Source organism: Larus michahellis, chromosome 2 (genome assembly GCF_964199755.1).
Source record: "Larus michahellis chromosome 2, bLarMic1.1, whole genome shotgun sequence".
Lineage (NCBI taxonomy): Eukaryota > Metazoa > Chordata > Aves > Charadriiformes > Laridae > Larus > Larus michahellis.
Genome location: NC_133897.1, coordinates 18,155,424 through 18,732,139, shown reverse-complemented (window position 1 = coordinate 18,732,139; position 576,716 = coordinate 18,155,424). Strand labels below are relative to the sequence as shown.

The 576,716-nt window shown below is 40.1% G+C and overlaps 7 protein-coding genes, 1 long non-coding RNA gene and 1 other non-coding gene across 32 annotated transcripts in view; 4 read left to right on the top strand and 5 right to left on the bottom strand.

Annotated features, from left to right (window-relative positions):
* LOC141738223 (mycocerosic acid synthase-like) overlaps nucleotides 1-2,575 on the top strand; it is a 13,033-nt gene extending 10,458 nt beyond the window's left edge. The window contains exon 6 of the mRNA XM_074573419.1: nucleotides 1-2,575. This exon is cut by the window's left edge and continues 2,984 nt beyond it. Coding sequence (XP_074429520.1) covers nucleotides 1-2,575 — 2,575 coding nt within the window.
* Nucleotides 2,576-52,350: 49,775 nt separating this feature from the next.
* Nucleotides 52,351-67,493, top strand: RAB18 (RAB18, member RAS oncogene family). The gene is made up of 7 exons (XM_074574402.1): nucleotides 52,351-52,654; nucleotides 55,290-55,345; nucleotides 60,383-60,444; nucleotides 62,413-62,485; nucleotides 64,246-64,364; nucleotides 64,445-64,511; nucleotides 65,997-67,493. The coding sequence occupies exons 1-7, from the start codon at nucleotides 52,587-52,589 to the stop codon at nucleotides 66,173-66,175; spliced, it is 624 nt and encodes a 207-aa protein (XP_074430503.1). The 5' UTR covers nucleotides 52,351-52,586; the 3' UTR covers nucleotides 66,176-67,493.
* A 4,409-nt stretch (nucleotides 67,494-71,902) lies between these two features.
* TRNAN-GUU (transfer RNA asparagine (anticodon GUU)) lies at nucleotides 71,903-71,976 on the bottom strand. Its single transcript has one exon. It is a non-coding gene; the product is annotated as a tRNA-Asn (tRNA).
* Nucleotides 71,977-131,322: 59,346 nt separating this feature from the next.
* MKX (mohawk homeobox) lies at nucleotides 131,323-180,308 on the bottom strand. 4 transcript variants are annotated; one of them, XM_074574399.1, is made up of 7 exons: nucleotides 180,206-180,308; nucleotides 178,314-178,561; nucleotides 176,064-176,223; nucleotides 169,209-169,362; nucleotides 167,642-167,977; nucleotides 134,079-134,112; nucleotides 131,323-133,969 (listed from the first exon to the last, which is right to left on the bottom strand). In XM_074574399.1, the coding sequence occupies exons 2-7, from the start codon at nucleotides 178,493-178,495 to the stop codon at nucleotides 133,783-133,785; spliced, it is 1,053 nt and encodes a 350-aa protein (XP_074430500.1). In that variant the 5' UTR covers nucleotides 178,496-178,561; nucleotides 180,206-180,308; the 3' UTR covers nucleotides 131,323-133,782. The 4 variants fall into 4 exon arrangements, with proteins under 4 accessions (XP_074430500.1, XP_074430498.1, XP_074430499.1 ...); XM_074574397.1 differs by lacking the exon at nucleotides 180,206-180,308 and adding an exon at nucleotides 179,135-179,186; XM_074574398.1 differs by lacking the exon at nucleotides 180,206-180,308 and adding an exon at nucleotides 178,852-178,943.
* An 18,511-nt stretch (nucleotides 180,309-198,819) lies between these two features.
* Nucleotides 198,820-287,242, bottom strand: ODAD2 (outer dynein arm docking complex subunit 2). The gene is given in 20 exon segments (XM_074574396.1): nucleotides 198,820-199,289; nucleotides 226,288-226,509; nucleotides 227,084-227,272; nucleotides 240,870-240,984; nucleotides 248,488-248,730; nucleotides 251,974-252,128; nucleotides 252,612-252,722; nucleotides 255,094-255,330; nucleotides 255,498-255,707; nucleotides 256,004-256,150; nucleotides 275,795-275,939; nucleotides 276,147-276,259; nucleotides 277,995-278,219; nucleotides 281,017-281,133; nucleotides 282,143-282,279; nucleotides 282,735-282,841; nucleotides 283,414-283,609; nucleotides 284,973-285,130; nucleotides 286,270-286,521; nucleotides 287,196-287,242. Coding segments are annotated over 19 exon segments (3,165 nt in total). The 5' UTR covers nucleotides 286,494-286,521; nucleotides 287,196-287,242; the 3' UTR covers nucleotides 198,820-199,175.
* A 22,202-nt stretch (nucleotides 287,243-309,444) lies between these two features.
* Nucleotides 309,445-465,839, bottom strand: MPP7 (MAGUK p55 scaffold protein 7). 9 transcript variants are annotated; one of them, XM_074574394.1, is made up of 19 exons: nucleotides 465,674-465,779; nucleotides 445,898-446,049; nucleotides 442,816-442,960; nucleotides 423,697-423,863; nucleotides 410,397-410,515; nucleotides 379,361-379,438; nucleotides 374,745-374,825; nucleotides 358,268-358,399; nucleotides 350,583-350,664; nucleotides 349,560-349,645; nucleotides 347,654-347,728; nucleotides 346,834-347,030; nucleotides 346,249-346,313; nucleotides 327,429-327,599; nucleotides 320,390-320,470; nucleotides 318,465-318,558; nucleotides 317,276-317,384; nucleotides 315,616-315,759; nucleotides 309,445-312,657 (listed from the first exon to the last, which is right to left on the bottom strand). In XM_074574394.1, exons 4-19 carry the CDS (start codon nucleotides 423,731-423,733, stop codon nucleotides 312,478-312,480), a joined length of 1,731 nt encoding a protein of 576 aa, XP_074430495.1. In that variant the 5' UTR covers nucleotides 423,734-423,863; nucleotides 442,816-442,960; nucleotides 445,898-446,049; nucleotides 465,674-465,779; the 3' UTR covers nucleotides 309,445-312,477. The 9 variants fall into 9 exon arrangements, with proteins under 9 accessions (XP_074430495.1, XP_074430493.1, XP_074430490.1 ...); XM_074574392.1 differs by lacking the exon at nucleotides 442,816-442,960 and adding an exon at nucleotides 461,079-461,154 and having other exon boundaries at nucleotides 445,898-446,133; nucleotides 465,674-465,758; XM_074574389.1 differs by lacking the exon at nucleotides 442,816-442,960 and adding an exon at nucleotides 461,079-461,154 and having other exon boundaries at nucleotides 465,674-465,758.
* Nucleotides 465,840-465,962: 123 nt separating this feature from the next.
* LOC141738667 (uncharacterized) lies at nucleotides 465,963-470,082 on the top strand. 2 transcript variants are annotated; one of them, XR_012585439.1, is made up of 4 exons: nucleotides 465,963-466,064; nucleotides 467,140-467,210; nucleotides 467,679-467,827; nucleotides 468,026-470,080. It is a non-coding gene; the product is annotated as an uncharacterized LOC141738667 (long non-coding RNA). The 2 variants fall into 2 exon arrangements; XR_012585440.1 differs by having other exon boundaries at nucleotides 465,974-466,064; nucleotides 468,992-470,082.
* Nucleotides 470,083-486,929: 16,847 nt separating this feature from the next.
* LOC141738666 (microtubule nucleation factor SSNA1-like) lies at nucleotides 486,930-509,804 on the bottom strand. 10 transcript variants are annotated; one of them, XR_012585438.1, is made up of 4 exons: nucleotides 509,456-509,804; nucleotides 507,959-508,415; nucleotides 503,141-503,198; nucleotides 496,906-502,018 (listed from the first exon to the last, which is right to left on the bottom strand). XR_012585438.1 is itself a non-coding variant. In XM_074574381.1 (3 exons), exon 2 carries the CDS (start codon nucleotides 508,344-508,346, stop codon nucleotides 508,002-508,004), a length of 345 nt encoding a protein of 114 aa, XP_074430482.1. In that variant the 5' UTR covers nucleotides 508,347-508,415; nucleotides 509,456-509,804; the 3' UTR covers nucleotides 486,930-492,045; nucleotides 507,959-508,001. The 10 variants fall into 10 exon arrangements, 9 of the variants coding, with proteins under 9 accessions (XP_074430482.1, XP_074430479.1, XP_074430481.1 ...); XM_074574381.1 differs by lacking the exons at nucleotides 496,906-502,018; nucleotides 503,141-503,198 and adding an exon at nucleotides 486,930-492,045; XM_074574378.1 differs by lacking the exon at nucleotides 503,141-503,198.
* WAC (WW domain containing adaptor with coiled-coil) lies at nucleotides 509,760-576,183 on the top strand. 3 transcript variants are annotated; one of them, XM_074574374.1, is made up of 14 exons: nucleotides 509,762-510,339; nucleotides 510,481-510,517; nucleotides 511,932-512,127; nucleotides 534,288-534,394; nucleotides 535,194-535,309; nucleotides 535,807-535,919; nucleotides 537,396-537,704; nucleotides 548,761-549,006; nucleotides 551,034-551,156; nucleotides 552,089-552,237; nucleotides 557,295-557,413; nucleotides 565,277-565,463; nucleotides 571,014-571,141; nucleotides 573,561-576,183. In XM_074574374.1, exons 1-14 carry the CDS (start codon nucleotides 510,299-510,301, stop codon nucleotides 573,628-573,630), a joined length of 1,941 nt encoding a protein of 646 aa, XP_074430475.1. In that variant the 5' UTR covers nucleotides 509,762-510,298; the 3' UTR covers nucleotides 573,631-576,183. The 3 variants fall into 3 exon arrangements, with proteins under 3 accessions (XP_074430476.1, XP_074430475.1, XP_074430477.1); XM_074574375.1 differs by lacking the exon at nucleotides 548,761-549,006 and having other exon boundaries at nucleotides 509,760-510,339; XM_074574376.1 differs by lacking the exons at nucleotides 509,762-510,339; nucleotides 510,481-510,517 and adding an exon at nucleotides 510,610-510,868.
* The last annotated feature ends 533 nt before the right edge of the window (nucleotides 576,184-576,716 follow it).

Below are 576,716 nucleotides of genomic sequence, written 5' to 3'. Positions count from 1 at the left end.
CATTCTCTTCCTGTGGGGAATTCAAAAGTTAAATGAAGACTTCCCAAGCAAAGCAGTAGACCAGTTGGCAAAATGTTGTGAAGCCTATCGCCAAGTTATTGTGGCATTAAGAGAGAAAATGTCCCGCTGTTCAGTCAGAGTTATCACCTACAGAACAACAGAGAGAGATGTGGACCATGTTAACTGTGGGTTTGCGTTGCATGGCATGACCAGAACTTGTGTCACTGAAGTTCCAGAAATCACGTTTCAGATGATTGACCTCAGCTCTTCCAGTTCCCTGGACATCTCAGTGCTAGCAGATGTTCTTGTCAAATACAAAAGTAGGGACTATCCAGAAGTTCGCATCAGCCAGGGAAGAACTTTTGTGGCTGAAATCAGACGCACACCTTTTGTAGATGCAGATTACGGCCAGCGTGTAAGATCTCTCCAGAAGTCAGAAACATTCACTTTGTACACTTCTGATCCGTACACAGCAAAAGACTTGTCTGCTGAATTATCCCCCAGCACCGCTCCTCAGCTTGAGAAACAGAGCGTTGAAATTCAAGTGGATAAAATATGTCTCCACTCAGAAGATTATTTTCCCATTAGTGTTTCTAGTCGTAACTTTGGTAATACACTGTATTGGAATTCACAAGCAGTAGGCAAACACAGACTTCTGGCTCTTGATTTCAGTGGCACAGTAACAGCAACAGGCAATGATGTGAAGAAACTTAAAGTGGGAGATCACGTGGTTTCATGTTATCCAGCTGCTGCGTCATCCAGAGTTCGGATTCCAGGAACAGTTTGTTTCAATGTAAAGAAATTCCCACGCTTTCAGAACGTCCCCTGTATGTCATACTTTATCCTTGCATGGGAAATCTTCAGTCAGAGGTTACCCAAGGGGAAAAAAGGCAGAACACTGGGTATTATTTCTACAGAGCCATCATCGGTTTTGTGCCATGTTCTTTCAGTGGCAGCAGAAGAGATGGGTTGGAGAGCAGTACTTGCAAGGCCCACTCCTGATATGTTTCAGTACGTAAACTTATGCAATGCCCTTGTTGTTCTTCCTCCAGTAAACAGACTGTCTCAGGAGGATCTGTCCCACATGTACTTTCTTAAAGATGTGGTGATAGTGTGTGGCAATCGACAGTCTGACTGTGTCCAGAATGACAGTGGAATTGATCATGAAAATGTCAGCTTCCATATCCTTACACTTGCCAGCATTTTCCAGAAAGCATCTCTAAAGGAATTGCAGAAGACTGTGCATGCGTGGATCAATTCCATGGATATGAAACGCTTTAGACATCTATCAGGTTCTGTTTTTCAGCAGACTGAGAACTTGGAAAGGATAAACTCTGTGACGTCTTATTTTACCTGCAAACCTGTCCCACTTGCTGTACTGAGAAGGCAGAAGGACAACACCATGCTTTCAGATATACCGTTGTATGAATCCCAGAAGAAGTTGTTTAAGCAGAATGCTGTTTACGTGGTAGTCGGAGGGCTCACTGGACTTGGCTTTGAAACGGTGAAATTCATAGCCGAGAATGGAGGAGGGTGTATTGCAATACTCTCCAGGAAAACTCCAAGCAATGAGAAGCAAGAAGAGATGAAGGCTTTGCAGCAGCAGTATAAAGGGAGCAAAGTATCGTTTGTGCAGTGTGATGTTACTTCGACCAGTGATGTTGAGAAAGCTTTCCAGTCCATTGCAAACATCTTTGCAAGGAGTCCAATCAAAGGAGTATTTCAAAGTGCTGTTGTTTTACATGATGGCCATGTTGAAGCTCTGACCTTGGCTGACTTTCAGAAAGTGCTGAGCCCAAAAGTAGCAGGGACCCTAAATCTTCACTGGGCTACCAGAGGCCAGGAGCTTGACTACTTTGTGTGCTATTCCTCTGTAACTTCCTTTCTGGGAAATTCCACCCAGGCAAACTACGCGGCTGCAAACTCTTTCTTGGATGTCTTCTGCCTCTACAGGAGGAACTGTGGGCTTTCAGGCCAATCCATTAACTGGGGTGCTTTGAACCTTGGCATACTGCTCAATCAAACCCATATTCAGAACATTCTGGAGTCCAAGGGCATAGACATTCTGCAAGTGCATGAAATTCATGAGTATCTCAGGAAGAGCTTACTTCTGAATAACCCGCAGCAAGCTGTCGTCAAGTTAAACTTTCAAGCTTTATCGCATCATGTTTTTTCTCGCATTCTTTCACTCAAAAGTCGCTTCATGTCACTTATATCAGAAGAATTCAGGAACCAGCTTGAAACCCCTGAGGAAACTCAAGTCCAGGATACTGCCTTGATCAAATCTGAAGACTATATCACCTTACTGGTGAGTGACCTCACCAGGTTGAGCCCAGATGAACTGACCATGAATACACCACTTTCATCGTTGGGCATGGACTCTATGTTAGCTATGACAATTCAGAACCGTGTCTTTCAAGAGAGAAAGGTGGACATACCTCTTCTGAAACTGCTCGATCCTCACACAACTCTCTCAAATTTAGTAGTAGTTTTAGAAGAAACAAGCAACGCAACTGGCAAAGCGGAGAAAAAAAAGGCTGCGGATGACAGTGCCGAAAATGGGAGCTGGCTATAGGAGTCTTCTCATTCAGGAACTGTGTAACTTGGCAGCTACCTGGAGGGGCCCTTTGGAGTATCTCAGAATATGTCGTTGCAGACAGGGTAGAAGATCTGGTGATGCTGAATGTACTCTTCTGCATCGACCCAGAAAAACTCACACCAGGTTCTTCTGCCATTGCACTAGCTGTATTAATTTCAGTCAATTGTTTGAGTTGTTACTTTCAATACTTTTACCTTCATTTTTAATTTTTTTAAACTGGAAATAGGTAGGTTGATACATATACAATTTCCTTTGGTAAATTTACATATTCAATGCGCATTGCATTTTTTAGCCCGTTTAAAAGTCTTGATCAAAATGGTGTGTTTGCACTTCTAAATGATGACTGCACCTGTAAAGCAGCACAGGTTTATCACCATTTTTGTCATCATTATGTTCTTACTGTATTATTCCTTTTTTGAATATTATCAGATGTGTATAAATACGTGTGTCATTTTGAAGGTCTTCTAGATGTTGTGAATTTCAAAGGTTTCTTCTCAAGAAATTAAACTTAATTTTTTCCTTATGTCTGCAAAAATACTAAAAATTTACCAGTTGAAAAGCATACAGTAAAGCAACTGTTTTTCTTTATTAAATAACCATCTTTTATGAAAGCTCTAATAAGCAAGAATAGTAAAAAAGTTTAAAAAACAAAACTTAAAGTGTATCTGTCATGGTTTGGGCCAGACTGACGACCGAGACGAATGACAGATGGTCTCCCCCACCTCTTTCTCCAAGGACCTCAAACCAGGAGAGTATCTTTGTCTCATTTTAATTTTTTGTCCCTCATCTGCTCTCCAAGTTTAAATTTTCCTTACCCTGACATCTGCCCTTATTTTACGCCAGTGAGGAAATACAGACTTTTCCCCAAGGACACTGAAGGAAACTTTGCTTATAGGCTTGTAATATGGGAATAGGGTCCTTGTATTGTTTCTCCCTTTTATACCTAATTAGCATTCACCCCAAGATGTCCCTCGCGGGTCTGGTAGTATTCTCCAGTGCATGGAGTGTCCACGGACTATGAGGTCCCCCTGAAACCACTTCTTCCCCAGGCTGAACAAGCCCAGTTCACACAGAAACACAGAATCGTAGGGGAGGGAAGGGACCTTCTGAGACCATCTAGTCCAACTCCCCTGCAAAGCAGGTTCACCTAGAGCAGGTTGGACAGGAATGGATCCTGTTCCCTCAGCCTCTCCTCATAGCTCTGCTGCTCTAGCCTCCAAGCATCTTGGTGGCCTTCTGCTGAACCTTCTGTTGAACTTACTCAAGCTTATCTATACCTTTCTTACACTGGCGGGCCCAGAACTGGACCAGGGTTCCAGATGTGGTGTAATGAGTAAAGTGTGGTGAACTGGTGGTGTACCTTACACCACAACTGTGATATAATGAGTAAAGGTGAAGAATCACTTCAGTCGGCCTACAAGTTATGCTCCTGTCGATACAGCCCAGCCGGCTGTTAGCCTTCATTGCTGCCAGTGTGCGACTCGTGCTTAGTCCACTGCCCATCAGGACCCTCCGGTCCTTTTCATCCAAGCTGCTCCCCAGCCAGTCATTGCAACATGTACGAGCTCCCCAGCTCGTAACATCGTGGGGCTTAGTCTGTCGCACGTGCAGAACTGGTGCAGGGGGCTAATCCACCCCAGGTGCAAGGCCTTGCATTCCCCATGGTTGAAATTAATGAAGATTCTGTTAGGCTATTTGTCCCTCCAAATAGCGGCCCTCCCCTTCAAATGTGCCAAATGCTCTCACCTCGCTTCACGTCCTCCATGAATTTGCTGAGGGCAGAATCTGTCCTGTTGCCTAGGCTGCCAATAAAGAGCCTGTGGGATGCTGCTAGGAACTCGCTGCCAGATGGACTTTGCACTGCTGATATCGTCACCTTTTGGGCCTGACAGGCCAGTAAATACCCCACGCAGCTTATAGTCCCCTTTTTCAAACTATCTCACATCAATTTGGCTACAGAGATGCATTAGGAGACTGTGCTGAAAACCTTGATGGAATCAAGGTGAATAACATTCTCTCTCCTCGTCCACAGAGCCTGTCTTTTCATTCTTTCTTTCAAGGTAATCAGGCTGGTCAGGCACCACCTGCCTTTGGAAAATCCATGCTGGTTGTTCCCAACCACTTCTTCATTCGTGTTCCTTACAGCCTGAATCATTCTGGTTCTGTATGAGCAGAGATCCCCCGTGACCTTGCCCAAACATCTTGGAGGGAAGCATGGTAATGTAGTGAGGAGTAAGTAACTCTATATGTATACATATACATACATGTACACATATGAGGAGATGCACAGGGAAGATTTTAAATCCAGAGTGGTTCTGGTGCAGCAGAACCTGACCAATAGCCAGGGAACTCACAGAGCAGGGAAACAAACACATTAATTTTGCTTGTTGTCTGTGCTGTTTCCTGTGCAAAAGCACAAGCACCTTGCAGCACTGGTGGCAAGGTCAAAGCAGCGGCTTCACATAGCAGTAGGTTAAAGGCATGTTTGGAACTATGATACAGAGGGTGGAAGACACTCCAGGACATCGCTCTCTGGTTGGTTGATGGCTTGAGGGACACACCTTGGAAAGGGTGATGCCAAGGCCAGTTGCTGTTAATTCAAACATGGCCATTAGTCACAAGAATTGTGCTGACCGATGTGTGAACCAGGGAAGTAACCAGAGCGAACAGCAGTAGCTATAAATGCCCATACCGGTGTAACGCTGTGACAGAAGGAAGCAGAAGTTTCCATTGCCTCAGATGACTGTTTCTGCACTGCACCATATGCCCACCTTGCCAGAGCCAGCAATACCACAAACGTTGCACTGTGTCATCCTGACCACCTGAAATAATGTTTGTGTGAATAATTAATGCATCCCACCTGCAAAACAGCAAACTTTTTGCCTGAATGTTATGCAGCACTGGTGAGGCCACATCTGGAGTGTTGTGTCCAGTTCTAGACTCCTCAGTACAAGAGAGACATGGACATAGTGGAGAGAGTTCAACAAAGGGCCACGAAGATGGTCAAGGGACTGGAGCATCTCTCCTATGAGGAAAGGCTGAGAGAGCTGAGAGTGTTCAGCCTGGAGAAGAGAAGGCTCACAGGGCATCTTATCAATGTGCAGAAATACCTGAAGGGAGGGTGCAAAGAGGACAGAGCCAGGCTTTTTTCAGTGGTGGCCAGCGACAGGACCAGAGGCAATGGGCACAGCCTGAAACACAGGAGGTTCCCTCCGAACATCAGGAAACACTTTTTCACTGTGAGGGTGACTGAGCACCGGCACAGCTTGCCCAGGGAGGTGGTGGAGTCTCCCTGCTTGGAGATACCCAAAAGGCATCTGGACACGGTCCTAGGCAATGGGATCTAGGTGTTCTGGCTTGAGCAGGGAGGTTGGTCCTGTGACCCCCAGAGGCCCCTTCCAACCTCCACCGTTCTGTGATCTGGTGAAAAAAGAAGCCTCCAAACCTGTAATCAGTTGCGCATTCCAAGACCCTCAGACTATAAAAAGATCTCTTTGGGAAGAGAGAGGGAAAAGAGAGAGAGAATTGACTACCAACACACCACGTCTCCTGCCATGACTGGGCGTATTATCTATCACCTCTGTGTGGTATCACGCTGCTTAAACTTCTATGTTTGCTGTGTCTCTGTACATGGATAGACCTATGAGATATGCTTTTATACTTTTGCTGAATTTGTATCATGAGACACCTTTCAATCTCATAATACAGCAGCTGCTAAAGCTAGCACTGCAGGGCCAAGTGTCACGGAGAAATCTCAGATTCCACAGATTAGGGCTCTGCTATGAAGTCTTAACAAGTATTTTTCCAGCTTCCAACAAATCAGGCCTGACTACAAGCGTGGCCCATATATAATTTCCAAAGAAGAATTTTAGTCTTGATAAGGACAGGTCCCATTGAGTCAGGCGTGCAGATACGGATTTATGGAAGACAAGGGCTACAGTATCTCTTCCTTAATTGCCTGGCATCGGTATGGATTAGTGTGGTGAGTTTCCATTTGACAGAGCAACCTGTTCTCCCATCACGGCCAGCATCAGAATTGGATCTTCTGCCGAGGTGATGTTCCTTGTACCAAGGGAGCTGACTGATGATCTTTGGAGAGACACAGCTGATGAGAGAGGAGGGAACTTCTGGTAACTACCTACGGTAACTGATTCTGTGAGACCGAAGCACCAACTTCGCTGGCTGCAGCCGGTGCTGCTCTTCGGCTTTCTCTTGCCAAAGCAATCACTGTTCTGCTAGCACTGCCTGGCCACGCACTTCTCTGAAAGATGGGTTTTCATCATCTACCGATGGCGCTTGTATTCCGAGGTCTTGTTGAAGGCTCTTGTCTCTCCTATGTGCTTTGGTTTTGACCAAACCTATGTGCTTTGGTTTTGACTGCTTCTGTGGAACTGCCGTACATGTCCCCCGTAAACCTGATTCAGTTTAAAAGGGTTTTTTTTCTTCATCAGCTGCTATCAAATGTGATTGTTTGAAGAAAGCTGTCGCTGTCGTTTCCTCCTGAAAAACGATGTTCTGCTCAAAATCTGAATTGTAATTAGATAAATGACTTTTGAAAAAAAATCTGTATCTGTGTTTGAGAGAAGGCTTTTAGTGACAACGTTGTTTGGACTTTGCAATTAATCTCAGATAGAGCTGAGATTATACATAGATAGAGCTGAGAAAATACACAGGGTGTATTTTTAAAGATTCTGGGCTCTCGGTCTCCAGACTCGCAGTCCTGTTGTCACAGGAAGGATCCCATTAGCAGGATGCATATTCAGTAATAAGATAATCATGACTCTGCCACAGCACTTGGAAAACTATTAATTTTTCCAGTCAGGGCCTGAAGTGATACAGCATTTAGCCAAACTGCTCGAACGCCTGTCTCCCCTTCTCTGAGTACAACCATAAATGCAATTAGACAGATATGTTCTAAACAGCACTGACACAAATAGAGATTTAACGGCAAAGATCCCTAATGTTTCTTTGGACAAACGTGCTCATGGATGCACGTTTTCTCTCTGCCCCTGGCAACTCATCAAACCATCCCCCTGTTGTGAAAAAGGAGCTTGCAGGCTGAACTAACAACTTCATTTTCCTGCAAGTAAACTGATGTCTGTTTCTTGTTTTTCCTGCACCGTGTAATGCCGGATAACATGCATGTTGGCCCACGGTTGTGTTCTGCACCCAGATCAGGGGACACAGCCCGGCTTCGGCAGGATCGGGACACAATGGTGGCCACAGCTCTGGCAGGGGCCAGGTGATGGAGCCTCAGCTTCCAAGCACTTCCCTATGACCGGGGCAGGCTGTGGCCATGGCCTCCCCGCAGTGCCTTTGGGAGTCTCTCCCCGTAGTCTCGGCGGAGCTACCTCAGCCCTGAGGCCAGGCGGCCAAAGCTCAGGATATTAAGAAGCCAGCCTGTGTCTTCTTTTTCAGATAACGTCCCAGAGAAGTAGGTATTTGGTTGATGGAGGCAATATTGCTGCTAATGGCTTCCCTCAGTCATAACTTGTTAACACACAAAACATCGATTATCGCTGTGAAATAAAAATGCTGTAGCCTAAACGTAGCTATGTAAATGTTTTAATCGACGTAGTCAGCAGATTAAGATGAATCTTACTTGACAGCCTGTTCCTATGATGCTGGTGGAATGTAGTCCTGACTCTGCTACTTAGTGTTGCACCTGTGACCGCAGAGAGGGTTATAAGAAATGGTGGCGTTAATAACAAAACAAGACATACATTTTGCAGAATCTTTGGAGAGCTACGGCAAAGCTCTTCAGACATCTGAGGCAGTTGGGATGATTAAGGAACTGGAGCACGTCACGTAAGAGGAAAGGCTGAGGAAGCTGGGACTGTTCAGCCTGAAGAAGAGAAAGCTCACAGGGGATCCTATTAATGTATAGAAATACCCGAAGGGAGGGTGCAAAGAGGACAGAGCCAGGCTCTTTTCAGTGGTGACCAGCGACAGGAGCAGAGGCAATGGGCACAGCCTGAAAGATGGGAGGCTCCTTCTGAACATCAAGGAACACTTTTTTATTGTGAGGGTGACCAAGCACTTCCACAGGTTGCCCGGGGAGGTTGTGAAGTCTCCATCCTTGGGTATATTCAAAAGCCTTTTGGACATGGTCCTGGGCAACAGGTTCTAGGGGTTCTGGCTTGAGCAGGGAGTTGGTCCAGATGACCTCTGGATGTCCCTTCCAACCTCGGCCATGCTGTGATTCTGTGATTCTGTGAAATCCATCAGCAGATGGATTTGATCATCTCTGTTACTTCAAATCTTGGGGAACGTTTGACATCACCACATTAAACAGAGCTGCACGAAAAAGAGTGATCAATTCAGAACCCTCTTTGCCCCTTAAGTCCCTCTTGACCACCCACAACAGCATGTGACTGGAAGAAAGAAGCTGACGTGTTCTTGCATCATTTTCAAGGATGGACTTGAGAGTGAATTCCTCAGTGCAAAGTTAATCACCCCCGGCCTCCCCGCCCTTCCTTCCCCAAAAGAAACAAGAAATCCTATCCAAGAAAAAAGGTGAAATAAATTTGAATCAGGACTGACAACTCACCTCTCTAAAATACCCGTTTTCCCCACTGGCAGCAGGAGGAATCCAGGGCAGTTAGCTCACATAGTACTCCCTTGGAGACAGCTAGGCTGATTTTGTTGAATATTCACAGAATTTCAACCTACATAGGCATGGATGGAAAATCTTTAGCCGTCTGGCCTGCATTTGGCAGAAGTCTGTGCAACTGGACAGGGGGCTGAGTATGGGAAATGTCAGACAAAATTCGTTACGGTGTTAGTCATGTCACCTCTAGATGTGTCAGCCCCCAGCAGAAGAGCAGCTTGTCCATGCTCGTGACACGGATGACAACTGATGAGACCACTTGAGCCAAGTACTGGTTTAGAAAGACACCCTTACATTTCTCATATAGCAGTATAGGAAGATTTCATCCAGACCGTGGATTTCTTTTCAATCCTCAGAATATGAAGAAGAGATGCTTGTGCAGAACCGTAGTTTCTTGTCATCGGTGAAATTTATTGCCAAATCATTAGGAACTCCAAAGAATGCAATATTTCATAATGACATATGGGACTTTTACTTCCGTATTGAACTGAGGAGAAAATAAATAGCTGGCTATTCTGCTTTTTATGTAATGAAGCCAATACGTGGTGGAACTGATAATTTCTGGAAACAGACAAAATTAATTTGATGGAAATACCATTGGAAAGATTTCATATCAAAATATTATGCACACAGGGAAAAATGTGCACAACGTGAGCGATCTTCTTGATGAGTAAGTCTGTTACCGTGATCTAAAACTTTAAAACACATTTTTAGCATGCCGACTCTAATCCTCTTCTCCCTGAAGTAAATAACATTGGCTTTCACGAGTTGTGGAACAGTGCCCAGTAAGCATGTAGAGAGTTGTTCCTTTGTTTCCAGGAATTTAACCCATGCTTTGTCTGGTAAATCTCCTTGGCTTTAAATCCTGGAAGTGCCATAGGCAGCAGTGGTGATGACAGGAACGTCTCTCTTGTGTAATTGCCTGGACAGTTTGTATTTTAGAAACTTTCCTCGTCTCTTTTTACTGTCATTTCTGGATTAACAGTTCTACACCTCAGCTGTTATTTGATAAAAGCCTCTGTTACCAGGGCAGATGGGCACAGGGCAACGGTACTTGTGCCTCCACCTCCCGTGGTGGCTGCTGTGGCTGGACGTGGCTAAGGGGACAACGCGGAGTCCCTTTGCGGCCAGAGCAAGTTCCGCAGAACGCTCCTTTGGCAACAGCTCAAATGCACATTTAACTTGTTGATGCTGCGACCCTTTTTCCAAATCAAGAAGCCACCTTCTAAGCAGTGTCACAGTTGCTGTGTCAGCGTTGCTTTAAGCAAGACCTGTTTGTGAAGAGAGAAGTTTGCAAGATAGGACTATCTCTGATGATGGACTCTGAGCCCACTTTAAAATGAAGCAGCTCTTTAAAGAGTAAAGGTGGGTGTTGGTGTGCACACCGACACGTGTACATGTATTATGCTATGTACCATACCTATGCGAAATATTTTCTGCCAAAACACTTGTTCCCAATTATTTCAGTGAATAAGGACTTGAGTTGCCTTAAATGTTATTTAGAGAAAATATCTGTTTACAGATTGCTGCTGGAAGCTGCACTACAGCAAATAGAAACCCTTTATTAAACTGAGTAGGGCTGCTGAAGCCAACAGATTTATGGTGTGCGTCAAAACTCCTGCGGAGGGCTCCTAAGGTTTAAAAAAGCTGGCCTGTGATTAGCAACAAGGTACTTTTTTTTTTTTCTTTTTTCTTTTTTTTTTTTCAGCAGAATAGTGAATGAAATAGCCCAGGTCTTCAAACACAAGGTTATGTTCTTCAGAAGGGGATTTCTGACGTAGTGGCAAGCTGCTCTTTAGCTGGTGTTTAGACGAGAAATGAATATACAACAATTCCCGCGGCACTCTCTGGTGGGAAGATGACACTGTAGAAGTCACGTATTTTTCACACACATAGCTGCAAGACATTTGGAATTTGTGACATGGGGACGAAACATACAGACCAAAGGTTTTTTTGGTCATAAAGTCAATAGTCTCAGGGTGAGAGCAACAGGGGTTTTTTACAACTTGAGACACGTATCCCCACAGCCACATAGAAGTAATTAAAATCTATGGAAACACTGGAGATGTGGAACACTAGAGTTAAAGTCACCGTGGTAGGAACAGCTTCGATAATTCTCATTAACCTCTCTGAATTACTATTATGGCTGTATTTTATAGATGATATGTAATAAATACTAGTGTGGTAAATCAGAACAGACGGTCCCTGCTCCAGTTGCAAACCCTGCTCGGTTTCAAACAAGAAAACTCCTTTTGCTCTATTTATGAAGTTGACCATTCATCAGTTGAGCAGTCTTCATGAGTGCTTATCCGAAGACTGACTTGGCTAAAAATCAACAGGGGTTAATTATATTTTATTCTAAGGATGTGCAATGTTCAATATTTGCATTTCTTACATATCTGTGTGGCAGAGTTATGAAGAAGTGAAACCTCCTATTTTCAGCATCTCTGTAAATGAGAAGCAGCTGGCGAATTTGGGACAGTATGGGGATGAGCTGAGCTGGGTTTAGGAGAAACAAGGTCGCAAATGACTTAAGCAAATACAGGCTGCTCCTCCCCGTAGAGGACCACTGGAACTGTTTCTCCTTTCTGCACTTGAAATTAATACCCTGAATTGACAACAGAAAACGCATCTGGGCAGCTGAATGCAGGAAATCAATTGGTCTCTCTGGACTTGCCAAGTTACTTGCCCATACCAATGCCAAGTTTGCCAGTGCTTTTCAGAAATAATTGGGTTTAGCACTCGCCAGAAGAAACGTCTGTCTTTCTCTTTTAAATGGCCCAAGTGTCTTCCACAGATGGAATCCAGCACGAGAAACCACGGGGGAAAAAAAATTTAAAAAAAGAAAAAAAATAATTTAAACTAACAGAAGTGGATTCAACACTGCCTGGGGTGGCTGCTTCTGCAGAAGAGGTCACAGAGCAATCCACAAAAAGCTTGAGATTTTGTTGTTTTCGGACAAGCAATAGCACACAAATAGGAGAAAACCCGAGAGTTTGTAGGAACGCGTCCTCAGAGATACTCCTCCTTGTGCACTAACACTGCATATGACAAGTCTATTTGACTTGGGATGTAACCCTGATGGGAGCCCATTTCTGCATCGTTTGCTCTTTACCTGAATCATTTATGAGTGTCCCAGTGGCTGTTCCACAGTACGCGTTTGATCACAAAAAACTCATGGCCTGTCTGGACGTTTCTGCTGCGGAGAAGTACGGACTCTTGAACTGCCAAAGGCTCTTCCATCGCTAGCTCTGGACTTCAAAGGCAGAGGCTGCAGTGGCAAAAATACAAAAGCTAAACAAAAAATTGGCTTTTGCTCAACTTAAATTTCATTACTACATTTGTCAAGTGAAGAGAAAGAACCGGTGCAGGACATCCGAGCATTAAAATAAAATTTGTTGAACAGTTAGGGTTGCTTTTATGGAACAGAGTGGAAACCTGAAAACAGCGACTACTCCAGTAATTGCAGAGTCGCCTACATCTGTCTCCTGAAACTTTTATTTCCCCCTGGAATCTTTGCAGTGCTCACAAAATAGTGCAGGTAGCCTTGATGGACACGAGAATATGAACAAGTGCTGCCAAGAAGTTGGGTTCGGCCAAGGGTTAACTTGGTGTGCTGGGGTCAGCACTGTGAAACTCCTGGGACACGGCTCTGCTGGACGGGGTGGGGTCCGTGCTCAGGATTAAAGCTAAAAGCACTGGAAGCGTCACTTCTCTTCCAGTCAGTGCAGTGAGATTGGAGTGTATCTTTGTTTGTATTTGAGGCATTTCTGTGGAAGGGCAGGACGAGAAGTGGGTTTTGCTTTTACTCCAAAGGCAGCAAGCTTCCCCCTCCCTTTCACTGGGGAGCTCACACTGCCAGAGCCATTTCTCAGGAACTGTGCCTCCTGCACGTGAGCACTTCCCGGAGGCTGATAAAGCCCTGCTGCGCAGCTGTGCAGGGCAGACCACTGTAGGAAGCCCTCTGCCCACCCTGTCCTGTCTCCAGGGCTGGATGCAGTGTCTTGTTTCCACTGACCTCATGAGGTCCACGCAGCACCGCAGTGGCGTGCTCTCTCAAAGTCTCCATGCGGCGCATTCGAGGTGGGGCCTCACCAGTACTGCATACAGGGGGACAATCACTTCCCTAGTCCTGCTGGCCACACTATTTCTGATACAAGCCAGGATGCTGTCGGTCATCTTGGCCACCTGGGCACATGCTGGCTTATATTCAGCCAGCTGTTGACCAGCGTCCCCAGGTCCTTTTCCTCCAGGAAGCTTTCCAGCCACTCTGCCCCAAGTCTGTAGGGCTGCATGGGGTTGTTGTGACCCAAGTGCCGGACCCGCGTGTGTGACTAAGTACTGAGTTAAGAATGAACCTGCATAACTAAAATACATTTTATCTGAGGAGTTTGTCTTGGCCTCCTGCAGCCCATTGCTCAGCGCTCATGGAGAAGATTGGAACAGCTGAGGAGAGTCAGGGAATGGGTGGGCTTGGGGGCACTCATGGGGCCAGGAGTAAAGACTCTGAGGGTTCAGACTTTGAGAGAGTTCAGAGAGAACAATTGATTTCCTGCATTCAGCTGCCCAGATGTGTTTTCTGTTTCTTGTAGTGAGGGGCCCAAAACTGAACACTGTATTAGAGGTTACGCCTCATCAGGGATGAGTACAGGGGAACGATCGTTCCTCTAGTGCTGCTGGCCACACTATTTCTGATACAAGCCAGGATGCTGTTGGCCTTCTTGGCCTCCGGGGCACTCTGCTGGCTCGTATTCAGCCGGCTGTCGACCACCACCCCCAGGTCTATGAAATAAAAGTATTTTAATCCTCCTCGCAGCGAGGGCAGGGTGAGGCCAGACTGCAAGGTCCGAGCTTTGGCTGCAGTTGGGACACACTGTGAGTGCAATGGTGCGCCGAGAGGACACCTCAGCCACACCGCCTCCCCGGGGACCCCTCCCCGTGACTTCTTTGCCGAACCCGACTGGGGCCCGACCGTCATCTCGGTCCGACCGGGGCCCGTCCCTCAGATCGGCCCGCCCACCCCGTGGGTGGCCCGCGCGAGCAGCAGAGGGCGCTGGCGGGCAGCGCGCGGGGCCGGGGCCGGCGGGGCCGGGGCCGGCGGGGCCGGGGCCGGCGGGGCCGGGGCCGGCGGGGCCGGGGCCGGCGGGGCCGGGGCCGGCGGGGCCGGGGCCGGCGGGGCCGGGGCCGGCGGGGCCGGGCCTCAGGCCGCGCTGGGCCGCGCAGGTTTCCTCCTCCCATCACCGCCGGCACCCCAAAGGCTCATTTTCTGGTTTTAATTCACAGTGCGACGTTTATTTGCCACTGAGGCCTTGGCAGCACATTATCAGTTTGAGGTAACTGTCGTGAGGAGAGGAGCCAGATGAAAAGTAAATACTGGAAACACTGGGTGGAATCAAGAGACGTCAAAACTGGGAAGGCAAACGCAAGATGGGCAGCTGACAGGGGCTAACGAACAAGCAGCTATAAAACCTCTACATAAAAGCACAGCTAGATCTGAACAGTGTGTGGGAAGGTAGGAGAGATTTGTTCCAGGATTTTCTCTTCTGTTTACCATATTGAAGAAAATCAAAGAAAAAAACCCTAAGAGATAATCCAAAGCAGGACGTATTCTCCTGAAACCGCTCTTGGCAGATGCTTGTTTAGCATGATCCTTGAAAAAATCCAGCAATGGCAACTTCACGGCACTCTTAAGTAACCTGCTTCAGCATTAATTACACTCAGTGTAAAGAAAGCTTTCCCCGATGAATTGCACTGCTTCTTCATACTTCCCTCTTGGCTGTCATTCTCTGTGTTTTCATGGAATAGTTTTGTTCTTTATTTGTGTGGCTCTTCTGAGGCTTTGAAGCTTTGAAACTCTATATCTGGTTCCTTAAAACATTGAGGCAACTTGTTTTGTTTCATATTTATCACTTGTGGATGACTCAGTTCCAAAATCCATTTTTATTTCCCAAAATTATTTCACTAATGTACATTCATCATGAAACTATTTGGGTTACATATTTTTAAAGCAGCTCATTGATATGAATATACTGCTGTGAACCAGAGGCAGCTGTCTGTGAACCACATTGATAAAATTAATACGGTAAAAATTATCCTATAAGAATTGACCTTGGCTGTTACACAGTCCGCAGTTGCTTACATTTTCCCCTAGTGATTTTCCTGATATTAGTTATAAATTCAGGGCTGGGTAAATGGTTTGGCAAAATATTCAAAGCTTCCCGACTTGGCAGAGTGGTGAGCACCAAAACCAGATGTTCATCCCGACGTTTCAAAGAAGTAGCAAATACACTTACTGCACAATGAGCAAAAGCAACAGAAATCAACTTCTTTTCGCTGTACTGTGGATAGAAAAAAAATAAAGTATGAGGTGGGAGAGGACATGTCTTCTTTTCCCCAACAGCAAAGTGAAATTTTTAGAATTTCTTTTTTTTTCTGAAAAGCAGAGCAACAACACTTGCTTTGGCATTACATGAGAAAAAAGAGAGAATGCTGGTTCTGTTCCCTGCAGTTGGCTCACAAAAGCAAAACAGAAGATACGCATGGAAAAATTCTAAATATCCTACTTTCTGATGGGCATGGCAATACCTGGAAATTGTGTATGGTGAAGATGGAAGTCCTAGTTTCAGATAGGGAGAGGAGTGTATCATGACCTTAGATGTACAATAAGTCTCTTTGATGCTTCTGCTTTAAAGGAAAGGACCTAAACCACTGCCAACTTAAACAGAAATCGGAAGACTTTCCACATCAGTTAAAACAAGGAAAGAATATGCTGCTGTCTCCTACAGGAGGTTGCTGCTTTGCAGGTCAGGCACAGAGAGGAAACATCCATTTTGTCTCATCCTCCAGGCTTTGCAATGACTTTGTAAGCAACGCTTGTAACCACTTGCTACTTAAAATTTTCAGCACATAAGCCTCTGGGCTGTGTATTCTTTCTGCTTCTTGTTATTGTCGGTACTAATCCTGCCATATTGTTAAGGGACTGCATCGCAGCTAAGGGCTCTGCTGTATTAAGCACTGTGCCAATAGTGCTGAAAAGCTTCACAACCCTCAGCTTTCCAAACGCAGTGGTAAATCTTTGAGTAATGTTTTCAGTCATGCCAAAGTGACTTGGGCCCCTAAGCCAGAACTGACTTAGAGATGTACATTTGTATTGACAAAAGCATTTATGCCTTGCCTCACTCAGCCTCACTCAGTGCCTGTCTGTACTTTTGCATGCCAAAGGGCGAGAGACAAGGAGACATCCATGCAAAACTTTCAGTTCATCCTTCTTTTACTGCTGTTGAGTTTCCTTACATGCATGGTGGTAGTCAAGCTGCAAGAGTAATGTTAGAAATACACACACATCCATCTCTGCCACACAGAAACACTTAATTCTCTGTGAGATTTGCAGTGAGAGGAGCAAATGTTTTGGGACAACGACTTCTGGCTTTCCCTCTCTTAATTCTTGTTGCCTAAGTCATTTATTTACAGAGCAAATATCCCTGACAGATTCTGATCGCACTAAGCTGACGAAATGTATGCACTTTCCTGCCAACTAAGGAGATATTTCTCAGATAATCCAGACGACTGGCAGAAGAGTATCTCAGGAAATGTTTCTGAAAGGCATCCTGGCTGATTTGGTGTAGGAGCTTGCAGGAGCTCCAGGCAGTGGCTGAGATAAGGCAGACCAGCTCCGTGGCTGCTGCACTGTGAGTCGATGGCCCCACAGAACCAGTGCCTGTGGCAGCCCGAGGGCCAACATGAAGAGGTTCAGCTGGGTGGTGAGGGATGCTGAGACCAGCACATCTCCATGCTCCCAGCAGCTGGAGAAAGGACTCAGCTCCACTGTCTTCAAATGTCTCCTCCCAGGCCATGCCATGGTGCCTGAAGTCCCCGCAATGTGCTCCTCCACTAGAAAAGCAAGATGCATGGGGTTTTTTAGCAAAGATGCAAGAATTGGGCATCTGACACTGTCTTGAGCTATTTTCTAAGAGCAACTGAAACTGTTTTCCTTCACAGCTGCACATACTTCAGTGTAAGTTTATGTGCGAACACTCACTTAAGAGTAAGAATTTCCTATCTTGACTTAATTAAAGTTACTTAAAAAAATAAATCTCCTTAAATTAAGTCAAGCCTCTTAATTTTGTCCTCACGTAGCTTTGTACCAGAATTGCTGGAAGCGTGAATTAGACCAGATGTAGTCAATTCAGTTCCAGCGTGTGTGCTGAGGAAACGCTCCTGTGAACTGATCATCTGAGGATTTTGCAATATATTTCTTGTCAAAAGTCGCAACAAAGCACTTCAAGGCCTAAGCAGCAGCACGGTTGGACGACAGAATCAATAAACAGCTTGCCGCGGCCTATGATTAAAATAGAAAATGGCTTATTCAACTTCAGGCACAAATCCCATCACAGAACTTGGCCCAAATCCACAGGAGTGCTTCCTGAGGTCAGGGAGAATTCACGGCTTGAGCAGAGGTCATGGCAATGCTTGGCTTCTTGCCATAGCAGTTCGTCAGAAAATAATTATAAAAGTCAAATTGGTGATGCTTACAAAGTGCCTATAAGGACACATCAAGTAAGGTATTGTGCTTTCTCTGCTAGCCACTTCTGTACACAGAGAGCTGTCATTTCATCCCACTGACTGCTCATTCTTCTACATAGAAACAAAGACAATCCAACTCTTAGTCAAAAAGCATAATGTCCCATACATATGCCTCCCTAAAGACAGCCAAAGTCCTGGAGAAATGCTGCAAGTAATATTCACTAAACTAGCAGGAGGTGTTTTTCTCTGTTAGGCTCCAAAGGAAAGAAAGAGAAGGCTGAGGGGCCAGCTTCCTCAGGTCAGAATTTTAAAATCATCATCCTTGTCACATATGGCTACGTATGCATTTCCACTGGCAGATATTCCCAGGTTTGCTACTGGAGCACCATGTGAACAGATATGTGATTTGTACCTATAAATTTGGCCCTTATAAATTACCATTGTGAGTGCACACAGAAATGCAAGCCATTTTGAGATGTCTGCTCATTAGGGTATCTGGTGGAAAAGAAGCAAGCAAATAAGCTAAGTATTCATCTCTGATGGGCGAATCACTCTCAAGTCTATGTACTGATAAGAGTAATCAGCAGTAATATACAATGAAGGCACAGGGAAGATAGGAAAATGGAAAGGTGACCCTTCACTTTAACCCCCATGAAAATATAAGTCATTTATTGTCATGATTAATATGGAGGTTTCTTTGGCTGATGTCTTCAACTGCAGAGTTATAATACTTACAGAAGAACACATATTGTCTTATAAATGTTCTATAATTTAGCAAAGCACCAGGATCTGGAAGCAGAGAACTACCCATTCCCACTTCATCTCCCTGTATCATTCTCCCTTCTTTACTGATTGTGAGTTTTTGAATTAAACTCAAACTACCTGACCTGCTTGAAGCTAAAGTCACCTTGGCAGTTATAGTAACGAAAACCTCTCAAAACCAAACAGAAACGTCCCTGTTCCAAGAGGAATGAATAGGAGGCTGAATGGTGCCAGCGCTGCCTGCGGTGGGTGCTTCCCTGCTCCTCCCAGCTGGCTCTGCAAACGACCTCCTTCCCTTCATCCAGCAAGTCCACTGCTCCTTACCCTGGCTTCACACCCACACAGCAAAGTCTTTGTCATTTCCACTCTCCTTTAAAAAAGTCCAAAGTTATTCCAAGGTCAGGGAAGCAACGCCAGTTTGCATGGAGACAGGAGGCAGAGGGGATGGTTGGAGAGAAGCAACAGAAAGAAGGGAAGATTCCCAGAACTTGGGAGGGGTGTTGTTTGGGGTTGGGGAACAGGGCAAAAGTCTCATATCCAATGGCCCTAAGTGCTTGTTGGAAGGGTATATGGCAAGAATGCATTTCTTGGAGGGGTAAAGCTTTCCTATAATTAGAGCTCTCCACTGCCATACATTCACACTGCGTACGGATGAGCAACCCCTGGGTGAGGAGTGTCCTCTTGCTGGCGGTCCAGTGTGGGAACTGGCAGGGTACAGGGCTACATTGATGTAGCCCATCAACACTGTGGAAATGGGCCGCATGCAAAAGCTCTGTTTTGTGAGTCAGTTGCTTTTTTCAGTCTTCTTTTCAGAAAAGTTTCCAGATTTTATCAGTGTCTGAGGCAATTTGTGAAGTCCTAAGTCTGACACCAGACCCTTAAATCTCTTTAGAACATCCTGCTCTTTCCTGGAGCACTTGTGTCTGGGGCTGCCACAAGTATATTTGTAAAACCATGTTTCATCTCTCTGCAGAAACAACCAGCAGCTTCTGCAACAAGACTAAAACCCTCTGCAAGTCCCTATGAGAAAAATTTACTCCCTCTGTCCATAACACTTACTTGGTGACATTTATTTTTTATATATATTTTTTTAATTATTAAAATTTGCCAGTCTTGGTCTCTAAATGCCTGTGCAGAAGCTGCAACAAAACTCACATACAAAGTATCCTGTGAAATAGTGATTATGGACTATCTTAAAGTGAGTAAATATTAAGAAATTATCAATGGCTGTTTGAGGAAAAGTTATCCCAGTCCTCTTATAGAAGAAACTAGTTGTCTGTTGTTTGGCAACACTTAAAGTTGAAAATCATGTATTTCTTTTCATTTATAAACCTGTCTTCGTGGAAGATAACATTAGATGATTGTTTCTTCTCAGGTTACGTGCATGCCCTTTTTCTGTCATAACCAGTCTTCCTCAGCTCCTCTTATAATTTCTTGGCACTCCTTTACGATTCGTGCCTCCTCTCAAACTCAAAAGGATTTTTCTTTCTCACCATTCCCTACCATCCTCCAGTTAGCTAAATTGCATAGCAACCTCTTGGGATTAAACTAGTCACCAAATTTACAAGTTGGAAGGCCTAAGGTGCTTTTTCATTGCAATATTGCAATTTTCAGGGAGCTGAAAAGGAATTCTCAGTGTCACTCAAAGGTCTGAAATTCTGAAAATAGGAACCTCCCTCTGCTTCACACATCTCCAACACCCTGCCTTCTGAATTCACCCGTTAAAGTTGCCATTTCCTCACACTTGCACAGACCAGTGACAGTGGCACCTCAAACCTCTCCACTGTCACATCTTCGACCCGAAAATCAGGAGGCAGAGCTGAGAGGGAGGGAAGAAAGAAGAAATGTATGTAAAACCAAGATGATTTGTCCAACCATATTTCACTTCAGTTCCTGGGTTGAGATTTCAGGAGGAATCTCTGCTCCCCATTTTCATCTGCTCATGGAGAAAAACCAATAGAAGTGCCACTGACAGTATAGTTAGTTGGATTGCCTGCAGGAGCTGCTCCCCTGCAGATGTTTTTCTAAATGGTTGCAAGACTACAGCACTGGAGATATCACAGCCTTGGGGTTCCTTTTGAGCATTATTTTATTCTGGAATATGCATACTAAAAAGGAGCTGGGAAAGGGAAATGCTTCCTTTCCTTTTACCTTCTTGCTGTGGAGGAGAATCATTCCCTTTCCAGAGTCCTCATAGATGCTTTTCCTACACACCGTTACCTTCTCTCCCCATGGCCGCTTTCTCTTCCTCCCTTTAAGCATCTGGTCAACTCTGCAAGGCCGTCACATGCTTTCTGAGTGGCCATTAATGATAATAGCAGCAGAATCACTTGGGAGGAGGTGGTAGAAATGGTGTGGAACAGGGTGGAGTGGGATCTGTTGTCTCTCTTTCTGGCGCTGGAAAAGAAGGAGTGGCAACAGGAACGTGTCCTTAATGGGAGATTTCAGAAACAGATGTATTTTGCTTATACTTAATTCTGAAAATGGAAGCCAGTTGGAGGACATGGAAAGAGCATGAGATGGATAATGTTTTAAATCTTTGTATTTCCGTAGAGCACGTAAAATATGTTCTCATTAAGGTAGAACTTTCCAAATCTGATACTGATTTTTGAACTTGCAAGTATGTGCCTCAATATCTACATGACACGTAATAACTACCATTAGTTTTGACATTCAGGTAGCCATTTTTCATGGCTTTATCAAAAATATCAAGCCATTTCATTTGGTTTTGGTTTTTTTCTTTTTTTTTTTTTTCTTAAGGGCCTGAGTTTCTTGAATTGTAAAGAATATCTGAGAATTTCAATTTTTGTAATATAATAATTTTCTAGTGTTATTATTGAAAGATCGAAAGTTGAAACAAAGACATGAATGTCAGGAAGCAAAATTTTCAATAACAATTTTTAATATTGTTGCTGGTGATGCTGGGACAATAAATGAGAAACCAGGTTTCAAATCAGGTCTTTAAATGCTCATCTATTCTAAAAAGTCTGTGGGTGGTTCAGTGTTATCCTGTATATAGTGTCCTTTAACAGTGAAATTTGTTCGTTCAAAAGATGGAAGGCTATTTCTAATAACTATCACCCGAAACCGTGCCTGACTGCCAGGAGAAATCACAGCCCTTCTTTCCAGCAAGGACCCTCAGGAGCAGACCTGCATCTGCCCGAGAGCTGCAATATCAAAAAGGCACAGGAGGTGGCACCAAGTTCCCAGCAGTGACCCCGGGAGGCAGAGCGGGGCTCAGGCTGGCTCTGGGGGACATTCATTTGCTTCCTCTGAATTTACACCTCCAAATTCCTCCAAAATACCGCTAGCCAAGAGGTGCTTGGGCGGGGCGGGGGGGGGTGGGGGCAGTGAGAGCAGAGAGGAGGATGTTCGCTGTGCTGAATGCAGACGAAGCTGAGGAAAACCATCGGTGCTCATGGTGTTGGGAACGCATTTTGCTGCCTCTCGGGAGACCTGCAGCGCTGAAAGCTGAAGCGGCCGTTTCAAGGGCTGTATCACAGGCACCTACGATATTGAGGGTGGTTTTGGGAAACGACTGGACTCTGGGGAACTCCTTGCTGTGATTGGTTAGAAGGTCAGCAATTTTGCACTTGCCAAGGGTGGTATAAAACCTTGTGCAGATCCTGTTGTGCAGCTCTTGCTCAGGCAATGTGTAAAGTGTTTGGTTAATGTAAAACACATATTTATAGTGACTTTTTAAAGCATACTGTAATTTAATAGTTAATAGCCTGGTTAGTGATGACATGAATGAATGGATGATAGCACACAGATATTAGCAAGACTATTATAGCTGTGGAGGAATTACGAGGACCCTGAGTTCCTATAGCATAAAGTTTTATTTTGAGGGAAGGGGTGGTTTTTTTCTTCTTTACAGAAAGTGCAGAATTCAAAATGGAAAATCTAAGATTACATCTAAAGCTGCTAGCTTACAAGTGAGAGGTGAAAAAGTGACAGTCTTCATAGTAATACTATTCCACATGGCAACCTGCAGTATTTTCCATTCCTGTTTTTCTTTTCAAATGTTTCTTTCTGGTGCTGCTGAACTTCTTGCCCTCTTGAATGCCTTGCTTTCTGATACAAGAAGCACGGCAAGCTCATCCTTCTTGAAAGGGGTTATTTATTCAGTGAAGTTTTTGTCAGACCACTTATGTAACTTCAAAACCAATTCCCAGTGCTTTCCTTTTGGTGCCTCTTTGTGAGAAGCATCTGGATTCTTGGACTTAACAGATATTATATAAATACAATACACTGTGCTGCTGTGTCAACATTGATTGCTGCAGTTGGATCACCAATGCTGTACAGCTGCAGAAAGGAAATGGTCTTGACAAATAAGATACATGGGGTTTTTCCAGTACGGTATTTAGTGAGAGCTGCCACGTGAAATCCCCGTTAGGCAGCAGCACTACAAAGATAAAGGCGAGCTACATAAAGTGCCACAGCAGCAAAGGCGAATCTCTCACTTTCTTACTGAATTCTTGCTTGCTGCAATCATCACCATGCCTAAGTGAAGAACAGCAAAATGTATTGGATTATCAGGCATAGGAAAGCTGATGACTGATACACAAAAACAACTTTACTCCAAGGCACAGATGGGAAGCACATACTGTCCTGAATTTGTCAGCTTTTCCTTTAGAGAATGACAAGTATTTAGCATTATACGTCCCCTGGGTTTCAGTGTTGAACCATGAAAGTTATCTGCATATAACATTTCAAAGCAATTGTACTGTTAGCACAATTACAAACACACTTGATTAAGCCACACTACACTATGAAAAGATGTTTAAACCAATAGATTCAGGGCCAGTTTTTCTCCTTGGCATAGACCTGTTCAGAAGACTTCAAGTAGGTCAATTTGCAGGCATAATCTAGGAGGGAGCTGAAGTGGTGACACAAACCGTGTTGTTAAGTGAGTAAATTATACTCCGTCACTATATTATTTTGCTTCTCTCTGTTTCTTTTCATCTTACTAAGCAGTGGGGTTTGTGTTACTTCTACAAACTAGCAGGAAGACTTTACAATACTCAAACATGCGGTCATATGCTCAGATCATTCCATTCTCTTTCCACTGAGGATGATGGCACCCAGCTCTGTCAAATAAGCCATACATGGAACATTGCTAGCAAAAATACTCTTTTTCCATTAATGGATCCTGACAGAAGGGAAGAGAAGAATCAGCCCACAATCTACTGTCTTGAGATTGCCATTGACAAAACATTTAACCTAAATATTTTCAGGCATTTGATGAGGATCCAGTATCAGATGGATTGGAAAAGGAATAGAAATGACAGGAAGATTGTGAAGATTTTTGGGAGAGACCCGAAAAATGAAAATGTCTTTTCCAGATCTTTCCAACATTCCTCAAGTTGGCCAAAAAAAGGAAGGCATTTTGCATCTAAAGACTATTCTAGTAGAGAATCCAGAAAGCACTACTAGGGGAAAAAACTTACTTTTGAAAACATCTTGGCTATCAAAGGAAAGAATTAGACTGTCACTCGGACTATTAAATTATTTGAAATATGACGGATACTATTGAAAGGGGTATTGGAGATGATGGATTATACCTATTTGCTACACGGTGACGAAATAGATGCATAGTAGTATGGTTTCTAGTGTGCCTCTTTTATTTCTAGTGATTTATTGGCAGAAGGCCTGTAAAAATAATGGAAAATAAAAAAAAACCAACCAGTTAGTTAAAAAATGATAGCATTAATACTCTTAATCTGTTCAAAAGCCGTATTTTTATTTTAAATAATATTAGTCACTTTTTAAATAGGGTATTGTATGCTTTGTCTGAGGTCAGAGCAGGTACATGGTGTTTGCATAACTCACAGGGTACAAAGCACTCTCTGCTATTTCTGGATGCTCAGAACACCATTGAACCAAGACTGCACATTTATAATGCATGTTTTCATCTTGAAGTTCATGTATATCTCTGATTATAATTCCTACAATTTACTTGAATGCCTCCATGCAGTTTAAAGTCATGTGTCAAAGTCAAGTCTTTTTAAAGAAGTGATTTGCAGAAAATGAAAATACACTAAGCCTTTTAATCTTAAATCTCGCCCTCTCAGCAGAAGAAAAGGATCTGAGTAGAAGAATACAACCTGCTCTTATGAAAAACAGTGGAAAATGTATAAGAGGAAAAAAATACATCAGCTGCTAATATTGGCAGTCTAAATCTTTTGGATGGTCTAATACTGATAATTAAGAGAATGTGTGTTCTGCTGATGAGATATCTCCACTGATGGAGAAGGAATAGCCTGAAAATGTTGAAAATTTAGGGGGTACAGTCTAAAAATAATTTACCAGAAAAAAAAAGTTTTGGAAAGCCCCATTTCAAAAGTCTGTTTTTAAAATGAAGGATGCAAAATTACTCATCAAGTGGTTAATCACAATCTTCTATGTTTTCTTGGCTGCTTGCTAATATGAGTATTACTATCCAGACTGATTTAGTTGGCTCAGCGCTTCCCTTGATGGCTTAAATGATTTACTATCCATCCTTCTGAGGCTCCAGGAACGCTGTTCCAGTCTCTAGGACATGCCTGTTCCATGCCTGCTCTGAAGAAGTCTTTTTTTGTTGTTGTTTTTTTGGCTTTCTTATCCTTTGGATCAAACTGCTGACAAAACCACATGTGTAGGTTGTGAGATAGCTGTTGCACATGCCATTTGGTCCAGTTAAAATACTACAAGCGTACTGAGGTGTGCTGAGGACTGAGTATCCTCTTGCAACAGGGAAGTTGAGAGCAATGAGACTGAGTGAGTTTACCTACTTTTACAACAGATAATAGGTCTGTGACAGCTGAGATAGGGACAGCATGAACTTAGTCAGGCACATATTTTGTGAGGAATAAATGCAATATGTGTAAGATCAGAAGCAACTCCATTGTCTTCATGGTCTCTTTAGCCATCCCTCGGTAAGTATGTTTAAGATGTCAGAGTTCAAGAGACTTTATCAGGTTAAAGTTAAAGCAGTCCCTACTCTGTGCCTGCCTTTCCCTGCCTGGAGAACCTCCTGGTTTGCTCCAAACCACACTGACAACATCTACACAGTGTGAACCATCAGGCAGCTTGGGCTCTGGTGACCGTATACTGGGGAGGGGACTCTGCTGTATAGCGGGGAGGGATTTCTGCACTTCTCCCACTCTTGTCTTAGGGTGCAGTGCCTTTGGTTTCAACTCTTTTCTTCTGCTCAGTCATGCAGGAACTGTGAGGAACAGAGGGAGCAGGTAGCTTTCTTTAATTGAAGCATTGTTTCGTATTAACAATGGCAGCATAATAACACCTAAGATAGAAGGATTTTAAGTAGCAGAGGTTTTTATCACATATGCGTGTACCTGCCATCCTGACCTCAAGCAGACTTCAGTTTCCTAAAGACTGTGAGCTGCTCCCCTGCTCCAAACCACCCCACTCTTCTGGCTCTGCGTGCCTGCCTTGCTTTTAACAGTCTCTCACATGCTTATGGCATATGTCCTTTTAATTTTCTGTGTTTATCAATTTGCTGGTATCTTTCCGCTGTGTTCACAAAACCCCCCTATTCCAGTGAGTTCAGCAGTGGTTTAAAGGTAAAATATCTAAGTGAATACCCTTTCTATCAATGGTGTTAGATTTGCAGTCTTCAGCCACCGTCATCTGTCCTACTTATTTTTCCAGTGTGCTATTAAACTAAATCAATAGATTTATACAGAAATACACCAGTAAAGAGCATGCAGGCATACCCTATTCAGAAAATAACAGCAGCTGTGATAGAGGATGAGCTGGTAATGCTAGCCTTGAAATTGCTGGATCATTCTCCTTGTAATTCTTTAACTCGAGAAATGAAATTACAAGAAGACAACTCCTTTGGGCTGAATTTGGTGGCTTTCATAGTTAAGACTTTTCTGTTAAATGGGAGTTTTAACTTAGGAGTCCAGTCCCAGCTCTTTTTATTTTATTAGAGAGGTAGAGTAATTGAATGTTGAAATAGAAGCGAGCAGGTAAAACAATTGTTAGCTCTCCTGGATTTCTAAGTGTAATGTTGGATTTTCTACTCCAGACTCTACTTTCCTGACTAAAATGTTTGTATAGACTTATAAAAATAACGCTTTATTCAGTACAATTTAAGTAAATCCATTGTTTTGTCTGCGTTTTCTCTTCTGTTTTTCATGTATTAGGGGTGCTCAAAATCATACAATCAGAAAAGCTAACCTGTTTATACGTGCAACATAGGAGTGCCAAAGGTTATAACTGTTGTTCCATTTGCACACATTGTTTGCAAAAGATGGCCATTAATTTTTGCTGATCACTGTAATACATTTTGTATGCACATTGTTTGATATCAGCAAGGGAATATACTTCCTTTGTAACCGAGGAACCTTACATGCAGTCTCTAAGTAGCCCTTTCAATAGGCAGAATTAATCCGAGTTACTACATGACTGGAAAATCTCTAGAGAACAAGCTTAGGAAATGGCACGGGTGATTTGATAGATTGAGCTCTACTATCAGAGCAGACCAAGTGAGCATCCCAGGTCTATCCTGAGAAGCCCTGTTCTGAGGAAGGCACTCACCGTATTTTAGAAAAGATATAAAACTGAGACCCTCGCTGCTTGTGGTCATCACAGAGCTTAAAGTACTTTTGTAGTGTCAACACCAATACTGTGGCAAAAAGCCATCAATGTCATTGCTTTCCACTTACCCACATCCCCCAGCTGTTTCAGTGGGATACGATACCTTCCTCTACTTCCGACTCTAAGCTCGTCTTCAAAATCCTTCATTGTTAAGCAGCTACCGCTCTCCCTCTTGGGGTGGGAGTCCTTAACTCTCAGGGCTATTGTATAACATTTAATATTTCATCCTTCAACATCCTCTAAAGGAAGAAGGCCAGAAGGGGTATGTGAATGTATGTGTATTTTAAAGCTTGCTCTGTGACTCCAGAACTGAATGTCTCTCGTGGCTGGCAGCACTTTAAACCTTGAGCAGATCTTTGCAGGAGACTCACAGCTGTGATACAAGTGAATTTTCTGAAATGCTGACATTTTCCCTTCCCTCAGAGGATAAAATAGGTCAGTTCTAGGTATGAGTGTGAAGCTTGTGGTTTGGTCTTTTTCCACAGGAATATAGGACTAATAAAAGAAGGTGATTCCTAGGTCACAGAATCCAGTCCCACGGTGTCACCAGCAACCACATCATGCTGTCTTAACTATATATTGATCTTCAAAATAATTTTTGTTTCTGCTTTGTACCTCTACAACCAAGCCCCTCCTAATCTTAGACAGGTTTTCCAGTCCTTTTGGAGTTTATTCTTCCAAAATCACCATCACCGTGGAAATGAAGAGACAGAGTAGGACAGGAAGCTGGTAGCTGGTTTTTTCCTCTTACTGAATGTGAGAGGGCTGAGAGTAACATGCTAGTTCAGTGGCCTTTGGCAGAGTGCTGCCAGCTTTCTGGTTTGGTTTCTTTTTTTTTTTTTTAAATTATGGTAATTTTTTGGATTTTTCATGAGAACAAGATTGGATGCTTGTGGGTATTTTCCCGTTGAGTGCACTGAGTTCTGTGTATTTCAACCATATCTTAATGAACTTAATGAAATGAACACTGTCCTCCAGGGGAACATAATCCCACAGAAAGCTCTTTCAAGCACCCAGAAATTAGTGAAGTTTTAGCTAGCAGGTAACTGATATTCAGGGGAAACGAGTAGATAGGGCTGCTATTTATTTTTTATTCCCCTTTTAGTCACCAACTCTTTTGCCCTTTCCAGTTATTTCTTTATTTCGAATGGAAATAAGAATGGAGTAGCTTTCTTTGCAAGACATCTTAGCAGCAATTACTTGGTTGGAAACTTAGATGCATACTTAGGAACCTTGCTTAAGTGGAATCTATGGTGGAAGACATCCAGGAAAATCTATTGGCGGCTCAGAGTGTACTGAGTAGTGTTAGAAGATTTAAGTCTCTCCAGAGATGCTTAAATCTCAACTGGATTCAGCAACTGCAGCATCTGCTGCAGCTCTTGCTAAAAAATAAAATAAAAAATAAAAAATAAAAAAAGAATATAAAATTAAATAAATGTAAGATACTAATAAGCCATGCTAAAGTGAAATATCAATACTCATGTGAAAGGTGGAACTGGCAGCATGGAATCCAGAAAGGGAACAAGAGATGTAACTGAAACTGTATCAGATACAAATTTCACCAACGTTAGTCATTAGGCAAAGATTTTCAAATAGCAGGTCCTTGCACAGGTGCACGCAGTATTGGCAATAGAACAAGAAAAGTTCAACTGTGTCTCAATTTCACTGTGAGGGAGAGAAAGTTATTGATATGATGAACACAGTGAAAACAGTTATGTTTCAGGACTGTCATCCACGTTTTTGTGCATCTGGAACATATTTTTCTTGGAGCACAAGCAGAGATAAATCCTCGTTTGAAGCCCAAAGAAGTCAACAGAAGTCTTTAAATTGACTTCGGTGGGTTTTTCACCAAGGCTGTGACTGGCACATCATGTAAGCAGAAGTCTTAAATTAGAATCAGATTAACTCTTTTGGCTTGCACTGTCGTGGACACATTTCCTAGCATTTTGGATGGGGAAGCAGCAAAATTTTTTTGAAAATATTTTGCTTTCTTGCAATGCACATGAGGCAAATGCATTGTTAGTGACAAAGCCAACAATGCCAGGGCCTCGTAAACAGCAAGAAATGTTAGAGCCCTCGAGGGATGTGACTCTACTAGAGCTAACCCATGCATTTAATTTAAAGCTGGATCATTTGCTAATCCAGAGCCAGAGTGCCCAGTGCCAGGCATTAGAAACCCCTCAATGCCCAGTCACCAGGAGGGTGCCACAGGGACTTGAAATACCAATTTCAGGAGCTCAGAGGTTTTGTGGTATTTTCTGCTATAGTTTTACCTCATTCGGCAGTGCTTAAGTTTCTTTTGGGCTTTCCATGAGTAGGCACTGACCCAGTATTTGGCCTTTAATGAAGAACAGAAGCATTAAATGCTCTAAAGTTTTCCAATAAAGAAGCGAGCCATTACTGAAATTCGCTCATTTTATCCTAATAACATTGCATTTCCTGCCAATAGCTTAAAATATGCCGTTATTCTCCCTGAAAAGAAAAAGGTCTTAACTCTAAAATAAGACTCTGGAAATGATATAATATAAACATGTGCTGACATTAATTACTGTAATATTTATCTATAAAACAGATGGTAGTGCTTTCAAAAATGTGTGAGCAATGATCAGAATGAATTCATTAGGCATTTATACTGCTGTCATGTACTCACATAGGTGTTGCCTTGGACCTAGCTATATGCTAAGGGGCTCTTTCTTTTTAAGTGAGGTTTTACCAAACAGATGGAAAACATTATTAACTACTGTTTTCCTTTCTTGTCAAAGATGTTTTGTCTAATCATCGCTGTAATTACACATCCATATTGTAGTAAATCATGCTGTATAAACATTTAGAACAGAGTGGATTATTAGGGTGAAATGCAAAGTATTCCAGACATTAAAACAAAACAAATACGGACTGGACTCTGCTGAATATTAACAATTTTCAACATCAAGGACAGACAAAACATAATTTAATAGCTTTAGCTTTTCATTCTTCCATTTATGTCCCATTATTCTATGTACAGTGTATCCTGTGTGCTTTCAAATGCCTCCCTCCCCTTTCTTTGTGTGAGTATTTTTGGAGAGGAGACATTTTCCTTTTATACAGCAGCTCCCTTCAACATATTGCTGCCACTGTTTTCTTCTTTACATTTAATATATGACCACAGAAGGATTCAGGAACAAAGCAGACAACAATGAAATCTAATGTGGGTCCTTCGTTTCCTAAGATAGCCACAGAATTTCTATTCTAATTGAAGCAAGTGTGTTTGATCAGGGTAACCAACTATTTTGGGGCTGGATCCACAGTACTCAGCTTTTCCACCTGCAGCTCCACATCTGTCAGGTTCAGAATCACAAAATATCAGCATGAACAACTGCATTTCTGTCAGGCTTGTGACTCCAGTCAAAGGCTGCCACAGCCCCACTTTGGGTCGCAACCTCAGGTTGGGAATTGCTGTCACTGTTGGTGGTTCGGTGCAGTTCGCACCCTGCGGCTGTGCTCGGCACTGTTTGGCCAAGCAGTGAGCGCAGTGGGGATGCATTTGATTTAACATCTATGGCATAGATGCTTGTATTTGTGCTGGTCGTCCTTTAAAGTCAGTAGAAAGAAAAAGGAGCTTTTATGGCACTAGATTAATTGTACTGACAGGATGAATTCTGCTGTGGTGCCCAGATCTTTCTACTTCAAGGGTCTCTGAATTTCTAGGATTTAAAAGGCCCTGCTTGAAACTAATCTCTTCCTGTTATCCCACAGGCTTGTGAATATTGTCTTACAATGTCAGAAAATTGAGTTATTCTCCTCTGTAGATATCAGGAAAGACGTCTGTTCAGTTGTTACAGACAAAACTCAGATTCCATCAGAGACTGGAAGAACATTTATTGTATCTTACATATGGTTCACACTTGGAAAACAACAAATAACACTGTGTATAATTTCAGGACAATTTTCACATCTTTTCCCCTTCTAACTTAGTTAACGATTATTGCACCAGCTGTTTCTTGCAAGATCAAAAATTTGATAGCTATAGGAGCTATGGCCAGACAACAAAATAAAATTTAAAAAGGTGGTTTCATTGGGTTTAGACCTTTTCTGCATACTATTGCATCCAAAATAGAGTTGTGCAGTGTCCTGCTATTCCTGAAAGACACTATGGCCAACTGCAGAACTAGCAGAATATCAGTGATACTGGGCAAATAAAGTTGGTTTGTAAGGGAGCTGTAATACTGAAAAAACCCCAAACAAACCCCACAAGGAGAAATAGAAGTAGCTTCTATGAAAAGCAAACTAACTATATTCAATGGGAGAAAAAATCTGTTTGTACAGAATTGATTCACCAAGCAGTAAGGGCTTGATCTCTTGATCTTCTGTGGTTCAATATCAAGATCTACTTAAAGGATAAAAATGCCATAGTCTTTTTTCTTTTTCAAAAAAAAAACAAACAGGAAAGCCATATTTAACTTTCATGATATTTCCAAAGAAATGAGTGTAAATTTTCTCTTTGTATCAATCCTGCTTTTATTCCTATTAAAAAAAATAATTAAGCACTGCAAAGCAATGTTTTACTGCTGCAGATTAATATATTTCTATCTACAAACATTTACATAAGTATGTTGAATGTTGATCATGGCTTAGATTTTATCAGCAACATTCTCTTTGTTGTAATTCCATATGTTGCCTGAGGAAAACCAAGGCTACAGAGCTGCCTATTTCTACAAGCTGACTACAAAGTCTGCAACAAATTGTGAGTTAGGGCTTGACTAGTGTCTGCTACAATATAAAAACACATGCAAATTGTTACTACATCACAAAAGGTTGATCATCAGTAAATCTCGTACCTTTCCACAAATGCATTTTTTACTACTTCTACAGGGCATACCTCAAAAGCCAGCCTTCTCAGCTCTCCTATGTGGGTGGCAGAAGGTTTACTCAGCTTAGTTTTGCTGTGTTGAAATGACCCTGCAGTGTGACGGTGCCATTAGCTGGCAAGGCAGTAGGTGTTTAATGTTGCTCTTTCAAAGCACATTAAGGCCACGGCAGCTTTCCTGGCTCAGGAGATGCCTTTCCAGCTGCTGCTTGGCCCTGCCAGTATTGCACAAGGGTTGCCCCATATGTTCACCCGTTGTGCCCAACACTGCACTGAGGTGAGGCTGAGCAGATGACAGCTCCCTGCTTAAATGCTGGTGCGCGGTTTGGATCAGTCTGTTGGCAGTAGCATACTCTTAGGGTCATATTAGAGCACACACTAACCTTTCAGTAAACACTATTAAAGACTGCCATGCCACTTATCTCTACCGACAGCGATGCAGAGACCCGGCACATTGTGCCTTCTGGAAAAAAGTGGATATTCAGGATGTCTTTGTGAAGAACCACTGAAGTCGTGAAAGGAAAAGCTAAGGAATGTCACACCTGATACACAAATCTCTGCCACGTGAAGAATACTCATGAAGGCTGTCTCATGATATGAGAAGGCGAAGGGCAAAACCAGACCTCTGGCTGCTTTGAAGCCACCTGTTTGTATTGGAACAGGGTGGACAATTCGCAGAGTCACCCTTATGCCACATGACATCAGCGAGCTACCAAAGCTATCAAGGGCACTGGACTGACTGATAACAGCAGGACCTCATTCCATACCATAACATCTTTGATACAAAGTCTACAGCAGAGGAAAAGAAATCAGCACTAACACCTCACCTGGTGACCCTGCTGGGGAAGCCTCCTCTGGTAAGTACTGTTCTTGTGTCACACAGTGGAGCAGATGGTCCGTAGGCCCCTCCTGGAGCACACATCTATTAACAATTTTCCTGTTACTGTGGTAAAAGGGTTTCTATGATGCTCCTGGACTTTTCTATTTATAAGCTCCTAAGAGGTATGACGATGATATATGGTGGTAAATATTATAATGTATGACTGGTGTTTATGGCTAAAACTTTTTTTGGGTTTTGGCTGGATGTTGCTGTTTTGGGCAGATTTGGGCCACTAAATAGCCTTTTCAATGTTGAAAGCATATAAGGGAGGTATCACTCTAAAAACAGTGTTGTGAAAATACTGTCTGGCTTTTCTTTTCCACAGACCTCTCCTCCTTTCTTTCTGTCAGACATAACAAACTCTTACCACCAAAATGTGGCTGGGGAGGTGGATCAGGAGTGGTTGGGGGGGAAGGAGCTGTTTAAGACATCACTGCTCTAGGAAAGCAAAAGTTCTCAATCATCCAGCCACATCTCTCAGTTTGCACTGAATGACACAAAATAGCACACATATTCCTCTTCTATTCAGTGCAACAACTTCAATAATATTACTTTATACTGAAAATATATTGATGATTGTGATAATGAGACATAATTTCAGCTTGCTTAATAGCTGGACTAGTGTCCTGTTTCTCAACAGAGAAGGACAGGGAACTGAGTGTAAAAACCTCATCCTGGTCGCAGCTGACCCAGCAAAGATTTTCTCTGTAGCCCAAGTGAATGTAGGAAAGAAACTGGAGATTCTGAGTTAAGTCTTGGGAATCATGAGGAGGCAAACAGCCTTGCCTGAAAACATGCTCTGACAGCACCTTCCTGCATTTATGGCACTTGCTTTACAGCCTGCACAGTGTAGGTGCTGTCGAGCAGCTCCTTAACACCCAGATTATGGAGTTTGGAGAACAGAGACTTCTGGGAACAGACCTTCGAACTTCCAATCCTACAAAAGGGTTTATGCCTTGGCATTCGACTTTCTGAGTTACCAGAAGGATGGCAGGAAGGAAAACCTGGGGTGAAAGCGCACACACCTGAAGTTGGTTAGCTCCCTACTGTAGAAGAAGAACCTGGCAAAGTTTCGGCTGGTAACCAGATTAATCTGAGCAGTGAGGTGGGCTCACCCAGCGGGTGCTGCAGAGGTGAGCTCTGCACCCACTGCTGCTGAGCTCCACGCCTTTGCTGTCAGCAGGGAGTGCTGCAGGCACCAACACTGCTGCTCCCGGGTCAGTAGCAGAGCCCTTTGCTACCAGCTGAGGACCTCAAAAGCAGGATTGCAGAAAAGGCAAGTGACCTAAAAATGATTCCCATGCTAGCGTCTAGTGAATGTGCTCTTTCCTAGTATTGTTGTTACTGTTTTCCTGCTGTTACCACCATTGATAGGGTATGGTCTAGTACCACTGAAAAAAACACTAGAAGCCCAAAACCCGGTAGGTTTGCTCTATTGCAAAGCTTTTGGCAAACTGTCAAATATATCGCTAGAAACTGCCAGCTCCAATAGTGTTTTCCCCATGCTAGCCAGTAAGAGATCAATAACAGTGCTAATCATGAAAATAAGGAGAGATCACAAGAGAGCAGTAAACCAAGGGAAATCATGAGTTTCACCTGTCATTCCTGTTGATTCTGGATGGTTTCCGCTAGTAATTTCATAATGCATCATGAATTTCCATAAGGCAGAGGGCCCAGCACATGCATAAAGAACTTTTGGAATTTTTGCCCATAGGGCTGAATGCTTAATATCAAGAAAAATGTTGATCTATGGAAATACAGGCTGAGATTACAGTAGGGGACAATTAGCCATCTGGCCTCAGGTATTCAGGTTGTCTGGTAAGCCCCAGTGCAGTGCAGATAACTGTACCCTCCACACATGAGCAGACAGGCCCTGTGGCTGCCCCAGTAGCCTCTTTAGCTGCTGTTTAGTAACTCTTTAGCTTCAGTAAAATGACTCCAGGCTTCTGACTGTGTGAAACCAGGCACAGGTCCTGGCAGCTCAGTTCAGAGGTTATCTATACTTACACTATGAGCATGCAGAGTCTGCGAGTCTAGCTTGATTTGCAGACAAAAGTGACAAAAGATGGGCTAAATTACACAGGATTAGACTCACATAGCTGCAACTCATTATTTGCACCAGTGTGTCATGATGCACAGCACAGTCATTGATTTTTCCCGGATGCCAGCCAGTGGGAGCACTGCAGGGACAGGACACAATCAAGGAGAAAAAAGGGCTCCTATTCCCCTCAGCAGCCTCCTCCAACCTTTTGTGCTCAGCATGAAGTTGAGAGCAAAAGGTGAAAGACTCTTCAATGTTTTTCTGCTGGGAGGACACTTGTCAGGAGATGGGGCTCATGGGCTCGTGCTGGGGCTGAGGAGGAAGCAAACAGGAAAAAAGCTTCCAGACAGCAATTATAAAACAATCGCAAAGAGCAGACTTGAGACAGATCAGTTTAGATCATAGGAAACAATTTATGAACCTATCATGTTCTGTTTTTCACTAGACTGAACACTGAATACACACACAGTACATGGTCAGGTTTCTTCACCAACACACAGCGCTTGCTGTGATGGAAGGTGATGTGCCAGGCAGCCGGATTTCAGATGCGCAAAGGTAAAGGGCAGAGAAAAAAAGAAGTAAGGATGATACTGTTTATGCAGTGAAAGGTTTACTGAGCTAGGACTAGGCACTCAGACTTCTAAAAGAGGGTAGAAAAAGCCATGTCATAATATTTTGAAAAAAGGAACTAGCATAGACTTTATAGAATTAGGAGGAAAAGCCCATATATTTTTACTGAAATATTTTTTATTGGATTTAATCTACAATGAAACTAGAGGAACTATGGAAAGAGGTTCATCCAGCCCTTGATTGCTTACTTAGAAGAATTATTATAGAATTTATATACAGACCTGTGTCTCATCTCAGTAAATATACTTTTCTGTCATTATTCAGCCACACACAATTATAATATACCCAGGCTGATCAAAGATGTATTGTGTGGCATGATCGATACGTATGTTGAACGAGCTTTGGAAGGAAAGTGCGAAGTCCAAAAGCTGCAGGAACACTAAATAAAATATCACACTACCAGAAGATAACAATTTTTACTTTACTTGTTATTCATTCCTCATTTAACCCCTCAAGAATTCAAAAAGGTCAAGCAAAGTCTATGCTTAAAATACGTTTTGAGTTCTACTGTAGCAGAAAATAATCTGGAATCCTTTATGGAGGCTTATTAGTTCAGAATTTCTGATTTCTGGATGCCTGCTAAACATGAAATATTTAAATAGTCAATGTGAAGTTCTTCTTCTGACATCTATTAGTAAAACAATAGTTAACGATCTAGTACACAGTGATGAGAAGTATCTGTGTTCTTAGCAAGTCATCAGATTTTATCAGTCTTTGAACAATTTTTGTAAAAACTTTTCTTTCTTTCCTTAAACAAACTTGGATTTTATCAGTCTCCACATCACCACTCAAGAAAAATTAAACTAGACAACAATCTTGGAGTTGTATACACCCCTGAAGTAATTTAGAAACAAAGGAAGATTATATCACATGTGGATATACGATCTGCTTGCTATGAACTCCCAAGACACTACAATGAGCCCGGTAGTGTATGTGATGTCTAGAGAAGATGTCATCCTCTGCCCAAAGCTGCTGGTTCCTGTTTCGTGTACACAAGGGTATTATTAGGCGATATAATTTTGATGATGTAATGTTTGCAATTTTGTATCCTGTTTCCATAGTTTTGGTGGGTGGAATTCCTAGGCTGAAATTACCTTTGTGTGGCTGAATTAATCTCTCCCATTAAAAGAGGTTGTTTTTATCACTTGTCTGCAGAATCTAAAATAGCAGTACTCCAAGCAGATGTCACACTGTCACAAGACAGAGATTCTGACTTACAGATTCTATTTACAAATCAGGATAGATCTTGGTGGTAAGTAATTGCTTGTATAAATATTTGCACAAATTTTCCCATAAATAAAGCTAAACTAAAAATGGAAGAATATTGGTAGAGATAAAAAGTCCTTTTTTCTGCTTCATTTACATAATTAAGATGGAGAAATGCAAGCTATGTAATAGTAAACTGCTGTGGAAATAAAGGTATTTTCCTATAGAGATAACGCTTACCAATTTCCCGTTGCCTGCATAACCTGCCGTGGCCTAAATTCATACCGAGTGAGGACTGCAGGAATGGCTCAGGCAGACCTAAGGCTGTGCTGACACTGAAGGGGGGGACACCCCTCACCCTCTTTGGTTTTGTGCTCCTGCCGCTCCACCTGCGCCAGCTCTGCCCATGTAGTGCAGCCTTGCGGGAGTGAGACCGACCTGCTGATCTGCCAGAAACCTTCTTTCTGCAAGGTTTATTTTCAATAAGGAATTGGAGCTTTCCCACTGCATATGATCAGGCGGCAGTGGGAGTATGTAGCTGAGAGTGGGAATAAAGATAAAGTCCCTGCTTTTGGCAGCAGTATGGTCTCGGAGAGGCTCTTGCAGCCTGTGGAGGGCTCCCTGAGTGCCTGGGCTGTGGAGGATATATTAAGACTGATTGGGCAGCTAATAAAGCTCCCCCTTAGCTTTAGTCAAAACAAGATTTTAGGAGCTGCACAAACTCTTTTCTTCATGTCGTAGCACTTGAACAGTGTATCTCATTTGTTATATTGGCAAGTATGTTTTTCTCCTGAAAAAGTGCTGCTGAGGAATAATGAATTAGGAAGGAGGCCTTCATTTTCAAGGGCCTTCATTAATAACATGACATACTTTCTAAAATATAGATGGTTATAATTTCACCTTTTGCCCTGGGACCTATTCAATCTCTTGTATAAGTTAATAATTAAACCATGCTTTAGTTTTTGCTTAAGAGTCTATAACCCTGTAAAGCCTGCAGCTCCCTGTAACATCTAGGCAGAGCTTACCAGCTCCTTTCGTGATACATACGAATATCTGAATTACACAGCAGGATGAGGCTCATTTTGTTTATACTACTTGAATTGATAGGATATTTTTACTAACAGCCACACATCTTAATTTAGCACATTTTTATGCAAGGAAGAAAAACTCCTCTAATCTTATTTCTTGAAAGGGTAAATCCTGGAACCTGCATTAAGGCTGATTACTCATACTGGTGGAAGGGCCTTTCCATGGGAGCTGTGGGGAAAAAATGAATGTTTTCTATGTTGCTAGTACAGTCTCAGGGCTGCATTAGCTTGTGGAGCTAATCTATTGCAACTCCATGGAGTTAGTGAGGGAATGGCTGGCAGATCTGGGCTGCCCTGTTCTCCCTAGTAGTAATAACATCTGGCAGAGCATGCCCCTGCACTGTCTGCTCCCAGAGCAGAGAGACGATGTACAATCTCCTTTTGCTGTTGCTCAGATGTCACAGGCAACGCAGCAGGGCCATGCTGTCAGCCTGTATTGAGGAAGAGGTGGGATCTGATTGAGTTTGACTAGAATATGATCTTAGCAGACAATGCAACTTTAGAATAAAAGGAAGCTCTGAAGAAGTAGCGAGTATTACTTCTGTGTGTAATACGGGAAGTGCCTTTCACATGTCAGATAGCAGCCACCTGCCAATAAGCCCTGTGAGCAGAAAGCTCATGGAGTCTAAAGGTCAAAAGGAAGTTTTCTAATATCAACTTTCTTTGCTTTTGTAGTAAGACACAATCCAGCATACAGAGCTAAAGTTTCACACTGTTTCTGCCTCACAGTGTGGCTCTTACGGCAACGTCTAGCTCTTTCATGATGCTTTCCATCACTAGAAATGCTCTGTAAAGAAGCTTATTTTCTTGTTCCAAATTTACAGATGAAGAAAGGAGGTTAATAATAACATAAATACATAATGTCTCATTTTTATAGGTCATCCAGCCAACTGCCTCAAAATTGAACCCTGGCCACCAAATCCCCATGGTGTGATCATGCTGCTATGTAACAGGGCCTTCCCTGTGTGTACTCAACCAGAGTGGTACAGCTATTGTTTGTATGGGAAGTCATATCTCATGAAACATCCTGTAGCCATGCTCAGGGAGAGATTATTTATTCTAAACAGAAAGGGTAAAATAATAAGAGGCTCTAAGCAATTTTAAGAGCTGTTGACTTGCACATGTATTTAAGAAAACATACTATTATAGAACCTGTGCTTGCTTATTTGGGTAGAACTTAGATTGTTGCTTAGATTTCAAGGCAGGGAGAGTTTCTGATCTGTTCAGACCCTTTTATTTGGTTGAAAAGCCTCCTCTGGTTTCCTGACCAGCCTTCTCGGTGTTATCTCCCCTCTCCAAATTTTTCTCCACTATCACCCTTGTATCCTGACTTCAGGCCACAGCTCTCACCATTTCCAAGATCCCTCCAGCTAGGTGAGCTCTGCTAAGACTTCCCCGAGAACACCTCTACTCTAATTCATTCCTGCATTCATGTTCCTTTGTACTAAGAAGCCAACATTTTCTGATAAATTACATCATCTTTCCTAGAGAAGTACAAGGAAATACTGGAGTATCTCAAATAGCTTGAGATGGTGACTGTCGGTTATCATTAATAAATTAGTCTCCAACTACTTTTAAAAATAAAGAGAAACTGCAGGCCATTTCTGTCTATACAAGTCCATGAGCACATCCTCAATAGCAAAACACTATGTAAAAATACTTCCCTGTGTATACCATTGCGTATTCTCCATTTGACACAACACACTGAATCAGAATAAAAGAACAAAAAATAACTGAAAATCTATGCTTGCAACTGCTTTTTGACAATCTTAAAACACCAAGAAACCACAGTTGAGACAAAATTGGAAAAAAAAAAAGAAGAAAAGAGATAAAACCAACAGAAGACTGTAAAAAACAGGAATTACGTGAAAGGAATCACTGCAGAGTGTGAAGGAAACAGGGTACATGATATATGAGAGGAAACCATTATGACTTAGTTCTGCTTATACAGAAATCACTCTGAGATTTATTAGTAATTCCCCAGGAGCAGGACCAAACCATGTATAAGTGGGTAGTGAATGAAAACAAGAGGTCTAGTACTGGACTGCTAACAGTTTACATCCTCTCGTGCTCAGTGTGTGCGTTTAGATACAACATATACAGCTTCAAAATAAGAAAAGCACCCAATGAAATAGTTCTAGAAAAAGTTGCTAGGTTCCTGGAAGACAACTTAACATCAAGCATTTTTTTCCCTAGGGAAAAAATCTAATAATTTCTTAATACCATGTGAAGAATTTCTCTAATTTCAGGAACCACAGTTGCATGTAAATGTATTGAAACAGACTGTAAACCTCAGAAATGATCTGCAAGTAAAAAACTTTATATGAATTTTGCTGTGCTGACATTTCAGTCAAGAAGAGATTAATTTCACTGATCTTAACAGGAGCTGAAAAAACGCCAAAATGTGAAGTGATTGTAACTCTTTATAATCAGTAACAAAGATGAAAATGCACCACTGTGTTGTCTATTAATAGTGGAATAACACTAAGGACCTGAAATTATGGCAAAAAATAACAGCCAAACAAATTTAAAAGCCCAACAGAAGCCAAGAACGCCTGACTGCCCATGGAAAAGCCAAATAATACATTTGCTGAAATGCAATAGCAATACGTGTTAATGCATTGTCAAATATTAGTCAAGAGAGAGACATAGGTATGCGCCTTGAAAAAATATTTTGTTTGAGGAAGGTGCACAGATTATTAAAAGGTCCCAGAAAACAGGAAATGACTCATATTGCAGGACTTCAAAATCTCCTGCCACTTACAGGGGTGAACATACTGTGCCTCATCAGCTCATATGGTAACGGAGATGATTTAAACCTATATTATCTTGTTAAAACAACCGTGAATGCAAAGGATACCTAAGATCAAAGGATCAAATATACACGAGAAGATCTGCAAAAGTGTTTCCAAAGCTCAGTGTGCTTCTAGGACCCGATGTGGAAAGCTCAAGTGACAAATGGAAACCAAAGGCTTTAAAGTTCGTAGCTAATACTAAATATCAATTCGTAATTGAAACGCTTGTGGGAAAAACTACTTTGACACAATGGATGGTGGATGATGGAACAAAAGATCTTACAGGTTGAATACAAGACCTTGGGGACTCCAGTAGTATATCCAAAGACTAAACGACAGATCTAAAAACTGTAACTTCCTTCAGGTTACCGGACGCACTATAAACACAGAGTTGAGCAGACGAAACCAGAGAATCAAGGGGAAGTATTACAGTGATGCAGGAAACCCAGTGGAAAAGTAATCTTTTCAAACCCATGGGAAACAAAAAACTATGTGTAACTGTATATATTGTATAACAGAGGAGGATTAGGTGAAAGACAAGGAATAATCCTCTCATGCCAGGAAAATTCGGTCATCTAATTCAAACTCCTGATCCAGAAGAAAATATTTTGGTTTGTTTGCAAGTGTTTTGGCTTACGTGTTGTCATGAGGAGATGACAGCAGATTGTACTTAATGTTGCCATCCAGGACATAAAGTCTGATCACTATTTGGAGACAGATACCACCAAGAAAAACTCAATATGTTATAGGGAAAATTCTTGCCTGCATAAGCAGGGCTAGTTTTCTCTTTCAACAATTTCAGAAGCCCTGTGATTTTGCAGAAATGAATACAGTTGGACCCTGTTCTAATGAAGGTCTCCAGGCATTTGTGCAGTGGAAATATAGAAATAATAGGAAATCAGTACCTCAGCTTGGTATTAAGGAGGCTTGCTCATTTACTGGCACTGTTTTGTATCAAATGAGAAGTAAGGAAAAAGATTATGAACATGAGCTGTAGATTCCTATTGCAATTTTTGCAACAGTAGAAGGGTACTATTAGCATCATTACATTTTGACTGTGTCCATCTACATTTTGGCTTCAGTTTCAAATGGAGACTGTATTTTGCCTTGCTTTCTCTTTGAAATTGGTCTTCAAGGTTGAAGTGTTGCACAGTTTCTGGCTTCTACCTCAAGGAGCTGGATTTCAGTTGTTAAACTGAAGTTAAATAGCTGTTAAAGAGCCTCCTACAAAGTTTACAGATAACACTCAGGAGAAAGGGATTATACAAATATATTATAGAATCTTTATAATATTTTAGGCTAGACTTGATAGCCAGAAATACTGACTACCTACACCTCTTCTTAAAAAGGGAGTTGCAAGAGATTATCAGCATGCCACAATAGAAAGTTTCATAATAATAGCATATTGTCAGTGCAAGAAAAATATGATGAAAGTGCAAAAGAGTTACTCAACCACACTAATGCAAATCCTTCCAAAACTATGATGTGCTGCAGTTTTTATAAGGGAAGATCTAATGATGCACAATGTTTGTTATTATGCTGCCATGGCCACCCAGTGAGGAATGTGCTTAAGAGAAAGTTGAATAAAGATGGCACAGTTACAATAACCTTGGCCTAAGTCCTCTGTTGGACACAGAAGCAAGGGTCCTTTGCCGAGTGTGTCAGTGGATGAAATAAGCTGTGCTCTGGAAGGAGAGGAGGACATCATATTCTTTGCACTGTATTTCTTTTTAATGCCCATGCATTCACAGTGATGTCCAAACTTTGAAGGTACTCCATCTGCTGGAGGTATTGCCAGAGAGAGATGGCCCATCCTGTACCAATGCCCATTTCCACTGCTTCCCTTTGCCACATTCACACTGCCATAAAGGAACGGCTACATGGCTTCTCTCATACATTTTCATGTTCCTATCTTATCAGCTGGCTTGTGTGTTGGGGCAACCTTTGAGCCACATGGTTACTATGACTATTAGTATTAAGGCTTTTCCTGATCGGAAACTGATTACTTAACATGCAAACAACAACACTGTAGGGTTGGGAGTGTGCAATGGGCTCCCTGACCAAGGCAACCACAGGGACAATGACATGATGAGCCTCTCGGCCATGGTGAGTCTCTCAGAGAGGCTGAGAAGGTGGGAAACTCAAGTAATAATGAAAACTTTCATTACTTCCAAGGTAAGTTACACAAAATATCATGTCTAGACATGGTGCTAGGAATGAAGGTTTGGATTTCAAAAATAACTTCTCCACTAAATGGGTAGCTCAGCGCAAGAGGGAGAAAAACTCTTGATATTGTGCTGAATTACTGGAACAGTCTGGTTCAAAATGTAACTATGAAAAAGCCTATGTAACAATTGCAGAAATGACAAAAGGAGGAAAATCCATTACCTAAAAAAAAATAAATAAAAAGATGGAGAGCACTTAAAAGAAGACAAAAGGGTAAACTAAAGGGTGGAGTGTAGGCAAAATGCAGACTATTTAAAGACATTATACTTGAAGCTCCGTGTAACTGTAAAACACCTGTCAGTAGCAGCTTTTGAAAAATCCAAAAGGCCAACATGGATAGACAGCAAGATACAGGAGATTTTAGAATTAAAAAGGCATCCCTCATGGCAAAGAAGGCCAACACCTTCGTGGTCTGTATTAGGAAAAACACTGCCAGCAGGTTGGGGGAGGTGATCCTTCTCCTCTACTCAGGTAGAGGCCACACTGGAGTGTTGGGTCCAGTCCATCAGAACACTGACTTAATTAAGCCAGTTCACTGAAGCGCCATGATGAAAGGGACTGGAGCATCTTTCATATGAGGAGAGATTAGGACACCTGGGAGTGTTTAGCCTGCAGAAGAGAATGCTCAGGGTGATCTTATCAATGTGTATAAATATTGGATGAGGAGTGGAGAAGAAGGAGTCAGGCTCTTCTCCATGGTGCCTAGTGACAGGACAAGAGGCAATGGGCAAAAACTAAAACACATTAAATTCCATTTGAACACAGGGAAACATTTTTTTTACTGTGAGGATGGTCAAACACTGGAATACATTGCCCAGAGAGGTTGTGGAGTCTCCATCATTGGAGATATTCAAAAGCTTCCTGGACATGGTCATGGGCAACCTGTTCCAGCTGACCCTGTTTGACCAGAGGGGTTAGACTAGATGATCTCCAAAGGTCCCTTCCAACGTCATTGTTTCTATGATTCTTCAGAAAGTTGGAGTCTTATTTCTACTGCCACATTCCACTTTGCCACATTCATGCTACAATAATGGCTTCTGTAAAGTTAATTAATTCCACACAAACATATCAGAGTTCTTTGAGAAGCCAATGCCATGTCCAGTTGATGCATTCTACTTTGCATTCCATAGGTGTTCAACAAAAGCCTTCATCAAAGATCATAAAGAAACTAATGTGCCATGGAAAAAGATCTTCACATGGACAAGTAACTGGTTAAAAGATCAAAAGCGAACGATGGGAGTTAAAGGGGGTGGGGATTCATAAGTGGCATCTGAGAAGGAAGATGTGTGCTGAGGCATGTGATGTACCACGTACCTTTCTGAATGAGAAGGATAACAGAAGGTGACAGAGTTTGATTTTGCTGCTGCAGAATTGTTCAGGAGAATGAAGATGAGAACTGAAGAAGAGCTGCAAGGATCTTCTACTTCTGAGACACTGGGAGATAAAATGGCAAGACAAAATTCAGCATATGTAAGTGAAAAGTAATTCATCCTGGGAGAAACTGTCACATGAAGAGAAACTGAGAGAGCTGAGATCGTTTAGCCTGGAGAAGAGAAAGCTCAGGGTAGATCTTACCAATGCGTATCAACACCTGATGGGAGTGAGTAAAGAAGATGGAGCCAGACTCTTCTCAGCCATGCCCAGTGACAGCACAAGTGGCAATGGGCACAAATGAAAATGCAAGAAATTCTGTCGTTCCATTCCATGATTCTGTTTATCCTAAAAGTACATTTGTAATGAAGAGCTCTGACCTGGCTGTTACCACTCCAGAATGAATGAATTTCAAACAGATAAATACCAGTTAAAATGTAGAAGTAAAAGGACAGGAATAAATAGCCAAAGGAAGGAAGTGGAAAAAATTATAATACAAAGGTCCATGAAAATGTCAGCTTAGGGCTAAATGGTGACCAGTAAAACAAATAGACTGCTAGAAAATATTAGAAAACACTCACAGAATAAAACAGAAAACACCCCATTCTCAGCCCTAGGGGCACTCATTTTTTGTGTACTTTGCCTAGTTCTAGTCTTCTCATCTGAAAAAGGATACAGCAGGAAAGCAACTGTATAGCAAAGTGAAAATAGGATAATTAAAATTGTAATGATTTCCATATGAGGAATGATTAAATAGATCACGATTCCTCTGGCTGAAACAAACAAACCGATGGAGGATACGATGGAGATCTACAAAATTATGTGTGGCATAGAGTAAGGAAACAGACAGTTGCTCACAGTCGCACCTAATCTGAGAAGGGAAATCAAATGAAGGCAGCAGGTGGAAAGTATAAAACAAAAATAAGGATGAATATGTAGTTAGCCTGTGCAAGTCTTTGCTGCAGGAGGCTCTATATGTTATTTTGGGTTCAAAATACATGGATGAGAAATTCTCTTATATGAAAAGAAGTCTGGGGACAGACTCTTCAGTAGAGCCTGTAGCAACAGGACAGGGGGTAATGGTTTTAAACTAAAAGAGGGAAGATTTAAACTAGATTTAAGGAAGAAATTTTTTACAATGAGGGTGGTGAAACACTGGCCCGGGTTGCCCAGAGAGGTTGCAGATGCGGCATCCCTGGAAACATTCAAGGTCAGGATGGATGGGCGCTGAGCAACCTGATCTAGTTGAAGATGTCCCTGCTCATTGCAGGGGAGTTGGAATAGATGACCTGTAAAGGTTCCTTCCACCCAAACTAGTCTATGATCCTATAATAAGAGAAATACTGATATAATTTAAGAGAAATACAGCTATTATACGTGAAGACACCATCACTGTGGGCTGAAAAAGCCCTAGGTCACAAAGTGACGACTGAAGTCTGCAGTAACATTCTGGGCAAATATTATGACATGCTTGTCCTGTTCGTAGGTGACAGAGGGACTTTGCTCTGACATGATAAAACTGGTTGCCGTAGTAGGCCTTGATTTGTCCCCATTTGAATTTACATTTCTGCATGTGTTTCTTCCAATAATTGTTATAGTTTGAATACAGATTGTTGTTTGGCTTACTTGGCAATCCCTGCCTTGATATTGTGTCTCTGTCCTTTGCCCACCAGATACTCTGATTTCTCAGGATTGCTTCACACAGTGTTGTGCAAGGGTGAGATACTGATGACAGTGGTTACTTAATCCACTTCGTCCCGTTCTAACAGCTAATCCTGCAGGCACACGTGACCTAAGGCTAGATGAGGTATGTTATCCCTTCAGAGGGGATTATGGATAAGATGGTCGCACAGCAGGAAAGGGGTTATCCCTTCCCTCCCCACCTTACCATTAACCATAAGTACTGAAAGCAACTGGAGAAGGAGAAATGAGTATGTTCTTTATTAAAGGCAACATCACTCCATTCCTGATTTTCTTCCCTTGAAATGATATTTTAAAATATACCCTTATTGAAAATGGGAAGAGTTCTCTCAGAACAGCTGCTTTCTGCGAAGGAACCTGACTTGCTTTCATTGGCAGAAATACAGATTTTTCTAAAGCAGAAAGGTACTGCACACAGATGCATGCCTACTGTGTCTCCTTTAGCAAGTTTACTATATTCATAAAAAGCATCTTTACCTCTCCCACCAACATAGGAAGTCTAAAGCAAATTCTAATGTGGCCTTGGAAAAACTGAGGAACCACCATGGAAATAGTAAGCTTTGGAAATCTATTACTACTTTTTATTTCATTAAGATTCAGATGAAACACTTCCTATCAACGTGGTCTGTCAAATACTCTGTGATTTTTTTTTCTATCTTCTGATCTCAGTGGTAAATATATTATATATTGTGCTGCACTGGATACAGTATACTTTCTATGAAAGAAAACAACAATTCACAGCACCCACTGTTCAGAATGTTCATGAAGTGCACATGAAGTGCAACTGTGGGAAAACTGTAACATCCAAACTTTGTTGTTCTTACTGAGCCCTTTGAAAACCATTGTCTCACCCTTTTCATTGTTGATGTACAGTACATGACAGATGCACTTCAAATATCAAAGCTGTTTTCTTCTTATTTAAAAGTCATTAATGTTTTGGAAAGACTCTGACAATCCTAAACAGGAATCTACTTCTGTATCATTATTATTTACATATTTCAATGGTTGCTTTAGAGACATTTAAAAAAGAATATTTAGGTCATCCAGTCTTAAAAGCTGTCCTTGGTTTAAATGTTCGTGACATGATACAGAAAGATAAGCTGTCGTTTTTAAGACTACTGCTTGCATTAGTTGGGATTAAGTGATTAATCAATTTATCTGAACAAAATTCAATGTAAGTAGGAGGTGGCTAACTATTTTCCAGGAGAGAAGTAAGATGTAGTGTCTCTTAAGTGTTACACCTCCTATCTAGCAAACTAACACTTCAAAGCATGCAACTAAGTTTTTCATATTATCTTCAGCAAGCAAAGTATTCTAGCACGAAATCAGGAATCTACTTGTGATCATTATGCAAGACTCAGTTAGTGATCTTCAAAATATATGCTGGTTTTCTCTGAAAAATACTGGTATATCACTCTCATATACAACCACAGCTTCGTGAGTGGCTGAAACACTGTTTTTCTTGTTGTTCTTCCCCAAATAGCTTGGCTCCTGTCTGTTACAACCCCAAACGCTGCATGTAATCCACTTCTGTAAACTGCGTTGACTATAAGCAGTGCATTTTAATTGCCCAGAGCTAATGTGCTTATAGTCTTGAATCCCCCTTACTGTTCACGGAAACTGAGCAGGCACTGACGGGATCAACAGATGGGAGTGCCCAGCTCTGGCTGCTGTTGAAGAGGGGGAGAGAAACATAATTATGTAGTTGCTTCATAAAAATAGGCTGAATTCTTTAGAAAAGGAGTGTCCAGCCACAGCAGGATCATTTACATTGCAGTGTGGTCTCCAGAGAAATCCTGCCCAGAGTTCTAGGACTGCTGCAGCACTTTCACTCCTTGCTATTATTTGCTGAATGTGAAAACATATGGGTGTGCTGACTGCGTTTAAGGATGTCACAGAGAAAAGGAACCTCCCTGAATCTGACACACATGCTGATAGTCACTTTTACAAACTTTGCAAATTACTGCATGAAGAAGAAACAAAGAATGAGTGTGTTTATGTGTGTCATAGGAGGGACGGGTGAGCTTAGCAATCATGCTTGTTTCACTGTGAATCATAACTCCTGACTCACTGCCACAACAACATGTGGGTCAAGCTCCCATTCTGGAAATGGGACAGCAGGATTAGTTGTTGCAACAGGAAACCTGCAGATTGCTGTCAACCTCTCTGAAGTGGCTGAGCTTCTCAGCTTCTGCTGGACATTGTGCACAGTTGGCATAACTGAGAAAATCTTTGAAAGTACCAATGAATTAAGGACTTTGACATCTGGAGATCTGCATCCTCCTGAGACTTTTGTGTACTTAATCAACCTAAACAGAACGTATACATTTCAAGGCCTGGTTTTACTTGTGATGGCACTGGTGAAGGGAGAGAGTGGAAGACAGCCATGCAGTTATGTACTCACTCTCCCATCATGAATTCCACAGCTCATGCTAAACTAGGCAGTGCTGGCAGGGAAAATGCAAATCCTTAGCTCCCTTGGCATATGAGCCCTTGCTGTTTCTGCAGTCTTCTATAGCAAACACCATTATCCCCACGTTAAAGCTGTGGAAGCTAAGGCAGTGAATTTACCACAGGCTCCCAGGTGTCTTTCAGACACAGAATAAGACAGAGGGAGCACTTTGTTGTTTATTCCACGTTGTTACTGACTCATTATCATTACTGACACACTCATCTCTGTTGCTAAGGTTGCACTGCAGCTAGTTCAGCAAGAACAAACTGGATGGAGGTCCTTCTAGCCTTTATTCGTTCTCAGTGGCTGCCTAGGGGCACTGCACTATGCAACTGGCCTAGGGTCCCCTGAGGACACATGAAGTGCAATGGCCCTTTCATTATAAATCCCGCTTCTAAGGGAAGGACTGTAAATAATTTCCCATCTTTTGAGAAAGGTCATCACAATTACTCAGTCCCAATGACCTGTTTTCATGGCTAAGGATATAGCCAAGTCCATAACACAGTGGACAGGGAATTTTGATGCTGAAAATATTGTTACAGGAGCTATCATTGTTAAGATGTTTTCCCTTTTTTTGTCACATCCCTGAAGTAATCAAAACCTCAGGAACACTGACATCTTCATCAATGACACAGACAGTGGGATCAAGTGCACCCTCAGCAAGTTTGCCGATGACACCAAGCTGAGTGGTGCGGTCGATGTGCCAGAGGGATGGGATGTCATCCAGAGGGACCTGGACGAGCTAGAGAGGTGGGCCCAAGCAAACCTTATGAAGTTCAACAAGGCCAAGTGCAAGTTCCTACACTTGGGCTGGGACAATCTGCATTATCAATACAGGCTGGGGGATGATGTGATAGAGAGAAGCCCTGCAGAAAAGGACTTGGGGGTACTAGTGGAAGAAAAGCTGGACATGAGCCAACAATGTGTGCTTGCAGCCCAGGTGGCCAACCACATCCTGGGCTGCATCAAAAGAACTGTAGCCAGCAGATCCAGAGAGGTGATTCTCTCCCTCTACTCTGCTCTTGTGAGACCGCACCTGGAATACTGTGTCCAGCTCTGGAGCCCTCAGCACAAGAAGGACATGGACCTGTTGGAGCGGGTCCAGAGGAGGGCCACAAAGATGATCCGAGGCCTGGAGGACCTCTGCTGTGCAGACAGGCTGAGAGAGCTGGGGATGTTCAGCCTGGAGAAGAGAAGGCTGTGGGGAGACCTTATAGTGGCCTTCCAGTACCTGAAGGGGGCTACAGGAAAGCTGGGGAGGGGCTGTTTGCAAGGGCATGTAGCGACAGGACGAGGGGCAATGGTTTTAAACTAGAGCAGGGTAGGTTTAGATTAGACATTAGGAAGAAGTTCTTTACAATGAGGGTGGTGAGACACTGGAACTGGTTGCCCAGAGAGGTGGTGGAGGCCCCATCCCTGGAGACATTCAAGGCCAGGCTTGATGAGGCTCTGAGCAGCCTGATCTAGTTGAAGATGTCCCTGCTTACTGCAGGGGGGTTGGACTAGATGACCTTTAAAGGCCCGTTCCAACCAGACACATTCTATGATTCTATGATCTGATCATGGTACAATGCCAACATATGGAAAAAAAATTGCTACTAGAAGATAATTCAGAAAGAAACACAATAAGAGGTAGTGGTTGCAAGCTAACATATTAAAACTAGAGCTAATATAGTAGGAATATGAAAATAGTAGATGGGTAGGCGTAGTGCTCAGAGATACGGTTTAATGATGGTTTTTGTCAGTTAGGTTGATGGTTGGACTAGATGGTCTGAAAGGTCCCTTCCAACCTAGGCAATTCTATGATTCTATGATCATATACATTTGCACTACCTTTCATAAAGGTGCTATTCTGCCAGAAATTCAAGGAGATCACTGGGAAGAAATCAAGAGGAAAGAGAATAGCACAGTCAAAAGATCTCCAGTGTTCTTCTAGGAAGACTAATTATCAGGGAGGGCTAACCAAGCTGTTATGGCTTGACCCTCCCACACCTGAGGTCGGAATCAATGGGATAGTAAATGATAAAAAGAATGAAAACCCTCAAGCCTTATTAAAGAAAGAGATCAGATAACTTGTCACAAGTAACCAAGGGCTCCTGATGGGTAGTGAAAAGCACGCAAGAAAACAGTCAGATACCCATGAATTACAACAGGCTAGATGTCCCTCCCAACTCAGAGACGGCTTCACTGAAGAATCCCTACAAAAGCTTGATAGGAAAATAAGTACATATTTTGCCCTGATTATTGCACATCTTTCGGGGAATAAATAATACTCTTATTTTGAAGGAGACAGGTCTGAGCTACTTTAATTGTCCATTACCACTGGCTCCTGCAATAGGGATAAAAAATGCACAACACAGCCTGGCTTTCCAGAGTTAAAATAGATACAAGGGCAGTAAACAGGTCGACTGCAGCAGACAGATCCAATGTCAGAGCGAGAGGACTACATAGTTTCACCTGGAGGAGCACAACACAGAGAAACATCTGTTCTCAAAGGGAATGGTCAGGAAGGTCTAAAGCACCGAATCCATAAGCATGAGCTGTGGGACTGTTCATTTAGGGCAGGTTTTGCCACCTTTCTTGTGCCTGATCATCATTAAGGTCAAGGATCTGAATGCCATCCTTGCCAGCCCTTCATTCTGAGTGAGGTATAGAATTATAATCTGAATCAGGACTAATATCCATATTGAATAGTTTGATTCCATGGCTACAATAGAAAAAAAATAAAATCCCAGAATACAAATACTCTCTGACTTCAAGGGATTCAGTATCCTTAGCAGAATACTTTGCTGTTTGGGTCCACCTTCCAAATTCAAATTCTCGTCCTGTTCCATGCTAAAACCCCACAGCTGCTATACACTTCAACAAAAACTACAGAGTACAGACATACCGCTTTCTTGTATGAGTGCAAAGCACAATCCAAGCCACAAAAACTAAGTCACACCTTCAGCAAATCTCAGATTATTACTAATAAACAGGCACAGTCCTGGTATAAACACCGCCAGCCATTTGCACGTTTAATTATAGAATATACCTCCATAATTTAATAGGATAATTATTGTTATTGTACTCCTCCTGGGAGTTACTTTTCTGAGCTAAAAGAGGCAGGAGAGCAGATCCTGAAAGCGGAAGGAGCAAGGCACCAGAGAGGTTTAGCACAGAAACACCAAAGAATGGTTGCTGGGCTGACCCTGTAACTCAGCTGAAGGGAACAGCCCCGCAAAAACAGGACTCTGCTAGGAGAACCGTGCCCTCTGCACCCAGCATTTGGACAAAAACCACCAGTCTTGCAAATGCACCTGTCCTCTGCAAACTGCTGACATGGCTGAGCGTTAATTCGGTGTAACTACAGAAGGGCCCAAGGCCATTTACGTGTGCCAATGAGTCAGCCTTTGGAGATGAAGAGGCTGCCTCGCTGGCCCAAGGAATACGGCACAGGCCGAGGACAGTTTCACACCCGCATCAGACGTATGCTTGATTGGTTTTAAGAGCTGCACTTGCTTACACATGGTCTGAGGTAGGTTTTGAGCCATAATAGCAGGTTAGCTAAATTGGTTATAAACAGGCTTTCTCACTGTGATCAGCTTTAGGATCACATTTAGGGCTTTTAATGGAGGGAGGATTCTGCTGGCAACTGGCCTGCACTGCCGCGCACTGGGGTGTTTGTGGTCAAACGAGCCCATTTTTTTGGTGGTGGGTTCCTGACCGGCTGTTCCTTCACCTCGAGAGGTGGCTGCCTGCCCTGCCTCAGCACAGGGAGCTGGCTCGCTGCCATCCTGCGGCTCAACCTCCCTTCCCGTCCCCTCTGCAATCTTACCCGGTTTCTATTCCCCACCGACCCCGATCCCCGACGCCAAGACAAACTGACACCCCTACCGGCAGCCCCCTCGCACCGCTCCCTGCGAGGGGACTGGCGGCACCGCCTCAGCCCGGCCGCGCACGCGCCCACGGGCGGTGCCCCAAGGCGCAGGCGCGCGCCCACAGCCCGCCGTACACAAACGCGGGGCGGCCCCGGCCCGCGCCCCGCTGCGCATGCGCTGCCCGCGGTGGAGGGGTGTGTGTGTGTGTGTGTGTTTTCCTCCCGCTGCCCCCTCACACCTGAGGCGCCCGCGGCGCATGCGCGGGGCCGGTCGGCGACGAGGGGCAGAGTGACAAGGCGGTGGCGGGGTGCGCAGGCGCAGGCGGGGCCGCCGCAGCCTGCGCAGGGAGCGTCGGTCGGGGTCGGGCTGGGGCTGGGTGCGCTGACGGGATGGACGAGGACGTGCTGACTACCCTGAAGATCCTCATCATCGGCGAGAGCGGCGTCGGCAAGTCCAGGTGAGGGGGCGCCCGCCTCCCCCGGCCTCTGCTGCCACGACGCGGGGCACCGGGCGGGCCCGGCCTAGTCCCCCCGCGGCGCCGCGTTGGACGACCCCACCTCGGCCTGGGCGCGGCCTGCCCTGGGGAGGGCTAGGCCCCGCGGGGGGGAGCTTCCTCGCTCCTTCTCGGCCAGCCCTCCTGCAGGCGGGGGGCTGCCCCTCCTCGGGGCTGCCGGCCTCTTCCGCAGCCCTCCCCCCGCCGCCGGCCCCGCGGCAGGAAGGGGAGAGCTGGTCTTTGCCTGACCCAGTTGGAAACTGAGACGAAGCAGAGCTCAGCCGGCCTGGCCAGGGCGATCTGGGCCTCCCTGTGTCCTGTGCAGCCTTGTGTCGCGTGAAGATGGGTGCGCTTTTAGATCCCCATGGCACTTTGGGGTTAATCTGGCCCACAATATGTACACGTAGAGTCACAAGTCACCCAGTATCGGGTGTAAGGGGTGGACAGGGGCGTAGAAGGGAGGCAGTGAAGTAGTTCTACCACTGATTTTTTCTGCTGGCTAATTATACTCTTTGTCAAGTACTTCGAGGTTGTTTTCTTCCACTCCCCTTAACTGCCTGCCCTTCTCATGGCTTTTGTCTAAGCTACCTTTTTTGGTTTTTTATTTTTTTTCTTTAACTTTTTTTGTTAGTGCCATAGATCTTAATAAAGTGGGATATAAATGTGGGAGGGCTTCTTGGAATGTACCACATTAGTCATGTCAGATTTCATGTTTTTGTGGCAGTAGTCAGAGGCTTCTACCATGACCATAAGTAACATATGAGTTGCTAATTAAAAAAACAACCCACCTTATTTGTTAAAAATCTGTCAGTTGCTCCTTTGAGTTAGCTGCTGAATTGTAATCTAGTACGGTAGGCCCCTGGTGATATGATCTAAGCAAATTTCTTTTAGTTGAGGTCATCTCTCTTATATGTGGCCATATGGAAGAATTTTTTCTGAAACAGTACACACAGTGTTTTCGTATACCTATTTATATGCTTATTTCTTCACATCAGAAAAGTTGTTTAAAGAGACTTTATGTAGAGGAAATAGAATTGCTATGGAATGATAATACTACAGTTGTTCAGGTACAGTGACTTAATATTGAACGTCTCCTGAGTTTGTGTCACTCACCTATTACTTGGCTAGGAAAGGTCAGATGTTAAACTTGTATTAGCATGGCACAGTAAGTGGTTGGAGTCCTGACTTCTGGACTAAATGCTGTCTAAAACCTGGTCCCTGTGAGTGTTCTGTACTTTGTAGAAGATGATATCTGCAGCTGAAAGAAAGGTGGGGAAAGTAGAAGTTGGCTGAGCTTAGCACTCAAGACTGATGTTTTTATTCTATTAGTAGTATGAGGGTTCCATATTTTTGTCTGTTTTGAGTTATGCTAGTTTTGGTTATAACTAAAAATAGCTACTTTTAAATAGCATCCTAATACAACCGTCTGAAGGTACCGGTAAAAACTTATGTGCTATTGATTTTTATTTTTTTAATTTTAATTATTCTTTGATAAATAAAGCTACCATTTGGTTTTGGGGTTCTGGAGTAAAGAAAAAAAGGTTGGTCTATGATTAACTTCCGAGTTGTCACCCAGCCTTATTAAAGTAAAGGAAATTCAGTAGTCACTTTTCTGTCAATGCAGCACTGTGTCCAAATGCTAAAAAGAACTTGGCTGCTAAATTCACATGCAAAAAGAGGAGAGTGAAAAAAACCACTCTGGTGGGGAGAAGACCAAAAAAATAAATAGGGCTTTGTGATGTTTCTCTAGCCTGGAAATGAATAGAAGCTGTCAGTTATAGCAAACAGCTGTCTGCCACATGTTAATATACACTTGCCACAGATGCATAAGACTGGTGATTTAAATAACTGTATGCTGAGAATCTTTATCTCTTACCAAAATATTTACATATTATTTTTTATTATGTATAGTGGCATTATGGGCACTTCTTTGAGGGACCCAACTACTATGGTGGGATGTGCTGATAAATCTTAGTTGTAGCTGTTCTTCTGGTAGCGAATATATCCATTAGGATAGGGGAAAATGTGTGTGTGAAAGTCCTTATGTACAAAAAGATACAAAATCGTAAAACAGTGGTGAGATAACTCTACTCTTCTGCATCTTTATTTCTGATGGGTGTGGTCATTACTATTCCAGTGCGTGCCCAGTTCAAGGACTTATTTCTGGGGCGAAAAGCTGACTTGAAATTTTTGTCTCAAGCTTACAGAAATACTGTGTGAGGCAATATGAAACCAAAAAAATCTTACTTTTGTACTGAATTCTGGGAGAACAAAAATAGAATAAGATAGAAGTAAAATGGTTTGAGAAGCAGACCATGTGACTGTTTAGGCAACTGATTTGACAACTTTGTTTTCAGAGAGACATATTGGGTAATAGATGCAGAGAGGCCTGGGCTCTTTTAGAAAAGCATGTCTACTGAATTATTTTCATGTTCCCTTCATTGTTTTTTGTAGGAGAGAAATTACGGAAAAATGAGATGTGTTTTTATTTAGCTATGTGCTCTTGCTGTTACTTTCAAACTTGTAATTTATAGGCTTCTGGCAAGCTGCAGATGTGGTACAATAATAGTAACTTTTATTTTTCTTCCGTCCTTATCAGCCTTCTGCTGCGGTTCACAGATGATACATTCGACCCAGAACTTGCAGCAACGATCGGTAAGTACATGCTGATGCTACCTTAGAAAAATTTATACCAACTTCAGTACAAAATTGTAGTTTGTTCAGACTTGCCTGACAGGTAGGGAAGTTCAGACGTGTCGGCTTCTCTGTAAGGAAAGAATGATGTGGACACAGTTTTAGCATGCAGTGCTTATTGGTACAGAGCATTGATGGTACTGGCATGTAGTTTTCCCCTTTATGTAAAAATATATCCTTGGCTGGGGAAACAGATATAAATGTCACCCTTCACCATGAATATGCAAGTCATAGGTACGGGCAGTGAAAAGCTCTAGTGGAACAACCTGCAGTTCACTGTTTGCCTGCATTTCAGGCTAAAATGGAAGTGTAAGAGCTACTGTTATGTCTCCTACTGATTTATCTGTGCAAGATAGCTGTTGAAGTATTTGAATATTGAATATTGCTGTCCAGAACTTGTGTTCTGTGTAATATGATACTTGTTAGCTATCTTAAGAAGACTTAAGACTCTTTTTAGTAGAGGCTGTTGGCTCTTGCAACTCCTGACAATACTAGAGTGTACTGGGCTTTCTGTGGCTTCTGCTTTTCCTCTACAGGGAGGAAATTACGATGTGTCTTTTTCTCTCCTACTTAGTGATCAGTTCCTTGGCAGCCAAACGCTTGAGAAAAATGGAAGAGAGCCAGGACTCTAAAGCTGCCGGGGAAAAAAACAGTGATGTGTCATTGCCATGTTGATATGATACCTACCATCAGTGAAGTCAGTTGTACTGGAGGAGAGTGACCCAGAATGCAGCATATACTAGGTAGACGGTTGTTAAAGGAAGCAAAATGAAATTTCTAAGAATGTGATGCAGCTCTATGCCCAATTAATAACTGAAGTAATGGAAAATAGAGATGACTTTTCCACAATGCATTTCAATTGCATTTTTTACTTTCTCTGTAGGAAAAGTTCTGGCTAAAGACTTGTATCAAATTTGTTCTTGTTCAGCTGTTGGTAAACAAAGCCAGCTCTAATTGGTTAAGACGTCAATAAATTGATCTATTTTTCATTAATGTTAATAAGATAGAGGAGTGCTGTTTCATGTAAAGCACTGAGCAGTCAAGGGGAGGAACATGGCCTAGTTTTGTTCATTTCATTTCTTGTAAAAAATTAACTTGCGCAAGTAGCCCTACCTCAGTTCATGAAGGAGGATGGCATGGAAGGAAACAGGAATGGAACAGAGCAGGTGGTGAAGATGGCAATTCTGTATTCTAATCTAAATACTTTTGGCACTGTATATACTTCAAATCATGTTACTTTCTTGGTATGTCAACCATGTGGGCCAGGAAGTCAGTACGGAATAGCTATTTCAGCTTTTGTTATGTTTTGGATACCAGTAGACTAGTTTGGTTTCAGTGTGGGCATCTTTATTGGTTTTGTGGGGGTTTTTTTGTTGTTTTTTTTCCCCTTAATTGTGGTTTTTTTTTTCATTCTGCTGTTCATACATAATACTCTCTTTACCAATGTCAAAACCCCACATCAGTACGCTATTTGAGAAACTAAGGAATTATTTCCTGAAGTCATTCTTCCTCTTTGGAGTTTGTCAAAATGCAGAACAGTATGTGTGGTAGCTAATTGTTGGCTGTTAAATAGCAACAACTCAAGGTTTACTACTGGCAGGTACTACCCTGCCAGTAGTAGGGTCTTATGGTAAATCCTACCCTGCTTTGTTTCTGATATGGAAGAGGAGGAAAGGTACTCAATGTGAGCATTACTTAAAATAGAGTTTGAGTTCTGAAACAAATACACTAATCTGGAATGAACATGATCATTTGGCAGGAAAAGGAATTTTCGAGAGACTGAGCAAATGCTGGCCTAGGTCGCCCTAGCTGTTAGACCCCTCTAGCTGATGTTCGTAGGAGTATTGTGCAGTAGAGCTACTGTGACCCTAGCTGTGAAAGTCCTATAGCATGGTGTGTGGAGCACTCATGGGATAGCAGATTTTCTTTCCTTCCCCCCTCCCTCCCACTTAACTGGAAGGGGAGCAGAATCTCAGTTGTTCTATTCGTTTTCTTTTTTCCCTTTTTTTAAATTACTAGGTGGTAGCACTGCCATTTTTCTGGTGAATGTATTGCTAAGAAGCAACGTGTCAGCTTTAAATTCAGGGCAGGATTTGTTGTTCATGTAGATAAAATACTTAGAGTGAGTTCTTAAACTGTTTATTGCTGCATGAACGCAGATCCTAGATGCCAAATTTAGGTACTTGCAATATGGTGAAATGCCAAAACACTTTGTGAACCTTGACCTGGATTTCTTTTTGTGCTGATTAAACACTATTTTGTTTTGAGTTTGGGGACAGAAGAGGTTTTTAAATAGTGTTAAGTCTTTCCTGTTGAGACTGCAGAGTATGGTACTTTTCCAAAATGAATGGATTGACTACAAATAATGTCATCTTTCAATGTAATCTACATATTGACTGCTGAACTGGTTGACTATATTGTGACTATATATATATTATTATTAGAAAGTGAAGAGATAACATGCTATATGTTTAAAAAAAAAAACCTGCAAAACAAAAACTGCACACAAAACCACAACACTGGGGAAAGTCTTGGCTGCAGCACAAGTGGTACCTTGCAATGACCTGTTGAAATGTACCTTATCTTTGTAGCTTGCACAAACCTACTAGGTGCAATTTAAATGACACCCTAAGCTGCTGTTTTGTGTGTGTTTTTCTCTTAGAATTTGGGAAAAATTCTGTGGTATTCTCAGAGGAATATGCTGCTTTGGGCAGATATTTTTACTTCAGTAGCTTCAGTTGGACTAGCCATGTTTTATTCAATCTAGTAGATCGCCTGTCCTTGCATTCTCTTGAGGCTAACTTGTTCACTGGGCTTCATCACATGGATCTTATCAAACTATATATATCCCAGTATTTTCTGTTTTCCTGACTGCTCATGCTTGTCTTTACTTGCTTGTTCTTTGTATGAGAGATTCTAGATAAGTGTTCAGTGCAATCCCTATTTCATAAGAGAAGTAATGTATTGCACAGATCTGATGTCTCTTAAGTTTTTAGCCTTCCTTGCACTTGGAGTCCTGCAACTCTAAGCTGTCCAACTTGTCAGTTACCTACAAGACAAACAATACAATCTAATTGATTTTGCACTTCCTGTAAATACGGCATGGCATATTGGTGTAAATGCGAGAGCAGCATGGAGGTGACAGAGCTATTCTAGCAGACTGTAAGTCTGTAGTATGTTAGTGTGTAGTACTGAGGCAGTAGGTGTCAACACAGGAGTAGTCTAGTAGTACTGCCTTGCTTCTGGCTGCCTTGCAATGCATGGTGGAAAGCACTGTCAGCTTTCTGTTGTCAATGGTAGAAACATCACTCTTGCAAGCCCAGAACTGACACCTGTCACACAAACATGTCTGTATTTCACTGAAGTATTTAGGGAATGTAAGTACCCTGTTTGTTCAATTTGACAAGATACTCTTGAGCCCTGCATTTTTTTACTGAGCCCTGCATCTTATGACAGATTGATAATCAAAACCCTAGTTATTTAAAAGATATCTCTGTTAACAGGCTTTTGTATGCGTTGAGCTCTATTTGCCATGTCTTGATCACTTTAAAGGATATATTTGGCTGTGCTATTGTTCATTTTCATACTTTTGCTTTTCAATAATCAGTCTATAACACATGGAGTTTATTCACTGTTATAATTTCTTAATTTACTTTCATTGTTCATGCAGAATTTAAAGCATTATCTTTTAGTTTTAAGCCAGCAGCAAGGCTAACATAAAGGTGTGTATGCATTTTCCATTAAATGAAAACTGCAGAACTCTGCAGGCACAAGATACTGAATCTATTTACTGAATGGGAAAAGGATACTATGGCTTCAAAATACACCTAATATGTTTGTCCTAAGAAAAAACGTTTTCCTTCTTGGCACTACTATGACATAATTTTGATTTGGTACGTTAAGTATCTGATAGGCTTGTAATATCTACAATTACGAGTTTTGATGTCAGACTAATGTATAAAAGAATGCAGTGTGAGCTGTTGGACATCCTGGCTGAGCAATGGTGATTTTTACAGTTTAGGGAAAGAACTATGCAATTAGAGTGGAAGAAGAGATTCTATTAGTCTAAAAGTTACTGCTGAGTGCTGAAAAATTGGCAGGACAGCATGTTCTTTACAATCAGTTTGAGTCCTTTTGCTAGCATAGCGGTCTTCTATGAACTAGGTAATGTTCTAAGAACTGGTGTTTAAAAAGAAGTTAATAGTGACTGTTCTTTTCTGTGAACATAACTCTAGAATAATGTACCATCCTTTTGCATGGCATGGAGCATTGTACTACTGCTAAATTAGGGACTAAGAGCCTGTTGTTTTTTTTTCCTTAGTCACTGAGCATGGTATTGGTGAGTCCTTGGTGTTGCTGGAATTCCTGTAAGAGATACACTGTGTGTTTGAATCATCTGAAACTTATTTGACATATTTTTTTAGAGGAATTACTGTCATCTAACATAATTTCTCGCAGGGTAGTAATCATGTAGTAGATGAGTCTCTGTCTGTGTTGGTTTACCTCCATATGATCACCTTGATGGGACTTGGTCAGATTTTTTGAGATAGGGAAACAGCAAATAGCTACATGACTGCAGCTTCCCTCTTTATTTCGAAAGTATGTTGTTCCTGAAGACCATGGACATACTTAAGGAGAACACATGTACAAGTAACGAATAGGATGTTAATACACTTGAATTATAAACTTGAATATTTGTCCTGGAATACGTGCTTTAATACAGGAAAAATAGTATTTGCCTTACTTACATAAAATATTTTGAGTCAACGGCTTAAATGGCCCTTAGGCTTTTGTAAAAGCCTGTCAGAAACAAAGCCTTGAGTTTTGAGCAAGGTTCATAAATAGCTAAAGAAACTTACTCCTCCTGCTCCTGTCAAAACACAACTTACTTTCTGAGTTTTTGTTTGTATTTTTTTTCTTTTTTCCCTTGCTCTTTACTTTGTCTTTCAAAAATAGTTGTAGTATGTTTGAAGAACTAAAATACTTTTCCTCCTCTAGGTGTGGACTTCAAGGTGAAGACTATTTCAGTTGATGGAAACAAAGCTAAACTGGCAATATGGGTAAGTCTCTCCTAAGTTCTTGATGTATTGCTTTGCTTTAGGAATAGTGATGGCTTGTATAACATACAGCTTATGTAGAATCCTTTTCTCTTTAATATGAAGGTGGTCTGGACGAGTGTGAAGTTAATACTGAACCATTCTGAAGGTGGAATGAGCTGTGGGACAGCTGGCTAAAGGGGCAATTCTGTTGCCTATGAGCTGCTTCTGCAGCACCATTTCTGGGTCTGGTTGAGATAGTAGTAGAGGAAAAAGAGGAATAAAATGGTACTAAATCAGTCAAACTTTAAAACAGTGTGGCCATTCCTAGATTATTTTTTTATTAAAGGAGTAATTAATTGTTTCACTTCTAAAGAGTTAGGCCTCATTAATCTAAGACTTCCCCGTATACATCATTCTTGTCTGTACTTCACAGGTTTCAGAAGGGTGCACTGCTTAACGTAAAATGTTTTAGGCAAAATTTAGTAGTGTATTAATAGGTTAAGAATTACTGTTGCATGCTCAATTTATGTTCAAATGTTACCTCTCAAAAGAATTTTTAGCCTAAAAACTTCATAGCGCTCGTACAGTGACTTTTATAGGCTCAAGGTCAATGTTATTTGCAGCAGAAGCAGCTGAAAGAGAGAGAGGCAGTGTTTGTAATCTCAGCCTTAGTGTTCAACATCTACTCTAGTTAAAAGTAGAATTTCTAAATTCATGGCAAGTGAAGGAAGAAAAAATACTTCCAAGCTTTTTTAAACTTTCTCCATTCTGCAAACCAGCCTTCACGCTTCTGTGACTTGAAGCACCTTTTGAATGTTCAGACTCAGTTGTGACTTTTTGTTAGCAAGAAGAATAAAACCTTGTTTCTCATATAAGCAAGATACCTGACCTGACTACTTCCTTGCGAAGTAGTAGTGGAACATGAAATCTATATTGCAATACTTCTGTTGCTTTGAGGGTATTTTATATCTCCACTAACAAACAGGACTTCTGTCTTAATGTGGCAATTGGGTTTGGCAAGGAAAAGAACTGCAACAACTTGACAGACACATAGACATACAGGAGGAAAACCAGACTGATAGCAGAATGATAAGTGATCATGAGATGGAAAATATTACATAGGACAAATTCAGGGTTTATCTTCTTTCATAATAATAATATAAGAAATAATTCTGAGATAAACTGGGAAAAAGAAGCTTGTAAAGAAAGGTGTGTCATGATACAAAACCAGTTTGAGATGTGTGGGATTCGCTGAGTGACGTGTAGAATGTTGGAAGTCCAGTTTAGTTATTCATGTTCTTCAGCAGGGAGCCGTTTTGAATCCACAGTGTTTCATGTGTTGCTTCTAACTTGGAGTAACTTGGATGAAGTTATTTAAATCTTCTCTGCATAAAGTCTGCAATGAGTGTGCACTGTAAATTAATTTCTGATAAGAAAACAGCATTCTAAACTTTTTTTGCCGAGCCGTTGACACTTTAAATTTGAGGATGTAGATTCAACTTTACTTAAAAACAGGAATACCTCTGATTTATTTCTTGTTGTTCTCTGTCGTAGCATGTTAAATGCTTTTACCCTGTCACTGAATGAAATCTAATTGGACCAAGGTGATTGAAGTGAGGGAAATAGTTTCATTGCCGTGGGTTTTGATGCTTGTTACAATATCTTAGTACTGCAGCTATGCTTCTTTCTTGCTGGTTGCTGCCATACTAGCTGTAGAGCAAATGCTTCTGCAGAAATGGCTATTTTATTGCTATATAGTCCAGTTATTTAGTACACCTAACAGTTTAAAGGTGTTTCCCAGGACAGACTATGTAAAATCTCAAATTTAACGTGCAGTCAAACAGCAGGGGAGGGTATAAACTCAGTTAATCTGGTAGTTGAATATACTTTGAATCTTATTTTGTATGTTCATTAGAAGCAGAATAACTGAAAACTAAACTAGATTCTGCTCAAATTCTGAATAATGGAACTTTCTGAATGGCTTTTTAGGATACTGCAGGTCAGGAGCGGTTCAGAACATTAACACCCAGTTACTATAGAGGTGCACAAGGTGTTATCCTAGGTAAGTATAGCTTTGCATGCTATTTTGAATAAGTTTGTGATTTTCTCATGTATATACAAACTCATATAGCCTTTCTGTAATGTCTAATTAATATTAAAAATCATTGTGTTGAACAATTTGTATATTAAAGGATCTTGACTTTGATGTCTGACCTCTTTCTCATGTAGTCAGTCTCACTGGCCTGAGAACCACTGATTTTTGCATGAGATTAAAAGCTAGTGCTATTTGAAGGGATAGCTTGGAGCTGTCTCTGTGCTGCCAGGAGTTTGCCTTTTACTTATTACTTTTGTTTTATGCCTGTCCTTACTAAGCCCAGAGTGGGGAAAAAAAAATAATAAAAAATTACCTTCTCAGTGTATTCTTTCTGTATCAGTATGTGTACAGCTTTCTCTTTTTCTTCTTCTGTTCCTTTTTCCTAATGAAATTAATAAAACACTGTGGAGTCCATCTGGGATTTTTTGCTACTTGTGTCCCCATACTGATGGGATGTTACACAGTCAGAATTGCTTAGAAAAGACTAGCTGGGAGCATAAAAAGCATCAATCTGTATGAGAGAAACCCAGGTCAAACTCCATAATTGCAACTTCACGGTGAAGTCTGTTTTACTTTTCTTTTGTATGTGGAAACCTGTTAACTAGGCACTAAGCTTTGAAGTTCTGCTTCTCCACTGCTAGAAGTGAGGAGCAGGGAAGTAAGTTTTAAGTTTTTTGAAGGTGTGTCTGACTTGAGATATTATTGGTAAGTTATTGTGCCCAGTTAAATTATGTAACTTGGAATAACCTCTGTTATGAGACTTCCTGGTAGGTTTTATTTTGTATGTTCTGTTTCCCAAGTCTGAGTTGCGTTATCTTCCTGGTATAGGAAGATGCTGTCAAGGCATGTCTTGTCAAGTCACTTAATTGCTGCCACCAAACCTGCCACTCTGTGTTGAAAGCTGTAAAAGTAAACAAGCACTGTTCGGAAGCTAGAAAGTTCTGCTGTTGAGATTTGTGCGCTCATTTTATTTAATAATCTTCTCTTGACTATTTCTTTGTTAAAGTACTTCCTAAAAATAAGGTCGTTCATGCAAGCCAAGCTATAGGTTTGATTAAAACCAACTGTTTATCCCTGTCTGCACATGGGATGTGAGAATGAAGGAAAAAATGCTTTCATAGCTTGAAATGGTAGCTATTAGATAGTTGCTGGGTAGTGGATTTTAGGTTTAACAGGGTCTGCTTTTTGTTTGCCCCTTTTTGCTCCTAGCATGGCTTATTACTTATATCCCACACAAATGCTAAATAGTTTGAAACACTAAAATGCTGAAAATTTAGTAGTTCAATGGTATTTATGAAGATTTGGTGACCAGTTTACTTTTTTAGCTAATTCAGTAACATAGCAGTGGTGTTATACAAGCCTTAATTATCACTAATTAACTCAGTGCAGAGGGTCGTGCCATCCTCTTTGCATACCTTTTGTGTAGTGATGTTAGTAAGTATCCTACTTCAGGAGTCTGCAACTGTAGAATTCGTTGTATAGTCTTTAGCTTGTAAGTAGGATGTCTCAAATTAGTCTGAGAACTGTAGATGACTGAATCTTAGAGTTGCTCTGCATTAGTACCATCAGTGACTTGAGCTGGTGCATATTCAGCTTTTTTCCAGTTGTTGTCTTTGTAGTAAGTAAATAGAATCCTTGGGGCACCTTCAGTCTTTTAATTCAAAAAGACATAATTTTTGCTCCTTTTGGAAAAATACTGTGGAAATAATATTGCTAATATTTTTCAGTTTATGATGTCACGAGAAGAGATACTTTTGTCAAGCTGGATAACTGGTTAAATGAACTGGAAACGTACTGCACAAGGAATGACATAGTGAAAATGCTAGTTGGAAACAAAATTGATAAGGTAAACTGAATTCAACTGCAGTAAGTAATCTGTTGGTGTGATTTGTTAATAATGCATATTAATGCTATGTCTTATTATAGGAAAACCGTGAAGTTGACAGAAATGAAGGTCTCAAATTTGCAAGAAAACATTCCATGTTGTTCATAGGTATGGTATAGACATTTGCAGAACTCTTACTTGATTTTTGCTACATAATGAAAAGCACTGCTTCTGTAGGACTGATAGTCCTTTTACATACAATCCAATTAATGATATTCGTCAGATGCAGTAGGTACAAAGATAATAGGTATTCCCACTTTCCCATTTTCTTAAAATTGTCCCTAAATATGTCCAGATACGTATTCGAACTGTGGATGAGTATACTGAAATGCATAACAATTAAGGGCTGAATACAGACTCTACTGTAGTCTGACAGAACTTGTTTTAAGTTTGGGCTTTTGTCTGATTTCTTTTCCTAGCCTACTTGCTAAATTAATAACAGAAGCAAAATGAAAGAGGGAAAACTGGTACTAGTGGCCAGCTCTCAATACAGCAAAAGAGCTGGTACTTGGCAGAAATCTGTATTAGAATTGGGATGTAAAAAGAGGTAGGAATATAATTAACTTACAAATGGTGGGTGGGATTGAATAATGACATAATCATGACTGGAACAAATATGTTGGTCTCACCTTGCTGCAAAATGAGATGGGTCTTGTAGGCAAAGCCTTGTAATGATAAATTAAAGTGGGTGGTGAAGCGATTCTTTATGCATAAGTTTATTACATGTGTTATTTAAGGATCAGCAGGGATTACTTTATAGGATGACTCCAGTAGCAGAGCAGTTTATTGACGTGTCCTGTACTTAGACTTATGTTCCTCATCTCTGACTGATGACATATCTTTGTCTAGTACCTTGCTGTGTTTCTTTTTGGCTACAGTGTCAGATATGGAAATAGAAGCTTAAAGTTAAAGCACAAGCTGTTAAGTGCATGCAATATGAAAAGAAACATGAAAATTAAACTATAACTAAATACACATATCTGCATGGCTGTGTAGAAGAACAGGGTGAGCCCTAGTGGGACTGAACAATTTTGGATGGTATCTGTTGCTGTCCTAATACACCTTGTGGGCAAATTTCTTGGGCTTAGCCAAAATAAGGCTCCTGAGTTAAATTACCTAGAATTCTGCTAACTGCAGAAGAAATGAGATCCCTTATTGCTTTTTATCAGATCAGCTTTATCATGGAGGCTGACCCAGAATACTACAGTGTGGATCCTGGCTTCTTATGGTACGGTGGTACTGCAGTTCTGACTAATGTACAGAACTGAATTACAGACAGCAACCAGGTTTATCGGACATCTTAACTTAGTAGAACTGTCCTTTCTTCTTACTGAAGTGCTTTCCACAGAAAAATAAGGCTAAGCTGCAGCTGTCTCCATATATTCTAGTGACATTCAACTTGGCAGCTCTTCTATTAAGAGTCTTTTGAGGTGCTGCCTTATGTGGTGACAGAAACCTGCATACCTGCTAATTTTGGCACTGCTATGTTATAGAATATATTGTAGTCTAGGTTGTTGAGATTTAACTGAAAGAAATACTAAACAAGTTACTGGAACCTATGCTAACACTTGACTTCTTGCGTTCCTTCTCCAGAGGCAAGTGCAAAAACATGTGATGGTGTACAGTGTGCCTTTGAAGAACTTGTTGAAAAAATCATTCAGACTCCTGGACTGTGGGAGAGTGAAAGCCAAAACAGAGGTGTAAAGTTATCAAACAAGGAAGAAGGATATGGAGGAGGAGGAGCATGTGGTGGATATTGTTCTATGTTATAAACTTTGGGAAGCTTATTCTTTGCATATTTAAACAGATAGTGACATCTTTCTGTACATAAATTCATTAAATGCTATTTTTAGGGACCTTGCAGTTTGCACATATTTGTTTTGTATCATGGCAGTGAACACTTGTAGGAGAAATGTTCTGCAGCTTTCCCAGTTTGAAAATGTTATGGTAAGCATGCCCAATTTGCAATCTTCAGGTTTTTATAAGTAGCATAAATAATGTGCAAGAACAGATGCACTAAAACATTTTACAACTGTATACATTCATCATGTAACTATTCTAAACAAATCCATCTAACAGAAACACATTACTGCATTGTCTGCTCTTTGTCTTATTTTTAAATACTCTTGAAATTATAGAACTATATAGTGTGCACAGATCTTGAAAACAGTGTGAGCTATAAATGTTACATTTCATCTCTTCTAGTAAATGCTTTTTTTATGGTATTAAAAACAGCAAGATTATACAGTTCTTAGACAAATCTGCAAAATTTTTGTCTTTTAGCAGAGCTGTCTAAAATACAAATTGGCACAGGCCATAGCTGGTATCAGCACCTTCTTGAAGAGATGCTTTGAAACCTTCCTTTGCTAAGCTGGGAGACACCATTTTTTCTTTTTAATCATCACTTCAGTTGATGGTTTAACTGGAGTTTTAATCTTGTGATATTTATATACTAAATTTGTGGTACTCTTGCACTCTTGGTTTTTATGATGTGGTCTACTCTAGACTTGCTGTAGAAAGTCTTCATTTTTGGCAAGGGGTCTGAATGACATCTTTGTTCTTTCATTGTGAATCAATTTGCCACACTTCAGTACAGATGCCTGATTTTCTTAGTGTTTGTAATATAACTTTATCTCAAACCATAGCTCACTGTGGCTGTGAAGATCTCTGTCACGTCTGCTTTGTGTGGCTACTTGTTCAGAAATAAAACTTCCTGTCACAGACACTAAATGAGAAGCCATAGGGCCTCTTGATCTCTGTATGGAAAAATACTACTGCAGTGAGTATTCACTTGAATTTACTGTATCAAAGCCAATGGTTTGTTTCAGAAGACTTGTATAGACTAATAAATTTTTTTTCCACAGTATTCAACTTTTCTAACCTCTTCCTATTGTAGAGTTGTATATTTTCTAGCACATACAGTTTAAACAAGGTCACTTCTTAGAGACAAATTATTTCTGATTTCTGAAGGCCAAGACAAGGATGTTGTGTTGTGGTTTTATTATTTTTTTTTTTTTAATAATCACTATAGTGCAATCGGTAACTGAACTATTGGGCAGTTTCTTGTAAATAAAGTGAATTACAACCTTTTATTACTGCAAGGTTTTGTGTAAATGTCCGCATACATGATCTGTATTTTGCAGCAGGTCTTGGCTGCTTCTGTTAAAATACACTTTTTTCTTCATGCAGAAACTTTGTTTTCTATTCTGTTTTTACACTTGCTAGAAAAAAAAAACAAAATTTGAAGACTTAACCATGCTAGTTGTTTTTACAAAATATTGTATCTATAGTATTGTTAATGTAGTAGGATAATTTAAATATGTAAATGTAATATTAAATATACATACGTATTGTATTAAAATACTAGATTTGTATAACTGTTTCATGCAGAATATGTGGGCTGAGCAAATCTTGTTTGGTAGCATTGAGGTCAAAGGACTTCTTGTTTTGATTAGCTAGTGGTAGAGGAAACTTGTAGGAGCATTAAAACTCTGAATAACTTAATTATGTTAGTATTATTTCAGTAATACTGGGCAAGTATCATAATGCTGGCAGATGCCTGTATAGGTATTTCCATACCTACTTTCCTCCTAGTCTGGGTGCATCCCTATGTTAAGAGACTTAACTTTCAGTTTCTCATAAAAGGTCCTTTTATCACAGGACCTGGATTCATCTTTCATTCTGCCTTTGTCAGATCTGACAGCTCTTGTCAAAGGAAGGAGCTGCAGGGTACTCTGAATAGCGGGTATTGTTCTGCAAAAGAATCCAGTCATTTGCTCCCTCTTTCCCTGCAAAAGTTTTCTGGGGTCAGAGAAGTATTCTGAAACAGCATATTTAATGAAACAGTTAGAAAAGAAGTTAGGCAGCTTTTTTTTTAAAAAAAAAGAAAAAGATGTTTTCCAATCAACTTGCAGCTAGGTTCTCTCTCTTCATCTTTTAAGCATGTTTGGTTATGCCCCTAAGGAATGGCTTTTCCAAGCATCTCACCTCCTTTCTTCATCGCTGTCAAGAAGCTGTGTACTGGAGGGGCTGGGTCCCTGTGCTTCCAGTATCTGTTAGAGCAAATCTACCATCAGCTACTCCTACTCTGCTACATTTCTTTTTAGCCCTTCCTCTTCTCTTTCCTTTTTTTTTTTTTTTTTTTTTTTTTGGGTGGGAGAGCTGTCATCTTTCAAGTAAGGCTGTTCCCATACTTTCAAAGTTCTTTCAAAGTTGTTTTCCCTCTTTGCAGGTCAGAATTGTATCACCATTATCTCCAAGTGCGCTTTCACTGTTGTATTGAAACTTGCAGGCTGTATCATAACCTCTGCTTAATACTGATTTAAGCCTACATCTCTGTGGAGTGTTGATTATTGCAGTGGGAGGAGTATGCACGAGAGATCCTTCAGTCTTCCTCAGTAGGTAGCTGAGGGGTAATGGGGATAGCTATTGTTTGTTCTTCATCAGGTAATGAGAATGTGTCCATTTCCATGGCAGATAGTTTATAAGGAAATACTAAACTAGAATGAGATAACTGGGAAATCTTACTTGATTGGGAAAGACAGTTAAAACTGAAGTTGTTTCCAGTTCATTTACTCCGTAGTCAATATTAAAAATACTGACTAGTAGTTAAGTACTTGTGGCTGGCAGAGGTTTTCCGTAGCCTTTATACTAACCTGGAAGAATATGGCATAGCAGTTGAATCTTCTTGAACTTAAACTTGAGAATATTGCTAAGTGTTGTTATGGTTTTGCCTTGGATTTCTTCTACTGCTCTGAAAAAAAGAGGTGGTAAAGGTTTGAGGTGGAGATTTCAAGATGCTTTTTTCTTATTGCTAGCAGGGCTTTTATCCAAACTGCAGCATCAGTTTCCTGTTCTCCTGCTGTAATAATGAGATCAACATCTGGCTCAAAGTAAGTCGTAACAAAATGAAAACGTGAGTTCAATAAGTCCCCAAAGAATACCAATGACTTTCTCATCAACCTTGGCAGAACTTCAGGAAACGGTGGTCTTGGTGCCATCGCATACCACAGTGGGGACCGCTCTGTGCTTCATTTTGTTGGCCAGTAACCTGAAGGATGTATAGTGAACTACAGTAATCCTTCTAATCATGCCCCATAGTTTGGCGTAATAGTTCTGTGTTTTGAGGCTGAACTGGATGCGTTTTTTTCAAACACTTTAAAACTTGGGCAGCCTACGTAGTGATCAGCACAGGTTACTGCTATTTAGCGACTGAAGGATTGATATAAATAGTCAAGGTGCTGCATCCAGCCCATACTTGCTGTCTTGCTCAAAGCTCCTGTAGTAGTTTTCAGTGTCTTGCTGTCCTTCAGGACGGTGTCAAGAAGCAACATTAACATGAGCAGGGCTTTTTCATGTTGCCAGACAAATCGTTGCGTGGTTTTCAGAGCTAGTTGAGCCTTCAAGGGCAAAATACAAGGTGTTTTTCCTGGTTGCTTTCCAACAGCATTAGCTTTTAGGCAAAAAAGAAGCTGTCCATTAAAACTGTTTCAAATTTTTTTAAGGTTTCCACATACCTTGCTCTTGAGTACCTGTGGCACCTTAATTAAAAATTGATGAAGGGTTATACAGGCAAAGAACTGTGAAGGCGTGTTTCCAAACTACTGCGTCCTTACATTCTGTGGCTGACTTTTATGCAAGGGTAAGAAGTTTTGTCCTTGTGCCGGAGTAACATCTGGTCCTTTCTGTTGGAGTTAAAGTGGTCATGGTGATTAACTACTGAAGATTTTTTTTTTTCTCATGCTACTAGTTTCTGTAGCACCTGTGCACATGTACAATGATAGCAAAATTCCTAGGAAAGTTCTAGAACTCTTGGGCTCTAGGTCTTTATTTTAGAAGCTCAAAAAAAACTGAAGGAGGCTTAAAATAAAAAGTGTCAAATCATGATTGGAAGGAAACTTTTCTAGTGTTTCCTGTGTATGATCAGCTCTGGATGTACTTGGTTCTGGGACAAGTCTTCTGGTTGGATCCTTTTGACAGGAGTGGTTGGTTCCCGGTTCTTAGTGCTTGTCAGGCTGGACTTTCTGATCTGAGGAGTGTGGCTATCAAGATGTTCATGACAGCGTAAATCTTGTTCTTTAACATAGCTGGAGTGAGTTACTTATGATTTAGGATTAGGAGCAAAGCTGTAAACTGGGGTTCAGGGAAGAGCAGTAGCAGCTGCCCTAACTGTGAAGGCAGTTTAATAGTATATAATACATTTAATGTATAATACATTATATACATAAAATAATAATAATTACTGTATAATAAATATTGTATAATATGCCATGTAGTAACAGACTATTTACATATAGTAAACAGACTATTTAATATAATAAACACATTTTGTTATAATTAATATACTTTATTAAAATATCTAAGGCATTATAGAAATATAATGTATATATTATATTAATATTTTATATTGGTTAGAGATTATGTATGATCACTGAACTTTGGCTTCAGACATAACGAATTACTTGAATTCAGGGTAGGTATGACAAAGGTACAAAGCATGTGGACAGGTGTCATCCAGAAGAATGGAAGGATGCCTATGGAAGCAAGAGTTGGGTTTTATATACTGATAATGCCTGAGCTTGGTATAAAATCAAAGCTGAAGTTCTAGACTAATTGGGTACTCAGTGCCAGAGATCTGAGATCACATCTGCGTAGTTGTGATTTGACTTAACTTTTATTCTGTAATAGTATTCTGAGTCATGGAATGGTTGAAGTTGGAAGGGGCCTCTGGAGGTTGTCTGCTCCAACCTCCCTGCTCAAGCCAGGACACCTAGAGCTGGTTGCCTGGGACTACGTCCAGACAGCTTTTGAATGTCTTCAAGGAAGGAGAATCCACAACCTCCTTGGGAAACCTCTTCCAGTGCTTAGTCACCCTTACAGTAAAGAAAGTATTTCCTGGTGTTCAGATGGAACCTCCTGTGTTTCAGTCTGTGCCCATTGCCTCTGGTCCTTTTGCTGGGCCCCAGTGAAAAGAGCCTGGCTCTGTCCTCTTTGCACCCTCCCTTCTCAGTATTAATGTATATTCCTATACATTAATAAGATCCTCCCTCAGCAGCCTTTTCTCCAGGCTGGACAGTTCCAGACTGTCCTCAATGGGAGAGGTGCTCCTGCCCCTTAATCATCTCCACAGCCCTTCATCGGACTCTCAGGTATGTCCATGTCTCTCTTTACGGGGGAACCCAGAACTAGGACTTGGCACTCCAGGTGTGGCCCCACCAGTGCTGAAGAGAGTGCAAAGATCACCTCCCTTGACCTGCTGGCAATGCTTCTCCTAATGCAGCCCAGGAGACCGTTGACTGCCTTGCTGCAAGGGCACCTTGTTGGCTCATGTTCACTTGGTGTGTACCGGCACCCCCAGGTCCTCTTCTGCCAAGCTGCTTTCTAGTGGGGTATGGCCCCTAGCATCTGCTGGTACCTGGGGGGTTCATCTCCAGGGGCAGGACTTGGCCCTTGCTTTTGTTGGGCTTTGTGAGGTTCACATTAGCCATTAAAAGAGAGCTCGTCCCTGGGTGGGCTTGAACCACCAACCTTTCAGTTAACAGCCGAATGCGCTAACCAATTGCGCCACAGAGACTGATATGCACTGCTTTTATTCAGAAGAGCTGAATTTCTAATCATATTTGATAACTGCCAATGGTGGCTGGGTGTGTTGGACAGTGGCAGGCCAGTACTGCTGGCACATTGCTGACACAAACCTGGTGTGTTATTATGTCACAATGCTGTAAGAGCTGGGGAGGAGGAGGAACTGCTGTGACCTCCTGTGTGGTGTGAAAGATGAGATTCTTTTGATTTGAAGAAGTAGCTGTTCCTCCCCTCAGTAGAGGAGGGCTTGGGGTCATGTCACACTAGGCCATCTGTTAGTACTTCAGAGGTGGGTTAACAGCGCTGTTTCTCTAGCCGAAGCTACAGGAAGGTCCTGCAGTACCCATGTGCTTTTTGTGCTCGTGGGCATGGCTGTAAGAAGTCTGTAAACACATGTGGCTGTGAATGTTGATGCAGTTAAAGCAAAACACAGATAAACTTCGGAACATGGATTGAAAGACACCTGAGATGCTGGCTACAGAGTTCTCACTGTGTCTGGAAACTGGGGGTTGGAGATGTTGCCCCTCTAGGGCAGGTCTTAATGAACAGTAAAGATTTTGTGGTGAAACTTGTGGTTTTATTTTTTTGAAGTTTCACGAGTGTACTACCTCAGAGAAATCACTGGTAGTTTCAGTTTATAGTGGGCATACGTATTTTTCACTGTCCTTCAGAAGGCAGGAAAAGATGGAGCCTTTCTCTCTGTATGCCCCTTGTGTATTGGTGGAAACTAAAGGGTATGAAATACTGAGAAACATGACAGGAGCCGAGTTCTGTTCAGACAGTGAATCCGTACTTGGTTATGTCTGGTTTCCTGACAGAAGGAAACTGACTTTTAGTATCTTACTCTTTTTTTGTTGTTGCTGTTTGTTTGGTAAAGCAAATGGAGCAAAGTGTTGGCCTGAAACTGGTTGAGTTCCTTTTAAAAGTTAGGAAGCTTAATCCGTGCATGGTTGTGCGTTGGAGTGCTGCTGACAACGTTGCTGGCAAAGTGCTTCTGTGGCTGAGCTGCATGAGCACAGGAAGATGTGCAGGTAATTGCTTTAGGACGAGTTAGAGCAATTTTCTTTTGGAGCAATAGGAACTGGTAGGTAGAGTAATACATACTTTCAGTGGCGGGAGGAGCAGATAGCCTCTCCTAGTACGGAGTTTGACAGAGAGCAGCTTCCTTTCCCTTCCTCTGGTGTTTCAAGCTGTGCTGTAAGGGAGTCTACACCACGTGTCTCAGAGCTGTGGAGCAGGTCTGTCCCATGGAGCACACTGGGGTCTTGCTACACCAGCTGCTCCCCTGAGGAGCTAATGGGGATGGTACTGGGCTCCTGCCTGGCTTGTACACCCCAGTGTCCTGCCGGGATCCCTGGCATGAGGCAAAGGTACAGATGCAGGTTTCATCCTGAGCTGGAACTGGAGGGGGGCTGGGCTGTATGGACCTGGAGCTAAAATGTCCTCATGGGTGGCAGAGTTTAAAGACAGCCATAGGGAACACAGGGGGGAGTCCAGAAAGTTGCAGAGCCAAATTCACCCAGTACAGGACCTCGTATTCTTTAGTGGAGTCTTAATAATGGTCTCTCAGATGGTTTCCAACATAATCTGTTGGAGCACTAACAGTATTCAAGCTTTGGCAATTATGTTTGAATTAACAAATCGTTGGTTTTCAAGACTGCAGGCATCGCTCATACAGGCTTTTCTGTAACTTACAGTGTTTGAGTCAAAGCTTTGTAGGCGAGAGAAGACTTACTGCATTAGCAGATCTAGTTGAAAGAGACAAGTGTTAAGGCACAGAGGTCCTTTTTCAGGTCTGTGAAATGGCTGCAACAATGCTATTATCGCAGCATATTCCTGTTTCTTGGTGTGAACCAGAAGATATAACTACCCTTTTGTGTCAGGTCTGAATGCCTGTGCTACGTAGCGATCCAGGTAGAAAGATGGTGAATAAGTACAGGTGTGAAAAGCATCAGTGGGCTGTTAGCGTGCCACACGTGTGGGACATCTGGCTGAAGAAATGCAGAGCTCAATAGTTGAATGTACTCCTCCAGATATCAGGCTGCTTCCTGGGTCTTCTGTGGTTTGGTGCCACGGGGAGCATATTTAGGAGTGGACCCACTCCAGCTGTGAGGTTCGACTGTCTGGTCTTGCTCCAGGGGCAGGACCACCTCCCTACAATACTACTTCTTTCTCCTAGGATTGCACGCTAGCTGGCAAATGGAATGAAGGAAACTTCTGTTGCTTCACAGGCAAACGTGATGAAATATGATGGGCAGGCTTACAGATTTCTATGCGCTGAGTGAGCAAGTGAGTTTAACCCTGGGAATATCCTGCCTGCTTCTCTTCTCCCCTCAAACTATAAGAAAAAGCCCTCTTTTGGTCTTGGGATTTCCTTTTGCCTAGAGAGGAGAGGCAAACTGTGTGAGGCTGGAGCAATCAAAAAGAAGTGCAATGAAGTTTCCCCTGTAAGTTGCAGAGAGACAGCAGTGATACCTGAAGGCCTGCAATGATACACTTCCTTTCTCTTGTGCTCCTCAAAATGAGTAGTAGTCTTCCGAGTTTAGAGGAAATAATTTGCTATGTATTTCACAGTAGTAGTCAGAAGCCATAAAAGCATTGAAATGCATTTGCCATGCCCTCCGAAGAAGTCAAAATTATTATACAGTATACAGATTTGAACATTTTATCATACTAGCTTGAAATTTGAATACATCCTTTGTTTGCAGCCTTAGTCTGGGAAAACAGAGCAGGAAAGGACTTTAAGACACCCCAGTAGTCTTTCTCTCTGCCCTAAGAAATGATCAAGTACACTCAAGCCATTCATACATTTAAAATATTTTTACAAGAAACCCAACAATGAAGATTTTATTGTCTCCGCAGACGAACTCTTCCACTGTTTTTGGAACCTTAATAATGGAAAGCTTGTCCTTCTGTTTAACCTTTGTTTCCTTTGCTGTAATGAGAGCATGTTCCCTTAACCAGGGCTTCTGCTGAAACCGATGTTTGCCAGGTGATGCCTACGTGCCTAATAGAACCAAGCTGAAGATTGTTTCATTTATCACATGTAAAATTCAGAAGCAGCTGCATTTCCTGCTGGACAGAAAAGCTGCTGGTTGTAAAGTGTTGCCTACAACACTTTAGGAAAGTGTTTTATGGAAGTAGAAAAATAAAATTTTCTTTTTCTTTTTAGGTAATACAGTACAGAACTAGTAATGTAATCTTTCTCTGAGCCTGTACCTCTTTTTTTTTTTAATGCATCAGTGTCTGTGGAAATGAACCATATCCAAAAGCTTAAACCTAGTAATAGACTTAGCTCTCAGTGTGGCTCTGAGGAAAGCAGCTTAACTGCTCTCTATTTTGTACACAGGAAAACACCTCTAAGGCTTTCTTTGTTCACTAAAACCTGAGTTTTTAGTTTAATGGCCCTGTGGTAGTCCAGATATTTCAGAATGTCTATGTGGAGTTTTGTCTCCTAGCTGAGTCCAGAAAAGCTGTGGTATCGTTAGTAGCCACTCTGGAGCGGAGGCAAATCCCTGGGGATGATCAGCCCTGGCTGTGCCCTGCTGTGGTGCGGCAGGAACCAAGTCAGCAGACTTGGAAACTCATGAAAACACGGTTAAGGGAAAATAAATGCTGAAGAGCCCCTAATTTTTCTGGCAGATGGTGTTTGAGTGGTTTTTCTATCTATAACTAAAACACAATTGAGAATTGTTTCAGTTCAGTTATTTAAATTCATGTTTTCTTGTTTGCTCTGTTTTTATGCTTCTGTCTTGACCCAGGCCTGTGCTTGATGCTTCTGCAGGCTTTAGCCCTGCCGCCTTTAGCCCTGGCAGCACTGTGCAGCTCAAATCTTTTAGAGTGGCTGCTATTAATATGTTTGCGACCACATGCAAGTGATTAACATTAGTGTGGTTTCTCTACACTTAGTGGAAAATTCTAGGTCTAGTGTTAACTTAGTAATGAAAGGAGATTAGATTGTAAATGTTTTAGGGATATTCAATCTTACAGGCATGGCTGAAAATGGGAAGGGAAGAAATTACATCGTGCTGAGACAGCAACATGTCAGCTTATCCTAAAGAATACCATGGTATTTTATAATTACTTGCAAACACTCACTGTCTGTGTTGCAAGAAGGGTTACTTTGATATCTCTAATAGGGAACTATTAAATAAAGCAGTTGCTATCTGTTAGCAAGGGGTTACGTACCTTCCAAACGTTTTGCTGCTCAAATCACGCTCTAGAAATGTGCACCGTGATGAAAGACTGTGCTGTCTCCTCCTGCAGCGCTCAGGAATCCACCCTGCGCTGTCAGAGCAACTGGCGAGAGCAGAGGGGCTGGGAAGTGCTCTGCAGCTTGACCTACACCTGTAGGGTGAGCAAAGCCTTCTGCGTCCACCCTTGCAAGTAGCTCACGCTCTCTTTATCCCCCTTGATCCCTAGGTATTTTTACAACATAAACAATATGGGGAATTGAGGCATCAAATTGAGGCATGTGTGTGAAAACGAAGGCCTGTGAATGTTAAAGAGAGAATCTGCTCCTTCCTGCCCTCCCCATCCCCAAACTGCTTGCAAGACAGATTGACACAAAGGTGCGTCTTTAGGCCTATGCCGTTGCTCAAGTGCATCTGTGCATTGTATGAAAAATTATACCTAATCATGTGTAAAATAACTTCAAGATGCGAGAGTTTGTGTGTGTTCTTGGGCTCTGTAACCTCTGCCTCCCTTGCAGACTTTCCTGTAGGATTTGCAAGGGTTAGAGGAGTTTGCCACCAAGCAGAACTCTTTCCTCCAGAGCTTCTATCTTTAAAATGACCTATTGAAAAATTCCCCTTTTGCCCATGCAGAACTGTTTTTTATGAAGTCCTGTTAAATCTCCTAATCCTGGTTTGGTCTTTTGGTGCAATTTACTTTTATCCCAAAACCCAGTTCTCCAAATTTGCCAAAGAAAACACCAGGCACTATAGAAAGACCATTTTAAATGAAGCTGTTTGGAGGAGCTTTTAGGAAACTAAAAACGTAAAAGGAAAAAAAAAAAGACAAAAGGCAATGTGTTTTTCATATCTTAAATATATGTTTAAAAAAAAAATCTTTCTTTTATGCTCTGATTAGAAACTAAGCAGACCCTTGAAACCACAATCTCTTTCCTTACTGAAATTTTATCTCTCTGTTAGTAAGGGGCCATGAAAGTGCTGGAATTTTTATTTAAAGACCAATGTGAACTTTATAATAAGATATTTGCAGGCTAAGAAGTGCTGCTAAACGAGACTTTGCAAGCTGATATGAGAGAAAGAAGATAGTATACTTGTCTTGGGCACCTGCAGCTCTGCATTAGCCTGTCAGCCCTCTGCAGTGCTTTGAGATGGGCCTGCTGAGTCACTGCAAGATGGGTCTTAATTTCTGTATTTAGGTGGCAAACTCCCTTTGAGAAGTTTGGTACAAATTATTTGTGTAAAATCCCACAAGGAGAAACAGAGACAGAAACCCCCAGCTTGAACTACCATGCCTGAGTTCCCTCCTAGTGTCCTTGAAGGCAACCAGTTCTTTTCCTCTAGTACAGCAGCAGTAGCTTCCCCATAATAGTTCAGTGGTGCTCTATGTAAACTTCACTTAGATGCTCTAGGAGTATGGGGAAATAGGGATTATGGCCTCACCCAGGCTGGCTGTGCACTGTTCCTCTAGTGCTATGGCTTTGGGTAAGAGAGAGGACGCAGTTATGCTTCCTCTGCATTAGAGCAGATTTCAGTTACAGTTTTGCTGTTGGAAAGAATGATGTAGAGAGAGCATGCTGGATGTATGTGCTCTTTCAATGAACTCATTTTACCGAATGATGTTGGTGTCTCTGTAGGGCTTCTTTGCCCTTCTCCGCAGTCTGTCAAAGTTTGCAGGTTTTTTTTGACTGTTACTAGCAGTGACTTACAATTTTTACAAACTCTTGCTGAAAATGGAGTGCTTGCAGTGTCATACCTGCATTACTGACTGAGGTTCCTGGCTGACATTTATGTTGTGAGTAATGTCAGTTTAATCTATTGAGCATGGGACTTATGAATACCATGTAGTGTGGGCTTTTCCTTTAGAATATCTGATCACAATGTGTCAAACTCCCAAAAACTGCGCCATTTTCCTCACCACTCACTTTGTGTTTGCTCTAGAGAAGGAAACCAGATTGCCCTGATGAGACCCATTTCCAATAAAAGGTGTCTAAAAATGTTTAATTCTGCCAGATATCCCACCCTCTGGCCGATCTCATTTAAAGACTTATGCTCTTGACTTGTCTCTTGTTGCCATTTGTCCCACACCCAACCTGTTTTGTGCAGTTACGTGCAGCTCTAGAGGCTGTAAAAGCCCTTAGCAATATTTTGAGTCCATGGTGTAGTTCTGCTCTCTGGTTTGTGCCTTCTAGCAGCACAATGATTTAAATACGCTTTCATTCTTTATTAATGACATATTATATCATCTCTCTACTGCGCTGTCTGTGATTAATGTCTGCATAGCTCCAGATCTTCCTACTTGCCTCGTCGGATACTGATACAGCACCATAACTTCTCTACTTCATGGAATTTCAGTGGAATTCAGTATTTATTAGATATAGCTATCAAATGTCTAGACATCTCCTCCGTTAGCTCTAGTAGGATTCTCAGGTGCAAGTTACTTAAATTGAGCTAATATTGCTTAAAAATCTAGGTACCAAGAGCTGTTTATTCTCAGTAAGAATTCTTTAATGTTCTGATTAATTATCAGTGCATTGGAAACCCTTTCATGGGGAGGAGGAAAATGAAGACCTGAGGCCAGGTTAGATAAAAGGAAGTAAGTGGTTGACCAGTGGTTGTATTTTACCCCTTGGTGGTGGCCCCAGAAGGGCTGGGGAGCTCAGGTCGCTGGTAGCGGGTTGGCGTTAGCTGCTGAGGAGGACACCTGGCTTCTCTCATGCATTTATTCCGATTCTCATACTGATCATACTCCTTTCAAAAATGGTTTCGATTTGAATGATCAAGTTGAATGTTGTGTCCTAGGTCACAACAAGAGTCATGAACTTGCGGGAGTCCTACATTCACACAAATACAGTGTCTTAACCTTGCGGAGTGCTCTCCTCTCACAGGCAGTCCTTGTCTGAAATCTTGCACTTCTATTGTGCAGTAAAAACGGAAGCTTGTGGAGGGATTTCCCTTTCAGATCAAAGGCAAAACCTCTCAGCAAAGCTCCCTGACATTCTGCAAATGCAGCTCTTTGTACCTTACAGATGGAGAAATTGAACGCTGGCTTCAGGCTTAAGCTGACATATTTTCATTTATCTTAGTAAGCATGTTAAAAATCACACCTTTAGTTAAACTGGTTCAAGCTGGCCATGTAGAGAAGGCCAGAGATAGAGCACAAAGAATGACTGCCTTAAGACTGGGCAAAAATGATGACTTTATCCTGTAGTGGCTGAATGGCTCCAGCTGGCTTTTGTTGTATCACACAAGAAACCTCTGTCTGAGGCGGTGTCGGGATTAACAGCCCGGTTTGTTCCCTTTCTCAGTGCACTGCTCTGTTTGACTTCCCGGATGCTCTGAAAATTCCTGTAAAATCATAGGTGAGAAAGTAACTTCCACAAAGAATAACTCGCCACAATAGGCAGATCTTTGCAAAGCCAGGAAATTCTTTAAAAAACCAGTTATTAATCACAGAGTAAACCAAGAGAGATGAGGAAACTCAGCAAGGGAGGAAGAGCAGAATGGTTTTTGGACTAAATGCTTTTCAAGGTCTCTTCCATAAGATGGCAGCAGTTTATTTTGTGAACTGGACCGGGAAGCTGATGTGAAAGGGTATCTGCTGGAAGCCCTACAAAACAGGCATTCAGTCTTCATAGGCTTTATCTCTATTTGCTTGGTACACATCCCTAATAATTGTCCCAGTATAGATCAGTTGGGAGCCTTACTTTATGTGCTAAAACATTTTCTGTTTGGTGCAGCAGTGATTTTATTTTATTTTTTCTAAACGCAGGCACGGATGCTTAGAGCCAAACTCCACAAGAGAGTTGTTAGCATGAAATGAGAATTTTGCATTCGCAGGAGTTGAGTGTGCAGGATGAAGGAAGAGTGACAGGTTGTCTGGCTTATTTTGGATTTTTTTTTTTAAGTGTTTCACTTTGTGCAGTTATTTTGTTAATAACTGTCCAAAGCAACTTGAGTTCTGTGAGCAAGAGAGATAGAAAAACAGCTGTGATTTTCTCTCCTCAAAAAAATGGAGATCTGTTTCATTCCACTGTTTCAGTGGAATCAAACACTCATTTTCTTTTGAAGAGGGAGCTTGTGGAGAGAAGGGATTAATTTTTTTTTTAATTTTTTTTTTGCCTAGCAGAAAGCAGAGGAAGGAAAAACATTTGAGAGGAACTATTTTCTGAACTTGGATGGCATAAAGGATTTTTATATTTCAGCTATTTTCACTTTCCCTTTTAAATGTTTTCCATGTTTTCAGTGACACCCACAGTGGTGTGTGCAGCACATTTATGCAGTTTGACTGTCTCCTATTTTTTGATGGGTTTTACTCGGCAGATGAGTGTCACACACTTATCCTGTTAGTACCAAATACTTAACAGTCATAAACTGCTGTGATACCCTCTAATAGGAGATTCTATTCAAGTGCAAATTATGAATAATTTTCTCGGTGTTTGTGCTCTTTCTGAATAGCTGCATAACATGGGAGGAGCTAAAAGCAGCCTATTTTTGGCTTTCCCTGGTGCTTACTGTTACTGGCTAATGTTAGTCATCTGTTTTTGTTTCCTGTGGCCCATTAGTATCCAATCTATCAAGTGCACAGGAGTCACAGTAACAAAGCTGTAAACTTGAAGAGTGCAAGGAATAAGACTCTGTGGTATTTGCCTTCTGTTCATTTTTAAATTAAACTGTTCAACATCCGTGATTCTGATTTCTGTGTGCTGATGGACCGTTACAGTACAGCCCAAATGGGGTCCGTCACGAGCTGGTTCTGAGGTTGCTCCTCTCTCCTCTAATTCAGGCTCCATCTTGGTGAGGGCCCCAGGGCTGGATCTAGCCTGGAGGTGAATGGGACAAACAGCAATTGTGAGTGGTTTCTGTAGGCATGCTGGGAAAGAGACGCACCCAAATTACTGGTGACAGGAGTCGGATAGTTTTGATCCTGGAGGAGAATTTGGGGGTTTAGAGGCTGAGAGCATCTCTTTCTTAACTATCGGGCTTGCTTTTCTACTGAAAACAGCAGCTCAGATGGGTTAGTTCAGCCCCTTTTCCTTTCTCTGAAACATGCCACAACTTGAAGTAGTAAAAGAAGGACTTTGAGCTCTCAAATTTTGGCCAGTGGTGAAGTTTAAAGTCTTCGAAGAAGTTATGCTTGGCAAGAACTGCAGTATTTTAAGGGGTCATTTCATTGTTGCTGGTGTGCAGTGTGTGCGCTGCTTGATTTATACCAAGGAGACTCCTGGAATGTGTGTCCTGGTGACTTCTTTCTTTCTTTCCAATTAACTTTAAAGAAATACAAGAGAGATGAAAGGAAGTTATTTGAATAACATTTAAAATGTTTTATTTATTCTAGAAAGGTTCACATTCTTTCCAAGACTCCACTTTCTTCCATTTTCAGAAAGGAGCCTTTTTTTTGCCTCAAATTATTTGTATTGTGATAGCATCCAGTGACTCTGGTCAGGATGGCTCCAGAGGGCTTGGGGAAACAAATTGGGTGAAATAAAAAGGAGAAGTAAACGAGAGCAGTTGAGAGCATTTGGGGAACAGTGGGGGTGCAAAGCTGGCTTGTAGCACTGAGCGCAGGAACAGATCAGCGCAGAGCCTGGGTGGGGAGGACCAAATTCAAAGTAAAGTGCCCAGTTTATTCAGTTTGGGTGGAGTGGAGGAGGCTGAGAGGGATGGCCCAACATCTAGCTGAGTGTTAGCCTAAGGATGGAGCTTTCCACGGCCACAAAAAGTGCTTTTGTTTTTCTTTCATGCAAAGTTTTGTTACGGAACAAGTTAATGGCAATAATTTTGGTTAGTAACTAATTCCTTGGAGCAAATGGCTTTAAGTCAATTGTGTATCAGATGTTGCCACATATTACTTTGTTTTGGTGTTTAGCCACAAATAACTAATGGCAATATTTTTGTATTATAATACACCATAATTTACTTCTAGCAAGCATGTAATTCCTAAGAGACAGAGTGGCATTCAGCCTATACGTTCTTTGGTCCACTCTATATTGAATCCAACACAATGGGTGCAGCTGAATGATTTAATGTCATCCTGAAAGAATTCACACAGGCTGCTGAAAAAGAAAACAGGCCATGGAAATAAATTGTAACTAAATGTGTTCTTAAATATAGGGCTACAATGCACACAGAGGTTGTATAATGCTGTCCCCCGCTGAACTTTTTCAGCGGTCTTGGAGCCTTACCCTCCTGTGGGATAGGAAGAAAAGGGCATCCTGTAGGGCAAATTCCACTAAACAGTAAATTCTGTGAAATGCTCCTTTCATGTTGGACAGGTGGAAGTTCAGGATTCCAGGACAGTTCAGGAGAAATACGAGATTCATACCAAGCATGAAGGTATTCTGTTTATTGACACACTGGTTTAAGTAAGAGTGAGAAAAACCAAGACATCTGATAAAATCTCCCTACCAGGTGGAGGTAACTTGGGGGAGTTTTCAAGTCTGCTATGTATCAAAACAAACGGTTTGTTAGTTCACTGGGTGTTCACAGGCTGGGGGAAAAACAAAGTTGTGGAGCTGATCAATAGCTTTTGAATAGGTTGGCCTGCAGTGGTGAATGCCAGAGCTGGCACTTGGTATAAGTATGTTCCTGTGGCAAGATCCTGAGATGACACTAGCAGTAGTGCTGGCTTGCGTTACAGCAAAATCAATAGAAATTCAGTGTTTCGCTGGATGAGCCCAATTATCTGCTGGACGTATAAAGGGTTGGGCCTTATTTCATTAGGGTAGAGAAATAGCTTTCAGGGTCACCCCTGACTTGCACCACTTTTAGCAAACGGACTTTGTTTTGATTTTGGAGGGGGTTGTGTTTTAAAATTGTCAGTTTTCAACTCAGAGAGGCTATTTACCATTTTTTACTGGAGAAACCATATGATTCCTTGCATTAGGGTGTTCATTAATTCTGCTCTGTTTTAACTATGTCAGAAACCTACTAAAAAGGGTTCCGAAAATTTCCATGCCAGATATTTCAGTGTACTTTAGACTATTTATTTTATTCTACTTCTAGCTTATTTTATTTAAACTTGTATTTGAATGCTTTCCTGAACATGGGCCTAAACAAATCATTTTTATTTCAAAAACAATGGAAGTAACTTCAACCAATCCCCAGAAGGATATTGCTGAGCAAGTGTAATGCTTGCTATACAGCTTTGTATGCTGTTCTTGAAACAGTACCTATGGCAGCTGTAAATCAGATTTTTTGGTACAATTGTCCCCAGTGTTGCAATAGGATCCGCCAGTTAGGAAGCTTACAGCCCCTGAATCCCACTGAGCTCCAGGGGCCTTTGTGTGAGCTCGAGGATCTGTGCCGGGCTGAATTTTGTTGCAGAGTGGAGGCTGTGGTGTGGAAAATGCAGTGACAAGATAGAGTTCAGAAGATGCGACTCCTCTTGCAGCATCTCCTGCCCAGGGAATGATGTCTTTATGGCTGCAAGGGTTTCAACAGCTTGCTATTTACTAGTCTTCTAGTATTTAGTTAAAAGGTAGTTAAAAGTGGACTAAAGAGACAAAACACAAACAGAAGTTTTCCTTGCCCCGGTGCGTTGGTGCAGGCTGATGCCGTTTACCTTAAAGTGCCCGTTCTTGGAGAAACTGGTACCAATAAAATACGTACCGGTAAGAAGCCAATTTATGTACCAGAAATGACTACATGTGTTACATAATTAGAATACCTGCCCCGACTTCTGAAACCTATCGCTGCTGGGCCTGCTTTTAATCTAGCATCGTCTCTTCAGCTTACGAGATGAAATGTAGCTGGGGAGCATTATGAGAACCAGATGGAGAGCCTGGCTGGAGGGCTGGCGAGGATGGAGACTACCTTGGCCCGCTCCGAGCCGAACATACTGTGTACCTCCGAATGATACCTTAATCCATGATAAAGGCAGACAGCTCACTTTTCCAAAATCAAAACCACATTCATCAATGGTAGCCTCTTTCCAACACGGCAGAGGCTACTGCTCAGAGAGATGCAGTCTGGAACAGCTTGATACAGTCAGAACTAGATGGCTACACTTGGATAAGATAAAATCATTCAGCTACCTAATAAATAAATTTGAAAGATGTTCTAAGATGATACAAATTCGAGTACTAACGTGATTTATTATCCCAGAGGGATGTTTGCTCTACCTTTCCATCACTGAATCCTGATTTTATGGTACAAGTTTGTTTTGTTTTAAGAAAGAAAACCTTTAAAATGTAGCTGGTTGACCTAGCTCTCTCTGCCCAGCTAGCTTCATGCTGCTTAAATTAATACAACTCGTTCAAAAATGTGGTTGAATGGATGGGTTTTTAAGTCAGCAAGGATTCCGTTTTGGTAACAAAATGTTATTCCTACATGGTAAAATACCAGTAGAAGTAAAGTCAATAAACTCTAAAGGCAAATATATTAAAGAATTCTTACGCATCATGATTTTCTTCTTGCCATCAAGGGAAAAGATTGTATTTTATACAGGAACTGAGATGTTTCCCTTTCTGTAGTCCTGTGTGGATTTAACTAAAGCAGCAACTAAGAGAAACAAGAGGTTCATAAAGAAAGCCTTGTTGATAATTATAGAGTGGTTATAAGCATACGTTCATAGCCTTTATTTTTCTTGTTCAGAACTTTATTATGGATCTTTAAGTTTCAAATGACTCTTGATACTTTGCATGTGTAAGACAGGTTTTAAGTAAATAAACAGAACTTATTATTTTGGGACAATACTTCAAAAATATATTTTAAAGGGTGTGTTCTTTGTTTGACTACATATGACTCTTATAAACCTATAAGATCACTCTTCTAAACCAGATTATCAGATTGTAAATAGGATAGGATGGAGCTAGAGGGAGAAATAAATACTGACATTAGTTAACAGTTCTAGTTCTAGCAAATCGCCCCTATATTAAGCAGGTATAAATTATGTATTGATTGTTCAAAGTTTTCATCATGATTTGAGTTAGAAAAATTAACCACAAAAACATAATAACATTACGTTCATTTGACAAATCACAGGCTATATTTATGTTTGCAGAAAAGTAAAAATCTTTGACAGCCATCTTTTGAACAATCTGTTGTGTTTTTTATCATCTGCATATTCAGTCAGGAGTAGCAGTTTACCAAGTTCTGTCTACAAAGATAAAATATTTTTTTGGCAAGGATTTTTCCTGTTGCTTTTTTCAATACCTCTTGAACTCCAATGGTGTCATTTTTATAATGTAGCCCTGCACATGTGAATAATTTGGTGATAGTAGTAACTTTCCAATGTAAGGCATTCATTGATCTGGAAGAAAAACTTTGATCTATGCAACCTCTTTTCTTTCCAGGTAATCTTCTCCTTGGTAAACAATTTGTATTAAACCCGCTGTGTCCTCAACACCAAGAATATGACCGATGCAAGCTTGTACTCTGTGTTATGTACCATCGCGTTTGAACCGTTGTGTGTGTTGGTGAATTATTTTTACAAACCATTGATTCAAAAGGCTGTGGACTTCAGAACAGCATGTTTTGAAACTTTGAAGGCTTAACAAGAGACCCTCAATGCACCAGAAGAGTGTGATTTTGTGGGCACAGTTTGCAGTGCTGCTGCTTACAGCATTTGATTGATATCCAGATACAAGCTCCATAGATTTCTCTTTGCTATAATTTATTACGTCCACTTTTTGCTGGAACTGGTAGCAACATTAATCATAATAGTCCTTTTTTTTTTTCATGTTTAAAAGTTTAAAATTTCAGAGAGCCAGGCCTTAAGCTATATTCCCTCTGTTTTGAACTGGTAGTATCTCCATTTGCATACGACACCATGAATTTCTCTGATTTATTCTTTTAGTCAAGGAAGGAGAAAAACATTCAAAGCCTGTTCTAAGTTATGACAACTAAAATTACTGATTTCTTACATGCTGAAAGCCAAGAACCCATAGTTTGGCTGATTCAGATTTGTTCTCTCCAAAGGTGTTATGTTGCTCCTTATTCATGCTTCATTTGGGATTCCAGCCATTTAAAGAATGTTATCCTACTAGTATATACAATACATTTATTTTATTGCACATACTTACTTTGCTATTTAATGCCACCCAGAGTTTTCAAGGTGGCTTAGAGTATAAGTAAAAGGGTAGTGTCAACTATTAACATCTACAACTTAAACCAGACCTGATACAATAAAGGGAGGAAGGTTAATCACAAGATGCTTGAGTGCCAGTGGTGGAGCTTGCCCTTGCGTGGTAAGACAAATCAGGCTGGGCTGATACAGCTTTGGTTTGGTCTGACTCCTCAGTATGCCTGGAGCAGTAGGTGGCCTTCTGATAATGCTGCAGGGAGGTGGTGGCAGAGCGTCTCTGGAAGGGTGGCTCAGACCCACACCAGGTGATGGACAGGAGGAAGGGAGGGATGATGCCCTGTGACAGAAGATCTGCCAATGGGGAGAGGCACGGTCTTGGGAGTGAGTTTGGCTTAAACCTGAGGCAGTGCAGAAAGGGCAGCTGTGAATGGCATCGGATGCAGAGGCTCGCAGGGCCAGAGCTAAAACTGGTCAAATTTTTTTTATTTGTAGCTGCACTGCCTGTGCCTCAAAGGGACATTTTGCATGGCTTAAGGCAGTGCTGAAAGCAGGAGATGGTGAGGACATGGGTGAGTTAACGGTCTCCTCCAAGTCTGAATCAACGTTCTCTGCCTGTCATTTGCTTCATATACAATACATTTCAGTGTGAAGAGCCCAGCTAGGGTGAATTGTTCCACAAAGAAGAAAGCTAAGCTTTTCACCATCTAATCAATATTTCCTGAAGAGGTGCCAATGTCTACTGAGCAGAATTATGATCTTTCTTCCATAAATCATGTAATTTCTGACCCTAAACCTTCCCTGCCCAGATGTCCTCTCCCCTGATGAGCGACATTTAGGACAGAAATATTAGCATTTAGGACAAGGACAGTGTGTGCTACAAAGCACATACTTGGGTGCTCTGCAGATAATAATCTCTGAGTTACTCATGATGATAATTTTTGGGAAATTCAGAATGCCTCAGCACATATGTCAGATTCCTGGATTTGGACCAAGAGGGTATTATAAATAATAAACATCAGTATCATTGCCATCCGCTGTAGATAACTACCATCTTGGATGCAGATTAGTTTGTGCACTTGTATTGCACACAGACATATACAAAGTCTAGATTTCTCTTGAAAAAGCTCGGTGTTTTGGTAACTAACTAAATGAATAAACATATAATCTTTCAGGAGCTGGCAGAACAGCATCGAGTTCTCGTTACCCTCTTTGTTTCTCTCCACCCTTTGGCTCTCACCATAATTGAAGACAACTGCTCTGGCCACTCGGCTCAGCATCTGCAAGATGAAGTTATACATCTTCCAGACGTGGCACCCAGTTGCCAGCACATTTCTTACCCTCTGGTATGCTTTGGGCCTCTGCTCTCGCCCCAGAGCTGTCTACCTGTCTATGAGACGCTGCTGGTGCTCTTTTAGCCATGGTGCATAGTGATGGATTCCTGTGTCTCTCTCTGTAATACTATGCAGAGGGAAAAGAATGGGTAATGCTGTGAGAGACAATTACATGGAGCTAACAGTAAGCTCATTTTACGTGCAAACACATCCAGAGCAATCTGGTTATTTCAGAGCTCACGCCCAGCGTTTTTCTGTGACATAGATGCGAGCTGAAGAGCATCCTCTGCCATCGTGCTGTGGTTCAGAGTACCTGTGTATTTCTGAAACAGCAGCAGTTGATTTTCTATTTTATTTTAAGTAGAATGGTATTACCAGAAAATTGTTAACATTTGCATAGAGAAGGTTAACTCTTTTAAGTGGCTTCATGCCATTAAGCAGGAATGTAACCACTCCAGTATAGCAGTTTGTCCACGGAGAGGAAAAATAACCCTTCAAAACCCTGGCACCGGTTCCACATTAGAACTAAAGTACTGTAGCAGATTGAAATGACAAGACTCACATTTTTAAATGAGCATGCAAACGAGGCATGTGCCCAGACTGGCATGGGACAGGAATCCTATTTTGCACATATGCCTTGGGATTTGTGTGCACACACAAAAACAATTAAAAAATAGTCTGGCAAAGAATATATAATACAAGACTGAAGGATGATTTTAATATTCTCACACCAGTGGTGTGTGAGAAGACCTAAGCAGACTTTAAATATTCAGTGTTTTCTTTAATAGGCAGTCCCAGAATGGCTGAGGACAACTCATCACAAATGACCAAGGAAACCTGTTATGGCATGTATATATAGAGTATATGAAGTATATTAATATATATTAATATACTCTAGAGTAGAGGCCTCTTAGCTGTCTTTTGTAGCTTTCTAGATGCAATGCGGAAGATTGGACAGCCTGCATTTATCGGGCAGGTCCTCTCCTGCCTCAGCAGGTGAACCATGGGATGGCATTTCGTCCCGGGCTGCAGCAGTGCAGTATGTAATTTGAAACATTTCCTGTTGTTGTCCCTTTGATGTGACATGTCCATTAGCATTGCTTTATGAACAGCTCTTTAGGGCCCTGTTAGGTACAGCCAGCCCCATTGTGCTTTTCTCCATGGTCCATGAGAGATGCTGGGTAGCCCCAGCAAGGCTGAGGGCAGCGGGGCTGAGCCAGGCTCCGCCCATCTGAGGACAAGGTGACCTGCTACTCACTGGGGAGTTTTCTTTGGGACTAGCAAATTCAGGCTTTGTAAAATTATTTTCTGTTGCCAGCCATGAAAAAAACACACCTGTTTGAATTGCGGAGATCTGGTTGTCCTGTAGCAGCGGGTGCGCAGTGGGGCACGGTAGCAGTGGAGGCTGAGTGATCAAAGGCAGAGGTTGAGCCTGGCGCTGGTGCCATGCTGAAGACCCACCGCTGCCACCGCAGCCCAGCCTCAGCAGTGAGGAGTGCAGCAGTTATTTGGGCTGCGAGGTCAGCCGTGAGGCTGGCTGTACTGCAGCCTCGAGTATTAATTAGTGTCTTATAGCTTGTTTCAGAACTGCAATGTCTTGTTTCCTTTCTGGTTCCATTTAATTGCTTTATGTACTTGGAACTTTGATAAGTGGCCCAGTTGAAATCTCTCTCTAAGGTGATACCCATATATTTCTCAATGAAAAGGTTGTGTTTCGGTAGTTTGCTAACATCAGGCTGTCTGACAGCATTTTGCTTTATTCTTATAGTAGCTGACTTTCAAATATGATGGTACTGTGAAAAAATTGTATGCGTGATTTAGTACAAAACTATGAATGGAGGACTGGGGCTTCATCAATCTGTGTATAAGTACAGATGAAGCCACTGACCCTGATCCAGAGACCTTTCAGTTGAGGAGATTCAAGAGCTGTACTCTGTTGCTGCTCAAACCCAACTTCTGTATCATACTTTTACCTTTTTTTCTTCTATTTTGGAGAAAGCTGCACAGAAAGTCTTTGCTGTTGGTTATTCTCTCAGTGTGTATGCATATACTCGCTTCCAGCCCAATCACTGGCAGTGTTACAGTGCACCAAATAATCACTTTTTTAAAGTTGGTTTTAAAGATGATATTTAAAAAAAACAACATAAAGAGAGTCATGGGGTGGCTTTTCCAATAACATCTTGAACTTGTAATTCTGCAATGTTGTCTCTGAGCCATTAATGAAATCCATATTGCAGGGATGGCCTCAAAGTAATGGAGGAAGGAAAAAGCAGCTGTATTTGCTATCCTGCGGCTCTGTGTTTTTCATTATGTTCTCTCTTATTTTTTGTTTGGGGTATATTTTCTGGAACAAACAACCTCCCTGGGGCTGGTCTGCTGCAGAGAGCAGGTTGAGTGCCTGGTGCTGGCTCTCTGAAGGGTGTCAGTTGTGACACTGCAACCTGTTAAGCAGAGCAGCAGGGTGCTCGGAAGGGAGGAGCCGCGTTTTTTTGCGGGTGAAAGTTCTGGCACAAATATTTGACTGAACGACTGTGAGTATATTACCAAAAAACCAACCCAACCAGCAAGATACTGCCAGAGTTAGCAGTGATCCAAGCATTTTACGTAGCTGATGACCAGGACAGGTTTATCCTCTCTCAAAATGACACATTAGAATAATATTAGGTAACTATCTGTAGCCTGGTTGGGGCGTCTCCTTCCAGACACGTAATTGTTACTGTCACCTCTCGTGCTGTATGGTATGCAAGGCTGGTGCCTACGAATTTTGCCTGTGTGTTTTTTAAGAGCACTGGAGGCAGTCAGTCTTGAATTCTGAACAAATGGTGATGGCTCAATTAATAATGGACTGCATTAAAGCATGTGTTAGAGTGTGTGCATTAGCTAGATGGTTTTTCATCAAGCTGTCAGACAGTATATGTAAGAAAAGTAGAGCTGCCATGGTAGAGACAAAGAGATTCCACTTAAATAACTGAAGCCCAACTCATCTCTGGGTTTGCAAAACTGGATCCACTGTGCTTTTTCCTTACTTCATGCAACCAGTGGCTGTTTATAGTCATTGGGGTGGAGCAGAGGGTTGGAGCGCACATGGAGAGAGAGCCCCAGACAAGGGTTTAGTCCCATTCAGCTCTCTATAGTATGCAGACAAATCTCCTTCCTAATGAAAGGCTACAAAAATGAAACAGAATTTATTAGACACTGGCTACGTTTTAAAAGGATAAAAATAATATAGGCACATCGCTGCTTGATTTTTGGCGCTCTCTTAACTAATTTCTCCCGACCTGAATCTGCACATGTGTAATGCAAAATGTTTTACTTCACGTTAAAGTAAGAGTGTTTATTTATGCAGTTTCATTTCCAATAAAAGCTATGCTTTACAGTGCATTATACAGAATGACAGCGGTGCACTGAATTGCAAGGTCACGCTATAGATCATACTCCCTCTGCCAAACACCCAGTAAGGAATTTTGAAGTAAGCTGTAGTAAGGGGCTGAGCAGTGAGCAGAGCCAGAAACAATACAGGTTAGAAAAATGTTTGTTTTATTTAGTGAAAGAAGAAAGAGTTTGACTTATTAGGGAGGCTTTTCCTACTGTATTCATTCTGGGTCCAGGTCCTGGAAAGAGCGTTTGGGATGGAACTTCCTGTAGTTGACCCTAATCTGTCCTCAGAGCCTCATGCGTCTTTCTCTAAACCGAGGAATATTGGGTGTGTTTGAAGATCTAACTAGCAGTTTATGCTCTGCGCTGTTACATTACCTGACTCTTGCCTTTTTCCATAATGTCTGTGAGGCTACGTGTCTGGTGAAAGGGGAGGAAGTGTCATCCTCGGCACATAGATTAGGTGTGTGCTACTGTGCAGCCTAAAGTAGAATCATAGAATCATAGAATCATAGAATTGCTGAGGTTGGAAGGGACCTTTAAGATCATCGAGTCCAACCTTTAACCTACCCTGACAAAAGCCACTTCTAAACCATGTCCCTAAGTGCCCCATCTACCCTTTTTTTAAACACCTCCAGAGATGGTGAATCCACCACCTCCCTGGGCAGCCTATTCCAATGTTTAATAACCCTTTCAGTGAAAAAATGTTTCCTAATATCTAATCTAAACCTCCCCTGACGTAACTTGAAACCGTTTCCTCTCGTCCAATCACTTGTCACCAGGGAGACGAGGTCAGCCCCCATCTCTCTACAACCTCCCTTCAGGTAGTTGTAGAGGGTGATAAGGTCTCCCCTCAGCCTCCTCTTCTCCAAGCTAAACAACCCCAGTGCCCTCAGTCATTCTTCATAAGGTTTGTCCTCCAGACCCCTCACCAGCTTTGTAGCCCTTCTCTGGACACACTCCAACACCTCAATGTCCCTCTTGTAGTGAGGGGCCCAAAACTGAACACAGTACTCGAGGTGGGGCCTCACCAGTGCCGAGTACAGGGGGATGATCACTTCCCTAGTCCGGCTCACCACACTATTCCTGATACAGGCTAGGATGCTGTTGGCCTTCTTGGCCACCTGGGCACACTGCTGGCTCATATTCAGCCGGCTGTCAACCAACACCCCCGGGTCCTTTTCTGCCAGGCTGCTTTCGAGCCATTCTGCCCCAATCCTGTAGCGCTGCATGGGGTTGTTGTGACCCAAGTGCAGGATCCGGCACTTGGCCTTGTTGAACCTCATACCATTGGTCTCAGCCCATCGGTCCAGCCTGTCCAGATCCCTCTGCAGAGCCAACCTACCCTCAAGCAGATCAACACGCCCGCCCAGTTTAGTGTCATCTGCGAACTTACTGAGGGTGCATTCGATCCCTTCATCCAGGTCATTGATAAAGATATTAAAGAGAAGTGGGTAGTGGGTCTAAGTAGTAAGAGTGCCTTATTCCAGATGTTTGCAAGGGTCATTTGTCCTCCAGAGGAAAAAAAATTACCCTGTAACAGAGAGAGTGACAAAGGTAACACTGCACAATGCAACCACTGCACGGATTTGTGCATTTTCTGTGTATGGAAAACAATTGGAAGATAACTGATCAGATGTCTAGGAGGCCAAGAAGTGCCAAAGCCAGTGTGGCAAATAACTTCTTTTTAGGAGGATTACAGTTTGCAGGCCCTATTTCAGATGTGGGACAAGAGAAGCAGCACTAATGGTGAAAGCGGAGAGCCACAAGAGGAATTATTGTCACACCCACACAGAAGCTAAGCGGCTTCTGTGGTTGACCCAGATAAAGGCTGGCTTTTTCACCCTGAACTTCAACGAACAAAACCAATAGCGATACCAGTGGCTCAAGCTGAGGAGCTTTCATAAAAATGTGTTCTCTCTCACCCTTTCTTATCATTGCGGTTCTTCGCACAGGCTGCACACTAGTCTCTACATTTCTGAACGCAGTGGGATCTCCAGTGTGTTACACCAGGTCAGTCCGTCATTGTCCACTTCTCTTGCAGCTGCTGTGGTTGTCTTCCGTCCAAAGTCCTTCCGTCTCATCATGGAAGAGGGTGCCGGTCCCCAGGTTAAGGGGACTTCGCGGTTCCGTGGCTTTTGTGGTGAGCATTGTTGCGAACAGTCTAGTTCAGACTTTATTGACAGAATTTCATTGAATCTGTTGTGCTAATTGCTCTCCTTGTTCCAGCCTGCCAGACAACTCGTGACCACAGTATCAGATCAGATAAGTCACACCTTTGCTGTTTTATCCCAATCGTACTCTGGTACATCATCACTGTGCCCACCAAGATTTTGCATGAAACAGCATTTACAGCTTGAGGCTCTGAAAACATGATCCATGCTGTCTGGCAACACAAGAAGTTATTAAGAAGGGGCAACCACTGTGCAGAGCTGGAGTCTCAGAGCAAAACCAGCTGCATTTCTCTCCTGGGCAGTTAAGCAGGCTGTGACATTGCTCATGGGCAGTGCCCAGCTACACTGAGCACCCCAGTGCTGAGCTGTCTGTTAATATGTGACCTATACAGATTAGGGCTGATGTTAGGAGCAGCTAGATCCCACTTTGATTTCAAAAGCAGTTGAAAAGTTATTGCTGATGGGCTTGTCAGCACATACGAGGCAGTAGCTGAACTTACTGCTTCACTGGAGCTGTGCTCTTGCACAATGTATGAAGCAAAGGCAGTAAACATTATTGCCTTGGAGGACACCAGTCTGTGTACTGGTTAGGGATGGGTGGCTTTTGCTATTAGAAGCTTTCCTTTGAGGAAGACTTTCTCTGGACAGATTCATGTTTCAGACAGTGGTTACTGCTGGAATTTCATTAACTCCTCAATAAGTGAAGAAAAAATGGATTTGACTAAAACAAAATAGATGGCTTTTATTGAATTCTTCTTTAATTAAACCTCTTACTGGTTTCATGCTGTTTTGGTGTCATAGTTTAGATTTTTACATTGAATGACAGGAGAAGGGACAAAAAAGAGGAAATGTTTATTTAATTCGTGCTATAGAATGTAATGACAAGAGATTGTTTCCATACGTACTGTTTTTGTTGACCTTTTAACATTTGGAAACGTCAGGAAATACCATTACTGTAGGTCTATCCAGCTTTAATGCTACAATAACTTTATAGCTATTCACAAGGGAAATTATTATACGTTGCCTGAAACAGTGAAGGTGTATGCGAGCATACACACAGATCTCTTTTTCTCCTCCCCTGCCAAATAGATCTCTGTGGCTGCATGCAGTCTCTGTTAAAAATGCAACTTTTGTGTCCCTGTAATTTTGGCTTTACTTTCAAACCTGACAGATTTACTGAGGCAGCACAGAGGTATGTTTCTGGGAAGTTTAAAGACACTTAAAATAATGTAGAATGCATTTTAACTTACTGTAATTAGACAATGGCCAAAATTGCACAGGTTTTTCAAACACGGATATTAACCTTTGTTTGGTTTGGGTTTTTTTGAGGGAGCCTGTTAAGGTTCAGAGAGGTTCAGAAGAAGGCGCTTTGGTCCATGCATGTTGTCTTGCCTTTAGAACTGAGGAGTAAGTCCCAGTCATGACTTTGATACCTAAGTCCCCAAAACACTGGAGGGTTTTGTTGATTAAGTAATGCTCTCCCCGGCTGCGTTGGCAGTCTAGCACACACCCGTGTTGTGTCGTGTCGTGTCGTGTCATGCCGTGTCGTGCCATGTCGTGCCGTGCCGTGTCGTGCCGGAACAGCCCTGGGTGCGGGCGAGCGGCAGGAGGACGCCATTACCTTGGACAGCACCAGGCCGGGCTCTGATTTCCTGCTGTCCCCTTGCCTACAGCCGACACCAAAACAGCACAAAGACCCGAGAGAAAGCGATGAACAGCAAACACGCTGCCCCAGAGATTCTGGCCTAGAAGTCAAACCTTCAGTGATTTGAGAGGGATGGGGATTTTGTCCTTTGGTTACAAACAAAGAACCCAATAGGCGATGGGAATGAATGTTTCTCCTCAAAATGACATCTAAAGACTTCAAATACAAAACAAGGGAAACTGAAACCAGCGAACATGCATATTCATATTTAAAAAATATTCTAAAGGATTAAAACTAATATTGAGGATGGGCACAGTTATTGCATGTTTTACAGAACCCAACCACTTAAATGTTAGGGAATTACCTCTAAGGTTATAATCAGCTTTACATTGTCTGCTCAGAAATATCCCGGGCCTTTCACTGTCTGGTGGAGAAAGCTCTTCCGTCTTCAGGAAAACCACAGCAATTTGTGGATCTGGGCAATTTTACTTATCACACATAAAATTACAGAACAGCGACAACCCGAAACACCCAAATAGAAATGCCCTCCATGAAAATTGTAATCTGAACTAATGACAAGGTACTGTTGTTATCACTTCACAAGCTTACTTGGATTTTTGAACAAAGTAATTTTGAAATACAATAAACGAGTAGTAATTGTCGGGTGTGATTTATTTGCAGAAGTTTGGAAATGAGAACTGTGAAAACTGGCTACCCTAGAGTATCAACAAATTTCTTCTATTGGCTGTGATCAAACCCACAGCTGAAGTTTGTATGGGTTGTTCCAAAGAATACATGAAAAAGATTTAGATTTTGACACAATTTATTGAGATTTATTTGTACGTAATCTTTTAACTATATATATTATATGTATGTGCTTTTATAAATATAATCCCATTCATACAGATTAATCTGACTACACTAAGTTTTCTTTTGTAATTCATTTGTATGATATCTGTATTACTAAATGTTAGCTTCCAGATGTACTGAACAATAGGCTGAATGTGAGTGTTTCAGTCATAATCTGCTAAATGTTTTTTAAAAAACTATGGCTAGTATTCAAAGCTTTGAATGGTAATGGATTATACTGATAATGATTTAAACTCCGTTGTTTCTCATTCATTACGTCAGTTAAAGAAAAACCTAAATTAGCTTTAGAAAGTGTCAAAATTAAAAAATATCTTTGGTGGTCTTAGGTTTTACAGATATGCACACATGCATGTATATGCATATACATGTTTGTATGTGTGGGTAGACACACACATACACATATGGGACTCAGGTCTATGCTCGATCTCAGCCAGTAGAAGAAATTTCTGCTACTTGTGGATAGAGAGTTTTCACACTCTTTGTTTCCAAAATTTTGCAGAGTCGTAAGCTATAGCTGACAATTAGGACTAGTATAGTCCTGCTGTCTCTAGGTTAGAAGCCTGCATGTACTTTATTACTTTCGCTACATAATGATTTATGATCTTTAATTATAAACTCAGACACTGTTGTGTGTCTGAATTCTAATAGACATGCTTCATTTAGTGGTGCTTCCAAATTATTACATGTGATTGCTGGCAGTATCTATTGTCATTCTGACACCTTTCCCATCTTCATATTAAAAAGAACTTTCCATTTTTTTTTAAAATCTGGTAGATTTCTGATTAATACATATAAGCACAAAAATGGTCTTTAATACATCTGATAATCAACCTAGCAGCGACCTACTTTGAGATAAGATTTTGTACAGATTTTTCTGTACTATTTTACATCTGTAAAGGATAGAAGATTTATTGGCCCAGGTTGTTGCTGCTAGTGCCTAAAGCAGAAACACTGCCTCAGTGTGTTGGCCTGTTGAGAGTCCTCACGTGCTAGGACTGGAGTGATTCCCAGGGTGGGCCACAGGCAGGAGGAACAGCCTGCTGCAAGATGGCCTAAAGGGAAGCTATATAATATAATTGCTTGGTATAGATGTCTGGTATTCCTTCTGAGAGAAGCTAAAAGCTGGGGTAACCCTCTGGAGCCCTCCAAATCAGACAGGCGAGATTTGAAGTTGGGTCTTTTATAATAAAAGCCAGCTGAGCTGACTGCTGGGCTAGACAGGGGAAGGGAGGGAAAGAAGACAAATCCACCTTCTTCTCCCTTCTGGGAGCCAGTTGATGAACATTCTCTTCCACAATGTGCCCGTACTACCATATAAACTGCCACGGATTGCAATAGGTGTTTAATCACAAATTGGACACTGTTTCGCTTGATCCAAATCAAGTGGGTTTTTTTTCCCTTTTCAATCTGCCCAGTTGAGCGCCTGCTTAGCCAAAAGTGTGATTGGAACTACTAGCCATTTGTACGGCTTTGTTACTCAGTTTCTGGGTCACAAAAGCCAATACCTTTGAGGTAGTGAGGCTTTGGTTTTGCAAAAATGTCAACAAGGTCTTCAGCTGGCTGTGGTAGCAGGCACTACAGGTCATCCAAAATGAGATATCACTCTTTAAATGCAAGACTTACTCCCTCCTTGCCTGTGCTCCCTTTGCTAGTGGAAAAGGCAAACACTGCCTCTTCGGCAGAAGCTTTTGTCAAGAGTTGAATGGTCCTCAGGCACAAGTGGTAGGTGCTAAAAGGGAAAAATGTGCAGGATTTGATGCATATAGATTAGCAAAGAACGCAGTGTTGAAAATTCCTGGCTGTGGGTCAGTTTAGCATAACATTTGGACCGCATTTCCCTGAACTGAAGTTTCTTAGTCTGGAAATCCAAACTGGTGATAACAATTAGTTGTTCCCTTTGCTTCTGCCCTTAATTAGGAATCTGTGGGGAGAAGCAGGGGGGGAAGCAAGTGAAAAACAATCAATCATTTTCAAACCTGTCAGAAGGTGAAGGTCAACTTGAATTTAAGCTGTGGCTTATATTTGATTTGTATTTGATCTGAGCCACCACACACTCCTCAGACTTTAATGCGTCCTGGCAATCAGGTGTTCCAGGGCTGTGTTTTCCCATTACTTGCTAGACAGCGGCTGGGTGGCTCCCTGCAGAAGGCTGTAAGGAATGGAGAAAGATGGAAGGTCATCAGTGACCACTAAAGGATCAAAGAGGGGGAAGTTGGGTGGTTTCATACAGTCAATCTCCTGTGGTAAATGATTTTATATTGATCAAAGTCCAACTCTGCTTAAGTCCATTTTTACTGCTTTTCTAAATACCCTGACTTGTTCAGAAATGCAGTAAAGGGCTTTTGTCCCAGTCCATTCAACTTAAAAAATGGAAAACAAAATCCTCTTAATTCCTCCTTGGATCAGCCTGCACAATGAAGTAGCCAAACTGGTAGTCACAGTATTGCTATGGTGCTCAGGCTGCTGCGATTCCTGCACCTCGTCCCTCTCGGATCACCAGTGGGATCAGTCATTCTCTATTAGGTTGGAAAAGCTCAGAAAATAAGAACAATAAAAATGTTAAACGTGCTGTGGAATTTCATTCCACTTCTATAATGAGCTTAGCAAACCCTAAAGCAGAGAATACGTAATTTTAAACAGATTTTTAAATAGCTTTTTTGTCAGCTCTCTTGGAAGAGGAGCAGAGCCAGCTGATGATACTTTTTCAGGAGCAGGAGCAGAAGCAGCAGCTTTCTGGGCTTGATCCCCAAGGTGCTGACTGCCCCTGGCTTCTCCCGCTGTCGCCTGGAGCGAGATGAGCTGTGCCTTGTGGGATCAGGACCTCTCAGGGGGTTGGTAAGGGAGCTCCAGGGTGCTCCTACCTTCACGCATAGTGCAATGGTAGCACCACAGGAACCCCTGGTAACTGGGCATGGAGGCAGCCAGCTGGGCCTCATGAAGGAACTGACTCCTTTTTACTGGAAAATGACATTGCACAGCAGTAATTATAGTTTCAATAATTCTTCCACCTTCTTCAGCTTCATTTAATTCCTCCTTTAACACATGTCTGCTTTGAAAGAGAAGAGGAAAAAAGAGCTTTTCTATTATGGGATTTTTTTGGGCACCTTAAACAATGACTATAAAGTAGAGGAGGAGGATTGCAACCCAACACCATCACATCTCTCTCCAGAGTCCTTCTCTTTGTTCTTAATCTCATTTGACTGGTAACAGCTCAACAGAGCAATAAGAAAAGCATTTGAAACATCCCATCAAGCCAGCACAGATTTTTAACACAGGCCAGTCCAATTAAACTATTACGGGTGGCCAAAATAAGATCCCCATGCTCTTGATAACTCACATGAATAAAGTTGTAGTGAGAAATTTCAGGCTGAAAGCAAGAAAGTTTCTAGTCTCGGTTTCTGTCTAGAAAAGCAGACAACATGGAAAGGATCTGCTGCTCTTGATTTAAAAAAAAATAGAGCTGGAAATGAAACAGATGAAACCATTAGTTTATTTCACTTGAAAGCTTCTGCTTTGAGGAGAGCTATGCCATATTGTTCTGTACAAGGACACCAGATTAATCATCTTTTCTCTCCTTCACCTTTTATAGTGATGCTGCACAAATGGTATCAAGCTGACGGAGAAAATTATAAATATACTGTGGCTGCAATTTAGCACCATTAATCACACAAATTTAGTAGTTTTAGATGGTAGTAGGTCATCCATTAGCTGAAAAGTTGACAGTTGTAGCATAGAAGCCCGAGTTCAGGCCTCATCTTCCCCTTTCAGGTCATCTATTTCTTTCTCGGCAAAAACATCTGGTCATTTCAAAACTGTAATTTTCATACATTTTAGCTAACAGTGGAATGTTGAAAAGCTGTTCTGAAAAACATAGTTCTTTCCTGTGCCAAACCAGTTGGCCTAGAGTTAGCAAATGTTGTTATAAATCTTTCCTTCGCTTTTTCAACAGCTCTAAAACTACAGAATTAAATGCTTCATAAAGACTAGCCAGTGGACACAGGTTAGTGTGCTGAAGAAGCTGAGCATGCAAAGCCACCAAGAATTCTTGAAGGTGGCCCCAATCACCCCATGGAGCTCAACTCCACAGAACCCCCAAGCTGCCTCCCAACCCCAAACCTTAGACTGAGGATCCTTTTGCTTTCTTTCCCTCCTCCCAGGCACAGCTTAACATAAAGCGCTGAGTAGAGTCAGAAAGAAAATAACAAAACAGAAAGTCTGCCTTCAGTCATACGTATGCACACTCTCCATTAATGTGTGTCAGCGGAGATGGTCTTTCTCACTGCTTTTCCTTCAAATCTTACCCCAGCCTTGTGTGTAGAGTCATAAATAGTAGGCTGAGGGATTTCCCCCCCTCCACCTCATTTATTTGCTAAAAACAAGAAAGAAAAAAAAAAGAGAGAAACAGCAACACAGCAGGTTTTGTCAAACCAAAAGAATAAGCAATATGAAGTGAAAATTTTGGAAGTGATGAAACTATTTTTTTACCTTTCCAAGGTAAATTTCATCCAGAGGGAACTAAGGACATCAGAGGTGTGACAGCTGGTGTGCTGGTTTGTCCCAGCAAACAATAACCCAAGAACCTTGGAATGGCAAACCCAACTTCTTGTTCCTCCTGCAACAGATATGTAATGATATATGTAAAATACAAGGGGGGGACACTGAAATTGCTCTACTCCTACTCATCTTTGGGACATGGCTAGGGTATGCTGTGCAGAGACCTGCTTTGGTTGGAAACCCTGTTCTGAGTTAGGCATAGGGATGTAAAATCCCATCTACCCTCCCCATACAAGCCCCCTGGCTTCTGCTCCAGAGGCTGGTGCAGGAGAGATACCATCCGCTGCGCTGTGAAGTGTGCATGGATCCGTTGGTGAATCAATGCTGTTTTTTAAAAAAACTTGTAGGGGAACAGGACGACACATTCAAACAGGGGCAGGGTTTCTGGTTTACTGAAAATTCAAGAACTATTGAAACTTTGGGTCTGAGCCAAAGGAATTTTTTTAATTATCATTCCGGTTTTGTGGTCCTGACAAGGACAGCAGGAATGGAATGTTCTCCGCTACTGAGTCCTGATGTGCTAACACCACTTATCCGGACCAGCAGTGCCGGGACAAAACAAGAAGAAAATACTGACTGCATGGGATATTTTCTCAGAGCCATGACAAAACTTCTGGCTAGAGAGAAGCAGCTGTATTTCAGAAGAGCCCAGCAGGGCATAATACTTGTTTAGCACACGGAGGAGGAATGTTCAAATTGCTTGTCTGCGCGGCGTATCCCAAACGAGGACCCAGCTGCCAGGAGTGCTGGGGTTTGCGCACTCTCATGTTCATCATCTGTCATTAGAGCTGTTCTGTTTTGTGTAAGAATTAACCAGAGTAAAGATTAAAATGCAACCACTGAGCTGCAAGCTCAGTGTCTGTCCATGGATCCATTCACAACAGTCACTAGCCAGCAAGCAGCTCTTCTCTTGCTCGGAAGGAGGCAAAGACTTCGAACTCCTTCATTTGAGAAAGAAGAGGGACTTGAATGCAGGTCTTCCCCAGAGGAGGTAAACAGCCTCAGAACTGGTGTTCTGGATCAGGGATCTTGCAGGGTCACTTTTTCTGATTCTACATAAAAGGTGAAATAACTGTTTCATTCTGAGGAAGATCTTTTTAGATCTCCCCGAAGTAATAGAGGCTGGAAATCTGAGCAGGAGTTTTTGTGGTCACGGAAGATGGGAACCAATCATAGATTATGTTAGGAAGAAGAGACATGCAAAAAAGTTATCTCTGGCCCCTTTTGCCGGTCCTGAATATGTTGCCTAGCAGCCTGGTACCTTAGCCACTGGCCTGGGATGCTCAACACACAATGATGAGATCATTCTTGCAATCAGAGTACAGCACCATCAACAAATGTTGCCTGTTTCTTAACCCCAACATTATGATTTGCTTTCAGGCAGATTCCCTCAGCTCAGCCAAGGCTTTTTCCAGCCTTAAAGCTATCAAGCAAGCTGATAATACCCACCCTTGGAGGGACCAAGACATACAGGTACAGAAAGAAAGGTGTGAATGCCGGCTGTTGGCTGGACAAGCTTCTTGGCTCATGTTTCAGTAGGGCCCATGCGGAAAAACACTTTTTATTTCCAAGTCCTTGAGCCAGTCACAGTGAAATCACAGGCTAGCTCCTTATGAGCCAATGCCTCCTGTCATTTGCTTTCCAGGAATGTGCAAGCATATTGATTTTCTAATGGAAATGAATTGAGCAATGCTGTTTGCTTGCCTCCAGTCCAAGACTCTCAAGAAACTGATAATGATATGGGAGAAAGACTTATCTCTCTCTTCTCAGCCTAGGTCCATGAAGCCCTTATGCCTATACAAACCAGTATAAAACCTATTTTGCTGGCATGGTGGTGTTTTATAGCAAAACTGCACGGATGCCTTTGCAAGCTGTAAGTTAGGTAGGAACCAGATTTTGGTCCTAGAAACAGACTACCACCTTGCAGGTCTGACCATGTAGAAGAGGGACAGGTATCTGTAAGACATCTGTTACCCAGTCTCCCCCACAGCGTGTTCCAGTCCTTGCACTGTGAAGATTGGTGTTCAAGGCAGTAGCAAAGTTATTTCAATACTGCAAAGAGATCTGGCTTTGGTTTTAACTTGCCACAAATTTAATTCCCTTCTATCTGATCTAGTTATCCTGTTCTTTCTCACTGCTGGGCTTTTTGCCTGGGCATGTTTACCTAAAGCATGCTGACGTTGTGGCTGATAGTTATTTTGTAAGAAAAAGTGTTCTCCAGCTCATCCATCTTGTCTCTACCTTTGCCAGCAGTAGCCACCAAGGCTCCCCTTCCTCTTCCACACACTGGTCTTCTCTTATAATTAAGGTTTCTGCGTGCTCTATAACCAGAGGACTTTTGTTGAATTTAAGAAGCTGTATTTGGGAAGAGTGGACTCTCCCTGCCCTTCTTCTCCAGTGGCTGTAACCAGCGGCCTGTTTATAGCTCTGTCTGAGCTGTAAGTGCCGTGTGCTGCCTTCTCCCCTTCTGGGTTGGGAGTGGGGTTTCCTGGCCGGCGTTGGGGGCTGGCAATCACACAGGCGGCAACTGCAAGAGCCAAAGAGCAGAAATTTCGAAAGCTACTTAACAAAGAGATTGCATATGTGCTGCTCGACCTGAGGAATGAACAATTACTTTCCTGAGTGGTCTGAAAGGGGACTGCTTTATTTCAGTATCAGAGAAGAGATTCTGGCTTTCTCCCCAGTTACGGGCAGAGCAATCCTTCATCAGTGATGCTGTGTGGAGACTTGTATCAGCCTCGGAGCAAGCTCAGCTCCTTCAGTTTTTTGAGCGTGTCCTGGGTCATTGTCATTTTCTCCTAACGCTCCCCATGAGCGTGAAAAGTCTCTCTCTGTCTGTGAAGCAGAGCAGGGAAAGATGAGAGCCCTTGCTCGCATCCCAGCACTGTCAGACAAGATGATCTTGTAAGGCAGGGGCTGTCACTCCTTTCCCCCACTTTCTCAGCCATGGCTCTTCTGTTTGGCCCTACAGACAGTGCAAAACAGAAAACTATCCCCACCCACACAGGCAGAAGGCACAAAGCAAAATCTACGAAACTCAAGGCAAGGAGAGAAGTGAAATTTCTCCTTTTCATTACCTTTAAATCTGTCGCTTTAAAGATGCATCGCTGCTTCTCCCCTTCCAGCTTTCTCTGCTGCTAAGGGCAGCATCTTATGCAGGGCAGGACACCCGAGCAAAAGGGACTTCAAATCCCAGCCAGACCTTAGCATGAGCTATAGGTCCCCTTTTTGTTGGGGATGTCCTTCACCTCTGAACCCCTTGCAGCAGAGAGCATCTCTTATACAGCTAATGCTCCATAATGGGGTGTTGTTTATGGCCAAAGCTTTAAGATACTGTAATACACATCAATGCTAAGGGGCCCGTGGTGGCTGGCAACCAAATTGGAGGAAGGAATATTCTCTCTGCAAGGGGTATCAGAATGGGTGGAAACAGTACAGAAAGGACTGGGGGCTGACGGGGAAGAGACAGATGAAGTGTCACATTCAGAAAGTGCTGGAGCCCTTGCAACGAGCTCAGATTGCTTACAGGGCATTCTGTACAAACTGTTTACAAAGGCCCAAGGTTTAAATTATAGTGGTGTCAGCAACCATTAAAGTTTGCTGCACTGGAAGTATTTTATGTTTGTCAAAATTCACTTCTTGCTCCAATACTCTTGAAAGAAATTCAGAAATAAAAATAAAGGTTAGACGACTTTATTTTCTTTTGGATTTACCCCCCTTCCCCCCAAAAAAGGGGGAAAAAATCAAAGATGTCCTGAAAAATGTTTCAGTTTCATAATTTTGCTTTCACTGATGAAGTTACGTTTCCTGCAGTAATTACAACAGGCTATGCCATCCAGAGACTTTATCTCCATGCTTTCTATGGGGATCTGACCCCTTTTCCTTAAAGTTTATTCCTAAGCATTCCCTAAATGCGGTCAGACACTGTAGAGAGGGATTGCATGGAAAACATAAATAATAAAATTAGGTAACTCTCTCAGAAGTTGCACCATAGCCCAACAGTTTCATACAGAAGAAAGATAAGACTATACAAGCATTTATGAACAAGTAACGTTTGCACTGGGATAAGAAAAGGTACATAACGCTCTCCCAGCCTCCCTCTCCAACCATAAAGAAATTGTTAATTATTCGTGCTGAATGGAATTAAGCCAAAACTGGAACTTTGATGTTGTTTTCAGGCAGGATCACCCACCAGAGGATTTAATTGATATTTGAGCCTTGCTGAGGGGGCCTGAAGGGCTCACCCTGCAGCACAGTGTTTTTGTTAGACCAACATAGTGGGGTCACTGTTGCTCAAGCCTTAATTTTATCCCACTCCAAACTGCCTGGGGCAGGAAACTTCAGGTCTGGTCTCACGGCAACTTCCGAAAGGCAGAACTCAATTTCCCACCTGGGGCTACTCCCAAACTATATAGCAGCACCGTCGGACCTGGAGCCCCTTTGTGCAGGGAACAGAGATGCTTTTCAATACTGGTTCTCAGGTGGTTGCCCTCTCCTGTCTAACAGGAGCAATATTGTGTTTCAATCAATTTGTCCTCCTTTTGTAGAGCTCAAAAGCAAGCCTTCATCCTAACTTGGGTTTCCCCAGGTAACAAACAAGACTCTCAGAAAATAAACATTTGTAATTATCCTCAGCCGCCACTGGATGTCAGTGATTGCTGGACTATAGCAGTGATTTTGGTTAAAAAAAAAATAAAAGGGCAGCATTTTCAGACCTGCCTGAGCCACGGGCAGGACCAGAACCAGGCAGTGCAAGTGCAGCCAGATGGTGGGGCAGCCAAGCTGAGGACCGGGCATGCTGATCTGTCTCAGGCTGCGTACTTGCCTTTGCACCCACACATGCTTCTATGCACGTGTTCGTAAAAACATATTTTAAGACAGGGAAGAGACGGGTGAAAAAGAGGTGCCCTTCTGGCTGATAGATGCATTAGGGTTTAGTGGTCTCCATTTGACCTGCTCAGCTTCAGGCTTACGAAGGCGTTTCAGAAGTTGTAATCTGGAAACGTGGCATTGGCACATAGAGACAAGGAACCCATCAAGAAAGAAAAGGCTGTTGTTCATGCTCAGCGACTCTCTAGAGCAGACTGAAGGAGGGCAGGAGGCAAGACAGAGCAATAGAAAATCTTAGACAGGCACCCCCTGATTTTTGCAGGCATAGACAGCAAAGGTATGTGGTAGCTTGTGTGTGCTGGGCTTGCAATCAGTGTTGGTGACTCCAGACTAAGCAGATCTGTTCTTACACAGAAGCTGGTCACAGAAGCAATGCTCTCTGCTATACTCTGTTTTTTAAGGCCTGCCGGATGCTTACCCTATAGATTGCTAAGTCTGTAAGTGAGGGAAAAAAGATGTAAATGGAAATACTTGAAGACTGATCTGTTAACACACTGCTTCAAGAGTGGGGAAAAAGCGTAGAAGCAAACTGGATGACAGGAGGGAGGGAAGGAAGGTTAACATGCTCAATTTATTCTGCTTCCATAGTTAAAATGTGAGGAATGTACACAAGCGCATGAACGATAAAGTAAATAATGACGTTGCACTGCAGAAGGCAGTTGCAGTGAGCAGCTTCCCGGCAGTGTGCGTAGCTCGGAGGAGGCTGTCGGATAGCCCGGGCACAAGAAACCACACGGGGCTCTGCAGCTGGCACATCCTCTATGCAGCAACTTTTGTCCCCCAGGGAAGGAGCGGACTGCTGGCACTTGTTGGGACACTTTGCTGAGAGAAGGGCACATGGGCTTCCCACCTTTCCCTTGCAAGGGACAGGACCTGTCCCTCTTTCTCCCAGAGCTGCTTCCTGTCTCCTGCTCCCATTCTCTCCTCCCTTTCTCCATCTCTTCTTCCCAGACCCCCATCCCTACCTTCCTCTCACAAGAGTTGCTCCATTTCAGCAAAAGGAGCAGAGCAACACTCCCACTGTGTGTGACCACACAGTGCTGCTAGATAACCCTGCATGCTCATGGGATACTGTGTCTAATCCCCTCCAGCCAGCGACAGCATTGAAGTCAGGTCCTCTAGTCCCCAGCAAAATGCTCCAGCCACTGGGCTAGGTAGGAGCATCAGGGGACATATCACTGGACACATTTTAAGGAAAGAAATTTCCATGATTTTCTGCTAAAGCAGGCTCCAGGATGTACATATGCTCTGAAGGCAAACTGAATCCTCTGTGGATTTAGGAAGAGAAAAACCTCAAGCCCTGTGTTCCAAGTAGTTTTAGGTACAAGGTAGGACTGCTGGCCTAAGATGGTTCCAAACATATGTTCCTTGGGGTACCAAAATAGTAAGCGGGGGGTGAAGAGGGGACTTAGGCACTACGAGGGTCACCTCTTAATAAGGAACTGTTTTCAAGAGAATCTGTTTTAGACTTAGCTATTTAAATCTTTTTTTGGTTCTAGGCTTTAAAAATGTAAAGTAATAGAGAATCCACCACAGCCCTAGATAAGTGTTCCCGTGGAAAAATACCCAAACACTTAAAAGGAAGTATCTTTTAGTACCTTAAATACACCTTCAGCAAATATCAGATTAATTTCGTGGCAGAAGAAGAAAATGGTTTCATGGGAGCAGCTGTAGAAGATGCTGCTGATACCAGATTGCTGTAAACCTGCCTTTATAATTAGTGGCATTTGAGTAGACCTTTGAGATAAATGAATAAATCTACAAGGATCTAGTCACGGTATTTCACTGTCCTCCACAGAAGCTGAAAAGTGTGCACACCATTGACCATGACTAGTAGGACACTACAGCAGGTACCAGAGGTCAGTTGTGACTAAGAAGATGATGAAGGGATCTCACAACGAGTGCCAAATATAGTGAAGTAGCTCACAACCTATCTATCTCAGCTGCCTCCAGGCATTTCAACACAACCAAGTACAGAAGTTTCACTGTTGTTCCTATGCTACAGAGAACCACATGCTTATGGCAGCTTTGAAGTATGCTACATCTGGGACTGCAGGCAAAGAAGATGAGGCAAGAAGAGCAGCTGAAGGAACGTCAGCTCTTTGCAGCACTCTTCTGAGCAGCTGCTTTAGCCTCAAGTGGTGGCTTTGCACCACACCACAGGTACCACATCCTATAGGACAGCAGAAGAGCCATGGGGAAGCTGAGCTTGCTCCGCTCCATCCTCCCTCCATTGCAGCATATCTATGACTTTGGCTGCAGCATGTGGGACACCCTTGGGAGAGGTGGCATGGTGGGATCCCACAGGCAGGCTCAAGGAGCCCGTACCAGGGCAAGGTGGCCTGGTTGGCCAGGTTGGTCCGATGTTCTATCCCATTGGAAAGCCAGATCAGGCTTTCCGAAAAGCCCGTTACAGAGGAAGCCACTGAGGGTACTTGCTGTGGGGTAAATAAACCTTTCATAACTTACTAGGAAAACAGGAATAGAAGGTAAAAGTCCTTTGCTGAAAGCCTGTTACTGAAAATAAAGACTTCTTTCACTCTATTGTTAATATAAGTGTTGAAACAGTCCTCCCTTTCTAAAGTCTGATTTTTCCCAGCCCAGGGGGACCCACAACGGGTCAGTACCAGGCTTCACCCACCCTCCCTCGACACCAACTCTTTGATGCTGTCATTGGTAAGTGCTTTCGTTAAATAAGAAACTGTTTGGATTATTTGTTACAATCACGTGCTCAAAATTGCTTGTTTCACAACTAAAAATGATCCCTTGTCCTAGCTGTCGTCATCTTGCTTGTGAATCAGATTTAGCCTGACTGTCGTAGGATGTGAATGAATGTTGGGCTTGACTTCAGCGCCGGCTCTGCAGAACTTTGTAGCCATGAGGAAACACTTCTGCACCGATGGCCAGCCCTCTCCCACACCAGGTACTGCAAACACAGCAAAATCAGCAGGGACACGTAGATTTCCAGCCTGCCATGCACAGGGTGTGACTGCTTTGCCTTGAAAAGATAGCAGTAACAAATGAAACAGTTTTCCTTCATGAGCGTATGCTTTCTGCTTTAATTTTTTTTGTGAGCAGTATTTTATATTTTCACACATATCCAGAGGCACATTTTAAAAGTCCCTTGGAAAAATGACACACATACTTTATTTCAGATTCAGTAATTTTATGTCACGCTACACAGAAACTTCAGTACTTTATAGCAACCGTATTTCTCTGGATGCATTTACCATCACTATTAGTAGGCTAGGGAAAGAAGAGTGAAGAAAGCTGGCAGGTGTAAGACTAAGAGGAACACATTTCAGAAGGTCTTTTTCAGACTACCAAGAAAAGTCATTATATAAACCCCAATCTTCAGGCTAAAAAAGTCAGCATGAAAAAATTTCTCTCCCTTCTCATCCAACCTCCTCCAAATAGCCCATCGTGGTAATTACTGCCTGTCACCTTACGGTCGGAGAGCTCTGACAAAGGGCAGCAGATTAATTTTGGATCTATCTACTCTCTCCTGTCCAACAGCTCATAAAAAGTAAAGTTTCCTTTGAAAGCTTTTGTGCTCCCCAGCTCTTGGGCAGTTTTAGGAGGCAATATAACAAAAAGGACTAGGAGCACCTGTACTATTTCAGCAGTGATCGAGCCAGGTTTTTGGATAACCTGTTTGACTCACAAGAAACATGCCCTAAACCAAGTCAGAGCCCCTAGGTTTAGCCTGATTCTCCATGTAAACTGATCTCACGACCACACAGTCACCTGGCATCTTCCAGCCCAGGTGGCAACACAGGTTTCTTGCTGCAGCCCGACCCTTACAGCAGCGCCAGAGAAGCCTGAGCAGGCAGGCCTGCATCATTCACATGGCGGCTGATTTATTATCCTCTGGGCACACATGCATGGCTTCCATTGCTAATAATAGACGCTGCTCGCTCAACGAGGGAGAATAGACTCCCAAACTGCTGCTGACATTTGCTTGCCTCCTGATCGCTGTATCCCATGTGCCTCTGTTGGTCTCCATCATACCCTGCTTAAGTGCTTTGCAGTCATTATGGGCTTGATTCTCCACTGCTTCTCACCTTGTGCAGTCATTTGCACCTATGTAAAGTGAGTGCAAAGTGAGTTTACATCTACTTTGCACAGGTGTAAATGATTACACACCCATGGAAGCTAAGACTCTATATTGAAGCTGCTCTGGCCAGAAATTGCATCTCTGTTGAAGCATAAAGAACCCGTAGAGAGCAGGTGATAGAATTACTCAGTAGGGGAGAATAATGAATATGCCATGGAGAGAGAGTCCTTTTGTTTTAGTATAAGCTTGCCACATCTTATAGCACACAACCATAGTTCTCAAAGGCGCAATGGTAATATGTAACTTTATACTTTATTTTTTTTAAAGCAATTTGGTGTTTTCTTGCAGAGGAATGGAGATGAAGTTGTGAATAAAATATGGCTAAAAGAGATTATTGAAAGAATTTCAGTGTCTTGAAAGAATTTCTAGATAACACAGTTACCGCTAGCACACAGATGCATATCACCTCATTTTGGACAAGGACAGATTCCTGCCTTGCCTCTGTTACTGCTACAGAAAACAGGGTTTGATAGTCCTTTTTGATGGGAAAAAAGTAGAGTGGTAGTTCTATCAGCAATCAGTTGATTTTATAATGTAGATTAATTGCTTTTAGGGAATCTGACATTGAGTTACACAGGTGAAGAGGGTCTTTTAAAGACAATGTTATAAATAATTCTGCTGAACACTTACATGCAAAGTTCATGTATATTAATGCTGCTTTCAAAAGGTTTCAGAAAAAATAAAAGTACTACCTTTTTGACCTGACTGGTCACAACTTACTGTTAGGGAGAAAAATTGCTCACTAAATAATATGGTTTTGAGGTTAGCCTCTTTTTTCACAGTGAGCACCTAAAGCTTTTTTCCTCAACACAGGAGGAATTGAACAGCAAGGGGTCAGCATTCTGCTCATACCTTCTTGTCTCTTTTGCAGGACACCTGGCCAAAGAGTTTCTCTTTTTTTTTGAGCTTTTCACCAAGCTTGTTGGATCAAGATTCTTAATTTCTTGCTCTTCTGGTCCTTTCTGTCCCTACTTCAGACACCCAAGTCTCACAAAGGAAGACCAAGAGATACTTGTCTTTCCATATACACATGTGTAGTGATGCCTGTGTTTCTTATGGAGGCTGTTGATATTGGGATCCATAAAAGGACTTGACTCCTTCCAGTTGAAAGGCAGAAGCTACAGTTAATCCGTAAAAGCACCTTTACTTCACTGTCACCAATGTCATGAGTCTACAATAGTGGTAGTATAAAGAGTATGTTCTAGACAGAAAGAAAAATGGTATCTAATCTAATAATATTTTAAATAGTTACTGTTAAAGAACAAATTATTACATACTTACGCAATGCCCTCTTGTCAGAGTATTTTCATTTTGCTTTTCCACAATGATTTTAGTCCCATTCAAGGAGAGGTGAAGATATATAAATAAAACTTTTACCCCAAGGTGTGCTTCAGTAATACAATAAATCATCTGAGAGACCTGAAACCTTTGCTGCAATTGGGGCACTTTCAAATCCTTTGTGTTGCTGTATCAATACCGTCTTGAACCTATAAGTTCAGTATCTGTTTCTGATATGAAAGGCATTTTAAAATACAAAAACTGTGAACGGTCACAAGAACCTTTGTAACTCCACAAATGCTAAATTATGTTCTGCTGACCACTGCAATGGTTTTCAGTCACAAGCTCACCCAAACTAGCTGGTGTTGTGCAGTATCTGCAAGCTTAGAAGTAAAACTCGTGTTAGGTAACAAAGTCCTCCACAATCCTGCAGACGCAGGAGGAGCATCTGCTTCTGGACATCTCCACTGTCATTGTGTCAGTGGAAATTCTTCCTTCACTCCCATCTACCCAAAGTATACTGCTTTTTTATTAGGAAATAGTCTCTTTCTTTGGAGTTTTATTGCAGCCTGGCAGACTTTAAGCTTGTCTCAGACCATCTGTAAACCTACCAGGTAGTGGCCACGGCTTTTGATGTGGTCAGTAGAACTGCCCCACTGAGGAACCAGAGGAGATGGCTCCCTCAGGGTACGTCACTGCGCCCAGGGTGAGCTGGGACATCTGCAAGACCAATGCACCAGTGTCATGTGGAGATGCTTAAAAGCAGTTTGACTGTGTCTCTGCAGGGCTGTGCTTGAGGTATAACCCCTTGCCCCACGGCGGGGGGGTAAGCAGCCGTGTTCAGTGGCCACTGAGGGCTTCATTCTGCCACTGTGAAGCACATCTTTCTACTGAGGTCCACAGCTGTTTGTCAGATTGAGAGTGGAAAACTAAACTGCAGTGGTCCTTGCAGCCTTGAAAAGGACATGGGGCTGCCCTCCTTCCTTTGAACAACCAGTGAAGGTGAAGTGAGAGCTCAGAAATTCCCAGTTGCCCAGAATATCTCCTGCACTTGGCTTCAGTTAAGCACTGAAGTGGCTGCTCCATGGTCACCTTCCTATATTTTGGTCCTGTGCTTCTTTGTCAATGAGAGGGAGGACAACTCCAGGAACCTCATCAACAAAGGTTTATAAACCATCCTCAGCACCAAATGCTAAGCTCCCTGAATTTATCTCCAGTCTTCTTTCCCTGCTAGTTTTCGTCTGTATATTTACTACTTCTGTTTACTTCATCATGCTTTCTGGCCCTCAGTCCTTTTTTCCCTCCTTTCATTTGCTCCTTGTCAGAAATGTCTAGCACACGAGGGGAACAGATTCCTGCTTTCAATATACCAACACTTGAGCAGCTAAAATCCCTTTGAGATCCTAGGTCTCAAAACAGGTTTCAGCCTCTGGGAAGAGATTTCTTTGGCTCTAAAGCTCCCATGGCATGTCACTTATAACAGTGCTGTTCCCCATCCTCTGCAAACCAGTTGTCTACAAATCATTTTGCTCACCTGTGCCACACATTTATAAAGAATTTTCACAGGCAGGGTCTGTAAGACATGGTTTCCTGGCACTTACTCAGCTATTAGGCATAATGAAATCCAAACTGTTTATTAGCTCATCCACTATCTCGGCTATCCAGAAATCTAGCTCAAATTCCAGACGTCCAATTTGCAAACCCAACTTTCCCAACTGTTGGACGAAGGCACTGTCACTGTCTCCATTTGAGACCAATTAGTTGGTTCACTTTTGGGCAGCCTATGCCTTACCTTTTTTAGCATGTCTGCTCTATTAATGGTTATCCTAGAGGCAGTGTCCACTTTTTCCATGCATTTCACAGATACCAGCGGATGATTTGTAGCCAGTCTCCTCCTGGGGTTGTTCAACTGTAAGGACCTAAACAACCTGGGGCCTCATTTGTCTACCTCTGGGCTTCACTGACATAACGTGGTGTCCTTGCAACTCAGACTGGGAAAGAGGCTTTTTACTAGGCTCTTGTGATGTTTTGTTCTGGCCCAGCCTCCTATTATAACAAGTTGACGTTTTATAGCGAACTTTTTCACTGTACCAGCACTTAACTGCTTTCTTTAGTTTTTGCATTATTGCCAACTTCTCTTGTTTTACAAACCAAATCTTTCACTTTTTCTAATTGTTCAAAAATGCCACAGACCAGACTAGAGTCACCTTTTCCATTTGACATATCTACGCTTACGGGGCTCATGGCAATTAATGTCCATCTTTCTCGCTAGCAGCTGCTTCCTTTCCTGGTTGGCTGCTGCAGAGAAAAATTCAAATGGTGGGGCAAATTCCCCGAGCCCTTGGGGTGTCTGATTTTCTTTTCCTGATCTGGCTCTGCAAGTTGAAGTCCAGCTAAATGTGTCTAAGTTGTTCCACTGCCCATTTATCCTGGGAATCCTTGTTTGCACCGGATTATGCCAAGAACAGGTCTTGCCTGGTCCTCAGCCAGGCCAGAGGACTCAACTTTCCCCTTGCTGCTTATTCTCTGATCTGGCTCTTTCTGCCTGATGGCTGCCTGCACGCCACATCTCAACAGCTCCTGCAAACTTGGAGCTCTCGGCCGTCTGTCGTGGGCTGCTCTGTAGCACGGACGGAGCTGGCGTGCGCGGGCTGGCTGCTGGAAACCTCTCCTATTCCTCTTCCTCGCCACTCACTTGGGTGAGACGCTGAGCAGAGCCAAGAAGCCTGTCAGGGAGTTTTCCCTCAAAGAAATCAAGTTTTGCATTATTTGAACTGGACAATCTCTCCTCTCCCTGATTGGCCTCCGAGGGTTACAAATGGAGTAGAAAATAGTTTTACTGAGGTCATTTGGCTAACCCACTTGTGCAGCCAGGTGGCTGAGTGAGGTCTGCTCTGACCTCTGCCCCTTTCATTGCTTTCTCAACACAGTTTCTGAGATCTGCCATTCCTTGCTGCTACTCGTGTCTATTAGCACATTTTGGGTTGTCAAGACACCTTTGAGTCTCCCTGGCTCCATGGAAATCCTGCTCGTTCAGAGCAGACAGGTCTCTGCTCCCAGCTATGGGGCTTCCCAGGCTGGCTAGACACTGTGTAGCTGTTGCTCCAAAAGCAATTTTGCCTCCACCTACAAGTCACCTCTCCACAATTATCGAGAGACTTCTGGATTCTTCTTCCTTTTTTATTTGATTCTTTCTTCTTTAATGATACTTAGTGCTGCTGGCTGTAGCTGAAGGGAGACCTTTTTGCTGGGGGAACTTGAATGAGCTCAAATGTGCTGAGGGTTGTCCCAAACCTTTCCCAGCAACACACCAGCAACACAGGTCACATTGACAGCCCCATGGCTGACATGGGACAGCTCTGTCCTCCCCCTGACTCGGCACCATGGAGTCAAGAGGAGTTGAGGCTGGCTGGGAACAGGAGCACTGTGGAAAGGAGGAGGCAGGACTGTGGCAGAGGGTGAGATGGAGAAGGGGTTGATGTAGAGCAAGGACTTTGGTTGCCCACAGGCTCCACAGGATGCAGCGGCAGATCGGATGCAGCCTTTGAGCCACATGCTTCCCACTTGGCTTTCAGGTTTTTTTCCAACATGGTTCATTTTGGTGGCATCTCCGTTACCCTATCTCTCTTGAGCCTGCACATGTAGAGCTCCCCAGTCTCTCCTCCTGGAGCCTGGCTCTTGCTCCTGACAGACACAGTAACGCTTTGCCCTCCAGGTTGCTCACTAAAATTCAGAGTGCTGTGGGCTGTGTTGCTTAGGAAATGAAGGTGTTGAAAGAGTCAGGCTGCTTTACTATGGTCCTCTGTTTACAAGGAATGTGCGATGTGCACATTCTCCACAATCTCCAAACACAAGAGGAATTAGGAGCTGTTTTTTCATGTTACAATTGTCTTCTAATCAGCTCAGCCAAAATCTCTCTCTCTCTGTTCTTGGAGCCATAATCCTAATGTTTGTTTAGCTTGTCGTTGGCTTCTCTGATCTGCTCTGCCTTCTTTCCATAAACACACAAAACCAATAACCACTGAGGTATGAGACACCTGTAAGTAGAGGTAATTTATTTGTATTATTTATGCAGGAATGCCTGTCTCTGTGTGGAAGCCGCTTCGTTTTTTCTGGTTCCACAAAGCACCTTGAAGGCTTTTGTTTCTTGTGTTTAGCCTAAAGGGACAATGGTGGTTACAGTCCTCCTTGACTCCTCTGAGGTCAATCTCAGTGCTTGCCTGGCCATGCAATTGGCATCTCACTTTAAAGAAAAGGCAGGGTTGTGGTTTTGTAGGGTATATCAGCCATATAGCTTCAGTGTCCCTAATTTGCTTTACCATTAACTGAAAAGGTACGAGATTACTACGAAGTCTAGTATCTTCATGGTGGCCTTAGTCTAGTCCAGTTAGATTGACTTCTGCAGAAAAACTGCTGCCCTAGTTGAGAACTATCTTGGGACCACTAACAGAGTAAGTCTGGGGGAAGGAGTACCTTCCTCTGTCTGTCTGAGACTGGTCAGCACATTGCCATCAGAAAGGCAGCTCAGTGGCTTCTTGTGCCTGCTGTGGACAGCAAATGGATTCTTCATCCTCAAGAACAGCCTATCAAGGTACTTCTGCCAATGCTAAATTCAATCATTAGGAAAAAAGTACTCACTGGGGACCTGTTCAAGTGTGATGCAAAGCAGCATGGGTGGGGAAGAGAGGTAGGGAACCGAAGAGTGGCTGGACTGAAGCTCTAACTTTGTAATTCAAATGGAATGAGCTCAAATCCTTTGAAGGTTGTCCATTTGAAAACATTTCTGCTAACGTTTTTCCTCACATCAATTTGCTTATAGATTAATTTTTATAAGCTTTCCATGGGGGGAAAATTGATAATGTGACCCAAAATATTTCTCTTCCAAAAATGGCCAAGTTACAGTGGAAAAAAACAGTTCAGCCACATAAAGATGTGATAGTTATAAAAGCAATGTGAGGGACTTGCACAGCTCTCCACCTGCAGCAGCTAATTAAGAAGCAGCAGCTGAAGCCAGACCTTTCCCCTTCCTCGGAAAGGACAGCTTCCTATCCACCAGCACGACAAGATTTGGGGCTTGCTTCTGGGATTATCCACTGCTTCCAGCAGACAGCCAGCACTGGGGGGGTAAGTTAAAAGCCCTTTCCCAACAACGATTGCTCCTTCCTGGAGGCAGCAAACAATTACAGAATTAGGCCCTAATTCTGTCTTTCTTGTAGGGTTGCAGCTAGGTGAACAATCAAAGCAGCAGCAGTCTTAGGAAAAGGTTAGGTGTTTATACAGCCAAATAAACTTGTTCAGCATCCACTGGTGTGTTAAGTCTTCTCTTCCATGTGGAGGGACAAAGCCAGAGCAGCTTGTCCTTGGCCATGGCCCCCTGGGGCTCAGTTCCTCCTTCACATCTGCACTGTCCGGGACATCCATAGAGTACCACATACCACAAGACCTTTTGACATCTCTGGGCATTGTAAATGGTCACCTCTCACTGGTTCCCCAGGATCAGGCAGGGTGGAGAGGATGTTGAAATATCCTCTGAAGACTGGAGAGCCACCAATGGTGGGGTGCCAGCCACACAGCTTGTCTCATTGCCTGGCTTACATGCCAACATAGCCTATCTCAGATGGACCTGGAGCTTGACTATCTGAGGACCACAGGCCTCTTTTGGGGTTTATGTTTGTGATCTCATTTTTGTAATGATTAATGCATGCTCTATGTTTGTTTATAGACCATGGTAGTGGTCAACAATTAATGATGCACAGACAGAGAGCCAAGTGCTGGATCCAGAGACTGCAAGTGCAGAAGAGAGGAGCTGTGTGGCCTTCCACTTTCCACTTAGCGTACTTCTGTAGGCACGTGCTGGTGTGTCATATTTGTTCCTCAGATGACTTCAAGATCCAAGGCAGAAGAGGTCTGAATACCTTTCCCCTTTCTCTCTCTATGTAATGTACTTTAAACTACAGTCTAAAAGAAGTCTCTGGTTACATTCACTGAATATGGAGTTTGATGCAGCTTCTTAACTCATGTCTCAGCCAGGGTGATCTGAAATGTCTAAGCTGTAAATATTTTCTAGCTCTGAACACACGAAAACCTTGAGGAAGGTGTGCTAGTCCCAGGAGGAATGCTGGCTGCTCCTTCCTGCCTGTTAATATTATCCTTTGCTTCTGCAGCCAGCAGCCCTCAGAGGGCTGCTTCTCCTTGTTGGTTCCATCTGTGCGGTGCTGGTGATCTGCTCTTGCAGGGCACTGGGCATGTGCTGTCCAGGGGACAGGAGAGAGATGGGCAGAGCAGTCAATGTGTGTCTGTGATCACAGTGGTGCTGGAAACAGCCTGCTGCCACTGCGCTGTAGCTGCTACGTGTCTCTAAGGGCAGGGTTTCACTTGGGCACTGACATCTAAATAGGGGGTTCTGAAGGTAGGTGTCCACCGATGTCTGAGGTAGAGGGGAGGTATAGACAGCTCAGCACAAAATCCCTCTGCACACTGCGCTGGCAATTTCAATATCTCCATCAGGTCAGTGGGAGCTTAAGTGGCTGGCTTACATGGAAACCTGCATTTTGACACCCAGATTTGGTGTCTCAAACTGAATTATGCCTGGGGGGGCTCATCAGAATCTGCTTTCAGGAGGAGATGCTCACCCAGCTCCGGGCTGGCTCATGGACCTGGAAGCCAGTTCCAGGAGTGCTGCGAAAGCCGGGCTGCTATCTGCAGCTTGCAGTCATCCTGTCTTTGTAGCTTGGGTTTAGGGTGTCTGTGGTCCCAGCTCTTTCTGGGCATATTCCTAGGAAAAGCCCAAGGGAGCATGTCCAGATGGTGCTCTAAGCACTCAGTAAATGTCCTGTAATACCAGCTGTGGCATCCCAGGGGCACCTCTACATGTTCCTGTGGGTAAACAATGTGGGAAAGAATCAGATCTGGGCTTGACCATTCTGCACAAGCTGCTGTACATGGCAGGGTAGTGCACAAAACCTGAGTCCTTTCCCTGCCTGAATCAAGCCACTCATTTGAACCTGGCCTTCTACCTCCTGGCTATCTCCTGCAACTCTTAAACCCTAACATCAGTTGCTACCTCTGTCCTCACCCCAATGACATTCAGTTGCCTTTAGATAGAGCCTCAAGAGAAAGATACCAAGTGGTAGGCTTAGATATTAGGCTGAACCTGAGTAGTGTCCCACAGACACTGCTTCAAGAGCTAGTCTCCTGGCTAAGTGTCGGGTCTGTCCCCAGCCTCTGCTTGGTGGCAGGAGAAAGCTAAGTGACAGCTTCTCTTTCCCCTTTTGGGGTTGAGCCTCAAGTTCACATCATACCCCGAACTTAGAAAGAGAAGGTATTTCTTGAAAGTCCCAACTCAGCTGCCACAGCTGCACATGAAACCAGTTGTCCTTGCTGGTCACTGTGGTCCCAGCGTGCAGCACTAGTGTAGGCTTGTTCTTCACTGTCTGCAGGCGCTCTCCTAGTGCCTTCTGGTGCCTTGCACAAAACCAGGCGTGACCTCTGCCCGAAGGAATTCAACCAGGCAGTGAGATGTCTAGCTGCTAGAAAATCACCTGCAATTATTCACACCCTCAAAATTGCAGGAGAAAAATGAGAGCCTGCTTTTCAAAATCAGGTCCATGATGTGTCTGCAAAGTATATAATCTCCACATAATTCATCAACACCATTAATCTAAACTCCTAGGTACTGAGCTCAATAGCGCATGTGTTTTCCATGTGTGTGTAATATCAAACAAACCTGTGTTTAACTTGTCAGAATATAATCAACTTCCATTAATTACTTCAGTATGAAGCCTCCAGTACCAATGGTTTTTCATATAATCACTCAAAAAGCTTTTATTGGGGAGCTAAACAGCTCAATAACACTAATTAATTGTGTTTCTTGGACAACTGAGATTGTACAAGTGGAAAGGTGGTTTTGGTACATTTCCCACTACATTGATTTTCACATTTCTGGAACGCATTTCCCCATAATAGTCATTAGTGCACAGAGAGAAGAGTTGGAAAGGTGCGGTAGAAGCACGGCATTCCTGAAATATGATTTGAGATTTGTACTGGATCTGCACTGTTTGCCAGAAATTCAAACTCTGGCAAATAACTTAGCCTTTCTAGGCTGTTTGCCCAATAGGCTGAGTGAAAAAAACAGCAAACCTAAAGATCTGCCAATATTTATGTACCAGTGTGTGATTCAATTGTTTTATTGCAGAGTAAAAGTGACACGAGAGAGGAGGAGGACGGAAACTCTGTGAGTCTGGGGCAAAAATACGAAGCACTTGAATGTTAGTGTTAAAGAATTTTAAGACCTTTAGTTAAACCACCCCAAAAACTCACAAGTTCAACAAAACCGAAAAAGAAAGAGAAAGAGAGCAATTGCCCTCCCGGGGCTTTCAGGGCTTTACTTCTACACATATTTTTCTAATTCCATGTAGAGGAACAAAGAATGTGCTTTTCCCACCTGAGAAGTGTTGTTTGGTGATTCATGAAGCTTTCTCCCTTGTCTGAAGCAGAGATTTCTCAGTTACGTACCCCGGGGCTGCGCCGTTGCAGAGCGGAAGAGAGCTGCCTGGGAGGGGGATAGCCAGTGGGGAGGGCGTGAGGCTTGGGGAGCACTTTGGATCAGCAGGATATTACTTAGTGTCGTGTGTGTATGTATTTATACATTGGGAGTAAATGAATTGTTGCACTCAATGGCATGGAAAAGTAAATAGCAAGCCTCTCTCGGCTGGATCGTGAATGCTGGTTGTGGGTTTGGATTCGTGTTTCAAGGCTCCATTCACTGCTGAGTTTTATGTTTTCAGGCCCTCTGTGCAGCTCAGGTGTTATCTCCAAAGCACCATCTTTTTGTCTACACGAATACTCATCAGCACTCAAAATACAAATCTTCTTATCCACATGTTCATACCTTTGAAGATTTCCCTCCCGCCCCCGTCATCATAAAACACAGATTCCACCCAATGTAAATGTATGGCACAGTCAGTGCCTTGGTAAATCAATACCAACGTGTGCTTAAAACTGATGAGATTATTTTAATTTAGTATCTTATTCTTCTTTAGTAGTAAACATTGCCACAAAGAAGTCACCATTTATTCCTGCGCTGTATTGAGCCAGGCTCTGTAAAAGTCAATCCGTCCCTGAAAATGTTCCTCTACAAGATGGCTAACATGATTCGGGAAGTGCAAGGGAGGAGGGAGGGAATTTACAGGTAAATGTGTTGCAACAGTTTAGGGCTTTACATTTTCCCTTGGTTTAAAGGTCAGAGTTAATTCAGACCTGTAATTAACCGAGGAATGAAGTCTGCACTTTAATTGAGAAGTTCTAAGAAAGTAATTAAATAATTAACAGTAATAATGATTGACAGGAACTGGAACATCTATTGCTGCGTTGCTTTTGCTGGTAATTTGAAAAATAGGTGGTCCAGCAATTGTAAGAAACAGACAAAAAAATGTCACTGTAATGCCCAGAATGTAATTTCTTAGAAGACTGGTTACAGATTCTTGACGTTTCACTGTCTTTCATTCTGACCGTGGAGTTAATTCTATATTTTCCAGGCTGACCTCTCAAAAGCCATTTGATATAAAGCTGGTGCCAAGAGACAGACAAGTATCAGTACTATGTGTTGCTTCTGTGAGGATCTCATGAGACGTTTCTGCCATTTCCATAAGTAAGTATGTTTTCATAAGTTGGTTTTTGCAAATCTTGTTAAAGGAGACGAATCTTAGTACAAGAAAATGGATGTTGGCCAAAATAAAGAACTAGACTTGTAGTCTCACTGATAGATTGGCAAGTCACAATCAAGGTCTCTTTAATCCCTGGCTCCAGGTGGAGGTGGAGGGAGGAATCCATGTTCTGTCACTAACAGGTAATGTCCCATGTTGGGCAGACCTTTCACATCTAGGACATCTGACTGGTTTCCATCCTCCAGTTTTCGGTAGTTTAGTTTAATAACCAGCTCGCGTTAGCGGTATCTGTGATATTCTTCTTTCCTACCTTGAGAGCCAAGGACTATTTCTATCATGCTGCACTTGGATCCGTTTCAGGTTTCATCATCCTCCTGAACATTTCTGACCACTTATGCATGTCCTTGACATCAAGAATAGCTCATTCGGCACACACAAACAGTTGGATTGTCAATCTTTGCAGTGAACACCTTGTGAATCATGTAGCTGGCAAAGGAAGGGGATTGAATTTGCTATAGTCACTGGATCTGATACAATGATAATAAAATTCTTGTCTCTTTGGTATCAAAAACGATTGTTTATCTCTTTGGCTAATAGAATTGCCAGTGCTTGCAAAAAAACCCCAAAAAAACCACCCCAAAAAATCTTACCGTAATGAATATACGCAAGACTCGTAAATTCTGATTTACCTCCCCTCTTTCTATTTCTGGCTCAGTATCCATCTACGTACATAGCTTGACTCTGCTTTGCCTCCTACTCCTGCCTCCCCATTTCCCTATCCACTAGTTTCTTTCTGAAGTGAGCTGCTTATACCTAGAAACATATTCAAAGTGTCCCTTTGAGTCAATATACCAAGTCTTTTCATACCCGGCAGAGCCTTCCTTCTGAATGATCCATCTTGTCACATAAGGAACATTCCTGATGTTTTTTCACACATCCTGCTGGCCTGCGTGCTCTCACAGAGCAGCTCTGGGGATCCTCCAGCAGCAATTTCCTTGGCTTTGTGGCACACAGTGCGATTCCCTACTCAGACTACAGGCATTTGTTTTCCTGTTAGTTAGTGGCATTGACCGCAAACCAGTCTGTCAAAAAGGGTGTCGTTTAACATGTTCAGCAACCCCTTTTGAAGCTTGAGGCAAACTGTGAAATAATTTCTTCCCCTATTGGCATCTTTTGTGAAACTAGAATTTCTCAGCAATCACCAGAGGCTCCGAAGCAAGTGTTATTTGAAGCAGCTTATAGGATCTGTTCCCATGTTTTTCTTTGTGGTCTGTCTGCCCGTGTCAGGCTCCAGAACACAGTGAAAACGTTCAGTCTCCCATGACATTGAGTATAGAGAATATAGGCTAATCCTGCAACGCAGCCTTCAGAAAGCTTGGTGCAGGAACTCCAGATTCTGCTCAAAACAAACATACCTTCTGGAGGGTTTCTGCCCAAGTATTTTCTATGGAGGCCAAAAGTACTTACAGATCCTTCAGGAGTCATTCCATTGCACCTAACTGGAAATTTCCTTGCTTTCTTCTTCTGGCAATTTTAACTTTCATGTTAAATGTACATCCCTCTCTGTCAGCTTCCATGTTTTTCAAGTCTGTTGTCTTCCATCTGGGAGCCACCTTTGTCCTTTATGTTAGGCTCTGAAAGGCTGGGAAAGTTAAACAGCCTCCGATGGATGGCTGCCCGGTCTCCTCCGCTGGCTGGCTGGTGCGATCAGAACTCGCTGTCCTTCCCCTCCACTCTTACGTCTGGAATGTAAACACACCTCCCAAAAACAGAGGAATAAACCAGCTGCTATTCACTCTTTTAACCATCTATTGAGCAACAGACCTCCATGCCATGTTTATAAGGCAGACTGCTGAAATGGAAAATAAGGGTGGGGAGGCGACCTCGAAGGGCCATCCTGCCCCAAAGTAGGATCAATTATGCCTATTTAATTCCTGATTAATATGTCTCTAACTTGTTCTTAAAAAATCTTCAGGATGGAAAGTCTACCACCCACACAGGCGACATACTCCAGTGCTTCCCCATCTGACCCCCCTTCTTCTGTTGGCGTATTCTCTCCAGTAACTCACCTACCATCTCCTTTGCTGCTATTAAAACCCATTATTACTTGACTGTGCTATGGTACAAAGAACAGATTATTTCTTTCATCTCTCTGCTGGCCACATATACCTGAAGATTGTTATCTTCTCTACACTTAATAACCCGAGATCAATCAGTCTTTCCTTCCAGATCCCCATGCTCTGTGCAGTTCACCACTTCTGTTCACAGGTCCTTGCAATACAGTTGATTAAGTCTGTTATTTTTTCAGGCCACTTCTCCAATGTATCAAGGTAATTTTCAGTTCTAACCCTGGCCTCTGATGTACTTACAAGGAACACCAAGTTGACAACAAAAAATGTAACAAGATTCTGCGTTGCAACAGCTCCACTTTTTTCTGCTCAAGACCACCATGAAGAACAGCAGAGGCAGAGGGAGCACACGCTGGCAGCAGCAGCCAGAGGCCTTTTCTGGGATATATCGTCCCAAGGAACTGGTTATATAAAACTAATAGCACATACCCAAAGCTGGTGAACCTATGATTTGTTCCTTTAGCTAAGCTATTGATGAAAATACTGAGCACAAACGTCCAAGGCCAGACCTCTGTGAAAGTCCTTGATGCACAGTTCCATTTTGACAAGGGGTCCCTGATAACTTCTCTGAGCATGAGTTTTCAACTTGTTTTATACACTCTTGATGGTAATTTCAGCTCCATGATATTTCCTCTGCTTATTTATGAGAATGTCATGTAAGATGTTGACAAAAAGCCTAACTGGAATCCCCGTAGCTGTCTGATCTACTGCAAATCTTCCATACGCACAGTTTGCTCTACTGTCACAGAAGGAAATCAAATTGGCTTGATGTGATTTGTTTGTGAGAAGCCCATGCTGACTGTTACTTCTAGCACCTTGCTGTCTTCTAGGTGCTTATGAACAGCTTGACTGGCTCTTCCTGTGGTTCCCTGAGATGTCAGCCAACCATCTGGACTTCCCCAGTTTGTCCCTTACGCAGATGAGTGCCACATGTTTTGGAGAAGCAGTGGACAGCCTTGTACAGTGCAAACAGCCAGATGTGGGGCTACTTATGCTGCCTGACTGGACTGAGAGCAGCTACCTCTCTTACTGCCCCGCTACATGCATTACAAAGAAGGCATGGGAAGGAACTGGGTGCAAGTGAGCCTCAAGTGTTTGTTCTGGTGCTTTCCTGGTTGAACTGCAGGGACTGGAGAAGTAGGTGAAACACAGGTGAATAGGACTCAGCTATATCTTAGAGCACTTTGCCTATGATCTGCCCTCCTGTCTGGGTTGGTGCAGCAGTGCCTCGGGCTAGAGCAATGCCGAATCACCAGCGCCCAAGGGCTCGCTGCTCTGCGTGTGTCTGAGCTACAGCCTCTCTGAAGTGTACGTAGCACCTGAGCAATGGGAGCCACCAAAACAAACTACCAAAAGTAAGACATCAAAGTACGTTGCCAGGATTCTCAGTAAAAGGTGAAAACCGGAATCTCTGGGATCTCTCATGCTCAAGTGGAAACCAATATCAAAGCTCCATTGGTTTTGATGAAAGGAGCATTCAGCCCAGGGGCTGTGACATTTAAGACTTCTCAGATGAAAAAGTAATGAGTCCTCCTGGTTCTACATAGGACTGTTTTTCTTTTCATTCTCATAGAACAGGTTAAAAAAAATTACACTTAGCATTTGGTTTCCATGCTACCATTTTGTTGCTGTTGAGGGAATGCAGTAAGAAGTAGCTAAGTATTAGTTTACATAATAATGTTTCCACATGCCTGTATTTAATTTCCAGTTGTAAATCCAGGTTCCACCAAATCCCACTCTCATGCCGGTATATGTCCCTGTGAAACAGATACAGGGAATATTTCATGTTATAAGTTGGGTATTGAGTTCCCAACTCAGCTGCCGATTAGGAAATTGTAACAAGATTGCAACCTTCTTGTATTTTTATTCCTGAAAGGGAATCTGATTTATGCTTCTTAGAAGATGTTTGATATTGACTGTATTATATAGAGATGCACATACAGTTGTTTTCATAGTAAACACTTTTATTGCAAGTACTCTTGTTTGAGATAGCAGTAACAGTGGTTTTCTAGCAACTAAGACCATAAAGGAAAGTTTTGATTTAGAAGGTGAGGGAGAGTGGGTAAAAATAACTTGTTGCTGTATAACATCTTGCACACTTCAAAGCGACAAAAGCACTGGACTTTCCAGCCAGAGTCCCCTCCAATTTGGCCCTGGGCATGGCCTGATGTGGTTATGCCACCCCGGGCAGGCTGCTCTAAAGAAGACTGTTCTGCTGCTCACCTACAGGTTCATCAGACATCAGCTTTGGGAGTGTAGTCAGGGGTTCAAAGGACTGGAAATGACTAAGATTTTCTTTGTTCTACATCTTAAAATATGGAGAGTCACTGTTGGCTGTTTATTTTTTTGATGCATTTTTTTGTATGTGGTTGCAGCAAATCTTGGACCACTTTGAGTTTTCTGATTGCCATTACACTCTTCAATGCCATCTGAGAAATGCATTTATTATTGCTGTTGCAGTGTCTTTTTAGGTGATGGGGATGCCATCTTTAGTCTGACACCTTTGCTTTCTCTTGCTTTCTTTATGATGCGCAGGCATGAACTAGCATCACACAGGTTCTTCCATTACCACTCTGGGTGTCTGCTCTCCAAGGATGAGGAGTATAAGTAAATATTATGCCCACTGTCTTCATTTTCTGGCCAAATGCAAATTCTTTTTATCATTCCAGAAAGCAGAAAAAGTCTCACAGTTTCCCTTAAACCCTATTTTTTTGAAGGCAACAGGATACTGACACAAAGGTGATCTACAGCAAAAGCCACATTGTGGTTGCTGAAATGATTCAGCATAAAAACTAGTACTTTCAAAATGAAGTACCAGGATATAGACTTCTAATATCCACAGATCACCATGCAAAACTACTCTTGTTTTCAAAACACTAAGCATTAAAAATTCTTCCATGCAACTCTGGGGGGGTGTGTATTTTTCCATCGTGTGGAAGTTTTTGAGATGTTAAAACTTTCTTGTTTCAAATTAGGTTGGAAAGTGTAAATATAGAAACAAATTAATATGAATAACCAAAAGAAAATTTTTAAAAAGTCAGTAAACATAATTTGGTAACCTCAATATTTTGATAAATTTCAATGATTTCTATTTTGGCCTTGATTTTGACCTTCTTTGCTATAATTATCTTTAAAGAATAACATTTAAAGAAAAAATATTAATCTGGAAAACTAGATATTTTCATTTAAAAAAAAAGGAAGAAATTTGGGGGTTTCATCATCTCCACGCTTTCTTAAAAGAAATCCAAAGAAATTAAATGCAGTTGTCCTGTTCCACAAAATGTTTCCATTTTGCTCGTATTTCATTTGCAAAGATCTAGCTGAAATGCTGCTGACCCCTTTGCATAACTACACTGGCTGGCATTGAGTACTTGGAACATTTTAAAATCCAGCCACATCTTACAAGATCCCCAAAGTTCGATTCACGTTTTAACTGCTGCCCAAAGCGTTTAGCCATTGATTTCAGTTATATACCCTCACGCCTCCCTGTGAATAGAAGGCTGGCTTCATTTTTCTTGTATGTGAAGACAGCAAACATGAATGGGAAACGTACTGTTGAAGAGGAACCCATCTGTGCAGTGCAGTGAAGGCACTGAAGCCCCCAGCGTGGTGTCTATGGGTCTGCTGTCCTCTCCCACACGACAGTACAGGCCAGGGTTGTCTTTTGCCTCATGGCTTCTGGATTTCTTCTAAATGTGATGAGCATATTCCACAGTTTTCAAGTCTGGCTGACGATTTCTTAAAAGGGTGTGAAAAAGGAACTTAAAACCCCTGACAGTGAAGATTCTTATCCTCACACCAGTTAACAGGATAATTAACCAGTTAACAGTTCTGATAGCTTTGCTGAACATCCCCAAGTCACAGGGATGGTCCTGAGTAAAACATCTTATCTTACATCTGAACTCCTACATCAACGAATTCCTGGACTGCAAGAAGCCTTTTTTAAGCTGGAAAGAAACATTTTCCCCTTCCTAGGATGATGCTTTCCAGGTGCTTCACTGTGCTCCTCAGTTGATGTTGCAAAGGAAGGTAGGTAGTGGTGGCCTGAGCCCACCAGGCCTCTTCATGGTGTGGGATCTAATGTCTTGTTTCTCCAGAGTGTGGTTTGTCTTCCCTGACTTTAGCTGTGTCAGGTTTGGGTATCTGGTCTCAGTTAGTAGCTTATTCTCCTGCTGCAGTCAGTCAAGAGATGGAAATGCTGCAGAAGGTGATGCCTGCTCTGTAACACGTGCCTGAGATGCAATTTTAAATAACACTTAACATCAGATACTTACAGTTCTTCAGTGCATCAAACTGACCGTGCCACTTACAAAACAGCACTGCTCTCTCCTACCTTCAGAGCCTCATAGCAGCAGGGTGAGCAGTGAGGAACATCTTAGATGGGATCCTCATCCCACATTCCCTGGTGCTTAGAGCATCCCCGGGGGAGGGAGACAGCTCCTCTGCATGGACCAAACCCAGGACAAGGCTTGCCTGGGCTCACACAGGAAGCCTGCGGCAGAAAAGGGCCTGCACTCCAGTTCTTCACCAACAAACTATCTTTCTTATGTTCAAGATAATGTGCCTTTACTGTAAAGAAAGAAATGTCCCTAATTTGTGGTTATTTACAGCACTGTAAATCAGGCACATGCCACGAAGTACCAATAAAAATTGTTTAAAATCAGCCTTAAATAGCTAAACTCTCAACAGCAGCTCATAAAATGAGACTTGGCAGTTCTTAGGTAGTTATGGTTAAATTGACAGTCCTTTTGGGAGTTAAGATAGCCAAAAGCAGTAGTAGTTAGGAGTGAAGTGATAGATGGTGGAGCTTGTTGGTTGAAGAGCCTCTATTGCACACTCCTGAGACTTCATATGTTCACTGGCCCTGGGCTGGGAGAAGGGAGATACCAGACTTTGTCACTGAACACCAGCTTATTGAATCATACATCCTTCACCTCCATGGCCCTAGAAACTGCAAAGCCAGAAGAATGAGCTTTGGCATGAAGGATCCCATTGCTGTCTACATGTAACAGGAGACTTAGGCAGGCAGAAAGATAGAAGAAGAATCAAGTCCAAAACAGGCTGAAAGGAAAGTTAAGGAAATCTGAAGAAGGGACCAACACCACGAATGAAAAAAAGCCCATCCATAAAGAAACCAGATCTCAGCTCCTTTTAAAAAGTCAGGTGCGCAAGTTATATTAGCCTCGAGCCAGGTCTAACTTCCGCTGCCAATAACCACTTCCACTGCCAATAACCCAAGCTGACATAACAGCAACATTAAGGAGGTTTGGGATTTTTTTTTCTGTTGCATTAGGCATTCGTGTCTCTTTTCCACTTCTTTTTCTTTTCCCCTTCTGTTTTTCACAAGGTACTTGTATTTATGCCAACCTCCTCCCTTCTTGTTAAACAAGAGGAGTTTCAAGATGGGGCCCAAAACTAAACACTGGCTCAGCAACCCAGCACTGTGAAATCCATGGGTTTGTGTCTCAATTCTGCTGCTGATGGGGATCAAGAACACCCACACACTGGCAAACCAGCTTGTACAATACGAACTCACATCCAGGCTGGATTCCTGTAGTCTCCCTTGCAGCGTGTCAAAGCAGTGCTCTCAGGCAATCAACATAAGAAAGACATGGACCTGTTGGAGTGAGTTGGGACATGAAGATGGTCAGAGGGCTGGAGCACCTCTCCTATGAAGACAGGCTGAGAGAGTTGGGGTTGTTCAGCCTGGAGAAGAGAAAGATCCATGGAGACCTTATAGAGGCCTTCCAGTACCTGAAGGGGGCCTACAGGAAAGATGGGGAGGGACTCTTTTAACAGAGAATGTAGTGATAGGACGAGCGGTAATGGTTTTGAACTGAAAGAGGGGAGATTTAGATTAGATACTTGGAAGAAATTCTTTACTGTGAAGGTGGTGAGACACTGTAACAGGTTGCCCAGAGAAGCTGTGGCTGCCCCATCCCTGGAGGTGTTCAAGGCCAGGTTGGATGGGACTTTGAGCAGCCTGGTCTAGTGGGAGGTGTCCCTGCCCATGGCATGGGGGGTTGGAACTGTGTGATTTTTAAGATCCCTTCCAACCCAAACCATTCTATGATTCCATGATCATGCTTCATCTCACTTTCCTGCCCTACCTAACTAGACTAGGTAGGTATTTCACCAGAGCAGCTCCCAACTCTCAGTGTCCTTCTACACATAACAGCTCAACCATGTAGAGCAGTATTATTGTCCTCTTTGAAATGCTGCATCAAAGCACAGAGAAAATTGAGGACATTGCTGTGGACAAGTGAAGGCATAGAACAAGAAATGGTCCAAAAGCTGCACAGACATATTCATACCATGCTGAGTCCAGTCCATTCGCTGCTGGGAACCTTGATGTAGCAGCTCAGGCTTCACGCCAAGCTTGGTTACCCAGTTCCTGAACTAGACATGTTTCTGTCCAGCTGGCTCCAAGCAGGCAGGCAACAGTCTGCACTTGGCCATGGAAACATGCTTTGGCCCTCGGACCTTCAAACATGCTTGGATTTTTAGGTTAGGAGCCTGGACCCCTTTGCAGTTCTTTACGATTCTCCACAAGTCTCATAGATTGGTCATAGTAGCACAGGAATAAAACAGGGGTCTGTCATGCTTGAAGCTGTCACCGTGACCACTGATTTGGTGTCCACTGGACTTTAGAGCTGCTTGTGAAGCACTGGAGGGTCTGGTGTCCTCAGTCTGTGCCAAGTACGAACTCCATTTTCCTGCAAGTAACAGGCCAGGGTTTAAGAAAGTGTAGTCACGCTAAGGACTGAGTGGAAATACAATGTGAGTTGAAGGCTTCATAGCAGAACGTGAGATTTCACAGCAAAAAAACGTTGGTATATGTGAGAAAGTCAGCCATGATAGAAGACAGCTGCACCCTTCCCTTTGCCACCTAGCAAGTGGGCATCTGATGCAGTACCCAGCCCAAGGAGCAGTGTCAAGCTTTGCTGTTGTAGCTGTTCTCTCCTGGCAGTACTGTCATCCTGGCTGTGCCAGGGCTACTCTGAGGTCCTCAGTGCTCTTTTGAATGCAGAAATTAATAAGACTTGTTTAGCCCTGGTGGAGCTCAATTTATAGGGGTTTTGTCGCAGCTTTGGGAGGTTGGATGACTAGTCACGCTTTGTCTCATCTTTCACCCCACACAGGAGACTTACTAGCACATACCCACCATGTCTTCCAGCCCGTGGAAGCCATGCGGGAGAATACAGCCCAAGGCTTCCTCAAGACAGAGAAAACAGAGGTACCACTGATGCTGAAAACCTCTGTAAGGATTCCTGAAGGAGGGTCTGTGCTTGGTGGCTGCAGCCCCGCTGCTTGGCAGTGCCTTGGTAGGCAGGGTGTGGTGTGCCCCACCGGCACGCTACCCGATAGCCCTGACTGGCCCTGAGTGATTCCTCACACCAGTATTCGCTCACTGCAGTGAAACAGGGACAGAAGGAAGTTTGCTGGTATTCCAGAGCATCTCCATGGCAGCCACAAACTCCCTTTCCTGGTGCTGGTCTCCTTTTGACTAATGCAGAACGATTCCCACACTCTCTGACACTGTTGGGGATGTCACAGGGGGTACAAAGAAAGACTTTCTGGGCATTAAGAGTACGTTGAGTTCTGGAAGCTCATGATTATCAGAGATCCCACTCATATTTATAATCAAGGTTTATTCCTGTAATAGCATCTCACATTCAGTGCTGCGGATCTCCACTGATGGACAGTTTAGGTGGACAAAAACATCATTCATCAAAGCCAGGGCACATAATGAAAAACTAGCTGAGTAAAGCGATAATGAAGAAACAGGTTTAATCCCACATAGCCTTTCCCCTAGCCTAAGCTAAATCCATTCTTCCTTGCACAGTACAGAAGTGCTATCAACCTCCCTTCCCCATCTTCTTCACCCACAGTGCAGTGGTTACTTAATGCACTTGTAGGTGGGCATCCAAGTCTAGCTGCCATCCTTTGCCAAACTCCAAGTTAAAACTTAAGCCACCAAGTTATCAAATGTCCTCAAAACAGCCTATGTGTTGTCCCGGGACATGCTCTCGGTCTCCCTGGTGAAACTGCTTCGTACATGAGGCCACCAACTGAGAACATGAGGCCATGAAGTGAGAACTATAGCTCTGGCTGTAGCTTTTGCATGACGCTGGAAGAGGAGACTGTAGTCCTGATCCCAATGTGTATACTAACTACTGCACAACTGGCAAAATTGGAGCTCCCCGTACTCTCAATGGTTTATAAAAGGCTGGGAGTGCTCAGCTATTGCAAATGATGTGACAGAGTAGATGGGAGCAGAATAAGTTGTTTTCTTCTTGTCAGACAGGGATAAAAAGTAGATGCCCAGCTCAGCATCATTAGGATGTGGGTGTTTCTATGCATTCCCAACAGCAAAAGTCAGGCTGTACATATTGCCTCAGGAACTTGCATATCAACTGAATATCCAAATCTCCACTGACACGCTGGCCACAGATGTTACAGCAGTATACACATATCACGGATAAGCAGGACATAAAACCTGAAAGTGCCAATTGCCCACCAAAACCTTAATTATCACCCCTCCCATGCAACTGGAGGAACTTTGCTGAGGCACAAAAGTTAGGAGACCAGTTGTACTGGGCTCTCATTAGTATGAGCACTGAACTTCCATATGGGCTGACTGCATCTCCTTCTCCACCACGGCTGCACAAACAGACCGTATCGGTACATGGTACTGCAGACAAATGTAGCCTGCAATAAAAAAAAAAAACCAACCTAAACAACCAAAGTCTTTCACAGCTCACGGACCTTCACCAGTGACTGAGGACGGTGATTAGCTATGGCTTCCCTCTGCACTCCTCCAATGTAGAGGATTTATAAGCACCATGCCATGTTGTCATTAGCAGTCATTAGCGTAAACTTGCCGAACAGTCATTTTCATCAGGGATGTGCTAAACTACTTCACGTAACTGTGCCCCACGAGGTGTATTAATCAACAGACCAGCATTCCTCTTTTGTCTTTGCCTCTCGCATGCTTGTATTGCAGTATAGAGAAACCCTGACTATAATAGGAAACCAGAAATGCAAATGACTAAGGACAGATAAATGAATATTTAATTCAAACCAACAAGATGTTGTTTGCAGTTATTTATTTTACTAAAATGGTTACATATGTTGAAACAAAGAAGAGCAATAGTAATAATGTTTGTTTTTCCAATATCATAAATAATTATTGAGTCTTCATTAGCTGTTGGCTCAGCACTGATCATGATTTTTGTTATTTAAAAAAAGACACACACATATTCATTAGAATTTGTGTTTTCAGAAAACTCTAAAGCAGCAGTAGAAAAAAAAATAAATTAAAGGAAATGGTAACAAGAAATTATGCCAAGTATTTCTTAAATTTAAAACCCACTTGATGTGTTTTACAGATTATTCTTTGTGCTTTGATCATTTAAAAAAAGAACCATGAACAAGTTGTTTATACAATGGCTTGTCTTCTCCAGTTTTACTCCAGAGAAGTCCCCAAAAGTACCTTTTTTACATGACAAATTTTGTTGTCTTTTATACAGACAAAACCACCGTGAATATTTCTAACAGAAAAAGTTTGTCAAAACCATCAATTTATTGTCACAAAATATTTAATACCAGAATAACTTACAATAGTATGAACAAAAGTGAAGTATTAACTCTCCGCTATTAGTTATAAACTCACATTATTATGTCAAAATCCAGTAAAGTATCAAAAATTAATGTCATGGAATCTTAGACATACAATGATGCAAGTCAGTAAAACATATACTTCAACTGTTCATACAGTCATGACATACATTTCTTGCTTGGCACTTTAAGTCAATGCAAATCAGCAATTTAGAAAACAAAGTAAAAATATATATGTACAAAATATTTTCATATCAAATCATTTTCATTGTACACTAAATAAACCCAACAACATGTTATGTTACATCAAGAAGTTTCCTAAGAAGTCACACCAAGGCTGATACTTGCAATGTATCTATCTTGACTATTTTAGTGCAACTGGAACAGCCTCTACTTGCAAGTTAGTGTCATCATTAGCACAGTCCTGCTTCCATTGAAGTGGGAGTTCTGCCATGAAACTCAGTGGGAGCAGGACTAGAGTCTTGTCTTGTTCATTGATGGCTCACCAAAAAGGGAAACGAGGAAAGGGGTAAGTAGGAAAGAACCTGACAGGATACCCACAGGAAAAAAAATCCAAATCCTAGCAACAATCAGCTCTTTTCCAGTTTTCCGTAACTGATTCAGTATAACTTGGTTTTGACTTTGCCACTGTTTATTCAAGCACCGTAAACCTCATTAGACTATTGTTATATGACTTCAGAATAACTTGTACAGCTCCCAATGAAACGTAAAAATAAACCTGGTTTTATGCCAGTCATTACACTCAATAGCAGTCAAGTTTAGAGAAGTGTCATTTAATACATGGTTTAGTATCTACTTAAAACCCTCCCACCTTAAATATTGAGATTTTTCAATGTTTCACTTCCCATTTGTGTTTCTAGTTTGGGCTTTGATAGTTTATATTACAGCTTTTTCTCACTGAAATGTGAACTGTCAATCAACTGTCCTCATTTATGCAGTACCTACAAAATAAAACTATTTAAACCACATTAAAGTAGTAAGTTCCACCATGGAAACTTTTTTTAGCTCCACTGCAAATAATAGATGGCACTATAGATTTAGTTTTGTACACGAAGAAATCAATTTTACTTCTACCATAACCTCAGTAAGTCACTAGCAAAGCTTTAAAATTATAAGAATTCAACTTGAATTTACAGCTAGTCTGGTTAGAACCTTCTCAACTACAAATCTTTAATAAGCAACATAGCTGGGAGCGTATGTATAAATTCAAAATAATCTGAACAATTAACTTATTTCCTAAATTTGTGTGTTCTAGAGTATTGCACTTTTCAAAGGAATGATTTTGGTATTTTAATATACTGCATATACAGGTAAGAAACATGCATAACAACCTCATTGTCACTTTGACAAAACATACTGTACAATTTTTATAACACTGTTGATTAAAAAAAAGAGAGAGAAAATGATGTAACAATTTCATTAAGACTCGTCAATTGGTACAAGTCAAATAAGCACAAGTCTCCAGGGCCTCCAGCAGTACTGTGTTTAGCCCTGGGCTGCTTAAGCCCACTTGGAATAATATACAAAGTTTAAGCAATATGGCATTGTCATTTTGAGGCATAATACTGTTGTACTATGCCCACGTTATAGCTTATTTTTTGAAAGCAAGGCACTTACTGTAATAGCAATGCGAACATCTTATGCGCACTTTGATTAACATAAAATAAGTTAATGTTTTGATAAAAACAGTTTTTTTATAATTTACATGCCTTTTATAGAAGCAATTGAACATTTCATTTAATACAATGAAAACGTCTGAGTCAGAAGGAACGTTATTTTTTCAAACCGACCATACTGTAAAAGGGGGCCTATTTTCCACATTTGCCTCATATCTGTGAATCTGATTTTCATGAAAACCAATCCTGTGAGGAAAATGTCCGTTTGACAGGAAAAAGAAAAAGGACCCATCTCTTAAAACTGCTGAACTAATGGCACTTTAACAGTCTTTACTTCTGATATATGTGATGATTTCTGAATGATGCAGCTGGTAGTTCCCTGCAGTTTATCCTTCCCCTGGGCAAGGTTCGTTAGGGCCATAGCTGCGTTGATCTCCTTCCAGTATGTTTCATCTTTGCTGGTTCCTTTTCTGTTAGCTGCGCTAGATTCAAGCAATAACAAATATTTACATGTACAGCTTACATAGCTACGTGATATCAGGAAAACTGTAATAATTATTATTTTGGAAAACTGTGAAGTCCCTTACTCACCTTTCACACTTATTTGGTCCATTCTCCAGAGTTTCTGAAAACAGAAAAAAAAATTGATGCCTCTTTTCTTTTAATAGTTTTTAAAACAAGCAAGTTCATGGAACAGGCACATAGAAAAATAACCCAAGATTAATTCCAAAATTCATACCAGATTTCCAAATAAAATTTTTGTTTAGACACATCTAAAGGGTCTGCTTCACACAAGGGTCTGCCTGGAGAAATCTACACCAAGCTCAGAGCAGGGCACATGGCAAAAGTAAGTGCTTTGGGGAAATTTCAACTGTGCGGATGTTCCTAAGACAGAAATAGGCTTTGGTGAGGCAGAACTTCACTGACCCTCGCCAGAACAGCACTGGCAGAACCGGTGCTGAACCCCGCCCAGCGCATCCCACACCAGCCCTGTCCGGGAAAAAGGATTTTGGTTATTTTGGCAATGGTGAGAATAAAGCTGGTCTTGGAGGTTCACCCACATTTTACAGCGTGATAGAGCTAGTTTTTCAAAACATAAATCACAAGGACATACGGACTTGCAAAACCTAAAAATAAAAATCAGCTTCATTGCCCTTCAGTGAATGCCTTCTTGTATGTGCTAAAAATAGGACTTTCACCCATATACAGATGATGTGTGTGGTTTTTAATGCGCCCCTTGCCCAGGCTGCGACTCAGTCACAGAGGCAGGCTGAGAAGGGTACAAGTAACAAGCACACCTGGTTAACAGCCTTCAAAGATGAAATTGCATCACAGGCATAAGCTACACTTTCCCATCAAGAGTCACATTTGTTCATTCATTAAGTCCTCATGTCGCTGAGAAGCCAGAAATATTTACCAGGCAGAAATGTATAAGCTTTATTCAGTGGGCTTGCTATCCTGACACAGAAACGCATTATAGGGGAGCGAGAAGCCGTGCCCTACTGCAATACCTACGGAGAACCAGTCAAACAAAAGAAACAGCAACAGCATGAGCACTAATGGCTACAGGACCCAAAAAGCTCCCAAACGCAGCATAATTCTCATAATGTAATGCACCTCTTTATGAACTAGATTCCCAACTAAAAATCAACCTTGTTGCTAGATTTTCATCAGATTATTAATTAAAAGTTGATCTTTTCTTTACGCAGAGCTTCCAGCCGTCGAATCACATTGCAACCCTTGGTAGTTCTCCACTTATGCCCACCACCGACCAGCAGCCCGTTTTCTCACACAGCCAACCCGTGTCAAAAAACTCAGCCCAGCCGCACTCCCCAGCACTTGGAGGTGACCACTGAAGACCACAGTCTCACCAAAGAAATGCAGGGAGGCCAGCTGTAATTTCAGAGGTCGGATGTTTGCCAAGCTGTTTGATTCAGCAGGCCTCCATCCTGTTGCAAAACAGCTTTATAAATAAATGTCCAAAAGTGACCAAGGTTTACATTTTGTTCCAAGAGAGCACATCTTAAATCACTATCTCTTAAGCTCTCCTAGATCAACGCTTGAATGGGATTCAAGAGGAGGAAGTTCAACCTATACAGAGGAGAGGGAAACGAACGAAAAAAGAAACCATTTTATCCAGGGAGAGGTATTGCGTGATACCGAAAGTCTCCTTCTTCATGCTGTACTTGGCTACAAATAATTTTTCATCCCTGCTTCATTTTTTTTTAAATAGAGACAATTTTAAAGAGGAGGTTTAGGACTGAATAGGTCAGTAGGTATAGAAATGGAAATGGTAAGTAATAGAGAATGTCGTTGCCAGAGCAAACCTGGATATAAATACACCTCTCTCAAGCATCTGTCAGTTTCTTTTGCTGTGGAAAATATTTCCTACGAACAAAAAAATTGCTTGTACAAACTTCTGAAGAAAGTAGGTGTGAATGGTGACACACATTCCAATTCCAGCGTTTATTTGAAGGAGTATTTGCAAATATTTTTTACTGGTGTTTAGCCAACTCTAAAAGAAAGTGGCTTGCCCATGGTATATAAAAGCTAAAATATACAATCCAGAGGCAGAGCTACCCATTCTTTAACTTTGCTGAAGATTTTTCCTGAATTACAAGTCTTTTTTTATTCCATTCAGATTTTATTTTTTTTTCAAACAAATAATTTATGTCAAAGAAACTCGAAACTGGGTTACAATAAAACCATCATTGATAATTTGCAAAGCTCTTGCTAATAACTGCTGTAAAAGCATGTTAGTACAATGAAGTCTTAAAATCCATCATTTCAAAGCACAGGTCCTGTTTTTCTTGCCAAAAATCCTTTTCTGCTATACCAAACTCTTGACAGCATATCTCAGTTTGCATGACCATAGCATCCAAGCGGCTCACATATGCCTGAACAGCCCTTGGTGAAGGAAATAAGTATTACTACCATTTTTTTTGGATGGGAATAACCATCTTGAGAGAAACAAAGACCATTTACCATGCTCTCCTTGGCATCTTGCCGATGAAACCAACTTGATCCAACTCAAAAGGAAGAGCAGTGTTCACCTTGCCATGAACCTGCCATCCAACTCATGTATTTATCCAGGTTAGTTGTCCAGACTCCGTTCACAAACACCAGGCATGCCCTCCAAGAAGGGGTTTCAGCCCACCCATCTAACGCCACAGTCCAACATCCCTGTGTGCTGCTGCAAAACCAGATTGTGAAGCCTTCTTCCATGGCCATGTCCTCCCACTGTTGCCCTTTGGTAGCATTAACATCCATGTGGAAATGCTGTGAGCTGGATGAGGAAGGACCATATCTCTCCTTTGGAGATTAAACTGATGGTGTAACTACAACCTTAACTGCTTGGCAGTTAAAAATCACAATCTGGCCATGTCTGTCTCTTCACTGACAAGAGAGGGAATGTAGATGACAGAATTTTATGAAGTTTAAAATATAAAAGGTGAATCTTGCTCGACATTTTGCTTTTTCTCCATCTTTTGCAATCTACCTGCTCTACCCCCAACTACTAATTGAAGCTTTTGATAATTAAAGCTTTTGATATTTGACATACCTGCGCAACAATTGCAAAGTATATTTCAACTGTAAAAGCAACATTTTGGCGAGACTGTTTCATGAATATAACCAAACAGCATTCTCAATGCGGAAAGTGTTTGAGTTCTTGACCATCGCACAACATGTTCCTTTATTTCTTCTGTCAGGCAGTGAGGAAATGGCACTGGGACTCGGCAACATCTCTGGAAATGGTGACGGAAGGAATGGAAAAATGATGCAGCATACTGAACCTCACTAAGCAGCCTCAGCTAAGGACTCACCCCAGAGCAAGTGCTGATGGGCAGACCTCCCACTTCACTCATGAGCCCTCTCTCACTACATGAGAGGCAGCACTTTATAAAAGGTACCAAGGATGCTCCATAGCTGCCCTCTCCAAGCACTGTCACCTCCAGTCTCTCCTGAAAGTGTGGTCATTAGTTGGATCAAGGCAGCCTGTGGCACAAATTTCAAACCCTACAGACTTGTCAAGCTTAGATCAAGACAAGTGACTCCAGAGAAAGCCAATGCTGATGTATTATTATATTCACACTGTTCCCAAGACTTATTTGATAGGTAAGTTTATCAACAGCATACCACTGGCCAGCAAAAATAACTTTACTAAACAAATTACAGTTGTGCTCAATAGCATATTTATTAATTGAAACCCAAAAAGAAGCTGCTGCTGAAGGTGTTTTGTTCTGTCTCAGAAAGCAATGTGTTTCTTATGAAAGGATGTTGATAGGCTTTCAGCATATATTGAGGTCCTACAGTAAGTCTCTTTAATATTAAACATCAGAAACATCTTTTCGTTACAAGTTTGGAAATGACTTAAAACAGCGGCTGTTTGCTGTACAACTGGAAAGTTTTAAGCACTATGAAAATGGAAACTCAATCATTTAAAATTAGGGATTGTCATTTATACCTCACTTTCTGGTGCTTCATTCTGCTCCCAGTTGCAAGCATCCAGAGAATCAGCTTTTGCCTCGCCAGGAATGTCTCATTCTGCTCTCACCATCCGCCCAAAGAAACCAGCAAGGCAGGATATTTGTTCCCTCTTGTTTATAATAGGAAGTCACTATAAATCACTTACCAATGGAATCCTGTATACCTTTCCATTAGTTTGAGTTTTCGGTATACAGTTTACTGTAGCACGCAGTGCCAAGAGTGTAGTCACTGGACAATACCAGCTTTGTGATACAGTATGGTATTTTTCAGGACTCACATAATTATTAATAATATATGTAGCATATATTATTTTTTTTCGCCACAAAATTTCTTCATAAATATTCACTGGCTGATCGTGACAGCTCTCTTGCAAGGTAGCTTGCAGTCCCGTTTTAGCGGAGATGGAAATGAGTCTCAGAAGTCCAAAGACAACATGCCTAGGCAATACTTTGACCATTTCAAAAGCATTTAAGAGCAGAATTTTCCAGGATTCTCCTATATTTAAAATGTTTCCCTTTGTTTTTCTGCTGTCAGAAAGGCCCACCTGAAGAAAATAAACGCCAGGGTTCTTGCAGGCAAACCATCCTTAAACTAGACAACAGCATCACTTACCTCCAGTACATTGCCATTACGCCTGACTGTTTTCAAAATAATGTACAAATAATTCACAAGAAGATATATATCTAAGTACATACACAGTGTTCTTTTACATACTGTATCCAGTATTAGAGAAGAAAGCCAGAGCATGAAAGCCGTAGCACATATGTCTACTCCAGTTTACAACATACAAAGACTCTGGCTACACGGCACATTCAAATATATCAGGACAATTCAGACCCTCACAGTTTGCCGAGTCCAGACTAATAACTTTTATATACTTGGATGACTTCAGGGGTGTGCTAAATAATGTTAATTACAGTTACGTTTTATTCTTTGGATCTAAGATTTCTGACCTAAGAATATCACACGTGTGTGGTGATGAACTGACTTTACCTAAAGGCCCTGCCGGGAACAGCAAAGGAAAGACCGACCACTTACGTAGGACCAAGAAGCATCCACGTTGCTCCCCCGCTCGGTGTTATATACAGCTCAAGTCGAACCGCGACAACTGGCTTAAAACCCTGCTTTGTGTTATCAGGTAACACTGACAAAGCAAAGATGGCTTGAAACCAACAGGGGAAAGAACGTGTGAATGAGGGAACGAGACAGAGACGAAAGGGTACAGAACGTTATGTAGTGGGGAAAAAATGGACGTGGAAGTCAAGACACAGTAGGTCAGTCCCACATGACCATCGTATTTCTTAAAGCTACTTAAATGTGTACAGATTCCTGATGAATTACACACCTTCTATTCTAGCTCAAAATGGAGGGGGGGAAAAAGAACTGCTGGCCCCAAATGGTGAACACTATAAAATATTTGTTGGTTCAGTAAAAGGTCCCATATAACTTATCTTCATTTTAAAATTGGCAGTGTTATTCAGCTGTTTCTCTCCCTGCCTCTCCTGAACTTACTTTTGTTGGTTTTGGAGACTCTGGCTTAACATGTGTTGACCAGCATTTTCAAAACAAGCAAGAGGAGGAAAAAGAGGGAGGAACAGGAAATAAATCGGGGCAGCTGAATGAAAAATGACGTTTACATGTGTGAGTGAATCAGTGGTGAGATGAGGTATTTCTGTAGGTCACACACACACACACACACCCCTTGACTGTAGTATTTTCCAAACCACAATTTCAGGGCACATAAGACTTTCAGATCTCTGGTTCTCCAAGAATAAAATTGGGTTAACCGGAGTTAATATCCCTGTGCATTCACACAGCTCCTTTCCTCCCGAAGGATCCCAAGCTAACTAATCATACAACATCACTAACTTTTACCCACATCTGGGGCGGGAGGGTGGCTTAGCACAGGCTGCTCAGCAGCGCAAGGCAGGGGAAACTGTAGCTCACCAGGCCAGGCCCTTTCCTCTTACAAGAAATGTCATTTAATCTTGGTACAAAGACTGTAGCACCTTTGAAAAACCCAGGCACAGCAAACCTCAAACTCCCCTAGCTTGAATTGGAGGAGGCAGGAGTTGGCCTTCCCATGCTTACACTTGCAGTGATCCCATTTTGAGCCTGATGTGAACAGACAACTGAGTTTCTGAATGCAGATACCGTTCAGTCAGAGACCCACACTACCAAAGGCTTTCCAGACACAGCCAGGACTCATCCGATCCAGCATAGCAACTCTTAAAACCCTTTTCCTTTTGCACCGTCCTCCCAGGCTTCCTCAGGGACACCAGACCTATTAAGGAAGAATTACAGAGAAGCAAAGACAGGAAAGCTTGTGCTGGAAGAGACTCCAAACCACAGAGTCTCCTACAGAAACATTCCCCAAACTCGCCCTGGTGGCTGACCTCCTGCAGACCCCAGGCCACCTCCACACAGGATCCACTCCACGTTGTCCCTCGTGAAGCCACTCTGGCCTGGAGCACGTCCTGGACTGGAAAGGTCCATGTGAAACTGCCCGGTGGGGACTGGCAGCGCTTGTGCAGCAGAGGCTTTTGGTGGAGGGATGAAAGTCCCTGTTTGAGCTTCAGATGGCCTGTGGCTGAAGACACAGTGAGGCACTGCGACCTGGAAGTGCATGTGATACCAACGGCAGCTGCTCCGATCTCGGGGGGGTACCGCATTGCTACTGACAAAGATTTATTATCATGTCCTTTTGTTGGATGGGAGGAGGAAAGCTGTCAGAAACTTGCAGGAACAAGGTCTAGGCCCAGGCTCTAGAGAAAACTCTTTTTCAACAAAGCTTTCATTTACCACTGCTCTCTCTTTCTTACGGGCAGAGGTTATGGAGCAGCTTGTAATGAAGTCACCCCCACAACCCTGTTACCTCATTCCTTTGGCTTCACAGTGACACCAAGTATAACAACTGACCTGTCATCAGCTGTTACGTCCCTTCAAACATACAAATTGCATAATGATAATTTATGTCCACAGTGACAGCTAGAGTGAATATTTCCCCCCGTTCTCCCACATATTTTTTACCAGGAACAGCTTTAGTCCTGCTCTGACCTCTTCTGTTAAGACCCATAGGTTGGGTCTTGCCAATGTTGGCAATATCCCTTTGACATCACACCTCAGACCAAGCTTTTCAGGGAAATCTGTCTTTGAAATTTGCTTCTTGCATCAAAATATCAGATATAAGCTTTAACTGGTACCACTCAAGTTTTTTTCCCCAAGTACCTGGGAACTTGAAGATTTTTTTTCCCTGTGCAGCCTGGAGCCTGCTGAAGTGGGAGTAGGCATCTAGTTACATTTTAATACATGTGATTTTTATAAAATGAGTGTACATGCCCACAGAGACTGGGATAGGTGTATTTTATAAACCATAAAAGAGAATTGAGTTTGCAGGTCTATATTAACATTTGCATTAATAAGTGCCCTGAAAGCCCCACATAATAGTAGGCACGGTGCAAATGGTCTTACAGTCTTGGGCTATGCACCTGCATGTAAGAATTTATGAGTTAGCAAACTAGATACAAACCTGGTCTAAATCACTTCATTGTTCGGGCTGTCATGGCTGGCTCTAAATTTCCCATGACCAGTGACAGTGTGTTCTCCTTGGTGAGATGCAGGGCACTGTTTGAGACTTGTTTTCTTAGCCAGACTTTAGCAGGGCTTATAATGGGAGTCGGGGCTGTGTAGTGTTGGAGGCGAGTTGTTAACGAACTGACGGTTATACGGTATTATGTTCTTTTCAAGTTTGCTGCAAAGCTGACTGAAATCAAATCTTTCCTCATTGAGTTGGCATGTAATTAATAGTGTAATGTTGTCAGATTCCTTGGTGATGGTCTCCCACAAGCATTTCATAATGGATAAACAAATATCTGACCTAGGCTTCTTTTTTCTGGGTGTTATTTAGAAAGGGATTTACAGCACGTGCTGTGCTGACTGGAAGGATGAAGTCGTTAGCCCTCCTATTGCAAACCCTTATGGGTTAACAGTAAAAACCTAGTTAGGCAGCAGGGAAGGGGGAGGGTGAAATAAAGAAAAGAGGAAAAAGGAGAAGAGGAAGAAAAACCAAGAAATAAAGGAAAGGGCACGGGAGATGTTTAAGAAAAGGAAATGAGAAAATGACAAATGAAGATTCATTAGGGAAAAGAAGAGGAAGGAGTATGACAGGAGAAAACATATCACTGTGTTAGTTTTCTTTATTTTTAATATAAAAATATCCTTTTCCCACCCAGGAATCTCGTTGTTGTGCAGGCAGGCACGTTCAGGCTTTCACTCTGGATCTAAAAAGTTTAATTGGGAGCTCTTAAAGCCCAAAATAAGGCTTTAAAAGTAAAAAGCTAAAGTCAAATGCAGCCAGGGTAAGCACTATTACACTCCAACCCGATTGTTTTTCATTAAAAAAGCGGGGTGAAAGGGAGGGTTTCAAAGCCATATTTCAACCCTAGGCTGACACTACAGCAGTAAAATCTGATTTTGTTATGCTAGTTGGCTGTGGGTTTGGGAGCAGACCCTACATGTGCGGTGTAACATTACGATATGAATGCGTGCACACAGGATATTTTCAGAAGCCTCCTGCAGAATTCGGAGAAACGTGCCCCCCGTTCCCGCGGCCCCGCTCCCGGCAGGAGCCAGCTCTTCTCCTGCCCCTGGGAGCCAACTGGGCTCAGACATGGCATATGCTGCACAAAGGCAATTTAAATTACAAGGTGCTGTATTTTCAGGCAAGTGGAGGAACTTCTCAGTGAATGCCAGAACTGATTGCCAGGGTGTGTTTAGCCAGCAGCATGGAGTAAAGAATGGCTAAGTCTGTCAGGGAGAGGAAATTCACTGTTCCTTTCACTCGCCTGTAAGATAAAGAAGAGACTGACAAATACGACCTTTTTAAACATAGCTACTTCCATCCACTGCATGGAGTACTAGGATGCACACAATACTTATGCGCAAATACTAAACCCCAGGTGCCTAAGTTGTGTTCCAAACTTAACGTTCTCTGTGCGATCACGAGCATAAAAATTCAAGCAGCTTGTAAGGAAATACATAGGCACATAGAGGGCTCCAACAGCCAAACAGCCGTAAAAACGGCTGTAGGCTGCTAAAGAGCCTCACGGTAACCCAGACAACTGTTGCACACAGATCCTACAAATCAAGGGATTACATGTGAAATTTTAAAAATTATTTATAAGGAGATACAGATATATTCATATGTATATACCTGTATCTGCTGGGAATGGCTAAGTAATTTGTCTTCCCACTAAGCATACTTTAAATGCAGCTGAGTACAGTCACATGTGGCATTTTCTGTGGTTGCTGCCACCCCGAAGGCACAGGATGGACGTGCTCCGGGGCCAAACCCAGAGCAGTGGTGAGACCTTGCCACACGCAACTTCAGTGCCATGGCACAGCAGCTCCGAGGCTGTTGTAGGAGGGGAATGCAAGAAGATAAAAAATAGTCAGATGGATTTAATGATGCCAAGAAAATCAAGTTAGTGATGGACAGTCTCTCTGCTTGTGCTACAGGTTTCTGTGGGGCTGGATGAGCTGTTGTAACCGACCTTTTCACAGATGCCACAGTACATTTCCCCATCTCTGGACCCCAACTTGAGAGCCCGGGCTCCCACCTTCAGCAGTGCTGAGCACTTGCAGGTGCAAATGAGGTCAACAAGAGCTGTGCTTCGAATGTATAAAGAGCCACAAAATCGTAAGCATCCAACAAGGTCTTAGGTACCTAAAATGACTTCAAATTGTAATTGTTCAGTGCCTCAGTTGCCCATTTGTGAAATCCTACAGACATCTTATGAGAACAACTTTATTAAAGTTTGTGAAGGACAGGATGGAGAGTACCAAATGGCACTGAACAGCACATCACAAAATTAATCATCCTGTGCTCAGAGATGCTCAGCTGTGTTCAGGTTAATGTTCTGCTGGTAGAGAAGTGAGCTGGGTTTTGAGGCTTCTTTCAAACTGGGCCAGCTCACATCTCTTTCCTCACCTAGCTAGAAATGTGATGGGAACCCCTTTATTTATCATCCTGAAGAATTACAGGAAATTATACAGAAAGCTGTTGTCACACACCTCCCTGACCGTATGCAGAATAACGAGCAGAAATAAATGTTGCTGAGTGAGCCCCAGGGGGAATTATTCTCCTGTGGATTATTCTCACCTCCGATTGCACAAAAATTATTTTAGTGCTTGATTGTATTTATTTTGAGTCAAGCTTTTAGTTCTGCTCCCTTTGCTTTCCCTTGTGAAGCTACTGCAGTCTTCATGTTCCTGCTCCCCACAACTTGCACTGTTATTATTTCCATTACAGGATTTCTTCCCAAAACTAAATATTCCCAGACACCTTCTGAACAGGCCCTCAGAGATTCTAGTAAACTGGGAGGTATCTCAAGAAGGGCTGTGTTTTCAGTTTTCCTATTCACCAGGCAGGTGAGAGCGCAGCAAACCAGGCAAAAAGGGGGAAGGCTCTTGGAGCAGGAGAATTGCCTTCCCAGAATTATTCAGGAAGGTGTACCCATTTGCTAAAAGGTTTTGAGGAAGCAGAAACACCTCCTCCTTCTCCAAACATCACCTTGTATTTACAAATGGTTTGAATCCTAGCGCAGTGCAATTTCAATGGCTCAGCAGGAGAGTCATACTTAGAAGATCTCAAAGACTACCCTGGTTACCGTGAAGATTGGTGTACTGTAATAAATCAGCCAGACCGAGCTTGAATCCTCAAGGAGCAGGACAACCCTAACACTGCAAATGCTCCCTAGCGGGAAGCTGTAAGAGCCTTTCACAGCAGAGTCTTTGCATAAGACGGATGAGGCTCCTGCGCTCCAAAGGAGCACGTGTGGGAGGTCCTGAAACAGTAGTAGGCCGGTATTTAACATTGCAAAGGCCTTGGATGTGAACAGCTTTGTGGAAGAAGATGGAATTGCTCTTTTGGCAAAACATGTGAAACTGTCTGTGATAACGGGAATGAGAGCAAGGATGACTGAACAAATATTTGCAGTGAGTGCCTTGTCAGGACAGAGGAATTGCTACTGATATGATCTTTACTTTCAATGTTACTACTTCTGACAGTCTTACAGACTTTGCAGATGTTTATTGGCCACTAAATCATTCTTCAAGAATGTTGGCTCCGTTCCCAAACCTGAAGAGCCTGAATGTGAAGGGGTTTGTTATTCAGCACACACTGCTGCTTTTGGAGACAGCGAGTTTCAAGAAACCAGCGGGGAAGCGTCGTCAACTGATAACGACACGGGACTGAATTCAGACGTCTCAGCACTGGGGGCCTCAGACGTTGAGGTATGCCTGAGCCAATGTGCACCACGTAGCGGGGCAGCGTCTATCCACGTGGCACAGCAATGCTGTGCCACATTAACAGGCCTATATTGTAGCAAAGATTGCTGCGGAGAGACAGGGCTCACTAGCTCATCCTGACCTTGATATACTGTTTGCAGTTCTTGGTATAGCACAATTGCATGAATTTCGGGGCCTCTGTAAAACTCACTCCGTGATGCTGCAGAGATTATCACTGTTCCGTTCATCTCCTCTAACTCTAGGACCCGCCGCATAACAACGAGGCGTATTCAAACCCTCTGCCATTCATCCCAGGAAGAGCAGCTCGCAAAGATGCAATCACTGAGCTGTAGAGGACCCCGAGCCACAATATTTCAAGCCAAACAAATTTGCTTTCCAATAGAGAGTATCCGAACCGTGGGCAATATGCCCAGGCTGTTTCTCTGAGTGAAGATGCCGATGCTCTGAGATCACTGCAAACAGCTCTCACCTGAAAAAGCTACACTGGCCACTGGAAACTATACATAAATAGCAACTACACCAAAAGAGTAGTAATCATAATTGTGACAGTAGTAACACATATCTTTTGAATCATGAGTGACAAAAAGCAATCCATGCCTTTGTACTAATAAGATGACAAATTATCGAGGGACAATGTATTATTACCACAGGGGAAAAATGTATTATCCAGAACTATTAAACATATTTCTCCCAAAAAGGCACTGATTGCTTTGACCAGCATAGCCCAAGTCACAATAGTGGACATGATTTAACAACAGTTAAAGCCAATAGCCTCCTCTAAAACCTAATTGAATTGCTGGCTATCAGCCTCCAAGATCAAAGACAATGTTATCTAAAGCAGCCCCTCATAACATTTTTCCCCCAAATAGAGTGAATACTGTTTGTTTAAAAATGTCAGGTTGGTGCAAACGTAGGGTGCTTCAAAAATATGTAAGACAGGTGCAGAAGGCAATAATATCAAATTTACTACATATTTGTTTTACATTAGCTCATACACGTTTTCCTGGAAGTCAGATTTCTTTTAGGGAATTCTCTCCTGCAGCAGTTTGCTATATCAGACTTAAAACACACATACATATTTATAGTAAAGCCATATGGTATTTATGGTTAAATCAACTGACATACTTCAAAAAATATGAATTTTGAATAATTTGAAAGATCTGTAGATCAAAAATGACTCAGAAGCTTTATCAGTATGTATAAATAACCAGTCTTCCCTCCCGTCACCATAAATCAAAAAAACCCCTTCACTCAGCAGGGTTTGCAATCAGGGGCAACGGGGCTACATACATATGCATACAAATACAGAAAACATGTGCATTCATAGAATGCAGTTCCTCATGGGTGCAGTTGGAAATCACTGTGGACTTTTTGCTCAAGGAGCAACCAAATTAACTTCATCTCAGAGCAACTCACACTTCTGCAATTTGCTTCTGTGTCTTCCCTGACCTGCTTAGATGCTTTCCTAAGGGCAAGCAGCATAAGCAACAGTCATGTATTTGTATAGACAGTCTTGCATCCTCCCCTCCCATTTAAAATTCCACTTCTATAGAGAAAAGCAACGAGATAGGAAGCCATGGTTCCAGATATGAATAACATTCATACTTGTTAGGGAATAACTGGTGAAAAAAAATGAGATCCTTTGATCCTCCCCAACACGGTCCAACTCTAGGCTTTGAGCCTTTGGACGGAGGATGAGAGGAGGACTCTGAGCAGCCATGCAAGCCAGGCAGCTATGACACAAAGGCTTTAAGCTCTGTGAACTGAAATGCTGCACATTATCTAATCCATTTTAGAATTGAGATCCAGATCTCAAATTTAGAACCAGGTAACATAAACCACCAACCCCAAATGCAACTCAAGGCTATGTATAACTTCTTAAAATATTCTCCTGACAGCACTTCCTAGGCAACTACCATCTCAGGTAGGAGCATCTTGAGGGCAGCTCAACGCACCCTGAAGGCTGTTGACCAACCATATCCCCCATTGCCACCAAGGTTCTCCTCCTCCTCTTGCAATGCGAACACGGCCAGCTGCCGCACGCTGTGAGAACTCATGGCAAGTCCTGCCTGATGGCCCAAAACTTTGCAGTTAGTACCTGCTTTGCACCCTCCAAACACGCAGAGGCCCACTCCATGGGCTTAGGTGACACCTGGCCCACTCTGGTTTTATTTTTACAAGCCTCATTAGCCTTTGTGGTGAAGCAGAAATCCCAGAATAAGAACCAGGATGATGACACTTTGAGTGTCTGTACCCTTAGCCTCCAAGGAGGAGCTGCCCAGAGAAAACAACAAAGTATCTAATCCCCCTGTCATCAAGGCCTTTTCCAGATGATTTTGGTTAATATTAAGAAGCAGCATTGCTCACCAAGGCCTGGGAGCAGTATCTCCTGCTTTTTTTCTGAAATCTGCATTTCGGTACAGAGAACAAAGTATAGGAACATAAAGAAATGTAAGAAATGTATAGGCATATCGACTGTTTGCAATTCTCAATTAAAATAGCTGCTTAGCCATGTTGTCCTCTTTTCTATCATCTTCTTCCTCTCCCATCTCCCCCCATTTCCAACTGCATCCTCATCTTATTTTTGCTACAATGACAGGGGAAGAGAAAACTGAAGCAAGAAGAGACTTCTGCTGCGGTTCTTTCAAGAAACACCCAAGACTACCTGCTGGAATGGCACTTGACTTGCAAAGTCAAAGCCATACCGTAGCAACCCATCAAGTACAAGGTGCTGTGTATGCTTGGCTGCTGGCATTAAACTATTATTGCTGTAAGAATTTGTTAGAAATTTGAAAAGGGTAATTTCTACCCCCAAAAAAGCAGATTTGGAAGTATGACTTGTGGATACAGGGCACAAGGACTTTGGGAAAGTTTCCCCTGGCCACAATGCTGTGCACATGTGTCCTACCCCTGAATCTGGTGTGTAAGCTGGTTTGTATACAGCATTTAAAATGAAAAAATATCCCTTCAAAAGAAGTGCCTTGAAACAGAGATATTGGCAATGGATGAGATTCATTTGCTGTAATTACTGAAAGACAGATTTTTGAGCAAGACTCCTATCTGACTTCTGTCCAAAGCCTCCTCGACCAAATGCTGTGGCCTTTAAAATCAAGAGAGCAAAATGCTTTCTGCTTAAATGATTGGTAATGTAAAAGAAGAAAATTTGCATAGCAAAACTAAGGTTTAAATTGTACTCCTGTTTGTCAATAAAATCAGACTTGTTTCTTTTTGTGTCACAGAGAAAAATAGGACCTGTAGAAAATGTTTAGCAGGACACAAAGTTGTAGAAAAATGGGCAATATGTATAAATGAAAGTACTACTTTTCCAAGGACAATGAAAACAGTGTCTATATACATAGTGGTTTAAAATCTGCCTAAATGCTACGTTTACTTGCACGGCACATTTAAAAAAAAAGCATTTATATTGCAAGGAAAGAGTAGAAAATTTTGTCTGATTAAATAATGAAACCTCAGATGAGTTTACAGCTCTAACTGTTGTTCTTGTTCTTATTGATACGTGCAAGAAATGTTCCTTTACAAAACATTCCTACTTTCTAAGCAGCAGAAAGGATGCTGTCCTTTGGGCAAATGCACACTTTTCATTTATTTGGAAAACAAAAAAAGAAAAAAGAAAACAGAAAAAAATTCTAATCAACACTTGTTAATTTGAAACACTAAAAGTTCTCCCATATTGAAAGCAGATTGCTCTGAAGAAACGCTGATTTTCAAGGTCATAACAGTGCTGGCAAAACTCAAAAAAGTTGTAGTCCAACTTGCTTGTGTTCAGCTGTGTTTACTTAGTCTCAATTTGACAAAAGTCTGCCTCTGATTATACATAGCAGTCATCTGCCCACAGATAAATAGATATTACACAAACGCTTGGAGGGAATGACATTTGGCTACCATTATTTTTGGAATAATTTACTCTGCATCCTGAAGTTAAAACACCAAAATGATTCATAATGTTTTTTGGACCCAAGTATTTCCATTTAATAAATAAATTGACCTGTGTGACCTTTGTGGACTTTATATTGTACACGTTAGTGTATTAAAAAAGGCAATTTATTGTTAAATATTCTGTATGCTTGGACAAGGTGGATTTATACATAATTAAGACCAAAGCCAGTGGCACATCTGGTGCACTCGCTGCAGCAGGTCAGAGCCCAGCACCTGTGCTGCTGGAGAGGGGGCTCTACCTCAGCTGCACAAGACATCCCACCCCATCGCAACCTGCCAGCAGGCGTCTACTGCTCAGCTCGCTGCAGAGCATGCACCTGCAGCTAAAGCCCACGCTGGCAGAAAACCTAACGGCAGCGCCTGAAATACAAACGTGTTTTCTATTTCAAATGTACCTATTTCAGACGTAAACTTAATAGTTTTCTGCCTATTACTTGTAGAATGAAAAATGAATACATATTGGATGCCAAACTGAAATTTTGCCTTATCCAAGGCGGGTAGTTGTTTCACAACACTTACAAAAATAGCTTATATTTTAAAGCAGACCTGCGGTATTTCTCTGATGTGGATAGAAATTTTGTCCAGTTAAAGATATTACTTAGTCTAAGGCATTTTGTATTATAAATTATTCAGGAATAAGGTAAAAACTTATGAATAAATTATAGTCCCTACTCCCATGCCTTCCCAGTTCCTAAGGCTGTCCCTTGAAGCCCCTGTCAGCTCCCCAACATCAACTACCCCAAAAAGTGCTTCCACGTCAAGCACTGGGAAGTATCCAGGGCAATTCAAAGTCCATGAGGGATATAACTACTGCTGTACATTTGAAGTGGAAGATGTTCATAGAATCATAGAACAGTTTAGGTTGGAAAGGACCTTAAAAATCATCCAGTTCCAATCCCCTGCTGTGGGCAGGGACACCTCCCACTAGACCAGGTTGCCCAAAGCCCCATCCAGCCTGGCCTTGAACACTTCCAGGGATGGGGCATCCACAAGTTCTTTGGGCAACCTGTGCCAGTGCCTCGCCACCCTCACAGTAAAGAATTTCTTCCTAATATCTAATCTAAATCTACCCTCTTTCTGTTTAAAACTGTTACCTCTTGTCCTATCACTACGTTTCCTGATAAAGAGTCCCTCCCCTTCTTTCCTGTAGGCCCCCTTTAAGTAATGTTTCCTGAGTATGGTGATAGATGGAAGAATCAAACCTAGACCAGGCAGAGGGTCAGACAGATTAGTTTCTGTAAAGTTAGCATGATTTCAAAAATGTCTTTTCAATTAGAATACCAAAATTAAGAAAGCCGCTGATGCAATAGGAACCATATGTGTTTGACATATCCAGCTTCTCTATCTTTGACATCTAAATATTCAGTTTAAAGAAAATTAAGATATTTGTTTACAAAGAACTAGTTTATGTGTTTACAAGACTAAACTGAATGTTTTTAGATGGAACGATTATATACTAGCCATTTCCCCTCATTTTCCCTTGTTTCAGGAAGGAATATTACTGTGAAGAAGGAATGTGTTTTCGATGTGGACAGCTGGAGGTACAGAAAACAGATTTCTGTCACGTGGAACAAATGCAGCAAATTCCTTCTTTACGGTCTGTTTTCTTACAGAGACTAAGTATTAGGAGCTCATTACACCATGATGCAAAACCCCGCTCATTCAGAAGTGTGCTAACAATAGTGACCCAAAGAAGAGTTAATTCAGATGGAATCCAAGAAAATGAGGCAGCACAGAAACCTCATCAGCAGTCCAATCACATGACAAAATGCGAGGCATCTCCAAAGCCACTGCCTGCCAAAAAAAGAAAGGCTGCTGCAAGAAAAATACTTTCACAGCTTGATATCTGGGTCTTGTGACTGCTATCCAAACAAGGAGTAAAAGTGGTACTATATAATGTGGCAGGGTAAACAGAACCACCCACTCGTCATCACCAATCATGTTTTTAATTCAGATAAACTCTGTTTCTTTAAAAAATGATGGGGGAAAAAGAAACAAAACCTTTTGTTGAACTTGAAAATTATACGTATAATCTGATCTGGCATGACATATTTTAGGTTCATATATATCATGAACTATATAGGAATGCATGATTTGCCATTGAGGATCAGACTATTGGTCCATCCCAGGTGATGTCCTTTCTATGCTACTGACTGATGATCACCTCAGAGGAGCACAAAGACATTGTCCTCAGCCAACTATGCAATAGCTTAAGAAGATTTTCTGCCTGCAACTTACAGATGATGACTTGAAGAACTTTCAAATGGGAGCTCTGATCTGCAAAATGTACAGAACGGGGCAGACCTGGGAGAAGTTCAAACTTTCAGGAGCACTGGGTCACAGAAGCCTCCACATTTGACCAAACCGTCTTACAGCAGCCTGAAAACTAGGTACAGTTTTCAAAATAGGTCTTGGTGGGATTCGCCGAACTCTGGGTTGGGTATGATTAAGTCAAAGTATGAAACCTCTTCTATACTTTTGTGTCCAGCTTAGTCAGGGATTGTGGATGCACCAAGAAACTCAGAAATTAATAACCACCCACACACACACAAAACAGACACACAAACACCCCACCACCACTGCCACCAGGACTAGAGTGTGCCCCAGTCTCAGACTAAGTTCTGTTTTTTCCCTGAGTTGTGAGCAACAGTTTGCACTAATTTGCTTTGTATTCTAAGCAAGGTCATACCCTTTTCTGGAAGTTTATTTGCTCTTAGCCTATGTAACATGGAAAAAAAAAGCCAAGATATAGTAATTAGACTCAAAGGTGCCTTCCAAGAAGAGTGGTAAAATATATATCTTGAACGTTTATCTATTCTTGTTTGTCAAACACTTTGAAAGGGAGCAATGTCAAACTTCTCATTTTGAATTGTCAAAAATGCTAACATCTCCTATGCTTCCCTAATTTATTCTAGAGCCCCTTCCAGTTACACTCCAGATTCCTACCAGTATTTCCATCGTATCTGCTTCCCCAGTATTTTCTCTTCTTACCTTCATCCCTTTGATCCTTCTTTCCTCTTCCTTCCCCTCCATCGTTCTCCCCTTTCCTCTTCTTTTTTGTTCTTGTCCTCAATTCTGCATTCCCCTTTCCTCGCCCTCTCTCAGCACTCTCCTCTCTCTACAGTCTTTAAAGGTTCTGTCCTTTATTTTTCCACCTGCATTTATTTATTTATTTCCTGGCTGTGAGTTTTCCTTTTCCCCTTATCCCCATCCTTTGTTCTCTCCTTTGCCTCCTAGAGCTAAAATGCTACTCCAGCCATAACCTGCCTGAAAGGCAAGGTACATCTTTTAAGTCCATTGTCGGTACTGAAGGGATGGAAAGTGTCTCAAAAAGAGGTAAATGACTATTCCAGTCACTGGCCTGGACAAACAAGTGTAGCTTCCATTGACAGCTGGAGGAGTTCAGCACCTGAATCAAGTTATTCCCCATTTGCCACCAGTCTCTGTTTGGCGTGGGAGTCCTGCTATAGCAATCCGTCCCCACACCAGGGCACGGAGAGACAGACAGAATTTCTTGCAGAGGCCGCAGGGTGTTGGTGATGAGAAAAACAACCCAGATAATATGAGTCCTTTCTTCACTTGTAACTGAGAACAGCACCTAACATAAGCTAAAATTTTGCTGGAACTTAAAAGAATTAGGAAGAGGTCTGTAAAACTGTGGAGACAGTCATGTGCCGCTTCATCCCCCGTATTCTGCTGGATCTCTAAGAAAATATCAAAACATCACAAGAAAAGTTCCCTGTATGGCATGCATCATGTAATTAATATCACAACTAATGAAAATCTCTGTCTTGGCTTCAATTGAAGTGGTTTAACATCCTGTGAAAGGACAGAATAACACCACACAAGCAATTAGGTCAAGAGGATAAAAAGACTAAGAAGCACTGATTCCCTGAACTTCTTGAGATCTGCCCATCAAAACAGCAAACGCTTGCTTTCCAAGACAAAACTAGCTAATAGAAACATGCACTAGAAATCAGCTTTATGGCCAACGCTCCAGAGAAAATACCGGGGAACACTTTTGTTTTTCACGGTGAATGTATTGCCCCTGTAACACCCCCCAGTCAAAAGCCCGGCTCCCCCCTCCAGCTGGTGCTGCCTGGGCAAGCTAGAGCTGTCTACGCACGGCCCAATCCAACTTGCACATCCAGTCCTTCAGAGTTTTCTCTGTTTTCTTCGTCTCCCTCTTTTTATATTGCTTCTGGTGGTTTTTTATGTGTGTTTTTGCTGCTGCTCGCTTCCCACCCTTACCGCTCTCCAACTGCTTGCTGGGCAGGCGCAGCAATTCCATGTAAGGAACGCGGGGAAGAGCAGCATTCCTTGATTTTTTTCTGTGCACAGTAACTTGCACGACATTTGATCATACGCAGAGATTAAGTCATTCATGAATAAGGCCCAAAGGGAGGAACAACTCCAGAAAAACAACCCTCCTCGCTGGTAGCGCAGCATCCAGGACTCCAGAGTCATTACTGCCACACTCCCAAGTCGTAGCCGATCTGGCAAAGCCAGGAATCCAACTGCAGGCTCTGTGGTTGAAATAAAATGTATCTACAGCAGCTTGGATCAATGTTTAAAAATGTTCCATGTTATTTTAGTCCAAGGACAAGCTTTTAAAATTTAAAGAAAACTTTGGCTTTAATTACAGATTAAAAGCGAAAGTTGTTTAAAAAGAATGCAGTTCTGAGAAGAACGGTAATAGAAATTATTCAAAATTTAAAACCCGTTCTTCTCTCTCACAGCATGTGATAAGTCTCCTTGTAAATATTTAAAACAAAAGTTTGAAAGCGATTAATTTGTGGACAATATTTAGGGTGCTTCTGCCTTGCTGTCGTGGATCTTTGGCATAGCTCGACTTTTTCCTACATTTATGTTTTCAAGCTAAAATAAGTGTCAGATTTTGATGCGCGTTGCAATGGCCAAAAAAGAACCACAACTGTAACTTTTACCTCCTTTCCCCCTGAATTTTGCTACTACATGTGTGATGCAGCACATGTCACCACCTTACACATAAATGCAAAGGGTTTATTCCAGATCAGCTACGAGCAATGCGATCCCAAAGTGGTTAGGTGCTACAATGGAGAAGCTGCTGCTCTTGGGATGATTTTCAGCAACAATTGCCCATCTGAAAATCATTAGTGCATAGCAGTGGATTTTCCACATGTTCATATGCTGGACAAGCAGGTTGCCCTTGAAGTATGGTTCCCCGGGGAAAGAAGGAAAACCCAGAGAAAAGTATTCTATTGTCAGATCACGGTTCCGCTAGAGCCAGACAAAAATATGGTCAAGCATTCACTTGGCTGCTCTGCTGGCAAAACGATAGGGTACCGAAATGGAGACAGCTAATGAAGAAGGCAAAGAATGAAGCTCGGGAAGAAGAAGATCTTAAAGGAGTACGGATAATTTTTTCTTTCAAAAAACCAGAAATAGGGTTAAGTATGCAAATTTAGTGACTTTCAGATTACTGACCTTTATAAGGCAAAAAAGGTTTAGAAGGGGTAGTCTTTTCCCAATAAAGTATCTCATCTTTTAATTCAGCTGTGTTTGAAGCACCAATAAGAAAGCATTGAAGGAGCTTAAATAAAAAAGGGTATGAATATAACTAGGCAGTATTTGATATTTAATGCCCCATTAATCGATAATTTGGCTTGAAGGAGGAAAAAAGTTGGCAAAAGGGAATGGAATTCTTTAGCTCCTTGTTTTACTTAAGAAAAATTCCCAACGGGCTTCACTTAAACAAAGAACTTTAGTTTTCCACTGGAAAGACAAAAAGAAAATCTTGGTCTAGCATGTCCTGCCACATGCTTTAACTACACAGTAAAAGAGTATGTACTTGGATCCCAGGCACATTTCAAAAGCGTAGTATTTATTAGCTGCTCTGTTGCCAAGTTCCACTATTATCATTTTATTATAACTAAGGTATATTTTTACTAACTAAATTATATTTAGGTCTTTAGTTTAAGCATTTGAAGGTCTTGGAGTGTCACGTACAGATGACATACAATATATCACAGGAATTTGTTGATTTTTGCCCTCCTCCTCTCCTCTATAAACAGTTACCCTGTATCTGTGGTCTCAGGGCATTTGACTTTCCTAAACCCATAATCCAGCTGTAAAGATACACAGGGGCCAAGGGAGCAAAATCCTCGGACGGAGCAGAGCTCGCCAAGGACGAAGGTGAGCCCTGTCACCGGATAAGCCCGAGGGGCAGTGCAAACCCACCTCTCCCCACTACCCCCTTCAGACACACCTTGCTCCGACCCTCCTCTGCTGCCCTTCGCCCAGCTCACCCAGACCTGGCTTTTTACCGAGACCTCCCATTCCCAGCCGGGGCTGCGGGATGGTTTTTCGTACACAGGAGGTGGTGTGTGGTGGTACACGGCCCCTCCATGGGTAAGGGTGGGCAGGGGCCAGCAACTCAAGCAGAGTTTGCCCCAGCAGAGCCATGTCCCACACTGCCCGTTAAAGGATTTTTGGTCCTGGGGGAACATGGAGTTGCTGCCTGGATGCTGTTGGGGTGGGGTAGAAAGAAGGTAAGGCCATAAGGTAGAAGAGGGGTTTGGTGGGCTCACATCGGGGTGGGTGTTGCTGCTGCTCTGGGCAGGGAACGGGTGTCTCTGAGCAACCACGACACCCGCAGAGAGATGACAAGAGCTCCTCAAACCTCAGCAAGGGCAGCAGTACCATGGGGCTGAACACAGCCTTTATTTTTCCTATTTTGTGCAAGGAATGAAGGAAGAGCAGTACCCAAATATGAGCACTTACATTCTCCGAGGGTCACAGTCTTTGATCTGCGAGCAAAGATCCCACTGAAAGCAGCTGGAGTTCACCAAATTAAGTTTGGAAAGTTTTGCAAATACATGAACATTGTGTGTTAAACCATGTAGCGTGCTTTGGGGCCAAAACACTCAAAAACCAGAGCAGATCTTGGCACACTGGATTTCTGCTTTGTCAAACATAAAGCACTTCCAAAGGCTTGGTTTGAAAACATCTGAGTGCCTGTCCATCGATTATCAGGTGAAGCTAAAGGCACTTTGAGACGGACATCAGATGTAATTATTAGGCCCCTTTGAAATAAGAAGACAGAGAACCAGCGGTATGAACCTGGGACTTGAATGAGGTAGAGAGGAATAAGAAATATTAATGATGTCTTCTCTATATAGATCCACAGCAAATGTAACAAACACAAATTAATGCTTATGTGCACTTGTAGCCAGGAGAAATTATTATCACTCACAGCCTCATTAGACAAGGAATGCAAACAGCAGCAGAAATACTGCGAGACAGTACCAAAAGTTAAACAGGCTTACAAAGACGCCTGCCATTTTTATTAATTTAGAATGTTTAAACAAGCATTTCTTTACTTCGGTTTAGCCAGCAAAAAAAAAGCCTTTCCATAAAACAAAGGATCACAGGGATTAATACCTGCAGGTCAGCTCCGTCTTCTCTGCTGACCTTCATGAATATGGATTTTGGGCTTTGCGGGGCAAGCTGGAGTAAGCACCTCAGTGCGGTACAGGATTTGAAAGGGAGAGATCTCATCATCTGTGGAATACACAGTCAGGAGCCTCTTTTCCTCTGTCTTTGCAAAGTTCACTGCCACGGTGAACTACTGCACTGCTCTCAGCTGGAGGAGCAAGTACAGCAAAAAGCAGCAGGCCTGAATTCCACAGATATCATCGTAATCGAGCACTGAGGAAATATATGTGTGTGTGTATGAAAGACTGTATGGTTTACAAACACCACTACAGTCTCTGGAGCTGGCTGGAGCAGGACAGCTTTTTTGGGTTCTCCCCAAAAAGTGTCTCTCAACATCCAGTACTACTGAGATTCAATAATTAGGGATATTGCGGAGAGGGAAGGGCCCCAGCTTTGCCCAGCACCATTAGCTTGCCCCAGCTGCCATTAGTCTCACAGGTTATACTGGGCTCTTACTGCTTTCGCTGCTGGCGCAAACAGTGCTACAGCCACCCAGCGCTTTCCCTGATAAAGGAACAGAGGCCGTTGCCTTCTGGAGGAAGCCCCTATTTGAAGAGGATCCAGGGGAAATGAATTAGCAATGCAGTAACCAACAGCAACACCAGCGAAACAACACGAGAGGGAGAAAGGCAGGACCATGAATTTTAGCGTGTCTGTGGAACGGGCAACCCACCACCCCTCCTGGGCAAAGCTGTCACAAACAGCCAGGAGCAGACCGTGGAATTTGCATACCAGCTCCGCTGGTCCAGGCTCCCCACGGCTTAGCCCATAACGGGGCAAAGCCAGAATCCACTCCTTGGGGTGGGAATAGCAATTAGTAGAGCAGGGACCTGGGATGAAAGTCTCCGTGAAGTCAACGGGCGAGACAAATTCTCCAGCACACTAAGATCTCATTAAAACTGCCCACAGTGTCTAGCCCACAAAGTACATCTAGTGCAAGCAGAGCAATCCTGCTGCTGTTTTGCAATGCATTACAAAATACCTTGGCTAGCAGAAAGAATTTGAGGCAATTCGCTCCTGAAGAGCCAGGTCGTGAAGTGCCTTCATTTTTCCAGCAAACTGGATTTAAGTTGACAAATAGTAACTGAGAGAAAAAAAAAAAAAAAAAAAAAGCCTGACGAAGTAAAGGGGAGATGGAGAAACCGACAACATTTAACTTGATCTTCGATGGTGTAAATCTGTCAATACCCACAAATGACCACAAGGCCACATGCCAGTTTTTACTCTGAGATACCGTAACTAAGACATTTGGCTGGTACCTCACATTGGAAAGAAAGTTTTTACATTTAGAAATGTAAAACATTGTAACATTTAAGGAATTTTGGCTACAGACCACTAGCCAGCCTTCCCCCAGCTTCAGCTAAGGGATTATTTTGAATGTTGCTTTGCTTTTCACGCATCTGTTGCCTAAATCAATGTGGAGGCATGAGGGAGGGACTGAAAATTGGCCCTAGAAATAGCGGTATATTTTAGTGTCATAACTGAGAGTCTTGGCAATCCCTGTTAACTTGAAATGTCAGTGCCATACCAAACGATCTGGTCATCCTAACCTCAACTTCTGGCCATCAGTGAAAGAACTGAGATAGAGTCTCCAACATCAGGTTTCAAGGCCACTGTGAAAAATTAAGGAAAACACATTTCATGGCTCATTGGAATTTTGCTTTACCTATTTTTGTGTGTTTCTTTTCAGCTGTTCCAGCTCTAGCTGTTTATCTGATCTCTTTCTGTTTGAATTGTTTTTACTTTTTCCAGATTTTCTACAATGCAGTTTACTTCTCCAACTTACTTTCCTGCTTTAAACTCCTGCTCCTTTTTTTTTGTAGCTCACATAAAACTCACTTATATTATACAAGCCTTCTGCGTGCTTTGACTGTTAGGACATATTTCTCCTTTAATAGATCTGAAGTGGCTATCTGATGCCAATTTAATGCCATACGGCATAAAAGACCTCAAATGGTCTTTAGTGATCACTGATAATTTCCACGTCTACCCCTTGTATCTCATACCCAAATTTTTAAGTTTGTGGTGAAGTGGATTAAATAAAACTGAATCCAACTCTGCTTTTCTGGTTTTGGATAATTATAAATTTAACTCTACAGATGAAGATGAGGGACGTTTTTCTGGATCCGGTGTTTTTATGAGCGCTCCCCTTCCTCCATCAGGATGGCAAAACTCTCATTCACAAACAATACCCATAGGTTCCCTGCATTTTCCGAATACAGTCAAGAAGTTTTCCGAGTGGACGGGTATAAAGTCATCCGCAGCTCAACATTAGCCCACGTAGAGATCCCTTCAATCCACTTCTCAAATTGTGCCAAAACCCTCCCAAAAGCTTCTCTGTGAATACACATGGAAGATCAGAAGTCTGGTCTCGCTAAACTGCTTTCATCATTATGTTTCTGGTATTCACATTATGGACAAATGACCTAAAAAATTTCAGTTAAACACATAAAGGAGTTTTTTTAAGTTACAGAATGACTTTCAAAAACCACAAACCTGCAAAGGGAAATAGGATTTGCTGGATCAGATAAGATCACTAGTCTATCTGGTAAGGGACGGTCGGTGTGTAGCTTTTTAGAAAATTAAAATGGGAGGAAGTAACGGTGAATAAAGCTAATTTCGCAGTTCAATGCTGAATCAGTTTTGAAGATATTTTAAGAAGAATCCAATCAAAAATCCCACTCAAAAGAAAACAATCTGGTCTTTTTATTTCCCAATTTTTTTCTATTACAATCAATAGATAAATTCTACTGTTTGCACCAGCGTGAATACAATTTCTTATGCTACACCTGGGAGTGATCAAACCCTGCTTTGGAGTAAGACCCTGCAGAGATTCGTGTGTTTGCCACCCACATCAAAATACTGCCATGGTAAGGAAAAGGCATATGCTTGTGCATGTAAGCAAACACAGAAAAACCCAAAACATTTTCTTTATTTACAGCTATATGACTGAATGCAAACAAACTGCTTTCCACTAGTCTCACCACGGGTGTAAAATATTTGAAACTCCAGGACTACTGAGAAGCTCTCAGTTTTATTCAGCAGTCATCATGCTCCAAATTTACAAGCCTAACTCAGAGGGTTATTACTGGGATGTACCTGCTTAAATCCCTTCCACAGATGGGAGAACGAACGCTGCCCATGCCAAGTTTCAGTCTGGACTGAATTTTTACAGCTGGGTCATAAATTTGCAGATTAAAAGGGTTCTAATGGAAACACAGATACAGCCTTAACTACAGCAACATGAACAGCAGCACTGTAACACTGCGCGGGGGACGGTCCACGCTACAAGGATGTTACCCAAAGTCGCGTTATTTCTCCCCAGCAGCGGAAGGAGGCTGGGACACGCAGGAACCCCACGCCAGGTATGAAGTTTCAATTCAGATGTTTTTCCAGAAAGAAGTGAAACTTTTATGGGCTCGCCATTCCTTTAAATTTACTGCCCCAGAATATGAAAAGCCCAGCCCTCGTCCCCCTTCCTGCCACCACCCTGTCCCACCTGCGCCCCGTCCCCTCCTGGGCACACTGCTGCACTGCACAGAGATTACTGTGCTAATAAGTGCCACTGAAGACAGCGGTTACTCATGAAGGAGATGATAGATTACTTTTCATATGTAAAAGTAATTCACTGGGCAAAAAGGAAGGTTTTTGTCCCCGTAATTTCTCTTTCTTCTCCATGCAGGTGCTACGGGCAGATGTCTCGGTGCAGGGGCAGAGCCAGCTGGAGACCCACGTGAGCCTTGAGGAGCAGAACAGGCACATTTTGGCGTCAGAGCCTGAGCAAGCCTTGCTCGCAGCCCAGCACTGGGGTGATCTGCCTCCAGCCATGGCTTTGCACTCAAAAGCACTTTCCAAACACTGATATATAAAGTTAAGTGCGTGATTTCAAAGCCACTCCTGATGGGGTGACAGCACACGTCTCTGTGTTTCTGTCTTTGCAAGCGCTCTTCTTCTCTTTTCTGTTTAAAATCGTGCCATATTTTTCATGTTCATTGGCCTACATCCCCTGACCGATGCTGCACCGCTCCGTCCTTGGCTGCAGCGCCCAGGGCTTCCTGCTGCTCCACTCCAGCTGGTGCATTCCCCCTTTATCTCATCTCGTTATCTCCCCCTGAACCCCGCTCTGTCTCTCTCGTTTGAGTCGTGCTCCCCTTTGCAAGGTACACGACCGCTCACGGCGGCAGTGGCTGCAGCCGGATGATGGTGTTTGCAAGGCTGAGGATGCCCTGAATCGGTGCAAAAGCCAGGCCAGCTGATGCGCTGCAAGGCAGCATGGAAGCCCAGCATTTCTGCAGTAAGAGATCTGCACAGAAATTTGGCTAGCGGGGAAAATCCTGCTCAGGCAGTGGCAGGGGAGAAGGAATCACATCCATTCCACTAAATCAGTTTTCCCAAGCTGTAGTTTCACACACTCTTTAAATACTCCTTAAATTAACTGCTAATTTTCTTACTAATTTCCCTATTATATTCATTACTAGCCATGCAGTCTACAGCTAAAGCTGGAAAACAGTCTGATTTATGACCATGTGCTTTTCCATCCACATAATTTCCTGAAACATTCGCATTTGGGCTGGCCCCAGGTTTTTAAGACCAAGCATAATTCTGAAGACATTTTGAACAATGGGAAAAATGGGGATAAATATTTCTTTCTCTTTGAACACACACCTTCGCTAAATGAATGAGGCCCGAGGCTTGCCAGGGAACAGCCCTTGCTGAGGCCTGGAGCATTGGCTAACTCTGAAGAGGAGTATTAAAATATATAGTTGTTAGCAATCAGTGACAGCACCATACATTTTTCCTGCTGTGTCTGAGAAAGGTCTTGGGCAAGCGCAGGGGTCTGCTGCTTTTTTGGCTGCTGCTGCAAATATTTGCATTGGGGAAATTTTAATGGTCTCGGAGAAACAGAGGCGGGCTGCTGTACCGGCACGGGCAGCAGCAACCTGTGGCCATGGAAACATGGCTGATCCCCTGATTTTTTTTTGGTCTCTCCGATTTTTTTGGTCAGATGTTGTCATCTTTTCCATTTCAAATCATTCATGCAAGAACATCTCATTCTCTGCGATGATAAAGCTGTCAGGAGTCCCGAGACGTGCTGCCCTGAAGCAAGCTGACTTGAATAAAACCCTCTGCAGCCAAGCAACTGGCTCAAGCTAGTTTTTACTGAAGTACGTGGAAAATTTGCCATGACATCAACAGAAGCAAAACCAGCAGAGGTGCACACGCGCCTCCTCTGCTCCGTGGGGTCTCCGTGGCAATTATACCCACGAACATGCTGCTATACCCATGAACAAGTACATCTGACTCGCACATAGCCCAATCTCCAGAATCTTTACTATTTTGGTTTAAAAAAAAAGGCAAAAAAAAAAGCGCCCGAAACATTCACATCCATTTGCATCTGAAAACAAACAGATAAAACAAGGATGCACAGTGTTTGCACCCAGCACCTGTGAGAAAACAAGCACTCTCTTTTCCCACAAAACTGACCATTAAAAGCAGGGAGCGGAGAGAAATGGCTCAGAAAGGCTAAAACTGCCAGGAACGCCGCTTCCCTCCCGGTGGGGCTGGCTCCAGGCAAAGCTCTCCCCTGTCCACTGCCAGCCCCTGGGTGCCCAGGATTTTGAGAGGGTGCTCTGCCCCCAGCCCCGTCGATGCTCCCAGCCCACCCAGCGCTCTCCTCCTCCGTTCCCCCACCTCAGAGAGGTTGAGACTGCTCCCTTTCCACAAAAAAAGGAATCAGTTTTGATGAAGCACTGTTTTCACGTGGAAATAATCCTGACCCGTTCTCTGCACAGATCAAATACTGAGAAACTAAAGGGAATTAAAAACCAGCTTATTTGATTTTTGCTGTTTAAATGCAAAGAAATGCAAAAAGTGAATAACCAACTTAAGTAGCAGGGAGCGGGCAGGATCTTTAAAATTCTCAAGTTTGGGCTATCACATCTGGTATATTAAACCTGACGCTGTCCCTGCAGTAAAGCCGTTTCCTTTTAATCTTTCTTTAGAAAAAAAAAACAGAACAGCAAATTAAACGCAATCCTCTCCTCAATTCTCAATTCCATGCTATTTCAGTGTTGTCGAATCAGGTCATGTAATAATAAAATTCCTGCAGAAATATGATCTTAACTGTGTAACCTTCAATTGCAGTTATGCTGCTGTGTGCATTTAATACTGTACTTGACATTCCCCCTTTTCCATTTCACTTCTGGATGACATTAGAATCTGCAACAAGGACCTCCTTCAGCTCTCCCAGGTTACCATTTATTTTAAAGTATCCCCAAGGTCTCCAGCACCGTTTAGATCAAACTTGCAAAAGTCGCTGGTACTAGCGGTTTTTGCGGGTCCCTCGAGCTGTTTCTGAAAACAGGTTCCATTGTGTTCATATTATGCTTTTAAATTTTATAGCTCATTTTTAAATTACATGTTAATTTCTAAAAATGTTGAATTGTGAGGAAAAGTTGGCAAGGACCACACAAAATCACAGCACCGTTCTGCAGCTCGCGTGTGTCTCACTATAGCACTTCTGGGCATGGCTATACCCTTACATTTAAGTGCTCTATATGAATGTGGGCCTGATCCCGCGGCGTGCTGAGGGTCTCATCAGAGGTGCTCAGCGTACTGCAATAAACGACCCAGGATCGTGCTTTATAAATCACAAACTTTGCAGGATCCAAATGAAAGAAAGAAAGGAAGGCGAGAGGAAAGAAAAAGGCAGTAGTAATGAAAACATCAGAAACAGAGCACACTCCTGAGTATAAATGTCTAAAAATAGAGATCAAACATCTTCAAAAATCAGCCAGTCATTCAGGAGGGTTTCTTTAAAAGCCACCCTCCTTTCCAGGCCTGCAAGTCTTTAGTTTCCTCACTATTTTTATTTGTTCTGGCTTTTCTACTGTGCTAAGTAACATATAAAGTGAAATCAATGAAAATCTGCCTACAGAGGAGTTAGAAAACTCCCTGTTCTGCCATTTCATCCCTCTTTCTCTCATTTTAACTTTTGCTTTCGCTCACCAAATGCGGCTCACCAGACAGCGATATCCCAGAAAGTTGGGATTTTTCATTTCCTTGCGCTATAACGACGCAGAACATTTTGTTCCCGCAGGTGATCGACGATGGGGTACTCACAGAGCACTGCAGCGTGATTACAGAAAAAGTCAGCTTTTTAGTGATCCGTAAACCAAAGACTGACGTTGCCGCTTTAGATTTACTTCCAGCTTCACTGTAAACGTTATTGGATCTTTTCCTTGTAGATTTCTGGAGTGCTCATTGCAGTCGGACTGTTGTTTCTGCGTGTGTTTGTACAACAAATACAGATAGGCAAGTCTGGTTTTAGTTATTGCTGTCACACAGAGAACCTGCTGTGAATGACAGCATGCCAAGGAGTTAATGAAAACTTGTTCTCCAACATGGACTTTTAACTAAACAAAAACACTGAACCAAGCCTTTCCGTGGTCAGGTTAAGACACATATTTGACCAAGGTTAAGACACATATTTGACCAATTATATATATTTATGTATTATACCTGCACTAGGATTCATCCGAACTGAAATTTTCAGCCTTAAGTGAACACATTCGCCTATGTTCCGTTATATACATAAGCATATCGTCTTAGGACAGAAACGCTCACACATGGGACGTACCCGAGTAGGGTTGCACGCTCTCCCGGCTGCTCCGTCCTTCCCGTGCCGTCCGTCCGTCTGTCCTGCCTCACGCAGCAGCTCCCCGGCTCCCGGAGCAGGACGGAGCAGCGCGGGCACCGTACCCACGAGGGACCCGGGACCGGGGTCTGCTGCTGCCACCCCAGCACTAAAGCTGCTCCCCAGGAGCTCGCAGTACTCGTGCAGGGGGACAAAGCACAGCCGCCAGTCGGTTGTACAGCCTGTCCTCGATCTTTACACGGGATTTCCCAGTTGCCTGAAGCTAGAGCAGCATATGGTCCCGTGTTTATAAGCATGTTAATGACCGAAATGGGAAACTGTACAACCCGTTTTCCTTATAAACTTTAAACTGCAATTTCTTGTTTTTGTCACTGGGCGCTGCGTTCCTGCCCCGTTAATTCGGCACAGGCTGTTGAGACGCACGTGGCCACAGTGACCTGGGCACCCTGCAAGAGGAGTTGCTTGTGACACACGGATGTACCTGAAATCAGGAACTGGCCCAGAACACGAACCAGATGCAGTGAGTAAGCTTTCTACTCACAAAAAGTTGCTTTTCCAGGGAAGCACCATAAAGAATTTTGCTTCAACACCAACGACTGCCTGCTCTTAGGAGCACAGCAACCTTGCCAAATGTTTCTCAAAACTAAAATGTCCACCAGTTTCTCACTCTGTGCTTTTTGAAATACTACTCAAAATGTCTACATAAGAACTAAAACATCTAGTAGGGACTTCACAATTCTGCTTCAACCCTTTTGTGTTAAAAATTAGCTGTTTCACATAACAAAAAAATTGCAGCAGGGCACTCTGTAAGTGGTGATATCTCACTTAAAAATACACTTGCTGCTTTCAGGAAGGTATGAGTGGTGCAGTCAGACATACCCTGGTATTTTGCTTAACCAAAATGGATTGCAGCTATTTTTGAGAACAGAGATACAGGTTTGCTACATGACTGCACTGAGAACTGACATCGCAGGTATTTAAATTACAGAGAAAAGACATAAAAAAATAAACATTCTTATTTATCTCTTCCTATCTAAAAATAATTTGGATAATTTCATGTATTTGTAAATAGATTTCATGAATGGATGATAACTTAAAAATATCTGCTTTGTTAATGAAGGGCTCAATTTCTGCATGTTATAACATCATCAGAAAATCATTAATGGGACTGTAATATTGTAGCTGAAAAAAGTCTATTTTTACCTGTTTTTTCCTGAACCTGCATGCATATATAAGAAGGATATGCCAAATAATATGTTGTGTGGAGATGATGTTTTTCTTTCTATCAGCAGGCTACTGCTTGTCTGCTTTGGAAACGTAAAGAGAATAAAACTATACCCTGAGAGCTGCTGGTCTCAGCAAAGGCCATAGCACTTCAAAATGTTAACAAAGATACTTAAGAACTGACTTAACTACGATGTCAAGACGAGTTCCAGGAATGTCAATTATGAACTTTAAGGACAAATATACTGGGTTTTAGTCATTCCAGCCCAGCTTGTGAACTCACACAGTTACAGCATGCCTGTCTCAGCCTTCTCATTAAAGACCATATTTTTCAGTGCAACTTTAAATCTGGCAAGAAGAGCTTAATCCAGTAGCAAATTTATTACAATTTTTAAAAAGTCATTGTGTCCATTTTTAAGTTATGGTATAAAAGTACAGAAAAGCAGAAGTTTACATATCTGAGCTGATGCATCTGTTCTTGAGTAACTTTTCACTTAAAAATAAAACTTGGCAGACGATACGCCCATAATGCGGACCAAATGCATTTGGTATGTTGAAGAAAAAGGCAGCTAAATGAACAGAGAGAGTTAATTTTGAAACTTACTCATTGTGCACGCGCTATTCTTGCTCCCCATGAGATCCCATTTATCTACGGGGTCCCCACTCCCACCTTGGTCATCCCCTGACAACCTGCATGCACCAAGGTCCTCCTACCCCCACTAGAACATACAGCCTCCTGAAACCCTTGTGGCCCCATCACACGAAACGGGCCAGGAAAGCAAGAGCGAAGGCTGCAAACGTGAGAGGATGCAAAGACGAGGGGCACCCAAACCTGCCTGCCGGGAAAGCCAAGGGGAACCAAGTACAACATCTAAATCTGTATTACTTTTAGTGCAAAGTCCTCCAGTACTTTTCATCAATTTTCATCCATCCCAAAAAGCAATGCTGCCCGCAGGGCGGACCCTGGCAGAATAACCCATGAGAAAGGCACTGGGACAACATGAAGTGCCACTGCGATGGGTGGAAAACCTGAGACGCTGGGGGAGACCTCCAGAGATTGGGATGCAAGACTTCATTTTTTTCGAAGATGAGGGCACAGCAACGACCTTTGCCTTACATCCCCAAAGAAATACAGAACAAGCTTCACCAGAGGAGCCTTCCAGCAATCCCTGCCCCACAGGGACCTGAGCAGGTTCTGATCTTGCCCTGATTTACAACAATTTACTGGCACGAACCAGGCAGTCCCACGTGCCACCTTCTGGCTGGTAACACAGCGGATGATATAAATCATGCTTTTGTATTTTTATTGATAACATTAAAATAATACACTATATGTAATCCTTCAAAAAAAACCAAACATTAAGCCAAGATATTTAATGGCCGAGTCTGTGGCCCCTTAGTTCAGTGCGCTGCGCCTGGAGAGTGATGCAGAAATTGCTCTAAACTAATCCACTTATTCCTAAGAGATGCATGAGCACCAAAGGGCCACGCACCGGAGAAGGCTCTATGAAGACAGAACAAATGCTGTACAACAGGGGAAGATGTTCATGTGCACTCCATTGGGGGGCATATAGCTCAGGTAAGTGCCACAAACAGCCACCTTGAAATTTCAAAGCCCTCCTCTTTCTTCTAGATGGAGCCATGGAATACTTCAGCCCTTTAGTCCTCCCTTATTGCAACAGAATGCCCAAGAATGTTATCCTTCTTTAGGCTTGTCTTAGTGCTGACAAAACTGGCCTATAAGTGGCATTTCAAGAATCAGACCCATAGCTCCGTTCAAAAAGCAAAGCAGCTTCATTAGTTGTCAATAACAGCATTTAAATTCAATACTGTTGATAGAACTTCTCCAGTGAATGAAGGGATGGACAGGAGCGACCCGCTCTCATATGAGAGGACGGACAGGAGTCATCCACCCTCATCTGAGAGGATGGACAGGAGTTACCCAGTCTCATAAAAGGCACCATCAGGTGACACTCATTCCAGGTGACACCATCCACCAAAGCCAGCTGTGTTAGATAGAAATGATGCAGAAAGAATCCCTTACCTGTCCGGTAGACAAAATTGCCTTCTGTCTCTGATGATGACGGAGACACCAATTCCTCCTCAAATTCATTGGAACTAAATGAACCAGAGTGATTCCTTTGCCTTGTTTTTTCCATCATAGCCGCATTAGTAGCCATGACATGTCTCAATGAGTCATTTAGGTAACGATTCAATAAGCTGCTTTTGTATTTGGGGGGTGACACGTAATCCTCACTGGCACTTGTTTCTGGTCTCACTCCTGTTTTTATTACTGAATTTTCAGTTTTAATCACAGTGTGATGAACTGGTTTGTTATATCCCCCTTCATTCATATGGTTTCTTGGAGGATTTTCTCCATCTGAAAACAAAGGAGGAAAGACACAGTAATGCATCAAATACCTAATATTTAACAAGAGGCTTTCTCTACATGTTTTAAATTGCTGTAACTAAAACTAGACAAAAGACTTTTAGACTTCAGCATTAGAAAATTATTTTCATTTTCTTCTGTTCACACATTGCTCACAGTAGTTCCCAGCGTTCTCAGATGTTCCAGCTATTCCAAGTTAATTAACTGTAGAAAACAGTGTCTGGGTCTGATTTGTTCATGAGCAACACAAGACAGGTAGAAAAAAACTGAGAAGTGCCCTAAGTCAATGAAAAACACTTTAAAATCTGGGTGAATAAGCTGAGTTCTTGCTATCATAACTTGAAATTTGCTTCTTCTGAGTACTATGTCATATTTAAGTGTATTTGCTTAAGCTGTACTCTTTTCATTGTCCTGCAACCAATCTTTTAAAGGGAAGTACAAACCAAAGAAATGTGAGTACAAACTGAAATTGGAACAAAGAGAATGGAAACTGATTACAAATTGAAACATATTCTTCTAAAAATTCACCTACACATGTCTGACAATGTTCTGCAGCCTTTGTTCCTGTCAGTGTATCTCCATGTCACAACTGAGTGAAAAAAGCACCCACAGACATAATTAATACAAATGTTCTATTAAAAACTATAGGGTGCTATTTTTAAAAATCCTACCTTTTTTCATTTGGATAAGAAAGAGAATTTCAGTGCACCTTTTAAGGAAAATGTTTGCTGGTAAAATACATAAAATAAATACAGTAATAGTCAGTTTACCATATAATAAGCCCCACTGAATATAATCGGATTCTCTCGTTAATCAGATTCTCTTGTTAACGATATGATATTGCGATAGCCCCTCCATCAATGAAAGTCAAGAGATTTTTCATTTCCTTAAACCAACAAATGCAATCAATTTTTTTCCTTTAATGCAGATTAAAGCAACAGGCTTGTAGAATCTAATGAACGGACAATTAACTTTCTAATAATGATGCCATATGAAACAGGCACATAACATGCGAGCAGACTGTCACCCCGATTAACCTACACAATCCCACTTTGCAAGGCTGCAGAGTAGTCGGGAGCCAAAAATGGCACCTAATTCACAAAAAGTAAAGGCGGATCCACTGAGGGCAGTTTGTGAGAAATCAGAGCTAACTTAGGGGATCCAATAACTTTCTAAACCTTTTTCAATCGGTTTAAAATTGATCAAAAGAACGTCAACAAACCTTCAGAGCATGAGTCATCGCTGCTCACGCTGAGTCGTTCAGCATTTCCTTGAACATATTTGTTGTACAGTTTTATTCGTAAAGCCCAGCTAAGATCTGGTTGCCTGACAGTATTCTTCAGGCGACGTCTTGCATTGGCAAACCAGTTCGATACCTGTATACAAATGAATGTTTTAGTTTCTCTTGAAAACAACACAAATAAACAACCCATAGAGTTTTCATAAGCTTTATGTATGCCTAAGAAAATGGCAAATAAGGGAAACACAAACAGGAGACAATGAAACTATCACCGAGCAGAGCAGGAACCTCAGACGAGAAGGTGGGTTCAGGCTTTCCACCCTTCCCAAGTGTTAGTAAACCCTCATTATTAACAAGGTTTTAATGAAGGTGTCCCAAAATACTCATTTGATATTCATCTTTCTTTTTTTTTTTTTTAGAGATAATGCCCTGAACTTTCAATACAAACCTTTGATATGTTACTAACATCCTAAATTAAAAAGAATAGCTAATGTTCAGTAATTTGCCTTTGACATTTATGTAGGCTACAATAAGGCTGTTGAACAGAAAAACCCATTCTGGATTTGGTTATATAAAAGCCCAAGTTTTCCCTCGTGCCTCATCAGTACCCTGACAGCAAGTGGGTACCAAAAAAGTCTTACACAGAATATAACCTGCTTTGAGTCACTGCGGAAATCAACTATCTGCTCTACAGAGCGGAGCTTTTATGAACCCTTTCTATCATGGAAACCCTAAAAAGCCGTGAGGATGCAGATTCCTCACACAGCGACTGCTAAGCAAGAGACTGCCTTGTCCTCCTTCTCAGCTGCAGAGCGTTTTCTAGAGTATGACATTGCAAAATAGATACACAGTAGTATCCCTCTACCATACAGGGTCACCACAAAGTCAGGCTCAAACACAAGGATTTGACCACTGCTTTAGGTCCAAAAGGAGCAAAAGGGCATGGTGTAGTCTTCTGTGCCAGCAGTTCTAACTAAATCATCAAATGGGATGCACGTACTTGCAGCGTCTTTGCATGAAAGCATACCTGAGAAAATGCTGGCCTTGATTCTACTGCACATTAAAAATACAGAAAATAGGAAATACTGATACTGACAGAGTGACCTGACCATAACCTTACTACGAGCAAGAGCAGAGGCAAGCTACCTACACTCTAACAATATTTATTTAATGATAAATCGGGTCTTAAAAATGCTGTTTACTCCTTGCAGGAATGAGTGTATTTTGACACGACCTCTGCAAGAAGGAGGCAGAGTAGCTTTACTTGCAAAGGAGAATGTAAAGAATGTCAGGAGAGTCTATAGCCCTGCTCACATCTTTGTGCTGTGAAAGTGCACACAGAGGAAGCCGAGATTACTGCAGTCATATTCTGATCTGGGAATGATCATATCATTTAATTTATGTTAACCTGCAAAGGAGTTTAACACATGTTTTATCAATACATGCTACCCTACCTCCTAGAAAGCCAAACTGTAGACCTCAGTGTTGGATTTTGGCCCTAGTTTTGTCATCTGTCTATTGTAGCTAAGGTTGTATAAATTGCACACAAGTATTCGGCTAATTATTCTGGACTGATCATCTCTTCTAGGGTGATTACAGGAAACAATAAACACTATCTGCTTAAAGGAAAAACCAATCTTTGGTTCAGAGTCCCACCCAGAACTTAGCAGTGGTGCCTTAAGCCTGTCACTTTGATTTTACTCAAAATCATGTTTACATGAAACAGGGTTCCACCGAAAATACAGTGAGCCCTGGATCAGCACTCAGATGCCAAACACATAACTTTACAAACCATGTAGTTTACTATGACAGGTTAGAAGACCAAAACTGTAGCTGGCACAGAAGAGTAAGTAATTTTCATTCTCTTCCAAGGCTACTTGTTTATATTCATCATATTGACACAGCAATCATTACAGCAAACCAGAAAGGGTGGGCTGGAATCCATCCACTTTCTAACGCTGTTAACAAACTCTCTCCAGACTGCTCAGCTGAAGCAGCAGTCACCTGGCTGCTGCATGATTTAGTATAAATCCAAAATCCAGTACGTAACAATAGAGATGGATCGATCCAGGGTCCCACTGAATATTACAGCAGTTACTGCAGCGTCTCACAAAACTGACAGCTTTCCAACATCTCACCAGAAAGAGGTTCATTATTTCATTACATATTGAAATATTTCATCAGTGAAGTGCCACGTACAGAAGAGAAAGATAGGGTAGTATTAGCGTGACTCATACATAAAAGCAATTAAATTTAGCAGGAGTGATTTTTGCATGGTACTCTTGGTCTATTTTGGGCTCATTCTTCCCATGCCAGCGCTTTGCTTTCTGCATATCAATATGAAAAGATGAGTCATATTTTAAGTCTTCTGCTATGAGAGGAGGAAATAGTAGTATTTGATCATTATGAAAGAACCTGAAGTCAGCATTTACAAGAGGAGCTTTAAGCCAAAGCACAAAGCAGCGAGCTCACTCCAGAAACTCTTACCCCAAATGCAATTACAAGGTCACTTAAGAGATTTTTAGGCTAGATCTGTGGTGTGGTATCTCAGGGTGCCTTCCTGCTCTTGGTCACTTCTGTATATTGCTGGAAAATCCTGATCCCTAAAACATCAAGAGATTCAACATCTCTCCTACTCTTCAGTCGTGGACAACCTCCAGGTGTGTGGACTGGAAGAGGCTGCATGGCCACAGGCTATACCAGCTCACCCTGAACTCCAGCCACCGCCTGGGTTATTACAGGCTTTCCCTCGCTCCTTTAAAGCCAAGGACAGTTTTGTCAGTAATTTCAACCAGCCCCCAAATGTGGTCTTTAAAAAGCGGCATGCCTACTGCTGTAGGTCCCACTCACACTACAAGTACCTCTTTGCACCACACTTGACTTAAACTATTCCAAAAAGAAACCACCAAAGCTGCCAAAAGCCGGCCACCCTTTAGCATGGTCCCAAGTTACATTACTGTGACCTCCAAAAATAATAAAAATAATTATTTACATAAAGCCAGTAGGAAAATCTTTGTCCCAGAAACCTCACAAAGAACAAAGTATTTTGAAAAAAATGCGTGATGGAACTCACTATTCTTGTAAGGTAACAATCATGCAGTTCTTCAAGAAGTAAAAAGACAAAACCCAAGGAGAAGGATAATAGACGTGCTTTCCAGCATTCATATTTTACAGCAGCTCAGTCATTCCCAAAGAGCATCAGGTACTTATATCAGCATCATGAAATATTGACTCTCTGGCTTTACTTCTGAGGAGACTCTTCAATTTTATTGTAATTTGTTCTGCTTCACTGCATAAGAGTTGCCAAAATTTCGGAAACGGAACAGAAATCAAGTGATTCTCCTCCTCCAGTAATCCAGATATGCCTTTATAAATCTGAATACTATTAAATCCATAGCAACACATGACCAATATATTAATCCTAGTATTGCAAAAAACTTCTTTTCAACAATACGGCCATTCATATTTCTTTCTGGAAGGAATATACGGCCATTTTTCTTTTTTATTTCACAAGAACATCTAACCTGAAATTTAAAATAAAATAAATCAAGCACTGTGGTAATAATACAAATGAAAAGGTAGCATATTAATAGCATATTAATAGGACAAATTATTGGATTCTGAATTGGAATCTAATTGGAGTAAAACATAAAATGCCTTTTCAAACTATATTGCTTTTTTGGTTTCCTGCTTTGGCAGTTGGGGAAGTAGAAAACTTTGGATTGTTGGACTGAAAGCTGCAATAACATTTGCCTTGAGGACTCCTGAAGACCTTGTTGGCCTGCTCAGGAATAAGTCAGCCCAGAATTTGCCCCAGGTTTTGCTACTGCTTATTCAGAAACAAGATGATTTATGATTCCTGCGAAATCCTACCTCCTTGAAAGAGTCTGACTTTCCTTCTGCAGTACAGTTGGACACAGCTGGAACAGCCCCCTTGCTGTCCCACTGCACCCAGGAACAGGGGGTTAACTCAAAGTAATAGTGAGGTAGAACAAATTCAGTTAAAATCAACCAAGTGGCAGAAAAACTAATGAAAATAAAATTGTGGAAGATCTGACATGCAGATACTGTCCTAAAAATAACAGTAGAAAACAGGGCTGGACGCCTCCTTGTCTCACAGAAGGATCGGTTTTATATATGCCATGTTCCTGCAAAAGCTCCTTTGGATAGATGGAATAAGGGTCATTAGATGAAAGAAAAGCACATGGAGAAGAGTTAAAGCTATATTGCCAATATTACTGTCACCAACATCATCTTCCAGGCAGCTGCTGACGACCTTTTCTAAGGGCAGCAGTCAAGTGAAAACCAAAAAACCGCAACCGTTCATTCCCTAAATGGCATTTTGGCGGAAAATAAAAGAGATTTTCAACAGTATCTTTTGTCTTCCCTAGGGCTTCCAACGACAAGGCGTCAGCACATGAGGGATGCTGGGATGAGGTAACAGCTGTCAGCAGACAACAGCCTCCACAGGAGTGGAAAGCTGTGGGGGCAAGCGTACGTTCCCACCAAGAGCAAACACCGCGGGACAGCACCGAGAAATGGAAGAAGAGTGGGAAATATGAGACAGGTCAGTGAACGTGAGGGCATGTTACCCGGAATAAACATCATACACCGATCCCTGGTTCTCCAGCGGTGTCTGGTGTTACTAGATTAGAAAAGCAATCACAAGAGCCCCTGGCTGATGCATTTGCAAAGTGCCCCTCTGGGACAGAAGTATCGAAGCCCAGTCCTGAGCCTGCTCTTGGTTATAGCACTGTCCTGAAAGAGCACAGCCTTTGGGGAAACGATTTCAGAGGTACCCAGCGTGACTGAGATCAGAGCCTGGCCCTCTCTCTCTCTCAGAGAACAAGAATTTTGATCTGGATTACAGTCTTGTTCTTTCTGGGCATCTGAAAAATAGATGTAGGGCGTGCGTTGTTTTGTTCTTCCAGGCTGAGGAATTGCTGCTGGTGCCAGACATATGTATTTACCTCTCGTACAGATGCTATCGTATTCCTGGATTAAAAGAGCATTGCACCCAAATGATGGAAGAAACATCTGGGGTCTCTTTTTGATGGTGTGCTTCTGTAAATGGAGATAGATGTGCTGCTCTGCACAGCTCTTTCAAATATTACAGTTCATAGAAATAAGGCCAGTCAAATTCAGCTTCAGCTTAAATCCACCAGAGGCATGGGGGTCTAACAGAGATAAACGCAGCCCTCCGTGGTTCTTTTTAATTTTATTCTACACCTTACGTAGATCATAAAACTCTGTGGAGTAGTGGCCATGGCTCACTTGATGCTTTTACAGAGGCTAACACAGCGTATCCCCATCGGGATTTATTAAAGCTGCCACAAGAGAAATACTGCAAAAACCCACCATTTTTTCCCCTTGTCTGTTCATTCCATGGCATTTATAAAAGAACAGGAGAACTCCTCAAGATATCATTAATGTGAACGTCTCCCAGCGTGTATTCTGGATGTATGTTTTAAATCTCATGTAAAAATACAGGAATATTCTAAACACCAAAGTCCAATAAACTACTCCTATTGAATCGTGGCATTGAATGGATAGCGTTTATGTAATCCTATTTTTAAAAGTCTGAGCAAACCTTTCATGTATATTTTTTAAAAGCAAGAAAAGTTGTTTTAACCATATCTTCCAGTTATAACTGGCATTTTCTGAGACATTAATATTATTCTTGTCAAAGCTATAGTGTTTTTTCTAGAGCAGTAGTTTCACAGCGAGGTACTAAAGTGTAAAAGTTTCCCATTTTGCTGTTACTAGGATTGAAGTTCATAGCACTGGCCTTTTTGAAGGAGTACTCAATAACGCCGAATTACCACCTTCTTTTTCTAATACTTCATGTTATTTTGATATTTTCATGTTCTTTGCAAAGTGACACATAATGCGTTAGGCAGAGCGCTGAGGACCCGATCCTGCAAACACATGTGTTTCATTTTATGCACCTAGCAGTAGCTCCCAGTCAGGAAATTAGATTATTCACAATGCATAAATCTTTGCAGCATCCAGACCTGAGATAGCATCACTCAGCAACCGATAGCATTTAACCATATATTTCAACAGAGTGCCAGATGGCAAACAGAACAAAGGACTAAGATTTATAAACATTTGCAGCGAACTTTATACCTCTCACTGCAACACAACTGCCAGTCATTTCAGGGGAGTTGTACCTGAGAGCAAACCAATTACTCCCCTTGTCTAATTACACTATAATGATAATTCCTGCAAGACTGTGAAACACAGTCCCTGCAGGCTGAGACGCTGCACACAGTGGGGATGGTAACTCAAACATCCGTGCAACAGGTGATAATTATTATCAGAACAACGCAACTGTTTCCATTCTAGCCCATTTTCAAAAGGGGAAAGAGTAGCTCCCTACAACTTCCTCAACAATTCATATTCTCTGCTGAAATCCCCCATTACTGATTTTTTTTCCCCCTGAAGATTTTTAACGACTAAGCAAAAATATTTCTGCTGTATTTATGAATGAGATTAAAGGCAGAGGGCCTCTCTTCCTCGCAGGGAAAGCACACACCTTTTGCCGATTGCCTTTCGCACTTCCCTGGCCAGGATCGCACAGAGGTGGGAATTCCTGTTTGGGGAATAGAGTCCTGTGGGAATTCCTGTTTGGGGGATAGAATCCTGCTGGAGGAGGGGTCCTAGAGGGGGCGGAGGGAAGGATGAGCACAGGACCCTCGGCCTTTCTGCCTGCACGGATGCCTCCCTGATGCTCAGCTCACGGGGGCGGGTTCGGCTGATCCGTCTGACCCGTCCCTCCCGCCCGTGAAACTCCCCAGAGCAGCCGCCGGAGGTGGGGGTGGAGGGGTCCCTTACCTGCACCAGGGTCATCTGGGAGCCGAGGGCCAGCAGGATCTTCTCGGTCTTGGTGGGGTAGGGGTTGTCGCGGTGCTTGTAGAGCCACTGCTTGAGCGGCCGCGCCATGTCCTGCAGCGCCTGCCGCTTGTGCCGCACCTTCCCGCCGCTCTGCCGCGCCCTGCCGCGGAGAAGGGGCGCTCAGGACAGCGGCCGGGGCGGCGGGCACCCGCCCGGCCCCGGGCACTGCACCGAGCCCCTCTGTGCGGCCTCCCCCGCAGGTGCGGGATGCGCGCAGGGATGCGCACCCGCCCGCGGAGCGCCCTGCCCGGGGGGAGCCCGCTCAAGGTGGGGGGTGCCCCGACCCCGAAGCGCGCCCTGCCAGGGTCTGTCCCTTCCCCGGGGGAGCCGAGACCCGTCCCCGCGGGGTGCTCGGGGACTTTCCACGGCAGCAACCCTCGCCCCGGGCCGGTGGCTGAGGAGAAGGCGACGCCCGCAGCTCCCCCGAACGCCCCGGTCGTGGGGGATCGGACCGAGAGGGGAGGGCTCGGCGCCGGCTTCGCCCACCCCGGGCGCTAGCCGCGATGATGCTGCGGGCCCGGGCGACTCCACCGCGGGGATTTCAGCGGGGTCAGGGCTTCGCCTGTGCGGGGTTTGAGTTTCCCCAGGCTTTCGGTGCTCGGCATCTGCCAGGCGTGTGGTTGGTCTGTTTCCAGAGGGGCACGGGCACGGCCGCGCACCCCAGCGCGGTGCGGGCCGCCCCCGCGGCCAACCGAGCCTGCCCCCCGCCCGAATTTATTTGCCCGTTATATTCATGGAAACCCGCGGCATCGAGCACCTCCAGGGTCATTTCCCCGCTCGGAGCGGGAGTGCTCCTTGGGGCGGGGTGGCAGGCATACCGCTCCCCAACGCCGCCGGCAGCGACGCGAAGCAGCCCCCAGAGCCCCACGCCTGCCGGGGGAAAAGGTGAAACCGAGGGGAATGAAACGCAACTCCCGTTTAAAAAAAAAAAAAAAAAGGAAAAAAGAAAAAGGAAAAGGTGTTTGTTTGTAACAGACGGTCGACAATAAAAAGCGAGTGGAAAAAAAAAAAAACCCAAAACCGGGGAATCGGAAGGAAAACCCAGAGGCGAGCTGGGGCCGGCGGGCAGCGCTGCGCGGAGGCTCCGGGCGGCGGCGGCTCCCGGCGGCGGCTGCAGGGGGCGCCACGGCGCCGTGCGGGGCCGGGCCGTGCGGGGCCGAGCCGCGACAAGCCGAGCCGGGCCGGGGCCGGGCCGGGGCCGGACCGCGTCGTGCGGCGCTCCCTCGGCCACCCAGCTCCGCCGCGATCGGCTGCTAATAACATGCCGGTGAAACACAACCTGCGTCCTACCAACCGGCACCGCCGCTAAAAGTACGAGCTGATGCAATCTTTAAGGTGGAAATTCGGCAGTAAAAACAGCTCCTCGGCATTTCTCGGTTTCAGTGCCTCCTGACTGTGCTCCTTAGTCTTTACTTTATAAAGCTGACCCGAAATCCCTCGTCCGCGCTCGCCAGTTCAACCCCTCGAGCTGCGGCCGACAACCCGCCGGATCTAACACGTCCCCTCATCACCTCCTATTTCACCTGTTCCAGCACCAAAAAAAATTATAAAATAATCAGCCGCAGACGGCTCAGCCTCAGCTGCCTTTTTACCAAAACGATTTTAACATCAGCCTTGACTGGCAGCGACCTAGTCCGTTTTAAATCCCATCCCGGTGAATACACCGGCAACGCAGCTCCTTCCCGTCCGCTCGCCCAGTGCGCTGCAAACCAGCCGGGACGGAGGAACGAGCGCCGGGGACCGCGCAGTGACCGTCCGCCTCAGCCCCGGCCGCAGACCGACTGCCCCGGCCCCGCCGGCGGGGACCGGCCCCGCGGCCGCCCCGTCCCGCAGGTTTCACACGTTCCGCCTTGCGCCTCTGGTTTTTTTTGTGGGGGGAGTTAATTACATGAAGCGCGCGACCAAACCGGACGAGCCCCGGTTTCCCCGGTTTGTTTTTGTTTGGAGGCAGAGAAGGGGGAGGTCAAACACCGCAGGACAGGAGCGCTCTGTCTGCCACATTCCAGCCCAATCGGACGCCTCTGCATCATCTATTACCGGAATTTCCCACCGTAGCTGTCCCAGAGAGTACGGACCCGGGGCCGCGGGGGAGGACTCCTCCAGAAACCCATCTCGCAACCCCAAACCGGCTACGCGGCAGGGCCGCCCCGCGGAGCCGGTGCGCGGCGCGGCGACGAGCGCACGGCATACCCCGTCCGCCGGTTGCGCAGGCTGAGGCTCTCCTTGATGGACGGGCTGTCGGGGAGCAGCACCTCGGCGTGGTGCGGCCCCTCCACCACCCCCACGTAGGGCCGGCCGCTCCGCTCCCGCTCCTTGGCGTCCTCCTCGAAAAGCACCTGGCCGCTGAGCTTGCTGAAGACGATGGTGTTCATGGTGGGGGGGCTGGGGGCCGCCGTCGGGCTGGCCGCCGGCTCCGAGGTGCGGGGGCTCGCTCTGCGCTGCGGGGAGGCGGCAGCGGTCACCGGGCAGCCGCGACGAACGGCCGAGACCCGCCCGGCGCGACCGGCGAGGGGGGGGGGCAGCGCGGAGGCACCGGGCGCCGCCTGCCCACCCACGGGAGGGGGGGGGGGGGGGGCGGGGGAGGGAGGGGGTCAGCCCGCCCCTCCCACGGCCCGGCCCGCTCCCACGGCCCCCCCACCCAAGCCCGGTCCGCTCCCGCGGCCCGGCCCGCTCCCACGGTCCCCTCGGCCCGGCCCGCTCCCACGGCCCGGCCCGCTCCCGCTCGCACCTCGCCGCCAGCCTCCGCCGCGCTCCTCGCTCCGTGTCGCAATAGTTCGGAGCGCGGGTTTTCTGTTGGGTTTGGTGGTTCTCTCTCGCTTGCTCTCGCCCTCTCTCACACACACACACTCTTTCCTTTTTTTTTTCCCCCTTTCCCTTCCCCTCCCCTCCCCTTCCCCGGAATGATTTTCCCCTTCCCCCTCCCCAAACGGGGAGGGAAACAAATTGTTTTTAACGACCACCAAATGCGCAGAGCCGGCGCCGGGAGGCACAGCCGCCGCGCAGCCACTCACGCTGTCGGGACCGCCGTTCCCCATGCCCCGAGGGGGTAGGCACCGCCGGCGAGGGGACCCCGGCAGCCCCGGCAAGGGCACGGGCCCCGCCCGGGCAGCGCGGCGTCGGGGGGCGGTGCGTGGAGGGGCGGTAGGAGCCCGGCGAGGGGCAGCCGAGGGGACGGCAGTGCACGGCTGGGCAGTCCCCGGTGTGCACAGGGAGGTCCCTCGGGGAAGGCGACTGAGGACACGGCGAGGGTCACGCTACCTGCGGAAAAGTCCCCCGTCGGGGGCGCGGGGCACAGCGGGCGCGGCGGCGGCCGTGCTGACAGCCGCAGCCCCGCGCCGATCATTAACGCCGGCATTTAATGAAGCCGGACCGGGAAACATCTCCCCCCACCCTTCTCCGTCTCCTCGTGTGTCCCCCCCTTCCCTTACAAGGATTATAAATTAGACCGCAACCCAAGCCGGGAGACAGCCCGCTCCGTTTAGCATCCTCGGCGCGGCCGGCGCGCTCCCCGGGAGAGGCGATCCTCAGTGGCCGGCGAGGTCTGCGGATGCCCCCGGCCCGCTCCCACGGATGTGTCCCGGCCCCCCCGGACCCGCCGCTCCACACCCCCGCATCCCCCGCCGCCCTGAGGGGCAGCCAGCCCGGCCCCGGCTCCGCCGGGCTTAACATTTCGGTTACTGTGCGCAGAGACGAAGAAGATGGCCACAGTCAATATTTACAAGGATGTAATTCAGACGTTACTTGACCGCCGCGGGTGAGCGGGGAACAGCCGTCTGCTCCCGCGGGCCCGGCGGGACGTGCGCGGCGCGCACCCCCCGCGCCCTCCACGGCACCCCGTGGGCTCCTTGTCCCTGTTCTTGTCCCCGCAAGCGTGACCCCAAAGGACCTGACTCTGCAGAGCCGCTACCGCCTTTGTCCCTTCCCCTCTCCGCCACCCTGGCCCCGTCCCGTCCTCCCGGGCCGGAGAGGCCACAGCGGAGGGTGTACGCGGTTCTCCGCGGCCCCTGGCGCTGGAGCGGCGGGGACAGGCGGGCTGGCGGCCGTCGCCTTCCCGGCTCCGGAGCCGCGGCGGGGGCAGGTACCTGCTGCGGAAGCGGCCGCTCCGTCGGCGGCGGGGCACGGCGGCGGCTCCTGTCCCCGGGCACCCCCGCGTCCCCCTCCCGGGCTCTGCCGCACCTTTTCCGCCCCGCCGTGGGGTGTTTTCTGCGACCTACCCCCCTCCCTGAGCCCCTCCGTCACGGGCGCGTGACGTCACGGCCGCTCTCTGCGACGTCACACAGCCACACGCGCTGGGGAAGGGGCTCTCTGGAAGAGGAGCACCCTGGCGTCGGGGATCGGCGGCCCAGTTGCAATTTGCTGAAGGGAACCAGGAGGGAGGTTGGGGAAGGGCAATGTGCTGAAGGCACCCTGTCGTTCGGAGAGAAAAATCGCCGTCCCCAGGGTGGTAAAAACCCCCAGGAACATCTCACTGCCAGTCCCCGGCAAAGAAAACAAAGGCTAGAAACAGGCGTAAATGACGACAGGAGCACTTGTGCACAGCCCTTGCACCCTGCGCTTCCACGGGCCTTTGGGAAAAGCCCTGTTTGAGACTCCCCCACAGTACGTGCCCTGGGCAGAGCACTCAGAAACAGCTGGAGGGGAAGGGGGGGCATACGGGGACACCGTGGGACAAACGCCTCTGTGCTAACGTGCTTATTAGGGGCTTGCTGCAAAACACCCCGTTCCAATTATTGCCATGCCCAGCTGAACTGTTTATGACCTGGGAAGTATTGTTATAATTACATTACAGCAAAAGGAGCTGAGAAAGTGTCAGGCTTGATCAAAAGCAAGCTCCTGAGGGCTCCTGTTCACCCCAGTGAAACCGGAAGGTGATCCCAACTCTTTGCTGCCTCATAAAATACTTGCCCTGTTGTCTTCCTGTTCCACTCCCAGCCCCTCCAGCACTGCAGGGGTGATCCCCTCCGGCAGAACAGGTGCAGGGTCTGGTCCCCAGCTGCCGGGGGAGGCACGGATGGGGCACAGCAGGTGTCTTTGGGCTCTGCAGGCCCTCAGGAGCAGGGTCAGCCCATGCACTGACAGGGCACAGAGCAGGTGCCTTCAGAAGACCCTTCCCTCCTGCCTGCCCACCATGGTGGGATGGACGTTCATTCCCTTCGTGGTGGCTCAGGAGGAACCGGGAAGGCAACAATATCCTCCCCTGTGTCTTCTGATGATGGTGCTACTTGAGCATGGGCTTGCGGGGATCGTTGTCCGCATTGCAGGATACGTGCCTGTCCTCCAGGACATGGGTGGTCCCTAGGAGTGGTGGGGGCGCACGCTGCCTGCCTAGCCTACCTGCCTGCCCAGAGCCGGGCAGGGCATGGGCAGCCAGGGCAGCAGGTTGCTGAGGGCCTGGCAGATCCCACACCCGCACCCAGAATAAATCACAGCAACGAGAGCCGAGGGCAGAAATCAGCATTTGGAAAGCAGCTCTGGAAAAAACCAAAAGTCTGTGCGGGGCAGGCGCTGCCAAGCGCAGTGAGGCAGCGGCAGGAGCAGTTGGCACCGCGGCGCCTTACAAGCCTCTAAAGCAGCGAGATCTCCCAAATCATCACATGTAAATCTCACACACACCCGCCCCCTCCATATTTTATTACTTAGATCACAGTTGAAAAGCTTAAATGAAAACAGGGTTTCTATTTCCAGAGCTTGTTTAACATTGCGAATGTGATACAAACTGTGGGCTTCATGTTTTTAATTAAGGTTACATACCCAGCCATGCACGGAAAAGTAAGTCAATAGCTGCTAGCCACATACTGTGGCCCGCAGCCGGCTCCCCTGAGGATGGTGCAGCGCCAGCTGATGGCAGCACCAGGGATCCCATGCATCCCACAGTGGGACAGGGGTCCAAGGGTGCAGGGGGCGTTGGGGCACCCGGGGCTTGAGCTGCAGGAACCTCCTTGCTGGTCCTTGCAACAGCCCTCTCCCAGCGCCATTGCCCACGTGCCCAGCCTCTGACAGCCATCAGGCCGGGCTGGCATGCCAGAAAGTGGCAGCAAGGCACCTTTCCAAGGGATATCGTGCAGAAAGAGCCTAGAAGTGGTGCTCTGAGGCCTAATCTGTCTCACTGGAGGAGCCAGGAAAAAAATCAACGGTGCTGTCAGGCTGAGAGGACACTTTGCTCCCGAGGCTGTGAGCAATGGAGCTCCCCAGTGCCAACCCCGCTACAGCCAGCGGAGGGGCTCAGCCCCAGCCCGTCTGCCCGTGGTGGGCGGCCGCCCTGCACACCCCGTCTGGCACCACCAGGACGGGCTGGGGCACTGCTCTGCCTGCTCCCCCTTCCCCGGCCAGGAGCAGGGGGAAACCCACAACCAGTTTGGTAGAGCCCTGTCTACACTCCTAAATGCAGTCCTGGTTTCTGGTCTGCACTCCCAGCAAAATGTTGCTTTTGTCCATTGCTTCGTGCTCTGGTTATTTTTTAAATGCTTTCAGCAAATGTTCCCTTGGCGTTCTTGCATTCTCACAGCTCCCCCCTCCAGCTGCGGATTCCTTCACAGTAAACATATATGTTTGAAATGCAAAGAATTTCCTCACGTCCCTGGTACGCTCTGCGCTATGGCATGCTGGGTGGCTAAATATCTATGGCCATGTATGTCGAAGGGCCGGAGAAGTCGGATAGGTGAGAAATTGTTTAGGATTATGCAAAATGATGTGTTATCTACACTAAAAAATAGCCACACTTGCAAGGGAGAGCAACTGTGGAGGCTTGTTGCCATCCATGGCAGCAGCCGGGTGAGCGCTGGGCAAACATAGGCAAGGATGGACCTGCTTGACCAAGTTGGCTGAAATGGTGCCTCAAGAGCCTCAGCCTTTGCAGGGGCTCTTTCTGCTCAGTCCAGCAGACCCCAAAGCACTGGGGTAAAGTAAAGCAGGGGCGAAGTTAAATCTCGTAACACGGAGCTTTGCTAAATTTAATACTAAGGCAGGAAGAATAATTGTCCCCTTTGGACATTTTGCAGGACCAATGCCTAGAATAGCCCCTGGCTTAGAGCAAGGGCGGCTCGGTGCCCTTGGGAGCCATCCTTGGGAGCAACGGGGTCATCATCCTGGGCATATGACATCTAAGGGGGGAGGTAATTATGTTGGTCTGCTAGAAAGCAAAGATAGGCTCTGAAGTTGCCACCTAATTACAGGCCTTTTTGCATACAAATAGCTGTGGAGAAATGAGCTTTGGAAGGTTCTCAACAGCAGTGAAGGTGCACCTGAAAGATAAAATGTGTGTTTATTTCTCTTCTTTATGCGTATTTGGTTTGGAATTGGTAAGAGGATGTGCTGAAATGGAAACATGTCTGCAGGAAGCAAACATACCAACATCATGTGTGATCACCCCTAAAGCAGCTTTGCTGGTGGTGCTCGTAGGGCCACGGCAGGTAATACTGCCAAACCGCCGGGCCAAAGACTGTGGGGAGCAAGGAGGGCAACAACAGCATGTTGGGGAGGTTGTCAAGAGGACATTGTGAAGCCTGGCAGATATGACCATTAACCAAATCCTGGTTTCACTTCCAGGTCCAGCAAGACTAGACTGAGACAAAATTGTAGACTGTAGCTCTAGTGTGGCACTCAGAGTAACTCAGATGTTTCTTTATCGTTCAGATCCAGGAAAGTTGTTCATTAAGGGTGCTGGTCTGCTGTCTGCAGGCCACTGAATGCCACAGAAAGGTGGAACAGACACTGCACAGAACAGACTGCACCAGACTCTGTACAAACGTGGGAGAGGACTTTGTGGGAAGGTCCCATTCTTGTCATCCCCAAAACTACAGGAGGGGCTGTGTGCAGTTTGTGTTTAGAAAAGAGCAGACGGAGGGCACAGGTTGGGTTATAGAGTGGACTTGTGTGCTACGACACATAATATTTTGTCATCTGGCTTCCAGTTTAGATCGGTGATGAAACCCAGAGCATGGGTTGTGTAATGGCACGGGTAGAGGTCAACCATGTGTAAACCCTGAATGCAGCTTGACACAGGGCTGTCAGGCGTGGAGGGACTGGGGCCTCTCTGGAGGCAGTGAGCTGGGCTAGCAAACGTGGGGAGCGGGCAGGCATTTCTTTGGGACCTGCAGCAGGCAGTGCTCTCCCCTGGTTCTGCTAAGAAGTGGGGGCATCCCTGGTGACACCCTCAAACTCTGGAAAAAGCACTGGGGTTAGTGTCCCCAAAGGCCCCAGAAAAACCACAGACCAAAAAAAAAAAAACAACTCAACCTGTACCTGTTGTTTCATCTGGGAAGCAACTGGAGGACCCAGTTCTGTTCTGCATTTTCTTGATGTGTTTTGTCCTAAGAATTAATAAACAAAAATATAACAGGATCTCCAAAGAAGGACCAGATACCAGTTCTTTCTACTTCCATGTGAACCCCTCCAAAGTATTTTGAAAAACAAGCTCCTGATTGCTTCTCAGGGGCTTTATTTTTTCTCACCACTCTGTTCTACGCCCATTTTTCATTGCATTTTTTATATTTCCATCCCCTGGGCCATGTAAAACAAAGCACTGTCCGTAGGGCCTCTGCTGCACTTGAGCTGCTGTGTGCAGTGGACATGGGGAGGAGGAGGAGGAGGGCTGTGGTCTTTGCAGGAGCTGTGTTTTCCCAGCTCTGTTGGGGCTCAGTGAGTGGCCACCAGGGCCAAAGGTCTCCTGAGAGGTGTCAGATGCTTTTCCTGGGAATGACAATGCTCTGTAATGCTGTGTTAATTAGGGGGAAACGTGGTTAGCAGGAGAAGCTCTGCAATTTGGTCTGGGACAGAGTCGATGCCTCAAGATCAGGCCTCTTGGTTATGAATCTTCATCCACGTGCGTGAGCTGTTCTCCATTTCATGCTCTTAGGCGCCGGGTGGGATCTGTGTCTGCCCCACAGAAGACCCCACTTGTGGCTCTTCCAGCCCAGCTGGTTTCGTCAGTTCTCTGCCCTCCGTGGAGTCAGGGTGTGTGGGTTGCTCTGGTCTGCACCATCCCTCCTCTGCTGCTCGTTTGCACTTAAACCCAAGGAATACAAAGCCAGAGGCTCAAGCCTTAAATATGGACATGAGCCCTTGTTTCTGTATAAACAGGAGTTGAAACATTCCAAAAGAGGCTGATTTTATTAATTATATGTATTATATTAATATAATAAAAATTGGTAATTTCACTATGTTATATATATTCTGTTCTTTTCATAACCATGTTTATTTTAACTGAGTTTTAAAACCTGTATTTAATATTCTCTGAGGAAATTCATGTCTTCAGTGCTTTTACTGGTCAGAGAACGGTGCAGTTCCACTTGCTGTAGTATCTCAGGTGGCTGACGTCTGCTCTAGATTTGAAAAAATGAATGTGGATTTGTTTGGATTTAACATTAATGGTTGCAGGTCACATTGCAGAAATCACTGCTCTGAAAAGTTAAGGATAAATGTTGAACAGTTTATAACAATAATAATTATAATTCTAATTTTTCTTCAGCCACCTGTGCAAAAGTAAACACCATATGTTGTGTTACTGAATTCTCTACTATTTATTCCCATTTTCCCATCTAGCACCACTGGAAAGCATAAAGTCGGATATTTTTCCCACCAATATTCTTCAGTATTATAGAGGTCAGTCCATGATTTTAAGTAATTATCTGGAGAATGGTTCAAACCATGAGGAATTTTTGCTCAAGTCTGCCTTTTCTGGGCAGGGAGAGATGGGGGTGGGGGTGCATATGTGTGTGTGAGCGAAGGGGGTGCAGTGATGCGCAGGGACACTACGGTTCACATGGCATCTGCCTGGGACCTGTCCCCTGGGACTTACTCTACCTAGCCCCAACTCTCGAGCATCCCCAAATACCCAAAAATGTGAACCATGCCGGCGAGGTGGGGGGATGCGCGTGGGCTGTGGGGACGGACGGGGCGGCTGCGAGGGGCTGACTCCGTTCCCCACTTGAGCCGCGCGCCGTTTCGTGTGACCTTGAGGATTGCACAATCCCGGTGCCTCTCTTCTGCAGCTGTAACATGGGAATAATAACGCTTCCTCCCCTTTCTCTGCTTCCTACTCTGCTCTTGGCACACGGCTAATACAAGAGAGCTTGATCTCAGTTGGAATCTATCAGTACTACTGACATGTTAATAATACCAGCAGAAACGTTTCCTCTTTCCTTTGCACTGACAAAGCTCCGCTCGGGGTAGCAGCTCCCAACACGTCAGCCCGGAGCGTATTCACTTTCAACCCCAAATCTGAGGCGTTTTCCGGAGACAAGACAGAGAGGATACAAGATTCAGACTGACTTTTAGGATTTTAAACAGGGAGAAGTAGTCATAACATGCTTCAGTTTGATGGCCCTCCAGTTATTGCATAAAAAAACCCTCTGAAATATCTTTAGCCTCTTGGCTGCTTGCACAGCGTAAAACCTTGTGCGGTTGAGTCAGGGTTTCGATGATTTTCTGTCTAGAAGCTCCTCTGGTAGATGTCAGATCCTGGAGAGGACAGGCAGAGTCGAAGCATGTTGCCTTGGCAACACGGATGCAATTGAGGGGATTTTGTATCTCGAAGGAAACGCTCAAAGTTAATGCCAGTTTCTACAAAAGCTGTACGAGGTCGGGCACCCGGAGCCGCCCGGGGAGAGCTCCCTCCAGGACTTGGGATCCCAGTCTCTCCAGCTTGGCTTGGGAGTCACCCGGTAGCGGGTTGGTTTCCTGCAGCAGAAGCCTGAGAAAGTTGGAGGATAAAATAGGATTGCGGAAAGATTTTCTGAAGAGGACTTGCAATTAATGTTTTTGGCCTGAGTTTGAAAATCTCCTTCCTTGTTGCTTGCAGTCATAGAAAAACATCTCCCTAGTTGCTCTAGCTTTGACATAATTGATAATTTATAAATCCCTAATGACTTAGAAGATTTCTTAAAGTTTCCAATAATAATAAATAAAAATATTTATCCAAGAAGATTAGATCATATTAATCTGTTTAACCGCTGCTCATTGCTGTATTATCTCCTTTTTCATAGAACTGAAGTTAAAGCTCTGTAAATAGTTTTAAAACACACAAATGCTACTCTAGTAGAGGCTAAAGCCAAAGACTCAAAATGCAGTTTGTCTTTCATAGTTATTGCTGTCCTCTACCCAAGGAGAGGCAACAAACTCATGCTCTGCCTGTGTTTTCCTCCTTGTGTACAGAAGAGATGGGCTCTGCAGGGTGCAGAACACGAGGTGCAGCAGCATAACTCATGTACAAACTGTTACTATTTGTTATTGGTGAGGCTGAGGCGTGCAAGCCAGCGAAGGAAATAGCTGGCACATCTTCATTAATTCCTTCTGGTTCTAAAGTAGTTTTCAGGAAATAATTCTCCAAGACCTTGGCTACACACACAGGGTATTTATTCAGAGTTGGCAGGGGCACCAGAAACCATATAGTTCATGAAGCCCTCGTTTCTTTGGATCCTGAAGGTGTTTATCAAAAATGGTTTTTAGGCAGATTAGAGCCACACACATACAGGGTACCAGTCCTACAACACTCGCTGGTGTCTGCAAGCACTTTATGCTTAATCATAACCCCCATCCACCCTATGAATAAGCTTCAGAAATTCCCCAATGGCATTAAAAGGTTATTTTGAGAATGAAGAGCCATCCACCTTAGCATGTCAAGTGAAAATTGGCTTTGCAGGTTTTTTTTTTCTTCCAAGTTACTTAAATATAACTATTATCTTTTCTTCTGTATTGTGACTATTTGACTTGTGACCTCAGGGATACTTTTCTTGTTGCTTTGAGATCTAGCCATGACTAAACCCAGAAGTTTAGATATATATTCAGACTTTTTTGTCTGCAAAATAGACTGAAAATCTTGAATATCAGTCTCTCTCATGAGATGTCCTGATTTCATGCATTACAGCAGGGCCAGAAATAACACGAGAACAGCTTTTCTCACAGTGTTTCGGTAGTTCTTTTCTGGCCATTGCCAAAAGCAGGATGTGAAGACATGCATGAACATTAAAGCAAACTCTTATTAGAATAGTTCAAGTTCCTTTTGCGTTGTGGTAAAAATTTGTGTCAATTTTTATTTTATTCAGACTATTTCAACCCTTTCAGTACTTCAAAAATCCATCAGTGTTTTTTCTTAATAAATCATTCTGCTAGTTTAAATGTGATTTGTGGGTTTTCTTTTTTTTTTTTAACACAGGCCAAGAATATGACAAAGTGCTCAGACCCAAATTCCACATTTGATTGTACGCATGAATGTTGGCTATCCCGCTGGCTATCCCATTGGCTTTGCAAGCATTCCTCACTTGTGTAATATTAAGCATTCAGTAAGTGTTTGCTGGACTGGGACAGAAGCTGCCCGCAGATGCCCAGGGCAGGAATTGCAGCTGCCATCAGAGGGGACGTGCCCCAGGGCATCAGTTTCAGGTTTGCATAATTAAATTGTTTCCTTCAAGGCTGTCAACAAATTCAGATGCCCGTCACCTCACAGTGTTTCCACAAAGTAGCAAAACGGTATAAAGTTACCTGCTTCAGCTGCCAGTGTAAATACTGGGAATAAGCGCAAGCCTGGAGCGGGGTCGCAGCCTGCTCCCGTGTGTCCCTCCGGCGCAGGATGTGCCCGGGGCAGGCAGCCCTGGCAGGGCCGGGGCCAACCGTGGTGCCATGCTGGCCCTGTCCTGGCAGTGCCCATGGTGGCACTTACGACACTCTGGTGAAGTGCTCCTGCCTCTTTTCAAAGCAATAGTCAGGCAGTGCTCTGCCCAGGCAGCAGTGGTTGGGCCCCTCCTGGAGAGAGTCTCTCCACCTGCACCGGAGTCGTGGTGGATCAGCCAGGGTTCTGGTCCTCTCTGCAGAGCGAGGCTTTCCAGATCTCTGAACGTGGGTACTTCCCAGGGCACAGCGGAGGCCAGCAAAGCCGTATTGGACTTTACCTTCTCCATCAGGTTGAAGCAAGGCAACCTGATTTAATAGACTGGGGCAACACTTGCTTGCCTATGTTTCCTCTTCCCCAGTTCAGCAAGGAAAGAAATGTGGGACATGGTGAGCAGCTTATCCACACAGCATCCGCAGGGCTACCTTGCTGCCACTGGCAGGATTTTCCTGATGAGGAGCCAGGCACTTTACCCATAAACTAGGTTCTCCAACCAGAGGGAAAGAGAACGGCACTTTGGACTGCCCAGGACAGCAGTGAAAGCTCAGATCTTCTCAACTGATCTGTTCACTAGCTGTTAACTCCAGATCACCACACATAACCAGGTGGTTGGCTCAAGCACTTGGTCTTCTTTGGAAAGTTGTCACCCTGTCAGGTGCTGGGTGGAGTGGGTCAAGCCATGGTTACACATAGAGAGGAGACCTCTACTTTTGTGCTGAGACTCTCCCCGAGGACAACTGAGGTATCAGTGTCTTACTCCAGATGGGTGAATCAGAGCATGAAAATAGCTGCCTTACAAGCCATGAACTGCCAAACAGTTCAGGGTTTGTGGATCCAGCCATGGGATTATGAATCCCAGGATCTCAGATCGAGAGGGGACTTCAGGAACAGCCAAATCCTAGTAGAGGGTTTTGCTGTTTGCCTTTCTGCAGACAATAACAGGGCTAAAACCACCTGGCTACAAACTATTGGACCTGACAATCAGCCTCTTCCTTAACATTTCTTGACTGTCCTTCAGGGGCCTATAATATTTGCCTCCGTGGGTTGGCATGTAGATATCTGGGGAGGAACAGGTGGCCTTTTGCAGTGCACAAGTGACACGCTGCTGGTTTCATTTAAGTAGCCCTTGAGGAAGATACCCTCAATAGCTGCTGGGCCTTCTGTAGTTCAGTGAACTCAACCGTGAGACCTTTTTCAAGGTTGTCACAGCCACTGTCCCATAAAAGGCTGTGACTGAGGTGCCTGTGTGTGCCTGGAGCGCTCTCTCCAAAAAAAAGGCCCTTCGATTCGTGCCTGTGTTTATGTGGGAGACTCTCCACGGATTGAGCTATAAGGTCCTAGTCAAGGTAATTCTGTCTGGCAGCCGCACTAGATAGTTTGCGATGAACGTTTACAAACCAGCCAAGGAATATGATTTCTTGCACAAAAGATCCAGCTTTTTAAGGTTCTTACCGATGGAGCTGCTTCAAGCAGTCCTCAAGCCTCGGTCCTCCCTTGGACGGACTCCGCAGCCCTGGACCAGGTGGCTGATAATACAGAAATGCTGAAAATGCCTGGAAAGGACACAGTCATGTCAATCGTCTCCAATGAAGGTAGCAGTCACAAACACATGGGTTTGCCAAAAGTCTCTGGCTAGTTCCAAGAAGCCTTCGTTTGTTTGCATTGCTAATCTACCAGAGACTGAGACTGCTCCGAGAGATATCAAGCCTTTTGTAAGCTTTCTTTCACCCTGCTTCTGTTGGGATCTGCAGGACAGCAGCCATCTGAGAAGGTTTTGGGAGACTGCACTGTTATCAGACGGAGACAGAAGGAAATCGTCTGAGCTGGAGGCAAGGCAGCCCATGGAGCTAAATGCACGTTTTCATTTTGCAAGTCCTCTTGCTTCCCCTGTGGCTCAGCCACTCGTCAGGACAGCCTGTCTGCACAGGCGGGAGGGATGCCCTCCTGAGGTTGCATGCCCATGAACGCCAGTGAATGCCATGACACCAGGAGGGCATTTGAGTCACAGACCCTGTTGGGATCCTCCACTGCAAGAAAAATTTCTGTAAGGTTTTTTGGAGCTCCCTTTTCACAGCAGAGCGAGGAGGGTAATCTGTATCACCATATACTTGCAAGCCTTTATGGAAAGGGGAGGAGCATGAGGGTAGTATATAGTGTATAGGGCACATACCCTTTTCCTGAGTGGAAGCAGCACTGTTTCATATGCCTCATTGGTTGGAATGATTCCCCAAAAGAGGGGTTGCCTTTGGATCCTGACAGTCTGGGTCGCCATCCACCATGCAGCATCCCGAAATCTGCATTTATCAAGCTAAGAGACTAAATCATCTTTCTTTGCTCCTTAACAAAGTCCTGCCTTAATAAATCTTTCTTTCCTCTGTGCTTCCTTCCACGCAGTGATGCGACTGAGCAGCACCCCTCCCTGCAGCTGAGGACGCGGCTGCGCTCGTGTGGGCCCTGCAGCAAAGAGCACGGTGACAGACGGGGTGCGTGGGTGCGGTTGTGCTGCCCCGGTGCTGCCAGGGCCGGAGCACATCGTGTGCCTGCACACCAGCGGGAGACGCAGGAATCACTGGGAGTAACTCCTGTATCCCTCCCTTTAGAATTTCCTTGGGCAGAAGCGATATTCTACAATTCGTCTTTTGATTTTCGCGCTGCCACCTATCGCTCAGAGCTTCCCAAGGGAACTAAGTGTTCCTGGTGACGGCAGGCTGGGTTTGCAGCATGTCCACAGCTGTCTCATTCAGCTGTTTTGCCATCACTTTGTTTGCAGTTATTTAAGACACGTTTGCCCAAATCACACTTGGTACTGACCAACACAAAATATTACCTGGTGAGATTTCACCTATTTTTCCACAAACCTTATTGGTTAAAACCTTGAAGGAGTACCTGCAGATTGTAACTGAATTCCCTCCACATTCTTACTACTTTGTAAAACTGCTACTAGTTGATTATAGAAGCACAACTTGTTACTTCGTTGGCCCGTTTCATTTTAGAAAAGTAAATCTGGTGGACTTGTGACAATTACTAACTTTCTCATTGGATTAAATTCTTAGACAGTTTTATTGTTTCATTCTGCGGGATTTTCCAGGGTTTTCTTTGGCTGGGTCAGCCTTTCTAAACTGCCTCTTAAGATTTCTATGAAAATATCTGCCTCTGGGCATCCAGTGCACACTCTGAGCCCTGAGCCCAGGCTGCTTATCAAGCCCCTACCCAGCACTGCAGGATGCGTACGCACCTCCAGCGGAGCTTGTGGCACTGGGAAACCCCATGGAGAAGCTCTGTGCTCAATCTCAGGCCTCTCAGGGACATAGACACTTACTTTAGGTTGCAAAGAGATGCTTCACAGCCCTAAAGCCGCTTCTGGAGTTGAGCATTTTGGCCAGCACTTTCAGAGTCCCCAGCATCACAGCTGCATTTTGTCCTAGTTGTAATGGTTGTCCATGCTACAGAACAGCTGTTACCGGGCCATGAGGGTCCTCTCTCTCGTTGTCTTTCTCTAATGGACACTCTCTGAGACTTGCAGAGTGTCTGAGGGTGCTGGGGAGCACTTGAGCCTGAATTTCCCATCTCCCAGAGCAAGGATGCACATGGTAGAGTACAGAGTATTATCCTCTTAAAGCTGAAATATTTCCGTTCTTTAGGTTGGTGGGTGTGGATGTGGCAGTCATGTAGGAGAGGAGACACATGATTCAAATTCAGTTCTAGCAAAAGTTAAAGTGGTTTCTTTTACACATTCCTACAAAGTTCATAACAGATTAAGTGGTAATTAGATATCAGTAATTGCCAGTGGAACTGAAATCATAACAAAGATCTCAGTAACTGTGTTGATTTAGAAGTGTTGACAATAATGAGTCTACACTCGTACTTGCAGAGCCCTAAGACTGATGAAAACAAGTATGTCCACGCAATGTCTTACAGATATGCAAAAATCTGAAAAGCAACGTGGAGGGACTGAAAAGAGTTCTGTTTTGGTTTTGTTTTTGTTTTTTTTTAATGTCGAGTTTGGAAAGAATTAGGCCTCAGTTTCTTCAGAGAAATCACTCCTCTTTGTTTTGTACCTCTTCACGCCACATCAGATCCAGTGTTTGGCAGTCACCTATATTCCTTAGCTGCTGCGCTGAAAAACATTCACCTAGTCATTACATTCTGGGAAGCATACCAAGGCTGGCCCGCAGATGTCCGCTTTTCCAAATATTTTTCCTTTTACATGACACCCCACCACAGACAGTTGCAGAACGTGTTGGAAGGAGGCATCAATCTGACCATAACCTCTGCTTCTGAACATACTTTGCCCCTCATCTGCAAGTGCATATGGCATATTTCTCTCCAAGAGTTGCTCCAGCTCCACTTTGAATATTTTCCTGCCTAACCTCATGCAGGGGTAAGGATGAGGTAGTCTGCTTTCCAAATGGTGTAATTAAAAAAGAAAGTCAGCTGTAAGTGGGTTCAATGAAGATCTGGACAGCAAGACTGGCAGCCATGGGGACAGGAATTTTCCATATACTGGGCAAACACAGCACAAAAAGTGGCAATCCTAGACCCTCTGCACTATTGCACCCCTTGTGACCAAGCACAGTTATCAAGGACGGTGTGACTTTGGTTATCAAGACTGAAGCAACACCGATCTCTTATCTCAGAACATTAGGAGCTGTTTTTCCTTTGGGCTGGTTGCCCCCTGGAAAGTGGTCAGAAAAGACCCAGCAGTTTAATACATGTTATCGTCCTCCAGCGGGTCTCAGCTTGGCCCTAATCAACCCCGGTCCCATAACCAAGGTTTACTAAACTGCTGACCATCTACCACCAGCCTCCTTCTCCTCTTCTGTTTCCCCACTTTTTGAGTGTCTGTTTGTCCCAGTATGGGTTCCCCCACCCTTCCGTCATTGGAAGGTTTAATGCTGAGTGAAAAACCACGAACAGCCTTTGAACGTGTTCTGCCAAGTCTCTTTACAGTACAATACTGGCAGGAGTAAAACAGTGGGGCCAGGCAAATATGCAAGCTTCATCACATTAAAGGAAGCAGAGCAGCACAGTTATTGCATCATTCTATGGCTTCCCAGACGTTGTTGTTATTTTTTCATTAGAGCAACAGAACTGCACTTGGTGCTTTTTGCTGAAGAGCCAAGAAGGCCCCAAAAGGCTGTCGATTGGAGAAGAGAATCCAGCAACTGGAAAGATGAGTGGTTTACTGCACTAATTTTATAGCGCAGCCTTTACCAGTCTGTGGTAGAGGGAACCAGCAACATGATCTGTGTTCACATTTTTTTAAAAGACACGTAGCCAAATGCTTAAAACTATTTGCTTGTTCAAGACAAGTTATTTGGAAATTTAACTACTACCGAATCAACCAACATTTTTCAACACTAAATCATTTCAATTCCATATCATATGTTCTTAATTTTATCAGCATCTGTAACTTTTTAATTACCATTTTTATTAAAGCCTTTTTCTTCTTCCCAGAAGCAGTACACAAATCCCTAGTTATTTAATCTGGGTATTAGAAGGCGCAGTTCAAGGCTCGGCCATTGGAGCAAAATTCTGCTGGCAGAAGCACCCACTGAATCGCAGGTGCTCTGCTCTGTGTTGCTCTCCTGCATTCACCAAGCCCCTTGGAGAAGTGGGCTGTGTTGCGGCATGGAGGGACAAAACCTTACCACCGAGATTGTAATGAACAATCCCCTCCCCCTGCCCCCAGTTTCTAGGCAAATTCTCACCTAATGAAGAGTGGAGAAGCTTTAAAGGCACTCCAGGATCCTGACGCAATGCGGAGTTGACTGAAAACTGCTGGTTTATGACCTATTGTTTCATGGTTCAACATTATTATAAAGTCATTCTTCTGGCCTTTCTCCAATACACACTCAAAATGACAACAAGCAAAGATTTTGACTGGCCAACTACTTATCTTGTCACCACGTCAGGGTTCCCAAATAACGGAAGAAAACACATGAAATTAGTGAAGATGGTTTTGTGCCACTGAAGAACTGAAAAAGTGATAGGATTAGGCCATCCCATATAATTTGGTAGCTAAAGTCAAAGCTTCCTTACGTGGGTTTATGAACCTTTCAGAAAAAAACCATTTGTGTTCAAAGTAGAATTGGTTACAGTCCTTGTAGAAGAAAGATCAAGCAGCTGAAGGGTACCGTGCTCCACGTAGACGAGGATAAAACACATAACTTGCCAATGACAACAAGAGAGAGGAACTTGCCAACTGAATGGTGTCTGGCAGATAGCACAGAAACAAGTCAAGAGGATAAACACAAGCCATGGTGATGCTGTCCATGGAAATCCTTCCCAGCAAGTCATATTACTGAACTGATAACTAGGCAGTAGGATGAAAAGCGCACGTTACAATGTAAAATCGCACTCAAGGAAAAGATTCATGAAAATGGATGACTTCTGTCTGGTTTGAATAGCCGAAGCAGCAAAATATTGAGCGTTGAGGAATATCTCTGTTTAAGCAGGGGAGAGAACAATAATTGCTAAAATTAATTTCTTCAGAAAGGGGGCAATGTGACTTCCCGCTGCAATGGCTACGGCTGCAGACAGGCCGGTCCTGGCATGTGCCAGGTCACCGAACAGCAGAAGATTAGGTTGTCTGAATTGAGAAGCGGCCAAGTGCAGCACTGCTTCCTTCCGTTGTTCTGGATCCTGAGCAGTGTGTGGCAAAGCTTAAGCAGCTGAAGAAGAGACAAACCGCAATTTACAGTGGGCGAGCAGTTACCTTCTGGCTCTGGAAATAAGCTCCGCAAACAGCCCGCATGGAAACTTGACTACCAGTGCTGAAGAAACATGTTACATGTTTCCATTGCTGTCATCCTGCTGTCATGGGTAAAAAAAAGATTATTTTGGTGGAAATGTGCAAGGAACAGCCATTTAATTTATTATGAGATGAAATTCTTAAACTAACATATTATCTACTTCAGCCTCGTGGGGCGATTCACATCTGACCCCCGACGTCAGCAGCTCATTCGACTCATTTCAGGAGAGATGGAATGAAAGAGGTACCGTGCTTTCCACAAAGCCATCGGTTAGCCTAAAGCAAATTAGTGAGTCAATTCTCAAGACAGCCATGTGAATCTCAAGCTCATTTACTCGCCAAAGAAAAGTTTCAGTGATGGAGCAGAATAACAAAGCCCCTAATATATTGCAGATCCATTGCACCCAGGCCGTGAAGTTTATATTTCCCTAACAACTTGGAGACAATATTGTGTGTCAGAACACATGCACTTGTCATTAGCATGAGCATTAAGAGGAAATGAACATAAATCCCAGATTCAAATGTGTAGTTTGAACATCCTGGGACAATTAAATTATTGATAATGGTTATCTGTCACCAAGCAATAAATCATAAAGTCACGGAGTGGTAGAAGAAAAGCTATCTTGCTGCCGACAGACGCGTAGACTGAAAGATGTGGTGGGCCTTTAAGCTTCCAGAAATAATTGCAAAAAGGTGAAAGATTTCTTCTCTTGCTCTTTTTCTCATCAACTACAGCATTTCCATACTCAAACCAACACTTTCTCATGACAACTGTTCTTACTTGGCCTCTGTTTTCTGACATTTTAATGAAAATGAGAAACGAAGCTGAAAAGGAGCAGCCAGTGAAGAGCGGGCCTGGCCTTGTGGCTGTAAGTTGGAGCGCGACGCTCCATGTAGAGCCGGAAGCTGGGTCCCAAAATTGTCAAAAGTGACAGATACTTTCTGCTGACGGTAATATTGCTGTAAATAAACTGAAACTATTACAAGACTGTGAAAATACAGGAATTGCATAGAGAAAAGAAAGAGGGAGCACACTGAGCAGGCAATGGCAAATGAACAGAACAGAGGCTGGTCCTCCTTTTTATGTCACTTCATTTTTGCAATTAAAATACGACTCTACATTGAATTTGCACATGAAATTGCTCTGCACTGAATGTAATGTTGAGCTGCAGTGCTCAGTGTAACCGTATTTCCTAAGAGGCTACAGGTTTACGTGGACAAGTAGCAGCTGGTGGAAAGAGAACGCAGTGAAGGCATTTCCCGTCCACCACAGGAGCCGGGGAGCAGGAACTGGCTGGTGCCCGGTTATATGCGGTGGGAATGCTGGGACCAGGGCGGCTGCGGCTGCTCCAGTCGGTGCCAGGGCTTGAATAGGCTGACGGGGGCTGCCAGGAGGGGTGTGTGAGCAGCAAGTGGGACCCAGCTTTGTGAGGATCCCTTTTCAGAGGGCTGCGGCGCTGTGAAACTCAACACAGCCCTGCGGAGAAAGTGGAAGCTTTTCAAATGTACACGCTGTACTGCGCTGCTCAGAAAGGCTAGGGATCACATTCATTTATTCTCTTTCCAACAACTAAATCTCTTTGTATCAATTACATGGCATCCACCAGTTTTGGCCAAGAGAGATGTATTTTTTTAATACTGATCCTTTGCCCGTGTGGTGATCTGTATCGATGTCAGCATTTCTTCTCCTTGTACAGAACTTAAAAACTGCAGGCATAGGAGAGGAAAAGAAAACAGGACAAATAAGTCAGCTTAAGTCTGGGATTAACTGTCTGAGGACTTAAAATAGAGACTTCTGATCAACAACTCAGAGGCATGAGGGCTACCAGCATGAGTGAGAGTGGCAAGCTGAGGCCATTTCATTGTCAGCAACATGACATTTATTGCCCTGACGCCTGCGTCATAAAATTAAGTTTACATTAGAACTTGTTCCATTTGAAATCCACACTAAATGGTCAAGAGTGCCTGGAGAGGTCATGTTGAGGACAACAGTTATTGTCAGTGAGTTTTTTTTCCCGTCAACAGTTAGAAAAATAAGTCACCATTTTACATATTTTTCATAAGCAAGACTGTGATGAACTATTTGGATCTACAGCTCTTCTCCCAGAAAAGACAAAAATAAAACCAACCCTCTCCTCTTCCAAATGAATTTGGCAATTAGCATTTATTTTAGAAGTATTTTTGGGTATAGTGATGAAGCATATGATACTACTACAGCTGTGACATCAGTATAATAATAGGGATATATTTATTCAAAATAACACACCAGCCCTATGGGATAGAGCTGGAAAATACCTAAAATAGTATTTGCTTGGTCACTGGTTGCTGATGGAACTTGTGACAAACCCATGACTATGCTGGTGTTTGCCTTGATCAAAAAATATTACTTGGGTTAATATTTTGATCTCCACGCTGTCAGCACCTGTCCGTACTTTGTTTCCTTTACAATACTCTCTACACCTGCCCTACGGGCCCAGTGCAATCCTCCGTTTTCAGAATTGCATCATTCTAAACCAAAATATTAACTGAGCCTTCACGTCTGCTTCAGAGAAAACATAAATAAGAAGTTGGATTTGCATTATGTCTTCCTTAGAAGCTTCTGCTATCAATAAAATTAGTCGCCTTGAGTAGCCATGCTAGTTAGAAGAAAAATAATGAAATTACAAACTACTTCCAAAACAAGAAAATTAAGGTCACTAAAAAAATCACTCAGAAGTGAGTACTTGACAAACACAAGTTATTTAAACATTTGGGTTTTTTCAGGTTTGTCAGCAGTCTGTGCTTGTAATTAAGACGTTACTGCTCTCAGGGAAATACTTTAATATTGTTGAACACGGTACATACAGTGGGTCTGTAATCTACAATATCAAACATTGTTTATGTGGTTATTGAAAGCAACTCTTATTCTGAATATAATTTTATGAAGAAAAATAAAGTCACTACGTCAATACAATGTTGTCCTCAGTTTAAAAACAAAAAAAACCCCACAATAAGATAATGTATAAACGTAAATGTAATTCTCCACTTTCTATTTACAGCTGCTAAATTTAAATTTGAGCTAAACATGTTAATTAAAACACATTTCACCAGCTACTTATAAAATTAAGTACTATTTTGTTTGATGTTAGTAGAAACAGGAAATTTGGAGTGATGTCTACTGCTACAGCTGTTTGCAGTCCTTATATAACACCAGATGTGAGATTGATGTATCTGTATTTTGTCCTCTCCTGTGAATTGCAAGTGATCAAACAGGCAAAAACATAATGACAGGATGATTGGACAAGTTTAGCACGAAGGGAATTGTTCAAGACATTCATAAATCATTGCACAACCACACACGCAGTGAAGGAAATTTTATTGTAATGTCACAGATACGCAAAACCATTTATATCTACAATGAATTTCAAATACAAGCGTATTAATTGTAGAAAAAGACTTTGACATATCTTAACTGATAGTCTTTTGAATGATGTAACACTAAAAGACACACAAAACTAGGTGTGAGTTTTATAAAAGCTAGACGTTGACAAACCAAAAATGTAAAAACAAATATAATTTTCCACAGATTTATTTTTGTTGTTAAATTATCCTCATGTAAATGAGCTCTGCTATGAAATACAGATGCTAGGAGTAATCACGTATTTAAACGTAGCTGTACTGCAAAACAAGTGTGGTGGTAAAAGCTGCTAAAGCATCAGCCATACTTTGCTTTTTCTGTTGCTAGAGCCAATCTGCGAATGTTTGCTATGCAACCAGCTGCTGCCTCCTGCAGAGTTTCATCTGTAGAGCCTACCATAGCCAGTAGGAGCTAGCAAAAATACAAGAGAGAAACAGTATAAGAAAAACAAATAAGTATGCTATTATTTAAATAATATTCAAATCATATCTAGAACAATTGCATGAATTTACTCAGACACATACTAAAATACTAACAATCATATTAACAACCCTGTATTATATATGTATGTATACCTATATATGTATACTTTTGTACATCTCTATGTATTAACATACACATAGAGCATGTTGCTTTATATTTTATCATATTTGTACCTCTAATTTGATATTTTTGTGACTGATTTTCTGTTTAGCGTATCACGCCTGTCTATTGGTTGTGACATGGATTTTTTTTTTCTAAGTAGAAATTGCATATGCTATAATTGATATAATGGTTTCTTCCCCAGGTACACTAGTTTATTTGTACATGCTCAAGATTTTTAATAAACAAAGCCGTAGTTGGTTTTTTTTGGCCTTGATCCTGAAACTGGATCCATGTGCATGTCCCATTGACTGCAGCAGTTTTGGTTTCTTTGTTGTTACAGCAAACCACGCACATTAAACAGCCTGAGGGATACAGATCAAGGCATATAATTCTTAAACATTTGCATGTAAAAGTGAAAAACAAAAGCTCAAAAAAGGCACCAAATTTCTGGCGCTGATTCAGCTTTTCAGTCATGTGGAGTAGATCCTCTACTCTGGAAGTCATTCAATTTTTTCAGTGGAAATTCCCTTGGAGTAAGGTATTGTTCAACACAAGTATGACATAAGACAGGCCTTCATGATAAAACATTTTTACATATCAGAAAACTATTAATAATGGTTTTGGATCTCACTTCCTCAGTGTGTTGCAAGTCAGTGATGCAACTGCAAATGCAATATATGCTGGAAAACAGAAGACTCTTGCTTAGCTTAAATCAGCTCCATGCAATCCCCAGATCTCTGAAAACCTGCCAAGCTTAATGTGCGTTCAGGTATTTTGAAGCTCAGACAGCTCTAATTAAAACCTGTATTTTCAGTCTGCAATACTTAGGATTCTGTGTTCACCCAAACAACGTTGAGTCAAACCACAGAGAAATCTGTTATCACTCAACTCCGGTGCATATTTTTCATACAGCTAAAATATTACACAAAATTATGAACTGCTAAATATAAAAGCATAAATTGAATGCAGACATCAAATTCGTATGCTACCTTTTTGTAACCTTCCAGCATTCATGAGGCATGGGCCACAGCTGCACACATATGGCATTTGCTTATAGAGATCAAAGCATTTTATACTTGAGGAAGTATTTGTGTTAGCCAAATGTACAAAACAAGCATCTTGCCAGTCACCTTTCACCCTTTGACCCCTACATGTAACTTGTAAAGGTGGCTGTGATGGGCCTGAATTATGTCAAAAAGAGTATTATGTAAATTAAGCATAAATGATAGGTTTTTTCTAGCAAGTCTTCCTATAATTTCCATTAATGTAATCACATGTCTCTGTACAAATAGCTAGATAAGAATTCTTAAAGTGTGAACTCTCCTAAAGGCATATGCCAGAGTTACAATTACATGAGAAGAAATGATATGAGAAAGCTTTGTATTTTTAAACTTTACTTGCATGGAAATGTTGGGCCAGGAGCAGCAACCAGAGAAGTCACTGGAAGTTTCACCACTGACTTCAACTGGCAGAAAGACCAAGGAGCCCATCTTTGCGTAGTGATAAAGCTGCTCTACAAAGCACAAAGACCAGAATGCAAGTCTTATCAGATGCTTCTTTTTTTTTTTTTCTTCAGAAATATTGCTGGATGAAGATCTTTCCTCCTTGCTATTTTCCACCAGCTGACTTCTCATCAGCTTAAACTATAAAGTGTTTCTTTGGGTGCCTCTCAACTTTCTTGTATAACTTACAGAGGAAAACTCGTATAGATCCTTCATATCCTTGACTCAAACCCCCAAATATGTATGCACATACCATTCATACAGTGGTTTTGGTAAAGCCGTAAGTTTGAAATTTGAGGGCAAGGAAACTATATGCCTTATGTGATTATTCACTGCATCTTCACTGACCTAGTGGAAGGCTTCTTCAGCGCAGTGAATGGGGAACTCAAACTTTCAGAATTTCATCATAAGATTTCTTATCAGCTTGTAAGAGCTTTTCATCACAAAAATAATATTTTGGGGACACATTATCTAGTAGAAATATAGCAAACAGCAAAAATAGATCTTTACCTTTATTATGACTACATGTTAGGTAGGACTCAATTCAAGATTATTTATTTATTTTATCCATCACTTCTTTCTAGGCTCAGAAAACTTAGGAAAATAGATATTTTTCTGTCACTTTCCACGCACAGCTCAATATTAAACAATAAAAATAGTAGTGGGGGGGGAACTGTGCTCTTTATTGAAGGTGCATTTTGGAAAATCAGTGTTAGGTATCAAAGAACAGTGTACTACATAACACTGGTTAAAAGTACCCAAATAGATTTCTTAAGAATTAGTGGCATGAATGGAACCAATGCAAACAGCAATTTTTATAAAGGTATCAAATACTGGTTTTTTCCCTTCTGAGTTTGGGAGATCAAGGATCAGTTCCTCTCTAATTCATTGTTCTTCCAAGTCACTTGCCAGTGGTAACATCCATAAGACCTGCCACGTCATACAAAATCCTGTACTGCACTGCGGCTCGGGGTTTTCATAATACGACTTCAAAGGAATATTCTTGGAAACACGGTCTAATACAGTAGCTGCCTCTGAGGACTGAGGATATACAGCAACATTTGTCAGTCAACCTACTCCTTTTGTGCTAACAAAAAGGCAGCTGAAGAGAAGATTATCGAAAATGCAAAATATTTCAATTTAAGTAGGTCCATATTTAGGAATCTAACTTTGAAGATTTTGATATAAATCCTGCCTTAAATGAAATAAAACTTTATTCTTTTTGTATGTACCAAGAAAGCTATAATTCTTTCGCTTCCTGACTGCCACTCCTTGACCCTTTCATGGGTTCAGTTCGATTTACTGGCAACTTGGGTTGTCCAATTCAGGTATGGAAATGTATTCATAGATTGTATACACAGACCATACCCACATATTAGATACATTTGACAAGTCCAAGAAATCTTTTTCTTATTCCAATGCACCAGTGCAATATAACGTCCTTTTTCTTGATGCAATGCCCTTGAACTTCATGTATCCCTTCCCTTTACTGTTCAGGTATTGTTTTCTGACACATGTAAATGTTAACAGATGTGAGAAGCAGTAAAAAAGCATGTGGTATAAATGCTTCTTTCTGGCACATAAGAGTCACTTTCCATAGACAGAGAAAGCATTTGCAGCACTATGTAGCCTTCATTTTCTGTTGGCAGGTATCTATATTCTACGGCGAGAGTCCAAAATTTTTTGCACAGTTAGCACGTCATACCAGCAAATAAGCACAAATACAAGCTGTTTGGAGAATGTACAGAGCATATGTAGCATTTCTGGGTTCCAAATGCAAGAGCAATGCACAGCCGAACCATTTAAATATTCAGAACAATTAAGAAGATTTTGCTATTACTATCCCAGCTTTAAAATAGCACCGAATTGTGATACTATATTAGGATTGCACAATCATAGAATAATTCAGAATAGAAAGGATCTCAGGACGTCTTTAGTCCAATGTCATAGAATCATAGAGTTGGCTACAAGGTTAGACCAGGTTCTCAGGGTTTTATCCAGCCTGATCTTGAAAATCTCCATTGATGGAGATGGCACAACCTCTTTGGGCACCCTATTGCAATGTTTGACTGGTCTCAGAGAGAAAAAGGTTTTCCCTACATTCAGTCAGTGGTTTCAGCTTATGTCTGTTGTCTCTCAGCCTCTTGCCACGCATCACTGTGAAAAGCCCAGCTCCATCTTTTGGATGACTGGCCTCCTTGTAGGTACCAGAAGGCTGCTATTAAGTCTGCTTGAAGCTCTCCCTTCTACAGGCTGGAAAAGCACAATTTCCTTAGTTTCTCCTCATAGGGAAATGCTCCAGCTCTTGACGGTACAGGTGGTCCTCTGCTGAACCCATTGTAGTTTAGACACATCTTTCCCATACTGGAGGGCCAAAGCTGCGTGCAGTATTCTGTATCACTGCAAGTGCAAGTGCAAGTCCCTCTCAGGTGCAGGACTTTGCATTTCTCCTTGCTGAATTTCCTAACGTTCCTGTTGGCCGGCTCCAGCGCTGCCTAGGCATCTCTGAATGGCAGCCCTTCCCTTGACTCTATCAAAACCGTCTCCCTTGCCTCAACTGGTGATTTGGTGTACTTGCAAACTCTATGAGCAAGCAGTCCATTGCCTTCCCCAGGTCACTGACAAACATTAAATGGGACAGGTCCCAACAGAAAGAGCCATTCAGCGCTCCCCTTGCCATCATTAACTACTTATTATTATTAACTAACATTAGGCTTATTAACTACTACCCTCTGAACTGGATCATCTAATCATTTTTAATCCATTTGGTTGTTCACACATCTAGAATATTCTAACTTTGACGGAAGAATGTTGTGGGAAACAACGTTGAAAACCTTCTTAAAGCCAAGGTAAATGACATCCACTGCTCTCCTCTCATCTACAAACTTAGACACATAGAAGGCAATCAGGTTTACCTTTGTTAAATCTATGTTGACTGTTCCAAATCGTCTTTTTCTTCTCGTGCCCAGAAATGTGTTCCAAGAGGACTCCCTCCATAATTTCCCCAGAGACCAACATAAAGCTGACCAGTCTGTAATGCCGCAGACTGGGAGGAGGAATTGTTGCTCTGAAGACATGCTTTGCAGACTCTCATTGTTGGGTCTTATGCTTTCTGGCATACCAAAGGTGTAACAAAAATGGAAAATCTTTTTTTTTTTCAGGGCAATAGTAAGAGGTAAGGGAGTAAGCCATAATATTTGCTTGGATATTCATGCATCGTGAATGATGCCACCTTCCACTGTCTGATAGCACAGCTTCCTTAAAATACTATCTCTACGGTCGCAAAATAACCAATTGAAAAATTATTTTCAAAAAGATAACATAAGCATCAACATAGGAAGTTGTAAAAGTGTAATTCCAAAATGGGTATGGATCCCTGGATGAGTAAGACAATAATAAAAAGGGGCTATTAATTCTCTTTTCTATGAAGATGTCTTTCTAGAATTTTTCACTTCTATGAAAGGAGTAGCTCAAGGGGATTTTAAAGCAGAAAAAGCGTAGACAAGTTTTGCAACAATAAATCCCGAATCTGACAAAATCTCAGATGTTCCATGTACGGGTACAATAATTTATAAATACTCAGTTTCCTTTGGTCACAGTCATTGCAACTTCCAGGCTCAGAGGTAGGAAGCAGGAAACATAGGAAGTGGAGATTTCAGAAAGAATACAGTTTTGCACATATTAATCTTTAAATAAGGGGTTAGTTATGTGATGTTTCTACAACAAGTTTTCCAAAACAGTGGAAAGTGTAGAGGAATACTGCTGGAAAGAGGTTCTCTTGCTCATATAAAACAGATAAAAGATCAGCCTATTCAGTACTCTGGAGTCCTGTGAACATGAATGCAAACAGTGAATAAAGAATAACTATAAAAAGAATATTTAATGCCCTTATTTTTTCTGGCTTCTTTAGTTTTTCTGCCCTGTAAAACAAATTTTATTTTGTTTTTTCTAATCAGAAGGAAATATGGACAAACTCCTTCAACAAGATTCCTATCTATGCTGGGAAGCTAATCAGAGTTCACATAGAGCTTAACATTCCGGGAACTAAAGACATTTACTTCAATACAACTGCTGCTTCTATCTGCTGCGCTGGTGATGACATCTTGTAGATTGACACAGCATTTCCAGTTGGTAGTAGGACTTGCCTTTTTTTTTTAGATTTAGATTTAGTATCTCCCTTCTTTTACATGAAACATTTCCTAAAGGATGCTAAATTTCCAACACTATGATTTTCTAATTGCATAACACTTCTTTTCCAAAGAAGAAATTTCTCACATGCTTTTTATAAATCTAACTTAAAAGAAAAAATACTTTAAATAAAAGCATATGGCAGAACCTTATCCAAGAAAGTATCAGTCTAGATCCAGCCAGCATTTTGCTAACTTTCAACACCATATTGCACACTGGAAAATATTAAAGCACCCAGTTTGAGTGTTATGTTACACATATTCCTATGAAAATACTTCTCATAAAATTAAATTATAAATAATAAAACATACTCCACAATCAAAGCATAATGAAGGTTCAGCTAAGTCTCTGTTTCTAAACTAAAATTGAGGCTGATTTCCTGATTTCCTCTTTCAGCTGAGAGAAAGGGTAAGACAACATGTACCATGCATGGCCTCCCAAGAAGAAGATGCTCGTGTAAGTTCTGCCACGTTTTCTGTTAAGTTTTGCTCAGGTGGCACAAAGGGAATAGATTTCAGACATAAAGTCCTGTGTGCCAGGGAACACTCAGCTAGCAGACATACAAAATCCAGTACCAAGAAATTCCAGTAAAGCAAAAGATGGGCTGGGCAGAAACCTACTGTGCTGATTCCCTCTCGTATAAGGTCTCTCCTCTCTGGGACTAAAGTCAGAGCAGCCCCTGGTGTAGCCTGATTCACTCACTTTGAATGTAAGGAGGTGGGAACTGAAGCTCTCTGGCTGGGATGGGACAAATCCTAGGAAGATTGCACCTGGCTTCTTTTCCCCTCCTCTCATTCCTGTCTTTCTTCTTCCCTCTCCCATAAACACATCTCCATTCTGGATAACAGACTCTGGGAATCACTCAGGCATGGCTGGGGGGAAGGGGAGGTCCAGAGGATGCAGCTTGGGCGAAGGGACACCTAAACGTGCTGGCAGTCAGCAGGCTGGGCGGGAGCTGTCTCTTCTTACTCATCTTTCTCTTCCCCCCTCAGAAAACCAGTAAATGAGTGCAGGGGAAGGCAAATCTGGGCACTTTCTGCAAACAGGTGCAGGACATGTTAGGATGAGAACAAACTTGTCTGCAGTTTGTGGTGCACTTCCAGATATTAAACCATTTCACCTATCTCAGGACTTATGACAGGTGACTTGTCCTCTGCAAGTTGTTACTTTTTCCTGTGTGACTGTCTGTGACAATCCCAAAAAATGCTGGGAAACACGGGAGAGAGAAGAGTAGGGCTTGAGAGATTCAGTGAAGCATTCTGAATATCTGATTACTGGAACCCTATAATGAGATATTTACTATTTCTTCAGAATACACAGCTTCAGTGAACTTCAACTGATTTTACACCACAATAGATTTGAAGTTTAAAATCCTTCTGGGTACAGCTTCATTTTTTTGTTTTTCCTACCTGCTATCTGTCCCTTTTTGTCTATTTATTTTGCTTAGTCACCTCCTGTATTATGACTACACCAAAAGGTGTTTGGGACAAGGACTATTATTTCTCCAACACATCTGAATTGTGCCTACGACAATGGGGATAGCACTCTTGAAAAGAAATCCTCCTGAACAAACACTAGTAAAATACAAAATAAGAATACAGTTCTCATGCACTCCAGCAAGGCTAAATGTTGCTTTGCATCACTGGAGAAATTCATACAGCTTGAATGCCTGAAGGGAATGATAAGATGGTACACACACATACTTGCAAGTTTTCATGTATCTACAAAATACGAATAAACCCTACAAATAAACCCTACAGCTCGGTCTCCACTTCATCTGTATTCATTGTCTATTTCCTATATAATTACTTAGAGAAGGATGCCCCCCTTCTGTGCAAAGACATAATAAATTGGCAGAGAACTCTGAATATCAGTGACAAGGAGAAGTGCACAAAATGCTAAAATGTAAAAGTTTAAAAACTGTAAACTTACAGGACACTTTAAATAATACACTAATTTAAAGGTTTTCCCATCTTAGGTTGTTACAGGACTTCAGAGGGATATTTCCAACAATTTCAGATGTAAGTCTAACTAAATATAAACACACCATGCAATGGTAACGTAGCTAAATAAAACTAGTAATAAAAATTATTTCTAATCTTTGTTTAAAAGGTATGATTATACGTAACCAATTGGAGTCCTTAAGGGCAGATAGTTTGAATCTACATTCAGCTTTAAAAAGTTTGGTGCAATATTAAGAAAGAATTCAATCATCATGAACATTCCAATGTACAAAGAGTCTTACGGGATATGAAATTCATTCCACAAAAAGCAATAGGCAGATCTGATAATCCAGAAGTGATGAAGCCCAGGATCTTACAGCATATTTTCATTTGAAACACTTTCTCTATTTTATTTTTATTTCATTGTAGTTTTCAAGAGAAGATTAACATATAAAAGGCTTTTGGTGGGATAGAGAGAATAAAGAACTTTTTCTTAATCTCAATAGAGCGACATTTAAAAAAAAGCTTTTTTCAATTTACTGGAAATTCATTTTTTTAAGACTAAAACAGGAGCTTGCTTACCTACTGGATGTAGTGGACGTTCAAAACAGTAAACTTATGTCATGGATGTTTCTTTCCTTTCATAATTTACCTCAGCAACAAGTTGTGGACTACCCCTCCCTAATGTTGCTGCCAGCCTGATCAATCTTTCTTCTTTGTATATCCTGCTCCTTTTCCATACTTGTCTGCTTTTTCACACTTTGCTTTCTTTTTCATTTTGCAGGAGCATGACTTTTACCTTGTCTTTCCTTCACAAGTATTACTGAGGAGGTAGTATAGGAAACCGAGAAAGAATTGCTAATTCAGTTTTCGTTTTCCAAATTTGTTAAACATTACTATCAATATGAATACTGCCATTTTGTCTGTCTATCTCCAGCAGTCACATAAAGATTATACGGAAGTTAAAAGGGGGCAGCTGCAAATAAGCTATCAGTAGCAAATCAGAGGCAAAAAAGGGGGTTTAAGCTCTCCATTAACTCTCACATGCTGAAGGATTCTACCTGACTTCTCAGCAATACCCTGAAAACATAGTGCAGGTTTTTTTCTCTAGTTTGCCTGATGCTCCTGAAGTGCATAACTATTCTGTCTTTGAAGACAACATTGAACTGCAGCAAAGAGACACTACAGTTTCCAGACTAGTGACAAATTTTGCAATGTTCATCTCAAGCTGCATCTTATCCTGGGAACAGGGTACAAAATCTGACTGCACTAGTATTTTAAAAGTATGTTAGATCTACTGGTATGCGTGAACTGACTTCAAACTCTCTTCTGTATTCAATTCCAAGTACTGATTTTGATCTCTAAAGTTAATATAGCTTTAGGTCCAATGGTCTAAGTGGCTGTCTCTCTGCCTATATATGATTATTATAATCAAAACCAGTGGGGTGCTTTCGCTAGTAAACCTTACATATCAAAGTCTGGGGATAAAAGCAGGATGTTCTCACTGTAGAACCATACAATAACATTTATTTCAAATAATGAGCCAGGGTATTTTAAAGCTAGTTTGTTTTGGGGTTTTTTTGTGGCATGCAAGAAGACTGATCTATAATCTCATATTTTTAGATGTGTGGGTGGTAACAGTGCATACATTTACATAAACTGGAAGATGAGTGGTATTGTTCAATTTATAGTCTGGTTTTAGATTGGTAAATGTACTAGAAAATGCTCAATTAGAACACAGCATAAATAAACGTATAGATGGTATGAACACAGCTCAGTATTTTTTATAAAAATATGAAACTGAATGTGATGAAGCAAGGAATGAGCTGGGGCTGCTCGTGCGCAAAGGTCCATGTATAGTCCACACAGTCATTCATAGATGTAGATATAAATGTATGATATCAGAAAAAAAATTAAAGCAACAATGAACATGGAGTGGAAGTTACTTTTCAAGATTGTCAAATTGCTTCTTTTTTGCTATTAGAGAAAAACATAAGGAATAAATTATTTTATACTGAGAAGTCAACTTCCTATAATCAACCCAAATTTCTGAGTCACTTGAGCACTGCTTTATGAACAAGGTGTGATATAGTTATCATAAATATATTTACTAGAGCTGGAAATTTATATGCTTTCCTAAAGTCTGTGCTGTGGAAAAACATTACTATGCACACTTATTGTGACAGCTAAATGCTTTGGGGATTTGGTGATTAAAATGTAAGGGGTTATCGCTCCGTTCAGCTTATATTCAACCACAGTATTTGTGATTTGCATATAGTTCTCTAGAGTGGAGTTAGACAGATATTTTTTTTTAAAAGAAGTAAAACTTCTCCCCAGAACCACTCAAGGACTCTCTCTGGCCACAAACTGCTTGAGTGGCTGCTGGGTTTTGGAAGCTTTGTGAGATCAGAGGTTTTTAAAGACACTGTGCAGTCTGCAAGCAAGCAATAACACCTGCCTGCCTGACCTGTGTATGTCAGCCAGGAAATTCCAGAGGCCTTGATCTGCTTCCTTCCATCTGTAAAGGCATGACTATGAAGTAGGGAATGAAAAATTCACTAATGTAAATTAAACCTAAAAATTTCCTCTGATTAGAGCAAAGGTCTGTTCCTCAACTTTTTCATTGAGTAATCGCTCAACTTGAATTCCAAGCTTCAAGTTTTGGGGATGTTTTTGGCTTATTCATTTGCTCGGGCTTTTTAGTTTTATAAAAAGAATGTTATAGTTATGCTTGGGCAAGTGGAGGCTGTAGCACATGTATAAAAGCTCTGCTAAAGCTGGTTAAACCATGTGTGGGAAGATGTGAAAATTAACGTCCTAAACCCATGCAACTCCATGCTTTAATATAGAAAGAAAAAAATTATGTGAGTCTTCTAGCCGAATGCTATCACTGCAAAAGGTAAAAGGAATCACGATTAATACTCTAAACTCTGTACGGTGATTACTTTGTATCTCAGGTTAAGATGAAATGGTTGGAAAGGTTAGTTAACTAGCCACCCAAAATATTATGTCACGACACTAGCATTAGTGTTGTACAAGAACATTAATGACAGCATTTTGGACATTCTTGGGTGACTATACTTGTGGCACACTGTCACCTAATTATAACGGTATGGGGAAACTGGTGTAAGACAGCACTACTCCTACACGGGCCATGTACTCTCTTTTTCATCAGTTCCCAACTCAAAGACGCTACGTTTTCATGAAAACACTGCATCACATGCTTGAATTATGATAAAATTAAGGAACTTAAGATCCTTTCCTGAACAGGAGCAAGATGTTTACGCAGGATGTTACACAATATTTTCGCAGAATATTGGCATTTGTCAAAGAGTGGTTTCTCAAAATACAATTCCCTCCTATGCAGTTGTGATGCTGAAGGATTAAACAGAGTATCAGTTTCCCCCCTACTTCCCAGGAGGTCAACACATATTTAAAGATAAATAACTCTTACATTTAACTGCAAATTTTACGAGAATTCTTGGATTATGAGAATAGCAGAAAAGTTAACAAAACCAGCCTGATCAATCAGAAGCAAACCCAAAATCCAAGTCAGGGCTTCAGGGTGTCCCTAGCTGTATGTTACATTAAAAGTTTTTCTGTCCAAATTGTTTGCGAGGACTTTACTGCCTTGCCCAAATAAATGGACATCTTTTCAGTTCTAACAGACAGTTACTGGCAGTCCCTTTGCCTCTGCTGCATGTGTAGCAGCACACCGCATACTGCCCAGTGTAGTAAATCCAATGCTTTCATGAAAGGTAAAAACTTTGCACTGAGCTGTGATGTACTTGCACAGGAGATGTGACCTCCATGGCTCAGCATTGGAAACTGCAGTTTGCAACTGGATCTCATCTCTGCTACCATGAAGAACTTAGTATTGTCAGCAAAGTTTGCAACCTCACCATTCACCACCCTTCCATTACCATTTATAAAATACTGAATGGCAAGATCCCTTGGCTGCAAAACTTGATCCTGATTCCTACATTTTGATTCCTTATTTTTAGCAAATTATTTATCCTTTCTAGGATTTTGCCTTCTCATTGTATAGTAGTTTAATTTTGTGAAGAGTGCTGTTCTACTCTCTCTTAGAATCTAAGTATGGTCAGTTCAACACTTTGAAGTAGCAACAACGTTATTGCACATGAATAGACTATACAACTGATGAGCAGACAAAATGCTTTGAGAAGCAAAAGACTAATAAAATATTTTCTATACGATGAATATCCAGCAAATCCTGTACAAAAGTATGACAGGCCTTCTTTAGATATGTACATGCTCCATTAGCCTACAATGCCTCTGGAGTTCAGCAATTACCTCTCTTTGGAATTCTGTGAAGGAGCTAATCCAGTCTAACCACTGGTGGATTTGTGCAGATTGCACAAATACAATGTACAGCTATAAAAAGGGCAAATAAACCTGGATTCATCCCACATGCCTGTGGACAAGGTAAACAACAGGCAAGAACTGGTGAAGGACAGGACCCCCAGACGACAATTCTGATTTTAAGTGTTCTAAAAACCTTCTGGAGATTTTTAAACTTTCTATATTGCCACAGAGTCCAAATTTATGTACCTTAGCCTGAATCCAGTATTTGCAACTGTCATATCTGTATGGCAGTATAGAATCATAGAATCGTAGAATCTTCATGGTTGGAAAGGACCTTTGAGATCATCGAGTCCAACCACACACACACACAAAAAACCAAAAAAAACCCAAAAAAACCCAAAAAACAAACAAGCAAAAAACCCAACAACCTACAATCTCTGCCCTTCAGAGCATGCCCTGAAGTGCCAAATCTAGACGTTTCTTAAATACCGCTACAGATGGTGACTCAACCATCTCCGTGGCCACTGAGTGGCCGTTCCAGTGCCTGACCACTCTTTCAGTAAAGTAATTCTTCCTAATATCTAATCTAAACCTCCCCTGCTGCAACTTCAGACCATTTCCTCTGGTCCTGTCATTATTCGCCTGGGAGAAGAGGCCAACACCCACCTGAAAGCACCTGTATGAGTGCCTGCTTTCTCAATACTATGTCATGAGAGGGTTTTTTATTTTTATCTTTATCTTCAATATAAATGCAATGAGTAGACTAGATACAATTTAAATTCACTTTCTATCTAGAACAGAATCACACTGCCAAGCCCACCACTAAATCATGTTCCTAAGCACCACATTTACACCTCTTTTAAACACCTCCAGGGATGGAGACTTAACCACTTCCCTGGGCAGCCTGTTCCAATGCTTGATAACCCTTTCTGTGAAGAAATTTTTTCCTAATATCCAATCTAAACTTTCCCTGGTGCGACTTGAAGCTGTTTCCTCTCATCCTATCACTTGGTACTCGGGAGAAGAGACCGACCCCCACCTCTCTACACCCTCCTTTCAGGTAGTTGTAGAGGGCCATAAGGTCTCCCCTCAGCCTCCTTTTCTCCAGGCTAAACAACCCCAGTTCCTTCAGTCGCTCCTCATAAGACTTGTGCTCTAGACCTTCACCAGCTTTGTTGCTGTTCTTTGGACACACTCCAGCACTTCAATGTCTTTCTTCTAGTGAAAGTTTTCCAGTTTCCACAGATCTGAAGATAATGTATAATTTGCAGTGTATCAGACTCCTTTGGTAATTAAATAACAATAAGTACCAATATTCTTTAACATTAATATTTTCTTCAAAACTTCCAGAGATTAAAAATTATCATAAACTGTTGCAAGAAATCTTGTACTGATTAGCAGCTGGTAAATTCACCCAATTATCATCCTTGGAGATAAATGCAAAATGAAATAAAATAAAATTCCCAGTAAAATGAAATTGTATGGACCTTCACTCATCATCTAGGAGAAGATACATTTCAGTTTTCACATGCAATTGATTGTTATATAATCCCCATTGCATCATAACCTGATCCAGCCCTCACTGAAGTCAGTGACAGAATTCTCATCAGCCTTCTGTCCCCTGGCTTTATGCCACAGTACAGAATACTGACAAGGAACATTAACACTAGAGCCCATCCCATAATCTGCACATTGCAAGAGGACTTTTCCTTAGCATCTGTACCTTGAAAGTGGCTGCGATAAGATGTGCCATATTACTAAAAGATACCACAGAGTGTTCTTTGAAATGGCAACATAAAAGAGATTACAATGACTGGGGTTTGAAACCAATTTGAACCGAGTGATTGACTCTACAAGAAGAAGAAGAAAAAAGAAGTTTTCATAGATGACAACAACGAATGCGTAATTCAGCACATTAAGGACTCCTGAGTGACAATTCAGCCTCTGTTTACCCATATGTATACATATGTATATGTATATGTATGTGTATATATGTATGCATATTGTTCTTCCTATTTCTTATGTTCAGCTTCTTTGAATAGCTCCTTACATACAAGGAAACTATTTTTGATCAGCTGAATGCCAAAAATAATTACCTGGCATTCTGCCCTTTTACATTAAGCCCAGAATCTCTCAATTAAGAAAACTAATTTTAATATCTGACAATTTAGATTAGATTTTATTCAATAAACATAAAAATATTTTAATATTCTTCTTTCTTACTATTGCCAAATTAGAAAGAAACATTTCACATAGTCACAAGGATAAGACTGGTCCAGGGAGCTAAACAATTGCAAGAAGCTGCTCTGTGTATTTCTGTGGTTTGAAAATAGTGCCAAGACGGAAGGAAAAGACATTCTCTGCATTTTCTAAAGCAAGATAAATACAGAAAAGAAATATAGATGAAAGATGGAACTGCTATCTATGGACTCTGCCAGATTCCTTGGCTTTTTGGCACACCTATTGAAGCTGGCAGACTTAGCGAGTAGCGATCATTTCCATTAAAAGGAGCAGCATATATTTTGGTTTAACATACTTTGTTTGTGCATTTTTAAAGTTCAAAAATGTCTATTTAATTTTTTTTTTAATGATTCCTTCTGCACAGTTGGCTGCAATTGCACTTATTTGAAGCGGCTCATTTATCACTAAAAGAGCTGCAGGGCACAGCTACTGTTAAACAGCTCCAACAAACCTACAGCTTAGTGGGACAAGCTTCTTTTTATAAGACTAAAAGATGTTTAAAATGTGCCAAGAGGAGCTTTATGCCAGCCTCTAGGTTTGCTATCCAAACGTTACTAAATTAGAGGTCTCCTGAAGCAGAGTTTGGGCAAAGATAAGCTGATCTCCTGTAGGCTGCTGTTTTTTCCCATCTGAGATCAGCCAGATTTTAACAGAACACTTGCTACGTATCATAAACTTTCGTAATGTGAAATTTTGAAAAATCATCTAAAGTCTGAGGCTTAATCTACACTGAAGCCAAACTTCATTACCTTTGGCAATGGTGCAAAAGCAAAACGTTTTACATGTAAATACCCCTACTTTATGAATGGTGCAATTTTGCTTATTATGAAGGTAAAGGCTTACTGATTTCTATTTCCTGGAACTGAAACTGTAAAGAAAATGTTCACACCTGGCAGTTGCTAACACAATAGAAATTGCAGTGGCATAACTTTGTCAATTTTCATTAATCCTTCTGAAATGAAACAAAACATGCCAGTATTGGACTCAGTTTATGGAACCTCTTATATCTGAAATTTTAGAGTGTGATGTGATCAATACATTTGTGGGTGAAGGGATTGGGCATACTTTCTGTAGCCAACAGACATGCAGACGTTTTGCCATCTAGTGCCCTCTTTCTTGATGTCCAAGAACTGTAACAACTAATTTATAAAAAGCAACAGGCATCAGCTTGGACTCTGTGCCAAAAATGCTGTATCTCCAGCCTGAACTGTGGAGCCTGAATAGAGCCAACCATGATAGCTGAAAAGTGGGTTCTTCTAAAGTTAAAATCAAAATTTAAATATGTAAATATATAAATACATAATATTGTACCCCGATAATATTATTGTGTAGATATTATATTAAATATTTTTGATTGATTTAAAAAGTCCTTATCTTAAACCTTGCATAGTAATATAAAACTCTATATTCTGTATTCAGTGTCCTCACCAAAGCCTCCCCCCCACAAAAAACAACCACCCCAAAGAAGTAGGTGCCGGTGCTTTTACATTTCACTTTCTAAACTTCAGATATATATGGTTTGTGGCAAAAAGTTGTTTTTAGAATGTTTTCAGTAGAAATTACTAGTAATTGCCTTCCATATTTTGTAATTTACATCTATTTATTTCACAAAGATGGGCTTATGAAAGTCTTTTCACATAAAATGGTTAGACAAAACTTCTTGTAGGGATTTATGACTTTAGCAAACAATGACCAATATTCTGGAAGCTCTGCATAATAAAATACAAAAAATGTATTTTTTAATAAAGTCATTATAACAAAGTACAAAAGAACTCTCCAAATACTAAATCTACATTTCACAAAAACTTTCATAAATCATGATTAAACCAACTCTTATATATCCTAGATTATTATGAGGGAATGGAAGAGCCTATCTGTGATTAACCTTTCTACCATTAGGAATATAACTCAAAAAGCACAAGTATCTCTTATGTATTAATTCACCACAGAATCAGAAAATACAATATAGCTGTTATACCTTCTTTGACGAAACAAAACAAAAAAGTTAACACACTGAGAAAAAACCCATGCAAGTCCTCAGGCTATAGCCTGATGAGAAGACAGGAACAAATATAATTAAAAAATATGCATTCAAACATACTAATATACAAATGAAGTTCTGCTCTTAGGAGCATGCGTCGCTGCTTTGCCTGCCTTATTGTACCAAGCACTTGAAATTAGGTTTTCAGCATCCTTGGTGAAGCTCCTATAAGCTACAATAATTGATATTCTAGAAGGCACATATTAATATTTTGTAATATTAATAAAATGGAGTGCTTCCACGTTGTGCAAATAGTTATATGAACCAGACCACAGAGTAAAGCTAAAGATCAGTTATATGCACTGGTAGGTTGGATAGAAGCTTTCAATATTAAAAAACGTCAGAACATGAATGGAAAGTCTGATCTTCTGCATTTCAGATATGTAACATAATCATAAAGTTAAGGGTTCCTCTAGCCCAAAATTAATTAGTTCTGTATGTACAATGGAATAAGAACAGGAGAAAATGGGCTTGTTCATAGTGCAGCACAGCAATACTATCTTTAAATAAACTTATTTGGATAATAAAAGCAGCTCAGAACAATGCAGAGCTCAACAAGAGGCTAATTTATTCTAACTTGGTGTAGCCTTCAGCACAGACACACACATGCAAAAAATTGCCAACAGCACCAGTTCCCATATGGTGTAAGTGCCTTAAAGTCTGGGGGACTGGCTACTATCCAGTGGTCCTCTTTCTTCGGTTTTCACAAAAAGCTTACAGTCAGCATTTGGTATTTATGTTTTACTTACGATGACTGAGTTGCAGCTATGAATTAGCACTAATTGTATCCTGGTTTGTTTGAACTATCAAATATGATCAATAAAAATATTCTTAAAGATTTTTTTTCTACCATTCCATTCCTATCTGTTTGTTCTTCTGCACCTTGTTGTGCGCTACATTTAAATTGGAATTTTCTGGAGTTGTTGTCTTCTTTGTATGTAGGTATACATCACTACCTAGCAAAGTGAACTACTTATCTGTGATCAATGGCTTTAAGTATCATCACAGTACACAGAAATAAATGAATAAAGAGAAAAAATAATACCTTTACTATTTATTAATTAGTTCAGAATTCAAGCGCAAACTTTAAGACAAAACATCAAGAAATCCTCATATGAGATACTAGAAATTACCTCATTACAAAGATTTCCCTAAATGTTTTAGAATACCATGTAATCAGGTACTTGCAAATTTAGAATTTCATTGGCAAGCAGAACAAGCATTTTTTAGATTCATACATCAAAGCCACTGGTGTTCTTTTCACAGACCTTAATCCATTTGTGTCTACATAATTCAAAAATATTTACCACCTTCTCAGCCAGTGAACCCCTTCAGTTTTCTAATGAATCATTCCTCTGCCAAGCCTGGAATCTTCCATTGTGGAAAGGCAATATTTTGTTTTAAAGGCATTACAAGAAGAGTCAGTATCTTGGTCTCTTAAAATTTTCCTCTCTAAAACAATAAAATGCTTGAATACATTTTATGGCTGCTTTTAAATTGTGAATTATTCTTACAGAATTGGGAGCTAACTCTGACATTTTTAAAGTATATTGGCAACTATTCAAATCTGATTTAATCTCCTGAAAAAAAAATCAAATTATATCACAAGGTCTAAATTCACTGCTGATTTACATGAACAGTATTACCTAATTTTTACTCCTGTGCACGAAGGCCAACATTATAGCATGCGAAGGTCTAACCTGGGGAATGGTTTCCAAAAACACATGGGAATCAAAGTAGAAAACTGGCTGAATATGAACTTTGAGGGCAACACTGTGGCCAAACAGAATAATGAAAATCTCTGATGTTCAAACAGAGCTTACATAGAAACAGGAAAGTTATTTTACCTGTTTTATGTATTCATGCAGGTATTACTGGAATACTGAATTCTGTTCTGAAGTACGTTGAAATTCACTCCAAAAGGGAAGTTCAAAAATAAAAAATTCAGAGCTGACACACAAATATAATTAAAGAATTAAAAAGATTAAAAGAAATTCCATCAGAGATTACACTTGCTTAGCTAATTGAAAAGATCACAATGTGACACGTAATTTGATCTTACTCAAAAAGAATGTATATGAGAACAGAAGTTACGTAGGGCTTTTCAGTTTACCAAACAACAGTGCCATACATGTAACTGCGTAAGATAAAGCTAGACAAACCTTAGGCTACAAATAAGGTGCAAATGTTTTTACGAGGAAGGTATTTGACTACTGGAACAAGTTATGATGGCTCCAGTGGATTTTCCATCGCTGGAATTTTTTAAGTAAAGAGTCAGTGTTTTTCTAAAAGATATACTCTATTCCAAACAGAAATAAATTGAAGCAATGTCTCTGGTTTGTATGAGCAAGGCTAGTCAAACTAGACCATTAAAATGATCCCTTCTACTATTACGATGTATGTACCTATGATTATTTAACATGAGAATAGTGTCCAGTTTACAGGACTATAATCTTATTTAGGCTTTTAAAATATTGGCACGTTACCTTCCTTCCAGTCCTGCAACTTCCCCTGTACCGCAAGGCTTGTTGAAAATCAACATTCAGGAGGATATTAATTCAAATTCAGCTGTCTGAAAGCTAGCTGTTTAGTCTGAGCTAGTAACGTAGGTCCTTTCTATACTTAGTGGAGAAAACTAGGCACTTTCATGAGTCTATTCCTTCCAGATATCTTGGGCATCTATTTTCAGCTAGCACAAGTCTGCAGGTGCCTCTCTTTCCATTGACTACAGAAGGTGTCTTAGTTTAGACTACTTTAAACTCCATACCTAAAAGTGGCCAAAGTTAGATGTAAGGAATCCATCCTTAATCCTCCAAAGATCTTTTTCAAAATCCCTGGATTCAAGTTAGTTAGATCCACTAATTTAAAACATACGGCTTTGTTAGATGATGTTCAAAGCGTGCTTCAGTTACTGCTGGATAGATAGTGTTTCATCACCATCATAGCATATAAATGTCTCTCGTCTGTATTTTTCTAGAAAGAGAGTAATTTTTTTTTTTTAATAGCTCTTTCTTATTGCACTATTATTCAGAATTCTGTCATTCCTATCTAATAATGAACTGGACTGTATAGTCATTTAAACAAGTTCTCCACTGCCTTGGGATGGGATTCACCCCATTAAACATAGATGCCTACAGTGCAGATGTGCAGATCTGAGCTTTGAACCTGCACTCCCATTATAGCCAAAGGAGACCAGAAAATACTGCCAGTAGAGAATGAGGTGCCTTATCTTTCCATAAAGGTCTAAATTAGGAGATATGAAACACAATAAAGAATCTATTCCTCTTCCTTTACTGTTATAAGAAATTGGGTGACTATTTCAGATGGGCATGTCCACAATGTAAACATTTAAATTCAAGATCAATGATGACTTCAATGAATTTTGTTCTTACATAGCCTGATTTTGGGTGCTTATTTTCCCTTTTTCTTACTTTTTTTCATTACCTTAATAATCTCCTCAGAGGTCTCATTAGCCTCATCATAAAAAGCTGGCCTCAACTCTGTAGGTGATAAGGCCATTTAAACTTCCAAGGCCTTCTTTACACAGAAATGATAATGATATTCCACAAAAACAAATCCTTTATATCACTTACAAAGTCAGAAATTAACTTTCACAATACACAAATACACCTTTTATCTTTCTTCATTTGCAAAGTAAGAATGAGCAGGAATAATCAGTTACATGTTTTTCACTTGTATATACTTTGAATCTTTCAAAATATTTGAAGTTTTTTAGAAGGTATATTATGAGCAGTTTCCTAAGTGCCTATATACATCACCAGCCTCACTCACTCACTTCAGAAGCACATCCCAATCTACAGGTTGCCAACATAATGAAGAAAAAGTGTGACTGTAACACAGAGGAGCATTGCATTAATTTGACATGGTGACATGATCTCTAGGACAACGATTTAAATATTCTTTCAGGATCTTCAGAAGACTTGGATTCTTCCTTTAAAACATGTTTAGATTCATCTTTTCACTACTAAAGTAGTTGCACTTCCTCAATCTGCCTGTGCCTTGCAGAACAGTCTTTCTATAATTCATCTTAAAAGAGCATCCCTACTCTTCAGTGGACAGTGGAGATTTTCTCATCAACAAGCTTGATTGTTCTAAGGTTTCAGGAGCAGGCAGCTATGCATAGACATCTTTGTTCCTTTGCAACAGCTACCTTTTAAGGAAGATTTTCTGCTGTTTCCATGAAGAATGTGGTGATGGCTGGATACTTCCAATTGTCTGTGACTTTTCCAATTTCTCTTCCCTGTAATTGTGAAAGACTCCAAGTGTAAAGAACGTTGCCTGGTACTCCTGCTTATCTTGGCTAACTTCTAATCCCCCACTGGATTTCTCTTCTCCCTTCTTTTGTGGACAGATATCTCCAATCTTGAATTCAGGTTGATGCCGGTTCCTTAGTCTGATGTCTAAAGATTTCTCCTGCTTTCTAGTGCCCCACATGTCATTACTGGGTCTTTGAAAATACAAATCTCTTTTCCAGCACAGCCATGAATTTTTACTTCAGAAAGAGGAAATATTTTTTGGTGTTTGGTAGAAAGAACACATTGATTCATCTGTCACAGGTCATATGCATTGTTCCATTCCCAGTCATAAGAACATTGAGTGTGGAACTGAACATAAAAGAAAAACTTCATAAAATGCCTTTCTAAACTTCCTCCAAAATCACCCTGTTTGTCTACTCAGAATTTCACATGGCAGCTGGCATACACCAGTATTTCCCAACCCTTTTGTCACACAGCCTTGCTTGAGAAAAGTGAATGTATTTTGGGTGCAGTTACAAATAGGTGAAAACTTGTTTTTCTCTCACTACTGGTTTTCTCTCACAACTGTGTGCATATAGTGCATATACCTGTTGTTTTGTGATCAGCAAATACACTTTGGAGCAATGGCAAAATGTGAAATATGAGAATCTGGTTGAAATTATTTTCCCTATATATTTTTATTCCTGGTTTCCTGGACAGAAACATGTACATACACATCGCATAGTGAATTGTCAGAAAGTCTGATGCTTTGAGAAAGTCTATGACCAACTTCAAGCACTAAGCAACTGTGTCATTCACGCAGAGTAAATGTTTCCCTGAAGCATCAGACTTCCTGTGCATGTGAACATAGCACATGAACATGTGCTGAAGAACACCTGGGATTATGCATGTATTGCAACCTAGTCAGAACTACAGCAGCTGTGACATTAATCCAACTGGGCATGATTACTGAAACACCAGATATCTGGTAAAAGGATGAAGAAATATCAAAGGAACGCAGACACATTTTCCAGAAGAAAAATATGATTAGTCCTGGAAAAATCTGTACATAACAACCTCTATATAAATACAAAGTATGCTTGCAGTCAACTACTCACTGGAGAGGCTAGAAGAACGAAAACATCCGGACATGATGTCATCGCTGAGAGGCATGGTACAAAGGTACCCAATAGCACAGACACAGTGCTGCAACTACTGTCTCACCTGTGCTGGGCAGACCAACTGAACAGACCAGGCATGATGCAGCATTGTACTGACTCTTGCATTTGAGCAACTAAATTTCCTACACCCACTCTCCTTGCCATCTGGGAATGCCTCTTTAGCCTTTCTGAAACTCCAGTAATTGATTCTTGATGGTGATTCCAACAGTGCCAGAATAAAAGTCAAGCTCATAAGCATTGGTGGATTGGCCGGCTAAGCCCTGAACTGTCATGGTGTGTGTGTTTATTTGCTTCATGATTTGCTCAGCTCTGGCAACACAGAACAAAAGTGCTTGGACTGGAGAAACTATCATAGGCCCAAGAGAATATATGTTCTCCGGCTGCCCACAATGCTTCACTTATTATACGGGCATCCTCACCGAATAGGAACCACTATGTCTCACTGGTCTGATATATTCTCCAAAAAGGTCTATTTGTTACTTCACTTTGCTTTGCTGCTTTGCAGCAAAGGTATAACACAACATATAAGCATTAAAAAGTGGTTGAAAATATCACAGCAGGATAATTGCTAATTAAACAAGGCTTTATTTAGGGTTAGAAACTCTAGATGACCATAGATACTGTCCTCTTGTGTGTAGGAGAATTACATTCCCTGAAAAATAGGGGCAAAATCAAACTGCACACTTTTTAAAACACGGATATGCCTATACTGCATAGTACTAGAATAAGGCAAATAATCTGACACTGAGCTCCATGCTACCAAGGCTAGACAGGTATGAAAGCTCAAGATAGCTTGAGACAGCTAGCTCTGATGACTGCTCACTGCACTTTCGTCACTTTATGGTGTAAGAAGAACAGGTTTTTCACAGTTTATTACCATGGATTTCTGAGCCATGATAACTTCAACACATACACTGTTATTGGATTCTCTCTGGCTATATTCTAGTTAAAGGCAAATGCATTTTGCACTATGCCCTGCAGTCCTGATTCTCGATTGTTCATACATACTGTGGTTCCACTTCTGCACCTGCTTTTTTTTTTTTTTTTGACACAGACCAGAATGCACGCATCTAGGTTTAGTCCTAATGTGCAATCAGCATGTAGCCAGGCTACACACTTTGACATAAGAGCTGGGAACTGCTCCAGGGTCCTACTGTTCAGACTTATGCATTTTACCTATTTGCCTTGTGTTAGGGATTTCTTAAAGACTTAAAGGAATAAAGCTTTAGTGACAGCTCCATTTATACTTATTATGTTAGAAAAACCACAATTTTAAAATCCCTGAATAATTAAAATACAGTAATATTATTTGTGAAGAATGTTTTTGTTTGTTTAGATATAATTACTTTCATATTCTCCAGGTTAAATGCCTGCAGGATTCGTAACTAAGCACTTCCATGAATGTTCACTTGAATGTAATTGAAAACAAACAGAAAAATGAAGTATGTGCAGGTGTTGAATAAGATAATTCCATGTAGCTTACCTACTTATTTGTACCTCTTAGCACTAATTATGGGATGCATTTAAAGAATTTCTTCAGCTGGACGGATTTCTTAAAATAATTAATATCTTCTAATTTTAAAAGTATCAAACTTGTTTTCAAGGCTCAATTTACAATTGTGAATTGTTACACCTCATTGGTACACATTTGCTGGGTGACCCTAGGACTTCAGATTCTCCACTATACACACTGACTTCAGTAGGACACTGAACAGAAGACAGTTTACTTGAGGAGCTGGACAAATCTCTTCTTGAAGATTTACGCTTATTCAGTACATTTGACTGTGCATTGGCTGACAGTCTTAGGTTTGGATGACATCAACCATCTGACTAGTTTGATTTAGTTTATCTGAAAACACACTCCGCCAGCTTCCACTATTTTTGATTTTGGGGGGACTAACAAGAACTACTCCATCAGGTAAATCTGTATCTTCCCAGGATATTTCATTTTTTTTACTGCCAGCAAGAAAAATGAGCAGTAAGGAATCATAATATTTCTTTTCCTGGCTATGTACTTGGTTCATAGGCACCTCCTGGCTACGAAGAGATTTCAGTCTACCAAACTGAACAGCTTATGGCATGAATCAACAGTGTAGCCTTTTAAGGTTAGAAATGTTTCACTGATATTCTGAATCACTTACAAAAATTCTTCCCAAGACTTTTCCATATTGTGATACTTAGCAGGTATGAAGGTCCTTCATGGCAATGTGAGGTCACAGGTGTTTTTATCTTAACACTCTTTAACCTCTTAATTCTTGATTAGGTTTGGTTGCATTTTAAAGATTCATTACAGAATCAGTTTTGTTTGCAGTCAGACTGCTTTCCCTCCAAAAACTGAGATCTTGTGAACCACAAAGGAGGATTAGTCAAACCTCATGGAATTACTTCAAGGTATGTGGGATAGCACGGCATGTCTTAGTCACATACATTTGTAGCCCTGAACTAAAATTCAAGTGAATCTTCTGCTCCTGGAATGAATATTTCATTTCTGAATGATACAGAGTGGAATTCAGACATTTTATCTTAGATTTCTCCCTAAGTATCTAAACAACAGAGTGATTAAATCTGTTTCTCGGACAGTATTTCTATTGAGATATCCATCTAAATATAGTGAAGAAGGTTTCTTCCACATTAGACAGGGTGACTGTTTCTGGATACTGAATGGGAAAGCTCATTATCACAACTACGGCTATTTTCCATAATTGAATATGTCATGGGTGTGGCTCAATAGAGTCCACTAAGAAGCTGGAGAATACTGCTTAATTATCAAAAGATAGTGAAGAAGTGATTTGCAAAGATCAATCATTATTTTCCTTTTGATAGAAATCAGATGATCTGAATCACAGCGTCATTTGGGTTGGAAGGTATCTCAGGATGTCATCTAGTCCAGCCTCCTAGTTAAAGCAGGGTCAACACTGAATTCAAACCAGGTTGCTGATGGCTTTGTAAGTCAGGTCTGAATTCCCTTGGATGGAGATTCCATAGCCTGTCCGGGGGACTGTTCCAGTGCTTCATTACTCTGACAGAAGAATTTTTTTCCTTATATCCAGATGGAACCCATGAGATTCAATTTATGACCCTTGTCCCTTGTCCTCCTACCATGCCTGCCTTTGTCACCTCGATAAATTTCTCTTAGATACTGGCAGGCTGCTATTAGGCAGTGCTGCCCAAAGCCCTTCTTTCTCAAAGCTAGACAAGCTCAGTTCCCTCACAAGTCATATGCTTCAGTCCACAACCATCTTTGTGACCTTCCACTGGACTTGGAGCCCAAACTCCTGATGCAGTTTAATAAGTGTTAAGTCACCACACCTGACCTACTGGCTATGCTCCTGCTAACACAGCCCAGGATCCTGTTAGCCTTCATCACTCCCAGGGCACCCTACTGGCTCATGTTCTACTCTCCAGGTCCTTTTCAGTGGAACTGCTACCCTGACTGCTAGTCTCAACATGGACCAAATGCAGATGCTTCCTGTCAAATTACTAATGAAAATCTGCTTATAGGATAAAAATACATGTGTGTGCTGGCACACATGATGAAAATTGGTCATATATCCTCCCATATGTTCAGGCCATCCACCAGTTATGAGATGAGAGGCACCTCTACTTTGGTTCGGACCGGTGATGGTGACGGACTCCGGTGATGGACCCACATACAAACCCACATTCAAACACTCATCCACTGCATTACAAAAATACAAGCTTCTTCTACACAAGAAGAGAAGTGCACCCTGGACAAAAAGTTTAGATGCAATAAGCATAACCCAAGTTCCATTATTTTGTAGTTTCCCTCTTCCTTTTATCACTTCTCTTTTCTCTCCCTGAACATACTGTAGTAATTCCAGAATATTGTGAATAATAAAAAAATGAAACACCTATGATATTTTTCTGTACATCCATTTTTATCTGCAAGTGAAAATAAATGATTTAAATTAGTCTAAATATTTTAACTATGAGTGAAAAATAAAGATGAACGTAGACCAAGATGGAATTATTACAAAAGTATATCATCAGTATTGGCTTTATAGAGTGCATTCAGTGTGCTACAACTTACAAAACCTAAAACCTGCGTAATGACATGAATGAAAAAAACATGACAGGAGCGCAGAAAATGGGTTGTGTGAGTTGAATGGAAAGATAAGCAACATTAAAGTCATCAGACACTAGTTTCAAATAGCTGCAGTACAGTATATATTCCCCCGTGCTATGTAGCCAGTATAATGCAAATGTGATAGGAAGATGTTACTTTCCAGCACTGTAACGGCAGCTTAGATCTGAGTCAGTTCAAGTAATGGCATTTAAACTGAGTCATTTTGACCAGTGTATCTTTTTAACCTGACTACAGATACAGCCAACTACAGACATATGTATAATTCATCATTAGTAGTAACACTACACCATAATTCAACTCTTACTTTCAATACATTTACCTGAACATGAAGCAAAATGAAAAGTCTGCAAACAGTGAATCTTTCAGGAAATTTATGAAAACTGAGAGCTCCTACAATCTCCATCTCTAAGGCCGTAATCCTTCTCTCTCCTGTGCCAAAGGAATAACTCTACTGGCTTCAACCAGTGAGATAAAACTTTGCTAGAAAAACCTTTTGAGGGAAAAAGTCTTTCTAGAGTGAGGTCTTTGCAGAATGTGCTCCTACTTAACTCCAAAAATAAGAATTTTTATAAGTAAATGCTGAATTCACTGAAACAGCTCCAGGTAAACTAAGCCTTTGTATTATTCTGTCTTAATTTGTCCCCCAAATCCAGTTACACTCAGTTTCTAGGTGACTTTCTGCCATACTAGGCAACTATCCATTAAGATAACCCAACTTCTTTTGCAAAAGTCACTTGAGAATGACAAAATGCTGATGTGATTTCACTACCAGCCTAGGTCAGAGTCAAGTCAAGTACTCTAGAGGTGAACGTCCACATCATATTTCCATTCCTAAGAACGACCTACCTGTAATATCTTCAGCAATGAAATACTGTTCCATAATTCCCTACTTAACCAAACATTGTCAGGATAAAGTTCAGAAAATTTGAGGTACATAGCAGTATTCAAGAACTATTTAAAATCAAAAATCTCTTATTTTGACCATGCCAAACCCCTTCAATAATTTGAACTCCAAATAAGAAAAACCTTCCACCTCACCTTCACCACTCCGTTTTCATGCATGGTGATACAGTTGTTGGGATCCTCTGAAAGTTGATATAAAGCCTGAGCTGTAGCTCTATGAACTGATGGATCTTTTGACTTCAAATAACGTACTAAAGGAGCTACAGCCTTGGTCTGTCCAAAGGTAATTCTATTGCTCCCCCACATGCAACAGTTGGAAATGGCCTCTGCTAAGTGACGTCTTAATTTGTCATTGTTCTGAAGAAGGTAAAAACATCAAAGACAACATAATAAAATGAAAATTTCATAGGAAAGCAGAATTGTATTCTCAAACATCTTTAAGGCATCCCAATTTACTTGCAGTACAATTAAAAACTGGAGAGAGATGTAAGGCATGGAGCTAGTAGTCCCCTCTTTGCAGGAAGTGCTATGAATCTTTATATTATTTCAAAGGTCCTTTTAAGCTAATTGGAAATTAGATAAGATTATCATTAAAATGTAACACGTAGCCCCATTATTGAGATTCTCTGCACGGTTCAGATTTATTGCTCTCTCAGCCCTTTGTGCTTCTTTCATACGCCAGCTGCATCTCTCAAAAGCAATATTCAGCAACAATGACTATTAAAATGAAGCTCATCTTCCAAAGCAATTTTAGTACCAGCCACAGTGTGTTTTCACGTGCAATATAACTCTGATAGAGGAAGGATTCTACATCTCTTCCTTGTAGCTGCTGCAAAATCTACCACTCTTGTCATAACCTTTTAGTTGGGTATAATGCAGTGTGACATAAGAAAGTCAGATACTTAGTATAGTATCTTTAGAAATTACTTACTGTGTTTGCTAGTTTGGACAACAGAGGGACGACTCCATGATCTGTTATAACAGCTAAATTTTCTTCATCTTTAGCTATATTTGTAATGGCTGCACATACACTTGCTAAAACTTCTTTATTCTTTGATTTTAGCAAATTGACTATCAGTTCCAAGCCACCAACAAAGGATCGAACCATTTCCCCAGCATCCTAAATGAGAATCAAAAGAAACATTATTTTAAAATAGTCAATCTATATTTATATGCAAATGTTAAAAAAAGAGATTGGCATGACGTAATTATTCAAAAGGGCAGCTATTGCTGTGTTGTGTTCACCAAGAAATATGGCTAAGTCAGAACTTGATTGACATATGAGAGTTAGACTGTTCCACATACCACCATCTAGGCAGAAATTCAACGCCTAAATAAAGCTACCTGGTGTCATTTTAGATACCACAGGGTATTCTTTACGGCCTCAAGCTGTCACTCCAGAAGGGTGCAAGTCTCCCTTATCTGCTGTATCGTATTTGGCAGACGGGTGCCTCACATACATTTTAGGGCATCTAAAACAGCAATAGACACCCCTGCTCAGGCTCTCATAGTGTCTTCTATTTCTTACATTAAGTCTGACAGCTAAGCCAAAGGAGTGGTTATATTATTTTCTTGTATCAATGAAAATAAGTATTCAAGAATACTTAAGAGTTACATAAGTCATGACAGCAAGTGTGGGAGAACCACGGTGCACTTCAGAGTATGAGCAATCTATGTAAAACGTCACTAAAGGACAAAAACACAACTCCAGAAAAATGTCTAAGTATGCTCTTAGAGAAGAAACAGAAAATTAAACAGAACAAAGAAAAATAAACAGAAAAGAAAAAAGAAAAGAAAAGAAAAGAAAAGAAAAGAAAAGAAAAGAAAAGAAAAGAAAAGAAAAGAAAAGAAAAGAAAAGAAAAGAAAAGAAAAGAAAAGAAAAGAAAAGAAAAGAAAAGAAAAGAAAAAAGAAAAGAGAAAAGAAAAGAAAAGAAAAGAAAAGAAAAGAAAAGAAAAGAAAAGAAAAGAAAAGAAAAGAAAAGAAAAGAAAAGAAAAGAAAAGAAAAGAAAAGAAAAGAAAAGAAAAGAAAAGAAAAGAAAAGAAATAGAAAACTAAGCCTTGATCTTGAACGCAGTATGCATATCTGGTCCATCTTTTCCATCTTGAAAAAGTTATATTAAAATTAGAAAAGATTTAGAGGAAGACAACAAGAATAATCAAAAGTAGGGAACTGTTCTGTAGAAGGAATGACTAACCAACTAGGACACTCAAGGCTATAAAAGAAAAAAGCGAGGAGCGGTATGATAGAAGTGTACAGAATCTTGAGTAGGATGGAAAGGGCACACAGGGATCTCTCTTCTAGGAGAAGACCTGGGAGCATCAGATGAAATTAGTAGGTGGCATGTTCAGAATAAAATGAAGTTATTTTCAAACAAAGCACAGCTATGATGTTGAAGTCTTTGGAGCAGGACTGCAATGGCTGTTAGTTTACATGTTACATATTAACTATACAAAGTCACAAAAAAAAATCCATTAAGGGTTATTAAATATAAAAGTATTCCCTCTGATTTAGAAAGTTCCTGAGCCACAGATTTCTTGAAGGTGGGAGGTCATTCTGGGGAGGGGAATCATGGCTACAAGTTTGCCCTATTCTTCTGCCTCTCCTTTGGCATCCCTTGTGGGCTAGTATGAGAAAGAGAATACTGTGCCAGTGAACCTTTGGTCTGACACAGCATTGGCTGTTCTCACACTCTTGTGTTTATTAGTCAACTCAAATTACCAAGCACATGTTTACATGTCAATGTGTAAAACAGAGAAAACCAGCAGTTTGGGCACTGTGAGACTGAACTATCGGGTATGGAATTCATTTGGTTGTCTCAAGCAAAGAGGAACTGACAGTATCTGAAAAAGTGACAAGCAGCATAAAGTACTTCATATACCCTTAAAAGGACACAGGGTATAAATCTAAGTTTTGTTTAAGCACAAACTCTTAACTGTTTAAGTTACATAGTGACTGACCAATGCTGTACACCAAGATTCATTGCACTCTGTTAAACTGAGATGCTTGAAAAGAAACGTATCTCTTTCTTTGGTCAGATGTTCCACCATGTTCCACCATGTAAGATTACATTATTTCAGACAATCTCTTTTCAGTTTCCTCTTGGGCAAAAACAATGCCAGAATAGAAAAACATCTACTTCTTTGAATGATTTTTTACATGTTTATTCAATCTGTGGGTAACTCTAAGCAACATTTTGCTAACAACCATCTAGAAGGGGTTGTCAGGATACCTAGTTATACAGAGCCTGAAAGACAACACTGTAAAATCCAGCAGCATTTTCAGAAACTCCATTACAAACATAATAATTAGGAAGGGGGTGGATGGAACTTCACGAGCCTGACCTGAGGATATCAAGTATTCCGATATAATCACCATTGCTACTTGAATGGACCCATCAGTTACTTTAGTTGAGTGGACCTCTGTACTGAGCTTAGCTATTTGTGTTTATCAGGACTTCTTTATAAAATCTATAATCCAGCCCAGCATTTTTTGTTAGATTTTTGACCTTTCAGATACGGATGTGGAAAGATGAGTAGCTGTCTTAAAGTTCTTTGTCCAATGAATATAGAAACTAGCAAATGACTTAGTTATGGCTAATTTAGGGATTTCTGTAGAAACATAAGCAAATGAACTACTGATTATGAAATAGTTACAAGTCAGAAACCACTGTGGGCAAGAATTTCAGGTGGTTTTTGATGGTCATCTAATTTTTATGGAACTATTTACTAAAAGTATGCCATTAGTGCCCAAATCATACTCTTCAAAAAGGGTACTGGATATAGGAACTGAAAATAGGTCAGAGGAGATTCTTGGTGACATTGTGATGGCACATCTGCAGGTGGCATTGAATGGCCTGGTGTCATCAGTAACTTTGTAAAAGAAATTTTAGTCTATGCATCTCAGTGATGGTAAATGTGCAGAGATGGAAAGAAAGGTCCAGCAAGTGGAATTTCTTTCATTTGCTTCCTTCGACAAGTCAATAGGAAAATTTTGAATAAAAACTACCAGACGCTCTCCTGAAACCCTTTTGGACTGAAAGGTCTTAGGACTTCATGAAAGTGCAAACATGGATAGTATAATTTTCCTAGGGCTAGGGAGTGACCCTGAGACCAAGAATGGTTTTGATTATATTTATTTCTTTTTGGGGGCTGATTTATAAACAGAGTAGGGTCCAATTCTATTGTGTTAGCTTTGCTGAACAAATCCATCAAATTGCTCATGGACTTGGTAAATAAAAAATCCAGAAGATGCTACAGTTCATCTTCTTTAGTTCTGGGTCCAAATGTCAAACAAAACTGTTAGCTGTGATGTTTCCTTTTCACAGAAGGAAAGGCAGTGAACAGGCCCATCAGTAGTGAAACATTTTCCACCACAGGCAGTGCAATTCTTGAGACTGGAAGGGAGAGGTCAAAGCCATATAGTGTGAGGGTCAAAACCAGAAGCCACAGCATGTGGAAAAAGGATAGCACCCAAGAGCAAACTTTGTGCTGAAGTCCTAAAAAACCCAGAATGAACAAATAACAGAGGTCCTTACAGAAATTAAAAGAGGATCTAAATATTTATGCAGAAGGATAATAAAGGTTTGTGACTCAGAAAAGCAGCTGAGAGAACCAGAGAAGGAAGGGCAGTGCTCTGGCACTTCTATTACCATGTAAGCTGCATGTAAAGGGAGGTGGGTTACAGTGTGTTTCCCAGGGATACACGGCCATAAAAGTTTCTCTGTCACTGCTAGTGTATACATAGCACAATGTAAATATACCTACAGACAATCACCTGAATAAAACCAATATTTTTCGGTATCAGTTTTCATGTCTGTCTTGAGATCTTAAAATTTGACCAAAGTTGATAGATAATGGGTTACAGAGAAAGATTTCTATACAGAAATTCCTTACCTATACATATCAGAGGGCTAGAGAGCTAAATGAGCAGACACAGGAGAAGGAAAGAAAATTAGATATTCTACATTTACTTCAGTTCCTTGAAACTTACTACACAAGTGTACATTACCTTGTGTCTAAATATTGGTTCAATAAATGAGAAAGGCTTCTGTTAACAGGTAAACTCTGCAGTAAAGTGTCTAAGATTTGAAAGGGGCCCTGCTATACACGAAAACGATTTTGCGTTTCTGCATGGTTCAGATATCTGTGTAGTATTATTCATGCTCTTGAAAGATGTTTCATGAAGACATAAGATAATCTGTATTCCATCTTCATGAACTAATATGTACATTTTTTATTTTCCTACCTGAACATATTTTCTTTCCAGGTGATTATAACCCTACTTGTTAAATTTCTCTTCTGGCAAGCTTACTCTTTCCACATTTTGTAAAGGAGTACGGTCCAATTAAACTGATGGAATAATACATAAACAATCCAGCAGTAAGTAAAAGAAAAGAGTTTCAATAATCGTCTGTGAAACCAGCTAAACACAAGGACAGAACCTTCTACCAGTGATGAAAAGCAGAGGGAAACTGCAGAAACCACATGTCAGGAAAGTTTCCCAAATGTGATTGTGGGTGTAGTCTGGTGGTCTGTGCAAGACAAAGAGAAAAGTAAAGAAGCAAGAAATTTGAAGAACAATGAGCAGAAAGAAGGACAGAAATGAGAGCTTTAAAAGCTGTTATGTTACTTGCAAGATTATTTTTTTTTCCAAAGAAATTTAAACTACAAATGCAATCTTTTTGGTATCATTTAGCAAAACCACATACTTGCTTTGTCCAGTAAATTTCTACTTTTGTAAAATGAAAGATGTGTATTTATTATATAAAATTGCCATACTTTAAAGATATTTAAAGAAGAAATCATATGAAGTTGTGCCTGTAATTGCGGAGGTCTGGATTTAATTCTTTTGAATCTATGTTCTTTGAGTATACTTGTACTAGTGATCAGGTAGCTGTTCATACTATAAAGTCTTTTGTGTGATTTTGTTTTCCAAATACTCTCGGGCATTTTCATTTATACTTATTTTTGTAGCAGGAGAGAAGACAAGTCATATATAACGTGTCTTTGGAAATATTTTTTGCATTTTTTGTTTCACACAGAAAAAAATGCCATCTTTAAATTCCACTTTCTAAATTAATCAACACACAACATTTTTCGTGAGACTTATCCCAAAGGGTTTGTCATTTCCTGCTATTAGTGTGTGATAAGCTTTCATATTTACCTGTAGTCCTTAAACTTCACTGTAGAAATATAATGTCATTGTATCAAAGTCTGGGTTGTCTATTACCCAATTACTATTGGGTAATAACATGATTTTGATATTGAACTTGAAGAGGAAATTGTTCTATTTCCAGCCCAAGACTACATTTATACTTCAGTCTTTATATATGGCAGCTCTAATCTATTAATATAGTCATTAAACTACATTTACTTTCTTTAATGTTACATATGAAGTTATTCAACAAACTTCAAGTATCTTGATAAGCTTAGCAAACATCTTAGGATATAACTATACAAAAACCAACTTGAAATAAAAGAAGAATGTATTTAAGTAAATTTTGGTAAGTTACTCCCCCTCCTTACCTATTGTGACAAAACTTTACTTGTTTGTTGTCCTAACAAGGCTACTCAAGTCCAAGTTAGGCAGGCAAAAAAAATGGTATGGTAAGAATTAAGCCTAAGAAACAGCCTTTATAGATAAAAATATTGATAAAATCACTCTCACTTTGAAGCAATAAAATAGATAATTTTATTGCATACATCTGAGTGTACATGTTAATAATAGGTTTAATGCTTCTGTTTTAACAATATTTCCTGAGCTGAACAAAGTAAGAGGCCAAACACAAAGACATTTAAAGAAGTAATAAAAATGTTTAAAAACACTTGGGGGGCAAGGGGAGGGGGCAAGAACGTTTTACTGTTTATTAACAGGAAATATCATCATTTTAAATCTTCATCATTATTATAACTTTTAGTGTAATAACTAACCTGAGGTGACAGATATGAAGAAATATAGATTGTTAAACAACATATTAAGTGGCTGAAGAATATGGGAAAAGGTAACAGGATTTTTCATGACTTCACATGACCACATCTTCTAACTAGTGGGCAGCAAAGTTTTTATCCTCAGAAAGTACGATAAATATTATTTCAAAATTGGATTCAAAGGGAGGAGTTTGCAATCTCAAGCAGTAAAAAAAAACCTATCCGGCATAGATGCTGAGGCCAGCAAAGTTACCTGCTGAGCTAATAAAAGCCCCATCCTGCTACTCTTTAATCATATATTTTCATCCTGTTGAACTGCATGACCATTAAGAAAATGTAGTTAACTTTCCTTTTTCACTTATTTCTACATTGGCTTCTGCCAAGAGCAGAAATACTGTGAGACAGACCAGCTTTACACATATTTTTTTTAATTAGGAGCAGAAAGCATTACGATATTTGCAGAAAGACAGATTTGGAAAAATCACTTGATCTTTGCAGTATTTATACAAGGAGAACATTTGGGATTTTTGAGTTCTCTTGTCATCATATTATATGGCTTTCTGTGGTTATTTTCATTAAGTAAATAAAGTTCATCAGCATTGAAACACACAGTTCCTGTAAAAGAACTACTGAATTATTTCATAATTGAATTCCTTTCTTATTTCTTCCGAAGTGAATACTGTTTTTTTTATTTGAAAGTTTTAAAGCTAAACACCGTATTACAAAAACACATTGTGTTTATCTTTAAAAATACTCCACTTGAAAGATAAACGTTTCTCCACTAAAGACAAGTAGTATTTAACTCTTAGAACATCTTAAAAAGCTTAAAGTGTCAAAGCTAATTTGTCAAATTGAATTGCATTTGCCCAAAAAAGTGATGGTATGGCTGTGCAAATAAACTTTAGTTATCAAGAGTCATCTTTAAACTACCTTTTCTTCAATGAAGAAAGCTGCCCATTTCCATCCCCTGTTGCCAACTGAGTAACTTATCAGCCTAATGCACAATCCAATTTGAAGTTCAAAATAAAGAAATACAACAGATAAATTCCTGTATTATAGCTGCTCAGTGGAAAAGGGAAACACACAATTTATATACTGAAGTTTCTATCAATTTTTCTTATTAAACATCTCAATGGTATTATTAATCAAATTACTTTATATTTAAAGGCTAATTTCATTCCTGTCTATACAGCTGTGGAGGCTTCCACTGTAGCAGAACTGATGAAGAAACACCGTGTAAAGTGAGACTACTTCACTACATCTCACAAGTCTGTTCTGAGAAAATGCAATGGGTTGGGAAAACAACAGCAGACAATCTACATGGATTTTCCTATTCTCTTCACCTCACTGAAGCAGCTGAAGCCAAAGCAGAAGAGTTGCTTTAACATAGCTCCAATGCTACTCTGTAGCCTGTAAGAGCAGAATTCCTTACTCCTGGCTCTTCAGGAATTTGATCATCACACAGTTAAATACTTGGCAAGTCTATTGCTATTGATAGTTTCAAGAAACAAAAGCAAAGTCCATTAGCCAAGCATACAGCCCAAGAAAGCATGCAATGCATGTTCTCTAAAAGATAGTGGGGGAAGAAAAAAAAAGTCTAAGTAGTCACTCATGCAACTTCTAATAGTCCTTTTGCCTATTGTTTTCCTTATTTTTCAGTCTGGTGGACTACACCTACGCTTCCTCCCCCTCCTCACAACTCTCACTGAAATTCAGTCCTGGGTAAAAGCCAAAATCCTAATTTTTTTCACAGAAGCAATGAAACTAGTAATATCGAAGTCCTTTGAGGCCACAGTAGAGAAAATGTCGTGATTTGCTTTAGATTATTTTGAAAAGCATTTTAATAATGGAAGCATGAGAAACAGATAACATTGAGTAACTGGAAAAACTAAACGTTGTTTCCATTGGTTTTGGATTGAATTGAATCCAAGTAAGTGTCTAAGTAAACCTCTTGTAATTATTAATACGTTTATGAGACAGTCATCATTAATATGTAGTTTAATATTGTAGAGATGCAACACAGCAATATTGGAATGTTCTGAGGACAGTCTAGGTAAACAATCAATACAGTGACAACACAAACTAATAAATTGTTATAACAATTATTGTTTGTATCTTTGCAACTCTGGCATGGTTCCATAAATTAGAGTGGTATATGAGAAGGCAATCATATCATATTATACCACTTACCATTACAGACCACTGAGAATCTAACAACAAGCATGAAGTATAAGATATGCTATAGTTCAATCAAAAGCTTCTGTGCTAGATAAAATGATTGCTTGAAATTTTCTGGTTTATATTATGCAGCAAATCAGACACAATGATCTCCATGCTCTTTTCTTGCCTTAAAATCTGTGGAAGTCCCATGTGGTAAGCGAGAGGGTAAAGAGGAAAAAAGGGAGATGGACAAGAAGGAAAAACAAAGAAGAGATGAAAAAGAAAAAATGTGAGGAGGATGGGGTTTAAACTTTTTATAGATTTTCAAAATCCAATTAGCAAGTCTAATTTAAAAGTACAGAAGCTACATGACAAGCTGTTGACTAGCATGTGCAGCTATTATAAACTAAGTTACAAGGCAAGCTGGTCAAATACTTTCCAGTGGAACAGTATTCCATCAGAAAATGTTAATGGAATGGAACCAAAACCTTCCATAAGAACACAACGACTTCTTGAAAAGTTTTGACAGAAACCAGGCAAAAAGGCAGGCTAAATTACCAACGTGCCTCTTCGTCTTTTCTCTTGTCAGCCAGATGGCTGGTGAGTAGCCTGCCAGGCTGCTTGGCTTCTGGTTTTCACAGAATCCCTGACTTCTTGCCTGATGGGCTGCCAAACAGCTGGAAAGCCAGGTCTCCAGGAGCTCCTAAGCTTTTTGGCTTCTTATGGTCTCTGAGCTCTTAGGCAGCTGCTTTGCATGGAACTCCCCAATGAGGAAGATACGGGTTATGCTCTTTGTTTCCCCTTGCTTACCAGCTTTCAGGTTATGTGTTTTATAGGAACTGGACTCCTATATTTCTAGACATTAAGGACCTCGGGGCAATTTATGGCAGTCCATTCAATATCTCTAGGGTAACATACCTATAGAAGACCCAAACTCCTCATGATAGTTGGTTCACTAAACTTTTATGCAGTCTGTGTCAAGAATCATTGGATAGGCTGGTTCTGCATGCACCCTGGCAAGCATGGCAGCCAGCTATGGATTCACCAAGTCAGGTTTAACTTGCAGGGTTTCTTAAATCTCCAAGGACCCTGGTGCTCTGGAAGGCCTGCGGGGCAAGCCAAAAATTCCTTTTTGTCTCTCTTATAGTACTCTTTTGAAGCTTAGTTCATAACAAACACTTAAAAGTTGGAAAGTGTACATCCAGATATCAGGGATTAAGAACTGCATAAAAATGAGATCAAATATAGAGAGAAGTAGGTATGATTTATGTTTAAAATGATAATGTCTATAGAAAACAAACAGGAAAATGGAAAGAGAGCAGTAAGAGCACTAAGTTTAAACTGCCAAGGTTTCTGTATGGAATTGCAAGAAGCACAGCAAGGAAAACAAAGAAACTGGAAAATGCTTTACATACTCAAGCAGAGAATTTTGACATTATGGACTTAACCAAAGAATGGTAAGTAAACAAAAATGTATTGGTACTACTTGAATAAAATTTTTCAAATATAAAACAAATGAAAAACAATGTGCATTATGGGGCATGACTGATCTTTATACACACTACAGCTTTAAATCAGTAAAATGTGAAAACAAAGCATCTTAATTCATTTAAAACAGCAAATAATTTTATTTGTTAAATACCAGAAGAATTTCCAAGTTCAACTACCTCTCTTTGTTACTTTTAGTAAAGAAATGTTCTCTGTGGTTTTATACATATGGTTACATTAAAATTTCCATAACAAGCAAAATCTGTGTATGAATCCTAAACAGCATGGGTCATCAGCAGCATATTTTCCACCCACAGGTTAACTCCAGACTGCTGGCTCCAGCAGAAGTCACTTCCTCAGTATATAACACTTTTGCAAGAGTGAAGGCTACTTGGCCTTCACACATACCCGTCTCATGACCCTCCCCTCTTAAACCTGGTTTAGTTTTGATTTTGGTCTTTTTTTTGTGTCAGCGTGGACATTCTCTTTCCCTCTATGTAGGAGACAACTTTTTAGATGGCTGATCATACTTCATCACACCCATGAAATGCCACTGCAGAGTCAAAAGAAATGCAATAACTTGGGGGGGGGTGGGGGGGGGGTGGGAGGGACAGAAATCATGCTTTATCAGGAAAGTGTGAGATGTCATTTTACAAGTACATTTTAAGCAAATATACCAACTTTCCCTCTCTCTTCCCTCAAATCCTCAGTCTCAGTCTGTTTACTTAAATTATTTTGACAGACTTTGTACGTAGCTGGCTTCCTGAAGTTCTTTAAGAAAGCCTTTATAACTGTAGCTGTAACAAAGGCTAAAATGAAACTTTGAGAGTTGAAAGCTGATACGCAAACACAGACAAAGGACAGAGGAAAGGATGAAGCCTGACATTACCATTCCTATTCTAATGTTTGCACCCAAAACTCTACTAAATATGAGGACAGAAAACAACCTCTAAAACTTTTTTTTTCCCCTAAGACATACTATTTAAAGGTTACTCTGTGAGGAAATAGGTATTTTCATACAAAATGAAGCTGGCAGTGTTCCTTTTATTGGCACAATGCCTTTGGATGAATTTTATAATAGCCCAAATAACATCTTTGTAGAGTTTCTCTAAATTTTTCTGTTTGGGCTGATGTACGTAGGGAGAACACTATAAATACTGTTTTTCAAAGAAGCATCATAACCAAATATTGCCATTCCAACATCAACAGAGTTGAGTAGACTTTTCTTAGTCATTTTTCATAATCATTTGTGTTTCTTGGACAGTGCACTTACACTTTGTCATTACCAATGTGCCTGCAGTAGCAACTTTTCCTTTTGGAAGTAAGGAACTAATTAATAAGAATCTGCTTCTATTAAGATAATTCCTTTGAATAAATTACATTATCAACTTTTTATGTCTTGTATTTTAAAGAAATGTATGAACTAATTTATCCAAAATCATGAGATATTTGTCTAAGGCTCACAAGTAGCACTCGCAGGTGCTGTGCAGATTTTCTCAGGAGTGTTCTACCACCCAAATTATATCACTACCAGTCTACTTATAAGATCTTCATTCTACAAGAAACTCTTAAGGCTAAAAATATTTAGAACTAATGCTGGCATGCAGAAGTGAAGAGTGATACCAAACCAGTATTATGGTTGCCAGATCTGTAACAGTTTATGTACTGCAGTGTACAATTTATATCCTCTATTTAAAAAGTCTTAGATCTCTCATGGACCAAATATCACTGACCTATATCATATTGCTGTAACAAAATATCATACTGATACAAATCTATTCTATGGGAAGTACTCTGAATCAGCTACCATAATGTAACTGTCGACATACATAATCTAAGGTTACGGGAACTTGGATTCTGCTCCCTTTGCAATTAACTTCCTGTCTAACAGCAGAGAAACTAGTTAGACCCAAAAGCTTAAAGGTGGCTAGCACCTAAATATCTTGAGAATTCAAGTCTTGGCCTTTTGTGACTTTTATCACCCTAATGGTAAAACAGAAATGGTAGATTTTCCAATCTTAAACAGATTATGGCGAGAGTAAGTGCATGAAAGATAATCACGTACTCACATACTATAACAATAACAGCCCTATCAGTATGATAGATTAGCTTCTAAGATTTTATCAATATCATATAAAATAACCTTTAAGTTGTATTTACAGAAAATGTACAGAAAAATGGTTGCTGCACTACATTGTTTCTGATACTATTAAAGAGTTCTATTTCATCTATGAATCTCCACACTACAGAAAAGAATCACTTCCACAAAAGAGCACAAAAAAAGAAAACAAATCCAGATTCCAAGCTCACAGCTGTATGACACATGGTTTGCAGTCCCGAGCACAGGCTTGGAAAAGCCAGAATGCACATAATCCTTTTAAAGTCATATGCTTATTACTGCTTTTGAATCAAACACTGCATAAACCAAACAGTGCTCCTTGGAAGATCATGTAAATTGTTGAATATTATTAACTTTGAATTAGAAAAAAAATCAAGATTTTGTTTAGAAAGAAAGAGTTACTGTATTTCCACAGCGTGGCTATAATCGCTGCTTTATACATATTTCTTTCCATTCAGTGTCAGAGGAAAGGGTATTATTGGTAGGTTTGTTTCAGTGTGCCACTCTGCCTCAGTCTCACACAAAGAACTCTTTGTGGGGTCACAGATTAGCATTTGGGCAGGCAGCCAAGGGAGATGAAAGGAGGATGGCTACACTAAGGATGTACATAGCTTACACTCATCAAATACCCAGGGGAAAAAAACAAGAAAAAAATCCATGTAGTCTATAATTTCAGTAGCTGTCCTCTGCCCCCTTAGTTTCTGAAAAAGTGCTTTTGGTGGAAGCTCTAGCAATGTGGAGTTCTACTCTGGCACTACAGGTTGCACAGTCTTACACATAATAAGTATTACTTCAGTTCTGAGATAAAGTAATATTTTAGCATTCAGTTATAGCAATATTATTCAAGAGAGAGGCAGGTATAGTCATATCTTGACAGATGAGACATGTATACACCCCACCATTAGGTAAGAAAAAACTTTATTATACTAGAGCTCATATTTTTTTAAAAAAGATGGAAAGATAATATAGAATAACCAGCATGCTTGAAAAATGGCAAGCAAGCTGCCATCGTAGGAATCATTGTGAAGAAATAGAAAATGTTTAAGTTATAAAAATCAAGACCAAATGTTCTCACAATGTATCTACATCTATCCATCTATATAAATTAATAGCAACCAGACTGTGCTCAGTTTCAAACAGGAAACTGCCTGCAAAGGATGCTAAGGATATCTAGCACTTTGAAAGAATTTCTATTCTTTATATAGTCAGGATCTCAAATGATATGTAGACGGTTATATATTTGTGGTACAGTAGAGAGAAGATGCAAAAGCTGCATTAAATATGGAGGCTAATTACAAACAGAAGATATTACAGTACAAGGTTTAACAATAAAAGTCTACTTAGTATTCCAGGAAACTTCTAATGGGAAACAAAACCTTCACCATTTCTTTTACCACAGGTCAGTGGTAAGAATTCACTGAAGATGACTTACAGCTTATACTCACCATTTTATCTCTATTTGGAAACTGACATGCAATAAATGAATAGCTCAGTCTTCTGTCTACAACTGACCTGCACAACAACCACTATTCACAACTGGCACTTTTTGTTGGCAGTCTGAGCAGAAAATCTAAGGATTACATTGGCACCGAGTCTGAAATATGCTCTGAAACCAAATGATGGTCTCTTGAGAACATAGCTGAAGTACCTCATAGCGGAGAACAACTACAACTACCTGTGCTATTCATAGCCTATGAGTAGAAGCTTTCTGTTTTCAGTATTGTCAGATTTTCAGCATGCTTTATTTGGGAACAGTAAGTTTAGGTCCTGATAAGTTATTAAAATATATTTTCCAAATACAGTAAGCACTGTAAAGGCAAACCAGAATGCTATAAACAGTGCTAGAAGGAGAATTATTCACTTTTGAAAAATGAATACATGAATTTTTTTAAGCAGTTAACAGAATGAAATAAAAAGAGTGTTAAGTAGCAAACAGCAAAACATTGCTGGAAATGATCCAAATGTAAAAATTATATGTGAGTATATATATAACAAAACTACTACTTTAAATACATTTTTACCTTAGCATTTGCAATGCAAGGACAAATAGCCCAAGCTGCACTTGCTTGAACATCTGGATTAGGATTTTTCAACAATGACCATAACAAACGAACTCCATCTAGACGGTCAATTATCCTATTGCAGAAACAGACCAAAAAAAGAGATAATTAATTATGGAATAGACAATGTTAAATTTTAAACTATATCAGTTTGTTTGGAATACTGCTTTAATAGATATTGGTATGACTTTCTTTAACATACTGTTTTGTTTTATGTAAGTGCTTGTGTTTTATTGTCAGCTAATTGCCATCAACATAGTCAGTAGCATCACTTACTATAGCAGATAGGTGTGAACAAATGATGCAAAGACAGAATATATTTTCTAACTAAATCTCATTAATGCTGTTTACTTTTTTCTCAGCACTGTCATTCAAAATGCTTACAGAAGATAAGTAAACTACATTATAACAAGAAGTAATATAAATGTGAAAACAAGCATGCAACGGTTTAATGATCTGCATGCAAAGTGAAATCTGAATTCAAGCATACTGGCTTCTTTCATATAGTAACAAATACTTTCCAGAACAAATATTTATGCCCAAAACTATGTACTTAACTTTTTATTCAGTCTATGCTTAATGTATTTACCTTACTCTATGACATATTTTAAAATACTATGTTTCTAATCTAGCATTAGAAATTAAAATGGTCACACCACAGTGCATCCTTTGTTGACCACGAATAACGTGTAACTTGTTTCCCATGTGTTCCTTACCAACAAGACTAACACTGAACACTATGTTATAATTACTTAAACACACTGTAATCAAAGTATCTTCGTGACTAGCTGAAAAATGAATTATCATCAAAATCATCGCTACAAATCATTGCTACACCATCTGTGTTATGTTTACATATCAATCAGGCTTCAGGATCATAACTTCACATTAGGGTCCACTGAATACCTTAAATGGAAAAGAAGGTCAAACAAAATTTAATAGCCTTTACAAACATGCCTTTTTTTCCAAAAGATATGTTAAACCCAAAGCAGATGAGCTGAAGATAAAGAAAAGCAAATATACCTTCATTTTCTAACCTCAAAAGAAAAAGTTCAATAGTATAACATTAGTCTACATCTTTGATTGTAAATACAAGAGACATTTAAATACAGACTGTGCTTAAAAACATGACATAAAACATCTAATTTGTGCTCAGGAAATTTTTAAACTATTTATAGAATCAGCTTTGTATGTAATCCCACCATCATCTGAAGCACAAAAAATAATTAAGGACATGAACTCTGTCTAAAATAACCAGGTATGCAAACTGGTTAAACAACTATAACTACAAGTTTAAGTTAGTTCATAAGTTTAAGATCTGCTAATTTTAATACAGCTTATTCTACATACTCAGCTCCAAATTAATTGCAAGAAAATCATTCAAAGGACAAATTCAGAAATCTTAAAGCTTCAAAATATAACAGTCTAGTCACAAACTACATAACATAAATATGTTCAACATAGTAAGGACAACTTAAGTAAAAGCTTCAAAACAAGCTTTTAAATCCCTTCAAACTCCCAACGCTTTTAAGCAATTTTAACATTACTTTCCTGTCATTTCAGAAAGCACAAGGAACTTTTTCCTGTATTGGAATTAATTTAAAAAGAACCCATGAATCTTTCTTCTAGTCAAGCAGAGTACTGACCATTTACCAACAGGAGGTACTTCCTCCCAAGAGGGGCTAAATATAAATGACCCAGCTCCAACCAGTATATAAAAATCAAGAGATAGAAGCCAAACACTGAGCTCAGCCTTTTCCACCACACTTAAAAAAACAATGTCTAGGCTGATTTATCTTTCCTTTCTACTTTTTCAAAAGCTTCCTTTTCAATTGAAAGTTTACTTTCATTTTCTTTTCAGTTTTCTTGTCTTCATCTTTTCAAGGTAAACTAGCCTCACTCTATGGTTCATTTTCTAAATGAAGAAGATGACCAGAAATACCAGTTGTCTTACACTCAACAGAACAACTCAGAATATATGAAAGTATAGCCCTCAGTCCATTCAACATGTATAAAATCAAACTAAAAAACAGTATGGTCAAACCAAACAGATCTCCAAAGTACATTGTTCATCACTGATTACTGCTTTGTCTCAGTTGCTCTAGATTAACTTAAATGAAAAGAATTTTACATACATGAATGATGCTCTTAAATTCTCATACTGGAAGAATAATCACTGTGTAATCACCATACAAGCACAAACCCTTTTATTTTCATCTTGCTAAGAATATGTATTTGTGAATTAAAGAAAGCATTGCTAAACAAGTGACTAATCCTTTCTCAGTTCAATTTCTCATCTTTCTATAGTTCCACTGGACACTGTAGCAGATGAAGAAACTGGGTGTTAAAAGAGCGTATCTGCTATTAAGCAAAGGGAACACTAAAATAAATGGCCCTGAAAAATGTTTCCTCTATAAAAGTGCTTAGACATTAGTTTCCTTTCTATGTGAAAATTCCTTTTTAAAGTGATCAAAACTACACATTTAGGTTTCTTTACAAATAAACAAAGAAAGAGATGGGAAAAAAGACCTGTAATCTTGAAAATTTCAGCTCTGATGGCATTACCCTAAACAATATTCTGATTCGCTATTATATATAGCTTTTGTATCTAACTTTCTTCCTAAAATTTATTATAACATTATTAGCAGGATGCTGTAAAAACCTACCTACCACAATAAATACAAGCAAACATACCTCGAAATTTACTTTGGTTGGCATTCAGTTCTGTATTCATCCATAGCTAATACATTAGTCACTCTGTGGTTACAGTCACTTTAAATGATATATATTATAGCTATTTATTGACATTATGATGATAAAATTAAACTACAGTTAAACCTGTATTAAGCAACCATTCACAGGACTGTTAAAGGACAGTTCTTTTAATAAAGATGCAGAACATTTCCTTTGAAAGCTGAAGGAAATCTCACAAAAGCTGAAATAATATAATATTTAGTTGATATCAAAAATTAACTACTTTCTAGAACAGCTGAACTACATGTATGTAATGTATAGAACACTATTAATAGTCACAAGCGTGAAAAGGTTTCAAATCATGGAAGTCACCCAAAGTAGAAATGTAAGCTTTATTATAGGTAATTGTTGTCTGATGCTTCACTATAAGTACATAATAAAATATAAATATGCAGAGCTCAGAAGCAAGAGCCCAGATTCTGAACTGCTCTATACCTTAACATAGCAGAGACATCTGCTGGACCTGGACCAAGATGGCCATCTCTTCCGATTCAAAGCTCTGTGCCTTGTCATAGACTGTGCTTATTTGATCTCTGATACAATTTAGAACAAGATGTAAATTATTCTGCTCCTCAAAATAACCAAAAGTAGTTGTATCGGCAGTTAGAAATAGCTGGAGTGAAGAGGCGCTCCTATCATGCACTCCTGCGCTGGCCAGCCACGATTAGAGCAGAGATGAAGGGGTGTGCAGCTCACATCACTCCTACAAAAAGGCAGCTGCAAGGCGTATGAGCAAAAACATTTTCCTGGTTTCCACACAGAGCAGCTGACACATGGCGTATATAGAATACGTCCTATGGGCAAATAATTTTAATGCAATTAAACCTATTCAGAGATTACCAGAGTGTCTAGGACAGCCCCTGGGAAATCTCAGGTTACAGTGAATTGGTGTTTGCTATTTGACCAGTGCAGATAATTTAACAAGATATATTTTTTTAATTACTTTTGTTAGCTGTTTGCAGTCAACAGTTGTTTAATAAAGACTTCACATTATTTCATTTAAGAACCTTGATATCATGGCAGCATGAACATCATGAGATGTCTGTGCAAGATGCGAGTTACAATTCCAGAAATTTACTTCGGTTTTTTTTTATATATCTGAAACGAGTGAAGCTGTTAATCTGAAATAGTTTCTCTTTCAAATTCAAACTTAATACCGAACATTTCCAGTAGAAACTTCAATACGTACTGCTTAAACACACATGCATACACACAGCCTAGACATCTGTTTGTCATATCTACCATCTTTTTCTGTTACAGTGTTATTTGCTTTTGAGAAGTCTAGTTTAATTGCCTGCCAATTTAGACCACAAATACAAATGTAAATAAACAAAGTTATACTGACTCTGTATTGTGCTTACTGGTAAGATTACAGGGTTTAATTCTGGCAGAATGTAATCTTGTCTTTTTTGAAACCACAGTTTAGCATGTTTCTTAAAACTTTCACTAGTTGCTGTGGACTGCTTTAATAAATAATATTATATACCAATGACTCAAACTCCATCTGTTTGGCTAAAATAACTGTATGTTTTAGTTTATAAGATTCTAAACCCCCAGTTTTGAATGCTAGAGATAAAGTCTAGAGGTTTTCAAATCAAAAGGGCAAATGAAAATCTAATGGCAATTAAAGAGTATGCAATAGTCCTCTGTTTTTAGTAAGAGAAGAAGAATAACTTGTAAAAAGTTCCTCAAAAAGACAAATGTACATAAAAGATGTACAGCGGCATCTCTGTCAGTGGCCGTGCAGCAGACTGAGTATGGAGAACAGCTTCATGCTGTCCACATAATAGTAAGGAAGTTCAGTCACATAGTTATGCTTTTTTAAGAAAAGTTAACTTATTTTTTGCTGTGAGAGAAGCTGGCTGCTGTTCTTTATTTTATATAGGTCAATAGAGTCAATAAGAATCACTTAATTGTTTTAAGTTGCCTTAAAGTAAAAGCTTGGTGCAGAAAAGTAACACTATTGTACCTTCCACTCAGTAGCTGTAGAAGTTGAAGCGTCAACTAGGAAACATAACAGAGATAAAATATATAAAAGACATATAGAAGCTGTAGATTCACCTATGCCTATCTACTAGTCTTCTCTGTTTGCCAGCGCAGGCTTCCTCCATGGAACATATGATAAATGTACAATGTTTCCCTCAGAAGTTAACCGCACTGTTTCAGCTTTTTATTTCTCATACTGATCTTATCCTCTTCATTACATACCTTGGAATCATTCACAGACACTACCTGAGCTCCACTCCTGGTCTGTATGGTTTCCGCATACCTACTGCATAACCACATTCAAAACAGAAGACTGCTCAACTGAATATTTAGTCTCTAATCCACACTTTGTTAAACACACACGCAGCTCACGAAATGTTAAGAATACATGTGAAAATTCTCAATCCTTACAGGTGCTTGATACTCCCTTTAAATTTTCTGGCTTTGTTCTGGGTTTCTAGTATGTATGAAAGTCAATGATAGTAGAATCCAGAAAAATCATCATAGTTTTCAGAATTTCTGTAAGGCCAAACTAAAAAAGTAACTCTTTAAGCAGCTCTTGTCTGTACCAGATCACAAAGAAAAGCTTTAAGACCTGCCAGCCAAATTTGCCAGGAGAAAAGCTAATATCAGAGAATAACTGCTCTCCTAGAACCTGTCAAGCCATTTTGAGGAATACATGATTATGAAATAAGGAATGTAACAGGGATCCAGCCAGATGAACTAGAAAGACCAGAAACAGCTAAGTATCAAACTGTAATAGGAAGTTCTCATCACCTGTGTATGCTTACAGGCTACAAGTGACTTTGCTTTGCTTCTTTCTGGAAGACAATCTTGGCGGATCTCCACATCCCTGTTAAGATGTATCTTTTTGGTTAAGAACTTCACAAAATGTTTACAGAAAGAGAATAAACTTCACAGTAGTTTCTAACAGGACTGCTTATTGTTTTAGTCCCAAATTCTGTAAAAGGAACAAAGTGATGCTACAGACTATGTAGCCTTCCTGTCTTCGGTGACTTACTCTTCCCGATGAGGAGGAGAGCAGCTTGGATGAGGAGCTACAATTTCAATTACTGCTCTGCTGGCCTGAAAGGAGGAGAAGGGAGAGGAATGGATGTCCTGATTTGTTTGGGTTTTTTGGGAGGGGGAATCTAATATCTTAACCCTCTGAGAGGCAGAACACTCAACCAAGCAAATAATTTAAACATGTGTGGGGTTGCACTGGCGTCAATGTTTTAACTAAGCATTGCTTTTAAGTATTTTGCTGGATTGGTATCAAACTTATCCATACATGGATGAATCACACCTTGGGAAAAGATAGCAGCATTATCTCTTCTAGTACTACAAGTCTAAATAGCACAATACATCAGGTACATGTCACGGTCTTGCTAATAATAATAATTTCTGAGTCATTTTTTTTGTAGTAGTAGTAAAAAGTATATTCTACTCTTGATCTAAGATCTTGCTTACTTGTTAATGGTTTAAAATATTTTGAAAAACATTTTAAAAGTTGAAAACCTTCAATAGACAATTTTTTCATACGAACCAAATTTGATATTTGATCCCTTTGTCCACTCTTTGCAAACTCCATAAATTTTGTCCCAAACAAAAGTCTCTCCATCTTAAAAACCAGATAGACTTTGTTCACCACAATTTTAGCAGCAACTTATGTTGTTTTTGGTGCTTATACTGGCCACATTCCAGTATGAAGCTATCCATACTGGATACTACAAGTGATAGTCCTGAGTACTGGAGTATGTCTGAGATTTTATAGATATTAATTTATATTTATTGGCATTTAAATTTCTCAGTTGATTTATAATGTTAATTCTGTTAGGTTTATACATTACTCTAAAGGCTGATTTTTAGTGAGATACGTTGTGAACTCGATTTCATTTATTTATACTTCTACGCTACATGGCTAACTGTTCATACAACCCATGTTTACAGTTGTGTACCATCTAGCCTTTTGCCACTGGGTGACAGCCAAAGCATGAAAACAAAAGCCCTATTCAGGAAAAGAATTCCCTGCACTGCTATATGAATATCAAGTGAATTATGCAAATCAGAACAGGAGGAGTTTAATAAAACTCTCTTTCTGACTCTCCTTGTGTATAAGGAGGGAAATATGCTGAGAATCTTGAGGTAAATATCCCTGTACAGGAACAGTAAGCACAGTAAATGCCGACCTCAACATCTAACTGGAACACTTAATCATAAAATTCGAGGATCTTTGTAAACTATACAAATCTACATCACAAAACCAAAGAGTGCAGCAACTGTCTCTGTAAAAAGACAGTCTTTTTCTTTGGTCCTGCAAAGGAATAAGAGGGGAGAAAAGGGTCAAAAATAAGTCTGAGTACATAAAAGGAATGATGGAGAGTAATAAAGCAGATAAAATACAAATAAAACTCCACTTGAAAAATTTTAAAATTATTTTACATGACATTGCACATTTCCTTTTGGAATAACTTTCTCTAACTGAGGCTATTATTTATGATTTGAGAACACATGTAAAAGGAGAAGGCAAAACAGCTACCTATCATACAGTACTTTAAAACGATGCTCTGTAACTTTGAATTTTAACTTTAATAAAAATCAATTTACTAAAGGTTTATCTGATTTCCCCCAAAATGCAAAAGCTTCTAATACCTCCTTAATTAATTCTCTTTTTTATATATAGCACATTTTACAGTAGGATGCAACTAACCCACGCAGTCCTGTAGAAACAAAAAGTAAAATATCCTTTTAAGTCAGATTAGACTTGACTATATTTGTGCCAGAATTACTAAAAAAATTTTTTTCTATATTTAAAGTGCTATGAATATGAATAGCTTACATCATATTTTCAGGTTCTGTTGCACAAGCTCCCACTGCTTTGGTGACATTCACAAGTAGTGCCTGATCAGTTCCAGTAAGTAACTTCACTAGAGTTGGTATTCCACCACATTTACGGACAGTAGTTCGATTTATTGGCTCTTGGCAACATTCTGCCAGTGCTCCAACAATATTTACAAGAACTTCTTCAGGCTGGTCAGTGAGCAGTCCTACCAAAGCTTCTACGGCTTTACATTCCCGAAATCTAAAATATAGAAATAAAAACGAAGTTGTTATTTTGAGTATGTTACTGTCACAAGTTTAATTTTATAATTGAAGTATAATTATCATTGGTGCATAATGTTTAATTTCTGTATGTAAAGTATCGTGTTGAAGAAATCACAATCTAGGTAAAACATTTCAATTAGTTCTTGAAAGTGTGACATACAGCATAATTTCTTACTCTACCTTTTTAAATACATTTCTCTTAGCTATCTAGGAATCTGTAGAGTACTTTGAGGGGTTTTTAAAACTTGACATGTAGATGCAACATCTATAAATAGCTGAAAACATACTGGAAGATTGGCAAGTACTGTGGCATCCTGACTTCGAGTACTTTTTCCTGCCATGTTAACAATAGCTAGAGTAGTTGTGTATCAGACACTCTTCCACCTTTCTGGACCAAGGTATCGCTCTTACTTTTCACTAGATGTCAGCCTTTAGAGGGTTTGCCCTGACCAGTTTTATACTTGGTTCAGGCCTAATAAGTGCATTATCCTAAGGTCAGGCCTATAGTTCTAGTACATTTCTGTTGTACTATGTTAGATTCCATTTTGAAATCAAATAGTTGACAGAAATTTGAGTTGACTGCTATATTAATACTTCCCTCATTCTTCACAGCACTTTTGATACTGAAAAACAAAAATGTGTTTTTAAAAATCCTGGAGGTCCCATTCTACAAACAGAAGGTCAGCTTTCAGAATAGGACTTTACTCCTCAGTACTGAGGTTGCCTTCTAAGTTCATTTTGTTCAGAACTTAGAAGATTCTTAGCACTTAACAAATACTGTATCTTCCTTTCATACATTTTCTGTGATACACCTTGACAATTCCACTTGGTATATCAAGCTAGATCTAACCTGTATATTATCCAATAATTATGCTTTGATTTATACCTTTGTGTAAATATGTATATTTCCTACCCTAAAGAGATAATTTCTCTGAGGGTACAGAGTTCTCATTCGTGCTTCCCCCGTGGCTCTTAGCTTCCGAAAATGTCTACTTGAGCTACAAATACTCTTAATTTTCCAGGAAAGAGTTGTACCTGTGGCTTTCCTTTCATACAAAAAAAAATTAGTATTTTTGAGGTTTTGATGGCAGAACTAGAACTGTTTCAATATAAGTTTATCTTTCCAAGCCAGTTTATCAGTATAACAATTAAAGTAACGGAGAAATTAGAAACTTGAGTATCAACTGCTTCACAGATGGAACATAGGAGCTGGCTCTGCGATGGGCAGACTACGCTCTGACAGAGCTGTTGGCTCAGGCCATCTTGTGTTCAGAAGCAGTAGGGCTGCTTGCACACAAACTGGAAGCTGAGCTAGTCAGGCCCGGCCCAGGCACCTGTATCAGCTCATTGCTGAGTCAGTACATCTCATCAGCGTACTTCAGGTATGGGAAATACTCTGGAGTAGCTCGAAGGCAATTAAGTGGGCCTGCAGGAACCAGCAAGGTTTGTTAGTTCTAGCTTCATGTCAGACTCAAGCTCGTCCCTCTAGATTGACTTATGTTTTCGTATATCCTCCCTCCCGGTTCTGTAGTGCCCTCCCATCTTGAGTTTGGGTATGGTTTACTGCTTCAGACTCAGCACTACATAATACATGAATTCAGCTCAAGTCTGGAGCTGTGCCTGGCTAGTAACCTTCCTGGAGCACAAGCACTTGCCAAAGATATGTGAGTAGCCCAGCAAAAATCTGTTTGCATTCGGCCAGAATTATTGGCTACAGCTATACTAATAAATAAAACAGGCAATGGCTCATTCTCTAGCCCTGAGGACAAGCAGCACAACATAGCATCCATATGGCTAAAATCTCTTATCCTCACAATTCAGGGTGGCCTCACCCATTTTGACTAATGGAAACAATCTGCTGCCTGCAGTGTTCCCAAGGAGTGTCTGGGCATTGTCTGGGAGAGTGCTTGCTGGCACAGGCCAAACTGTGTAAGGGACTGTGCTAGCAGTTAAACAGTATGGATAATCATAACATAGTGCCTGAACCTTGAAAGGTTTGGCCCTGTTTAGTTTACTAGTACAGAGAGCACCATTCAATCCATCTCATCGCTGATTGACCCAGAAACAGGATGCCTCTGTGCAGATACCCAAACCCCACAGAAAAGGCAGCTATACCCTTCTGAAAAGCCAGGTTACTGTGTAATCAAAAAAGTAAAAAGCAGCAAGACAGCAGTAGTATATGTAATGAACGTGGCTCTCTATACCAACAGTTTGGGAACTCATTTAGGACCGTAAAAAGCCAGACTGTAGATGCTTATTACTGGAATTCTTTCTAATTTTTATGCTGCAGTTATCTATCATATCTGCTTGTCCAGTAAAGTACACTAAAATCAAGGCTGCAAGAAGAGGTTACCTCTTACTGATACTCCTTCCACCCTACAAATCTTACATTCCTCTGTACAGAGCAGCATAACTTCAGCAGGAAGACTAACACACACTCCAGTGGAGAAGGCTTTTTTTTGAGGTAAAGTGCGTGAATCTGACAAATGAATTTTAGATGAGTCAAGTATTCTCAATCATTAAGCTGTTCCATGAAAGGCAGAGGGTGATAACTCCTGCTGTCACATTCTCAGACAATCATTCAAAACCCTGATACGGAGAGGTTGAACATACTTATGGTAGGACTCTCATCGGTTAATGTCACTCATTTAGAAGCTGGATGTCCAGACTAAGCTACTTTTCTGAGCCCTTTCTGTAGTCAAGGAGAGAGGCACCTAGGTTAATTATCCTAGATTCCAGTATATTTCTAAAGTAGGGGACATAATGTGTATTAGATAGCTACCCTAGAATGAGATAATTTGCTCTCTGTCTGTCTTGTAAAACGTTAAAGCTAAGTGTGCTAACTGCTCTCTCTACCATGTAGCATTGATTCCGGTTTGTAAACTACAGACAGGAGTGGGGATATCAGATACACCCATGTGTCAAACGTTTAGTATGTGCTAGTACACCTCCTGACTCAGTGTCCTACATCTTAATTATTCTTTAGAGGCGCCAATTGTCCCCATTGACTCTTAAGATTCTAGGAACTTAATACTGTTTCCACTGTACCCTGATGAGGTCAGGTAGCAATTTTTTAAGTACCATAAAACCTAAGTTGAAAGCCCAAGTGATTATAAAGTACGGTTTTGAAGAACCATGACACAACAATTATGAAAACAATAGAGGCCCATAAAATCGAAACACGAGATTGTAATAAATGTTTGTAAAATTAAATTGTTACTTTGATACATTTTCTCCACTGATTGCACATTTCCAGATTGCTCCTGTCACAGCTGCTAAAAGTTGTTTGTTTTCAGAGTTTCCAAGCAGAACAGACAGTGGTTCTAGACCTCCATGCTGTCTAACCAGGTCACGTGTTTCTTTATCTTCTGCACACTATACAAAAAAAATAAAAACATATATTGTGTAAAACATTTTAAATGATGCCTTTAAAAGCTAGGTGTATGATGTTGTAACTAGCAAAAACTAATAAAGAAGAAAACGTAAATGTTTTATTAAAGTAACTGAATATGCTAACAACTCACTAAGAAAGTCTGACAGTAAACCACTACTGTATATGCTGCAGCGCTTATACTGTTACATTGTCCACCTTGTGGGCAAACAAACAAAAAAAACCCAAAACAGCTCTTTGAACAGTATGCCTTGCCTCTTGCAATTGGTTACCTGTGCAATTTAGGGCTTGCACACAAGAAGAGCAATTAAATTACAATATTAAATATGCAGCTAAAATATTCTCAGAAGAATTAAACCAAAGACCATCAACATTTTTATAATTTCTTACACATTAGAGAAATAGTAAAACTAAGAAAAAAAGGGCTAATCCTGGCTCTCATCTACTGATTGTAATGATACAATTACCTTAAATATGGCACTTGCACAATGCATCTGAAGCTCCTCATGTTCACTACTCAGATTTTTCACAAGGTTCTCAATCATTCCTTCTGTCCTTATTGCAAGTCTGTAACTTGGCTAAAAAGATAAACTGCATCTTTTAAATCCTGTATATTACCAGTTAATAACACTAATCACAATAATACAAGCTTTGATCTTGAGAAGCCTTGTACTTTATTTTAAGCATGAGTCACCTGCATTGCCTTGAAAATACTATTGATGTTCTCAAAGTTAATAAAATACATAAATTCTCTGCAGTGCTCTTCAAATCACCTGTAAAACCAGGTGCTGCAATGCCTGTTTTGTAGACACCTGGTTTAAACAGAATTCAGAATATTCTGAAAGTTGTCCAGACTCCCTCCTCAGAGCCAAGGAAGAAAAAGTTGCTTCAGAATGCAATCAAGAAATACCCACTCATTTCATTGAGAGCCAACAGCCTAGAACAAGGTTAGAAAAACATTGTTGTGGTTTCAGCTGGGATGGAGTTAACTTTCTTTCTAGTGGCTGGTGTAGTGCTACGTTTTGGATTTGGGATGAGAAATGAGAGCACACCGGTGGTTTTGGTTGCTGCTAAGCTCTCAAGGCCTTTTCTGCTCCTCACACTGCCCCACCAGCGAGTAGACTGGGAGTGCACAAAAAGTTAGGAGGAGACACAGCCGGGACAGCTGACCCCAACTGACCAAAGGGGTATTCCATGCTGTATGACTTCATGCTCAGTATATAAGGCTGGAGAAGAAGCAGAAAGGAGGGGACATTCGGAGTTACGGTGTTTGTCTTCCCAAGTCACCACTACACATGTTGGAGCCCTGCTTTCCTGGAGGTGGCTGAAGACCTGCCTGCCAATGGGAAGTAGTGAATGAATTCATTGTTTTGATTTGCTTGCATGCATGGCTTTTGCTTAACCTATTAAACTGTCTTTATCTCAACGCATGATGTTTTCCTCACTTTTACTCTTCTTATTCTCTCCCCCATCGCAACTGGGGGGAAGTGAGCAATTGGCTGCATGGTCCTAGCTGCCAGCTGGGGTTAAACCACAACAGTCCTTTTTGGTGCCCAACGTGGGGATAGAAGGGTTTGAGATAATGACAGATTTGATTGGAATGTGCTAGATTGAATTTATAGCTGTTATTGCTGTTTAGTTATTAATTGTCAGGCTCCTGTGCTTGCCATGAGGTTTGCTTGCCCTACTGCAAAATTAGAGACTTACGCTCGTTAGTGCTTCTTGCTTTTGCTGTTTGCTGTACTGCTGTACTGCTTATCACCTTACTCTGCTGTGCCTGGAAACATTTTGATAACAGCAATGGCGATGCGCCTGGGCTGACGACGGCCAGGGCTGTTGTTTTCTGTGCTGTTGTACTGGACAGGCTGGAAACTCCAGTGTGAACTTGACTCGAAACAACTCCACAGTCACTAAGGTCAGTGAAGAAGGAGGGGGAGGAGGTCCTTTAGGCACTGGAGCAGATTCCCCTGCAGCCCGTGGTGAAAACAAACTTGTTCTTAGAATTAAAATTTTTAAGCGATCTTTTTCTTCCAAATTTTAACCCACGGACATTTTAACAAGGGACCATTATTTAAGAGAGGGGAAACATCTGTGCAAGAGACGCTTTTAGTGTTATTTCCAAATTTGGGCAGATAAGAAACCCTCAAAAACTTCACCTTCTCAATATAGGCTTACTGAAGCTAAAATCTGCCAGGTTGCTTTCTCATGCAGCATGCATAAACCTGTGTAGTTCAAGAAGCTAATTTTGAAAATACAAAGTGTTTTATAATGTAAAATCTTTTGAAAAATCATATCTTCCATGTCTCAAATTCACCAAGAGAATTTATGTATATTTTTAACCTTAAGTGCAATGCACCTTAATTTCAAATATGATTCCACAAATGGAAAAATAACCACTCACCTTATATGGTGAGGGCAAAAGTACTTGTATTCAAATTTAAAAACTGAATATATTCGAAGTTGTGAAACTCGTCAAGGAAATATGTGGAAAACCCACATATATTCCTTTCTTCTTTTTGAAATCAGACACTGTCTTACCTAATTCACAAGGACATTGTAAACTACACTGCCCTGCACTGCACTGGATTGTCTTGGCCACATCTGCAGGTCAGCTATGTAATATTTAAATGTACTGATTAACCAGAACTTAGCATCTTGAGTTGCCAAATTTAAGTACGATGAAAAAAATTGAAAAACAATGACATTGATTAAGGATTTCATTTCTATATCTTTTCTTTCACAAAATACGCCTAGCCTTTTAAATAAAAAATATGCGGTCTTTACTTCATTACAAGATGTGACCTTCTCAAAAACAGTTTGACCATACAGAGCATCTGCTTCCTGATGGGATAACTGTCCTGGTTTAAGTGACAGTCAAACGAAATGCTTCCTTTTAGTAGCTAATTGTTTTAATGACTAAAAGTAAGTTAGCTATATGTGTTTACTTACCTCTGAGGCACATTCTTGTAGTGTCCCCACTACTGGGGTTAAGATGTTTGCATGTGAACATTTGAGCCATCTAGCTAATAATGGAATGCCACCAGCTTTACGGATTGCTTCTTTATTTTTGGTGCTTTTGCTGCAGCTCCAGAGTGCCAAAGCCCCACAGCGGGCCATTTCTGTATCTTTTGCTTGGTATGATGTTAGACTGGTTGATCCCACTGAATTACATTCCAAGAGCCCAACCTAAAAAACACATTCTTTGAACTATCTACAGGGAAGTTTGATACTATACTGCTTCTTAATGGTGGTAAACACTGTGACAAGAATCACGTGTGCAACACATGATGCATTTTTTGGACAAAAATCTGCATATGACAAGACAAATTTTACAAATTTTAATGTCTGCTTACCAGTCTCTTGATTCCTCCATGCTGCCTTACTGTCCTTTGTGCTTGTTTAAATCTAGCAACATTAGCAATTGTTTCAGCTGCCAAACATTTTAGGTCTTTATCTGGAGAGTCCAGTATTTTCACCATGATCTCTAAGCCCCCAAGATCTGCAATTGCATGCCTGATCAGCGTATTTTGACTAATTTCCTTCAGGATTTTTAACGAACCAATCTAAATAATGGAAGATAACAGCAGTTAAACATTATTTAAGTATACATAAACAGAAAAAAAATATAAAATTCTGGGTTATCTAAAACATTTTATCTTTTAAATTGAATCAGAAGAAAAGAAGGAAACTGAAAGTCAAATAAATTGACTTTTTTTCTAAAAAAAACTTGAAATTGAGAAAATACAGAAATTATAAAAGAAAGAAATCATTTTCTTTATACTATATAACTTTGAAAATTGAAAAAAAATGTTCTAGTGGAAAAGGCATATTCATTGCTCTATTTGACAAAGCTACTTACCTGACATTTAATTTCTTCTGTATCAAGTAAATTAATTAACACTTCAAGACACCCAATGTCTCTGATGGCCAACTGACAAGTTTCTTGAGCCAGATTGAAATCTCTCATTGAACACAATGCGATTACAGTAGCTGTTGGATTACCTCCCTAAAATAAAGCAAATAATTAACAAATGTGTAAAGTGAATTTAATATAAAACTTAATCTCTTCTACTCGTACTAGTAAAACTACTACTAAAGAAGAAACATGTTAAATTGTTTTGATTCTATGGTGTTAAATAATGCAGACAGTAAGAAATGGAATTATTGATAAAGTCTGCAAATGGCATATAGATTGAAGTGAGAGTGAACAGCACAGGTGACAAATTACTAATATGGCTTGCTGTGAATGGACTAGTAAATTAGGTGGTCGAATATTGTGAGTTTTGTATGAGTGTTTGCAGATAGCAAGAGAACACTTAGTGAAGATACAGACATTTCAGAGAAACTATCTGCATTCTTTGCATTGGTGTTCACTCTGGAAGAAACCGAAGAGAGTCCAACTTGAATCTTCCATTGTGGAGGACATTTCAGAGGATTTTTCTGAAACCGAAATCACTGTAGAAAGTTTTTATTAAAAAACCCTGACACCGTGGACAATAATAAATTGCCATTATTAGATAGTATTCAACTGAGTTACAAAGAAAACAGGGTAAAATAGTTGATTCAGTACAAGTGGCATGTATCCTCTTGCTTCAAGCTGCCCTGTTATCAGTGTCCTGGGAAACAACAAAGTTGACAACTTTGAAAAGACATCAAGGGTTATTCAAGGCCTTTCAGCCAAATATCTATGCTGGACAAATTGGTTGACTTTAATAAAGAACAGAATTAGCAGATATCTGTCTAAACATGATATTCTTGCAACAATATGATATACTTAGAGTCACCGTGGGTCTGTTAAGATAAGTCTGACCTTACAAAACTTACCAGACTTGTGGCAATGGAGATGTAGTTGATATGGCTAACTGGACTCCATAAGGATTTTGACAAAATCCCTCCCTGATACCTTTTGAAAAAACTAAGCCATTATAGTATAAGTGAAAAGGTCATTGAATGGATTGAAAAGAATGACTAAAGGATAGGAAACTGGGGATAAGAGCAAACAGTAAGTTCAATAAAGGGATGTGATTTAGTAGAGTTCCACGGATCTGTGTTGAAGTTGTGCAATCCAACATACTCATAAACACCCTGAAAAATGGAAGGACTTGTTATGTGACAAAGTTTGTTGATGATATTATGATTCAGGGTCAGTTGTAACAAACTGGTAAAGAACTTACTAAGACTAAGAGGGTAATAAAATAGCAAATGAGAAAATGAGAAGTGATGCACACCAGAAAAACCAATCCTAACTCTACAGATTAAATGATAGGTTTTTAGAAGACCATTAAAAATTAGAAATTATATATTGCAGTTCGGGTAGATGGCAATCAAAAAACAAATGGAATATTAGGATTTATTTGGGAAAAAACAGTGAACAGAGAATGTCACTATAGCACCGTATAAATCCACCGTTCACATTCACCTCCAAAACATCATGCAGTTCTGCAGCCTCAGTTTCAGGAAGGTTACTATAGCACTGGAAAAGTTTCAGAGAAGACCAATAAAGAAAATCCAAGGATTTTTCAGTCTAGAAGAGGGATGTCAGAAGGGATATAATGGAGGTCTACAATGTTAGGGATGGCAATGAGTGGGATAGGCAGGGACTGAGGTATAATAGGATTCAGGTTAAAAAGAAGAAAAGGGTGATAGCTCTTCAATTGAGGCAAGAGACTACTGGAACTAGTTATGAAAGCTATAAGATTTCATTGAAGGTCAGTAAAAATGTAAATACCTCATTCAATTTTCAACTCCCTGAGCTAAAAACAGGTAGGGGCTAGAAAGCTGTGTTTGCCCTGTTCTTACTTCACCCTGGGCATTCATTATGGTCCTGGATTTCTTCTGCCTTGGCGGAATATGAATGGAGTTTCACACTACTATAAGCCATTGCAGTCAAGTTGTGGAAACTGGAGGTCGGGACATCTGGAGTGCAGAAGATGAGCTTTAACCACAGACAACTTCCCTCCCGATTATCGTGTCTCTCCTCCTGTTGCTGTCAAATTATTGGGATACATTGTCTTTTGATCTGCCCAATACAATTTCTTTTATGTCTAAATTTAAGGTCATACACTTACAAATAGTGAAAACAGGACATAGCTCAATGTAGGAGTTCTATGTTGGAAACCAGAGCATAAAAAGACTTGGGATGTTGAATATGAACTTAAGATTACAGTGTAAAATTTGATTAAAAGGATGAATTTTGGGATGTGTACGTGAAAGTACTGAATAGGAACATAGGTATTATCCCTTTTTAGGCACTTGTGCAACTACAACTTAAATTCTGGGTCTAATTTTCCTTTTTACAGTTCTGGAAGGAAAGTGAAAATACAGAGATGATTCAGAGAAGAGAAATAAAAATGATTGTAAGCCTGGAAAATAATTGCATTAAGACAGACATGAGAAGCACTATTCACTTTATTAAAAAGTAAATTAAGGTATGATTTATTCATAGTGAATAAATAAATCTATGAGGAAGAGGAATGTGATCACAGAGAGCTCTACAGTTCTAGCGCAAACATTTGATGATTTGAAATGAAAGGTACTAAAATTTAGATCAGGAGTAAAGTGCAAGTTTTCCATTGTGTGGTTAATTATCCTTTGGAAGAAATTACTAAGAGTGATGATAAATTTTCCAGCAGTAGAAATTTTTCAGTCAAGACTGGATGTTTTTCTAAAAGATAAACTCTATTTCAGTCACAGCTACTAGACTAAAAGCAAGACAAAGTGCAAAGAATACACCCTGTGGTATGCAGGAAGTTAAACCATATGATAACAATGGATTCTTTTGAACCTGTAATATAGATTTACTATTAATCAAATCAGGTATGAACCCAGCTGTGCAGAAATGAGGAGGGCTGAGCTACCATGTAGCTGCAGCAGAAGCTGGAGTGCATGAGCAATGCCAGCTGGTGCTAATGTGGAAGTTACAACTTAGAGCACCTAGTAAATCAAACTACAGTATCCACCTCCCACATGCCTCTCAATTCCAGGGAAGCTTTGGCTCCCATCCAGATGTGAACTGTGCTGCCCAAGCCCACCTCTTCCAAATGACACTTCTGAAACTGTAAAGGACTTTGAGCCAACCCTTTCCAGAGGAAAATGCTCTACTCAACTGTGCACATCATACTGAAATACAGAACATCAAAAAACTGAGTAATGTTTGCTAATATGAAACAAGTAGGTCTAACAAAAACATCACATTTTGCAGCGTATGTCTTAAAACAGAAACAGTAAGACAAATACAGGAAAAGTCTTTAAATGTAACATGTTCTTCAACAGGTACCATAAATATAGTAGAGAATCACAAGTGAAAAAATACATCCAAAAGGAATGTGAGAAAAAAACTTGATAAAATTTCAGATAAGTAACTTACATCAGACAAAACACTTCTGCTAATCAATAAAGTATATGTGGATGGAGCTTCATAGCTAATTTTTACTTAAATTTCTTGTAACAATAGATATCCACAGAACTTCCCCACAGAAAATTGTTAAATATAAAGGTAATTTTTTAACATTTGTAACATATAACATCCTAAGGGAAGTTTCTAAAATTTTTTCACATTATCATTTTTTTAAACATCGTTATCATCTTGACTTCAGAAGAAAATGAAACGTGTCTAACTTTATGAACATATTTTGATCTGGTTTGTAAAATATGTCCTAAGGAAAAAAAATATTGTAGCATTTCTCAGATGCTTCCCTAGAGAAATCAGTTTACCGACACATATCAAATCCTAAATGATTTTTTAAAAAATCCGTAAGATGTGATTCCACAACTACAGAGAATATTCTGTAGCTCAAAGGACCAACAGCTGTCCTTTTATGAAGTTTGGGATCTTTTCATATAGCTTAGACTTTGAGATTTACTTTGCTTTGTATTATAAAAATTTCGCAACAGGTATTTAAAGAGAAGACTTTTTATTATTTTACATAAATGTAAGAAGTATATTGTTAACCTGACAAGCAATGTCCCTTCTTTTGAGGAGTGCTTCTACAGTGAAACTACATTTATACATAACATAGTCATTCATAATTGACTTATCTTACACGTATAATGGTTGGCATACGACATTTAATATGGACCAGGTTTTTAAAAAACAAACAACTTTTAATTCTCTTATATTAAATAAAATATAGAACTGTATATAAAATACATATATGTATTTTATTTTTTCAGCTTCACTTGAACTGTTTTTAAAGTAAAACCACAATAAAGTATTTTTGATATGTGCTGAAGCATCAGTTCTACAAAATAAAAAATATTACTGATGGTTTCAACAATTATTTTTTGTTTCTTGAAGTTATCATTACACCAAGTCTTGCAATACTTACAGCATAGATTTTAACGTGCATGGAAATAGTTACATCTCCATTAAGCTGACATAAAATCTGCATCATGTCGTTATACTATTTGAAATCTGATATGCTGGATGCAAAATAAACTCTACTGGCAGATCAACAATCAACTTTAAAGCTTGAAATTAAACACAGATTTAATTTAAAATATGCCCTCTATTCCTATATGATGGTATAATGTATAATCCACAAATTAAATGAAAATAAAACAGTATCATTGTTACACTATCAGTAAAACATCTTCTGTGCAATGTATGCGTAATATCTCTATTATGATACTCAGAGCTCACAACTGAGAATTACAGAACTACAAAGAATGTGGAGTAAAACCTGTCTTTATTTTGCTTTTATTTTTGAGGTGTTTCATGGACCACTTTTATAATACAATAATGCACAGGCTCATCTAGTTAAAACTTTTAATGCACATACACAAAGGCAGCTGTTGTAGATGATGATAAGACTGTATATAAATTTGGTATCTGTGAGGCCAATTTCACCTTCTGTGATGGGAGAAAGAAAAGAAAAAGATCTATGTAAGACCTTCCCCATAAAATTTCTCCATTACATTAGGTTAGGGTGTGGAGCCTGCCTTTATATTCTTTCCACAACTGAAAAGGGCATTTCAGGAATGATGAAAGCTACACAGGTATCATGCAAAGGTTGCTCAATTATCTTTTCATTCTTAAAAATGTAAATCAAGATTTAATGTAAAAAGGAATAACAGCCCAGCTATTTGACTGCCTTCATAATATAGGTCAATAAATTTTCATCCATTTATTTTTGTGTACCACACAATAACTAGCATTTGACTGACACACACGTTGCATCTGTCTGGGGCATGACTTCAGTATTGATTTAAAAATGTCAAGTAATGTGAATTCTAAAAGTTAATCATTTTTAAGATTAAAATAATGAGCTTGCTTGACTTCACCACTTTTTTTTCCAATACATTTTGAAAATTTGAACACCAGAACAGTCAAAATCAGTCTTACCAGTGCTGTACAACAATGTAACCTTACTTCCCTACGCCTGCTCACTGCTCCTCATTACGAAAAAGAACATTCATTGCCTTTCCCACAGGAACTGAGGAACTGAGTACTGAGGAACTGTTCAGTTGTTTGCTTGTTAACTTCTAAAGGTTTTAGAGCAACTGTTTCCAGAAGACAACCCCGTACTGCACAGGCATGTTCTGAATTTTGTGTTCTCATCTACTTAAGTTTGCACCTGAGCATTTATTATGAGCACATTTGATCTGAATGGAGACACTTTGCAAAGCACTTCAGATCTGCCTTTGAGAGCCTGTCCTGTTATTCCATATGCTTCGCCATTTCTGTTTTTCAAGAGTGACTTCATATTCACATCCAGAACTCTGACAAAACTGTTGAAGGGTGCTAGGTTTAGTCACCACTATACTAGAAACATCCTTATTTGGTGATGTTTCTCCAAATATGACTGTATGGATTGGTTAGTCCACTCAATGCACAGCAAGATACAAGATGCATAAACTTTTGGCTGCATCCAGGCCCTCTTTTAACTAGCTTGTTTAATGTGCTATCTTTCTCCATTTAAAAGTCCTCAGGCCTTCAGAAATTCCTCCTTAGGATCTCATGAAGTGCTGGACACTGTTTCCGAAGTATTCGAGTACCTTCTAACACTTTCTGGCAGAAACACATTCAAATACAGCATGCCTCTCCCCCACCTCACTGCTCAAAGATCTCAAGTTATAGTAACTCCTCAACAACAGAAAGTGGTAGGAAATAGCTACCTACTTAGTTGCAGGTGCTAGTGTTTGTTAAAATTAGCATTTAAGGTCATCCTAGGGCTTCTTAAGCCACAAGAGAGTTCCAATGGGGGGAAAAAACCAAAATCAGCTACAGGATAGCAAAATATCTCAAAAGCACAATCTACACAGAAAAATTGAAGGAACTGGAGCTCTTTACTCTAGAGACGAAGACAATAAGAAGGTGGTTTAAAGAACAGCTATAAAGACAATCAGCTGTTCTCCGGGTCCATTGTGGGCAAGACAAGAAATAATGGGGTTAAACAACACCAGGGCTGATGGTGCTAGGTATTAGAAAAACTTTTTTAATGGCAAGCATATCTAAATTTTGGAATATATTGCTTACAGTAGTCATGAAATCTCCATCAAAGGAAAGAAAAGTTAAAGAAATACATGTCCAGAAGACACATAAAGAATTGATGCTGTTTTGGAGGCAAGCAGATGGAGTAAATGACCTCCTGAATTCTGCTCTAGCCCTATTTTCTATTATTTATTTTTTGTGAACTTTTACGACCATGAAATTTTACAAATATTAAATGTTTTTGATCAGATGTTTACTTCTCTAAAAAGAGATGATGTTTACTTCTCTAAAAAGAGATGATCCATAATAGATAAAATCATAGATACAGATAATAGATAATAAAATATACAGTCTTAAGATTTCTGACTGCTACTGGCCAGATGTGTTTTCCCAGTATCCTTGTTCCCCACTTTCAACTGAATCCTAAAGGCATTATTGGAGTACAAGTAATAAAAGTACTAAGGAGACTATAAAGAAGATGATTCCAAATGTGTTGCCCAATTTGTAATAAAATGCACATATATGCATGGAAAAACATAAATATTACAATAAAGTTACGCTGCATTTCAGTTTCCTGAGAGAAAGCAAGATTAAATAAAATGAAAATTATACAGCTTTTTTGCTCACAAAAATCTCTATAATTATGGTATCTGTCTGGAGTTTTTAAATTTATTTATTTTAAAATGTATTTAATTTGTGTTTGGATTTAGAGTAAATGTGACTAAATGCAACCAGAAATTGAAATATTGTTCTACTTTGCATGGCAATGTCAAGATTTATTTTTTTTTCTGTTTAGACCTATGGCTGAAAATTATTTTGCCATAGTAAAAGTTCATTTTACTTACTGTATTAATTAAGTCTTGGATAGATATCTTAATGTGCATGTCTATGATAGTATGCCTGTGACTGAATAACAGGAAAGAAAATTGCTGTTTGTGGGCAGTTTTGTCATTCTTATGTATAATACCGTACTTTTGATTATGAGTATATATAATCTGAATGGCAATTACAATATACTTGAAAAATTAGGACTGAACATACCAAGTTAATATATTTTTAGAAAATACTGAGAAAACAAAGAAGTTTTATGTGATGTCCAAAAGAAAGTAGGTCAAATTGTATTATATTTATTGTTATACCAGAAATTATTTACTTAAAATTCATTAATGGGATGAAAAAACTCCTTGAACAAAACCACACTTTAAGTGGAATCCCAGCCTAAAATATTATTTAAATGTTGCCATTTTCATAAAACAAGAAAGCCAAAATAAGTAGTAAAGTATAAAACAGGATTCTTCATTTACACCTTTGCGATGTTTTGATTTTCTGTTGAACTTCACTCTCAAAGCATGGACAATTTTGTAATTTTCTACTGGAAAATACTTCAAAATTTAAATAAATTTTGATAAAGATTAATGAAATACTGAATATTGCAGTACAATATATATGATTCAGCAAGGCAATTTTTCTATGCTAGTGAACCTCTAAACACTCAGTTTTGTTTTGGTTTAAATCCTAGTTCCAATTTTTCATTTTAGTTTATAAAACATACAAGCTGCAACTTGTTAAGAGATCAGTTACGGACAAGTATAACTGAGTTATGGAATAATTCCCTGCCCCATTTCCTGAATCTTCTGGCGTTCTTTGGCTACAGCCTGGCAGTATGTAAACCATACAGATTAATATAACAAAAGCCAGTGGAAACTCACAGGCATCACAAAATCACAAAATCTAAAATGTTTACATTGGACTAAAACCATGCACAGAAGTTGCGCAGTTTTAGTTGCAGATTAATACCTTGACTCTGACCCTTCCCAGTGGCAAAAGTGACATATATGTTATGAACCATACACAGTGAGTATAAATTGTCACCATATTTTATGAAATTGAAAAGAAATGAGTTTCTAAACAAAAGAATAAGTCTATTATTTTCTGAGTGAATCAGAAGGTTTTGTTAGGCAACTGTTGATTCCCTCTTGAAAACTCTCCCAAGACATGCATCCATTCTGTTAGCTTTCCTTTTCTGAATTCATGTAATTGGATTCTACAATAGAGGAGGTAAGAGTCAATGTAGTCCATGTGCAAACATATGAACTTTTACTTTATTGGACCAGGAATAGCAGAATGTTTTTCCCGGTAACTTCTCAAACCTCAAACTTGGAAAAAAGTGAAATGCTGACCCAAAACCCACAAAGACCTGGCCAAGGTAATATATAATATCTTAACAGTGCAAGTTTATCTTCTCATTTGTGAAATTTTCAGTTTAGGAGTCTATTTGTTCCCCAGTTGCATCCGGACAATTTTCTAAAGACAATGGACCACACTCTTTTCAATCCTAGATAAATTTGGGGAGAAAAATAAAAAGATTATAATGTGGAAAACAAACCCATAATCCCATCATGATTTCTAGATCAGATCACTGCAACAAATGTTAATTTGGGATTTAATATAATTGATCCATCAAAAACTACTGTTACTGCAAAATGTCACCATTCAAGAGAATGTGTGAGCACTGAGATCATTCCAAATTTTAGCTCTGGCTTAGGTTTTAGTTACCGTAGGCCACCTCTAGTACCTCTGGTAGTCATGTGGGAGTTCAGACTTCAGCTTATCTGGCAAAGTGGCTTGGGGTAACTGTATTTACAGAGTAAGTCTTAGATTGTCTCAAACTCACACCATCATCTCCCAATGACACTATAGTGTGAATGAACTCAGCTTCAGCAACCATCCTAGACTTCCTCTGGCCACCATGACCGGCTCTTTTAGAATATGCAAATTGCTTTATGTAATGCACAAACCATGATCTTCCACCATTCGTTGTAAGAGAAGCCGCTCTCCTTGGTACCATCTTATCTCTCCAGCAGTACGCTACCTTCAGCTGCCACTATCACCAACAGAGATGGAGTCCCTGAACAGGTGATTTACCTCAGCATCCTTGATGATAGGACCATGTTTTTCAAAGTGACAGGCCACACATTTCTTCAGCCCTAATTGAAGTGAGATTGCTCACTTGTTTGTTTGGATCATGACATACTGAATCTCAGTCACTGTCCTGCCCTGTCCTCACTTTCAGAAGAGATTGCTTTGGAGAACAGAGACTTACATACTCGGTGAGTCACACACAATAGGAGAGCTGTTACATTCAATGCTCTCTGGTATTGAAATGCAAAGTTTTCTGCATGTCTACATCTGTGGCTAAAAGGTCAGAAAATTCCCTCTAGAAATAGTCACGCTAACTTCTACCATCAAATAACAAATCGTTTTGGGGTGGGAACTCCATTGCCACAGTAAGTGTCATAGTAGTGTGCAATGTCATCACACATATACTCAACCTGCCTGATGAGCATCAGAAACACAGCCAATACCACTCACAGCTTGACAAAACATCTTCAATTGTGAGGTTAAAGAAGATATCCATTCCATCTTGCTGCCTGCTCTAAACTGGATAGCCCCATCCAGCCTGGCCTTGAACACTTTCCAGGAAGGGGCATCCACAACTTCTCTGGGCAACCTGTTCCAGTGCCTCACCACCCTCACAGTAAAAAATTTCTTCCTAATATTTAAACTAAAACTTCTGCAAGTTGAAAAACTTCAAACCTTCTGCAAGGCCAGCAAAGAATCCTTTTATCAAGTTTAAGAGAATCAGGCCCTGGCATTCAGGACTAACTTTATTCAATCTAAAACTGCTGCAGTCCTGTACTGTCCTGTTGCAAGTGGATTATCTCCTTAAATCTAAGTATTTGCAAACATTTTTTTATATAGGCTTCCACCTGACATTAGTCTTTATCCACTTTCTTTCCTCCCTTTCTGCCTTCATTCTCTGGCTGAAGTCATATGTGATACCACATAAATCACAAGCCCTTGAGACAAATTTACCCTACAGTAATCCTTCAATGGCCTTCAAAATGTTCCTTTGACATGAGCAGTGAACATTTAGGGCTTATGGTGTCCTTGAGCTATGCTTCTCTCCCAATTCCTTCCCATCCCATAAAGATGCCCTTTACGCTGGCTATGCAAGCTCCCTCCTAAAAGATAGCGACTAGCTAAAAGATACCAACCGAAGAAACAATGTTCTTTCAGGAAAACTGCTAAATATGGCTAAATTTGTTTCACAAGCAAACAAGCTCTCAGATGTATTATGTGCCAGTACAGATAGGTGAGAACAGCTAGTTGGGTTAATATAGATTAAAGTAATTCAGAAGGACAAGATACAAACTTAAAAGTGATTCTTGGGTAAAGAGAACAAAAATGCTGTTTCTCATAGAACAGTGAGTGAGTTGGATTCATATGATTCCTCAAAGAAAGGACATATGTATGTTTTAGTGACCAGAAGGCAGCTAAGGTCCTTTGCACCTGTGTAGAAATTATTGGATTTTTTTTACTTTGCTTTTCTGATTGCTCAGACAACAACAATCTCAGTCAGATGCCACAAAATCTTCACATGTTGCTGTTTTTTTGGATAGCTAGTTCTTACAAATTCCTTCCAGATCTTTATTTACTCATGCTTTTCTCCAGAATCCAGATAGCCACTCTCTTTGTTGACCAACATAACGTCAGAAGAATCATCCTAAAAATGTGAGGATACTTTGCAGCCCACTCCCTGAAGAGCTCCAAAGACAATGCAACGTATGGTGATAAGAAGGTAAAGAGCTGTGCAAAGACAGGAGGTCTGGTCTACTGAAACCCTTATGAAGAACTAGAAGCAAGACAAACCTATAGGATGCTGAACACATACATGCCTGTTGTCTATGTAAACAAATCTCAAGCACAGTCACTAAGCTGGCTACGCCCAAGTTAGAGCATAGATATCTAGCAGATGCCCATCAATTAATTCTCCCATTAACTGAGGACTGCCAATTAGTTTCTAAGGCTGTTACCAAAAACGCTGATCTTCACAAAGTACTGCAAGGAAAAAAGGCCAGAAAGCATGCAAACCCCTATTTCCATAAAGAATCTGGAATAAGAGTAAGCCTAGAAGATTACATCACATTACACTCACTTATGATTTCAAACGCAGAAGACTGTGGGGATGGGAATCATCTGTCTAAATCCACTTATCTACAGCCATCCTACATTCCTGATAATTAAGATCGAGTCATCTATAGCCATCCTACATTCCTGTTAATTGAGATCAAGTCAACAATGAAGCTGAAAACGTGATCCATCTCACTCTGAATTAGATGCTTAAAATATCAGATGAATCACATCCTAAAAGTACTTATTTTTTCCACTGATCGTAAAGGTAGCCTTGAATGCCCAGCTCAGCTACAAACACCTACTCTGTTTACATTTAGAGCTAAGTGAGATGAATCCCAATCAAGGTATTGCCTTTTATGTCTTGGCACTTGAACAAGGATACGGCCCCCTCCTTTTCCTTTGGCCACTTCATCTGTGGAAAATAAAGCATATATATATTTTTAAAAGAACATGAAGAAATTAGCAGGAAATGAGGATTGAATGAGAAAGAGAAAAGGGTCTAGGATTAAATTTTCTAAAAAAAACCAACCTAGACAAACAGCACTGCTAATTTTTTAATTTAACATTGATACTTGTAAATCCTGACTACAGCCTTGGAGATCTGACATATGCCGCCTGTAATACAGATGTACTACTGACCTTGTTTGACAGTGTCAGGCCTGCCTAAGCAATTTTGATTTTGCCTAGCACTTGGCTCACAAAAAGAATAAAAGCTTTAATGTTATTACAGCTATTTTACTTTTATGGATCCAACTCATTTGGGAAACCAGTGGAAGTGAATCTGTGGAGAAAATTTAATGAGGTTGAACTAGGAAGGACCTGTGCCTGTGCAGACTATACTGGAGACCTAGCAAGCTGCTGAAATTTCATAAGCACTGAGCAGGCAAAAAAGACAGTGTGATTTGAAACCAGCCAAACAAGATTTTTCAAGAAAAACAAAATGATACCAACAGTCTATGAAAAACTAAGAGAAAAATTTTCTTTGGAGAAATAAAACAAACTTTAAAACTGAGCTTAGTGAGAGCACAGAAAAAACAAATACAGATGAAGATATGGATAAAGCACAGGCTCCTGAAATAACTGTGTGTATAGTAAGCTGTGATTAAATCAAGCCTAGATGCAATGTGGAACACTTAAAACCAATGAAGAATGCTGTTCACACTTCTTAAAATTCTTGGTAGCTTTAAGACACAATTATGTTCTAATTCTTTAGGAAAGCCAATTTGATTATCTACTTCATGATTATAAAGCTGTAAGTCAGATGGAGACAGCTGTGTCAATTTACAATTATTTTAGAAGCACGGTAGCTATGGTGTCAAAACCGTAGCTCATTAATTTCATTACCTGCTTTTACAATAGAATACAATCCTGCAGAAAGAGGAGAATCAAACATCAGTTATTTTACATTCTTTTCCTCAGCCCTTAATTTTTGACATACCACCTCTTCTTTCTCATTTTTTGCTGAATTCCACTTTTTTTTTGCCTTTTTTTCCTTTATTTCTATCTTGTCTTTCATCTAATCAGGTATGAAACTCTGGAATGGGTGACCCTCAGAACATTAATTAAACCTGCACTACACAGAAATTCATCAGAGTTGGTGTTAATGGTCAAAAATCAACGGGCTGTTATGAATTTTACATGTCTCTTGTGATGAGGAATGATTGTTTGTACAGTATTTTGAGGAGAGAGCTATGCAAGTGCTTCAGAGTTGCCAATTATAATAATAATTTGCAAGTTCACCATTTGCCAATATTTCCTACCCAGTAAATTTATCATAAAAAGATTTCTTTTTCATGATCAGCACTGGCTAGGTTGCTAAAAAAATACATATCTTAACTATGCAATGCAGTTTTTCCATATTTTTATCCCCTTTTTTTCAGTAATCACATTCTTGACTGAAATGAAAAAAAAAAAAACAAACCCCACTTGGCTAATACTGGAAGATGGGAACAGGAGATGTTCATGAACAGTGGAGAAGAGTGTGATAATAAAGAGATTATTTGCCAAGGCTGACAGGTTAGCCAAACACATGCCTAGAAACACTAGCAGGTGGCATATGATTATGTCTCATGCATTTGGTATTTTCTGAAACATAACAGTCTACCACTTAGCCAAACTACAGCAAAATTTATTTTTCATCTTGATCTTTCAATTCAACTGTAATAAGCTCCCTCATATTACCCCACCATATACTTCCATAAGGGAAAAGATTTATTGTTAGACACTACTACTAAGGTTAGCCAAATTATCTGCGAAGTTGGTCAGTCCTGAAAACACAGTGAGAAAATTATTTTATATACAAAAATATTTTATATGCACTTATATATGCTTATTTTGTATTTAATAGCTAAAATATAATCTCATGCACATCTTGATAATGTGATATTATAAAGAAAAAAGAGTTAACTCTTCTCCACAGATTGCAGAAGAAATAATATAATGTGCAATATATTTCCTACACAGATTAAATATTTTTGCTCCTGCCATTAGATCCTAATATTTGCTTCTATTCCACATCTAGGGCCAGATTTCAAGATTACAGATAAATTTCTTTAATCATTTTGCACACAAAATAATTTCCAAGTTTGTTACATATCTGACCAAATTCATAACTTCTACGTTAAACTTTTAAGTATCCAACTACAATTGTAAAGTTCTATCTACCAGTAATTCTTCCTGGGAAAATGGAAGCAGAGTCAAGAAACTGAGAGGTAGTTCCTCAGAATTTTTATCTGCAGTTCTCTGTGCAGTTTGTTGTTCAGGGATATCCATAAATACCAGAGATTTTAGACTTTTCCTATGACTACCACAAAACTTTGGAGCATTACTACAATGTGTAAAATAAGTAAACAAACAATTGGTACTTTAGTGGGTACACTGTAACACTAATACTATTTTTTCTTGTCTCACAAAATTTCAAATTACTTTTTGTGTAGTTTCATTTTAAATGAATTAGTACTAAAAGACACACTTTATTCCTTAGGCTAATATGTTCGTGTCTCTTTTGAGGTCCTGTATTTTAGAATAAAACAAAATAACTTTTTTGCTAATCCCAAAATACGATTGATTTCTTAATCAATGCATAGTTTATGAAACAGATTTAAACTTTTATAATGAGTACTAGTGTAATCTTAACAATTTGGAACACTTCCAATACAGTTGTAACTTAAGAAAGCCACAGTTTTCCATTATGCAGTTAAAAAATACTGTGTCTATCCTCTATTTCATGCAAGTTTTGAGAAAAATCTAGAAGCCATATCAATGTCTTCGCAAATGCCGTGAATTATAATTCGTTCATATAAAAGAGTTGCTGTATACACACCTGTTAGACCACAGGAGGGTTGAGACTGCTACACAATATTCATTTGCACAAAAAAGTAATAATTTATTTTGAAAGGTTGGATGTTTTCTATTGCAAAGTTTTATGAGGAAGATATCTATTTTTCAGATATCTAAAATCTTAGACCACAGATATGACAAGTTTCATCTTAGAGACAAAGTGTGACTGCCTTTATGTTAAGGCACAGTAGGGAAGCGTGCAAGCAGTTTTTGACTCCCTCTTTCTTCCCCTACAAGGAGAGAAATGTCACATTGCATACCTTGTTTATACACTACAAAAGACATGCATGCAGCATGCATGCATGCATGCACACATGCAGCTGCCATTTAAGATTTGGTCCTCAAATGTTCTGAAACAGGCTCCCTGTTTCTGTAATAGTTTGGATCTTCCTTGTCCACATTCCTATCTTTCATGCATACGTGGATTTCCTACACCCTGGTTTGCCTCAAGCCCTTAAATTCCAACCTCCAGATGTCTCCTTGTCTTTTCCTGGGGAATAAAACTATCCCATACCATTTATTTCAGATCCTGCATCTCAGCTCCTGGCAGAGCCTCCCTGCATCTTTTCAGTGTCTATTTGACTTTCTGCATTTCTAAACTGTATCTTTCTTCCCCAAGAATACTAGTGCCCACCATGTACAAAGAGCTCAGCTGGGGATCCACTATTTCTTCCTGCAAGCCAACACACAGCTACATTTCCCTATCTGATATATTTGAGCTTCCTGAGAAGAGGAAATAAACTCTGCCTGTGGTGCAGCAGCCACACTACATCCTCCTGGCTCAGCTCTGCTCACACTGCAAAGGGGAAGCATAAGTGATTGGGCAGTAGATCTTGCCCAGCCAATACTCACTGCAACACACACACTGTAAGAAGCAAACCTATAGCTTTGATCTCTTAAGACTTCCATTTCCTTGACCCAATTGCCTAGAAATAAGTGAGGACTTTTAGAGGGAGCTGGAGAGGAAGAAAAGGGAAGAGGCAAAGGGCAGAAGGAATATTCCTGTACATTTCTGCCTCCCTGGTCTGCTTGCCATCTTTATGTAATATAAGCCCAATACAGAGGGGCCTCCTGCCAGCTACAGAAATGTTGCTTGAACACAACACTCTTCCAAAGGTCCTGCCAAAATGCAGCTGTGGAGCAGACCTGAAAATACCCAGTGTATCCCACAGTTCTTTCAACCTTTGCCTTGTCCAGTCAACAAGATTTCACTGAGTCACGTGACAGATACCCTCCCTTGCCAGCCATCCACTGCAATGCAGCACCAGCACACACAGGCACCTGGGACCTGTGTTTGGGGCACATCCTCCCTAGCTCCTGAGTGGCACCATAGCTTTTCTCCAGCTCCTGGACCTGGCACAAGATGCAAACAGCCGGAGAGAGACACCAGGTTTGTCCACCTATGTTTCCAAAATAGAAAAGAAACACAATGCTGTTCTGGGAATGAGGTTATTTGAACTGATGTAATTCAAAACAGATATGAAATAAGTGGATATTTTACATGAGGTGTGAGAATTGACTGGTTTCATTAGTATACCCCTCAAACATAGCCAAAAGTAGAATGACTTTCCAGGTAAGAAACTGAAGGAAGAATTCTGTAACTGACATGGTCCTGCAGAACTCTATCCAGAGCTCACCCTGGCATAGGTGTATATATAAATCACACCCTTACAGGAAACCAAAACAGAACAGCACAAGGGTTTAAGGGATTAAAGCTTATTCTGGAGATTGGAGTTATTCCGGGCGCCAATTCATCTCTTAACATCTCAATTTTATCTTAAAACTGGCAATAATCAGTGCTCAACAGCAGGCAGCACAAAGCATTGTGCCCAGCTATCACCTTTATTTTCTTTTTATATTTTTTTCAGTGAACAGTCCTAGATCTGTTGTAAAGATTCTGCATTTCTACCTGATGTTCCCCATTTCGAGTAAAAAGATCATTGTAAAATGTGACCCCTTCACCCTATTCCTAAATATTTTCAAATGTAAAATATAGTCCTTCCCCTAGAAATTGGATACTTCAGAAGCACCACTTTAATAAATAATGTGAAGTCTGAAGCAGGCTCTCTGTAGTGAATCTCACTATTAGAAACATCAACAGAGCGACTGATTACAATTTTATCTACTCTAGCCCCAAAAGATGCCTAACACAATGCCATCACCAAGCTCACTGATCTATCTTTGCTGCCCATTCTTAAGTTTATGAGGAGACATGGCAAGAGCACACATGCTCTATCTTCTGTTTCACAGCCCTGGGAAGCTTGAAGGTAGGACAAGGAGCCAGACCACAGAAGCAGCTGCTTCCCAGTGGAGCAATTCCAACATGGTTGCTCTTTCCCTGAAAGGAGGGGGAATGGAGAAGGGCAAAAAGTCAGAAGGGAATTTCCCCTGCACTGGAATTTTCTCTCCATGAAGAGGTATACAAAGCACAGCCTACAGGAATAACTCACAGGAACTGGCAAGTTTGCTTTATACGGGAAGCAACCACTCTCTAAAGTTTTAATGACAATCTAACATTGGAATAAAACTAGGTATCTTTCAGGTTTTGTGGAAGTTTTGTATTTGCAAATTGATCTTTTATAGAGTCTTCCTGAACTCTGATTCACATTTACTTTAGCAGACATTCAGGAAATGGTTGTACCTACAAATTATTGTATTTTCTAACTTGGTATCTCAAACTACTATTATTTAAGGCATTTTATTAAATTTTTAAAATGTGCAAACAGTGTATGCAACCTTCAAAGACACACAAGCCCTCTGAAATTTGTGCTTCTATATAAATATGCTTGTAGATACTTAAATATTGCAGTCATAAATTTATCTTCTCTTATGTTGCATGTGTCATGAACACTTGCCTACATGAACAACAAGAATGCCAAAAAATCTCCTAAGTCTGGCCAGAAGTGCAGTATTTATACTTGAATTAAAATGAATTCCATGTGCAAGCTAAAGTAGCACTCCATCAATAAAAATTTCAACCACTGTCTGTGGTATGGCACTGAGGCATCTCTTTTCAGCTTTATCTGACACTAGGGATTTCTTGCTTTACGTAGCTAAGAATCAACAGAGAGCTATTTTAAGTATATCTTCAAGTACTTTGTTTAATTTATACCTAATTTAAAGAACTATAGGAAGACCCCGGCGTGCATGAATACATAAAAAAGGATACATTTGAATTTTCATAGCAAAACTTCATATGATAGAATTTTGTATTATAAACACTTCTGAATAGGTACGCACGATTTGATCAAAAATGCTTTCTTTTTCTAGTTCTAAGCCATTACGTAATTTTGCTTGTTGACAGCTGGAACAAAATATACTCATTTCTAAAACAAAGGAGCATGAAAAATATATTTTCCTGTTTGCCATTCTCACTCTTCATTCAGAATGGCTTCATGCAAGTGTAGATATGCTTTAGTATTCAGTCAAGTCCAATACTAAAATCTAAACGTGACTAAATGAAGGATTGAGAGAGGAAAGGGAGTTTGAGAATTATGTAACCAGGAGGGAAGAGCCTTGCCAGTAAAGAGGGTGGTCCATAGACAGGCCAATGAAAAGATTTCTTGGAGTTCATCAACAGTAATGAATTTCAAGTATCCTCTCCAGGAGAACCCTGTGTCTTCATTGAAAAATTACTTCTCTGAGCTCTCAGAAAAGTACAAAAAGGTGGTCCATAAGACAGACAGAAGCAAGCTATTAGTAGATTGAAAGATTTGAAAACAACACCTTGAACTGCAGTTCTATGCAAATAGAAACAATTGTATCATGCAAAATGTATATATATAGTGTGTTTACCATTAGCTTATAGATGAGCAAGTTACATGCTGAATTACAATTACAAAGGGTTATTTTAGCAGAGCCAAAATGACAAGAATATAGAGGTCCAACCTAGAAAATATAAGGCAAAGAGAACTGTAGAGAGACTTGTATTATCTACGCTTTTCTGTGTCTCTTGGGCTACAACCGTAGCATAGGTCCCACATACACAAACTGAGAACAAGCAGTGTGAGTGCACTGAAAACTGTTTAAAAGACTAAGTTACTCTTCTACAATGGTTAAAGGGCTGGAAGAAGCCAAAGCTTTGCTTATTCTTCAGAAGTATTTCTGCTGTACCAAATGCCAGCACCATCATTTTATTGGTCGGATGTGTATACTCTGTAGCTGTATTCAAAAAAACAAATAAACCAGTACTTTTATTAGTAACTTACAGTACATAAATTCCAGTACAAACTTGTAAAGGAATTTCTCCTGAGGGAAAAACATAATTAGTTTTAGAGTTTTCCAGAATAGTAGAGGGTTGTTGGTTTTTTCACGTGTTTCAGACATACACAGAATTCTAAACATCTATATTTACAGGTTCCAAAACATTTTCAACAAGTCTGTGTAAAAAATCCTTTTTTTTTGTTTTAGAGGATGCCTGTTTATCATACATTTTCTTGTCCACTAACAGCATCTATCCAGACACAAGACCATGTTAGAATTACTTCAGTTATGCATTAATCATAGTTGATGAAAGACTTTAGGCAAGTATTCAGTTTTAATAAAAACTCTTGAAAGTTACTATCCACATAAAGAAATATCTTGGAAAGTTTCACCCAAAAAGCAAACCAGAAACCAAATAATTAATAAAGAAATTATACCATCTTAAGTTTTAAATAACACTGAACAGATGGTTTAATCTAAGGGTCTATATAAGCCAAAAATAGCAGACAAAAAAAAATGGAGGAGAAATGGGTGTGTGATAGGAAAGTCCACAGTTCCAGGATTTGAACATACTACATAGCAAGGCTATTCTAAAATATATGGAAGGTGGAAAGGTGAGGAGCTGGTCTGGTGTCCTCAGATGTAGAAGGTAAAGAGTAGCGCTATTTTTAAGAAAATTTATCAATGCTTCTTATTTACCTTTAAATATTTTGCAAGTTTCTGAATTCCCCAATATTCTGATGGCAAATCGGTGTTTCCTTCCTGACGACGTACAGGCTGTTCTTCATCTTCCTCAGTCTCTGAGGAACTTTCACTAACATCTTCAAACCTGCCTGATGTTTTACTAAAAATAAATAAACAGCATCACCCATTTTAAACAGCTATAAACTAATATGAACAAGCACATTTTAAACAGGTATGACAACACTGCCTAATAACAGAATTAGAAAAATATAACTGACAGTGCCAAATACTAAGTATGGTAACAATTACTGTAGATATGGAAAATAAAAATAAAAGAATTGAAGGAAGAAAAATATGTGACCCATACCATTTTGAAGCTGGTTGTATTTTAACAGATTCAGAAGAAATGCCACTGGCTTTCTTTTTGATTTTCCGAGACACAGTACTGCTTCTCTCTTCTTCAGCATGTTTTTTTTCAGCCTTGTCACTAAAATATTTGTTTTAATTTAAAAAAAAAAGATTATATATATATATAGAATCAAAAAGCTATGGTTGGACAAGCACTATGTCAGTACATATGAGTCTATAAACCTACACCATAAACTTATTAAACAGAAAGTATGCTGTGTCTTAAGTGACTATGTTTGCTTTAATAAAATAGTGGAATATCAGAACAACTATATTATGCTGACCTGTATATGATACAAGAACAAAGAATGAGTGTATGCAGACAGACCACAGGTCTGTTTATCCTGGGATACCATCTCCAACCATGACCAATAGCAGCTATCTAGGTAACAGTAGAAGAACAATGGAAAAACACAGAAATTACTTTTTCCAGAATATTCCTCAGCAAGTTGTGAATTAGGGAACTCCTGATCATCCTTGTATTAGCAGTTTTGGATGGATTTTTCTTCCATGAATGTCTCTGGTTGCTTTTTGAACTCACATAAACAAATGGCCTCTACCATCCTGCAGCAAAGAATTTTAAAGCTTAGCCATGTGTTGTATGAAGAAGTCTCTCCCTTTGTTCTGAACTGGTTTCACTGGCTCATTTTCATTTAATGCCCTTTATTCTTGTATGAGAACGGACAGTGACTATCTGATCCCTATTTACCGTCTCCAGTCATGATTTTTTGTATCTATCTTATTGTCCTCCAGTCATCTTTTTTCCAGGCAGAAGAGTTCTGGTCTGCCTAGTACTTCCACTAAGCTGTTCATAGCTTTGGTCATGCTGAATACAATATATCTTGCTTCCCTCGTATTCCAAGAAGACTTCTAGGCCTAGCTGGGCACAATCTCTGGTGCTTTTTTGTCCCTAATTTACAATGTTGTGAAAACAAAATGTCCTTTCAAGCCTGGGCCGATCATACCATCACAGTCACAACAATAAAAGAGAATACTACTCATGATTAAAAGTAATTTCACTACATCTAGACTCTTAACAGTGACTGTGGAAAAATATAACTTCTTGCATGTGGAAAACCACATTTTTTTAAGTGATGACTGTAGGTCACATCCAAAATCTCTTGAAATGTTTCTTGCAACAAGTCAAATTGTCAGACTTGAGAAGATACTGACATTTTTCTGTAGGATGGCAATCAAAGTCTCTCCTTCAGACACTCTTACTCATTAACACAAAATCAGGAAACATGAAATCAGAACAGAGTTCCGATTTCAAAAGACAAATCCAACAATATCCAGTATATGTATACTCTATTTTTGGGTGTCCAAACGTTGAGATAATCTCATTAGTGAAGGCTGTTCCTAAGCAGAGCTAGAAAAGTGGCTCCTATAATATGAAATCATTAAAAACTGGGAGCATAAGTAAGAGTCATCCTGATTTTCCATCCTGGATCTCTTTTACCTCCATCAGAAAGTATGGTTTAGATTAGATTGGCTACTCTGTCTTGCTTTAAAGGGCATTTTACACCAAAAATATGAGAATGCCACAGTCCTGGAAGACCAGCACTGCAGATCGTTGCAAGATATTTCTCTGCCTTGCTGTGAAAATCATCATGAAAGTTGTTGCATTATAGAAGAAAACTGAGAATTCTCTTTGGTAGACTGTGCTGTCTTCTTAGAAATTAACATGTAGTAAATTTTGTTTTATTGCTCCTAACTTAAGATAATAACGCAAACCTACAACATGCAGCCAGATCATTAGGACAATTTAGAGAGTTCTATAGGAAAATTCAATTATGAAGATAACTACTTATCTGTGGGAAGCAGAAAGTCCAGTATTTTTCCATTTCATAGACGGTTCTAATTTCTTCTTGTCAATGGTTCTCCGTCTTGCTGTAGAACTTTTCACTTTCTCACATACATTCTTTTCTGTAAAATCATAAGGGTTCTGGGACTGGCCAGAGACCTTAGAATCAACTACTTCCATACGCTGATAATTCTTCTCATATGTTGGTTCTTTAAAAAAAAAGTATTCCTAATAAAAGAAGGAGGCATGGTTTGTCAGTCATATTGCTATATGAATAATGCATATTAAAACAATAAGTTATAAGCACAATTCAGGATGCTGTGGTTGAAAATTGTATGTATTAAGGATAAAATTAGATTGCCTTTAAAAGAATGAAAGATTGAAACACTAATCTGGAAAGTAGCTGTTACTGTGTGCAAATTAAAGTTTTTGAAATAAATGAACTAGCTAAATTTGGAACTTCCTGAACATATTTGAGTGTTGGGTGTTGTTTAATTTCTAATGTCTTAAATAATTCGTGACACAAGCACTTTTATAGAACCTAATTCTAAATGAGTTTTAAGATCTAGAATTGCAAAGTCAGTCATTCTGCTTTCAATGCATCACTTATATAAAAACTATTTCCCTGCATAAAGAATTTACAAAAATTTCCCACAAAAAAAAATGAACATAAACCTGAAAGTAGGCTATGATAAACTGCTAGACTTCAGTTCCAAGTAATTTAATTTGACATAGCTTAGAATTAATATTAATATAAACACATTCCATTTCAGTTTTTTCATCTTCTGTCTCTCAGGACAAAACACTGTTGAACAAATCACATACAAAAATGGAGACGAGTGGCACCTACCAGTCCTTCAGCTGTCTGTGTCTAGTACCATGGCTGATCAAAAATATCCAGTACAGAAAGGAGTCTTGTCAACTCTTATTCTCTATTGGAACATATTCAATTTTTACAGGAAAGACAGCATATGATCATTACTTATTATTATTATTGCAGCTGTCACTGCCAGCTAGGTGAAGACATTCCTTTATGTATCTGATTCAAGGCAGTTTTAAGGAGACTGTCACAGTACGGTCTGTTTCTGACTAGTCCCTGATGTGAATCGGCTGTTCCAGACTTGCTGACCCAACTGTCTCATCATAAACTAACTCATGCTAATTCTCTCATTCTGAAAACGTATTCTAGACAAGACAATTTAATACATGATAAACTAGACAAATCACAGGGGAACTGATGCTGCAGCTTGACCAGCTAAGCACATGTAAAAAGTATGTTTCCTACAGCACTATATGCCAACACAGCAATTCTAAATGTTAGCTTAAACAAAGCCAAGAAGATATTATAAAAGTTAATTGGGTTTGTAATATATGTGTAAGTAACAAGCTTTTTGAAGCTCTCCTCTCCTCAGAAAATAAATCAAAACTATTTCCACTCATGATTTATTTAATGTAGTCAACCTTGGAAATACAGCTTTTCTCTGCTTTTCAGAGTTCTAGAGTAGAGAAGATTTTCCCTCCAATACATATACTCTGCAGCTCTACAGTACTAACTTGTTTAAATTCTAGTCTTCAGCAAGGCAAGATGATATGATATTCCTAAACCATTAAAATGGTATAATTTATACACTTCAGCATAAACTTATTTACACAGTCAGGGAATACGAAGTGATTTCTATGACAATTGAAGGAAAATAGGATAAATTCCCTTTATTTACTCTTATTTAATAAGGGTACACATTTCTTCAATAGCTACAGTATCTTTACAAGAGCAGAAAACCAGTAAAGAAATGTCTATTATCTCTATTATCAATATTAACATTAATCTATATTAACATTTAGGAATAGACATGTAAAAATTATTAAAATATTACTATATTTTCCCTTTCATGACCATCAAATGGAGCCAAATCACTTCCAAAATACTTTAAACCAGTAATTATGTCTAAAAGATTCATATATTGTCACACTTATGAAATGTAAACCAATATGTAGATACCATATTAAAAAAATACTTACCTATGGGATAAATAAAACACATTTTGGAACTTATTGCACTTTCAAACAAAACAACTTCAAATTTAATACCATTACTGTTGATATAAGCTACTGTATTTTCGTACATCTTGAAATACTCTGTTCTTTCAGAACTGTCAAATATCTGTATCTCAAAAAACCATAAATATCAGCCCTACATCCCAGAAAATCAGAACTAAAGGATAAGAAAATTTCCCTGTTAATGATTTCCTTCTTGCAATAATTAAAGTTGCATATAAATAACCACAATAAAACTTTTGACAGGTTTTAGCTTGTAATGAAATTTACCACCACGTTATTAATCTGTTATAACCACACTAGAAATCTGAAAAAAGAGTTTTTATCAGGAATGATGAAACAAATAGAATTGGAGTGGTGCTGTGTGATTCTAGCTAATACAGAACTCTAAATAAAATCCAAAACACTTGCATTTTACAGTGGCTAAAGCAACACACAGTGCGTAAGCTGGATGCTTAACTCTCAGCTCTGATATTTAAATCAGGCAGTTCTTGTAAAAAAGTTGGGCCGTTGTTTCTATTTGGGTTACAAAGAATGAAGATAAAAATTTAAGTGGTTTTGTTCACAGAAAAATAGTGTCATAAAAAGTTGACCTTTTCTGTAAGGATATCATATTTTCCTGCTTTAACATTTCCAGTGCTCCATAAAGAATAACACCAAAGGACAAGGAGAACTTTTTATGCAAAATTAGAAGCTGACCTCCCATGTTGGATCAAACCTCATGATAAGGTATGATAGAACAATACGTGACATAGTGTATTATTTGTTATTTACAAAAGGGAACATATTTAGTAGGAAATGAAACAAATTCAAAGAAAAATAATAATGCATTTCAGAGTCTTTAAATTCATTTAATCACAGATTTATCTTTGATAAAGGACATAAACATTCAGTCAGATTTATAATGTAATTCTTACCAATGTACAATGTATGCTTCTACAAATATATACCAGTATCAGTAAATACATACCTGTTTAGCCATATTTTCTACAAATCTAGGTGATCTCTCCCTTAAAAATGTGACAATGTCTTTATATACATCACTTTTTCTTTCATAGTCAATGTCATCTTTACCCTTTAGCTGACCCTTAAAAAAAGAATAAATCTAAAATTATTAATAGTATTGCCTCACGCAGGTAATTTAATCTGAATCATAAAATACTGCTAAAGAGCACAGAGGTCATAATGTAATGTAATAGGTACAAAAGTCTCATGCTCAGCAGAGTTCATCAAACTTCAATAATGCTTTGTAAAGATGCATGGATCATCTCCATAGATCCCAACAGATAATCAAGATCTTACATAGAATTCTGCAAATAATTACTATGAGTTGATTGCGTGTAGTTCCACTGAAAAGATCCGCTGAAAAGAATTTATGGCTTATGACAAACTACCAAGTAAGTGTGAGCTTCCAGTGTACTATGGCAGACGTCTAAAAGGATCAGAAGACAATGTGACCTTACTAGCCTAGGCTAAGTCAAAATTTCCCTGGATTTTTTAACTGTTAGGAAACCAATTTGTGGAGTTATGCCTGACCGACATCAGCCTCCCTTCAAAATGAATGCAAGAGCTCTGGCCACTGCTTAACACACATAAGGGACCATCATACCTAAATAAAACCTATCTGTAAGCAAAGAGGTAACCAAAATGAAAAGTAGAAGAGAAGAGATAAATAATTTCTAAAAAGCTTCCACTGAAAGGAGAAAAAACTGTTTATCATTTATAAAAAGATGAAAGGAAGCTTTATTAGCCGCACACAATAATATTAACTTCAGATCAAGAGCAATGAGGCACTGGAGAGGCACCTAGTCTCACAGTACCTTTAAACAGGAATAATGTGAAGGACTGTTAGGGCACATTTAAAGACTAAACAAACACTTCTAGCAAAATACACTCCTAGTATAAAACTTATAGAAAAAGCACTCAAAACATATGGGAAAACTAGCATACGTTTATTACTGTGTCTTCTCCTTCTCTACCAGTAAACTAACTCTGCAGGTTTTACAGCCTCAACACCACTACTCTAAACCTGATGATTTTTTATTTTAGCACATAAAAATATTCATTACTCCATGGAATCCTTTATTATTACTTACTCCATTTAAAAACACTCCTGCTGTGCTGCAAGTGATATACAAAGGATCAGTGTCATGTGGTTTGATGACTAAGTAACAAATTTCTCCATGCACTTGTCTCCAGGGAGGAGCTCGGCATCCATTAGAGAAGGTGTAATCTGTAACCAATTAGCATTAGTGTTTTCATCCAGTTTTGAAGTATTTTTTAATAGTTTTTCTTGATGATTAATATAACATGTATACAAATAAAATTCCCAAAACAATACCTTACTCTCAAGAATTCATACTCAGGAATTAACCATGCAAAGTTCTGTGACCCGGAGCCTGATCTAACTAAGAACTGCACACTGCTTAGTACTTTTCAGGATCAGGCAGTCAGTTTACTTCCTCTGCTTCCACTGAAGATACTCATATGATTGGAGATTACTTCTATAACTAAAGGCTTAAGAAGAACAGCATTCTATATATGAAAATACATTTTATTTTACGTCATAACCTTAAAGTAGGAATAAACACTTGAAAGTCATTACTGAAATTATTTTAGCAAATTCCACACAGAAGTCAAGTACTTTAATAAGTGTATATATAAACATCAGATATGATCAGATCAGACCTGATGTATACTCCAGTGATTCCAGTACTGTATCTTCTCCTTTCCCAGAGAAATTCTTGAGAAGATTCACTTCATTATTTACAGCAGCTGGATTTAGTCTTACATCTCTGCAATTAATAGAAAATGGTCTAAAATGTATTCATCAAAAGGATGTACTCAGAGAAATGAAAAGAGAATATTACATGATTTTTTTCTTTTACGTTGAGTCTTAATAGTAGCAACAAAAATCTGGAAATGGGTCATCTTCCATTGTTTTTTTTAATATTATCTGTTAGTTTAGTGAAATTTTACTTCCATAGCTAGTATGAAGTCCTTGTAACTATGAAACAGACTCAATGTAATACTTAATATGCTTCCATGAAGAAATAAACATTTCCTCGAAAATATTTAACTGTAACTTAGTTGTTTGTACAAATGACTTCAATTTGCTACCAAAATGCAAAACATATGCAATAAAAAACCCACAATCGCGGGCACACACTTGCATACCCACACCTACAGCAAAATCTTCAGAAAAAAATGTTTTTTCAATAACTTAGTGAACAGTGAAAGTTATTTCAATAAATTTCTTTATGTCACACCAAAAGCATATGTTGTGGGTTGAAACCAATCTGATTTAACAATAAAACAAAAAAATGCACTGGCTGACATGCTTAGCTTCCATTTGAAAAGCACTTACTGTGAAATGTGTTTCAAAGAACTATTAAGCAGTTGCAAATCCAGCTGATGAAGAAGAAGATTGATTTTCATTTTCATCTCTGTTTCAGGGTCATCATCTTTTTTCACTTTGTCAAGTAAATGCAACATGGACATGTCTTCTCCTTCAACAGTCCCATATTCAGGGCCGAGAATTTTCACTATAGGATCTCTGTTAGCTGTAAACAGGAAACAGAATCACATAATGTGATACCATGTTAAAAATGATTAGGCAAGACAAACACTTTTTATCTCAATTGCTGAATAATTTTGATATATTAATTTACAATAAGAACTTTAATAATATTCATAGTTATTCATCAAATATTACTGTATGATGCATTCTTTCATATCCCTCTGTTGTAATTTGAAATGCACTTTTAAAAGTATGAAAACATTAAGAATAAAAAGAAATTTTTCATAACAAACAAAATTGCTTTTCACAACAAAAATTAAAACTCATTCAATCCAGAGATGAATATTAACTACTTCCCTTTATCAACAGCCCCCTTTCCAGAAAATATGCCTGGCTGATCACCAAAACAGGAAATCAATGGGTTTAACTCAGTGAAAATTGATCATTTTGGAAATATGATTTAATGTTAAAGAACATCTTTAAAGTTTTCTAGCAGCGTTCCCAATGGCCCCATTATTTCCTCAGCTATGCCAGCTGTTCTTTTTGGTAAACAGTGACATAACTACATGTCAATGGGTTTTACATAAACATTTTGCTTTGTTCCTGCAAGTGAAGTCTCATACATCTGTGAATGCCTCTGCACGATACCCTGCCCATATTATTCTTCCCTATAATTCATGATTGATCGCTGTCCGTGACTGGACCCTGGATTAGATGGGTCTGAAGTTTGATCCAGTATGACCATTTATATTTAGTATCACAGATGCAATTTCTGCTAATATTACCAAAGAACATTACTAATCTCTTCTGCCTCCAATGAGATGAGGATATCCAGTTTAGCATATCAATGGTCTTCTTGTCAGCTTGAAAATCTAGGACTTGAATAGACACAGTAAAAGTACTTGTACCTATATTTTAAAAGCCTTTGTGAGACGGACCTGGAAGTGCTCACTGTAACCATGTAAAAAGAATGTCTTAAGCATGTAAGTTTTTCTTTGGCTGTTTTTTTAAGGATGTAACATTTTAAAAGAGGATTAAACTACAAACATAGGAAAAACTGCTATTAGCCTCCAATAAGACATTCTTTTTCAGAAATCTAAACCTACTGTCTGTTGCAATAGCTGGGGTATTACTCAGCATACATGAATTTGTACAGGAGATTCAACAGTTTTATTTTAACTTTATTCCAGATTTCTCTGTTATTGATTTCTGTGAAAATCAAAGAAGAAATAGAAACTTCATTAAGTTCTGGATCAGCAGCTTTAGCCACCTTCATGAATCAACACCTTCTCATATACTTAAAATGAAGGCATGCCTTTCTTTCTTCACATTTCACAAACATGAATTGAAGAAAAAGACATACTTTTTAAGAGAGAGGAAAGATGAAAAAAAAGAAGAAAGGAAACCTTCAAGGCATGCCTGTGCTTCCTTTAACTTTTTTTCCATAGCAATTTGTAGCAAACGGGACAGCTGGTCAAAACTGCGAACTCTGAGAGTTGATGCCGTGAGGAGAAGCAATGGTTGGCCATCTTTGCCTTTGGCTTCAGACTGAACAGTTGCTTCACTAGAAAAATTAAATTATACTTTTTTAAAATAAGAACTTAAATAAACAGCAAATTTTAGAGAAGAATCTTGAATGTTATTCAAGCTTCACATGATAAAACATATACAATTTCTTTAAGCTCTGTTTCAGAAAACTTCCAAAGTAAACCAATTTATCCAGTAGATGGATGCGCCCAAATAAGGCTGTGACTCCATGGAGAGCCCGTGCTGGAGCAGGCTCCTGGCAGGACCTGTGACCCTATGGAGGAGCCCACACTAGAGCAAATCTTCTGGCAGGTCTTGTGACGCCATGGGGGACCCAGGCTGGAGCAGTCTGTTCATGAAGGACTGCAACCCGTGGAAAAGACCCATGCTGGGGCAGTTCATGAAGAACTGCAGCCTGTGGGAAGGACTCATGTTGAAGAAGTTCGTGGAGGATTGTCTCCTGTGGGTGGGACCGCACGCTGGAGCAGGGGAAGCGTGTGAGGACGAAGAAGCATCAGAAACAACGCATACTGAACTGACCGCAGCCCTCATTCCCCTTCCCCTTGTGCCCCTTGAGGGGGAGGAGATAGAGAAAATTGGGAGCGAACTTGAGCTCGGGAAGAAGATAGTGGTGGGGGGAAGGCGTTTTAAGATTTGTTTTTATTTCTTGCTATCCTATTCTGACTTTTGATTGGCAATAAATTATTTCCATGAGTCGTCTGTTTTGCCCATGACAGTAATATGTGAGTGATCTCTCTGTCCTTATCTCAACCCATGAGCCTGTTGTTGTATTTTTCTCCCCCTCTCCAGTTGAGAAGGGGGAGTGATAGAGCGGCTTGGTGGGCACCTGGTGGGCAGCCAAGGTCAACTCACCACACAGGAGCCACTCCTAACATTAACATAAATCTCAGAGTTAACCATCGTTAAAGGCATGTAGTAAAAAGTCAGAGGAATAGGCAGTGCAAGTTGTATAAATCACTAAGTAAACAGGTCCGTATCACAACCAAGACAAAATAATCTCAACCTCTCAAAAAACCTACAAATTTTAACTCAAAATTTTCAAGTCACTCATTTCAGCCTCCCAAATACACTACATCTTTCCTTATGCTAAATGAACACAGCTTTGCTTTGTAGTTCACCTTCAACATTTCAAAACACACTGCAATTCATACTTACTTAATGTCATAACCCTCTCCAAATACTGAACAGCCCAATTGCGTTTTCCACTCAAGGGGCTCTCTGAAGACAAACGCCGCTTCCTGAGGATGTCTAGTGCTGAAGTCCTCCGCAAACTTAATAATTTGATTTAAAAGAGATTCGTTCAAAGGGGTGATTTCGAGTGTGCCAGTTCCAGAACCAGCAGCAGTCCACTGAGCTGCTCTGGCCAATGCCGCTCCCATGGTCTCGACTAGTATCAAAGATGTACACCTTGGCAAAGAAACAGTCAGGGAAAGACCAAACTGAGCCCTCAAATTATAAATGCAACACACTGTGGATGCTATAATTTGAAATAAACATATCTAGGCACGACCAGATTCTTTTAACTCCCCAAAGCAGGGAAGGGGGAATTGAAGAAGAGAACTCACAAATATTTTTAAAGAAATAGGGAAGTCTGGTGAAAACACTGTTTTCTTCATCTTGATTAATTAATTCCTGTTGCTGTTAGAAACTCAGGGAGCTGACAGCGTTAGGTCTCTTACGGCTGTAACAAAAGGCTTGCTCTCAGGTTCTCCTTGTGAAGTTGATGCCACAGTTACAAACCGTATGTGCAGGGGACAGACACATACAAGCCCCAACGATGACAACCCCCAGACGTTTCCTTTAAATGGCGGTAAAAAAAGGGGGTGTCAGACTCGCTCGCGAAGCCTGGAACGGCCGAGAGCCCCCGAGGCGAGGCGGGTGCGGGGAGGCCTCGTCCCTGAGGAGAGTCCGCGGCGCCCGCCATGGCGCCGGCCCACCCGCGCTCCGCGGCGTGCCCGGGGCGGGTAGAGCCTGGGGTCAGGGCTGCTGTAGGAGGCGGGAGGGATCCTGGAGCCCGGCGGCAGCGTGGAGCCCCCCAAGGAGCCGGGCGGATGGACGCCCCTCACCGCTCGCCCCCATACCTTGCTCCGGGAAAGCCGCGCCGGACCCCGCCATCGCCGCTCGGGCCGTGGCCGAGGCCGGCGGCGTTGCTATGGGGACGGGGCCCGGCGGCAGCCGTTACCGGGGCAAGCGGGTAAACACAAGCGGCGCCCGGCGGCAGGGCAGGGCCATTGCTGCCGGACTGCCGCCTCCTCAGCCGCGGAGGTGTGCCCCGGAGCGCGAAACCCTGAGGGGAGCCCCGGGGAGCAGGAGGATGAGTGCGAGGAATGGCTGCTCCTGCAACCCCAGCCCACAGCGTCCCTCAAAGTCCGGTGGTGCTGAGGTAGGGGCACCTTAACAGGGCTTGCGCCGTGGAAAACACATGTTTCTGGCTCGGGAAAGGAGGCTGGAAGCCAACCGAGGGGTGAGGCGTGAGGCTGTTGGTGCTACTCGGGAGGCATAGAATCATAGAATGGTTCGGGTTGGAAGGGACCTTAAAGATCATGTAGTTCCAACCCCCCTGCCATGGGCAGGGACACCTCCCACTGGACCAGGTTGCTCAAAGCCCCATCCAGCCTGGCCTTGAACTCTTCCAGGGATGGGGCATCCACAGCTTCCCTGGGCAACCTGTGCCAGTGCCTCACCACCCTCAGAGTGAAAAATTTCTTCCTAATATCTAATCTAAATCTACTTTCTTGTGGGCATGGTGGCTGGTGGTGGCTTGTGGAGGGAGGGAAGCTGCTGCTGAAGGGGTAGGGCATTCCTCATGAGAAGGTAAGAGGGGCTGTATGCTTTTGGTGTGGTATTAAATAATGTAGAATGTAGTTGATTAGAGTTACTTTCTACCACAGTTTAAATGAAGACCACTGAATACTCTTTAGCTTGAATGACTAGCTTTCAGTCATTACAAGAAAACAACTTTAATTAATAAGGTTAACATTGGACACTTTTAGTTCTTGAGGCAGTGTGACAGTTGATGCTTGAAATGCTTGTTGTTAAAGAAAATGTTATATGGAATTAGTATTTCTTGAAAGAAGTAAAGAAAATATGTATGGACTGTGCCAATGAATAAAGTCCTTTTATATAATGAGGGCAAGACAGCACTATAAACATGCAAATAAATTACCCCAAACACAGAGTGGAAGTTAGTATTATTTCCCCAGTCATGTTCTTGGTCCATGATGTGAACGAGCTATCACTCTGGATAAATTTTTAAGTTACAAAGCTGCCTGCTACTCCACTCCCACCTGCCTGTCTCCTCTTTTGTACCACTGGGCAGGTAAGAACTCTTTTCCCTGACTTCCCTTCCCACCCATGAATCACGCCCAGTTTCATTATCTGTGTCCGCCAAAATACCCATCAAATGATAAAAATGGGTTTAGATTTGACCTAGGAAGGAATGGTTACATGTCACATACTAGCTGGGGTTAGGAAGTTACATTCAGCTTTCGAGTGTATGTGTCCTTCCAAAGGCTTACGAAAATGATCCTTTCAAGGACAGCCCAACAGAACTAACCAGCTGTCCCACCAACAGAGTTAATGTAGTCAAGAGTTATTTTACCAACTCAGAGCTCAGCTGGGTAAGAAACCTCTAATGATGAGGAAGGTCATGGAATGTATGTGGGATGTATCTCAAAGAATAACAGTGTGGGATTAATACATTCTTTTCATTGAGATGATTGTCCATATACTTTTTACTCACTGAAATTTTCAAGCAGTAACTACGGATAAGTACATGCAGTCCGCACAATAATGACTTAAGAATAGCATTGGCTTTTCTTGTTTCACTGCATAACTTTGAGGAGATAGAAAATGAATCATTTGATGAGGTGAAAATGAAAGCATTTTTAGTAAAAAGCCTGGGTAAAGACTTAATGCGATTTCTTTTCTTTAAGGAATACCATCTATGAAGGCATTTCCAGAAAGGATTAAATCTCTTCTTTTTGCTGAAATAATGACCATTGAAAGTTGAATTTGATGGGCAGAAGGTGCAAACAGCAAAAAATGAAAGGGAGTAAAAGTATCTATCTCCACCATGGGTGGTGGGGAGTGAAGACAGTGAGTTTTCACACAAAACTGTGTATTTTAAGCAAGAAGTCGGTGGAGTAAGAAATAGAATTCCTAAATGAGATCACTCTGTTCCACTGAACAGCAAGAAGAAAAGATATTTCAGTGGCGAAGATAAATGGCATGATTTGCCCTCAAAGAGTATGCATCTCCAAAGAGTATGAAGCTCCATAAAAGGAGCTTCGCTAACTAGCTTAGGCTTAGTTACCGGTGGAATTCTTGTGGGGACAGATAAGTCAAAAAATGAAACAGCAGAACAGTTCCTGCAAGCCAGCAGCGAGGAATGCTGCTGGGATCCGGCATTAGAAGCTGAAGGGCTGTGGACGGTCTAGAGGTTGGAGGTGCCTTTGCCCTTTCTCCTTTAGGGTGGGCAACTACTGAGTTTGTAGCTCAGCTGTACTCATAGGACAACTGCTCTAACTCTTCTGAAGACTAGAAACCATCTGGTTTAATTTCTAACCTCAGTTTGTATGACTAGTTTGTGTCTGTTTGTTCTTGCACCAACACTGGTCCTTTGCCTTATTTTCCACGGCTACTTTTCCTCCTTAGATTTTACACCCAGTTTCTGAATTAGAATATTTTCTCTTAGACTTCACTTTGCTAGGCTAAACAAGTTTAATTCCTCTAGTCTCAGCCTGCAAGTTCTTCATTTCTCTTACCACCTTAGTATCCCTTATTTGCCTGTGTTCCAGCCTGAGCTCGTTTTTCTTAAATAGATTTGACACTAATTCCAAAGACATTTCACCAAGACCCTTTACAATGGCATTACTAGTCTTCATCTCTTTTGGAAGTTCCTCATCTACTACATTCTAGGATTACATTTGTTTTTCAGATCATATTAGGGATCGTTGTCACTTTGCAGTTGAATAATACACCCCCAATTTTTAATCCATTATTTTTATTTTCAGCCGTTGAGTTTGTAGCTTTCTGCAGGATTTAAGTATATACTATTGCAGTTTGCCATTATAAAATAAAATTCCATTTCTAAAGAAAAAAAATATTTATAGTACACGGTCTCTATCTTTTGGTCCCCATCCTTACAAAGTCATTTTTGAACCTGACAGCAAATTTGAACCACATTTCACAGAGGATTGTGATTTTGGAAATAATTAAGCTCCTACAAGTTTTCTAAAACCTGAGGTAGTTGAATAGAGGGGAAAGCAAAATTAACGCCCTTGGGGAGTTAAAGGCAGGCATATGAACTGCAGATGATGATCTGTGGCAACCAGACAGCCAAGTGTTTTGTTCATACCGTGATGGATGATAAAAACATGAGTAACCACAGCCTTGCCCAGTGGGTGTTTTATAGAGAAGGTAGACAGCAGACAATTAAGGGACAAGGCACGTAATTCTATAAGAAATCAGATCTCATTGCTTTTGCTGCTCATGAATTTTTTCCCTGACTTTCAAGTCAAATGAGAAGGTTAGGGAGCCTAACCCACAGAGTTTGTGAGTGCATGGACTTCTAGATGGTGCCTGTTCACGCTCTGCTGTGCCTGCCCTACACCTCGCTGGGTTCTGGAAACTGCATTCTTCAGTGCCAAAACTCTTCACTTGTTTCCCTATGTGATATGAACTATTTCTCTTCCTGCTGTATGCTCATAGTCTCTGTGCTCGGAAGTCCTTTGCATGTTTTCAGGCACGTATTGGCTGTAGCAAGGCATTACTGCAGTTATTGCATTGGTGGTTAAGCTCTGGGTGATTCCGTTGCTTGTGTTCAGTCTTGTCGTGCTGACAAGAAGTCATGTCATCTTACATGAGCTATCACTAAAAAAATAAGCACTTAGGTACTCTCTCACTTAGCCAGACCGAAGGGTATTTAATACCATCTTTTGCTTTTACCAGATTTGATTGATCAATCCTATTAGTACCTCCCAGCACAAGTGTATAAATAGATATCTTAGAAAATTTTGTCTGAAAGTTAAAGGGTTAAGTAATCACTTAAAGAATTATGAAAGTATTCTCATGGTGACTCAAAATCAGCATGTAAAAACTTCCAGGCAATAAAGTCATAATGTACTCTCAAAAGCAGCTTTCTCAGGAACTGAGTCCACCCAGAGATGGCATTTGCACCATGTTTGGATAATTCTATAAATTAGTATGTTATGGTTATGTTATTTTTACATTTTTAAAGTAAAAGACATTTTATAAAACAGTAGGTGAAATGCTTGCCTGAGCGTAGTCAAAGATGAGATCATTTGTAACTGGCACAAAGAAATGGGGAATATGAAGAATTTGTTATCATGGAGAGAAGGGCAATTGGAAATTTTTTTTACAACCTCAAAGTTGCAGCCAGAATATGTGAGCAATTTTTTGTGTATATTTTTCCTCACATTATTGTAGAATAGGGTGTAGATTATTACTGTTGAAGTAGAACAGTAATACAAGTTGTAAAAAACAGTTGTAGAGGCTTACGTAAAATAAAAAAGCCATTCAAGGTAAATAATACCAGCTATTACTTCTGTTAAATAGCAGTTTAGCTGATCAGCTTCATGGGCCGTTTGTCAGACAAGTTGAAAATCAGGACAAAACAAGCTAGTACTTGTCAGTTTCCTTTTATTGTTCATTAGCTTGCTTTTGTTGCAAATTTTACTCTCTTTTTTTTTGCATTCACAAAACAAACAAAAGTCCTACTGTTTTGGTGAAAAGAGCTTACCTAGAGAAATGAAAAATCCAGTTGTGCTGCATTTATCTCATTTCATATCAGTACAAATGCAATATTTAGGTGCCTAGTGTTGTTATGCATCTTGAATTCTTGTAATCCGTTGTTAGTTTGTGGTTGTTTTGTTTTTTTTAATTAGGGAGGAGTGTTTCGTGGAAAGGCAGTTTCAGCTCAAGAGGTGACCTACAAGAGAATGTAAAAAGAGGGAGATGAATGAGGGAGGACACGATGAATCTGTTGATGTCTTTTCTTTAAGCACGATTTTATGGAAGACAATGTTCAAAACCTAATCCTTAGAAAGCAAATGACTACTCATTTTTCACTGAGTCTCTGATATCTGTGTTGTGGTCTCCTACTTACCTCTTGTTTTCTGAGTAAATGTGCTTCAAAAAATGCCAAATGATCTGAAGTGAGGTTTTTTTAAAGATTGGACACTTTCTTGGCCCTAGAAATTAAAAGATAGAAAAGACCATTTCTCAAATGGGACTCAGTACAAGGGACAAAGAGGTATGCAATGTTGTGCATGGGTGTCTGGCAAAGAGACATTTACTTCAGAAATCTTCAAGGAAAATAAAGCAGGACAATATTTTGGTTAATAAGTTATAGATTAGCAATATCTGGATAGTTATTTTGCGAACAATGACAATAACAGAGATTCTGCAGTTCTTTTTAAGAAATGGCTTCCAGATGGGAATCATGGTTTACAGTCCAAGACTGAATGTGATTTAATAAGTTTTTATCAGTAAAAAATAAAAAAATTGAGACTATGAACTGTGTTACTATACTGTCCTTCCCTCTATTGTAGACGGTTGTTTATTCCCTTTTGTTCATTTCTGATTACTACTGCCCAGGTTTTTTGAATCTTTCTGAGTATAACTTGGAAGAAATAATCAGTATGGTGTAATAACCAGATAACTGTTATGCCATAATAATATTTGGAGTACCAGGCTAGAAGACTGTGATTTTGAAAGACGCAGTAAATTCATTCATATGGTTTCTTTGTGGCATCAGAACAAGATATAGGTCAGGTTATCAGGGGCTTTAACATGGTGGGATATCTTTTCAGTTAAACTTAGGTTGTTTTTCCTGGGTTTGTTATACTTTAGTGGGGGATAATTACATTCAAGGATTTTTCTTTTTAATTCCTACATTATCTTTCTGCATCTTCAACCTCGATTCCCTCTTCATGTAATATTTTGTCTTGAAATTTCTGCTATTAAAATATGTGTACGTAATAACACTGAAAGAAAAAGCTTCAGAGAAAGATATTCTGGAGTAGAGTTATTTAAATATTTAATTTAAGTATTAATTCTGAATTGTTTTAAAATGCTGACTTCTACAGAAGGAGTCACTCCTCCTCTAGAGGAGTGTTGACTCCCTTAGCCACCATAATTAGTTCATGTACCGGTCCAAACCCTTACACACAGAAAGGATTAATGGCTGATTATATTTCTGATTGATTCTTCCCTGCATACAACATTTATATTTATTTTGCTTATATTCTTCCAGGGAGAAATAATATCTATGCACTTTGATGTTTATATAAAATGTTTTTTCTAGAACTAATTAATTATTCTGACATTATTAGTATAGCAATTCAGTATTCATTGAAGCTACATAATGTCTTTTAAAACTTGCTCAGTGGTTGGTTGAATTGGTTTTATGAGTGGATTGTAACTACAAAGCTAACATGGTTTCTGTACAACCATCAGAAACATACAGAAGCCTTTTAAGGCTTCAATGTAAATCAGGCATTCTAATTTATATTATAAAAATTAATGGAACTTCAACAGTCATATTTTTTTCTCCGAAGCAGTAGAGATTCAATTAAAACAAAACAAAATAAAACCAACAGAATATTTATGCAAAATAGCGTATGTCAAGCGGAATGGACAAAGTGGTAACGCTGCAAATTAGAGCACCTTACTCTAAGTCAGGGGTATCCAGAACTGCTTTTCACCTTTGTAATTTAGAAGAGATTTTGACTTTCTGGCTAGTAAAACAAAAAATGGAGAGTTATTTTAAAATGTAGAAGAAGAAAAATTGTCAGCTACAGCTATTGTTAGTTATATGTTTAGCCTGTGGTGTTAGACATTTGAAATAACTTGGTATTAAAACTAATACTGCAGAGCAGTGTCTTGTACTGTGATTGAAGACAGCATTTTTAGCTTTCAAACGTAAAGCCTTTGCAAGTGAATGATACTGACATGCCCAAATGCCTTTTGCTTTCCTAGTGGTTTCTAAAAACAGCCTCCTTTTTCAAGGGGGAAAAGGGAGAAAGGATTGAGCTGTTTGTTTTGGGGTGGGAGCGTGAAAAGGAGATGTTTTAAAATTAGAAATAGAATGTCATAAGTAGTCTCCATTTGTGGATTTCTTTTCCTAGAGGAAAAATTAGAGGTATTGGTGGAAAGTATTTTGGACGGTAACTTGGTGATATTAATCAGGAAAGAGAGTCTGGCTGTTTCCTGAAGACTGGATTCTCACAGTAGGGGCTAATACAAAACGTGCAAAAGACACTACATAGTTAAAGAGCATTTAAAATCCTTTTCTTTTCAGGTATTCAGCTTCCAGTTATTACTGTGGTAGTCCCATTTCACTACTTCGGCAATCACCAATAGTAATTCTGGGTAATTCCCTGCACAGTTTTTATGAAGAGTAACATAAAAAAACAAAAAAAAAATCCAAATCGTTTTTCCCCCGTTATATAATCAGAAAGAAAGCCAAGATTGACATCAGGGCGTTTTCTCTTCTTTGTAGGTCATTTTAAGGCAGAAATTCAAGCACCTTGGAGCAATCACTGGTTTTGAAGAGACTGCTTCTATCATTTATGGTGGTACAGTAATATTATACGGGAAAATGTGAAATTGTGAGAGGAGTGGAGATCAGAATAAAGCCAAATCGCTACAGGGTCTGAGCAACAACTGGCTGTAAAATTAATATGGAGCAACAGTTGGATGTTGCAAGGTTGAGCACTAATCCAGTGCCTGGTAGAAAAATAATTTATTTCTCTAAATTTCAGTTTCATAGTGATTGTACTGTGTGAGCTATTAAACACAACAAAATAAAAAAAGCAATTATCTCTCAAGTCCGTAAAATATATTTCATGATACTGACATCTTCACTCAACTTGGATGAAAAAGAAGTCCTGTGTGGATGAGAATAGGGATTATAGCTCAATTCCAAATACATTTACAGTAGAACTTCAAATTAGGGAGGAGAGTTGCCTTTTTATCAGTATTATTTTTATTGAGAGAAGCTGAACTGCGTGTTACATATACATGTCTTCTTGCATAGTGTACATTCTGATACAGTTAATTCAGCCAATTTTCTGGTATTATTCTCAAGATCTATGCCATGGATATTAGAGTCCTCCATATGGGTACATTTTTCCTCTCATTTTTTCCATTTCATCTTCTGGTAATAACTGTATAAAATCAAGCATTTTAGTTGACATTTATAATCATTAAGGTTGTTCTGGAGGATCTGAAGCTCTCCCACATTTTGGTAGTTAGTTATTTTATTGTAGAAAGTTGCATCTAGCTGTTATATCTTCATTTATTTTTTAGCTCAAGTAGAGGAAGAGATAAAAACTATCTATTTTTAAAAATCCTCTATTCTTTTTGCATCCAATTTATGCATAAATTAATATTTCAGTTTATTACAAGAGCTGTTGATTTCCAGCAAGCCTTCAACCCTCGATGTAAAATTTTAGGGATGAAGTAGGCCACTTTTTCAAAATGCATGCACATGTGCTCTGTTTGGATTTGGGAAAAATAACACTGAATAGTTTGAACGTAATTTTTCCTGGAATATCAAGTTAGCATCTATTGCTTTGCTATTGAAAAGGTTACTGATTATGATGCCAAAAGACTGTCATACTGGATAGTCTAAAATAATTTCTCAGAGATGGAAGGAGATTCTGTCCCTACTGGAAAATCATACCTGGCAAGACTTTTGTATCAGCTCCCGTTGTCATCAATAGATTTCTGTCATTGATTTCGTGGGAGGAAAAATTTGGTCCATCAACAGTACTGTCAGACAGCAAACAGTTAAGCTTAATTTTACCAGACTTTTTAAAAAAATTTAGTACTCGTGACATTCTAAAACATAGTTTAGTTATATTGATGACATTTTTCTGATGAGATGTCAATGTAAAAGATTTGTGATTTATTTTAATTTTGGTAAAACCTTTCACACTGAAAATAAGGATGGTCTTTGTGTACCAGGGTCAGAAGCAATTGGGCCTAAGATTCTGGAGAAATCTACTACCAGTTAGCAGTTTGCTACTGCTGTCAAGTAAATACAAGCATATATAAGCATGGTAAACCCAAAATGATGTGTTTTAGTGATTCATTTATAATGGTATTTTAGTCTTTTAATATTTTGGTTCAGTAGCGCCACTAAATTTGAAACAGTGACATTTAAGAGTTAATAGAAGTTTTGTACCATTAAAATGACTAAGTGCAGAATAAAATTAGAGGATCCAAATCTGCAAATTTTTATGCAAGCAGTCCTTTGCATCTCCTGCTAGATATGCTATACTGCATGATAAGTATGATGTAGAAATTGGTGCCAAAGCTGGCTCATGGATTGGAAGCAGACTAGCCTATTTGTGCAATGCTTTGCCAAAGCTAATTTACTTTGCTAAAAACCAGGGTAAATTAGACAGTGTACAGCATTAAGCAATGTGGTTAAACTGCTTCCAGTTACCCAAGCTGGCTCCTTTTGAGCTGCTTTGGCTATCTCTCCACAGCACTGTGTTGTGCAGCACAGAAACGCCCTGACTAAAATTGATGTGTGTGAAATTTTATTTATGCAAGGAAAGACTGACGAATTGTACCCATCCTTTCTTCTCCAGAAATTCTGTCCTCAGATACATGCAGAATGTACAACTAACCATGTCTTCAAATAACTACAGAATAACTGTCATTGTATTTGACCTCAGAAATGTGATTCTCTGAGTAAACACAGAAAATGGAGGCACCGCAACTGATTATAATTAAATATAAGTGGCTAAGCACAGATCTGTGGTATAAATAGATGTGTTACGGCTGACAGTTAAAGTTTGAGTTCAGCTTACGTGTGAGCCTTTGCATTACTCATGTAAGTCAATGTTCTCACTTACAAGAGAAACCTCATAATTTACCACTACCCATAAAGTATCCTCTCTGTAATCAATAGTGATTCCTATGTGGAATTACTGTGCAGAGTAACCTTTCTTCCATCCATATCCTCAGCATGATTGCTCTATGGTTTGGCACCATGACAGAAAAATATCCAGTGAGCTCAGTAGTTTTCTGCGTGGAAGGACTTAGCTGTCCTAATTTGGTACAAAAATTCCATTCAGTTTAAAGTAAGCAAAACTGGAATTAAATGCTCCAAATCGTGAAGGATTGAGTAGAATCTTCAGGGGGGAAAATTGTCTGCAATCTCACTGTATTGAGGTTTTACAATTAAATTCAGCTTCATTTTATTCTATATAGAAGCAGAATACAGTAATTAAAAACGTGTCTGTCATACTGGTAACAGTAAAGGATGGCCTGGTGATTTTTTTTCCTCTCCACTTTTGGTGATAATTACCTATGCTGGAAGTGAAACAGAGAGCAGACCATATTCAAATGAATCTCAAAACATTTTTCTGCTTGCTGATTATGTGAGCACACCTCAATGCACATACAGACAAGCTGTGCTTGGCTCTTCACCCTGCCAAACAGGAATGCTGAGCACAGGGGTGTTTCCAAACCCCTCCACTGCTCTCGGTAGCCTGGGGGTGCCCGTGTGGGTGCAGGGCTCTAAGGCACTTTCCCAGGGCACCTTATGGAGCCACAGTCCCTGGCTTCCCTTCTATAAAACAGGCTGAAGCTTAAAACAGTAAGGCAGTGACTCTGAAGCACGCAGGAACCGGAGTCCTCCGTAACTTACCACTTTACTAGACAACCCCACAAGTTCACGGGCAATCACCAAGTAGCCATGAGCCCAGAACATGAGTAAGATCCTTCCTGAAAACAGCCAGTGGTGTCAGTAAGCAGTGTGTGCTCAGGGCACCTGGATTGAAGTGAACCCCTCAGGGAACCGAGTGCAGACTTGTCTTTTAATGGGGCTAAAAGAAGCTGCAGCTAGAAGTTCGGAGTTCGGTGTAGTCACAGAAACCTAAGCTTTAGCGCTTAGGAGACTGACAGAACCAAAACAACGGAGCCAAGTGAATTCAGATTTTACAGTCAGTAAAGCAGAGGTTTTCTGAATCGCTTTTGTGGATTTGGATTGCCTGAATTCCGCTTTTGGTGCCTTGTGTGCATCCTGTGTGTATGGCTCAGTGTTCCAACAAAAATATAGGCTACATCTCAAATAAACAAAATTTAGAAAATAATTGGTTTTCCATTTTAGTGTGTGTTTGCGAGTACTAAAGTAAAAAAAATCCTGTAATTTTCTAGTCACCTATGTAATTAACACCTCTGGTGGAACCGAGCATACCTCCTCTAGTTACATAAAACAGACACTTCCAAATGTAATGTTTTATAGAGCTGTTATTAATTAATAGGAGAATGGAAGAGTTTTCTAATAAAATAAGGTAAACATGCTAAAAAAAAGGCACTTTTAAAACAAAAATCTTAATTCTCCTTGGCATTGGATCACAGCATCAAGGAGCAACAAAGTATATTTAAGCTGACAAAGCTATTTATATGACAGAAATCTGTGAAGTTATCTGCTTTCCTGTTCTCGTATGCAAGCTAGGTATTTTTTGCTTTGCCCATCTTGATATAAGGATAGCTGTGTATTTATATGCTATGCATTTTTTCATGTAATTTGTGATTTACAAGGTACACCACATTACATAAACCATCATGTTTTATTTTGAGAGTAAGCAGAAAAGTACCTCTTCACTTCAAGAAGCATCTTCCCATAAAGTGTCTTCTGTGTCTTTTTCTACTTTTACCAACAGAACAGTGTAGTATTTTTAAAGTGTTATCTTTTTGCTGTACAATGTTAAGACTGGGAAAATACACAGAGGCTACTGTATCCCTAACAATTACTTTGCATATAGTCAGTGAAAACACATGTGTACTCAACAATATTGCTTTATTAGTGAGTTCTTTAGTGACTGACTGGTCAGTGATACAATAATATCTCCATTTAAAAAGATAAAAAAACCAAGACAGATGAAGGACAGACAAGGGCTGAACTTTACTAATTCTCAGATTAGCAGAAGTATCTTAAACTCAGCAACTGTTCACAAATCTTACATTTGTATTTAGCTTGAAATTTGCTGTTCTTATTTTAGGTACAAGGAAGGACAAGTTTAAGAAGGACAAGCCCCTTCAAGCTGTTCTCCAGCCATGTAAATTGAACTCACGAAGATTTATCTTTGAAATCCCTGCCTCCGCTTTTCTTGACTGCCTCATTGAGATGCATGGTGCCTGATTTCTCAGTATTCATTACGCAGCAGTGCTTACAGTCACAGCACAGCTCCCGCTGCCTACAGCTTGCAGTTGCAAGTGCTCAGCACTTCTACAAATTACACTCCACCGTACCAAACACCAAGAAAAACACAATTAACAACCACATGTGCAAAGTGACTAGTATCACACAGGAAATCTGTGGCAAAGGCAGGGATACAATTCAGTTCCCCAGGGCTGCACTCATGCCTTAATCATGAAAACATGTTCTCTACAATTGTCTGCTTCATTCACTACGTACTTCCAACGGCTGCAACAAAGAAAGTACAGATTCCACAGAGCACGATCGCTTTTACTACACAATGATTCATCCTCCAGCGCAGGTCTTTTCTATGTGCTACATAACACAGAAGACCCACGGAAAACTCTCTGTGCTCTCAAAGGAATCACACACAGTTCCCTCACCCTCACCACTCACATAGTCCACCAGAGTCCTTGTCCCTTTGTCTGCCTCTTCTACCACCAAGAACTTGGGTGCTCGGGATAGTCAGGATTCCTGATCCAATTCCTGGGCTTAATCAGGTCCCAGATTGCAGCAGCAATGAGCGGCAGGATAAGGGAAGACCGCTTTGAACGCCAGTAGCCCCAGGGCTGGAGCATGCCCAGATGTTTCATGGAACGGCTCTGGCAGGCCAGTCGCACACAGGTGTTTATTGGCTTGAAGTAAAAATCAGGAATACTGAGAATAATTCATCCACCGCTTAGCTCTTCAAACAGAACAGGAATGAGCGCAATGTGCAAATCTAAATGCAGATAACAGCAGTTATGAACTAACAAGCATGCTTTACTCACGGAGTTGCTTGCATGATGAACTTTTTCTTTTCCTGGAATGAACTCATTTTAGTATGAAAACTGATTATGCATGAAGTATTGTCAAAGGCATGTAGCCGAGCAACTGTACAACTCCTTTTTTCACTAATATCTATAATTTTTAGGAACAAAAGATGCTACTGCTAACTGCAATAAGTACAAATCTGCCTCTTAGAAATGTGATTTGCAGTTTACTTTCTCTTTACACTTAAAAGCTATTTAAAAGCAAAACAGATCTAACCGAATCAAAAGTAGCATTGTGCACTTACATTAAATAGATTCATTTTCATGCTAAGATTACTTTAAGGAGCAAAGAATTGCTATATGTGGAAAATAAAAGGAGAAATGTAAGAAACTATTCCAAAGAGGTTCGATACTTCGCACAGCAAAAGCTCTGCACAGCCTCTCCGTGACCTAGACCACAGCCAGCTCCGCAGGATTTATTGGTTATCTTTAATAAAGCGAAATCCAAACGCCTTTTCTGTTTTGTTACTTCCATTTTAACACCAGCAGTAGCAGACAGACGAAGTTTAGTTTTAGCCTGGGAGCTAAAAGAAATACGTCTAACATACGTATGCATTGTTACAGTCTAACTTATAAACACTCAGTAGTAAAGTCGGCAGGAATTGAGCACTAAAACCAGAGAAGAGTAAATGGAAAGACACCCCGCTGTATTTGCAGACTCGTGGTAATAAGGAAAGCGCTCCTGACTGGTCTTGGAAACTTGACATGTAAGTGAGCAAGGGGAGAGGTCAGGCAGCGACAGGCTGCTCTTCCAGCCTGAAACGGGGCTTGCGCCAAAGTTAAAAAACTGAAAACAGTTCGAAACATGCATTTAACTAAAAATGAATGTTATTAAAACAAATGATACCCATCATTTATAAATGTAATCTCAAAGTACCGTAGCTCCTGGCTCCCACTCAGATGATGTCTGGCAGCACGCTGTGTATCATCCACAAAGTATCTTCCAGAATCCCCAGCACCCTGGCTTCAGGAACCGCTCTAAATCTCACTAAATTCTGATGATTCTGATGTCATTTTCTAAGCTTAAAGTGTTCTTTCAAGTGACATCAATCATGACTCAACCTACCCTCTCCTGCCATATATGACAAAGGCTCCTATTTTTAAACTTTCAAACAAATACAGCTTGTATAACTTTTTTTTTTGCCAAAAATACGTCAGTTCAAATCTCACTGTTCTGAACGTATTCTGCTCTTTTGGGATACTTGTCAGCTGGCCTATTTGTATTAGGTTTATAAGAAATTAGATTTTTTTCTAGAAGTAAAATAACAGACTTGGAGAACAGAGCTTCCACCTTGCATTATTAATAGAATTCATGGTAATCTGTGGCTATATTGTCAAGAAGTACGGAGACTAATTGCACAGAGCCAACAATTCACTCAGTGCGGTGGTTAAAATGGATAAAAATGATTTGTATTAGTGCCTGCAGTCTCTTGTAAATGTCAAATACTTTCTTGACATTCTAAAACCCAGGCTGTACAGCAAAAGTGGGAGAGTAGCATTTCGTATTAATTTAAAAATGCATAAAACTGATTACCCTCTTCTAGCAGTCAGTATTTCACTGTTTCATGAAGACCCTAGATGCTGCTCATAACTGGCTATACTCTTTCAACTCATCATGGCTCTCATTTTTCTTTCAGCAGAGCAATGAGGGTTTTACTTCAGGTAAATAAATAAAATTTTACTTCCTGTAAAAGAAGATATTTACAGAGATTCTCCACAACCAGTTCTGTCACTTGGAGAAAGTTGTAAGTATTCATTTCCCCCATTTCCCATGCACAGCCGTCTTGCCAGTCCCGTGAACCCGCTCTTCCTTTTGTGTAAATCCCAGTCCCATGCAGGTATCTTCATGTACTGTCACTTAGGCTTTTTACTGGTCACTTTAATCACTTCGCAGGGTTCAAAGAACACCTGCACATATTCTCATCTGCTAGTCTTTAAAACATTCACAAAATGTTCTACTATAAAGAATTTATGATATTTCCTTGGTTCACCCTATTTGTGTACTTACCTTACATCTGTTAGACTCTATTTTTTTACTCCGCTATAGGAGAATGATGCACAGGTGTAATTGAACTGACAAAAGTGTTAATATTTTTCTGAAACAGATCACTTATATTTAGTACAACTGACATTTTACTCATTGTTCTCGTTAGTACCCACATTTATTCCGAAAGAATTGTGAAATGAAATCATCAAAAAGCTACCAGCTGCACAAGTCTTCTGAAACCTCTGTCGTCTGAGTCTGTCTTACACATTACAAAAACATGCAAAAAGGCTTAGAGATAGTTTTAAAAAAAAAAAAGAGTAGAAGGGGATATCCAGGTGGCTTTTTAACTGTGGAATACAATAAAATACAGTTTGGAAAGTATTACACAGAAATATAATAACGAAAAAACAAGATAGGCAGTTTACAAGTTGAAATACATCGTGCTGTGCCTTTGCTGGAGCTGCGATCAGCCAAGCAGACAGAGCACGCTTTATATGGGTTTGCTGACGCTTGACAGCTCCGAGTTTAAAAATGCATGACTGGCAGCTTACAGGCGTGCCGATCAACACTAGAAAATCTTTTAAGGCTTAAGGTTAATTAAGGTTAATTATTCTCAAACACTGTTTTGGAGATTTCAGTAATAATTGCTTAAAGTGACAGAGATGAATTGCTGCCTCCATCTTGAGAGCACTTGGGAAATTACTTAAAAGTGTGTGAGAAGATTTATCAGGGCCACATTGTAGGTGTAAAAGAACTGAAACCCTGGATGAGCAGCTAAGCAGCAAAGGGCATGCCAGTCTAACGCAATCCTACAATTTGCATTAAATAATTTAGACAAGGAGTCAGTAGATTTATCAGCAATACGTATTTACTATCATGTGCTTGACAGGACTTAGATGCGTTTGCACTGAAATTCATTCCCAGATACTAATCTCAGATATTAATCCAAAGATAATAACCAGACAGCTCTTACATGTTTGATCACTCACCGAAATATTTATCATCTTCACTGATCGCATCTTATCTCAAAGCCAGACCCTGAGCCCAGAGAAGTCATCAACTTGGTTCCAGGGTAAGAGCTGCCAACCCCATTGTCAGGAGCGTTACTGAAGTCAAAGGGACCACCCATGAAATGAGGCACTAAAGCTCGACAGTAAAAGTCAGCAAGACCTGGCATTAGATTACAAGGTCTTCTGAGCAAAGGCATTCCTGATTTCCCAGGCACACAAAGACAAGAGGTAAACCCCCGATACTGTTAAAATCAAAACTTTCGACTAACTTTACTAGCACCGCATTTCTATCCACTGCTGTCTCATCTGTGCCACCCTGTTTAACTGCATGAACAATCCCGTGTTCCAAAGTGGCATGGGTGGAAGTCACTTGAGGCTAACTAGAGGAAGAGTTCCTACTATCGCTCGTGTAGGGGTTGAAGTGGTGTCAGCTATCTGCTGATATTTCATACTTCTCCCGTACGCATAATACAGAAAGCAGCAGCAGCCGTTAGGTACTAATAGTAAAGCAATCCAGACTAAGCACTTTCCAATAGCACAAAATGAGGCAATTTACCAGGAAGAGAGGGAGTTGCATTAGCATGAAAAAATTCTAAGTTATTCACAAGATGCTAAAAGAGAAGGAAGAGTCATCAATCCTGAACACTGGAACCATGAGGATCCATAAGGATTTTACATGACGCTAGTGAGGCCAAGCCAAGTAACCACTGCTATAAGGAGCTGTGCGGGGAGCAGAGTAGTAGCGCTGCCTCCCTGCAACGCTTGCTCGGATTTAGAGAACCTGGTCGCTCGTGTTTTCCACTTAGATTTTGTCACAGGGAAGTTACTGCAGCTGGGAGTGACCCAGGAGTTCCTGCAGAAAATCTGAGCACGAGTGTCTCACTGGAGGTACTTAAATGCGATTGCAAGGACAATAACAAACACCAAGTGTGTAAATGCATGGCAGCTTTCCACAAGTACCAGAGTTAATACCAGCCACCACCATCCCCCTGGTACAAAGTCAGTGGAGATGAAGGAGGCTCAGGATTAAGAATGCACCCACTCTGTCAGTGATAAATTGACACTTCAACCACGCACTTCTCAGGACTTGTTGGACTTGAACAGGCTCTTAAGAGTAGACAGGCTTTAATACCCTTTTGAGAAGATGACTTCTGGAGACAACAAAGTCAAGAGCTACTTTCAGACTGTGACATTATGAAGGGAAACCATGTGCAGAGTCTGCCACATTGGAGTTAAGAACTGCACATGGGAAGTGCTCTACCTTGTGATGAGGGTATCTTAACTGCTCCCTCCTAAATGCTTATGAGTGAAGAGCAGAGGGGTGGAGATGCTCCTTCTTGTAGTTAAGAGGGATTAAACAGCACCTTGATGCTTAAAGTATCTTCCCATGCTGTTTTCAACCATAGGTTGCTCATTTTTGCCCCAGGCTTGCAGACTTCCCCGTGGTTCAGAGCCCAGCAGTGCCCCAGCTTCTCCCTTCCAGCAGTTCCTGGCCAGCCCCTCCGGTCTGCTCCACATCGTCCTTGTTAAACTGTTGGCCGCTGACATGGAGAAGCTTTTTGACAAGACGGGTTAGGAAGAAAGGAAACAAGATTAAACAGAATAGGTCACTTGAGAACAGTTGCAGAAATTTTGTCTTTATTTGCTTGGTCAGGTAGCTTTGGAAGATAGGAACTCCACATCTTTTACAGTTACATTTATATAAAGAATGAAGGCTTTAATTACAGCAAGTCTTGCTTTCAAGTAGGCAGTAGGGAAGCCAAAAGAAAAATATAAGAGTTTGTGGTTAGAATAATAGTGTCTGATAATCAGAAGTGTCACGTAAACTGTATTTTCCTCTTTTACTAAGTTAGTGTATAGTCTTATCACAAATAGCATCTAATTTCAAACACTGTGGTGTTACCTCTGGCAGGCTTTACCATGGCAAAGGGTGGCACCTCCTGCTTTGCTTGGAATCGGTCCCCTGCAGCTCCCCTGCCGTGCCATAGCATCCCCCCAGCCCGTGCGGCCGGCTGACAGCCACGGAGAGCACGGTTTCAGAAGGGGGTACATATGTAGTTGGACTTTTGAAGGGAAAACAGAACTTGATACTTCAGTTCCCACAGGATGCCACCACAGAGACTATTTTCTGTAAAACGAAACCAGCGGAGTGGTGTTTTACACCACAGTATCGCATAAAAGGCAAGACAGTTGGCCCAGTGATACTCCTACACAGACAAATTCCTGTGTCTCCTGACAGGTTCACGTTTCTTTATCTGGCAAGCATAAAATTATAGCCTATGTACAAAGCAGCCTTTTCATTTAGGGAACAATTAAGCTAATCCCAGCAAGATTTCATATTTAACTAGGTTTGTAGTGAACAAGTTCGTAGTCTGCATTCAATCAAGCTCTTTTGACTTTCACAAAATAGAGGCAAACCAGTGTATTTCAAATGTAAAATTCTAAGCTTCCTGAGATGTGAGAGTCCTGCCTGACTAAAACTATGGATCGATTTGCTAAAACTTTAGTATCATATCAGTAGACTTTAATCTGTCATTAATCTTCCAATTCAGCAATAGTGGTTTTGTAAGCCTGCGTTTTTCATTAAAATAAATTGGTATACATGACAGCACTTGATAAATACATAAACATATATATGTATGCACACATGCATAATAAAATAAAGTTGCTATTAGCATAAAGGTAACATTAGCTGCACCCATTACAAGACGCAGACTCCTGGCTTTCCAAGTCTCACCTATTCAAAAGCGTGGTCAGAGTCTGTGCTTTTTCCAGTTTGCTTTGAGTTGAGGCTGGATCCAGCTGTGGCCAATGATGATCTGAATTCAATGAAGTCAATAGAAGACAATAATTCAGGTTCAGTTCTGGTTTTTGACAAAACAATGGTTCAAATCAATCTTTGGTTTTGGGTCTATTTCCTGCTTAACAGCTGTGTAAAGAAAAACATCTGGAATAATACCCCAGCAGGGCCAATAACTGAGGCTGCTCTTTCATACTATCCAGATAGCACCAATAATAACAAAGCTTTCAGGCCAGTCTTCAACAACAACAAAAAACCCCACCAAACAGAAAAACCCCTTTTGTGCCTTACAATCCACAGCAGCCAGGACTGCAAACGGCACTTTGAACATACTGTCTCCAGCTGCACCAGCAGCAGAATGGGCCAAGACCAGTTGTTCTGGCTCTGAAGGAGATAGGAGAGCACGGCTCATACCTACACAGCTCAACTCCCTCCTGCAGTCGAGCTGGCCCCACGGCTGCTCAGACGAACCTTTTGCCACCCCTCAGCTGTGCCTGGGCACTACCCAGCATGGGCTGAAGACCTGTCAGGAAGCCCCCTCCCCACCTGATCCTCCTGTGAGATGCTGAATCCCAGACCTGACTGCCCCATCGTGCCAGCGCAACCTCTGGTACCTGTTGGTAAGAAGACCCGCTCTCACTGGATCTCTGCGCCTTCTTGCTGGTCAGCACTGCTCTGCCATCTCTGACTCTTTTAGTGAGCTTCTTTGAACCTCGGAGGACATCTTTGTTCCATGCTCATATGGTGCCTAACACAGGCCAGTCCGTATTCTGGAGTAGGGCTCCAGAAGCTGCATCAAAGTAGGTATAATGGGGAAGTGTAACCCATACATGGTATGCACAGATCTAGGAAAGACTAATATATGAGAGGGCCTAGATGCCCCTCAGAGTGGTCTCAATCCATGCTTCCATCTCTGCAATTTCTCCATCATAAATGTGTGCTTTGATCATGAAACATGGTGGCTACTGCCAGCACTTGAAACCTAGCCCAGGTTCAGGGGAAAATAATTTCTGAAGAACAAGCCCGTAATGTGTATCTAGGAGAGGGGACACACACACCACGAAATGTCCAGAGGCCACAGACAAAACAAGTAGAACTGCCCCCAGCTGTCGTTTTCTTAAACAAGAAACCCCGAAGCCAACACTGCCTGCACAAACATGGAGATTGCTCCTTGTTTGGCCTTTTTTATCACGCGCTGCTCTTGTATCAAACAGGGACCTCTCAGAGCAATTTGTTTTCATGGGACAAAACGCTGCTCATGCGCTCCCTCACCTGGATCAAACACAAGCTCTTCACCTCTTTGTTTCAGAAACACACCACCTCTAGTGTCCACTGGGAGGGAAAGAAAAAATGTCCTTGTATCACATTTTTGGTGTCTCACTGTTTTTCAAGACAAGTCAATTATCCCGTTTTCCCCCTTGTATGACTGAGATTACTAAACTAAAACGGTACGAGGGCCAAGAGGAGAAAACGGAATGAAATGGCCAATGATTTAACCCAGTTTGGTAAGTTAGTGTTAAAGCTCTGATCTCCGTACTCTAGCTGTAACAGTTAACAAAATTGGAAGAAAGCACCAGCTTTGCCAACACCACCAGGATACGGAGCACTCCTTCAACCCTCCATAATTCCAACAATTTTGGCTTTGCTTACCAATAAAGATTTACTGGCGCTTATTTATATTTACCAAGGAGGGAAGAGAAACCACAGAACATTCGCAGCCAACTTGCGAACCTCCTTGTTCACTGACTTACAAAAACAAAGATGCATTTCCAAGGTAGAGCTCGCGTTTGTAATATTTGCAGTCCCTCTCTGCCGTACCCACGCACCCTCTGCCTTTAAAATACTTATCAAATCCCTTAAAACTAAGTTTCCCTGAGCCCGCGTATAACCCTATGGAAAGCTTGTAACATCTTTGTTAAGCCACAAATCTAAATTTCATTTGAGGAAAATTGTAGCTTTCTTTCTGTTTTTTTTTAGCATATTCAAGTAGTGAATATTAACGCGACTACTGAAAAGAATAAATAGTTAGCAAAGAAACTGTGACCTGATTTTCTCTATTTATTTCTTATCAAGAAGTTTTTGAATATTGTTTGTGCCATTTGAGCCCTTTTTGCAAATCCTGAAAGTATTTTTCTCCGTTCATATACTGAAATGTGTAGCTGGCAGTTTTGTGCCACTAAGTCTTTAAAAACTTGTTTAGACAGACAGATGTGCACAACTAAAATAGAAGCAAAACCAATGTCTCAATAATCACAAGGATTTACCCTCTGTTAAAATATTGGATGTCAGCTACACAAAATACCATAGCAGTTTATTATAGAGATGTAAAATCATTCCATACAGTCTTCCAAATATTCAACTTGTATTTCAGACACAGATACCAAGAGGGAAAAAGTCTCCAGCTGTCTAGAATTCTAAATTCTCTCATTTGTACTGTCATTTAACATAAGACAAAATTTAAGACCAGACTTTAACTGTTTCCAAATGGTTTTGTGTATGTTTCTGCTGAAACCTTTAACCATTATCTAGCACCAGAATTCTTAAGCAACAAATATGCACACTGCGTCCCTTTAATTTTGCGCTCCGACATTTTTCCGCCGAATGCTCGGTATCATACATTAATCATGGTAACATATGATAAATACTTAATGACTTTGAGAGCAAAAGGATCCTGGGCAAATTGCAAGTACAAATGATTTTAAGCATTTATACACAGAAAACTCAATCCCGTGGGGAAATGACTGTAGATGATGCAGTAGCAAAAATAGACTCAGATTATAACTTTAATTCTAATCTCTGAAAAAACTATTCATCCTTTGAAAAAATCTCACAAAAACTAAATATGAGCTTTACCAAGGAAAAAAATTCTCCACACACAGTAGAAACCTGAACCTAAGTACATGTGGGAAATGCAGAATCCTGCACTGAAACAAAACAGAAGGGGCTTAAAAGTCTTCTCTCTAATCCTAGCACGTGTTAGGCTTTTTTTTCTGGAAAAGACATAACATAATGCAAAAAGTAACTTAGTTTAAGCATCACTTTCTTCGAGTCCTACAAATGCACACAACCTCCCACGGGACGTGTGAGCGGCCGAGGAGCGCACGTGACCCATGAAACACTCCGGGTCGAGGACTCGGGTGACACTCCGAGCACTTTGCAAGCCCAGGGCAGCTGATGTCTCCGCTGGACCCACTGACTTCAGCTTTCCCTCTCAGAAAGAAAATGGCTCATTTTGGGGCAGGCTGCGGGAAAGGGGAGACATCTATTTTGAAGGAGAATTCGGCAACAAAAATGAAAAATTAAGAATTTTAGTCCTTCTTCTAAGTTGCTGTATTTTTTCATTTAAAGATTATTGGAGCATTAAAGTTAACAGAGACGCCTATGAAATAACTTAATACTTAGGCATTTTACCTTTTAAAGTCATTACGCCTATATGGTATGGTGCAATTTACAATAAATTAAAAGAAACACCTTCAGTGATATAGCAATAATTTATTGTTTTGCATAAGAAGGTAAGATCGGATTTCAGGTAAGACATCAACCGAGGACCTGATGGCAAATTCAAGTATCGAGCTTGGTACAATATTAAAAAATACTACCATTTGTATGACTATGGCAAACAGCTAAAACACAATAAAAACATCTGGACTTGACTGTCAAAACATACAGTTCTCTAAAAACCCACACAGCGCAACCTGAATATGTGGAATATTGGAGACACGTTTAGTCGTTTTCGTTCCCAAATTCTTAGGAGTCAAAGGAACAGTCGCCTCCCCCCGCCTTGGTACCCCAGAACAATTCAGCCCACGGGCGCAGCGTCCATCACGGCAGCAGGCTCCTGTCCCGTTGAAACTGATGGCCTGAGACATTTTTCTGCCTTGGCCCACTGTCATCTCTGCCCGCCTCGTGGAGGCCAGCGGCTTTCATTTTATTTATTTATTGAAGCTTACACTGCAATAACGTCAATTTTCAAGAGCAACCTAGTAATTTAATTAAACCTATTTCTCACTCCTCCAAGAGTCTGTGCACATTTTACTCTGCTGGTTGGATTTATGTTTTTGTGATTCCCTTTCTTTTTGCAGGTGTTACAGTTCAGGAATTAGCTCCTGGCTCGGAGACGGGGCAGGCAGCCATCCGTCTGGGAAACTCCTGCCAGGACTGTGCTGAGGATCAGAGGGTCAGTGTCGCTGCGAACGCCGCGCGCTGCCGCCCAGCACAGCAAACCTGCTGTAGAAGGTCCTCCTAGACCACACCGACCCAGGAATGGGAATTAAATTAATTTCAAAAGGACAGGAAGAACAGCCTGCGGGACAGCCAGAACTGTTCCTAACAGGGAGCGTGCAGATTATTCTAGCATCTATTTCTTAAAGAGAAAAGCAGGTCCCTTACGTGAGCGCTATTGTACATGAATGATCTGAGACAGCCCAGGTCAGAAGCAGCGTTAAGAGTGTTTCAGTGAGGACTAAAGCCCCTCTTGTTGGAAATGGCCAGGTCCTGAGAGGTGCCGAGTGCCCGCTCCGTTTGGGTTGGCTGCAAGAGATGGCGAGGGCACTCGGCGACTCGCAGGCAAAGGCAAACAGACCCGCTCAATTCCAGATCCCCTGAAAAATATTTTCAGTAATTAAAAAAAAAAAAAATAGAAAACGTTTCCTCAACTCACATAATCTCCATGCAATTAATTTAATCAACAAATTTCTATTTACGTTACAAAAAAAGTTTAAGTCCACCAGGAAAATGGTGAAATTTGACAAAAAGTTACATTACAGCCGTTCAAGCAGAGCATGTATCCGTACTGGGATCCAGTACATCTGTAACTCTTGCATAAACATTTCCAGACTCCTTGGGATTTTGCTGCTGTTGCTTGCCTTTCATTTATTTTATACGACTCTAAGCCAAATGCAATGACCCACACGTTAAATACGCATTTAGAATAAAACTGCAAAATCTGATGGCTTTATCAGCATATGAACTGAAATAAAATATTTACATGGAATGTTGAGCTCCATTTACGGAGACGGGGTTTCAAATTACAGACGTAGTAATCTCCTTAGTAAATGATCACATTGACAAGAAATTTAAAAACTTAACATCCCTTTTCAACCCTTTCATAAATATATAAAGTTTCACTAAATTCTTTTTTCTTTAAACAAGACAGCTATATTCTCTTTACAGATTAACATGAAATAACGGTTTCCTGTTTGAGTGCCACAGATGTGATGGTCTGAAGTCAGCAAGTTCCTACACACATTCCGTACTTAGAAGACATATTCACAACACAACACACAGGTGTTACTGGGTCTTTACAGATGTACTCATTTCCTGCATATCAGTAGTAAATAAAGAAAAATACCAAATTATCTATATTAAAAATACATAATCTAATATACATGTGCTGACACCGACACATCAAATTTTACAGTGAGGTTTCCAACCGTGTCTGACCAGTGACAAGGATACTTTTTACAGTGAAGTCTACAGCAATAATTCATTTTTGGGTGGAGACAAAATAGCTGTTACACTACTACGAAGCATCACTACACACTAAACAATAAAAAGAATTCATCTCTTGCAACGGCTTCCCACATCTCCAAAGTTTCCTCACTAATTGTTTGAAAATTTCTGATGGGAAAACTGTTCTAAAGGATGCCAAAAATGTCTGAAATCAATTTAAAGGAAAAAAAAAAGTTACTCTCTACTTTGTTGCTATTCATATCACTTTGCCACTGATTTTACAGAAGACTAATCCCAAAGACTTTGAAGTTATATACATAGAAACTCACATTTTCCCCTATTTAAATAAATATTCCCGTGAGTTTTCTTTGTTGTGCCACAAAGCATGCGTGAAAACACGTTTAATCCATGCATGCTCACAGCAGAGTATTTCACAATTAAGCCACTGAATACATCTTTCTTTCCATGACTATGTAAGTGCAAAGGAATACTAAAATCACTGTACATTTAAGACAAGGTTCACATCTAGAAAAGTAAAAACATTTATCTTGATATGTAATTAAAACTATGATGTCTTCCTCGTAAAAATGTTGGTCACTTTTGCCTGATTCAGTTCTCTCAAGCACTTAAAGGGTAATAACTTCCAAGTGCTGATGTGCTCTTTATGGCAGCGGTTACGCTTAAAACCATCAAAGTGCTGATCTCCAGTGTTAATTAGTATCTTCTGCAAACTCTCCGTTAAAAAAGCTTACCTTGGAAATACACAGGTGATGATAAAGAGGTGCCTGGCAGTTTTGTTACGCTAGCATTAGCTCACTTTATGGAGCATAGTAAGACTTCGGTTTAATCTGACTGTTCTGCCCCAAAATTGTGGGCTGGAGGATTGAAGACCCAGGAAAACAAGAGCGGTTCCAAGTGCATGAGGAGTGAACCTGCTGCTCGGGTAGAGCGAGAAGCCCTCCTACCAAGGAAAGTAGCAAACGGCCATCCAGTAAAGCCTAACCGTGCCCCAGATTTCGCTGCTGAGACAACAGCAGATGTTTTGTCCATTTAAGACGTTACGAATGTAGCCAGCTGACGGGAACCCAGAAGGTCTCGGTCTCCAACCTGTCAAAAGTTGTTTTAAGCTCACTGTAAGCTGTAGCGAGGTCATCGTTGACTATCACTTTATCGAAAAGGTGGCCGTACTGGCTCTCCATCACGTGGGCAGATTTAATCATTTCGTGAAAATCTTCTTCCTAGTAAGATCAGCGCAAGGCACGGTCAGCCCACAGCAACATCACATCAACGCGGTGGTAAACGCAAAGCTACTTGCTTATTTCTCATCTCATCAGGAGATGGAAACTGAACTTTTAATTAAAAAAAAAAATAGAAATTACCATTACACGTGAGCTCAGAGAGCATTCTCACGAGTAGACTTTGCTCAACAGGCAATTCTTTCATCTCTCCCCTTGCAGTGACACAATTAGTCACTGCACGGTAATCACAGAGACATTTTCTGTTAGCAGTACCAGTGGAAAACGTTTCTAGCTGTTTATTTTGATGATACATTTAGAGTTTCGTTACTTAAGTCTCAGCTTGCTATTAGCATACAATATACTACAGTGCAGCCTTTATTCTTTGAAGAGCTTGGCAGGAGCTGCCTTCCTACGCCTGGTCTGACCTGGCTCAGGGGATTTCTCTTCATGTTTGGGGAGGGAACAAATCTTAGGAATTTCATTGCTTAACTCTGAGGGATGAAACCCGTCCTAACTAAGCAAGGTCCTGAAGGTTGCTCTTAAGAATGAATCATAGAATCATAGACTAGTTTATCACTCCAGTCTTCAAAAAGGGCAGGAAGGAGGACCCAGGGAACTACAGACCGGTTAGTCTCACCTCCGTCCCTGGGAAGGTAATGGAGCAACTCATTCTGGACGTCATATCCAAGCACGTTCAAGAGCAGGAAGTTACTGGAAGTGGTCAACATGGATTTACCAAGGGTAAATCACACTTGACCAATCTCATAGCCTTCTATGATGTTATAACTGGTTGGCTAGATGAGGACAGAGCAGCGGATGTCATCTACCTTGACTTCAGCAAGGCTTTTGACACTGTCTCTCATAACATCCACCTTAGGAAACTGAGCAAGTGTGGACTAGACGAGGGGACAGTGAGGTGGACTGAGAGCTGGCTGTGTGACAGGACTCAGAGGGTTGCGATTAATGGAGCAGGGTCGAGTTGGAGGCCTGTAACCAGTGGTGTCCCCCAGGGGTCAATACTTGGACCAGTATTGTTTAATGTATTCATCAACGACCTGGACGAAGGAACAGAGTGTATCCTCAGCAAGTTCGCTGTGATACCAAACTGGGTGGGGTGGCTGACACCCCAGAGGGCCGTGCTGCCATCCACCGTGACCTAGACAGGCTGGAGAGCTGGGTAGAGAAGAACCTAATGAGGTTCAACAAGGACAAGTGTAGGGTCCTGCACCTGGGGAGGAAGAATGTCAGGCACCAGTATAGGTTAGGGGTGGACCTGCTGGAAAGCAGCTCTGAAGAAAAGGAGCTGGGGGTCTTGGTAGACAGTAAATTATCCATGAGCAAGCAATGTGCCCGTGGTGCCAAGAAGGCCAACGGAATTCTGGGCTGCACAGGGAAAAGTGTGGCCAGCAGGTCAAGGGAGGTCATTCTCCCCCTCTGCTGTGCACTGGTGAGACCACAACTGGATTATTGTGTCCAGTTTTGGGCTCCCCGGTTCAAGAGAGACAGGGAACTACTGGAGAGAGTCCAGCGTAGGGCAACAAAGATGATGGAGGGATTGGAGCATCTCCCTTCTGAGGAAAGGCTGAGGGAGCTGGGACTCTTTAGCCTGGAGAAGAGAAGGCTGAGGGGAGACCTTATTAATGTTTACAAGTGTCTAAAGGGTGGGTTTAAGGAGGATGGAGCCAGACACTTTTCAGTGGCTCCCAGTAACAGGACGAGGGGTAACGGGCACAAGCTGGAACATAGGGAGTTCCGATCAAATATGAGAAAAAACTGCTTTATGGTGAGGGTGACCGTGCACTGGAACAGGCTGCCCAGGGAGGTTGTGGAGTCCCCTTCTCTGGAGACTTTCAACACCCACCTGGATGCAGTCCTGAGTAATGTGCTCTAGGCAATCCTGCTTTGGCAGGGGAGTTGGACTAGATGATCTCTAGAGGTCCCTTCCAACTCTGAAAAATTCTGTGATTCCATGATTCCATTTTGGTCTGAAGGGACCTTTAAAGGCCATCCAGTCCAACCCCCCTGCCATGGGCAGGGACACCTTCAACTAGATCATGTTGCTCAGAGCCCCGTTCAACCTGACCTGGAACGTTTCCGGGGATGGGGCATGAACTCTTCTTACATTTTATATACCATAGAATGTATTCTTATAGCCATTATTTCCAAACTATTTCAAACGCAAATTCTACAGAGATACAGCCTGTGATTATACACGTGACTCAGTTTGAAACAAAATCTAAAAAATCCTAACTAACATCTGAATGAGAGAAAATGATGCACACCGTAAATATAGATAAAAGGTCTAATGATAATCAGCTTTGCTTTAGCTTCAATTACAATATGATTTCATCATATTTCAAGGAAGTAAATAAGTTACTCTTGGGTAATCCGACCAATATTTTTTTCTGATTATTGGCAAAAAGCAGCATTTGTTATTTGCTTTGATTTTTCTCCTTCTTTCTTACAGTGTCCATTTCTCTATAACATTTTTAAAAATTGTTTCTTTTATTCACAAATATGGTCTTTTTATTAGAGTAGCATTTACCTTTTTAATAGATGCTTTATATTTGGGCTTTCTTCTAAATTTAGACCAAATAATGCACTTGATAAAACAGGGAAATTCTTATACTTGAACAGAAAGAGCTAAGCCCACATAGAAGTTTTTTTAAGGAAATCCACAGCATTATTTCTCATAAAAATATACTTGCATTGTGGGGGTTCCTCAATGGCATAAAATCAGGGGACCATGGAAATGTAGATACCCATGAGCATATTAAACAATGAAAACACCACAGTAAATCTGTGATGTGAGAGAGGCTGGGAAACAAGAAGATAGTATGTGTAAGCCCTGACAAGGACTGTTGATGACATCCAGGGATCACCTTTATTTTCAAGGGAAGCCACTACAGCAAAACTCTGAACAAGTTCTCGTGTTTTACCATGTCTATATATACTTACTGTAAAGGGTTTTGCAGTTCCCTTATCATCTTTACTTGAAATAATCTTGGCATTTTTTCTGGTCTCTCTCAAACGGTCAAGCGACGGAGGCTTTATAAATATAACAAATGGTTTAAATTCATACGTCCGTAAGTGTTTCACTGTCTGGGAAGAGGAAAGGTTTTAATTAATTAGTTTATTTTGCACAATGGAATTTACGGTTATAAAAGAAACTCTCCACTAACCAAAATAAACCCATAAGGCACCTCTAGAACGCTATTTTTCATTTCCTGCCACCCCACCCTGGCGACTGGCATTGATTCATGGAAGGAGAATTTTCAGGCGAATGGGAAGAAAACTCTCCATTTCCACACATGCTGCTGGTGAAGCCCATCAGTCCAGCCAAGGCTGGGCTGGGCACTGCAGCGCCACGGGCAGCGGGGGGATGGAGGGGAGGAAAAGCTCAACACATTTTAGCAGGACTAACACGTTCTGTACCCATGAAAAGTAGTGGGAAAAGGGAAAACGGTCACAACAGGTCAATGATTTGTTCTCTTCAATACTGTGTCTCCACCACATAACTCCCGCTGCTCACTCTTCCTGAATCAGTCGAGTGATGCTATGTATGGAGTTAGAGATAGAGATGGTTAGAGACAGAGAGAGTTAGAGATAGGTCTACAATTCAGATTGCACACAGGGTGAAGCAGGGATGGGATGGCTGGCAGCTTTCTGTCCTCTTCACACTGCCACGGCCCACAGGAAAATGGTGTGTCGGAGACCGGGATCCCAGGATGGCTCACAAGCCTGGCTCCCCGAGAGAGTTTACTGCTCCACTGGAATCCAGGGCCGTGCTGGACGGCCGGTGGTCTGGCAGAGCAGCCTGGCAGTACCAGCCCCAGGAACCCCTTCCCAGCTCCCCTCCTCCCCTGTGCGGGGTCTGGCTTCCCCGGCTGCTCCCCGGCCAGCGCAGCCCCTGCCCCGCTCCTCGGGCACAGCCCCGCCGCCGAACCTGCCCCAGGAACTGTTCACACGCTGCCAGGGTTCAGAAGTCACAGGCTGGCCACCCTTGGAGAAGAAATACTTTGGCTGGCTTTAAACAAACTAGTCCAGCTCCTGGAAGCACTGTGGTTATTAGGAGCATAAAAATTCCCAGCGGAGCTGTTCAGCAGGGTTGAAAGACAAGGTCAATGCAAGAACAAATGGTTTAGAGAGGAATGTTCTTAACAATTATCCAGCCAACATCACATTTAGTGCGTTCCTTGACTCGTGTCCACCCTGCACGGAAACCTTTTCCATGAACAGTCTGGTTAAACGTGTCAGAGTTGCTGGAACTGGGTGGTAGCTCTGAGCCGTTCTGAAATTGAAGTTTCGGAGAGAAACTCTAATGCAAACCAGCAGAAAGATGAATCGAAATATAGGAGCATTTTGTAATTAAATCTTTGGTATTACACTGCAGGCTTTCAATTGACTTAATTACGAAGCTGAATACTTGCCAATATGTATTGAAGTTTCCTTCCCCTCCTCCTTTCAGAGATTCTTGCTGTGATAAAGGTACCCAGCAAGCCCACTCTACGGTCATTCAGTGTGGAATAAAATACACCTTTTTAGAAACCCTTTTTTTTCTGGAATCCCGATATGCAATGCGGGGCGCTGCGAGAGTCCAAAAGACGTGCTTACTTACATGAGGCTGCACGTCCAACAGACAAACTTTGTTTTTAGCTAGAACAGATCGGACAGAATCCAAACTTGTACCATAGTAGTTGTTCTTATACTCGCCGTACTCGATAAACCTGTGGCAGAAGGTGAAAACAACTGGAATCATTCCCATTTTCTCCAGAAAAAAACTTATCAGTTTGGTTGGTGAGATCTAATTCAGGAGCAAAAATATTTTACTTTACATGAGAGTTTTACCATGTTTTATAAAGGAAATGCTGTCAAGTACTTCAGCATGTCAATTTTAAGAAATCTTCTACTTTACCACTTTCAAATCAGTAACACCTGCTTGTATTACAGTTAAAGAGAAAAAAGTACTGTACTCCAACAGCCCACTAATGTTTTCCATCACCTCTTTTTCTGAACTAATGCAATGCAATAAAACAGTGGATAAGCTAAACAATAGAAACTACTGAAATTTCATTGCACACTACAGAATATCCAAATTCTCTGTCTCAGAAGAGGAGGAGGAGCGACGATGGTGCTAATGGAACCAAGGCGGCTGGTTATGCGCTATAAAAGTAGAAGCGCTATTTGCCAAAAAAGCAAAGCACAGTTTGAAGTTTCAATAAAACCCGCAGCTTTGTGTCTAATACACTTTTGCCCTCTGAAACACTGGGGGAGAATTTCAAGCTACGGTATTTTACAGGCTGCTGGAGAGCACGATGCTACCATTGTCTCCATTTTCCTTTAATTTCTGGCAGGTTTACAGGCAGGGGCTTCACTGTAGATCTCTAAATTCAAAAGCAGAGGAAGTGCCTGGCCTGAAAGAGAGCAGAACTACGCAAACATTGACTCAGGCACGTTCGCAGCACTTCCCGCCCCCCCTCCTCGAGCTGCAACGCTTTATTGCTATGGCAGATGATGCCCTGTTAAAAGAGTGCTCCCTCATCCATTTCAGTGTCTTCTGGATGAGCCGAAGTACTGGGAACACTTGCAAGCTCAGAAACAGTCGCGTTTGCACATGCTGCTTTTTTTTCTCTGTGTTTTTGCTATCTGCTTTGAACTGTTTATATATGAAAATGTAATTTTAACACATCTTCAAATCACTGCAACTTATATCCACTTTGACTTATTATCTAAAATTACAAACAGTCCCATTTTATAACAAAGCCATTGTTTTAACTGCGGTTCTAGTTAAAATCTCTTCAGCATACTTGTTATTCTGTACGTCTGTCTCAAACAAGTGCTTGGAAATGAAAATGTATTCGACACCGTCACTTTCTTGGCTTCTCCTTGGTCGGGTAGTGTCTGCAGTTTCATGAAATGAAAAAAAAAAATTAAAAAAAAAAAGAGGAAGAGAAGCACAAAACAATATAATGCAAACCAGCTCAGGGAGCACTGTGAAGCACACAACCCTTGTGCAATACTAAGCGTAACGGTTCCCTCCGTTCTGACAAACACGAGGCTGCTCTGGGTCCGGGAGGCGGCACACAGGCACAGGACAGGATTGAGTTTTAAAAGTGTGCAGGAAAAAAAACCTACTGGACAAGTATCAGATTATCCTTTTTATTAACTAGTGGAAAAATCCAATAAAATGAGGACAGCTGAATAATAAAAGGAGCAGCAGTCCATAACAATTACCCCAACCTTGCCACTTGTTAAACTTATTAGCATACGAGGCCATAAAGGGAAACAAAAGCTCATCAACCTGATTTATAAAACGTTACGTTCATTAACAACACTAGCAGCTATGGTATGTGAAGCATGATAATAAAAAAATGGGGGGTGTGTTTTATGTTTTAATGCTTTTCTTTTTCCGGTGATCAAACCCAAATTCCTTTTTCTTTCCGTAGCCTTGTAGTATTTGCACGTCTTACTTTCCTTCGAGTACGAGGTACAAAGGTTTTGCTTACAAATGAAACTTATTTGGGGGGGTGCCACTTATGGGTAACGAACTCATTCGAAAGTCCTGTTTAGTACAAGCTGTACGTTACAGCATCCCGCGTGCACACAACCTGCTTGCAGAAACAGCGTCCTGAGTGCCATTTGGTATCACGCTCTTCGTGGGTTGACATGAAGAGGAACACGTCCAAGACAAGAACCCCCCAGTTTTCCCTCCAACTCTTGACTTACTGAATTTCAGGGAGAGGGATTTCTTTACGTGTTTGTTTTAAATTATAACCACAAATTTGGAAGAGAAAAGAGAGAAGGCAGCTTGATGAATACTGGCAATTTTTAGAGAAATATTTTTGGGCAAATGATTGCATATGTTTCAGTGTGTTAAATATTTGGGAACATCTGGCTTATTTTGTTGTTGTTTTCAATACACAGCTGAAGAAAATATGTGCAAATGAAATGACTTGCCAAAACCAAATGTATTCATTCTTCTACCTAGTAAACTCATTCGTATATATACTTTATAGAATACCTGTACTTGCAAAAAACCTGTGACGGTATCTCCCAAACCAAGAATGTTTGACCCATATTTTTAAGGATCCCCACAGGAGGCACAACTACAAGTAGAAAGCAAAACAAGGAACGCAAGTCTAACTAAAACCGTCAAGTCCTTAAAGAAACCCCAATAAAGTATCGTAGAAGTTAATACAGACAGAACGATGTTATTCAAGTTATACAAAGTAACACTACCTGGTCAGACAGGGGGAAAGATGGAAAAAAAAATAAATCCCCAAATCAACTTTTTAAAAGTTAATCAAAGGGATTTAATGAATTTATTCACAGGATTAAACTGCTTATCATCAGTCTTCATTTTTCAGCCTGTCTAATATAGAAAGGCCATTTTGCTGAAAGCAAGCATTGGTAACGGGGTGGGTTTCACTGCTTTACAGCCAAACCCGGGGTGTTCTTCAGCTGAGTTTCATTTACTAAACCTCGCTGACATCAATCACGTTAAACTCGTACTAAAAGTCTACTGCAATGCCTCTGAGCCAAAACGTCCTATCTGTTTAATCAATGCTATTTAAAATACAACTGCAGCAGCACTTTTAAAAATTAGAAAAGTAATTTGGATGCCAGGCATCCATTTAGGGACCCAAATCTGAAAGTGCCTTAAGGTAATGCAATAATAAGGGATAGTAATGCAAGTATAGCATTAGGAGAACAGAAGTGTATTTTTACTTACGTGGCACTGTTACCCCGTAATGCTGGGTGTCGCTGATCAGCAATTTCCGTTTAAGCTCATTCAGTCCAACCCCTACAGGACCTGAAAGAAAAAAATCGTGCTGTTTCCCAGCAGCCGGTTCTCTCTTGTCTTCAGGTATAAGTACGCTCCGAGGTAAGACTACGTAGCATACAGCTATAATATATATTGGCTTTTAATCAGAGTCATTTGGAAACGCCCATGGTTATACCCTCTCCTAGAATACACAGCGCTGACAAATTTCAGGGGATGTAGTTGGCAGTTACTCTGCTCTGACTTTACTACGGAGGAAAAATCAGTGTAAGAGTTAACAGCAAAGCTAGCTTTCTTTTCTCCAGCAGCTACCCACAACAAACACCATCCTCAGCACTACTGCAGACCCCCGCACCCTAACTTGCAGCTTTCCAGCACAAAAACTAGCTTGGCTTTTCATTTTGCCAGAATATCCCCAGCTCACAGACTGGAGGACCCCAGCTGGCATGCGCAAAGTCCCCCCCAAAGCCTCTGCACTCCATGTGTCACCACGGCCTTCTCCTTACTCCCTCCAGCTGCCGCATCCCTTCTCTGCACCAGAGTCGCTGGAGGAGCCCCGCTCCCACCTTCTCCCCATGCCCTGGGAGCACTGTGCTCCTTCCCAGCTGCAGGAACACCGCCCGGCCTCAGGCTGGCTCCAGCTGTCAGCATCCACCTTTTGACTGGGCCGTGGTGACATTGCACGGGGAGAGGAAGGGCGGGCAGCACTCCCCAGGTCACAACCCCTTTGGGATGTTTGGGTTTCTTTCTTTCTTTCTTTCTTGTTGATTTTCTTTTAAACTATGCTTGCTCGTCTCCTGCCTGCTGCCTGAACTGGTCCAAAGCAAATGTTTCCTTCTTCACGCGGCTGCCAAAGAGAGACCACTCTTGGAAAGAGGATGGCAGGAAGAAACAAAGACTGCACGGAACTTTTTTTGACCCGTCTCCTCCACCTCCATTTGAGTACTACTGTCCTAGAAGCTACTGAGCTTCCTCTTGTTTTTCAGGCTGTCCCTAACTCTCAGCCATTTGCCAGAGGTGCTTTAGGTCTCTGAGGGCTCTCTGTCTCAAAGGCTCCATGGGCAGTCGCTGCCGGTCCCCAGGAGCCCGTTGCACGGGGCTCCAGCCTGCCTGGCCCCTCTGGTGGTGGGGCCGTGGTGTCATGTGTGCATGTGTGTGTGGAGGGAGCTCAGCTCCGCGCGCTCGTGCATCTTTTATATAAAGAAGGCGCGGTGCAGTGGCTTCATTTCTGCAGAGCCAGGTCAACAGCAGAATGCAGAGGAGAGCGAGTCATTGGAACCGTATCCCAAATAATACAAAGATAATACATGTCGTTTTAAGGAAAATTCTTGCTCTTCTAGTAAAAGCGACACATTAATGCACGAAGTGCTTTTTAACAGAGGCATTTTGGACATGAGAAATACAAAACCTAATGAACATTTTAATGAAATAGTGATATGTTGGTTAATGACTAGCGAGAGTCTGGTATCAAAAAGCAAAGACTGATGCTTCAGCACCTTCAGGTGCCGATTTGTAAAAACGACTACCCGCCACGCCTGAAGTTAGAACCACACAATGATGAAAAGCAAACGCTCGCTACTTTGCTGCTATCCCCAGACTACAGTCTCTCTGTAAAATCTTAGGATTTCTGCATTTATAATTTTTATATGTTTACATAAGTTAAACACACAACTACATTTCAAGCTCCTTCCCTGACCCGCCTGTAAATTAATCTATCAGTATGTATAAATGTTTATTTAATATGGTGTACAGCAGCCTCTACTGGCGCATGTCTGCAGAGGAAAGCAATGTGTCATGTAGATAATGGCATTTCTTTTGTTCTTATTTTTTTAAAAAACATTTTTCCTTTTTTAATAGTATAGCTATTTAAGGCAAATATGGATTTTTATAGGAAAAGTAATTAAAATTCTTAATATATCCTAGCAAAGTAGAATGAAACAAGTGGAAATCAATTAAAAAAAAAACCAAACAAAACAAACAAAACATTGTCTTCCTTTCAAGCAAAAGATTTTCCCCATCAAATCTACAAAAATACTATTTCCTCTGTCTACATGTTGTCAAATCAACATTATGCTTTTAGCTCTATTTATATATAAAGAATCCAGGCTTCGCTTCCTGCAACAGATGCTTTGGAAACATAGATCCAATCTGTTTCCAGACCACAACCTCACTATTACTCTGTCTCCCCTTCCAGAGTACCATTTAAAAATCATCTTTAAATTTAACTACTAGAAGGTGTAGATTCTTCTTTTTCAGTGCTGTCTTCGCAGAATTCTCCTAACTGTAGCATATGGACGCTGGAGGCTGATTCCTAATTAGCAATGCCATCCATCATGCCGATTTTTACACTATATCTCCCAAGTGCAAGGCACACTTCTATTCCAAACATTCTCTTCATTCTGATGCAACACAGAAAGGTGACCGTTTCTAATAATGATGAACCTGAACACGGTTTGAACTCAAGAAGAGAATTAAGCATCGGGATTGAAAAGGACAATTTCTTGTAGTAAAATGCCAGGTATGTGGGATCCATGACTGCCGCATAGTTTTGGTTTACTATACATCACCCCAGGCAGCAATATTTAGAGTTACGGTGTCAGATTTAGAGATATTTTGTTTTGTTTCTTTTTAAGGAACATTTATGTTGCTTGCTGTTGCCTGTTGAGTCACATAAGATAAGCAATGGTCAAGTCTTGCACAAATGGGCTGTACTGCCTACCTCACCTTATTGAGGGACACTTGCAGAATTAAACCACCAATCATTAAAACTTGCATTAAATTTTGCCCCATTCAGACATGTCTGAAGAAAGCTTAAGAAACTGTTTGATGTAAATCCATGTCTCAGGATTAACCCAACCAGCCATTCTCCACCTGCAGATATACACACTGACCTCCCAGAACTCTATTTGAAAGAAAAAAAAAAACAACAAGGAAGTAAGTGGTCTTTCAGAAAAGGTTTTGGGAGTTAGGTGAGAACGTGCCTGCTGGGATCATAAAGACCCTGTACAAAACATGGCTTGACAGAGGTTCTGTGGCTCAGTTACTCCTTTTCTAGTACAACTGATCACTATTGATCACCGTAATGCAATGCCAGCACACGCACGTCTGTAACTGTAACTCAATGAGATATGCAGTAGGAACCTCATTTTTTTGTGTCACAGTAAATTACAACTAGAAGTGGGAGTGTACTTCTAGATTTGCTGTTCACTGAAGCAGGATCAGTGATTTTATCCCGCTGTTCTCATGGGCAAGGCTAGCCAATATAGTGCAGCCTACATATGCATTCCTGAGCCATGCTCACCTACCCGTGCCTTCAACCAGGAAGGATTAATGAAGGTAGCAATTCTAGGTCTCTTGTGTCATTGTCCAGATGGTGTATGGCCATGGTAGGCTATTTCTTGAACTACTGCTGTAGATCTATTAAGTCTCTGCAGGCCACTCCTGAACACATGTTGAAGGTGAGTCAGGAGGTGTAGAAAGCTAAAAGCCACTTCCATTTCATCCTCCCCAGCTCTGAGACAGACCTGGCCTCCACATAGCTCCATGGTAAAACCAGAGGTGATAGATTTCTTTTAAATGTAAGCAATATAACAATAGAGAACTTTTCCAGTCCCAGATTCTTTCTCTTCGCAGAGGTGACCAGAAGGACACCATTGTGGGGAGTACTGACAGCATAATTCAGAGACAGTGAGTCTTTTCTGATTGTCTCACATACCAATAATGACTGCTCCTTTGTGGTTACGCACCTCTGGTCCTCGCTTCCACCACTGCCCACTTGGGACAGATGGATCACCATGGGTGACCGCAGCACCCGAAAGGCTTTGCATGCCTGTGGTGGTAACCCTGCATGCACATACCTGCGTGGGGACACGCTCGTGGTTTGTTACTGCTGACCTTGCTTCATCCTCGCACTGCCCCTTAAGAAAGCTCTAACTTAGCTGATACTACACCGCGTAAAGTTATATCATGTGGCACATTCATTCTCACTTTTAGGAAATAAAATTTGTGCTAGTCTGGCCCTCACAGCAGAGGCCCTTGTGAGCAGGACCTCATTAATGTAAATGAAAATTCTAGTGTCTAAGTAATACGTTTCATATTAAAATATTCTGCCTTTGCCTGATAGGGCTGCAAGGTATCATGCTTAGGATGCAGGATGTATATCTGAAGAAAGACTTCAAGGATTTGTTGGCAGCCTGGGAACAGTAAGTTATCAGAAGACGACTGGTGACATGATACCAGATAATTTTGTTTTTAGCAGACTCATCATATTTATAACAACTAAAAGCACAGCAGAAGCATCTGTATCATTACCGCTTCAGATGATCTGTTATTTCAGCCCCAAGGATGTGCAGGACTTTACTGATGAACGTACATTTGCAGACAAGGTAAAATCTTCACAAACTAATACATCTAGCTGAACTTGAGACTAGTATATATCACACTACAGGGCGCTAAAAATTACTGTGTATGCAATTTGCATTCTTTAAATTAGACTAGGCCAATTTAAAATGAAGCCAAAAGACATTTCCACTTTAAAGTTGTCAAACTCCCTCCCCCTAAAAAAGGGCAAAACAAACCCTACAAAAACCTTCCAAGAGTAAATTATACATTTAGGCCTAGCAAAACACAACAGACATTTAATGTCCCCACCAATTACAGCTATAAATGAATTATCTGTCCCTTTGTTTCCCGGTACTAATATCCCAATTATATTTGACGGATTATATTGAAGGCTGATACTGGCAGACAAAAAGCTTTTTAAATGTGTTCGCTTCTACTATACCTGTGTTGCTTAGCTCTGCTAGTTTTTCCACATTTTGCCCAAGACATTTTTATGGTATTGGCCAGACTTAAGCTGCTCTTAATATCCAGAGAAAAACATTAGAATTACTGAAGTCTGCAATAAATTTCTGAACTGCTTTTGTTACTGAAAAAGCACACTTTCTTCATTTGATTTATTACAACAAAAATCAAATGAAATCTCTAGGTATTCCTTAGATCAGACATATGCAATTTGTTATAAAAAGTCTACTTATCGCACTTTTGCGCTGCACTCTGTTGATGTAAGTGTAAAATCAACTCAACCATGTTATTACTTGTTGTATATAGCCCACAATCTCACAGTGATCACACTAGTAGGTGGCTGAATTTTAGTGCTCGAGAGTGACAAAACTGTTTATTAAAAACTAAATTTAATGTTCCCTTGGAATGAGTGATATAAAAACACAGCTACTCAACAGTTCGTAACAGTCCCTGATAGAGGGTCATATTTCTCTGCTCTGCTGCTTTCCGAATGGAGGAAACTTTACTAATGAAGCATCAACCTATGTGCTACTGCAAAAGAAACAATAAGCAATGAGACATTACTCATCGGTACTCCAATGGTTACCTTCAAAAAATTTAAGATCATGTACTTTCTCTTTTTTTAGGAAACTGAAGCAATGCATTTTGGTTAGATAATAAATTCTGTGGAGAATCCCCGGCAGCAACAGATTATAGAAGAGCAGAAAACTGACTAAGGAGGACATCTTGAGCCTTCTGCAGCTATGCTTACATCTGTTCTTGGCCTACAGAAGTCTGTCTCTCATCCACCTTCCTCTCTATTGCCTATTTACTTATTCTAACACGGTAGATGGCTTTGTTTCTTTCCACTGTCTTGGCTGACCAAAGGTATTTATTCTGTTCTTTTTTTTTTTCCTTTTTCAACATTGATATATTGATTGATCTCTAATAGCAGAACACCAAATTAATTCTTTTGAGTTTTAGTACTGCTTGATTGCCAGGTGCAGACTAGTAACCACGGCACCTACATTTTAATGTCATCTCCTTTTGTTTTAGCAAAGGCTTTAAACATGGTCTCCTAAGGCATCCTTATATGCAAGTTGGGACATCCTGTCTAGACGGATGGATAGGGGAAAAACTGGGTGGGCGATCATGTTCAAAGGGTTGGGGTTGTTGGTCTGTACTCTACTGGGCGACTGATTACAAGTGAAGTTCCTCAGGGCTCTGCCCTAAGGAACACACTCTGTTTAATATCTGCATCAGTAACTTGGAGGAGACCACAGAATGGGCCCTCATCAATTTTGCAGGTGCCAAAATAGGTGATGCAAGTGACTTGCTCAAGGCCAGTGTTTCTATTCAGAGGGACCTTGATATGGTACAGGCATGGGCTGGCAGAACTTTGTGAAATTTGATGAGAACAAATACAAAGTCCTGCATCTGGGATAGACCAAGCCCCACAGCAGTACATGCTCAGTACTGACTGGCTGGGGAGCAGCCTGGATAAAAAGGACCTCGGGGTCCACGTGGGCAGCGAACACGAGTCCACAGCACACGCTGGCAGCAACAAAGGCTAACAGAAGACTGGCCTGCATCAGCAGAGCCTAGCCTGTAAATAGAGGGAAATTATTCTTGCCCTTTACTCATCACTTGTTAGACCCTGTGAGCGTAGAGATATGGTTTAGTGATAGCTTTTGTCAGTGTTCAGTTGATGGTTGGACTCAACGATCTGAAAGGTCCCTTCCAACCTAGACAATTCTATGATTCTAGGATTCTGTGAATAGAATGGGCCCTGCACTACAATATAGATGTTGATAAACCAGAGCAAAGCCAGCAGAGGGCCTCCAAGATGGTCGGGAGCTGAAGCACACGACCTGTGAGGAGAGACTGAGGGAACTGCGCTTGTCTAGCTCACAGAAGAGATGGCTTCAGGGGGACATACCAGCACCCCTCCGATACCCGTTGAGAAGATGGAGGCCACCTCTTTACTGAGGTGTGTGGTGGGAAGACAAGATAAGATGCGGTGGGAAGACAGGTTCACAAAGTTGTCATCAGCAATCTGCTCTGAATTCTGTGTTAATCCTGTTGAGTGGGAGGCTGGACCAGGTGACCTCCTGAGATCCCTTTCAATCGAAATGATTTTGTGGTAAGCACTGCGCTAATAGCAGTCCTCTGTTTTACCCGTTCAAAAATAAAGAAAACAACTTACCAACCAAAACTACAAGCCTGTATTTGTCATTAGGTTGTCGTCTATATTTTGCAACTTCTTCATATGTTGGGATATCTGCTGTATCATACTGATCACTCTTCTTGCATTCATACATAGATTTGTTTGTTTTTTTATCTTTTCTGCTAAGACGAAAGCTTCTTCTAAAACCAGCTGCAATAAGAACAGGATTTTTTCAAAGTAAGAAAATAAGTCGTCTCAAAGTATTTGAAAACAGTCTCTTCCAAACATTTGAGGACTGGTGCATGGAATAAAAAAATAGATTGTGTGTCTAATAAGCCAGGTCATTAGAACAATATTTTCCCACAGTTTTAAACTATACCAGGTGCCTATTTAAACTGCAAAATTAAGATTATCAATAAAATTATAACAGTAGCAACAACAAACTATAAAATATAATAACAATAAGTTGTTAACATATTTAGTTAATTCAAGTGTCTTATACATTAGTTTATATACACACAAGAAATTCATGCAGCCTGGACTCTCATACCACACAATGCATTTCTATTAAATCATCACGGCACACAGACATCAAATACAACATATGGCAGAAACACATCCGGTGTTGAAAGGGTTAATGAGAGCAATTGCTCCTTGAGCAATTTTTTTTTTCTTAGCTCCTTGCTGGTAGCATAAAAAAGTACACAAAACCATTCCTGAAGATGTTTAAAAGTAAAACCAAACACTGTTAGTTAAATTCCAAACCACCATGAAACATCTTAGACAATACAGTACCCATATTACGGATATGTCAGCATGAAATTAGAAGTTAATATTCCTATTAAATTTGCGTTTACAACTGCATCAACAGTGTGAATTCTACAGTGCCTACTAGAAGACTGGAAATTTCACCCAGCTTTTAAGTACTATGAAAGAGAGAATCATAGGCATTTTCAAGCAGAATAGCACAAAAAAACCCCTTCTACGCTATATGTTAAAAACCAGTTTACTCCTCTGTTAATGATTACTTTACAGTTTTTCAAATAAACCCTCTACATTGCATTATATTACATTTTACTGGTATCTCTATGGCACCACTTTTGTTCTAGAAGGAGCTACAGGAAGGACTGCATAGAAGGACTGCAAAGCTTATTTCATTATTTAGGGGAAATAAAGTAAAACACAAACCACACTTTAAATACTGGAAAAATCCCAACACCCTTTTTTTTTCCCCCCAGAACACTTCATAGGACAGTAAACACGTGTAAACTTTTAGTGACCCCAGATTTTTCAGCAATATGTTTTCATAAACTTGTAAAAGCACTTATGTTTAGGTGTTTGAGAAGTAATCACATTACAATTTTTTCTTCAAACATAGTACCTGGCAAATTCAAGACTCAGTTCTGCAAATATTTATAACCAGATCTGAAGTGAAATCCTGTAAGGCTTAGTTACAGGCTTAGCATTTTGCACACACACAGTTCCACTTAGCATAAATCCTTGCAGAACCTGGATCACAGAGGATGTTAACCAAGTTATTTTACTGGTGTGAGCCCCTATGCCTATGGGAATCTACAACACATGCAGACAAGCAAAAAGGGAAGAAAAATTTGAGAATACAGTGATGTCAACCCATTCACATTCAAAATATGAACAAGTAAAATGAAAGTCAATGAGAAAGGTGAAGAGCTGGCATCCTCAAACCAGGATAACAGAAAAGGATGGTGACATTTCCATTCTCCAATGAGAAGGACACGGACTGAGACAGAAAAGGGACCAAAATATGCGATATGAAAACATAACGAAATAATCCGAGTTATGTTATTATTCAACGAACACTAACACTGAGGTGACTGCAGCCAGGAAAGCCCTGACAGAGCGCCGACAGCTGTGAGCGCACACACTCAAGGGAGGGCCCAGGAGATCTTCTCTGCCCCAGGGTGAAGTCCATCATGACATGAGGATGATTTCTTGCTACATAACTACACCTAACCATATAGGCAGTTATATAAAGAAACGTTAGAAGTAACATTGGCAATACAGACACATGAAGTTTCCTGAAGCCTCATCTAAAAGGCTCCACATTTAAAAAAAAAAAAAATCAGTTGCCCTAAAAGCAAGCTGAAAATGGCTCTGATTTTTTTTTCTGGATAATCATTTTATGGGGGGGGGAAAAAAAGAAAGAAAAAGAAAGAATAATTCTTCACCATCTGCTACTAAATGGTTTACAGAATAAAGAGCTTTGTCACAAAACCCAGAATCCACATATCTGGAAAAGGTAAAAAGTAAGGGTAGCGATCAAATGAAGCTAAACCAACCGTCTCCATTCCAGTTCGCTGTTGACCTTACAAATACCAAGAGCTCTGGGCCTCTGCGTAGCTGTCTCAGAGCAACATTACCAACAGCTTTTTAACCTCAGCTTACATGTCCAACTGCGGAATCTTTAGGAAAAATATCCTTTCTGCAAAATCTTCATACGAATTTAATCTCTGGTGTTGCGTTTTAGTAAGACCAATTGTAACTTGTTCCTCTTTTCTCCATCCATTTTATTCAGATTTCATTACCAAACTACCCTGCGGTGGGTTATTTAAGAATTTTCATTCCTTATTCTCTCAAAAGAGGAAAAAAACCCCGGATTTTTTTTTTTTTTTAATCAAATAGGAGAAAATCTTTTGGTGCTGTCTTCAGGCTGATTCATCGCTTGTCACTTTCATAGGCTGCATATAAAGCATCACAAAGACTCGGGTGATGCAGTTCCACTGCTAACATGGGTCTCCTTGATTAAAACAGTTGATATTTCTGTGACTGAAACCCACTGGTCAAATGAAAACAGTAATATTGTCCTGTATATTAAGACGGTTCAACAAGAAGTTCACCTAGGACTTCGACATTACAGAAAAGCTATTATATTAATTAAAAAGAACAAACACACACGTGAGCCAGAGATAACGAAGCAGATCTCCTGTGCGGCTGATCTCTCTGCAGTGTGCTGGTGAAGACGCTCTGTAAAACTACCGAATATTAAAAACCTGTGATGCGCTGATTGCTGTGCCACTTTAAGACTATTGTGAATCTGAAAGTTGTTTTAACTGTTCCTCCCAGCACATCTGAATAGCCCTATAGGGAAACCCAAGAAAGCTTGCTTTTAGCAGCTTTCAAAACCAAGGAAAACGTAGAGTACAGAGAGAAAGGATGAGACTGTTTCAAATATATCCAACATTTTTATGACAGCGCTACTGCATTCCTGGAAACATGATTCTCCCTCTCTCACATCTGCCATTATACATCCTCGCATATGCAGCTTAACTTTACTACCTTCAGAAGCTATTTCATAAAGAAGCATTAATAAATATTTTTTACTGAACTCTGCATTTATAATTGCACTATAAGTTGGGCAGCTATGACTGTGCAAAAAGATTAAGCTGAACTGAAAGAACATCATACTTGCAAGGAGTAAAAACATCTATGAACAAGTAAAAATATTCTATTAATGCCTGTATATTTTACAGTTTAGAAAAGATAAAAATAAACTTCATATATTTAAATTAACAATAAAGCATTATTAAAAATATAGTGAAAATCACAATGGAAAAACAAAACCAATACTGATATGCAACAGAAAAGTAAAGTTTCTATAAAATGATTAGGCTTGAAAGTAAATTCCTATAAAGAACAAAGGGGAAAAGCACTGCTTGCCCAGAATATTTGATAATATAAACCTCAATGAATATGAAAGCAGCTGCAGGCTATACTGTCTGTGGAATATGGATATCAGCAGAGATTAACCTGTTGCCAAGTATGCAGACTATAAAATAAAAGGGGGAAATTCTGCCACAAAAGCAACATAAAATTCTGAACATTGAGAAGCTTGCACCAGCTCCCTGGGTTCAGCTACATGACTAGAAGCCTACTGAACATGCAAACCCATAAACTACTGCTGGAATGTAACAGTTTGGTGAAATAAGAACAGCCACTGGGAAGAAAATATGAAGAACAAATGTTCTCAAACTACAAATATCTGCAAACCTCATAACACTTCTCAACATGAAATAAAAATCAAAGGCTGCTACTAATAAACTTGATTAAGGCCCAACAACAATCCAAGAGAACCTACTTACATCTCTAAGAAAAAGAATAAAAAAAAAACCTAGCAGAAAAGTGTGATTATTCTTTTGACCACTAGCAATACACAATTGGTCATCTTGGAACAACACCCTTACGTTTACACAGAGAAATCCACTTGGACCTCACCAAGAAATCCAAACTGAAAACAGGCAATGCATCGACCTGTCTCTCCTAAAATATTTCAAAGGATGCTGATGTAAAAAGCTGTGCTTATTTAGATTTAATTATATAGTTCTAAAGAAGAAGTGAACAAAAGATTGCAACTATGTTGTAAGAATTTAGATCCAAATATATTCATGAAAGTAGGAAGGTAATTTCTCAAATTCAGAGAAATTACACTAGCAGGAAATGTTATAATTTAAACTCACCTATGCTTCATGAATTCACCAGTAAGGCTCCAGATTGCTATAAAGCACTTACACACGCTTTTGTTAATTTTCATTCATTAAAACAAGTGCTTAAGTATGTGTTCAAATTATGTATATTCTTTGCTGAATTTAGTCTCATCTTAAAGAACAGAAATCTCATAGTGAAAAAATGCTGTTTATGTCTAAATGCATTTGCAAGTACTATTTGTATTCATATTACTGACAAAAGCAAGTTTGGTACCATAGTCATTATCTAGGTTTGTATGAACACAATATTTTTTGTAGATATTTCTGGATTTTTCTTTCCCCCAAAATATTGGGACTTTTTATACTGGCTCATAGGCCGAGTATTTCTATTGTTACAGAGGAACTGCACAAACACAGAGCAGACTTCTTACTCTGCTTGCTTCTGGACTGATTCCCAGCTTGCACATTTAGACAGGGTTAATAAAAATTTAGATTATGTCTGGATTTTTAAGACAAAATTGAGAATAGTAAACAGATGATATTCATCTATATTTACTGTATGTTCATAAAGGTTCAAGTAATGTAACTAGAATTTAAGCTTGGCAAAGGCAAACTCCTAATGTTCTCTCCAGCAATTCCTCAGGAAATTACTGCAGAAACATACAATACTACACTGTGACTTAAATATTAGAATTTGGTGAAAAATCGTGAAATTTATCTGAGTCACTTCAGAGGGGAGGGTTCAATTTAATAGCAGCATAACCTTGGACATACAAGATCCGACCCCAGATGGTACAGACATTCTGCTTTCTGAAAGCTGCCTCTTCTGTTGCTCTTCATGACCACCCTGTGTGTGTCTAAAGTGCATATGCTTTCAGAGACGGTCAGATGTTCACAGAATATCCTGGTTCACAGATTGAAATGCCAACAAATACAGAGCCACAAAATAGACTGAAAATTCATGAATTGATACCGGAATTGGTGTAGTTCACTTGATGTGATTACATACTAACAAAAGCAGCATGAAACATGACTTGGTCATTTTGATTTTAGGAAGTAACCGGTGTATCCATACTTATGAAAAACGTTTCTAGAATGGACACACACGAATGATTGACCACACTCCAACTTACCTCATACTAACTGCTCATATGTGTGAATACAACCTGCTGTAAATGCAAGGTAATACAGGTCAGCTTCTTCACCAATGGTTAAGCTAATTCAGACTCCCTTTGCTCTTGTAACAGCTTACAACACATAGACAGGCATTTAGTGGGGTGTCACTAAAACACCCTGAACTTTTTGGTGTGACCCAAGCCCTACAGCAACAATGTTTTAGGTTTTCTTTCCAGTGTAGTATGTTTAATCAAGACTTTGTGTTTTAACAATGAAGAGACTTGCCTAGAAATTCCTAGTTACTTAGTAATTAAGGACCGCCATAAATGCCTATCATCTTTCAAGAATATGCACAGTCAGAAAAATTGAGATGCTCAGGATTCACTCCAAAAAACAGTACTGCAAAACATTCAGAATAAGCTGTTTTCAAAAATCAGACATATTCGTTTTCCCACTTTCAAAAAAACAACAGGCAGGAAAAAAAAAGTATCTTTGAAGGCCCTTGGGATTGAAGGAATATATAGTCAGACCAGTGGAAAAGAGAGAGGCCCCTCCCAAGCAGGAAGGTAGACTGCAGTAGTTAGATACGGTATTGGCTTCCCTGTACCTAACAGAGGGTTTATAAAGTGGCTTTGCCTAGGACTCCTTTGCCTTACAGATTATCCGAGTTTTGTATCTTGCACAGCACACAGGCAAGAGTTTTGTGTCCTCCCTGCAGCTAGTCGACAAGTTTTGTTCAGATTATTACACATTAGGCAGTGGCATTTGTCCAGCCCAGAAAGTTATTGCACTGCAGCTCGTTCCTTGAGAAAATACAACTGAAAAATAATTTAGGAGGAAAGCAACCCCAAGTGTATCTGAATAGGATTGGGCTCCTAATGTTTTGTGAAACAAGGAGACGCTGGAGTGCATGAGACAATCTGAATTACAAATCACTGTTTCCTGTTGCCACGTGCAAAAGAATGGTAACATCAGCTTTCAAAAGCCTACCTGCTTGATCTTAAGAAAGGATAATTTTTTATACATGATTCTTAGGGAAGGACTCAGGGGAACCTCTAATTTCTACACCAAATAGCTGACTATTCACGACCAATGAATATACTTGCGTCCTTACCCCAAAACTGGCCCTAACCTTAGACAATTCTTTTTTTCTCCCTGTTGTTCTGTCTTCTGACTCTCCTCTCTGACACCTCACTTCCAAAAGCCCAGACCCAGAATGAGAAGGCTGAAGGTACCGTCTCTGGACCGATGGCCACACTTCTCTGAGTGGAAGCTCTCAAGAGATAAACCATTACCTGCACTGTACAGCAGTACTCCAATAATTTTTGTAAAGTTTTGCGTAAGTAAACTACATTCCACCTTGATTTTTCATTCTTTGCATCTGGGACAACAGTAGCTTCTTACACAAGAAATCTCCCTCCTGGGTGATCAAGCCTTTTTGGCAACTGTAGACCAAAACTGAAGTTTCACTGAAAGGGCTACGGCACCAAGAAAAGGTGGATTCTGTTTTGCCACGTTCATTCTGAAATAAAATATCAGCCCACTAAGATCTGATTGCAAAACCATGATCTTGAGAATTCACTCAATCTGTATTTGCAGAAAGAAAAAAAAGGATTGGGGGGGGCGGGGGGGAAGGGGGGATGGGAAAAAAGATCTTTTCTGTTTCAAAAAGATTTGATAAGGAAAATGCCATTCATCTGGAATCACATCCAAAGTATTTTTTCCTAAGCACACTTCAATCTCTCAATACAATTACAGTTCAACATTAATTTAGTTGATTAACTAACAAAGGTAAGAAGTTTATTTTCAGCCTGATCAGATGACCGCTAGTTCCACAAATACGTGATGAAATTATACGACACTGAAGTTTTGGAAAGAGGTCAAAGTTCTTTCAGTCGTATAGTTTGTGTGTTCCTGGTGTAGTTTATATACCATGCTTTAAAACAGTATAGTGCAATATGAAAACCATCTCTAATTTACAGTACTGGTCTAGGGTGTTTCAGTGAGCCCAGTGGCTTGGATGCACTAAAGCACTTTGACATGTTTCTTCCCATTTCTCCTGTAGTAGGAGGATGAAAGCCTTGGGAAAAGGGCTGGTTGCCACAAAATCCGCTCCAGCCAGCCTTCAGCTGGCAGGAATTCTGGACAGTTTCAACTAAAATATTTTTACATCGCTTTTAAAATGGCACAAATTAAAAAGTTGAACCATATCATGGAACATTCACCTTTTTTAAATGTTACTTTTGTTTGATATTTGGAATCTTGAAGCTGAATCCAAAGGACGCCTTCCCCTCCTCTTCCCCCCTCCCCGCAATGATGCATTGAGCTCAGACTACCTTTAAATCTAAATTTAAGCTATTGAGTTATTATGACTTATTTCGTTTTGTAATGTGGAAAAAGAATTGGTGCCTGCAAATTTGTTCTGTGCTCTCACTGAATCCTCCCACAATTGTTAGACAGATGTGTACAAAGAAAGAAAGTGTAAGCAAAACCTAGATAAAACCTTGAAAGTGTGTCTTTAAAGACTTACTCAAATGTTTCACAATACAGTAACCTTTTTGTTTCGTTAAACACATTGCTTACTTAATGTACTTTAAGAGTCAACACTTTCCCAAATTTATATATATTTTTTATTTTGACTTAAAAATCAAACCAGTATTTTAGTAGCTTATGTTTAACCAGATAAAGGCATACGCTACATAAACCCTTTATGTCAAATCCAATGAGCCATTTTTAAAACCTTAATATTCATGCTTTTCTCATGCAGAGTAAGGACATTTATATGCAGATTACCCCCAAAAGCAAAGTGGACACAGTAGTTCCAGGGAAAAGAAGCTGAAAGAAAGGAAGAAATTGTCTTTTGTAACCAATTGCTCACCTAGATAGGATCCACTGTTGTGACCAGCACATTCAGCATCTTCTGGACGAAGGGTAAAAGCATACAGAATAAGAGCCAAGAAATAAAGCAGAACAGTTAGAAGCCCAGCAAAAAATACAGAAGAAATTACTTAAAAAATGTCAACTGTACAAAGCATAGCATTAAAAAGCCTTCAATAAGCCATTTTCTTAAAAACATAAAACAACATTTATTGTTTTATATTTTAGCTGGAGATATTCTGGAATTTTGCAGCATGCACACTGATCTTTTTACCTTTTCAAGCAAAAATTGTGATGACAGCAAACATTCTAAAAAGAATTCTAACACTGTATTATTCACACTTTATCAGTTAATAGAAAATACGATGCCGCTTAAAAGAAAGCAAAACGTATTTGATGTAAATCAAGCTTTTTTCGTAAATTATACATTATCAGACTTAAGATTTAAGTTTTGGCTCAGTGGATTAGACAGAAAGGTTTTTGATCAAAAACACATCCTCTCATTTGATATAAAATAGCTATAATGTATATTTTTACATGCCAGAGGCCCTTTGATCAAAAATATGAGCTACAATTTCTAATGCCTTTATAAACAAAGGCCTCTTAAGTAAAAAAAAAAAAAAAATTAGAAGAGATCAGCTGCTATTACTTTAACATATGCTGCAAGCATAACAGTAACCGGCTACACTCAGAGGGAAAACAGTAAGGATGATACTACATGGGTGAACTTTCAACCATCTCAGAGAAATACTTCATCAGTATTAATTAGAAACGCAAGACCTCTCATGGCCATGTAATTAAGTCGGAACAATCTCCTTCCAACCCAGCCCACCCAAGTTTTGCTAATATTATTTTATGATACTACTTTTCTATACGTCTTCTAAAAGTTCAAGAGAGAGAGAGAGAAAGCAGTTTAAAACAATAGCTCAAATTACTGATCTTTACATGAAGCAACTAGGAATATTCCAGTACTTTTATCTGCTTTTAAAAAATGATTGAACGCATTTGGTGGCAATATAAAAGCATTATATGTATAACATGTCTTAGAAACGTTGGACTATATTCAATTTAATTCTAAACACATGTTCTCTAAATAAAATTATTGGGCTATGCAGGGAAACTTTTGTACATGTACCTTCAATTTCCTCTGAGAAGCACAAAGGAAAAATAGGAAAGGAAATCATTAAATGGAGTGAAAACATAACTTAAGAAGGAAAAGTTAAATCGAAGAAGAAAAATGCACCTACCACACTCAACCGCTTCCTCATCTTAGAACAGCCAAAAAAACAAAGTATTATTGTTTAATACTTCATAAATAGGAAAAAATTTAGCTATGTAAGCTACTCTAAAATCCTCTTGATAGCACCTATTATATTGAGGCATATACCAACATACCAGCACTGAATTTAACTTACATGTTTAACTACACTCAGTTAGAAAAGGACCTAAAAGCCATTGAAATATTATGTTCACTTAAAATTTCCGATAGGAGATTCTTTCACTATTCATTTGGTAGTAATGACCTTTCCCAGTTTTCACCGAAGATCTCTTTGATATTAAAGGCAAAGTTTATTAATTCCATTTAATCAGTCTTAACTTAGAATTTCTAAGAATCACTACCACGAACATGATCTCAGTATTTTTCTGCACTTACAGTAACAGCTGCTACTGCCCTTGGAGCTGGGTTTTGGAGAGGTTTTTGAATTTTTTTTGAATGTCTATACTTGTAGCTGAAAAAATGATGAAAGCATTTATACACTCTTGTCATATTTTCTCTGACACTATCCTAATATAACAGATCTACCCAAGACTTTCTGTTTACCTCTAGTAAGTCAGTAAATTTCTGTGTCCTTGATAGTGGAAAACATACAGTTTTACAATCATCTTTGGGCTTTTACAGAAAAGCGAGATATATATAATGAATTTTTGTTCACAGATATTATACACTAACGTCTAGATTTATATAGAGATTTTACAACCTACATCTCATTCAAATTTCCTTTGGAATCTGGATAAATATGCCTAAAATATAAATATTTCAAAGAGTTTCCATGAAGCATGTCTTTCCTCGGAATGTGGAGAAATTATTCAAGAGATATTTTACAATCTTTCACGCGTAACTGATGTACCAAACAAAGGCGAGGTCAAAACCCTCCTGCCTATCTCATTACACGGAAGAGCTTTTCCCATTTCATGCCATGAAATGGAGACAAGAGTCTTTTCTGCCAGGGGAAGAATACTGTTTTGCAGAACTGTTTCTTGGTATCTTTTTTCTTGAGGACTTATATTTTAAAATACTAATTTGGAAGACTTCTCTGAATCCTATTTAAAGTTTATTTCTACACTCGAGGTGACCATAGGGTTTTAGTAGGCTGGAAAGACCTCTAAGGTGAGCACTGCTTGGTTGACCACATCTGGTGCCTTAAAAAAGCGCCGACAGTTTTGTGAGTTGAGAGTGAAAGTGTTGGATCCTTTTTCCTCTCCTGACCTTAAAAGCTCCGAATTCTTGAAGTGACAAACGCCCTGAAGCTGGACCCAGAATGGCGGGCTGGCTTCCAGGTACTATTTCTTTCTCCTTCTCTGTGCTGAGAGACCTCTTATGCTTCCTGATACGTATGACAAGTTTTTCTATGACTTTCAATAGGCTGCAAAAACGTCAATACAACTAGAAAGTCTCCTGAATTCAACAGTTATTTGACTTAACTAGTGACTGTGCGTTTTGAAGTATTCTATTTAGTATTTTATCATTAGAAACAGACATGTCCTCATCTATGAACATGAAAGGCTGGACCAGGAGAAAAAGACGTCTGTATGTACACACAGGTATACACTCACTCAGCCCTGACCACCGCAGACCTTCGGAGGAGACCTGCGAGTATGGGACGGTGGAGCTACAGCAGCAGGGCTGAGAACAGCTGAAGGCAATGCAGGCTTCTGGGCTACCCCTGCTAGGAAAGGAAACGGTCTTATCCATCCATGCTATAAATTAAAGAGGTTAGGATTCCCAAGTGAGCCAGCTGATGCCAGAAAGCACAAGCCAAAATGTCTACAAGCTGAGGTTTAATGCTGAGATAAAGTGAAGGCGTTTTGAACTTTTTGAGTTTTGTTAAAAATGTTCTTTCTTAATACTGCTCTGGCTTTCTTTGGCTACTCCTAAGCTCGAACATAACAGTCTGTAATGAAAAGATGTGGGAAATCAGTGGATCTTCAACGCTTCATGGAGCTACAAAACAGTCATCAACATGCAGATCCCAAATTTGAACTTGACCAGGAATTTTAGCAGGGCTATTACCTATACTTTGTAAAGTCAGAGGTTATTTTCCAGGAAACTTCGTATTGTGATTTACGGCTAATCCAGCTCTGTGTGTCTGAAGCAGTTATACACACACAGCAGATCTGTGCAGATAAATGCCTGAAGTTTGGAAGTTTAGAGACATGAAAAGTTTGGGTTGATCTGAGGCTAAATTAAAGTGGAGTGAGAAAGGAAACAGAAGTGTTTATCTGAAAGGAACAAATAACAGACTAAAAGAAGACAGAGAGTAAAGAGGAGGAAATCTGGTGGGAAGCAGGAAAATAAAAGCAGTGACAAAATGAAAAAAAGCCATAAGGCAACATGGAACAAATAAAACACTGAGAAAAGAAATATGATTAAATAAATGTTGTGTGATAAGAAGGGAGAGGAAGTTACAAAAAAAATAGTCACAGAACAGGCTCATGAAAAAACAACAACAAAGCAGTACCAAGACAGAAATGGGAAAAAGAAATAGGAAACACAAGCGCAACGGAAGTTAGGAAGTAGGTGTTTTTATTCATTTTAGAAATATTTCAGTGTAGCCAATATGCTAAACTATAACGACGCAAAACAGTATCACATACACCGTATTTCTGTATGTATTTTAACTTAAATATATTTGAATTTGATTGTGGGGGCCTCACCTAAATTATATTGCTTATGAAGCTCAAAACAAGTGCTACTCCAGGAACTTCCTCAACTCTTTACAACAGCCCAGCACCAGGTTAAAATATTTAACTTTTGCTGACTTTGTTTCAACAATATTTCCATCAAAGAACCTTATGCCAATGTAAAATTAGATCCAACAGCTCTGTTCTAGTTTCTTATGACAAGCAAGTTACATTATCCCTTAAATTCTACTTCACTCTAGTAAGCAAGAAATGGTGATGTACAACAATCTGTGTTACAGTGAATATTAAACACTCCTGATTTTTTAGTGATGGAACAGCCCCACATAGCAATTGACATTTATGCTGTTTCCCAGGTTTTTTATCTTATAGGATTTTGTAGATCAAATGAAACATATACGTTCATGCTACAAGAAATTTAAGGTGATCTAATTTCATCCCCTGTCAATATCCTCAGATAACAGTATCTCTACCAAGATAATTTGGAAAATGAAGGATAGTCTTGCGGTGAAGGACAGAGCAAGAGTTTATGAGATCCATTTCCACTTCTGTCTCATGTGACCTTGACTCAAATGTCATCCAGCTTCAGGTTTCCTTAATTTCTCTGTGGTAGCAGAAGTTAGTATTTGTAAGGACAGGAGACTTCTGAACAAAGATGCTAATGTGCTAATTTAACTTTACAGGTCTATTTATTTTTTGTTTTCACTCATAACTACCTGCAGGTGGGCAATCAAGTTTCATATGAACACAGAAAAATACTGAGAAGAAAGGCAGAGTTAAGACTGTGCAGCAATTATAACAAGCAAGAGTCCTGCTATACATTTATCCTAAATCTTTGGTCTTCAAATACAAGTGGTACAAAGCATTCATTCTTTTCGCCTGTTTAAATTCTTTTGTTGGCAGAACACGATCTTCAATTCACAAGACACTCATCTATGGATAAACTGGGTTACATCTTGTTTGAATGAACACCATTTGGCTGCAGTTAAATATTTCCTCTTGCTCATACAATGCCAATCACATATGGTAAATCAAAATTGAAAGTAAAATGGGTTTTAAGCCCTAGAAAAACTATATGATGATGGCTTTGCCACAGTAAGTATTTACATTTAGGATTAAATACACAGAACAAATGTATTTTCAAGGAAAAGACATCTCTGAACAGCTCTGTCATAAATGCTACATACATATACATATTTATATATAACTACACACGCAGGGTATGGATATACACATACACATATGCACGCGCTGCACAAGTTAACAGAAGTTACAGGCTATGCTAGTATAAAATATAAAGTTACAAGTAATTTTCATACCAGAGACAACACATATATAACATAAGAATAAACACAGTAACCACTGTGAAAGCAAAATTATGCTGAAGGAATATAATGTCTTGGCAGATTGTTGTAGCTCACAACAACTGCAGAACCGTAAGTTATTTGGTTGTTATTCAAAGAAATTTACTTTTTTTTTTCTCAAAAAAAATAGGCAATCAGTGTTTTATCTACAAATTACAGTAAGCTACAAATGCAAGAATGACCACGTTTGTTGGCAGTGACTATTACAGTCAGAGCATGAGTAGTCTTTGTATTCAAGTTAACAGACTGGGAACTATTAAACAAATGAATTCTTCCCTGTACTGAGTCTAGGTGCAGTCCTGTAGCCAGGATGCAGTGACAGAAGAACTCACAGAGCCAACTCTGTGCCCAAAGTTGTGCCCAAGCTAAGATGACCTCCTAAAGGCGGGAAAGCTGTTAAGTATTATCGAGGAATACCAGGTAAGCAGGTTTCTGCGGAGCTGGCATCAGCCATGGCTCACAGCTCAGACACACCAACGCTGTTTGCATGCAGCCAGGCACACGTACTGTACCTCCCTCCGCATCCCACCGAGCTCCCGCGCACCCCGCGTCAGGTCACTGCATGTTCACCGTCCCAGCACGCGGAGGGTTAGTCCTACTCACACAATCTCATGCTTATTTATCCCTCTACTTTCATTCCATTTTCCTATTGTCTTTTCTATGCTGCTTTTTTCTATCATTTGTTCCCCAGTATAACTTTCCCGTAGTATTAATGCACAAGCAATACCGCTTTTTGCTGAAAAGTCATTGCTGTTAAGTATTGAGAATAATGCTGAAAATGCTTGAGAGGTTTGGTATCCCTCCATCATTTCGGCACTAACCCAGAGCCTGGGAAGTAACACTATCAATCTTGTCAGAAGGTCAGCGCATCTAACTTCCACTTATCTCATGCTTTTAAAACTTAACAAATATTAATGTTGAACTTAGTGAGGTTTTCTATCAATAATAAAAAGCCCAAAGCTGCCAGAGTTTATATTAGTAATTTTTGCATTCACCATTTCAAAATCTTTACCAAAACAAGTATGTTAATGTTTGATTTAAATGGAATCAAGAAACAACTGAACTATAGTGCAAATACTGTCTATAGTGATGCTCTTGCATAATACTGTTAATTGCGCTAATTTAATAATTTCAAAGCCCATCCTCTGTGGGGTTTTGCCTAAAGGGGTTTATGGACAGCTTTTGTCCATCTGTTCTTCCATTGCCCTTGTTGCAATACTTTCTCCTTTTCTTCATCCTCAATATGAAATTTCACTTCCCTGCTTTTGCCTTTATTTCTATATTCCTACTTTTCCTGGGTCTTCCTCTCGATGTAAAATCACCTCTTCTCAGCAAAGGGTTCATCTATATTACCAATTTCCTGTCACCTTACACCCAGGTACCATCAAACTATGCACCCTCTCCATTTTTAAGTGAAGTGTGATTTCACTTACCTTTCAATATGGAATGTACATTGTTTTGTCCTCTCCTCCAGTGTACACATGTTAAAGATTTTTCACTTTGGTGCAATGCAAGAAAGATTCTCTTACGTCTTTCAAGAAAATAGCTAAATTCTGGGAGAGGCATATGTATGTATCTTCCACAAGGCTAAAGTATTTACTTTTACTTATATTCACTTTACGCATAGACAAATGAAACAAGCTGACTTGGCTATTAAAGTGAAATATGAGTTGGCATTTCCATTATAAACTGATCCTTTAATAGTTTAGAATTAGGTGGGGTTTCTGTTGTTTTCCATGCAAAGAATTCTTTCTAAAAAAGCTCCTTGGAAAATGTTCTCTACTCCCTTTCCTTGACATCTGTATACATACAAGCATGGTCAGCATCACCAAAAAAGCCCACTTTTTTTGCTTCCAAATTTATGACACACAAATATGTGTACAGATTAACAACTTTACACGACATGCACTGCTATGCTGAAAAGTATAAAAAATTCAAAACTGGAAATAGAAAGAAGGCTTCCCAAAAGTTAATTCAGCTCCTTGCAGGTTTTGAAATATATTTAGTTATCAAAGCAAATCCCTATGGACATTGATGTTACTGTGAATACAGTTATTGACTATGTTTCAGGCAGCTCTTTTTTTAGATAAATACAACAGTCCTTCCCAGTTCCAGAACTGCCTTGAGAAGAGAGGAAAAAAAAGTTTGTAGCATACTTCTTTTTATGTTCTACAATTTTGACTCATTTTTAGATTAATTTTCAAGTAGAGGGACACTACTATCATGGAAGCCCACCCAAAAAACTACAGCTGACTGAAATTGTCTTGGTATCCAAGAAAATAGAGGATTTCTCCTTGATTCTCCCTATTAAAAGCAAAGGCAAGTACCCAGGTTTCTTCCTCCTTACAAAACACAGGATCTGTGGAATAAGTTGACTGAACAGAGCAGGCTGACATCCAGTGCTACTTACCATGTCTCAAGAAAGCTCCCTAGTGCAACTCCCAGTCCTGTCAGGAAAGGGACTTCTATTAGCAGCTCTGTTGAAGTCAACAGGTTTTCATCTTTGGGAAGCTATAAGAATATCAGGTGGCAAATTGCCCTTTCCCTCCAAACTGCTTAAGAAGTTCAGGTCATATGATTGGATGGGATCAAGTGCAATAGCAAGCAACTTCTCAATATACATCTAGCTCAGGAAGATCTACAGAACATCAGTTTCCCCGCACAGTTACCCTTCCAAACACTGGAGAACCCTATATCAAGCTGAAGGGCTGTAGTACAGGATTAAAAAAGAATCAGACAAGATCAAGCATTACCAATTTCCCACCTCTTCCCACGGGAACTTGTTAAATAACACTTTAGAGGACAATAATCAGTGGGTCATACCTCACAACACAGAAAAGGCCTAAAAAAAATCAGACCCAGAAGTCCTTTACAATTTTCTGTTCTCTATGTCACCTTCCTTACACGTTTCCAATACTGGCAGTATGCTGTTTGTTCAGCTGAGCAATGCATGGTTTTCCAGCATCTCCCAATTTTGCCAAGGTGATTGCTCTGCATGAATACAGACACAGACTCCACATCTCACAGCTTTGCTGCTGTGCTTGGTAACATGAAAAAGCTGCCTAACTTCAGAAAGATCACAGGGGCATGGAGTTTCCCAGCTTACATGGAACCTTCTTGAAAAGCCAAGCAAATGGAAGGTTTTCCTGTGAGCAACTTGAGCAACATCCTAATCACAGCATTTTTTCTATAGCTGAATTCTCATCCTTATAATGCCTCCTCTATGAAGGATCTGAATACCCTCCCAGCACTAAAAACATGTTCAGTCTGTGAATAAAGGGATGGACCTCTACTCAGACCAGCACTTCCCCTCTTTCCCTGGAAATCTGGCAGATGTAGCAGCAGATTGTCCTAAGACATGGGGAAGAGAGAAGATGACAATGCTACGTTACTCCGCAGTCTTTCCTCCTTCCAGCAGCACCACTGCCTTCTAGATAGTATTTAGCTGGACGTTGCTCTGTTTAAAGAAATTCTGAAAGAAAACAATAACAGGCATATGCTTGCCCTTAAGGCTTTGTCATGTTTTAAAGGAAAGGGGAGGAAGAAAGGAACTCTTCTCCCTTGTTTAAGCTAGTTAAGGCAAAGTCAGTGGAGAGAGCAGAGACAACAACAATAGACCTCATACTGTGGGTCTTCTTGGGGTTGTAATTTTGGCAATTCCCAATCAAGTTCAGGCTGCCTATTTGGAAGCGTGAGATGCATCTTGTAAAACCTTTCACTTGAAGGTGACTAAAAAGATGCAGTTCATTACAAAAGGAATCATGCAGTTTTGTTGCAGCAGCTGATTTACCTCTTCAAAAGCACCAGTGCCACATTAATTGAAGGCTCTTGCTGAGGGTATTATCCAGATTCAAGAACAGTGGACAGAGAGAAATAGCTATACCCTGGGATCAGACACTTTTCCAAAACTGGGGCAGAGCAACTTGACCTAGAACCTAGAAAAACAACAGATTTACTACAAGCCGGAGGAGCTCCTCTTTGTTTCTAAGATCTATGTAAATTAGAAAAGCTATAGTGCAATCACGTAGTCTATTATTGTAATTACAAAGCTAATCAAGGGCTTTGGAGTTAACAATAGCATTAGGGCACGCAATCAAATAGCGAAATGGAATGAAAGATAGAAAATGCAGATTATTAGAAAACTAACAGTAATTGTCAAACTTCAGAACACAAAAGTCATAGCAAGGAGTTAGGAAAATTTCAACAGGAACCTTGGTGAGAAGTTTTAAAGCTAAAAGCATTTAGTTTTGCACTTAGTGTGCCAGCATCCATTGTATGCCATAGTACCCGTACGTTTTGTTTTAATGTTAGAGAATGAAAGATGGTTGGAAATTTCAGACCACTTTCTGAATATTTCTAGTTGAACTCACAAACATCTTTGCATTTAAGATTTAGATCCTACTGAAGCGTGATAGTTTCTTACATTGTACTCACTTTGTTATGATCTGTACAACTGAAAGAAATAACAGGTCAAGTAAAATATGCAATAATACTTAAAACAGATGTTGATGTAAATTCCAGTGGAAAGAAAATATTTGTTTCAATGTATGCACTTCCTTAGAGCTTATTTTTCTTATATTGTGCAACTACTGTATTTAAAAGCAGAGGCTATTAAGAATGAATTTGTTTTCAAAACCAGTAAGAAATGGTTCTGTGAAAGCCTGACAAAGAACTGAATGTCCTGACTTTTAAAAATTTGTGCTGCTTCATAGGACACAAAAAAAATCACCAAATCTACGGCGGTTAGAAGGGGAGACTACGCGACCTTTTATCTCACTCTCAATATAACTTTCACTGTATTGATGCATTCCAAATTATATAAACTCTTGGGCCAATTCTGTACTATTTCCTGTAATATTTCAACCTTTGAAATACTATATATCAAAACATTAATTGGGCTTGGTGCTTCAAAAACAAAGTCAGAGGGTTGGGAAAAAATGTTAGCTGCTTTTAAAGCTTCTAATTTCAGGTCTTATATTTATTTTCCTACCGATACAATGTGATCAAGAAGCTATTGTGCACAGGAGAAATGCATCGTGTAGTTACAGGGCTGAAACAAACTGCTATTTTATAAGGTTAGAGATCAGGAGTCTGATTTCTATTCCACGTTAACAAACTTACATGATTTTCTGTTGGAAATTTTCAGTGGCTGAATCTGCACTTCTGGTCTTCTTAGTGCAAATCTCCTATAAAATGGAAGGTGGTAGGGGAAAGACACAAACTCCTCAGTTTTCACTGCAAGTTTGGGATTAATAAACACTTAACATCAGGAGACTATTGCAATCCCGAAGATTTTACAAGAAATTAAGTTAAAACAATGCAATCTATTCACAATCTAAAAAAATTAAATCCTCAGCCTCAAATTTTTGTACCCTCTCCAAAACCTGCTGCAGTTCTTATTCCTGCATAGTACATCAGTGTGAATACAGATACTGATGTGCAATTTTCCATATGTTTTTTCTTTCAATCTGGATGAGTGTTATCCTATCAGTTTTTGTCATTATTAATTCTAGCCAGACAAATAAGGAAATCCAAAGTATTTCAGCAACACGTTTCCAAGTTCAGTTGTCTTGCTGCAAATGCAGGTTTATCATACCCATGTAAATCTATGAGCGCTACATGTGACAACTATGCTAACTTAACTCGGCAAATAAGTGTCTTCTCTTACTACAAAAAATAATGAAAATATGCTTCTCAGTAGCTCACCTCTCCTGGAAATGCTTTGAAGGGATCAAGCCTGCTCTGGGATTGGCATCACCTTCGTGTTTGGCCTGCCACCAGGTTGCATCATCCTGGCTCATGATCTGAAGGATATCTCCTTTTCTGAAAGCAAGTCCAGCTTCTTTGCAAGGAATTGCTTTATCCTCGTTAGGATCATAGTCAAATAGGGCTCTGATAAACATCTGAAACAAACCATGGCTTATCTTTAGAATCAAAAAATTAAATGTAATCCAAAGGTATCTCCTTTTTTTGCTTTTACTGTTCAAAACCATTGAACTAAATAATGTAAAGCAATAAACATTTACTGCTGTAAAACATCCTTACGGACGTCTTAACATTAAAAGTTCATATGGGAATGTTAAATTCATTGCTTCTGCAACCACAATCCCAATGTAATAAAGGCTCTATGATCTGAGGCAAATAGGACTTTGAGGGTGAACAGCGTGCCCATATGGGGAACAAAAGAGAAGATACTTTCGAACCAAGGTTCTATCAAGTATCTTCTACTCAGTGTAAGATGGAAGAAAAGGAGTACTTGGAAGCAAGCCAGGAGTACTTGAAAGCAGAAGACTGAAGATTGCCTGGGTCAACTTCACGTCTGTAGAGTTAGGGCTTAAGAACCCTGTTACACCCACTTGTAAATCCAGCACGTGAGTATTGAAGCGTACAGTGCACTACACATTGTCACATTAGAAAAACTGAGTCCAGAAGCATAAATCACATTCTTGGTTCTGTTATCCAAGCAAACAATATATATTCTCAGCATAACAGTGACTGCAATAGCTTCTGAAATAGTCTTGCCTACCTTGCCTTCTTTCACTGGCATTTCTTCCTTCACACTAGGTATAATTTTAAACGTAATTGCTCCTTGAGACTGAGCCTGGTGAACATTTGAAAAGAAGATGCAGTGAGAATTAAGCTGTACGTTTCAAAGAAATCTTAAAAAGAAAAGAAATTCAAATTAATTTAAAAATACTCAAATATAATGAATCTATCCTTTCCCAAGCACGATCCATAGAGTTTGACAGCTTCGCCATAAAAAACTTTGCATTGCAAAGATTAAAATACCCACTTGAAACACTCTGTTTTATTTGCTTCACTGGTGGGAAGAGATGGACTGTTAAAAACTGGGACCTGCATGTTTCAGAGGTCTCACTTCTGCACTGAAAACAGGAGCAAATGCTACAGCTAAAATGTGTGCATATCAGAAGCAACTGCTGGACTCCTGGCACTGTTTGGACACCCCTGGAAAAATCCAACTAACATTTCATTTTTCAAAAAAAAACCACGATAGAAAAATTCAAACAGGCTTGTGCCATATTTATCACATAAAACTTTTGGGGGGGATTTATTCTTTTGGCAACTTTAAGAAACTAGAAAAGAAAAACATTTTTGAATAGACTACGTGTACTAAATGGAAAAAAAGCCCTCCACTATAAATCTTAAAACAAGTTAGCCATCATCAACCACCTCATCCATTCATCGTTCCCTATATCCCACTTAAAGTGTGTCTGGCTGCATTTTACTTATTAACCACAATATATTCCCACTGCCTCAGTGACATTTTGCTATTGAAGGAAGTGCTAATCAGCTGGAGCCTCTGCTACTATTGCATGCAGCCGACAAGTTTCATAAAACTAGCAGAGTGCAACAGACAGCCAACGATTTAAGCAAAATGGAAACAGGCCTGTCCACTACCAAGCGAGACATACTTCTGCCGGCATGTCTGCGATCCAGGAGCTCACTGTTTGACAAGCAGCAGCCAAGTTCTTATTTCACCAGCCGTAGGACTGGAATCAATATTTCTGTTACTTTTGAAACAAGCTCTAACTAGCTTTTGATGTTTATATTGTACCTCGAGGAGGTAAATGGGGAAATTGTTCACACCTTTTCTAGCGCTATTGTGTTTCTAGAGATTTTTAAATATTAATTTCTGCAGGAAAATATGTTTCTGTAGGGAACAAAAAACCATAAAGCAAGTATGAATATCAGCAGGCTAACATTTGAAATGAATCATCTCAGTTATTGAACCAAAACTGTGAGACAGCCATTCAATTCAGCAGGACACCAAAGTATTTATGTATATAGAAATGCCTACACTGTGAACATAAAGACCTGTCATGACACTCATTGGTTTCTTTGCTGTAAAAATATTAAATACTTCTGAAAAAATCTAAATTACTCAATTCACAATAGCGCTCCATTAGTGAGTAATCAGGTTGGCTTTAGAGATTGTGCAGTTCAGTGGAGTGCAAACATAATCATATATATGGCTGTATACTGCAAATCAATATAAAAAACAATCTTCATATACCACTTAGTTTATTCTATCAAGTACATGTATTATGAATTAATTTTCACATGGAGTTAACCCCCGAGTAATGAATAAATTTATAATAGTTTTAATTCAACAGATTATGGCGTGCCTTAAAAACTGCCGATTATACATTGATGTCTGAAACATTCTGCAACATATTTACAGCCATATTACCATCATGAACTTTTTACAAGTAATCTGTAATTGCATACATGTGTAATGCATGGAAAAATCATTCTTTAAGAGAAACGAAATAGAGTTTTGTAAATGATGGCACTGGAAGAAAAGGCATTATTGTAGAACATACTTTTTTCCAAGAAATACACCAGAAATTGTAAATCTAATTACTTCTTCTTGACTCCCCTACATTAATTTTAGAATGTTTGGTATTTACCAAAATGTGTATTATTTCTTCAGGTTTTTTATCATCTACAGGAATCCCATTGACTTCCCTCAGTTCATCACCAACATGAATAAGACCTATAGAAGGCAAAGAGGAGTTGTTAAACTGTAGTTATCTATTATACAAAAAATGCCATTAACATTCAGCTTTTTTCTCCCTTGTTCATCCACTTGAAGTTCTAACTTACAAGCAGGAATATATGGTGAACACAACAATAGTTAGTGTCCTCACAGATAAGTTTGAGATGGTTGGTTTACTCACCTCCCTTCCTTCTTCCTGCAAATTAGTACCATTTCTCTATGACTTTTCCAGACTTTCATGCAGATGTTTGAAAAATGTCTGTGCCAATTCTTTTTCTACTTATACTACTTTCTTATTGCTACACAGCTGCAAGTACTGCAAAGATCACTTAGGCTGTGAGCGCTAATTTGTGGGACAAATGCTTCCTAATTTAAATATATATATCTAGACATACTCCATTACCCCATCTAAGTGTGAAACACAGCTGTCCTAGATTCTCTTCAATGAAAAGAAGCCCTTCAGAGTATAACTCAGGACCTCTTGCTTGAGCTCTTGAAGATTTGGAGCATTCCAAACTAAACAACGGCAGTCAAAGATGTGCTGGTATTTTGAGAATTACCAGCTGAAACTCCAAATGGATATACTAATACAAAATAATGTAGCCATCCTGAGTTGCTCCATCAGCAGGTTGTAATCTTGGTGTATCCTATCATTTCTAAGTGGATGTCTTCAACTGGAAACGAATCACGATACATCTCAAAAAAACCCTGTATCTACTAACTCAAAGACAGCTGGTTGCAAGTGAATTGGGGAAAAAATTCAGCATGAATACTTTCACCAGTACTGAAATATCACTTTGGAAAGCCGTCTAAACCCCAAATACTTTTGCTTCTGATAGTGACGTATTTCATGTGTACAAAACGCTCCCATTTTATCTCATCTTTTTCTGAGTTATAGAACTTGAATGGCTAGCGGAAAGCAGTAACACCTTACCACTTCTGTCTGCAGCTCCTCCACGCATTATCCTGGCCACCACAATTGCACCAGTATGTTCATCCCTTTTAATAGTAGCACCCTTAAAAAAAAAAAAAAAAAAAAAAAGTTATTTGGTTAATCTTACCATAATTTTAACTCACTTCACTAAAAAAACATTTGCTATGTAAAACTGCAAAAAGTTGACATCATATCTATGTGTGAATATGCCAGAAATTATACTTGCTCATGAAAAGAATACACAAAAGATGTTGTTCTATTGCCATCCTATTAAAATGTGACAACTTTTCCATTCAGAATTGACTCATGCAGTTTGGACAAATGAAACAAGAAGTTTAGTTTTCGACTTAATGGTGACTTAATGGTAACTGCAGCATACCTTCCTTGAGTTTGCTGCTAAAACTGTACTAACTGTTACTAAAAATTGATAAATTGTTTTTTCTCCATTAAAACAGGCCATGTTGGGTACAAAAAGCTTATCTGTGTTCATAACAGTTGCACTTTACGCTCAGAACTGCCTGTGTACCCACTGATCATAGTTTTGCTTTACAACATTATGAATAAATAAACATGAATTTGAGAAATGCCCCTGCATGTCAGGGCTCACCTGGAATACCCGAGGGACAGAAATGCGGAGGAGGGGAACATTTCCTGCATTAGTCATGACTGCTTTCATACATTACACAAACACAGCAGCAAGGCATTTAGGTAAAATGACATCACATAGTTAAATTTCCAGCGAACAGCTGTCTAGATGAGAAAAATGCCTTTCCAACTAGAACTGCGAGGGTGCGCTGAGAAGAGGCACAAGGTGATGGGGAAGCAGCAGCAGCGGCGGCGGTGACCAGTGAGCAGGGACGGGAAGCGGAGGCACGGAGCCCCTGCCTAGGCTGTGGTGCCAGACCTTCCAGGCAGATGGGAAGGAGGGAGGGGGGAAATGCTGGCCCTGCTCTGGAAGGCAGAATCCACAGAATAACGAGGGGGATTTTAGCTAGATAACTCATGCTGTATAATCACCTCCAAAAAGGTTATTTGATCCAGTATTTAAAAAAAAAAACAAAACACACAAAAAAAGCACCTCCTGTCCAACAGCTTTTTTTCTGCACACGTTCTATCCAGAAGCAAAGTAATTATGCAATTTGCCAGCTTTATTCTTATGTGTTGTTTATAATGTAATTATATTGGTAAGCATTTGTTTGTATTACAGTTTCAAATGAATCTGAGAGTTTCAAAAAGATAAAGATTTAGCTGCAGCTAATCTCCTTTTAAAAACTCATGATTAGACTTTTGTGCAAAACTATTAGGAATATTAAACAAAGTACTAACCCCTCTAGCCTATATCACAATATTAAGTTTTGACCTTGCAGCAACAGCTATTAATTTGAAGTTTATTACTAATACCTGGAAAGTTACATCTGCTTAAAAGTACAAAGCATCTTTTTGATGGATATATTCAGAAAAAAAGAAAAAAAAGCAGCATTAGGATGCTAGAGCCAAATATAAATACAGGATGTTTCCACTCTATTGTCCACATAAACCAGAGGCTCTCTTAATTAATCATGGAAAAAGCCTTGAAAGGAAAGGTTTTATGCCTAGAAGTCAACACTATTAAATGCCACCGAATGCAAAAGGCAAGCAATGACTGACAGCCTTCCACTGCCATCACCCCGCTACTGCAGGCCCTAATGCTCATGTCTGAAAACAGGTTCTTCACCTTGTTTTTAGACAGACCCAAGAAAAATCTCATGTGCGATCGAAGATCACAGTATTGACCCAGCCGGCATCTGGAAGTAACGATAAAGCTCTTGTCCCCGTGGAACGGTCACTTCACTCTTTATGCGATTATCGCTACCAATGTGCTGGCACAAAATGAATTCCTAGCACAGATTAGCTGATTTGAAAGATGCCCCCGTAAAGGCAACAGGTAATTTGGAATTACGTGGAATTATCAGCAGAAAATCAAGTCTGAATTTTCAGGGAAATTATTTAACCCAAGTTAGCTCACTGTCAGTAACTCCTTTATGGCAAATTGAAAGTGAATGGGCAGACCCGTGAAAAGCACTATTTGAGTTTATGTGTTTTTGCTGCACCCTATAGTATACAAAGAAAAATGGGGGTGTCTTAAATTCCCCTTCCCTCCCAATTTAGAATACTTAAAAAGAAATCATCAAACACAAGTGGATTTCTTTTTGAAAACCCAAAGAGTTGCTTTCTGAAAAAGCAGCTTCTCTTGTACTGCTGCCAGCCCTGCTTAAACTATGAGGTATATATAATCTGGCAAGAATTTCTCCTTATGAGATGTTCAGCTCCAGTACTTTCAGTTACATGTGCAGTGCAGCTCCTCATTTAGAGCTTTAAAAATGGAAGAAGGTTAGACTGGACCTTGAGAGCTGGAAAATATTTTCAGTGTTGCTAGCCAAAAGTGTAAGCTACCCTAAATGAGACATATACAGATGTAATAGCATAGCTCAGTTTAAAATGCTTTTAAAGGGAAAAATAAGGAGTTTGGGAGCCATATGGTGATCAGACTGAGAAAATGTTTAAAGGTATACCATGCAAAAGCACTAAAAATAATACAAGCTCCTTCAGCAAGGCTTTTTCACTGTTTTTTGGGTTGGGTTGTTGATTTTTTTTTTTCAGTTTTAATGTAGTAACACTGATTGGTGAGCATCACCCAGGATTTCACAGATGTGAGCTTTATTAGTTCATCCATTTATCTGCTGATTCCAGAATATAAACATTATAAACCTCTATTTTTAAAGACAGAAACACTAGCCTGTAAAATAAATTATTAATAAGTTTGAAACATCAGTAATATTTTTGCATACCTTTCCATTAAACAAAAGCACATGCACATGTCGAATGTAAGTACTTCAATAAACCTTATTTTAATTCATTCTCTATTGAAAATGCAAAGACGAATACCAGTATTTGTCTACACACATGTAGACTATGCACATTAAGGCTGACCCTACACCCAAATTAATCCCACCTATAAGACAGTCACTAATAAGAACCGAGCTCGGGGACTCAGAGTGAGAGGTAAGGAAGAGCTGTGGAATTTGCATGAGCAGAACATGTGAACGACTCTTTTAAATCACAATTGTTTTCACCCAAGTTCAGCTATGGAAATCAGGTGTCTAGTTCAAGCTAGGTGTCTAGGTTCGTTCCTCCTACCGTGAATGAAAAGAAAGAGGCAGCTTTGGAGAATGAATCATCCTTTCATTAAGAAAGGCATCTTAAATAGATGGCACAGTTTATTCTCCAGAACTGCCTATTTTTCTCTTGACTATAGATGCAGCATTGAGATTAGCTTTCAAATGGCTAAATTCATGTGAAATGAACCTGTGTGATGAAGAAGCAACCATCTTAATGTGAAGAAGCATCCTATCCTATGCCAACTGTGTGACAGCTCTAACAAACCTGGAATATCACTTGGGAGCTGGAAGTAGTGAGAAGTCAGGAGCCAAACTCCTGGTCGCCTGGCTGTACATCTCAGATATCAGGAATGCTTATCAGGAAAACTGAAGTGGCTGAAAAAGCCCTGGAGAGGTGGGCTTAAGCAAAACCCCTCCAAACTACCTGATAAAAAGCCTAATTATAGCCAGGTTAATTTTAGACTATCTCTGAAAAGAGACGTGTCTACTTCTCTCTACATAAGGTTCAGCGATGTTAGAAATTACTTTGTTCAGATAAAACCTCCTAACACAAAATTTCATCTCACTTGAGTGAAACACTGCTAGAATGGCATTCACTAATAGAGTATTTATAAAAAAAATGTGGAGAGATTAACAAAAAGTTTAAATCATCTCTTCCAAAAAACTGGAGGGAAGTTTATCACTGACTTCTGAACTGATGAAATCTGGCAAACAGAATGCCCTCCCACAAACCATGTGTGTCCCTCCTTTTAAGTTGATTACTCCTGGGAACTCAGGCTTCATTAATATGTGATTAACACCGGCTCAGAACACTGGTGAGGTGCTTAACTCAGAGAAAAGCACGAACAAGTACAAGAGGAAATGTGGTGCAGTTTTATATAAAAATGGTCACTAGATATATTCCAAAGAAGTTAAGAGAGTGTCTAATTTACTTCACAGAGAGTACCGTTGAAAGTCATCCAAAGGAGATATCCAATTCAAGAACGTCCAGGGTGTGCAGCTGATGTAAATCTTACTGCTTTGCAGAAAAAGAGTCTCTACTGTTTGCATACAAAGAGAATGAGAATGTATCTGGGGTGAAGGAAGAGTTCAAAGAGCTCGGTATCTTCAAGTCAAGAAAGCAGACAATGTCCATCCCATAAAAATATTGTATGGTACCTCCAAATCTCAACTTCAGTAGCAAGAATCCTGACATAACTATGCAAGTGGAAGCCAGACCTTATGACTGGAGAATAGTGAATAGATAAACTGAGTAAGTAGAGACTCTTTGATCTGTACCCAGCTAACAATATCCAAGACTTAAGAAAAACCTGTGAAGAAAAAGCAATTAAAACAACATGGAAATAAATAAAAAATGAAATTTTAAATAGTTTAGTAAACATAGATAATGGCATATCCTTTCCTTAGTATAACAACTTCAGGAAGCATAGATGCGGTAGATCTAATATACCTAGCATAAACCTGTCTTTCTTTATTCTACTGTGCCATACTCTGGTAAGACCTTATCTGAATTACTATCCATGTTTCTTCTCATCTCTACCTAAGAAAAAAAAAATAATCTGGGGAAGGCAAAGACTCAAACAATAGGTTCGTTCTGTATTGTGGTGATAGTGTCATATGAATAATTGACTACCAATCTGCCACAAAGAAAGTAATGTTTGACTTAAACATTAATAATGTTAAAATGGATTGAAGGTGGATTATGGAAGAGGAGGACGCTATTCTTCGAAGTCCTCCTGGATGGCAAGTAACACACAAAACAGAACTCACCATAAGCTCTTCTCCAACAAAAATAAAACATCAAAAAAGGCTAGGGATTTGGGAAGACCACAAACAGTCCTTTCCCCTACAGTAACATACAGTCCTTGACATATTGGTTGAAAGGAAGCTTTTGGAAGTCATTTAGGCCGATCTCCTGCTCAGAGCAGGACTACTGTCAATGCCAGATCACGTCAGCCACTGCCTTATGGAATAGGTTGGAGATACCACATCTCTGGCCAGCCTGTTCCAGTGCTGTACTTCCCACTGAATGAAATTTCATCATTCTCAGTCTAAAGATGGCTGCAACTTGTGGCCATTACCCTGTGTTTTAGTATCTTTCAGTGCTGAGAAGAGTTTGACTCTACCGTCCTTGTGAACTCCCCACTCTCAAGTAGTTGTAGGCTACGATTAGGTCCTGGCTCTTTGCCTCTTCCTAGTAACAGGTCTATCACAGATTCCATTAGACGGCTATTTTCGCCATCGTAATTACACTAAACAGTCTTGACAAACTGAAGACTGAGTTTTCTCACTTTTTTTTTTTTTTATATTTTCCATAGCTGCGTTCTGTCTAGTAAAAGTTCTAATAAAAAAACCTTATTTGTTACCTCCGTATCACAACAGTCGTACTAAGTTGGATGCACCTTTTCAGAAACTGTACTGGTTTTGCGCTGGATAGAGTTAATTTTCTTCATAGTAGCTTGTATGGTGCTATGTTTTGGATTTGTGATGAAAAGTGTTGATAACACAGGGATGTTTTCATTATTGCTGAGCAGCGCTTACCCAGCATCAAGGTGTTGTCTGCTCCTCACCCTGCCCTGCCATAGAGCAGGCTGGGCGTGAACGAGAAGTTGGGAGGGGACACAGCTGGGACAGCTGATGCCAACTGACCAAAGCGATATCCCATACCATATGATGTCATGCTCAGCCATAAAAGCTGGGGGAAGAAGGAGAAGAGGGGGGATGTTTGGAGTTATGGTGTGCTGTCTTCCCCAGTCACCATGACGAAGCATGACGGAGCCCTGCTTTCCTGGGGATGGGTGAACACCTGCCTGCCAATGGGAAGTAGTGAATGAATTCCTTGTTGTGCTTTGCATGCCTGTAGCTTTTGCTTTGCCTATTAAATCTTTATTTACCCTTATTTCAGCTCATGAGTTTTCTCACTTTTATCCCTCTGATTCTCTCCCACATCCCACTGGGGAAAGTAAGTGAGCGGCTGAGCTGCCTACCGAGGTTAAACCACAACAGGCTCACAGGTACGTGGAAGAGTTTAGTATCCCACTGGAGTGAACGGGCAAGAGTGGAATCTGAGAAACAGCCCAAGGATAACCTTTGGCTTAGGCAATTCTATTTGTTCCTTTAAAAGGGCTTAAAAGTCTCAAAAGTAGATATACAGTGCATATATCTCAACAGGGTTTAGAAAATCTCTCCGTTTTTTTTTCGAAGTTGCTATTTATCCGATTCACTTTGAGATACTATTGACTTATAGAATTTGACTCACAAAAGTCTTAGTAGCAAATCATGTTTGAAACATGAAATTATATAAATCCAGATTTTAAGATTTTTCTGACATATATTCAAGAAAAAACAATAATAAAGGTGTTTTCACTAGCACTAAAATTAAGCTGCTCAACTAGAACTCATCTTGTACTATATGTTCAAATTTATTCACACCTGTCAGAATTGATACTCTTTCTGATACTAAATCCTAAAGCAAGTCTGTTTTCTCCCTCAAAGAATTTCTTTGATAAAAAACAGGAAAGCTTAAAGCTGTGATTTAAATATTTGGGGAAAAAAATGTTTAATATGTTAAAACAAAGTAAAAACTTTCCATATGGTCAAACTTTTAATTATGCCCATGGGCACCTACAGGCAGTCAATACCAAAACTTATTTCTTGTTTATTGATGCCAGAAATCTATCAAGAATAACAGTGATAGTAAGACATCTACTGTGGGAGAAGCTACCCCTGTACGTCTAACAGAGGCATCGCGCTCTCTCTGTCATCTCAAGTAGAGAATCACAGCTTTCTCAAAGTAACTTTGCAGATATTTCTTCAAGATTGCTATCCATTAAAACAAATATCCAGTACAACATAAAACAAAGCTCTTACTGGTTTGGAGGAGAAAAAGAGTACAGTTAAATTTTATACAAGATGACTCCCACTCTACAGCAAATAAAAATAACCAAATCAGTAAAGCATTTTAATATTCTTGTAATACAACCTAGGTTTAGTCCTTTCATTTTTCCAGATATCCCCATGAAGATATTAACTTTCTAGTATTCATAATCCAAAGTACAACAACAGACATCTTAAATTTGCCCAGATTTTGATTCAAGTATTTTAAAATATGTTTTTATGCTTTCTTTTCAGTGTATCGAAAGGTCACTTTTTTTTACATGAATGCTAACAGGCACAGTTCACAACAAAGGTCAGGGTTTCTTTGGGGATTCATTCTCCCTCTCTCATTTTAATACAAGTTCATGATTTGAATTCAAGATAAAAGATTAGTATGTTATTGATCTAAATGCTGAGACTGGCCCATGTGCTCAAACACCGCGAATGAACAAATTACTCATTTCATGTACTTTACTACTAATGACTGCGAATGGAAGTCACAAGTGTATTACTGAATGTTATGAATAAACATGCGTAATGTCCGTCTACCCGCATTTCAAGTTAATGTCACCCATTCATATTCATAATCTGAACACTCCCCACCCTGTGCACAAACATAAAAACTCAAACCAAAAGACAGGGGTTGCTTACCAATGGTTCCCTGTTTTTGACGAGCCTGATTATTTTAACAGAATCTTCTTCCTCATCAATATCATCAGGCATGGGGGGCAAGACAGGATCATAGTTCTTCTGAGCAACAGTATCATGTACAGACAGCAAAGCCTGGAAACATTAATAGTCAGTGTATTATTTGGCATCTGAAAAGTTTATGAAAGACAAAGCAGAGGATATTATTCACAGTCTACTAGCTCTACTAGCGTGATGGACGTAGATTGAATATAATTCTTGTATACAATTTTAACACTTGTCAAACTGATGAAAGAACTCCATGAAGTATGTTTTCATATACACAATGTATGCATCTAGTAAATTGTGGATACAGAACAATGGCTTCATACACATGAATATATCAGTGCTTTGCACATTGACTTGAAATTACAAGAATTATGATCAAGAGAAAACCCAAGCGTCCTGAAGTAAGAACATCATTCTACTTGCCCTATATAAAAATTTCTTTGATCCAGTAAGCAGTCCTATGAAACAAATAAGCAAAATAAGCATCTTCCAGTACTTCTGTTAAAGCATGAGATGTGTAACATTAAGCTGTTGCCCAACCATTCCCTTCAGTGGGGCTCTGGAAGCTTACCTGGTTACTGGAACCCTTTCATACTAGCTGCCTTTCATACGAGCTCCAAATAATCTTAGGAATTTTTAATTTATTGTGGAATTCATGATTGAGATTGAGGAACATATAGCTGAAACAACTTGGTTCAAGAAGGTGCTCACCAACCACCTGTCGCATGTCTTGCCTCCTTTCTCTCTCAGTTGCTTCTGCAGTTCATGTATAACTTGAGCAATAGTGTTTTTTCAAAGAAAAGCCTAACAAAGCCTGACAAAAGGTTCAATCTTAAAATAACTTATGAACTTGGAGAAATTAAAAAAAACCTTGGAAGTCAAAGAAAGTTAGAAATCTCATTCTCCTAAGGCTCTAAAGAACCTCAGGTATAACGTAAAATTCACAGCTTTTTCTAGATACAGAACTCAAAGTTCTGTTCTGTTTTGAAAAGTCTTCATTATTTATAATACCTTTTAAAGTGGTGAAAAATGGTTCAGTAACGCTTTTAGTTTTGTAGTGAAAACTATGCATTATAGCAGGAATAACAGCAACAGCCATACACATAATTCTATCTATGGCTTTTAGTTGCTTCTGTTCTCAAGTAGTAGCTCCTAAATACTTGAATATTTTACATTCTGACCTGATATTTTTTCCCCAAAGAGTCAATATTACAAAAGTTCGAGTCTAAATAGCAGAGGTAATTTGCAACGATAAAAATAAAGCATTTTGGAAAACATTGAGATATTTAGGATAAAGCAGAACAAATCAACATTGTTGACATGGATGATATCAGATGATATTATACCAACGACTGTAATAATGAATCTATTGTAACAATTACAATAATGGTTAAGAAGAAACTCCTTAATAAAGAACAGAAAATGGCTACGTTTCTCTGATGCCAGTTTACTTGCTACTTAATAAAAGGCAGATAATATTAGACTAAGTACACAAACGACCAGAAACTGTATGTTATCAAGGATAGTGTAAATGTTTTAAAAAAGCATTACACTTCCATTATGCTATTCCGGGTTTTTTTTTTCCTGAATGGAGGAGATTGTAACAACAGAAAACAATTTCCAGGCAATGCTGCAAGCTATCATGTCAAAAGCAGAAGGCAAAGCGTGTATGGTAATCTTGAAATTCTGCAGTTTAAATTTGAAGTTAAGTCTTCAACAACATAAACACAGAGGAAGATCATGCCTGCTTCACTGTAATTTGCTATTGTTTTACTAATTTCTATGCATGTTGTACAAATTGATAAAATTGTTTCAACACAATCTAACTAATTATTTCTGGTTTTCTTCCCAAGGCACAGTTATATATTTTTACTATTTACCATCAGAAATTACCAGCTCTCTCCCACCAAAGATTAGTTTTACTTTAGATCTGAGCTAAAAATCTCAGGCTAGCAATTACGGTTCCTCCTGGAAACATGCATTATGAAGCATTACGTATGTAAAAGCCATGCAATCACATGCAGTCCTCTAAAGATGTATGTGAAATATCAAAGATATAGTAAAACAAAAGTAGCGTTTGCTTTTACTTCAGGCTTCAGTTAAGACTTCTAAAACTAGTCTTCTGCAATTACATTTTTCCACATAAAGCTAGGGCACATTCATGGACTGGCTCAATTTAATGAGGTTCTATATTGCAGTTTAAAAACAATCAGGCAGATAGAGAAAACAGATGAAAATAATCTAAAGCACCACTTCCAGAGTAAAGGGTAGCAACTTAAAACATGTTCAAAAGAACCTACCCTTGACAATGAAACTTGCAAACCAGATTCTGTCCACTACTGCAGTGAGTTATGCCACCAGTGTTAATGAGATACTTCCCATCTCTGACTGCCCGATCAAGCTCCTGGACACCGCACGCAAAAGAACGATGCAGCCCAAGTATTACAAACCAATGCCAATCAACGTCTGGTATTTATGATGCTTTTCTGCACTCACAACAACTGGAACTTATCAACCCTTTCCCTCCTCCTCCCAAAAAAACATATTAAACCACAACGTACTACAGTTTTCAACATAAGACCTTTTACCCAAACTCTGGTATTATTTTATCTTGGTGCAAAGATGCATATTTTAGGCAAGAGTACGAATGCCAGAAATGATGTGTCTTTTCTCAGTCAAGTTTCCAGTAAAGCTTCTGTCATCACAACTTGTTTATGCTGTATACCGAATATATTAAGATTTCTTTCCTGCTCGTCTTCCATCATTGCTTCTTCTAACACACTACTCCCTGTCCACTGTAGTTGCTCTTGAAATAGTCAGCAGTATAGACATTAGTCAGCAGCATAGACATCCGGCAATAATTAATCCGCAAGCAAAACTTATAAAGCTATTTTGATTTCACTTAATGTATTCAACTAGAAGTGATGAGAGCCTGTCCTCGAGAGAACTTCCTAATGTCCTGAACACATGAAAAAACGACCATATTCACAGAGTAAAGGAACATTTCTTCAGCAGATTCTTTGTGCTGTGCAGTTAATATAGTGTATGATTAGTCCAAAAAGCTATCTATCAGACTAGACTTTTATAGAAAAGGTTGGGACTTTTTTAAAAACAAACAAATTACAAATGCCAAGAAACAAAAATTGGATCCTATCACGAATAAAATTTGCACAGAATAATTGTGCAGCAAATGCGCAAGGCAACATAAAGGTAGTAATGTTCTCTTGTACATAAGTGATCTATTTATTCACTGCAGTTTTATACTCCATGATACTAATTTTTGCCTATCACAAGAAACTGCAAGAAGTGCAGATGACATTTTACTATTTTTTTATATTTTATTTTTGTTTTCAAATACACAACTCTCTGAAACTATGCATGTACGATCCAAGATTAGGGTCATGTATATTTAAGCAACTCTGGAGAAAAAGATTTTATTTCAGCTCTAAGTTCTACGCTTATGATTCACTAATGCAAACATGGTCCATATTTAGAACTTGAAAGAAGGTATGATTCAAACTCCTGCACTACCTAAATATAAATATTGATGTTCAGCTAAATTCTTAGACATGATCTAGCTGGAAATGAATACTTTCATCAGACCTCTGAAATGTCTAAGAATTAGTGCTGTATTTTTCATATTAAAGCTATCACTGATCATTTCACAGTTTATAAATTGAAATTTTACACTATCAACTTACACAAAGAAAATCTGACATTGGAAACATTCAGAGTTCTTTTTCTTAAACTGTTTTGAAACTTTTAATGTTTATTTAAATTGAGAATGTTGTTAATGAAAACACTTCTATATTTTGAAAAATGCGTATCATTTAATTACACTGACCACATTTTTGCTCCTCTAACACAATGACAAATTTTATATTATTTTTTGCTTCTGTTTATATTTTGAGATCTGTAAAAGTAAAAATACTCCAAGTAGCCCCTGACTCGCAAACACAGCTCTTTTATGTTTTTAAATTCTCATTATTAAATAAAAAAGAAAAAAAATCTCAATTTAAGCCTTATTTTTCAGAAATATTTTTTATTTACTAGAAAAACATTTTAGAAAACAGTAAGTTAAATAAAGAAACCAGACAGAATGGACAAAGAAACAAAAGCAGCCTTTTTCTATATGGTACTTTAAAAAACAAGATTAGAATATTAAATAATTAATGGTCAAGATTATCGACATAAAATTTGTAGGGACTCAAACCACCTTTTATGAGAGGCAACAGCTGCAGCAGACTGTGACCCCACCAACCCAGCTGCTGGCTCCCTCGCTGATGGAGTCCATTACTGCCCTGGCAGCAGAGTCAGCAAAATGGAACAAAATGGGCCATGACTTTGCTGTCCCAGTCCACAGCTTGGATCATTAGCAGCAGCCACCTTCTCTGGCAGCTCAAGTTGAACTCCATCAGGTGAGACAGAGACATTTTCCCACCTCTTTGCTTTGCTATGGTGACAGTAACTTCCACTGCAGCTGGCACAGAGAAGTTACACCGGAGGAGAAAAGCAACTTCATCAGCAACCACAGCAACTCGCCTGGCAGAGCTTGTCCTCCAGAGAGCTCTGGCCATATTATGTTTTCCTTTGTGATAAGGTTACAGCAGAAATACAAAAAGACAAGACGAAAATGTTGGTGGAGAAAATTATTCAAGACTGGAAAGGCCGATTTATGAGTAAGTTGCATAATGTTAAAATGAAGGTGAATTAAGCCATCCAGCAACAGACATCAAAGAAGGAAAGCTGAAAGAGCTGGGAGGAGACTGAACCCACTGAGGGAAAAGACCGTCAAGAGTATCAGAATGGAAGGAGAAGCACAGGAGTCGTAACAGCCAAACACACGCAAGAATTTAGAAAGCAGGAGAACAAAACCAGCAGAAAGCTGACGCATAATGGTGATGGCATACAAGGCTCTAGGCACAGAAAAGCAATTTGACTTGGGAACAGTTTGGAGAAGGGATAAAAATATAAGGTTTCAGAATCAAGCTATATAGAATCATAGAATCATAGAATTGTTGAGGTTGGAAGGGACCTTTAAGATCATCGAGTCCAACCTTTAGCCTACCCTGACAAGAGCCACTTCTAAACCATGTCCCTCAATGCCCCATCTACCCTTTTTTTAAACACCTCCAGAGATGGTGAATCCACCACCTCCCTGGGCAGCCTATTCCAATGTTTAATAACCCTTTCAGTGAAAAAATGTCTCCTAATATCTAATCTAAACCTCCCCTGACGTAACTTGAACCCGTTTCCCCTCGTCCTATCACTTGTCACCAGGGAGAAGAGGTCAGCCCCCATCTCTCTACAACCTCCTTTCAGGTAGTTGTAGAGGGTGATAAGGTCTCCCCTCAGCCTCCTCTTTTCCAGGCTAAACAACCCCAGCTCCCTCAGTCGTTCCTCATAAGGTTTGTCCTCCAGGCCCCTCACCAGCTTTGTAGCCCTTCTCTGGACACGCTCCAACACCTCAATGTCCCTCTTGTAGCGAGGGGCCCAAAACTGAACGCAGTACTCGAGGTGGGGCCTCACCAGTGCCGAGTACAGGGGGATGATCACTTCCCTAGTCCGGCTCACCACACTATTCCTGATACAGGCCAGGATGCTGTTGGCCTTCTTGGCCACCTGGGCACACTGCTGGCTCATATTCAGCCGGCTGTCAACCAACACTCCCAAGTCCTTTTCTGTCGAGCTGCTTTCAAGCCATTCTGCCCCAATCCTGTAGCACTGCATGGGGTTGTTGTGACCCAAGTGCAGGACCCGGCACTTGGCCTTGTTGAACCTCATACCATTGGTCTCAGCCCATCGGTCCAGCCTGTCCAGATCCCTCTGCAGAGCCAACCTACCCTCAAGCAGATCAACACGCCCACCCAGTTTAGTGTCATCTGCGAACTTACTGAGGGTGCATTCAATCCCTTCATCCAGATCATTGATAAAGATATTAAAGAGAACCGGCCCCAGCACCGAACCCTGGGGGACACCACTTGTGACTGGACACCAACTGGATTTAACTCCATTTACCACCACTCTCTGGGCACGGCCATCCAGCCAGTTTTTTACCCAGCGAAGAGTACACCTGTCCAGGCCATGAGCAGCCAGTTTCTCCAGGAGAATGCTGTGGGAAATGGTGTCAAAAGCTTTGCAAAAATCCAAGTAGATAACATCCACAGCTTTTCCCTCATCCACTAAGTGGGTCACCTTATCATAGAAGGATATTAGGTTTGATAGGCATGACCTGCCCTTCACAAACCCATGCTGACTGGGCCTGATCACCCTGTTCTCCTGCATGTGCCCTGTAATGGCACTGAGGAGGATCTGTTCCATGACCTTCCCAGGCACCGAGGTCAGACTGACTGGCCTGTAGTTCCCCGGATCCTCCTTCCGGCCCTTCTTGTGGATGGGTGTCACATTTGCTAACCTCCAGTCAGCTGGGACCTCCCCGGTTGTCCAGGGAGGACATATGTTTAAGAACAAATGTAACACGGCAAAAGGGAGATAAAAATTTAGATTGCGGGCAGGGAGAACGACCTTTCTTCTTCTACAGGAGAATTAGTCTTTAATCCTACTATCTTGAGTAAATAAGCTAGATTTTACATTGATGTACTGATGAATTCCATTCTCCAGTAAAAGGGCGGTAAAACAGCCATCAGAAAAGGGCAGCACATGGCAGCATCTTATCCACCAACACTGGCTGCTGCAGGAGTATGTGCAACCCTAATCCTCACGCAAGAGAAGGGCTAAGAGGGCCATCAAGAACAGGCATCTCAACTGACAGATAAGAAGAACCACATTAGCTGAATTCTCCAGCTTGGCTAAAGCAGGAAGCATGAATCTAGAAGCAGAAGCAAGCAATAAAACTATAGGCAGGAGAAACTCGTTAGTGCTGCTGAAGCAACCAGAGAATGGCTGGGATAACAGTGAACTGAATTATTATTTTTTGGCAGTAGAACCAGTGAGAGAGTACACAAGTTCCAGTAACCACTTATCAGGCAGAAAAGTAGTATTATTGCTTCTGATTCCTTCTGATCTAATCACTTCCCTACAGAAATCTGAGATTTTCTGTTCTGAACAAAATTCCCAAGTTAGATACATACAGTACATAATGTTAAAGAAATCAGTTAACTTCCAAAGAAACGAGCACATTTTACATTTCCTACTGAAAATAATTTACACTATTCAATCAACATAAGCAAAAAACCTTTGACGGTGATGGTAGGAAACGTGAAATAACATCCTTTAAATTAGACATAATTTTCTGTTTGTAATCAGGAAACCAATGGGTGTACCACTTCATGGGGAAAAAAAAAAAATCAGGGTTAATTTACTTCTTTCCATGCTTCAAATATTGTATTTTTCCTACATATTCTCTATAAAATCCCCAGAAATGATATATTGTGTGAGAAGATAGCAGTTACATATATACAACAGAGAAAAAACATTCCATGCTTGCAACTGTCCCATCTGTACTTAAACCAGAGTTGTCCTCTAGTTCAAGCCTGTCCAGCTGGCAATTAAATCTTGTTCTCTTCCAATTTGACTTTGATGCAGTTGGGTCACAGTAGTGATTCAAAATATTAAAAACACACTGTACATGTATGGTTTAGTGTTCTTAATATCTACCATGTTTTAATGTTCTTAGCATAGCAACATCTCAGTTGCATCAATATTCAGTATATATTACTTTTTCCTCTTACCATGGTGGACTTTATTCATGACTATATGAACTTCCTTTCACAAAAGGGTAATTTCCTTGGCTGAAAATGCAGTTTCTTGATTTCAGATTCACCAGTCTGAACTGATGGGTCTACCTGCAGCTGGTAGCCAGACAGCAATAGCCAAGAGAAAAGTGAACTTTCTGCATCTTCAGACTCCTGCTTCCTCTGGCTCATTGTTTGAAGCCCCTGGAGACGCCTCCAAAGTTGAACTACTCTCAGTGTTCACAGAAACACACAGCCCGTCCGTGTCATCTGGTAAAGGTGTTAATATTCTTCCAGATGACAGCCCTATGTTTTTCCTCAGTTGTGGATAATGGCAGAATAAGCTCTGATTTTAAATCAGTAGTGAAGAATCTGAACAAAGTCTCTTTTACATTTGCAACGTGATTCATGTAGATAAAGTGTTCTTGAAGCTTTAAGCCCTATTTAAGTAACTTCCAAGAACACAAATAGATGGTTTTCAGAGTGGAAAATGCAGAGACAGGAGCAACTCTTCCAGTGTCTTGGCAATCCTCGATCAATTACTTTTTTGAAGAAGTGGCAGCATCCTGACAATATTAAGCGTCTACAGTGGTAGCATATCTCTTTTCTTGGTTGAAAAACAGCTGAAGACACACACCCCCAAAAGAAATCAAGTGAAAATATAAACTAAAGAAAAGTAAAAGCTGAGGTTGCAGTTGCTCTTTCTGAAAAAGTGTCTTTTAGAAACAACCCAGCGCTTTTTGACAACAGCATTATGTCTAAACTCTTAAAAACATTTACTGATACAGAAAATAATAACATATATTTATTTATGATAAGTAGGTCTAAAATTCAGCTACAGATTATTATACTACATGGACACCTAACTAAAAATATCGAACTAGTTCAGTTTTTAAGGTAATTACTTTTGCCTGCTTTGGACTTTTCCTATGTTGAATACTAGAAGTAGTTTTTCTATATATCAATTGCACTAAATTCAAGTATCGTTCTGGAGAACTGAAAAGCTACAGTGAGTGTTACCTTCACCGTTCTATATAAGTAAATCTTTTATAAGTACTTAATAAAGTTGTAACTAAAGAATTATAAAGTATTAAAAATAGATCTGGTACAGCAGCAGAATAAATCCTGCCTCTTAAATAGTAACATTCTTTTTAAAAGGCCAGCAAAATAGCAGGTATAAGAAAAAAGCTTACAATTTTCCAAAATATTTGTGATAAAGATCCTTATAGATTTACAAGTTACACAATCATGGGAATCAGACATAATCAGTCTTGCCACTGACTAGAAACCCAGGAATAAGCAGAAATAGAAAAAGAATAGAAAATAGAAATAGAATAGAAAAAAAAAAGATTACGAGACCACACTGGACCACTACTGAACAGATTCATCAATGAATGAGAAAAGAGAAGGCCGTTCAATAAGTGTATGGAGAGTTCAAATGCAATATGGCCTGGCAAATGCAAAGGAAAAGCACTGCTGCAGGAAAAAGCGGCATAAAAAGACGACAACTGAAAAATGGATTATTTGCTTTGTATTGTGCAGTTTCTCCATTTTCACCAGCTGAACAGAATTGCTACTTGAATGGGATGTGATTTTACCCATAGCGACTTTTCCCTCCTCCTAAATTTCCAGCTTTAGTAATATTGCCAACTTTTATGCGCTGTATGTGAATGCTATAGTTACATGTATGCCATTCAACATTCTTACATGGGTTAGAGTTGGTGCCTTCATGTGGGAAAGTCTGTATATAAAACCGAAGAATGTCTTTGATTTACTTTTCAATTCTTTTATTTTCTGCTGCCAACCTGCCTGGCTTCACTTTTGTTTATTTTATCTATCACTTTGTTTATTATATCTTGGCTGCTAGTGAGCATTCTCCTATCCATATGTCTAGGATTGAGAGACAAGCTGTCCGTTGGACATCAGCTGACTTATCACATGAGACAGACCTGAGAACATTTCCAGGGTAACACGATGGTTGTTACTTAAACATATTCATACAGTATTCTTTCACCTCCTTGACACGATGGTTATGATATGTTGTATATTGTTATATGTATGCTCTGTGAGCTCCTACCACATTAAAAGTGTGCCACAACTGCCTTCTGAATTTCTCCGCCTGTCAGATGTGAAAAATCAAGGCTTTTCTTGCCGTTTTAAAAAGGACTATTTTGCTATTACATTTTTGTTTTGTTTTACTTATTCCATTCCATTAACATGAACATTCCAAAAATAAAGACAGCAACGTATTCTCTCAGTGCTCCCCACCCAAAAAAAGTTTTCTGTAAAAAACTCGTTTGAATTGTGGGTGCAAGTGGAAATGGAAATAGGAAGTCAAGGTCTGAAGCCGAAGAGAGTTAAGAATAAAACCGATTTTTCCACTAACAAGGTTGCCAAACTGCATGATGGAGGGCTTCCCAAAGTGGCAAATAGTTTAAAGGCGAATAGTTTAAAGGCAGGAAATACTGGGCAGAAGGATCGCGCTTGCCTGCTAACAAAAGTCTCCCCAGTACTGCCTCCTCTTCCCCAGCTTCATGGCTGGTATGCTCAGAACATCTACGGGTTATCCATCAACCAACAATCTCAAACCATCAGTGCTGTGGTCCTTGCTTATTGTTGTGACAATTTGCATATATTGCTTAGGTGGAAAAGACCTATTTCTTTCTCACTGCTGCTTCACAGCATACCATCCAAAATCAAGCAGGCTCTTGCAGATTTACAAATTAATGGCACCTGCTTTTACAAAAGATGATTAGGTAGTTAACTTTTCATTTGACTTATGAAGTACAATGTACTCCAGCTCACAATATTAATGAAGTAAAGCTAGTTTGTACACCAAAATATTTTAGTATAAGAACACAACTCCTGTAACCTGTCCTACCAGCAAACCTCAAAGACCACTGATGAGTAGAGAGTTATAAATCATGAGAAATTACACTTCTTGCACAGAAATTGTAGTCTGTGTTACCATGTGTGAGCATGAATATTTCATAAAGAGGAGGACAACACTCTCCCAGGACATGAGCAAAAATAGAAAACATGGGTGCATTAGGGAAGACAGGTCTCTAAAGGGACGGGGACAAAAGGTCCTCAAGAGCTTGAGATAAAAGTAACAGCCCAAATGTAGCTCAGATGTTAATTGACCCGAAATTTGTATTGGGTTTTCCAGATGCAAAACCTGAACAGTTATAGGCAAATCCCAACAATTTCCAGTGGAAAATGCTGACTTTGCAGAAACTGCATATTTCAATGAAAAAGCCCTGATGGAAAATCCTCGGCAAGTCTAATTACAAAGGAAATGGTGGAAAGATGACAAAGTTCAGATTAAGATTTTTTTTTAATTACTTGTTACAAGAAATGCTCCATGAATTTTTCAAAGCCAAAAACAGATTTTGCTTTATGTTATTATAGCCCAATATTTTGAGTGCTTTGTATGTTAAAGTTCTTGTAGAAAAATGCCAGCTGTTTCCTGCACAGTAAATTATATTGTCAATTTTTGCCAGTGACTGCAAGGCAGCTTTACGAGGCTCTGCTGATAAGTGCTTAAAATGTTTGTTTTTTTAACAGAACAAGTAGCACTTTGATCAGAACAGTTTATTAGGCCACTGTGCAAATCTAGTAAGCCTCAGATGGCATGGATGATGGTATCAGGAGTTGTTTATCAAATAAAGGCCAGAATTTACAAACTTCCCTGTAAATACAAGAAAAACAGAACAGCACAGGACAATGGAAAAGTTCTGCTTCAAGCTAAAAGAAGCACTATTTCTTTTTTTAAAGAAACCTAAACAAATATAGGAAACATTTATATGAAGAACAAAGTGCCCTGGCTTCATTATCTGCAGTTTTAGTTTTGTTTAACTCATAGTTCTATTCTGAAGGAAAGCCAAGAAGGTACTTATTAGTTGAAAATGTTTACCAATGCAAATTGTTTATGCTTTCTGAAACTGAAAGTCACTTACATCTCAAATGACTTGCAAATATAACAGCAAGAGTAAATCCTATTTACAATTTTCTGGTGAATGCATCTTTGCCATTTGAATGCAATTTAAAAAAAACTGAAAACAACTTAAAGAATCTGTATTTCCTCTGAACAGCACACTGAATTTGTCCATGGATAAGTCAATCTGAAAGCATTCCCAGTCATACGAGAGCGGTTTTCCCTTCATGCTGCAAGTTAACTTAAAATTACTTCCAAAACTCTATTCATTCTACAGCAATGAAAGAGAAGCCAAGAAAAATAATTCAAATATGTCCACCGCTTGTCCCCTCTATGGCTACAGGTACAGGGCCCAAACTCATCCAAAAACTTCACATTCTCGTGCACCCTGATGCACTGAGGTCATTCTCAGCCCTGCCTTCTGCCCTTCTTCAGGTACCTGGTTTATGTTTCAGATTAGCAGCTGGCAAACTTTTCAGCGCGCATAAACAGAAGATAAACTCAGCTGAAACAGGCAGAACCACCACTGGCATTCTTAGGAGGTTAAAAAAGCTTAATTTCCTCTGGGTCATAAGAAGTATAAACATCCTTCAGAATAGTTTTAGCACAGTGGCATAAACTTTTAAAATAATTACTGTTCTGCCCATTATGTCGATGACCACAAAGGACTTATTTTATATGAATTTAAAACACACTAAGTTTACCCTAATAGGGATTAACTTCAAATGGTAAATTGCTCATTTCAATAAGTAATGATCAGGAATGTGACTCCTGTTATAAACGTGAAGTTAAGAGCTAGTTAGATCTGAATAATATATCCCAAGTCTGTCTCAAAGTGAGTATAATTAGGATAATATTTTTCAATGGACTAAAAGATGGTCCATTCTTTTTAGTCTTTTTTGTTTACAGCCACACCAACAAAATAAGTGCCTAAAATGTTAATTCCTATAGTTAATTGTTTTAGTTTTTCAGATTTCAAATAACTTTAAAAATAAATAACGATTATGCTCTTGTGCTATGGCACCTAACACTTAGAATGGAAACGCTAGTAGCACTACACAGATTATCTAATACGCAATTAATTTAAAGCACCAGCTCCTAAGTTGAACAAAGGATTTAAAAAAAAAGTCTAAACATGTGTCAGGAAAAAGGCCAGCAGGCAGGGTCTGCGCTCAGCAAGTTTTACACAGGTGCATCAAGCTCCCGTCGGCCTTGTGAGACCTGAGCAGGAGAAGGGGAAGAGCTGGAGATGCTGCCAACCCAGAGGCTGTCCACAGCCTCTCCCACTGCAGCGCGAAACACTCGGCCAGTGCTGCTGCTACAAAACCCATAAACACAGGCAGCCATGGAAGACCGAAACTTCACTTTCAGTAATCTAAAATAAGTTTACAGAGAGCTCCAGCAGGCAGATCCATGTCCTCCCTTCGGTCCAAACACCATTCAGAGTAGAGCCACACAGCACTGCCCACGGGCTGGCCTGGCCATGAATTTATATATCTTTATGCTTTATACCTTTAAGATATCTTTAAGGTTTATATTTTATCACAACTTAATAAAGCCAACCAAACAAAATCTCCACATCCCTCACAGCTTTAAGAAACACAAGCACAGCAATGTAAGTTTCAGTACATCTACTTCTGGTTATTTACCATCATTCTAACTTTAACATTTTAAACTCTTAAGCCGTTTTTTTTAACAACCAGCTCAGGAGGCCTTACAAACTTGCATACGTGTACTCTGGAAGTGTAAGCATTTATTAACAGTTATCTTCCTCAACTGATTGCAAACATCTGATCGCACACTTGCGGTTATAACAGAAAAGAACTGAAGATATACAGACAACAAGACGCATGCAAAGAGCTAATTTCTGGTCTGCTTAAAAATCAAATGCTGCATTGAACTGGATTCAGGTTCTAAGGTATGGAAATACTGTTCTACTTGCTGTTATCTTTAACAAGGTATAGCAGGATTACAGAATGTAAACTGTAAGTCTTCACTCAACGTTGGAAATGAAAAACAATAGATGTGGCTGGCCTGCATCCATGGGACGCAATTATATTTTAAATCTAGAACGTAAACGCAGTATCTCACACGCAGATAAACAAATCCACTTGATTTCCCACAGCTACGTGCTCTGTTCTACTTAGAGAGTTCTGTTTTAATCAGACAAGGTAAACCACAACCATTATTAGTTCATTTAATTATGTTAACGGATGCCACATTTTAGAGCAGGAAAAAAACCCCACTCAGTGTAACTGGATATTGCATCCAGTTTTTAAAAGACCAGAAATGCCCGATTTATTTTTTTCTGAAAGAAAATACACCTGACAAAACCTTCGAATGACTTTTGAGATTTTGAAAATCTCAGGTCTGATAAATATAACTGCCTCAGAGAAATTATTTTCTTCTTTAAAACATCTCTCTATGGACAGAAACCAAGAATACCTCAAATTTGTCAAAGCTTTACTCATCAGATGCAAACACTCAGGAATATATAAAACATAAGAATTTTGTAAAACAAAATGAAAATACAGAAATATTCATCTACTGAGGCATTTGCTGGAAACCTCTCCCAGCCTTTTTTGGCACGTTAACCAAGCCTGTGAAGTTATAATCATCTTCCTAGACCTGCCCCTTTACACCATCAAACTTGTGGAAGCAGTGATGTAGGGCAGTAAACTAATCCTAACCATCCTTCATCATACCATCAACATTAGAGCCGAGCTGTAGGAAAGTGGAAGCTCCAGCTAACACTGCAGTTATAAGCCAGGTCAGGAGAGGAAAATTTTCCCCGCAGAATAACATGGAGCCAGTTTAAGTCAATCCCACATTAAGCCATATACAAGTTTTTAGATAAAGCCTACGCAAAATCATTGGAAAAGACATCAATTATGCCAAGTAATTTCAGACATGTGGAAAAGAGTTGTTCTAGTCATCATTTTGCCCCAGGAATCTAGAAGGAAAGAAACAAAGAAACTGTCTCCAGCCATCAAGCTAATAGTGAAGGGCTAGAAAATCTTATGCAATGTATGCCATAAGCTCAGATACAGTTGAACAGACTCAAGGGCGCCTCTGGGTAGGAATTGGAAATACTGAGCCCCACGTTGTCATCTGGTCAACATAATGGAGGAGGGAGCAGAGATATTTACCATCTCTCCCAGGCATGAGAAGGTGGATGGAGAAGATAATGAATAGGAAAAAGTATCAGGTATACCGTCAGTTCTTTCCCCGAACTCCCACAAACACCTGCAAGCTGCGCAGGGCAGGGAATTGTGCGTGCCTCGTGCAGGATCAGGCAGTCTGGCCACGCAAAGGGCTCGGTGCCCTGCACCTGGCCATCTCCTCCTGCAGCCAAGACGGACATTTGCTGAGTTACTGCGGTTGTTCAGGCACATTAACCACGCTGAGGGTAAAGCACTTCTTCTCCTGAAATCCCACTAAGATTATCACACAGCATTTAATCGCTTTCAAGGAACAGTCAGTGAGAGAGAGTGAGTGAATGAGAAAGAAAGTGAGTGAGGGCAGGGGAGCAAGGAGGGGAGAGAGAAAGAGAAAGCAAAAAACGGAGAGGTGCACTTGCGGCATACGAGCTGTCTCCAGACTCAATCCACTAAAGCTTAAGAAGTATGAAATGCACGTGGACAGTCGCTAAGGAAACACCTACAGTGAAGCTTAGAATCTCTGCAATTTGATGCACCAACACACCAACATTTCCTCTTGCAATGCACCACTGGCACTGCTTACCCCTTCAGCAAAAAGCAGCTTGTAACTTTGCAAACTATGGAATAACCAACTGTGCAAAAAAATCTTTAAAAAAGAGGCATACTTGGCCTTTGAAATTCTGTAGCACTTTAAGGCTATTGTAGTGTCCATGTTTTGAGATCAGTGTTTTACAGGTTATATAAAGAAGCAACTGTCTTAAAAAGGGCTCCTTTCCACTCCACAGTTTTTCCTCTAAACTTATCAACTGTTGCATTTTATTAGCATTGCAATATGCAACTACAGCACTAAGTTCTTTGTTCTCTTTAAAGTGGAAAGTAATCTGATAGTGTGCATTAGGAATGATACACAGAGGAGATTCTCACTGGATGTAAGGAAACAGTTTTTACTAGGACGACAATTAGTAACGGGAGCGGGCTGCATGCAGAAGGTTGTGGAGTATCTGCTCCCAGCCATTTTCAAGACCTGATGGGAGAAAGCCCTGAGCCACCTGCTCTGAACTCAGTGTTGACCTTGCTTTGAGCAGCAGGTTGGTCTAGACAACCTCCTTTCGACCTGAGTGATTCAATGGTTCCAAAGCCTACTGTCAGATAAAAGGTACCAAGTTCCACAAAAATACCACAGAGAACCCCAGGAGTTTTCAAAATTAGCTTTTTTTTTTACAAATAATATCCATCAGGATTTTTGTTCCAAGTATCAGGTTGTGTTACTGATGCACAGTGCAATTAAATCAACAGTATGACTGAAAACCCTTTAGTAAACCCACATTTTTAATAAATTTACAAAGTGCATACAATAAAAGTTAGCAAAAGACACAAAAAAAATCAAGTACGCACTTTTTGGAATAACCATTGGAAATAAATGATGGCTTTCCACTGAATTCCTTTTACAAGTATCAGTAACAGCATAATAATTTATGGGCGACATTAAATGTGTTTCTTCATAACAGGTATTTCCGATTAACGTTCAATCCTTCTTAAAGCACGCATATTTGTTAAAGCAGACAAACCCCCACGCAGCCCGAGGAAGCAGATGCAGACACCCCTGCAGAAAGGACTTTGCAGGTGCAACACATCCTCACCTTGAGATTGGGTTTTGAGAGGAGTTTCAGCAGTTCTCTGATCTCACTGCTCAGCGGTTTGCTCTGCAGCTCCTCAGCCAGCTGGGTGGGAGATGGAATTGACACGGAGACCATTAGCAAAGCGTTGTTTTACCCAGCGCATCAGTGACAACCCAGAATCTATCTTGTTCAAGGTTATTACTTTCCAGCGTGTTCAAACAGAAGCCAGCATGAAGAAAAACACCATCAATCACCGCGCTTCTTTTTCTGGCCCTCGGTGGACCAGATTTAAGCCAGGCCTTTTGGCTCAGTTTAACACAAGTAATCATTTCTGGCGAGGGTGCAGCCAGATCACATTCTGATTTATAGCAATGGGGGCAAATCCCAGCACTTCATTTAAGTGAATGGTCCTTTGCGTGCAGACAAAGGACTGCTTGTAAAAATGACTGGATCAAACTTTGACACTGTCTATAAAAAACAGTTTCGAATGAGGTGGTGAAATCCACGCTGCTTCCAAAAACCCACAGTAGCTGTGCTGTTTAGGACTGGGATAAGAAAGCAAAGTGCCCCTACAGTGCAAGCAATCTGAACCTTTTATTATGTTTACACATACACTGGAAGGAGCTTGTTAAATGTGAAGCGGGTTAATCATAATATAGTTTATAACAGGTCATCAGCAATTCAAGCCCCTAAAATGCACAAGCTATGTCCTAACAACTAGATCAGTAATTTATGTTTGGTTATACTACAAAACTGTGGTTTGGTGAACAATAGAGCAGCAGTCTAACGTTTAATCCCGCAGCTATTTGGCTCATGTCTTGAGTTTTTCTTATCACGACATTCTCAACTAATTTGGACTCAAGAGGCATGTTTTACTGCAGGATTTCAGACTTGAACTATTTTTCCAGAAGAAGGAAAAGCTAAAACATATTTCACAACACTGAACTTTAGTTTGAAATTCTGAAGCTACATGGGTCATAATCCAAAACGTGATTTCAGATAATGACTTATTTTCTTTGCATTAAATCAGTACCATAAAAATGTCTAAAAGAAAGATTGGTTATTTGCAGCAAGCAATTTCATTCATCTAGCCTAATTTTAAATTTGTACTTTCATTTTGTATAAATTGTCAAGATAAATGGATATAAGCATATTTTGCATAATTATATATAATAGACAATTCTAGAAGCAATTCTAGACATCAGACATGGTTTGAATACCTTTTTTTAACCTTCAAATTAATACAGGGGTACCAGGACCAAAACAAAAATTCATCACCGACAGTCCCACAGCCTTTTAACTATAATTCATAGATAAAAAGATCCATCAAATACATCAGTGCTAATCTTAACAATATTTGTGTCTTAATACTGAAAGATTAGAAAACAATCTCTGTAGGAAAGGTCAGAATGAAATATTTTAGGCACATAAAGACAAGTATTGAGGTAATCTGCCTGCAATCTAGTCTGCATGTTCTATAGAAAAGCTCTACAAAACTGAAAATAATCCGTGATAGGAATGGCAGGAGGTACATGACACAGGTTCCCCATGGTTCATTCTTTAGCTTGTAGTACTCATCACTAGAGAATAAAATCTATTCGTTTGTGTCTCATTGATGAAAACTAGTAATCACTGAGTAAGAATGACTGCTTCAGCGTTTCTCTCTCAGATGAATTGTGCACAAGCATCTATTAACTTCAGCAGAACTGACGTTTGCTTTGGTGGTGCAAATACAAATGCAGGTACATAGGGTTTAAGCACAGTGAGAAACAGAAAGAATATTTTGTTACTGCTTTAACAGACTTTTTAATCTCATAATTTAGAAAATATTTGTTCAGAAATTAAATAATTAAAATTTTGTTTTCACTCATACAATTTACAAGCTTTTTCCAAATACTTCCATAAAAGCCTTAAAGCACCATGTAACAACCTGAGTTACATGAGGAAGAGGAAGACAAAGATTGACAGGGGAGGAAGACAAAGCCATGTTTCCAGATTAGCAAACAGGTACCACCAGAGCTGCTTCTTGTGCTTCTAGCACTTTTGGACTGGATATTTATTTGTTGTCGTTCTTGAAGTGCCGGTATTTGTGACAGCTACCAGCAGCAATACAAACTATATGGAATACTGTGGGCACACTGAAATCGTGCCCATCACCTCCTGCGCCAAAGACTGCAGGAAAAGCTGGCTGAGAACCTCTTCTATGATTCTTTGTTGAGGGAATCATAACATTTCACCAAGTTCTTTATGAAGAGCTGCCATTATAGAGAGGGGAAAACAAAGCAAGGGAGAAGGGCAGATATGGAGTGAGGCTGGCGAGACGGGGAGCACCAGGGCCTGGGGGTGTAAAGCTTCTGGAGAAAGTTCTGAAACTTCTTTTGTCAGAACAGTCTTTCTAATAACCTAGGGGCCTTATTTGCCATATATACGTCTGCTGCCAGCAATGATTAGAATATTTGCATGTAATCAAGAGTCCTACGCCAGACACTGTTGCTCCAAAATCAGAGGCAAACAAAATCTCTGATGGGAAATTCAGCCTAAAAGTCACTGCAGGTGACGAGAGAGAACACATGACAGTGAGGAATACGAAAATGTTTAGAAAAGAAGCCTCACCACAATTGTTACTTCTGAAATTGCTTTATAAAATAACACAAGAATAAAAACACACCCCATTTTTTATTTACGCTAGCAGCATCTCAAATTTGCATTTTAAATCAACCAGGAAATAGGCACTTGTTAATATCTCCTTCTTTGTTTAACTATAGAACAGTTACTATCACTAGGAAAACAAAACATTAATTCAAAGCCTACTGAAATAAAAGTGTGTTTTATATGACCAACATGCTCTTAAATCCCTGAAGCTGACAACTAGTTGGATAAATGCGCCAAGAACTGAATAGCACTTTAATGCTGAAACTTCGTGGGTTTTAGAGTTACAAAACCCCCTGCATGTAAATGAACTTCCTCAAAGTTTGCTGATAACTACTGAAACACGGAGAATCCTGCAGTGTGCCAGCCTGACTCCAGCTGCCAAAGGACATCCTCGTTCTATGGGACGGTGCCCATAAAACCAGCTGTTCAGCTACACATACGCAGAAATGAAGAACCAGCAAGAGGATCTTTAAAAAGAAGCTGTGCTTAAAAAGAAGGCAGATGTCTAGAGACACTCATGTCCCAACACAGGTACATTTTAGAAATACAACCATATATACATAACAATACATTCACAGGGTTAAAAACCCCAACCTCTCTCATCTGAGGACTGAAAGAGTACTTTAATTTGGGGATTTCCAAAAGTATACACTTTAAATGGGGCTGAACAAAGAATGAGATTGCTCAGCATTTCTGAAAATATCAAGAACTAAGTTTTGCATCCAAAAATAAGAAATGATTCTTATTAAGAATTTTAGCCCAGAGATCCGTAACACAAATGTTAACAAGGATTATTAATATGTCACCAAGAACTTAATGAAGAGAATTTCAACCAGCTTTCTAATTTTCAAAATTACTATCAACATTATTCAGAGCTACTTGAAGGTTAAAAAAATATTACTAATATATGCCTGATGTCAAAGCTGATGCATTATTATATTGGGTATGTTACACAGTATAGCTCTCCTCCTACTGAAACATGATGAACTACATTACATCCTTTTTTCAACAGACTTCAAGTATGTTTAATTTAGTTTTTTGTTAAAATGTTACCATTCTCAATTCATAACATGTAAACACTTGTAAAATTTAAAAATCAAAAGCTAATAATTATAGAAAAGGATAGTTAAGATTTTAAAACACCTATAAAATATGTGAAGTTTCAAACGTCGTATTTGAAACGGATCCTAATACATACTGGCTGTTCAAAAAAACAACCTGAGATCATCAATTGCAACAAAGATTTCTGGATTTCACCTAAACCACAGTTTATTAAACATTTCTCTATCCTGGCCTACCTCAGGTTCAGTCATAGTTTATACAGGTGTGTGCACAATTCATCTGAATCCTAGAATTAACCAAATAGCAAGAAATGGCAAGTTGGATTTTTTTCTTTAAAATAAAAATTATAGTAACAGGAAATTAACTACTCCATCAATGCCGACCACTTCTACAATTTATTTTTTGGTTATGAAGGTAATTTGGAGAGGTCCAATATCAATAAATCACTACTGTACTTTTTCTTAAATAGTTTTTGAGTTTTTTTAACAAGCCTCCTTCCTAGGCATTTCATACGCTTCATTTCTGTAGTACTATCTGTCATTTTTCATGTTCTGTCAGCAGCGTGCTATCACATTTGTCTTTATTTTTCCAAAGCATTCCTCTTGTCTCTGACTTTCTCAAAACACTAATAGCTGACAGCTTTTCCCCTCCCAGTAGAGTTCCAACCTGTAATTTCTATTACGTAGTTACTAAAGCAGAACAAGAGGCTATCTAGATGCAATGTTTTTATAACAGGCAAGTGAATAAAAATCAAAGTAATATCAGCAACAAGCCCGGTGATGACAGCACCTTTGGAAACATTTGCAGCTTCTTATGATTTCAGCTCACAGGATTACATTCATATGTTTGCACTATGAGGAGTTCTGCCTGCAGACAGTTTTTTGGGAGACTTGGTACCAGTGATCTCAGCAGGGGACACTTACATCATCTGCCAAGGCTGCTGCACCATGGAGTATGGGCACCGGGTTCTGTTTTTCATAATAATGCAGTTTTTCATGAATCTGAAAGACAATAGCACAAAACAGTAAGTATATTTAGCAGCACGAGAAACGGTACAAAATGACCCTGTTGAGCTAACTGATCTGTTGAGTGTCTGTAACTAAAGAAACATCCTTATAGTAACCTACAGGCAGCAATCATGTAAATGTAATTCATCATCATCCTCTGTTGAAGTGCTAAGAATATGAAATCAGATGGAAAAAATGCTCAGTATGTAGACCAACCCACAGAAAAACTAAACATTTGTGATTTTTCTCTCCTGGCTTTCTGTGTCCATATTTCTAACATATTGCTTTAAGTATCAATTACATTTTATATTGCTGCTGAAAACACAAAGCATAAAGTGTTTATCCCCAAGATGGATATAAAAAACCCTGTAAATTATGATTTATGAAGTGAAATAATAGCCTGCCACCCACATCTTGACAGACAGCTTCGCGGAGCGGCTGCCGTCATTAAAATAATTCAGAAACAAGGGCAAAGTAGTGCTAGTATGAATTCTAACACATCTGAAAGAAAAAGGCAGTCCTTCAGCAAGTTACAGTCATTTAGGAGCATTTAAAGTTTTTAATGGGGAGTTATCAACATTAAAAATGCAGTGTGCTTTGGTTCTTTCAAAAGGGGAAAGGATACACCATCATTTAAATACCCAGCCTCTTCCCTCCTCCACAAGTCATGCATTTCGAAATTTAGATTTTTCCAGTGTGAAAGCTTAAAAGAGCCAACATATTTTAAAGCTTCTAACAAGTTTTTAAAAAGTTATTTCAGAATGGCATAAAATATTAAACATTCAATTTTATTTACATTATTTTCCTGAAGATACACAGATGTACAAATATTAATTAAAATTTTAAAAAGGAAGACAAGAGCAGTCTGCAGTGATGCAACCACACCCCATTCTTAGATTTCTACTTTAGTCCCGCTGCTCTGAAGGAGGCATGGACTCCAGATGGTTGGGGGAGTTGCAGAAGGAGCTAAATCTGGGACTTCTGTGCCTGGCAAGGAAGGGAACACGAGGTCTGGCAGAGGCCGCAGGGCTCAGGACTTGCCTGGGGAGGCTCTCACATCCCTGGGGTATGGGAACCCCAAGGATACCCCACCCCTCCCTGGCGCGCGGCTGCGGGAGGAACAGGACAGACACCAGGCAGCAAGGACAGCTGTAAAGAGCAACCGAACCAGTGGTCTTCGCACACTGAAAATGTTTGGAGCCGACTGGATCATATCTGTTATGCACCAACTGCTTCCTCTAGCCTTCCCTCCTCTTCCACATTTGCTTTTCTCCGCTCACTTTTAGGGTAAAAGTGAGCAGCAGCACTCATTCCCCAGGACTCCCTCAGCCTTCTCCCCGGCCCTTTCTCTTTGAGTTTAACCTGAACTCCTAATAACCACACCCATAACAAGATATTGCTTGCCATTTTTCCTGTCTTTTGCTGTGCTTCGTAATACTTACTAAGTCCACGTCTCTTTTTACTCATTTACACTATAGGTTCTTTTAAGTAAAGGCCATACAACACCCTGTTAATGTACTGTGGCATAGCAGGATCTGTCTTAGTCAATTCCTTCATCATTTCTGTAATCTTCATAAGACTATTTCTGTAGGTGGTTTGTTAAAGAATACTGAAGTTCTGAAACATCAAGGTGAAGCATGAGAACAACACAGTTGCTCAATTGCTAAATTGTAAAATGATTTGTTCTGAACGGCAAGTATTTGCACCTCATCTGGAAAGTAAATGCAAAGCACTATTATCTCCAGAACATGAGTCTGAATTTTACACAGCCTATATAGACATTGTTTACTGAGCAAAGTAAGACTAATCCATATTGGATGTCACGGAAAGTGACTGGAAAACTTCATATTTCTAGCTCACAAAGCACAGAAACTAAACAAAACAAGGAGCTGCAGCTCCCGGAGTTTAGTAGAAATTTGTGATTTACTTAGACTGTGAGCTTGAATAACTAAAAGGCATAATAAATCAAAAAATCTCAAATCCATCACTTTTTTGATTGCTTCAGCCAGCATCCTGATTTTATCCAGGCTGAGCTTCCATCAACTCTGAGGTTAAAAGCAGTCACATATGCTACCTTCTAGTGTCTCAAAGAAAATAGAAGTGCCACTACTGATGAAGCTGTTTTTACCCTGGACAATCTGCAGGTGTCTTCACCGGTGAAATTTAAAACAAAAACAAAAACAAGAAAAAAAACCCACCCCAAACCAAATGGAAAAAAACCGCTAAGACATTCTCACATAACTCATCTTCATGCAACAAAAAAGTAGGAGTTTAAGAGGAGGTACTGTGTAACTTTAAGAAGTTATTGGCTCTGCTTATAACCAGCAAATGGCTGAAAACAAATTTTTGTTTTCATAACAGTGGATATTGGAATTCAGCTGAGCATTTAAGGAAAGCCATTAAGGTTCTATTTGATTGTGGAGGAGTTGTAGAGAGCAGCTGACAAATCAAATCCGGAGCAAACAACAGGAGCTAATCAAGTAAGCAGGAAAATTTAACTATTACTACTAGACAGGTCTAGATATTAGGTTTTACCACATCAGGTTGGAAGTTTTATTAATTTAGTAAATCCTGGCATGATTAATTTAGTAAGTGCTGGCATGATCAGTGACTCCAATGATAAACATTACACGTTCTACAGGAACAGACAATGCAACCTCAGCACACTTCTATTCGAGATGCAATACAGGTGTTGTTCGTTGGTTTGTTGTTTTTGTTTTTTTTTCAAAAAACATCCAATGTAATAGGCAGTATTTTGCCTTGTTTGCTAAATTAATCTGTTGTGTTTTTTTTTTTTTAAATCAGATCTTCATAGGGCAATATCTCTCTTCCATCTCTTTGTAATTTAAAGGAGTTACTGAAGAAAATTAAGAAAAGCACTGGTCTGTGCACAAAGCTTCAATCAATGCAAAACACAAGGATTACTTTTCATATCAGTACAAAATTATCATACGTATGATAAAAATGCTATTTCCTACTGCTCTCCCGTGGTTACTGCCTACCTCTAACTTCTGGATAACTAATTTCTTCATAATGTATGCAGTAAATATATAATAGCTTCCCGAATGCAGTAAGACAGGAGATTTGGCGCAATTCAACAAACAAAGCAAAAATTTCAGTGAGGCAAAAATACATTTTCAGGCAACTTCTTCTCTCCATGTGTCTAAAAATGTGTTCCAAGATCCTCTGGTCCGTAATTTTCTCCACAGATCACAGTAAGGCTGACTGGCTTCTAGTTCCCCAAATCGTATTTGTGGCCTTTTAGGATAGGTACAGCACTTGCCTTTTTCTGGTGACTGGGGACTACGTCATCTCTGTCACCTTTCGAGGCTGACAGAGAACACTTGCAAACTCACGTGGTGGCCTCTGAATTTCTCAGACTTCAGAGTGATGAATGACTGCATTTCTGACTACCACCTTTAGAAAAACTACTGTGCACACAGTCAAACATTTTGACAACTTCTCCACATGCTGTCTTTCAGATCTTCCCAAATCTGAAATTTGTAAGTCATGCTAATATATGCACAACTAGCATTATATTTCCAAAATTCAATTCTTACACAAGTAGAATTTGAAATGTCAATATCTAGATTAAGTGACTGTGTTGATGAAAATGAAGATAATGTAAGCTAGGGAACCCAGAACTGAAAAGCAAAACAAGACAAGGGGGTGCAAGTACTTTACCCCTTTGCAAATCTCACTCAAGGAGATTAAACTGTGACAGAAATTAAATACATCCTGAAACACTTTGAGAGAAGTATGAGAGCGGATTCAAAATAGTAGAAGAGAGAGCATTTATGTATTTAAGATGAAACATTTCATATTTGCAAGCATTTGTCTCAGCTTCATTCTAAAGAATTCTATTTAATACAAAAGGCAAATTTATCTTGTATTCTGTGGCTATACCTGATGTTCAGTAACTTTAATACTATTGCCTTCTCTCTAGTAGAAACCTATGAAGCATATGGAGAGTGTAGGACTGTATCGTGCTTAAAAAATAAAAAATATAGTACATCTGGTTTTAGTTCTTCTGACATTTAAGTGTAAAGCTTGAACCCTGAAAATCTCTTCACAGATGAGACCAAGTCTGTTAAAGAAAGAGTTATGTATTGTAAATAAAATATATTAAGCTGTTCTGCTGAACAGATGACTAAGTTGTTGGGATCTTGTTTTTTGATTTTTTTTTTTTTTATGACTACCTATCCTTTTCACTGTAAGGTACTTTGGGTAGACTTACGAGGTTCTGCAAAAACTGAAAAACTACTGTGAAGATATGCCCAAGAGAGAAAAATAATAATTTGCAAATTCATACAATTTTTGGCACATTTATAGGCAAGGGAAATTATTTCTGGATTTTCCCAGAGAGATTGAATTAAGCCTTCTAGGAGAAGGCGGAGTTACTGAATGCCTTCTTTGCTTCGGTCTTTACTGCTCGGCCCAACCTTCAGGAGTCCCAGGCATTGGGGCAAGTAACGGGGAAAGAAGAAGACTTCCCTTGGGTTGAGGAGGATCAAGTGAGGGATCAATTAGATCAATTAGATATTCACAAGTCCATGGGCCCCGATGGGATGCACCCAAGAGTGCTGAGAGAGCTGGCAGAAGTCATTGCTGGGCCGCTCTCCATCATCTTTGAAAGGTCCTGGAGAACAGGCGAGGTGCCTGAGGACTGGAGGAAAGCCAACGTCACTCCAGTCTTCAAAAAAGGCAAGAAGGAGGATCCGGGGAACTACAGGCCGGTCAGCCTCACCTCCATCCCTGGAAAGATGATGGAACAGCTCGTTCTGGGCGTCATCTCAAGGCATGTGGAGGAAAAGAAAGCTATCAGAAGTACTCAACATGGATTCACCAAGGGGAAATCATGTCTGACTAATCTGATAGCCTTCTATGATGGCACGACTGGATGGATAGATGAGGGGAGGGCAGTAGATGTGGTCTACCTTGACTTAAGCAAGGCGTTTGACACGGTCTCCCACAGCATCCTCATAGGGAAGTTTAGGAAGAGTGAGCTTGATGAATGGACAGTAAGGTGGCTAGATAACTGGTTGAAAGACAGAGCTCAGAGGGTAGTGATTAGGGGCACAGAGTCTAGTTGGAGGTCAGTGACGAGTGGTGCTCCCCAGGGGTCAGTACTGGGTCCAGCCCTCTTCAATAATCCATCAATGACCTGGATGAGGGGATAGAGTGCACCCTCAGCAAGTTTGCTGATGACACAAAGCTGGGGGGAGTGGCTGACATACCAGAAGACTGTGCCGCCATACAGAGAGACCTGGACAGGTTGGAGATCTGGGCAAAGAGGAACCTTATGAAATTCAATAAGGGCAAGTGCAGGGTGCTGCACCTGGGGAGGAATAACCCCATGCACCAGTACAGGTTGGGGGCTGACCTGCTGGAGAGCAGCTCAGTTGAAAGAGACCTGGGAGTCCTGGTGGACAACAGGATGACCATGAGCCAGCAATGTGCCCTCGTGGCCAAGAAGGCCAATGGCATCCTGGGGTGCATCAAGAAGAGTGTGGCCAGCAGGTCGAGGCAGGTCATCCTCCCCCTCTACTCTGCCTTGGTGAGGCCGCACCTGGAGTACTGTGTCCAGTTCTGGGCTCCCCGGTTCAAGGACAGGGAACTGCTGGAGAGGGTGCAGCAGAGAGCTACCAAGATGATTAGGGGGCTGGAACACCTCTCTTATGAAGAAAGGCTGAGGGATTTGGGTCTCTTCAGTCTGGAAAAAAGACGACTGAGGGGGGACCTTATCAACACTTATAAATACTTAAAGGGTGGGTGTCAGGAGGATGGGGCCAGGCTCTTTTCAGTGGTGCCCGGGGACAGGACAAGAGGTAATGGGCACAAACTTGAGCATAGGAAGTTCCACCTAAACGTGAGGAGGAACTTGTTTACTTTGAGGGTGGCAGAGCACCGGAACAGGCTGCCCAGAGAGGTGGTGGAGTCTCCAACTCTGGAGACATTCAAAACCCACCTGGACGGGTTCCTGTGTAACCTGCTCTGGGTGACCCTGCTCTGGCAGGGGGGTTGGACTAGATGATCTCCAGAGGTCCCTTCCAACCCTATGATTCTATGATTCTATAACAAAGTATAGCAGAAATATGTTTTCTGCAGTGTCCCCAGCCTGGACTATTTCAAAACCCACAGGGTGCTTTCTGAGTCAGAAAAACAAAAATCTTAAACAAAGAATCCTACAAAATAAGCTTAATTTCTCCTTTTAAATTTCTTAATTTCCAGGTACAATTCTGCTATCATATGGCTCAAAACAACACAGGGGAACGGGGATAAGGATCTACACAGAACAATATAATCAGTTTCCAAAACCCCAGCTCCTTCTGGGAAGGAATCCCCTTAATACAAGACACGTGTCTTAATACAAGTGCAAAAAATGCACTGTCAGACATGTTATCTCCTTTTTCTGAACTTGAAGAAATAAGGTCTTTAACTGCTTGATGTACCTACAGCTTCATGCATAGAACAGAATGTTTTTAAAGGAGATACTGAAAGTGTCAGCAAATTGAAAGTATAGTTCCCTGTAACTGCTTTGGAAAAATAATTTCCCATCAATGCCAATAAGCTATACTAAAGACGCAGAAAACTGCTAGTTTGAATGGATTTTCAAATGTTCTGTACATCAAAGTAAAATAAATTTCCAAAACAGAAAAAAAGCCTACTTATGAGAAATAATTTTGAGATGTAAACAGAACATTAAGGCTTCTGGTTTTCAGTTTTTACAACCTTCTCCAATCCTATCCCTGCTTTTCTATATCATGACATTGGCTTTGTCTTTCTGTCCTCTTTTCCCCTCCTCTTTTCCATCTCAAAACTATTTTTTTCAACTTCCTTGCTTACGCTTTCTTTTTTCTACTTTTTAAATAGAGATCAATACATTTACGTCACCTGTAACTACCTTGCTGCCCGTATGTTTATATTCATATGAATACTCTACTCTGTGAGTACGTACTCATTGTGACTACACATCTCTCAATTGCTTGAGCAAGCATGAAATGCAAATTTTATGTACAGAATATGTTAAAAGAATGTTCACCTTCTTACCTCCAGAGTATTTTACTTGTTACATGGATTGATCAATCTAAATTTTAGGAGGAACTAGCAAAGAAAGTAAACCTGACAATTAGACTGTGAAGACGTATTATGTGGTAGTGGTCCAGTGCAAGAATTCGAGCCCACAGATAGGCTCTGTTTGAAAAGCATATACAAAATCATTGGTGGTGGAGAGAACAAGAGGTAGGAAAACGCAGAAAGGACCCAAAATTTGGGTCCAACTTTTATTAATAATCAAGAGCACGGGAGGAATAAGGTGCCAAAACGTTAACAGGAGACAAACTTAGTCTTTTTGACAGAAGAATTGACATAGGTAAAGAATAAGTGTATGTAAGAGTATACAGGCAAACACTCATAACCCAAAAAACACTGGATCAACATCAGTGAGCCATGCTAGCACATAGAACACAAGAAACCCCAAACACATTTGTGAAAACATTCTGCCAGCCACACAGGGGTGTCACCAACTACTCAGACATGTCATCATCTCTAGATAAGAGCTTTTTTATGGCAATGACACCATCCTGACAGTACGCACTGAAAAGGATCTTGGGAGAAGTCTGTACTATCATTCTAAGGCAGACAGTAATTCTGGAACAGAGTGCATCACCTTTTGAGAAATATCAGTGGCTTATATCCTCTGATTAGTTATATAAACATTCCCTTACTTGGGTGTGATTTTACTGGATGAGATATCTCTCAATATGGAGATAAGGTACCTGCAAAATTTGGTAATTACACTCACGCATGAAACCGTCCAACACCATCTTTGTTTAGTGCAAGGGAACAACTGGCACTGAGGACCTAATCACCACACCATATACTTTTTACCCTGGACTGGCCTAGCCTAGTCTCGTCTGCTGAATACCTATTAGCAGCTAATCTCCCTGTTTAGTTCCAGCAGAAAAGAATCCATCTCGCGCACTGGACTGCTGAAGCTTGCTGATGCAAACCAAAGCAGCAGAAGTTGAGAAGATGGGAAATTGCTTTAAAAAAATGCGCTCCTGCTCTGAACTAGAATGCCAATATAAACACACACACGAAGCACCAAGACGTGTCTAGAAGACAGGCATTGAGTATATTGTTGTAGAAAGTCAATAAAAGTAGGCAGAACATTTCCCCTAACTGCTCTCTTCATTATGTTCTTCATAATACATCAGTAAGACTGTCTGACATCAAAACACTGACAAAGGCCATGCAGCTTCTGTATTTATTGGCTTAGTCACTTGCATGAATGCATAAAAGACGACTCTCTCATATGGAGAGAGTTAACTCTCTGTTAACTGTCCAGCAAAGCTTCAGGTTCCTGTACTGTTTGCAAAAAAGTCTTTAATTCCACTAGTGGCACCACAAACTGAGGAGATGCTACTACAAAGAGGACCATGTTTACATTATGGAGCCACAATAGATTAAGAGAATGGAAAACGAAAGCTAAAGAGAAACTGGTGAGGCAGTATAAGTCCTAGTTTTGGCTTCATCTGCAATTTGTGTCCTACGTCTGTAATATCTGGAGCAAGAGAAATCATTCCAAGGCACTCAGGACTGCAAAGGACAGCTTTATGGATAGTATCGACATTTACACAGTGAGATTTCAAGATAAGAATGAGAGTTTTCATTTGATCACTAATGGTACCAGCTTAACTCTGGGATCTACACAGTGAGTTCACTGCAATGATTGGCTACAATCAAACAAATGGAAATAACATAAAAACATTCACAAACTGTACATGCATACCATCATCTATACTGAAAGGGTATGCATATTTTGCTTGATGACAAATTTTAATGAAAAGACTGTTTTAATTCCCTCCTTTTCTTCTCCCAGGACCCTACTGTAGCAGATGAAAGGAACTAGAAAAATCACCCAATTTTTTGCATTATTTTCATAATTTAGCAGGTGTCTGTAAACCCATTTACACAGCACCAGAATATGGACTGAATGCAAAACTACTCATTTGTTCCCAAATCTTCCTATGGTACTTACCATTGCAGCTTTGGCACACTAATGAACTTAAATATATGAACAACTTTGCAGTAATATGGCACAATAAACACATGAGGTGTGGGAAAACTGAGCAGCAAATCAAATGCCAACTCATTTCAAATACCCAATGCAACATCTTGAAAACTGACTTTCTTAGAACACGTACAGTCTTTAAATCACATTCTAGTGAGGCCAATTGACTTGAATTGCAGTTAGAGGCACAGAATATTGCTAAGAATTTAGCATTATGTATTTTAGAAAAGGCAAACAAAATAAAACCGCACAAATCATAGCTAACTACTCAAAGTTTGCAAAGAGAATTTCATTCCCCATAGTAACATTAAATTGCCTCAAATATAAATTAAGTGATTGCACAGTGCAGAAAGGCTTTTGAGAGAATGTTACAAGTATCAAAGCAAGCCTCTGAAGACATAAAAACAGATATTCAGATTCTGGCCCTATTTTCCATAGCAAAAAGTTTCATCCCAACAGATGAGCAATTCTCTTCCAAGCTCTTGTTCCAAAGAGCAGAAGCATTAAGTTCGTAAGAGTTCAAAAGCAGGCTAATGCTGTGGAAATACTTCTGCCTAAAGAGTAAAAGATTTAGTAGTCAGAAGTCACTCAGAACAACGTTGGACAACCTTAACAAAAGAACTAAAAACTTGCACTATAATAAAAGAATCATAAGCTTCTTTACTTCTTTCATGCTATCGCTTCACTATAGCATGAAATCACTTTTAAAAAAAATCAGAAAGCCTGCAGACTGTCTGATATAAATTGTTGTAATGGGCTTGGCTGGGAGAGAGTTCATTTTCTTCACGGCAGCCGGTATGGTGCTGTGCTGTAGATCTGCGACCAAAACAGCGTTGGTAAGACAGCAGTGCTTTAGCTATGGCTGAGCTGTGCTGGTGCAGCATCAAGGCCTTGTCTGTCCTCGCTCTGTCCCCCGCAGCAAGGAGGCTGGGGGTGGCCAAGGGGCTGGCAGGGGACACAGCTGGGACAGCCGACCCCAACTGACCAAAGGGATATTCCATACCATATAACATCATGTTTTTCCAAAGCAGCCATTGCTTGGGGACCGAATAGGCATCAGTCGGCTGGTGGTGAGGGATTGCTTTTGTATCGCTTGAATCGCTGTATTCAAAACAGAACCCCTCCAGAAAGTTCTAATTGCATTGCAATTTCAGAAATAAATTTTCAGAACTCTATGCATAATTACAGTAATTTTTTAAGTTACAAAATGTGGTAATAAAGTTATATTAGATCACATTTAAGAGCATTTTCCTTGTCACATTATGTTTTGTAAAAATTATACAGTGATGTGTTATCTACAGATTTACAAAGTTATTGGAGAAGCATCATTTGAAATCAGGTGCTATCAATGCAGATCAGCAGCATCGCCTGGAGAGGCCACAGCTTCAACTTACGCTCTCAACAAGCACTTGGTGCTTGAACTTTGATTAAGCAAGAACTTGGTTATGGAGTGCTTATATGAGCTCCGTGAGCCAGCCATGTGCCCTCATGGCCAAGAAGGCCAATGGCATCCTGGCGTACATCAAGAAGAGTGTGGCCAGCAGGTCGAGGGAGGTCATCCTCCCCCTCTACTCTGCCTTGGTGAGGCCGCACCTAGAGTACTGTGTCCAGTTCTGGGCACCCCGGATCAAGAAGGACAGGGAACTGCTGGAGAGGGTGCAGCAGAGAGCTACCAAGATGATTAGGGGACTGGAACACCTCTCTTAGGAAGAAAGGCTGAGGGATTTGGGTCTCTTCAGTCTGCAAAAAAGACAGCTGAGGGGAGACCTTATCAACACTTACAAATACTTAAAGGGCGAATGTCAGGAGGATGGGGCCAGGACAAGAGGTAATGGGCACAAATCTGAACATAGGAATTTCCACCTAAACATGAGGAGGAACTTGTTTACTTTGAGGGTGGCAGAGCACTGGAACAGACTGCCCAGAGAGGTGGTGGAGTCTCCAACTCTGGAGACATTCAAAACCCACCTGGTCACGTTCCTGTGTAACCTGCTCTAGGTGACCCTGCTCTGGCAGATCTCCACATGATCTCCAGAGGTCCCTTCCAACCCTACCATTCTGTGATACGTGTGACAGAGTTGTTACAGCAGACGTGCCCAGTTAACAGTGATGGCAAAGATCATGCGATTATTATGAATTAGATCATTAAAGCAAATAAAAGCACAGCATGCTAGGAACGAAAGCAAGCATCCTCCTGGGGAAATAAGGCAGCTTTTCTCAACGGGCAAATCAAATGATGTATCGATTTTGTTACGGACAAAAAAGAGGCTTGCTAAAAATTCATGTCTTGTGAGTTATTAGTCATTCCAGCCAAATAACTGGTTTTTATTGTCTAGCCAGCAGTTGCAAGATAGAAAAATGCCTGTGCACATTGCATTAAATTGCACAGTAAAACCCTATTCTCCATGGATTTTTCTTCTTAATCTGTGGTTTCAGAGTTTCCTCCTCAATCATTTAACACTGTGCCTCATCACCTCACTCGTCTGTCCTTCACCCTTGATCGACATTGATGAGCAGGGAGCATCTGAGGAAGATGATCAGGACAGAGAAAACACAATGCTTCAGGAAGAACACCTGCACTCAGGGGTTTATTTGAGGCAGCCTCACAGATGAAGCAGCTCTGAGACTAGTCTGACAAGGTCACGGGGGCATTTGCCAGATTTGATTTTGTTTTACAGAGATCTAATCAAAGTCTCAGGCCTGTGAGGATCCATCTCTTGATTTTTATTGTAAAATGAAAAAGCATCTCCTCTACTCTTTCTGTATTGAGAAAACCAAGACAGACATTAAGAGAGCAACTGATGAGCCTGATGATCCAGCTCTTGTTTCTCTGTGCCGTGTACACTGTCTCCGTGTACTTAAATTGCACCTCCCCATCACATTTCTTTTTTATTGATAAAAGTACTTAGTTATCTGTTAAGTACCTAGCTATTGACACTTTTAACAAACACATCCTTCATTAACAGTGGGGTACGCATGCAGATCTATGTCTTATAATATTTCTAATTTCAGAATTTCCTGTCTTCATGCTAGCATTACAAACCATGCACAAGAAAATTAGTAAATGCCTCCATTATGCTTATGTGACTTCTCCTTAGCTCAAAAGCAAAGGGAGCCATTAAAATTAGGTTTAAAAAAATTAAATTAATTGGGAACATTTCAGAGCAACGGCTATTACACCAGAGAATCAGTTTTCCTAATCTGGAGAGCACACTGAAAGCAAGCAGTTGTTCACCTGTCAGTAAGATTTAAATGCAGAAAAAATACACCTGACATGGAGGACTGGTGAGGTTGTTTTTATTATGCATTTTGAGAAGAGACAAGAACAGATAACTGCACGCACACCTTTCCTTTCTTAAGTGTGGGTTGAGTGGCACAGGAGTTCAGCAGTAACGTTTAGTCCAGATGTAGTCATTTTAAAGCAAAGGTCCAGGGTTTGAGCCTACTCTAACATGGTGAGCAACCAGTTTCCTCTTCACCACCACCTTCCTGAATGACAGTCCATCCATTCTCTACTTGTAAAATGGAAAAGTAGCATCTCCTTGCTTAACGTGTGATTAAAAGCAAGACCAGGTAAGAACCTTGAAAATAGTGTGCCACATATTTAAATTCATTTGGGTGCTGTGGAACTTGGGTCAGCTGATGAAGACCAGACGCTTTCATCAGGAAGGAACAGATGTATCCTGAAGCTTTTGTTTAATGTGGAAATGTGACAAACACAACCTCTCTATATACACATATAGAAACTGAACAGAACAATCTAAGAAATTGACAGAGGCCATATACACAATGGCAACAGCCCATCCAGCCCCTTCTGCTCACAGCCAAGTAACCAGAGATAAGTTCTAGGGCTTTCTAATGATACAAAATGCTCTGGGTAGGGCTTGCTCAGGAAACTGTATTCTGCCAACAGTTCTTGGTGGCAGCTCCTCAGGGGTGCGAGCAGAGCAAGTACCGTGCACAGAGTGATCAGGTCACCTCAACACAGCAGGAGCCAGGCAGCCGGCCAACACGTGGAATCAAACCATTGCTCATTTGGCCAACAGTTTGGTCTAGCGCCCGTGAGGGAGCACCTTCTAACCTGGCTCCCAGCCCTTTTGAGATCCTACAGCCATAGGAGCAGCAGCCTTGCTTTGGACTTGCATTTTGCTGTAAACTGATTTCCTGCCTTCCTGTCTGATCCTGGAGAAAAAATTAGTGGCTTTGTCTTTGTGATGGTCTCTTCAACACGGAAACTTATGTACTTTTCTGGTCATTTTTAAGCTCAACTCAAACTCTTTCAATCTTCCCTCATGGATCATGTTTTGCAGTCCTCTCATCGTTCTAATTGCTCTCTTCTGGAATTTTTACAGTCAACTTAATTAGTGGTCTTACCTTCAACCTGCCTATGATTGATAGGTTTTTTCCTTAACTACTGATAATCCACAGCATGCCATCTCGTTTTCATACAATTGACAATTATTATTCAAGTAGGATCCTAAAAGTACTAGAAGTTTAAAGATTAAAATAGCAATTACATGAAATGTTAATTTCCTTATTCATTGCCATTTGCAAAGTACTGTAACATGCTTACTTGTGATTTTAACTCCTTTATAGCTTACCTTGTGAGATGCTGCCCTTTTTCTTCCTTCATTTTTAAAAGCTTTTCTCTTTAATTGTATTTTGATACCTCAGAGGTTTATTTTATGTAGTTTATATCACAAAAAAAGAGAAAGGACTCAAGAATATTTTTGTCTGAATGAATATTAAAGAATATGATAATAAGACTAATGTATTAGCTATTTTATTTTTGCAATGTTAAGCAAAATAGATTAAATACTGGCTACAAACCCAGTTATTCCTTGCAGAGTTTCTTAAAATGTTTATTTTTCTGTCAGAAACACTTCTCACTTTGAATTCATTGTTCCTTATACAATAAAATAAAGCTGCCATTATATGAGATTTCACAGGCTTCATTCAAATGCTTTTTTTTTTGTCAGTAATAAGAAAAGGTTTTGATGACCTTGCTGATAGGAAGAGGGTCCCTAGGTAGGCAGAGGAAGTTCAGACCAAAGCCAAACAAGTTGCGCTTGCTCCAAAATAAATTTCCCTGCCCCTTTAGAGCCAAACAGCCTACATGGCTACTGTATACAGTATTTTCAACATTGTTTTTCTGTACTTTTAACCCCATTTCCAAAGGAAGGAGCATCAGAACAATTCCAAATTTGAATGAAGCCACTCTCTTGTGTGAGCTAAGGACATGGAGTCCTTGAACAGAAAGAACAGAACAACATCAAACTTTTTCTCCTTTGAAACAAGCAGTCTTCAAACTGGAGTCCATGGATGCTGAAGGATCCCTACAATTTTAATGCACTTTCCTTCATAAATGCATTTTCAAGTAAAACAAAATCTGAGCAGTAAACCCATCAAGTACCGGTCTGAATTGTAACAGTCTGAATTTGCTAAGATAAAAGTATAGCAATTCTTTTTTTACAAAAGCACCCACTGACCTATATAAAACATCTTAAATTCGGTAACAGTTTGAGGAAAAATTTCAGAAGTGCAATAGCGAACTCAGGATTCCAGGTCACAAACTGCTCTTTCCAGTTTATGGCTCTGCACCCTTCCGCCTATTGACTCCCACTCAGTGGCAAACTGTGCCCACCCACCCCAGTATTATTACTTCAATAAACACCAATTTTTGAATGAAGCATTCAGATTTAAATGAAAAAGAGAATCTGGGCTCTTTATTTCTCTCTTCCTTTCATCAAAACAATGATAAAGATTAAACACCACAACGCAGTAGACCAAATCTTTTATTAAAGACAAATTTCATCTCATACCTGTGACCAATTGCAATACTTTCCTAATATAGTTGTCATATAAACAACATGTCTTTCTAAGTAACGTTTTAAAATATACTTTTACTTAAGCAAGAAAGGAATTGCACTGAAGCCCTTCAGTTTTGAGAACCAGCACTCAGTAAAGTTGCACGGTTATAATTAAGTACAGATGGAAATAATCCTTACTTCAACGATCAAAGAGCTGATGTTTTTACAATGGTTCTACATACAAAACCTGAAGAAAAACTTATTTCATTCAAGACACTAATGAAATTAGATTGATTATAAAAAAATATATACATTTCTACAGTATTTCAATCCCACATTACAACAATGAACTTGTATTTTCTTTCTTTCTTTAAGGACATCTTCCAATTTTTCCCACTTAAAAACTCTGTTGATACTTCCTTTTTAGGTATGACCTGACTCTGTGTGTAAGTAATGCAACAAAGACTTGCAAAATGTATGCCTAACTAATTTGAATTTTTATTATGCGTAATAGATATTCCAAAGAATTGATCCAAAACATTAAAAATTAAAAACTTCTTCAAGTCTTGCTATTGGTCAGATTTTAAGAAATGTCAAAGTTTCTTTATCTTTATGATAAACCTTTTTTAAATAACACAAGTATAATGTTACTGTTTTATATAGCAAAAGTGTTTTTCCATTTGGGGTTTGGCACTTTAAATTTAAAGAACTTAATCAATTTGAGAGGAGGATTTTTTCCTAAGAAAAGTCAGCTTTCTGTACTACAGAAAAACATAATCATTCTTACTCTTGAATACCAGATTTTAATATTTCAAAGAAAAAAAAATTATCTAAAAGAGATCAAAATATTTATACTACTAAACATGAACTGGAAAAGGAAATAAACAGACTGGATGCAGCTAGAATGTAAAGAACAAAGATCATGTCAAAAGCTGACTGACTGGGTTTTGGAAGCTAACATTATCTGAAGCCCTTCTAAGCACAAAGTGTACCAGCAACAACTGTCATCTTATTGCTGAAGAGACATCTAGGAAAACTGCAATCCTGAATATTTCATGACTTGCGATTAAATTCGATTACCTAATCCAGCAATTTAAAAAAAAAAAAACAAACCCACCAATATTCCATTATTTCCCACTGCTTTATACTGGTATGTTGATTAGCAAAGAAAGAGCCGTAAAGTGAATGCAAACATAAATTTACAATACTTTCTGTGCCAATACTAACACCCATTCATGTTAAAATATTCCCAGAGTCCGAATTAGAGGACCGAAGAGGTAACTTGCTAAGAATATGGAGATAGCACTTTGAAAAAAAAAATTCCATTAAAAGAACACTTTTCCAAAGAAAGAAGCTAATCAGGACATGTTTTAAATGAACAACTGTACAGTCCTGCTTTGTCAAATAAACACAGCTGAAGAAGAAGCTTTAAAATGAGACAGAACTGAAAGATGAGAGTTTTCTTTGGAAGTGTGCTAAGCATGGAAAAAAGCACTGCAGAGTGAGAGCAGGTAGTCTCCAGCTCTCTGCTAACAGGCTAAGTTCAAGATTTCATTTTGATGCTAGAAACAAAACAAATATGTGCCTAGATCTAATACTTCCCTCAATAAATGCCTTGTCCATTCCTTCAGAAAACACAAAAACTTAGATAAACATTAGAAGGTTCTCATTTGCCCACAAGTATGTTTTACTTGTAAACAATTTGCTTTGTAATCTTCCTTTCTCCTGATACTACTGTTTTCAAACACTCATCACAAATTTGAATTGAGGTCTTTACTTTTATGTCATTACACAGAACCTAATTTCCAGACATCTTCCCAAAAAGCAAGTGATTTCCACTGTTCCATTAGCAGTATAAATCCAAAGAAAAGACCTTTCTTAACCCTGCCCACCAAGTAAACAGATTTCTAACATGAACGGAGGCTAAACTGCGCTTCTGGTTGTCAGACTGACTATTTTTTTTTCCATCAAGCTCCATTCTCTACATAACTAAGATTCTATAGAAATGCCAATTAAACATTAACTAAAGAAAATAGACAAAAAACTAGGATTTGCTGCATACAGACTGAGAAACCTTGGCATAGACTTTTGCTTTTTTACTTTCACTATTCAGGCAGAGCCTGCTAAATTTAAATCACGAAGAGTTTGGTTTATTCCTGCTTAGTACAGTAAACACCATCCTTACACAGTCTCTACTCAATGCAAGTTAGTCCAAGATCCAATTGAATTCAGGATCCCTGAGTTCCTAATAATAGTGAAGGGATTTTTTCTGTACAGCTCAATGATGCAGAATCAACCCGCTCAAAACTCAAACTTTAATCACAGAGAGGGGTATCTATCCTTTGAGTTAAAATTAAATATATATACACACACACACAGACATACATTTATCAATTAGCACCATCTAGTGGGGTCAGTACAATTTATGCAATATGAGGAACATGTAGCTCACTGTTGAGGTTTTTCTACATCTTGTGTAACATGTCATGATACAGCACAGGTCAAGTAATTAATAAAATTCAGATGTAAAAAAAAAACCAACAACAAACAAATAACCCCCAAACATAACATTATGTTATTCCACTATAAATTACATTTTAAGAAATACACCGAAAGCTACATGTACATACATATGAAAATTTATTGATAGGAAGCAAAAACCCCACCTTTTAGGCATTAATTCACATGCAAAACACAATTACAATTTAATTGCTATTTTCTGGTTTTACTCTTCTGTTCCCCTGTCACACACCTCAAGAAAAATCCTCGACTCTTTAAAACAAGCTACTCTGAAGCATGCAAACAGTGAAAAAAAAAAAAACAGACCTTTTATTTCAGGTCTCCATCATCAGAGCAGAATTCTGCTGTAAACACAACTTTTGATAAAAACAGATCAAAGCGCCACAAACACTGGATCACAACCCAGAATGCTAATAACATGACAGATGAAATACTTCTGAAATGTTCAAAGTAATTAACACTAAAAACAGATCCTAAGAACTAACCATGCTCTTTCATCGCACTTCTCAAATATGAAATCTAGAAATTGATTCTTAGTCAGTTTAACAATAAAAACTATGGGGACTTAAGTCATACAAATAAGTAATGCTGAAGAATTTCAAATACAAAAGCTAACAGCAGTAGATCCCCCATACATCAACCATGTGCAAGAAAGATTTACAAATAAAAAGCAGCAGCACATAAGGGTGCTTAAATGCAACCTGCAAAATCTCTACCAGGCTCTGCCAACAGGCAAGCAAGCTAAAAACATCACTGTTCCCTTCTCCCTCTGCCTGCTTACAGTCCAGGTTAAAAAACAAAGCAAAACAAAATAGAAAACAATTCATCACTAAAATTAAGTAAGTGCTTAAGAGTATTAGGACAAGTTACAAGTGTGAAATTACGCATCTGCTTAAATGCTCTTTAATGAAGTCATGGTCACGAAAGCAACGGAGGCCAACGAGGACATGCCTTGCATTTGGGTCTTCCCTTGTTTCTAAAAAAGGTGACTGACATTTAGCACAACTTTCCAAACAGATCACAACAAATTATGTGGAACTTGGACAATGAGGGACAAACACATCTCTGGTGATATCCCAGAATATGAAAATATAACGTTATGAAATCTTTAAAAATAGACAGCAAAATTATAAAGCACTTTAAGGTGGTTAAAGGGTGATCTTCTGTTTTTCCCTACTACACTTCACATGAGTTGAAAGTCAGTTTTAGTTTTGTTTTTGGGAATAAAAGTAGGTGAAAATTCAGAAAAATAGAAAAATGTGGAGAAAACACGTAGAAATGGGGGAAAAAATAAGATCAATAAAACCCAGCAATGTAGAATTGCAGTGAGTACTTCAGAAGTCACAGAAAGTAAGAACAGAAGATGCTGAGGCCTGCACAGTGCAAACAGGTGCCAGGCTACAATTTAAACTAAATGAAAGAAATTCTAATAAATTAATTAATACCAACAAGATTTATAGTTAGAATTTTAATTAAAAAAAAAAAAATGAAGACAGCATCTGAATTTTATTTAGAAGCAGAGAGAAGTGTTAGGAGTAAAACATCCCAAATGCGTACAACCAGATAATTACAGTGGTGTTAACTGATACAACTAATTCTCAACCTTCCCTGCAGAGGACGGAGAAATGCCAACACTGAAGTGGAATGCATGCTGTAGGATAAAAAGGAGTACAAAAAATAACGACAAAATATTGGAAAAGAATTGCAGTGATTTAGGAGATATTTAATGCCATTTCCCCCTGCCTTTTCAGTCCGCTGAACTTCAGGCTTTTGCACTAAATCATTCAAACGTGCAAACCCATTTTACAGGAAGCTTCAAATCAAAGCAAAGATATTAATTTCTTTTTATATTGGAAGGAGTAACACAAATGTATTTGTACAGGTGTGCAAAATTACAGCCATGACATGTTTCAGAAAGCGGGTAGAAAGCAGAAGAAATTGCACAATGACAGAGGAAACGATAGTAACAAACATAAGGGAGGCTGTATGGCCACTCTTACTATTATAAAAAAAGAATACAGAGATGAGCCTAGAATCTTATTCTTTGAGAAATAAGGATCTATGAAAATATAGACCAACACCACAGAAGTATCAACTCCTGGGATGCCAAGGGATTTCCTGAGAGTTTCCAACCAGGAACAGCCCCCTAGTCCCAGCCCTCTTTTTTCCAGTGGGATACAACCAAAGCATTAGCCAGTATGACCTAGCCTGATTTACATAAAATTTTTAATACACAACACTAGAAATAAACAAAAATTTAAATAATATCAGGAAGAAGTATCATTAACTAGGTAATTACATTTTTATGCTATGGATGAATTTTAACATTAACAAAACCAAAAGGCAACACATTTCTTTTCATATCATGCAAAAATGCCAATTTACACTTGATAGAACAAGAAATATTGATCCAGCTTAACTCAGTTGAGCTCCCCCGGCTTAACTGAAATACACTGAAGTACTCTCTAACCGTATCCATCTTCAGATGATCAGCCTCAGCATACAAGAGGTCACTCTTACCTACATTCTAAAAGGTTTGGAAAATCATTGGAAAATATTAAATAAGTAAAAACCAGCACAATACTCCCACAGAGACGCCACGACAAAATGGTTATGAAAGTGTCAATAGAAATAATAAAATGCACATAACAGAAAGAGAATTAAAGGTCTCTCATACATTAAAAATTAATTTAGCAGAGAAAAATAAATAGAAAATAATCCAGTTCTAATCAGTTGGAAGACCAATATAAGACTCAGAAAGACTCAGAAAACACAGAGACAGAGGGCAGAAGTAGGGCAGAAGATGTGATCAAGCCATAGGTCTTAGTGGTTACCTGATATACAACAAGAAGACAATATTGCTTCTCCTTTGCAGGAAGACAATAATAAAACTTGGTCAGATTATTAGTTAGAATTAGTTAGAAATTGCTAGAAAGTGGATATTTCAAGATGAAAGAGCACAGGCACACAACTACAAATATTTTGTTGCTTGGCATATTCTATGGTATGATTTGTAGCTAGTCTTTAATGACATACCAAACTTCAACATGACCAGCTTAGTATTTCAGATGCCAATTATCATGATTACAATCATGGGTTACTTTTTTTCCTAGAATGATTGAAACTTGGAAATTCAAAATTGTACCCTGATTTATGGTTTAATCCTGATTAAAGCCGTGTATGTCTGTAGTGTTATTACTGGATTATTTAATCACTAAACCTCAACAAAAACTGCTCTTTTCCATGAAACCCAATCTGTTAAGCATATTAAAATTCAAGATATTTTATGAAGATGATATCCATACTAAATGTAAAGCAGTACTGAAGCTATCCCATGCACACATACATACTTTATTTGGACCTGGAGCTCATGCTGGTATTTGGGGAATCTGTAAATGCGGTTCTGCCTAAAAATCTAGAGCACGTTGAATTTCAGCCCCGATCAGCTGGAGAGGAGAAACAGGTCTGCTTTTTTGTTTATATGAGCGTCATTGGTGCTTACGTGGGTAAAGGCACTGCTCTGCCTGTGTTAGCCTTTCTGGCCAGCTGGGCTAGTGGCATAAGTGCTCAGCCTCCCTACTGGCTCAACCTGCAAATGGAAAGAACAGCGGCTGCATCCATCCATCCCTCGGCGTACCAGTCTGGGCTTCTGCAGTGGAGAGAGAGGAGTCCTCAGGTCCTGGGGTCAGCTACACTCGGCAACTCTCAAAACACCTTCAAACTCGAGCACTGATGCAGTATAACAGATTAAACATCTCATCTAGTTTGCATGTAATGAAATAGCCTAACTTTGCAAATGCATGCAAGCTAGACAAGAGTAGTGTTTTCCCTAGGAATTTGTATGGCCACATTAGCACAGCATACAAACATTTCATCTTTATAAACTTACTGTCTTAATTTCCCTAAGAGACAAGGAATTAATCCAATCCTTATTTAGTAGATGAGAAATGGAAGAAGCCTGCAGACACACATGGGAGGACACACAGAGGGAAAAACTGCGTCTTAGAAAGAAAGACGAAGGAGGGGGGAAGACAGCTGCAAAAGATATGACTGTAATGTAGGCATGTGCAACTCTAAATGGCCCACTGAGGCACCAGTGTTTTTTGAAAACAAATCCAAGACCTCTCTAACTTTAGAGAATTCTGTGTTTTTAAAACTGTCACTACAGCAATAGGAAAGATTTTTACACCATAGGTACCCTTAGAGCAGTTCAGCTGGAGCAAGAAAGCATGAAACCCTTCTCTCTGTAGCACAGAAACAGAATAAGTGACCCTACTGAAGATGCTACGTCAAAGTGAATCTGTATAGTTAGGTTTTGCTATCGCATTGAAGGCAGAGTCAAGTTATAGCAATTGCCCGTTGTAAATTACTCCTCCTTGATTTGCACAGACAGGTAAGCCTTATGCGTTGCAAGTTTTAAAATCTTATTTCTTCAGCACCTCATTGGTTACTCTGCAGTGACTGTGCACCACGTGGGTGGCACCAGTACGGTAAGTGTTCACATGCTGCAGCTCTCAACTTAATGTGACTTATTTCTGAAGTGAACTTCCACTGACATTCCCACACCTGCAAAGTGAGCACAGGATTCTACAAAGATACACAGAAAGGGCTATTAGAGAAACAACCTGTACTTAAGACAACGTCGCTATACAAACAATGCTATCTGTAAGCCTAAAGGAACAGCGCACATGTAGCACTACGTTGCTCTCTCCTTTCCATGCTTTAAAAAGGAAAAAAAGAGTTATAACAGAGATGACTGAAAAAAAGTTTAAAAAAAAAAAGTGCTTAAGGCGGCACAGAAGAAAGAAGTAACAGGGAACAGAAAAAGGAAAGATGAATAAAAACTGTGCAGTATGCCTGTATTTCATACAAAGGAGGAGAGAGAGTGAGAATGTGTGTAATATTACGCATATTACTGAATACTACAAATTAACTTCATGAGGATTAGCTGGAGAATGGATACAACCAAGACTTCCAAAAAAGAAGGAAAGTTAACATAAACAGTAACAAAACCTGCTGGTAGGAAACACAGGCAGACGTTTTTACTAAATCTTATTTTAAAGATTTTTATTAAATCTTATTCTATTACTTTCCATGCTTCAGAAAGATTTTATAACTATCACATCCCATCCTTCTTAATTCTTACAATGTTTTTGCATTGCAGAGGCTTGTTTGGCTAGTTATGACTTTCTGTTCTTAAAAGGAATAGTCCAAGACAGTAACAAAAAAAAATTGTTTTAAAAACTCCCTCACATGTTCTGCCACAGAATTTCTGGTCCAAGGGAAAAGAACACTGTAGAAAAACAGTTTAAAATGACATTATCCTTGGATGTCTTGGATTTATCAGACTACTATTACTGAGTAGCTTACGAGACCTTTGATTGGCCTCAGTATCATAGACAAAAAAAAATGTATCAACTGTGGTTAAATAAAGACTGTAAAAGCTTTGTAAGACAAGAGAAATCTGGGTATGAGCATAAATTTGGGTTCTAAAACTTCTCTTCAAACTACTGCACCAGTTTTGTTACCAGGCTGGTACATCACCCCCTTGGTAACAATGAAATTACAAACTATTTGTCTTAGAAGGATTGATTTACTTCTTTTATGTCCAGTACATTTTGGCTGGAAACTGTTTGGAGGTTTCCCAGCAGAAACTTTAAATCAATTACCACTGATCCAAAAAAATGCCTCTGTCTGGATTTTAACCTAAACCAAAGTTTTTTCACATTCCAAAGCACTGATTTATTCACAAGTTTCAAGTAATAGTCATAGACCAACACTTCACACCTCTGATTTAATAAACTTATCTGCTTTATTTTTCATTTCAAAAGTTTGTTGGTACATCATACCTGCAGGGACTGCTGATATCAACCCAACTTATACAGCTTTTACGAGGCTAAACTGTCAACAAGACAATTTAATTGATACTTTGGAAACTAATCTTTGAATTGTTTTCTTCTTAGTGTTTTAACAAAGTGGGCTGAAAGGAGGAGTTGATGACAGGAACAGGACTTCCTTATAAAAATCTAGATGAAAAGTCGTAGGTGCCTAATACTAAACACATTAGCAACTCTGATGTAGAAACTGCAAGATGCTAAAGATACCAAATGTCCAAACTTCTGACAAAGAAGCCAACACTAGGTATCAAGTTAAACTTCTAACAAAAAGTACCAAATAAAAACATATGAAAGAAAGACAAAAAAGTATTTACCACAGGAGAATCCACTCAATAGACTTCAGGACAAAATGATTATTTATGTCCACTAGCCATCTGTCTCCTAGTAAACTATCCACTGGCTACAATTATAACAAACACTTATTTGAACCATCACATAGGATCCATGTTTCGCAACTGCACTACCCCATCCATTTCGCACTGACTTGACATGCACTTTATTAAAGGCACAAATAAGCACAAGTACGTGTGTATGAACATACAAGGCAAAACAACTTTGTCTTTACTCAAAGAAACAGTAAACCTGTTACATGTTACAACACATGGAAAGTTGGGGGCTTTAGGTATGATTTCAAACAGGAGTCTATTTTTATTTTGCTTACTTTTGCGCTGCACTTTTATACAATAAGAGCACAAATAAGTCAAAAGGTTCAACACACACATAACCAGAAACCCTCCCAGTCTCAAGAAGAGAAGTGTTTGCTCAACGCCTGGATGCCAGCTACCTTTTCCCTAATGTTTCCATGGAAACAATATCAGCCTGAATAAAGTAAAGATCCTGTAGTATTTTCTATAAAACTTCAATTACCTTATTTCGATTAATCTGATCACTGTTCCCATGGAAATTAAGTTTAAAGGCAGCTGACTGCCTCCAGCTAAGAATGATCTCTTTACTTGCAGATTTCAGTTGCTGGCTATTGAGCAAGTCTCAAAAAAAAAAAAATCACTTCGGCTTCAAAAGTAACGCTTTAAATTTATGGGGCATTTCATAAGGAATAACACCTTGCGTTACACTTTTTTTTGAATGCAATAATTTTGATGGAAGCAAAACGACTCATTGCTTCAGTGGTAATTACTCCAAATACAAATGTAAACTTTTGTCAGTCGTCAAGAGGCTTTTTTACAGATTATTATTTTTTCAACAATTTTCATCCTTTGGTAAGCAGAAAGCATGTGGCTAGTTTATATTTCAGTGTATGAATTAGACCATTACTTACAAATACTCTGGATGAGAAAGGTATTGAAATTCTAGAACTCCTCCATATATATTCTGTATGTACAACCAAAGCAGGAAGCTTCAAAAATTAACTGGAGATCAAGCTTCCTCTCCAGACAATGAGAAAAAGAAAATCCTTAAATTTTATCCACACAGCTTTCACATTTCTTTGCAGATTCGGCATCCTAGTATTGTCCATGCATACCTTACTGCTAGATAGTTCTCTAGGGTTGAAAACATTGTGTATCGTGTGTTTTGCCAAAAGGATTTGAGGCAAGACTGCACCACGTGCCTCCTTCAACAAGGACGTCCTTACAAAAGTTAAGATTTCCTAGATTTATGATGATCTGGATTTAAAAAATGACAACCGCCACCTATTATCTAGTACCTCAGTATTAATGAATTCAACTATAGTAAAGTCCTTCTCCCCTTGCCAGAAATAGTAAAAGTTTTCAAACCAGCACAACGGACCACATCTGTGCCTTGTTTGGACAGTCTGCATGGCAAGAGTGATCACTTTACTCTTGCCACCAGTAGGTTTTGCATGCTTTCTCTGACTGAAAGATGTAAACTATAACGTAAGAAGCAACCTTGCCTGATTCTCCTCTAGAGCATGAAGAACAATTATTTTTCATTGGCCATGAATTGTTACCAGCTGCCAACCACCACACTCACACCTCCTCCTCCAGATGGCCAGGTGGTAAACGCTTACTCACACCGCCTTTTCCTTCATTTTTTCCCATCTCCAAAGCAAACAGCAGTTCAGACCTCCACATGAATTTACAGAACTACAGTCTATTCCATTTACTAGGGAGGCAGAGCTTTTTAAAAATAAATATAGTTGAGAACCCAGCAGTAAAAAACCTTAAGGACTTCAAGTATCAAAGCAATTTCTCAGTGAATGAGCTATCAGTTTCAATAATTCCACCCACTCCAAGGTGGTCTGTACATCTCTCCAACTCTACAATGCTTTCTCCTGAAACCACAACACACTCGCTCCATTTGTTTTGAGGTTAGGTGCCACCTATGATCTACCAATCCCCAGTCCCACTTACTGACCCACACTTTCTCTTCTAGTGCATTTTCCAGGCTTGCTGCTCTTGGGTAACACAGCTCCTCTGAGCTCCTTCTGAGGTAGCTGGTTTTGTCTGCCCTGAAATCAGAAACCCCTCTCACCATTCTTTTAACAGGTGGAAACATACAAGCCACCAAAATTCCCTTAATAACACACCCTGCCCTCTCCATCTTCTATACAACATGAACAGTTAACAGGAAAAAAGACTTCTCGTGACCTGCAGAAACAGACAGTTCCAACCATAAATTATGAAGACCGTATAAATATTAGCTCTAGAGAAAGCATACACAAAGAACAAAGTAATCACGTAGTAAGTAACTTTATGTTCAGCAAAAAATACTTCAATAGTAGCTTCAAACTTGAAATGCGGAAGCAGTCAACATTAACACCATCAGGCTGCCATGAAGAAAGTCAACTCCATTTCAGTACAATCTCTACCCTTTATTCCATATTATGCATGTCATGCTCAGGTCTTACAGTATCTCATATATTCTCCTCAGCCACCGCCACCCTCCCTCTCCTTTGATATAGACACAGATATCATTCCCTCAGCCCATGGGTCATCCCCATCAAACGTTCAGAACCATTAGTTGTCACACACAACTCATCAGAACAACTCATAATCTGAACACTCTCTCTACGTTCTTTTGGAAAGAAGATTCGTATGTGTGGATGCTTGAGCACGTGCCCAGGTAGGAACATTCACAATTTGGATGCATGACCGAGAGGTGAATGCACGTGATCTGTGCGGCACATATCCGGATGTTGGGAATAGATGTCTGATCCATCATGGGGTAGGGGAAGCTGCACCATATGACCCCTCCACGAGTGCAAGAACAATCTGCATAGCTCTTCCCAGGCGAAAGGCAGGACAGTTACGAGTTACCCTCTAACATAAAACAGACCATGAAACCTTACTGAGATTCTTTGGTTCCTTCCTGTAGATGCAAAGTCATTCATCCTGCAGATTAACAGCTTTTTTTTATGGAGTGTGTGTGTGAAGTTCTGGGTAAAAATTAAGAGTGCGTATAAGCTTGTCTATGAACTAGGCTTGTGTCAGTCCAGACTGAAGATTCAGCACATCACCTGCAGATTGTTGATTTTATCCCTGTAAGCATGTGTCAGATCAATCCCTTTTGCTTTGCCCTTGTCAGGTCATTTTCTGTAATTTCTATTTTTATTTTTCTCATTACCAAAAAAGATGCTTTCACCCTACTGTGGATCCATGTTTATATATTGAAAAACCTGAGTCTTCACACTGAAAATTTCCAATATTTCTATACCACAACAATTGTAAAATCTGGGCTATGTAATCATTTGATTCAATTTCCATGCCAAAGAAATTACATCAGGATATGCTCAACTACTTTCTTTTTGGAGACGATGGCTGTTATGCCATTGACATGGCAAAAATTAGCACATACAAAAGAATTTCTCAGACTTCAAGCCAAGTCATACCCAGGTGAAACTAATAGAAAATTAGCACAAATTAAGGTTTTGCAGGACCAGCTACCAAAATACTATGCAGTTACAATAAAATCAGACTAGATTTATCAAATCTTCCTTACTTTTGCAGTAGTTATTTTCTTTTCCAGTGCCATATACTACTTTTTGGATGTACAAACTTCCCTATCAAGAGGAACAGCAACACCACTTACTGGGGCTTCTTTTTCATAATGCGAAGTACGGTACTGGCTGAAGAACTGTGCATGCTCTGAGCTAGCCAAAAATCAATCAGTGAACTGCAATTGGTTAAGAAATACTTCAGTCGCAGCCCAACAGATAAGCTTAGTCAATTCTTCAGCATTACATCCACAACCAGAAATGTTTAAGGCGACAGCGCAAGAAGCTTCATCCTGGAGCTAAACAGACAAGCAGTAAAACGTGTCCAGTGCGCTAACAGCAAGCAAACGCACATGGAAATTCTTGCAGCTCCTCTAAAAATAAGCTAAAAGAGTAGTTAGAACAGATCTTTATTTATCCCTTCTGTTCCTCTAAAAAAACCCAAGCAGAGCACATGTGTACTATTTCAGGTTTCAGCGACGTTAGTGCTTATAATTACCCTGAAGGATCATCTCTTCATGTTTCTTTTCTATAAATCTCTACAGAATACTGGGATCTCAGCTATATAAAAAGTAATGAGATGGCTGAAGATTTTTGGTAGAACTTAAGAGAGTCATGTAATAAGACAAGGAAGTAACAAATTGAGGGAAGCAGAAACAAATTTTAAACATTCAACTGTCCAGAGCCAGTTTTCTCTTCCAAACTGTCAACAATGGTTGTGGGTTCCCTCTTCTTTATACTTTGCAAAGCAAAATCTAATCAACAGATTCCTTTATTGAGAAAAGGGATAGCAAGAACAGTTGCAGCAGTTTTTGATGGTTTTACTTACTACAATAGGAATGTACTGTAGAGAACAATCCAGTATTTGCAGGGAAATGGACTGGATGATCTAATACAACTTTTCCATTTCTGACTTCTTAGAACAGCTCAGGCTGGTCCAAGTTCACAAAGAGATTTCTGTCCAACAACACTGAATGAAGAGAACTCTAAGACAAGGTTTGGAGCTTTTCTTTTTTTCCTTTTTTCTTTCTTTTCAATATTAAGAGAGACAGAATAGTAAACCATATGCCACAGTATACAACCATACAGAAAACGCTATGACAATTAAATACCCATAAAATATCTGTAGAAAAAGTAGAAAGTTCATTTTATACTTAAACTTTTCGAGCAATTTGGAGTATTTAATCCATTTTATAACTTAGAAAATATTTGAAATTATTAAACAGTTAGATAAGAAGATCAGCTTACAAATTTTTATTAAGCGGTATGTCTATCTGAAATAGAGAAATATTAGTACCAAATTAGTAGTATAACTATGCTCATTTTCTTCCAAAAGCGACACCAGGATCGCAACATCCTTGGCTCTAAGCTCGTGCTTTTCTTTTTCTTTTTTATTACAAAATATCTGTCATCATTCTCTGCCTGAGGAATTAAAAACATTTGTCTTTGCAAGTACAGTTGACTTTAAGAAGTTATTGCTAGGAAAAACTGTCTTTCAAATAAGACACCAGAACCCAGAAAGAAAGATTTGGCACTTTTGAAGCCTTGTAACAGGGAAAAACTATGGCAGATGGCGTTCATTCTTCTGCTCTTACAGCTCTTTTCCAAAAAGGCTATGGAACTGCCTTCTCTGAAACTTGATAGGATACCGAATAATCCTTCTAAAAAAATGTGTTAAAGGTCAAACAAATACCATGAGTTTCAAATACAGTTAAGCCCATCTTGCGGCAGGGATATGAACTAGATAAACTTTTGAAAGCTCTTCATGCCTTACACCACAGAAATCAAAAGGTGATGTTCAATAGCCTGGCACATGCACTGGGTCAGACCAGATGCTCTTAATAGTCTCAATTCTTATAATTAAAAAACCATCGTTTGAATGAAATTAGTATGGGGTACTAAAGAACTGCAACTAATGAACACGAAAGATGCAGTTTCAAGAATTAAGTCTATTTTAAGATAGTAAGAGACTTAACAGGACATTAAAAGAATTGTTAACAGGGTCAGAGTTACATTTAATACTTGGACCTAAAACCAACAAGATAAATAATAAAGATAGTTGGAATACTTCAATGCCTTCTTATTGTAATTGCAATAAAGTGACAATTCACTGATCCCAAAAAATTTCTATCTGCCTCCAGAAAGCTTTCTCATGAATTCTTTCTTGTTAAAATCAGAAAGACCAATCCACCCTGCAATAACAAACAACAGGGTAACTAGGGCATGCAACTAGAAACGCCAATTTTTCCAAACTGAGAGTGTATTCAAGGTGAAGTAAACTAGTTGCTGTTGTGCGCCTTTGTCTTCTTTGGAGGGAAGGGGCAAAAGGGAGTGGATGAACATGTTTGAAAAGATTTAGGTTTTGCCTCAATAGAAAATTAGAGCAAACGTTAAAATTTCAATGCTTCGCAGATCGACACTTATTTTCAAGCCAGCCTTCTCTAACTCCCAATCCAGAAAGAAAAGTGACTTAGCTACTGATCTAACACTTTGCTTAGAAACACTTAGATACACCACTGTCAGCCTATATGAGAATCAAAACCAGTGTTCCCCTTTCAGTGATGTTCTTAGCTACCTTAACAGACTGCTGCAGCAAAGCCGTATGGAGTCTGGAAATCACTGGGCTTCAGAAACTTTGATGAATTTCTTTAAGTGAGTATTTCCAAGCACTGTTCCTCGGTTTGTTACTTCTGTGCATCAACTACCAGAGAGTACTTCTGTTTATTTTATATGTAAATTCTCAGCTAATTTGCAAATAATTTTGGCCAAGTATCGACACTATTACATCCTTTTCAGAATAAGATAGTTGAAAGAAATGGAAAAAGGTGGCTCTTGAAACCTACACTGAAATAATCCCAATTTTAAGCTTCTTCTAGATCAATGACTTGACAAGGATAACAAATTCTGCTCAATTATGTGTGAGTCTGGATATATTCACGGCATGGGTTACTACCACCTACTGACTCATTTGAGACCTCAGAATTTCCTTCCAGCATGAATTAGCTCTGTACCGGAGACTGAAGACATACTTACCATTTTGTAGGAGTGGAACATTTCTAACCAGCTGATTGGTCCCGTTTTTCTGCTATAAGCAATTTTAACATTATCAGGGTAGCTCTGCATACTCCCATGGCATGCTTTGATTTCTTGTTGCTGATCATTTTCATAGCAGGACACTTTACTCAAATATTCTTCCAAACTTATTTTAGGTCGTACTTTAGTCCAACATATTTATGTGCAAAACACAATTTTAAATGGAGGCAAGCCAATAAAAGAAACAGCTTACTAGAATTTCAGTTGACTTTGTTAAAGGAAATTATTTTAAATTAATGTGGCTACTGAACTGTTGCCATACTTGACCTCAGAAAATATATTCCTTCTAATTTTTGCTGTGAACATTTATTTATTTAAGCTAAACTCCAGGTCTTGAATGTTGACCATAAAGAAGTCTCAGATTTCCTGCTACTATTTCATACTCTTTTTTGCTAAACAAGGGCAAACAACATATGTTTGCTGCATTAGCATTACACTGCCAAAACATCACTCTTAAATGAAATCATCTATGTATTTTTGGTAGAATCTTATTTAACAACTTCCACCCCTGACAGAAACAGAGTTAAAACAAGGCTGTTTTGTTTTCACTGAGCAACAGTTTGATCACTGGTTTACTAGATGGCGCTCAAAACATTTTTCCATATGCTCTTCTCAAAGAAAATCTGACTTAAATGTGGTTTACCTTCACCAGTGAATGAAGGCTTTTTTCACCAAACATATCCCAGAGGAAGGTCAGGTCTTCCTGGCTGTCCACATGTGGCTGCAGCTGGGCTGGCAATGCAGCCAGCAGCTCGTACAGACCTATAAAATGAAAATAAAACACAAAGTGTAATCTGGGGGTGATCTCATTAATTTCACTTAACAGTTCTGTGTAATTGGCTGCCTGGAGCATGTCTTTTTAACTGAATAGGGAGTCTAGAGTATCCAGCATAACATTAACTTGTAGAACCAAAAGGAACATTTTAAAAAAATTACTGAGAGGCAAGTATTAGCAGTGTACTTTTTACCTTGTCACAGTTGTCAAGCTTCTACATCCATATATATTTACACAAGGTTATGCAGAAAATTCATAAAGGTTTTGAAAAAAGGACAAAACCAGAAAAAAACATACATTCCTTTGCTTAATCGTTATTCCATTTCCCTTGATGTTAGCCAAAGAGTGAAATGAGTCATGAATAGGAAAAACTTCCTTAAAAGAACAGAAACTGGATAGGGTGGTCCATTAAAAAAAGGTTCGTGGTTTCTCTAAATATTTCTTGCTAATATATTGCTTAATATTTTTTTTATCCCGTGTTCAGTAGGAATCCACAGCAAGACAAAAGGAACGACTCTGTTTTGCAGGATTAAATCTTAAAAAATAAAACCAACACAGTTTTCCCAGGCACACACACACAGAAATATTTCAGTAACATTTTTAATTTGCAGGTATTTGAGATTCTCCATAGGGTTAAAGCAATTGCTGTTCCCGGTTATTTGTGGCACACCTCAGCAGCGGTCTCCAAAGGGCAGACAGTAGCGCACTGTTCCACGGTAGCATACAGCATAAAATATCCATCATGCACACAGGCCATCAAACTGCTGTCCAAGAAATGTAGCAACAGTGTTTGCTGCAGCCCTCTTTAGGGAGGTAACCTGGCATGAGTTGATATCAATTCATAGCACATGTTTAATTTTCCAGTGGGATTACTTGGGGTAAAAAGGACAAAATGCCTTTTTTTCCTGTCTGCTGTCTACAAAAACACCAATACTCTCTTGGGATCCAAGATACACGGTCCTGCTATTATTTTTAGTCTGAGTAAGTGCTGCTGTTCATCACAAGGACAGATTTACAAGATATTCTACTGGTAAAGAACATTGTTGTAAGTTACAGGTTACCTGTCGTTATTATGCCTATTATCTCCCTAAAACTTATGATTTAGAATACTTATTAGTAAACATAATTCCAAAACCTTTCCAGGCACTACACATCCCTTTCAAAATTACATACAGCACCCTTCGGATCCAACTATTTAACATTTCTGTCCTTTCACTGCCTTTCAGTAAAATATTCTGGGGAAAAAAAGTTCTTTCCAGATACATTCTTTTTGTGGTCCAAGCATTTTTGGTGGTTGACAATCATTTCTCTTAGCATCTTTCTCTTATTTAAACCTGCTCTTGTTTATGCTTCTGAAATAACGCAACAAGAGAATACAACTCAAACCACTACAATTTTGCATGGGCAAAAAAAGAATGCTGAGCCTTGCCTAGCAAGACACAGTCAGTGATTGAGCCGACACACAGAGAACAGTGGTTTGAATGAGACTCTCAACTCCGACTTTTCTGACTATTAGAACTTCAGCACTTAAAAAACCAGTTATGTTTACCAAGCAATATATGCTTCTAAACATTTTAATTTAGAAAATTAAAAAAAAATTTCTTTACACTCAGCCTTATATTTCTGCACATAGCCACTTTTGTTACTGCAAATACATTTACCTCAGAATAACCTGAAGGTTGTTAGAAAATTGAATAGAAAGTTCAGTGTAAGCTTACACTGTGGCATAACTGCTCAGGAACAATTCACATGTGCCATTCAGAAGAAAGAAAATATTAACTTCAGCCACTCCCTTCAAATAAGAAATGTATAACAGAGTAAGCTTTCTTTTCCTTGATCCATCAGATCTGCTCAAATTTCACATATAATCTACTATAAAACTATTCTGTCCTTGTAACTTGTTCCTCAAAGCTTTGATAATTAAATCCCCAGGAAAAATAAAATGAAAGTTCATGTTTCCTGATGGATTAACTATTACAGTAGTGACACAGGGTGAGACTGAATCTGCCTATAATGAGACTTAGGTTTTATGCACAGAACTCCCAGAGAAAAATGCCGCCTACCAGCCCTCCAAGACTGACAAACCCTATGGGTGCTTACAGACATTAAGGTTTCCACATCCAGCTCAAAAGTGTCTGTGGGCTTTACTTATCCATATAGCCCTGGATTGCCCCTTCGAGGGAAACGTGTGTCCATGTCCCTAGTGCGCTCCTGATAGCTTCAACAGCAATGCACCCAATCTGCGCAACTCCCCTGGGGAAGTGGAGAAAATTAGACAGATTCTAACTGGTTTTCTCCAATGCCTTTTTTAAGAAAAACAGTATGTGGATCTTTTACACACACACACCCCTCCAACTAAAACGTCGCATTTTATTTGTGTCTCAGTAACACGAAGTGTGTTGTTCTTATTCATTGCAGTGTGAAGAAACAGTGAAAAGTGTGGCTGGCATATGACTTTACTAGCAAATGGGATTTAAAAGAAAGTGCTTTTGTGATAGGGACAGGGACAAAATAATTTGTGAAGTTACTGTAAACTGGCAACGAAGTTGAAACCACTACACTGGCAACTACATATTGGCCTAATTTAAATTACCAGATCTGATAGCTTGTCATATCCACCTTTCCAACGTCCATCTTTCTTTGGGCAGTAGCTCAAATCTCTGCAGCCCTCTAAGGTATCACAGATATCACATGTACAGAGATGCTGCCACACAGCAAGAGAAGCCATCCGAGTTGAACAGCAGAGACTGCTCCAGCCCAGCCTCGAACCTCCTGCAAAACTAACTAGTATCTCAGGTGGTTCTGTAAGCCAGAGCCAAAGGCCCCTGAAATCAACGCAAGTTTCTCACTGGTTTTAGTTCTGTCAGGCTGTTGAAACTAGATTTTTGTTTTAATCTTTTCAGTTGCAATTCTGAAGACTGAAGTGATGCTACGCTGAACACTTTCAATCACTTCTAAAAACAGAAATTAACTTTTAAAAAGGCCATAGGTATACCCCCTATATTCAGATGAACTGTTTTGTAAATTAAAAACGCATGTTCACCACATAAGCCATGGAATGAGATATATCAGAGCTGAATACTACTGTTGTAAGCACATGGCTGACAAGCCTCAGTTGTGCTCTTGGTCTCAATTTGATATTTCTCATAAAGTCCCACCTCCTTGAGGCATATGACATGCATAGACCTCCTATTAAAAAAAGTACTTTCACACTTTTTTTCAAATATGTCCACAATTTAAACAAACACACAAAAAAAGCTTTTAAAAAGTGTCTAGAAGTGGTGTTTAAAAAAAAAAAAAAAAAAAGATGAAAAGCCAAAACCAAAATCCTGTTTTTTTAATGCCTGATATTGGCAACACTGTAAAGATGTTGAAAAAAAAAAAAAAACAATTTGCTTTTTTTATACACTGTTGCTATTCTATTCAGGTTCTTGTAATTTTTTTCAGCCTAGTTTGCCTAAATTTAACCAGCTTTCACATTTAAAAGGAATCATACGGCCACTGGGATTTTCTAGTATCAAAATACTTCAGGTGTCAAAATCCAGTAAACATGACTTACACAAGAAAAACACATTTACTTTAATTTTAAAAAGCAGATCATTTATTCAAAGGTCCCAGAAGACCTGAGCATGCATAAAAAAAAAAATTAACAATGAGCTTAAACAGGGAGATGTAAGACTATTTTGCAGTTATAAGAGGTCAAGTGAGTCCGGTCGGTCCTACAAATCAACAACAGATCACAATGTCATCATCTCTGGCCTCTCCCAAATCATTGAAACAGAGGAGGAAAAAGGGCCTTTCTAGATTAAACAAGATCACATAATCCAGTGGCAGTAATTGGAGTCAACGTTAGATATTGGTATGCAGCTATATATGAAATATATTCACATTATATAAATTAGGTACAGTATTTAATACTGTTTGTCAAGTAAGGAAAAGCCTGTAGCATGGGAATATTAATAAAAGGAGACAAGCACTGCACATAATACTACTATAAAACTCTTGTAAGAGTGGAAAGGGGAGGGGGGTGTTTGAAGGTGAATATATAGTCTATTAAATCTAACTACCTGATTCAAGAATAAAAAAAAAATTGAAAGTAATAAATTAATACTGGACATACAATACACTTTTAATGAAATTTAGTTCAGCCACGAAAAGATACTCAGGGAATTAAAAACCAATGACTAGATAATCTTGCCTAGAGAAACAGTCCATATAAACTATATGCACGTAGATAATCTAAATACACATACATAACCTAAAACTAAAATTTACAACAGCTTGTCATGACAGAGAAACTACTCTGAAGGTTTCGGACTAGTGGCAAGAGCAAGTAAGATAAAATGGCTGCAGAATAAGGCTTGTAGCATTCTGCCAGCTTGGACTAAGGAAATAATTTCAAGGGAAAATCCAGCTATGTTTGAAAACTCAGCACCATCCCTGCTTAAAAAGGTAATGGGGTTTTTTTTGTTGGTTTTTTTTTTTTTTTTAACACACTTAAACAATTCCTGTCTTCAGCATACCTTCACCTTTTCCTAAACTTAATTAATACAATTTAGTTTTATTCAATCTGAAGAACAGAGTGTATAATAATAACGGCAATTCCAATTTTAAAATCTGTATGCTAAATTTGCACATGCAATAATATTTAAGACTAAGCAGCAATGGAAAGCTTTTAAATCAGAAACAACGGGACATAAAGGATTTTTCCAGTTCTAGAAAATTGCTTCCTTCATAGTGTTATATTCTATAGAAGACTGCTTGTTCCTAGGAGGAGAATAAATGGCCAAGCAACCGATGAAAGTGTTCCCGTACTGAACCACTCGCACTGCAGATTCCAGATGCTCTACATTCTTGACATCAGAATGGAAAAATTTACTGTTAGTCTAGAGAAATTTAATATCACCATTCTTGTCATATCCTTCATAGCTTCATTATTAGGACAAGTCTGTGGAAGCTATAAACTAGTGCTAAATGATAAAAAAATATGGTCTCTGCGTTCCATCACTCTTGCATATTACAAGAAAACACCAACTTTGTTTTGGTTAGCGTAAAGAAAGAAATAGAGACAAATGGATGTGCATTTGCTTTCATATGTTAATTAATTTCCTGAATTAGCATTCTGAACAATCATGCCAGACTTCGAATCAAAAATTTTTACAGTAACTGAGGGATAATAAACACTAAAGAACATATATCTAAGCCCAGAACAACACTGTAAAATTTTATTGTATTAATAAAATGGGACACACCAACCTTTAAATTTTCCACTTTGTCAAAGGTAAAATAATCAGCACCATTTGCTGCCATTTATAACAAGCTGACATTTTTTCACATTTGAACTGCACTTTACAGTTCTATAAAGGCTCAGACGACACTTGCCTTACACAAGAGCAAACAGCATTGCAGTAGAAACACTCATTCTGACATCTTTGCTGCTGCATAATAAAATCAGTCACTAACACCAAATATTGAAAATTATTTCCTTCTGAAGTTTGAGATCAGTATTTATGCACAGGTTCAAATAAAAACATATGCAGTACACATCTGCATTAGGACAGACGCACCACACCGTCCTATCAGACTCCAGTTGTAAAAAGACCACTATGTGCTCAATTTTATGTGCTACAAATAGTTCTTTTTTATGTTCTCTTAAGTAATTCCACTGAATATACGGGCTTCCTGACACTGCAAAAAGTTAAAGACTCACAATTTTTCTCTGCAGAACCAGAGTGATTAACTCATTCCAGCATGTACCTTTTTTTAAATTTCGCAGTTTAACATTTAAAAAAAGATTAATCTAATTTTCAAAGGTACAGGATGCCAAGTAACCAGATAATCATGACATGCAAGTGATCAACATCTTTGGGAAAAAAAAAAAAAATCTGTTTTGATTTATTTGTTAATTCACAAAAGAAGTAAAATGCTGAAATCCTTACAGATGGAACAGCAATTGAAATGTCAATGTTCTATTTTTTTTCCTAACGAAAACAAGAATTTTGCTGTAAGTGTACTCAAAGAACAAGACTACATACTCACTAAGGGCAATACAGTCTTTTAACTTAAAAGTTGTACCTAATTTTTATTCCTCCAAGCTACAGTAATTTGTTAACCCACCTTAAAACAACGTTATGACAGAAAATGTAGAAAGCGAGCAATCATTTAAGCCCACCACTTTTAATAATATTATTTCCTTCAAAATGGAAAAGTCTTCAGTTTTGGAACTTGGCTCCCAGAGCTAAAGAATCCGCGGTTGTTTGAAACAGTTATTGGTCTTTTAGGATTTGTCTCAACATGTGTATTTCAGATTTAGCATACTACATACCATTACGTTCTGATGCAAGTTAAAATAGTTGATCCCTATTTGCATTCATACAGGACAAGACTGTTGCTGCAGAGTTCTTGCTCGTATGGCTCATGAATGCTGCTTCAAAATCAAAACCCCTCAAAACATACTTACTAGACACTGTGTCAACAAGGATACTTTTAAAGTTCATAAAATGTACTTTCTTGAGTATTCAAAAGCTCTCCTATTATCTGCAAAAATAACACGTACTTACCTAAGTATTCAAAAGCTCTCCTATTATCTGCAAGAATAACACATACATAAAAATGATTTAAAGTGACCTATCAAGCACAAATCCATAAGCAGCTTGTGGAAAGCCCATACAAAGATCTAATGGTCGTTTGGTTTTTTTTTTGAAAATTCTTGGCTCCTCCAACAAAGCCTCTATACTACGACACCTTGAATAACCTTGACTAATTGACTGGTCCTTTGTACAGGCATCAGCTTGGTGAGTCTATTTCTATCTAGATCTTCATCAACACTAGAGGAGCCAATAGCAATGACCTGGCAGGCAGGCAGGAAAGAACTCATTCCAGCACTAGGATGTCACTGGGCACACTCGCCATGTTTAACTTGTTAGTCACAGTTTGCAAGGTTAAGAGCCTTGGAACTGAGGAGGGGTAGCGAGGAATACTAAATGTGGCCAAGGAGGACATAATATTTCATTAAGAGACTGAATAAAGACTTCTAACAACAGAAGCCAAGACTATTTTCAACTCAGTTATGCCTAAAACTACTGGAAACGTCAGTTGATTACCATGTATCTCAACCGTTCTTACTACGTCTTGAGAGTATAAGAAAAAGTCCTACAATCCTAGGCAGTACTGATGCCCAAAAACATGCATATTCTTTCAGTACTGTGTCTCACCGTATGACTGAGTTTCAAGTTTAACACTCAAGTTATGCCATTACATCAGTCAGTCATATATGCATACAGACACATTCACTTGATATACAAGTCTATAGAGTTATATAGGAATATACAAAAGTTTCAAGAGTCAGGTACATCATCATCTTATCTTGAAAACAAGTTTAGAAAATTAAACTGTCTGATATTATTAAACCATTTCATAGTTTATCCCTAAGATTAATATGCTGCACTTAGGTGGTTTTTGTTTGTTTGTTTGTTAAACCAATGTGTTATTTTGAAAACAAAATCATATTTGAACTGCTGTCTTCCACAGCAGGCAATGAACTGCAGGCAGGGAAGCTTCTCACTGCGTCTTAGTAGTACTAAATTTCCCTCAGATTAACAGCTTTAGTTTTATTAAATCAGCCAATACTTGACCTGATGTTGGGCTAAGAAGCCACAGAACCTTTCATCTCACAATAAATGCACACAATACATACACTCTGCTGGCTAACCTGGGTGCTGGCGCAGCTACACTTGTGCCATAGAGCACAGTAGTCCAAAGGACATCTGGCATCACTAGGAACTGTCAACCATTCCTGTAATTACCGCTTTTGGTTCAACAAATGTAGCTATACACTTAAGCCTCTGGTTAGAAACAACATAGGCTGCTGCACTTTCAAATTTACCACAAAACTACACGTTGCTCACCAAAAAAAAAAGAAAAAAATTGAGTAAAAATTGTTGCAGCTGCCAGACCATTTGAATTTAAGTTTGTGTCCAAGAACTGTAACAGTTTTAAAGAGTTTAACATCAGTAAATATAATTGCACACATTTTCTGATTCCACACTGCTGAATCAGCCTAGCATAATATAAAATATTAACCCAAACAGAACAGTTTAGAGAAATTTCATTCTACTTTGAACAAGTTTTCCAACAGTCACCCTAAGTATGTCGATACCAAAAATAAATACCCTTTCCAACACCAGCAAGTTATATTTTTAAAAATTAAATCTGATAGCAATTAAAGGTAGCCATACGTCTCATACTTTCCCAAATCTTTCATATTAACATTAGCCTACAAGACATTTAATGCCTCTGGCAGCTGGAGATGGGGAGAATTCAAGAATGCACTGTAAAATATTGGCTCTATTTATTAATTCAGTATAAATTTTGCTAGTGTATCAGTTTTCATGAAAATCTAGCCATATCTGTGAATTTCAGTGCGGTGAAAAATTGAAGTAGCCTTGAAATCATGATGCAGGCAAAGGCATTTTGATACTCCACTTACTGTGGCACATCTTTGCCCAAGTGGTAAGGGACAGTGGGAAGCAGGTGAGTGGAGGCTTTCCCTCTGCTCCGTTTCCACTGTGACACATCCGCGGGGAAGCAGAGGCAGCTTGGAGCAGCATTCAGTCGCCCGGCAAGCCTTCACCCTGGCAGCCTCCAACGGAAGAGCTACTCCCAGAAATCTTTCCTTCGTTGTTCTCCTAAATTCCCCTTCTCTTCATCTCATAACAACGAATCCAGATCTTTGGCCACCATTTTATGTTATTACATTTTTTTAAACAGTCTGTAAAAAAAGAACTCCCTGATTTCTGTCTCCCTCCTTGTCCTGAAAACTGATTTAGAAGGCTAAAATCTTTAGCCACTTTAGCTTAATTTGTCCTGCTCTACAAATGTTTGTGATGTCCCCCTCGCAGCTCAGCCAACTGCTCAGCTTTTTCTTCGTGTTACCATTTCTTTTTTTTCTCTCCACCTTTTTATCCTTTTCATTATCAATCATTCTTAGAAGAGATTATGTTAAAACTGGCAAGTTGATTAAAATGCATCAGTATTAAATAAAGGGAATACATCTATATGAAAACAGTTAAAGCAAGGATAGCATCTTTCGGTGTTCAGATGACTGCAAATCATCTTTGAACTTCGCATTGATTGCAGTGGTCTCATTTCACTGGGAGATAATCCATATGGACTATGGAACTACCATATCAACATAATATTCTAGCAAAATATTTCTACCAGTATTCAATATATGCACATCAACAGCATGCAGCTTCAGAGATCAAGATAATTTTTAAAGAATCACAGAATACACTACTAAAAATGTTGTCTGGAAAAATACCCAACATTTAGAACAAATTTCATATCTTTATTTTGTGTGATACAAAACAGAAAAGAAAACACCAAAACAAGGACTATTTTAAAGGCCACATGAACTTAAAATTTGGTTAGTAACAAATGTGTTGGGTTTTTTTTTTTATTTAAAAAACTAACATGTATTCAGTTTTACAGGCTTGTAATACTGAACAAACTCCACTATCTGGCACAGCATTAGCTCCTATACGTATTCAAGAAAAAACTAATACAAGCCCCGTGCATTTTTTTCTTTCTATAATTTACAATATGCAAATTCATGAACTGCTTCTGCCTTTCATTATAGTTAAGCAATCTCACACAGTTTTACTTGGTGGCCAAACTTGTCTCATAAATATGATTTTCCTGCTGACAATACATGAATCAAAAACACAAAGTCTGCTTTGCACATTTGTGCAGTAGTTTTTAAGGACAAACAGAAAAGCATTTTCAAACTCGTCAGCTGAGCAAGCTTGATACAGGGCTGAAAGGAAAGAAATCTGTACCAATTTTATGATGTTTTTCACACTAAAACAACACTTAAAGCATAATGATGTCATCTTGGCTCTACCAAAGTCAGCAACGAAGCTGCCATCAACTACTGTGAAGCCAGCTCTGGAAACTTAAATCTTCCTAAATATATTAGATAAGTGAATGCCAGATCTTGCAGACTTGCTTTACCTGCAAAAGTGCAAGTCTTGCTCAGTCTTCAAACTCTATTTGATGGGCTTGCACACAGAGTTCAAGCAGACCTTTGCAACACAGAAAATATTTAAAGCTTCGGATGCAGCCTCAGGCAGGAGCTCAGCCTTCCATTCAAGATAGTCGCTTTAAGATAACTTTGACCTGACACTGACAGGACTATAAACCTTAAGGGAGGAGCACGATCATGCACGTGTTATAAACAACAAATAATTTTGATTATTATTATATAAAAATAGAGCTTCTAAATGGCTAAGGGAGAGTGGAAAAGAAAGACACGTGTACACATAAGCCCTTCTCTGTCTTAAAGTTAAGAAGCCAGATCAGACTGGTAAGGTACAAAATTAATTTCAAAGTCATTTGATGAATCTAAATTAATTAAAACAAATGTTTTAAACAAAAGACTGAAAATATTGTAGCCATGCTTTTAATTTATCACAGTTTAAAGTCTGGTAAATGCCTCTCAAAACAGATTTAAAAGGCATGGTCTGTGTTCAGAACATACAGGTTAAAACGTGGTGTAAGTATATGAAGAAAGCAGCTGCAAGGACATGGTGACATCCCTAATAAAAAGTCTGTTGACAAAGTAAAAGCAATGTAAAATTAATACAAGAAGGTCAACCTTCAGGCTGATCAAATATGGCACATCATGAACACTATCCTGCGTTTGACAGTGGTCTGATGCCTAAGACTATATAGAAAAAAAAAAAATCATCAATGCTTCCATACTAGTGTCCGAGTTTCCAGTAGTTCATGACTTGGCAACTTTCTGATATTCACAGATGATACGTTTCTATTTACTAGTCCTCAATGAATTCTTTCGCTCATTTTTAAATCCAGGTTTATTTTTACTTCACCAGGATACAACAGCAACAAAAATAAGCTAGGTCAGGGTTTTGTTTGAATGCACTAATAAAACGGTCTCAGCAGACAGACTAAATGAAGTGGCATCTCTACCCTAGAAGTGCATTTTTGTTATGTCCCCAGTAAGTGACTTGCTAACTCTACAGCATCCCAGATAGTCTTCTCATGGACTACAGCAGTTTCAACTCATTACACGGGTTTATGCAGGCAAGGCAAGAGAAAAACTAGTCCACCCACCAAGGAACAACACAAGTAAGAAAATCCAAATTTTTTTTTGTGCTTCTCTTTTTTTTTTTTAATTTCAGACAGATGGTAATAACAGAAAAGCGGGGCTCTGACTAGAAACCACCTGTATTATAACCAGGACAGAAAGCACAGTTTGATGTAATTATTCAAAAAATACTTAAATACCTATCATCCCTATTAGGAAATACCATAAAGAAACTGGAAGAAAATAATTCTCTTTTCCTTCCAAATGCCAATTTTTATTTAAAGAAACAATTTACAACTTGCAGCAGAAAACAAGTTGGATTTTAAAAGCAGTATCATTTAACAGTAAGACATTAATGGTGCATATCACATTTTAATACAGATTGCCTGAGAGAATAGAGATAACTGAGCATTACCACACACCATAATTATTAAAGGTGTATTTGGGTTAAATATTAAAGATGCATTTTTAATGCATCACATGCATTGAATAGAACAATAAAACATGTTTCTAGAGACGTTTTAACATACACAATTTAAGAATTACAATTTTTTCCCCACTTTTTGGAGACCTTTTCTTTCTCTATTCAGGGAATGTCCATGACTATTATTTTTGGACATGTTACCATTCCTTAAACAATAAAACAAGCAAAGTTGTCAGCATCAGGCACCAGTCATCACATATCCCCCTGCTGTTCATCTCAACATGTTGTTGAGACTTCTGAAACGTCAGAAAGCATTTGGCCAAGTAATAATAAGAAAAAAATTAAGGCACATTTTGGAAGGACACAAAAGGTTGCGTGATGAAGAAAGCAAAGATCCAGAATGGAAAATCAGCTCAGAGGAGACCCTGATAAGTCTTCCAAAATTCACCTTTAGCACGCTGAGCAGCTTCAACTGCACTTATTTCCATGGGGCAAGGAGGAAAAGAGACAGGTGTGTAGAGGTAGGGTTTGGCAAGCTAATAGTCAAATCCCTTAAGCACAGGAATAGGGAGACAAAGCAAATAAAAACAAACACAACCCTCCCTCCCCATGGTAATGAATAAATAAATAAGTAAACACACACCCACAACTCTAAAGATTAATATTTTAATCTAAGAGAAATTTTGCACAGACCTGAGGTGTGGAAAAAAAAAAAAATCACTGCACTGTTCAGTCTGTTTAAAATAAGAATCAAATGCAGCTTCTTACATACGTATTTTTTTGTTTCCTGACTTGAAATCTCACGCTTTGTTTTCAAAATCCTGCTGTATAAATCTATGTGATCTAGAATAACAAGCATTGGGGTGGAAAGCAGGGATCTTCGTACTGTAACCTCAGCCAGATCACCTATTTACCAAACACCCTCAAGCAAAAATACTAACTAAAAAAGGGACAAAAATATTGTCAGACAAAGAGAATGCACGCACAACAGCAAGATGAGATTTAACCTTTGAATATAGCCTAATATTGCAACAAAGAAGGTGAAAACTATGGAAAGCTACATATCTGTACTCCCACTGCCTGCAGTCAGTGACAGGAACTGGACTCTGACATGGAAGGCAAGGGAAGGAAGAGAACTTCAGACGGTATTTTTCTTCTCCTAATTTGTTAAAGAAGTGTCAAAACTAAATAGTCTGTGTTCAGAAATAACTCCACTGATAAATGTAACTCACAGAGGGGATAGTCTAGACTGCTGCAAATATTAAGGCATGTATGATATCATCTTTTTTTTCCCCTCCTACTTTTTCAAGTTAACATTGTAGGAACCATGCTTAGAGGCGAATCCAAGTTCTTCAGATCCATATATAATATCTGTTTGGAGTTGTTGTTTTCGGGGGGTTGGGGATGGAAAGGAAGATGATGATGGTGGGACTTTTAAAAATGAATTTATTTTACCTGTTGTGTTTCATGTATCTAAATTAACTTCAGGGAGAAAAGGTTATGTTTAAAGTGTTAAATTAAGCATCTGTTGAGACCATAATTAATTATCTTATTTGATGATTTCTTGAAATAGAGACCGTAGACTTAACAAATAAGATCTGGAGGAAGCATGCAGTCCTCCCTGGCTTGCATACCTGTGTCACTTCCAGATCCAGCTGATAACGCTGGCATGATTTAGTCTGCAGAGTATCACGCAGGACCGTCAGACTAGCGCTCTGCAGCCAGAAGGCAGAAGTTAATTTCAGAGTAACTGCTTGCAGCCAAGTTGTCTACGAAGATTTATGCTATCTCCCGGTTTCTCCTAGAAAGAACAGCAACAGAATTTTACAATTAAGAATATTGTTAAACTGTAAATTACTGCAGCTAACCAAATCCAGTCATTATCACAAAACAAGTTTTTGATTTAAGACTCTCAAAACAAAGTGCTTTGCATTTATTTATGACTGTTAAGATATTTTTTTGCCCGGGTGAAACAAGTTTTGTTTTCTTCAGTCTAGCCTATAATCCCATTCTGCTGTAAAAATAATTTAACACATTTCTCTCATGTAAATTATACTCTTTAACTCCAGCACATTGGGTATTTTGGAAATAAAGTCTAGGGCTACTTTATTAAAACAATGAATAATTTAAGTCACTCAAATTTTGCTACTACTTATCACAGAAAAAAAAAATAATTGCTTACTCACATGGTAATTTATTGAATGTTTCTACTTAACCTCCTTTTATTTGTTTTCAGTTCATTTAAGATCTGACATGCAACTTTTATTTGTAATCTGGAAATATAATCTGAATTTTAACTAAAGTTGTAAAAAGCAGGACTGGGCAAACACTTCTCTAAGGTAAATAGCAGTTTGATTTGTGAAGTTGATGGAGCTATTATCATGCAGACGACATTAAGGAATCTTTCTGTAATTCATTACTACAAAGTCAGTATTTTTTTAAGACACATTTTTTAATTATTGCACAGGCCTACTGATACTCAGTTTTGTGTCTTTCTTTTAAAAAGTCATTGAAGAAAATTGAGAGCAAATATAACAAAAGTAAAAACCAATTTCAAGTATAAGTGAATATATTTAAATTCAAGTACGTTAAAATATGAAACTGGAACACAAACTTGTGAAAAGAAATTCAGAGTTAAGACTGGAAATGTTTACTAATAGCAGGGATGGGGTCTGATGTGTTTGCAGGCAGAAGAAAGGAAGAGGGAGAAGTAGAAGCTAACAGAAAACGGGTTTTCTCCAGATTTCCTTGAACAAAGCAAGCAGCATAGTTCTGCTTTAGCATAAAAAAATAAACAAACAGAAGAACATTTTGCTGCTGCTGCCAGTTTGGTTTTTGTTGTTTTGTATTTTTTTTAAACACATTCATATTAATCAGAATGACTTTTGAAGTCATCTTGGCTCTGAAAGTGCATTTTTTGGACACATTTGTACTTGGCAACAGTCTTGTGGAAGAGTAACATACAGGTGCTGTAAACACTGTATGCTGTTCAAAATTTTGTTTTTCACCAAAGAAATCCCCACTTTGCTAAAAGTACTGCAACATATTAAGGGCCACCCACAAGATTTTGTTTAGTAAGTTTTAAATCAATTAGATATAAGCTAGTTGTTAACTCGTCCCTAGGCACAAGCCTATAGTTTAAACAGTTTGGCATCTTTAAGTTCTTTTTTTTTTCTCCCCGAAGTGTTTACCCGAAGAAAGATTTTGCATGTCAGCTTTCAAACTCCAGTGAACCTGCTTTTTTTTTTTTTTTTTAAGGCAGCAAATACAGCAGAAGTTACAGCCCTGGATAACTTCTATGATGAAAAGGATCAAGTAGAACTTAAAGACCTATCTATTAAGATTGTTTTATTAGGGTTTTGAGGTTTTCTTAGTTATAAAAGTTTGTGGTGAAGAAAAAAAAGTGAGTTTTCACTAAAAAAGCATCAACTTCCAGAAAAATAATTTGACATTCATCAAATCAGCACAAAATCCATTAACTTAAAATTTAAAAGACATAGGAAAGTTAATTATTTCAGACTGAAAGCTCATCTTATGATGACAAAGTTGTAAAACATCGATATGCAAAGCTAGCCAGGGTGCAGTTTAATAGAAAAAAAAAAAGAGAAAAAATAGAAACATCGTGGCCAAGGACACGCTGTACCAATTAAGAAGGAATATATTCACTTTGCATTAATTCTGCTTGTTTTCTTTTTAACACATAAGCGCCATAAAGAAGAAGTCATGTTCTAAGCTCACTTACAGTCCCTAGTGTGAGCACACGACTACAGCCGTACGAAGGATGGAGGCATTTTTAGTTTTCAGGCATGTAAGAAACTGGTTAAAATAAAATGATTTACTATTAATAGGGCATCTTAGATTTATATGCAGCTTAAAGTACTTTTGTTTATTAAAAAAAAAACCAACCCAAACAGGCAAGGCATTCTCATTAAAGGTGCATTATTATTAAATAGAAATTCAGGTCCCTTAAAAAGTTCACTGCGAAATGTGGAATGTCTTGTTGATCTACGTACATGTCATGTATTTAAACTCGATGGTTTCTTTATTTTTCTTTATTTCACGGTAAATCATTCAATATTAAAAAAATTCAAGCTCATTATTATTTAAGAAACTTATATACGGCACAAAGTTATTCCCACTAGATCCTAAATATATATTAATGAAAAATAAATGACCTGATGAAATCCTTACCAGTAAAATGCTTAATATTTTGCTGGAATAGAACAGGGATTTATTTTTTTTTTTCTAACTTGCAAATTAAGCTACATTTTTGCAGTGATGATGTTATTTTCTTTGGCTCACTCTATTTAAAATGCTTTGGAAGTTTTTGCCGGAGCCCAGCCATAGGCATTGCTGACTGCTGTATGGAATCGATTTGCTGCAACACAGAAATACCAGCTGTTACAGTATGTCCTGAGAGGGATTACCGAATATTCTTAAATTGAAGTTCAATCCATCTTTCCATAAAAATTAGAAGCCAACGCCAGGAACATAACAGCAGTATCAAGTGCACCTGAGGCATTTACAATACCCAGCAGGACTGTTACAACCAGCCTCTAAAAAGGGCTTATTTTTGAAATTTCATTATTCCACTCGTACCTTGCTTCTATATATCACACCGTATCGGGTTCTGCTGGCACCCGCCGTGTGGAAACAGCGAGAGCCGCGCAGGCCCCTCACACGCCGGGCACTTTCCACCGGCCCCGCGGCCGTGCGCGGCGCCTGACACCTAGCGGCGGCGGGGGGCGCCGGGCCGGGCCCGGCCGCGCCTCACCGGGACCCGGCCCGGCCGCGCCTCACCGGGACCCGGCCCGGCCGCGCCTCACCGGGACCCGGCCCGGCCGCGCCTCACCGGGACCCGGCCCGGCCGCGCCTCACCGGACTGCCCAGCTGTGGAGAGGAGCGCCTCGAAAGGTTCCAACGTCAACCATTTCTGCTTTTGATCACAACAATATAAAATGAAATAACTAACTAAAATTTAACAGTAAACTACGTTTTAGTTATTTCTGCCTGTATTTACTTGCATAATGAATGACGGTTCTATTTCTAGGGCTTTCTGCTTGAATTGGTATTAAATAAAACCCCAAACTAGATGTCTGTGAGAGGAAGAGCGAGGTTTCCCTGCCTTCCAACGGCTCCCGCACGCTGCACAAGCACATCCACCACGCCAGACGCCGTTCTAGTTTGCTTCGCCGCCAGGCTTATTAAGGTGACAGAATTTACCGGGGTGCCAAACCCCCCCAGTTATAAATAGCCAGGAGCAGGGCAGAAGCCTCCGGGGAACGACTTCCAAAACTGCAAAATCCTCAAATTACACCTCTCCCAGGGAACCGTTTTTCTGCATATGCCACAAATAAGAGAGGCCCCTTACCTAAGAATGAGGGGATAAATCTTGTCCCTGATGACCCATGTTGTCACTACAGGAAGACTAGTAACGATGGACAGTTCTAGGCAGATCAGATAAAATAGCAGGGTTGGAGCCAGTCGAACAGTGCCAAGATGAACACTCTTCCACACATTTTTAGCTTTAGTAACTTCTTTCTAGCATCCTCTATTGCTTTGGAATGGAAGTGACACCATTAGTCACGCATACATTTTATTTTAGTCAAGTTCATTTTTCTACAAGAGATGAGGTAGGTAAAGGATTCAAATCATGCATTTGGAGACAGCATGCATCAAGATTTGGTTCTACCTTTGACTCCCCATCCAAACCTCAATGAACTGCATAATATTTATTTCTAAAAGGTTATTTTACAAGTTACTTAATATTTTTGGCACTTTAATGAATATAAATTTATTTTCTTCACATTTAAAAAGCAGGCTGAAGACTTTTGACTGATTTAAAAATAGGTAAATACGTAAGAAGCATGAACCTAGCAATGTTACAAATGAGGGGGGATGGGACACATGGGACGTAAGTCCCAGTTGTTTGATACAAGAAACACTCAACGTGTTTTTCTAAGGGATGCTACAGTTATAAAGGCTGTAACTTTGATTTCCAGAACTAAGCCAGTATGCCTGCAAATGGTATTTGAACTACCAGATAGAGATTTCATGTGGAGACAGGAAATCTGACAGCCATTCAGTCTTGTATTCATCATGGGGCCTCAAGTAATTGAATGACTAGGGACATGTATACAAGTCTCCAAAACCTAGTCAGCACAGGAAATTGCCAAAGGAGGTTTTCTAGACTGGGAGAAGTAAATCTGTTTCAGTAGACAAAATCTGAATTGAAAATGGTGGTCTACTCTCTTGGAAGTTGTAATATAATGAGATCTATTGAATCCTTAATGTCTTCTGAGGAAGTTTCCACCTCCTCAATCACAGGGTCTCTGACAGGCTACTAGAACCCGCTGGTGGCTCCTGACAGGCTTCCAAAGCTGCTCAGCCACCCTTGTAGGTGGTACATGCACCTTGTCAGCAGGAACCCTCAGAAAAATCTTGAGCTGGAATTACTGCATAAAGGACATAGCGCACAGATGTGATGGGACTTCAAAGGCACTGCAGAAGCAAGAAGGTGCCTCTGACTCACTCAACTGTGGGTATAATGGAAACAGAAAGAGCGGCAAAAAAACCTGTGGGTATAGAGTCCAAGGAAAAAACAGGAATATCTAGGCAACTACCAAATGTTATTGACTAATACACCAACGTAGAGAACATGGACTGTCCCAAATTGAGAAGAATAACAGCTGCCTTCACTAGCTTTCTACTAGTCTTGCCATCACACCAGTCTTCAGTCATCAGAAGAATTTAAAGCTTCTGCCTAATATTTTTCTGTATAGTGTTATAGCAGTGCTCTCCATCTTGTTTAGCTTAGCTTATGTAACTTTTTAGCTTACCCCATGGGGATGTTAGAAACAACCTCGCTTTATTAAAAGGCTCTGAGAATAACAGATGAGAATTTAGACACTCTTAAGCATCCATTGAGAATGTAAAACTGCTTGACTTTTAATTCATACATTTGTGGAGGCATCTTTAACAAATATTCGGTTTGGAAAAACCATACCTCTGAACTCATAATATCTTGGGAGTGTGACTTATACTTCCATGGCTCAAATTCAACTGTGAAACCCCAATGCATCAGAAAAGAGATCTCTCCAGTTTCCACTTACTGGAAGATTTTTACAGATGGGGAAGAAAGATGACCTAAATGATAAACCCCCAAATTACTATTAAAAAAAGATGAGTACTGAAGAAGTCATGTGCTGAAAAACATTAAGACATTAGAAATGAATCCCCATTAGTCTGTGGTGGTTATTTCCGAGAGTGCTCAGCTCTCACTATAATGAACAGTTTGATCACCACCAGAACAAAGCAAGGCTGATTTCCAATGGCCTTACTGACTTTAGTGTCTAGGCTACATGGTTGGGCCTTTTAATTTTATTCTGTTCCTCTTGAAGGATGAGCTCCCACTAGAACCTTCCCTCACTGAGTCACTAACAGATGACACACAACTCTGGTCACTCTGGAAATTAATATAATCAAAACTTTTCCTCCTCTGTCACGTTGGACTGAATTTGTTCAAAGGCTCAGAAGACAGCAGGAGAGGGAAAAAGAGAGCACAACACAGGACTTACTTCCTTCAGAACTTCAGTAAATACATTCCTCCTCCTGAAGAGCTTAATCCTGCGTCAATCGGAAAAATCTCACTTACCTAGACACTACAATAGCAAGACCGAAACTGATCTCCCAGATTTCATCCAGATTGTTCTTGTCCTTTGCCCAAACAGGGATCATAACATAAAACCTGCTTATCTAGATACCACCTTTATCTGAACCCTTTCTAAATACAACTGTAAAGTACATTCTTTCAATAATGAGTCAATCTAATGCAAAACAAAAATAGAAAAAATATAGACTATATTAAAATGTAAAATAATTTATTGTACATTAAAAGTTTTAGACAGGTCCTCGCTGCCTTAAAACAATTGAAATACATTCAATAAGCAGCATTAGATAAAATTGCAACAGTGGCAAGACTGTTTGCAACCTGCACCTTCCCTGTCTTTAATACAAAAAACCCGACATGAGCTCTGTCCAGGCTCAGATTTTAAATGTCAGTGTTGGAACTGAGCACATTCCTTTAAATGTATGAAAACATTCCTTTAAATACATACACTAAAGCTACCAGTTTAATTTAAAACAGCATCACTGCAGTAGATGTCAGATACCCTTAGACAGATCCAATTTTCTGCAAATAAAATGTACCAACTGACAGAATAATATTAGTTTAATAAACTAGTTTAATAAAGCTATTCATTAAAATGTGACCTAAACCATGTTTCAGATCAAAGGTTGCTCTTTTGGTTTGGGTACGCTTTTAACACTTTTCCCCTAGCTGCAAACCATTCCTTTTCTTGGAAAATACCTGTCAGCAGGTACCACAGCCTCTCCATTAATTACCTGCACAAACAGTTTTGTTCTGGCACGGTTTCTTGACAGTCTGTTTGAAGAGTGTAACAAACTAAAGTAAATGATAAATGTTACCAGCCCCCCAAAATACTGGAAAAAAAAAAGTGACAACTTTAACAGATTTCTGTAAGTGAGAATCATAGAATCATTTAGGTTGGAAAAGGCCCTTAAGATCATGAAGTCCAACTGTTAAAGTTCAACAAAACCTGCTGCAATGAGTTATCTGATAACCTCAACTCTCCCTAACAGACAATTATACAAGTTATGCACCAAAAGGCTCTGCAACTTCCATTTTAGAAATACAGTCCATATTTTTTTAGTATTATAATTCAGTTTTATCCCACATCTACAAAAGCTGATGGAAAAATCTCCAACCAATAGAAATCAAAACAGGATTAAGGCCATGCTTAATAGAATAGTAAATGTTCAAGAAAAAATTCATTGATTTATTTTTCAAACCCAAAATTTTATACTCCTCTAGAGCTAGGTGAGGCACAAACGTTCTACAATGCTGTACATTGTACAATATCTACAATATGGATATTCTATTACAGAAGACAAAAGTTTTGACCATCCCTTCTCTTTCAGATTAACTAATCTTCTGAACACTTCTCCTTTGTTCAGCATAACTTTCCATAATGCACTTCTGTCAAAATGTGATGATTTTTTTTTTGATGGAGGAGAAGATGGGTAAAGGGAAAGGATGAATGAATGAATAACTAAACAATATGTATTCTTTTTTCTGAGAGCAAAAGCAGAATAAACCCCACTTCTTAATATATGTTTTTACCAAAAAAACCCTCACTACAGTAATTTTCACTTTAATCAGTTTCAGGTTGCTTTCTTTAATGGGAATTTTTAAAATTTAATATAAGCAATCTAAAAAGTATATGCCTTTAGCTGAATATTGGAAAAAGTTTTGATTGATTAAGTGGTAATTTATTAGTTGCATGTTGAGTGTAAGTAACAAACAACTACTTTACGTGTGCATGTGCTCAGTAAAAACAAACTACCGCACACGGACAGAGAGCTAGTCAGAGGAAGTACGTGTGTTTGATTTCCAGAACTTTATAAGCTTTGCAAGCCAAATTGCTCTTGAATACTCAGTTCGTAGAAGAAAACAAAGGTGAAGCTGAATAGCTCTTCCAGAGCCTCTGCACTACTGGTGCATCAAGCATGCCAGACGTTCCTTGCAGTCTTCTGTTCCTCCCTGTGGCCATTCTTCATCCTTGAATTCTCCAATTCTATTTAACTCCCAATGTCACTGCAAAGCTCTCCTCCTGCCTCACACCCTCCCCTCTTCCTCTTCCTCCTTGGCAAGCTCTAGAAGTACCACTGCATCGAGCCCACCATGTGATTTGTCACACAGGACACGCTTCCTTCCAGTTCAATTTTTATTATCTTAATTTTCTCTATGTCCCTCTTTCTAGGAGTGAAGCTCCCCCATCTCAGACCTTGCTGTCCCAATTCCATCTTGCAGTTTCTTGCTTCACACCTATTCCATCTTACCCTTTCCCTGGGTGACACTGCGATGTACTTGCTATTCTTGTCATGAATTCGTGATCCTCCACTAACAAAACTTACCTTTACCCCTCTCTTTACAAACATCCCCACCTCCTGACACTTTGCTCTTACTTCCCTTACAGTTTTTGCTTTGTCCTGTCTCCATTTCCACTCCCATTCCACCACTGCTGCAGCCCTAATGGCCCTCCATGTTTTTCACACCATTGCTTTACAAAACCTAGATTCACTTCCCAAATCTATTCTTGACCAGCAAGCCCTTGCTTTACTATTCTCCAAATATCTCCTTTAAGGCTCTTCCCTTTCTTCTAGAACATGGATTAGCCGCGTTCACACGGGCAAGAAACCTTAAGTTTATGACACATGCAAGTGTCACAGATAGGGACAGATCAGATGGGGAGATTTTTCTGCCTGCAGCTCTGTACCATCTCCAGGCTGGAACCCCCCCCCAGAGCAGGACTTTCCCGTGTTCTGAGTTACATTTAATCAACACTCAGTAACATCTGGAACACTCCCTAAAAATTTTGGAACCAATTATATATATAGTTTCCAAAGTTATACGTTATAATTCAAAGAGATATGGTTAGAGTTCATCTTTACTGCAACACTTTAAGCTTGATTTACTCTACGAGTACAGTCAGTCATTCTGCACATTTTAGTTATGTACAAATTTAATTAGCAGAAAATAGATCAATTAGAATTAATTTAAAGTTCTGTCTTGCCAACCTATATAGGCTGTTACATTCCCATTGCAATCAGAGCACCAGCCTCTGAGATTCAAGTCATATTTTCAAGTTTAAAAGCCCCTTAATTCAAATATGAGATACTGATGGATGAAGAAGAGTCAGATTTAAGGCAAAGGGTAAACTACGTCAAGTTCACACTGCAGTGAAGACAACCTCTCAGATTTTTCTTCATTTGGCCAAAAAATAATATTCAGTCTTTATGAAGAAAATATTTCAAAATGATAAAGGGTCAATAAACAGAAATGGTAACAGAACTTAACTTGGCAGTGTTACCTACATGAAGAATTTTTTCTGTTTTTCTTGTTCAACTCACAGCTTAATACGTTACTTTATGTCTTAATGTATACCAGGAAAACACAGGATATGCAAAGAGTCCAAGTTAATGTTGCTGTTGGAAACTTAATGTTTGCATTTCCTGGATTTTGCAATTCTAACTAGGTGAACAATACTGCATTGATTCTATTTTGGCATTTGCTACAAATACCAAAGTATTTTTTCTGAAACTGTATAAATCAGAGCTAAGCAGTTTGATAGTAAACCTTTGACATTTTCTGTTATTCATAGTGGCCTCTCCAACTCACATAACTTGCAGTTTATTATTAGGCAATGACAAAGGTGATGCTATACAAATTAGCATACCTGCTCCAGCAAGTATAGCTAAATAAGAGTGTAGAAACATTTAAAAAAACCTGATGCTATGAAAAATATAGTGAATACAGGAGTTTTGATGAAGCAATGGAAAAAATATTCTACAGTAAATACGTTTCTTTGTGACGGTGTCATTGAAGATTCCCTAATGGCACTGGAGAAGTTAAAACAGGAATGTGCGCTGTTCCTGTACATGTCACATACTCCCTTGTGCTCCCATGAGAGGGGATACCCAGGGGCAGTTCAATCTTCCCTCTGAATTCAAAAGCTAAAATACCTAGGAAGCCCAAAAAATAGAGGGATGGCAGGTAACTGAATTCAGCTAAGTGCAGCTACTTGAGGAACCACATATATTGTACAAAAATTAGTCACTGCAAAGTAACTGGTATCAAGTATGTGTTGATGTGTGTTCCTTGCATTAGTATCCTTGAGATAATGAACTAAACAGTGGCTAGGGCTCATCTGGCACTCTTGGCTCCTATTTTGACAGATGATTTGAAGGTACAACACTGATAGAGGTCAGTTGAATAGTTACGTTTTATCATCCCGCATTCTCAGAATTCAGAAATTCACTAGACTTTTTTTTTTTTTTTTTTTTTTTTAAACAGCTATGACAGAGGTCTGTTCCCAGTGCCACCTTTTCCAGTTAGGTTCCTACCCTTGGGAATGATGTCACATGAAAGACTCAGGTGCTGCCCTACCAAATGTAAATATCTACAGAACTATAACATTTCTTTGAGGACTTGCAACATTGAAGAGGCTATGAAAAGAGAATGACTGAAAAAACACAAACAGCAATGAAACCTCCTTTCTCCTACCACTCCCTAGACATGAACAGGAGGGAAGGAGATAGAAGGGGTCACGGTGTGTGTGTGTGTATATACATATACATACACATATCTATACAAATATATAAAAATATATTATTTATAAATAATAATTTTTATAATTATTTTATTTATAATTTATAATTATATTATAATAATTTATAATATTATAATAAAATAATAATTTATAATATATAAAAATGTAATATATTATAAAACATAGGTTATATAATATATAAAATATATATTGTATAATATAAAATACATGTTTTATATATAATATATATTACATAATATATAAAAAAATAAATATATATATAAAAACTTCAAAGCCCTTTCAATGTTCTTAAAAGGCCTCACTTCTCCTCCTTTCTAAACGTATGATGATTTATAGGGCTTTGTACCAAATGACCATCAAGGACTCACACTACTGTTAACAGTTGTGAAAAGCTCAGGTGGGTCTTAAATGAAGAGATCATATTGGAACTGCAACCTACTCCTACATTAACTACTGCTGTCATGACCATCCCAGCAACACCACACTGACAGAGGGTGGTATGCTGTCTATGATGGTACAAAGCAAGGCTCTAGAAACATCGATACTGCGCTTGGAGCAGAGTCCAAATGGGCATCTGAGGGCCACACCAAGTTTTACCATGACCGCAAAGATACCAGAAACACATTTCTGCATATAAGTAGTCAAAATAAGATATCTTTTTAATATGTTGAATTGAGAACGTTCCCATAAACTTTGAATTTAAAGCACTCTAAGCCAGAAGAGGGAGCTCCTGCACTTTTCAAATAAGTCAACATGGATTTCTTCTTGTCTTTGGGAAGAAGAAAGCAGCTCTCCTCATGCCACACATAGGTCTGCATCTGGTTGTTTTAAGAGCACATATACAGAAAGAATCCAATATGAAACTTTAAGATATATAATGCTCTAATTATACATGACTGATATAGATTTTTAAAAGCCCATTGGTTAAAATTAGCTTTATTTCACATTACGTGGTCATTTTTGCATTGCATAAACATAAAGCTGAAATAATTGTCTGCAAACCGTTTAGTAAGCAAAATTACATTATCTGTAATCAACGACACAATAGATATGAAAACCCACTGAATTTCGTAACAGTGAAGGGGTGGTGTTCTTATCTTTCTTTAAGTTTAGTGAGGTGAACATTTATCTTCTCTAGAATTACAAAAAATGAGGAACTGGATTTTGATAATTTTAAGAAAGTTAGGAAAATGGAGAAGTGCCAATTAAAACAAATATTTGCAATTTATTGCTGCAGAATATTGCTGCAGTTTTATTTTGTCAAACAATCTTTTTATGAAGGTGGTGGTTTTTAAAGTGTCTCAATCCAGAATAGGTATTAAAGCACTTATTTTTCAGCTTTTCTAATGAAGATAAATGACAAGTACTTCACTGAATTTGTGGTCTGGTTCCTTACTATAAAGGCAATATTTACACAAAATTAGAGTAGACCACAAAAAAGTAGAACAGGACAAAACGCAAGTTTTCATAGCGTGCTTCATCAGAACGCATTCCTTCTACTAGATTCATCACTGTGATATCAGTTACATTTTCTAGGTTGAGGGGAAGTTTGTGGAATAAAATGGACTGTATATTTAAAAGATCTCACTACAGTGAGTCTCTAAGTCACTTCTCTTCAAAGTACACATGCACAGTGAATTGCCTGGTTTGCAATTGAACTAACACACCTTAATACTGGAGATCACTTGTGTTTCTCTTTCAGTGAAGATGTCCAAGACTGAGCCAGTCCTTTTATTTGTAACAGCCTAGTAAAGAATATCCAAGAGAATTGTTCCCATTGAAAGAAGTTAATCTGTGAAAGCTTCTCACTAGAAAGCACATGCCAGTTTGAAGAGGAAAGATGTCTAAGATGTAAGACACAATTTGTGGTGAATACAGGAAATGACATATTTCCATCTTCCAGTGGTTTGAGTTCCAGGTAAGCATTCCGGTTTTCCACTTCGCATCCTTTTCTGCTATTTTGATCAAGATTCTCAGCCTTCCAGGTTCCCAGGCAAGTGCTTTGGACCTTGATATATGGTTTCATTTTCCCATGGTAAAAGTGACAACATTCTGGGTCTCTTCCCAAAGCAAATGAAGCACATTTCTTCCGCTCCTTACTGATGACTGTATTAGCATTTCACACACAACTCTCAGCTTAATCAGAAATATAGAACTTAGCATCATCAAATTCCAGCAACCAATTAGCCATCTGGTCTCTGTAACTTCTAATTTGATGATCTTAATATTCTTCAACTAATGTTTTGTGCTTAAAAACAGAATTGATATACAGCAGAATTCTACTCAATGTCAAAGTCAGTCTAACTGCAATAGTCTGTTCTACAAAATCTGGAAAATTTGGCCTCATGATAGAGAAAAATGTTCAGAATTTTCCCATTGCATCTGCTATGACCTTCAACTAGGGTGGTGAAGGAGAAGAAGAAGAGCCATAAAGATAAACAACAGGGCAAAAGCAGCAGTAATATTTGCTGCAAAATTTTACATCACTGTCAGCTTTTACAGTATAGCAATATAATTATGTAGTCTAAATTTCATACAGTTTCATAACTACTCTCCTCTCACTCATCAGTAGGCTTCAGATTTGTGGAAAATATTAGAGTATAACTATTTTTCATGGTATGTTATTTGCCAAAATATCACTGTCACAGCTCATTTCAGGCATGGCAGTATGATTAAAGCATACTAAGAGGGTTTTGACATGTAACTTAATTTTCACAAGTATTTTATTTGTTACTCATAACATTATAAACTAGTTTAAACAAACATTAGGACCTAGAAGTTAATTCCCTAAAAGTTATTAAGTGGATACCAGAAGATATTTCATCATTATGTAGCCCACCAGTTTAAAACAAAACAAAATACTGCCTTTCAACTGAAAGTAATATAGCCATCATCAGCAAGGGAGTGGCAAGGGAACGGAAATACAAAAGCACATAAGCACCCTGGAAGAGTTTTCCAGTGCGCTCTAAATTCTCACATCCAATAGCCCAATGGAAAAGTCAACCAAATACAGAGAATATACCACCACCAAACGTCCAGTGGTCTTTGCTGTTAGGCAAATGGACTAATGAGTTCCATTAGTGCTGGTCAGATATAAGGTTTATGTAGGATTTTTACTGGCTAACGTTTTGACCAAAACTTTAGAGATTCAAATTAATTTTTCAAAAGGAAATTTCTCATCATTTAAATGTCAAGCATAGGTTAAAAAAAAAATTAATTTTCTTTTGAAAGAACTCAGTTTTAAATACATTATCACTCGAGACATTCTTGAAGCCCAAGGCTGTGCTTCTCTAAGGTCAGCTTCTCTGGTCATCAAAGTCTCTGCTCTGCCCCTACCTGGGAAAGTAAGGTGGCAGAAAGAGGAAGAGATAAAACTCTTTTCACACTGTTTTCCCATGTGAAAACAACTAGGAATAAGAGAGACTCATAATTTCTCAGCTTGTAGATATAATCCCAGTTTAAAAAAAAGAAAAGATATATACTATAGTAAGTGCCATACCACACTTTTTCAAGCAGAGAGTGTATACAAAACCAGATAAATTATAATAACCAAGTTCAAAAAACAAAACCCCAAGCATTAATCACACATAAAATGTACAGGTAAGTACATGAAAATAATCAAACAGTGCATTTTGAAGATCAGAGTGTGCTTTTGTGTTGAATATATATCATGCATGTTGACGTAAAAGAGGATGAACAAGAGCTGCTAATCTTCTCCCTCCTCTCCTGACCACATGAAAAACCCCTTCAGCCCCTCATGAACTACAAATTTTCCAAAAAAAAAAAAAAACAAACCACAAACCCCTATGAGTTTTAGCTTAGAATGCAATGCAAAAACCCACAGTGTTGACAGATGATTTCCAAAAAAACCTCTTTTGTACTGATATGCTAGAGTAATATAGAATAATCACACTGGGCATGGCCCACCCTCTAACCCCTCCACAGTCATAGGCACCAGTAACAACAGGGTTTGGAGAACTCAGTAAACACCCTGTGATAACACTATCACTTTTAGTACAAAAGCTGTAAAACCTACAGCGTATCAAAGATCTTAGTAATGTCACAGGTGCTTGTGCAGTAGTTATCAATGTGAAAATGCACAAGTACTTGAAAAATATACCACTGCTGCATGAGGGGGAACTCAAAAAAAAAAAAAGAGAAAGAAAAAAAATCCTGTATAAATAACAAAGCCTCTAGTTGTAAATTTAACTCTGAATAAAAGAATAACACGCACCAACTAGGCACTCAGTAAGTTCTTCATAACCACTAAAAGCACTGAAACATGCTGTTCAGCACTGGGTGGAGAAGATGTGTTGCGTTTGAGCTAGCCACCCATCTCCTTTGCTTTTTGAGAGCCAAGGAGTTTGACAACCTGGTCAGCTCGATTTCTGAAGCCAAACGCTAGCAGTGACCAGCCCAACCACCATCTCTTGTACCTGACAACACCACACCAGAAAGCAGCCATTCTGCTACACACAACCAGCCACTTCGTGAAAGTGGCTACGCAGGGCTCTGAAGGCCAGTGATAGTTCTTCACCCTCTTCACTGAATCAAGATAAGCAAGATCTATCTGAGATAAGCAGCTATGCATGTTTAATTTTGTCTTTTCTTTCAAGCCCAAATAAACCCATCCTTGCCTGTGGGTTCAAGGCAACCTGCAAAATTAAGTCTTTGTGCATGCAAGGGGGGAGAGAACAGTATGAAGCTAATGGGGTGGGGATGGGGGAAGTGGGGTGGGAATTGTCCTGCCCCTCACTAAGAGCTACAGGAAGGCATGAAAACGCAGTGCAAACAAGTACGATCAGTGAATTTGCTATGAAATTTACTTGCGAACTTCGTTAAAGACACATGCAATATCCAATAGTCGCACCATAAAATCTAGCCTGGAAGTGGAAGGTTGCTCCTCATATATATATAAAAAAAAAAACTCTAGCAAGTACATCTTGAAACAACCTACATTCTCTGTTATCACTCTGCTACCCCACATCCAAACCCACATTTTAAAGTCATAAGTCATTCTCCCTCCCTTCCCACTCCCCAAAATATACCCCATCTCACTCACTATATAGGAGAAATCATGCTGAGTATTTGCTTTGTCCTTACTGTCTGACATATTTACCTTATTTGCTGCAAACCCTCCAAACACTGCTCTGAAGACAGGATGATCTTTTCCTTCTTCTGCATTTCCACAGCACTTGCTCAATATATCACAAGATATCGAAACATCGTAAAAGTTAATTCTCACAAGTTTATTACAAAACAATTTGATTTAAATCAAAGTTCTCTGCACGATACTGTTGTTTTACAGTTTTCATATATTTTCAAAATATTCATGCAAGATAGCATCACTGTACTTAATCCCCAAATTCAAAGAGAAGGCACAGATGGGCTTAGGTCAGAAGTACTGATTAATCTGTACTGCCCTTTTTGAGATGCCCTAATATTTAAGGGCATTTATAATGAAGATGTATACGTGCAATAGCACAGTTAACGACCAACTTAAACCCCTGCTGAACCAACAGAGAGGACTGTTGCAAGTCAGCTTCCAAAGACTCACACTGGGAATTCAAACCCAGGTATGTCTATTTAGCAGCATCTCTTGAAAAGTTTTAAATTACCTAGAAACACTAATGAAAGTGTCATTAAACTCACTAGAATAACTGAGTTGCAGGGGCAGGAACACGATGTAATTCCGTGTTGCATTTATCCACTGCCTTAATGACACCCGACCTTCCTTTTCCCCCAAGCTTTTGCAATAGCTATAAGCCTCACAACTTTGACAATAACTGAGATTGAAGCATCTGTTCAAAGAGTGTATAGCGTCATGTAGGACCATCAAAACATTTACACAAAAAGAACTAAATTAAGCTATAAATGCAGATCTTAAAATTGCCCAATTGTTGCACCTGACAACAATTTTAGTGATATTCTTTCAAATATGCTTGTGAAGAAATACAGTTTCCCTACAGTCTTCATACAAAAAAATTTACATACTTTATCATGACAAATCATCAACAGCTACATGGTTCATTAGCTGAATGAACTGAAGCTTTCCGAAACATTGCCCAAATGCTTGCCGCCGGAGCTTACGGTAAGGGGTGTCAGTCATTTGCCACCGCCTACAGAGACCAGTAGCAAGAGGGCGCTACACTTGGACCACAGGAAAACCGACATTACCAGCTCTGCTGTATATCCTTAAAGACCTTCTAAGCCCATTGATATCTGGCAGGCCATGGATGCAAAACTAGCTTAGCAGAAAGAGTGAAATACTGTGTAATCTGAAACATAAAAATTCCCCTGGCCCACTACTAAACAATACACAGATATTCCAAAACTTGTTTAGTGTAAATGCCTCCATCTCCACAGCTCTCCTTGCACTAGAAAAGAGAATTTTTCCACTGAAGGGGAAAATGCAATTTTTTTTGCCTGTATTCCCAGGAGAGAATACACAAATCAGCCTAACACCAGAGGGAGGGGGAAGACCTATATCCTGGTTTGTTTATATGCCATAAACATGCTGTTTTATTTGTCAGCACACAGCGTTCTCCCCACTTTCAAGAAACTGCATGTCGTCTTTAAAAGATCAGAAAAAACAACTCAAGGACAATCAGCAAAAAGAAAGTCACATGTAAAGTTATGAAAGGACCAAAAAAACCAAGGTGAAGCTTGTTGTCTTATTAATCTGCAGTAAGGCGCTGGGAGGCTGCCAAGTTAGTTAATCCAAATACACAAACACGTTAATGATGACCTAAGGGAGCAACACTGATTTACACATCGAAGGAAACACCATGTTAGGAAAACATTAAGAAACTGCATGTATTTCAGAGCTTTATGCTATTATTTCAAAAACTCTTTAATTCACCAGATGGAACCATGTAACAAACACAGAGAAGCGGAGCCTCCCCAAGGAATCCTACTGCAGTCCCCATTCCCATCACAGGATGGGAATTCACAACAGAAACTTCAAAGTAATAAAATTAAGTGCCACCCTGGTTTTAAGTGCACCTTCTAAGGACCAAAACGGCTTATTGTGTTCAGCAAGTTCACAGGATCTAAACAAGAGATACTTTATTTTTTAAATTACCAGAGTGTAATGGAGAGACAAAATCATGACCTGCTCTGAGTTTCCATTCAGCCTAGAATTTCCAGATTTTAACACCAGACTGCAGAAACCTGAATTCCCTAAAAAGGAAGGAAAGATACTTGTTCACTCCTGGCTTTAAAGCTGCCTATGAAAACAGTTTGATTCCCAGTCAAATGCTGATGTTGAGTAAAAACAAAACAAAAAAAAAGTCAGCCTCTCTGAGAAAAGTGAAATTATCCACCTTCTGAAAATGTTTTCAAACGTAACGGGGTGGGGGGGTGTGGGCGAAGGCATTAGTTCTAGTTTCATAAGTAAAGCGATCAGTTAACAACCTAAAGACGGGATCAGACTACTTATGTAAATATGGGACAGAGAAGTCTACAAATGCACTGACAAACAATTCCTAGAATAATTGTATCATGTAGTGCTTTTTTTTCCTAAGCACTCTGTTTAAAAGAATTCTGTAAAATCATGGTAAAAAAATGATAGATATCTTGCCGCTTTGCCCCAGAAAAAAAATGTTTCCCAGTTATCAGAAAATATCCAACATGAACAGAATCACTGTATGCCTTTTTGCTGCTATCTTAAACCACATTCGTATGCTCCACTGCATTTTTATTTCATTTTGAAGGTACATTAGAATGGAAGCAGAACTGAATCCAGTACTGATGGTCAATTTACTGCAAATGAAGTGTCTCCCCACTAAGACAACCCTTCTGCAGAATGAGGAAGTTCAGAATTCAGCTGCAAAAGATTCCTACATTGCATTCAGGACAGGTTACTCCATAAGAACAACCAGATTTTCTGTCAACACAGTTTTTTTTATCGTAGGACAACCTCAAGTGGCCCCCAAAAACAAATATACATTTTACATGATGAACCCTTACAAAATAGATACAAGCATTAATTATTTAAAAGGAGTCTACTCTTCCTTCTTCCTTCTCACTGCTATGCCAGGCATTAAAATACTCCTTGGCTCCACTTGTCTTTAACAAATAGGCATATTCCAGTATTTTGGGGGCTACAATTTTGCTTAGTACCCTAGAAGCAGTTGTCCCAATTTTCTATATATCACGTAATTCAGGTAATGACATAGCAAGCTTTGCTTTAACAGTTGATAGAAGCACCACAAAATGTTCTGCTGAGATCTTAAAAAGGTACACCTCACTCAACGATCCCATCAGATGTCTCCACGCTTCCTAAACATTTTCATTTACATAGTTGTATCTGGTTGTGTAGAGAGGCTCAGGCACCATTCAGGCCAAGTTCATTTGTCACAAATCAGTGGTGATGTAACTGGCCTGTAGGAATGAAAATTTCTTATAACAATATTTAAATTATTATTTTAGTGAGTGTAAGGCACCCACACTGTCTGTTTAGGCAGCATCCATTAGTCACCATCAAGTCTGAACTGCAACTAATGAAACAATGATTACCAGTCTTTCCTAAGAACTCACCTGTCCCGATTCCCAGCACAGGGTGTGTATGGTAGGAAGGCTGAGCAAAACCTTATTACCAGCTGGAATGCTCTACAGCCACCTCTTCAGGCTCACCAGGACAGATTGGAACCCAGGGAAAACAAATTCGTCCATTCCACGTCAACTGTAGAAATGCTTTATCTCAGTCATTCTTATAATACTTGTATGTGACGCTTTATGGAAAAGGATGTTAAGAGAAGTAAAAAAGCGGGGAAAGTACCTGACTTCTAGTTTAGTATAAGACTATAGATATTTAAAACTTATTTTCAGTCATTTATTTTAGGCTTCTATGTATCTGCAATGCCACCACTACTCTGTCCCTGGTTTGCTGCTTTCTGATCCACCTATGAATAACATGCACACAGACTGAAAGTTAGCTTTGTGTCCTCAACGTGAAAGCAAGCCATTGATAAGCTAAAACTGTTTGATGACCCAAGCCCACTAACCGACATTCTTCCACTGCTAGCAAAGGCCTGACACCACCTTGCTGCTCTTCAGCCAACTTCATACAGAAGATAAAAACAATAACTAAGAAAAACCCCAAACCCTTCAGACTTAACCAGAGTAAAGGTCCCTGTAGTACACAATCCTATCTTCAGGAGAGCCAGGACAGAATACCTAATACACATTGAAGGTAACACAAATAAAAACTATTTCCTCCCCCCACAACCAGCAGCATCTGTTTGAGTCAGACTGACTCTGGACTATCACCATTAATACCAATAGATTCCTAAAGTTCCTTGTTGAGCCCATTTTTTTGTTTTGGCTTTTCACAATATCTTGTGAAAATAAGTTCTATAACTGATGCCAGGTGTAAAGCACTTTTTTTGCAAGGTGTTTAGTACCCAAAATTCTCAGAAATAGTGAATAAATAATCTCCTATTAATTTGCTGCCGCTATTTATAATTATCTTTCATGTCTTCCTTCAAGAACCTCTTTTCCAAACAAAAATTCATTTATATACTTTTTTTTCTTTTAATGAGGAAGCCATTTCAAATTTTGGATGCTCCCCATTAACTGTCTTTTCATTACACTGGCTAAATATCCCAGGAGGTTTAGAATTACATCATCCCAGAAAAGAAGCATTCACAAAATTTTGGGGGGAAATAATTTCATCCAGGATTTTAGAAACAGGCTGTGGATTTTTCCATTTTCTTTCTGTCTGTACAGAAGCTCAGGAACTTCCCAGCACTTCAGCAAGTACGTAGGAGTCAGGGCCCAACTCTGCCCATACGCAATAACTGGGTCACAAAATTCAACACCCATCACATCATATGACTTGCACTGGGTGATGGAACAGGGACACATGCTCTACTTCTGATTACAAGATGTTATCTCTTATCTTTCTTGATTAGGGAAAAAGAAAGAACCCAGAGCCTCACCACTCCACTGCAGTTATCCTCCTGGTCTCTTTAATTTTTTTAGGCCAAGCTATTTCTTGCCACCCAAACCTCAGAAGTGGGCCTTTTCTTCACTGTGTAATTCAAAAATATGCTTTCACAGTAATATATGTTAAAAGAAAACAATGTTTGCAAAGCCTAATACATATGCATATATGCATTTTTCTATGCTTATCCCAGATAAAAGTGAAATGAAACCATTTACAGCAGTATGAGAGATGGCATAATGGTGCCAAGTGCAGTAACTCCAAACTGCATATGAAAGTAATCACAATCAGAAAAACTGTAATGTGAACAACATCATGTCACAATCAGTCATCAGCTATGAAGTAAACATATAATAAAATAATATTTTGATATTATGTTTAAGCATAGATGTGTAAGCCTGTTGTCCCTGGCACGTCTGTTGAATGTGGCAAAGAAAAATGTGAGATCCCCTCCTGCAGCTTGTGAACACTCTAGAATGCAACAACCAACATCATTTATTACAAAAACATGTCTTTCCAGAGTACTTTTTATTCATGGCAAAACAAGGAAATTGTTACTTTGAAACAAATAAAGTTTGACACACATAATATCTAACTAACTTAAAACCCTAGAGCTACCATTTGATACTTTCTATGTGTCTGCCAGAGAAGATTTTTCCTTTTTAGGAAAGATGTTAATAAGTTCACACATTAAACCACAACTCTCCATCACATAATAAAGTCCTTCAAATTCAACTTCTCCTTAAGCTAGTCATTACAAGTTACACATTACAATCGCTTCTTAATTGATCTAGAAATAAATACAATATTGATGAAAGTGCTAAGAAACACATTTAAGACAGCAAGTATCTAATGAAAAACAGAAAAACAAGAGAGAAAAGATTCAGAATGCTCATTAAAACAAAAAAATGCCTTCTGAGATTACTCAATAGGAAGCTGAATACAACTATTCACTGGAATTAGCAAATTAAGTTTGCCTTCTTTTCTGTGAATTCTATTAATATACAGACATCATGACACAAATGGTCTGCACATGCGCTTGTATCCATTTTTACTTTGTTTTGAACTGGAACATCTCATCTTCACAAATATATTTACAGAGGCACAGAAACGTGACTATTTCTGCCTTTCTCTAGATGCATCTTCTTTCATCTGTCCTATGCACTTACCTATGTTAAATTTGTGACCAATTCCTATAGAAATTAGTAGAAGTTTATGCACACTAGAAGAAAAACCAAGTAATTGTTTATGACTGTTAGAAAACAAATTAGAAAAGTCCTGGATTTTGTCCCTGTTTTGTTTCTAGTTTGATCATACCTTCATGGATTTTCTCCACACCTGATCAACTTCATTATTTGAAAAGAGCAATTTAATTTAAATTCAGGAGTTGTACTGCTAAAGTAATTACAATTTATGTAAGAAAACATTTGAATTCTTAATCCCTTATAGCATCTGTAACTAACACTCCAGCCTATGACTTCAGATCCCTCGATTATGAAAGCTTTGGGTTGGACACATTGTAAAAACATTGTCCATTTGGTCAACAGTTTCAAGGCAGCTCCTACAGAATTTTACTTGTGATTAAGATCTAGTTCCAGGCTAACAAACTACATGCTGCCCATCTTTGATAAACTAGAAGAGTTTTAACTAGAACTACGAAATTAATGTACATACCTTAGAAGTTACAGTGCAATGTTACTTGCAATCCAAAACCCCTGTATGCTCTGAGTGCTTAGAAAGCAACCATCCAGCTGTGACGTGATTTTGGGACTGCCATACAAAACAGACGCTTTGCAAAGATGCGGAGATCTTCCCTCAGCATTCCACTGCAGAACACAAGACCACCGTTAAGTTGGAGTCAAGCTTGCCTTCTGGTTTAAGAACAGTAGCTGCCTTGCCTTCATCAAGGTCTTTTTACATGTAGAAAGGGAAAGAAAAAATAGGAAGGGCTATCAGAAGAAATGCATTCATTTTACTTGTATCTCAGGAACACACCCCTCAGGGCAGCATGAGAGAAAGCTTCAAGGCATTCATATGAAGATATAAAGGCCATCATTAATGGCTGATTGGAGGTGGATCCCTATATATCAACATATTGCTGGCCAGATAATGACGGGCAGGATAGGAGTAGACAATGAAAGGACTTTGAAGGGAGGTGGTACCCTATATGTAAGTGAATAAGAAAGAGGACTTCTGCAGAAAAAAAAGAAAAAGAATGACACGGTACAAACAACAGCCTTGTAAAAATCTCTGCAGCAGAACTCTGTTGCAGAGAGAAGCACAACTAGATGCTATGAGCTATAAAAAGAGAGACAAATGCTGCAGTAATTGACAGATTACGTGATCCAAAATATTTTCAGTGTTTAAATCCATAAGAAACAGTGTATCTTATAGCTATTATTAAAAGATTTGAAATTACTAAGACTTAAATGTAGCCTTGACATGATGCTGATACTGGAAAATATTTTCCTGTTTATGAGCTCCAGTGAGAGACAGAATAATGGCATCATTCACAGAAAATCAAGAAAGGACCTAACAGGAATTTCAGAAGTGGTGATGAAATTATGGTATGAATTGTATTATTCAAGAAAGAAAGTAATGTGCTTTTGAAAATTACAAGTTAAGAGTTTCCAATAATTTACTTGAAAACTAATAGTAATAAAGTAATAATACTAATAAAACTTTCCAGTGAAATTTAACAATAACACCATTTTTTTTAGAAGTTCACAATATAAATTCAGACATGGCAAGCAATGAAAAATTTACTTTATGTTTTTGTAATTGATAAAAATCACAGTTTTAGCTAGTGACTGTATGTCAGAAGAATTAAGCAAGATGGCAGTGTAGAAAAAACAGTCTTGAACAAATTATTTTACCATCTGCATACAAAACATAAGAAGGTGAGAGCGCTAGCATTGATCCAGGAAAACAAGGCACAAATAATTCAGCCTGTCTAAATTAAGCTTATTTTGTGCAAAATTATAATAATAATTAATAATTGTAATTATTACTAATACTCTTTTAGCTTTTCATTGAACTCAACAACATGGTTAATAAAAAGCAAGGTTTTTTACTTCCCTCAGATCAAACTAGAATTCATCACCTTGTTTTTTCAGTACCCCAACAGATCAACTAACACAATACTTTTATCTACTATTGTCTCCAGTGAGTGAACAACTGAAAAAATAGGAAGAAGCTTATCCATTAAAATAATCTTAAAATAGTATCTGTCTGGAATGATCCATTTCAATTTAAAAAAAAAAATCCTAGTGCTGTGTTACTTTCAAGTAATGATTTATTGGGAAGGATGCCCCTGTAGCTTCTAAGTTAGGACTGACATTTGAACAAGACACAACCAGGCACAAGTAAATCAAACTGAAGTAAGCCTAGTTTTCAATGAAGACAAGAAGGGTATTTCTATCATCACATAAAATTTGGGAGACAGGTTTCTCCTACTCCATTGATTCCAATGAAAGCAATGCACATTCACAACTTCTAAAATAATGTTCTTCAACTAAAATCACTAGTTCTCCTACACCTTTTCTGATAGTTTCAAGTGGTTTTCATTATGGTTATTAAGAGATTAAAGTACTGTACTGTCATATTAAGGAACACAACTGGCTCTCCTCCATGATCTCAGGTCTCCCCAGGCAGCTTCCTCCACAATTAATCTATTGGAGAACCTATCAAGATAATCACATTTCTCAGGGCAAGGTAGACACCACACAATTTCTTTATTATCCCTGTGGATCTCTTGGTCCTTGACAACCAGCTACTCCTCCTTTCCCATGCAAGGAGCTGCACACCGTACATTTTGAGCAGCAATACAGAGGATTTCTTTCCCCAGTCAAATCCTTGCCAACATCCTAATAAGGGTACTATCATCCCCTTTGCCCCACACTTCTTTCTTCCCACTAGAAATAGAACAGTGCTTAGATCATCCTGGTCCTTTATCTACCATTCTTCAGAGATATTCAGTTATAGAGACCAGAACAGATTCTTCCCCTCCACCCCCAGATATTCTTCAATCTTAAAGAAAACACACTCTTTTGAAACAATATTCTGAAAAGACAGCTACAGTGTTAGAAAAACAATTATGCATCTATAACATTACCCTACATTGCCCACAACAGTAACATTCACAGAACAGATGTTCGCTGCTTTTAGTGGTTTCAATGACACCCAAATGCAGTACTGAATTCAGCAAACACGGTAATGTTCACTGGTTGAAGCAGTAAGAAATCTTTTTTACCTTTCTACTGCAGCGTATGAGAACAAATGATCGTTGGCTATGTAATGTAAGCCTTAGCCTAATGTTCATACTTATGGCTGCTATTCTTCAGCTGTCAAACTGAAAAGGAATACCAATAAGCTACACAACTCTGTTAAAGCTGATTTAAACACAAATGAGAATCAGCCAACATGCAGAGGAATTACAAGCTTCTGGAAAACACACTTATCTCCCAGCAAAAGTGATGTTCCAGGGTGTTTCGGGTTATTACTTAAAAGCATTTGAAGTGAAAAAAATAAGTAAAAACCAGCTCATGAAAAAAGATTTTACTAAAAAGGCATGTGCTAACATTATAATAATGCTTTCTGACTCCTAAATAAAACTGAAGTAGAACACCTCCACTTGAAATATTTAATTAGGCAGGAAATCTAAGTCTCATATCCAATTTTCTTTCACCAAAACCTCTTTATCCTCAACATTACAGTAACTTCATTTATTCTTAACATTAACAGGTGCTGTTTGAATTCAGTGCCAAAGAGAGGATAGGACATAAGCATAATATTACATTTGGAAACACGAGTGAAATTTGGCAGAAGCTAACGTGTTGAGGTATCTAAGACACTGCACATGTGCTCCTTGCAGTGAACTGTGCCAAGTATGAAAGCTAAACCACTTTAAGGTAAGATGTCTTGCAGATCAGATGTATGGTCTGCACTTAGCTTCATATTCCAGACAATACAGGGCACAAGAACCAATCCCACAACGGCCCTCTTTGCACACATACTTTCCTTCCACTTTATAGCCAATGCTAAAAGGGTGCAACCATAACAGTGTTCAACATATTTTTCATTATTGCTACTTTATAGCACCCAGGAATTGTATATCTAAAGAAGTCATTCATGCGTGAAGGCAACCATTGTCTCACACAGAAAAATACAGAAGATTCATAAGATTTAGTAGGCTGTAGCTAAAAGCAAAGTCAATATGATTATTTTCATTGTTTCATTAAGTAAAGTTCTTCACAATTTTTTTCATTTTCAAGGTAAGTAACCCATTAAGTGCCAAAGTTGACTAAATTTCATGCTTTCACAACTTTGCCCAGGCAGATGCACAGCTTTTGAGGGTTATCACACAGGGAGCAAGCAACATGGAAATACAGACAGCAAATTTATTTTTTGAATGCTTTGGAAGTTTAAGTTTCCCAACTAGGTTATCCCCTTCTAAGATCTCCCATTTTCTATAATCTTGCCTTCTTTATCTGAGGAGAGAAGGAATCTTTTGCACAAGTGTTATGCCACCACTTAAGAATAAAAAAGAAAAAAATTCTTTAACTTTGTAAATAGATTTATAGTTGGGTCTCCCAGTATAGCCTGCATGTACAGAAAGTATCGTTTATTTTAAATCAAAACAGCTATAAATTCCCTTTTGTTTTCCTGTATCAGGATTCAAAATCACAACATCTGACTTAACAAAAAAAAATATATATATAAAAGAGTTGGGTTTTGTCTGTTTTGTTTGTTTCTTTTTAAAAAAAGCCCTGAATTGAAACAAGTCTAAAACTTCACCCCCAGAAGTGATGAGATCAATGACAGCCATTATTATTCCATTTCCTTATTAGAGTGTCTCAGGCTGTTAAGATATTTCCTGGTCAAACATTAAATAGAAAACAGTACTCAAACAATTGCTAAGAATATTAAATTAGAATGAAATCAGATTATTTAGACGTAGGTTCTACTGCTCTCCAGTAGTAGAATTTCCTTTCCTGGAAAGGAAAGAGAAGAATTGAATCCGTGTTCCAAGAGAATACCCAACTCATCAGCCTGCGGGGCACTTTGCACATGACTGCCCCATCCTTCCTGATGAAGTTGACCATAATGCAGCCAGAAATGTAAGTTGATGGATGCAAGACAGTAGGCAAGAAGTCTGAATCTGCAGTGTGGTGGTTAGGTCACTTACCTAAGCATGAACAACTGGGTTATGGCACTCTTAAGAAGAGAAAAACACAGACTTGAGCCCCCTCAGGTCATGAAGGACCTAGAATCAAGGCCTCCTACTTCTTGGATGAATAAGCTAATTAACTGCTAGTCTACTACATATAAGATAGGTATCAAAAGCATCTTCCTAAGAGAAAACTGCAGAAAGTGGTACAGAATTTATTTTCTGATTAATATAAGGGTTATATGAATGTCTAAGGTATACCCTGATTTCCTACCAGCCAACTTCTCTGTACCAGTGCTGCACATCATGGATTTCAAATTCTATCCAGGAAATCAGAATCTCATCAGCATGTGGTCCTTAGGTGTCTGCCTCCGTACTTTCTTAGCCAGGAGCCTAATTTTTAAGAACTGCAGTGTTGAACATTAGAAGGCTTAAGCTCTCTTTTAAATCTAGAATATTAAACCTTCCACTGCATTTTAAACTGTGTTAAGGGTTTGTTTTACTTTTTCCAACACAACAGCCTTTAGGATTTTAAACAGGAAGAAAGTAGGTCAGGCCTTCCTACTTAAGTTTTTTTAAACTTTTTTTTTTAATTTTGTAGTTAAATTCTTCAAAATGTATCCACCTATTGCATCTTTCATTAATATCTTAAGAAAATAAGTCTTAGAAGAGTACTTTGCTTTATCAAGAGCTTTAGAAGTAGCAAGTATCTATAAATATTAGTCAGGAAAATATTTAAACACAATTCCAGTTTTTGATTCCTTTGTAATAGGTTTGACTTATCTTTGATCACAGATTTTTGCAGTAACTCATTAAAAATGCAAAAAGAATTTGTCTGTGCACAGATCAGCCACAGAATACTGATCTGAACATTAAACAGCCTGAGGAAAAAAAACCAAAAAACACAAAGTGGAACCCACGCACTTGAAGCAATCAAACATCTGCCTGCCTTTCAACACCACTTTCACAGGAGTGCCTGCATCCCTAAATTAGAGGATACACGGCAAGCCCCTACTGTGTGAACAACCTCGCCACCCAAAGACAATGTTCAGAGAGTTTAAAATACAGAATTTTCTTTCTTCGTGTTTTCTGTTGGTGCACTGCAATAACAAGGAAGCTACTACTCACTTGTTTTATCAGCAATAGTACAAAGAGTAAGACACACCCTTCTCAGGGAACTGGAAAAACCTGCTATGTGAAAGCTGAAAAGTCTCCGAGTACCCACACCTCCATTTTGCTCTACATTTCAACAACAAAACTGAAGGGAAACTGCAAGGACTTGGCCTTAGCCTAGCAAAAGTAAAGCTGAGCAGAAAAACAAGGGCTGTACACAAACGCACTGAGATAATTATAAAATAAGAAAAAACTATTCAAAATAAAAGGACAACCTTGGCACAAGAACTGGTTATTACCAACAGATGATGAATAAATTTAGGCTGAACATTACAAGCAGCTTCCTCATGTTTAGGGCAATTTAGCATTCGAACAGGCTTCTAATTAAAGTAGTGAGGGGAAAAAGCCCAGCTGCTTTTCAGACAGCACTCCATATGTCTACGACTGTATGACATAAAGCCTACAAGAGCATGAAAATAAACTTGATGAATAGGGAGGTCCGTTCCTGTCCTGCATTCCTAAGAGAACAATAACTGTCAAGCAAATAACATCATTCTGATACAACTCTAAGATATAACCATCTGTCAGGCAATACCCAAGAATAATTATACCACAGAAAGCAAAACCAGATATTAATATCTTAGCAGGACAAACTTTGCCCAGAATAAACTTCACAGAGTATCTTTTCATAAAGTGTCTTAGACCAATAACCTCATTTCTTATAATCTCATGCTAAAAATTTGCTCCCTCTGCAAACAAGAGCTGCAGAAAGCACACCTCTCATGCAGTACTCGCTCCCAAAATCTGACAGAGCTCAGCTTATTTGGTCTCCATGCAACTAGCCAGTCCTACCATCTGCACCCCTAACATTCTGCACACTTGCAGCAGATCATCATACCCAAAACAGTATTACATCTAGCATGCTCAACAGGCTCTGTATTTGCTACTACATTCAGTTCAGACAGGGTGGTTCAAAAACAGCTGTCAACTGCTTTGCTACTGAAAGGTTCCAATCCCCATTTTTGCCCACACATCATTAACCAGAAAAACTGTAGCAACCATGATGGTCTAAGACAATTGGTTAGACACGATCAGTCTGCAGAAGTAACATGTTCTACTACACTAAGCTTTAGAGTTTGAAAGAGGAGACGGTCTTTCAGGCACACCAGCCTTTGAACTTGCTTGACATCTAAAGATACATGTAAAGAAGTATACAAGTTGGTCTAATAAAGACTATTACCTGCCCCTACAAGTCTTTCAGGCCAAGAGACTATTTTACACCAACAGGTACAGGCCTGTCTAGGGGGTCTCTTTATATCCGTGTTTTATTATTGCAACATATCTGAAATTGAAGACAAACTGCAAAATATTTTTGGCTGATAAATTCCACCTGCTTATTTGCAAAGTCCCTGATCACACCACGGACCTTACTGTTCCCTTCTAAAGGCTCATACTGAAATGCAACAACTGAGTGAATCGTAGAAGAGGGGAAAGTATGAGCACTCATCAGGAGCTGTACAAACCAAATACAACCATTCACTACTTCTCATAACAAGCTCAGAACACTTAAGGAAATTACCTGGCAACACAAAAGAGCAAACTATAGGAAATATTTTTTTCTATACAACAATTTTCTATACAACAATTATTCAAATAAGTACTTAAACCACATTTTGAGGACAGGCTCTTCGGCTGCTATCAAACAAATGGTCCAGACACAGCCTGTCAGAGACAAAAGTTTTGATGTCAATCTTTGCCAACAACTAGACTGCCACACCAAAACAAAGGCTGCTTTACAGATATTTGTTATCCTCTTTTCCAATGCACCTCTCTCGGTCACTTCTGAAGAAAGTATAAACACCTCTTACATTCTCGTCAGCAGACCTAGAGTACACAATTTTTCATTAAATAGCACGCAATTTCACTTTAAATTTAGAATTCAAAGGCATTTCCTTTTTTCAGTTGATTTCCCCTCTCCTTATTCCTTGCAAAACCATTGTGGTTAAACATATAGAAGAGTTTTGCAGAACAAGAATAAAACTTGTGTCTGAGCAGTAAAGTTTATGTAAATTAATCTCAAACTCTATTTTCTTAGCTTGATTCTCTTAGCAAAGCACAAAGCATGGTAGCTGCAAGAGAGCATTACAATCCATTTTCAATTAGTTTATATCACACCACAACATTTTCCTACCATTTTAGTTCATCTGCTTATACTAGAATACCAATGCTTTTTTAAACTTGTCATCAAAATAGCCTTCACTTTAATTCACTATGAGAGCCTGCAGATCTGATTTATAGTATATTCCAGACATATGACTGTATAATTCAGACAAGTTTAAAAAAAGTATGCTGAAAGAAGATACTCCCAAGGACTTCCCGTTAGGCCTGCTGAGCATAAGAGGACATATTTTACTTGACCTACCCCACTAATCTCAGCAAGTTCGTCCTTAGTAACAGATGCAAAGCTCAAATGACCACTTTCAAATCCTTGTTGCAGCTCCATCTCCAGCCTTTGATCATTTTTCGTCTGGAAGTAACAAATGGATTTCTGCTCCTTGGCCTATGTAACAGTCTCCTTGTAATCCACCAGATGATCTCTCTAGTACCAGGACATAGGATTACTCATCTCAACTTTAGCTGCATTCCCCCCCATCACATACAGAAAGAGATATAATGGACACCAATAAGACAACTGAAATTTATCTTAACTGTTTATAGACCAGTTTGATTGTTTTGCTATAGGATTAGATATCAAATTACAAAATTACAATGCAATATACATGCATTCTGACATTTAAATTTTGGCATTCAGCAGTCTAACACAAACGTAGCTAAGTTGTAGGATGAAATCTACTTGAGCCAATTTTCATTCCTCTAAATATTACAAAATTGTCAACACATAAATTCCTTTAAGTGTAACTCAACTTTGCACAAACTTATCTTAAACTGGAATAAAGTTAGAAATAATATTTTGTATCACAAAAGGTCTTTACCTTAAGGTACGTATTAAAACCAGGCAAACTGAACTCTTCAGAAACTCTGTAAACACTGCAAAGCATACAAAAGGAAAAGCTGTCTATACAAAACTGACTTAGAGCACTCAGAAAACTTGCAGACGTTAAGAATTGCACCTATCTCAAAAACGCACATGCTTTCTGTCGTCTTCTTCTTCCAAGCTGCACCCACAGACAATTCACAGAATTCCCTATCAGATATTCTGATTACTCTCCTACATTCACCCCTGGCCAGTTTCCAGGCAGCCTGAATGACTTTGCTATGCCACTGCAATGACAGCAAAAGAATCCTGTGTCCCAAGTAGCACAGGGGTTTTTTAGTATATTATTTTGAAACAATACTTTTTGAAATATTGTCTTGGAAATACAACTGGGGTGATTCCTGCACACAAATTCTGGATCTCAAATGTAGTTTATGCCAAGTCTCAGGGCAATAAACTCACACAAACTGCATTTTTTTTATTAGCAAGTTGTTGACTGGGTTTTGTTTTTTTTCCCCTTTCTTCATTTATATTTAATTCAAAGTTCATAGAACTGCATAGGTCATTCTGGCAGCTGGTACAATCACATGCCAAGTCATAAGCCAAAGACTCCTACGACAAAATATCAAATCAGTGACCCTCTGATGAGACACACGCAATAGAAAAAAAAAAAATCTGCCTGATCTTGACTGTCAGAACACAGCCTGGTTGAGCTACATTGAGGCAAGGTCTCAGCAGCAAGTCAAGAACTATCATAAGGAGACGTCACAGCCAGTCTGACCATGCTATTATCTCTACAGTATTGTCTAACAAAGAAAAGAAAAAGCAAAAACAAACACTGTGTCTCATGACAATGCAACTTACTGACTGGGAACCACTGACCTAGAGAGTGGTACTGTGACATTAATTCATATGCTAGGGCTGAAGCCGGTTTCTTACTTGGACACCAGACTAGCTCATCCCTTAACTCCTTAGAAAAGAGGCTTTTATTTAAAGTTTTTACCATCCCTCTTTTAGTTACAAAATTCCTATAGGATTCAGTAGACTAGATGAGCTTTTCCTTTAGCTTTACTTTTTCTGGGCATACAGTACTACTACTCTATTCCCTTCCAATAGAAGTTCAGGAAGAACGTGCTGATACTGCTAAAAGAAAGGCGAGCACCTGACATTTTCCTTTCTTCACCTCATCATTCTTTTTGCCTTTTTTCCTTGGCCTAAGAAATACTTCACTGTCAAAGGAGATGGGGAACACTCATTACTGAGAGAGGATAGCTGCAACAAATATCTAAAATTCAAGGTCAAACGTTTCTCTTAGTAACACTGGTAGAGGCGTGCTTGCACACACAAGTTCAGTCTCCTTGCAGTGAGGGGCTGTCTTGTACTTGAGTACATGCGCTGTAAAATAATTTTTATATATAGCAGTGTGCATACACAATAGTTTATGCATAAAAACATCCAACTTTCAGAAAGAAAAAAGAAATCTAATTACCTATTGGTAAATAGGTAATTGCTTACCTACCTCTTCTCTTATTAGAGGAATTTTGTATCTTCCCATGTATTTGTAAGTTCCAGTTTCTAAATGTGTAAGCAGCTTTGCAACAATGCAAACACTGGATTTTGGATTACCTTTCCTATTGCAGTCTACATCCAGCAAAGAAAACACAACATAGTAAAAAACATGGCAACATTTGGCACAAGGTAACCAGACATGAGGCTTTCAGCAGGCTGTGGCATGTTCTCACTCCTCCACTGGGAAAGAGAGGCTATCAAATGTACCTGTCATGCACGCCCATCAAAACTCATCTCTCTAGTCAAGCATTCACATGGGGAGATAGCATCTCAGCATACTACTCAAGAATGAGTTTTGGAGAAGAAAAGGTCATGTCATTACTTACTAATTCAGAGTGGTGTATTATTACATACAAGGTCCCTAAAAGCTGTTCCAAGACCTACAGAGAAATTGGTTTCATTCTGAAGGCCGCAAAAGCGCTATGGAGGAAGAGGACACAAAATCCATTACGCAGCAGAAGATATAAGGCATCAACCGCAGCTAGGCATTAATGTTTGTTAAGACAGAATCAAAACCAAGCCCCATTCAAAAGAGAAACAGGGTCAAGGTATGCTTTTAATTCATGTATGATGGAGTAGCACATAGGTCATAAGGCCTGCACTAATTGCAGAACACAAAGGAAAGTTTAGCCCATTGCTTTGTCATCTCAAATGCACAACTAAAGAGAAGGGAAATCAGCATTTGAATTCGATCAGCCAGTGCATGAGCAGCAGCCCACTGCAAGGTAAGAGAGGAATATATCTGGTCACTGTAGTGAGGACACTGTCCTCATAAACTGGGAGCCAGGAGCAACAGAAGTGTGCTGGAATCCTCCAGGCAGACCGCAGCAGCTCCGGCCATGCCCTGTGCAGGCAGTGGAAGAAGGACACGCTCTGTTCTCATTCCAAACGTGAGGAACCACATGAGCTACAAACTAGCAGCTAAACAAATATTTAGCCATAAGTACCACAATACAAGATTTGCTTTTGGACAACTGGGGATAACTTTGTTATTTAGATCTTCACAATGTGGTCAAACGTAAGAAATCTCAATTAACACATATAGCTGCTCTGACATACTGGGAACTGTTAATACAAACTGAACAGCCACTGAAGGTCCAATTACTTAAGTGAATACTTTCCTGTTCCTATAGTCTGCTAGTCTTAGGCTATACTAATGTGCATGCCATGTTTTCTTTTCAGGAATCTGGAGATGCTCCATTCAAGAAGGCGTTTCTTCCTGAAGTAACACCACCACCTCAGCTGACCAGCTTATGAGAAGGTACAATGCGCCTGCTGGCACCACATGTCATTCCACAGGCTTTTACTTGTGATGGCAGCAGGTTTATTTTAATAAGCTGCAGTGTTTTGATAAGTAATGCATGTGTCTATTGAACCGATACATACATTTTAAATATTAATGCTATATCCAAGCTAGATGAAAGCATTAGAGAAGACAGAATAAGTGATTTAATAAGGTGGGATGTCTAATTCTCTGATGTAAGCTAGAAGCATGTAAAACGGTGAGTTCAGTACTTGGATAAAGCAACCAGAAAGCCTCCTGTTTTCTTTCAAATTTAATTGCTATCACCCATAGGAAGCCAAAACCACTAGCTGGAACTCATTAAATAATGTGATAAAGCTGAAAGTCTGAGGAATAAAATGTAAATTCAACCTTAATGAAGTGGCATTTACTCAACTGTCATCACTGATTACAATTTTCCACCTACACAACAAAGTTACAGAATTAAACATTGTGTTACAGTTGCTGTCTGCCTCTATTCATAGAGCAGTAAAAGGAATATTTAACTAAAACCTATCTTCCTACAAGATGTTTTAATTCTGAACAATAAAAAAAATAATCTAATACTGCCTTTGGTTTGCTGGTTTCACTTCCGCTAAGTGAACCACTGGTAAAGAGTTACTGGGTTGAGACTACCTGTCTTCATATTACAGATGTTGGTTATTGTGTTTCTCTGTACTTTTTTCAGTCAGTTAAGGGGACAATAACCAACCAGTAATGATTTGGGTCACACTCCACTACCTCTTCTCCAAATACGAAGAGCAGCATTTTGCAAGGTTTCTGAAGTTTCCTTGGTATTCTATAACTTATTCCATATAATTAGTGGATCAGCCAGGTCCTACTGTGAGAAAAGGTTACTGAGTTTGTAAACCTTCCCTAACAGGTATTACCTAAGTCTCCTGTGCTGCGTAGGGGTCTGTTTCTTTCCAAAATTCAAATATTTGCCATATTAATGTCTGCACATTACTTTTTAAATCACATATCAATGAAAAAAAAAGTTTTACAACTCTGCTACAATATCCTTCTGTACCCAAAATATTTAAACTCTTCCTCCACAGCCATGTCAGCTACAGATTCTTCCTTTTAGCCAAATTTCTATATTTGTTTCTAACACCCTTCTGTTTCCACCCCAGCCTTTTTTCCTTTTGAAATGAAGGTATTTAACAGTTTTCATTTATCATTGTGAACAAGTCCAGTAAAAAGCCCTAATGAATCTTAAATATCTATATTAAATAATAAATGCATATTTATCATCAAAGCAGGAGTTAAAATAATTAATCTTGTGTACAGTACATAGTGTTATAGAACAGTTTTCATAGCTTCTAGGAAACAAAAGCTGGTTACAGCTGGCACAATAGTCTTCAACTTTTTTCCAATTGTCAAACTGTTCCTTTGACTCCCATTTCCTCTAGGAACTGCCTTGCAAATCCTTCCCTTACAGTAGAACTTTCCAGATATAACTGCCTAGGAAGACACTTTTCCCCACTGTTGCAGTCCTGAAATCTGCTATTTCCAGTCATAATTTCTCCTTCAGCCTGGGTGCTAGCATGCCCACCATCTACTAGAAGTAGTTATCTTCCAGCAGAAACAAACAAAGGGAAATTATGACAGTTTTCAACTGTCCACATTTGCTAGCTATAGCCACGGTTCTAAGGAAAGGACAACAACCATCTTTTCTACATGCCTTCCAAAAACGTGTTTGCTGGCTGACTGACTTCTATCTTGCCTCAGTACTCAGCTCCTGCACGTTACTTCTGCTCTCTATTTTAACCATCAAGACTTCTTGAAGCTGGATCACTCATCACTCTTTCCTGAGGAGCACGCAGGGTGTCCCGACTGACCTGTTCCAGGTCTCAGGGCCCAAGCACATGACACTCACAGCAGTCAGATGAGGGACCAAAGGCACCACTCAGCACTTGCCTCAAAGCATGCCATTCACAGTTTTATCCCCTGAGGTTTGTTTGCCATTTTGATACCCTCGCTCAGACTGGTTGTGGCAGCTGGAAGGTGGTCCAAGTCACTGTCTATATCATATTTCAAACGCACGACAAGCTTTCGAAGCAGGGAGCCACGCACTGCAGCTCAGTGGGGGCAGTTTCAAACCTGCTAGGCTACAGTACTTGCAGTGTCTTCTCAATACCAAGACAGAATTTCTAGCACACCTAATTTTGACATTATTAAAGTAATAGATTTGGACCTTTGGAGTAATTACCAATCTTTGAAGAAGAAACCTGCAACAGCTGGATGTTCCTTTCCCCATAGAAAATTAAATGCTAGAACTTAAGTTGGCGGGACTGAAGTTACAGGTTAGCTATATAGGTACAGGAGCTCACATAGATTACTGAATCAGTTAAGCTTGGAGATTAGGCAGCAAAAGGCTCCGTTCAGGTTCTCTAGGATGTACGGTTGGCAAGAGAGCGGAAGCAGAGCCAGGACAGGCTGTGCCCCGGGCAGGCAGCTAACAAAAGGGCTGCTGTTTGTCCTGGTGGGAGCAGCAGTAACTTGCCTTGGGCTGGTGGCAGGGAGAGCACTAGGGGAGGAGCAAGGACTTTTAGATACGGCCTACAGAGTAGGGATTTCATACCCTCATTAGAGTTTAGCCTCTATTCATCTTAACAAGGGAGGAAGCTGCTCGTTCAGAAGCTGGGTTTGGTCACTTCTCCAGCACTGCTAGTATCAACATGATGCAGTTTCAGCATTCCCCCTTCCACACACACGTTCCACTTACAGTGCAATCCTAACACAAAAGGTAACTGTGTTCACAGCTTCACAAATGACCCAGATTACAATGAGATAATTAACTGCTCATGAACAGCTATTCACTGAAAACCTCTATCACAGTATCTGTTAAGCCATGGAAAACCTTCATTACTGTATCTGTCAAACCCCTGAGAAGAAATTTAAGACTGTTTCTTTAGATCAGTTCTCTTTTTGCAACTCTTCTGGACTGTGATAAAAAAAAGCAAGGCCTTCTATCAGCTGAACTTGGAACGTGTTTTCTAAAAACACACAAAAAAACCTTCTCCATCTACCAGTTGCAGCTTCTGATTTGGCCACAGGTACCATGTGAAATAATTACATTCCACTCTCTTTTATTATAATTGCAATGTCAAGTCCATTTCTTTAGATAGCATTCATGGCATATTGTCTGTGAAACAGCAGCTCTGCATTTCATATCTGAAACTACATTGTTCCTTTTGGAACAGCTTCATTTGCTAAAGTCCACCAAATACATTATGAATTCATTAAGGATTTTCTATGCTCTATATATAAATGGATGTGCGTGTTTCCAAGTTCTGAGACATAATTAGTAGCTCTGAAGCAGTTTTACTCTAGTCTTAAACTTGTTATACAATTTTTTGTGCAATGTATTTTGTTGACAGTCATCATTAATGGTTGGCTGTATTAGCAATATACCTTCCTATTTTTTTTTTTCAAAACTTATACCATCATATATAATGAAACAACATAAGAAAATTTAGTCATTTTTGACTCAAAAAACAGAGTGTGTCTTTACAAGACAATAAAGCAACACACAATTAAAAATACTTAGACCACAAATTGGTACAATGGTGTTTCACAGCTTTATTAATACTAAGCATGATATAAAATTACTCTTGGTCTCTCATACTAATCCACATATTGTTAAGAACCATAGAAAACAAGCAACAGCCTAGTCCAGTATCAGAAAATGGTGGGCAAAAGAGGAATCACAAGGTAATCCTACCTGGATGACCATCTGTACTTCAGCAGTGACTTAAGATACGCATTTTCCAAACTGTGGAACTGAGAATCTATGAAGCCTGAAGGAAAAAGGAAAGGCTAATAGTAATATGACATTGGTTCTTGTCAGTGTCGGAAATATTACATATTTTTGTGGTTTTGTTCTAAATGTTAGCAGCATAAGTTTAAAGTAGTTAACCTCCCAACTACTGTTCCTCTATGACACACTGCAGAAATAAGACAAGTCAGAAGAGACTTATTTAAGCTGGGGGAAGAGAAGTTTTCAACATGCAAATTTGGTCTGCCTCCATACCCGTCCTAGACAAATTGGTCTTAAAGTGATAATTCAGCAAAATAATGACTTTAAAATGGGTACAGCTAAGCTGTATCTAACATATAAATATCCATAAGACTTCACAGATGTATAATCACGTTTTATACGTGAACTATATCGCAAGTTCTGGTACAAAATTCGAGGTGTAAGCCTTCTCCCATTGCACTTAATGGGCCCATATTGAAAACCCTCTAAGCACTTGTGACTTCATGCTTGTAGTAAAGATGCTCGTGTCTTTGCCGCATGATAGCTAATCACTCTGCTTTGGAAAATCAGCAATAACCTTGAAACCATTACTAGCTGTGCACACTGACATTCAGCAAATGTCTTTTTCAACACTCCACCTGGCATTATGCACTGCCTACTCCTCATACAAACTGAAAACACCTGATGTCTCTTCTTGGCAATGAGCTGCAGAGCAGAGATGGAGCAGCAGACCACAGAATACACGTCGGAAACAGAACCACCACCCTGTTACACTTATGGCAAGAACCTAACAGTCAAAACAGGGTGGAAAACATCAAGATGAGTCTATTCTTGCCATGTTCATATGTCACCATCTCTTCTGCACACTGCAAACTACAACGTTCACATCTCACAGCTCTATAGTACAGTTTGTAGTTATAGCTTATTTGTTCAATGATTGTCTTTAAATACTGATGTCACTGAGGATGTAAACAATTAATTAATTTCAGGAGCTTCTGGTTGCAGTCTTATTACATCACTGACTATACTGCACATGGTTTGAGAACTAAGAAAGCTTGAATTTTTGTTCTTTAAACTAGCAAACAACTGCCAAGGTTGATTTTTTTCTTCTATTAAAATATTATTTTTTAAAAATATGACATAAAGGGGGCACGGTCTAGGCTGGATTTTAACCTGATCTGTTATTTCATATAATGGCAATGATAGGCTCATATTAGCCTTCACAGCTGAATGGAAAAGCGACAAAAGATGTTGGCCACAGTTACAAGATGTGATCCCAACAGATTAAATATACTGAAACCCTTTTACATTAGCAGCTTTTCTGCAGAGCTAACAACTGAGTGATAAGGGTAATTCTACCCATGATTCATAATGTAGATCAGGACAAAACCTGGAGTCCTAGAAACTAGTCTGCTTAATGCTATTGCTTAAGAACACATGGAATTTGTTAGTCTTCCATAGTGTGGGGAAAATTCAAGTTGTGCTCTTTGACAGCCAAGCATAACGAACATAGATATTCAAGAACACCAAAGAAAAGTTTTGTGCATCTTCAGACATGTGCCATTTTTGCTTTCTGCTGTTTTTTCCCTAAATGCAAGGCTGCTAGCTGAAATAAACAGCATGTCACTGTATCTGTATCATTTATCGCTGTCTTGGGAAACTTGCATGTCAAAGAACTTTACTGAATACCTCATGGTAACGCTCAAAATTATTTAGTAAAATATGCAGAGCTGTTCTCAGATCTTCCATACATGACATGGGACAGAGTTAGTCCCATGAACTGTCAAGGGATGTTAACGATACTGCAAAAGTTATTTGAAGTGTATTAAATAATGCTTGTTCCCCATCTCTCTACTTCTGTAATACAGGGCAAGGCACTGTATTAGACAAGTACAATATCACTTGTGATGTAAACACCACGATCCCCTAAAAGCAGGTATAAATGAGTTCTGTTATATTTTTATATTTCTAAGACTGAAATTACGAAGGGACAAGTTAATACACTGCATCTTTTCCTTAATGAACAAGAAACGGTAGCAAGCGGGATGAAGACTTTTCAGGAGATGGGGTCAGGAGGTGTATAAACACCACAGGCTGGGATTGAACTCCATTAGCACAACTATGTGGGAAGCTTTCGTGACTCCTACACATAATTCACGTAGTTCTAGATGGTGAAACTTGCTTAATTCACTGCAACATCTTTCCAAAAGATACTCTAGAAGACAATTGATGGATACACTGCTAGCAGCAAGACCGGATTTTTTTCCTGCTTTTACTTATTATCATAGCAAGTTCTACAGTAAACCTTAACACAGAGGAACCAGTTTAGAGGGAAGATGCTACTGAACTACTTTTTATAGATCCCTTCTGCTCCCTTCCATATGCTAGAGATAAATGAAAGGCTCACAGGTGCTCAGGTGCTTGCCACATAAAAAGGAGAGATTCAGCACAGGAAAGCAGAGCTAAGGCTGCTGTTTCAGTGAAAGGTAGTGTTGCAACATCTTAAGAACAGATGGGAGTTACAGCAGATTCCAACAACAACGTCTTCGTGAGAAGCACAGTACTCCCACAAGGCACTCAGGAAAGGACTGGAAGTCGCCACTTAGAAAACATACTTGTGACTGTTTCCTATCAGGAGTTGGGATGTCCTATAAATGTTAACAAAAGTACAAATAAGCATCCAAAGTAACAGTACATTCATTAGCCTGCTTTCTCTGCACCTGGTATTGACTTTTATACCACACTCTTAGAAACTTACAGCTCTGACACCTGCCTAATTTAAAATTTAAATTCCAAATCGTATGCCACTACACAGAAAACATTTTATTATGAACCCAAAAATGCCATACTAGCTCAGGTTCAAGGTCCATCTAACACGGTATCCTGTCTCTAATAAGGACTGCTAGTGGATGCCTAAAGAAAAGAACAAGAACAGAGTAAACACACAGCAACCCTTTCTTGATGTACTCTGCCAGCTGACAGCACTCTGCAGCTCTGGGACTTCCTCTGTCTCCTTTTAAATGTACACGTGTAAATATAAACACATTCACATTAAAGTCCAAAGCCATTCCTCTGAAATCATTTAAATAAACTTTTCACTGTTTAGGTTACTGCTTTACTCCTTTTCATTCTGATGAATAAACAGGCACAATTGAAGCTGATGAGTCTCATTCATTCATTCCCTAGCTCTATCAGATTAAATCCCAAAACCTAAATTAACTGTTGCTTTAAAACAGCTTTTAGAAGCTACATGCAATCACCCATTCTGAATAAAAATTAAAAAAAAAACTTACTCAATCCAAACCAGTGATATCTAGCAAAATCCTAATGTTAATTCTGAGATTAGAGATTTGATCATCCACATCAATTAGAGATGAACTTAAAATAAGAACTCTGAACATCATCCAAAAAATAACCGTAAAAACCAAATGCTGAATTCAAGTACTGAGGATTGCCGTGAGGTCTAAAGATGCTGGTCACCACTGTCCAGACTATTCAGTCTTCTTCATAAGGAAGAACTACAAAAACCACTGAAAGCTATTGCCTCTGAAGTTGTTCTACAGTTTATTTAGAGGTAAGGAAAGGCAAAGATGTGCTGAGCTATTTATGAAAGCAAATCAATTCAAAGAAAAAGCTCTGGAAATGCAAAAAGACTTTATTTTATAAATACAGATTAAATAAAACAAAGATAGGAATTCAGAGGTGAAAACATAAAAGCAGCATGCAAAGGCATCTACTGCTTTTCTGAGCTCTTACATCAAATATCATCATTTACGCTCTTCACGTGCAACATGACAAATTAATAACGCTATGTCTTGCTCAACACAGATTAAACGCAGGCATTAACAAAACCAGTAAGGCACTGTTTTCACTGTTGAATTAAGCTATTCTCAGCCAATTCATAAAAATACCTCACGGTACCGATAACCTATAAATTAAAGTTTAATCGGTCTCCTGAGCCCAGCTGCGCAGCCTGATGCCACTTAATGGTTCGGTCACATCCATTACTCGCTGTAGACGAGCTCTCTCCTCAACTCCCCGCGACAACCCGGCGGCTTTTCAAAGCCAAGCACTAGCCGCGATTAAACCCACCTCCCCCCACGCCCTCCCGCCCCCCGGCCGGATTTCACGGCGGGCAGCTCCCGCTCCGGGCCTGCGTCCCGCGGACTCGGACCCCCGCTCACGCTACAAGCGGCGGCGGGAGTCGCCTCAGCCCGCGGGGCTGCCCCGCCCGGGCAGGGGGCACGGCCCCGCGGGGCTCCCCCACCGCCCGGGCGCCTCGCACACGGCCGGGGGGGCTCGGCCGGGCGGGGGCCATCTTGGAACTGGCGCCCCGGGCAGGGGGTGCGGACACCCACACACACACACACCCCCCAGCCCGGCGCCTGCCGCCTCCCCTCACACACCCCAGCCGAACCGTCCCCGGTCCCGCCGGCACGGCACGGCACAACCCAACCCCTCCGAGCCCCCCGTCCCGACACCGGTACCGGGGGAACGCGGGGCCAGCCCCTCCCGCCACCTCACAGACCCCCGCCCCGAGGATGGGCCGCGGCTCCTACCTGCGGCCGAGCCTCCCGGTGGCAGCGGACACGCCCCAACCTCCCTCTACGCGCTGAGTCGCGCTCCCCGACTCCCCATCGCCGCTGCCGCGCTGGGCCCCTCCCACCAGGGCGGGGCTCGCGCGGAGCCCAGCGGCCGCTCGCCAGCCCCGACCCCCTCCATCCCGTACACACAGACGCACGCCAAGGCCAGGCTCGCGCCCGATTGGCTGGGGGAGGGAGGACCGCGCGAAGCCGAGCGCCCATTGGCCGCGGGGGAAGGCGGCGGCCCGCCCCGCGGCCGTCGCGTGACGGCAGGCCGGTGGCGGGGGGCGCGGCGGGAACGGGCGGCGGCCGGTGTGGCGGGTCCGTGACAGTGACAGTGACAGTGGCGGTGCCGGGGCCCCTGTGGGTTCGTCCTTCTGGTCCTGCCTTCCCCGCTCGGGGTTGGGGAGTTTCGGCAGCGCGGCAGAAACCGGGGCGGGGGGAATCCGTGGGGGGCGCGACAGCGAAGCGGAGGGGGAGGAGGGCGGCCGGCTGCCTCTGGGGTAACTGGCCGCGCGGCGCGGGGGGTGTCCCGCAGTGTGGGCCCTCCCTGGTGGGAGGCCTCCTGGTGCGGCTCCTGGGTGGCCTGGGGACAGCAGGAGCCTCCACAGGTGGTGTGACCGGTGTTTGGGTTTGGCCTCCTGCCGTAGAGAGCGCCGAAGGCACCCGCAGAAGATAAATTTGTGAATTTTGTGGAGGGTGTGCTCAGGGGGGAGGCAGGGCGGAGGAGCAGGAGGGGTAAGGAGATGGTCTGGGTAGCTGTCAAGGTCAGCGGTGGCTTCAGCAGAAGCACTGGCTGCAGCCCTGTCTGTGCGGGAAAGGACGAGTCTTTATTCATTCAATGAATCTATTCTTAGTGGGTTTATTTTTCATATAATAAAATACGCCAAGGATTCTTCCAGTCTTTATACACAGGTGTTCTAAATACCTGTGTTTGCAACAGCAGTGCTGTCCAATGTCTGCAAAACTTGGCATTTAGTGCACTGGACAGCCACCTTGCAGAAGTGCATCCCTAGCCTACGCCAGGCTGTGTTGATATTAGTTCTTGGCTAATCTCAAAGTATGTGATTACAGGTGGTTTTGGACATCTTTAATTCTCCTGGGACTTTTCTGCACTGTCTTCAAGTAGCATTTCGAGTGAGGTGTTTAATTGTGACAAAAATTCATTGAGATACAGAAACTGTGGCAGAAGACTATTAGTTTCTTACCATTTCCTCTCATTTCTTGGGGCAGCTCTTTTATTAGTAGACACATATAGTTGTGTAGTGTATAATGCAACTAATCTCATTCAACCTTCTCTGACATTTGTTCCTGTTCTGTTTAAAATTACGGGGGTTTTGGCACACTACAGGATTACATGATTTCATTATGATGTCAATCATTTTTTGGTTTAGATCAGCAAATCATTAACAATTACTTCCTTCTTATCCATATCTTCAAAGACTTGGGACGCAATCCTTCCTTTTGTGATCCATCAGCAGCTGAAGCATTCCTGAAAGGAAACCGGTTGAACGTATGTGGTTAGTTTTGAAATAAATTATTCTCAAAGACAGTAGACTAATTACAATGCCTAGAGGTACTAGACACCTCAAAATGTAGCCCAGTTTCTGGGTGAATACATTTTTTGTGTTTTTTGAGATTGTATTTTAAATATTCATCTCGCTTTCCTTTTGCATAAATATTTCACAAGATTAAACAAATGCCAGCTAATAATTTCCTTCTTGTTATGCTGAGTACCACCCAAGTACTTTTTCATATCTTAAGACTTAACCTCATTTGGAAAATTAATTAAAAAAAACAGTTCTGATACTTTATATGCAAACCTTTCGTTGAGGCCAGGCTGTTGTAGGAGAAACTTAGTTTCCCCAGTATGAAAGTGCTGACAGACACTAAGCAACCAAACTCCAAAACAAGGCTTCCGGCCAGAAAGATGAATTGCCATTGTACCCATCCAACTATTACCCTTCTTTTCCTATTGTAGGGTTTGGCAAGAGTGAGTTGAGCCCTCCATCGTTTTCAGAAAAGGCATATTCTCCACAATCCCAAAACAAAGCAACTCCTGTAATCTGAACACTCCCATGTGATAGCAAGTGACATGAAACTAAGGAGAGAATGAAGAGCTTTCTACAGGTCAGTGCTTTTTCCAAACCCAAGGGAGACAACCACATCCAGATGACTTTTTCCGGCATGACTTTAGTTAAGAACTAAGCATCCCAATGCCATTAAATCAGTTTGAGTCTGAAAGTCTGAGCGCCAGACTAGCAAAAGATAGCTAGGGAGTTAAATTTAGGCAGGTTAGATGCCCTTCTCCCTTTAATTTCCTCCCAGGGGTTTCTCTGGTGGAAAACGACAGGAAGAAACAAGACATTGAAGAAGCTGTTGTGACACACAAGTCCCCAAAACACTTTAGACATGACTGATATGGCTGGGGGATTTTCTTCTGTTTTGCTGACATGGTTGGAAATCTGCAAAAGCAGCATCTTACATCTCTCTCAGGGGAACGCAGCAGTAGAAAGACATCTCAGATGGTACCACATCTGCAGATCACTGTAGACCCACAGAATCTTCCTGGTTGCCTCTAAAGATCTTGCCGATCACAAGGTGTTGGCACCTCTCTCTTCAGTTGCTAAGTTGTTGTTACAAGGCAGCTAAAACATATTAAATACTTTCCTAAAATTATTTTTCCGTGCAGGCAGTTGCTGTGTCTGGCACAAAGATGTTATATGATCATTAATGGGAAGTGATACTGAGCCAGTTTCTCTTCAAAATATGGCCAGCTGTATTTGAGAACTCCTGCTTTAAATATGTTTGGTTGTGTGTGTGTGCACAGACTGGTTTGGTGTTCTTCACCTCCTGACACTGGCACTTTTGCTGTGCATAGCTGAGATTCTTGCATAATTTAACAGAACCATCTCAGGTGTCTCCCACTCTATTCAGAGCATTTGAGCTGTGTTCTCTGGATTTTGGCATACAGCTTTGATCACATTACATTTACAGAAGAGTTTACCAGACTTGCTTATTTAGAAAATTTCCTAGAGAACAGGGTTTTGGGTTTTTTCAAACATATATTTGAATGGCTCCCGAAATATTTATGACAGCTGTCTCCAGTCAGGTTTTTTATTTCCTTGATTTTAGTCTGATATGAGTATAATCAATTCATTTTTCTGTCTCAAATTCCAGCATTGTTGGTGCAAAAGAAATAAATATTCATAGACTTTTTTTTTTTCTTGTGCATTGTAAATGCTTGCTGGGTTTTTTTCGTGTTACTGTTTCATCTTCATAGTTTTCCAGCAGACAGGCTTGTGGCTAGCAGGAAGGACTGGCTGAATGGAACTGGAACCAGCGAAAAATCTGTTTCAGTGATTGCAAACTGAGGATACTGGAAAATATAACGTTTCAGTCATTGCAAACTGAGGATACTGGAAAATATGTACGAATAGATTCATTTATTAAAAGCATATTTATTTTGTTTTCTCACTTTTTCCTATTATATTTTGCAAAACCTGAAATTTGTTGTTCAGCAAAACTCTGAAGTATATCTAGGTACAATAAATGAATTATGCAAATCATTTTATTGAAAGAAAATGTATTCTCATATGTACACGCTATTTGCCTGGTCTTCCTATTACAGATGCAACCTGTAGTAAAATCCTAGTTTGTTAAAGCAAAGGAGTGCTCCAGAGACTCTAGATTTTGAGTGATACGTAGAAATCTATCATGTTTGTGTAGGGCACATGGAGCTTGAAGACATTAATATGAATAAATACTAAAATATGTTAAACATTAGTTTTTGTTGGTTCAGGTTGTTTTCCTGAGGAAACAGGGCTTACGATATTCTGATGTTCATGAGCAATCTGTCTGTGAGTCCCCCTTAGCAATTTCTGAATTTTTCTAGCTGCACTTCAGGTAATTTTAACTCTCTTCTTTCATTGTGTTTACAAAAATCTCAAAATACATCAGTTTTTTTCTCTTCAACTTGTAACCTTTTGCTGTCTATAGAGTTCTCAGTATTTTTCTGTGAGATGACCTTTACAATCTTCTGGTATATGAGAATTTCTCCTCAGGATCCAGCTATCATAAAGGTACATACATGATGTAGACAGACATCTAGACATCTTGAGGTCTGACCTTTTTATTCTTCTGCATGCTCTATGAGCTTGCCATCACTGTTTTTGCTGTGCATAAACTATTTTGAATATTCATACAGTTTTGATAAATAACCAAGCTCGATTTTGTCCCTTCACCAAATATCTTGTGTTCTTCTTGCTCAGTCTTACAGTTTTCCGTACTGCAAGCTCTGTTGATATCCCTTCTGCCATTCATACCACCAACTTCTCACTTAAAAAGTAGAAACTAAATAAAGTTGATGGAGCAATTTGTCTCATAACAATTTACCTGTTCGATTGATATTTCAAATTCTGTTTTACTTTGAATTTTTTCCTGGATGTCTTCCTCATGGTCTTGCTACCAAACTGTATCAGATGAGCTGTTCTGTAGTTTTGATGCTTTTTTGTCCAATTTCACGCTGATATATATATGTAAATCGTCAGGCTGTAGTCCAGTTTGATGAACTTTACAATACATCCATTGATGCTAGTCCATCCAACTTGAGAAGCTCTGTTGGAGCCTTCTCTGACTTGGAGGCTTTCCTTTCTGAATAGTTAATTATATTAATTATGAATGCTATTTCAGATTTTAATGGTGGCAGTTCTCCAATCCATGTAATTCAGTAGTTTTTCATACAGCTCCTCAGTGTATAATCAATGTCTGACCATCCTTTGTTTTTCTTACTCGAATCTCACATTTTAATGATTTATTCATTCTGGTTTGCAGTTAAAACACTTCCCTTGCTGACATGCAGAAATCAAACATCTCAGAGTTTTGCTGCCACCTCCTGATCCTTGGAACGCCTCCTAATATCTCATTTAATCATGTTGAATGGTTTGGATTTGCTTAACTAAGCCACCTACCACCACCAAACTGCACTGAACCAAAAGCAGACATGTCCTTCATACTTTTTAATATTCGTACTATGTTTTGATACCGTGGTCGGAGAGGAGAAAAACACATACAGTTGAAACTAAGAACAAAAAAACGAGTGTTTGCGATACTTCTAAACAAAGGTGTACTTATGATATAAATGCTGATATTGAAGTTTCTTATAAAACAACTTCTGGATTTCTGGAGGAGTTGTGAAAGAATTAAAAACATAATGAATGCAACGTTTAGGATGTATCATCCCAAATTAGGCTTTCCCTTTCTTTTGCTGAACTCCTGAGAGGGTGAACTGTTTGCATCATGAAATGGTTAAAATGTCACTGCTTTCTTTATCTTTCCTGGCTGTTACAGAAAACTAGTATTATTAACGAATTTGGATGTAGCTGCAGGCCAAGAATGTGCTATTTCGTGAGGCTGATCCTGCACGTGCATTTCAGTCTTCCTTACAGACTAAGGAGAACTTTGATGCTCAGAGATCAAAGTCAGAAGCTACGGAGTGTGATCCACCAGTCACACATGTGTTTTTGAATGGCAGACTGAAGGATGAAGAAGAATAGAATTTGGTTGGATAAGCAGCTATCATTTAACTTTAATTTGCTATCTGATTTCTCTACATTTTGTCCACTAAACCCTGTCTAATTCCCTCTTGCAGCCGGGAGTCACAGTGCAGAACACTTGTGCAAACCAGAGCTAAAGCAATGAGCACAATGCGCTGCTCCTTTCCCTTTGGGCAGTGCATGGCTATAGAATGGAAAACAGATTCCCCCTTGGCATTATCTTAAGTTATCATCATGGAGAGTTGATAGTACTGAGTGTAACCTTTAGGGAATGCATTAGAAAAGAGGCAACTGCTCAGGTACAGACATGAAACCAAGATTAACAGGAAATATACAGCTATAATCTCACAAAAGCACATCATCTAATAAAGAAGAGGGAGCCAGATGTATTTTTTCACAAACTGGCATACACTTGTGGCATGTTCTGTGTTTAAAACTTCTCTAATAAATCAGTGATATTATGTTAACAGGAAAATGGGGTAACTGATGCTGAATACCTCCAGCAAACAGTCTATTCCAGAGGACAGAAGTTGGGAGCTAACCTGGCCCTCCCAATTCACAAATGTTGCTATGCACATGGCTGCAAATTAGGGAATATCAGAACTGGAGAGATGGTAGTCCAGAACAGGCAAAAGATATCAGCCCTGTGAATGTCTCCCCGATTAAACAATGTTACAGCAGCCATAATGGCTGAGATGCACCACCAGCACTTGTGGATCTTTCTCGGCTGAAAAATGAGCACCTATTACTGATGAGATGCTTATCAGTCCAGCTGTTATCAGTTATTATTAAGCATACTCATTCTCTATCAAATTGTTAAACTAACGTTTACTAGGGTTGCCTGACAAAAACTGAGCACCATGTACTCCTCCAGATATCAGGAAAGACACCAGAAATTAATCTAAATTTTCCTTCAAAAACTAGCAAGACCCACACCTTCTTCCTACACCTAGCAAGGCGTGGTCAAGCCTACCCTTAAAATCAGGATCGCACCCAGCTATGTTGCACTTAGTCAGTACCAAAAGACCACAACAGCACAAGCTTTAGAGCTTCCTGATACATGCAAGATGCCTTAGCACAAGTTCCTGTGCTCATTCATTGGATCTGGATGACTCAAGCACAAGCAAACACCTTTCGGGCAGTAGTGTGATAGTCTCAGATTTACCTCTTCCTCAGTACAAGCAGGGATGTTTTGAGCTCAGGCTGCAGCAGAGCTCACATCAAGAAAAGAAGGGGATCATGGGTGTCTTCTGCATAAATCCACTGGCAAACTTGTTCTTCCTTCACAGGTGGGGCAGCCGTTGCTTCTCATACTTCCCAGAACTCCTCCTTTGTGCTCGGGCACAAGCTCCTATCTGTGAAAGGCCATTTAGACCCAATAGGATTATGAGCTGCTTGGGATCAGAAGAAGTAGGGACCGTAAGTCTGACCAAAGCTGGTGAATGCCATACTCCTCCCCCTTCCTCACGCTCCTCTCGTGCCAGTTTGGAGAGGGATGAAGTAGGAACTCTACTCTTTCTGTGACTGGAGGATCAGTGCCTTCTTAATGTGACTGGGAGAAAGGCAAGTGGCTGCAACTCCATTCTGTCATTTTGTATGGGAGTGGTGGTCTTTCCAAGTCAACATTTTTACCTCTCTAGACTGGATAATGCACTGTGGTTCTTCGGTTTCTATTTTTGGTTAGCTCATCTCGGGTGAATTGTAAACAGGCTGGCTGTGCTTGCTGCCTGCCAGCACAAGCCAGCCAATCTAGTGCAAAATCTCATTATCAGTCTTTTATTTTCAACTCACTCAAACTCTAGTACCATTCGAGTCTGCCAAAACTGCTGTTCTGTCTCTATAGAGGAATGGTCTTTTCTGCCTGGAGAGTACCTTTATCCCCATTTTGCTCTTTTTTTGTGCATGTATGTGCACATATAAGGGAGGGGTGGGAGGAAGGAACAGCTCCCCTAACAGACAGACATCCATTTCTCTTCCTAAGCTGGAAACCTATTTAAATCTGCTTGCTGGGAATCAGCCCTTCAGCTGATTCCCAACACATGCACAAGGTAGGCTGAGCAGCTCTGCTGAGTTTTTAAAGAGCCCATGCAGCCTGTTGCACAGGGTTTGACATTTCCGATGCAAGACCCGGCTTTCTGCTGTTTGTGCCAGGCTACACTGATTCAGACTGGAAAAGTCTATACTGATTGTCTGCATCATTTCTTGCCTGGAGAAAACATCAACTGAATTGTTTAGTCATTTCTGAAATTAAATGTAGGAAGGGTATATTGTTTTTCAGAAGGAAAAAAATCAATCAAACTTTTTATGGAGGAAGTTTGCTTTGAAATTGAGCAAGGTAGGCCTTTGTTGGATGCTTTTCGCTGCACTAAAGAAAATATACTCTAATTTAGCCAAATTTTAGGGTATTTTAAATCTCAGCTTATGGAGACCCTTGCTACTGCTTAAGGGTTAAGACTGTCCCGGCGCAAGCTTATGCCTCTCACAGTTACAGCCCTGTTGTTTGTGCATCATTCCCACAGCTCAAATAAGGCTCTCCAGCCCCCCTCAGCTCCTCGCTGGGGCACACACGCTCCGTACAAAGCCACTACACATGCTGCAGCCCAGGATTACATGAGGGAGACAGAATTTCCAAATAATGGTTGTTTCCAGCTGCTACACGCTGAGCTGGAGCCAAGCAACAAGTGGAGAGCAGGGACACTTTCCTGCACTTTCAGTGACCTCTCTGCTGGCATCTAGGCAATGCAAAGGAAGAAGCTATCTGATTCAGAGGCAGGCAGAGCAAGAGCCTTGTTGTGGAGAACCAGCAGGCTGTACTGGAAGTAGGAGTATGTGGGATGAAAACTGGGACTTGCAGAAAAGGCAGATATTCAGCATTGATAGGACAGGAATATTATTTTGAAGCCACCAAAAAGAAATGACAACTGGCAGAGACTGAAGATCCAGAACAAGGATATTAGGGTTGTAGACTAAAGGGATGGTAGAGATGAATGTAGGATGGAGGAAACAAGTTGCTGAAGTACTTGTTCACTGTACTGGGGTACAAGAAAAAGAAACTGGTAAAGAAGTTGGGATGGAACGGGAAGGCTCACTGAGAATGCAGTCCCAGGAAAGAGACTGGCACTGGGAACCAGCGGTGGTGGGTAGTGCTGGCAAGTGGATGGAGTGAGCAGTCCTAGATGGGAGAGAGCCAGCCAAAAGAGTCAGGAGGGAATTCTGATTACCTGGGCAAGGAGACGGGGAGTAGAGGCTCAGTTGGGACTTTGAAACAAGGGGTTGTTTTTAATAAATGTCAGTGAACAAAAAAATACGGCAAGAGTTGCAACAAACGAAAAAGCAGCCAAATTATCTTCATATTGTCCAAGGCCTTTAAGTGTTCGCTCTGAGAAGACAAGAGGGAGCCCAGGACATGAGCAGCCGCCCAGCCTGAACACAGGATCCACCCTCGCACCACTCACACGCCGGACTGTCTGCTGCAGCTCCTGCCGGCACTGTCCGACTGCACAGGGGACCGTGCCGTGCCTGCTTGACCGGCTCTAGCAGGGATGTGGGAGCCCACAGTGGGAAGGTTTGCTGATGGTGGCAGTTCATGGAAGTGGTGTTCCCGTTGGCACGGCGAGTGGATGAAGTCACTTGCTATGTGTGCATCTTTTCCAGGGTGGATTCTCTAGATCGTTTAGTGTGATTTTTACCTGCGCTCTGTTTGCCACAACTTGGTGATCAGGCTGTTTGCTGCATTCTGATGCCAGATATTAGCTGGAGAGGTTTCAACCATCTCGAGTAACAGTATGGCTTTTATTGATTTTAATCTACCAATAATATTCATGGGAAGATAAAAATGATGAAATCTTCTGCGGACGAAATGTATCACGGGCCACAGCACCCATCAAATGAGTAGCAAATAATGATTATTATACTTAGCACTGTTTTGTTGGGTCGAGTCTTGCGCTTATTTTGGGAATAGTTCCCGATCTTCCTCCTCTGACCAGTGCGTATGGCCATGACTGTGAATGCTCAAGCCAGGATGATCCTCTTACTTTGGATTGTGTTTAACAAAAACTCCATCTGTCTCCGGTTTTTCTGTGTGCAGAAGGTTGTTAAGCCACACAGCCTTTAGCATACATGATGCTGGTCTTCACTACTGTCTGCAGTGACATGTCACCATTTTGGTTGAGCCAATCTACTGCCATTTAAGATCAATCAGGTACCATCAGCATTTAAGAGTCTCTTATATGTGGTCTTTTGTAGACCATGAACAAATACGTTCAGTAAGGCTGGTGCTAGCACAGAGCATTGTGGAAATCACTCCTCTGGAGCTCCAGGGGTGGGTTTGTGACCCACAGCCCCGTGAAAGCTTTTACCGCAGACTAACACCTCAGTTGCCATCGATACTCCTTGAGGAGGGATGACTGAAGGCTAGTGGATGAGTACGTCAGGTGGTACTGGGGGTTACTTTGAGCTGAAGTCAGCTACACTTTTTCTCTTGATGGTCCTTTTTAACATATTTAGCGAATGTGATCATGTTCATATTTCATTCTGGCAGGAAATCTCACAAAATGTCACTCATGAGACCTTACAAGGACGTGCCAGGAATGGTGCCTGTCCTGCCAGGAGCACCGGCTCCAGGCGCGGGTGGCTGCAGCTCAGGAGTGCGCTGGGCAGTGCTGTTGAAGTGGCACCTTTGTCTTCAGTAGCTTTTTGCCATATCGTGTGAATCCAGCCCTGCAGCATGAGGCAGGTGTGGAGATGGACAGAAAGTGTTAACATTTCCAGTTTCTGTAGCAGTTGCAGCATTACATTGTCAAACCTGAATATTACAATAGGTTAAAATTATCCCCCTAATTTAATTTTGTGATTCTTAAGATCTCCTTTTTGCTGGTAGCACCTACTGCTGTATGTCATTTATTATGTTCAAAGCACAGTTCCTGAATGTCTCAGCTACAGCTGTCTGAGAGTGTCTGCAAATCAAATCCTAGGTTATCGAGTCAGCACCCAAAATGAAGGATATGAAATTAAAGACTAACACAATAAGGACCCCTCTGCAGGAACTCTCTTGCAGAAGCGGAGCAGACTCTGGTCCTCCAGGGAGAGCGTTCTGCTATCTTAATTGTAAAGCAATCCTGTTTCTTTATGCAGTCGCCTGTGTCATTCACTGTTCATTTTCCACTTTCAGCAACAACGGGAACAAGGGTCTGGCAGACAACAGATGCTTTTGGTTCAGAAACGTATTCCTACCCACAGCAGGGTTGAAAAACAAATCTGCAATGTTGTAAGTAAAAACTATGCTAAAAGTTAAAGTTACAAAATTAGCTTTGCCCAGTTGTAATGGTTGACTGTGCAACATTAATATTGTTTGAAAGTATTTTTTTCTGAATACAGATACATTTATGTGCTCTACCTGTTTGTCAGCTCACGTTCTTTCTCATCTCAGAAAATGTTGAGGAAAAATTACAGGAGATAGGAAAAACAGGGAAGTTAATTTGGACTAGTCCATGCAGGTAGCTGGAACGTGCCAGCATTACCACTTCACTTCCATTTACAATAGGAAAGCCCAACAGAAAGGGTTAAAGGACATTTTTGCAAAGAAACTCCTGGAAGCAGCTACATTGCGGTAAGCATAAAACTACACGTATGCTGTTTTATAAGAGAGGTTATAGTCCCTCTATATAAGGCTTCTGCACCAATAAAAAATGATTTGGTTTTATAAAAAAAGATTGAAAGGTAGACTTAAAGTAAGTTGACTAGTCTTTTCTTCAACTTAATAATTCACATGAAATTCTGGAAACGCCAGATCTGATCTTGTAGCAAATAATGGTGGTTTCTATCATTGAACAGAGCAGAGGGAGAGAGGTGGAACTATCTGGTTCCAGGTTGTTTATGCTGTACGTGCGACAGCACTTTGCATGCAGTCAGTGCATCTCTGTGCAGATGGTCTTTAGTATATTCTGCTTAAGGTACTATCTTAGGGAGCTCCTGCTTTTTGCACTGATTGGGTGGGAGCTCAGAACCACTGTCCTCCCTGTGGCACTTGCCAGACACAGCATCAGAGCTGAAGAGTTACGCAGTAGACAAATAAAATGCAAAAACACTGAGGAAAACTTGTGGACTGACTATGCTGCTTACTAAACCTGTTTGTCTTTCTAGACAAAGCAAAGGCTGATGAAAAAGCCTCTTCTATAAAAACAAAACCATCTTGTGTGTGCTATGTAATGTTTTCCTTTCAGAATCGGGTTGGCAGTGTCTCTTTAATGTGCAGCACTGTGAACTTAAAAGAAATCTCATTATCAGCCTTCCTAGCCTTAAGCACTTCATCAAGTATTCCATGATTGCTGGCTTGCAGATGCTTCAGTTAAGGTGCTGGGTGGTGGGGTTTTGTTTGCGTTCCCTTAGGCCCTTTTCTTGTTTTTGTATGTGGCTATAAATACCTTACCCCTGAGAAAAGACATGAAAGTAATCATATAGACATTAATTATATGCCATATGATTTTTTTTTCAAATTCTGGAGTCACAAAACATAACTTTTAATTACCCATTTTTGGTTTGGGAATAGTAGTTTCTTCTTCAGACGTATATCAACGTGATCAGAAATATGTATAATTTCTTCTCCAGAATTCTTGATTTCTCCCGGCCAACTTTTAATAAACAAGGAAACATTTATGCCTGAATCAAAGAGTTATGCACCCCTGAGTAAGAGTTCCAGTTCCTCTGTTGTGGGTCTCAGCACTGTACATCTATCATGTATTGTTCACAGAGATCCTCAAGATAGAGATCAAAAAATTTGAGTATAGTTCATTTCAGTTCATTTTTAAACTTCTAAATTAAAGACAGAAAACTTAATTCCAGAGAAGTCATATCCAACTGACTAGGAAAGTAACTCTTTTTTATCCCTTCCCTTACCCCAAGATAGTTGGTACAACAAAACCATATAACTTAATTTAAACTACATCCAGATAATATTACATGCTCTTGTTGTATATTCCAGAGAAGACCCCTTTTTGCAAACATTTTTGCAAAATCCAAGCATGTGACTTTAGACTGACAACGGGTATTTTGGGTAGATAACTTTGATCAAAGTAGAAACTAGGAAGGTCCCATTGGGGTCAGAAACAGCTACAAGTTGCTGAGATGGGGTTTTCAGACTGGGGATCCATTGCAGCCAGGATTCACTGGTTGCATTACTTCAGATTTCAAAACTACCTCTTGCAGTTCCGTTCCCATCACCATGCAGAAGATTATTGCAGAGTGCGGGAGCGTGTGTAATGACTTCACCCCACGGCTGTGGAGCCTCCACTGTGCTGAAGCCTTTGAAATAGCTGGGTGGAGGAGGAGGATTTTGCAGAGACTTCTGAAGGTATCCTAAAGACTTTTAGCCTTTGATGTGATTGGGTTAACCCAATTCAGTTTCTCACTACATGCAAAATATTATAAGATTTTCTAGAGTCTAGTTTCTTTCCCTTTTGTTTAGTTTCCAAAGAATCAAGGCTTAGACATCTGCGTCTTCCCAATAATTCTTGCATTTGTTAGCAAATTTCAATCAGAGCTGACATAGGTCTCAAAGATAAGTTTGAATTTCCTCAAAGGTAAGTTCGATTTTGTGAAAGCAAGTGGCTGATACAGGAAAGAAATCAAAACCAGTAACGGCACACCAAAAGGCTACAAGAGCTCACCTATTATTAGATGTCAGGGAGTCCGTTCAGGGGAGCAACAGGTCAGACCCAAACCATCAGAAAAGCCTCCATCAGAATTTTTCATGAATGGAAAATGGGGGAATCACAGTACAGATCCTTGGTGTAGAGGGTGTTGTACTACGGCCATTTCTTTGTCCAATATGAAAGCAGAGACGGACCATTAAATATGATGTGTGTTGCCTCCTTTCCTTTCTGTCCTGTGCTGTCCCAAAATGGACCCATGAAATTTCATTCCTGCCTCCCAATTTACCTGCCAGAAGTTTATGGAATCTGATTTGAATTTCATGTATTTGCCATCCAAACCAGCAATTCAACTACCCTATGCCTGCTCTCCTAAATATATACCGTGAAAAAGCTATCCTGCGGTCATAGGCTATTTGCCTTTTAATTTGGTTGCAGATGATCCTGCACTCACCTAAGACTGGCTGTGTCTCTTTCACACTTGCTCTCATTTCCTTGTCCAGGTTGTATTCTTATCAGGAAGACATTTGTCTGAATTAGTGGCACTCCCATCCTATGACCATAAATTGGTTTTCTCACTAATTTAATTCTTACCTTAAATTGAAAGTTCTCTGTTTCTCATGAATATTCTAAACTTGCTTGCTTTTCTAAGCTTTACATCTTTATAGAAATATAACTCTGGATTGTGACAAGTGGCTTTTGGGGTCCTTAGATGGGGTTTGGATGCCATAAATCCTGAAAGAATATTTGTAGCAATATTCGACTATTAGAAATTGCTACTACTAGAAATACCAGACTGCCAAAGATTATGGATTAATCTGAAGAAAGAGCCGCGTCCTGGCAGGGTAGGGTTGGTGAGCACCATGCAAATTACTCAGTTTTAAGCTGCTTTAGTGATCAGAGAATAAACCGCTGGGCTCAGAGAGAGAACTGGTAGTCACTTAGTGCGCAGGATATTTACTGTGTTTCTCCTCAGTTTCTAGTTTTGCAAACGCTGTGAGCACGTATCTAGAACGCTGGAAGGATACTGACTAATACGTGGATGATTGTGGAAGTGCTGGCTACCCTGGTCACAGATGTCTGTCTTTGGGAAAGACCAACATTTAAAGCCGTATAAAGGCATTTCAGTGAGTGTTTGAATTTTCAAGGCATTGAGCAACAATATCTCCCACCTGGGAAGAAAGGGCAAGAACATCAGTAGTGGCTGTTTTCAGCTACAAAGTTGTATTTTTATGGAAGAAAAGAGCCAATCAGCAATTTCCCAGTTTTTCACATTTTTAAAATATGGCTATATCTTGACATTCTAGCCTTTCCGTGTCTGAAAATGAGCTTGAACTATGCTTTCTGCCGCTCTCAAAACTGTGTAATTCTGAATGGGCTGTCAGTGAACACCTATATTTTCCCCACCAGCAAACTGCTTCTATCTTAGCTTGTAGCCCACATGTTGGTCATTGGCTGTGGGCATAGCAACCACAGACCCTCTGATCCCTTTCTCCCTAGTCTAGGTCTCTTTTGCTTCCTCCTTGTCTTTCACCAGCTCTGCTATATCACCGTCTTTGCCTTCTCAGCTCAGCTTTCCTCCCTTGTCCCACGGTGTCTGTCCAGACAGTGCCCTCGTGTCTTCTCTTCTCTTGCCTCTCCCTCTCCAGCCCATCCCTGCCTTGGGTGACCATTTTTCCTGGGTTGTCCCAAACCAGCAGCAGGGTCCAAAGGAGCAGGGGAGAAACTAGCTGAAGAAAACCACCTTGGTCAGCCCCAGACAAGCACAGAATCACTGAACGGAGGATCTTTGAAACACCAAGCTGTGAAGGTCTATCAAGACCAAACTGATCTTCCTCAGGCCTGTGACTCAGCCAGGCTGAGGTGGATTTCCAGAGTGGCTTAAGCAGTTCTCCTGCCAAATTTCAAGCTTTTCCTCCGAAGTATGGGGCCTTTGGGACTGTCTAAAGAAGAGGTTGCCTTTTTTTTTTTTTCCTTTTTAATGTGGGGGAAACAGCACATTTTTTCTTATACTTGTTGAAGAGCAAAACCATGTTGGCTGAAATTTTTATACACGCTCAGTCTGAGGCAATTCTTGATACACGCACACACGCATCACACGTATCCAGCCTTAGGCAGACACCTGCTACGGAAAATGTGAGTCCTGGTGGATTAAGTCTGACAATGGCATCAGCAATGGAAAATGTGGTCTAATAGTGGGAATTTCAGGCAGCATTTAGCAGGTGAGTTTTCCCAACACCACCCTAAATTATCCCTCCACTGAAAAGCTTTTAAAATATTCAACAAACTTATTTGTCCTTTGCAGTAATTTTCCTCTTAAAAACTTCTGGCATGCACTTGTTCATATAAAATAACGATTTGCGGAAATAGAGGAAGTTAAAATCCCACCCATCCTTTTCTCTCCTGGTTTATTTATTTTCCATGTGAGATTAATGAGTTTCCTGCAACAGGGCGAGATCCGCTCACACGTTGTGCAGATAAGTTAATATTTATTTCCTTTTCCAAAGTCAAGCAGACACCTTCGTGTTCCCTGTTTTTTAAACACAGAGATCAGTGTACAGTATGTCAAATGATACTAAAATCAGCCATTCTAAATTATAAAACGCTACTTTTACATTTCCTACTGCTGTCAAGCAGACTGGTAAATCAGGCTGAGCTGTACTGCTGGATGCTGACACCGAAGCTTAATTTAACTGGCATAATTTATTTTACCAGCAACTACTTTGGAAAGAACATATCTGCTTCTTTAAAGGACTTTCTTTAGTGCCTGTCTCGTATCAGGCTCAGCTGCTGCGTGCAGTGGAGCTCTCGGAGGCGGTTTCCTACAGATTTTTCTCCCATGTCCCGCTTTCCCTCCCAGTTCCTTCCTGCGTCCCCGTGCCATCGCTCCTTCCTGCGGCATCCCCAGGTGCCTGGGGATCCCCTGCGGCAGAGCGGAGGTGCTCACCCCTCCTGCCCTGGTGCAGCTGCGGTGGCCGAGCCCCCTCTCCAGCGGGTCCAGTTGTCATTGCTCTGCCTGCTGGGGAGGCTGGGCATCCACCTCTCCTGTATCCAACTACCAGGTTTCACTTTTGGACTCACTCTGTCACATGCCAGTAAACGGGCAAATGGTGGGTGGCAGGAGGAAGGCTAGGGAGGAGATGTGATGGGCAGACAGGGTGAATGTACACGCTACATTTCCTAGCGAAACCGGGTTAAAAAGGAGCTCCATATTGCCAGGGCATTATGTAAAAGAATTACATGTGAGAAATGCTTGTGTGACTTGATTCCAGAGCCAATGGATATTTATACTGTTATTTAACCTCTCCTTCTTCCAGGGTCAGCCTTGGTGCATCACTTACAGCTCCGTCCTCTCTCTCTCTGGTCAACCCCCCCCCGCCCTGCTTAATAACCCAGAGGAGAAAAGTCCTCTTTTTCTTCACATATGATTTTAAGTTTTCTGTTTTAAAAGGTACGCTGGATAAGCAATATGAAAAAGTTAGAGCTGTCTCAGGCCCCTGAGTTTCTAACTCCCTGCTGCGGGAAGTGTGAATCGGGGCAGTGCAGCGGCAGTCGGTGGAGCTGTGCCAGTGTAAACGAGGGGAACTATTCCAACCATGTGTGCAAACTTCACTAGAGATTTACTCACCTTCTGAAACCAAAGAGCTGAAAGTTCATTCCTGTTTCACTTATCTGCCAAGGCTGAAGTTCAGTAATTCATACTTTTACCATAATAAATAATGAAACAGCTATAACAGAGCTGGGAAGGCTTTGATTAGGCATTTTATAGCAAGTACAAGAAAAACACTGAATCTTGTGCTCAGGAACTGGCAGCTACAAGAAGCAGGAATGTCTTGATTCAAACATGTCTGTACTTAAAATTAAAAAAAAAAGAAAAAAGAAAACAGAAAAAGAAACCTGGAGGGTTTCTTTCCTATGACTTTACAGGCAATACAGTAACCCTGGCACTTCAATAAGGGAGCTGTCATAGATACAGCTTTCATTGTCTGTGCTCCCACTGCCACAGATAAAGAATAAATGAGCCTCTGGCTCACTGTGCCAGTGCAACATGTCCCTTATCTGACACCCCAGTCTCAGCGAGAATGAATTTTTCAAGACACATGCTAACCGCAATTGAGAATTTCAGGGCAAATAACAGGCAGGCAGTGTTATTACTACTTTACCTGTATACCTCATACTTCAGAAGCCTGTGTTTGAAAAGCAGACCTGTTATTCTGAGCAGTACGAGTAGTGAACGCTGCATTATACAGCCTCACAGAGAGCAACCTGCAGGTTCAAAGGGTTGCCTGGATCTCAGCCCTTCCACTCCATTAGAGGCAGTGGGAATTTTGGAGCTAGTGCTTTGCATCTCTCTGAAAAGGGGCCTCCTTCCTCAGAAACAACAGGCTGGAAGAAATCAGAACGGGAGGATGACTCAAGCCCCCTTGCCATTTTTTAAAGAAAAGAAAGCATAGATGGTTGCAGAAGTTCGGAGAGGATTGTAAAGTCTTTCAGAAGTGCCCTGAGGCTCCCAGGAAGGGTAAGGTCTGACAGGGCTCATAGTTTTATGACGTCAAGCAGGGACTAAAAAGGAAGAAAGCCTGTCGTACCCTCCTTTTCTCTTTTCCATACTCATTAGTAGCACATGATTGAGAACTAATGGAACAGCTCAAAAATGCTGCTGCTGTGAAGGTACAGGTTGGGAGAGAATTTCTCATTGAGAACGTAAGTATGTTTTTTACAAGAAAGACACCATCCAAATTCTGGAGATGCAACAGTGAACCATGAAGGAGGTTGTAAGTATTTTCCCCATAGCAAGCCATTTTGATTTTTCACCCTTAATTGCAGTCTTTTTGGAGATAAGTTCTCAGGCAATTTATTTTTAAGATTTGAGAGTTGCAAGTGAAGACCAATGAGACCTAGAAACTTGTTTGCTTGTTTTACATCTGGCCTCAGCCTTAACTTTTAGTAACCCGATTATTTTGATTAACAGTTCTTGAAACTGGGTTACAATGGGCTGCGAGGACTTGACATGCTGCAACACTGCAGCTGCAGAGCCCACAAGGAACAGGAGAGGGACATGGCCAGTGAAAAATGAACTCTTAGATCAGGGGTTTGTGAAATTTGCTCAACAAAGACCTTATATATTTTTATGGGACTAGTTCCCCTATCTTTTTTGCTTTGTAACCCCTGGGTTACACTCCCAGCTAAGTGCCTGACTTGTGGACTACAGACTCTGGCTCCATTATGTTTCCTCTTCCTCTAGCCATGTCACTCTTGGACTTGCACTGACCTTGTTTCAAAAAGAGAGAGGGACTTTGTTCACTTCCCACATAATTTTGTAGCCTACTAACTTATATTCCTTGGAACCACTGATTGAATTTTTTTCAGCTGAGAAGGGAATTAAAGTGGGCTCTTACTTCCAGAGCAAGAGCCCTAGACTCTAGGCTGTAACGCAAACAGTAGAAGGTACTCCCTGGTGTGTTTTGAAATGAAAGCAGCCATGGTTGCTTCTGTCTTAGATGGGAAGAAGACACGAGCTGCTCAGTTCAGCAAGGTGGCTGCATCTCTGGACAAGTGTGGTAATAGAAGTTTGGATACAAATGACACTCAGCTGCCCATAAACCCATAAACTCATTAACTCGGCTGCCCATAAACTCAGGCACGTAAATAGGGCTTTTTGTGATTGATCTCTCGGGCTGAGGCAACACAAATTCTCCCAGGCTTTGCTTCAGTCATGTAGAGCTTTTTCTTGGACGTCTCCCACTGAAGTTGTCCTGCCTTCCAGATAGTGAGCCTGAGAGTCCTCTCTGCCACCTCAAACAAAACTGAGTAGTTCTGGTCTCAACCATAACAAAGCCTTTCTCTACAACTTTCCTGTGTTGTCCTCTAGTGCATGCCAAAGCTCAAGGCTGGATGCCTGGTCTGGTGTGACCAACTGATGATAGTGGTGCAGGTAGCAGCTCTTTCCACATTTCCCACCACCAAACTCAGAGACTTCTCCGAAACAGATGTAAACATTCATTCCTCCTGGAACAATCTCTAGGAAAAAGGACCCAGAGAGGCTTTTTGTCCCTGAAAGGACAAACCTGGAAGTACGTCGTGGGAATGGAAAGTAATTGCGAAGGTAATGGCTCCACCTCTAAATGGGATTCCTGGCATCAAAAACTTCCCTGTTTCCTCTGAATGCTGGAGGTTGGGCTTTCGTGCCTTTGTGTCCTTGATCTTTACAGACAAGCAGGAAAAGGAATTTTCAAACGAGAATTTGTGAAATTTCGCATTCTTTCTGGATCTGTGGCAAAGTATACCAAATCTCATGCGAGGAAGGTTTTATCTTATGGTTAGTAGGCAAAAGCATTCATAAGGGTGTATGATGAGGTTATTACAGTGTGGAGACTGGCAGGTTTATAGCTGTAAAACATTGGCAAGCAAGAGCTAAAGGAGGACTTCAGTGTGAAATATGAAATTGATTTGGCATTCCCTGTGTCCTCAGGTTCCCCTAGATATATATTCTATACTTACCATCACAGACTTGTCACAGACAGAAAAGAAAAAATAAAGTTAAGGTGGAAACTATGCAAGTGGAAAGAACATTATGATTGCACAGAAGTCACCATGAAAAGAGAAAAAAAAAACCCCTCATCCTTTCAATTGTTGCCTCTTCAAAGACGTTGCTGTAGAAGTAAAACACTTTTAACAGAAATTTGGTAATTGCCAATATCCCTTAAAGGTCTTTTCCACTAGCTTCAAAGTTAAGAGGTAAATTAAAGACTTGTACTTGTCATGAGCTGACATTTGTCATGAGCTCATTTGTCATGAACAGGCTGGAGCTCCAGCAAAAGTTGTTCCAGCGTGGCTACACACAGAAGGCAAGAGCCTTCATAATCAGCCAGGAAAGACAGGCAGTCCTGGCAGGTCACTGAAGCCAGTTTCTGGTGAGTGTTGAGCCCCTCGACCCCCCACTTCCCTGGCGAGGTGCAGGGCATGATACCATACCTGCCGCTGGAAGACACGTCCCACTCTTTCTGTCCACCTTTGTCACTTCCCTAATGGTCGCACTCGTCATCAAAACATTCTTCATCAGAAGTTGGCCACATCCTCAAAACACCAAACTTCTCATTTGTAAAAAAAGGAAATGAAATACCAGAGGAATTTACTTTTTTTAAAAAATAAAACAAGGGCTTACACAAAGCAGGAGCTAAATGGGACTTAGCTAACACATGGCCCTTCCACATGTTTTGCTCCTGGTGCAATTAACGTGCAGTTGCAGGCTCTACACACCACTGAACAAAATGTGCTGGGCAGCTTTTGCCAGCGGGGAGTCTGCTTCACATGCTTAGAAACAGAAAGAAATATTTCCCTTTCCTAGCTACTGTAATAGTTTTTCCTGACTTAGGGAACAAAGAGAAAATATGTTTGGCAAATGTTACGAGCAAATACAGACCACTTCCTCTTGGAATTCCCATTGCCATTTTGCCGAAGTGCTGCTTTCCTTTTCTCATGACTGCTTCTGGTGGCGTACAACACGCTTACCTTAACAAGAAAGTAAATATCAGGCAAGAAACTGCCCACCTCAAGGCTCATGTCTATACTAAGAGTGCTTCAGATTTATTCTGCGGTGGGACACAGTGAGATCTGACGCCACAAGAAATGAGGTCTTGTGACATGGGATGCACTTGGTCCCATGGCAGGGCAGTGTTGTGCTACAGCTGGGAGGTACGTGAACCACCCAGACAGTCTGAGTGGGGGCCCCGCAGCAAGCACAGCCCCTTCCTGCTGAGCAGTTACCCCATACACCACATGCTGCTGATCAACACATCAGAAGATCTACTCAATTTTGCAAGAGAGAGACAGCAGAGGAAGAAGTTTGTGGTTTAGCTGCAGAAGTCTGTAAAGGGAGAGTTTCACTTGCATGGGATACAACTGGACAGACCTGTGACAACGGGACGAGGACGTGTCTGTATGTGCTACTGTGGAAAATATGAAATGTGAAGAAACAGCGCTCTGGCAAGTGAAGGATGTCTTCCAATTTACAACTCTGCCAAGGACAGCAGTGTTCAGTTTTTCATGAGCAGCGATAATTCCAAACAAGCCGTGGCACTGAGGAATTGAGGCTGGCACCAGAACACCTGGGAAGGTCTCTTTCCCCTAGAGCTGTGCTGCCTGTAGGAAGAAAGCCTGAACGTGCAAGAAGGCTGATGTACAAACCCTCAGTAGGCCTTGACAGCGACCATGTGGAAGTGGCTGAACTCACCACCCCACTAGCCAGAAGCTGTGCCAAGGACAGACACGGCAAGTCTGGCATGCTCTGGGCATGTTGGACTTGCATGCGAGTGCAGATTGACTGCGTCTGTGCAGTGGCCATTTGCCCACGATTTCCTCTCCTCTGGTGGGATCCCCCAATGGTGCTTGTAGCCAAACCTGCAATGTAGGCTTACTAATAAAGTATTTCTTAACCAATAAAATATTTCTTAACCTGATCAGTATTGTGTTCATAGAATCATCGAATCATTGAGGTTGGAAGGGACCTTTAAGATCATAGAGTCCATCCATCAACTAATGCTGCCAAAACTACCACTAAACCGTGTTCCTCAGCACCACTTCTGCATGTCTTTTAAATACCTCCGGGGATGGTGATTCCACCACTTCCCCAGGCAGCTTGTTCCAATGCTTGATGACCCTTTCTGTGAAGAAATTTTTCCTAAGATCCATCCTAAACCTCCCCTGGCACAACTTGAGGCCATTTCCTCTTGTCCTATTGCTTGTTACTGGGGAAAAGAGACCGACCCCCACCTCACTACAACTTCCAGTTCCCTCAGCTGCTCCTCCTAAGACTGCTCTCACCAGAGTTTACCTCCTGATGATCTGCCCCTGGGAGCTGGAGGTTGTGTTCTCACAGCCGCTGCCACGTGGCTTCCCGCAGCAGGGGAGGAAGTGGGAGATGCTGCTGGTTTGTTGGACCAGCTCTGCTGATAGCTCGTTCTCCCTCTTATCCACGCAGGTTACGGCACTGCATCCCCTGCGTTGGTGTGGGTAAGGAGTCAAGGGATGCTATACAGCTCCTAGAGGAAGCCAGAGAACGTGTTGCTGAGAATGACGCTAAGTTAGCCAAGATCTTTTTATTTGCTCAGTGGGAGAAATAACGAATTTATCTATGGACAGAACAAGAAAAGACGAAATATAACCGGTCAAAAAACCTCAAATGCAAAAACAAATGCTGGACCTGTGGAAAAAGAACCTCCTGTGAGCAATACACAGAAGACACTGCAGTCGGGCTGTCTGCAGATTTAAAACCCGATTTGAATCCTGCTTTGTGACTGTCATCAATTGTTGTAGTAAAATTGATATTAACTAGAAAAATGAAATGTAACATGTAATGGAAGCAACCAAGGGAACCTGCTGCCGCTGCCAAAAGTCCTCTATACAGCCCCAACCCTCTTTCGCCATTTGTAGAGAAATAGTAACTAGACATGATTTATCTAAGATTAAATTAAGGAACTAACTACTAGACAATGTAGCTTTGTTGACAAGCAGGATATTCCTGTCAGGAGAGTGATGAACTGTAGGCCTAGTCAGCAACCCAAGAAAACCACCTGGAACTGCCAAGGTCAGAGGAGAAGTAGGTAAAAGGTAATTTTGGCAGAGGGAGATCGCGGCCACTGACTCATTGACCACCTACCCAAATGACACCACCTACTCAGAAGAGAACAATGGAAGAAGAAAACAGAGTCTGTGCCCTAATTTACATAGAAAGCGAAGAAATCTCGAGCAATCGTTAAAGAGAGTAACAATGAATATGTATTAATTGTTAGAATATATAATAATCAGTGTATAAAAAGGGAAACTTTTGAAACTAAGGTGTGGTCCCTTGGGACGAGCACCCCATTTCTGTGCATTAATGGAATAAACTTGGAAATACCTCTGCTCTGTGTGTTAACGGCTTGCACACCAGGTAAAGAACCCAAATTTGGGACAACAAATCAGCTGTAGGAATGAAGAAGCAAGTGGCCGAAGCAAGGACCAGATTGTGAAAGGATTTTGGGTGCCTGCACATGCAGGTGGGCATCCACCAGGACTTCTAAAAGTTCCCATGAATTAAGGACCAACTTTGTCGAGCTGCTTTAGGGTTACAGCCATGAGTGACCCCAAAGGCATACGCAGTACTACAGGAACTGAGTTGTAAAAGGCGAACATTTAAAACGTGTTTGCTCTGATCCCAGAAACAGCAGGGAAAGTGTCAAATCAGAACGGCCAGAGGAATCCCAGACAGCAAAGGAATCTGCAGGGCGGCAGAGGGAAGAGCTGCTGCGTCTGCCGGGCAGGGGCAGTTTGCACAGATTGCCTCTCTGCCCTCGGGTTTGCCTCAAAGTTCCCATTTGCTTATTATAAACATTGTTAAATGAAACGTGTAATTCGGGAGAGCAGAACTTGGTCTACTTTCAGCAAGAATTTGCAGCTTGAGAGGTTTCTGAATTCCTGAATTCCTCCCTGAGTTCATTTGCAGGTTTTGCCAGTCAATCAATGACAGTTCTGCCATAAGAGTATTTCTCTCACTTCTTAACAGGTGGTCACTGGCCAGTTACTTCTATAAGCCATTTTCTGTGTGTTTAAACATGATAAATGAGGGAGTGATGATTTTTACTTTAGAGCGTTCAGTTTGAATAAGTTAAGAATCACAATTACAGATATAAAAAAAATATGTTGTATTTTATTGCCCCCAAAGTCTGAATCTTTTTTTTTTTTTTTCCCCCTGCGTGTGGGGTTAACTGTATGGGTTTTTTGATAGCTGTGTGCACTGAATCCCTCTGGAGGTACCAGATCTATCCATCGACTCTAGAGGGAAGCAGAGACAAGCTGGCTTCTAAGTTAGCCCTCTCACTTAGATGCCTATAATTAGGTGGGATGAAGGCAGGCCCTGCGCTAAGCTGTATACTTCAATTACCCTCTCCGTTCAAAGGACACGGCAATTCTGCCCTCACTGGAGCGTCCTGAATTAAAGGTCTTGCAACATAACGGTGAAAAAATCAAAAAAATGTTTTAAGTCACTTGTGAACATAAGCTTAATGTTCATATGCAATAACATATGTTCAATAACATATGCACATGTTACCCGTGCATATCCATATATAAATATTTTTTTTAAAGAGTCGTCCTATTCTATTTTTCCTTCTCTCTGTAGTGATGAGGGTAAGCTCCACGTCAGTTATTTGAAATAGGGAAGGGAAGGGAAGGGAAGGGAAGGGAAGGGAAGGGAAGGGAAGGGAAGGGAAGGGAAGGGAAGGGAAGGGAGCACTGGAAACGACCTGCTGCTTGTGAAAATGCTGCTTGTGAAAATCTTATCGCCGAGGGCTTCATCGTTTGCGAGTTCGGGACCGACATGGGCAGCAGCAGCGCCAAGCAGCGGGAGCCCCGCCGGGGGGCGGCGGGAGCGCGGCGGGAGCAGGGAGGGAGCGCGGCGGGAGCGCGGCGGGAGCGCGGCGGGAGCATCGTGCCACCTCCTGGCTGTAAGGGCGAGGCGCCCGATCCGGGCTTCCCCGAAGAAGGGGCTCTACAAGGATGGCATTGCAGGGACAAAATTGTTAAGTTATGATGTTAGTTATTGCGTTACACCAGCGATGCATGCTTTTCCCTATCCAAAATGTACTGAATGGTAAGACTTGCCTTTCGGAGTACCCAATCTTCACGATTTCTTTTACAAATATACTTTTTAAAAATTAAACGCCGGAAGCAGAAGAAACATATTGCAAGTGACAACGTAAATTGTTTCGTCTCCTTGCTTGATTGCAGATAAATTGTAAATCATATTTTATCTCTTCTTAGTGAAGTAGGAATGATGGGGATGAACGAACTCATAAAAATAACAGAATAGCTACAATCTCTGCTTTTTCTGGAGCACATGTAGCCCTTTGGGAAAGTGCAAGAAATACCATCTGTGTTTCCGAAACTCTGAAGTTAATTTATTGCAGACATCTCTCTATTTACTGTAAATGGACATATTTTGTGTTGCAAAACAACATGTTGCAGTGATGAAAAATAACCTAAAAACTCCCATCCAATTAACTCCAGAGGGTTTTCTACCTGAAAAAGCTCTGTTTAAAAGATCGGTTTGTTTTGCATCAGACATCAAACCTATCTTGTTTTCTTTTTAAGTTAGTTTCATACACGTATTGACAGCTGTTCACAGAGGAAGCTGAGAGGGGAAACTGTGAAGGAGCTGTGACTTTTATGACAGATTATATTTTTCTATTATCAGACAAGAAGTGTGTTTTACAAATAGCCACCGTCTTGGTGAGGGGCTTTTTCAGAATGGACACCTCTACAGGCCTTGCTGACAATCTGCTCTTTCCACTACCGTTCCTTGCAGTTCATGTTAAATGTAAGGTAGAATTTAGAAAATAAGCTTTTTCATCAGAGTGTTTAACAGGTACTTATAAAGAATTCAGAACATAATTCTGAGATGATGGAAATGAGTATTTGCTCTAATACAGCATATCCTAGGAGAAGCGGGGCGAACACAGTTACTTCACTTCAGCTGACAGCAGCTAAGCCTCTTTGTTTTAAACTATGGCTGGAATTGAGCCATGAAATACAGATGGAAATGTGGATCTGAATTTCCCCAAAGTTCAGTGTGCAGTTTGAGTCCATTAGAAAGATAAGTTTGGAAATAGGTTTTAAACTAAACGTTTTTGAAGTGTAGATCCTCTCCAGTCAAATGTTACCCTGTGAAACGTAAAAAGGGAGGCAGTACATGGGAGGCTGAGGCACTGCGATACTGTGTGTTTATATTTGACTGCAAAGATTTAATGTCTGTTTCTTCTTGTCGTGCTTGGCCCTTGAACGATTGAGAGCTCATCCAAACGTCAACTGCTCCTGTGGCAGCAAAAATCCCCTTGAAGAGTTGTTATCTCATTTTTCTCCCCAATCCAGACAACTGGGTTATGAGAATGCAGAAAATGTGGAGTTACTTAGGCAAGCAGGGATGCAAACACAAAGGGGCGAGCCCCGGAAGGCAGCGCCGTGGCAGAGGGGACGACAAAGCCGGGCACTGTCGCTGCTGAGACGAGTTCAGCACAGAAAAATGTTTCTGGAATGTGTATGTGATTCCTCATCCCAGGCTCATTGTCCAGGAGCTTCGATCAACACTGCTGCAGCAAAGATTCCCAACGAGCTGAAACAAAACAAAACACGCATTCATGGGAACATTGCCATTCAAGAGCACGCATTTCCCAGTTAAAATGAAGGTCAGTTTTGGCAGTTTAAGACCCCTTTGATATTTGAGCAAGGCCTTTCCCTTTGCGCAGCTGATCCTGATTACGGTTTATGGCAATGGTAATTCTTCACCTCCCCAAGGCAGCAATTTTGAGAAGAGAGAGGGAAAGCAAGTACAGGATGGTTGTTTAGGAGAGAGGCACACTGCAGAGTGTTTTAACCGTTTCTCCATTTTATGGCTGTGTCTCTTCCCCATGGATGGCCCTTGCACACAACAGCACTAATACTGGACTCTTCCTACGGGAATGCCCCATGTGCATCAACGAAATCACTCTGTCTGGAGGCAGAAAAAATCAGGTCTTGTATTTATGTATCGAAACACTGACTTCTGAACAATAAAACTGTGGTTTGGCTAGGGCTTTAGATGCTTTCTGTTTTCTGGTGAACACAGAGTAATGGATGCCCTAATTTTTTTCTTCTGGCTGCAAAGTGCAGTGGCCAGGTCTCGGGGTCACCCTGCCCACCTCTCTCCCGCCTTACAAAATGAAGGGGAGTGTTCTTGCTCAATTTCTGGAATGCAACTTTGTCAAAAGAGGGTGGATTTCCACATGGATCAACTTTGTGCCAGTCCGAACTGCCAACCTGCTAAGGCAAAAGTACACCGAGCCTTTGCATGAGGGAATGGGATGGGTGAAATTGTGTTTTGCACTGCTTTTCCCTCTGTGCAAAAGACAGAGGCAGATGTTCCAGCTGAGAGCATGTTCTTGAGAGCATTTGGGACAACGCGAAGGTGGGACAAGTCAGAATCCAAAAAGTTGGATGCTGGCTTGTTTTTTCCTATGGCTGGTATGAGGCATTTTGTTACAGGTAGTTCAATTGCACTAAGATTTATGATGTTAGTTTGTAATATATATTTCATTTCTTTATTACTTTCATTTCTCTGGCTTGATTATACCGTGAGCTCTTTGGGTTCATTGAGGCTTTTCATGGAGTTCGCAATACGGAGGGCTACTGCATAGGAATAACTGCTCTTGAAACTCTGGCACCATTAATCTGCTCCCAAACAAAAAATACTCTTATAGATTTGGAGGAATGATTTACAAAATGATTTAGTTGCCTTTCAGGCACTTCAAATGCCATCCTGTCAGCAAAGACAAGCCATGGGTATCATTTCTTTCCTAAAGATGACCACAATCATCGCACTGGGAAGTAGAAGCAGCTGGCAACTTTTGCAAGTTCAGTGTTTGATTCTGATGCCAGGCAGAAAAACAACAGGCAGAATCGCCAATGATCTTTTTTTTTTTGTTGCTGTTTGCCTGTACGATATGTTTTTAAAAGCTTAAATGTGTTTTTAAATATGTCTATGTGCATTTCAAATGGGTCTTCCAGTGTGCAGTAGAACTTCGCAGGTACACACTGTATTTTGCCCTGAAGATACCAAGGAAATGCAATGAAAAAAAGGTACGCGGAACATTTTCCCAGGAAGGAGGAAATTTCGTAACTCCTCGTACATAAGCCTTGCCTAAAAGTAATGGAAAACTTCCATTTGCAGGAGAGGAATACGCTCTCACTGTTTCAGTGACACAGTGAACCTGCTTGAGGAACATTTTGTAAGCCAAACTTTCCGCTTAGCTAATGGTACAGAAGGGTCCAACATGGGAGTTTTCCTTTTCCTTCGTTATTTTAACTAGACCTTCAGTATTACCTTAGAACATACAACTTGTGAAGAACACCATGTGAAGGAAAAAAGTGTTTCTTGCATGTGTCTGTACATTTTCATCGAGATGCAAAGGTTGAAGAGTTGGGGGCCCTCCAGCCTGCCTGGGGAGCTGGTGGCAGGAGAAGAAGCGAGCATGGAGGCCCAGCACCGCACTGCCAGCAGCTGGCTGGGTGCCCAGCCTCCAGTGGTGAACGCTGCAGAAGGAGCTCTCCTTCACTCTGTCATTCTCTCATAAATCAGCCTAATTATTCTAATGAGGAGAGCTGCGTCCCTCTCCTGCGAGCCCTGCTGGTTTACAGAGAGAGGGAAGTAAATAAAGAGGAACAATGCTGGCTGCTGCTGTGGGAGGGACACACGGAGGGAGAACAATAGTCCTGACTCTCCTCCCCGCCACCACCCTGTCAGGAGATGGCTTGGTGCACGCCCCTGGAGTTATTCCAGATCAGAACTGAAATCAGACACTCCGCTCGTCAGCATCTGCTGAAGGAACAAGCAAGTAAAACAGAGGGCAGAGGCATGTTGTTTCCAAGGCTCTATAAGAATATTGCCAAGGAGAGAAAAGGGTGGGATACAAGGCTTCGCAACATCCATCGGAGTAACTAACGCCCTATAAATACCAACCTGAGCTCTAACAGCAAGGATCAACTCTCAGCTTTATGCCTTTCCATTTTTTTAGTGTAAGAAGATAGATTTTAGGCTTTGAGTGAAAACTTGTACCAACTTGTCTCTTAAAAGATGTATTTTGGTTCCTTCTCTTGCTCTGTATTAAAGTCTTCTTGCAATCGTAAAAATCAGAAATTTGTTTCTCTGCAATGAAATCTTAAGATTCTTATATACTACATGAATCTGGGAGCTGAAGCTTTAAGCAAACCACAAACTACCATAAGATTTATTACAGAAATACGAGCGCCAAAATTATGTACAGCCCTACTCATTGTTTTCTATATTTTTGTCATGTTCCCTCTTACTGTCCCCTCGCTATAATGACTGAAACAAATCATTCAGGTCTAGATCTCATAATATTATGACACCCACAAAGCCTCCTTGCTATTGTTTAGGTCAAATTGAAAACATTTGTCAAGAATGATTGTGGAATAGCATCAAAATTCATCTTTATTTTGCTGAGGATTTAATTATCTTATTTCTATTGTGACAAATTATTCTTGATGTTAGAGACTATATTTACATATTTTTAATAAAAAACATTTTTAAAATTAGGCAGTTTAAGTTCTTGTGACGTTCTCCTTTCAGAAAAATTTCTCTTGATCTCCCTGTTCTCAGCAGTTTATCCTCCCATTTTCAGTGTCAGTTTTACTAAAACATCTTCACCCTACCCTTTATACAGCATATTTACATCTATTTTTAGCTCCAGTTTGATAAATTATTCCATTTCTAAATCCCATCTTCAGTCTCCAGCTAGATGTTGTGATATTTTTGGCCTTTCGGACTCCAAAGAAAGCCTGTAAATATCAGAAAACCCTTGTCCTCAGACATTTCCCCATTTACCTTTCCTGTATTCATTTCCACGGGCTGAATATATTGTGATGTCAGGAGATCCCCTAGACCTTCTTTCAGCCCTGAAACGTCCCTGCCTCTCCATTGCTCGTTCCTCTAACATTCCCAATTCTGGGAAGCGTCACGCCAAGCTGATGTTTCTTCTGGCAGAAGAGGGGCCACGTACCGCTGTTGGACACGCTCTCTCCCAGGACCTGGCGGCGTTCCCTCCCCCTGCCATCCCATGGGGCGTCCCGTTTCTGCTGGCCTGGGAGCTCCAGAACTCAGCCTCCAAACCAGACCTTGCTCCATGACACCTGCAGATTGTGCTGAGGCTGGGCTGGAAGGAGCTGCCCTGACATGTCTGAGTAACACATAGCAACTGCAGAAAGCTGGGTGAAGTTGCTAGAGATAGTAAGAGAGGAATTTAAATATTCACGTAAAGAAAGCACATAGTGTGCTGCAGCATCTACAAGCGTAGATTAGAAAAGTGCCTGTCTTAAAGTCAATGTAATTGCATCTTCTGTGATTGGAGTAAAACAGGGGGTGAAATTTTCAGTAGGACTTTGACCACAACCAGCTTCCAGCATTCAGAGACACACGCATCAGGCCAAGCACAAAGTGTGGGACTGTTGTTAAGTCATGAAAAAGATATAGAATTATTTATATTTGCCTTTTATTTCTGAGCCTTTCATGCTTACTTGCTTTTGTGTTTTCAACCTTCTCTTTACAAGGAACAGAAATATAACTTCAAAGGGGGGGAAGAACAAAGAAAATACCTTGATTTCAGGAGCCAGGCCTTCGAGAAATGCACCAGGAATCCTCAGTCTTGAAGTCCAGAGCAATAGCAAGCAGAGCACAAACTCCACTAACTTTACGTAAGCCTTGTGGTATAAAAGCCTCTTGGGCACTTATTAAATTCTTAGTATTAACTTAAAACTCATTCCAGAACTTTAAAATGAGTTTTGTTACCCTCTTTACTACCATACAGGACACCGCACTAGAATCAGAAATTACAGATGCAGAAATTCAACACTTTAAAATCCAGTAACACCACACAACTACTTACTTTGGTTGGTGTTAGGGGCTTTGCTCATGCTAACAAGATGATTTTAACTACAGGTTAATTCATAACTTCCCAGAATCCCCACGTAGCAAAGGTAGCATCAGGTAGCTCAAGCAGCATACGCACACACGCATCTATTTACTTTTATTTAGCACTTCATGCAGAGTAGAGACGCTCAGGTCCTTCTGACTGTCTCAGTGTGAGCCTGCCTGTGGTGGTTCTGTACAGCATGTATTGCCTCCATTTATTTAATCACCTGCTCTCTACCAGCACCCACGAGATGGCCCCTTGTCCCATGGGCCTTGCAAAACCGACTGGCATGTTCGTGTGCGGTGGGAGTGACGGGCTTGGGAAATGGAGCCTGTTTTGTGCTCTGAGGGTCCAGGCTCTGAACAGGTACCGCACTTAAAATCTCTCCTGGATGAGAGTATACAGAAAGCGTACTGTTAGCCAAAACAAATGACTTTTGATATCTCTTTAAGATATTTGGCTGTGCTTTCCCACCAAACAACCAAATGCAGAAGTTATTTAAACAAAAATGTTCGTGCAAAGAAATATGGGAAGATTTATTTTAAGTCCACAGAAATCAAGTTACACCTTGTGTTTTGTCACTGCTGACTTCACCAACACCCAAAACTATAAAGTACAGGCACAATCTAAGTTAAAAGGCTCATCTTAATGTCCAAGAACCAAGCTTCATTTTAGCAACATCAGTGTAATAATAATACATGGCATGCTAAGCCAGTGAAAAGGACTTTTAACTAACAGTTACAGACAAATTTCATACCTATATAAGTACCAATATGTGCACTGCTTTATTAAGCTCATCTAAAATAAAAAAATGTATTTTAAACTGAACAGATCTGAGACCAAAACTCCATGTTTTGGACAGGCAGTACTTGCAACGAAAAAACCGCACACAGGAGTGCAGCTACTGGAAGAATAATTGGTCTGCAGTGACAAGCAAACACAGGATTTTGTTGTTTCTCCTTCCCCTTAAATGGCTGCTGGCTTTTAGAATTTGCATGATGAAAATTCTTTTCTGAAGGAAAAAAAACAAAGCTCCCATGGGGCAGCCGTAGCTGCTTCCCATGTGGTATTGGCTTTTCTTGGAGCAAATTATCCCATTTATTATTATTCATACCTTTAAAGAGAAAGAAAATTCCTTCCCCACTCAGCCCAATAATGATGCAGGAGGGAGCAAATAAAAATAAATAAAAAAAGTCCTCTCACTTGCTACTTCTGCAAGCAACCCCACTCAATTCAGACCAAGGCCAGCAATGTTGTCCTTTTGTGCTTTTCCTCCTCTCTGATGGAGGCCAGTACCAGATACTGCTCTGCCCCAGGTTCTTTCACTACATTATCAGAAATATGCCCTTTCTTTGTCTAAGATGAAATGATGACTGCTAATAAAAGAAAATACAGTTTGTCTGGTCTGGAAGAGCCAGTTTGTCACCAAGACTTTGCTATCAGTAAATAAAAATAGAAAACTTTATGCCAGTGTGAAAATAACTGAGCTGCTGTCCTCATTCAAAAACTATTTTTGTATTCAGTCATCCCAGACAGCAGGAAAACCAATTGTTCCCTAAAATGTTATAGAAGTCTGTGCAGACACTGTTCGTACCCAGAGATTTCACAGCGTGCAGACTTTTAATTGCCTCTCCTTTCTCACTGCAGATGAAGACATCTGGAACATTATCTCTAGCACACCTTACTGGGGAACATATTAGTTTGTAAAATAGAGCAGGATTACAAAGAAAAATTGCTGAATAGGTACAATGTCCTGACATAACTTTTTACAAGTAGCCTCACTGTGAGCATACTCCACTATCTTAGCACATGTTTATTATTTTGCAATATAGGTCATATTCAGAGCTTTGAAAAAATACCTAGCTGACCTATAGTGGCTTCCTCAATGAGATCACTGATCTGCAAGCTCCAGCATTATACTCCTTTTTCCTCTTTTTAATATCAAGATTAGTCTTTTCTCAAACACAGTGCAATCATTTCTGGAACACACTCAAGTTACTCTGCACGTAGCCTTAATACTAATTAAATTACAGCACCCCATATAGGCCTTCTTCATTTGCAGAAGTTTATAAACAAAGTCTGCATTTGCTGGGACAAGGATATTCTCATTGACAAGCATAATAAATGTCTATTCTTTAATATCCACAGCATATCAGGAACACCCCATTCCCTCCATCTATTACTTCAATCTAAAGGTCTTTTTAGGATGGGTTTTTCATAGGATGAAACTCCTCAGGTGTCTGTTGTTTCTCTACCATATAATATTCTTACCCCACCTAACCATAACTTTTTTGGCCCTATCAAACTGAATGAAATCTGTTTAACTTTGCAAACAATTTTTCCAAGCGTGCCAGAGCACGTCTGGGCAATCTGAAGATAGTGAAAGTATCTCCAACACACCATGTGGCAGAAGAGCAGAGTGCTTCTGGTCAGCAGCTTGGGATAACTAAAAACATGGTAAGAAGGGGCCAGGAAATAGGGACAACAAAAGTTGTTGCGGCAGACAGAGGAGGATAGGGCTACAAACAAGGGTTTATATAGTGGCAAGACTGTGGGTGCTGCAGAGGGTACACAACCTAATGCAAGTTGTTAATGACCAGCCTATTTAAATTGTCCTCTCTAATGGCAGACAGTACTGATATATTAGACAGGTTTCTACCGAGAACATACTACACTTATTAAAATGCTCAGTATATTTATACATATATTTTAAGGGGCACGTATTTATTGTAGTATGTGAAATAAAATACTGCTGTCAGGTGTCACCTGTCCTAGATTAAAGTAATTTTTAATCTGAATTCATACAGCCAGCTTCTTTTCCCTATAGAAGAGGCCTATCCATCCATCTCTCTACAATTCCTGACTTGCCATGGTACCTCAAATCCATTAACCCAAAACGAGCTGTAGTAGAATATGGTTGCCACGCAGCCTGCTGCTGTTATATGTGGTCAGAATGCTGTTATGTGGTCTACATACCATTCTAGATGGACTAGAAGTCAGATCCTCCACTGTACTTAAACGCCAAGGAGCCTCAATGTCTAGAAAACCCTTAAAGGCTGTCAGTGCAAATACCTGGTCGTCTTACATAGGCTAGCATAAGGTAATAAGAGGTCTGATGAAAGTGAGACAAAACAGCAGGGTTTGTAAAGACGACCCATCTGAACAAGGTTAGACTCGTAAAAGGTAATTAATTAGCAACTATCATTAAAAGTTCTTTCTGTTCCTGTGACCTGTCTCCTACAGTCAGTTCCCAAATACATGTAAGTAGGGACTTGGAGAGAGCAGGTCTGGAAAGTGAGAATAGCTGCTCCGGAGCTGGGATACTTTGTCATGAAGGGTGTATCCATGGATAAATAAGTAATACTTTCAAACATCATCATGATGCTGCATGCCATGTAAAGTGAGTAATAGCAGAAAGTATGCATCTGCTCAGTTATTTCTTTCCCTTCCCCCAACACACAGGTTGAAAATGCATAATCCAGTTGGTTTATGTCAAACGCCAAACAGGATGTGAATCCCTTGGAAGCAGCCCAAGTCAGAGCATTCAGTTGAGGCTGAAAAAGCAAAGCCACTATTTCCAGATCTGTTCCTGATTTGTGGCAGATTACTATCAAATGTCACTGTTTATCAAGGGGGATAAAGATATTAACATTCTCTGTAAGGTACTTTGTGATCTGTTGATTGGAAGCACTTGTTTATATGTCCTATATAAATAGATGTATGTATACACTTGGCATTTTTAAACACTTTTTAAAAGGTGCACAGCATGGCGTAAAACCAAATCTTGTTTCACTTAAATTGCTGTTGTACAGGTAGTTTCTTTCTGACATTCTCAAAGAAAACCCATATATTCATATGCACAACATGAATGCCTATGGCAGAGTGCCACAGGAGGCCTCAATGGAATTCTTCATTAAAAAACAAACAAACAAAAAAACCTGAAAGTACATTCCAAATTGAACAAGCAACGCTTGTTGCAAATCATTTAAACTACTAAGAGCAGCCACAAAACTCGCAACTCAACTGAAGAATTAGACAGCGTTTGACCAAGAACTTGGTGTACTACACAGTGAATACAAACCACTTAAAGGCTTGCAGACTTCAGTGGAGCTTAGGCATCTGTATGTTTTCCTTTGGCCACAGGTCTTTGAACTCAAACAACTTGAATCTAAAGCAAGAACACTTTAGGCTTCAGAGAAAAGGCCCTACAAAGAATAGGATTTTAAGCATGTATCCTTCTCATGGAGTCATATCTAATGTTGCATGTCACTAAAAGACAGAATTCCCTGAGTTTCAAGAAGAGAAACAGGTTACCCTTTTCCAGCAAGTCCAGCGACTCCTGAGCGCACAAGATTTCATAAGTGTGTCCACATGGTCAACTGCTTTTTGGCAGGGCAAATTAACCCTTGCTGAGCCCAATACTGTTGCAGCTACACTGCTTCCAGCTGTACTTGAGCTTGTGCATTTAAAGATAACCTGACCGTGATCAGGTATCAAATTCCTTGTGACTGACAGCATGGTCTAGGTTTTCTTTTTGTGAGCTTGCTTCAGTGGACCTTGCAACAGTAATCTGTGACCATTATAACCACCTGGTTTGAATCGTCTCACAACCCTCCACCATGAGCCAGGCTAACAAAGATGCTCCTCTGTTTCCACAAGTGGGTGGTCTCTACTGAAAAGGCAGTGTCTCTTTTGCCCCACACGCCCTCCACACTGGGCTGAAGTATCCATTCCTTTCATGCTAGCAACAATTCTTGAGGAAGGACCAATATTTAATGAAAACTACCTTGGGTTTGTCCATTACAGCAAGTAACCCCACTTACTACTGGACAGTAAGCAGCACAAATCTCCATCAGGATTTCTGTTACTGAACAGCTGCATAAGCATATGAAGAATTACTACTAGCTAGGTTTTTTTGTTTTCAAACATCTGACAGAATATGATTCAGCCATGACTACCACCTATATTAAAAAATACATCACTAACTGTCAATCTGATTTCCAACTCAAAGTGTTCTTACTGCATAAGGAAAAAGAAGCTTTAAAAAGAGTTAAAGCTTGCAGAACACAGAAAGGATTTTGTCTCTGGAACTGAGAGACAAGCCGGATCAGAATGGGTCTCTAAGTTGTATCAACTTGTTAATAACCATGTAACAACAACAAGAGAATACTACAAAAAATAATTTGATCTAATTCTGAATACAGACAGGGAGATTTGAAAGCATTTAGGAAAGAGATTTTCTTTTTTTTTTTTTTTTTTTTTTACTATGTTCAACTGAATCAATTAAGTGATTTAAAAAAAATTTAAGTTACAGATCTGTCATGGACCATGATGGAAATAGTTTTTTAAAAGTGTTCCCATATACCACGTATCAATGGAAAGATCCTTACAAGAGCTCTCACTGGAGCACGAGAACCTACGCGTATCAAGCTCAAAAATAACAGCTACGAAGGTTTACCTTTAAAATGCTCCATGATCAGTCTATTTGGTATCATACTTTGAAAAATGTTTAAAATTAAGTGTTAAAAATTGTTCAGCCTCTTCCTTTGTTTTACAGTCTGTACCTAACACTTCTGTCTTCTTGATTTAGGCTGGCCACTGCAGGAAGCTGTGTGTCTGCCTCTGAAAAGATAATAAATGAGAACACTCAACACCGTTACAAATCCCTCAGGGCCAAGTACATATATTCTACAAAACATGAGTGGCGGTAAGCAGAGAGGAAAAGTCATTCCACATAACTTCATATGCCTTGAAGTGAGGTGTGAGCAAAACTGAAGCTCCCACCACAGCCAGCAGAATCCCAGTCAATCCCACCTCCAGAGGGAGACTGACTTTTCTCAAATGCCTTTTCTCGAATGTGATCTCTGTCTACAGGTACGCATTTTCCTCCAATACAGACGAACCCTATTCCAAGAGCAACATTTTCCCATTTACGATGTTCAAATGAAGGACACACACAAATATTACCAACTTTGAATGATGTAGCAAGCAACGGGCTAGCTACACTCAAAAGGCAAAGATTTGACACCATCATTTTCAATGCTGCTGCTAAATAAGATACCCAAGTTCACGTTAAAGTTTACTAATGTACTGTAGTGGTTACTGCAGCATAGTCTAGTCTTGCACAAATAGACAAAAAAGTGCAGACTGTTCCACCCCACAAGATCTTGTGAAACTATTGAAGCCACTACAAAATGAAAGTGGTTTATTAGCCCCATGTCTTCTAACTTCGTATTTCTGTAAAATCAAACTACAATACTAAGGTAGTTTTCAGACAAATCCCATAAACTAAATCTATGAATGACCAAATAATATGGTCTTGAAGCTCCCTTCTCTGCAAGCCTGAACCTCTCCATCAGGTTTTACCAATAGCTAATATGTAAATTGCATCATCTGCACACATCTGGTTTATACCGCTAGATATTGGACAAAACTACATCTGAAAATCAACTGGGGAAGACAACAATCAAGGACTACTCTAGGGTAACTGAAATTAAAGACAGATTCATAAAGCAGTAAGAGGCAAAGAACAAAAAAAGACCCATTCCCAGTTTAAAAGAAGTGTAGAACAGTCATCCAAGAAGCAGCCACGCTGCCTGACTCCCCCCAGCCCTGATAACACAACAGCAGCTGACAAAGCAATTGGTGCACAAAGTAAACCAAAAGCTAGTATGTCCTTCCCCCAACACAGAAAAAAAAAAAAAGAAGTGGGATTTACATCTATATTTAAAATCATACACTTACATTAAAAACAAAGTTAAATGAGTGCTCTGATTTTAGGAAAACTTGTCTATCCATCTATCTGTTAAAAAAAAAACCAACAAAGACACATAAACAAATCAATATTAAAGCATGTATTGATACTTCTTCACTCATTACTGAAAAGGAGGAAAAAAACTTATTAAAAAAATGAACTGTTTTATCTCCTTCTTACATAAAAATTCGAGAGCCCAGGATCTACTCAAAGTTCAGGATAACTTCAGCAGCTGCCACAAGCTACATCTTCTAACTCAAATTTCTCCTAACAAGCAAAAACATCTAAGGAGTAACAGCTATTGGTCTTCTGCGCAGGACTCGTCTACACAATAAGTTAGCTGTAGAGATTTGATCCTTTTGCTACCAATCTTCTGTATGTTCTTACTGCAGAATTAAACTTTGTTCCAATTTAGCTTAATCCATTTGGAGTGAGACACACCTATACCACAAGAGCTAGATGGGACTGAGATACTTAATTCTGAAATTGCAATCCAAGACCCAGCCATCTGGATTTAGATTATAGTTTGCTTCATTGTTTGAATGGACAATTCTTCAGGTGTTTAAAGATGCCTAGTCTTCCTAGTCTGAAGACCTCCTAATCCAAGGAAATAAATCTCTTGCATTCACCAAGTTAAAGTGCCAAAAAATTGCCATCCCTCTGCCTAAATTCTCCAAGGTCAATCTGACATACACATGGAGTGCATCTAATACACTGACAGGACTTAGGGTTCTTTATAAAACCCAAGTAGTTCACCAATTAATGTTCATAGGAGAGCTACCAAGGTAGAAAACAACAGCAACACATCCTGCATGAGCCTGGCAGTACCCTTACCCAGCAAACGGGAGGCCGATTCCACAGCCTCCTGCTGGAACTGGCCACTGTGCAGCTGAGTATGCCCATTCTGGGCATGCCCAAAATCTACTCATGCCATCCCAATCTACTCATGCCTGCCCCTGTAAGGCTATTAGCAGAAAGTGTGTGTGGGGTAGTACCTGAACTGTAGGGTAAACATCTCCGCAGAGACAGTGATGGATTGTGAGTGATTGCCTGTATAAGGGACTTCATCTAGTGGTCCATATTAACCACCTCCACACAGAAAATTACTTTAAACGTATCACTCACAAGCAGTTTCTTTGGTAACCACCAAACTCTATCATACATAATAAACTTAACTTACTTGGCAGAGTCAACGTTCAAATGTTTTGAAAAACCTGTTGATACCTAGACTTCACAGAATCGAATGGTTCGGGTTGGAAGGGACCTTAAAGATCATCCAGTTCCAACTCCCCTGCCATAGGCAGGGACACCTCCCACTAGACCAGGCTGCTCAAAGCCCCATCCAGCCTGGCCTTGAACACTTCCAGGGATGGGGCAGCCACAACTTCCCCAGGCAACCTGTTCCAGTGCCTCACCACCCTCACAGTAAAGAATTTCTTCCTAATGTCTAATCTAAACCTACCCTCTCTCAGTTTGAAACCATTACCCCTCTCCTATCACTCCCCTCCCTGAGTGGGTCCCTCCCCATCTTTCCTGTAGGCCCCCTTTAGGTACTGGAAGGCTGCTATAAGGTCTCCCCAGAGCCTTCTCCAGGCTGAACAACCCCAACTCTCTCAGCCTGCCCTCACAGGAGAGGTGCTCCAGCCCTCTGATCATCTTTGTGGCCCTCCGCTGGACTTGTTCCAACAGGTCCATGTCCTTCTTGTGCTAAGGACTCCAGAGCTGCACGCAGTACTCCAGGTGGGGTCTCACCAGAGCAGAGTAGAGGGGCAGAATCACCTCCCTCAACCTGCTAGCCAGGCTACTTTTGCTGCAGTTGTATGTGCTAGGTACATATTTAAGAAGTATTGCTATAAAAGCTGGGAATCATTACCTCTCCTCCTGTTATTTAGAAACCAGGTGGAGGTGCTACTACATAAATTCAGGAAATTAGATCAGAGCTCTAGATGCGTTTCACCGGAGCTTTGAATCAAGCACAGGTAGGAGTTCCAAAAAGTGTGTCTCCTCACATACCAAATAAACTACAAGACACTCAACACAGCACTTTAGATTAGGCACTACAATTTGGTAACCTGAACTTTTGTCATTAAGGCTTCTAGATTGTAAGCACTCAAATAAATTACTGGATCTAACCCAGACACTCATATAAAATCAATATAAAAATTAAGTCAGGACTAAGTATGATGCTTTAAGTTTATAACCTGCCTTATTTCACACAAACTTTCCATTGCAGACTAGCCCTCCAGAGCTGCTGTAATCCGCAAATTATCACTTCTGTTCTAGCAATACTATGTATCAATTTAGTTTGTATATCTTTTATTCTAATGAACTGAAGCTGTTTAAGAAAAGCTATTTATGTCAAGATTTATACTACAACAGATTAAAGATGTCAAGATTAAACTATAACAGAAAATACAACAGTGAAAAAGGTTTACCACATCAATAAAAGGATAGAGTAAATTCATTTGGGTGAATACAGAATATAATGGTAAGAGCTATTTTTGACTAACGACTCTGCAGGTGCACTTACGTCAGAATGACTGCCACACTTGTGAGTTATTCTACAAACAGGCAAGCCCTACAGATATGGTATTATTGCTCTTCATTCGTGAATCTGAATTTAAACAGAAATTTTATAGACTGGAATCACTGAATGGAATTCTAACATTTCAACTTTTTATTTGAAAGTTGGGAGGCCCCAATGTGTGTAAATACTAGCCAACAGTTATATTTTCCCTTTGTTTTGTAACTTAAAAAAATTCAAACATCTCTAGTATTTTAGTTTTGAGACTGTAATAGCTACACTTAGATAGGTCATGAAACAGACTTCTTCAAAGACTTGCAAGGCTTCTCTTAAAACTTCTTTAGTTTTAACAGCCTAAGGTAGAGCAAGAGGAGGCATTAGTTATAATATACGATTATTCTAAGGCAAACAAACCTGTAATTATCATCTAAGACAGATAATATGAAAAATTAACTGTACTGTTCTCTATAAATGACCTTTCTATGATACAATTTTTTTCCACATAGACAATTTCAAGTTCCCTTTCAGATAATAAAAAGCAGCAGTTTACATATGCAACTCTAGAAGCCCTTGCTCTTTAGTTAATACCTTTTCCTCCCGAGTCTTCCTGTTTTGACATAAATTAGTTACTACTACCAGACTGAGGGAAGAGAAAATGCCAAGAAACATCCACTCAAATAAATCACTTTTTTGCTACTAAAAGATAGCAACATTTTTGTGTTTCACTTCAATATAAACAAGGTGGTCCTGAATACTGCAGGATTACAACAACAGCAGTACCCCTGAGATTATCAAATTTTATCACCTCAGCATTACTCGAGGGAAGTCAGTGAAAATGCTATACACGTAAATCGTTGATTAGCTTGGTCACACTAATCCCTGATGTAGCATCACAACCAGATGAACATAAAATGTGCTTCATATTATTGCTGAAGAACTATTACTGAAACTATTCACATCTACATACTCTTTATACTTGCACCTGAGAGACACACAGTTATCAAGTAAGAAGATTACAATTGCACTTCTTTCAATTTAGTTAATTGGTATAGAATGAAGATTTGACTACAAGATGCAACTTAAAAAAGTTACTGCTGCAACACACAAATGAGTAGGACAAAATGCATGTGTATGTACACACATAAACACAGAGAGGTTTAGTAACTACCAGAAATAATAGATGGGATTAAATTCAGATTTCTGCCATGCTATTACCTCCTCCCAGATCTCTAAACTAAGTTCTATTTTAACTTCATCTGTAAGAATACCTGACAGCTGCAAAGTATTCCTAATCTCATTTTCTGCTTTTCATCTTTCGTTTGTATTTACTTCTCTCCATTCCAGATTGTTCACTATTATTTAAAATCTTATTACAATTACTTAATAGATCAGTATAGAGCTAAAGCACACTAAAAAGGTTTCCAGTAGTTTCACTGTTGGCTTGTAGCTAAAATTATCATCTTTGGCCATGTATTTAACCCTTAGTATTTTTGATTGAATCCCAGTAGTTTTTTCAGCACTTCTAGACACTATTGAAATAGTCATCTTTTCCTTATCCATAGTGGATTAGTTGGTCTGAGCTTACGTGGTATAGCTGTAAGTAGTGCTGTGCCCTGCACGTGGGAGATACGCACTTGCACCAAAACCTGTCTTTCATCATAGTGTGCCTCCTACCTAAGCAAGGCTTTTTCAGTATAGCTTCAGAAGGTGCATGAACCATATATAGTATCACAGTTTAATCCTCCATGCCCTGCCTTAGTCATGTCTGCTCAACGTATACCTCCGTTATTCCAGACAAGTAAGAGATGATTGTAAACAGGGGCTCTCTTTGTGCATGCATCAAACAGAACTCCAAATTCCTAGAGGAAAGTCAATAGCTGGTTTCTATTTGGCCCCTAACAGTAAAGCCTAAGCATTTGTAAAGTGAAAAGAAGTAGTATCTGAGCGATTGCATCTGCTAGTTTTCAATCAAACAGGAATTCACTGGTAGCCTCCGAAGCCAACCAATAAAACATGATTTTTTTTTTTTCAGACCTTCAGAATAGCCTGGAAGCATCAGCATGTCAAAATTGAGCGCCTCACATCTGCCTCAACTACCTACCTGCAATATAGTTTTGTAGTGTTTAAGTAATTAGATTTTTTTTAAACAGCAAAACAGCAACTTTATTTCATCTACTTTCTAGTGCATTTAAAAATAGTAGTAAAACATACAGAAAGGTTGGAAGAAAATCTCTCTTTGTTTATACTGTCATTGCAAGGTTCTGTGGCTAACCACACTTCTCACCTAGTGGAATTTTAGCACTGTGGAGTCCAAACATTTGACCGTTTCACGTTACATTGGTTTTCAGTTCTGGCATATGCTTTAAGCTTCCCACTTCCTTCTTCAGGACATTAAGCAAAGTTCTAGAACTATCCAATATCTTCATGTAAGCAGCTTCAGTTTCAGCAAGAATTTTATCAAGCTCATTCCGTGAAGCTACCTTTTGGGCCAGGTTTTCACATACACACTCCAGTTGTTCACTCAGGACTTGGATTTCATGCTGGAGCTTATTTTTTTCCTCTTCTGCTTGCTGGATTTGTTTGTTCAGCTCTTCTTTTTGCATACACAAGTCTTCAATGCATTTCACTAGCTCATTATTGTAACCCTGAAGAACAGCTCCCTGCTGAGTCATCCTCCACTCCCCTCCCTGAGCTCTGCCACTGCTCCCTGAAGTCCCGTCTCAGCAACAGCCTTCTGCACTCTAAAAAAAAAAAAAGAAGACAACAAAAAAAAGAAAGAAAACTTCTGTAAGAGAGTTATCATGAATAATGGTATCCTACCACGGATTGAGCCATGGGCAAACGTGGTCTGTTTAAGGTTATCATGCTAGTTCTGAGTTGTGCCACATCTCTTCCCTTTTTAGGAAAAGGGAGGGAGAAAATCTGTCACCTATACTCACCTTTACCAAAAAATGATCTCTCCTACGATACCCTCATAGCAATGCTCAACTACAGTACCAAAAAAGCTTCTATTATATTTTATAATATCTTAATAACATTCTGAACGATACGATGCTTTGTACCTCAGACTTCGAGGGTATGGTCAGAAATAACCAGAACGACCCTTTCCAGGAGAGACGGCTCAGCAGTCACCACCACCAGCAGCAGCGGCGGCATCCACTCGGCCTCTCATGAAGCGGATCCTCCTCGCAAACTGAGCGGCCAGGCACCCACTTCAGAGAGCCCGGGGCCACCTGAAACAAACCCACCCGGCGCTGTTGCCGCCTCACGGGCTCTGGGATGACAATTTTACCGAGGTGCGGGCGAGCCGCTCGCCGGCCGGAGGTGAGCGCTACAGCCCGTCAGGCGGCCGTTAGCGCCCCTCGCACCCCCGCTCCCCACCCCAGCGGCCGTTTACACCGCGCCCGGGCCGTTCTACCACCAGCACCTCGCTCCCTCAGCGGCCAGGGCCGCGGTGGCCTGGCGGCATTTCCTCAGGGACCGGCAGCAGAGCCCTGCCACTGCAGGCCGGGAACAAACCGGCGCCGCCGCAGGGGCCGGACCAGGCCCGACCCGCGCGGCCGCCGCCTCCCCAGGGACATTTTAACAACCTCTTCACCGCCGAGCGCTTCCTCGCAGACGATGAGCCACATACAAAATGGCTCCTGCCTATACATCAAGTCCCTGGGCGGAAGGGGAGGAGGGGGTAGGTAAGAGGAGACCTTCCCTTTCCTATCTGGCGGCCGGGTGCCGCTTACCCCCGCCCCGCCGCTTCTCTCGCAATTCCCCCTATTGCCCCCACCTGCCTGGCGTTCCCGCCCTGTCGGCTCCCAGCGAGAAAGACCCACCGCAGCCCCGCTGCCTCACGGCCCAGCCCGGCAGGGGCTGCCCTCGTCCAATCAGCCGGGCGCGCCCCGCCAACGGCTGCTCCGGCCGGCAGCGCCTCGGAGCCGCCTGACTGAGGGGCGGCGGAAATACCCGAGCGTTTCCGAACGCGGCGCGGAGCGTGACAACATCTCTACGGAAATAACCGATGTTTTCCGAAGACAGGTAGCGCTCGGGAGTGGAGGGCGAGGCGGGCCGGCCGATGGGAGGGGGAGGAGGGGGGGGAGCAAGGGGAGTTACGGAAGGAGCCGATGTTTGCCGAAGAGAGCGACTGAAGGGCGTTGGGCTCGGCGGAGGCAGCCGATGTTTCCCGAAGGCAGAGTCGCCCGAGAGCAAAGGGGACAGAGGGGACGGAGCGTGTCGGAAAGAGCCGAAAACAGCCGACGTTAACCGAGCGCGGCGTCGCCCGAGTTTCCCGGATGTAGTTGGAGGAGCGGCGGCGGTGGCGGCGGGCGCAGCGGGGGGAGGAGGCGGCCGCGGCGGTAGCGGCGGCGGAGTCGGCGCTCCCGGAGTGTCTCAGCGTGCGCGGGGCCGAGTTGGTGGCGTCTCCCCTCTCGCTGTGCGCGGAGGAGATGGGCCCGTGAGCGCCGCTCCCAGCCGAGCCGCCCGAGCCGCCCCCTCCCTCCCTTTCCCCCTCCCTACCCCCGGTCGGCGGCGAGGCGGAGCGCTGCCTCCCCCTCCTCCCCCCTCGGCGCCTGTGGCCCGGCCGCGGCCGTCCCCTCCTGGTCCCCTCACACTCACACACACAGGCCGGGCATTGATGGTAATGTATGCGAGGAAACAGCAGAGACTCAGTGATGGGTAAATCCCTTCCTCCTCCTCCTCTGGCCCCTGGCCCCGCGGGGTCTCCCCCCTCCCCTCCGCCATGTTTGGGCCCCCTTCCCCGGCGGCCGGTAACGGTTGTTCGCTAACGTCTCTCTCTTTCTCTCGCTTTCTCTTCAGCTGTCACGACCGCAGGGGGGACTCGCAGCCCTACCAGGTACCTCAAGCGCCGGCCGCTAGGCCTAGGAGGAGGAGCAGGGGAGGGGAGGGGGGGGGAGCTACTCCAGCGGAGGCTTCGGCCGCCGCCGCAGGCCGCGGTGCAACAGACGGCCTGGTCCCGTCCCTCGGCGCCGTGTCGGGCCCGAGGGAGCGGAGCGGGGGGCGGTGGCGGCCTCGGGCGGAGGGAGCGGGGTTCCGGCGCTGTTCTGAGGCCTGCGGGGCCGGGGCGAGGAGGAGAGGCCTAGTGCGACCCGTGTAGGGCTTGGGCCTAGGAGTCGAGGAGGATACGGTGCGAGGGGCGGGAGAGAGAGCCGGGGTCACTTGCAGTGGAGTGGAGATCCAGGGGGAGGTGAGTGTTTTCCTTTTAAAAACAAAAGGCATCTTGTTCTTCCCCCCACCCCCCTCCCCAAGTCCTTTCTTCTCCCCAAAACTGCTGCTATGGACTGTAACCTGAGCAGGGCATGGTTTTAGACCCTGAATAACTGGGGTTGCCAGTAAGGCTTAATTTCTGCAGTTGCCAGCTGCTAGGCATCTTCAGAAAACATGAGATCCCTAAGCTGCTGACAATAATCTCAATTTCTGTAAGGTAGATACTGTATTCGTCTGCTGTATCTACTGAAAAAAAACCCCAGTTCTCAGAGTGCGAATCTGGGGAATGCCGTATATTGAGATATTGCTCTCCTTAGGGCACGGAATTGAACTGTTTTATTACATTTCTGAGTATTTGTATCACTGTGAAGTGTAATCTGACAGTCCAAGGCAGTTGTCAGTGACAGTTCATGTAAATGTAAACACTTGCCACTTAGAAGCTCACACTGCAAAGTCAAGCAAGTCAAAGTGAGGCAGAACATGTAATTTTTGGTAAATACTTCAAAATTAATCATCACATTACATGTTTTGGCTTCCCAGAATTCTAGGGGTTTTTATTACATCTGCTACAGGGTTGCTAGGACTGAAAAAACGTTACAGAAGTTCAAGGTAGTGGTGAAACTGAGCAGCCTTGAATACAGTATGGAGGATGTACTCAAAGTTTATACTGATCCATTGTAACTTTCTGTTTATATTCTTAATACCAAGTGGAGACTTGTACTTCTCCCAAAAGTGGGGGAGTACTGTGGCCTATTTACTGCTGAAAGTATGTGGTCCATCAGTGAAAAGACAGAGAAATTAGGTGTTATGTTGGATGTAATAGTGGGAGAAAATGGTTTGAGTTCTAATTACAGAACTTGTTGCTTTAACGTAGGTAATTAAAATCAGAAGGACTAATGCTGATTGTTTAAATGGGAAATGAAAATTAATTAACTTTAAAAAGTGTTTTGGAAAGAGATCTAAAACTTCGAAATAACGTTGTAACATCAGTTCTGTAACTTCACATCTAATGTAAATGCCTATTCTCTTGTGATTTGTTACAGGCTCTTAAGTACTCATCCAAGAGTCACCCCGGTGGCGGTGATCACCGTCATGACAAGATGCGAGACACCACAGATCCTTCACCACCAAATAAAATGTTGCGGCGCTCTGATAGCCCTGAAAACAAATACGGTGACAACACAGGGCACAGTAAAGCAAAAAGTGTGCATACACACAGAGTTAGAGAGAGGGATGGTGGTGAGTTATCTTTCATTAACCTTTATTTAAGTAATAAATAATTTCTCATGAAAATTTAGCCATTATCACTCAGGTGATGAGATTGTTACACTGAATGTGCATTGTACCATGATTGGAAGACTGCAGTGAAACCAAAGTTCAAGTTTCATTGGAAGCAATCATTTAAGCATTGTAACACCTATCAATTTTTTTATTTTTACAGGTACGGTAGTTTTTCTTATAACCACAAAGATTATATAAACTTTTTTTTTTTTAACTGACTGACTTAGAAGTATGACTGACTTTAGACATACTGCAACATTTGGTAATGTGAAATAGTGTTCTGGATTTTTCACTAACAATAAATATTAGCTGTTTTAGAGACTTTTTAAATAACTTTGTGTATTATGGTGGTGTACTGTGTAGTTACGCGCTTCATAGACTGAATCTCGTAAGAAATCAAAAAAAAGCTGCTTCATATTTAGCTGCTGTGTACAACTCGTAACAATCAGAAAATAATAATCAACGGTAGCACTTACTAGAGCCTTTCTTGGCAGGAGCTTAGAGAATAATGTTCACAGTCAAGTCAGCCTCCTCTGTATTTACAGGATATTCTAGACAGTAGTAATATCCTTTTTTTTTGTTTGTTTGTTTTTAAATGATGGTATTTTCTATCCCTGCTTCCTAGAAAAAGGACAGAGTAGGATTTTCCTTTTAATAAAAAAATGGTAGCAGTTGCAGTTCAGAAAATCCCTGTTACTGACTGAATTTAGAAGCGTTTTCTATTTTGTAAGTACTGCATTTGGCCTCTGTATCAAGTTATAAAGTGAAGTATTCAAGTAGAGAACTTAGAGCTTTAAAACAGTGCTTCCTTGTTCCATATAAAGTTATCAACTTGTGATGTACAGATATATTTATTGCTGCACTATTGTTATTTGGTATAGTAGTTAAAGTAAAACAAAAAAAAATACCTGTAAGTACCTTTTAGGAGATACTAGTTCCACATTACAAATGTGTTTATGGTACCCGAGTGGTTTTACAACTCCTATTTGGTTTTCCTTCTTTGGATTAATACAGAGGCTCTGTAGATCACCGATAATGTGGTATTAGTGTGGAGAAGGATTATAAAAACCAGACATCTTTTGTTAGTACACTGATTTTCATTATATCTGATCATACTTTGTAGTCTTGTAATGAAATACATGTGCGAGGCCCGTAGGCTGCTATTCTGTGCTACTTTTCAGGACACAGAGGTGCCCTCTCTTATTTCTTGTTCACCTGTCCAAAGATACTCATGCTACATACTCTTGCAATTCTGGTTAGTTTTGTTACAATTGGTAATTCTGTCGGCTTCAGTGGAGCTACATTTAGTCGAGTTATGCATATATGAGAACATCTGGAGGGTGAGGCTCTATATGGGGAGCGTATTTGCTTATTTGTGTGTTGGGATTGTTTTTAAGATAGGAAAGACAGTCCGAAGATCTCACTGAGTCCAGCTGGATTTAATAGTTGGGGAATGGCCTGAAGCATGGATGTATACAGTAACAATGAAGAAAAATGAATTATTTGTAGCTTTGTAAGTGCAGGAACACTATCCCACTGTACCTTCTCCTTTTCTTCTTTCCCAGGCTGTTAACACAGTGGAAAATTTCCTTTATTCTAATCTGAAAGTGGTCCTTTGCACATCATATATTACTAGACTGTCGGAAGTAGTCATGAACAGTCTGAGGAAAATTACTAATTTTAAAAGATGAACGTTTGTACGGTTTTATAGAAATTAGAAGTGATTTTTTTTGTGTTGTTGGTAAGGTTAGTTTGGCCCCAGTTTCAGCTTTTCAAAATGTATTCAAGACAACCAAAGTTGCGCTAAATCCTCTGTATTATATGTAGTAAACCAAAGGTGAGCAGATGTGAGCAGGAGGATATCGACTTTATCTTTGATTTACTGAATCTTTCTGTCAGTATGAAATGAAGGTAGGTGTTAGAATATGGTGAAATAGGTATTATGGGCATTTGCATATTGCTAATATGCAAAAGACATAATTAATAATTTACCATGTTCTCTGTCTATTGAATTACACTGAGGTACTGTTATTAATGTAGTACTCCTTTGGTTTTGCAATTACAGACATACAATGAAAAAAAGAAAAAAAATTTTAAGAAAATTACTAAATTTTTTCCTAATTTCAGTCCTCATATGACTGAAGAGTGTTAATTGGCTTTGATACTATTGTAGTTTTCTGGCTTGTTTTCTTTTTAAACTCTGAGGGGGGAAAAAAAAGTTTGGTGGTGGTTTTTTTTTTGTTGTGTTTTTGTTTTTTTTTTTGTAATAGCTGTGCATTTCATTATTTTAAAAACGGTGGTGCTTGATTTGGAACTACTACAAAGGTCTTATTGCCTTCCTGTGATCTAGTTGAAATTAGCAAAACAAAACTTATTGAAAAATCTCCAGTTTTTATTTCCACAAACTACATTAAAGTCCCAAAGAAACAATCTTTTTCTCTCATCCATTAGAAAACAAAACAGAACAAAAATCTGGAGTATTACTACTGAACATAAAGCCGAGTTAACCTAATCTCTCCCTTTCAAGTCAATGTTTAAAAAGTCACTCCTTTATATCTCTTAGTGATTTTTGCTCTGAAGTGAAACAGGAAGATTCACTGGTGTGACATGCTGATACTTGGGACTTGTTTAGTCATGATTGATTCACTTTTTTGTGGTAAAGACAACTGGCTAAATGTCATTTAAGGATTTAAGTGTACACATACAAAATATAAGAGCTGTAATTAAATTGATTGAAAATTAATAACTCAAAAAATGGTAGAACGTCCCCCTGTACCTTTTAGTACCTCTATAAAGGTATTTGTTTTACAGCTTATTTTTGTAATACTCATGGCAGAATCTTTTGTGTTCGTAGAACTGTAGTCCATGGTAAGAAATTAAATTGCTTTCAATTAAGGTTTTAAAACATGTGTTACGGGTAAGCCCTCCATACTGATACAGTGCAAACAAAGCATTTTTCAGAGTTGCTTACTGCATGGTTTCTGTGGAAAGAGACTACATACAGAGACGATCGTTTCTCTGGAGAGAGACTTCCAAGTTTACCTTGGACTAAACGTGGCAGAGTACTTGCAAGTTTTTGTCACGTCCCCGGTTTCCAAAGAGTACTTGTACATCCAGCATATCAAAAAACTGCAGTAACTTTGTTCTTGCTTTCAGGTCCTTGTGCATGGGGACGTCGTCTCTGTATGCAAGTGTTTAAAACATAATGAACAGCTACCCCCCTCAGTGCATCTCTTATTTCTAGGTCAGCTGCTGTAGGCAAGTGTGGAGTTTGAAGAGATTAGAGGGTTTTACGAGACCAACTCAAGTGTGAAGTTCCTTAACAGTAACAAATAGGGACTTAAAGCCAGCATTGTTTACAGGGAAAAGAACTATGAAGGGTCTTGTAGATGTGGAAAAGTGTTTCCACTAAAGAGAAAAGGGAAGTACAAAGATTTGAGGGCTCTTATGCTTGAGGATGGACTGACTGAGAGCATAGATGATCCTTGTACGTCTCTTTAAATGCATAAATGAGGAGATATTGGTGTACAGGAAGGAAAACAAAGAGGTCAGATAAGTAGGGTAGCTTTGGAAATGCTGTAAGGGAGATATATGTTATTTAGGAGTAAAAATTGCAAGATGCAACCCTTGGTAGAAAAGGGAAAAGGATTTTTCTTTCTACTTAAATATATGGAGCAGAATGACCAACTAAGATACATAGTAGAACTTCGTGCAAAAAAAGTTCAGTTAAGCCACATGTTCTCAGTTGTTTCTTACTATGAAGAAGATACTGAGTGTTTCGCTGCGTTTATGTTAAAGAGACTTTGAAAATTTATGTTTGCTTCATGCATCTTACTGAATTGTTTAAAATAACAAATGGAGTGCATTAATGTACACAGCACGAAATCTTTTTCTGGATTTTGTGCTATGTAGGGTATTTTCAGGAAATTTGATTATTACTTGTCATATTTGAATTCCAAAATATAACTGAACTTTTGTGAATGTGTTTCTTTTGCATATTTTTTTTTTAATTGGCAATTAAGAATACCGTCAATGACCATTGTTATTGACTGACTGTAATACAGTTCTAAAATTCAAAATCCTACTGCTATTAGAGACTGAATGGAATATTTTAAATCATGACTTCCTAATTTTATCGAAGTAGTGGTGGGAGCTTCTGTGGGCTTGCTTTGTTTCCAGTGGTTCCTGAAAGAGTTCAGAGTCCTCATAGCAAGAGGACAGCGAATAGCCGGAAGCAGAGCGCTAGCTTTTCTTTCCTGTCTTAGCAACCCTCGCAGCAGAGGAGGACAAGAGGCTAACTGCTGATTAAATTAGCGTGATCATTGATGAGCAGTCAGAAATAAACGGGGCATTAGGGCAGGTACAAGAGAGCGGAAGCTGCCTGGGCAATGTGCATTGGAAAGAGGAAATTGCAGGGTAGGTGGAAAGAGGGAAGTATGAGAGTAATGAAGCATACTGAAGGGTTGAAGAAGAAGCTGGAATAGGTTCTATCTATTTAGTTAGTATTAACTGCTGTTAAAGTAATTATTCATTATTATGAAAACCCATTTCCTCTCTGTAACTGTGTGGTCAAAGCTGGGATGAGAAAAATCAGTGATCACAAATAAGAGTAGGTTCTCCATAAAGCATGCTTTGAACATACGTGCACGCACCCCACACCCCCCAACATCCAGGTGTAAAAGAGATGATTCACTCCCCTGTACCTTGAATGTTGGCTGTTTGGATGGCTCTAAAGGAGGTGTGCTTTGGTAGTTTGTTTTTTTAAGAGAAATACAATTGCTTTCAGGACCATTCATCTCTTAGAAGTTTTTCTCTGGATTAGAAAAATTGAAAAAAGATGGGAAAAGTAGATTTCTGTGGTTTTCTAATTTTTATAAAAGCTTTCTTTCAAGTCTTACTAGTACCTTCAGTTGAGGGGTGGTTAATTTCAAGTTTGCTTTAAATTTTGGAAGGTTTGGGTAGAAAGTAGCTTTACATTTACTCAGTATATTTGGCGATGTTTCTGAAATGAATTTTTGCTGGATCAGTTGTATAACCATTATTTTATTTTATTTTTTTTGTTACTCTGCTGTGAGGATCTCTAATACAAAAGAAAATGGAAAGTATGTGATCATAGAATCACAGTAAAGATATAACTTCTGTATGTACTTTTTGAGATTTAGAATGTTAATGTTCAAAGTTGCTTTTGAAAAGTAGCTGCAAAGCTTGCTTTTAAAAAGCACAGGACGGAAGATAGATATGAAAACCTATTAATATTTGGAAAGAATTGTGATACTAATATGATGGCATTAAATGCTAAGTCTGTGCATTTAGGTGGGTGGAGTTTTCTGTGTTTCTTTTCATGAAGTTCAAGTAGGTTGTGAGAGTAAATATATATTAATGTGAGACTTTATTCAAAGTGGAAGCTGCAGCAAATGGCAGTAAGCAGTGTTGTTCGTTTGTAGTCTGTTGTTGCAACCACTTCCCCAAATCGGTTGCTACGAGGACTTTGACGCTGGGAACTTCCAATTTCACTTACTAGTCTTACTTTCTTCTGTTTGCTAGTATATAAAGTACAGCTTTGTAAATAGGTCCTCTGATCTTGATCTAAACACTTGATCTGTTTAAGGAAATATGTATTCTTAAGTGTTTTAAGAACTCATAATTTTTAGATTCGAAGTGTAATGTATTCAAATCAGTCTAATAGCTAGACCTGGTAAGCTTTTGTATTAAGCTTATTTTATTCTGGAAAAGGGAAAATACTGGCTATATACAAGATTAGTTAAATTTGCTTATCTTTGGTACGTAAGCTAATTGTAAGGGAATGATTTTTACTTATCATCATGCTTTCTTAATATATGCTTCTAGCCTCTGACTTTGCAGGAATGGAATATACAGCCTATTAAACTTTTGGGCTTGTACTTCTGGTTTGCTTTTTGCCTTTTGTACTTTTGGGATGCTTTTCTGAAGGTGAAAAGCAGCAGTAAAAACCCTTAGTTTCTGATGAGCTGCCTGCTGCTAGGCCACAGTACAGATACTTGTAAATTATGTAGCTTTTTTTTACTGGGATTATTCTGTATTCTCTAATGGCCCCCAATTAAAGTTAGTTCCTTAACCTGTGTTTGGGACACAGCTGCTTTCTAAGAAGAGAAATAGTGTTCATTGACAGTTTACATTTGTTTTCCCTGCTGCTTCTACCTATTCTATATAAAGTTTTGGGTAAGCCAATTATCATTAAAGCTATGCAGAACTTGGAAGAGAAAGCTCTGCCTCTGTTTTGGCTGAGAGAGGAGGTGATGCTGTAATATCATTGCTGTGCAAAATAGTAATTTAATGGCACCCAACTTGCAGTGTTAACTACATTTGTTCATGAAGTCAGGCTTTTATACAATTTCATAGGCAATTCCAGGGAAAGACCTCTCACTGTACAGAGAAATTGTTCCTTATGTAGTTCTTTAGTAAGGAAAAAATTGTACTGGCAACGAAAGGCAGTTCTCAACACTGATGTTTCTAGGCTTATACTTTGTCAGTAGTTTGTTGTAGTGTAAAAATGAATTCTTTCTGGACTCAAATGTAGCATTTGAAGAGGGAGAAGCATTTCTTTGTATTGAGTAAGATTGTTATCCTCTTCATGTTCTCCCTTGAATTATGAAGGGATTACCAAACTTTTTTGTACTTGACTGCAGGTGTTCCCTGCTGTTACTTCAGTATGAGATTTGTTTCCTTTCTTGAAAACCTTTAACAGACTTTCTAGCTTTTAACAATAAAACTGCCCTAGAAAAAGCATGCCAGTTCACTAGTTCCTTTATCCCAATAATATTTTGCTAGTAGTAAAAGAATGCTGTTTAGTTCTGGGCGTCTTTTGCTTGTTTTACACATTTTTTGCAGGTCTGCTTTTTTACTGAAGTAGTGTGGTTTTCCATTTGAAAGCACTAGCCTAATCATACAGGGAATTCATGTCTAGATTTTGACGTGAACCTGTATCCCTTCAGTACTTTTGCCTGTTAAAAAAAAAAAATACTAACCAGAGCAATTATGGCTTACTAAATTTTTGCTGAATATTTTATCCCTTTTCTGAAATCAGAGCTTTCTGCCTGTGGTTGTATACACAGGGAGTAATCTTAGAATTATACCATAGGCTAAAATTTTTATTTATTAAAATTTTTGTTGGAAGTGTTGCATTGTGAAACAGTATTTTGAAATTCATTCATTTGTAATAATTGGAAATTCTATGGTAATGAATATATAGGGAACAAAATTGCATCAATTTCTGAAGCGTAAGCTTCCAAAATAAATTGCTGATACTGTAAATTTTAATCACTTTCTAAATTATTCAAAGACATCTCTTGAATCTGATATTCACCTGTTTTCCTGCTGCAGAAAATTTTTCTCAGCCCTTCAACAGCAAAAAAAACCCAAACAGTGAAATAGCCTGTAATTTTCTTACATACACTTTTGCATCCCTCCTTTTACTCTTGGGCAGTGTTTAATTTTTCTCTCTGCTTTCAAGCTTGTGAAGCGAGATCTATGTTTTAAGGCACAAACTGTACTTGCCTACTGACTAGAAGCGATTCCTGGAGCCATATTGAAGAATAATGACTAGTTGGAAAGTCTGTCCTCCGTGTTACTGGAAAGGGAGTTTTTGAGCAGGTGACTGACAAGAGACCACATTATTCACTCTTTTTATCAGATGGGTTAAGAGATGCCTGGTAAGCTTTTGTGGCCTTGACTTCTGTTTCCACGCATGCAGCAATGTTATATTGTGTTTGAAATGAATGGAAAACAAGAGGCATAAAGACTGTTGTTGATTTGGCCTGGTAGTGTTTTGGGACAGTCATTTTGTTCCTTACTGTGACTACTGTAATGAGAGTTGCAAAGGAACAGCATATCAAAATTTAGTGTTGTAATTTTTTCTGCCCCAATTTTAAAACATAACTTTGTTTCTACAGCTGAGGTATGATAAAAATGTTAATATCCTGCTTTTGTCAGCACTCAAAAAAAGAGATGTAATGCAGTATTCAAGGGCTTCATGAATAGGGCAAGGCAGTCAGAAATACAAACAATTAGTTTCCAGAGCTAAATTCACAGTGTCTGAGGGGCAGCAGGAATCTCCAGGAAGCCTTTTTTGTGTCTAAGATTTTGTCATTAATTTTCTGATACATGTCAATTAAATTCTCTGAAATGCTATTTTGGGTAGATGTGAAACAGTTGGTTCTTAGCCACTGAGTAAAACATTTTGAGATCTTTAAGCAAGAAAACATTTACATTGTATTTTCTATAGGTCAAAACCTGGTAACTGATAGATCCCAAAGATACAAAACTTGTAATCATCAAATGAGCTGGTTTGGGTTTGGTTTTTTCTTAATGTGAAGAGGTTTGCTCTTGGACTTAAGTAATAACATTTTTTTTATCTACAAGGAAGAAATCATAGGATCATTCATACATTATCAGTAATTTGAGACTGAATGGCAAGTAATAAAAACTGTTCACTAGTACAGAGCTAGCTAAGTTATACAAAAATGAAAATGCTAATTAGTCTACAGGAACATGTAAAAGTTCTGGGTAAAAAGTTACAGGAAGGAGATTACATGAAGGAGTGCAAGACTTCACAGAAAGTAGATACTGTGCAGAGCAATGGCTCTTAAAAAGGACATGAAACTCATACACAATTAATAGCATAAATATTGAGTGCTGTGTTAGCCAGAAAGGATATGTGGTCAGAGGAATATCAATTAGGACTAGAGAGATTACCTCCTAGTGCTAATGTGACAGCTACTGGAGTACGGTCTCTGTTTTGATTCTCACAGTTCGGAAAGTAGGCAAATCTGCAGATTTTCAGAGAAGAGGCAAGAAAATTACTGCAATTGAAGCATTAGAATGAGAGACTTGAAGAGCTCTTGGTAGAGTTCTAAAGAAAACATTAAGGGTTTATTTGATTAATAATTATAAGGAAAAGAAAGGGCATACTTATAAGTTCTTGAAAGTAGCAAACAAAGGTACAAGATCAAGTTAGCTTAACCTAAATATTCAGAAAACAGAAATTTGGCACATTTCTTAATAGTAACAATTGGAGTGACTTATTGTGATGATTTTTACAGGGGCAGAATTTTTGAAACTGGGGGACTTAAAGACAGTTTTCTAAAGTTTGTTTCGTGAAGAAAGTTGAACTAGTTGATGAGAGGTCCACCAATAGAAAAAACAGTAATGTGAATGTTTCTAGTTTAAATGTTGTAGATTAGTGGGCTTCAAATTGAAGGGGATTAAAAATTGTTAATTAACTTTGTAAATAGCATTCCTGTGATAACTTCCTCCCTCCCCGCCCCAGTTGGTTGATCTTGGCTCATGGCATGTGAGGATTATGAACCTTTGAATGTGTTTCATATTGCATTGTAGGATTTTCGGTCATTGAGAATATGTGGGTTTGAGCGCTGTTGTGGCGTCAGGTGGAACTATGATGGATCTCTTCTCTTGGCAGTAGAATTCAGGATTTGCAGGTACCTGCTGCACTGGTACAGTTTTAAATTTTGTGTGCTTTGCCAACATATTTTTTTTAGGAGAAAAAAAACTTCTTATGATTGAATATAATCTAGATGATCTGATCTGTGAAATTTCTTACCATCTAAATTTTTTAGAGTTTATCTGCAGTTCAGTACAATTTATACCGGACATAATATGTAGAGTCTGTTTCTTCAAAGATGATTGCACACTTCCATGTTAATGCAGGTTTTTGATGTTTTTCACTGATGCGTATGTTTACCAGGTTGGATTTTAGTTTGTTGGCCATAACTACACAGCTTCATCTAGTTGGATGGTATCTTGAGTATCTTGAAATTGCTTTGGTGTTTTAGATTTGCAGAATTTGCATGTGTCAGAACATAAATTTCTTCTTAAATTTCTTGTTTTCTTTGCCAGACGAACTTGTTTCGGAAAGGTTGACATGCTTGTCTCACATACATTGTAGCGTGATTTATAAGGCCTTTCCCTTCCCCTTTCACCACCTCCCACCATACGTTTGATTTCAAAGTTAAATTTGTTAATATGAAAGTTGGAGAGTGATTGATAGCTTCTGTAGGTAAAGGTTTCTCTTTGGGATAGAGAAATGCTGTACTCCTTAAACTTGTCTTGTGTAGATCGTGTTTGTGCAGGATAATGTGAAGTGAATTTAGAGAATAATGAAGATAAAATTCTCTTTTTTTTTTACTCCCCCAAAAGTACGGGATTACATTTAAAAGCTGGTTTAGGTTTATCAAATTCTGTTGTTTCTGTTTCCACGTCTTTTCTTCTTATTTACTACAGGTTTTAGCTTAAGTGTACTGAGAATTAAAACATATTTATAATCTGTTTTCTTCTGAATTCTGTTACAGAAATTTTTACTCAACAGAAACTATTATTATGTCTTGCAGAACTTCTTGAAGAGGCATGTTATAGGCAGAAAGAACTTGTAACATTTATTAAATAAAGCTTTCCTTTAAATAGTCACCAGTCTTTGCCAGGATGGCTTTCAAATATGTAAGATAATAAAGTCAAGATACACAATGAATTAACTGAATGAAACTGTAGTCAGTTTGTTGGGTTTTTTTTTCTTTCCTCCACGTGAAGTCATCTGACCTATCTGGTATTTTTCTTGTAATTCATTGTGACCATGAAGGAAGCAGAGAGGCTAACTGGACATAAGACGAAGGCTTGACAGTGACACCTGGTTCCTTGCTGTCCATTTTGCTGATTCCTGTCCTTAGCTTTAGCTTTGGCTGTGAACGTGAGAAACAGATCTGGGTTTAGAGACTTAGGATGAGATGAGAAGAAGGATAAACTAGGTTACTTCTGCTTATACAAAGCCATTTTTAAAAACCATTTTTATTTAAATCTTCAGTAAGCCGATATCGAATGGAAATTGGTCACATTGTTTTTGCAGTAATTTTACTAACATTTTGAATAATAATAATAATGATAAAGCCTGATCATTAGTGAACAAGTACAGCTTCTTACTGGGGAGAAAATATAAAGGAATTTTAAAGAAATTTGTGAGATTACATTTTCCTATATTTTAAATACTTGTGATATTTGTGTTAAAAAATGCAGAAAAAGCTGTATGTTGTGAAAACATTGTATCATTTTGTGTGTTTATATATTTGGTCAGAAAATGTTAGCTGCTTGTGTTTGATCAGTTCACCCCTTCTCTGGTTTTAGGAGGCAATAGTTGAAGGCATGTGATTTTGTGGCTTAGGAAATTCCTGCTCTAAAATCAGTGTGGTTTGTTGTTTTCTGTTTGGTGTTTTTTTGTTTTTTGGTCCAGTTCATTTGATAACATGAAATTCCCTCTTACCTTTTTCTTACTTTTAGTGAGTTGACATAGCTACTCAAAATGTAAATGAGAATGTCTCATCTGTGCCTCCGCACGGGCAAGTGATTAAAACCCCAAATACTACCATGTTTATGTGGGGAAGAACAGAGGTTGGAGGCACATCTCCTTTCATGTGTGAATAGAGCTCAGCTAATAGACTAGACGTTCCCACCTAGTGGGTCCTGAAAGGGGAATGATCTTGAATCACTTTGATAAATTCAGAGGAAGAAAATGTATTTAGCTGTGTCATCTTTGTATGTGTTTTTTAATCCCGAGTACCATGCATCTTGAATTTACTACTACTTGCTATTTTCCCTTGAAGAGTGTGCTTCAAAACTGGCACTGTCATGATTGAGGGATTGGAGCATCTCCCTTATGAGGAAAGGCTGAGAGAGCTGGGACTCTTTAGCCTGGAGAAGAGAAGGCTGAGGGGAGACCTTATTAATGTTTACAAGTGTCTAAAGGGTGGGTTTAAGGAGGATGGAGCCAGACTCTTTTCAGTGGCTCCCAGTAACAGGACGAGGGGTAACGGGCACAAGCTGGAACATAGGAAGTTCTGAACAAATATGAGAAAGAACTGCTTTATGATGAGGGTGACCATGCACTGGAACAGGCTGCCCAGGGAGGTTGTGGAGTCCCCTTCTCTGGAGACTTTCAAGACCCACCTGGATGCAGTCCTGAGTAATGTGCTCTAGGCAATCCTGCTTTGGCAGGGGAGTTGGACTAAATGATCTCTAGAGGTCCTTTCCAACTCTGAAAAATTCCGTGATTACTCTGCACAGGTTTTTTTCTGAGAAGCTGCCTACCAGAGAAAAGCTTGTGAAAAGAACTGTGAACATGCTTATTAATTTCCACAGAAACAAAATGCAATCACTTAATACTTACAAATGTTTGTTAAAATATACTTCTTTTTTTTTTTAGTAAAAACACGAGTAATTTCTGACCTGTTTTAGTGAAGCAAGAGCTTTAAATTTGTGCTGTAACTGTCTCGAAAGATTTGAGATTTCAGTGATTTTGGGTTTGATAGTAGTACTCTTAAATCTGCTTATTCCAGGAATTTGAAGATCAGCATTTTTGTTGAAAGAAAACATAATTTGAAAAATATCCATAGTAATGGGCATGTTAATATTAGACTTTACTAGATTAAAACTAAGTTATTGTGTTAAATTGCCAGTGTTGGTGCTTTCTTATGGAAAAGATCTAAGCATAGTTTAATTTTTCCAAAAATTCCCCCTGCCCTCTTTTCAAACCTGTTACATCTGCTGCTTTAAGGATTTCAGTATCATTAGTAAAATTAAATACTTTTTTTTTTCCAGCTTTTTTTTTTTTTTGAAGAGAAACAGTCTGTATTTTACCATGTTGTAGAAATCTGATACATTTAGGCATGTCGGACTTTCTGAAAATATTGTAAAGAAGCAATGTTTACAGCTAAACAGATTAGTTCCTCTGCCTTGGTTTCCTAGATTTCTTAAATATCATGCTGTTTTATGCTGTGCAAAAAACCAGTCTTCTTCAGTGCCTTCCTAGGTAGATTTGTTACTGAGTTTGTTAGAATAACAGAGTTACAATTTATTCATATCTTTCAGTAGCAAAAATGGGGAAAGGAAATTATGATCTGCCTTGCTCATCTCATTTACTATCTTTCAAACATACCTATTTACTCCCAAACGTGGAAAAAACCCAAAGAATATTTTTATTAAGGCATATAATTATAAATAATGCACATTTGTGCATAAACTTTTCTGTACAAATTAGGTAATGCTCTTTACCTATTTTTTTCTGATGTGTTTATTTCATCTAATTATGTTCTTCTGGCTGGTGGTGTGTTCATGTCAGATGTCCCCTGTGAATAACATCAGTGGGAGTTCAGATCTCTTCTAGTTAAGTAGTTTGAGTAGTCTGCTCATTCAGACACCTGCAGTTGACAGGTTAACACAGACTTATTTTTCAAAACCACTCATTTCTTTTGAAAGAAGACTATTTCTACTTGATTTAATACTCGAAATTATATGATCCTCTTCAAATTCAAGTAGTGTCAAGTTCACCTCATTTACTGCCTGTACTAATGATTGCAGTCTCTATATAGTCCTTTCGAGAGTGTTTACTTAACTAAAGAAATAAAATGAGACACTTAGGCAACCACACAATCATAAAATAGATTTTTTCAGTTTTGTAAACATAACTTTAGGTTTTGTGGAGAGGCACGTTTTCCTCTAGTAAGGAAATTGCAGGAAAAAACAGTTGAATTTTAAGTATATATTTAAGAATTAATTAATGGGAAGAGGGAAGAATTGTCACCTACTGTGCTTTACATATTTGAAAACCCTATTGGTACCTTTTAGGTAGGTACCTATAGGTGCCTTTATTAAGCCAAGCTAAATATCCATCCTGAAACTAAGACTGTTAATCTGTTGTATTAAAATCACAAACCATTATATATAAATTCTTAGGTGGGTCCTTGCTTGCTGCCTCCCCTACCCCGAGCCCTGGGCCAGAGTTCCTTTTTTTTAATGAAGAACTTCTGTGTGGCAGAAATTGATTTGACTTGGTTTTTTTTCAGAGTGTTATTAGTATCTCTTCTTTTGAAAGCAATTCCCAGTTGAAGATTAAATAAGCATAACATTAAAATCCTTGTATGTGTTCCATATCTGTGCTGTTGTCCTGGTTTGAGGTAAAACAACCACCTTCCTGTTCAGTAATTTTATTTCTTAGCTAGGCCTCTTGTAACTCTCTGAAATTAACAGCATGTTGTGTCTTAAATGGTTTGTTCAGAGTGATAAGACAGTTTGTGCCAAGGAATGGTATGCAGCTAATTTTGTTGGAGGGTCAGAAGCGGAAAAGCATAGAGGGGTCCCACCTGCAGGGAGGAGCGGACAGGACAGGTGACCGACAACTGACCAACTGAGGGATCAAAGGGGCGCACGACAGCTGTAATAATCATTTCACAGGTTATCATGTAAAAGTTTACTGAGCAACTGCTGTTTCTAATACTAAATGTTTTCAAGTTAGCTTGCTCATTTGTGATGAGTTACTAAATCTCATGGACATGGCTGTAGTCTTAGAAGAGAAGCAAAGTTCTCTTCCACTGGCAAATATTAATAGCACCTAAGCAGTGATCTTGTACTGAAGTGGATTTTGGTTCATGTAAGATACGGTTATTAAGTAAGTGGAGGACGAAAAAGGCTTTCTCGTGTTAGCCTATAAAATAAAAAGAGAATAGAACTGAATGAGACAAAATTCTGCGTGCCTTTGGAGGGTGGTCAAATTTGATGTATCTAGAGATATGAATTTGAGGTAATGTGACTTACAGTTAATATTTTTAAGAAACGTTTAAGAAGGAAGATACACAGTGTCTTTTTTGTTCTTGCCTTTTTTTTAAATGTCGTTAGGCATTGATTCAGCCACAGGCTTTTTATTAAGGATACAAGTGTGGTAGTTATGTCTGTGACTAACCTTTTTGCAGGATTGCTGTAATCTTTTGTAGTAGAGACTCCATTTTTAATCTTTCTACAGCACTGTGTGCTTTTGGAGTTGCTGATTCTGAACAACGCACGCTCAGTTGAAATGAAGGAAACTTTTAAGATGGGGTTAAGGTTGCAAGTATTTGTCACTGCATAGCACTACCTGTGTTCAGAAAAAGCTGCAACTTCATCTTCCTTAATTTAAACCAAGTAACGGAAACTTTCCTGCACATTCATTTGTAAGTAATACTGTATTCACAGAATCTTCTGCTTAAAGTTCTTTGTCCCCAAGAATCTACGCCCAAAACATTAAAAGAAAATTGAGAGTTGCTAAACAACATGGCCTTGTTGTTATTTAATCTTATTTTTGCTCACAGGGTTTTGTCAGGGAGATTAAGTTGTCATACCTTGCTTAATTGGTTGGAGCTTCTGAGTGGGAGTACTAATTTGGTGTTGTTGATACATAGAAAATGGAGGAGTAGTCTCAGAGTTGTGTTCTAGCCACTGTGCTTTTTTTTTTCTCTCCTTTATAAGCAGAAATTGTTCTGCATGGCCCCTGACTTTATCCACACTTCTGTCAGTGATGACCGGTTTATGGTGTATCCGTCTTTCATAGTGTTACTGTGCTGTTTGTAATCTTAAAACATTGGAATACTCAGTTTTTCGAAAGTATCTGCACTTGCAGTTTGTCTTAGGGCGTGGAGGTGTGTGTTGTTAAATATCAATGTTTCTTCCAGTATATTTGTTTTATGTTCTTTGGGAAGCTCTTTGAATTAAAAGTAAAAATTGTGACAGTCGCTGCCCCCCTGCCCCCTCCCCATGTTAATGCTGTCAGTTTATCACGTCTCGTAACTGCATGTCGTAATAATTAAAAAGTCCCTTTCTGTATTAAGATCTTATTTGAAGCTGTTATTTGAGGACAGAAGAAACTCTTCTTTGCTCTCTTACACTGTATTAGAGATGTAAATGTCTTCTGAGCTACAGTCAAGAATGAAAGCATTTAGTTTGGCTTTATTCTCAACTACCTCTAGTCTCTTTTTAGAGGAGTGTCCCATTCCACTTAATCCAAATGTGATAACATTAATAAGTGTTGCAAGATTAAAAAGACTTTAAAATTGACTGTCATCAGTGATGCTGTAGCAGCAAGTTTGTTTTTTATTTAACACATTGAGATCTTCTGGGGTCATGAGCTAAAGAGTTAGGAATATGACTGTATTGCTGAAGTTCATAATACTTTTTCCTATTTTCCGTGGGTAAAATTGCTTAATCTGCTTTTTCAAGTTGATTGATCTCAAATAAAGTTTTAGAGATGTTAAGCAGTGTTGAGGATGTTGCTAGCTTATTGGGATGATTATCCGGTGAATCAAACACTACAAAACAGCACAAACTTTGTTGTCCTGGAGAGGAGCTATGGTAGGAGAGGAGCTATGGTAGGAGAGGAGGAGAGGAAATAAGGCTTTGTAAGCTCTTTTGCTCATAGAGCTACTTGTTGACTGGTATAAAACATTTATTTTGAGGGGCATAATGAGTATGTAATTGGGCAGTTGGGCAGTACAGTGATCAGGCTAGATTTTCTTTCTTTTGGCAGAACACTGTGCATTCAACTTACTATGTTATGAAATTCTGGAAAATGTTACTGCACAGTTGGTGTGTTCTCTGAGGCCATTGCTCTGCTAGAAAAATTGCAAGTTTTTATGCTTTTAGTTGCCTATGGAAGGCAGCCATATTTTATTTCAATACAGCAGGCCACATAAAAATGCAGTGAAGAAAAATTGTGTTTTGTCGTGTTACTTTTACATGTGGCAAATAAAAATGGCTATGATAGGCTGTTCAGTTACTGCTGAGACATTGGGTATTGTGTTCTTCTTGTGTTACTTTTTTTCCTGCTATATGCAGAACTTCAGAAAGCGTTCTGCACAAAGATTTGCACTGAAGTAACAAAGATGTCAGTTGAAATACACTTTAGACATTTTAATTTAGGCTTACCCTAGATAATTTTCTATCATTTTCACTGTTTAAACAAGTCTTAATTAGTTATCCCCATAAAATATCGTTACCATAAACTATCTTGCTGTTAAGTTTCTCTGTTAAAAATAATTAGTGTCTGTAAGTTGGGCGGTATTTGTTCTGTTGAGGAAGTTCAAGTTCTAATATTGTCTCTAGTTTAATGAATTTGCTTGCATAGTAGCTAAGAGGTGGAACATGGAGTCATAGAACAGTATGTATGGAGTTGAAACAAGCGGAATGAATTCCGTGCTTTTCTGCTGCACAGTGTTTCTTTCCATATGCCTGTTTTCTGGGCGCAGAAAAGAAGACTTTCCTAGAGCCCTTCCTGAATCCCTGTTCCCGCTGGAGGGAGTGAAGGGGAAGACTGCCTTTGAGTTCCAGTTACAGCACTCATTGCTGCGGAGCACCTTTTGTGCTTCCTGCCCAGCTGGTGAGCATTTTTAAACTTGCCTTTGTGATATCTGCACTGGCACTTTTTATTACGGACAAAAGGAGAGTTAGGATATTAACAAGGTATTTGTCTGACTGAAAAGGAAACGTAAAATGCTCTACCTGTGCTGGACTGTATAAAGTCAATTATTGTATAGTACAGGACTATACTATGGCAACTACTGTAATTTTACTGTTTGTGCCTGGCTAAAATCTTGGGTGTGAGTGGAGGTGTGTGAATTTGTTTACTGTCTAATTTCTCAGTGTGTGTTTGTTTGAAGAGGATGAAAAACAGAAATTTTTTTTTACTGTTTGCTGATCAGATTGTAGATAATCTTTTGAAGGTAACTCTTAATGTGTTCAATGTTCTGATTTGTGCATTTCAGTTGGAGATTTTATGTTTATGATATTGTATAATGTTATGAGCTAGAAAGTTTTAATTAGGCTAAGACACGTGGGTGCCAGAGGATGGTGTGGAATGCATGGTGATGTATTTGGCGCTTTTCAAGCAGCAAGAAAATTTGTTTTAGCTGGTTACAAATGGATGCTGTAGTTGCTAGTATAGGTGTATAGGTTTTGCAAAGAAAAGAGTTGCAGTTTGTTCTTGAAAGATGGCAGGGGAGAAGGGGAGTTCCTTTGTTAGAGCTGTCTAATCCTTAGCTAACTCAGAATTTCAACTTTTCTTAATTTCACAGAGTTGAAGTGTTGTTATTGGAGGCTAATTAATGATGATCATTACTAGAAAAAGCTGACTGTGTTGCAAAATGGAATATTCTTATTTAACCCTATGTTATATCCATTTTCCAAGTCCAGTGCAGTGTTGAAGCCTCATTACAATTCAAACTGTCTTGGATTCAGTAGTTTGGATCTGGAAACTGCTTGCAAAAACATTGAAGTGAGTCTTTAAAGTGAGGGATGGCAGAATCTCAAATCCGTATTAGGCATTAAGTCATAGCTTGGTTTTTTAATTGGTTCACAGAAACATGCTTTTTGTGTTTTCTGATGATTTTCATGCATTAGTGAGGAAGATGTGATTTTTCATTTGAAAGACTTGAAGATAGTTAGGATAATTTAACCTTGCTTCTGACCTGTCCTGTGTCCTGTTCATCACTAGAGATAATGTTAGTGAAGACCTGCTCACACAGTGGCACCGCTACAGTTTTATATAACTGTAGTGCTGATGCCCTGCTTGGCCATCTTCCAGTTAGGAATAGCTCTTCCCAGATTTAACTGCTTCCAAAATAATGATTAAGCTGAGGAAAGTCAGAGTGATGGTGCAGTAAACATTTCCGTGGGGAATTCTGTAGCTGAATTGGAGGATTTATAACACAAGATGAATTTTCCTATGATGCCTCAAAGACACATATTAGCAATTGCTAAATCCTAAGGTATGGTAATAAGCATTTGAAAAATCTTTCTCGAGGCAAGTGGGACTAGTAAGGAAGGACTAACTGTAAGAGGAGAGTATGAGAAGTGTTATAATAGGACATCTTGAGGGATAGTAGCATGCTGTCTACCTCATCAGGCCTGTTTCTGGGATACGTCCTGATCTTAGTGATCCTGTTCTCATAATCTGCTTTGCCAGGCACGCAGCTGGGAGAAACAGCTGATTGCAACTCACAGCCACCTTAAAATGGCTCGGGATTAGGCTTTGCTAGTGGTGAAAGCCAGCATACAAGTAAGGGAAACCCCCGTTCTTTTTAGAGGTAGACCTCCACTTGTGGACTGTATGCGATTATAACTCCATGGCCTTTTAAAGATCTTGAGCAACTTCCCCATGCAACCTGAGCTGGCAAGGCTTGCTTGCCTGGGTTGTCCGAATTCCTAGGTGACTGCTATGCAGGTATGTACCCTAGCAAAGTTTTAGTACGTGGTTAATTTGGTGATATGGGTTTGGTGTTTGCATGGGATCTTTAAGCCCTTAACTTGTATAAAGTGCTTAAAACTCTTGTTCTCCAGAGCATCGTCTGCTTTGGTCTTGGAAGCTTCGGAACAGCAAACATTGGTTTGGCAGCCCTTTCATATGCTCATTCCCTTGAAGCTCGAGTACTGATCCAAACTTAAAGCAGTATTAGGCATAAAATAAAACAGAGGTATGGGGATGAAGCTGTACCCGTAATTACACTGTGTAGTTGTCCTGGACACCATTGGTGTCTGGGATTATTTATGGTTGGCCCTTGTAAAAGCCCAAGGCAATCGGTGTTGCTGGAGCAGCCGTGATCAGTTTTTATGCAGCTGAGGCTGTCTCGGTAGGGCAGGATCCCCGACTGAGGGCAAGCCCATGGGCATGCAGCCTGGGGGTCCTGCTAGGAGAACTGCAGCTCGGCGTGGAGAGGCCCGGGGGCTCCTGGTGGAGGAGCTGCCGCATAGTAGGCGTTTCGACTATTTCGACTATCGTGTCCAGCTGTAGGTGGGTGTGACTGCTGCAGCCGCTCCGCTCTGATACCCGCTCCGAGGTGCTTGGTGACTCAGTACTGGGGCTGGGAACCGGGGCGGCAGGGAAGGGTGTGAAATGGTGGGGGGATGCTGCTGAACTGTTAGACCGCGTGGGGGCTGAAAGTCTGCTCAGGGAGTTGGAGGGGTTTGTTTATGGGTTGGATAGAATTGGCTTTAAAGGATTTTATTGATTTTAATACGTCTGTTGTTGGCTCTTATTTGTATTTGGAAAATGCGTGTTGGATTAGATTCACTGTGGCATTGTATTTAGACCACTACAATATTTAAAAATCACCAACTACATCTTGAGTATGCTGAACAAAGTGTAATGTTACTGCATCCATGGCACGGGATTACAGTAAATAAACTATATCAGTGTTTTCTGAAGTTCTGAAGTGACTAATATCAAACTGTTCGAATGAGCCATCTGGTAAATTTTCGTCTTGTTTTTTCCTTTAAAAAGGGAGGGCATTTTACCTCTTAGTAGAAATGACCTATGTCTGTGTTAAAAATTCTTTGTGTATTTCTGTAGGTTGCTTAATTATTTTTATCTCGGTAGAGTTTGGGAAGGATGTAGTAAATAAATAAAGACTATTAACAAGATTATTAATATGAAAATATTAAACAGCTATCTCATGCCATAATCAGTGTCTAAAAAATAAAGTAAGACTGTTGGTGTGACTGACTGAGGAGTAAAGTCTTGTAGTTATAATATGCTTCTTGCGTACATTTAGTGAAATTAAATGTTTCTGTTTTTATAAATGTGCATTAAAGTCTAAATTGTGGAATTTTCTAATGTATATAACATGTAAAGTCACATTCACTAGAAGCTCAATTTTTTGTTGTCATTCGTGTGCATGTGTGATGTTGTGGTTATTGCTTTGACAAGCTCACATCATTCCACCTGGCTCTAAACATGCAAGATACTTCTGGTGTGGGGCTGATTATCTTATTGTCTTGATTTTGGAAGGCTGGATGACTGTATTTTGTATTTGAAGACAAGACTTCCACCCCCTGCCCCATCTTTAAAGAGAATGACGTATGGTTTTTAGCCAAGATAGTGTAGGAAAAGGTTCAGAGCTACTGATGGTTCAGGCCGCAATAACTCATGCGTGCGCAGATCAGCATTTAACCTTTGCAGGGTACTAAACAGATTAGTCATGGTGTACCTTTTTGCTTTAGTGATGGGCTCCTTATTTCTACACTGCAGGGTTAGAGGTGGGGAGAAAGAGGTTTGAAATAGTCATCTGTGTGTGTGGCTCTCCGAAGACTTTAAAAAAAAAAAAAAAAAAAAAAAAAAATGATTTAAAGGCTCTGTTCACTCCCACCTGTCAGTCCACGATCTGTGGACTGTTCTTTGTTGTAGTTTCCTGTAAGATACGGTATTTGCCATTTTCAGAGCACTTTGACTTCATATTTAGATCACTATACAGTATATGAAGTTAGTGGTATGTAATGTAGCGTCCCTGAGTATTTAGAAACTTCTCAAGAGGCAGAGGAAAAATAAAGGCAGGGAAAGTGTTATATTTGTAATATCTAGGTTTTTCACTGAAATGTGTAAGAAAATGATACTTTTTTTTTTAGTTTGGTGTGATTTATGTGAACATTTAAAATTTAGGAAGATGAAATCATATGAAGAAGAATGGAAGTGTGTTTTACTTGCTTAGACATTTTCGAGGAATGGGAGGCCTTAAGAGCACGAAATTTAAAATAAGATTGCGAAGGGCCTTGTTTAATTGTAATTAGAACTGTTAAGGTGTAATTGGTGACTTTATCTTAGGCACAAATTTAGATGTAAACCGTGTTGAGAATTATCTCCCTTTTAATTTCCCAGCTGTCTTTTTGTGTCCAAGTGTTTTCATGGCGACAAAGAGAACTAAGTTACCTTGAGAAGCAGTTGTTAGGGAGGCCAGAAGCAGGTGGTGGTTTGGGAAATTGTAGTTGTCAGTACCTGTACTGCAGAGACTGGGTGCAGGAAAATTAATTTAATCTATATCCACAAATAGAAATAGTTACCTAGAACCAGTTACAAGTAGTCTCAAAAGGGTTAAGGAAACAGCATTGTTCCAGTGAACTTAAAACCTGATTTTGTGTATCCAACTATGTAGGCTGTTGATAAACCCATTTAAACTTTCTGACTTACTGTTGAGGAGAAAATGTCTCTTAATTTCTGAATTGACATGTTAGAACTCCTCCAGCCATCAAAAATCTAAAGGCTACTTGTTTATTTCTCGTGGAATGAAGTTTCAGAGTAAGACTAGTGAATGGACATACTGCTTTACGCTGCGTGAAAAAGGAATGCGCATGTGGTCTCCTGTAATATTTCTGCATCTAAACTATGCTGTTGTCCAGGCTGTGGACAACTTGCCTTCTCCCCTCCCTGCTCCTTTCCCCTTCCACCCTAGAATGCAAATGGTTGATTTATTTGAAAACATACGTGAACAGTCTTTCTTTTTCTTCTTTAGGGACCAGTTACTCTCCACAAGAAAATTCACATAACCACAGTGCTCTTCATAGTTCAAATTCACATTCTTCTAATCCCAGCAATAATCCAAGCAAAACTTCTGATGCGGTGAGTATTTGCCATTGGTGTTCATCCCCTTGTCACCCCATTCACACACACTATATTTTCATCATTTTGTGTAAAACAGGCAGCATGTTCATTACCTGCTTCATTGAGTTTTCCAGCATCAGTCTTTATTTTATAAACACTCTGTAAACGTATTACATGTTGTAAAACTATTCTAATTGATAAACATTAGAGCTTTGAGGTACCTGTCTTGAATTTTAAAATACTAGATTATTTAAATGAAGTAGATACAGAGAAATATTTTCCATGAACTATGTTGGTAAATCTAGAGAAGACGGTATGATTTTATTCATTTAAGAGGCATTGCACACTGAATTTTAGTCACTTCATTATCCAGGTTTTAGTAGTTAGGGTGGTGCTTGATAAAAATTGCCCTGAAAACAGAATAGATAAATTTATGAAGTACAGAAAAAAATTCAAAAATATAAATAATTTTTCAGAAGTTTTAAGGTGCAGGAAACTAATGCTATCAATATTGATATTACTGTACCCCTGTAATATCAATATCAATACTGGTATTACTGTACTAAACATACTATTAGATTTTGTTTCAGAGTTGATGAGAATAAAACAGAAGAAACTGTTGCAGAGTGCAACAGGAGTGTCGTGTTCACGTCTTTAAGCTATCAAAATGAAACACGTTTAGGGATGGTGTAAATGGAAAACAGTGGTATGGGTGCATATGAGGACGCTATTTAGTTTTAAAAATGGCTGAAGCTTTTAAATTTATGTGTTAAAACTTTCAAGTAGCCTTTTGTCCAACCCTGTTTCTGTTTTAAAGGCTTACGATTCTGCGGATGATTGGTCTGAACACATCAGCTCTTCGGGCAAAAAATACTACTACAACTGCCGAACAGAAGTTTCGCAATGGGAAAAACCAAAAGAGTGGCTGGAAAGGTATATGTGTGTGTCTGTTTTCATTGTAGAAAGAACAAATACTCTTAAGCTCATTTAAGAGCAGTTGAGCTTATCTAATAGATTAATGCTATAAAAGATGGTAGTCCAAGTCTACTGTGTTCCTACCCTTACCATGACCTCTGGCACCTGTTTTATCCCGTGATGATCCGGAGTGGTAGGGGGAGGTATGGTTGGTTTTGGTTTTGGGGGTTTTTTTTGGTAGGGTGGTTTGGGGGGTTTGGTTTGGTTTGTCTTTTGATGGGTTGTTTGTTGTTTGGGTTTGTTGGTTTATTTTGCAACGTTAGTGAGCTGAACTAGTATATTGGGGGCTTTGACAAGCACTGATGTAAGGAAACGATGGATGGAGTTTGCCTACCCCATCTGTAGCAGCAAACTCCTAGGATAGTTTAATTCATCTCATGTAACTTCACCCCTAGGAAGTGTTATATTATCAGGTAATATAAGTTCTTACTTAACTTGTGTTTTCTTTTCTTCAGAGAGCAGAGACAAAAAGAAGCAAGCAAAATGTCAGTTAACAGTTTTCCAAAAGATAGGGATTACAGAAGAGAGGTGATGCAGGCGACAGCTGCCAGTGGGTTTGCCAGTGGAAGTACGTGGTTTTTTTTACAGTAATACATTCTTGCCTTGTTTGCATTACTGTTTTCCTTTCCAAACAAACAAACAAAAAAGTTAAAAATCCCTTTCCTTAGCTGTTTTTCTCACCTTTTTATATAAAAAGGCCAAAGCAGTTAGCACAGACAACTCTCCCAAATGTTGTTTCTTAAAATAACTTTGAGCCTTCACTAGTACAACGCTTGCTTAATGCTTTTCATGGTACTCCTCCTTTTTGCAACTTTTACTGCCTAATCTAATTATTTTATAGGTTGTTATTGAAACAACTTGCCCTGTTTATGGTATAGTTGGACTGTCGTGATCATTGAGACCTGTTAATGTCATATTCTGAACTTAAAAATAGAGATGCAGAAGTCTCTTCTAAAACCTTGATTCCACATCTGAAAATAATAAGCTAATTTAATGGATTATGATATCAGGGTTTTCAGAGGCTTGTGTACATTATTGAAAGCATATTTTAATCATGCCAATACTCTCAGCAAAGCCTTTCCTGGACTGAATTTCTGTTACTTGGAAATTTTTTTCTTGATACCTAGCTTTAATCTTTGCCAAATTTTTCTGGGAAATGGTTGTACTGTGAGTTTTCTTCTGTATGATGATGCAGTTTGCATGAATTTGTAGTGTAGTTCTCAGGGTGGTTTAAAAGTAGAAGCCAAAGTATTAATCTCCCCCCACCCGCCTTGGGACTTGACAAGGGAGAGATGTATAAAGGAGTGTTTTGTTGTGTATGCTGAAACATACTGCATATGCTAAAACATACTGTACACTATGAAAAGATAGCAGAAATGCATATTGCAGTAACTATTTGTTTTGTTACAGTCAAAAATCTAGGAATCAATAAAGAGAATTACTCTGTATTTGCTTGGTATCTTCCCTGTGTAGCATATTTTAAAGTCTCCAATCGTGTGACAAATGCAGATTAGTCATTCATTTAATATATAGTCTTCTTGAATTAATTCAATTGAAAGTAAATTCTTTGTAATAGGATTCAAGTGACTTGAAGTGGAATTCTTTGAAGGCTAGAATTTGAAACTATTAAATTATACTTGATGTTTAGGATTTTCAATGAACAAAAGAAAAATGGCACGAATTATCTCTTCACACTGAATATAAGATAGAAATAATAGACTTTAATTTAGATTTTTTTAGGAGACTTCAAAAGCTAACTTGACTGTAACACTTGTTATAAAGCAGCCTTTCATCAAAACACAGTGCTTAACCGGAACTCTAAGTCAAGCAAAGGTCAGAGAAAATGCATTTTGCCAGTGAGTAAAATTGAATTTTGCCGTTTTTGATGCTGATCTACTGGAGGCTTTTTTTAATCATAAGAAGTTCAGTCAGCTCTAGTTGTTGATGTGCACCTGTATTAATCAAAATCATTGCAATCTTAGACAATTTTCTAATTTAATCTTTTTTTCTTATTGCAACGTTACTTGGGGAATCCTGAAAAAAGTGGAAGACAAGCATTCCAGTGACGCCAGTAGTATGCTCCCACAGAATATTTTATCTCAAACAAGCAGGCACAATGACAGAGACTACAGACTGCCAAGAGCAGAGACTCACAGTAGTTCTACTCCAGTACAGCATCCCATCAAACCAGTGGTTCATCCAACTGCTACCCCGAGCACTGTTCCTCCTAGTCCATTTTCTCTACAATCTGATCACCAGCCAAAGAAATCCTTTGATGCTAATGGAGCATCTACTTTATCAAAACTGCCTACATCCACATCTTCCATCCCTGCACAGAAAACAGAGAGAAAAGGTATGTATAATGAAATTCCTTCTGGTGTTTAAGATGATGCGTTGCATTTATGTTGCTCGTTCAAAGTATGTTAGTTCTAGAATTTAAAGTCATTTTTCCTGTTGATTGAATGTGCTTAGAACCTGATTGCTGTTTTGGTCTGTTTATTTCCCCTTAAACAATGTTTGCTGTATCTTACACAACTTCAAATCGACACTGCAATATTTACTGTTTACTGGCTTATTCTGCAAATTATAATTTCAAATGATAATTTGAAAGATGTATTTTAGAAGAACATATTTCAGTTTTTGTCCTCCCTCCTGTTGTTTTGGATCTTTGCCATTATTTTAGTTCTTAACTTAGAGCTACACCATTTGAAACTCATTTTGGACCATTATATTTTATGAACTGCTGTTACTGTTTGGAATGCCAGTGTCAGACTTTTCAGTAAACACGAATGCAATTTGTTCAGAAAGCAAGACAAGTTTTCTACATGTCTGTAACAGCTACTCTTCTGTTTTGATCTGTGTCTTGTGATATACTGGATCTTCAGTTCTAAAGGTGCTGAAAGTTTGTATTTTTCTTAATACCAGAAACATATAGAGTCATTAAGTGAAGATCAGAACTTTACTGTGCATTGGTTGTGACCCTTCGAAAGTCTGTATTTTAATTGGATTTACTTCAATATTAGGGAAGAAGACCTCAATACGATTGTGAGAGTCAAGATGTGTGTTATTAGTGGTAGTGTGATAACTTTGGTATAGTTGAGTTCTTAGAGAGTAACATTGTATAAGAAAATTCTATTTTGGGGACTTTGGGAGAGGAAAGAGTAATTTCTGATAAACATGTCTGGTTTTAATTTAAAATATTGCCTAATTAGTACGATACTAAATTCTTTTTTGAAAGATGGCTTTTTGCCCTGCTGATATTTGCAAGTCTGTCTAGTTACAGAAGAACACTGCAGTGCAGTGGTAGCTAAAAAGAAGACCAAAAAGACTTAGCTCACACATTGCTTTTACAGTCTGCATTTGCTTTCTTGCCTCCAGTTTTATTTATTAAAAATTCCACCTTTTACACAGAGATAAGTGCACTTGGCTGTCGAAATATCCAAACAATACCATACTCTTGCAAATACTGCAATGTAAGAAAATTGTGCATGTAAAGAAATTTTGTATGTTTCTCTTGAGACTGTGCAATTTTTACATCACCTGGTACATGAATGTTGACTACAAACTACAGAGGAACAGAAGATTTTCAGCAAGCCTTTTTCTATTCAACACAGTAAAGCAAGAAGAAAGGTCTTCTAGTTTGTGCATGGTTCCATGCATGAATACCATAGTCACCTGCTTCAGTTCAGCCTTTATGTTTTGACTGCAGTTTGATGCACGTTTAAACATGACGGTGCAAAACATCCCTGTCAAGTGTTCTCTCCTTTAGTGTATCCTTACTCTCTTTAAAATATACTTAAAGAAAATCCTTATTGTTACTCAGTTCAGGCATGTACTTGATTCTTGTTTGGTGTGTGATCAGACTTCAAACTGAATATATTCTTTCCCTGCTTTACTGCATACCTTTATTAGTTGCTTCCACTTAAATTGAGCAACTGAATCTTACTGCAATTGGAGGAATTTCCCATTGTGACAACTGCTACAAATGTTGGCAGGGACTGCTAGTATTTCTTACATATGACATTCATTTGAGAACATACAATTGGGTATGAATAGTGAAAATGATCGCACAGGGTGGTCTTGACACTATAAATCTTACTTTCGAATCCATGTTACCATGGATGGTTCCATATTAAATAATCACTTAATTTCTGTATTCCTATGTCGTTTTTTTAAGTCTATATGGGTTAAATGGATAGATTCTCTGTAATCCTCTTGCCTCGTTGGTGTGTTTCATGGCACTTCATTATGAGCAAATGTAATACCTGACCTTCAGACAGGGTGGATTCCAGAAAGTTAGTAAGTAATTGGAGAATTAGAATAGATGAATGTTAGGCTTGAAATACTTATTCCAGAAAATGTGAGTTTTCACGTGTTGCTTGAATACCTCTCTTCTTACAGAAACAGAAAAATTCAGTGCAGCTTATATTATAAGTGATCATTTAAAGAGAATATTCAGTAGTCTTGCCTTTTTCTTTTTTTGTGAATGTTGGATTTTTTTTTTTAATGTAAAAAATTTGACCAGTATAATTTCTGTAGCATTTTTCATATTTAAATTTAAAAGAAGGGAAGAAGCAGTGCTGTGTGTACATTGGGATGTTTTTGGGTAGTTTTTTTCTGTTACTCGTTTTCCCAGAGGTGACTGTGAACCTGCAGTACTATAGGTATGCAGTGTTTAAAAGTATTTGTAGCTGTTATACAAAATGAGGAAAAAAAAAAATGGCCTGAGACGCTCAGTTCAAAAGTGTCTTTGTAAAATCGGAAAATAGTTTGAGGGGTTTATTTTTACACTAGTAAAGCAAACAGCCTTTGATTTTTTTTTTTATTTTTTTTTTCTGTTGGCTAGCTGTGCCATCCCTCTCTTCTTAGAAAAAGAGGTAAAGCTGTATTTTTTTTGCTTATAAAAATAGCTTGGTCCAAATGAGTGGTGTGCACAGTAGTCCTTGCCTAAATTGTCAATGTGTTGCTGGCAGCCTTACGCCAGTGTATATGTACCACTGTTTTAATAGTTTTGTTCTGAGTGTGTATTTTTTTAATGCAGTAATAGTTGTGAAAAACAAAAGAACAAAAAACCACGGAAACCAACAACTACAGTTTTTTCAGCTCGATCTCTTTTGCTGCAGGGGTATGTTGTAGTCCCACAAGGAGATTGAATAAAATCCCTGGCTGAACTCTAGCTCAGCTGTTAGCAGTAGTCCTCTGCCCTCAATGGCTGGCAGTAGTGGAGAGTTCCTGGGGAACTATTTGACCTCTACCCTTTGGTTTGAATGTTCCAGTCAGAATCTGCTGCTTCTGTTTGTGCTCACTGTGAGTGCTTTATGCAGGTAACGTGTGGGGTTGCTTTTCCTACTTTTTGGCTGCTTTATCTGTAGGGCACATCACATTTTCCTATTTCTGATTCAGTTACTGAATGAAATGTTGTATTGTCCGTAACTTACCAGTGTGTCTGTCTGTAGGATACTACTTCTCACGCCTTTCCTCCAGGTCCCATCAGGCAGCACTTCTGTTTCTAGTGCAGCAATACTCCCAATTTTTTCTGACAAACTTGGCAAGCTGGCCAGTGCAGTGCTGCCTGGGTTGTGACCCTGAGGCTGACGGATTGAAGTGGTTGGTCAGTGGCAGATGAGCTTCTTCCTCATCCTTTTCTCACCCCTGTGGTTTTCTTACTTGTAACACTTGCTAGTCTTTAGCAGTCAGTTATTAACATTGCTCCTGGTATCATTGCATCTTTGGCTGAGTTTTGCAGTTTTAAGTATATTACTCAATTCATACAGTGGTTAGAAAAAATTATGCTAGTGAGACTGTTAGAGGTGTTTCTTCCAGTACTTTCTACTTGTTTGCTGAGCATTGCTGTTACATTTATTTTGGCAGCAGAGATAAAATATGAAAATTCAGTTTTAAGCCTGGAGTGATCCAAACGAGAAAAATACTGAATTTTTTACATTTTGGATAATTTGAGTGTATTTGAGAACCCAGTTACTGTTGTTGCCATAGTTTCTTTTAGCCAAATGTGTTTACAAAATGCATTGCTTATAAATATTTATATATTTTGGTGTGGCTTAATGTCCTCAGTAGATCAGAAATGGACGATGCAGAAAAGGTAAATGTGACTGTCACTGCTCAGAGAACTTAGTTGGTGGACTATGTCCTGGTTTGAGGTAAAACAGAACCAACTTTCTGTTCAGTAATTTTATTTCTTAGCTAGGCCTCTTGTAACTCTCTGAAATTAACAGCATGTTGTGTCTAAAATGGTTTGTTCAGAGTGATAAGACAGTTTGTGCCAAGGAATGGTATGCAGAAAGGCGCTTGCTTATACTTATTGCTATGACAACCAAGGTCAGCTAATTTTGTTATTTGCCCTGTTGGAGGGTCAGAAGCGGAAAAGCGTAGAGGGGTCCCACCTGCAGGGAGGAGCAGAGAGGACAGGTGACCCAAAACTGACCAACAGGGTATTCCATCCCATCTGCCCCATGCTCAGTATAAAAGCTGAGGGATCAAAGGGGCAACTCTTTTCCTTCAATGGCGGACGTCTGAGGAGGACCCTGTCTGTTCATCTGCCTTTGATCCCTATCGGTGTGTGCCTGATTACATCTGTGGAATACAGTTCGCACCCATCGCTGAGTCCGGTCTGGGACTTCCCCAGTGCCTGCTGGTGACATCATCCTGCCATCTTAATACGGTTTTGTATATGCTGTGTCTATTTCATTATTTTCCTTTTTATCTTATTGTTAATATTTCATTAATGTAGTTTAGTTTCTTCTAAACTCGTAAATCTCTTTATCTCTCGTCCTCCTCTCCGTGTTTGAGAGGTTGGCGGGGGGGGGCGCAGGGGAGCATCTCTTGAGGGCCGTTGGCCAATTTGGCCAAAACCACAACAACTGTATACCTAAAGTACTTCAGCACAGATGAATGTGTTATGATTCTTAATCATCAATAGTAAATCAAGCAGTTTAGTTAGCTCTTCTAGGTGGTAGTTGTTTTATTAGTATAGCAGAGGTGAGGTTTATGAGGCAATAAGGCATTGAACTTCTGAACATTTTGTAATGCAATTTTCCTCCTACAGAGAGCATGCACACTGTGAGAGCACACGTGCATGACTGTTGCTAGCAGAGCAAGGATACAGCTCCAGCTCACAGTAGAGTGATTGGGTACTATTGTAGTGTTGAATCTAAGGGACTTTGAATGCATTGTGGGTTTTTTTAAATGGCATAAAAAATTACATCAGTGGTAAAAGCTATTGGAACACTCAAAGGATCATGTTGATTTGGGAATTATCCAGTCAATTACCCAGTAGTGGGTAATTCCCATGTCACTTAAAAAAAAAATCTTTGTTGAAATAAATCAGTGGTCCATATACGTGGCAAGCTATATCTAGTAGTATTCTAAAGCTACTCATTGTGTAGGGAGTACTGATATGTTGTGAGAAGGAGGACTGAAGGAAGTTACTGCACGAAAAATGCATTTCCTCCTCTTGTTTCTTTTTCCCCCACTCACTTCTCTGTCACAGCGATATGCCCGGATAACTCTGCATACCGTGGGTGAGAAGGGAGCAAGCAAGTACTAGGAACAGGTACTTAAAGGACTCCAGCAGGTAGAACAGGGTGGCTGAGACACAACAGAGGTGTGGGAGTGCTTGTGCCAAAAGCTCTTCATTGAAACAGAGTAGCTGAACAGTCAAAAGACTTAGTTTTTCACCTCCCTGGATTAGCCTAGTGCGAATAACTTCAACTGTAATTTATTAGGCTGAGAATTGCCTTTCAGAATGAGATTCACTAGTGGATCAGCTGTTTGCTTAGTAGCAAAGGTTCTTGTGAGGGGCAGAGATTGGTAACGGCAAGATTCAGCAGCATTTGAATATACTGCCTCAAACTCGGAGAAGCAAAGCATTTGCCTTCTTGTATCTAGGTGGTAATTGAAGAACATTGCAGCACAACTGCTGAAAATGATCTATGGTGTTTTTTCTGAAAGGATTTCTTGTCCTTGTTATTAAAAAATCCACGCTGCTTGGAAATGTGCAGTGTAATGTTTCCATTTTGACTTGACATGATGGTTTTTTCTGGGGCAAACAATAGCCTCCAGCTTACTTCAGTTGAGATACCTCCCTGTGAAACCTGCAGCATAGATGCACTTCTGTCATACAGGCTCTTGTCATAGAGAACACTGCCTGATAACTTCTCTCCTTTTTGTCCAAAAGATGTGATTGCACGTCAGCTCCACCAGAGTAGGTTGTGAATGGAAAGCTGTTTCCTAATCATCGTGATATTCCAAAATTATTTTCATTATAAAAAGCTTTTTTCTGCTCATTGTAATGTAAAACTAATTAATAGTTCTTCACATTAAGTTAATCTCCACATCTAGTTGCTTTTGTTTGCCATCTGATTACTTTGTTTTCCTCTTTTGTTTGGGTTTTTTGTTTCGATGGCTTTGTTTTCTGGTCATTTTCTTTCCATATGATGGTCCAGAAACTTGTTTAGTTCTATGTTGTAGTTCTATATGTAGGGTGTGTCTAATTAGCTTATTAGCTTGATTACATGATTTTTACAAAATCATAGAATGGTTTAGGTTGAAAGAGCCCTTAAAGATCATCTAGTTCCAACCCCCCTGCCATGGGCAGGGGTGCCTGTGACTAGACGAGGTTGCTCACAGCCCAGTCCAACCTTTTCACGTTGTTACAACAAAGTGAATGGATTTTTTTTTTTTAGAAGTTTTCTTGAAAGCTCCAAAAGTTGAAATTTTAATGTGCTTAGCTTACCATGGAAAAATTAGTACACAGTCATATTTTGCAGTCTTGCAGCATAGTTCATCTTTTTTTTAAGAATATTTTTTGTATAAGACACAGACCAAATTTGCTTTTTCTGTTTGTAAATTTCAGTTGTAGGTTCAAAGTTGGTGTGATTGATGTATTAATGGTTCCAATTAGGTTTATAAATGACTGCTGTGTAATCAAAAGCCGTACTTTGCAATAATACTGTAGTTAGGTTGTTAATGAACATGAACTTCTGTTGACACAGGTATAGAGACCAGTGCATCAGAGCAGTAAAATTAAAGGACTTAGATTTGTAAAGATACTTCACTTTTCTCAGTATGCTCTGTTCATTTTGACTGTGTTTCATGGTGATTGAGGCTTCAAATGCATTTAAGAATTACAGGGCTGTATAATTCTAAGCATTTTTTAAAAATCCTAGTAAATGTTTTAGAAACTAGGAAATAGTGTTTAAATGTTGAGAAGTAAATTTAACTGTGTGGCAAAACATACAATGACACAGTCTCTCCAAGCAGAACAGAAAAGGGGAATTAAGGAGGAAAAGAAGGGAGTGAGAACTTTCTGCTTCTATTTGTGGAAAAAGCAGGGGAAATGCACTCACCCCAGTAAGTGATATCTGAGGATTTTTGTGAAAGAAACATTTAATCTTGAGGAGTTTTGATGAGTTGTGTTAACTTCAAAGGCAAAACTTGCAAGTTCTGTATAGCATCATAAATTAAACCAGTTTTAAGTCTTTGTAATTCTATTATACAAAAATGGATACGTAAGTGTTTAGAGGCTTTGTTTTATCAGCAGTATTTCTTGGATTTATTTCTGTGAAATCAAGTGTCCAGTTTGGAAGACATGGAGTAAGATAGGTTGGTTTAAATTAAGGTAATAAAAGTTGTGATTATACAGAACTAATCTGTGTTCTATATTGTTTAACATGTTTGTTTTCAACACAAAGGAGTTTCCCTTTGTAGAGAACAAAATAGCCATTCAGGCTCCTTAATACAAACAAGAAATACTTGTATTTCCACAAATGTTTTTTGCAACTCTTTTTTGGCAGAAATAGTTTTATACCCTTTATTTTACTATGAATAACTTAAATTATTTAATTTGTGAAGTGCTGTGGTGTTCTGAGCATTCATTGTATTCTGCATCCTCTATGATGTTCAGTAACACAAAGTTGCAATACAACATACCTGTAAATAGGCATGATTATAGAGATGTATTCTTTCATAACATTGGAACTGTTGGCTTTGTAATGTTAACAATCTCAAAAGATCGGAATGTTAGCGTTAGACACCATCCTTTTTTCACATCGCTTTCTCTAGGTGTTTAGTCTGGGTGATTGTACAAAAAATATCTTTCACAGGTATATTTTAACACATACTTAAAATGCCTGCAATAATGCAGCTACAGAATAGTGTCTCCATATTGTCTAAAAGAATTGACTGTGTTGTTGTGATGTAATTCAGTTTGCATTTTTATAGCAGAGAAGCTCACCCAAACTAAAGTACTTTTACAGACCTCTTGGAATTCAATGGTTTTGTATGACCTATTTTGAGTCTTTTTATTCAAGAAATGAGTAAATACACAGAACTGGTCTTAAGGTTTGCCTTCACTGCATTGTTTGCTCAAGTTTGCCTTTGATTCAGTTCATTTTGTGTTCAGAACTGCAGCATGGGTGAAAAATACTTCCAGCCTTTTGGTATGGTGGTGTGGTTTGAAGTTCAGGTATTGCTTAGGTGAATTAGTAATATAGTAGTGAGTTGCTTCTTTGCTTAAAATAATTCCCCTGTGAAGACAAGCCTAACTACATTAAATATGTTTTGAAATCAGTGCTGGTAGTTGCTTAGTATTTTTCTCTGTTTTGTTTGGTTTTAAATTAGGGTGTTTTGTTGGGGCTTTGGGTGGTGGTTTGTTTTTGGGCTTTTTTGGTTGTTGTAAGGTTCTCAAAATTGTAGGGTAGGGGACTTGGAACATAAAGGTACTAATGTGCCCCATTGTGCTTAATTCCCTTGCTTTTGTCTGCCAGTGTATCTCATCCTTATGTGGACTATGACAAATCCAAGTTCAGTTAAACTTTACATGTTTTTGTTTAGCATGGTAAGATTCTTGTTTGCTTGATGTGTGTTGACTTGCAGTTGTCTGAATAAGTTTACTTTGAACACCGTTAACGTAAGATTTTATATGTATTATTTCTATAACAGAGACTTTTACTAATGACTTACTCTTTAAAGGGGGGGTGGGGAGGGGTAATACCTAATCAACTGCCCTAGTCACATGTTACTGAAAACCATATAAAAATTTTGTAACTACTTTTTTTCCTCTTCAGTCTTTCTAACACCTCTTGTCCCTTTGTAAGTTCTTCTTGTGAAAGCTCCTGGCCGAATGGCCAGGTCCCTTTACAGATACATTGAAAGCTAAATCGTTGTCCTGAGGAGCTTGTAATTAGATAAGGCCGCCTCTTTTTTAGAAGTTTGCCTGAAACACCAAAATGCCTCTGTGTGGCTTGACTATTGCAGCTTTGCAAGCTGTCAAATTTGGATTCTCCAGCATAAAAATGGTTTAGATTCTGGTTTAGGTTTCTCGGCTACTTGGCTGAAAAAGGGGTTTTTGGAATATCTGTGACCTATTATGAACTATTTGTACTGTAACTGCAGTTGCAGCAGAAGTCCCCTTTCTTTTAATTGGGATTTCTAATCTCATTTAACTTTACATACTGATTCTCACTTCAGTGGTTTTTTTAGTGTTCCACAAATTAGTCTCAAAAGTTAGTGTCTCTAGTTAGTTAGTTAATCTCAAATTTAGTCACAGATTAGTCTCAAAAGTTGCAATTAAGGCTGTCAGAAAACAAAAGCTTTTAGAAATTCTGTAGCATGTCATTCTTGCGTAGTAACACAAAACAAGACCCTTTAATTTTTCTTCTTTACTAAAAGTGAGCCTCTTCTTACCTTGACCATCTCTCCAAAGGAAAAAAAAAAAAACCAAACACACACACACCTTTAGAGTAAAAGCGTTTCCCAGGCAGTTGTTATAGCTTTCATTTGGATTTTTGCCTGAAATGTGGAATATCCAGATAGACATTCTCTGCCTAGTTTGAGATGGGGTTGAAATCCAGGTCTTCAATATTATGGGCAAGCATTCTGGCTGAGATCTTGGATCCATATCCATCTTTCCACTCTTCATCCAACCTGTTTGGTGCTGTAGAAGCATTAGTCTTGGTTGAGTTTGGCAGCAGAGATCTCTGATGTGTTTAATGTGGATGAGAGAAGCTAAAATTGAAATATAGTGGTCCAGGCTTCTTAAAGGAAGGATATATGATGTGACTCGTGATACATCTGTAGTAAGTGGAGATACTTACTCCTGAACTTTCAGTGCAAGAATTTCTCACAGTATTGGAAGGGAGAAGAAACTTTCATGTTAACTGGAAGTCAAATTTAAAATTAATTGAATAGCTCACATTAGTTAGAACAAATTGCCATATAGTATAATTGGATTTAAGTACTAAGCGTTTCCGTGGATAATAAGTGTTGATATTTGCTAAAATGAGATGAATAAAATAAAGGATATAGGTCTTGATGCTTCAGGAGAAGCTGGCAAGTTTGAAACTAATTATGGGCAGATGCATTTCTAGATGCTTTTCCACTCTGCTGTGGGGATGTTAACAGCTCGTGTTGTATATTTCTAGTACAGCTCATTATCGTGTCTGTGAATCCTAAGCAATGTAGCTGGATTGTGAATGTTAGACTTGGTCTTCATTTTGTAACATCTTGTAGTCGGGTGTCTGAATAAATGAAGCACGGCTTATACCTTCCCCTCAAATGTGACATATTAGCCTATCTGTAAAGCCCATAGTATATTTTTCAAAGAAAGACTGGAAGCATGAGTAAGAAACATAGAATATAGAATAGAATCATAGGGTTGGAAGGGACCTCTGGAGATCATCTAGTCAACCCCCCTGCCAGAGCAGGGTCACCTAGAGCAGGTTACACAGGAACACGTCCAGGTGGGTTTTGAATGTCTCCAGAGTTGGAGACTCCACCATCTCTCTGGGCAGCCTGTTCCGGTGCTCTGCCACCCTCAGGGTAAAGAAGTTCCTCCTCATGTTTAGGTGGAACTTCCTATGTTCAAGTTTGTGCCCATTGCCTCTTGTCCTGTCCCCGGGCACCACTGAAAAGAGCCTGGCCCCATCCTCCTGACGCCCACCCTTTAAGTATTTATAAGTGTTGATAAGGTCCCCCCTCAGCCGTCTTTTTTCCAGACTGAAGAGACCCAAATCCCTCAGCCTTTCCTCATAAGAGAGGTGTTCCAGTCCCCTAATATGAGTACATGCACAGTAAAAGAAAAAAATCACTAAGGAACTTTTGTCCCACGTTTGTCCTAAACATTAGGAAAAAAATTCCCATTTGTAGTACTGGCAGCTTTCAGTCCAATATCTTGAAATTGAAAATTTTTTGTGTGTGTTCCTAATAAATACTAAGTTCAGTAGCATAAGTTACACTAGATATCAAATATCTTCAATTTTTGTTATGTTTTTTTTCCTCTTATAACAATAGTTAAGCATTTGATCTTATGAATTTAATATGAATATTATACTAGTGAAAAGTTGTCAGGTTATACTGGGGAAAATGAAAATTACTGTCTGTCTCCTGTTCAGAGTCTGCATCTGTGGACAAGTCTGTATCCCATTCTTGCACAACTCCTTCTACATCTTCTGCTTCTGGGCTGAACCCAACTTCTGCGCCTGCTTCATCTGCTCCTACAGTTCCTGTCTCACCTGTCCCACAATCGCCAATTCCTCCATTACTTCAGGACCCAAATCTCCTTCGACAGCTGCTGCCTGCTCTTCAAGCCACCTTGCAGCTTAATAATTCTAGCGTAGATATATCCAAAATCAATGAAGGTAAGGAATCTATGAAGGTGATGTAATCTCCTATTTACTCACATTAGTATATTATTGGATACTAAGCTTTAGTAAATGCAAACCTTACTTTAAAAGAAAAGTGAATAAATGAATCCCTAGGTAAAGTGGGGATTGGTTTTGTTTATTTGGGTGGGGGTTTTTCCTGTTAAACCTTTTTAAAACAGACAAGTAGTGTTTAAGGCTGTTAAATGCTGATGTATGTGAGCAGTCTAATTGAGACTGGTGACTTAATTGCTGAATCAGCATTCATCTGTTGCACAAAATTTAGTTAGAGCTTTTTGTTCTTTTGTTTCGTGCAGTGTTCTTTGTTTTCTGTAGTTTGTGCTGCTATTCTAATAACATGTTTGCAAATACTGAAACTTCTAGGGATTCTTAAATCTTGTTGCCTGTCAACTTTTTTTTTTCTTTAATAGAACATGTCAGCCTTTCTGAATAAAGAGAGCATATCAGTAATTTTGCTAGCAGGTTAAATTTTGTGCATGTCATCAGTGTATCCCTTAAATTTTTGTCACGTTGGCCTAGTTCACTAGAAGAAAGTTTAGAACTAGCTATAGTGCCTTTCACTGCAAGAACAAGTAGAGTTGATGCACTTTGAATGTAATTTTATCTGACATGGTGTCTCCATGTGATAGGTTACTGATGAAGAAAGTGGTGTGGGATTTTTTTGTTTGCGTCTTTGAACTTCTTGCACACTAATCAGCGATTTGGAAGCAAAACATTTACATATAATGCCCAGAGTTAATTATCCTTAGCTTTTTAAAAGTGCAAACCTTGGAAGTCAAAATAGTAAAATTTTACTTAAAATTTTACAACTTACGTATGTTAGGTTTATTTATAAGGAAAAGCTGTCAATTGACTTCCTTTTAATCAGCAAATATAATGGCTTCATTCAGTGCTGATATGCAAGTAGATTATTGTTTTTTCCTGTGCAGGGAGAAGCTTTTAAAACTCTAGAGCACTAGGTCGGACTAAAAAAGTAGGAGTATCATTGTTGTTAGTGCTAAAAAATGAAAGGTCCAATCAAGACTCTTAATTGTATTTTATTAGAAAGCTGCCAGTTTAAGTTCCTAGTCATTTTTTCTTGCCACATCTGAGCAGCAGCTGTGTCTGTCTTGGAAACGAGAGTGTTCAATATTGTTCTGATGGCATGAGGGCCTGGCCAGCAGGTCCACGTGGGCAGAGTGACTTCAGCTTGTGCAGCAGGACTGCCCTTACTGTGCACATGATGCAGAGTTATTCTGCGTTTGTGCTGGTGAGTTGGTTTTTTCAGACTTGTGCACGGGTAGTGTACGTTCAGGAAGTATCCCGCAGAGCCTGTAGACCTTTCTGAAAAGATTAGTTCAGAGGCTAGGTCTCATTGGCTCATACTGTGAGATGCTCTTCCTGTATAGCACAGTTTTAAAACAGTTGGTTGAAAATGATTAATTTTTTTACTGGAGTGGGGGATGGGACAGCTAAACCCTGAACAAATGTTATATCTTTTAAAGAAGAAACACCCAAGTGTCTGGATTTTTAACTTGAAAGATCTTTTCTTTTCCCTTGAACAGGAAGTCTTCCCACCCTGCCCCATCTCTTTTAGTGAGTTGAAGTGATACTGCTGTTTTGCTTTTTTCTTTTTTTCTTAAATTATTGTAGTTTAAAAACAAACAAAAACCCCCAAACATATTCTGCTTACTACAATAACAAATTGAACAAACGTTCTCTTTATGTTTCCAAGAACTACTATTCATCCGTAAAATCAAGCTGAAGAATTAAAGTTAGTTTCTAAAATAATTGGTATTTTTGTATGTCTCGGAGAAAACTACCAAATAAAGGACTTTAATGAATGCTTGGCATGCCTAACAATTGAACTCAAGTCATTGAAAAATAGTTCAGGTGGCTCTTTGGCCTATTGTGGATATAGGATCAAAATCAGAAAGAAAATGCAGCTTAAATGTATTTAGCCAGTTTGAAGAGTTTAAAGTGATGTTGTAGAATTGCCAGTAAAACAGAATGTTTGTTTTTAGTTCTAACAGCAGCTGTGACACAAGCCTCTCTGCAGTCTATACTCCATAAAATTCTTACTGCTGGACCATCTGCTTTCAATATCACTTCCCTAATTTCTCAAGCTGCACAACTGTCTACACAAGGTATTCAGAGTCTTCTTTTCACTTTTGTAAAATCATTACGTTGCATTTTATAAAGGCTGATACAACTGAAACTTGTAGAAGATGTCTCTTGTTGTATCTTTGGCCATTTGGTGTAGAGGATGTTGAATGACAGGCAACTAAGTAAATGTGTCTGTCTGTCTCGCCTTTTGGGATTTTCTTTGTACGTTAACTAACTCTATATGAGTAACGTGAAACATGTGCGAGACCCTCTCAATTTATTCTGAACCTTCATTAGACATTATTTAATGTTCAATATAAAACACAACTGTTCCTTGTTTGAACACCCTTTTTGTAATGCAGTGCAACTGTGACTCTTGGGGGAGGCTTTAAATTCTTAAAAGAGAGTTTATTCTATCTGGTGGGGTTTTTTTGTAGCCTTCCAGGCAAGATATTCCTTCAGGTGTCTTCAATACATTGTGGTTTCTAACTTAACAAAGCTAGAAACTTAAACCAAAACAGTAAATGCAGTCATATTACTGAGTTGGTAAGCAGTATTATGCTATTGTTAATTTTTAACCAGTAATTAAAATGTGGGCAGGGGGCTGTTGGTAGATACCTGGAATGGGTGAATATGTTCATGCATTCTTTTGGTTAAATAGAATTCAACACTCTAAAATAGGAATCGCGAATGAAAATAATTTAGTCTCTCCATGTGTAAAAAGCAGTGCATAATAGCTTTTTTCTCTTTCCCCTTCTCAAGTTTTAGAAGTGGAGAGTTTAGGGAAAATAAAATTCTTTAGTTAGGATTGTCATTGAATGTTTGATTGTTCCATTTGTTCACCTCCCCAACAGTCTTGAGTATGTTCATATATTATCTAATACTGCATACTGCAAAGTATCAAAAGAAAATTTAATTCACATTTAAGATAGGATATGATTTTATTTAAAAAAAATATTTTTTTTCTTTACAGCTCAGCCATCTAATCAGTCTCCAATGTCTTTAACATCTGATGCCTCATCGCCAAGATCATATGTATCTCCAAGAATAAGCACGCCTCAGACTAACACCGTTCCGCTTAAACCTTTGATGACTACACCACCGGTATCATCGCAGCAGAAGGTAAGGTCCTTTTGATTTATGCCATATTGTAGTAAAAAAACATTATAGGTAATATTAAGTATTGCTGCTATATGTCCATGTGCTAGCAGTTATATATAGCGTGATAAAATATTTATGTTATCTTTCCCAATAGAAACAAAAACACTGGAAGCAACTACTTGGCTGTATTTTTGCAGTACAACTCTAGCACAGAATTCTAGTACACTTTTCTGTTTTTAAAGAAAATCTTGTGCTTGCTTCAGATGCTATCTGGAGACATTACCAAGAGATCAGTATTTTAACATTTAAATGGAAACAAAAACTTAGTCCAAAGGCAACAGCTGATATAGTTCTCTAGACTTCAGCCAATAAAAGATAGTTAGAATGCGAGAGAAATTCTTGGGGAACGTGGCTTCATGTAGTCTCAAATTTGGTTTAGAAATGTTTTAGGTATTTACAAGGTCAATAACATGATGTTCCTTTCCATCCCCCCCCCTTCACCCCCATTCATTCAAAATTCCTCAATTGTATCAGTGACTAGGAAATATTAATTGAAGCTAACAAATAAGCTCTCCTAAGGTTGTTCCTAAGGATGAAGTAGAAAACATAAAGTTGTCTTTTTTACCTTGTTTTGTTTGTATGATCCCTCTGGTGGGTCACTCTTCAGAGGGAGAAATGTCTTTTGCAGAATCTGAGCTCAGTATTCCATATCCTACAAGTGGCGATACTGAGGAATAAATACGGTTGAAGCTGAGAATATTTATTTATTTATTTCTAGAATTTCTCTGGCCAGCAGATCAGAGACTTTGTTGTGCGGTGTACAGGGAAGGGAAGTAGATGTAATTAGAGGCACTCGAGATGAACTTCCCATTTTCTTAAGAGTTTTTCTTTTTCCTTGTTTAAAGACTTGTGATTCATCTTGTAGAGCAAGGGTGCGAAGAGATCCTGGGTTAAAGGAGCTATTATGAAGGAGGATTTTGTTACTAAAGGAGACTGAAGGCAGGGCTATTGATTTGCACCCTCTGGTGGAAAGTAACCTTTTACATTCAAGATAGTTTTGTAGTCACAGGTAGAGCTGCAGGGCATAACACTCCTGTGCCTTCTAGGCAAGTTTAAAACAAAAAATAATTAACAGTTTACAGTGTTGTTTTGACTATGAAAAATGGAAGTTCGCTGAGGGGTATTTGGACCTCTCCTAGAGGTGTGCTTATGTCACGCAATGGGAACTTGTTCTGTCTCTTAATTTTACACATCTTTCTTTCAAGATTGAGACCCTCAGATTTCAACCCAGTCTTATCAGTATGTTGTTCAGTGTATGTAGTATCTTATCAGTGTAAGAAGCATGAGTCTAGACTGTGGGGTGAGACCAGTCTTGTTCGATACCCCCTCCCCCCAGATCCCTGTTCCCTCCCTACCCTTAGCTTAGCTAAAACATCTTTCTTTCAGTTTTCTACTTGGAAGAGAACCTCTGATGTCTTGCAGGCCTTAAAGGAATACTTTTGTCTTGAGGAGGATGGATTGCATTCCTCATTCTAGTCTAAATGCCTCATTTTTTTACACTTGAATTTTTTCATGGATACAAAGAAAACCAAGTGATTCTCCCAGTTTGTTGTGATTGACAATGATACAATGAATTGTGGAAGCCTCGTGTGTCTACTAATCCTGCTTGTCATCTTTGTTTCTGCCCTTGGAGTGCATCCTGAATCTATGGTCACCTCCCGTAGCTAGGTGACAAGTAATGAAATTATCAACTAGCAGACTTTTAAAACAAAGAAGGGAGATGTCTGGCACTTTCAAATCTTGGGATATGAAAAAGAATCTTTTTAAGTTGTTTACTGTCAGTAACTGGAAGTTGATCTGTTCTGGTCCCTACAACCCAGAGATCTGGATCTACTTTATGAATGAAGTTCTGATTATTGGGTAAATTATAAACATGGCAAAAGCTTTATCCTTTGGGATCATCTTTATCCACAGTGTTTTCTGAAAGAAAACTTGAAGGAAGGACATCTCAGCAGTGTATGGTTTGTTTTCTTTTTTCCCCCCCAATACATTTATCCTTGTTTTATAAACTTTACTTCTTTAGCAGTTATCATCCTGCCACAGATGTTTTCCCAGAACTGTGCAGAGAAACTTGAACACACTGCCTTTCACCCAGTAAAAAGGCTGGCGTTATACCTATGAAGTAGCCGCTGTGGTGATAAACTGAACCTTAAGAGAAAGTGAAGGCAAGGCAAGTGTTTTAAGTAGGGCCAGTCTGTCTTGGTAGACAACCTGTATGATTGAATATGGCTTTGGACACACAAGCCTCCCCTTGAGTTTTCAGAAGAGTCATAACTACAGCAAGGCTGCCACTCCTCAAAAAAAAAAAAAAACAACAAAAAAAGTGTTGGTTACTTTATGCTTTGTCTGATAGAGAATCTCCACTTATATGCAGGGCTCTGTGATTGCCTACAGTTAGTGACTTGGCATGCAGGATTTCACCTCTGGTAATTTAAAGGAGGGTATTGTGTGTTTTATTGATACGTATTTCGGTTCTTCTGAAAATGTTAATGTCTATGATGTGAAGCATTTTGAAATTACTATATTTTAATCCATCTTTCCTTGAGATTTCACCACAATGAGGTGAGATTGCACATCTGGTTTATTTTTGAAGCACATATAATGTGTTTGCAATCAAAGTGTTAAGTGTAGTAAATTTCTGAGTTACTCATTCTAAGCTATAATGTTTTTGCTTCAGAATGCCATTAATCCTGATGGACTGTTGTGCATTATTATATACATTATATTCACTTCCATCCCTCTGTGAGGAATTTGTAGCTCTTACTACACTGAGATATCCTAACCATAAGAGCTTTCTATTTTTTAGGTACGTCGTGTAGCTTCACAGATTAGCTAAACACAATTAGTAGTAATGCTTGACAGCAGGAGCTTTCCTTGGTTTTTATGTTCCTTAAATCTGGTGCTAACAATGGAGCTATGGAAAAGTTAACATGAATTTTTTGTGTGTTAGTCCCACAGGTAACACATTCTGGTTCAACATCAGATGCTTTCCCAGTTCAGTAGGGAAAGAACTTTCTTCACAGTTCTTGTTTTCGCATAATTCAATTTCCTAAAATGGGACTGAGATGAGAATTTAGGTGGCAAGAGCTCCAGTGTAAGCACATCTGTTTTAGTACTCCTTTGGGTATGTCACTCAGGTTAGCTTATCTAGTTCTAAGAGTTTGAGGTAAATTATGCATCATCAAGATGTGGTGCTGTGCCAGGACACACTGAGTTTCAGAGCACAAGCTCGTTGGCTTAGGGTGCCTCTGTGCAGCATGGACAAAGCTGAAGTGGCACCATGCAAGCAGAGCGCGGTGCCGGAGGCAGGTACTTGGGCTGGCTCTGGAAACAGCATAGTGCCATTTGCATAGTAGGGCCTTTTACTTAGGACTGCATGAACATACCTCTGCTGCTTTTAAATTCAAGCTGGTTATGTCTGCCTGGAGGTGTGCTATATGCACATGGCAGCTCAGCCGTCACAGGATCCAGGATCCTGGGCATCACGCTTTGCTATTTAGCTGTGCCTGTGTTGTATGGTTAGAAACTGTTCTGAATTTCTGCAAAATAACTGTGTAAAGCGTATGTTACACAGACCTGTCGAGCTCAGTGAGAATGTTGCTTACAGAATGACTATTTTTTAATTTATTTTTTTTTAGCCCTTATTATTTTTCTGTTCCTGGTACACTTACTTACCATCTTTGAAACATTTGGAAAATAGGTAATAGTTAAGAGGTTTTGTGGCTCATTTGTCTCACAAATACCTGTTTTTCTTTACAATCCATTTTTGGTCTTATTTTTACCAGCCAAGGAGCTGGTTAGTTTTACAGTTTGGATCTGCAAGGTGATTGTATAATCTCTGATGGACTTTCCATTTGAAATTGTATCTTCTGTTGAACAGCCTTGATAGTTGCTCTGTCTGCTCACAGGGTGAGCAAAATTTAGGCATTGATAGCAAAGTTCTCGCCCCCCTCAATTGTATAATTCTGTTGATTTAAACACACTGAGTGATCTTATTGTGATCTTGCTTTATCTTTCCAGAACCATGACCTTTTCATATGCTATTCAGACTTTTTTTTGGCCTTTGATGATAATTTTAAAAGGTGGCTTTCCCTCTCAGGCATATAAGTAGGTTTGAGATTACGTTAAGATTTCCGGTATATTTAAATAAATGAATTTATGTCTTGAGTTTACTTTCGCAGATACTGTCTAACTTGGCATCTGTGGTTTGTTTCGCAGGAGTCTGTTTCTGAAACTGAGGGAATTTCTGGAGGTTCAGATGACCACTAGTTAGTAATCTACACCAGCTTGATGTCAGCAAATGCCAGACAGGCTGCCTGATTTACGTTTTTTGTCTTTATGGATACCTAGAACCCTTTTTTCTTCCCTCTTTATTTCTTAAAATTCTTAGTTTGATTTTCCAGAGTGGGGGATAAATTTTGGAGCTGCTTCCTCTCTTGTACATACTTCAAAAGGGACAGGGGTATGCAGAGTACGGGGCAAAAAAAAGTATCTTGAACTCCATTTACTGTAACTTAGGTACTAGTGTATTCCCAGGCTTTTCATTTTCATCCTTTTGTAGTTCAGGAATTCACAGAAAAAAGACAGTGTATCTGGTGTCTTAATATCTTAAGTGTGAATGTGTACCACAGACGAAAAGCAAAAAGCTACTGGTGACTCTCATTTTGTTGGTATTACATTTTAGAACTGACAGTATAGTTAAAAAGGGGGAGTAGCAGATGATAAATATGCTTTAGATTTGTTTTTCCATTTCTCATAGAGGTGTTATGATACTGTTATGACCTAATTCTGCTCTTGGTATCTATCACAACTGTGGCACTGTAGATGATTTTTAAAAAAAACAAAACAAAAAAACCAAAAAAACCCGAACACCTTGTAAAGAATATAGAAATTCTGTCAACAAAAGACCTTGTATCAAAAAAAAACCCCACTGGTCTTGTAATTTCCATATTTTCCTCTGGTTTTTACACTTGATGTTTAATGTGGAGGAATTCTAATTGAAGTTTTGAACTTTCCAGGTTGCTACTCCAGGTGTTAAACAAGGACCAGCTTCACAGGCAGCACCTCAGCAGCCGGTAATAGCTGACAAGCAGGCAGGTCATGAACCTGCCTCTCCACGAAGTCTTCAGCGCTCAAGGTATATTGAGATACTTCTCTGTGCTGTCGTCTGGTTTTGCTCTGGGTTGAATGTATGTTGTATGTGTTGCAATTTGTGGATTCTTCTTTGGCCTATTAAACACGATTTAACTCTGCTGCTACTGAAAGGATGCAGCTAAGTATCTTTATTATAGAGCTAATGTCGTAGATTCTCCATTTTAGGACCACCACCAGAGTTCCATTCGCAGAAGCAAAATAGAAGAAATATTTCTGCCCCGTCACTCTGGAGTGAATTTTACAAGTGATTCCTTACATTTTGAATTCTGAGTTTGGAGATTTTGTTTCTTTCTGTGCAGTTATGGGTTTAAATGCTTTAACTCTGTGGTTTGCTTAGTGTTAGATGTTTGCGGTGTCATGCTGTAGTGTAATTTGACTTTTAAATTAGTAAGAACTTTTGTCTATCAGACAATTTTTCTGCTTTAATGAAAAAGATTAAATAATGAAGTAAGTTTCACAAATGCTTCTGGTTGGTCAGACTTCTTTGTCAGCATTGCAACCTCTTTAGCTGTTGCATGATAGGAGCATTTAGCCATGGATTTACAAGGTGGGTTTAGAATCTATATCTTGTCTGAAATTTTTCTTTTGAGAAGATGGGCTTTTCATTGCGTAGGATGCTCTGCACTTTATCATACTGGTTCCAGGGGCTGTAACCAAAGATTTGTCATAAGATCCTTCCTTCTGTGATGGAGTCATGGTCTGGAACTGTGGCAGGAGGAGATTGCAGGTTGACTTTTTTAAAAAGTGCATCATTGCAATGGATTCGTGTAAATTGTGTTGCACTTCTTAAAAGCTGGATTTTTAAAGTGATTGAATGAGGTCTGTGCTATAATACGAACAAACAAACAAAAAACCCAACACTCTTTCCTTGTCAGCATACCCGAAACTACATGGTGGTGCTTTCCAGATTATAAAATAGTGAGGTTGTTTTATCTGCCCTTCTGAGACTAATACTAAAGGGGACCTTCGATTATGTGTTATCGACGCACTAACTTATTATTGGATTTCCAAATCTGTGTTGCTTTTTGTTGTTTTGGTGAGGAGGGGGAGGTTACTTTGTGTTCAGGGTTTTTTGGGAGGGTGGGTTTTTTGTTTGTTTGCTTGGTGTGCTGTCCCGGTGACTGACTTTGCTGGAGACACTGTGATATTGATCAGTTTGAGGGTACAAACAGAAGGAAGTCAGAAGTTTTTGAGTCTCTTAATGTTGGCGATCATACAGACACTTCATTCTAGTCTTTGGCAGATGTCTAACCTACAACTCATTTTCCTCTATGGGTAGAATAAAGACATAGTATACCAGCTCCACTGTCTAGTAATTACGGATGGTGCTGTTTAAATCTTTCTGAATTACAGTACCAAAAATAAAACTATACTTGGCAACCAGCTAAACCTTTTAAACGAGGGGACTAGAACGTTTTATAAGTAGTGGTGAGGTTTTGGGGAATAGCTCTCAGTCACAGACCTTTTTGTCCTTTGCTGATCACCCATTCCCCATAGGAAATCTTGCTAAGGAAGATAGTCTTATTCTTGGAAACATTCACCGTGGGCTGGAGTCTGTGTGAAGTGATAGTGGTGGGAATTTGGCCTGCTAATCCATAGACCGTACAGTGTGTCCCCCCTCCCTTTGGGTATAGGACTTCCTACTCTAGCGTAACCCTTACCCACATCGAGTTCGCTTTTGGGATCTACTGGCCCTCTGCAAACCATTGCTCCGCTTGGTATCAGCATTTTCCTGGAGAAGGGAAGCTGAGTTGGGCCGGGATATGTACCACTGAGCAGAGGGGTCATACAGGTGGCACTGTCCCTATTTGAGGAGGAGGCACGGGAAGCAGTGTACAAAAAGGAAAGTGTGCAGCCTAGTATCAAAGATATTGTGACAATATTACTGTTGTTTAGTATCCTGTATCTCTCAAATTGTTACACGCTTGTGGCAGTGGTATATTGTGCATCGTGAGTTCGTGGATTTCTGTTTCTTTTGGAAGTGTCTCACTTGCAAAAAAAAAAAGGGGGGGGAATTAATGAGCAGGTGATTTGGAAAAAATTGTGCTACTGCTATTTTCTTCTGTTCGGTGCAGTGGAGCTGAATGAAGGATGGACCAGCTCAGATGTAGATGTACGCATCCACAAAAGAAGTTCTGTGTCTGGGCAGTATTTCTGAATCTATACAGAGTAGATTATTCCTTTGTAGGTGAAAGCAGTTAGGCGGATTGGGGACTGCTCCTGGGGTTAGCTCCCTTTACATTTTTTATGGGAATGAACAATAATTTAGCAACTTGAACTGTGGACCAGAGGCTCTATGAATTAAGGTTGCATTTTTCTACAGCTTAAATACAGATTCATTGTGCAGAAGTTAACCACAATTACGTTTCCTTTCTTTTACTATTACTAACGGTTTTAAGCAAATGGAGATAAAATTATTTTTTACTTTACTTGTTTGGGAGGAAGCACTGTCTAAAAAATACGTGAATAGCTATTGATAACTTTAAAGTTGTGAACATTTCAGCTGCCTAAGTTAGGAAATCAATGCAGTGTAGGCATACAGCGAGTCGTCTTGTAAGACATGATTCCAAAGACACGCCATGAATTATGGCTGCTTTAAAAATGGAGCTAAATGAGTGCTTCAATAATGAATAGTTTAATCAGGTTGCCAGTTTCTCTTTATTTCCAGAAAGGATTGGGAATATTTTTCATTTACCTTAGAAAATGCAGAACTACTGGAGGGGAAGGTGCTTCCTCGCATTTTTTGTAGATGTAAGATGTTGTAGTTTGTTGTAGTGTATTTCAGAACCATCCTGGTTTTGTGCTCTTGTGCAGATGTTTTTGCCTCTCTGGAAGAATTGCGTTACCTGTGTATAGTCAGTCTTTTAACTCATCCAGCAGCTAAGGCAGGTATTTGGCTTTATTGAAGCATTTGAAAATAGAGCAGCAGTTTGGAACTATCTGTCATTGCTGCATTCGTAGCTCCCCCTGCTGCTAACATAGCAGTGCTAGGATATTGTGTGACGGTATCTTTTATTCATAATTAAGATACAACTTTTTTGAGAAGATTTTTTGAGAAACCCACAGATATTTTTTTTTTTTTGAAATATTTCTGATGATTTTTACTGATGAAGTAGGAGTCAGAGAAGCCAGGTTGATAAATGGAGAGGAGGCAATTAATAACAGAACTTTGATTCTATTAGAACTAATAGATAAATAAGCATGGAAGGTGTTACCTCAATTCTACTTAGTTAAAAAATGTAGCCTTTCTCTGCACTGTCACTATGTTGATGCTGTATGAATACATACAAACATAGAATTTAGGTTGGAAGGGACTTCTAGTTGTGATCTAGTCCAAGTCACAACTCAAAGTAGGACCAGCAAGTTTGAATTGCTAAGGACATTGTTTAGGTGATTTTTTTTTTAACATCTCTGAGCATCTCCTAATGTTTGACCATCCTTATGGTGAAATGTTTTTGTTATATCTAATTACAATTTCCCTTGTTGCAACCTGTGTCTCTGCCTCTTGCCCTATCACTGCACATCGCTGGAAAAAGTCTGGCTGACTGCTTTCCTCACAGGTAGTTAAAAACAGTAGGAAGATCCTTCACTACCCTTACCTCAGCCTTCTCTCTTCCAGACTGAATAAACCCAGTTCTTTTAGCTTCTGCTGATAAGGCATGTGCTTCAGCCCCCTAGTCATTGGTGTGGTCCTCTGCCATATTCCTTTGGTGTGGCAGTTTAGTTTTTGTCTGGTTTTGGGCTTCCTACTGCGCAGTGCTCCAGGTACTGTGGACCTCGTAAGCTCTGAAGAGAGGGGAGGAATTGCTTTCTTCAGCCACGCTCTTGCTAATACAGCCCAGCGTGTGCTTGGACAGCTTTGTCACAGGGATACAGTGCTGACTCGCATTTAACTTGTCCACCAGGATCCTCAGGTCCTTTTCTGCAAAGCTGCTTTCTACCCACTAGCCTGTGCTGCTCCATGGGATTGTTCCAATATTGTTGCACGGGGTTATTCCACCCCAGGTGCAGGATTTTGCATTTGCCTTTTTTGAACTTGTTTCTCGTCTGCCCATTCAGGTCCTTCTGAATAACAACCTACCCTCCAGCATATTGACTGCTCCCCCCAAGTAGGTGTCACCTGTAAACTCACTGAAGGTGCGCTGTGTGCCACCGCCTAGGGTTTTAATAACAGTATTGCCCCCAGTATTAATCCGTGAAGAACAGCCCTAGTCATTGGCTTTTGATTGGTCTTTGTACTGCTGACTGCAACCTTTGAGCCCAGCAGTTCATTCAGTCTTCCAGCCACCTTTTACATGAAACACGGACTGGATAAGTGCACAGTTTGGCTAGAATACTGTGGGAGAGGATGTCACAGGCCTTGCTGAAGTCAAAGCACACAACATTGCTGCCTTCCAGTTATCCTCTGAGCCAGTCATCTCATTGTAGAAGTCAGTGAGGTTTGTTGGGCATAATTTCCCCTTGGTAAATCTATGCTGGGTCACTTCCCCCACCCCGCCCCCGCTTTTTAGTATTTCATGTAGCTGGAAACCCTTCCAGGAAGAGTTGCTCCATAACTTTCCCAGAGACTAAGGTCAACTGGCCTGTAGTTCACCAGGTTGTCATCCTTGTGTTTCTTCAAGATGGCTTTAATGTTTGCTTTTTTCCCCATCATCAGGAAACTTGCCTGCTCACCGTGCTGCTTCAGGATGATTACACTGGCCAGCTCCCTGTTTATCCTTGGGTGCATACCATCTGGTTGCATGGACATAGGTCCAGTTGGCTTAACTGTTCCTTAACTTCTTTCTCTGCTGTAGGTAATACTTGCACTGACTCTGATGATGTCCTTGGGTGGGTAGGAGGACTGAAGGCGGACCGTCCCCATAAAAACCCGGGCAAAAAAAAGTTGCCAGATATATCCTGGCTTTCTTCATGTCCTTTGTCTCTAGATCCTCTTGCCTTGTAGAGGGGCAACGCACATGTTCCTTGACCTTTCATTTGCTCCTGATGTACAGCCCTTGTTGCCTTTCACGTTCGTGGCTAGTTTCAACTCAGCTTCAAAATCTAAGTGCCATTTTTTTCCTAATCAACTGAACATTTTTACAGTTAAGTGTTTGCACTTGTAAGTGGTTTTGCAGTAGTTGACCCAATTACTGAAGAGAACACAGACCACAAAATCCAAAGAATACTTTTTACCCCAGTTACACCACATATTCCCTTTTGTGACTTCTGCTGCCTGAAATCAAAGGAATTTTATGTATCCAACTCCAAGAAAACTGCCTGCAAAAATCTTTCTGCATTTTTTTTTTAAATTCTGAGCTTTTAAACAAGTTTGGGGGTATTGAAAGGAATGAGGTTAAAGTCTTTGCTGCAGAGCAGTGTGCTGTACCTAATTTGTTGGCTGTTTGGAAACGTGCTGTAGTTCTTTGCAAGTGTGAGTGATTAGGATAAATGGCTGGGCATTGGACTGTAAAGATAGTTGCATTATGCCAGGATGTTTTTAGTTCTCAAAGGGGGTAGGTTATGTGAGGAATTAAGATTTCTTTTGAATTTGATTTTTCTTCATACTACTTTATATCACTTGCAGGCAAGTAGTAAGAAAGTTTTAAGAAATAGACTAGAAATTACTTCCTGTGTTGAAAAGCTGCTGCTGGTGGGAGAGTGATTGTAAATATAATCTTATGAGTAATGGCTAGGTACTTAAATAATTAATACTACTATTTCTCAGTATATGTAGTGCCAAAGAGCATTGTAACTGTGAGATACCGTCCCTGTTATGATCCTAGTGATGTTCTTTTGTCTTCCTCAAGCTTACTCCTTCCTTCGTTTTCCCTTACAAGGGTGGGAGGAGAGAGCAGCATGTCTCCATCCTGACCTGTCCTTGGCCATGTTTGCATGGGTAACTAGCGCTGCTCCCACCTCTTCTTCGCAAAACATATGAACAGGGGAACGCTCTCTCTGTGAGTGTCAGGGGGGGTGGGAGTGATTGAACGAATACTGGAAAGGGAATTAAGAATGTAGAGGTCTTGTTTTTGCAAGGGATGGGGGAGTAGAAAAGGGCAGGTGCTGAAACATCAGCTTCTAAGCTTCCCCACGGTGGGTTATATACCCCTCCCAGTGGAAGTTTGGTTTCCCAGAAGATCAGATCACCTGGACAGCAGTGCTTGCAAGGAGGAGACAAACCCGCACATTGTGATCCTTTGTTTGATAATAGTGCTATACCAAATATCAGTTTTGATGCTGGTGAATGTCGCAGTGGAGTTGTCTATCACTGATAGTACAGAAGTTGAAAAAGAGCGATGAAATCTATTACACATAGCAGAACTCTGTAGCTGCAGCCCTGGCAGTTGTGTCAGATGTGGTTGGATTCATACAGTATGAGAGTGCAGTGTTCATGCTGGCCCTGGTACCTGGGCTTCTGGACACATGGAAAGTAAATTTAAGTATCAGTGATTTTTACATATTTGAGGGGAAACTTCTGTGGCTTGTTGGGCTTAATGTTAGGTGTTGAGGCTGTATGTTATAGCTTTATTGAGAGAAGTGGTATAACTGAAACAAAAAAACATACTTTATCTAGAGAGCTTATCACCCAAGTGTGAGGTGGAGGATGAGGAGTATTTGCAAATTGGGAGTACAAGAGTCCTTGTGGATTAGTCAGTCATATAAGTTTACCAAAGATTTACCTAAGCAATACCCACCTTTTTTAGTCATTGCAGGAGCTTTTGTAAAGAGATGGTATTCTTAAGAAGACCCCTCCCATACATGAGGAGCATCATGAGGTAGAGAGGAAAAATGTCTTGTGAAGTGGAGCAAAAGTGTAATTATTAGAGGAATGCAGCTAAAGAAACCTGTTAACTTTGCTTAAAGCAATGGCTAGAATGCTTTGTAGACAACATAATCTTGAAGCACTGTAGATGGCAAAAGACTGCTATGCCAAGATCAACATGAGAGTTTTTTAATAAAAATTAGAAAAGTTTTTGACCAAGAACTATAGTTGCAAAGTAGAATTGGAAAAGCTGTGTTTTGGTGTAGTGTTCGGATACTGTAAATGTTGTGTTTGCTTGCATAAGGAGATGTGAAAGAGGACAGTCAAAGGCTGTGTCTAGGGCACAGAGTTTTTGATTTGTGTTACAGTACACATCAGCTGAACATGTCTCCGTGTATCTGTTCTCCAGCAGCAGGTTATCACACCAACCAGAAAAACAGCAGCATGAGTATGTTCCAGTAAAGTAGTCAAGTTGGTGGCTACAAACATACTGCCGCTCTGATACTTCTGTGCTCTTGAGGGCTTTAAGTGAAGATGTATGGTATCACAGAGTCACCTAGGTGTTTGTGTTTTGGCATTAGTAAATAGTTATACTCCTTAAAAGCCCATATGACTATATTTTTAGATCAGGACATCAGGCTTTGTACTGAATGATTATTATGACACTTGATGATATTTTGTTGATTAAACCTGGTTGACTCTATCTGATACATCATTATTGAAAAATCTTAGGTGTGCAGCTATTTGAAGGAAGAACATGCATGTATATATTCTCTATCCAACACAAAAATGTAGACACAGCTTACATCTCTTGAACAGCTGTCAAACATTAAAAAAGAGAAAAAAAAAAACAAAACCAAAACAAACCCAACCAACAAAAAAAAAAAAGTCATATTCTGGCACTGAAACAGCTCCCATACAAGTAGGAGGTTTGTGGAAAAGTGGCAGAGGTTTGGTCTACCAGAAGTATTTTCTTGTGGTTTAAATGCTTTATGTATTTTTGTGGCTGGAAGCAATGAATTTTAAGTGTTTATTTCTCTGTAGTTTTACATACGTTTTTAAGTGCTCACTTTCTTTTTTTTTCTTAATTCTTTCTTGTAGTAGTCAAAGAAGCCCATCACCAGGTCCAAATCATACCTCTAGCACTAGTGCATCAAATTCAACACCTGCACCGCAAAATACATCTGTACGACCCACTTGTTCATTAACACCTACGCTAGCAGCACACTTCAATGAAAATCTTATAAAGCATGTTCAAGGCTGGCCGGCAGATCATGCGGAAAAGCAGGTGAGTACGCTTGTGCCTTTGTTCCCTGTGTGCAAAATGTGTAGCTTAAAATCTGGTTTTCTTACACAGGTTGCTTTTCCTAGGAATTAAAAGTATTTTTAAAAACTCTGATGCTTGACCTTAGCCAGGAGAGGGGAGAGATTAGGCCAGACTTGGAGGTTTTACATGTCATTGCCATTTAGCAATTGAGTGTTTTCAGTCTTGCTTAAAGTACCAGTGCTTTTGAAATTCTCTCAGATGAATAGCTATCCTCATAACTATTTCCTTACTGCCAAAGTTCTGTTGAAATTTACAAAGAACATAAATTTCAACAAATTTTTATAATAATGATATTTTTGTGATGTGATATATGAATTAGCTGACAGAGTTAAACTATTTGAGACTACTCCACAGTTTGAGTCACTGAGGTGTTAGCTCAACACAGTGAAAAAGGAACTCTGCCTTGTTTGTTGTATCCAGGTTTTAAGATGATGTAGAGGGCTCAAACTGAATTTGGGCTATTTTTACATAATGGGAAATCCAGTAGGATTGCCGTCAATATTTTATAACTAACTGCATGAAACCCATCCTGTTGTGGTAATACAGGGAAACTTGGATGCATGTCAGCTGCTTGGAATGTATTACTCAAAGGAACTGTGTTGGCTGAGTCTAGTTCAAGTCCTTTCTCAGGCAGCGCTGTCTGACGCAGTCTGTGTGGGACATTAATCTTACCTACCCCAGCATACTTTGGTCTTTTGAAGAGTGGTTGCATGCTGGCTCAAGTCTACACTGGAGGCTTTTAGGTAGTAATTTTCAGGATGACTTTTAGAAGTGCAGTCTAGACTGACAGCCCATTTGGACTCGTTTGGGTTTCTTGTTTTGTATCTTTTCATTAATTTTTTAAATTCGATTTTAAGACATTACCAACCTGTACTGAGTCAAATGACTGAGCCACTACAATGGAATATGTGTTTAAGGAAATGGTGCAGCACAGCCACTTCTCTCTGTGGCCTTGGCCTGTAGTTTTGGTAGTGCTACTATCACTGTGTTCTGAATTTACATGTATCTTAATGCAGAAAATACAGATTTACACAGTTTATAGGTCGTTTTTTTCCCCACTATCAGTAATAAAGAGATCAAAAAAGAACAGCCAATGCTAGGCAGTCATGCAGGTGTTACATGCGATATTGTCCTGTCTGTTATTTCAGATGACTTCACGTGACAATGTTGTTTATAGACCAGCTTTGAATAGTAACACTTGAGGGACTCAGATATTTGATATAAAAGTGAATGAAAGCATAGGTGCAATACATAGTGAAGAAGGTAAGCTAGATGAAAGTGGAAGGCTAAAATATGCAGTGCCTTGGTTTCTTCAGATTTATAACCAGATGCATATCTTAAATTGAAATTATGTCATAAGAGCACATGCCAGAGTAAACTGAAAAGTAAATAAGTAAATAAATCAGGAGAGCCAGGAGAGGTATGCGTTAAAGCAGTCAGACTTGAAGAAATGCACAGTGCAGTACTTAGTAGCTAAAACAATTCTTGAACCACTAGCAGTTCTTAACCGCTACTGGAAAACAATCCAGTAATGTCGTTAATTGGAAAATAAGCAACATAAGTGTTGCAAGTTTAAAGGGCAGGGAAAATGGCCAGTCTGGATGAATAAGGAACTTCTGATGGGACTTAGGAATAAAAGGAGGGTTTACCACCTTTGGAAGAAGGGACAGGCAACTCAGGAGGAGTACAGAGATCGCGTTACATTGTACAGAGAGAAAATTAGGAAGGCAAAAGCCCAGCTGGAGCTCAACTTGGCCACTAACATAAAGGACAAAAAAAAAAGAGTTTTTATAAATACATCAACAAAAAGAGAGCCAGGGAGAATCTCCATCCCTTACTGGATGCGGGGGGGAAAGTTGCAACCAAGGACGAGGACAAGGCTGAGATACTTAATGCCTCCTTTGCCTCCGTCTTCAATAGTCAGACCAGCTGTCCCTAGGATGTTCAACCTCCTTAGCTGGAAGGTAAGAATGGAGAGCAGAACAACCCACCCATGATCCAGGACGAAGTAGTCAATGATCTGCTTCTGCACCTAGACACACATAAGTCTATGGGGCCAGATGGGATTCACTCAAGAGTACTCAGGGAGCTGGCGGGAGAGCTCACCAAGCCTCTCACCATCATTTATCAACAGTCTTGGTCAACAGGGGAGGTACCAGATTACTGGAGGGTGACTAATGTGACGCCCATCTACAAGAAGGGTCGGAAGGAGGATCCAGGGAACTACAGGCCTGTCAGCCTGACCTCGATACCAGGAAAGATCATGGAGAGGATCATCTTGAGTGAGCTCTCACGGCAAGTGCAGGGCAGCCAAGGGATCAGGGCCAGCCAGCATGGGTTTAGGAAAGGGAGGTCCTGCTTAACCAACCTGATCTCCTTCTATGACCATGTGACCTGCCTTCTGGATGCGGGGAAGGCTGTGGACGTTGTCTGTCTGGACTTTGGTAAGGCCTTTGACACCGTCCCCCCCAGCATTATCCTGGAGAAGCTGGCGAATCATGGCATAGACAAGTGTACTCTTCACTGAGTTAAAAACTGGCTGGATGGCCGTGCCCAGAGAGTTGTGATTAATGGGGTGAAATCCTTTTGGCGGCCGGTCACCAGTGGTGTCCCTCAGGGCTCAGTTCTGGGGCCAGTTTTGTTTAATATCTTTATCAATGATCTGGATGAGGGGATTGAGTGCACCCTCGGTAGGTTTGCAGACGACACCAAACTAGGTGGGAGTGTTGATCTGCTTGAGGGCAGGAAGGTTCTACAGAGGGACCTGGACAGGCTGGATCGATGGGCCAAGGCCAACTGTATGAGATTTAATGAGGCCAAGTGCCGGGTCCTGCATTTTGGTCACAATAACCCCAAGCAACGCTACAGGCTTGGGGCAGAGTGGCTGGAAAGCTGCCCGGCAGAAGAGGACCTGGGGGTGCTGGTGGACGGCCAGCTTAACATGAGCCAGCAGTGTGCCCAGGTGGCCAAGAAGGCCAACTGCATTCTGGCTTGTATCAGGAATAGTGTGGCCAGCAGGAGTAGGGAAGTGATCGCACCTCTGTACTCAGCACTGGTGAGGCCTCACCTCGAGTACTGTGTTCAGTTCTGGGCCCCTCTGTACAAGAGGGACATTGAGGTGCTGGAGCATGTCCAGAGGAGAGCTATGAAGCTGGTGAGGGGTCTGGAGACCAGGTCATATGAGGAGAGGCTGAGGGAGCTGGGCACGTTTAGTTTGGAGAAGAGGAGGCTGAGGGGAGACCTCATTGCCCTCTACAGCTACCTGAAAGGAGGTTGTAGAGAGGTGGGTGTTGGCCTCTTCTCCCAAGTGAATAATGACAGGACCAGAGGAAATGGTCTGAAGTTGTGGCAGGGCAGGTTTAGATTAGATATTAGGAAGAGTTACTTTACTGAAGGAGTGGTCAGGCACTGGAACAGCCTGCCCAGGGAGGTGGTTGAGTCACCATCCCTAGAGGTATTTAAGAAACGTGTAGATTTGGCACTTCAGGGCATGCTCTGAAGGGCAGAGATTGTAGGGGGGGTTTTTTTGTGTGTGTATGGCTGGATTCAATGATCTCAAAGGTCCTTTCCAACCATGAAGATTCTATGATACAGTGATTCTATAACTATCTTATCTTTAAGGAGTGTGAGAAACGGAATTGTAGGTGGTCTCAGATCAGTAATTGTAGAGGTACTTTGAGTATTGAACAATATCTAAGTACAAAAAAACTATGAATTTACCATTTTACAAACACCTAGAAAGAAAACCATGATAATAGTCAATATGGACCTTTCAAGGAAGAAATTTTGTCAGGTTTGGGGTTTGGTTTGGTTTTTGTTTGTTTGTTTTGTTTGGTATCAGGCTTTGGTAATAAGGGAAAGCAATAAAAGTTATATCCTGATTTGCAGCAAGACTGTTAACACCTTTTAACAAGAATCTTGTATTCAGAAACAATTGTAAGGCCTTTTAAATGAGATTACTTTAAGATGGGTGACTGGTCAGCTTTAAAAAAGGAAGCACTTTGAAAGTTGTTATTGATAATTTACTATCAGTCTCAAGGCTTAGGACTTGCGTAAGGAGGACATGCGAAGTGATATCCTACTGGAGACCAGGGTACTCCTGGATGTCAGCACACTTCAGGAAAGAAAACTTGTAGGGAATTAGAACACAAAGTGCTGCTTTGACCTGGAGAAATGCCAGAAGTTGATGAAGACCTGTGCTAAATACTATTATTTTTCAGAAGGAAAAACAAAAGTATACAAGTACTTGAGCAGATGGATTAACTCCAGCAGGCAGCTAAGCACCACCTAGCAGCTCACTCGCTCTCCCCCAGTAGGATGGGGGAGAGAATTGGAAGGGCAAAAGTGAGAAGACTCATGGGTTGAGATATGGACAGCTTAATAAATAAAAGGCCAGGGGAGGAGGGGGTGACGCAAAAGCAGTCGCTTGCCACCACCCAACCAATGCCCAGCCAGTCCCTGAGCAATGGCAGTCCCTGGAAATCTGTCCCCAAGTTTTATTGCCAAGCACAACGTTGTATGGTGTTGGAATATCCCCACGGTCAGTTTGGATCAGGTGTCCCTGCCTTTTGTCCACCCACAGTCTCTTTGGTGGGGGAGGGTCAGTGAGAAGGGGAGAAACCCTTGGTGCTGTGTAAGCACTGCTCAAGAGCTGAAACATTGGTTTTGGTCACAGATCCAAAACCTAGCACCGTATGGACTTCTATGAAGAAAATTAACTCCATCCTAGCCGAGCTAAACAGTAATACTGCAGGAAAGGATCTATTTGAAACAACTTTTTTTTTCAGTGTGCCACTTGAAGGAAGTCCGCTTTCCTTATCCAGTGTGATACACAGGACCTCTGAGTAATTATACTAGCCTCCTTGGTGCTGTTGAGGAGTTCTCTGGAGTCATATAGCCAGTTCAGTGACAAGAGTTTAAGAAATACACAAACTGGGGATAGGTCATGCCTTTTAAATTTACACTTCTGCTTGTCTCCACCTGACTACATGGGGATATTAAAATAATGGAGTTTAGCTGGAAGAGAACACCTGAAAAAGGTTTCAAAGGGTTTTTTTTTTTTCCCTGGATAAGGTAGCTGGAAAGAAGATGGTATTAGATTATATTTGTCACTAAGGCTTAATTTAGATGGGAAGTTTATGTCTGCGATTCAAGTAGTGGACAGAGACTTTTAACTACTTTAACAAATGACTTTGGAAACTTGGAGCCCTGTCATGTACTGTCTTTCGAGTTGGTTGGGCGAACATTTGTTAGGATCAAGGAAATCTAAAACATCCCTGCCTTAGCATGGGGCTGGGTTAGACAATCTCTTGGCAGCCAGCGTCGTTCATTTCTGATTCTAAATGGGCTTTTGTAGAGAATTTAACATACTTCTGACTTAATGTTCCCTTTTGAAGTTAGAGTGCTTTGCTGTTTCAAGACACCCTTATTCAGCAATCCTCTGGCTACAGACAGTTGTTTCCAGATAACTGCATGATTCAAAATCCTAACTTTTATGTGTAACCATTGCAGGCATCAAGATTACGTGAGGAAGCCCATAACATGGGAAGTGTCCATATGTCAGAAATTTGTACTGAATTAAAGAATTTAAGGTCTTTAGTTCGAGTATGTGAAATTCAAGCAACTTTGCGTGAGCAAAGGTAAGTGTGTGCTCTGTGTTTGTTTTCACAGTAATTTTCAAGGCGGTATTAGAATTCCTGTTCTAGCATTGTTTTGCATGAGCTACTATTTACTGATGACTTTGTAAGTATGCTAATGCTTGCTAGGTTTGCAAATTGTCTTTATTCTGCCTGTTTCCCACACAGATACCTCTTAGTCTCCAGCAACTAGAACCAGATACATAATTTCTGTATGTATTTTCACTTAGATAGAAAAGAAGGATCTTTCCAGATGCATTAGTGCATTAGGAAAAAAACGATTAACTTGCACTAGTTCAGCATACTTCTGAAATATCTGTCCCTACATGGTGCACAGTTCACATAGGTACATATCTGCATGGTTTATACTGGTCTTAATCACTACAGTTTGCACGAGACATTTGTTAGGTCTCAAGCCAGAATAAGTTTGAACAGGTGTCATTGATCTCACAAGCTAAGGAAAAATTAATGTTTGTTCCTTAGGTAGGAAGCGTCTGAGAAGATCTTGGGGTTCTTTAGCGAGATGTTGATTATAGCAAAGTAGACTTCTGCTTCTGAACAGCCACGTTACTGAAGACTGTTGTGCAAGACTGAAAAGTTTAGTCTTACAAGACATACTGAAACTTTTCACCAGTAGTCATGATCCTGAATCTATTGTCATATTCAGTTTCCTTTCTGAGTGATGTTATCCCATCTATTAAGTCACGCTACGGTTTGAGTACAGTGATTCTGATTTACTATTTTAAGCTGCTTTAATAGCATTGCATGCTGTTCAAATAGCTAGTTTTATCTTAGACACTCTTGCTTTTTGACAGTTAGTAAAACAATCTTTTAGTCAGAAGTAGGCTATAAAATATTTGTAAATCTTTCCTAATAAAGAATCACAAATATCCCCTCTTTCTGAAATTTTATTTCAGAACTGCATTACATAAATTACAATTTCCGTAGTATATTGAATAAACTGCTTGGTTTCTTATAGGTTGTATCTCCTAAGGTTTCACTTCTGTCTCTAGGTGCACATTTGATCTGAAATAACATGTCAAATGCCATTGTTCAGCTCACTAAATAGCACCTTGTTTCTTGTACACCATGTATCCTTAAACTATCAATGGATAATCATTATTATGACTTTGAATCTAAGATAATATGTATCTTTTTATTTTTGCTGCAATCCCAAAGATATGGAATACGTGGCATAAGTAACAAGTTGGTGGAGGGAGGCTTTCGCAAAGGGAAATTAAGGGATTATCAAAACCAATAATAATATCAAAAAAGGGATTATCAAAACCAATACACTCGAATGATGATATTATTTCAATACTTTTGCCCAGAACTACTTAAATTTGTTCTGAGAGGGAGCTTTATCTCTAGGAAAAGCAAGTATATTGTTTTAAACTTAACTGCCGGCATGTGAAAAGGCACTTTTTATTGACGGGTAAATTTTATATGCCCACGCCTTTTAAGTTTAATTTTTTTTTTCCGTGTGTCTATCTTAATCGTTTTACACTTACTTTTCAGTAGGAAATGAATTTTTACTGAACTGGGCACGTATTTGAAAAGTGTTTTACAAAAATCTGCTGAAGTGGATGCTTTTTTTGCATCAATTAAAGTTGCTTCAGACTGCGTAGAGTATGTATGTGAAACTTCAAGTTTCCCTAAATATTTTCTTGATTCATTCACAAGCTTGCATTACACTTCAGCATCATGAAAAGTTGTTTCAAAATATTCATTAAAAATTATGCGAAACAGTTACGTAAGCCAAATGTTCATGAATCACAGTAATTGTTTATGTCAGTTCGGTAGACGAAGGAGAAAATAAATGTATAAAGGAATTGCTAGCAATATAATTTGGTTTTAAGCCAGGTGTAGTTACAACTTAATCCTTAGATGTCTTTTAATGATAGAATGTTTTGAGATTAGAGTTTACCGTAACTAGAGACTACCACTACCACAGAGCCAAATACAAGGAAAAAAGTGTGGCACTAGAAGAAAGCTTCTTGTTTAAAAAAGTTTATGAGCTCTTTGGGTTGTTTTACAGTCTAGAAAACTGCATAACACAGGCATGCTAGCATTCTTCAGAACATTCAGTTACTCAGCATACTCTTCCAGTGTCCCGCTTTTTCTGGGAGTTAAATTCAAATGAAGAGCAGGCTTAAACATAATTTTGTATCAGTCATAATGAAATATAGCAACTTAATTTTCTGAACTAAGGTATCAAACACGGCAGGTCTCTGCGCATCTGCACACGGTGTTTATAGGTGATGGAATAGATTGGAAAATAATTTTAAAATATCTGAATGTTATTAATAGAGCTAAGGAGCTTGGTATCTTTCACTGAAATTGTAGAAGTACTTCTGTAGATACTTATTTAATGTCTGTATAGTGGAAATATTTATACTAATTTATTTCTTTTCTCTTGCAGGATACTATTTTTGAGGCAACAAATTAAAGAACTTGAAAAGCTAAAGAATCAGAATTCCTTCATGGTGTGAAAAGTTGTAAACAATTGCACATGGTTTTGAGTACAGGAACTATTAAACTGATGCCCAGTCTTAACACTTTTGAGCTGCATTTGAGTAGACTTTGGACCGTTGAGCTGGGCAGAAAAAAAGTTGACATGGGGAAGGGGACAGGAGGGAGTCAAATTCAGGGGAAAGATACAAGAATGATTTGTAAAACCCTTGAAATGTAGATTTCTTGTAGATGTATTCTTCACGTTGTAAATATGTTTTGTAGAGTGAAGCCATGGGAAGCCATGTGTATCAGAGCTTAGACATCCAAAACTAATCAATGCTGAGGTGGCTAAATACCTAGCCTTTTACATGTAAACCTGTCTGCAAAATTAGCTTTCTTTTTTTTTTTCTTTTCTTTTTTTTTTTTTAGTTAATTTATCATTCAGAAATCTTGCATTTCCTAAAATTCAATGCAAGCGCCAGGCGATCTGTGTCTAAGGCTGCAACAATTTGGGTAATGTACAAAATACCATGAAACAACTGTTTCCACACTTGCACCGAATCGAGAGCAGTGCTTCTCCATTTCTGTTTTACAGAGAAATGTTTTTCATTTTCTGTGTTCCATTTCCCCGTGAAATCCTAAATCTGATTTTATCAGTTTTTTAATGCTTCTAATTTTCTCTTTTCTTAAGGCACTGTTGCTATGGCACTTTTTCTATAATCTTTTCATTCCTGTGTACAGTAGCTTAAAATTGCAGTGATTGAGCATAACCCACTTGTTTGTATAAATTATTGAAACGTATTTCCATTTGCACCCTGTAAGAATGGACTTCTAGTACTGCTGGGCATGTGTGCTGAAAGTACATTACTTGCTCAAATATAAGGAAATAGCCCAATGAACATGTTAACATGGTTGTGGGAGGGGAAAGAAGAAAAAAAAAAAGCTAGTCAGATGTGAATTGTATCTGTTGTAATAAACATGTTAAAACAAAGAAACACTGGTTTTCATTTCCTTTGGTCAACACATATTAAAATTTGGTCTGTTTGGGGACTCTTTATTAGAACTGTTCTTGTTGAACATTTTTGTACTTAAATAATTCCTCAAGGGAGGTTTTGTTTAAAACTTGTAAACAGGAAAATGTGTATAAAATATTTAATGAAATATAAAATTCAACAAGAATGATTTAAGACACCTCCCCAACAGTTGTCATATGTTAACTCCTGGTTTACCTGTCTTGATATTATGACATTTCATTTCGAAGGATGTTTGTGTTGTAGCTAACTGTTTAAGTCTGGTGCTGACTGCTGTTCTTAACCATCACAAAACGCTGAATTTGTGTAATTGGAGCAACCCACCGTTTGAAAATGGTGGCAAAGCTCAGCTTTGTATATTGTTTCCTAAAGTATATTAAAAATAAAAAAGAAACTATTGCTACTACAAAATAAACGTGGCTTTTTCTTTGCTTAAAAACATCAACAAAAATAGCGATGGCAGTACTAGTTTAATATTTGCAGAGGTGTATATGTTACAGTAGTCTGTTAAGTAAGAAAGATTGGAGGTGATTAAAAAAAGTTAATGATAAAGGTGTTAACATGTGATGCTACGTGGTTTTTTTCCTACAAAATACTATCAGCACCAGAAACATTACTTCATTTTAATTTTGCCTCGTCTCATGTTGAGCGGGGGCTCAGACTGATTTTTAAAATCAGTTTTTCATCAGTGGAAGCTGAACGCCCTGTCCTAACAAAGTACTGCAAATGGAGCAAGTTGAAATACCTTAACTAACAACAACAAATGAGAAATCGGCATAGATTAACTTGTAATCGTTCCTCGCTTTTTAACCCAATACGTGCTGTTGTGTTTCGTATCATGCAAGTGTTTAGTTTTGCTCAGAAAATGACAATAGAATAATCATGAATGAATTCATTTTAACATACGCTGTTTCTGCATTTTTAGGGACCGAGGCCAAGTGACAGGCGGCTTCCTGAGACTCTCGTATTTGCCTAACCTCCTGTTTCTTGTAGCGCTCGTTCTCTTGAGGTTGCCCAAGCGTAGGGAAATAGCACGTGAAGCGGATGGATGTACAGGTGATCTTTCACCACTGGCTGTCCTTAGCCCTGGTATTCTGCATTTAGTTACTTGATGAGGCGGGGGTTGCTTTTGTCGTAATAGACATGCTGGGCCTATTTCCCATGAGCTTATTTTGTTGCCTTTTGATTCGTATGTTGCCCTCTATAACATCCTCTATCAATGAGCTTCACAGGTTAATTTTGTTCTGTAGAAAATTACTTTGGATTATTTTTTTAAGCTGTGGTTTGAATGATTTTTTTCTTATTTGCCTCACTGCTGCCTGTTGATCTTATTATTCGTTGTTTTATGGAAGAGTTTCTCTTCCAGCCTAAAGAGTACTGGTCTCTTCTATCACATGAAAACTTTGGTAATGGATGAATGGGGACAGATAACAGGGATTGACATGCTACTTTGTACCCCTTAAAAATCCATGCATACATATACATACCTCACAGGGAGGCACGCACTCTCTTCAGGCGATGTCCTCCCGAAGCAATGCAGTAAAGGCTACTTTGGCTCAAGTGGCACACTGAAAGCTTCTTGGCTTCTCTGTTTGCTCACCATGCGATAGCTTTCCTCCCCGCTGTCCTCCACACCTTTCCAAAGCCTGGAGCTGCTGTTAGGGGAGGAGTGACACCTTGCCAAACATCACTAGCGTCAGGCAAGTTGGGGAAGAGTGCAGCAGGCGCTGCTTTAAAGTACATGCCAACCAAATGGCAGAATCTGGGTTAAAGTCCTTCAAAATGGCTTCACTGAGATAGAAATGCAGTTTTGGCCTTACGGTGTGATCTGGAGCCCCTCTTCAGTGACATGCAGAATCTGGCCCTCTGTATATTGCTGGAGGGGAAGAAAAAAAAAACAAACCCCAGTTTTGTCTCCTTCCTATCAAATCTCTATCTGAAGCTGGAGAACAAAGAAATGGGCAGGTGCACTGAGACCTGTTACTAGATTACCAGCTTATCAGTCATTATCTGTCCTGAAGCTGGTGTTATCCTTTCAAATGTAGTTGACATTGTTTAATGAAAGGGGCTTTATTGGATCATTCTACACCTGC

What these genes read in the sequence shown, in the direction of transcription:
- MPP7 (XM_074574387.1), bottom strand. Translation starts at nt 423,733, where the DNA reads ATGCCAGCGTTATCAGCTGGATCTGGAAGTGACACAG. An exon ending in TCTCAAAACCCAATCTCAAG is followed by an intron (nt 358,400 to 374,744) that starts GTGAGGATGTGT and finishes TAATGTTTCCAG; the next exon opens with GCTTTGCTGTCTGTACATGA. An exon ending in AGGAGCTGCAGACAGAAGTG is followed by an intron (nt 349,646 to 350,582) that starts GTAAGGTGTTAC and finishes TGCCTTCTATAG; the next exon opens with GTCTTATTCATGTTGGTGAT.
- LOC141738666 (XM_074574381.1), bottom strand. Translation starts at nt 508,346, where the DNA reads ATGACTCAGCAGGGAGCTGTTCTTCAGGGTTACAATAATGAGCTAGTG.
- WAC (XM_074574374.1), top strand. Translation starts at nt 510,299, where the DNA reads ATGGTAATGTATGCGAGGAAACAGCAGAGACTCAGTGATGG. An exon ending in ACAGAAAACAGAGAGAAAAG is followed by an intron (nt 537,705 to 548,760) that starts GTATGTATAATG and finishes TCTCCTGTTCAG; the next exon opens with AGTCTGCATCTGTGGACAAG. An exon ending in CGGTATCATCGCAGCAGAAG is followed by an intron (nt 552,238 to 557,294) that starts GTAAGGTCCTTT and finishes TGAACTTTCCAG; the next exon opens with GTTGCTACTCCAGGTGTTAA.
- MKX (XM_074574397.1), bottom strand. Translation starts at nt 179,158, where the DNA reads ATGGGGAACGGCGGTCCCGACAGC. An exon ending in CTGCGCAACCGGCGGACGGG is followed by an intron (nt 176,224 to 178,313) that starts GTATGCCGTGCG and finishes TCTCCGCGGCAG; the next exon opens with GGCGCGGCAGAGCGGCGGGA. An exon ending in CAATTTTGTCTACCGGACAG is followed by an intron (nt 134,113 to 167,641) that starts GTAAGGGATTCT and finishes TTCTGTTTTCAG; the next exon opens with AAACTCTGGAGAATGGACCA.
- RAB18 (XM_074574402.1), top strand. Translation starts at nt 52,587, where the DNA reads ATGGACGAGGACGTGCTGACTACCCTGAAGATCCTCATCATCGGCGAG. An exon ending in TGCACAAGGTGTTATCCTAG is followed by an intron (nt 62,486 to 64,245) that starts GTAAGTATAGCT and finishes AATATTTTTCAG; the next exon opens with TTTATGATGTCACGAGAAGA. An exon ending in TTGGAAACAAAATTGATAAG is followed by an intron (nt 64,365 to 64,444) that starts GTAAACTGAATT and finishes GTCTTATTATAG; the next exon opens with GAAAACCGTGAAGTTGACAG.